This window comes from Callithrix jacchus, chromosome 11 (assembly GCF_049354715.1).
Source record: "Callithrix jacchus isolate 240 chromosome 11, calJac240_pri, whole genome shotgun sequence".
NCBI classification, from domain to species: Eukaryota; Metazoa; Chordata; class Mammalia; order Primates; family Cebidae; genus Callithrix; species Callithrix jacchus.
Window position 1 is genome coordinate 18,223,739 of NC_133512.1, and position 576,716 is coordinate 18,800,454.

The window sequence follows — 576,716 nt, forward strand, 5'->3', positions numbered from 1 at the left end:
CGTTGAACCAGGCTTGCATCCCAGGTCTTCTGCTAGCTTTTGAAGCCAACTTAAACATGATAGATGAGCTTTTTGATGTGCTGTTGGATTTGGTTTGCCAGTATTTTATTGAGGATTTTCACATTGATGTTCATCATAGATATTGGTCTGAAATTCTTTTTTAGTTTAGTCTCTGCCAGGTTTTGATATCAGGATGATGTTGGTTTCATAAAATGAGTTAGGGAAGATTTTCTCTTTTTCTATTGTTTGGAATAGTTTCAGAAGGAATGGTACCAGCTCCTCATTGTACCTCTTGTAGGATTTGACTGTGAACTCATCTGGTCCTGGACTTTTTTGGTTGGTAGGCTATGAATTGCTGCCTCAACTTCAGACCTTGTTCTTGGTCTATTCAGGGATTCAACTTCTTCCTGGTTTAGTTTTGGGAGGGTGTAAGTGTCCAGGAATTTATTCATATCTTCTAGGTTTTCTGGTTCGTTTGCATAGAGGCATTTATAGTATTCTCTAATGGTAGTTTGTATTTCTGTGGGATCAGTGGTGATATTCCCTTTATCATTTTTATTGCACCTATTTGATTCCTTTATCTTTTCTTCTTTATTAGTCTGGCTAGCAGTCTATCTATTTTGTTTGATCTTTTAAAAAAAAATCAGCTCTTGGATTCATTGATATTTTGAAGGGTTTTTCATGTCTCTATCTCCCTCAATTCTGCTCTGATCTTAGTTATTTCTTGTCTTCTGCTAGCTTTTGAATTTGTTTGTTCTTGCTCCTCTACTTCTTTTACTTTTGATGTCAAGGTGTCTATTCTAGATTTTTTCTCGTTTCTCTTGTGGACATTTAGTGCTATAAGTTGCCCTCTACTCACTGCTTTCAATGTGTCCCAGAGATTCTGTGATGTTGTGTCTTCATTCTCATTGGTTTTGAAGAACATCTTTATTTTTGCCTTCCTTTTATCATTTACCCAGTAGTCATTCAGTAGCAGGTTGTTCAGTTTCCATGCAGTTGTGTGGTTTTGAGTGAGTTTCTTAATCCTGAGTTCTAATTTGATTGCACTGTGATCTGAGAGACTGTTTGTTAAGATTTCCATTCTGTTGCATTTACTGAGGAGTGTTTTACTTCCAACTATGTGGTCAATTTTAGAATAAGTGTGATGTGATTATGTGGATTTGGGGTGGAGAGAGTTCTGTAGATGTCTATTAGGTTTGCTTGGTTCAGATCTGAGTTCAAGCCCTGGATATCCTTGTTAATTTTCTGTCTTGTTGATCTGTCTAATAATGACAGTGAAATGTTAAAGTCTCCCACTATTATTGTGTGGGAGTCTAAGTCTCTTTGTAGGTCTTTAAGAACTTGCTTTATGTATCTGGGTGCTCCTGTATTGGGTACATATATATTTAGGATAGTTAGCTCTTCTTGATGCATTGATCCCTTTACCATTATATAATGTCCTTCTCTGTCTCTTTTGATCTTTGTTGGTTTAAAGTCTGTTTTATCAGAGACTAGGATTGCAACCCCTGCTTTTCTTTCTCCTTCTTTCTTTTCTTTTCTTTCTTTCTTTCTTTCTTTCTTTCTTTTTCTTTCTCTCTCTCTCTCTCTCTCTCTCTCTCTCTCTCTCTCTCTCTCTCTCTCTCTCTCTCTCTTTCTTTTTGCTTTCCACTTGCTTGGTAAATATTCTTCCATCCATTTATTTTGAACCTATGTGTGTCTATGTATGGGAGATGGGTCTCCTGAATATAGCACACCAATGAGTCTTGACTCTTTATCCAATTTGCACATCTGTGTCTTTTAATTGGAGCATTTAGTCCATTTACATTTAAGGTTATTATTGTTATGTGTGAATTCGATCCTGCCATTATGATGCTAGCTGGTTGTTTTGCCTGTTAGTTGATGGAGTTTCTTCATAGCATCTATGGCCTTTACAATTTGGTATGTTTTTGTGTGGCTGGTACTGGTTTTTCCTTTACATGTTTAGTGCTTCCTTCAGGAGCTCTTGTAAGGCAGGCCTGGTGATGACAAAATCTCTCAGCAGTTGCTTGTCTGTAAGGGATTTTATTTCTCCTTCACTTATGAAGCTTAGTTTGATTGGATATGAAATTCTGGGTTGAAAATTCTTTTCTTTAATGATATTTAATATTGGCCCCCATTCTCTTCTGCCTTGTAGGGATTCTGCAGAGAGATCTGCTGTGAGTCTGATGGGCTTCCCTTTGTGGGTAACCCGACCTTTCTCTCTGGCTGCCTTGGCATTTTTGGCTTCATTTCAACCCTGGTGGATCTGACAATTATGTGTCTTGGGTTTGCTCTTCTCGAGGAGCATCTTTGTGGTGTTCTCTGTATTTCCTGAATTTGAATGTTGGCCTGCCTTCTAGATTGGGGAAGGTCTTCTGGATAATATGCTGAAGAGTGTTTTCCAACTTGGTTTCATTCTCCCTGTCGCTTTTGGTACAACCGATCAAATGTAGATTTGGTCTTTTCACCTAATCTCATATTTCTTGGAGGCTTTGTTCATTTCTTTTCACTATTTTTTCTCTAATCTTGTCTTCTCACTTTCTTTCTTTGAGTTGATCTTCAATTTGATATTCTTTCTTCTGCTAGATTGATTCAGCTATTGAAACTTGTGTATGCTTCACGAAGTTCTCATGCTGTTTTTTTCAGCTCCATCAGGTTGTTTATGTTCTTCTCTATACTGGTTATTCTAGTTAGCATTTTGTCTAACCTTTTCTCAACGTTCTTAGCTTCCTTGCATTTGGTTAGAACATACTCCTTTAGTTCAGAGAAATTCGTTATTACACACCTTCTGAAGCCTGCTTCTATCAATTTGTCAAACTCATTATCCATCCATTTTTGCTCCCTTGCTGGTGAGGAGTTGTGATCCCCTGGAGGAGAAGAGGCGTTCTGGTTTTTGGAATTTTCAGCCTTTTTGCACTGGTTTCCTCCCATCTTCATGGATTTACCTACCTTTGGTCTTTGAAGTTGGTGGCTTTTTGATGGGGTCTCTGAGTGGACACCCTTTCTGTTGATGCTGAATCTATTTCTTTCTGTTTGTTAGTTTTCCTTCTAACAGTCAGGCCCCTCTGCTGCAGGTCTGCTGGAGTTTGCTGGAGGTCCACTCCAGATGCCTGAGAATCACCTGTGGGGTCCACAGAACAGCAAAGATTACTGCCAGATCTTTCCTCTGGTAGTATCATTTCAGAAGGGAACCTGCCAGATGCCAGCCAGAGCTGTCCTGTAGGAGGTGTCTGTCAGCCCCTGCTGGGAGGTGTCTTCCAGTCAGAATACATAGGGTTCAGGGAGCCACTAGTAGGTAGTCTGTACTTTGTCAGAGCTCAAACACTGTGCTAGGAAATCCACTGCTCTCTTCAGAGCTGGCATGCAGGGATGTTTAAGCCTGCTGAGGCTATACCCACAACTGCCCCTTTTCCTGGGTACTCTGTCCCAGGAAGGTGGGGGCTTCATCTATAAGATCCTGACAGGCTGCTGCCTTTTTTTCCAGAGATGTCCTGCCTAGCAAGGAGAGAGTCTAGTGACATAGTCTGACTGCAGAGGCTTTGCTGAGCTTCTGTGGGCTCCACTCAGTTCCAACTTCCCAGTGACTTTATTTACACAGGTGAGGTTAAAAACGCCTGCTCAAGCCTCAGCAATGGCAGATGACCTTCCCCTCCAGTGAGCTCAAATGTCCCAGGTCAAACTCAGACTGCTGTGGTGGCTGTGAGAATTTCAAAGCAGTGGATTTTGGCTTGCTGGTCTTCATGGGGATGGGACCTGCTGAGCCAGATCACTTGGCTCCATGGCTTCAGCCCCCTTTTCAGGAGAGTGAGTGATACTGTCTCACTGGCATTCCAGGTGCCACTCAGTTGGAAATGTGGAGGTCACCGAGCTTCTGGGTCACTCTTGCTGGGAGCTGCTACCGGAGCTGTTCCTATTTGGCAATCAACTTGGAACATCTTGCCAGCAATCAACTCAAGTGATTCTTGAATATAGTATTTTGACTATATCTTCAGACTAAAGGCAAAAATTATAAAGAAAGATTGAACTTTAGGGTAGGAAGTTCAATATGGGATTAGCATTTCCAAAATTACTTTCTGTGCATTCTAGTGTATTCTAGGGTTAAGCAATAAGTAAATAGATGAGGACAATGGGAACCAGGTTTCTCACTGTTGGAAAAGGCAATTATAAATGTGGATATAGGAAAATGTGGAATGAATCCTATGTTATTTAAGTGTAATTAGATGTTGGAATTGAAAGAATCAGTAAGAACTCATGATACATATTATTAGTCTTTTATCTTTATGTGTGTATTTTTAGACACCACAGGCTAAAGCAATGACACCCCAGCAACAATGAGCACACCTAGTGCCAAGATCTTGGCTTCTAAATATACTATTTATTAAAAAGAAATAGAGTTCATTTGATAAATAAGCTCATTTCAAGACTGTAACTGGGAAAATACAATGCAAGTCCAGAACATTTTACTGTTCAAGAAAGTTAGAAATAGCTCAAAGATTTATGGAGACATTTCAAAAAGATACATATCCAGTTTTAAGGGACTTTATTGGCAAAGTCTGGAACAATTTGAACATCCAAATCAATGTTAGCAATGGATCATAACCTGTTGAAGAAGATGATTCTATAAATCCATACTAATAGAAATTAATGAATAAAAGGGAATAAATCAGAGAATGGAAAAATATTTTTACTATAAAATATCAACAAATAAATGATGATGACATTAGAAAATAACCCTCTGGCAAAAATTGTAGTAATAATTGATTCAGGCAAGAATCATCAGTGGCTAAATTAAATGCATCACCAATATTAGGACAAATGGATATTCTTTGAGTGGGGAATATATTTGACATAATATACTGAGAAGAATATGCTATCACTTCTTTATTACTCCTGCCAGAAATGGATGATTGAGTTAAATTATAAGAAAACATTAGATAAATCCACTCAAGGGACATACTACAAAATAACTGATTTAATTTCTTTAAAAATGTCAATGTGATGAAACATAAAGCATGAGAGACCAAGATTAAGGAAGATTAAAGAGGCACGGTGTATTAATCTGTTCTCATACTACTATAGGGAGCTGCCAGAGACTGGGCAATTTGTAAATGAAAAAGATTTAATTGACTCACAGCTCCGCAGGGCTAAGGAGGCCTCAGGAAACTTACAATCATGGTGGAATTGGAAGCAAGCATGTCCTTCTTCTTTTGGTGGCAGAAAGGTGAAGTATGAGAAATGAGCTGGGGAAAAACCCATTATAAAACCATCAGATCTCATGAAAACTTACTATCATGTGAATAGCATGAGGGTAACCACCCCCATGATTAAATTACCTCCCATCAGAACCCTCCCACAACACATGGGGATCATGGAAACTACAATTGAAGATGAGATTTGCATGGTGAAACAGCCAAACCATATCATTCTGCCCCTGGCTCCTCACAAAACTCATGTCCTCACATTTCATGTCCTCATTAGTTATGCAAATTTCTGCACCCTGCTTGAATTTCTCCTCAGATAATGGGGTTTTCTTCTGTATTGCATTGTCAGACTGCAAATTTTCCAGACTTTTAGGATCTGCTTCCCTTTTAAACATAAATTTCAATTCAAAACTATATCTTTGTGAATACATAAAACTGAATGCTTTCAACAGCATCCAAGGCACTTCTTGAATGCTTTCCTGCTTAGAAATTTATTCTACCAGATACCTTAAATCATCTCTCTCAAGTTCAAAGTTCCACAGATCTCTAGGGCAGGAGCAAAATGACACCAGTCTCTTTGATAAAATACAGCGAGTCACCTTTATTTCAGCTCCTAACAAGTTCTTCATTTCCATCTGAAATCACTTCAGCCTGGACTTCATTGTCTCCATCACTGTTAGCATTTTGGTCAAAGCCATTCAATAAGTATCTAGGAAGTTTCAAACTGTCCCACATCTTCCTATCTTCTGAGCCCTCCAAACTGTTCCAACCTCTGCCTGTTACCCAGTTCTGAAGTTACTTCCATATTTTCAGGTATCTTTACAGCAGCACCCTACTACCCTGTACTAATTTACTATTTTAGTCTGTTCTAACACTGCTATAAATAACCGTCTGAGACTAGGTAATTTGTAAAGGAAAGAGGTTTAATTGACTCAATGGTTCTGTGAGGCTGGGGAGGCCTCAGGAAACATAATCATGGCAGAAGAGGAAGCAAACATATCCTTCTTCTCATAACAGCAGGAATGGGAGTATGAGACCTGAGTGAAGGGGGAAGCCCCTTGTAAAACCATCAGGTATCATGAGAACTCACTATCATGAGAATATCATAAGGATAACCACCCCCATGATTAAATTACCTCCCACCAGATCCTCCCATGACAGGTAGGGATTATGGGAACTACGATTCAAGGTAAGATTTGGGTGGGGTCACAGCCAAACCATATCACATGATAACTAAACATAAAGCGTGATAATTATGGGTTGGATCCAAGACCAGAAACATCTTTTTCTATTGCTGTTAAGAACATTATTATGACAAGTGGTGAAATTTGAACAAGATCTGTAGATTAGATAATAGTACAGCACCTGTGTAAATTTCCTTATTTTTTACAGTTGTATTGTGGTTATATAAGAGACTATCTTGGTTTTCTGAAAACACACACAAGTATTTAGAACTTAATTAAATATATACTCAAATGGTTTAGAAAAGATGAAAAATGGTAGAGCAAATATGGTAAAATATCAACACTTAGAGAATGTAGAGACAGGGCATATGAGAATTCTTTGTACTATTGCAACTTAGCTGTAAATGTGAAATTATTTCAAATGAAAACATTTTTTTAAAAGTCCAAAATGATTGAAAGCATCAAGATAACACAGAGTGGTAGAAGAGATTTATAATGTGTATAATTGACAAAATTGTTTATATCTAAAATGTGTGAAGAAATTTTTCATATCAATAAGAAAAACAAAAATAATATAATAAAAAACGAGGAAGGGAATTTGAGGCACTTCAAAAAGGAGGATTCTCAAGTGATCAATACTTTTATGAAGAAGCACACAATCTTATTAGTAATGCAAGAAATATAAATTAAAAGCCCTATAAGAAGTCACTCTACATCCACTAACATGGCCCCCATTTAAAATCCTGGCAAACCCAAATCTTGGTGACAGTGAAGAGCAACAGAAACTTTTAGACGTTGTTGGTGGCAGTGACTATTGGTAAAGCTGCTATTATCTACTAAAACTAAACATTCATGCACTTTAAGACTCCCAAATCCTCCTTCTAATCAAATACCCTATAGACGTGCATTAACATATTTAGCAAAAAATTTATAATTGTCCAACAGAAGATTGGATATTCTATGCAATAGGCACTCCATATAGTACTATATAGCAATAAAAACAAACACATGGCAATATGATGGATGGATCTCACAAAAATGGGAAGTGGACAAAGCCAGACATAGAAGAATATGTAGTACATAATTGCATATACACACCCACTCACACACACTGTGTAATAGGCAAAATTAAACTATAGCAATAAGAGTTAGTATTTGCAAACTTTTGGAAGGAAGGAGGAGCCATAAGAGAGTTTCTTGAGTTCTGTTGATACTCTCTTTCTGACCTGAGCGGTGTTCTCTTTCTGACCTGAGCGGTGTTCACATAATTTGTGATAACTGAATTGAAAATTTTACCAGCTGTCCCCTCTTCTATTTGTGTAATATGTCATCAAAAATTAAGAAACTGATAAAGTAAAGAGACATAAAAACAACAAAAGTAGGGCCGGGTGCGGTGGCTCAAGCCTGTAATCCCAGCACTTTGGGAGGCCAAGGCGGGTGGATCATGAGGTCAAAAGATTGAGACCATACTGGTCAACATGGTGAAACCCCGTCTCTACTAAAAATACAAAAAAAATTAGCAGGGCATGGTAGTGCATGCCTGTAGTCCCAGCTACTCGGGAGGCTGAGGCAGAATTGCCTGAACCCAGGAGGTGGAGGTTGAGGTGAGCCAAGGTCGCGCCATTGCACTCCAGCCTGGATAACAAGAGCGAAACTCATTCTCAAAAAAAAATCAACAACAACAAAAATAGCAAAAACAATTTTTAAAGTAATTCTGCCAGACTTGGGTGAGTGGGTAGCTAAAAGGCAGTCAAATAACATTAATACCTAAATTCAAACTGCAGATATTCTGTAAATGAATCTCATCAACCAGGTTTATAGCTGAATTTCAAAGGCTTCAATTAGTTTAGGAGGTAATTTGGGAACCAGGCAAAAATATGATGTTAAAAATGACATTTGCCTGGGGTAGATGGAGTTGTCTGTGGATTACACAGAACCCTTACGGAGACAGAGATATAGCACCACAATCTCATCTATTTATATGGCTTGGTCATACCTGATTTTTCACTTGACAAAATTTGTTTTAATGATCACCATTATGTTTGGTGACGTGCTTCATTATAAATTTTTCCAGCAGAGTCTAACATTATTCTGAGTGCTAGTTTTATCTTCCTCTAGACGGGGAGAGGTTCCCACCCTCATTTTTTATGGTAACTTTTAATATTTTAAGCCACAAAGCAGTAATTTTTCAGTCAATGGCTAATTAAATTTAATGATCTGTTTCTGTGCTCACCAATGTTTCCTTATGTCAGTCTTTTCCTCTGGGTTTCCTTTTGCTGCTGAAGAGAAGAATTCTCTTAATTTGTTCTTTTGGTAAGCTGTAGGTGGTAAACTCTTTCAGTCTTTGAAATCAGACAATGTCTTTAGTTTGCTCTCTCATTTGAAGAATGATCATGTTCAGAGTTAGAAGTTGACAATTAATTTTCCTTGGCATTTTGAAGATAATTTTCCATTATTGCTGATTAGAAGTCTGCTACTAATCTGTTATTCCTTTGTGTTAATCGAACTTTTTTATGTGTTAGCTGAAAGATGTTTTCTTTATTGTTGATATTCTGCCATTTTATAGCTGTGTGTGGCTGAGGTTTTGCTTTTATTTATGCTTATTGAAATTCAGTGGAAGTTGTCTGAGTAATCAGGTATTTCTACAATTCTAGAAAATGCTCAGCAATTATCTTATGAAATATTTAGTTCCTGTTATTTTCTTTACTCGCTTTTAGTGAAATTCCTAAAAAACATATTGTAGCCACTAAATCTATCCTTTTTATCTCTTAACTGTTCCTTAGTATAAATAAAGTCTTTATTTACCTAGTCTAAGTTCTGGGTAAATTTTTCATTGCTAGCTTCCAGCTCTCTAATTCTCTTTTGGGATCCACTTTGGAATTTATTCTATGTTTTTGATTTATTGAACTTTTAATGTCTATATTCTTTGTTTCTAAGAATCTTGAATATTTAAATATCTACTGGTTTTTTAATCACTGCCTGTTTTTTCCCAGTTACTGAGGTATAATTTGCATCACTCATTTTAAGTGTATAGTTTGATAAAATTTTGGCAATTGTAAACAGTTTTATAACCATGGTGACAATCAAGATATTGAGCATTTCTAATACCTAAGAAAATTTCCTATGTCTCTTTGCAGTCAATTTTTTTCCAGACTCTTCGCTTCAGGAAATAACTAATCTGCTTTCTGTTACTAAAGTTTTGCCTTAAGTGCATTAAAACACACACACACACACACACACACACACACACACAAACACACACACACAAACACACACACACACCACACACACACAAACACACACACACAAACACACAAACACACACACACACACACACACACACACACAGGACTCGACCATCTGCTGTATTCAAGAATCCAATCTCATATATAACAACACTCATAGGCTTAAAGCAAGGAGATGAAGAAAGATCTATCACACAAATGGAAAACAAAAAAAGAGCAGAGGTTGCTATTATATCTGGTAGGACAAACTTTAAACCGGCATCGAAACAAAGGAGGGCATTACATAATGCAAAAGTGTTCATTCAATTCAACAAGAAAATGATTCTTTTTTTTTTAAATTTTTTATTGCATTTTAGGTTTTGGGGTACATGAGCAGAGCATGCAAGACAGTTGTGTAGGTACACACATGGCAGTGTGTTTTGCTTCCTTTCTCCCCTTCACCCACATTTGGCATTTCTCCCCAGGCTATCCCTCCCCACCTCCCCCTCCCACTGGCCCTCCCCTTTTCCCCCCAATAGACCCCAGTGTTTAGTACTCCCCTCCCTGTGTCCATGTGTTCTCATTTTTCATCACCCGCCTATGAGTGAGAATATGCGGTGTTTCATTTTCTGTTCTTGTGTCAGTTTGCTGAGGATGATGTTCTCCAGATTCATCCATGTCCCTACAAATGACACAAACTCATCATTTCTGATTGCTGCATAATATTCCATGGTGTATATGTGCCACATTTTTCCAATCCAGTCTATTATCAATGGGCATTTGGGTTGCTTCCAGGTCTTTGCTATTGTAAACAGTGCTGCAATGAACATTCGTGTACATGTGTCCTTATAGTAGAACGATTTATAGTCTTTTGGATATATACCCAGTAATGGGATTGCTGGGTCAAATGGAATTTCTATTTCTAAGGCCTTGAGGAATTGCCACACTGTCTTCCACAATGGTTGGACTAATTTACACTCCCACCAACAGTGTAAAAGTGTTCCTTTTTCTCCACATCCTCTCCAGCATCTGTGGTCTCCAGATTTTTTAATGATCGCCATTCTAACTGGCATGAGATGGTATCTCAATGTGGTTTTGATTTGCATCTCTCTGATGACCAGTGACGATGAGCATTTTTTCATATGATTGTTGGCCTCATATATGTCTTCTTTCGTAAAGTGTCTGTTCATATCCTTTGCCCACTTGTGAATGGGCTTGTTTGTTTTTTTCCTGTAAATCTGTTTGAGTTCTTTGTAAATTCTGGCTATCAGCCCTTTGTCAGATGGGTAAACGGCAAAAATTTTTTCCCATTCTGTTGGTTGCCGATTCACTCTAGTGACTGTTTCTTTTGCCGTGCAGAAGCTGTGGAGTTTGATTAGGTCCCATTTGTCTATTTTGGCTTTTGTTGCCAATGCTTTTGGTGTTTTGTTCATGAAGTCCTTGCCTACTCCTATGTCCTGGATAGTTTTGCCTAGATTTCCTTCTAGGGTTTTTATGGTGCCAGGTCTTATGTTTAAGTCTTTAATCCATCTGGAGTTAATTTTAGTGTAAGGTGTCAGGAAGGGGTCCAGTTTCTGCTTTCTGCACATGGCTAGCCAGTTTTCCCAACACCATTTGTTAAACAGGGAATCCTTTCCCCATTGCTTGTTTTTGTCAGGTTTATCAAAGACTGTATAGTTGTAGATATGTTGTGTTGCCTCCGGTGCCTCTGTTTTGTTCCATTGGTCTATATCTCTGTTTTGGTACCAGTACAATGCTGTTTTGATTACTGTAGCCTTGTAGTATAGTTTGAAATCCGGTAGTGTGATGCCCCCCACTGTGTTCTTTTTGCTTAGAATTGACTTGGCTATGCGGGCTCTCTTTTGGTTCCATATGAAGTTCATGGTGGTTTTTTCCAGTTCTGTGAAGAAAGTCAATGGTAGCTTGATGGGGATAGCGTTGATTCTGTAAATTACTTTGGGCAGTATAGCCATTTTCACGATATTAATTCTTCCTAACCACGAACATGGAATGTTTCTCCATCTGTTTGTGTCCTCTCTGATTTCGTTGAGCAGTGGTTTGTAGTTTTCCTTGAAGAGGTCCCTTACGTTCCTTGTGAGTTGTATTCCAAGGTATTTTATTCTTTTTGTAGCAATTGTGAATGGCAGTTCGCTCTTGATTTGGCTTTCTTTAAGTCTGCTATTGGTGTAGACAAATGCTTGTGATTTTTGCACATTGATTTTATATCCTGAGACTTTGCTGAAGTTGCTTATCAGTTTCAGGAGTTTTTGGGCTGAGGCAATGGGTCTTCTAGGTATACTATCATGTCGTCTGCAAATAGAGACAATTTGGCTTCCACTTTTCCTATTTGAATACACTTTATTTCTTTTTCTTGCCTGATTGCTCTGGCTAGAACTTCCAGTACTATATTGAATAGGAGTGGTGAAAGAGGGCATCCTTGTCTAGTGCCGGATTTCAAAGGGAATGCTTCCAGTTTTTGCCCATTCAGTATGATATTGGCTGTTGGTTTGTCATAGATAGCTTTTATTACTTTGAGATACGTTCCATCAATACCGAGTTTATTGAGGGTTTTTAGCATAAAGGGCTGCTGAATTTTGTCAAATGCCTTCTCTGCATCAATTGAGATAATCATGTGGTTTTTGTTTTTGGTTCTGTTTATGTGGTGAATTACGTTTATAGACTTGCGTATGTTGAACCAGCCTTGCATCCCCGGGATGAATCCTACTTGATCAAGATGAATAAGTTTTTTGATTTGCTGTTGCAATCGGCTTGCCAATATTTTATTGAAGATTTTTGCATCTATGTTCATCATGGATATTGGCCTAAAGTTTTCTTTTCTTGTTGGGTCTCTGCCGGGTTTTGGTATCAGGATGATGTTGGTCTCATAAAATGATTTGGGAAGGATTCCCTCTTTTTGGATTATTTGGAATAGTTTTAGAAGGAATGGTATCAGCTCCTCTTTGTGTGTCTGGTAGAATTCGGCTGTGAACCCGTCTGGACCTGGGCTTTTTTTGTGTGGTAGGCTCTTAATTGCTGCCTCGACTTCTGATCTTGTTATTAGTCTATTCATAGTTTCAGCTTCCTCCTGGTTTAGGCTTGGGAGGACACAGGAGTCCAGGAATTTGTCCATTTCTTCCAGGTTTACTAGTTTATGTGCATAGAGTTGTTTGTAATATTCTCTGATGATGGTTTGAATTTCTGTGGAATCTGTGGTGATTTCCCCTTTATCATTTTTTATTGCATCTGTTTGGTTGTTCTCTCTTTTCTTTTTAATCAATCTGGCTAGTGGTCTGTCTATTTTGTTGATCTTTTCAAAAAACCAGCTCTTGGATTTATTGATTTTTTGAAGGGTTTTTCGTGTCTCTATCTCCTTCAGTTCAGCTCTGATCTTAGTTATTTCTTGTCTTCTGCTGGGTTTTGAGTTTTTTTGATCTTGCTTCTCTAGCTCTTTCCATTTTGACAATAGGGTGTCAATTTTGGATCTCTCCATTCTCCTCATATGGGCACTTATTGCTATATACTTTCCTCTAGAGACTGCTTTAAATGTGTCCCAGAGATTCTGGCATGTTGTGTCTTCGTTCTCATTGGTTTCGAAGAACTTCTTTATTTCTGTCTTCATTTCATTGTTTACCCAGTCAACATTCAAGAGCCAGTTGTTCAGTTTCCATGAAGCTGTGCGGTTCTGGGTCGGTTTCTGAATTCTGAGTTCTAACTTGATTGCACTATGGTCTGAGAGGCTGTTTGCTATGATTTCAGTTGTTTGCATTTGCTGAGCAGTGCTTTACTTGCAATTATGTGGTCAATTTTTGAGTAGGTGTGATGTGGTGCTGAGAAGAATGTATATTCTGTGAATTTGGGGTGGAGAGTTCTGTAAATGTCTATCAGGTTTGCTTGCTCCAGCTCTGAGTTCAAGCCCTGGATATCCTTGTTGATTTTCTGTCTGGTTGATCTGTCTAATATTGACAGTGGAGTGTTAAAGTCTCCCACTATTATTGTGTGGGAGTCTAAGTCTCTTTGTAAGTCATTAAGAACTTGCCTTATGTATCTGGGTGCTCCTGCATTGGGTCCATATATGTTTAGGATCGTTAGCTCTTCTTGTTGTATCGATCCTTTTACCATTATGTAATGGCCTTCTTTGTCTCTTTTGATCTTTGTTGCTTTAAAGTCTATTTTATCAGAGATAAGAATTGCAACTCCTGCTTTTTTTTTGCTCTCCATTTGCTTGGTAAATCTTCCTCCATCCCTTTATTTTGAGCCTTTGTGTATCCTTGCATGTGAGATGGGTTTCCTGGATACCGCACGCTGATGGGTTTTGGATTTTTATCCAATTTGCCAGTCTGTGTCTTTTGATTGGTGCATTTAGTCCACTTACATTTAGGGTTAATATTGTTACGTGTGAATTTGATACTGCCATTTTCATGCTAAGTGGCTGTTTTGCCCATTAGTTGTTGTAGATTCTTCATTATGTTGATGCTCTTTAGCATTTAGTGTGATTTTGGAATGGCTGGTACTGGTTGTTCCTTTCTATGTGTAGTGCCTCTTTTAGGAGCTCTTGTAAAGCAGGCCTGGTGGTGACAAAATCTCTGAGTACTTGATTGTTCGCAAAGGATTTTATTTTTCCTTCACTTCTGAAGCTCAGTTTGGCTGGATATGAAATTCTGGGTTGAAAGTTCTTTTCTTTAAGAATGTTGAATATTGGCCCCCACTCTCTTCTGGCTTGTAGTGTTTCTGCCGAGAGATCTGCTGTGAGTCTGATGGGCTTCCTTTTGTGAGTGACCCGACCTTTCTCTCTGGCTGCCCTTAGTATTTTCTCCTTTATTTCAACCTTGTTGAATCTGACAATTATATGCCTTGGGGTTGCTCTTCTTGCGGAATATCTTTGTGGTGTTCTCTGTATTTCCTGCATTTGAGTGTTGGCCTGTCTTGGTAGGCGGGGTAAATTTTCCTGAATGATGTCCTGAAGAGTATTTTCCAGCTTGGATTCATTCTCTTCATCCCCTTCTGGTACACCTATAATGTAGGTTAGGTCTTTTCACATAGTCCCTCATTTCTTGGAGACTTTGTTCATTCCTTTTTGAGCTTTTTTCTCTAATCTTGGTTTCTCGTTTTATTTCATTGAGTTGGTCTTCGACTTCAGATATTCTTTCTTCTGCTTGGTCAATTCGGCTATTGAAACTTGTGCAAGCTTCACGAAGTTCTCGTATTGTGTTTTTCAGCTCCTTTAATTAATTCATATTCCTCTCTACGTTATCCATTCTTGTTATCATTTCCTCAAATCTTTTTTCATATCTTTTTTCAAGTTCCTTAGTTTCTTTGCATTGATTTAATACATGTTCTTTTAGCTCACAAAAGTTTCTCATTATCCACCTTCTGAAGTCTAATTCCGTCATTTCATCACTGTCATTCTCTGTCCAGCTTTGTTCCCTTGCTGGTGAGGAGTTTTGGTCCTTTCTAGGAGGTGAGGTGTTCTGGTTTCGGGAGTTTTCCTCCTTTTTGCGCTGGTTTCTTCCCATCTTTGTGTATTTATACACTTGTTGTCTGCGTAGTTGCTGACTTTTCGATTGGGTCTCTGAGTGGACACCCAGATTGTTGGTGATGAAGTATTTCTGTTACTTGGTTTTCCTTCTACCAGTCTAGCCCCTTCACTGTACGACCGCTGAGGTCCACTCCAGGCCCTGCTTGTCTGGGGTGCACCTATAGCAGCTGCGGAACAGTGAGGGATGCTACCAGTTTCTTTTTCTGCTATTGTTGTCCCAAGATGATGCCTGCCAAATGTCAGTCTTTTGGATATAGAGGGGTCAGGGAGCTGCTTGAGGAGACATTCTGTACTTTATAGGAGCTCAATTGCTGAGCTGTGAGCTCTGTTGTTCATTCAGGGCTGTTAGGCTGCTATGTTTGATTCTGCTGCAACAGAGCTCATTAAAAAAACCCTTTTTTTCTCAAATGCTCTGTCTTGGGGGATTCAGGCTTTATTTTTGGATGTCCGTTGAGGTATTCTGCCCAGCTAGGAGGCAGTCTAGTCACTGTTTGCCTGCCGAGGCTCTGCCCTGCTGTTGTGTGGTTCCCCTGTTGCTGCAGGCTCTGCTGTTCTGCTGCGGTCTCTGCCACGGGCTATGCCCTGCGGCAGAGTCTCTCTGTTGTAGCGGGTTGCCTCGGCAACGGCAGGCTGCATCAGCAGTGGGCATGTATCTCAGTAGGGGCGGGTTGCCTCGGTAATGGTGGACGCCCCTCCCCCACTGAGCATCTCAGGGACCGTCTGCATGGAGAGCGTTTGGAATCGTGGTTTTGTCCGTCCCACTGGGCTACCCCAAACGCTGTGTCCCTGCAATTCCCTGGGCTGGCCCACTGTCCAAGTCCCGTTCAGTCTCAAGTCCAGCCCTCTCAAGTCTCAGGTTGCTGGTTCAACAGGGCACCCAGACAAGTGCGCCCTGTGGGGAGCACTGGGTAGGGCCGGCCACTGCCACCCTGGCTGCCAGCTTCCCACAGAGGTACTGCCTGGCGTCCCACGTCTCCTTTATACTTGGGAATTTCCCCGTTCTGTGGGCAACAAAGATCAGTCTGGAAATGCAGCTCTGACTCACCTCTCCACGGATTCAACGAGAGCTTCAATCCTGGGTTATTCTCACAACACCATCTTGAGTCCTCCCTCCAAGAAAACGATTCTAAACATTTGTGCACCCAACATTAGCGCACCTAGATTCATAAAACAAGCACTTCTAGGAATGCAAAAAATGACTTCCTCACATAATAACAGTGGGAGACTGCAACACTCCACTGACCGAGTTAGAGCAACAGGACAGAAAATTAACAAAGATATTCTGGACTTAAGTTTGACACTTTATCAACTGGACCTAATAGAAACCTACAGACTATGCCACCCAATAACCACAGAATATACGTTCTTTTCATTTGCACATGGAGCATACTCTAAGATGAAATGCATGCTTGGCCATAAAGCAAGTCTCAAGACATTCAAAACAATCAAAACACCAACTATACTCACAGACCGCAGTGAAATAAAAATAGAAATCAATGCCAAGAAAGTCTCTCAAAACCACACAATTACATGGAAACTAAACAACTTGCTCCTAAACAACTTCTGGCTAAACAATGAAATTAAGACAAAAATAAAAAAATTCTTTGAAATAAATGAAAACAGAGACATAATATACCAAAATCTTGGGGACGTAGCAAAAGCAGCGTTAAAAGGAAAGTTTGTAGCTCTAAATGCCTATGCCAGAAAGTTTGAAAACTCTCAAATTAACAATCTAACATCACATCCTAGAGGAAGTCAGAGCAGGATTGAAAAAAATTAATGCCCAAAAATCCATAAAAAGGATCGACAAAATCAAAATTCCATTATTTGAAAGGATAAACAAGATTTATAGACTATTAGCTAGGTTAACAGAAAAAAGGAGAATATCCAAATAAGCACTATCAGAAATGACAAAGGTAACATTACAACCGATCCTACAGAAATACAAAAGATCCCCAGAGGTGATTATGAACATCTCTATGTATATAAACTGGAAAATCTAGAGGAAATGGATAGATTCCTGGAAACACACAACCTCCCAAGACTGAATCAGGAAGATATGAAACCCTAAACAGACTAATATTGAGTTCTGAAATTGAATCAGTAATAAAAAAAAAACCTACCAACCAAAAAAGCCCCAGACCAGATGGATTTACAGCTGAATTCTACCAGATGTGCAAAGAAGAGGTGGTACCAAGCCTACTGAAACTATTCCAAAAATCGAAGGGAAAGGACTCCTCTCTCACTCATTCTATGAAGCCAGCACCACCCAGATAACAACACCTGGCAAAGACACAGTGAAAAAAGAAAACTACAGGCCAGTATCTAATGAACATAGACACAAATGTCCTCTCTAAAATACTAGTGAACTGAATCCGGCAGCACATAAAAACATTGATTTATGTACAATAAAGTAGGCTTTATTTCTGGGATGCAGAATCAATAAATGTGATTCACCACATAAACAGAATTAAAAACAGAAACCACCTGATTATTTCAATAGACACAGAAAATACTTTTCATAAAATCCAACATCCTTCATGTTAAACACCCTCAACAAATTTGAGGTATGAAGGAACATACCTCAAAATAATAAGAGCCATCATCTGAATGTGCAAAAGATGGAAAAATTCTCCTTAAGAACTGGAACAAGATGAGGATGCCCACTCTCATCGCTCCTATTAATCTTTCTGTGAGTCCTCGCCAGAGAAATCAGGCAACAGAAAGAAATAACGAATATTCAAGTAGGAAAAAAAGTCAGATTGACTCTCTTTGCTGATATGATTCTATGCCTAGAAAACTCAAAAGACTCTGCCAGAAGTCTCCTGAAACTGATAAATAACCTCAGGATACAAAATCAATGTACAAAAATCAGTAACTTTTTTTTGAGACAATCTCATTTTGTTGCCCTGGCTGGAGAGTAGTGGCGTGATCACAGCTCACTGCTGCCTTGTCCTTCTGGGCTCAAGCGATTGTCCTACTTCACCCTCCTGACCAGCTGGGATTATAGGCACTCACCACCTTGCTTGGCTAATATTTTTTTAACATTAAGAATTCCTACTAATTGTCTAATTAAAAAAATTTGGGGGAGGATGGGATCTCATTATGTTGCCCAGGTTGGTCTCAAACTCCTGGTCTCAAGCAATCCTCTCACTTTGGCTTCCCACAGTATTGGGATTACAGACATGAGCCACTGCACTGACCCTTCAGAGCATTACGATACCCCAATAGCGTTCAAGCTGAGTGTTAAACAGGAATACAATCCCATTTATAATAACCACAAAAAAATAGCTAGGAATATGTCTTATCAAGGATGTGAAACATCTCTGCAAGAACTACAAAATGCTGCTGAAAGGAATCATAGAGGAAAAAATGAAAAAATATCCCATATGCATAGATTCAAAGAAGCAATATAGTTAAAATGGTCATATTGCCTAAAGCAATCTACAGATTTAATGCTATTTCTATCAAACTAGCCATGGTATTTTTCACAGAATTAGAATAAACTATTCTAAAATTCATATGGAACTAAAAAAAAAAAATAGAGCTCAGAGCTCAAATAGTCAAGGCAATCCTAAGCAAAAAGGACAAAATCAGAGACATTACAATACCCAACTTCAAACTATACTGCAGAGCTACAGTAGCCAAAACCAGCATGGTACGGTACAAAGACAGACGCATAGACCAAGGGAACAGAATAGAGAACCCAGAAATAAAGCTGCACACCTATATCCAAGTGATCATTGAAAAAGTTGACAAAAATAAGCAATGGTGTTGAAATAACTGGCTATCCATAGGCAGAAGCAAAGATTACATGGTGAAGATGCCCAAAGCAATTGCAACAAACACAAAAATTGACAAATGGGATCCAATTAAACTAAATCTCTTCTGCACAGCAAAAGAAAATATCATCAGGGTAAAAAGAAACCCTACAGAATCGGAATAAATTTTTGCAAACTATGCATCTGACAAAGGTCTAATATCCAGAGTCTACAAGGAACTTAAACAAATTTACAAGCAAAAACAAACCCCATTAAAAAGTGGGTAAATGACATGAACAGACACTTCTCAAAGGAAGACAAATGTGTGGCCAAGAAGCATATGAAACAAAGCTCAACATCATGGATCATTAGAGAAATCCAAATCCAAACCACAATGAGACAGCATCCGACACCAGAGAGAACGGCTATTAATAAAAATAAAAAAGATAACAGAAGCTGGTGAGGTTTTGGGGGAAAAGGAATGCTTTTACACTTTTGGTGGAAATGTATAGTAGTTCAACCATTGTGGAAGACAGTGTAGCAATTCTTCAAAGAGCTGAAAGCAGAAATACCATTTGACCCAGCAATCCCATTACTGGATATATGCCCAAAGGAGTATAAATCATTCTGTTATAAAGGCACATGCACATGTATGTTCATTGCAGCCCTATCCACAATAGCAAATATAGGGACTCAACCTAAATGACCATCAGTGATAGACTGGACAAACACAATGTGATATATATACACCACGGAATAATATGCAGCCATAAAAAGAAATGAGATCAAGTCCTTTGCAGGGACATGATGGAGCTGGAGGCAATTATCCTTAGCAAACTAACACAGAAACAGAAAACCAAATGCCACATGTTCTCACTTATAAGTGGGAGCTAAATGAGGAGAACACACTGATACATAGAAGAGAACAGCACACACTGGAGCCTTTTGGAGGGTTGAGGGTGGGAGGAAGGAGAGAATCAGGGAAAACAATTAATGGGTACTAGGCTTAATACCTGGGTGATGAAATAATCTGTACAAAAAAAAATCCCCATGACATAACGTTTACCTATGTAACAAACCTGCACATTCTACACGTGTACCCCGAATGTAAAAGAAATACTTGATTGTTAACTACAGGCAAAGTGTTGCACAGCAGTTCTCTAGAGCTTATTATTCTTGCTTGACTAAGACTCTGTGCCCATTGATTAATAACTCCCTGTTTTCCCCTTTTCAGCCTCTGGTAATTGCCATTCCACTCTGATTCTATGAATTTGACTGTTTTAGTTACCTTATCTAAATGGAAACACACAGTGTTTGTCTTTCTGTCTCTGGCTTATTTCATTGTGTCCTCCCATCCGTGTTGTCACATATGTCACATAATAAAAGAAGTCCCTTCTTTTAAAAGACTGAATCATATTCCATTGCATGTATATACCACATTCTCTTTATTCATCTGTCAATGGAAATTTAAGAGTGATAATATATCTTTGAGATTCTGACTTTTGAATATATTATTTTGAATAAATATTCAGAAGTGGGATTACTGGATCATATGGTGGTTCTATTTTTACATTTCAGAGAAACCTCCATACTGTTTCTCACAGTGGTTGCACAATTTTGCATTCCCACCAACAACGTACAGGGTTCTTCTAGTTTCTCCATATCTTTGTTGTCCTTTTCTTTTAATAATGGTCATACTAACGGATATGGGGTGACATCTCACTGTAGCTCTGATTTACATTTCCCTTATGATTAGTGATGTTGAATGTTTTTTATATGTCTGTTGGCCATTTGTACATCTTCTTTTGATAAATGTTTGCTCAAATTCTTAGCCGATTTTTACGTTTGTTTATTAGTTTTTTTCCATTGAATTGTAAGAGTCCCTTATGTATTTTGGAGATTAACCTCTTACGTATATGGTTTACAAATATTTTCTCCCATTTAGTACATTGCTTTCCCAGTTTGTTGACTTTTTTCCTTTCCAATTTAGAAAATTTTCAGGTTGTAGACAACATCTGATGTAATAGATAACTCTAAAGATTTCATTGAAAAAACCTGTTAGCAGCTCAACATCAATTTATCTATTGAACAAATGAAGTAAAGTTGCAGGATACAAAATCAGCATGCAGAAATCATTTAGATTTTTATACACGAACAAAAAACTATCTAAAAAGCAAGTTTACAAGGGCAATTTTATTTACAACTGCACCAAAAATACTTTAGGAATATACATAACTAAGAAATTGAATGACATGTATAGTGAAAAATACAAACGATAAAAGAAACTAAAGAAGGCACACAAAAAATGTAAAGACATCCTATGTTCATGGGTTGGAAGACTTAATATTATTAAAATGTTCATATTACCCAAAGCAATTGCCAGGATCAATTCAATCCTTATCAATATCCCAATGGTATATTTTACAGAAATAGAAAAAAGCAAATCTACAATTCATATAAAACCATGAAACACCAAGACTAGTCAAACCAGCCTTGAGAAGAAAGAACAAAGCTAGAGGAATCACACTGGCTTGATTTCAAACTATATCAAAAGGCTACAATAACCAATACTGGCATAATGACAGACATATAGACCAATAGAACAGAATAAAGAGACTAGAAATAAATTCATGCATTTATGGTCAACTAGTCTTTGACAAAAGTGCCAAGAATACACAATGGGGAAAGGATAGTCTCTTGACAGATGTCAGAAAAACTGGATATCTACATGTAAAAGAATGAAATTGGGCCCTTGTGTTGTACCATACACAGGAGTGAACTCAAAATAAATTAAAAATTAAAGACAAACACAAAACTTGACTCTGTAAAACTTCTAGAAGCATGCATGGGGAAGAACTTCATCACTTTGGTCTTGGTGGTAATCTTATGGTTATGACACCAGAAGCACAGGCAACAAAAACAAAGTAAACAAGTATTCTATTGTGTGTGTGTGTGTGTGTGTGTGTGTGTGTGAGAGAGAGAGAGAGAGAGAGAGAGATACTGTAATTTACTCATTCATTTATTGATGAACCCTTGGAATGTTCCAAATTTATGAGAATGCTGTGAGTATTCATGTACAAATATTTGATGTGAACATGTTTTTTATTTCTCTCTTGGGTAAGTATCTAGGAATGGAATTGCTGGAGGATGTGATAGGTGTATGTTTGGGTTTATAATACACTGCTAAACTGTTTTCCAAAGTTCTGTCATTTTACGTTTTAAACAGAATGTAAGAAATTTCCATTCGCTCCGCATTCTCATCAACACTTGATGTTGCCAATCTTTTCAATTTTAGCCACTCTAATTAATATGTAATGGTATCTCATTGTGACTTTTAAATTTTCTTGATAACCAATGATGTTGTACATGTTTTAATATATTTATTGGCTTTATACATTCTGGATATAAATCCTTTATCAGATACATGCTTTTCGAATATTTTCTCTCATAACATGGCTTGTTTTTTCATTTTCTTGCCTCCTTTTTTAAAGCAAAATTTGTAATTTTGGTGAAGTTTATTTTAGTAATATTTTGTTTTATGGTTTGATTTTTCCTGTCCTGTTTAAATCATTATTGACCAATGCAAGGTCACGATGATTTTTCTCCTCTGTATTCTTCTGGGAGTTTTATAACTTGGCTACTATATTTAGGTTTAATATCAGTATTTGGCTTTTTTTTTAATGTGGTGAAGATAAATGTTGAGGTTAATTTATTTTCATACAGATATCCAATTTCCAGTAACATTTTGTGTAAAGATTATCCTGATGTTCAAAACCCAATTGGCCATATAAATGAAGGTCTATTTCTAGGCACTATTTGGTTCCATTGGTCTATACATGTGTCAATACATGAATGCCATATTGCCTTGAATCCGTAAGTCTTAAAATTTGATAGAAGTCCTTCATCATTTTTTCTTTTTAAAGATCAATAAGCATATGAAAATATGCTTGACATCATATTTCATTAGAGTACTGTACATTAAAACAATAATGAGGCCAGGCGCAGTGGCTCACATCTGTAATCCCATATGCTTGACATCATATTTCATTAGGGTACTGTACATTAAAACAATAATGAGGCCAGGCGCAGTGGCTCATATCTGTAATCCCAGCACTTTGGGAGGCCAAGGCTGGAGGATCACCTGAAGTCGAAAGTTTGAGACCAGCCTGGCCAAAATGGTGAAATCCTGTCTCTGCTAAAAATATGAGAATTAGCTTGGCGGGGTGGCACACGTCTGTAATCCTAGCTACTTGGGAGGTTGAGTCAAGAGAATTGCTTGAACCCGGGAGGAGGAGTTTGCAGTGAGCCGAGATCACCCCACTGCATTCCAGCCTGGATGACAGAGCAAGACTCTATCTCAAAGCAAAAACAAAAACAAAACAATATTGAGATACCACTACACATCTACTGAATCCCAAACACTGACAATAGAAAATGCCATCAAGAATGAAGCAACAGGAACTCTTATTCATTGTGTGCTGGAACACACAAGGGTACAGCCATTTTGGTAGACAGTTTGGCAGTTTCTTACATAACCATTAGATCCAGCAATTGTGTTCCTTGGTATTTACTTGAATGAACTGAAAACTTAGATCACACAAAAATCTGCACGTGGGTATTTACAAAAATCTGCAAAAGGGTATTTACATTTATTCATAACTGCCAAAGCTTGGAAGTAAACAAGATTTTAATAGGTGAGTGGATAAACAAACTGTGCTCCATTCAGGAAATGGATTATTATTTAGCACTGGAAGAAATGAACCATCAAGCCAAGAAAAGCAGAGGAAACTTAAATGCATATGATTATGTGAAAGGAGCCAACCTGAAAAAGTCAAATACTGTATGATTCCATGAAATGATATCCTGAAAAAGGCAAACTATGGAGTTGGTAAAGGGATCAGGGGTTTCTAGGGGTTGGGGGTGTAGAGGGATGGATAGGTAGAGCACCCAGGACTTTAGGGCAGTGGAACGATTCTGTATGATACTATAATGGTAGATACATGTCATTATACTTTGTCAAAATCATAGACTTTACAACATTGGGAGTGAACCTCGATGTAAACTGTGGACTCAGAGTGATAATGATACATCAGTGTAGCTTCATCCATTGTTACAAACGTCCCATTCACAAATGGATGCTGATGACACTGGCACCTGTGTCTGGGTGGGGTAAGGAAGGTGTGGAAATTCTCTCATTTTCTGCTTAGTTTTGCTGTGAATCTAAAACTGCTCTAAAAAATAAAGCCTTAATTTAAAAGCAACATATTTTTAAAAGAGTTGTGGAGTATAATTAAGCAAGGTAGCATAACCCTGGGAAAAATGCTAGTAAATCTGAAAACTAACTTTGTGCACTATTTAGAGCAGAAGTCATCTACAATGTTTATATCAACGTGAAGGATAAAATGTTAAAAAAAAATCAGGGCTAAAGACGTGATCCTAGAGACTTCATGTTTATATTTTTCAGTTTCTTGCCCTGGGATTAGGCATTTTCACCCCATTTTTAATCCATATAACTGACTCATTTCCCAAGCCATTCTTCCCAGTCTTGCCTATAGAGATATGATATCCTTGTTCCAACGTCTTGTTGGAATCCAGGTATGTAGACTGTAAGGCTGGTTGCCTCACTGGGAACTCGGACACACCCATCCCTCTCCCTGCCTGAAAATTACATCACCAGAATATGCCCATCATCTAGCTGGCCTTGGAAATCCCCTCTGCACTCGGCACTCAACCCCGCCCTTGGAAATCCCCTCTGCACTTGGCACCTAACCCTGCCCTTGGAAATCCCCTCTGCACTAGGCACCTAGCCTGCCCTTGGAAAGCCCCACCGAAACCTGCCCAATAGCACATTGTCCCATCTGGAAATCCCGCCTACCTACCTATAGCATCTTGCCACGTCCACGTCCTATTTCTCCATAGCCAATCAAATGCTTTCACTCCCTATAAAACCGCAGGCCCAGAGAAGTCGGGTGTGACTTGTCTGGCCTCTTTCCCTGGGACCACAGAGCCTCACCCATGAGAATAAATTGGCGTCTAATTGTTCTTGTGCTGGCCTCAGTTTCCTTTTTAACTCCACCTCGCAAGACAATAACCCTTACATAGACTATTTACCAGTCTAGGAATTGTATCAAAAAGTCCCAAGGTAGCCAGGTGGTGGTTCACACCTGTAATCCCAGCTCTTTGGGAGGCCGAGGTGGGGTGGATCACGAGGTCAAGAGATCGAGACCATCCTGGCCAACATGGTGAATCCCCGTCTCTACTAAAAATACAAAAATTAGCTGGGCGTGGTGGTGAACGCTTGTAGTCCCAGCTACTTGGGAGCTGGAGGCAGGAGAATTGCTTGAACCCAGGAGGCGGAGGTTGCAGTGAGCCGAGATCGCTCCACTGCACACCAGCCTGGAGCCTGGCGACAAAACAAGACTGTCTCAAAAAAAAAAATGTCCCAAGGCTTCTCTGTGTTTTCTTAGTGCAGCTATGTGGGGTTGCTAATGGTCACCATTTATGGTGAGAACCAATGTTTTCTACATTTAGGTTAGCTCAGCAAATGTTTGAGTGCTGTTATATGTAAGTCATTGTGATCATTGCCAGGAAGACAAAATAATCCCTATCTTTAAGGGATTTTGAGTCTACTGAGTACATAAACAATCCGTAGGAAATTAGTTTTGGAATCTTGATCAGATGAACTTTACAATCACCAGCCCCTGTGTGGGAGTTCCTTCCCCTTCTTTTTGTTAGTGTTGAAAATATGTATTCCAGAGCTCCTCATCCGTCACACAACTTTGTACCCCCAGTTCCTCAGGCCATATCAATAGGCTCAAGGACCTTTTAGAGGTGCCCTGCCCAGATGACTTGCTCACTTTCCCTTTATCTCTGGACTTGATTTAAATTTTCCCTTACCCATTTTATTTCTACTCAGGTTAAAAATCTGAGTAACTGACTGAGAAGTTAGGCAGGGAAGAGAGGCAGAACAGCTTCCTTCTCTATAATTTATTCACACCTTCAAGCTCAGCCCATCAACTTACCCATCCTGTTCCTTTTTCTTGTTTTAAACATAAGTGAAAACACATCCCACCCAACTATCCTAAATATATTTCTGAGCATCACTTTCTTTTTGGCTCTAGAATTTCTGATTAAATTTTTTCTATGTCTTTGTCCTTTAGGGAAGAAAACATACCAAAACAGAGATGTGGATTCTGTTCTTGGCTCAGCCAGTTATTTTCTGTGTGGATTTGTAAAAATTACTCAGTGTTTTTGACCCTCAGCTTCCTTCTCTGTGATGCAGGTATCATAATAACTATGCTAGCTGTATGGTGGCATTAGCTTCATGATCAAAACCAGGATGCACAGATGTTAAAATGCCCATTGAAAACAACAAAGTATTTCCAAAAGGTTACATGTTATTTTAGTAAACTTCTTACTATTATTTGAGTTTTAAGACTTGAAAATTGATATTCAGGACAGCATGGCCCATGAATAAATGAGTCTGAATCTAATTAAAAGGTAATGTTCCGCTATTCAGATTCCTCTGCCCCGAAGATCGGAAAGGCAGGTTTCTCCACTGGCATTCTTGGCTCAACTTTAGGGGCTGTGTTTATGCTGTGCCTCGCTGGGGACAATCTCAAAGACACAAACAATATCATGGGAATTGAATTGAATCACTGGAAAATATGACGTCAGGAAAAACAGGCAAGCACAACTTTCCAGTTTTATTTGCTCTACTTTCGCCCCTTAGATGAAGTGTGTCACAAATTCGTAAATATAAAGTTCATTCGGGGCCATGTGCTTTACGTGGAAATAGTGCACCGAATAATGCTATGCGTAGCATTTAAAAGCATCTTCTCTCTCTCTCTCTCTTTCGAAGTGAAGGCCAAGGGAAGAGTTTGCTGTGTCATCTCTTCAACAGATGTGGTGTTCCCAGGTAAGACCAAGCCACACCCCCAAGCGGAACTGAAACCTAAAACATTAAGCTCAATGTTGCTGAGATTCTGTCTCATTCCCTTGGCAGGTTAAGTTATCAGGTGTTTCAGATAATTTCGTTGGTTGGTTGATCTTCATTTTACCTGAAATAGCGTCGTTATGAAAATAATTCCACAGATCTCCTCCTAGTTTAATCTAGCTGATAATTTCCATACATATCATTCTTTCACTACATTTCTGGAGGTGTGGCTTCTGTTTATTTTGTCTTGTGTGTACAATAGTCCACCCCCAACAGCAAAAATAAGTTAGTCAGAAACCTGATGGGGAGAGAATTTGCAACTGACATACTTAAACTCCAGAGAAAACAGTCAAGGGGTCCTCATAAATATTAATTATGTGCACTGAAAAGTCAGAATGCAAAAGGGGTGACAAATGATACTTCCCATCTTAAAGGGATAACAAGCAGTTCTGTAAAATTACTTTCTCACAATCCCTTACTTGGCAGAGATGCTAGAAACCCTGCCCCAGGAATTTCAGTGAGATGTTTGTTACCATTTTTGCTCTGATACAGGTAATATGCATAGTAAGAGGCATTTTCATCTATGTGTGGGGTCCCCCATCAAAATATTCAATATTTTTCTGGTGTTATGAATCAGATTTGCTTCCTGTTTCTTGGGTCCCATCTGAGGGCCCAGTACTTGGATATTTGATATGGGAACAGCCACGAGTGTTTTCTAACAACCTCAGCGTTAGTGATCAGGTGGGTAGCTCTCTGATTCCATCTCCTGGAGGTGATAGACCATGTGGGATCTAGTCCTGACAACAGCAATCTGTACTTCCTTAGCCAAGTGACTAAGTGTACTCTAGAAGGCTTAGTTTTCCGGTCAAATGGAAGCAATTGCAGCACGCAGTTCCCGTCCTTGTTTTGAGGGTTGCTGGAGATGGCGAGTGTGAAATGCACAGCAGGGCCCCACACAGAGCCAGGATGACCAAGCATCCTTATTCCTAACAAGCACCAGCATCTCCTCTTGGCTCTGTCAGACAACTTTGTGGCAAAACATGTGTTCTTGGCATCTTGTGTGCACATTTCAGTTTCGAATCCAAGAGCTATGTTTCCTTGCACTTGTTTGTACCAAGCTCTTCCAAGCTTTATTTGAAAAGCCTCATGCCGTCACACCATCACTCTTAACTCCCAGCCCCAGTTCCCTTTTCCTGATTGTTCTCTGGAGACATGAATCACTTCACACAAATTGGTCCCGAAATTCTGGCACTTACAAAAAAGTTGTACAGAAATATGCCCCTGTGCACGGACATTTCTTAGATAGGAAGTTTTATATTTGTGTTTCTTTTTTCTGTCCCAAACAAGGTTAGATTCTTTCAGCTATGTGTAATAGAAAACCTCAGTTCAACTTATTTAAAGAATGAGGAATTTATTATCTTATATCACAAGAGATCTGGAGATAAAAGACCCTCAGGGTTGGCTAATTCAGAGACTTAATGACATAATCAAAGATCCGTGGTTTTGAAACTTACTTTTCGGTACCCCTCAGCCTTGAACATTGCTATAATTCCACTCTTTCCCATGCAGCACTAGGCAGCACATACAAGCAGGCAAATGGTCTAATAGTCTCCCAAGACAATTGTGATTTCATCCTCTAGGATGTCTTTGTTTTCATACTGTCTTTCCTGGGATCCTGTTCACAAGTCTATGCATCTGTAGCAATATATTTGAATTACTAAGTTTTAATCTTGTTGGTTCCATAGTGATCTTTCTGAGGTCATAAGCCATGTCCTATTCATAGGTAAAATCACTAGTCCCTTGTAAAATACAAAATGCAGACCAAGTGCTCGAGGCTTTTTTTTTTTTTTTTGAGCTGGTGTCTTGCTCTGTCACCTAGGCTGGAGTGCAGTGGTGGGATCTCTGTTCAGTGCAACTTCTACCTTCCAGGTTCAAGTCATTCTCCTGCCTCAGCCTCCCAAGTAGCTGGGATTATCAGAACCCAATACCACACCCAGCTAATTTTTGTGTCTTTAGTAGAGATGAGGTTTCACCATGTTGGCCAGGCTGGTCTTGAACTCCTGACTTCAAGTGATCCACTCGCCTTGGCCTCCTAAAGTGCTGGGATGGCCGGTGTGAACCACTGTGCCCGACCATAAATTCTTCTTCATAGGAGAAAAGAAAGGCAGGCAGATGAGGGAACTTTTGGTGCACTCTGCTTGATGTTTTAGATGGAGCCAGTGGCCCTTTGAGGAGTTGACATGATTGAGATGCCACACAAACTGGAAACAGCTGTAAGAGAGAATCTCTATGGTGCTGTAGTGTCTCACTCCCTGCATGCTGCCTGGGCTTCCTGGGTGAGCTTTGTGGGTCTGGTCTCTCAGTCTAGATGTGGGTGTTGTGAGGCAGAAGGAAGGGGAGTGTAGTCCAGAATGCATTGCGGAGTGAACGCTGCCCCTCACTAGAGACATATGGGCAGGAAATTCTCCGTGGAAGGGGCTGGGGGCAGTTCAGGAGACATCAGGGATGGATTTTGTCTCTGAGGGTCTCGTTGCCATAATAGTCATTATAAAAAGTTATTCTGAAGGTACCTAAACTTATTTTGGATTTCTTTTTGGGAACATTTTTATTCTTTGTCCTGGGTGCGTGGGGAGGAATGGGGGGATGGGATAGAACTTCTCTGTGGAGGAAGTGATGAGGTGGAAGGACCAGGGACCCCCAAACCAGGCATATATGGAGAGCACTCCCTACTTGTGTGTAACTGGACGCGTTACATCACCTCTTTGAGCCTCAGTTTCCCTCTTTCACAGAGATGGCCACACTCACCTCCAGTATGTTCGACAGTAAGTCATGTCATCAGTGTAAGGTCTTCGGCACATACAGACCCCCCGTGAGCATTGGTTCCCCCCAACCCCATTTCCTAGCAGGGAAAGTGAAGCTACTCGAGACTTAAAAGCCTTAATTGTTGATCCCCTCCTCTGAACTCCAGAGCCTCAAGGATCCGGTTCAAGTTTGTGTAATTTACATGGAAGGAAGAGTGAGACATAGACACTGAAACCTTAGTGAGCAGCAGATCCATCGGTGCTGGCCTTGAGGCTTTCATCATTTGCTGCTGCAGGGTGATTGATCCCAGGAGAAAGGAAGTCACCAGATCACCAACTCCTCTGAATGATGAGGAATGATTTCCCAGAGTATTGGTCATCCACGCCGAGGGCATTAGAAAACACTCAAAGCTGTTCCCATATCAACTACACAGGAAGCACCTTTTTCTGCAGCCATCAGGGAGTTTCAGAGCCCATTCCTGGGTGGAAGATGTGTTTCTACAGCCCTGTTGCAGGACACATCAACAAAGTGCTCCCTTGGTCAGTGAGGAATCTAATAACGAGTTTGCATCAAAAGACCATCAGAAGAGCTGGAGCAGCAGAAGCTAACTAGGGAGGCCCTGTGTCCAGTCTACACAGTTGAGGGCCTGTGCTGGCAGGACGTGGCCAAGCCAGCCCCAGAAAGGCCAGCATGGCTCTGTGGGTTCCAGCTGTCCATGAAGGGACAAAGCGAGACTGGGGACAGCCCATCTGGAGCCAGGTGGGACTCGGATCTGCCCTGCGTGTCAGAGCAGTATCTAGAGGAGATAAATAGCTAATGACTGGGTCATGTCTTCATTAGTGAAGTGTGGGCTCAGTCATTTTCCAGCAGACAATTTTGTTTTATTCAGAGTTAAAAGAAGCCCTTGAGAGATGGCTGAGGAGCAGCACCTGTCCCAGAGATGCTGAAGGACATTTGGATAAACTCTCCTGTGACCTTATGAGACAAGTAAAGGCCTGAACAGTGCTGGACAGCACCCTCCCAGAACCCTTCCTGGGGGTGACATCCTCACACAAGCCGATGTTGTCCACATTCTGCACAAGCTGATGGCTACTCTAGCACCCAGCTTTGGGGACAGTTGCAAGGTACTCCCATTCACAAAGGAGGCACCCTATTGCTCATCTCTACACTGGTTCTGCCCAGGGTCCAGGTACCTTCCCGAAGCACCCAGACTCCCCGAGCCAGTGGAGGTGGCTTCTGAGCACTTATATTTGCCAGGCATTATGTTTTAGCACCTTACAAAATTATACCATTTAATTTTTTTTTGAGACAGAGTCTTGCTCTCTCACCAGGCACCAGGCTGAAGTACAGTGGCACAATCTCGGCTCGCTGCAATCTTCGCCTCCTGGGTTCAAGCAATTCTCCTGCCTCAGCCTCCCTAGTAGCTGGGACTATAGGCGTGCACCACCATGCCCAGATAATTTTTGTAATTTTTAGTAGAGATGGGGTTTCACCATTTTGGCCAGGATGGTCTCGATCTCTTGACCTCGTGATCCACCCTCTTCGGCCTCCCAAAGTGCTGGGATTACAGGACTGAGCCACTGTGCCCTGCCTGTACCATTTAATTTTATGAGACCATGAGGAGATATTTTTCATGGTCATCCCATTTTGTGACTGAGAAAACTGAGTCTTTGGGTGGTCCCATGGATGGTCAGACCAGCAAATTGCATCAGCCACTTCAGCAATTCTTAACCCTGGTTGCACATTCAGGTGGCTTGAGGTTTTTTAGACACCTGTGCCTGAGTTCCCCCAGACTCTTGGAACCTTGATCTTGGTGGGGCTGGGGGAAGCCAAGGCGATTGCTCTTCTGGTCTGGAGTGGAAAGCCTCCGCCTGCTGCAGTGTGTTTCCCCCTCCGGACTGGGCTTCTCTGGACATGTCTCCTGGGCTCTGGCCTCGATCAATGCCAAAGCCCCAGGGTAGAGTCAGCCTCTTTTGCTGCCTTTTTATTCAGAGAGCATGGTGATATCGAGGCTGCAGAAAGTCAGCTAGAGGGAAATGCAAACACTCAGTGGGAGAAAGACATGCCCTGCTTTTCTCAATCAGTTTTCATGACCGTTGCAAATGCATTTCTGTTTTCCTCAGAAATTTCCTTTCTTCCCATATTTTACACAATCACCGACTCTCTAATCCAAGTGTACCCTTCATCCTACGGTCAGGATTTATCTATTCAGGACTTGGCTTACTGTTTCATAAAACAAAACATGTCTACTTTTCCATTAAATATTAATATCAGCATAATCAAACTGAACCATTGGAGTTTTTAATCCCGTCACTTTTGATTATTAAATCCCATTCTGGTTCTTAGATGATGTCAATAAGATTTAATATGAAAGGTACACTACTGAGGTTCTAGTGTCACAAGAAAACTTACATTCTGCCATGATGTCACCTTGAGATTTCCCAATGTTTACTTGTGACATAGATAAGTGGATCTGCCTGCAGATTTTTAGACAAAATACCATCATTGGAATGTATGTAAATCCATCTTTGGAGCCTAGAGCTGATGACAAGGGAGCTGTGGGCTCTTGTTGGAAGCTGGTGCTCACATATGCACCTCGACCCCGGGGGGTCTTCCCTTATTAGTGAGGAGTACAGGAGTTAGGAAATCCTGCAGTTTTCACAATAGAGTATGTGATGAACAACAAAGAAGAGAAGAAGAATTCTTCTGTGGTAAGGGGTGGAAAGACCTGAACGTGGTCTCTGACAGACCATGTGACTTGATCCATGAGAAGCTTGTCCAGCAGTTTTAATGGTAATGAGAGTTTCAGCCTGTTCTTGGATGCAGTTCTTGCCTCACATAACAAGATGGCAGGTTTATTCAGGTTCCACTCATGTTCTAGAAAGACCTTTGCGTTTTCAGAGGTCAAAATAGAATGACCGGATTGTTACCAAAAGCTTTGGACAGAAGTAAACCTTAACACAGAGGTCTTGCTAACAAATGTCCTCAAACTCCAGCTGCCCAGACTACCTGCCAGCCTGACCCAGGAAGCTCACGGGGCAGCTGCAGTGCATGTGATGCATAGGGTGAGAACTTGGGATGATGAGTAATGTTAAAATAGTGTAACTGGTGAGATTCGGATGACAGGCACACTCGCTGCTTCCAGATCGTTTTTGTGAATAATACAAGGCTTCCAGCTCCTTCGAAACCAAACTGCCTCTCTTGTGGTTAACAAGGGCGGAATGAGGAAAAAGAGAATGTAGCAAAAAGAGAATGTAGCAACTGAATGACAAATTGATGCCAGATTTTAGGCTTGATAAAATTCACCTGTCAAGGGAAAAGGAGGAAGATGGGAAAAATGGAGAAAAAATTTTTTGAGGTAAATCACCATGGATTTGCTATTTGCTCTGTAAATAGATGCCAACTTTTAAACAGCCTTTCTTCCTTTCTTTCCACACTTCCCCCTTCCCTCCACTCCCCCCCAACTCCTTTCTCCCCAATGCTTCCTCTCCTCTGCTTCCCCTTCCTGACACATTCATTAAGTGCCAACTGTGTTGGGGGCCCCATGCAAGACCTTGAGGGTGAACTGTTAAAAAAATTAGGCAGACATGATGCTTGTCTCGGGTCAAGATTGAGCAAAACCAAGATTTAGGAGACCTGAATTTTATTTGTACCTGTGTCACTGTGCAAGTGAATGTTTCATTTTGGCTGAGATCCCTAACCAATTGGGACTTAGTTTAAAATCTGCTATGAAAAAATAAGAATAAAGTGTTCCCAATCTCTCATAGGGAGGCATTGCTGGGAGGCATGAAGTGGCTTTAAGCACTATGAGCTAGGATAATCATCTGCAGGTATAACCGGCTTTGCCAAGATTCGCTCACCTCCTGTGAGTCACGTAAGGTGGGTGGGGAGTGTGGGGGCGGGAAGGAGAGCCAGCCTCCACAGAGATCAATTGAACTCCAAGATTCGAGGAGGGGAGATATGCAATGTACCTGCTACAGTGTTTTTTTAAACATAGCTGTGGTGCTTGGTTGTGGTTTTACATGGAACTGCCTGATTGAAATGTGTGAAAGGTATAAGCAATCCTCCCTTTTAGTGTGAAGAAAGGAATTAGCTTCTGTGCTCATTATCCTTTTGGGCAGAGCTTTTAGTGACAAATCTAAAAGAAGGTACCATCCAGATGGCAGTAAGACTGCACAGATATCCCGTGTCTCAGGCTCTGAGTGTCAATCATGAGGCTTAGAGGCCCTGCGGTTGTTTCCTCTCAAACAGTGTTGGCCAAAACGAGGTGCTGCTTCAACGGGGCCTGAAGTGATAACTAGGAGAAAAGTCATTTTGATGGCTCCATACATGAGGAAAACAGTACCTTGCACATTAGCCCCAAGAAATCAGTGCTCTTGAGTAAGACAGATCTAGGTAAAAGTGAGTGTGCTCAAAGAGAAACAGCATGCGGCTTATAGCACGTGGAGATGTCACTGAGGATGCTTGCCTCGAGTCACCGAAAATCCATTTGAAACTGGCTTATTTTACATAATTTTGTAGCTTATGAAACTGAAAATCCAGGAACACCTGAGGCCACAGCCATGGGTTGATCTCAAGGCAGCGTGTTCATCAAAGAGGCAGCTTTGTCTTCGAGGTTTGCTCAGCCCTCCTGCTCCCAGGGCTCTGAGGGATGAGCTTCCACAGCCTCATCCAGAGCTTCCGCCTGTGTTTCCAACACTTCACTAACCTGTGTCTGGGATGATGGCATCATCACACTCGGGAGTGATTCCCCTGTGGCCACCTGGAGTTGAGGGTGGGACCAAAATGGCCAACATTGCCCAGCTGAGAATTTCAGGATGGTGAGAGGAATGGAGTTGGGATGCTGGGAGAAATCAGCATGTCCACCACAACGGATCTGGAAAAGCTGAGGTTTTGTCTTGAATGACTCCAGTTTGTGAAATATTTTATGGAAACACGTCTTACCCCTTCCAAGCCTGGACTCAGGCTCTTCTAACTTTCAGTGTTCTTGTAGAGATGGCTGGCAGTGTGCTACTTGCTGTTGTAATTTTGTTGCTGCGTGCTTGTTGTTGTGTTTTGTTTCTAAGAAATGGGGGTTTGCTTGAACAGGAGGGCCAAGTGTGTGCTCTTTGTTACACAGTGGATCTCGGCCAGCCTGGGCTGCCAGAGCATCTCTTGGGCTGGGCTCCCTGTTGACATTCTACACGTGACTACTTGGATCTGGCCTGGACTCCAAAGCACAGGGGGCCAGGCAACCCTCAGTGCTGGTGAGTGAGCTGAGGCCCCCAGTATGGCATAGAGCCATTCTGGTGAGGGACATTGGATTATTGTCTCCATCTCTACCTCCAGCCTTTAGCAAGTCTCCTTCAACATTACAGCCCAGGCTAGGTCGTACTCCAAGGATTAGGAAGGCTTTTTTCCCACCGCCACCTCTAAGCCCAGGGAAGAGCAGGGTCCACTTCTTGGATGCAGAGTAGGACGCTTTTGTGCAGTAGGACAGCTGTGTTGGAGGGTTCACTGCCTCATAATGGTCTTTGACAACAGAGCAGCAGAGACGTGGCTTCCACAGAGGAGCACAGAGCAGAGGACACAAGTGCCTGTTTTGTTAAAGGTTCACCCTGAAGCTGGTGGAGCTCTTCCTTGTCTAAATGTTCCCTTTCCACTGGCCACGCCCATCCCCATGAACCTACGTCAGTGAGTGTAGATCCCTCTTCATTTTACTCACTGCTGAATCCACAATGCCTAGAATCGTGTGTGCATAATATTCATTGAATAAATGAATAGCAAATACAGAAGGGAGAGAGGAAGGAATGATCCATTTCTGTATTAATTCAAAATGGAAATAAAATAAAGATAAAAGTGTGATGCCCCATCTCATAATTTGAATATAAAAATGAAAGGTATAACTGTTTGTCTGTAGTCACAGGCATGCCTACAGAAAGACATGAGGGTTAGACATGTGGGTTAGATCTATTTACGACATAAAAGTTAGAGCTATTGAAGCACAAATATTATGGAAATAGAATGGGGCGTAACATCGAATTTTTAAGATAAAACTTCAAACAAATTTTAACCTGTGTCAACGCATGTTGAGTTCGATTTCAAGTGATTTCATATCCTGGGGCTACCCATCCAATTTCTACTTTTTGTATGGTTTTTATTACTATCAAGATTATACATGCATGTGGTTTAATCCCGTCTAGAAAAAAAAAGGGGAGCTTGCTGCCAGCACTCCATTTAATCTTACATAAACACACCCATTGAGGCTGAAGCAAATCTGACTAATTTTCAATGTGAAAGTAAAATACAAAAATTGTTCTCGGAGTTATTTCTAAACAGAACTAACATCAGAATCATTTGAATTATCAGAATCATCTATTCCAGATTCATCAAATGAATGAATCTTTGGCCAACAACTGTTTGAGGATGATCTTAACATCATGCATAGGAATGCTATGTTTTCTAGAATTTGACATTTTCATCAATTAAGAATTACTATATTTTGTAAATGGAAAAACAGAAAAAAACCACTAAAAACAGAATGCTATAAATAGAGCAATGTAAAATAATTAAAAAAGCAAGATATTTTGTGGGAAAGTTATTTTGGGGTAAACGCTGCAGCCATAAGCACCACTGTTGAGTATTCTCTAGGCAAATGAAAAAAGGATTAAAGGTAAAATATTCATAAGTTCTACAAGGCTTACTACAAAAAAATTGTCATAATCATACTCTCTCTACTGCTACCACTGCAACCTCCATCTCTCAGGCTCAAGTGATTCTCCTGACTCAGCCTCTCAAGCAGCTGGGATTACAGGTGTGCACCACCACACCCAGCTAATTTTGTATTTTTAGTAGAGTTGGGGTTCACCTCTCAAACTCCTGACCTCAGGTGATCTGCCTGCCTTGGCTTCCCTAAGTGCTGGGATTGCAGGCATGAGCTACCACACCCGGCCTCCAGTTCTTTTGTTATTTGCAGCCACATCTGTAAATAGTAGGTATGTATTTGCTACTAATGACTTTTCAGTTTTAGGTGTTACCTATTTGTAAGGCCAGTTGCCTCGCCGGGAGGTTGGACACACCCACCTCTGCACCCGGCACCAGGCTCTGCACTTGGCACCTAGCTCTGCCGCATGGCTCCTCTGGAAGGCTCCAGCTGACGCAAGGCTCCTGGCCGGCTCTTCAACTGGAAAACCTGCCCAACAACCCACTAACCAATAGCGGCCTGCTCTGTCTCACGCTCCCCTGGAGTTAATCAGAGCACCCAGCTGTTGCTCGTTCCTTCTAGCCATAAAAACCCCATGCCCCAGGAACTTGGTGCGAATTCCCTGGCCCCTTTCCCCAGGAAAGGAACCTTGCCCGGGAGCTGAATAAATTGGATTTTCATTTTCTTATACTGGCCTCAGTTTCCTCATTTTAAACTCGGCAATAAACCTTAAATTTGGTGCCGAAACCCCGCCGGACCAGGAGCCTCTTGTCCCGAGGTAAGACTTTTGTTGCTGATAACTTCCCCCTGCCTGCTCTGTGGACTCCCTGTTCATAATTGCTGTGTCAGGGACTCCTTCTCGTCTCTTGCTGTAGGCTCCGGGCCGGCCTCGTTCTGAGGACCTGAGTGTAGTGGAGATGTCTCTACAGTCTTGTCTTCTCCCCGTAAGGGGTCTCTCGGGGCCAGGAATTTGAGGGAGACGTCCCCACCTTCCTGAACTCTCTCGTAGTCTCAGGTGTTGGGTGGGACGGCCCAGGATGCTGAGCCACCCTTTCGATCATCTTCGCAGCAGCAGCTAAGGTTTGGGTAATTAGGAGCCCATTTACTAGCCCAGGCTCTGCCCAGGACTAACACCAAACCTTTGGCTCTCAATCTCCAACTCGCCTTTTGGGAACCGGCTCCCGTCCTGGTACTTTTGTTTTCTCCTCCTGTTCCTGAGTGTGACAGAGTTTATGTGTAGTCCCACGGCTTAACAGCTACGGGCTTATGTGGGCCTCCACCCGTGGTTCCATGGGGACGTCCTAAGGCATAATGGTGATTCACCTCAGGACCACGAGTTCTGAGGTGACCAGGCCCAGGGGTTATACGGGTACACCTTAGCCAAGACACCCCTGAAACATCCCTCCGGGGATGGCCAAAATGGCCACCACCACTGAAACCAGATGCTGCAGTGCCTCTTAGTGGGCATGCAGAACACGTCCCAAAAGGCAGTTAATTATGATAAATTGCGGGAAATAACCTAGGTTCCCACTGAAAACCCAGCTGCCTTCCTTGACTGACTCACTAATGCTATGGTCCTCCATACTCAGGTAGACTCAGACTCTTTAGCAGGGACTACCCTTGTAGCAGCCCATTTTATTTCTCAGTCAGCACCAGATATTAGGAAGAAACTGAAAAAGGCAAAGGAGAGCCCCCAAACTCCCATAAGAGACCTGGTGAACATGGCATTTAAGGTCGAGAGGAAAAGGCTGAGGCCACTCGCATGGCCCATCTACAGCAACAGGTGAACCTCCAAACCCAAGCTCTTATAGCAGCTCTAAGGCCGGCAGCTTACCAAGCGTCTGGTGTAGAGGGCTCATTAAGACCCCTCCGAAAGGGTCCCTCAAGACCTGCCCAGACTGCTTTGAAGGTCACGCCCGGGCCCTGCTTCAAATGTGGCCAGGAGGGGCCCTGGGCCCGACTGGGCCCCTGTCCATGGCCAGCCCCTGGACTCTGTCCTATCTGCAAATGGACTGGACACTGGAAGGTAGACTGCCCATTCTGGACTACAGGCTCACCCCCCGCACCTCTATGTGAAGGGCAGGCTGGTCCAAAGGATGCAGTCCCTTGGTTTGAACTCTTTGGGCTCATGGACAATTGACGTGGCCTGGACTCGGGGACCCCCATCACCCTCACCGAGCCCTTATCTGCAAGTAGCAGGTAAGTCCATGTCCTTCTTAAGCAGACATAGGGGGCTACCTATTCTGTATTGCCTTCCTAGCATACCTTCCCAGGTTTCAGTAATTAATCAAACCCATCCTTTAGCTTGTGTCCTCGAGGGACACCCCTTTTCCCATTCCTTTTTAATCATACCCTCGTGCCCAGTCCCCCTTTTAGGACGAGACATTCTCTAAATGCTGGAGGCCATTCTCCAACTCACTGGTACCCCACACCCAAGCCCATTATCCGTCCATCTTCTACTGCCACTCTTAACCAACATCACGCCCTGTCTTAACTCCTCGCCCCAACCCCCTATCCCTCCTGATGTAGTTAATCCCTTGGTATGGGATACCTAACCTTAACTAAGGTTATTAATGCCTCCTTCCTGTTGCTTTGGTCCCACAGTCAGAAGTGTCCTATCCCTCCTTCCACCCTCCCCTGATCACCAGGCCAAATGAGCAGTTTTCCTCTCAATGGTCGTTGGTCTCTCTCTAGCATCCTCTCTAGTGGCAACCAGGCTGGGTAGTGGCACCCTGGGCCACAGTGTCACTTCAGCCACCCAAATAGAAGCTTGCTAACAGCGGAAAAGGGAGGTATCTGTCTGTTTCTTCAGGAGCAATGCTGCTATTACATGAATGAAACAGGCCTTGTGGAAGAAAATGTCAACACTCTTTATTGCCTCCAAGAGGACCTTTGCAAGAAGCAAAATGCATCAGTTTCACCTTTCAACGGGTGCACCCCTATTATCACTCCCCATCATTGTTGTTTGCTTTTTATTAATGTTAGCCCCTTTTTTCCTCAGGTTTTTACAGGCCCACATGGGGGGAATTTCCAGGGTGGCTGTAAACCAGATGCTGCTTCATCCCTATGTCTGACTCCCAACCGAGGCACCAGCCAACTGACCCTTCTCCCACAGTCTGCCCCTATTCAGCAGAAAGTAGCCAGAAAGAAGTGGTGTCCTATATCATCAAAAGGGTCAGAATGTAAGGCTGGTTGCCTCGCCAGGAGGTTGGACACACCCACCTCTGCACCTGGCACCAGGCTCTGCACTTGGCACCTAGCTCTGCCGCATGGCTCCCCTGGAAGGCTCCAGCTGATGCAAGGCTCCTGGCTGGCTCTCCCACTGGAAAACCCGCCCAACAACCCGCCAACCAATAGCGGCCTGCCCCATCTCAATCCCGCTCCCCTGGAGTTAATCAGAGCATCCAGCTGTTGCTTGTTCCTTCTAGCCATAAAAACCCCACACCCCAGGAAGTTGGCATGACTTCCCTGGCCCCTTTCCCTGGGACTATGGAACCTTGCCCGGGAGCTGAACAAATTGGATTTTCATTTTCTTATACTGGCCTCAGTTTCTCATTTTAAACTTGGCAATAAACCTTACAGTATTCACTTCCCAAAACAAAAGAAGAGGATTTCGTTTCACTCTGGCCTCTACCTACATGCATAATTCCTATGTCACTGTCCACCCAACAGTTATGCCATAATTTTGGTTGAATAAACATTTAGTGCTCCCATTATTATGATTTTATAAATATTATGGATGACTGAGCTATGTAGTATACCATAATTTTCTACGCCTTCAAAGTCTTGTTTTCCTAGAGTTAATTATTTCCCTGTCTTGTTTGCCTTTGGTTTGCTCCAATGTGGATTTACTGATGGCTAGTTTTTGTTTGTTTGTTTTTTTTTTTTTGAGACAGCATCTTGCTCTGTTCCCCAGGCTGTAGTGCAGTGGCAAAATCATGGCTCACTGCAGCTTCAAACTACTAAGCTCAAGTGATTCTCCTGCCTCAGCCTCCCAAGTAGCTGGGACTACAGGCAAGTGCCACCAAGCCTGGCTAATTTTTTTTTTTTTGTAGAGATGGGGTAGCTAAATGGCCCAGGTTGGTCTCAAACCCCTGGCCTCAGGTGATCCTCCTACCTCAGCTTCCCAAAGTGTTGGAATTACAGGCTTGAACCTGGCTGGCTAGATTTTTTACACAGATTCTGGTTTTGGATTTTTCTTTTTCATTATTCTAAGTATTTTCATTTCTTTTCTCCTGTCCTTCCTGCCTGCTTCTTTCCTGATTTAACCCAAAGGTCAGAATACTGTGACCCCCTATCTGTTTTTGAAAATAAAGTTTCACTGGGGTACCTCCATGCCTGTTTACTTGTGTGTTGTCTGTGGATGCTTTCAGTCCATAGTGGTGAAGCTGAGTCACTGAGACAGAGGCAGCACAGCCACAAAGCCTAACATATTTACCATCTGGTTGTTAATGGAAAAGTCTTGCCAGATACTGACTTACTCTATCATTTTGTCAAGCACATCCTCCCAGTTTTCTAGAAAGGTTACAGAGAAAACTACATAGATTTTTTTTTTAGATGTTTTAAGCATTTTGACTTTTTAAAAAAGCCTCAATTGTTTATATTTTCACCCATTTCTAGGTTGAAAAAAAATAAGTTTTTGATTAGGTTATGTATCTTTTTTGTCAACTTTGGTGGCAGATTGCAATGATGTATGTGTTGTAAATTGGATGGCCTTTATGTATAGATAATTAATGTATTTCATGAATTCTGCTTGTTTCATTGGTACAGTTTTCAGTCTGTGATTCATATCACATTGTTGTAATGAAGGTAGCTCTGGAAAAGTCTTGAAATCTGGTGGCGTCAATGCCCCAGCTTTATTTTTTTTATTCCTGGTTGTCATTGCTTTTTCTAGTCCTCTGCATTCCCACATGAATTTTGGAATCTTATCAATTTCCTTGAAAGAGTGTACCAACTGAGATTCATTGAACATATAGATTAATTTGAGGATAATCAAATCAAATGATTTGATTTTCAGCCCTCAAAAGTAGAGTTGATCCTCATTATGAATTCTGTATTTTTGAATTCACCTACCTGTAGGCTAAAATTTATTTTTGTAACCCCAAAATCAATACTTGTGGCACTTTTGTGGTAACTGTGAATACAAGTAGTGGAGAAAATTGTGTGTTGCCTGACAGGTATGTTCCCAGCTGAGGAAGAAGAAGGCCACACCTTGCCTTCTTGTTCCAGCTCTTATATTAGCAGCCTATCAATGTCCTTTTTCATGGTTTGCTCTTTTTTCATTTTTGTGTTTTTATTGATAATTGTTCTGCTCAAAATGGCCTCCAAGTGTAGTGCTGAGGCGATGCTTAGAATTTCTAAGTGTAAGGAGGTTGTAAGAATTCCTAAGCATAGGAAGGCTGTATTTATCCATCTGCCTTATGAGAAGACCTGTCAGATAAGCTCCGTTCAGGCACAAGTTACAGTGCTGCTGCCTCTGTGTTCAGTATTAACTGGATAAATGAAATGGATTAAATACTGTGTCTTTAAACAGAAGCGCATGGGAAACAAGGTTATATATTGACCAGTTGACAAATATGTTGTGACCAGAGGCTCACAGGAACCTAATGCTCTAATTTCTCCTAGGAGCAATGGTTGTTGTTTGCTAACTCAGTGTCTGTGGTGGCTTTATTAAATGAGTACCGTGAGTAATAAGAATTGATTGCATTTCCCTTTAAATTTGGGTCTTTAGTTCCCCTTAATAATCTTTGGTCTTTTTCTGTGTAAAGGTTTGTACACATTTTGTCAGATTTATTCCTAGGTGGCTGATTTTTTAATATTACTTAAAATTTTACTTTCTATATGTTTATTGCTAGAATATAGAAAAACCACTTATTTTGTATATTGGTGCTACATCCAGTGACTTTAATACATTTATGGATTAATTCTAATAGTTTGTGAATTGTTCTGGATTATCCCCATATATCATTACATCATTTGTGAATAATTGCAGTTTAACTTCTTTTCTTTCAATTCATGTATCTTTTTCTTTTCTTTGACTTTATCACACTGGCTAGAACCTCTTGTAAAATATCAAATATAAATGAGTATAGTGGCTGTGATTGTTAATTTTTTGTGTCAACTTGGCTAGTTCACAGTACCCTGTTTTTTGCTATGCAGCACTCTAGATGTTGCTGCAAAGGTTGTTTTGTTTTGTTTTTTTCTGAGACAGAGTCTTGCTCTATCATGCAGGCTGGAGTGCAGTGGCACAGTCTCAGCACACTGCAACCTACACCTCCCTGGTTCAAGCGATTCTCCTGCCTCAGCCTCTTGGTAAATTTTTATAGTTTTAGTAGAGACAGGGTTTCACCATGTTGGTCTGGTTTCACCAGGCTGGTCTCGAACTCCTGACTTCAAATGATCCGCCTACCTCTGCCTCCCAAAGTGCTAGGATTACAGGTGTGAGCCACCGTGCCCAGGCGGCATTTTTTAGATATGACTAGCATGTAAATTAGCGGACTTTGAGTAAAGCAGTTTGCCTGCCCTAATGTGAGTGGGCCTCACAGTTGAAGATCTTAATAGAGAAAAGTCTGAGATCCCCCAAGGCAGAGGGAGCCCTGCCATGGGACTGCCTTTGGATTTGAACTGTAACATCAATGCTTCCCTGATCTCCAGCCTGCTCTGCAGATTTCATTCAGACCTTCCAGCCTCCACAGTCACGTGGGCTCATTCTTTAAAATCTCTCTCTCCCTGTATATTTGTGTGTGTGTGTGTGTGTGTGTGTGCACATGCACATCTGTGTGTGTGTGTATAGAGATATGTGTATGTGTATATATGTGTGTGTGTGTATATATATGTACATATACATTTTATTGGTCTGTTTCCATAGAGAACAATAATACAGTGGATATTCTTGTCTCATTCCTTATGTAATGGAGAAAGCTATCAGTATTTCATGATTAAATATGTGGTTTACTGTATGTTTCTTTCCTTTTCTTTGGTAGGTGGGTATTTGTTATCAGATTTATGAAGCTGTTTTTATCCTAGTTTGCTTATTTTTTACAGCTAATTATTAATAGGTCTTGAATATTAGCCAGTGCTTTTGTATATTATCAACTGTGGTGTTTATATGATTTTTTTTCATACTCCCTGTTAAAATGGTAAATTATGATTGATTTTTAAATGTGAAACCAAGTTTTTATTCCTGGAAACTTACCGATGATATGTTAGTCTTTTAGATATATTAGTCTTTAAATGTACTGGCAGCTTTGATATGTGCTGCTCTGTTTACAAAGGGGATTGGCCATTTTGGTAATGCTCTTGTCTGGATTTGTTATCAAGATTACCCTGGACTCGGAAAAGGAGTTATGAATTATTCACTCCTCTTCTAGGCTATGGAAGAAATTGTAAATATATTTGTTCATATTTCTTCTTATTTAAAACCTGCAGATTCTTTGTTCTAATATACCTTTAAAATAGAGATATTAATAATTTGTGTTTTTTGTCAATCAGTCTTGTCAGGAGGCCATAAATTATATTAGTATTTTTTGGCAAATATTTTTACTTTCTTGATTTTCTGTTATATGGATTTCCCCCCATTCTCTTACCACCTGCTTTCATTGGTACTGGCCCCTCCTACTTTGAGTTTAATTTGCTTTTCTTTTTCAAGCATCTTGGGATAAATGTTAGATCATTGATTATCAATCTGACTTGTTTTTAGCAACTTCCTTGTTGGTTTCATAGCCTTTAAGATTATCAATATCCCTTTAAATCTATGTTAGCAGTCTCCCACCATTTGGATACATCATATTTTTGTTATTATTTAGTTCAGCATATTTTCTTTTCCTTTTTTTTTTTTTTTGAGACGGAGTTTCGCTGTTGTTACCCAGACTGGAGTGCAATGGCACAATCTCGGCTCACCACAACCTCCGCCTTCTGAGTTCAAGCAGTTCTCCTGCCTCAGCCTCCCGAGTAGCTGGGATTACAGGTGCGCACCACCATGCCCAGCTAATTTTTTGTATCTTTAGTAGAGACGGGCTTTCACCATGTTGACCAGGATAGTCTCGCTCTCTTGACCTCATGATCCACCTGCCTTGACCTCCCAAAGTGCTGGGATTATAGGTGTGAGCCACCGCGCCCAGCCAGTTCAGCATATTTTCTAATTTCTCTTTGATTCATGGCTTATAAAGAAGTATTGCTTAATTGCAAAATGTTTGGATATTTCCCTGGTTATCTTTCTAATTTTTACTTCTAGCTTAATTCTAATGCAGTTAGAGACTCTACACTGTATAACTTTAATCCTGTAAGACCTGGTGTATGGCTATTTTAGTTAATGTTCTATGTGCCCTTGAAAAGAATGTGTATTTTGTCATTGGGGGCTGAAGTGCTCCATATATGTCAAATAGATCAAGTTTGTCAAATAGATCAAGTGTTAAGAGCTTCTGTGCCCTTACTGATTTTTGTGTTTGTTCTATCAGTCACAGAGAAGATCTGTAAAACATCTTTAAGTATAATTGTGAATTTGCTGATTTGTTCTTTTAGTTGTGGTTATTTTTAAAAATATATTTGGAAGCCATTAAATGCGTGTAAATTTAGAATTGCTCTACACTTTTCAGTATTCTCTTTTATTTCTTAATGTGTGTTAGCTTAAAGCCTTCATTGTGTGAAATTGGTATAGGGTTTTTATAATACACCTTTTTTATCATTTTACTTTCAACTTTTCTGTGTCCTTATTTTTTAAGGTATGTCTTCTAGTACCATTTTCAGGTATTTAAAAATCCAATCTGACGGTCTTCTTATTTAGTGAGTAGCATTTGTTCCACTTACACTTTATGTGATTACTAGGATCTTCAGTTTCAATCTGCCATCCTCCTACTTTTTGTGTTATCTGTACTTTCTGCCTTTTATTTTTCTCTCTTTCTTTTGTATTAATTGCATACATTTATTTTTTCTCCTCTCTTATCTTGAATACTCAGATGAATTCTATTAGTCTTCTTTTAGTTGTTTTCATAGATTACAACATGCATATTTGATTCTACCTTAAGTTAGTGCTTTTAGCATTCCGGTAAAAAGACAAGAATCTTATAACACTACAAAATCCATATGCTTCTTTTACCTATTTTGATATTCATCTGATATTTTAATTTTACTTAGTATATGACCAGCCTTACTAAGTCTTTAGCGTTCATTTGCATTTACTAGCATAATTGCCATCTCTGGTGGTGGTGTTTTCTTCCTGTGTCGCTGTGCTTCCATGGAGATCATTTTCCATCTGCATGAACATCCCCTTTTAATATTTCCTGGAGTGTACATTGGTTTCACTAGGTTTAGAATTGTTGGTAGGATTTTTTAAATTTTCCCAACACTTTTAAAGATTTTATTTTCTGGTTTCCATGGTTTTCATTAAAAATTCAGCTATCAGGTTCCTTTTTGACATGTTTTGAAAGTAAGATGTTTATTTTTCTCTGGCTGAATAGAAGATTTGTTTTTCTTTCTTTCATCTTTTTTTTTTTTTTTTTGAAACAGAATTTCACTCTGTTATCCAGGATGGAGTGTAATGGACAGCAATCCAGGCTCACTGCTGTCTTGATCTCCTGGGCTCAAGCAATCCTCCCACCTCAGCCTTCCAAGTAGCTGGAACTACAGGTGTGCACCACCATGCCTGGCTAATTTTTGTATTTTTAGTAGACATGGGGTTTCACCATGTTGGCCAGAATGGTGTTGAGCTCCTGACCTCTAGTGACCCACCCACCTTGGCCTCTCTAAGTGCTGGGATTACACATGTGAGTCACCACTCCTGGCCCATTTTTAAATTTTCTGTCAAGACGCAGTTTCACTATGTTGCCCAGGCTGGTCTTGAACTCCTGATCTTAAGCAATCCTCCTGCCTTGGCCTTGGCTTCCCAAAGTACTGGGATTATAGGTGTGAGCCAGTATGCCTATCCTGTTTTTTTCTTTTCAAGAATTATTTTTCCTTTGCAAGATTTTCTCCTTAATTTAATTTTTGATTGAATATTGGACATTATGTACAAAGAATCGTTGGTGCTGTGGAAGTTATTGTGCTTTTCTAAGGACAATTTAATTTTCTTCTGGCTAGCAGATAATATATGAGCAGATCACTGAGAAATAGGCTGCTCTGTTTCCATATTGCCTGTGCATGTGGAGGTGTGCTTTGTATTTATCCTGCTTTGAGCTTTTAAAAATTCTTAATTCTGTGTCTTGATGTCCTTTGTCAATGTTGTAAAAATATTTACCAATTATGCTTTTAAAAAGTCTTCTAACCCAATCTTTCCCTCCTGTTCTTATGGGATTTCAATTATACACCCATCGGACCTATTCATCTTGTGCTACACATCTTGTGTGTAATTTCTACCCTGGGATTTTTCCTATGTGCCCCAATCTGAAAACTTCTACCAATCTAACTTACATTTCAGTAATGTTCTCTTTTGTGTCTAGTATGATATTTAAACCTATCTACTGAATTGTTTATTTCATTTTTTGTACTTTTTTGATTTTAGAATTTTCATTTGATTTTGGTAGTTTTTCTATTAAAATCAGTTTCATATATTTTTGTAATCATAATATTAGCTCTAACATTAATGTAATTAAAAATATTTACATCTCAGGTGTGTTTCTGATGATTTTTGATTGAATATTGGACATTATGTACAAAGAATCATTGGTGCTGTGGAAGTTATTGTGCTTTTCTAAGGACAATTTAATTTTCTTCTGGCTAGCAGATAATATATGAGCAGATCACTGAGAAATAAGCTGCTCTGTTTCCATATTGCCTTTACTCCTAAAGTGTAGCTCTTCTTGGATTTTGTTGAAATTCTAGAGTGTCTACCCATGTTCTTCCTTGTTAGCAGGCCCTAAAATCCGATTTTTTTCTCCCTAGCACTATGAGACCTCCAACTTCTCTGCATAGATTTAGAAGCCATTTTTCTGGTTTGATCTGTCTTACTTACTATACAGCTAAGGTGTTGGCAAATGCCTTTAGAGATTATTTCATGCAGAGTATCTAATCTCATTTTTTAGAAATTATCCTTTTTTCTAGTAACTTGCTCCCTAACGTCTGGGTTTCTTGTTAGCCTTGAACTCTGACTTTTTTCCTTACCTGTTCAGTGGGTCTGCAGCCAGCTCTAGGACACAATGTTAGGTTCAACCTCTTTGCCGGGAGCTGGGAGGGGAAAACTGTAGCAAATAAGGCTTTCCCCAATCTTTTTCTCTTCTTACAAAGATTCTGATTTTTTTAATGCTGGTTCCTTTTTGTTATTCTCCAGTGCTTTCCATAGTTGACGGTTTAAAACAATTTTTAAAAAAATTTTAGTAGTTTTTGGGGTACAGATGGTTTCTGGTCACATGGATAAATTTCTTTAGTGGTGATTTCTGAGATGTCGGTGCACCCATAAGCTGAGCAATGTACACTGTATCCAAAAGGTAGTCTTTTATCCCTTGCCTGCCCCAACCTTCACCTTCCAAGTCCCCAGTGTCCATTATGTCATTCTTATGCCTTTGCATCCTCATAGTGTAGCTCCCACTTACCAATAAGAACAGTGAGAACAAATAATATTTGATTTTCCATTCTTGAGTTACTTCACTTAGAATAATGACCTCCAGCTTCATCCAAGTTGCTGCAAAAGACATTGTTTCATCACTTTTTATGGCTGAGTAGTATTCCATCGCATATACATACCACAGTTTCTTTATCCACTCATTGGTTGATGGGCACTTAGGTTGGTTTCATATCTTTGCAATTGTGAATTGAGCTGCTATAAACATGCATGTGCATGTGTCTTTTTCATATAATGTCTTCTTTTTCTTTGGATAGAGACCCAGTAGTGGGATTGCTGGATTGAATGGTGGTTCTACTTGTAAATTCTTTAAGGAATCTCCATACCCACAGTTGACTTTGTATTTGATAGTTATTCTTGATGAGATAGTTTTAATCTAAGTATTATTCATTATAAATAGGAGGATAAGCTGGGCGCGGTGGCTCAAGCCTGTAATCCCAGCACTTTGGGAGGCCGAGGCGGGTGGATCACGAGGTCAAGAGATCGAGACCATCCCGGTCAACATGGTGAAACCCCGTCTCTACTAAAAATACAAAAAATTAGCTGGGCATGGTGGCGCGTGCCTGTATCCCAGCTACTCAGGAGGCTGAGGCAGGAGAATTGCCTGAACCCAGGAGGCGGAGGTTGCGGTGAGCCGAGATCGCGCCATTGCACTCCAGCCTGGGTAACAAGAGCGAAACTCCGTCTCAAAAAAAAAAAAAATAAATAAATAAATAAATAAATAGGAGGATAAGTGTAGAGAATTTTGAGAAATTTGATCTTTTAGTCCTTGGTGTTGTTGTTATGGAGTCAGTTTCATTTTTACTCTTTACCTTTTGTAAGAAATGTATTTAGTTCATAGTGTTTTCCATGTTTCTGTATCTTACTGGTATTATGTCTACTGGTTCTATCAATATTTGAGAGTAAAATGATAAAATCTTCAACATGACTGGATTTGACTGTTTCTCCCATCAGTTCTGTTATTATTTTGCTTCATGTATTTTTAAACTCTATTATTAGGTGCATGTATTTAAGATTTCAATGTCTTGATGAATTGACCCCTCATCATTATGTAACGTCCATGCTTGACTCATCATACTATGTCTAGTTTTAAAATCTGTCTTGTGAATGTGAATATAGTTACTCGAGCTTTCTTATGGTCAGTGTTTGCATGACATTTCCTTTGCCATTGTTTTTGCTTTAACCTACTGTATCTTTCTATTTAAATATGGTTTTTGTAGGTGACATAGTTACATCTTGATTTTTTCAGGCTTTTTAAAGATGTATAATTGATAAGTAAAATGTTATCTATTTATGGTGTACAATGTGATGTTTTTAAAGTATATATACATTGTGAGATGCTTAAGTCAAGATAATTATCATAACATCTGAATTTTCCATCCAATCTGATGATCTCTGACTTGTTGCAAACACAAATTCTTGGGCTATTCTCTAGACTTACTGAACTGGAAATGTCAAGTGATTTTAGTTTATACTAATGTTTGAGAATTATCAATTAAAATTTACATGTACTTATCAGTCTACCTTTAAATAATATTATGCCACTGCATATAGGACGTAAGAGTTACAGCAGTATAATCTGTTTCCTTCTTTCTGTTCTTTATATTGTTATACATTTTACTTCTACTAGCTATAAATTCCAAGAGAGGCTGGGCATGGTGGCTCACACCTGTAATCCTAGCACTTTGGGAGGCTGTGCCAGGTGGATCACGAGGTCAAGAGATTGAGACCATCCTGACCAACATGGTGAAACTCGGTCTCTACTAAAAAATACAAAAATTAGCAGAGCATGGTGGCATGCACCTGTAGTTCCAGCTACTCAGGAGGCTGAGGCAGGAGAATCCCTTGAACCCAGGAGGTAGCCGGTTGCAGTGAGCCGAGTTCATGTCACTGCAGTCCAGCCTGGTGACAGAGGAAGACTCTGTCTCAAAAAAAAAATCCCAAGAGATACTGCTATAAGTTTTGCTTTAAATGGTTAATTAACTTACTAAAAAATTTCTAAAGAAAAAAACTGCAATGAGAAAAAATTTCTAGCACCCTTTCCTTCTTTGTGTACTATATTTTCTTCTAGTATAATGTTTATTTGATCTGAGGATCTTCCTTTAAAAGCTGTTTAGTTCTGCTGGTAACCAAATTCAGGTTTTGTTTGCCTACAGAAGGTTTTGTTCAATTTCAATATTGAAATATATTTCCGGGAGAGAAAATGGCATCCACGGATTACAGTCCCTATAGCCAGGCTGCAGCACAGCAGGGCTACAGTGCTTACACCGCCCAGCCCACTCAAGGATATGCACAGACCACCCAGCAGGCATATGGGCAACAAAGCTATGGAACCTATGGACAGCCCACTGATGTTAGCTATACCCAGGCTCAGACCACTGCAACTTATGGGCAGACTGCCTATGCAACTTCTTATGGACAGCCTCCCACTGGTTATACTACTCCAACTGCCCCCCAGGCATACAGCCAGCCTGTCCAGGGGTATGGCACTGGTGCTTATGATACCACCACTGCTACAGTCACCACCACCCAGGCCTCCTACGCAGCTCAGTCTGCATATGGCACTCAGCCTGCTTATCCAGCCTATGGGCTGCAGCCAGCAGCCACTGCACCTACAAGACCACAGGATGGTAACAAGCCCACTGAGACTAGTCAACCTCAATCTAGCACAGGAGGTTACAGCCAGCCCAGCCTAGGATATGGACAGAGTAACTACAGCTATCCCCAGGTACCTGGGAGCTACCCTATGCAGCCAGTTACCGCACCTCCATCCAACCCTCCTACCAGCTATTCCTCTACACAGCCGACTAGCTATGATCAAAGCAGTTACTCTCAGCAGAACACCTATGGGCAACCAAGCAGCTATGGACAGAAGAGTAGCTATGGTCAACAAAGCAGCTATGGGCAGCAGCCTCCCACTAGTTACCCACCCCAAACTGGATCCTACAGCCAGGCTCCAAGTCAATATAGCCAACAGAGCAGCAGCTACGGGCAGCAGAGTTCATTCCGACAGGACCACCCCAGTAGCATGAGTGTTTATGGGCAGGAGTCTGGAGGATTTTCCGAACCAGGAGAGAACCGGAGCATGAGTGGCCCTGATAACCGGGGCAGGGGAAGAGGGGGATTTGATCGTGGAGGCATGAGCAGAGGTGGGCGGGGAGGAGGACGCAGTGGAATGGGCGCCGGAGAGCGAGGTGGCTTCAATAAGCCTGGTGGACCCATGGACGAAGGACCAGATCTTGATCTAGGCCCACCTGTAGATCCAGATGAAGATTCTGACAACAGTGCAATTTATGTACAAGGATTAAATGATAATGTGACTCTAGATGATCTGGCAGACTTCTTTAAGCAGTGTGGGGTTGTTAAGATGAACAAGAGAACTGGGCAACCCATGATCCACATCTACCTGGACAAGGAAACAGGAAAGCCCAAAGGTGATGCTACAGTATCCTATGAAGACCCACCTACTGCCAAGGCTGCCGTGGAGTGGTTTTACGGTAAAGACTTTCAAGGGAGCAAACTTAAAGTCTCTCTTGCTCGGAAGAAGCCTCCAATGAACAGTATGCGAGGCGGTATGCCACCCCGTGAGGGCAGAGGGATGCCACCACCACTCCGTGGAGGTCCAGGAGGCCCAGGAGGTCCTGGAGGACCCATGGGTCGCATGGGAGGCCTTGGAGGAGATAGAGGAGGCTTCCCTCCCAGGGGACCCCGGGGTTCCCAAGGGAACCCCTCCGGCGGAGGAAACGTCCAGCACCGAGCTGGAGACTGGCAGTGTCCCAATCCGGGTTGTGGAAACCAGAACTTTGCCTGGAGAACAGAGTGCAACCAGTGTAAGGCCCCAAAGCCTGAAGGCTTCCTCCCACCACCCTTCCCGCCCCCAGGTGGTGATCGTGGCAGAGGTGGCCCTGGTGGCATGCGGGGAGGAAGAGGTGGCCTCATGGATCGTGGTGGTCCTGGTGGAATGTTCAGAGGGGGCCGTGGAGGAGACAGAGGTGGCTTCTGTGGTGGCCGGGGCATGGACCGAGGTGGCTTTGGTGGAGGAAGACGAGGTGGCCCTGGGGGGCCCCCTGGACCTTTGATGGAACAGATGAGAGGAAGAAGAGGAGGACGTGGAGGACCTGGAAAAATGGATAAAGGCAAGCACCGTCAGGAGGCAGAGATTGGCCCTATTAGATGCAGAGACCCCGCAGAGCTGCATTGACTACCAGATTTATTTTTTAAACCAGAAAATGTTTTAAATTTCTAATTCCATATTTATAATGTTGGCCACAACATTATGATTATTCCTTGTCTGTACTTTAGTATTTTTCACCATTTGTGAAGAAACATTAAAACAAGTTAAATGGTAGTGTGTGGAGTTTTTTTTTCCTTCTTTTAAAAATGGTTGTTTAAGACTTAACAATGGGAATCCCTTGTTAGCATGCTCAGTAACGTTGTGGAGAACCAAGATGGCCTCTAACTGTAACAATGTTCATGGTTGTGATTTTTTTTTTTTTTAAATAAAATTCCAAATGTTTATAAACCAAAAAAAAAAAAGAAAAGAAATATATTTCCACTGAATATAGCTTTGGTAGATTAATAGGTTGGTTGATTTTTATTCTTCTTTAAACATTTTAATGGTGACATTTATTATCTTTTGACTTGCACTAATTTCTGAGAATAAATCTGTAACTTTTAATTTTTTTCTCTGTATGTGCTTTTTTCTGGGTACTTTTAAGGTTTTTATATCAATAATTTCATCAATTTAATTATAGTGTGCTTTAATTTTGTGTCTATGTGTTTTTTTTTTAAGTTTAGCTTTGGGTTGATAGAACGTCTTGGATCTATGGTGCACAGTTTTCATCAGATTTAGTAACATTTTGGTCATTGTCTCTTCCACTATTTTTTAATGCTCCTTTGTCTTCTCAGTTTCTGGAACTCCAACAGTACAGCTGTTAGACCATTTGCTGTTGTTCCACAGGCCACAGAAGCTTTTCTTCTCCTTCCTCCTCTCTTACTCCTCTGTCTTCCATTTTTTTCTTTTAACTCTCTGCTTTAGTTTCAACCCTTTCTGTTGCTATGCCTCCGGGCTCCTTAATGTTTATTTCCTTTTCACTTATGTAATATAAGCTACAAAATAGTGGTGGACTGTACTAAGAGGTATAGCCCACTTGTTTACTGTGGTCTTTTCTTTATTTTCCAAAACAGCTCAAATTGGTAGAGGTTATTTAGGAAACTTCCACCCCACCAAAAGTAACTTTTGGTAGATCTTTGTTTCTTTAGGGTTTAATTTGCTTTTAATCTTCAAAATTTTAGTGATTTTTTTTTTACTCCATATTTTGTATTTTTTTTCCTTTTAGATGCTCCATTTGCATCTTTCTTATATCTTCCATTTGTTTCCTAATTATGTTCATGTTTTCCTTTAAATCTTCGAGTATATTTTTAAAAACTATAATAGCTGTTTTAGGGTTTTTGTTTACTAATTTCATATATTTTGGTCATTTCTGATTCTGTTTCTACTGACTGGTTCTAGCACATGTACTTTCGCTACTTCATATGTCTAGTAATTTTTTAATTGAATTCTGGTATCACTTTTAAGTCAGGAACCTTTCAGAGTCACTCCTGAATGTTGTATTCCTCAAGATCTGGCTACTCTGGCTGACAGGAACTGAGCACTGTATGAGTTCTCAAAATTTTCTGGCTTGCAGCTCCCTAGTTGTTTCCTCAGTTGCTTTTCTTTGCCTGCCCTCCTGAAATTTCACTTTTGCATGCCTGAATTTTTATTGATCCAACAAATTAGGGGAATGATTGACCGCCTCAAGACTGGACTCTTTGTCTGTTTAGCTCCCCTCTTCCTGGTACTTTGCCCTGAAAATTCTAGCTACTTTGACTTCCCTGAAGTTTAATCTGTTTCTTCTACTCAGCAAGATTGTCAAACTGTTTTATTTTCTTCCCTGTGCAGCAGTCTGAAAATACCCACTGTGCAGAAAAAGAAGGTTATTATAAGAATTTACCTTTTTTCTCCTCCCAGATATCATAGGTGCTGCTTATTGATCAATATCCACAAAATTGTTTCATATACATTTTGTCCAGTTTTCTAGTTGTTTATCATAGGAGGCTAATCAGGTGCTCCTCATGTGATGGAGTGGAAATCATACTATGTTTGTGCTTGTACTATTTGTTAACATTCTGATTTTGTAAAAATCTGCCATTAATGTGTTCCCAAGTGACTTAAGAAAGAAAATCTGCTCTAGGGTGATATATTTCCAGGTTTAAATTTGCTAGCAGAGTTAGACTGCATCTTTAACTCAGAATTTAGGAAATTGTTCTAAGGTTCACTCTGATTGTGTAGGCTCAGGTCATGCACTTACCGCTAAAACCGTCACCGTGTTACAGGACTGCAATGTTTTGATTAACTCAGGGTTGGTCACATGCACACTCCTGGTGTAGATTTTCTAGAGTACAGGGATGGAAGTGAAGCAGGAGAGGAACTCAAAATTAAAATTAAAATGTATTAGTAGAAGGGGCAGACATGCTGGAGATGCAAATGACTGGTATCCACTGCCAGTGGTAAAGGGCAATCCAGGCAGCTCTTGACCAGCTGAATAAGAATTACCATGGAGTTTCCCCTACTTTCTGGAAGTCTCAGTTTTCTTATCTGCAAAATAATGGGAACACTGTACAGCTTTCTAGATTCTAAAACTCTTTCATGCTTCGTGGTTGGCATCTGGGTTCAGAACCCTCCTCTTCTTTGTTCCTGAGATTAAAACATGGCCCACAGGATCCTGCCTGTCACGTTTACAGAAAAGCTGTCTAAAATGTTTGTTCGAACAGCCACCCTCTCCCTGTTCATTGCTCTTTAGTCATTAAGGCTAACTCACAGAACCTTCAGAGGCACAAAAGCCTCCCATTCAGTGTCTCGCAAATGCTACTCTGCATCCAGAGCACCCCTCTTTTACTTCTCCACCTGTTTAACAAGGGTCACATTTCACCTTATGTGCCACTTGTTCAAGAAATCTTTTTCAAAAAGTCAGTCCTGGCCATAAGATTCCCTTAAGGAACTATAATTGCCTTCTAACTGTATTTATTCATTAATTTTGGCTGCTGCCACATATAATGTTGCACATTTGCTAGACTGGAAGCTCCATGAGGGAAGGAATGTGTGTGTTTTGTTCACTGGTGTAACCCAGGCCTTAGAGAGTACATTGCACATGCTGGATGTTTGGTGACTATTTCACTGCTGAATGATTGCTGAAGCAGCAAACTTGTGGTCTGGTGCTGTTACTAAGCGCACGGGCTGCTGGCTCAAATTCCAGCATCGCTATTTAATATCTGCGTGACTTGGGTAAATTGCTTAATCCCTCTGTGCTTTCTTCCCTCATCTATAAAAGGGGGATCATCAGAGTATCTAGCTGTTTGTGTGCTGTGGGTATCAAATAAATGCCTAAGGGTTGAGAACAGTGCCTGCATCTGCGTACTGTCAGCTGGTATAGGCCATTGCAGGTAGTTGCTCACCATAAACAGTGAGGCCAGAAGCAACCCCAGCAGCTTCCAGTGTCTCACAGCTCCAGCTTTCTGTTTCACATCAGTGAGGCCGCACATCAGCGTTTCCATGATGACTCGTGGCATGGGTAGGTCCCTGCGCTCAACAGTAATCTAAGTGGGTCTAAAACCTCACATCCCAGACATTCATCTGACACTTATGCTCACCTTTTCACTTACCACATGGCAAGGCTGAGCAACAAACTGGAATGAGCATGGCCTCCCCTTCAGGTTGCAGTGGTGGACGGGGCATGGACACAGGCCCTTCTTGTCCATCTACTTGTGGCTGAAGTGAGCAGGTGACACCCAGGGTTTTCAGGGATACCTGAGGCCTGGGCCCAGTGGCCACCCTACTTTAGCGCTGGCAAAAAAAGCCTCCTCTACCATTATTTAAAGATGACAAATACTTGGGTTTATAGGCTTTTCCAATGCGCTAGATAGTAGGGGTATAATTAGACGTTTCACAGCCACATGTAGCCACTTTAATTTTGATGCTGTCTTCATCCTCACACACGCTCAGTAACCTGAAAAATTTAGGTGTTCTCATCTTTTCTAATTATTAGGGAGCATTATTACGGTTTGACAGGAACATCTGATTTTATGCATCTCATCTCTAGCAATGCCAAAAGTTTCTAGTTCACATTCAATTGGAGGCTTCAAAGCCAGGTTTTGATACTATAGGCATTCCATCACATTTGCCTTAAGATTCACAGCACAGCTCAGGCCAGGGTTTGGTAGTGATTGTTAATATAAATCCACCCTGGAGATAGAGGCAAGTACAAATTACAGAAAGTCAGGGTGCAATTTGATTGTGAATGCGTTTTTATGCTATTATAAATAATGAAGTATGCTAAAGATGGTTCAGCGTATTCTGTTGGATATATTTAAAATCCCAAAGGTTGTGGTTTTTAAAAGCTGCATCTGCCTGTTGCCTGCTGGGATTTGGAGGTGACTGGAAGGTTTCAGCGCTAGGCTTTGTTCTAGTCTCCCTCTTTCCCAATTTGTATTTTATATCCTATTATGTATTTTAGAATAAAAGACAAATTAGTTGTTTTAAAAGATAACGTAAGTTTTAATTTGTATAAAACACTTCTCTGAGCTTCAATATTTATAAAAACAAGCCCTGTCTTTATCCCCTTTGATAGCAATGCCCACCATAATTTGAAACTCCATTTCCAGCCACGGCCCCACCTCGGCAGTGCCCCTGCCCGACCTAGGTTGGCCGGCCACTGTCCTAGGGATGTGAGGGTGTGGGGTCATCTCATTTCTTGGAGTGCTCATTCGTTCATGTCATAAGAATTAGGTGTTTTAAGGCATTGGTGCTATGTGCAATTGAAAATAGTTTCCCCAGCTGCTGGTCCGCTGAGTCCTGCAGACCAGCTGTTTTCCATGACCACAGAATTGAAATTCAACTCTAAGTGGGGACATGTCAGGCGGAGGCTAGCAGCTGTGGAGGAGCACTGAGCCATATCTGATGCTGGATGTGGTCAAGGCCAAGGGGGGTCCTTGTTTAGCAGTTTTGGAGTGAGGCTGGCTGGCCTGGGAGCCTGTAGGGAAAAGAGCTGCTAACCTGTGCTCTCTGATGGAAACCCTTAGAGAGCAAAGGCAGAATTAAGAATGGGTGGAGGCCAGGTGCGGTGGCTCACGCCTGTAATTCCAGCACTTTGGGAGGCCAAGGCGGGCGGATCACAAGGTCGAGAGATGGAGACCATCCTGGCCAACATGGTGAAACCCTGTCTGTACTAAAAATATAAAAAATTAGCTGGGCATGATGGCATGTGCCTATAGTCCCAACTATTCAGGAGGTGGAGGCAGGAGAATTGCCTGGGAGGTGGAGTTTGTAGTAGGCCGATATCACACCACTGCACTCCAGCCTGGTGAAAGAGCGAGACTCTGTCTCAGAAAAAAAAAAAAAAAAAACAAACAGAAAACAAGGAATGGCTGGAGTCCTAGGAAAGTCCAAGGAGGCTCTTGGCCCAAAAATGTCTCATAGATATTATTCATTTTATAGAACGTATTAACAAAAAAATGCATGTAAATCATGCTGTTATTCAGGAATCTGTCTCATAATACTTGGTAAACTGGCTCATTTTAAGGACACATTTTTTAAAATCCCCCTAAATTTGTCCCCCATCAATTTAGGTTTGCTGTAGCATTCGGTCCCAGGGCACCGTAAGGATGGCTGAGTGGGAGCTCCAAATCTCTCCATCCTTTGGTCCTGCCTCCTTTCTATTTCTGTACGTGATGTTTGCAGAGGGAGCAATCACGTTTCTAGGTTCTCTGAGATCCCTCTCTCTCTTCCTAGTGGAAGTGTAAATTTGGTCAGGAGCAGGTGAGTGCACAGAGAAGGTCCATGGCTAGATGGTAAGGGTAAGGAGCAGCAGTTGGCAAGGGAGGCCTCGCTGGGCACCCTGGACGCTGAAGGGTGCTTTCACGGGGGTATGAGAGTAGGAGGGGTTTGGAGCCCTGGCACTCCCGGCAGGCTTCAGCAGGGCTCTGTGTTGAGGAATTTTGTCTCTGGAAAACCTGCAGATTCCTGCCAATCCTCATCCCTCCTTATTTCAGGATCCCTTGGCCTCTCTCCTCTTGTTGTGTTATGGACAGCACGCCTCTAGATTAGTAACTAGTTCAGGGACGCCTGCTTCCTCTCCTGACAAAGAAAAGCCTTCAAGTCATTTGCAGCCTTTGAAATAGCAAAGGCACAAAATGTTTGACTGTTATTTTATCTTTGGAGTCAAGAATATGGCCAAGAGTTTTGCAGCTTTGAACTCCAGCACATGCAAGGGGAAGGTTTGAATTATGGGTACTGTAGCTCCCTGTCTTCAAGCAGGGGACGGAGAGAGGGTGGCACATGGCTGTGCCTTCTGGCCCTGTTGCACTGACAGTCTGGGCCCTTTTGCCTTGACTTTAGTTATGGGCCCTCCACATTCTTCTTTCTGGACTTACTGTGAAGTCTAGCAGTGTCAGGCCTCAGAAGGATGTACTGAGCATGATATCAGGGACTCTCCACCTCCCCACCCTGTTTCCTCTCTTCATCCTCAGATATGGAGGTATGGTTCTGGGCCCGGGTGCCTCCATCAGGAAAGCAGAGAGATGATGCTCAAACCTCCTCCACACAGAGGATAGCTGGTGCTATCGAGGAGAGGCTGAGCCCTGGGTGCTGTTCCACACAGCCAGCTTCTGCAAGGTGCAGCCTCCCCTTCTGCAGAGCAAGGACGTCATGGTGTTTAAATGGGCCATAGGTGGTCTAGATGCTTGGCCAGGTGACTGGTCAGTGCTGATGAGCTGTTGGTTTTCCTGCTCTTATTCATTAGGCAGCTACCATTGGTGCTTATTCTGGGTCAGGCACCAGGAAGACAACAATGAGCAAGACAGTCTCCTGTCCCGCACAGAGGAAGATAGATGATAAACAATTAGATCCGTGAGGCATTTCAGGAGCAATGGGCTCTACAAAGAACACCGCGCAGGGGGATGGGATGAGAGTGGCTGGGCTGGGGTGTGGGCCACCAAGGTGACATTGGGGAGGGCAGTGGGGAGAGCGCCTGAAAAGAGGTTCCATCTACCTTCACATCCTCCCATCATCTAATGCAGGAAAAATGGTTAAAGTCCTAGAATGCCAGCCAGGGTATGGTCACGTGACAGGGGATTGGCCAGTCAGGTTCACCTGATGAGGATTTGATCATGGAAGGAACAGCAGTTAGGAAATGAAGTTGGAAGTGAGAGGAACCCCAAATCTTATTCTCCAGCTTTCCCAGATGCAATGGAAGCTCCCCGAGAGCTTAGGCTCAGGCTAGTCAGAGTGTTATGTATCTGTATTTGGCAACACATGACATTGACTGATGAAAAATTACTAAGAAATTATTCTTAGGGGGAAAAAGGCATAATGTAGAAAAACGTGGGCACTAAAATTGCAGACAATTTCAGCAGTACTCCCAAGCCAAGTTGGGTGGGAAAGGGGAAAAGCGTGATAAGGTTCTTACCTTTCTTGGAGAGTGGAGGAAATAATCAACTATGATCAATTCTCAACGTGGAACAAAATGTACGGTTTGTGAAAATATTAGAAGTAAACATAAAACAAAGGGAGACACAAGTGTGGTTTGAAAACAATCACCAATCATTTTTGTATTTATAAGATAAATACCAAAATTAAATTATACAAACAGGTTAAAATGGGGATGGGCAAAGATGTAAAAGGTGTTTTAGAAAATGAAGCTGAAAGTTATATGGCCATAAAAGTAAAATCTAGGCAAAAAACCAATACATGAATCAAAGAGACATATTTTCTATTGATGAACGTGATATTCCTCCAAATATATAAAACTTTAATCAACCAATACAACGACATTGAAATCTATGTAACTCAAAAGCTGTAAGACAAAAATAAATAAAAATATAGAATTTAAAATTTTCTGAACTATCTAATCAGAAAAAATAAAAATTTTATATTTATGTCACATGTATTTTTAGAACATAATTACAACAGAAAAAAATATATATAGCCATGGGATATTTGTAGAAACTTACCATGTCACAAAGAAAAGCTCAATATGCACTCCAAAGAGCAGAAATCAAAATTGTAAAATAATGAAGACAAGTTAGCTAACGATTTAACTAAAGAAGCTGTGAAAATGAACAGCAAAACAAAGTCAAAAGTGCATATGTAATGGAACAGAACAGTAAAATTACAGTAAACTTGAGCAAGAAAGCCATAATTAGGTTCTTTGAGAAGATCAATAAAATAGAAAAATCCTTGACAATTCTAATAATAAAAGTGAAGGAAGGAGGGAAAGAGACAGAGAAACAGAAGGAGAGAGAAAGAGAGACACACACTGATAAAACCACAAACGGTGACTATCAGGTATAAGAAAGGAGCTTTAGGTCAGGGGGCAGCAAAAATTTTCTGTAAAGAACCAGAGTAAATATATCTGGCTTTGTGGGCCACATACAGTCAATGTTTCAACTACTTAACCATAATCATTAATAAATGCACTGGTGTAGCTATATTCCAATAAAACTTTATTTACAAAAGCAGATGATCTACTAGATTTGGTGTGAGGGCCATAGTTGGCTGATGCTTTTTATTGGGTTTGGGGCAGGGAGCATCTGGTCAAGATGGTTCTGTAAAATATATGCTTTGACACAAGCCATTGTGTTCCAAATTTCTCGTAATGATAGATGAAATGAAAAAGAGAAAACTAAAACATTCAAATTCAAAACAAGATAAATAATTTCATGAGCCAGAAAAACAGACAAAATCCCAGAGAGAACTGCAAAGCGTGGCAGTGCTGAGCAGGGCTGCGGTGGAGGTTTGACGGCTTGCTGGGTCTGAGAGTGGGCTCATGTGGCTGGGAATTCAGGGAATATCCCCGCAGGAAGCCAGACTTGGTCCACTGGAGACGAAGTCTGAAGTGAGCACTGTGATTAGGGAGAAAATTATAAGACCTCTGCTACATACTGGACTGTTGTCGCTTCTCAAAGAGGTTGATACATGCCAGGGCCTTCTTGAGAAATTGGACTATTTTTGGTTGTAATGATTGGGGAAGCCCTTCTAGTCTTTAAGTAGAGGAACAAGTAATGCTAGATCTTCCGCCACTCACAAATCTGCAAAATCGATCTGTTCTGAATGTCTCCACAGACTAAATACCTAGAATTTCTATATACCTAGAAATTTATGATATTTTAGAATATGATAATACAGAAAAGTTTTTACAAGATAAAATTCCCATCAACATTGTAGGAGATTGTTCGGGAAAGAGAAGCTTATGTGGGAACAGAAAATTCTTGTCAATCTTTTTTTGTTAAGGGGCTTAAAACTACACAGCTATTTTCTCTTAGTTTCCATTGGTCAAGAGTCCAGGTACCATGTGGCTGAGTCTTCTGCTCACCATCTAATTAGTCAGCAATCTAGGTGTTGGTTGGATTGCATTCCTTTCCAGAGGCTGTGGTCCTCTTCCCAGCTCGTGTGGTCACTGGTAAAATTCGAATTTGATTTCTTGCTGTTGTAGGACCGAGGTCCCTGTTTCCTTGCTCAACGTTATCCAGTGGCTGCTCTTGACTCCCAGAGGTGGGCTGTATCCTCGCTCACTCACAACAGGACAGCTTGGTAACTTCAAGACCCGCAAAAGAATCTCTCTACCTATTCATTTGTAAAAATAGGTGTGTTGTCTGTTTGCTTCTAGCTATGGAAGGAAAAGAGCATGTGTGCTCCCCCTCCTTCCTGGGCCATGCCATGCCATGCCATCACTTATGGAGTGACTGCCATGCTTTCTCCTAACAAAGCCCAGCTCATTCGTGAGAATATCATGGTGCTCCTCTCTTTTTCACTTTGACTGTTCGTAGTTTGTCTTGATGTGTTCTCACCACTATAATTAAAACCATTTCCTCCTTTCTCCATCCATACAAACAAATGTGCTCTGTTATTACTTATCCTGTCAATTATTTTTAATCTGTGTCCATCATATCTCCATTGTTTCCTTTTCTTGTGCTTCTTTTGCAGAAATGGACTCATTTTTAAACCTTTTCAAGCATTTTGCTCTGCACATACTTTCCCTTCTTTTCTGCAAGACTCTAATTATATGCATATTATAACTTTTGATATTGTCCCAGAAATCCCTAAGGCTGTATTCATTTTCTTTTTAAGCTTTTTCTCTCTCTGATTTTCAGACTGAATAATTTCTACTAATCTATTTTAAAGTTACATGACTTTTTTGGGTAATTTCTTATTCTGCTATAAAGTTTACACCATGTTTACTTTTATTTCAAATATTATATATTTTTATTTTAGAATTTCTATTTTTACAATTAGTTTCTATTTCTCAGCTGTGATTGCCTATCAGTTAATTAATTACAATCATATTTTCATTTAGATAATTGGGGAGAGTTATAGTGACTAACAACTTCACCCCTTATTACAGTATCTAGGTCATCCTGAACTGTTCTCTGCTGATTGTCTTTTCTCTCTTATTCTTCAGATGTTGAGTAATTTTGTACCACAGCCTGGACATTGTGAATGTTATGCTGAATTTTATTACATATAAGAACCTGAATTTTATTATATCCCTTCATAGGCTTGACTTTTGTTTAGAAGGTAAGTAACTTGGTTAGATTTAACCTGCAAACTATCTATTGGGAAGCAACTCTCATCTCAGGTCTGTTCTTTCAGACCTGGCTGGACTCCCTGAAGTCTGTCCTGAACATGTGCTTCAAGGGTCAGCCAGAGACTTGGCCAGACAGGCTCTCTTTCTGTGGCTCTCTCCTTTTTGAGATACGCTCTCACTTTCCAAAGGCCCTGGTTATCCTGAATTTTACCCTCTGGTTCTTCCTTAGAAAGCTGGCATGAAGGTTTTCTACTGGAGTTTTAGCCAGTCTGCAGCATGTAGACAGAGGCTGCCTCAGGCTAGAAGTTGTGGAAATAAGACATTCAGATCTGAGAGCAAGAAAGTGGACTGGAAAGCGCTACTTCTTGTCTTGTGCACAAAAACAACTAAAGCAATGAACAACCGATTACTTTTTGATGAAAATAACTGAAGGCGAGCACCGGAGTACATCAAAGGATGGGTGCAGAGCAAATACAGCACCCTGGTGAGCACAGAAACTCAGAATAGAGGATGGAAGGACACTCTGAGTCTTCAGAACCCATGCCCCATCTGGAATCATCTGGGACCCAGAAGGAACTTCTTTCTGCAGGGAAAAGGTAAGCAGGGGGATCCCAGCAAACCCTGTCAGCACCCTGAACGTTGTATTAGTTTGTTTTTGCATTGCTATAAAGAAATACCTGAGACTGGGTCATTTATAAGAAAAGAGGTTTAATTGGCTCATGGTTTTGCAAGCTACACAAGCATGGTGCCAGCATCTGCTCAACTTCTTGGGAGGCCTCAGGGAGCTTTTACTCATGGCTGAAGGTAAAGCTGGAGCCTGATGTCACATGGCAAAAGCAAGAGCAGGACAGAGGTGGGGGAAGGTGTCATGCTTTTTAACAACCAGATCTAGTGAGAACTCAACATGAAGACAGCACCAAGCCATCAGGGATGCATCCTCATGACCCAAACACCTCCTGCCAGGCCCCATCTCCAACATCAGGGCTTACATTTCCACATGAGATTTGGGCAGGGACAACATCCAAACTATAGCAGAATCTATAGCTCTCACCACTACAGGCTCTAAGCTCAGCTGAGGGAGCTACCTGGAGTCCACACAGCTGTGCTCCTCCCAGAGAAGGAGCCAACACTGCCCATCCCTGTGTCCCATGAGGCCACTGTGCCACACCATCTTGGCACTGGAACTGCTGCTGGAATGGGTTTTGCTTCCGCTGTGAGTGACCACAGCACCTTTTCATCCCTGAGGCCAAGGTGCCACTGAAGCACCTCTGCTGGTGGCCCACCATCCCCCAAATGAACTGAGAACAGCAATTACACCCTCCCCTGTGAGGTCAAGCAGTGGTAGAGCTGCTCCGTCTCACCCTCCCAGTCATGGATGCACCCTAACCCCTCAGACTGGAGCCAAAGATGCATACTCCCTTTGCACCTGGGGACTGGAGCTAAAGCTGAGCACTGCCTTCAAAGGAAACAGTGCCCTGGTGGAGTTGCTCCAAAAACCTCTCCAAGTTGCAGTGTGTCCTGCATGGGGCTCAAGCTCAAACCTCCCAGGGGTACCATTTGGTGCTCCACACATTCCCCTAGCAGACACTGCTGCACTTTTCTTTCCTGTCTGGAGCTGAAGTGATACTTGGTGTGCTGGGGAAACAGTGCTGTGGCTTCCTACACCCCGCTGTGCCTGAGCCGAAGTGTTACCCTGCCTCCAGGGAAAATAGCTTGGCCTCCCTGGAGCCTGTTAAAGCAGTGCTCTGCCTCCCAGGAAACAGTGCCTTGGCCACCCAAAGTGATCATGCACCACAGTACCAAAGCCGAATCAGTGCACCACATCCCAGGGAAATGGGCCTGGGCAGCCCAGAGCAGTCATACCTCCCAGGCTTCAGCTGAAACAGTGCATTGCCCCACAGGGAATTGGTCCCTTGGCAGAGCTGAGCAGCTACACATCCCAGGGAAATGGGCCTGGGCAGCCCAGAGCAGTCATACCTCCCAGGCTTCAGCTGAAACAGTGCATCGCCCCACAGGGAATTTGTCCCTTGTCAGAGCTGAGCAGCTACACATCCCAGGGAAATGGGCCTGGGCAGCCCAGAGCAGTCATACCTCCCAGGCTTCAGCTGAAAGTGCATCGCCCCACAGGGAATTGGTCCCTTGGCAGAGCTGAGCAGCTACACATCCCAGGGCTGAGCTGATGGAGTACCCTGTGTCCCAGAGAAACAGAGCAGTGGCTCAGCTGAGACCCCTACCCTATAGCCAAACAACTCAAGTACCGTACTTCCCTGGAGCTGGACTCACCCCCTAAAGTCTGAGCTGCTGAGACACCCCTCTTCCTGGGGAGTAGTCATAGCTGTGTTATTCCCTCCTCCACAGGTCCCAAACAACAACTGTGCTCTCATCTTGGGGTCCTTGCTACTGCCGCACCTGACCTAAAAGAGTGTGGGTCACTGCCAAGTCTCATCATCCCAGAGTCTACCATCACCACTGCAGGATGCCTCATTTCCTGAGACCCAAGTTGCCACTGACTTCTATGGGCTCAGGTTCCTAAACTGCAACCGTCCTCTGCTCTCTGGACCTAAAGTTCCAGAACACTTCTTCCTCCCCAGAGCCATGTCAGTGCTATGTCCTGCCCCCAGGTCAGAATCCAAGCTACAGCTGAGCTTCCTGGTCCTGAGCTGCTGGGGGGTGCCTCCACATCACAGATCCTATGATGTTCTAGGCAGCCCACATCCAACTTTGCCATACAGGGTAAACTTGCATTCCAAGACTCAGGTGCCACGATAGATTCACAAGACCTAGAACATAGGATGGTGATGCCACAGTCACTTCATTTACCTGCGCCTGGAACTCAGAGCCACTACAGCTGCTTGTAGGACAAGTTAGATTTGATACAAAGAGGGATCCCCTTGGCTAAGTCCCCACTGTTGGAGAAATAAGAATAGGAGGACCACTGCTGCCACAAACCTTTAGAGCCTAGGCTGCTGAGGCACCCACAGTTATTGTTGACCTTGAGCACAGTGAACAAAGCTGCACAAATACTATACCACTGTGCCTATTTGAAAACAGAGTCACCACAACCTTTCCAGCTGGCACACTAAGACCCACTTGCAGGTGAAAATGTTTCTGTATGAAAGCCACTCTAGAAATTTTAGAATTTCAATTATTCCACCAGGTGCACAGACATCAATGAAGGGACATAGAAACTTGAAAAGGCAAGGAAATATGACATCACCAAAGGAATATAATAACCCTCCAGTAACAGACCCCAATTAAAAGGAAATCAATGCATTTCCAGAAAAGAAATCTGAAATAATGATCTTAGGGAAACTCAACTATATGCAAAACAACAAAGATAGGTAACTTGATGAAATCAGAAAAGCAATTTGTGACATGAATGAGAAATTCAACAAACAAATAGAAATCACAGAAAAGCACCAAATAGAAATCCTGCAGCTGAAGAATTCAATTAATGAAATAAAAAAATACAATAGAATGCACTAATAGCATACTTGATCAAACAGAAGACATAATCTCTGAACTTAAAGATATGTAGTTTGAAAGTGCCCTGTCAGGAAAAAGAAAGGCAAAACTGTGAAGAAAGCCTACAAGACTTATACCATTAAGTGAACAAATATTCACATTATGGAAATTTCAAAAGGATAAAATAAGAAAAAAGACATGGAAAACCTATTTAATAAAGTAATAGCTAAAAACTTACCAAATCTTGGGAGAGATGTGGTCTAGATACAAAAAAAGGAAAAATCCCCAAGTCGATAAATCAACCCAAAAATGTCCTTCCTGAGGCTTATTATGGTCAAATTGTCAAGTCAAAGACAACAAGAAAAATAGAAAGAGAAGTGTCAAGTCACATACAAGGGAATAATTATTAGACTAACAGTGGAGTTCTTTGCAGAAACCTTAGAAACCAGGAGAAAATGAGATACTATATTCAAAGTGACCAAAGAAAAAACTTGAAAGCCAAGGATACTGCTCTACTCAGCAAAGCTATGCTTCAGAAATGAGGAAGAAATGAAGTTTTTCACAGACAAAAACTGAGAGACTTCATCACCTAATGATACATCTCAAGGAACTAGAAAAGGACTTACAAGAAATTCTGAAAGGAATCCTACAACTAGAAGCAAAAAGATGATAATCATTATCATGAAAACTAAACAGGACTTACAAGAAATTCTGAAGGGAATCCTATAACTAGAAGCAAAAAAGATGATAATCATTATCATGAAAATATGCAGAAGTATACAACTCATTGGTAGAGCAGATATACAGAGACAAAGAATCAAGCTATATATCATCACCATCAAGCCACTTTACTCCTATAAACCCCAAACCACAATGATAAATATTAATAGAAAAAGAAGGAAACAAAGGATATACAAAACAAGCAGAAAATAATGAACAAAATGACAGTATTAGGTCCTCACCTATCAATAATAACCTTGAATATAAATGGATAAATTCCTTACTTAGAAGGTATAGACTGGATGAATGGATTTTTAAAAGTTACCCAACTACATGCTGCCTAAAAGAAACATCACCTGAAAAGACACACAGACTAAAAATGAAGGGATGCAAAAGGATATCCATGCAAACAGAAGCCAGTAGCAAGCAGGAGTAGCTACACGTACATCAAATAAAACAGACTTTAAATTAAAAACTGTAAAAGAGACAGAGGTGGTCATTGCATTATGATCAAGTGATCCATTCAGCAAGAGGCAACGACAATTTTAAATATATATGCACCTAACAGCAGTGCACCCAGGTATATAAAACAAATATTAATAGATCTAAAGGCAGAGATAGACTCCAATACAATAAGAATTGAAGACTTAAACACCCCACTCTCAGCATCAGACAGGTGACAGAAAGCCAAAAAAGCAACATTGGACTTAAACTGTACTGTAGACAAAATGGACCTAACAGACAATTACAAACATTTCATTTAACAACTGCAGAATGTGGTCTATCTTCCATCAGAATAGACCACGTGGTAGGACACAAAAGATGTCTCAACACATTTAAGAGGATTGAAATCATATTGAGTATCTTTTCTGACTACAATGAACTAAAACTACAATGAGATACTTTGGAAAATGTACAAAGATATGGAATTTAAACAACATGTTCCTCAGCAAAAAATGGGTCAATGAAGAAACTAAGAAGAAAAAAAGTTTTAATTCTTATAAATAAAAATAGAAACACAATTTACCAAAACTTAGGAGATACAGCAGAAACAGTACTAAGAGGGAAAATTAGAATGATCAGCTCCCGCATCGACAAAAGTAGAACAATTTCAAATAAACAACCTAATGATACATTGCAAGAAACTAGAAAAGCAAGAACAAACAAAACCCCAAATTTGTAGAAGGAAAGAAATAATACAGATCAGAAAAGAAATAAATGAAATTGGCCGGGCGCGGTGGCTCAAGCCTCTAATCCCAGCACTTTGGGAGGCCGAGGCGGGTGGATCACGAGGTCAAGAGATCGAGACCATCCTGGTCAACATGGTGAAACCCCGTCTCTACTAAAAATACAAAAAATTAGCTGGGCATGGTGGTGCGCACCTGTAATCCCAGCTACTCCGGAGGCTGAGGCTGGAGAATTGCCTGAACCCAGGAGGCAGAGGTTGCGGTGAGCTGAGATCGCGCCATTGCACTCCAGCCTGGGTGACAAGAGTGAAACTCCATCTCAAAAAAAAAAAAAAAAAAGAAAGAAAGAAAAAAGAAATAAATGAAACTGAGACTAAATGCAAAACAAAAGATCAATGACAGAAAACTTTTTTTTTCCTTTTGTGAAAATATAAAACCAACAGATCATTATCTAGAATAACCAAGAAAATAGAGAAAATACCCAACTAAATAAAACTAGAGATGAAAAAGGAACAATTAAAACTGATACCACAGAAACATAAAGGATCATTAGAGACTGTTATGAACAACTATATGCTAACAAATTTAAAAACCTAGAGGAAATCGATAAATGTCTGGTTACATACAACCTACCAAGATTGAACCAAGAAGAAATAAAGAATTTAAACAGACCAATTATGAGTAATTAAATAGAATATATAATATAAAGTCTCACATTTTGAAAAGTCCAGGAGTTGGGGCATCATACTACCTGATTTCAAACTATATTGTAAACCTGTAGTAACCAAAACAGCATGGTATTGGTACAAAAGCAGACATACAAGCCAATGGAATAGAATAGAAAACTCAGAAATAAAGCTGCATATATATTTTTTTTAAAAAAATTATATTTATTTATAAATTGCATTAGTGATGAATTATATTTTAGGACAGTAAAGTGGCAATTTAAAATAGTTATTTAACAATGGGGTGGTTTATGTGATAGGTTTGAGAAAATTGACTTATGAAGCTTCATGTCTACTAATAATGAAGAACACAGACACAAAAGCACACACACCAAGAAACTTGTCTTCTAGCTCCTGAATCAGAGATTTCTCCATTTTCAATACCAGCAGAAGTCTTGAACCATTAGTATGATATGGGATCTTGGACTGGGACCATCAAGGGGCAAGATGAGGACAATGACAAATGTATTAAACAGGAAGTGGTGGGGAGGAGAGAGGGACAGAGAGAGAAAATCTTTCCAACTCAAAATGTATGTGAAAAAATTTGTAACTCTTGGACAAATTTCACAATAGAAAATCCTGATCATTCAACCTGGTAAAATTAGTTTTGGTGAAATAAAAAGGATAGTCTGACAAATACTTCAATATGAGTTTTTGGAATTGCTTCGAGTTATAACTGTAGATATATATAATAATGTAAACTATGACTGAAACCAAATAGAAATTATTAATATGATTTTGTATGCAAAAATTAGGCATCCTGTAATTGAAAAATATGGTTACTGGAATGCCTGTGCTGACAAAAGATGAATCCTGAAAACATTTTCTGACTTTTCTAAAGCTTCTCACAATTTGCCGAGTTCCACCTGGTAAGGGCAGACAGAAATAAAGAGAGCAAGGGGAACGCCCTCCTCAAAGATTCCCCTGCCTAACTTTCCTAGAAAAATCTACTAAAAGGAGAGTTGGTATGAAACCCTGTCCTTTATTATGAAATTATTCCCGGATGTAAATATTTAGAATTTCTACCATAGCAAAAAATTCTCCCCAGTTAGGAAATTGGTTCTAATGGCAAACAGTCCTTTTTTTTTTTTTTTGCAAACGAAAGGCTTTGTAACGTCCACAGTGTCCTTCACAATTAAAAACACAGGCTTTAGGCCTGGGTAGACCTGGGTTTGCTTCCAGCTTTGCCTTTTACTCCACATGAGGTTGTAGACAGTATTTATGTGCTCTGTATTTTCTTATCTATAAATGGGGACATTGACTACCAGTTAGCTTGTAGAGACACTGAGGACTAAAGAAATAATGCATGGGAAGTCTTTTTTTTTTTTTTTACAAACTTGCTTTCAGTCCTGGTAGAAACTCTCTTACTCGGGGTCAAGCTGGAAGGCCTTGGGCATTGCTACCTGCTTGAGCCTTTTGCATGACAGGAACTGACGCCAGCATTGTTCATTTACCTCTTTAACTTGGTACTTAATCCAGGTTTGTCAAGGGCCCCCAGGTAGATGCAGCCAAACCCGCCTGAGAAGATGCCAGCTGAATAAAGCCCTCACCATCCCCTTCACTGTTTCCAATTGTTTGTATTTTGATAATCCCACAAGCTCACTTCAGACTTACACTATTTAAAAAGTGCTCTGTTAAGCAATGAGAAGTCACGTGCACATTATAGAGCTGATTTCTGAAACCGAGAGTTGGCTCTGGGTGCCGGCATTGGCCGTGTAGATGTGGAAGCAGGCACCTGCCTGGGGAGGAGCAGGGCTGGTCCATGCACAGTTCTCTGGGGAGGGTTTGAGGACTTCTCTGTGACAGGTGCCATCCCATTTAATTACCACCAAGCTTGCTTGGCAGGCATCCTTTCTTGGCAGCATGTGAAGAAAATAATTTTGCAAACTGGAAGGCAGACTGGTGGTTGAATTCTTCTTTAAAAAAGAGACTATGGCGCCCAGAGGGAAATGACATTTTGAGCTTGTCGCAGATTACCATGTTGCACAGAGAAAGATATTTCTCCATGCTATTTTGTGCTCCACAAAGCATTGGGAAATTCAAGGCACACTTGAGAACAAAACTTTCTCCGTGGGGAGGGATTTGCGATTCCATCCTTGGGCCTGAAGGAAAACCCTGAGCTGACCATAGTTTACACTGATTCCGTTTTCCCAGGCTCCTGTGCTGGTGACACCGACAGGGGTTTGTCCTTCTCCACCTGCCTCTGCCAAGCGCTTCTTGGCCAGACTCTGTCTCTCCACAGCACCTGGGGCATTCTGGACTCCCAGAGCGTGGGAGAGCTTTGTCACTTGCCTTACACAGATAACATAAATAAATAGTTTTCCAAAGCAGACAGACACTTGGGCAATTCTTTCAGAACACTTAGTTCATGGTGTTCCAGTAATTTGTTGCATCAGTGGAGAAGAATGGTGCAGGGCACAAGGCAAAACTTAAAAAAAAAAGTACAAGAGCGTGTTGAGGCAGAGTAGCAAACGCCAGAACAGCCACAGCCACCCCATGGCCACAGATCATTGTCAGCCTGTGGAGGCCCCCGCTGTGGAGGGAGAGAAGGGCTCCCTGCATACATCTTTGACCGGCCATGCATGCTCCTAAGACACTTGGAGTGATTTGGAGACCAATAAACCAGTGAGACATCCCAGATCATTTAAGGGCTGGAGGAAAGAAATGAGTATTGAACTCAATGATCTTTTAAAAGTCAGGAATAAACTTACATAATTCCCCCTCAGTCCCCTAATTGATGGCAAAGGTGTGGGAAAGAGCTTGGCAGAAAGCGCTATGAAGACTTCCTGAGTCTTCTCAGTTTCCTTTGTATGCTGCAAAGCTAGACTGAATGAGCACCCAGAGGTGGGAGGGGACTCCTGTAGGTCAGGAAGCCAGTTTCAGTGGCTTGAGTGACTGGTCTAAGCCCCTATTATGAGTGAGACTGATGGGGATGCAGGACAGACCAAGGTCAGTAACCTCCATGGGCCTTTCGCACTCACCAGGCTGGGTCAGGCAGTGAAACTAGGGCTCAGTCACTTTGCCTTATTTCACTTTTCCTGGACCTGCAATGCAGACAGCCACTCCTGCATGATTAAGGAAATTCTCCCTTACACTTTTCTAGTAAGTTTTGTGTTGAGGCTAAAGGTGTCTATCTGGGCCATTCCCTTTGAATAGTATCTTAGTGATTTTTACCTTGATATTAGGTAGAAAACTGATTTCTTGCTTTCTTAATGGAAAGAGGTGCAATAGAAAACACGTTTCAGTCTTAAAACCTCTGCAGCGCCTTCTGCAAGTACTGATGGTTGGTTCATCCCCATCTGGCGAATAACACAGGTGGCTTCAGGGGAGCAGGGAGGCTGTGTGGGAGCGGTGCTTGAGCGATAAAGACCCAGGCCTCGGAGGCAGGCACATGGAGCCCACGCACTGGCTGGGGCAGCCTACGGTATGTTGCCTGACATTTCTGAGTCTCCCTTTCCTCATTTACGGAATGCAAACTGTAGTAATAGTACCTATTGCACAGGGTTATTGGGAGAGTTAACGGTGATAGAGCTGAGTCTAAATTTTGCCCCTAGCCCATGCCTGTGTGTGAGCTCTACTATATTCGTATTGGTGATCATACAAATATTGGTATTTGCATGGCTGGAGGCATATAATAGCAGCAAATCCCCAATTCTGAGAATAAGACCAGCCAGGAAGCTTCTCGGTGAGGGTCTGTCCACAGGAGGAGAAAGTCTGGCCCAGCAGCAGGGCAAGGATGCAACAGGAAGACCAAATGCTCCCACTGGGACCCATGCCCGACTCCAGGGGAAGCAGGAATTCCTATGAATCTGCTTCCACCTATGTCACGAGTGCCTGCATGACTTGCTAAGAAGGCCAGGCAGATGAACCAGCTTGTCCAGGCTCTGTCAGCACACCTGATGGGCAGATGTCTGCATTGAGTCCAGGGGGAACCCCGATCCCAGGTTCCCCTGCCCAGCCCTGTGAGGCCCATGCAGGAGGGTGGGGCTGAGGCTGGAACAGGGAGTGCCGCAGAGCTGTGCAGAAGAATGGTTTTCTGTAGGAAAAAGGGAGCAGCAGAAAGATCTAACTGGTGGTGTTTGTATATGATGTATATACCTCGATTGTAGTTCACATAATCCCAGCACTTTTATATGTTTTAGCCTCAACACAAGCCACCTCAGGAGGCTGAGGTGGGGTGGATCACTTGAGGTCAGGAGTTCGAGACCATCCTGACCAACATAGTGAAACACTGTCTCTAGTAAAAATACAAAAATTAGCCAGGCATGGTAGTGCACACCCGTAATCTAGCTACTTGAGAGGCTGAGGCAGGGAAATCACTTGAACCCAGGAGGCAGAGGTTGTAGTGAGCCAAGATCATGCCACTGCACTCCAGCCTGGGCAAGAGAATGAGACTCTGTCTCAAAAAAAAAAAAAAAAAGACTAAAAGGGACAATTGTGTGATGTACAACTCTAAGAGGCCAAGAGAAGTATTTACCCTGATCTCCACATGACTAAAGGAATTCAATGAGAAGTCATAGAACGCTGGCAGAGAAAATACACTCTTTATTCTGTGCTCAATGAAAATTTTAAAGTCCTTCAACATGTTGTTGAAAATTATTCTCTCCATCTGCGCAGTGTTTGAAGGACACCTAGCTATTCCATTCCCACACTCTCCTCATCACTTGGGCAGACTCTGGAGATGCCACAAAATTCTCACAAAAATTAAGATGTGTTCTAACAGTAACTACTTAAAAGAGTGAGGGAAAAAAATATTTCTTACTAAAGAATAGTGTGGGCCGGGCGCGGTGGCTCACGCCTGTAATCCCAGCTCTTTGGGAAGCTGAGGCAGGTAGATCACGAGGTCAGGAGATTGAGACCATCCAGGCCAACGTGGTGGAACCCCGTCTCTACTAAAAACACAAAAATTAGCCGGATATGGCAGTGGGTGCCTGTAGTCCCAGCTACTCGGGAGGCTGAGGCAGGAAAATTGCTTGAACCCAGGAGGCAGAGGTTGCAGTGAGCCGAGATCACGCCACTGCACTCCAGCCTGGTGACAGTGTGAGATTCCATCTTGAAGAAAAAAAAAATAGTGTGAGTATTGGGTACTAGGGGTCAGGAAAACATTTCACTGCTTTGATGGCAGCAAGACTGTTGGTGCACATGGTTTTCATTCTCATATTCATTTTCACCCAGACTTTTTATGGATCTTTATGTGAGTCTGTGATTCTATCTCTAGATAGATGTACATGAATAAACGAGTTTTGACCATTATAAGGGATTTAGTAGAAGGCTGTTGTGTTAGGCAGTGCTTGTATTGCTATAAAGAAATACCTGTCTGGGCATGGTGGCTCATGCCTGTAATCCTAACACTTTGGAAGGCCGAGGTGGGAGGATCACCTGAGATCAAGAGTTCGAGATCAACCTGGCCAACATGATGAAACTCCGTCTCTACTAAAAATAAAAGACTTAGTCGGATGTGATGTCAGGCACCTGTAATCCCAGCTACATGGGAGGCTGAGGCAAGAGAATCACTTGAATCTGGGAGGCAGAGGTTGCAGTGCACCAAGTTAGTACCATTGCACTCCAGCCTGGGCGAGAAGAGCAAAACTTCGTCTGAAAAAAAAAAAAAAAAAAAAAAACCCAAAAAACAAAAACCTGAGCTTAGGTAATTTATAACAGGTTTCATTAGCTGATGGTTCTGCAGGCTTACGGGGAGCATAGCAGGGGCATCTGCTTGGCTTCTGGGGAGGCCTCAGGGAGATTCTACTCACAACAGAAGGTGAAGGGGGAGCAGGCACCTCACGTGGCGGAGCAAGAGCAACAGAGAGAGTCAGTGGGGAGACGCCACACACTTAACCAGATCTCCAGAAGACTCACTACCATGAGGACAGCACCAAGCAATGGGGGGTCCACCACCCCCCGAGCCAAACACCTCAGATCTTTCTCCAGAGGGAGATCAGAAGCTGGAGAGAGGAAAAAAGTCAATAAACGATATAGTCAAGGATTCTAGAACCCATGAAAGAGTACATGCACCAAGTTACATGCAGACAACACGGGGCACAGGTGCACCTTGTGGGACTGTCTTTCTCAGTATTTTTAAACCTTGACCATGCACGTTTTAGCCTTTTCTCTTGTCAAGTGGGAGGGAATAGCACGAGTAAAGTTGTGCAATAGTCATTCTAGGAGTGATGGTAGCTTTAGGTGATGTGAGACGATTTTGCCCAACTCTGTACTTTACAAATTAGTTGACAAAGGGCTTCCAATTTGTTCAAGGATTCACAGGGTCACAACCACACTCCTTTCTGCTCTCTGAACCCCGGAGCATTTTTTTTCACCTCCAGCAGTCAAAAACTTGGTGCATGTTCTAACTGGGCATTTTCAATCATGCTTGGCATGTCTCTAAAACTTCACACTTCATTTCATGACTTTTGACCTCTTACAGCCGGCGTCTCAGACACTTTATCTCTGGCCTTGTGCAGTTGCACTGTGATTTGTCTAGGTGTGGACTTCCTTAATTTTCCTTCTAGGGATGCACTGGGCCTCTGAAATGGGTGGATTCAGGTCTACGCTGGGTAGAATGGTTTTCCCCCACCAAAATACATGTCTGCCTGGAACTTCAGAGTTCACGACCTTATTTGAAAGCAGGGTCTTTGCAGCTGTAATTGGTTAAGATGAGATCATCCTTCGGTGAGCCCTCAACCTTTTATGAAAAGTAAAGCTTGTCATTGACGACCATGGACTTTCAGCTAAGGTGATTTCTAAGCAAAGCGTTGAAGGCATGTCCTGGTTTCTCCTTGGTGCTTAGAGTTAAATGTGGGAGGAAAGACTCGGATCTGAGAAGGAAACAATAAGGAAAGGAATTGCCGGGAGGCATCAGAAGCTGGAAGAGGCCTGGATGGGTACTTCCCTAGAACCTTCAGAGCAGTGCAGCCCTGCCGGCCCCACGAGTGTGGACTTCAGCCCCCAGAAATGTGAGATAAGACATTTCTGTTGTTTTAAGCCACCAAGCTTGTGATAATTTGTTATGGCAGCCTGAGCAGACTACAACAATGCCTTTCAGTGGCTCAGGAAATGTCTCAGCCATTACCTCTTTAAATATTTGTTCGGCCTCATTTCCTCTCCCTTCCTGCTGGGACGCTGAGTAGATACATGTGAGTTCTTTTTACTCATCCCGATCTCTTTTCTCTTTTTCTCTCCCTCCCTCTCTCTTGTTTGCAAATGAAACATATAGAGATCACGTCTCTACATTCTCTTCCTCACCAGATCATAAATTCTGTCTTTGGCTGTGTCTAATCTGTTAGATCTCTCTGCTGAGTTTTAAATTGGGTTTTGCATTTTTCATTTTGAGAGGGATTATACTTCCTGAAGGCCTGGCCCTCTTCTGGTTCACCCCCAACCTCGGGCCACGCCCTGAGGTCCTGGCTCACTGTGGGAAATCTGTTGGACTCTTTACCTGGTATGCGTCTTGGACTTTGATGTCTGTACCTGTGTTCCATGAGACCTTCCAAAACAAATGTTCAAATCCCTGTGTGGGAAATGCCTTCAGACTGCTCTTCAGGTTTGGTGATTCTTCACTATTGACTAGCTCTTCCCTGCTTCTAAATTCACACATATTTCATCAGGGTTTTTTAATTGCTGTGAGTGGTAGGGTTAGTATAAATATCTGGGGCTGCCACAATTAAGGCAGGAAAAAGTGATACCTTCTGTAGAGCTTGCTGTTAAGAGCACAAGTTTTGGCAATAGATCTACATTGGAGTCTTCCTTAAACCTTCCTTTCCTCATCTGTAAAATGGGAATAATTCATTGTACTCACATAGCAGAATTTCTGCCATATAGTAGTTACTAATACTAAGCTTTCAGACTAAAAAATCTTAAAAAGACATAATATTCAGCAAGGCTTAGGGGAGATAATTTATTTTTCCTCTGAAACTCAAAAGAAGACCCCTAGGTCATAAGACACCCCTTTCTGCAAGGATGTCTTCCAGACACTGCTTCCTCTGTCAGCCGACACTAGCTTCTTGCTGACATAAACTTACGATATCAGAAACCATCCAGGCATATGCAATGTGGATTTACTCATTTGGAGCTTTAAAACATGTCTTTGAATAGAAAATAAAATGTCTTTTCACTGGAACTCAGTCCTGTTGGGAACAGGCATTGTTTCCTTTTGCCCCATTATACATACGGTATCCAGAGTACAAACTGTTGCTCTGCAAATTCTGTTTATGCTTCAAGTGCACTTTTAGTGGGAAAAGTCTCACTTCACAAGAACTCAGAACACTTTGAATCTTATTTGACTTCTGCAGCTCATGTGTGAATTTATCCTCCAAGCGACATTATCCTTTAAAGTCTCCATCCATCCATCCATCCATCCATCCATCCATCCATCCATCCATGTATTCATCCATCCATGCATCCATCCATCCATCCATCCATCCATCCATCCATCCATCCATCCATGTATCCAACAATGAGCCTCTAGATCCATCTATTCATCCATCCATCCATCCATCCATCCATCCATCCATCCATCCATGCATCCAACAGTGAACCTCTACATCCACCCACCCATCCATCCATCCATGCATCCAATAATGAGACTCTACATCTATCCATCCATTCATCCATCCATCCATCCATCCATCCATCCATCCATCCATCCATCCAACCATCCACGCATCTATCAATGAGCCTACAGCCGTTCATCCAGGAGACCATATTTAGCTAAGAAGATGTATTTTCAGGGGACAGTCAGCTGTGACATGAGCAAGAGTATGTAGGTGATGTCTTAGCCAGAGAACTCTCTTACTAAGGGGAGAAATACTCTGTTACTCTCCCAGAAATAGCAGTTGGCTGAGTTTTATGCCAGCCTGCATTATAAAATTATTTCTCACTGATAGGACCATATCACTCCAAATTTATCCAAAACCAAAATCAATTGTAATGGTTTATCATCTCATATTTTAAAATGACAAAATCCAGCCAGAAATACTAAAGATGATAGCAACATAAAGCAGTCAGTAAGCAGCCTGGAGCCAAAAAGTTCAAGGGAATAAAAAAATCAGTCATTCACATATTCTCACCACATGTTTATTCTCACCTTGAGTTCTCCAGAATGGGGAAGTAGGTGCCACAGGAAGAAATGAGCTAGTATTGGGATAGCCACCACTGCTGCCAGGCCAAAGGGAAACGCCTGACCCCAGCAGGACCCTGTGCCGTTCATCATCCAGTCTGCTCCTGCCCTGCTCTGTGCTTCCGGAGCCCACCTGTGGGCATGAGACCTCAGCTTCTCATGGTGCTCCTCATCCTGCAGGCTGCTGAATTAGGCCAGGTATTCAATGAAGGAAGCTCGAGAGATCTGCAGAGACATCAGCCACTAGAAAGGGAAGGAATTCTCAGTTGTAATTTGGAAGTCATGATTTTCCTGTCAAGGCTGAATTTTTTCTGCAGAAGTGGAAGACCTGACAGCAGAGATGGTTCCCCAGGCTCATGAACGCTAAGCCCGTCCTTGCATGCAGAAGCGGCTCCCAGTCTCCATGGACCTGGGACTCAGTGCTGTAAGTTAGGGCTCTGGCAGGTGGTCTGCATATCCAAGAATGGCCACACAGATGCAGGGTGGATGCTGCCCCTGTGCTCTGCAGCCAGGACTCATGGGGTCTGGAGTGGCTTTCAGAGGAAGGGCAACATAATTTTTATCAAAGAAGTGGTTCCTTTCACAGTCCTTCTCTGATCCTTATGTGCTCAAACACTCAGAGGAACAAGAATTCACAGCACTTGGCTTTTCTTTCTGTGCTTCAATTATCATCATTGTGGTAACAGTAACAGAACCATTTCCTGTTATTAGAGAGTCAAGGTCATGTACCTGAGGTCACGAGACTGGTCGGGCGCTGCGCCCAGATCTGGATCCCGGGAGTCCAGCTGCAGATCTACTGTCGGCTCCTGCCCTTGTAGGTTGGGTCCTTGAAAGTGTGTGTGGCATCTGCGTATTCAAGGCTAGAAGCCATTCACAACATCCTCCCAGGCCTCCCTGACCTTTTCCATCTCTGTTATATCAAGAGGGGGATTTCCTGTCCATTCACCATCAAGCTCTTACTGTCTATTGAAGGAGCTATCTTTGGTGCTGGAAATTAAATGTTGAACAAGAGGTGATAATCCTGCTTTTAAGGATCTCATGTCGTAGTGTGCAGGATACACTGGGCAAACACATAGCCACAAAGAAGCAAGAGGACCCATAGTGATAGACTGTCTGCCAGAGGGAACACAGGACCATCCCTGGAGAGCAGGGGAGGTGGGGGACTGAACAGGGCCATAGCAGGGCCACTGTCCTGAGACATCAGGGAAAGGCCTTCCAAGGAGACGGCATCCCAGTACAGGCCTTTCTGTAGAGGAGCCAGCCATAGGAGAGCGGGGACAGCTGTGTCCAGCAGAGGCAAAGCTCCAGTGAAGATGCCCAGGTGGGAGCGAGCTTGGCATGCTAGGGCGGAGCTTCCCAGACCCACCCAGTGTTAGCCTGCTCAGGCCACTCTGAAAAAGACACAGACAGGGTGGCTGAAACATCAGGAATGCACTTTCTCCTGGTCCTGGAGGCTGGAAGTCCAAGATCAAGGTTTAAGCAGGGGGGTTTCTCCTGAAGCCTCACTCCTTGGCTTCCAGATGGCCATTTTCTCCCTGTGTCCTCATGTGGCCTTCCCTCTACATGTGTCTGCATCCTCCACTTTTTTATAAGGACACTGGTGCCACCAGATTTGGACCCATCCTAATGACATCATTTAATTGTAATTACCTCTTTAAAGGTCTATCTGAAACACAGTCACACTGGGCTTAAGGCTTCAGCGTATGAATTTTGGGGAAATAATTGAGTCCATTTAACACTGTCAAATGTGCATTGCCAGGCACATCCCCAGAATTTCTGAGGCAGCAGATCTGGGATTAGATTTGAGAATTTGCATTTCTAGCAAAGTCCCAGGGGATGCTGATGATGCTCCTCCAGGGATCCAAGTTTGAGACATATTTTAAAGTTTCCAGGAAAGCCACAGAGGCAGCACCAGAGAGAGCCCTGGGAGGTGAGGCAGGATATGGCTGTGCAGACTCGGCAGGGGGTCTTGGGGCAAAGGTGAGGGTCCAGGTGTTTTTCAGAGAGTAAAAACCATGGGAGGGGAAGACCAGGGAGTACATTTCACAGAGCCACATGACAGTGCCCCATAGAGAAGCTCTTATAGGTGACAAAGGGTCCAGGTGGGAAACTGAGGCAAGGGGTCCTGGCTGCAAGGCTGGAGCCTGACCGGGTGGTGAAGAAGCCATGGGAGAGGTGGACAGAGTCAGGGTATGTTTGGAAGACAGAGGCCCAACAGCTTGCTGGTTCCCTGGCTGGAAGAATCAGGTGAAGAAAAAGTAGAAATTAAGGGTATGTGTGTATGGAGCATGGGCATCTTTGTAAAGGGTGATGCTATTAACAGCAATGGGAAAGACTGGCATAGCAATAAAGTGGAGACTTCTGGCTTGGGCACACAAGGTCTGAGATACTATAGGCGGTCAGAGGCTGGGTGTGGTGGCTCACGCCTGTAATCCCAGCACTTTGGGAGGCCAAGGCAGTAGATCCCTTGAGGCCAGGAGTTCAAGACCAGCCTGGCCAATGTGGTGAAACCTTGTCTCTACTAAAAATACAGATACAACCTCTGGGAAGCAGAGGTTGCAGTGAGCCGAGATCACACCACTGCACTCCAGCCTGCAAAAGAGGTCTGAGATGTTACAAGATGTCCTGGCAGATTCCAGCCTTGAGTCCAGGCTGGAGAGGGAGGCTGGGGGAGAGGATCTGAAGAGCTATGGGTCCAAGTAAGCCAGAGTAGCAAGGCAGGGAGTGAGGGCCGGGATGGAAGTAAGGCCCGGAGGGAGCCCTGGGCATCCAGCACCCAGAGGGTGAGGAGGGGAGAGGAGCTGCCAAAACGTGGGAAACCAGGGGAATGTGTCAACCAGCAAGGCCTTTCAAGAGAATGGGAGTGGCCAGATGCATGCACAGCCCTTAAGGGATAGATTAGGATGAGGACTCAACCCATGGGAGGGCTGGACGCCCAGCCACATAGGCCGCAGCACTTGTGGAGACCGATGCCAGCAGTGGGCAGAAGCATGAGATTTGGCATCAAGGAGATTTGCATGTAAGCAATAGCTTCTGTTCCTCTTAGCCACATGATTTGAGAAAATGATTTAGATGACCCGAGCCTCACCCTCAACATGAGGCACATCACGTTTCCTTCGATAAAAGGTGGCTGGTATAAGCTCTCCATAAATGACAGCTTTTATTAGCAGAAGTGGAGATAATCCAACCTCAACAGGAGATTAAACAACCACTTCTGTTCAGAGCTTTAAAATGAGTGAGATGTGTCCACTGCTGGGGTTCTCCTCTTGTTGCCTGCATTGCCTTACAGGAAGCGTGGTGCCTGGAGGGGTCTGCTGGCTCCCAGATGGGTGGGAAAGTGGTGCTGTGTGGCCCCACCTCTGTTCTGGGTTTTGCCCCACAGGTCACTGCAGCCCTGCCCCTGGGCTGTGCTTAGTCACATCCCCAGGCAGGACCTCCCCAGGAGGGCACAAGGCACTGGGAGGTACCACCCCTTGGGCCCAGGCCAGTGGAGTTTTAATTGCTACTCCTCTATTGTTGGCTCTGGTTCCACTTCTGGAAAGTTTCCAGCCTTTGGTTCTGGGCTTTGGTCTCTTCAGGGAGCCTCCAGCTGCCTCTTTGTCATCAGTGAAGCCACTGAGCCCTCCTCTTTGCCCACCCCTCCCCTTTCCCCACCTCCTCCATCTCTTTGCTGGATTACAAGGACTTAAGATCTTGTTTCTGAAGAGAGAGGCTCAGCTGACTTCTGAAGCATGGAAAGTGCCAGACAGGGAGAAGTTTCCAACTCTGGGGACACAGGACATCTAAGTCCCGAATTGTGAACACTTTCTTTAAACCCTAAAGGACAGATCTTTGAGGACTGACTATAGAGGCCGCTCTAGGGGATGGAAAGAATATGGGCTTGGGAGGCACAGGCACCTGGGTGCAGACACCTAACCAGTTCCATTAGGACCTGTGGCAGGGTGCCCACCTACACTGAGGCTCAGTTTTCCCATATGTGGAGTCGACTGATAGACATGTGCAGGCCATAGGAGAATGGCAGATAATGCATGAAAATCATGGAACCCAAGGGCTGGCTTTAGTGGGAGTGAAAACATGATCACTTTTTTGGTAAACTTTAATTTGGAGAACATGTCAAAAAGCTAACAAAAATTACAACCAGGAAACCGTACAAGGAACATCTGTCTCCTTTATGCAAATCCCCCTTATTGTTGACATAAAAAATGGTAATTGTTTTAAATGTTTAAGCTATTGTGTTGCAAAAACTTTACAGTGTGGATTCATACCTGTCTCTCAATGTTTCTGAGCCTGCCTTTGCTCATCTGTGAGGTGGGAAGGAAGCTGCAGCATTTACATCTCAGTGAGGGCTGGGCAGGAAGTCCCTACCTAGCTGCAATAACAGAGCTGTCCTAACCAGGCAGGAAAGAAGGGTCTGGAGGCATGGAATACAAGGCCAATTCACACTTCAGCTATAACAGGAAATATCCGCTCCATAGGGCATGCACTGAAAATGACTTTGTAACTTTCTTTCGTCCTCTCCATGTACGTGGGGTGTACACTGAGTCACCAGTGGAATCCTCTAGGAAGTATTAAAACTCAAAATAACTCTGTAAAGGGGCATTTCAGCCCCTATGCTCAGGCTCGCCTACACTGTGGAGTGTACTTTCATCTTCAATAAAACCCTTCATTCCTTCCTGGCTTTGTGTGTTTTGTCCAGTTCTGTCAAGACTCCAAGAACCTGGACACTTTCTACCAGTAACATATATTTTGGTGAGCCAGCCACGAGGAAGAGGTAAGCCCAAAGTTTGAGATTCATTTTTCTCCCTTTCCTTTCTGCTCCATACAGAGGCTCGCTCTCTCCCTCTCTCTTTTCCTTTCCAACTTGGGGCCTTTGGTGTGCAGGGGGTAAACATGGAAGCAGCTGCAGGTTTCTGGCTGAAATGAAGGAGTTTCCATGTGGAGATGCCTGACCGCCAGCTCCTGATTTGCTTAAGGAAGCTGGGACTTTTTCACTTTTTCTCCCTTTCTCTTTCTTTTTCAGTCTTTTCCTAGTAGCTCCTTGTAAATGGCAAGCAATTGGCTGGGTTCACTCCCTAGTACTGCCTGAAGGCCTAAGAATGAATGGGAATAATTGCCCTGCCCTGAAGTGGGAGAAATTATTTTAAAAAAATATATTTTCCAAATGTGGTCCCTGAGCCCTGCATGCAGCACAGCTCAGAGCAAACTCACATGTTTCACGGGACATAAACCTTCTTTACTTATGCTAAATTTTTTTTTTTTTTTGAGACAGAGTGTCACTCTGTCTCCAGGCTGGAGTGCTGTGGTGAGATCTTGGCTCACTGCAACCTCCTCCTCCTTCCGCCACCATGCCCAGCTAATTTTTGTAGTTTTAGTAGAGATGATCTTTCATTGTGTTGGCCAGGATGGTCTCTATCTCCTGATCATGTGATCTGCCTGCCTCCCAAAGTGCTGGGATTACAGGCGTGAGCCACCACACCCAGCATAAATTCTTTATTTATCGTACTCAACTGGCTAAGGAACAAAAAGGCCCACCTGGCTTCCAGTTCTCATTATAGTTCATGGCGATTCTTATCAAGTTCACAGTAGGCTTTGGAGTGAAAAACCTGTGTGTGGCACCCACCTATGGCCAGAGATGATTGGAACTCTAAGATTGGACCACACACACTCCAAAGAGGAAACTCTCCACAGAGTTCTGAGGTCTACTTTTAACAGTCCTTAGAATTTTCTCTCACAGTTGCAATGCTGTTTGGCCCCAACATTGTTTGGAATCTGGAGTTTACTGTCGAATGGAAAGTGGAATGGCATTGCATGTATCCAGGCTTCTATGCTGCGGTCCTAAGCAGGGGGCCTGGCTAACATGTGACACCCTCCTTTGGTATGGTTTGGCCCAGTGCCCTTTAGAGTCTGGGGAGGTTTGTCCTTTAAAAATCAAACTGCCTGAGAAAGGGATCCAAGGTGGCCAAATAGGAACAGCTGTGGAGTGCAGTTCCCAGTGAGAGCAATGCAGAGGATGAGTGATTACCACATTTCCAAATGAGGTACCAGGTGTATCTCAATGGGACTGTTTTTACAGTGGGTGTAGCCCAAGAAGGGTGAGTAAAGGCAGGGTAGGGCACTGCCTCACCCAGGAAGTGTAATCCCCAGAGGACCCCCCTCCCTACCCAGTGGAGGCTGTTGGGGGCTTTTCCATCCACTCTAGCACTCTGGTTCAGATTCTGCACTTCTCCTACAGTTTTTATGGCCCACAGACCAGGAGATTCCTGACCAAAAAGTTCCATGAGCTTCCAGCACAGCTGTTTCAGCAGGTGCAGTGGGTTTCCACACAAAAACTCACACAAATCTGGGTGGCCATTTCAACTGGTGCCTGGAATACCTGGGAGACAGAGCTGCCCATTCAACTGAAAAAGACGGGGCTAAAAGTAGGGAGCCAGGTGATCTGGCTCAGTGGGTCTCACCCCCACAAAGATCAGCAATCTGAAATGCTTTGGATTGAGAGTTTTGTAGCAAGCGCAGCTGAACCTGGGACAGTCCAGCTCTGTAGAAGGAAGGGCATCCACCATTACTGAGGCAGTCCACCACTACCAAGGTATTCTGCCATTACCAAGGGAGTCCGCTATTACCAAGGAAGTCCACCATTACTGAGGCAGACCGCTATTACTGAAGCAGTTCTAACTGTACCTCTGTAACAAAACTGCGAGGAAATTTACACAGCAGCCGGGCAGAGCCAGTGGCAGCTCAGCAACAACTCTGCTGGCAGACTGTGACTAGGCTACCTCCTTGCTGGGCAGGGCATCTCTAAAAAAAGGCAGCAGCATGTCAGGAACTTATCAGTGAAGCCCCACCTTCCAAGGCCAGAGCACCTGGGAAAAGAGGTGTTTATGAATTCTGCTGCAGCAGACTTAAACGTACCTGCCCAGCAGACCTGAATAGAACAACAGAACTCCCAGCACAGCACTTGAGTTCTGATAAGGGACAGACTGTCTCCTCAAGCAGCTCCCTGACCCCTGTATATCCAAAGATGCACCTCATAAAGGAGAGCTCTGGCTGACATCTGGCAGGCACCCTTCTGGGATGAAGATATCAGAAGAAACCGGCAGTAACCTTTACTGTTCTGCATCCCCCATGGGTCATTCCCAGGCAAGCAGGGTCTGGAGTGGACCTCCAGGAGTCCTGCCACAAAGGGGCCTGATTATTAGAAGAAAAACTAATAAACAGGAAGAAATAGCTTCAACATCAACAGAAAGGACATCCACTCAGAGACTGAATCTGAAAGTCCCCAACTACAAAGACCACAGTTAGATAAATCCATGAAGATGGGAAGAAACCAGTGCAAAAAGGATGAAAACACCAAAAACCAGAATGCCTCTCCTCGTCCAAGGGATCACAACTCCTCACCCACCAGGGAACAAAGCTAAATGGAGAATGAGTCTGATGAATTGACAGAAGCAGGCTTCAGAAGGTGGATAATAACAAATTTCTCTGAGCTAAAAAGAACAAGTTCTAACCCAATGCAAAGAAACTTGAAAAAATGTTACACTATATGCCTACTAGAATGACCAACTTAGAGAAGAACATAAACAACTTGATAGAGCTGAAAAACACAGCACCAGAACTTCACAAAGCATACACAAGGTTCAATAGCCAAATCGACCAAGCAGAAGAAAGGATATCAGAGACTGAAGATCAACTCAATGAAATAAAGCAAGAAGACAAGAGTAGAGAAAAAGGAATGAAAAGCAATGAACAAAGCCTCCAATAAATATGGGATCATGTGAAAAGACTGAATCTATGTTTGATAGGTGTACCTGAATGAGATGGGGAGAATGAATCTAAGCTGGAAAACAATCTTTAGGATATTATCCAGGAGAACTTCTCCAGCCTAGCAAGGCAGGCCAACATTCAAGTCCAGGAAATACAGAGAACACCACAAAGACATTCCTCAAGAAGAGCAACCCCAAGGCACATAATTGTTAGATTTATTAGGGTTGAAATGAAGGAAAAAATGCTAAGCATAGCCAGAGAGAAAGGTCAGGTTACCCACAAAGGGAAGCCCATCAGACTCACAGTGGATCTCTTGGCAGAAGCCCTATAAGCCAGAAGAGATGGTGGACCAATATTCAACAGCCTTAAAGAAAAGAACTTTCAACCTAGAATTTCATATCCAGCCAAACTAAGCTTCATAAGCGAAGGAGAAAAAAAAATCCTTTATGGACAAGCAATTACTGAGAGATTTTGTCACCATCAGGCCTGCCATACAAGAGCTCCTGAAAGAAGCACTAAACATGGAAAAGGAACAACCAGAACCAGCCACTGCAAAAATGTATCAAATGGTAAAGACCATTGACACAATGAAGTAGCTGCATCAACTAACAGGCAAAACAACCAGCTAGTATCATAATGGTAGGATCAAATTCACACATAACAATATTAACCCTGAATGTAAATGGGCTAAATGCCCCAATCAAGACCCAAACTGTCAAATTGGATAAAAAGTCAAGACTCATTGGTGTGCTGTATTCAGGAAAACCATCTCATGTGCAAGGACACACATAGAATAAAATAAAGGGATGGAGGAAGATTTACCAAGCAAATGGAGAGCAAAGAAAAGCAGGAGTTGCAATCCTAGTCTCTGATAAAATGGACTTTAGACCAACAAAGATCAAAAGAGAAAAGGGCATTACATAATGGTAAAAGGATCAATGCAATAAGAAGAGCTAACTATTCTAAATATACACACAACCTCATACCAGAGTACCCAGATACATAAATCATATTCATAATGACCTACAAAGAGACTTAGACTCCCACGCAATAATAGTGGGAGACTTTAACACTCCACTGTCAATATTAGACACCGATGAGACAGAAAATTAACAAGGATATCCAAGACGTGAACTCAAATCTGGACCAAGCAGACCTAATAGACATCTACAGAACTTTCCACCCCAAATCCACAGAATATACATTCCTCTCAGCACCACATCAAACCTACTCTAAAATTGACCACATGATTGGAAGTAAATCACACCTCAGCAAATGCAAAAGAATGAAAATCATAACAAATAGTCTCTCAGACCACAGTGCAATCAAATTAGAACTCAGGATTAAGAAACTCACTCAGAACTGCACAACTTCATGGAAACTGAACAACTGGCTCCTGAATGTCAACTGGATAAACAATGAAATGAAGGCAGAAATAAGGATGTTCTTCAAAACCAATGAGAACAACATCCCAGAATCTCTGGGACACATTTAAAGCAGTGTCTAGAGGGAAATTTATAGCAATAAATGCCCACATGAAAAGCGAGGAAATATCTAAAATTGACACCCTATCATCACAATTGAAAGAGCTAGAGGAGCAAGATCAAGGAAACTCAAAAGCTAGCAGAAGACAAGAAATAACTAAGACCTGAGCAGAACTGAAGGAGATAGAGACACAAATACCCTTCAAAAAATCAATAAATCCAGGAGATGCTTTTCTGAAAAGATCAACAAAATAGACAGACTGCTAGCCAGATTAATAAAAAAGAAAAGAGAGAACAATCAAATACATGCAATAAAAAACGATAAAGGGGATATCACCACCGATTCCACAGAAATACAAATTACCATCGGAGGTTACTACAAACAACTCTATGCACATAAGCTAGTAAACCTGGAAGAAATAGATAAATTCCTGAACACTTGCATCCTCCCAAGCCTAAACCCTGCCAGGTAGAAGATGAAATCCTGAATAGACCAATAACAAGGGCTGGAGTTGATGTAGCAATTATTAGCCTACCACCCAAAAAATGCCCAGGTCCAGATAAGTTCACAGTTGAAGTCTACCAGATGTACAAAGAGGAGCTGATACCATTTCTTCTGAAACTATTCCAAAATATACAAAAGGAGGGAATCCTTCCAAAATCATTTTATAAAACCAACATCATCCTGATACCAAAATCCAGCAGAGACTCAACAAAAAGAGCAAACTTCAGGCCAATATCCATGATGAACATAGATGCAAAAATCTTCAATAAAATACTGGCAAAACAATTGCAACAGCACATCAAAACGCTTATCCATCACAATCAAGTAGGCTTCATCCTGGGGATGCAAGGCTGGTTCAACATACGCAAGTCTATAAATATAAATGGTGTTGGGAAAACTGGCTAGCCATGTGCAGAAAGCAGAAACTGGACCCCTTCCTGACACCTTACACTAAAATTAACTCCAGATGGATTAAAGACTTAAACATAAAATCTAACACCATAAAAACCCTAGAAGAAAATCTAGGCAAAACCATTCAGGACATAGGAGTAGGCAAGGGCTTCATGAACAAAACACCACAAGCATTGGCAACAAAAGCCAAAATAGACAAATGGGACCTAATCAAACTCCACAGCTTCTGCACGGCAAAAGAAACAGTCATTAGAGTGAATCGGCAACCAACAGAATGGGAAAAAAATTTTTGCAGTTTACCCATCTGACAAAGGGCTGATATCCAGAATCTACAATGAACTAAAACAGATTTACAGGAACAAATGAACAAGCCCATTCAAAAGTGGGCAAAGGATATAAACAGACACTTTACAAAAGAAGACATATATGAGGCCAACAAACATATGAAAAAATGCTCATTATCACTAAGCATTAGAGAAATGCAAATCAAAACTACATTGAGATACCATTTCACGCCAGTGAGATCACTAAAAAATCTGGAGACAACAGATGCTGGAGAGGATGTGGAAAAACAAGAACACTATTACACTGTTGGTGGGAGTGTAAATTAGTTCAACCATTGTAAAAGACAGTGTGCGAATTCCTCAAGGACCTAGAAATAGAAATTTCATTTGACCCAGCAATCCCATTACTGGATATATATCCAAAGAATTAGAAATCATTCTATTATAAGGACACAGGCACACGAATGTACATTGCAGCACAGTTTACAATAGCAAAGACCTGGAACCAACCCAAATGCCCATCAATGATAGACTGGATAGGGAAAATGTGGCACATATACACCATCAAATGTATATTATATATTATGCAGCCATCAAACACTATGAGTTTGTGTCCTTTGTAGGGACATGGATGAACCTGGAAACCCTCATACTCAGCAAACTGACACTAGGACAGAAAATCAAACACTGCATGTTCTCACTCATAGGTCGGTGTTGAACAATGAGAACACATGGACACAGGGAAGGGAGCATCACACACTGGGGTCTGTAGTGGGGAAATAGGGGAGGGACAGTGGGGGGTGGGGAGTTTGGGAGAGATAGCATAGTGAGAAATGCCAGATATAGGTGATGGTGAGGAAGGCAGCAAATCACACTGCCATGTGTGTACCTATGCAAAAATCTTGCATATTCTTCTCCTGTACCCAAAACCTAAAATGCAATAAAAAAATACAATTAAAAAATAAATAAATAAATAAGAGGACCGACTCAAGATGGCGTGGTGAGAACAACCCAGGATTGAAGTTCTTGGTGAACGTATGGAGGGTGAGTCAGGGCCGCATTTCCAGACGGATCTTTGTTGCCCACGGAACGGGGAAATTCCCAGGTATAAAAGAGACATGGGACACCAGCAAAGCGGTTTTGGCTGGTGCAGCCAGCGGCCGGTGCAGCCGGCGGCTGGCGCTGCAGCGCAGCGGTGCTCCACAGCGCTCTGCACAAAGTGCACTGGTCCGGGTGCCCTGTTGAACCAGCAATCTGAGACTTAAGAGGGCAGATTGGCATATCCATCTGATTGAACGGGACTTGGAAAGTGAGCCAGGCCAGGCGATTCCAGGGAAACGGCGTTTGGGTCAGGGCAATGGGACAAACAAAACGGCGATTCCAAACACTCTGGGTGGAGAGTTTCACGTCCTGGCACAGCTGAACCCAGGATGGTGCAGCTCGGGGGGGGAGGGGCATTTGCCATTACCAAGGCAACGAACCCCTACTGAGATACACTCCCATTGCTGACGCAGCCTGCCATTGCCAAGGCAACCCGCCACAACAGAGAGACTCCGCCGCAGGGCGTAGCCTGTGGCAGCAGGGCGGAGACCACAGTAGCAGGGCAGAGCCTGCAACAACAGGGCGGACCTCACACCAGCAGGATGGAGCCTCAGCCGGCAAATAGTGACCAGACTGCCTCCTAGCTGGGCAGGACAGAGCAACGGACACTCATAAAGAAAACCCCAACCCCCCAAGACAGAGCATCTGAGAAAAAAAGGGTTTTTTTTTTAATGAGTTCTGCTGCAGCAGAATTAAATGTAGCAGGCTAACAGCCCTGAATGAACAACAGAGCTCACAGATCAGCAATTGAGCTCCTATAAAGTACAGACTGTCTCCTCAAGCAGCTCCCTGACCCCTCTATATCCAGAAGACTGACATTTGGCAAGCATCATTCTGGGACAAAGATAGCAGAAAAAGAAACTGGTAGCATCCCTCACTGTTCCGCAGCCGCTATAGGTGCACCCAGACAAGCAGGGCCTGGAGTAGACCTCAGCAGTCATACAGTGGAGGGGCTAGACTGGTAGAAGGAAAACCAAGTAACAGAAATATTTCATCATCAACAATCTGGGCGTCCACTCAGAGACCCAATCGAAAAGTCAGCAACTACTCAGACGACAGGTGGATAAATCCACAAAGATGGGAAGAAACCAGCGCAAAAAGGAGGAAAACACCTGAAACCAGAACACCATGACTCCTACAAAGGACCAAAACTCCTCACCAGCAAGGGAACAAAGCTGGACGGAGAATGACTGTGATGAAATGACGGAATTAGACTTCAGAAGATGGATAATGAGAAACTTTTGTGAGCTAAAAGAACATGTTTTAAATCAATGCAAAGAAACTAAGAACCTTAAAAAAAGATTTGAAAAAAGATTCGAGGAAATGATAACAAGAATGGATAACTTAGAGAGGAATATGAATGAATTGAAGGACCTGAAAAACACAATACGAGAACTTTGCGAAGCATGCACAAGTTTCAACAGCTGAATTGACCAAGCAGAAGAAAGAATATCAGAAGTCGAAGATCAACTCAATGAAATAAAACGAGAAACCAAGATTAGAGAAAAAAGCACAAAAAGGAATGAACAAAGTCTCCAAAAAATGTGGGACTATGTGAAGAGACCTAACCTACGTTTGATAGGTGTACCAGAAGGGGATGAAGAGAATGAATCCAAGCTAAAAAATACTCTTCAGGATATTATCCAGGAAAATTTCCCCCACCTAGCAAGGCAGGCCAACACTCAAATGCAGGAAATACAGAGAACACCACAAAGATATTCTGCAAGAAGAGTAACCCCAAGGCACATAATCGTCAGATTCACCAGGGTTGAAATAAAGGAGAGAATACTAAGGGCAGCCAGAGAGAAAGGTCGGGTCACCCACAAAGGAAAGCCCATCAGACTCACAGCCGATCTCTCGGCAGAAACTCTACAAGCCAGAAGAGAGTGGGGGCCAATATTCAACATCCTTAAAGAAAAGAACTTTCAACCCAGAATTACATATCCAGCCAAACTGAGCTTCATAAGTGAAGGAAAAATAAAATCCTTTGCAAACAAGCAAGTACTCAGAGATTTTGTCACCACCAGGCCTGCTTTACAAGAGCTCCTGAAAGAGGCACTACACATAGAAAGGAACAACCAGTACCAGCCATTTCAAAATCACACTAAATGCTAAAGAGCATCAACATAATGAAGAATCTGCATCAACTAACAAGCAAAACAGCCAGCTAGCATCAAAATGGCAGTATCAAATTCACACATAACAATATTAACCCTAAATATAAATGGACTAAATGCACCAATCAAAAGACACAGACTGGCAAATTGGATAAAAAACCAAAACCCATTGGTGTGCTGTATCCAGGAAACCCATCTCACATGCAAGGATACACAAAGGCTCAAAATAAAGGGATGGAGGAAGATTTACCAAGCAAATGGAGAGCCAAAAAAAGCTGGAGTTGCAATTCTCCTCTCTGATAAAATAGACTTTAAAGCAACAAAGATCAAAAGAGACAGAGAAGGCCATTACATAATGGTAAACGGATCGATAAAACAGGAAGAGCTAATGATCCTAAACACATATGGACCCAATACAGGAGCACCCAGATACATAAGGCAAGTTCTTAATGACTTACAAAGAGACTTAGACTCCCACACAATAATAGTGGGAGACTTTAACACTCCACTGTCAATACTAGACAGATCAACCAGACAGAAAATCAACAAGGATATCCAGGGCTTGAACTCAGACCTGGAACAAGCAAACCTGATAGACATTTACAGAACTCTCCACCCCAAATCCACAGAATATACATTCTTCTCAGCACCACATCACACCTACTTTAAAATTGACCACATAGTAGGAAGTAAAGCACTGCTCAGCAAATGCAAAACAACTGAAATCATAACAAACAGTCTCTCAGACCATAGTGCAATCAAGTTAGAACTCAGAATTCAGAAACCAACCCAGAACCGCACAGCTTCATGGAAACTGAACAACTGGCTCTTGAATGTTGACTGGATAAACAATGAAATGAAGGCAGAAATAAAGAAGTTCTTCGAAACCAATGAGAACAAAGACACAACATGCCAGAATCTCTGGGACACATTTAAAGCAGTCTCTAGAGGAAAATATATAGCAATAAGTGCCCACATGAGAAGAATAGAGAGATCCAAAATTGACACCCTATCGTCAAAATTGAAAGAGCTAGAGGAGCAAGATCAAAAAAACTCAAAACCCAGCAGAAGAAAAGAAATAACTAAGATCAGAGCTGAACTGAAGGAGATAGAGACATGAAAAACCCTTCAAAAAATCAATAATCCAAGAGCTGGTTTTTTGAAAAGATCAACAAAATAGACAAACCACTAGCCAGATTGATAAAAAACAAAAGAGAGAACAACCAAATAGATGCAATAAAAAACGATAAAGGGAAATCACCACAGATTCCACAGAAATTCAAACCATCATCAGAGAATATTACAAACAACTCTATGCACATAAACTAGTAAACCTGGAAGAAATGGATAAATTCCTGGACTCCTGTGTCCTCCCAAGCCTAAACCAGGAGGAAGCTAAAACTATGAATAGACCAATAACAAGGGCAGAAGTCGAGGCAGCAATTAAGAGCCTACCACACAAAAAAAGCCCAGGTCCAGATGGGTTCACAGCCGAATTCTACCAGACGCACAAAGAGGAGCTGGTACCATTCCTTCTGAAACTATTCCAGATAATCCAAAAAGAGGGAATCCTTCCCAAATCATTTTATGAGACCAATATCATCCTGATACCAAAACCTGGCAGAGACCCAACAAGAAAAGAAAACTTCAGGCCAATATCCAAGATGAACATAGATGCAAAAATCTTCAATAACATATTGGCAAGCCGATTGCAACAGCAAATCAAAAAACTTATCCATCATGATCAAGTAGGATTTATCCTGGGGATGCAAGGCTGGTTGAACATACGCAAGTCTATAAACATAATTCACCACATAAACAGAACCAAAAACAAAAACCACATGATTATCTCAATTGATGCAGAGAAGGCATTCGACAAAATTCAACAGCCCTTTATGCTAAAAACCCTCAATAAACTCGGTATCGATGGAACATATCTCAAAGTAATAAAAGCTATTTACGACAAACCAACAGCCAATATCATACTGAACGGGCAAAAACTAGAAGCATTCCCTTTGAAATCCGGCACTAGACAAGGATGCCCTCTTTCACCACTCCTATTCAATATAGTACTGGAAGTTCTAGCCAGAGCAATCAGGCAAGAAAAAGAAATAAAGGGTATTCAAATAGGAAAGGTGGAAGCCAAATTGTCTCTATTTGCAGACGACATGATAGTATACCTAGAAGACCCCATCGCCTCAGCCCAAAAACTCCTGAAACTGATAAGCAACTTCAGCAAAGTCTCAGGATATAAAATCAATGTGCAAAAATCATAAGCCTTCCTCTACACCAATAACAGACTTAAAGAAAGCCAAATCAAGAATAAACTGCCATTCACAATTGCTACAAAAAGAATAAAATACCCAGGAATACAACTCATAAGGAACGTAAGGGACCTCTTCAAGGAAAACTACAAACCACTGCTCAACGAAATCAGAGAGGACACAAACAGATGGAGAAACATTCCATGTTCGTGGTTAGGAAGAATTAATATCGTGAAAATGGCTATATTGCCCAAAGTAATTTACAGAATCAATGCTATCTCCATCAAGCTACCACTGACTTTCTTCACAGAACTGGAAAAAACCACCATGAACTTCATATGGAACCAAAAGAGAGCCCGCATAGCCAAGTCAATTCTAAGCAAAAAGAACACAGCGGGGGACATCACACTACTGGATTTCAAACTATACTATGAGGCTGCAGTAATCAAAACAGCATGGTACTGGTACCAAAACAGAGATATAGACCAGTGGAACAGAACAGAGGCATCGGAGGCAACACAACATATCTACAACCATACAATCTTTGATAAACCTGACAAAAACAAGCAATGGGGAAATGATTCCCTGTTTAATAAAGGGTGTTGGGAAAACTGGCTAGCCATGTGCAGAAAGCAGAAACTGGACCCCTTCCTGACACCTTACACTAAAATTAACTCCAGATGGATTAAAGACTTAAACATAAGACCTGGCACCATAAAAACCCTAGAAGAAAATCTAGGCAAAACCATCCAGGACATAGGAGCAGGCAAGGACTTCATTACCAAAACACCAAAAGCATTGGCAACAAAAGCCAAAATAGACAAATGGGACCTAATGAAACTCCACAGCTTCTGCATGGCAAAAGAAACAGTCACTAGAGTGAATCAGCAACCAACAGATTGGGAAAAATTTTTTGCGGTCTACCCATCTGACAAAGGGCTGATAGCCAGAATTTACAAAGAACTCAAACAGATTTACAGGAGAAAAACAAACAAGACCATTCAAAAATGGGCAAAGGATATGAACAGATACTTTACAAAAGAAGACACACAAGAGGCCAACAAACATATGAAAAAATGCTCATCATCACTGGTCATTAGAGAGATGCAAATCAAAACCACATTGAGATGCCATATCACGCCAGTTAGAATGGCGATCATTAAAAAATCTGGAGACAACAGATGCTGGAGAGGATGTGGAGAAAAAGGAACACTTTTACACTGTTGGTCGGAGTGTAAATTAGTTCAACCATTATGGAAGACAGTGTGGCGATTCCTCAAGGCCTTAGAAATAGAAATTCCATTTGACCCAGCAATCCCATTACTGGGTATATATCCAAAGGACTATAAATCGTTCTACTATAAGGACACATGCACACGAATGTTCATTGCAGCACTGTTTACAATAGCAAAGACCTGGAACCAACCCAAATGCCCACTGATGATAGACTGGATTGGGAAAATGTGGCACATATACACCATGGAATATTATGCAGCAATCAGAAATGATAAGTTCGTGTCGTTTGTAGGGACATAGATGAATCTGGAGAACATCATTCTCAGCAAACTAACACAAGAACAGAAAATGAAATACTGCATATTCTCACTCATATGTGGGTGATGAAAAATGAGAACACATGGACACAGGGAGGGGAGTACTAAACACTGGGGTCTATTGGGGGGAAAAGGGGAGGGCCAGCATGGGGGGGAGCTGGGGAAGGATAGCCTGGGGAGAAATGCCAAATGTGGGTGAAGGGGAGAAAGGTAGCAAAACACACTGCCATGTGTGTACCTATGCAACTATCTTGCATGTTCTGCACATGTACCCCAAAACCTAAAATGCAATAAAATAAATAAATAAATAAATAAATAAATAAATATAATGCACCACATAAACAAAAGACAAAAACCACAGGATTATCTCAATAGATACAGAGAAGGCCTTTGACAAAATTCAACAGCCCTTTATGCTAAAAACTCTCAGTAAACTAGGTATCAATGGAATGTATCTCAAAATAATAAAAGCTATTTATGACAAACCAATAGCCAATATCATACTGAATGGGCAAAAACTGGAAGCATTCCCTTTGAAATCTGGCACTAGACAAGGATACCCTCTATCACCCCCTATTCAATATAGCATTGGAAGTTCTAGCCAGAGCAATAAGGCAAGAAAAAGAAATAAAGTGTATTCAATTAGGAAAGGAGGAAGTCAAACTGTCTCTATTTGCGGACAACATAATTATATATTTGGAAGACCCCATCGTCTTAGCCCCAAATCTCCTTAAACTGATAAGCAACTTCAGCAAAGTCTCAGGATACAAAATCAGTGTGCAAAAATTACAAACATTCCTATACACCAATAACAGACTAACAGAGAGCTAAAGCAAAAGCGAACTCCCATTCACAATTGTTACAAAGAGAATAAAATACCTAGGAATACAATTAACAAAGTATGTGAAGGACCTATTCAAGGAGAACTACAAACCACTGCTCAAGGAAATAAGAGAGGACACAACATATGGAAAAACATTCCATTCTCATGATTAGGAAGAATCAATATTGTGAAAATAGCCATACTGCCTAAAGTAATTTATAGATTCAACACTATCTCCATCAAGCTACCAATGTCCTTCTTCACAGAACTGGAAAAAAACACCTTAAACTTTATATGGAATCAAAAGAAAGCCTGCATAGCCTAAGACAATTCTAAGCAAAAAGAACGAAGATGGAGGCATCATGCTATCTGACTTCAAACTATACTACAAGGCTACAGTAGTCAAAACAGCATGGTACTAGTACCAAAACAGAGATGGAAACCAAGGGAACAGAACAGAGGCCTCGGAGGCAACACCACACATCTACATCCATCTGATCTTTGACAAACCTGACAAAAACAAGCAATGTGGAAAGGATTTCCCATTTAATAAATGGTGTTGGGAAAACTAGCTAGCCATGTGTAGAAAGCAGAAACTGGGCGCCTTCCTGACACCTTACACTAAAATTAACTCCAGATAGATTAAAGACTTAAACATAAGACCTGGCACCATAAAAACCCTAGAAGAAAACCTAGGCAAAACCATTCAGGACATAGGCATAGGCAAGGACTTCATGACTATAATACCAAAAACATTGGCAACAGAAGCCAAAATAGACAAGTGGGATCTAATTAAACTCCAGAGCTCTGTACAGCAAAAGAAACAATCATTAGAGTGAACCAGCAACCAACAGAATGGGAAAATATTTTTGCAATCTACCCATCTGACCAAGGGCTAATATCCATAATCTACAAAGAACTAAAACAGATTTACAAGAAGAAACAAATCCATTCAAAAGTTGGTAAAGGATATGAACAGACACTTTACAAAAGAAGACATATATGAGGCCAACAAACATGAAAAAATGCTCATCATCACTGGTCATTAGAGAAATGCAAATCAAAACCACATTGAGATACCATCTCACACCAGTTAGAATGGTGAATGTAAGTTAGTTCAACCATTGTGGAAGACAGTGTGGTGATTCCTCAAGGACCTAGAAAAAGAAATTCCATTTGATCTAACAATCCCATTACTGGGTGTATACCCAAAGGATTACAAATCATTCTATCATAAAAATATATGCACGCATATGTTCATTGTGTCACTGTTTACAATAGCAAAGACCTGGAGTGAACCCAAATGCCCATCTATGATAGACTGGACAAGGAAAATGTGGCACATATACACTGTGGAATACTATGCAGCCATAAAAAATGTGAATTTGTGTACTTTGTAGGGACATGGATGAATCTAGAAACCATTATTCTCAGCAAACTGACACAACGACAGAAAATCAAACACTGCATGCTCTCACTCATAGGTGGGTGTTGAACGATAAAAACACATGGACACAGGCGGGGAGCATCATACACTGGGGTCTGTTGCAGGGGCTAGGGGAGGGACAGTGGGGAGTGAGAAGGCTGGGGAGAGACAACAAGGGGAAAAATGCCAGATATAGGTAACGGGGGAATGGAGGCAGCAAACCACCTTGCTGTATATGTACCTATGCAACAATCCTGCATGTTTACCCCAGAACCTAAAGTACAACTAAAAAAAAAAAAAAAGGAAAAGAGAATTAAGTAACATAAAAAGAAAAAAAAATATCAAACTACCGTGGATATTGCTTTACCCAAAAATTTTGGTTAAATCTAAGGAATTTTCAAGTTCACGTGACTTTAGTATAACTTTACTAAGCAAGCTAGCTTTAAAATTATTGGTGGAATAAAAGTAGAAGTGCCTTCAGAATTGTCAGCATACATTTTGTCTGAATTTGTGTTTGTCTTTGCTAGATATTTTGAAATGTCAGTGTTAATTCAAGCTGGGAGCTGCTTAGGTGAGCCTGCCTCCCATTCTATTCAAAGTTTCACAGAGATAAATGCCTATCTGGTCACTTCCTTTGGAAAGGCTGATCAGAAATTCAAAAGAATGCAACTGTTTGTTATCTGAAAAGCCCCGAAACCTCTCCTCAATTTGCATTGTCCCACCTTTCTAGACCAAACCAATGTTCCTTTCACATATGTTAATTGATGTCTCATGTATCTCTTGTTAAAAGTAAAAATTAAGTACAGTGAGCAGGATAAATGTTTTACGTGACATTTTTGTGTAAATTAAAATCTTAAAGTTATTTTTAACACTCATTTACTATCTAGGTCATTTCCAGTTAAGAAAGTGTTGTAATATGTAGAAATATGTTTATAAAATTGTGGAATTCTTCTTTTTTTTTTTTTAAAACGGAGTTTCACTCTGTCTCCCAGGCTGGAGTGCAATGGTACAGTCTCAGCTCACTGCAGCCCCCACCTCCTGGGTTCAAGCAATTCTCCTGCCTCAGCTTCCTGAGCTGCTGGAGTCTCCAAGTAGCTGGAACTACAGGTGCCCACCACCACACCTGGCTAATTTTTGTATTTTTAGTAGAGACGGGGGTTTTACCATGTTGGCCAGGCTGCTCTCATACTCCTGACCTTGTGATACAGTTGCTGCAGCCTCCCAAAGTGCTGGGATTACAGGTGTGAGCCACCACGCTGGGCCAGAATTGTTCTTATCCATGAATGCCTGTATCTAATAGTTCAGAATTTTTTGCTTTTTATTTTCACTGAAGTTTTGGGTTACTAAGGATAAAATTCTAGTTAAGACATAATTCTGTATACAAAATGTGCCAGAAAGCGTTATTGGTGGAAAAAAAGGTAATTTTCTTGAATTCAGAAGCTATCTAAAAGTCACTTTATTCTTTTCTTTCTTTTTTTTCTTTTTTTTTACTTGCCATCCAGTAACTTAAAGGTTACTTTAAATAACAGATTTGGAAAGGTTATTTATGAAACAATGTTAAGGAATCATTAAGGAAGGGAGAAAGATGATGTGGAACAAGTTTAAATAATAAAATATTCTTTAAAGCCTGATAAAGAATTGGAAACATTTGGCTAATTAACATTTTCTTAGCTAAAGCTCTTAGTCTTCATTAAAGTAAGAAGTATTGTATAAATGCATCAGCAGTTTGACAACTGTTTTTTAATATAGTTAAGCATGAAGCTGGATTTAGTGTAAAGCCAAAGTTTACATACACACTGGCATTGCTTCATGCTGTGTTGACTGTTTTGCATGGATAGTGCTGGAGTACTTACTGCTCATGTGTCTAAAGTGGATTTCTTGATTGCACAGGATGTATGATGGTATCCATAAACTTGGGGATATTGAACTGTGTAACAGGAATCAAGTATTCATTATATGGGTTTTCTGGGGTTCTAGGTAATGCTGTAGCCCCCAGGGTAAATTGAGTAGGAAGTTTTTGGGTTGATTTCCTGCCTATTTGTTTTTGCTTCTAGTTTTCATTCATTTGTTGTTTGTTCTCTTCTGGCTTTGTTTTTGTATGCCTATGTATAAAACTATGGTTTTTTGAGTTCTTAGTGGAAGAATTTCATTTAGATTTGTGTTCCTGTGCATTTCTAACAAGTCATGATTTGTTCCATTTTTCTGGAATTCCTAAGCTACTTTTGTCGGCCTGCAGGAATTAATAGAACACACCAGTTTTATTTCCTTAAACTAATTTTTTGGATTTTAGCCTTCCAGCTACTTCATGTTTGGTATACTCTCACAAATAGAATTTGATTCATATTTCTCTCTCTCTGCCTAGTTTCTCCAAAATTTGTAAACTATTTGTGAATATTCTTAATTCATGGCAATGTGTTTATTTGCATACAGTCAAGCAGGGTCACCAGGACCACTCCGAGAGAGAACCCAGAAAGCTGGCATGCCTGCAAAAGGGTAAGACTTTCTTACCAGTCAGTCTCTGGCCTCTTTCTCTCTGTGCAAACTGGTTAAATACAAAGAAAAAGTCACTGTTTATCCCCTCTGTAAAGTTTTAAATTAATTTGTTTAATAATAGTAAAAGCTTAAAAGAAATATTTTGTCAGAAAAGTAGAAAGTATAATGCCTTTTAGTTCACATTTCTTCAGCAATCTTTGCGAAATAAAGATGATTTTAAAGATTATTGGCAAAATACAATTGTCTTAAAAATGTAAACATGTGTCTAAATTATGTTCAAATATTAGGTTTGCTACATGCTTTAAGGTTATAAGATGCTTCATTGGCTTTGAAAATTGTTTAACTTGTCTGCTTTCCAGCTAGGTAAGGCCTGGGGACGTGTGGAGTTAGTCACACCCCTAGCTATACTGGAAACAGTCAAACCTTCTCAGAACATAACTTAACAGGTTTTACATTAAAGTTAAAATTGCTTCACTGTAACGTGCAATTCAGATGATTAGAAACAATTTTTTATGCATTTTAGGTTTTGGGGTACATGTGAAGAACGTGCAAGATTGTTGCATAGGTACACACATGGCAGTGTGATGTGGTTAGAAACAATTTTACATGCAAGGTGTGTAAAAACAGTAGAATGCAGGTTTTTTTTTAAGGTTATAAAAGGTTTTTGCTTCTTTAAAATTTGAGTCATCATTTTAGCAAAATAAATAATGTATGGTAATCTGAAATTCTGAGATCAAACTTCAGTTTCAAAATTGTCTTTCCTAATGCCTGACTTTCTGGATGGATTAGAGAGCCCCTGAAAATATCCAGAAAAGAGGTAAACAGGATTATTTGACGTGCTTAGGTATATGGGATTGCCAAAATGATGTTTAATCTTTTTTAGGTTATATTTTTGTGAATAATAATAACATATATTACAAAATTATAAGGGATTTCTAAAATTCTACTAAGTATATGCTATCAATGACAATTATAGTTATTAGGCTAAGTTATTATAAACCACAAAAATAACCAAATTTCCTTGTATAAAGCTACTAACCCAAGACAAAAAAATTAATTAAATATCAAGAAAATACTTTCATGTTGAACCAGCTAATGCTGAAATCATTTAAATAGTTTATGACTAATGCTCAATCCCATATTCCTGGGAAAACAAAGCTTCAGGTACATTTGATTACCTGGTCAGCCATTTAAACATTTTATAAAGGGGTTTCATTCAATTATTATTTTCAATCCATGTTTTCTGATTGTATAAAGGCTTCCTTAAGCAAGAAGACTGATGTTATAACAGCAGATTATTATGCTACAGTGTATTTTTACCAGGTAAAAAAGGAAGCTTTTTATGGTTTGGATCTTCTGAGAACATTGAAGAAAGGCTGTCCTTGACATCCACACTATAACAAAACTTCAGGACGTTGGGCTTTGGGTTCATGGTGTCACAACTGAGAAGGGTCCCTCAACATTTTTGGTACTGTGCACCCATTGGAACCTGAGGTAAAACTAACCAGGGAAATTTGTCCCAAGAAGAGGACGGCATCCTGGAAGTGAACAGCTTTTCCCAAGTTCATAGACTAAGGCTTCTGCTATCATGAAACTCTTATCGTTGAATATTTATATCTTGCTTATGTTTCTACAAACAATAGAAGTGGGAAAGGGGTCTGCTATGTGCACTTTCAGGGTATACTTTTATTTGTGAAGGAGTTTGCACCCAGCCTTATACATGGATAATTATATTTTGATGGATAAAAAATGAAGGCCCAATGTAGGTAAGAAACTTTAATGGTACATGGATTGCCTCTTAATTAGTCAAAAACAAAACATTGGTTCACTCCAATTAACCTACATCATGGGTTAAAGAGAACTGGTACTAACCTGGCAAGAAAAGAAAAAAAGAGAGCATTGCCAGAACAAACGTTGCCTTCTTCTAGAGAAATAATTTTTTTAACACAAAAATTTTTTTTGACAAAATTTTAACAAAATTCTGGGAGGCCATTGTTTTGGACTTCTTCTAGAAGGGCAACGTTTGTTAGGTCCTTTTCCCATGGTTTAAAGTAAAAGAAGCAATGATTAGAAGTGTATCCTTCATGATAGGCTCTATAGCAAATTCTTCTTTAAAGGCTATTGTACCCAACAGACCTTAAATTCTCTTGCAAAAGTTATGCTAAATAATAGAATTGGCTAAACAGAAAAGTACGCGTTCAGTTGCTGATGCTTGTGGCCCATGGGGAAACAGTTCAAATGCAGATTATAAAAATTCAGTGGTAGGGGATTGATGAAGAAATTGCTTAGTGAAGTGAGTAAACTCTTTAGCTCATTCTTTGATCTGTTTGATTTTAGGAGGTTTGGTTTCTGGGAACACTGGGTAAGGGGCATACTCCAAACTCCTGGTATTATCCTGATAATAGTCATAATGATAGTCTCCCTGGTGTGCTATATTCTCTCAAAGATGTTAAACGATTGTATGCAAGCATCTCTAGAATGTCATATGGTCTCTCTTCAACTGGAATTACAAGAGCTGAAAGAAATGTGCAACCACAAGGGCTTCGTAACCTATAAATGACACGCTGAGACCAGAAACCCAAAATGATGGCCACTGAGAGTGGCGCTAAGGCCCTACGTTTTGGTCACACCGTCACCTAAGTGAGAACCCGATCGAAAAGGGGGAATTTTTTAAAGAAAATTTTGGGAGGCCATTGTTTTGGGCTGAACTCATGCACTAGGCCCCAACAAACCAAACCAAACCAAAATGAAGTCATTTGTGCTGATACTTTAAGGAAACACGTGGACTCTGGAACAGACCAGGTTTTGTTTTTTTCCTCCACAAATCTCTGTAACAAACATTTCTGACAGCATAGGTAGGTATCCATTTGCTGAAGTTCCCATTAAATCTTTTAACCAAATTCATTTCCTCTCACCTAGAAACCATCACACTTCAGATGATCATGCAGCAAAGGCTTCAGCCAGTTTCAGGTGAAGACATCCCCCCTGGCCATCAGGAAGCTACCCTGCCTCCACTAGATACAGCAAGGCAAGTTCTGTGATTTCCAATCGGTAGGGACCATACCCCAAGCCAGCAAGAAGCAGTTACGGAAACAAGACAATCGGTCCCTCTGCCTCCCATAAAGATGTATGGGGATCACATCTGTCAAGGGGTGCGGTATGAGGCAGGAAAATAGGATCTGAAGCCTGGGAACATAAGGCCAATTCACACTTCAGCTATAACAGGAAATAACCTCTCCATAGGGTATATGCTGTAAATGACTATGTAACTGTCCTTCATCCTCTCCATTTACATAGGGCATACACCAAGTAAACAATGGAATCCTCTAGGGGTGTTTAAACTCACAAAAACTCTGTAACAGGGTCTTTGATCCCCTATACCCAGGCCGACTCCCACACTGTAGAGTGTCCTTTCCTTTTCAATAAATCCCTTCATTCCTTCCTTGCTTTGTGTGTTTTGTCCAATTCTTTGTTCAAGATGCCAAGAACCTGGACACCTTCTACTGGTAACGCTAACCTGGAGACACTGCCAGAGGGAAAGTTCCAGAGACCCTTGAAAACTCTGGTTGAGGGAGGAGCCTGGCCAAGTCTCAATGCTTCAATTACAGGACAGGCCACTGTTTCTACTCTGAAATATGTACTTAAATGTCCCAATTAAATTGAAAAACAGGACTCAGTCAGCTGTGGACTGTGCTGTGTCTTCTCAATCCTATTCCTCAGTGTGAAGGTATTCAGATGCAGGGCCTTCGGGAGGTGATTTGGGTTAGATGAGGTCATGAGGGTGGGGCTCTCGTGATGGGATTAGTGCCCTTATTAGAAGGGAGAGACACAGAGAGCTTGCTTTCTCTTCCCCACTTTCTCTCTTTCTCACTCCTTGGACATGTGAGGATGTAGCAAGAAGGTGGGCAACTGCAGGCCAAGGAAAATGCCTACACTGGACCTTAAGAAGCAGGCCTGGCTGGTGCCCTGATCTTGGGCTTGCTGGCTCCAGCTCTGTGTGAACACAGTTTTTGAACCCCCAGAAACTGGTTTCAAGCCAATCCCATAAGCTCTATGACTTTCTCAATAAGATATTAGTAAAATCATTACATAATTTGTCAAAATTAAGTTATAGGTTAAATTCTTTGTGTCTTAATGGCTCACCCTGTTCAGTTAGGCCTTCAAGATGCTACATCCCTTTTTATAGAAGAACTCCTCACTTTCCATGACCATACTCTTATAATGATTTTCCTAATTAGTTCCCTAGTCCTGTATATTATTTCCCTAATACAACAAAATCAGCTCATACTAGCACCATAGATGTCCAAGAAATTGAGACTGAGCTATCTTACCTGCCATTATCTTAATTTTAATTGCCCTTCCATCCCTACGTATTCTGTATATAACATATGAGGTTAACAACCATTCTCTTATTGTCAAAGCAGTTGATCACCAAAGACATTGAAGCTACGAATGTACAGACTATGAAGAATTAGGCTTCAATTCTTATATAGTCCCAACAGCAGACTTAAAGCCACGAGAACTTCGACTCCTCGAAGTTGATAACCGAACAATTCTCCCAATAAGAGATCCCCATCCATATATTAATCTCATCTGAAGATGTCCTGCACTCATGCACTATTCCCTCATTAGGCCTCAAAACAGATGCAATCAGTCCCCAGACACTTAAATCAAACTACCTTGACTGCTACACGACCAAGCCTTTACTACAGACAGTACTCAGAAAAGTGTGGGTCTAACCACAGTTATCCCTATTGTCCTAGAATTAACCCCCTTAAAATACTTCAAAACCTGATCCACATTCACACTATAATATCACTATAAAGCTACTCAGCATTAACATTTTAAGTTAAAGACTTAGGTATCTACACCTCTCTGCAGTGAATGCCTCAGCTAGATATTTTCACTGGTCCATTGCCATCCTGTCAATAATCATAACTTTATTCTCCCTTATTCAGTTAAAATTATCCAATTTTATTTATCATGCACCCTTACACCAAAAATAGTCAAAATGCAAAAACATAAAACTCCCAGAGATTAAAATGAATAAAAATCTATTCACCTTTTTTACTACCTTGACAATTCTAGGTCTACCCACAGTAGCAGCCATCATTTTATTTCCCACCATACTGTTTCCAACTTCCAATCATCTAATTTGTAACCAACTGATTTCCATTCAACAATGATTAATTCAACTTGTACTAAAACAAATAATAATTACCCATAACATTGAAGGACGAACCTGATCCCTTATACTGACATTCCTAATTCTCTTCACTGTTTCAACCAATCTCCTCATGCTTCTACTCTATTTACTTATACCAACTACCCAATCATCAATAAATCTAGGTATAGCGATTCCCTTATGAGCAGGCACAGTAATTACAGGCTTCCGCTTTAAAATGAAAATCTCCTTAGCTTACTTTTTACCACAAGGCACATCTATGCCACTTATCCCAATACTAGTAATCACTGAAACCATTAGCCTATTCATTCAACCAATGGCATTTGCTGTGCAATTAACAGCCAGTATTACAGCTGGTCACCTACTCACACATTTAATTGGGGGAGCCACAGTAATACTATCAACTATTAGTCTTCCCATAGCTCCAATCACTGTCATAATTTTAATCCTACTGACCCTTCTCAAATTCGTCGTAGCCCTTATTCAGGCTTATATCTTCATACTACGAGTAAGCCTTTACCTATAGGACAAACATAATGACCCACCAAACGCGTGCTTACCATATAGTCAAACCCAGCCCCTGACCACTCACAGGAGCTCTATCAGCTCTCCTAATACCTCTGACCTAACCATGTGATTTCCCTTTAACACTATCACTCTTTTAACCCTAGGCCCACTAACCAACACACTAACTGTATACCAATAATGATGGGACATTATCCAAGAAGGCACATTTCAAGGTCACTGAAAACAATTGCCCAAAAAGACCTCCGACATGGAATAATTCTATTTATTATCTCAGAAGGATTCTTCTTTGCTGGTTTCTTCAGGGCATTCTACCTCTCTACTCTACCCCCAACTCCAGAATTAGGAGGACACTGAACCCCAACAGGCATTTTTCCCCTTAACCCCTTAGAAGTACCCCTCCTGAATACATCTGTATGACTAGCATCAGTAGTTTCAATTACTTGGGCTCATCACAGCCTGATAGAAGGTAGTCAAAAGCAGATCATCCAAGCACTATCCATGACAATTACCTTAGGTATTTACTTCACCCTTCTACAAATCTCAGAATATTTCAAGGCCCCCTTTACTCTCTCTGATGGAATCTACAGCTCAGCATTCTTTATAGCCACAGGCTTTCATGGGCTTCACGTTATTATTGGCTCAACATTTCTCACTATCTGCCTCTTCCGCCAACTAAAATTCCAGTTTACATGCAACCACCGCTTGGCTTTGAAGCTGCTGCCTGATATTAACACTTCGTAGATGTAGAATGATTACTCTTATAAGTCTCTACCTACTGATGAGGATCCTACTTTTTTAGTATAAACAGTACCATTGACTTCCAATCAACTCATTTCGATAATCTCTGAAAGAGATTAATCTGACACTAGCCTTAGTAACCGACACCTTACTGACCCTATTACTAATGATAATTACATTTTGGCTCCCACAACTTAATATTTATACAGAAAAATCCAGGCCCTGTGAATACGGATTTGACCCAGTATCCTCCGTCCACCTCCCCTTTTCCATGAAATTCTTCCTGGTAGGTAGGCATCACATTCCTCCTCTTCGACTTAGAGGTTGCTCCGCTACTACTTCTGCCATGAGCCCTTCAAACAAACAAGTTGACACTAATAATCAGCGCAGCCCTTATACTAGTTACCATTTAAATCCCAGGCTTGACTTATGAATGAGCCCAAAAAGGATTAGATTGAGTTGAGTTGGTATATAGTTTAAGCCAAAATAAATGATTTTGACTCATTAGATTACAATAGACCGTATTTACCAAATACCCTCTATTTACATCAATATTATATTGGCATATACCATGTCACTACTGCGAGTATTAGTTTATCAGTCCTACTTAATATCATCCCTATTATGTCTAGAAGGCATAATACTATCAGTATTTATCATAAATACTCTTACAACTTTAAACATACATTTCACCCTAGCATCCATAATACCCATCATCCTCCTTGAATTTGCTGCCTGTGAAGCCACAGTGGGCCTTGTCTTACTAATTTCAATCTCCAACAGCATATGGCCTAGATTACGTACAAAATCTAAATTTACTCCAATGCTAAAAATTATTATCCCAACAATTATACTGTTACTAATGACATGATTCTCTAAAATTCCTATAATCTGAATCAACGTGACTACCCACAGCCTACTCATCAGCCTATTATTTTTTAACCAATTCAATGATAACTCATCCAACTTCTCATTAACCTTCTCTTCTGACCTGCTGATGTCACTCCTTATAATCTTAACAGCCTGACTACTACCTCTTATAATTCTACCAAGCTGGTATCACCTGTCCAATGAATCACTCCCACAAAATAAGCTCTATATTTCTATATTGATTTCCCTGCAGATTTTTTTTTAATTATAGCATTCACAGCCACAAAACTAATCATATTTTATACTCTGTTTGAAGCTATATTAATTCCTACCCTAATTATCAATACATGTCTGTTGGAGCCGCCCAGGCTGGTCTTCAGCCCAAACTCACACAAATCCTCCCTGCAGACCACCCTCCCTGTCACTCCCGATGCCCCACCACACTGGGTATTGGTCAGTTCTAGAACACATGGAACTCTCCCTCCCTCCGAGCCTTCTTCTACTGAGAATGCCTCCCCAGTCTTCTCAGCCTGTCTTGTTCTCCGCCTTATACCACCTCCTCAAAGGACTTTCTTCCCTGACCACCCGATGAACATTTCTCATCTCCCGTCATGCCTCATGCTTCATTCCAGGCACTTACTGAAATTTGCAGTCACTTGAATCACTTCCTATTTTGTCCTGTACACATGGGTTCCCCATGTTTTCCTCCCCAGGGAGGACAGGGCCCTGAGATACCTTAGGACTGGCTGGTGAGGGAGCTGGGACAAGGAGATGGCAGCGTGGGGAAGCATTTGGGAAAGTCAGTGGGGACGGCTGTCCATGGCCCCTGCATGTTGCCTCTTCAGTGGGGTGGTATTGCTGTGGTTGAACTTCTTACATGGTGGCTGACTTTCCTCAGAGAGAAGGTCCCTCCAAATTGGGTAGCAGCTTTAAAGTTCTTTTTGATGTAGCCTCAGAAGTCACATGGCACCTCTACCCTATCCTATTTGATGAAACAACCACAAACCCGCCGAGGTTCAAGGGGAGAGGATGTAGGTCCTATCTCTCCATGTTGGAGGATCAAAGCCTTAAGCAGACATGTTTTCAAACTGCCTTCTGGCTCTCTGTGCCCTCTGACTAAAAATCATTTCTATTCCAATTGTATGAAAAATATACCTACCCTCCCCAAGAGCTCTTCAAGTTCTCATTCCATTACAGGCCCAGCTTCAAGGTCCAAAAGTTCATCATCTAAATCAGGCTCAGGTGTGGTGGAGGCACTTTGGATGCAGTGCCTTGAGTGCTGTCCCTTCTGGTCTGCTGCCCCACGAAATCTAAAGACACAAGTCATCTGCACCCCATTTAACCAACATGTAATTGTGGGACAGGCATAGGATAACTTCTTGTAGTGGGTCAAATGGTGACCCTCGCCTCCACCAACACACTCTGCCAAAAAAGACACATCCAAGTCCCAACCCTGGAATCTGTGATTGCAATCTTATTTGGAAAAAATTCGTTGCAGATGCAAGTTAAGGATCTTGAGATGAGATCATTTTGGATTTAGGGATGTTCCTAAATTCAATTATAAATATTCTTATAAGAGGAAAAAGAGGAAGATTTGGTATCCAGAGACCCAGAGAAGAAGGCCATGCGATGACAGAGGTAGAAATTAACATCATCCATCTCTAAACCAAGGAATATTTGGTGCCACAAGAATCCAGAAAAGACAAGGAAGGATTCTCTTCTAGCACCTTCAGAGATAGTCCATCTCTACCAACACATTGATTTTGCACCTCCGGTCTCCCAACTGTGAGACAGTGAATTTCCGTGGTTTTAAACGCCGTGTGTGTGGTAATTTGTTACAGCAGGCTAGGAGACTAACAGATGACAATTAAGATTCCTATTCCACTGGGGGCTGTGGGGGAGGAAGGCACACTATCCCTGGCCCACAGCAATTCTGAAATCTAGCCAGACACAGATTGTCAGTTCATTAAACAGATCATGAAAGACTTTTTTTTAAATTATGGTAAAATAAACGGCATAAAATTTACCATTTTAACTATAAGTATACAGTGCACTGGAATTAAAGACATTCATCTTGTTATATAACTATTACCACCAGCCATCTCCAGAACGTTCTCTTTCTTCTCAAGTGGAAACTCCACATCCATTAAAAACAACTCCCAGCCGGGTGTGGTGGCTGACACCTGTAATCCCAGCACTCTGGGAGGGCAAGGCAAGTGGATCACTTAAGGTCGGAGTTAGAGAGAAGCCTGGCCAACATGGTGAAACCTTGTCTCTATTAAAAATACAAAAATTAGCCGGACGTGTTGCTGCATGCCTGTAGTCCCAGCTACTCAGTAGGCTGAGGCAGGAGAATCGCTTGAACCCAAGAGGTGGAGGTTGCAGTGAGCCAAGATGGTGCCACTGCACTCCAGCCTGAGAGACTTCCTCTCAAAAAACAAAATAAAACAAAACAAAAACTCCTTAGTCTCCCCTTCCTGAGCCTTTGGAAACCACCATTATGCGTTCTGTTTTTATGTTGTAAACTCTGAAAATCTGAGACAGGTCTCAGTTAATTTAGAAAGTTTATTTTACCAAGGTTGAGGATATGCACCCATGACAGCCTCAGGAGGTCCTGTGCCCAAGGTGGTGAGGGCACAGTTTGGCTTTATACATGTTAGGGAGACATGGGACATCAAATATCATAAGTAAGATGAACATCGGTTGAGTCCAGAAAGGTGGGACAACTCAAAGCGGGGAGGGGGCTTCCAGGTCATAGGTAGATAAAAGACAAACGGTTGCATTCTTTTGAGTTTCTAATTAGCCTGTCCAAAGGAGGTGATCAGCTATGCATTTATGTCAGTGAACAGAGGGGTCACTTTGAATAGAATGGGAAGCAGGTTTTCTTGCCCTAAGCAGTTCCCAGCCTGACTTTTCCATTTTGCTTAGTGATTTGGGGGTCCCAAGATTTGTTTTCCTTTCACAATGTATTTAACTGCTATAGAATATCTCCCATGTGGGAAATCATTTGGTATTTGTGACTGGCTTCTTTCATTTAACGCAATGTCTTCAAGGTTCATCCATGTTGTAGAATGTGGCAGAATTTCCCTCCTTTCTAAGGTTGAACAATACTACTTTACATGTTTATACCACATTTTGTTTATCCACTCATTCACAGATGGACACTTGAATTGCTTCCACTTTTTGGCTATTGTGGATAATGTTGCTATGAACATGGATGTACAAATATCTGTTCAAGTTTCTGTTCTCAGTTCCTTTGGAGATATACCCAGAAGTGAAATTGCTGGATCATATGGTAATTCTATTTTTAATTTTTTGAGGAACTATCATGCTGTTTTCCATAGTGTCTGTGCCATTTTACAATCCCTCTAGCAGTCCATAAGAATTTTGAGTTCTTCCCATGGAAGACTTCTTAAAAAGTACAAACAGGCTGGGTGCAGTGACTCACACCTGTAACCCCAGCACTTTGAGAAGTGGAGGCAGGTGGATTGCTTGAGTCCAGGAGTTCAAGACCAGCCTGGGCAACATGGAGAAACCTTGTCTCTACAAAAAGATAAAAAAAAAATTAGCTGGGCTCAGGAGGCTGAGGCAGGAGGACAGTTTGAGCTTGGGAGACGGAGATTACAGTGAGCCATGATCATGCCACTGCACTCGAGCAATAGAGTGAGACCCCATCTCAAAAAAAAAAGTACAAATAATTATCTCAATATTTTTCTAATAAGATGATTTTCTTCTCCTTTCTTATTCAACAGTAAGCCCATAAAATATATATTTCATTAATATTTCTTCTTCTTTGCCATCCTAATACATCCATTTCCCTACTATATCCAGTAAAAACAAAAAAAATCAAGTGATTCCTTTAGATCAAGTTAATAAAAGTTACAACAAAGTTGATGGCAAAGACAAGTCATGGTGTGATGTGTGTACACACCAGATATTCTGGCTCACTCATCTATAAGCGATTCTATCAGAAATACATGAGATGTCATGTGTGATACTCTCCACCACAGTGTGCCTAACCACAGAAAACTCTCTTATTGTTGCCCCTTCCCTATCAGAACCCTGAACCAAAGTTAAATGATTAGTAACATGTCATGTATCATCTTGTCATTTATTTTCAAAACTTTTATGGACTAAGCAATATCACTTTTTAAAAATTAAAGGTCTAAAATGATAGCAATACATAAACAGAGCAAAGAGAGGCTGCTGTGATTCTCCAAGGGTAAAGTGAATTGGAGTGGGAGATATCACCCCAAATTCCTTCTCTTACTTGAGGAATCTCTTCAGAATATAGTTTTAAAAGTAATATCCTCAAACCAGGGTTGACAAACTATGGCCTGTGAGCCAAACCCAGCCCATTGCCTGCACTTGTCAATAACGTTTTATGGGAACTCAGCTGTGCCCATATGTTTACATCTTGTCTGCAACTTTCTTAGTACAAGGGCAGCATTGAGTCATCACAACAGACTATATGGCCCACAAAACTAAAATATTCACTATTTGGTGCTTTATGGAAAAAATTTGCCAACTGTTTTCTAATTACTGAGCTCAACGGACAGAGAAACTTATGAGTAAGCACGATAATCAGGGCTCTAGCTGCAGCCTGCCCAGTGATGTGGTTCACTAAGTGACCAGCTGGGACACTTGCAGGCTTCTGTGGTGAGAGCATAGAGCGAGACAGAGGATAAAGCAGGGTATTAGCAGTCTGACCAGGAGCATTTGAAGTAGGAGGCTTGTGGTTTCCCGAAGGAAAAAAGAATGCTGTTAGCAGAAAGAGGAAAAGATATAGGACAAGAACAAAAGAACATGCAATATCTGTTTTTAAAACAATGAAAAACTAAATGAAAGAATAACAAAAATGGGATACAAATGTATTCTTTCTTTTTCTCAACTTTTATTTTAGATTCAGAGGGTGCATGCACAGGTTTGTTACAAGGGCATATTGCATGATGTTGACGTTTGTGGTGTGACAGAACCCATCACCTAGGTAGTGAGCATAGAACCCGATGGGGAGTTGTTCAATCCTTGCCCCCTTCTCTACCTCCCTGCTCTAATAGTCCCCAATGTCTGTTGTTTCCATCTTAATGTCTATGGGTACCCAACATTTAGCTCCCATTCATGAGAACTTGTGGTGTCTGTTTCTGCATTAATTTGCTTAGAACAGTGGCCTCCAGCTGCATCTATGTTGCTGCAAAGGACGTAACTTTGTTCTTTTGTATGGCTGCATGGTATTCCATGGTGTATATGCACAACATTTTCTCTATCTAATCCACTGTTGATGGACACCTAGGTTGACTCCGTGTCTTTGCTATTGTGAATAGTGCTGTGATGAACGTACAAGTACATGTGCCTTTAACATAGTCTGCATAGAAATGTATAGTAGCAATACAACTAAGTCTTTAAATTGGAAGCAAACGGAAGGGATTCGTGCCTTGACATTGGCAAACACACAGAGAACTTTTCAGTTTTCAATTGCCTGGGCTTTCAGACTCAATAGTTTTATCTATGAGAAATACTATGGTCCCATGGCATTCCTTAAGCTACCTGAAAGCATGTGGAAAATCAAAGGGCGTTCTTAGCACTCCAACAACATACAGAAGACAATGTTGCAATTTAAAGATAACATTAAAAATCTGAAACCTCTTTCTACTTTCCACTGAAATCAGTAACTTTGACCAGTATATGAAAAATATTATTTGACTAAAATTTCTGCACACTTTCAGTTAAAAAGAAAAATAACATGGTTCTGTCTACCTCCACAACTGCTGTTTCTGATCGCTGATCCTGGTGAGGCTTTTTGAAGCCTTTTGGTTCAAAACCCTGCTGAGATCAAAGAGCTTTCAGAAGGAATCCAGGTACAGCAGTGACACTTGCATATGTACTCAGCCTTCCTCTTTGCACATTATAATAATCCAGGCACTCTGTACTTTACTCCAGTGTCCCACAGAGTAATAAACAGGTTCTTTGGACAGAAAGAGAAATTCAAAAAGTAATTTATTGTGATATTACTCCTTGATTATGTTCATATTTTCTTCAGTACTATATAATTAGTAGTTGCAAAGGCTGAGCCAAACAGGGATTAGAAAGGGACTTAAATGCTACGCAGCTGACAGAATGAATTACTCACTTCTCCTAGTGTTCGTATGTTTAAATATTTATGGGATTTTACCTACAGGATTGTTTTGGTGGCCCATTGCCACAGTGAAATACAGCATTCTGTTTAATTACAGTGTAGCCAGGTTTTAAGGAAAATCCAGCCAAGTTGGGTTCTTTTGAAATAGATTGCTTTAAATGGGTTGGCTGGTGACTAAAATCTCTTCCATGGCTGAGGTCAGTACTGCTGAAATGTCCCATTCACATGGATCCCTTGTGAGCCAGGAGGTCTGATTTGCTGAATTGACCACATACAATTAGTACCACCTACTCATTGTCAGACGTAAGGTAAAAGTCAGGGGCGGTAAAGACTTAGGAGTGTGGCTGAGTCAGTGTCCAGAGTCAAACGTGATGTCGCCTCCTCGAATCTGAAGGCGCTCTCTTCATGGTGACCTTGCCATGACCAAGAAAGAGGTCCTAGCATCACACACACATTCTGCCAGGCTGCGTGTTGTCAACGGATGTCACTATTCTGTCGAAGACCTAAAACTGTAGCAGATGTGATTGCCATATTTAGCTATTGTTAATTGGTTCAGACAAATTTACGGGAGAAAACATTTCTCTCAGATAGATAGAATTGCAAAATGACATATGACATTTTCTAATTTTCCTTTCACTTAATATTTTTAAATACCTTTCAATTTAAATAAGCATTTCAACAACACCATTTTCAATGGCTACAAAGTTCTCTTTCATATGAGTAAACCATAGTTTATTATACCAATTTCCTATGATTGAACATTTCTTTGTATGTACATGTTCATGCTCTTATATCTTCACTTGTGCTAAATTTTGAAAATAGACACTAAATCAAAGATATGCCCTTTTTAAGGTTGAACTGTGTTTTTGAATCATGTGACAGAAGCATTGTGATAATTTATATTTTCACCAGTAGCTAAACGAGCTAGTACGCATCTTCTGACACCCTCATCAATATCATTTTTTGGTCCAAGTAACTTTGAAGGTAACATTCTTCCCTCACTGCTGTTTTAATTTGCACTTTCTATAAACGCTAGATAACCGAGTTTTTATGATTACAACCTGCAGTTACAGGCTGTATAAGACTTCCTCAACAGCTCACGAGGTCATGTTGGCTTTGATTGCTTTCCCTAATTGTCCTGCATCCTCTCAGTGTGCAACTTCCGTGTTCAGGCACCTACAGCTATGCCTGAGTTCCTGAATCAACTTTGAGACCTGGGCATGGCATTGACTCCATGGTGGGGATGCGTGCTGGGGCCCGGCTTTCAGGCTTGTGCTTGCTCCGGCTTTTCCCTACTTCCGACCGGTGCGTCTCCACACACGCCATCTCCCTGAGCTGCCTTACCTAGGAGAGCGTCCCCACAAGGGCACTATCATCCCTGTCTTCAAGTTGTGGAGTCCAAACATTCACTATAAGGTGTCTCCATCCTTTGCCTGTTGGACATTATTACTTGAAGGTCTAGCAAATAGCCTCCCTGTTCTGCAGGTTTTCTATGAACTTAAAGTTGCTGAATTATGAAAGGGACATTCCCTTGTTCCATCCCAGGCATTTGAACTCGGCCCGAACCTCTCTTCTAGTGATTCTTGGGACTTTTCAATGTTCAGCTTCCATAAGAGAGGATAGGATTTGGGGTGGGGCAGATGCAAACGTATGTTCTGTCTTTGCCATCACTTATCTTCCCCTGCCTCAGTTTCCTCATCTGTAAAAGACGGGTAAGTAAGAATGCTCGCCACTCTGCATTTCTGTGGGCATGAAATGCTGGCACTTCATGACTGCATCCCGTGGAGTATGTAATGTAAGCAAGAGTAGCAGGGGATCAGCGAGGTCACCTGCTGGTCTGCCATCTTCTTTGTCTCCTGTTTTCACAGCAAATTGTTCTCTGAACAGTCCTGGAATCTATTTCCTCCCCAGGAGTAGAGGATGGACTGAATTTCTGAATGTATTGTTCCTGCTCCCTTTCCTCTTCCCCAAAGCCATTACCTGAACCAGGATCTCCTGCTGGGGGAGGAGGAGGCAGCCTCTGGAGTTGCCAGAGCAACACCATGGAAGCCAGGGTGCATCTGCCCCACAGAGCATGCGGAGTGGTGGGAAGGGTGTGTCTCCCCAGGCCCAGCTCAGAGGACATGGCCTGTGGTGAGAACGGGACCTCCAGTCCTGTGCCACAATGCCTGTCCCTCTTCAAAGGCATCTGGCTCCGTCACAGCCTGCCGTCCATAAGCAGTAGGTTATGCGCATATAAGAAACACAGAAAACAGGGAGCCTGCCCTTGCTTCTGCTGCCCCCAGTGTGGAGATGCTGAATAACAAAGACCCTGTGCAGGGACTGTGCTGGTGGATGGCAGCTGTCAACTTGACTGAGTCACAAGATGCCCAGGTGTTTCGTGAAACATGATTTCCGGGCATCTCTGTGAGGGCAGTTCTGGACTGACATCTGAGTTGACCAATGGAGTAAAGCAGATTGCCCTCCCCCGCATGTGGGGCTCATCCTGTCCGTTTAGAGCCTGTATAGAACAAACAGTGCCTGTAGTCCCAGCTGCTTGGGAGGCTGAGGCAGGAGAACTGCTTGAACCTGGGAGGCAGAGGTTGCAGTGGGCCAAGACTGTGCCACTGCACTCCAGCCTGGGCAACAGAGTGAGACTCTGTCTCAAAAAATAAAAATTAAAAAAAAGAATAAATAGCCAAGTAGGACAGAACCTTCTTCTCTTGACTGTCCTCGCTGGGACATTAGTCTTCTCCTGCCTTCAGACTCAAACCTGACCTGGAATGGTACCACTGGCCCTTCTGGGTCTGTACTTCTTAGCCTCCATAATCACACAAACATATTCCTTATAACAAACTTCTTTCTATTGATACCCATATATGTATATAATACACACACACACACACAAACACACAGACACACACACATCCTATTGACTCTCTTCCCCTGGAGAACCCTGACTAATATTAATACTTTTTGCCTTAGTAATGGAAGATCTAGGTGACCTCATGAAAGCCATTTGTCCTAAGCCTCAGTTTCCTCTTCTGTACAATAGGAGTAATAATATTGATCTCACATGTAAAAGTACTAAAGGATTAAGGGGCCACTTAGCACTCTGTATTGGGTTCATGGTAAGAATTCAATTGACCGTGGCTTTGGGGAGAGGTGTGCAAGGCACATTAAAACGTGTGTTGCATTCTCAAAGACATTCGGATTCTTTCTCCAAGAAATCTTCTGCATTCCCTCTTAGAAACACTGACTGAGCTGCACCACTGAATCTCTAACACACAGATCTTTTCTGCCTTCAAATATTGTTTTTCTTCTTATTAGATCAGTGTTTTTCAAAGTTGTGTCCCCACATAAATGCACTACAATTACCTGTCAATTTACATGCAGAAGAAATATGCACATTCTTGAATCCCACCCAGACCCACTGAATCAGAATACCTTGGCAATGAGCCAAGGAATTTGCATTTTTAACAAGCTCCCTGGGTGATTCTAATGCAATTAAAGTTTGAGAGCCTCTGCCTTATGCCCTGCTGAGTCCCCTTACTCCACACAGACATAATTAAGCCTCTTAATTACACTTTTTGCCATGAATTAATAGAGTCTTAATTATCTGAGAACACTGATTGACAATAAGAGGCATGAGATAGTTTGGTTTTTATTCAAAATGAAGGCAAGATTTGAACATCACCGATGGAAGCCATCTCCTGTTGTAAATGGAGGTTTTCTCTGTGACAATACTGCGGCCATTCCCAGCAACCCTCTCTATTCTATGGTGGTATTAGTGTTAGTATAACGGGGTTCACGGTGATGATTCTGCATACCCTTAAGTGACTTCATAAGCAGATGCTTGTTAAATTCGCAGACTTTTTCTAATGAAAAGGGGAAACTTGCCTTTGAAATGGTATCTGTTTGGGTATCTGCAGAGGTAACCCAAGAATACTGTTGTCTTCTTGTCTTCCTACCCGTAGGCTAGTGTCTGACCACTAAATCTATAGGAACCATCTCCCTGAGAATAAAGCTAACGCTACCATTGTTCATTTGTAACTCACAATTGTGGGCAATTGTTATCATCTGCATTTCACTGGTGTAGAAATGGAGACACAGAGTGGGTGAGTTGACCTTTTGATGCGTCAACACTGATATCCAGATTTTTAATTCCTACGGCAGGACCAACTGGGCCTCTACTGTTATTTTTTTTTGAGACAGAATCTTGTTCTGTCATCAAATGCCAGGCTGGAGTGCAGTGATGTGATCTCAGCTCACTGCAACCTCCGCCTCCCGGGTTCAAGCAATTCTTCTGCCTCAGCCTCCCGAGTAGCTGGGACTACAGGCGCGTGCCACCACACCCAATTAATTTTTGTATTTTTAGTAGAGACAGGGTTTCACCATGTTGGCCAGGATGGTCTCGATCTCTTGACCTCGTGATCCGCCTGCCTTGACCTCCCAAAGTGCTGGGATTACAGGCGTGAGCCACCGTGCCCAGCCAGGCCTCTACTCTTACTCCTTCATCTCCATTATTGTCAAGTGTCTGTTCATTTTCACTCCAGTCTTTGAAGCCTGGCTGAGCAAGGGGCATGGAGGCAGAAAACTGGGCTTCTCGGGTCCTGCTCTGAAAAGACCTGATCCAGGAGCTGGTCTTCTCCAGAAGTGAAAAAACTAGTTGTTTATGCAGACTTGCCACCACCAGGCAGTCCCTACTCAACTATCCCACCATTACTGTCAGAGGCATTTGAACCAGAGTGACTCCATCTTGAATAGGGGTTGGGTAAAACAAGACTGAGACCTGCTTGGCTGAATTCCCAGGAGGTTAGGCATATTAAGTAACAGGATGAGATAGGAGCTTGGCACAAGATACCTACACGTCACAAAGACCTTGCTGATAAAACAGGTTGGGGTAAAAGCTGGCCCAAACCCACCAAAACCAAGATGGTGATGAAAGTGACTTCCGGTGATCCTCACTGTGCATTATACGCTGCTTATAATGCATTCACATGCTGAAAGACACTCCCACCCATATGCCATGACAGTTTAAATGCCATGGAAGCGTCACGAAGTTACCCTATACGGTCTAAAAAGGGGAGGAGCCCTCAGTTCCAGGAATTGCCTGCCCCTTTCTGGGAGAACTCATGAGTAATCCACCCCTGTTTAGCATATAATCAGGAAACAACTAGAAGTATACTCAGTGCAGCAGCCCCTGCCACTACTCTGCCTATGAAGCAACCATTCTTTTATTCCTTTACATTCCTAATAAACTCGCTTTCACTTATGGACTCAGCCTGAATTGCTTCTTGTACGAGGTCCTGGAACCCTCTCTTGGGGTCTGGATTGGGACCCCTTTCTGGTAATATTATCATCCCGTTGTGAGCGGGGGGCTTTGGCCCACAAGAAGGCAGCAGAGTTTCCTGGGGGGCAGAACCCTGTAAGCTATTGTGCTCCGTGACTCATTTTGCACATTTCAGCTCATCATCTTCCTTAAATAAGTAAATCAACACGCATGTCTCTTTAAGAATGGGAAAGGGACACATTTACTTAGATGAGAATTAGGAAGAGAGAGGAGAGCACTGGGCTTTCTGTGACATGATTGTAGCTGCCTGCAGGCTGGAGCCAGGGGAACAGAAAGGGATCAGAAAGGAGGCACAAGGAAAGATGAAAGCTTGAGCTCTAAGTGGAATCCTTCTTCTGACAGCTGCCTCCATTCTTGGTCTCCTCCTGATTCACCTTCCCCAGGCTGCACAACCTAGCGGCCATTATGATGGCAAGAGTCATTGAATTTGGGAACCTCTTACACTTGGATTGTTCAGGTTTCAGATTTTTCATTATTTCCCTTCAAATCCTTGGTTATCTCATTGTGGCTTTTTATTAAAAATATTACCTGAATTAGCTGGGCGTGGTGGTAGGCGCCTATAATCCCAGCTACTCAGGAGGCTGAGGCAGGAGAATCGCTTGAACCCGGGAGGTGGAGGTTGCAGTGAGCTGATCGCACCTTTTCACTCCAGCCTGGGTGACAGAGCAAGACTTCGTCCCAACAATGACAACAACAAAATTATCTAGGACTTGCATTTAATCTCAAGACAGAGAAACAGGAACTGGATTTACCTTCTTTTCTGAAGCTACCAAACACAAGGCAAAATACATGAAACACTGGGTTGGAAGACACTGGGCATTAAGCAATGAAGGATGGTGATCCGTGAAAGCAGGGAAACAAACCAAGGGAGCCCTACGGTTTCCCAATCTTCCTGCCTTGAGAGTTTCCAGGCCTCTGCTCATCTCTAAGGGATGTTCAGAGAGAGGCCAGGATACCCTGAGATGAGGAGACAAAGAAGAGAATAAGGGAAGGCCAAGAAGGAAAGCTGCAGAGAGAGAACCTTCCTGAGATCTGCAGAGGGTCCCCTTGAGCATGCAACTGAATCCTATGCATAAGGAAGGCTTCTGAGGCTGGTGAAAGGGCCACCCAAAAGGATTTGAGTAGCGATACCCAGCACTCAGCCAGGCCAAGGAATAACATCGACCAGCCAGACTAGGAAACCTCCACATCCATGAGGAACTAGGTAAAATGGACAGAAAGGTCTTGACTAAGTAGGAAACAAATTCTTAATGCTCGGCTGAGCACTCTCAGTTCCACCTAACCAGTTGTGTTTGGCTTGGTTTTTGTTGCCCAGGCTGGAGTGCAGTGGTGCGATCTCAGCTCGCTGCAACCTCTGCCTCCCAGGTTCAAGTGATTGTCCTGCCTCAGCCTACCAGGTAGCTGGAACTACAGGTGCCTGCCACCATGCCCTACTAATTTTTGCATTTTTAGTAGAAATGGGGTTTCACTATGTTAGCCAGGCTGGTCTCGAACTCCTAACCTCAGGTGATCTACCTGCCTCGGCCTTCCAAAGTGCTGGGATTTACAGGCCACCGTGCCTGGCCCCTAACCAGTTTTAATTAGCTCCTGTATCTTATAATGACGATATAAATCCATCAGTGAAAAGTAACCCAGAACTGACACAGATGCTTGGATTAGCAGGCAAAGATATTAAGACAGCATGATAACTTTATGTTTTTAAAAATTATATAGAAACACGGAAAGTATTAAAAAGTGCCCACATTAAAATTTTAGAGCTGAAAACTGAAATATGTGGGATGAAAAAATATATTAGATAAAATTAGTGGCAGATTAGACATTGCAGATGAACATTTTAATAAACTTGAAGAATAGAAACTATTTAAAATTAGATGTACAAAGAAATACAGAAAGAAACGGTAATAAATAATACATAAAACGAACATAGCCATCAGTGAACTGTGGTATAGTTTCAAGAAGCATAGTATATATACATACATATATCTTGTATGTGTATTAGATATAATATATACATACATATATGATGTCAGAGGAAAAAAAGACAATTGTATAGAAGGACAAATATATGGATAACAAGCAGATGTCTCATCAGAAACTACGAACAAGAAGACAATTTAGGGACGTATGGGAAGGAAAAAAAATCTAGTAACCTAGACTTTTATACTCAGCGAAAATGTCTTCAGAAACTAATGAACAAGAAAGTCTTTTTTCAACGATACCAAGGCTGAAAGAATGCATCCCCAGCAGACTTACGCTGTGAGAAATGTTAAAGGAAGTTCTTCGGTCAACAGGAGGTTGATACCAGAGAGAAATACGGATCTGCACGAATGAGTGAAGAGCTCTGGAAATGGCAACTAAATACATAAGATTTTTTTTCTTATTATTTAAATTTCTTGAAAAGATAACTGATAGTTCAAAGAAAAATAATAACAATGTAGGGTTTGTAACATATAAAAACTAAAATATATGACAAGAACAGGAGAAAGAATGGGAGAGGAAAAATAGAAGTATACTAATATAACATTACATTATAGGTGAAGGGGTTAGTGTCAGCCAAAAGTAGGTTGTGGTAAGTTAAACACATATATTATAAACCTTAAAGGAAGTACTAAGATAACAAAACAAAGCGTTATAGCTAAGAAGTTAAAAAGAGAGTAACAAATAAAATCATAAAAATATTAATTAATATTACCTATTTATCCAAAAGGAGGCAGCAAAGAAAGCAGAGATTGCAAATCACATAGAAAAGGAAGACCAACTCTATGTTGCTGTGGTACGACAGGAAATACATATAGTCATTCCTCAGTATTCCTGAGGGATTGGTTCCGGGACTCCTTACAGATACCAAATCGTCTCTAGATTACTTATAATACCTAAGAAAATGTCAACGCTATGTAAATAGTTGTCATACTGTATTGTTTAGGGAATAATGACAAGAAAATCAGTCTGTATATGTTCAGCACGGACACAACCATCCTTTCTTCTCCTCCTGAATATTTTTGATCCACGGTTGGTTGAACCCATGGATTTGAAACCCATAGATGCGGAGGGCTGACTCTATTTGGTCTTTGTCCTCAGTCCCTGGCAGAGAGCTCCAAAAACCCTTGGAATTTCCTGAGCCCGAAGGGGTTGATAGGCACTTTTGTTATTCATAATGAGCCCCTTTCCACTGTGCCTGGCATTATGCTAATGAGGACTGTTGGAGAGCCCCTAGGTAGATTCAGGATGGGGGCTGGTCACCAGAAAGACCAAACCTTGATTAGATGGCTGGAAATTCTAGCCCTACCTCCAATCTCCACGGAGGAGGGAGGAATCAGGTGTTAAGTTCAATCACCAATGGCCAGTGATTTGATCAATCACGCCTGTATAATGAAACCTCCATAGAAAACCTAAATGACAGGGTCTCAGGAGCTTCCAACAAATTTGTGTGCTGGGAGGGTGCTCACAACTTCACCAGGACAGAGGCTCCTGCGCTCTGACTTTGCTCTGTGAGCCTCCTCACCTGGCTGCTCATATGTATCATTTATAGTAAACTGTAATAGCAAGCACAGAATTTTCCCGAGTTTCGAATCTAGCAAATCGCAAAACCTGGTAAGGAGTTCAGAGGAGGGGACTGTGAGGACTCCCAAACTTTTAGCCAAGTCAGACAGAAGTGCTGATAACCTGGGGACCCAGTACTTGTGGTTGGCATCTGAAGTGACAGGAGTCTTGTGGGCTGTGCCCTTAAACACTTGTGGGGTGGCCAGTGTCAGAAGAGGACTGAATTGTACAACACCCAGTTTGTGTTAGGGAGACTTGGTGTTGGAAAAGTCCCACCTGTTTGGTGTCAGAAAGAACTTGAGAGTTGCCTGTAAGAAATCCATGTCAAATATAAATACACAGGTGGGTCAAAAGTAAAAAGATGGAAAAGTTATATAATGTTAATACTAAAAAAAAAAAACAAAATGAATCTGCAATAGCTGTATCGATACTAAATCCAATAATGCAGATTTCAGAGCAAAGAATGTGTATAGGGACAAAGAAAATCATTTCGTAAAAATAAAAGGATGCGTTTATTAAGAGGACATACCAATCTTAAACTTTATAGATCTAATAACAAAGCTTCAAAATACCTGGAGCAAAAACCAGCATAACTAATAACTCCAAGGAGATAGACAAGTCCACAACTATAAAAGAAATTTTAATATCCCTTTCTCAAAAATTGACAGAAAAAAATGGAGAAAAAGGGGCCGGGCACGGTGGCTAAAGCCTGTAATCCCAGCACTTTGGGAGGCCGACGCGGGTGGATCACGAGGTCAAGAGATCGAGACCATCCTGGTCAACATGGTGAAACCCCGTCTCTACTAAAAATACAAAAAATTAGCTGGGCATGGTGGCGCGTGCCTGTAATCCCAGCTACTCAGGAGGCTGAGGCAGGAGAATTACCTGAACCCGGGAGGCAGAGGTTGCGGTGAGCCGAGATCGTGCCATTGCACTCCAGCCTGGGTAACATGGAGAAAAGGAGAGAATAAAGAGTATAGAATATTTAACAGCACTATCAACTAACTTAACCTAAGTGACAAAGAACATTCCACGTAACAGTAGAATACACCTTCCCCTCAAGTGCCTGTGGAACATTTACCAAGATAGACAATATTCTGAGTTAGAAAACAAGCCTTAATATGTTTGAAAGGATTTAAATCATACAACTTATATTTTCCGACCATAACAGAATTAACTTAGAAATGATTAAAGGTAAATCTCCAAATATTTTTAAATGATGCAAAACACTTCTAAATAAAATGTGGGGCAAGACGAAATCAAACGTGAAACTAGAAAATATTTTGAACTGAATGAAAATGAAAACAACGTAAAATTTGTGAGATGCTTCAAAAGGGAAATTTATAACACTAAATTATATGAAAAAGAAGAAAGGATGTCCAGGGGCGGTGGCTCATGCCTGTAATCCCAGCACTTTGGGAGGCCGAGGTGGGCAGAGCACCTGAGGTCGGGAGTTTGAGACCAGCAGGGCCAACATAATGAAACCCCGTCTCTTCTAAAAAATACGAAGAAAAATAATTAGCCAGGGATGGTGGCAGGAGCCTATAATCCCAGCTACGCAGGAGGCTGAGGCAGGAGAATCGCTTGAACCTGGAAGGCAGAGTCTGTAGTGAGCTGAGATCCCATCATTGCACTCCAACCCAGGCAACAGTGCAAAACTCTGTCAAGGGAAGAAAATAAAAAGAAGAAGAAAGGTGTTAAATCATTGATCTCGGCTTCCCCCTTAGAGAAATAAGCCCAAAGTGGATCATAAATCTAAATGTCAAATCTACACGTGCAAAAGTTCTAGAGAAAAAAATAGGAGAAAATTTTTGCGACTTGGGTTAAGTAAAGATATCTTAGCTGTGACACCAGAAACATGACCCAAAAAATAGAAAATTGATAAACTGAACTTTATCAAAATTAAAAATGAATGCTTTTCGAAGAGAATGAAAACATAGGACGTAGACTGTGGCAGTCACCTGTATGGTAAAAAACTTATATCCAAAATATATAAATAATTCTCAAGCTCACCAATAAGAAAATTCAGTTAAAAGTGGGCAAAATATTTGAACATACACTTCTTCAAAGAAGATATGCAAGTGGTAAATGAGCATTTGAAAAAATGCTCCACATTATTAATTATAAAAATGCAAATTAAAACAAAAATGAGATAAAAAATCATTATAATGGCTAAGATTTTAAAAGACTAACTGTGATGATTAATTTTATGTCAACTTGTCTCGGCCATAGCGCCCAGTTATGTGGTAAAATATTCTGCATGCTTCTCTGAGGGTGTTTGTGGATAATTTTTTTTTTTTTTTTTTTTTAAGAAAGAAAGAAAGAGAAAAGGGGGAGAGAGAACAGGAGTCTTTCTCTACTGCCTAGGCTGAAATGCAATCTAGAAATAGGTATTAAAAACCTCTTTTATGCTGATGATTGTGCTTAACAGCGGAGACAGGAAGGAATAAGGAAAGAAAATAACAAACAGCCAACCAATATTTTGTTTAAATCTGTGGAATGATGAGATTAACATTACACTGGTGGACACTGAGTCAAGAAGACTGTCTTGCATAAAGTGGGTTGGCTTCATTCAACCAGCTGAGGGCCTGACCTCTTCCCAGCCAGCCAGAATCCCACAGAGGCTGTCTTTATACATGCAGTGAGCACAGGCTCCTCCTGGGTCTCCAGCCTGCTGGCCCACCCTGCAGATTTTGGACTTGGCAGCCTCCATAATCACATGAGCCAATTCTTCAAATAAATCTTTTTACATTTATATACATGTCTGTTGGTTCTGTTTCTCTAGAGAATCCTGATTAATAGCTAGTTATACCAAGGGTTTGCAAGGATCTGGAACACGTTAAACTCTTATACACAACTGATGAAAACGCAAGTGGTGTAAGAATTTTGGAAAACAGTTTGTAAGTTTCTTAAAAAAATAAACCTACATCTATCACGTGATCCAATCTTTCTACTCCTAGGTACTTGTCCAAAAATAAAGCAAGCTTACATTCATGCAGAGACTTGTACACAAGTGTTTATAGCCATGTTATTTGTAATCTCCCAAATAAATGTAATCTCTCAAAACAACCCAAATATCCATCAACAGGTGAATCCATAAACAAACTGTAGTACTATATCCACACAATGAATTATACAGCAAGAAAAGGATGTGCTATTGATACACTATTCATAATGGATAAATTTCAACTTAATTATGGTGAGTGAAAGAAGACAGACAAAAGATAATGTATGATTAATTTATCTACACTTGTAGATATTGCAAGTGTATAGAGAGTAATGATTTGAAATGTGGGTCTGACGGGGAGGGAAAAGGAGAGATTATGAAGAAACAGAAGGAAACACTGGGGCTGTGGATATGTTTGGTGTCTTGATTCTGGTGATGGTTTCGTGGTTATTTACATAGGTCAAAACTCATTCAATTCTATTTTAAGCCCAATTTATCACATGTTAATTACATCTAAATAAAGGTACTATAAATACAACAATACATCCTTCCATTTTTATTTATTTTATTTTATGTTTTTTGAAATGGAGTCTTGCTCTGTTGCCCAGGCTAGAGTGCAGTGGCATGATCTCAGCTCAGTGCAACCTCCATCTCCCTGGTTCAAGTGATCCTCCTGCCTCAGCCTCCTGAGTAGCTGGGATTATAGGCACGCACAACCATGCCTGGCTAATTTTTGTATTCTTAGTAGAGACAGGGTTTCGCCATGTTGGCCAGACTGGTCTCGATCTCCTGACCTCAGGTGATCCACCTACCTCAGCCTCCCAAAGTGCTGGGATTACAGGCATGAGCCACGGTGCCCAGCCATCTTTTTTTCTTTTTAATATAGTTCAGTGCTATAAATTTCCCTTTTGAAGCATCTCACAAATCTTACGTTGTTTTCATTTTCATTAAGTTCAAAATATTTTCTAGTTTCACTTTTGATTTCATCTTGCCCCACATTTTATTCAGAAATGTGTTGCATCAGAAGTGGGATTACAAGAGTGAGCCACCCTGCCCTGCCCATCCTTCGATTTTTTTTTTTTTTTAAAGATGGAATTTAGCTCTTGTTACCCAGGCTGGAGTGCAATGGCACGATCTCAGCTCACCGCAACCTCCGCCTCCTGGCTTCAAGCAATTCTCCTGCCTCAGCCTCCCGAGTAGCTGGGACTACAGGCGCGCGCCACCATGCCCAGCTAATTTTTGTATTTTTTAGTAGAGACGAGGTTTCACCATGTTGACCAGGATGGTCTCGATCTCTTGACCTTGTGATCCACCCACCTCAGCCTCCCAAAGTGCTGGGATTATAGGCGTGAGCCACTGCGCCCAGCCCATTTTTTTAAAAATAGCTGTTGCTGAAGGTTAAGTTAATACTGATTAAAAAAAAATCCAGCCAAATCTAGAGCAAAGTCAATAATTTGAGGAAAATGTTAGACTGAAACACAATCTGGACCAGAGTCAATTTTAGTGTGGGACTGTAGGAGATGGAGTTAAGAATTGAGTGAGAATGTAGACACTAGAGTTAAGGAGCCACAGAGGGTGAGACTCCCTAGCGCAGTATGCAGCCCCCACATCCGCTAGCCTCTTCCCACCCTGACATGGAAGTCTGACTTGCTTATGGAAACCTTCCTCCTCTGCCTGAGCCCCTTCCTCTTAGTGTATCATGGGTGGATCCTTTTATGCAAACCCTCCTCAGTCCTGCAGCCAGCAGGGACCATGCCTTCCATTGGGCTCCCCAAGCCTCTTTTCTCTGTTAATATTTAAAACAGAACCATACTCAAGCTCCCTTCAGTCATTTTCTCACCTCCCTCTTCATCTACAATACAGATTTTCCACACAAAGGAATATAATCCAGTACAGCCCAATACTTTGCCAAGAGAAGGTGTTCAATCAATGTGCATAGAATGAACGAAGAGCAAACCACCATGGCACCTGTATATCTGTGTAACCAACCTGCACGTTCTGCACTTGAATCCCAGAACTTAAAGTGAAAATTAACATACTAACAAAAATTTAAAAAAAGAATGAAGGAAGGAAAGCTTTTATTTGCTCTGAGATTTCTCACAATCACCCATTTCCACATATTCATCATGTCCAGGGCAGAGAAGCCATTTGAAGTACTAATATTCATATCACGGCAAGGCTTTCTTAGGTCACTCTCATGCAGCCCTTTGCTAGAATCTTGGAGGGGGAGCAGATGGGACAATCGTGTCCACAAAGAGCTTGCAGTCCAGCAAGGAAGGAGCCCGGTCCTTCAACAATGACCGGAGTCCTCTGTCCTGCCCCTCCTACTGCTCATATGGAGGCTGGCTTCCCAGCTCCTGCCTCCCTAGAGCCATCTGCTCATTTGCCCACTGCGCCCTCCCTTTTGTGGAGCACAAAACTGCCCTCAGGATGCTGAGTTTCACTTCTCCATTTACCACGTTTCCTCTCGCATTATTGACAGCCTCTTGGTCACCTTTTAAGAATCGTGTAGGGCCGAGCGCGGTGGCTCAAGCCTATAATCCCAGCACTTTGGGAGGCCGACGCGGGTGGATCACGAGGTCAAGAGATCGAGACCATCCTGGTCAACATGGTGAAACCCCGTCTCTACTAAAAATACAAAAAAATTAGCTGGGCATGGTGGCGCGTGCCTGTAATCCCAGCTACTCAGGAGGCTGAGGCGGGAGAATTGCCTGAACCCAGGAGGCGGAGGTTGCGGCGAGCCGAGATTGCGCCATTGCACTCCAGCCTGGGTAACAAGAGCGAAACTCCATCTCAAACAAACAAACAAAAAGAATTGTGTAGCCCATCTTCAACTGGGAATGGGAAATGACACAAACCAGGGAAACAAAGGATAATTTTGTTCTCAAAGCTCTGAGATTGCTTCCAGCAGCAACCCGCTCTTGCCAGGGAAGACAGAGTGAGGGTTCTTACAGAGAACAGAGCCCTGTGTGCCCAAGTTCCAGGGGGCTGGAACTGTGTCTCTCTTCTTTGTTCCAGCGAAGGATAGTGGATACTCAGAATGTGTTTGTTGAATAAATGGATACCATGAAGCATGGGCATCGCTGGGGAGAGCACCCACAGTTTGGTTCTGATGGTTCTTACAGTGTTCTCAATGTTTATAGATTTATGATAGGGGCCTCTTGTCCACTTGCTCCTCTCCAACCTGAATCTTACGTGATGTGTTATGTATTTGTATTCACTGTTCTGTTTACATTTAGTGAGGATGAATAAGAGTTGACCATTTTATATTTCTTGGGGCTCATTAGTCAGAAGTCTCTCTTATCCCTCTCTCTCTCTTTTCTTTTTTTTGAAATGGAGTTCTGCTCTTGTCGCCCAGGCTGAAGTGCAGTGGTGTGATCTTGACTTACTGCAACCTCCGCCTCCCGGGTTCAAGTGATTCTACCGCCTCAGTCTCCCGAGTAGCAGGGATTACAGTCACCCGCCACTCCACTAATTTTTGTGTTTTTAGTAGAGACGAAGTTCACCATGTTAGCCAGGCTGGTCTCAAACTCCTGACCTCAGGTGATCCACCCACCTCGCCTCCCAAAATCCTGGGATTATAGGCATGAGCCACTGCATCCAGCCTCTTATCTCTCCTGATAAGACTTTTTCACTATATGTTTTATCTATGAATTTAAGGGGTACAAGTCCAATTTTATTACATGGATGTATTGCATAATGGTGAGGTCTGGGCTTTTGGGGTGTTCATCAGCAAAAATAATGTACATTGAACCCATTAAGTAATTTCTCATCACCTGCTCCACTCCTGCCCACCTTCCCGTCTTTTGAGTCTCATTCCTCATACTATGTCCATGTGTACATGTTATTTAGCTCCCACTTTTCAGTGAGAACATGTGACATTTGTCTTTCTGTGACTGAGTGGTTTTACTTAAGATAATGGCCTCCAGTGTCAGCCATGTTGCTGTGAAGTCATTCTTTCATTCCTTCCTAGGGCTGAACAGTATTCCATGGTGTATATGTATATATATATATATATATATACACACCACATTTTCTTTATTTAGTAATCTGCTGATAGAGACTTAGGTTGATTCCATATCTTTGCTATTGTGAATAGCTCTGTGATAAACATATGAGTGCAGATATCTTTTAATTTTTTTATATTTAAAATTTTTTTCAACTTTTATTGTAGATTCAGGGGAGTACCTGTGCAGGTGTGTTACCTGGGCATATTGTGTGACGCTGAGATTTGGGATATGAACGGCTCCATCCCCCAAGTACCTAGCATAGTACCCAGGAGTTTTTCAAGCCTTGCTCTGTTCCCTCCCAGTAGTCACCAGTGTCTATTGTTGCATCTGTACATCTATGAGCACCAGTGTTTAGCTCCCACTTACAACTAGGTATCATTTCACGAGTCAGAATGGCAATTATTAAAAAGTCAAAAAACAACAGATGTTGGCAAAGATTATGGAGAAAGGGGAACATTCTACACTGTTGATAGGAATGTAAATTAGTTCGGCCCCCATGGAAAGTAGTTTGGAGGTTTCTCAAAGAACTTAAAACAGAGCTACCATTTGACCCAGGAATCCCATTACTAGATATATATCCAAAAGAAAGACAAGTCATTCTACCAAAAAGACACACACTTGCATGTTCACTGTAGCACTATTCACAATAGCAAATAGGGAATCAACCCAGGAGCCCATCAACGGTGAACTGGATAAAGAAATTGTGCTCTAAAATTCAGAGCAGTAAATACTTATAGTAAAAATGAAAATACATCATCCAGGAAAAAATCTAGAAAAAAAAGAGCTACAAAGTAAACTGATAGAAAAAAGAAAAAAAATCAATAAAAATAAGAGCAGATTAAAATGTAGGGAAAAAACCCACAGCAGAGTTAAGAAGAAAATATAATCTTGTTCTTGGGAAACAACAGCAACAAAGCTGACACGCCATTACCCAGATTAATACAACAAATAACATACAAGTGCACAAAATCAGAGACGATACAAAATAACTCTCGAGAGAGGAAACAAAGTGAGATTATATATTTAGCAGAATGTTCTGCAAGTCAATTTGACAACTTAAATAAAATTTGAGTTACTTTTTGTAAAATATAATCTATCAAAGCTGGCCCCAGTACAGATAGAAAGTTTAATCAGGACCAATTCCCACACAAGAAATAGAGAAAGTTGTAAAAATGTTTCTTTACAAATAAGCACTATGACCAGATAATTTAATAGGAAAATTCTATCAAATCATGAAAAATCAGAAAACTGCCATGCTACCAAAAATATTCCAGAGCTTCTTTTTTTTTTTTGAGATGGAGTCTTGCTCTGTCACCGAGGCCAGAGTGCAGTGGCGTGATCTCAGCTCACTGCAATCTCCATGTCCCGGATTCAAGTGATTTTCGGGCCTCAGTCATACAAATAGCTGAGACTACAGTTATGCGCCATCACATCTAGCTAATTTTTGTGTTTTTAGTAGAGATGGGGTTTCACATGTTGGCCAGGCTGGTCTCGAACTTCTGACTTCAGGTGATCCACCTGCATCAGCCTCCCAATGTGCTGAGATTGCAGGCATGAGCGACTGCGCCCAGTGGAAAATATTCTGGAGGTTTAAAAAGGAGTGACATGATATGAGTATGACATGGATACCAAAACTTGACAAATGTAATATGAAAAAGTAATCATAGGCCAATCTCACATATTAATATCAGTGCAAAAGTATTAAATGAAATAATGGTAAGTAGAATTTCAGCATCTCATTTAAATATGAATTCATTCTGACCACATGATGTTTATGTTTAGACTTTTAATATACTGAGTATTAATGACAATCTATTAATATCATTCAGTATATTAAAAGTCTAAGAAGAAAAACTCTATCACCATCTCAATAGATGTCAAATGTGTAATAAAATTCAACACTCACGCATAATTTTAAAAAAACTGAATGAAAGAATATGGATAGATTCTTTCTTTAAAAAAATTATGTAACTCCTATCAAAAACCAGCTTCTTATAATGAGGGAAACTTAGTGGCAGTTCCAGAAAAAAAAAAAAGAGACAAAGATACCTACAATCCATACTACTGTTTAGCAGCATATTGGTGGCATTAAAGCAAAGCAATTACACACTTAAGAATTGGAAAGAAAAAGATAAAACCATCTCTGTAAGCGACAGCATTGTTTACCTGCAAAACTAGAAGAATTGACAGAAAACACTACTACAAACAATACAACGATTTATAAATTGCCTTATAAGGTAATATCAGTAATCTTTACATAAACAAACAAAACTCGTAGCAGATATAGACTTGCAAATATGTATAATTACAACAGCAAAAATTTAATAAAATAACTAAGAATAAAGCTAGCAAAATAATGTGCAACACATTTATGAAGAAATCTATAAAACAAAAAGCGAACATGGACAAGTGGATATCCGTGTACATCCGTGTCTACTTGTATGGACAGGATGTCTCTTTTCTTAAAATTAATTTACAATGTATTACTATTTCAATAAAAATACCATTTTTTTTCCCTGAAGTTAAGCAACTGATTTGTAAGAGTAAATGATCTAGCAGAGCCAGAAAATCCTGAAAATGAAGGGCTTTTGTGGAGGGCTAGCCCTTTGATACAGTTAAGACATAAGAATAGGAGGTATCTATGAGTAAAACAGTGTGCTATTTATGCATAGGCAGACAATGAAATGGAAGAGGAAACTCAGAAGTAAATAAATACAATTGCATATGGACAAGTCGAGAGTTGGCAGTTGAGGAGGAGCGAACGGACAGGATGAAGTTATTCTTGGTTTTTATGGAACAATATGGAGCATTTTGGTGATGGATTGGCTATGGGCATGAGAATAAGGGAGGTGTCAGGAGTGTTTCTCTGTTTTCTGGCTAAAGTGGTGGGTGTGGTGGCAAAGGGTACTACCTAGTGCCCATTCCTAGTTACCTTTGAAATACTGGAAGTGTATGAGAAGCTCCTTTGTAGTTGCAAAAAAAAAAAAAATGTAATAGACGAAAACACAGTGTCAGCTATAATGTTAATTGTGTTGATTTCATATGGACAATCACTTGTGCTGATTTCACATGTGCTGACTTTGTGATGGGAAATCTTGTGGCTTCTCAGTTTATTACACTTTATCCATCCTTTATCCCACCTTATCTATGGTCATGGGTGCTTGATTTCTTTTTCAGTCTTGTATGGGATATCTTAGAGACCTTGTGTCTATTTTCAGCTTCTAGCACTTTCCAGGACTCAACTACAGGAGCACGATCTTGCAGGTAACCAGGAAACGCTCTTTCCTTCACCCTAGACAAACTGTTGTTCTTGCCTCTCTCCTCACTTGCTTGGGTTGCTGGCCATCACTTCACAGTCGCTCTCCTTTTTCCACTCTTGGTCCTATCTGGTCCATTAAGCATTCTGTAGTGAGAGCCATATTTCTAAATTAATCTTGTTACGTCCTCCTCAAAGATTTCAGTGACTCCCTATGCCTTAAGGATAAAAATCCACCCTGTGGCTTACAAGGTTCCAAAGCATTCAGTCATCTTCTCTGAAGGTCATTTTCTGAAACTCTGTACCTTGCCCATGGTGTCCTGGCTCTGCTGAACACAATTTCTCCGTCTAGAAGGACCAGCTAACCCCTTCTCACTTTCTGGCTGTCCACTTAGGTGTTGCCTTCTCCAGCAGCTTTCTTGACACCCTAGCTGGGATTTGGGACCTCTATTCCTGGCGTCTCTTGTTGAATTTAAGAAGAAGGAAGGGTACAGTCCTATTTAGGCCCTATTCATTTCTGTCTCTGCTCAAAACCCATCCTCTTCTCCCTTCATTCTCAAAATCTCCTAAGCGTTCCCAAGCTGATTTATCTGTCACATGGCCATAAAATTACTAATTGGAAATGCTGGTGCCCAATTCATCCTGCTGGCATCTTCCCCGCTTGTCCCATTTCGGTCCCTGTAAATTCCACATTACTAATGAACCACCACCCTTTGCAATAAATCTGCAATTCATCAATATGGTCTAATTTTTTAAACATTTCTTTTTTTCTTTGGTGTTGGGTCACTTCAGGCCATTATGAGAGAGGACTGAAGTGGCTTGTTGAAGCGTAATGATCGAAATATGAGACTGCCTTTTTATCTTCACACTCAGACAAGCTTGCTAATTGCAAGGTAAGGTTGGAGCAACTTTAAACTTCTTGGCCACATGCAATATTTAGGAAGGGAAATGAATGAATGATTAACGTTTGATAAATAAGAAAAGTGGAGGCACATTTCCACTGTTGCAATATTGTGAGAGGAAAAAGAAAATGGCAAACCTCCAGCTGCTTTAAAGAAAGGTTAAACTCTGTTTTATTCGGAAGAATTACAAACTCAAATTGAATTCAGATAATTAACAGGTATTGTTAATTCAAAGCCATATCTTGCACCTTAACATGCCTCTGTTCTGATGACTTCTTGAGGTTTGGTTTGCTTTGCCTCTCCCTCCTTAGGTGTGGGGTAGACCTTCCATTGGCCCTCTTCGAATGTCCTTCTACCTCTTCTTACCTTGCTCTTTGCCCCGAGACCGCCCAGTCTGGACTGCCTCAACAGCTTCCCTTGCTCTGTGAATTCTGCTTGATCTGGACAATGGGAAACACTGGACAGGATGGGAAGCAGGAGAAGAGCCAGGCTGGGATGTTCACTGTCACAGCCAGCCCACGGTGATGACTGTGTTTCTCCCTCAAAGTCCCAGGTCGTGTCCCGCAGCACCTTGCTATGGATAGAATGGTGGCCAGGCTGTGGAACTAACTGCGCCCCACCTTGCCCGTTCAGACTGAGGAGTGGTAAGGAACCTCCCAGATGCCAGTCCTCTACCTTGCCCGTTCAGACTGAGGAGTGGTAAGGAACCTCCCAGATGCCAGTCCTCTACCTTGCCCGTTCAGACTGAGGAGTGGTAAGGACCTCCCAGATGCCAGTCCTCTACCTTGCCCGTTCAGACTGAGGAGTGGTAAGGAACCTCCCAGATGCCAGTCCTCTACCTTGTCCGTTCAGACTGAGGAGTGGTAAGGAACCTCCCAGATGCCAGTCCTTGCTGGTTTTCTTGAATCCTTGGTAAATAATCCCAGCATTAAGTTTCCCTGAAATCACCTGTTTCAGGGGGCCACTTGTTTCCTGGGGCTCTGGCTGACATTCACATAAAAAACTTCAATTCCAGAACCCCAAGTGTTTAGAGGTCACTTCCTCCAGGTTCCTTACTTTGCAAAAGAAGAGACTGAAGCTCATGGAGGAAGGATGGCTTGTCACCTGCCATGTAGCCATGAATGGAACCCACAGCTTTTGTCTTTTCAGACTAGCATTCCTACTGTGGTACAAAGTAGCATGAATCAAATAATTGAGCTTCCTTATTAATAGCAAGTATTATCACTATTATATTCGTTAGCTTCTACTGAGGGCTTCCTAGTGGGTAGGCGCTAGGCTAAGTGTGTTCATTTATCATCTTCAGCAATCCCAACTGTATCATGCAGTTCCTGCCTGTTTGCCGACGTCGTGGATGGGGAAACTCGAGCTAAATGCATGTCCCCAGTCACACAACTTGGGGTAATGTGTGACAGCCCAGGATTTCCACCCACCTGGGTCTTTCTGATGAAAGAGTCATGTTTAGCCCACCCTGTAAGGTACCTTTGGTCAAGACCTATGATGCAGGCTGAATCTGAAACCAGACAATGTCTAAGAAGCCAGAATAAAGGGCAAATGATGTTTAAGCCAAGAGAGCTGCCGTGAGCATGGAGAGGTTGTGGGGCCATGTGGTCAGCTGGCAGGTGTCTATGCTTCTCTCACCATTCAGTGGCTTGCCCCAGTGAAAATGGGATGGACCACGCCGGGCAGTTTACCCTTCTCAGGCAGAAGCCCTTGGGAAAACTGGGGCTGATAAAGCAGCTGCTATCTGGAAGTCCCTGGGAGATGCTCAAGGGGTAGCGCAAGGTTGGGAGCCAAGCTGCAGCCCAGAGTCAGAACTGGGAAACTCTCCCAATCATGGGACCAGGGATCTGGGAAGCACTTGGACGTGATTCCACCGAAAGTCATCTCTTTCACCCAAGGAATCTTAAAGAATTATGCACAGCCACTGCCCATGGCTATTTTCCACATGATCAAATCAGTATTTGCTTAATAAAGAAAATCTGGTAGAAATGAGAATGTGGAGAAAAGAAAATACACTTTTTCAGCTCAGGAATGTCACCATGCTTGCTACAAGAGCCCGTGGTCTGGGACATTCGTGTCTGGCGGGGAAAAGGGGATATCCCAGATGCGGGGTGTGGCAGAGAAGCTACCAGGGAGTGCACTGCCAAGTCCCTTCTGGGCCCCACACCTGGGCCTGCTACCCTGTGGCTCTCCAAGGACTTGGAAGCAGCAGAGAACAGGACACTCAGGATCCTTGCCAGAGGTGTCACCTTGGGCAAGCCATGCCCCTTTTCTGAGCTTCAGTTTCCAATCTGTAAGAGGAGCGTGATCAGTTCTGCCTGCGCAGGTCTCGCCATCTCACAGCGCCCTGTCCTCCAGCTGCGTTTCTGCTGGAAAGCATGGCCCAGCTGGAGCACCCTGCAGAGCCAGAACACTGGGCTCCCCTCTCACCACTCACCAGGGCTCCCCCCAGCTCATCTTTACTCCCTGGAGTTTTTAATCAGAGAGGAGCTGGAGGTGGCAGCTGCCTGGGCTTTCGATGACTAAGACTCATAAGTCCCAGAGCCAGCAGAGCCAGAATTCCCCTGGCCAGGACCTCCCACCCACCATGGGAAGCTGTAGCCCTGGCAGGTCCCGCGGAGCCCAGGTTTCCTGGTGGTCATCTTCCCAAGTCAGATTTGGATGCTGCCTTCTTTGTGAGCCTTCTTGTGTGGATTCTCTTAGCACCAATCTGCAGTGGTAGGGGGTGTTTAGATTAGGTCATGCACCTGCTCCCAGGAAGCTGCATGTGTCCTCGCTGGTTCACTAGAACCGTATTTCTTAGAAGTGAGGCCCTTACTGCTCAGCTGCCCTCAACACACAAGCATGATGAGATCACCCACAGGACCCCAGCAGTCCTGGCTGAATGCTAATGTAGTCCCTCCTGGGGGACAGGGGTGCAGCTGTGGTCCTCAAGTGAGGAACTCAAGCTTCTTTGAGGTCCCTCGTTCTAGAATGTCAGTAGTAGAGACCCCGCTTGCCCCTCCCAGACATGCCTTTGAGACACATGTCCTACTTTGAGCCCAAAAGACAATGCTTGGGACAAGAACCCTTCCCGCACCTAGATCCTGTGAATGAAAAGGAGGTGGGCATTTCCTTTCCACTACTTTAAAAATGCTTCATGGGCTGGGCATGATTACATACCTGTAATCCCAGCGCTTTGGGAGGCTGAGGTGGGTGAATCACTTGAACTCAGGAGTTCCAGACAAGCCTGGGAAACACAGTGAGACCTTGTATTTACAAAAAACACAAAAATTAGCTGTTATTTACAAAAAACACAAAAATTAGTGTGTGTGTGTCACTATGGTCCTAGCTACTTGGGAGGTTGAGGTGGGACGATCTCTTAGCTCAGGAGGTACAGGTTGCAGTGAGCCAGGATTGTGCCACTACACTCCAGCCTGGGTGGCAAGACGCTGTCTCAAAAAAACAAAAACAAAAACAAAAATGCCTCATGCCTCTGTCTTCTGAGACAGGAACACTTCCTGGGGTACCATGAAAGAAGAGTCAGATTTGGGGCTACACCAGCGTGAGGGTGAACACAGCTGTGTGACCATGGACAAGTCACTACATGTGGCTCAGCTATCAAATGGGGAAAGCGGATATCAGGAGACCACGTATATGAGCTCTTGGCATGTCTCGGGAATGGCTTGTGAACTCTACTTGACAAAATCATCTGAACTTTTAGGAATCCCAGTTGTCTGGCCTGTTGAAATTAACTACTCATGTGGTTCTGATTTACATAATGGAAGATAAAAACGGCAGCTCCTAGGGAGGCTGAAGCAGGAGAAACGCTTGAGCCTGGGAGGCGGAGGTTGCAGCGAGCTGAGACTGTGCCACTGCACTCTAGCCTGGGTGACAGGGCGAGACTCTGTCTAAAAAAAAAGCCAAAGCAAACTCAGAAGAGGAGAAAGGAGGTGGCTCCTGCCAGTTGCCCTCTTGCCCTAGTATGGACAAGGATGCCACACGGGCAGGTAGACCCTCGGGGCGGGAAGGAGCCCTAAAATTCCACTGCACTCAGCACTTGGAAAACAAGCCTTCAGCAAGGGTGTTTGGCCTTGCTTTGCCCTGACATCCAGGATCTGGCCAGCTGCAGGGCGATCTGGGTCACAGCATGGGGACCACGGTTCTTCACGGTGGGCTCGTTTGCCGTAAGACATGTGCTCTTCGGGATGCACACTCCGATCAGATTTTCAGCCAGAGCCTTTCTGGTGCATCCGTGACTCTCCCGCCATGCCATGGATGTCCCAGAGGTCCAGCGGCCTCACTGCTCACGGGGCCTTCCTTCTGAGCTGCTTCCCTTGCTCCGAACGCCCCCCTCATGGCTCCCGGTCCCCTCCTTGCTTTCAGCCTTCTTGCCCAGGCCTGGAGTTTGGCCTGCTGTGCCCTTTGACTGGACACCCGCCAATGATTCCACTCTCCCACCCTGGCTACCCCCCTTCACTGCAATTTGGAGCCTGTCCAAGTCCTCTGAGATGCCTCATAGGAGGGCTCTGTTTCTCCCCACAATCGGGCATGTGCTCATTAGTCATGGGATGAGCAGGTCATTTTGGAGCTTTCTACCCGAGGCAGGGGCTGTGGGGGTTGATCCGTTTCTCTGCTTCAAGGCTTAGCAAGGCACAGGGAGGGCTGCTGATGGGCAGACCCACCTGGGCTTTGGTCAGGAGGGTGAGTGGCAGCCTGGGGATGCAGCTTCTCCCGAAGTCCCCCTTAGAGGCATGGGAGCAGCATGTGATGACACAATCTGTGCTGGGAAACTCCTTTCCAAGCTGACTTCTTAGGAATGAGGTGCTGCTCTAGAAATCCACAACAGAGCCTGAGCTGCCACTGCCCTGGCCACGGGGTCCAGCTGTGGATTAGGAAGTGGGCACAGTGCAGGAAGATGGAAAAATCAATCCTGGCCTTTCTTGACGATGCTGTCAGATGGGAGGAAGGAGCCTTGACTTCCTGAGGCCAACAGCGGCTCCAGGACAGGACGGGGGTCAGGATGCTGGACTTGGAATCCTTCTTGTACATCCTCTTTGAACTGTTCTCAGCCGCCTGGAACCCTGGCAGTTGGTCTGTGGCACTTCGGTCCTTCTGCCAGGTTCTGACAGTCCAAGGCCATCTTCTCCCTGCCCCTCCCCTGGTCTGGTGCTGTGCACCCACCCTCCCCTCCACTCATCATTCCAGGCCCCGGGGTCTAGAACCTTCTGCCCTCTGCTCCATCAGAATCTGCCTCAGGTCACATGGTAGCCTGTCCAGTTCCCTTCATAAAACACATACAGCGCTAGCACTGCATTCCTGGGCCTAAGGGCTCGATGTGAGTGAGACCTGGCCCCCGAGTGCCCAGTCACAGAAGCCCATGAATACTAGCGTGCAGCAGCCACAGCAACACGAGGCACCACCTTCCACAGGGCAGCGGCATGAGGATGCTGGGTTTCCCATGGGAGGTGGCTGGGCTTTGGAGGGTAAGTAGGAGTTCTACTGCAAAACATGGAAGAGCCCACCAGGTGTCTGGGGAAACACACATAGCTCGGTGTTTTGTTTTCCCAGTTGAGTGAAGGGACATCAAGCAGAGCCGTAGTCTTGCCACCAAGTCACTGTGTGCCTTGTGGTCTTTTGCTTTCCTGGGTAGGTCTCTCCATCAGGGCTGGCCCACCACAGGGTCTGTAGTGTGGGGTACCCAGATGGCCAGGAGAGGAAGCAGAGGGTCTGTGTGTGAGGGTGGGGTTTGGGCAGAAGCCACCGGTCCTGTCCTCAGGAGACTCAGTGAGCCCCTGCTAAGGACATGGGCAGGACAGCAACGCATGGACAGCAATGGGCTAAGAGGTTCACCTTTCCACCTTGCTGTGATCCTTAAGGTCTCTGCCTCTATATGAAGGGTCTGGAAATTGAGTCCAACCACTGTAACACATGGCCTTCTCCATTAGGAATGAGGGCGGGCTCCAGTCAGCTGGAGGAGTTACCGACTCCTGGTACTTACCTAACCGGGGCCCCGGATGGGCACTTGGCCTAAGCCAAGTTCATCATGAGCAGGTGCCAAGTTCATCACTTCTTGACTCTTGAGCTTTGAACACATTTGCATCTTCAGTGAAACACCTGGATTTTCAGGCAACAAGCTCTGTCATGGGCCCGTCTCGGCAGTGGAAATAACCTGGCATGGAATCACCCTGCGTCTCCCCCAGGAGCACACCCCAGCAAAGTTCTGGGTGTGTTCTTGGACTCTGGACATTTTAGGCATTGCTCCTCTTCCTGGCTGGCTGCTGCTGTTCTTTCACCCTCTCAGAACGACTGGACTCTTCCACGCTCGTCAGCTCAGAGCTTCTGCCCCGTCCTTCCTCTGGAAGACTTCCCTGCCTCTCCCTTCTGTCTCCCCTCTCTGGGACACCAGGCTCAGTCATGGAGATTGGCCAATGCCATGTGCCCCCTCTGCTAGTGGGCTTATTGGAAGGCAGAGACTAAATTAATTTGTAATTAATTTAGGCCACTGGACCTCTGGGACATCCACGGTATGGCGGGAGAGTCACAGATGCACCAGAAAGGTTCTGGCCTGGAAATCTGATCAGAGTGTGCATCCCGAAGAGCACGTGTCTTACAGCAAACGAGCCCACCGTGAAGAACCGTGGTCCCCACGCTGTGATGCAGGCAGGACATTCACCACCCAGATCGCCCTGCGGCTGGCCAGATCCTGGATGTCAGAGCAAATCAAGGCCAAACACGCTCACTGAAGGCTTGTTTTCCAAGTGCTGAGTGCAGTGGAATTTTAGGGCTCCTTCCCGCCCCGAGGGTCTACCTGCCCGTGTGGCATCCTTGTCCATACTAGGGCAATAGGGCAACTGGCAGGAGCCACCTCCTTTCTCCTCTTCTGAGTTTGCTTTGGATGTTTTACTAAATTAATTTGTAATTTCTCCCTAGCAGTCATCACAGGGCCTGGCTTAGAGAAGCTCTCTCAGTGTTGGTTGAAAGAAAAGACAAAAGGAAGGAGGGAAGGAAGGATGGGAGAAAGGATGGGAGGAGGGACAGAAGGGAGGAACGGAGGGTGGAAGGAAGGGAAAGAATGGAAGCAAAGGAGGGAGAGGAAGGAAGACAGGAAGAGAAAAAAAGGGAGGAAAGGAAGGAGACCGTTGGGACAATGGAAAGGCAAGGCTGCTTCGGTCCCTGAAGCTCTTTACCCCAAGGCTGCAGGTGGCCCTCCCATGGGACATCCCTAACAGGTCCACATCTCTTACTTGGATCCTGCTCTTCCTGACATGATGGTCAGGCCAGGGCCATGCCTGCCTCCCAGCACTGGACTACAGAGAAGGAGGTGGTGACACTGGCCCCAGCTCCCATTTGTAGGAACTGGTGCCACAGATGTCCCATGGAGAGCTCCATGGCACCTGTCAGGAGATGGGCAGCAGGGGTGGGAGGCTTTGCTATGCTTGATTTTAAGCCCTTTGGGAGACGCCTCCGGGAGCTGGGGAGGATTTGCCTGCCTGAGAACAACACACCAAAGACAACTGCAGCCCCAGCCTACGTGCCCGTCCAAGCCAGCGGTCCAGCCTGGTGCCCGTCAGAGCCAGCGGTCCAGCCTGCATGCCCGTCAGAGCCAGCGGTCCAGCCTGGTGCCCGTCAGAGCCAGCGGTCCAGCCTGGTGCCCGTCAGAGCCAGCGGTCCAGCCTGGTGCCCGTCAGAGCCAGCGGTCCAGCCTGCATGCCCGTCAGAGCCAGCGGTCCAGCCTGGTGCCCGTCAGAGCCAGCGGTCCAGCCTGCGTGCCTGTCAGAGCCAACAGTCCAGCTTGGTGCCCGTCTGAGCCAGAGGTTCAGCCTGCGTGCCTGTCAGAGCCAGGGGTCCAGCCTGGTGCCTGTCAGAGCCAGCGGTCCAGCCTGGTGCTCGTCAGAGCCAGCAGTTCAGCCTGCATGCCTGTCAGAGCCAGTGGTTCAGCCTGTGTGCCTCAGGCTGCTGGAAACCTCCCCTCAGCCCCCTCCCCTTCCTTCCCAATCAATCAAGTGGACACCACAGCCTGCCATGCTCAGACAGGGTTCAGCTTCCTGGTATTTCCTAGATAGCTGCTGTCCAAATCCAACATCACCGTCCCCTGCCTGGATTTTCCCAGCTCTCCTTCCTGCCTCCCAGCAGCCAGTCCAGTCCCCTCCCCAATGACAGTACGGTTCTTTGTGATAGGAAAAAATAACAGTCTTAAGAGTAAGAAAAGCGTCCATAGATCTCCACTCCAACAAAGCCCCTTGGTCTGGGGCAAAAGCCAGGATCAGTTAGAATCCAAGTCCACAGGAGCAGGCACACCTGTGCCCAAGTGCCACATCCCCATGCAGTGCATCAAACCAGGAGGAACCACATCTGCAGAGGTGTCTGGGCCCTGGAAAGCCCCCTTACACAGCACAGAGGTCAGAACGATGTGGGGCGTGAAGGAGAAGAAGGCAGCCTTCCTGGACACCCCTCTTCCCTCCCTCTCCTTGCTCTCCTCGTGCCTCCATCCCAGAGGAAGGTTCCTGATTGGTCAGATTTCAGGACTGCACTCGGTAGATGTCATTGCGTGCAGAAAGGCCCTCCTGGAAGGAGCGAGCTGGAGCCGTCATGGGATCTGCCCAGGGCTGACTCAGCATCACCCACGGGGTCAAGATGAGAAGGCTGAACAGAGCCGTGGACTTGTGGGCTGGAGGATGGCTCTGCTCGGCTTTGAGTTCGGTGGTCATATTGGTCTTTCTCTTTGCCCCTTTTCTTTCTCCCTTGTTTTGTTTCTGGAATGGATGTGATGACCTTTTTGTTCCTTTTAAATTCCAAACCAGTTGAGAACTCTGACCCTGACGTCTGAATGATAACGGTCAGCCTGCCCCATGGCTTAGTGAGGTTCCCTGTCGCTTCTCCACTCTCCACCTGAGCACAGTCAGCTGCCCTCAGCGAGCTTCCCAGGTCTGGGAAGGCTCCGGCGCTTGGTTAGCTCTGAGGTCAGTGTAAGGAAGAGGGAACAGGTCAAAGGCCACACTTAGGACCGTGACCAGAGGGGCCGTGGAGTGGAAGCAGCAGACACCTGATGGCTGCGGGAGACACCCGTGGAGATGGCGGAGCTGCTTCCTTTGTCCTCCTGTCTGGATGGTCACTGAGGCAGTCATCCCCGGTAGTGCGCACAGTGGGGCAGGGTGTGCAACAGCTGCTCAGGGCGTGGCACTGCCAGTTGGCCGGGCATGCCAGTGAGAGATTTGGTAGGTAACTAAAATCTGAGATCAGGAGCTTCGGTGAAAGGCTGCCCAGGGCTGCATGGGGACTATCAGCACAGAAAGGACTGTCTGAGGCTACACAGAGATGCCCAGAGAGGGAAATCACAGCACCCGCGTCCAAGAGATGGTGTGGGATTGTCAGGCAGATTGCACATGCACTGCCCTGTTAATCCCGGGCAGGAGGCATGATCCAGGTCCTGCCTCAGGACAGTCAGTTTCGGAAGCCACAGCCATCCACGAGGCTCTCCACAGCCTGGCAGGAGGCATGGAAGGACCCATGTGGGCTCCCTTCTGGGTGTGATGTGTGATACAGAGGCAGGGAGACAATGTGAAGTCCAGACCAGGCTGAAGAGCCCTGGGCTCTCGACCAGGGCAGACTCCCCCTGCTGCTTCCCCTCGCGTATTCACTCCTTCATGGAACATTTACTGAATACCTCACCTGAGCCAGACACTAAAAATACCATAGGACTTATGACCTGAACTGGGACAGTTTGGGAAGGAGAGAGAACGCCAGTAATAATATGCAGGGATAACCGATGTGACCAGGCCTTTTCCTGGGATCTTGACCTGGAAAGTTCATACAGAGATGCACGTGGCCCCGGCTCCCGGCTGTAATCAGAAAGACAGGTGTGAGCCCCAGAGGGAAGGTGATGTGGGGGGACAGGCAGAGGGAACAGAAGCAGACGCGGGTGCAGAGGGCGCAGGGAGGAGGGTTTGACTTTGACTGTGGTGGAGACACACAGAGGGTGGCATCTCGAGGACAGGGTTGGCCTTTCTGGTGTATGCGGGTGGGCAGTGATGGTGCTGGCATCTCTGGCAAGGAACTGCAAGGGGACCCACAGGAGCTCCCGGTGCACTCAGGAACTTGGTGGTGGCTTGATGTTGACACAGGACAGGAAGGTGGAGGTCGAGGCCAGGGACGTGGGAGGTGGCAGTGTGTGTGGGGGGCAGTGTGGATCTAGGCACTAGAGTCCTGTAGGTGACTGGTTTAGACTTAACTGTGGGCAATGCAGAGTCACAGAAGCACGTTTCAAGACTGAGAATGTCACCGAGGTACTCAATCCTCTAAGCCTTCAGTGTGCTCATCTGGAAGACATTGCCTTCACATCACCTGGGCTCACTGAGAAAATGAACCGAGAATAATCATGAAACACTCTGTAAGAAGACCAAAGTAAGGCCGGAGCTGTCATTCTTCCATGTTCCACCCTTCACAACCCAGGCTTCCGCATGGCTTGAGATGCAGAAGGCAACACAATTTCAAGAGTAGATTTAGCCTAAAGTGGGTCCCCCTCCCTTCACAAGGAAAATGAACTTGGAGGTGGGTGCCCTCTCGTCCCTCCCAAAGCCTACCTCTGGGCCCCTTCTGTCTGCTGCCCCCTTGGTCTGGCCGGGAGCAGGGCTGCTCTGAGAAGAGGGACATCATGCAATATGTGAGGACCACGGGCAGAAGCCAGCGACACTGTCTGCCTGACCTCCCATTCCTGACACTGGCCTTCCTGTGCCTCTAACACCCAGGCAGCACCCCGCCCCAGGGCCTTTGCACTCACTCCTCTCGCTACCAGTCATGCGTCCATCTGGAGTTTGCTCCGTCACTTACTTCATGTTTTTGCTCAACAGTCATCTCACTGGGCCCTTCTTCATCGTTCTGTCTGTCTCCTTCATTCCCCTTTCCTGATCGTTTTTCTTTCTTTTCTTTGAGCCAGAGAGTCTCACTCTGTCATCCAGGCTGGAGTACAGTGATACAATCTCGGCTCACTGCAACTTCTGCCTCCTGGGTTCCAGTGATTCTCTTGCCTCAGCCTCCCGAGTAGCTAGGACTACAGGCATCTGTCACGTCGCTGGCTAATTTTGGTATTTTTGGTAGAGACGGTGTTTCGCCCTGTTGGTCAGGCTGATCTTGAACTCCTGACCTCAAGTGATCCACCCGCCTCTGCCTCCCAAAGTGCCGGGATTACAGGCATGAGCGACTACGCCTGGCCTCCCGACGGTTTTTCTTCTTCACACTCATCGGCATCTAAATGTACTCAACATTTTTCTTACTTACATTATGGCTATAGTCTGTCTCCTCCACAGTAATGCAATGTGAATTTTGTCAGCTGTGTGTAACCCAGGGCACTGAGGAGTGCAGGAGGCAGCCAGAAACGTGTGATGGTTGAATAAATGAATCCGTCCTTCCCATTTCAGAAGAGGGGTATTGAAACCAATTGTAGTATGAAATTCACACAACAGTGAAGATTTGATTTTCCTTTATTTGTGGCACTAAAAGACAAAGAGTAGGTAGCTGTAATGAAGCTGTAATTGGCTGGTAGGTCTTGCCTCGCCAAGAGTTTAGCAACGTTCATCAGTGAACGCAGAACAGCTTCGATTCTACCTGAGGCCCAGAAATGAGATCGCTGTGAAACATGAAAGTGACCTCACCATCCTTGTTTTCTCACTCAGATACAGATTTTATTTTGTAAATGCATCTTGATTTCTATGACTTTGTGTTTTTTTTTCAATATAACAAAATGTTTTAGAGATATATATGAAAAACTACTGCTGTAGTTAAACCTCATTATAAATACTGGTGACTGAGCACCATGTGCTAGAAGACCACGATATAATACAAAGGGAGCCAGCGAGCTGTTGGGCAAATGCGTCAAGGCTCAACCAAAATTGTGACGCTCTCGGCGCAACTTTGATCTGAACTCTCTGACAGGCGGGCATCCAACATCCCTGCTCCTTGGCCTTCTGCAGGATTTCACAAGGCTCCCAGGGAAGTCACCAGGCTCTGTACACAGGCACGCTAGGGGAGGCCTATGCCACTTCATAGCCTGGGGAACGGCTGTCCATGTAGGGCACTGCCCGTCTACTCCAGCGGTGTTGTGACCTCAGCCACCCGCCACCCTTGGAGGACTCAGATGTGCCCTGGCCACAGGATCACGTAGGACTGTTTTCTGGGTGGCAATAGTAGATTTTTAAAAGCTTAGTTGGTCAGATCATGACTGTGACCCTCTGTGAAATGGTAACTCCAAATATTTGAGGAAGAAGAATCCAGTGGTTTTATTGCCTAAGAAATTCACCTTTGAAAAGCCTCCCAATGTTTTTCTTTTCTTTTTTACTACCAAAACACACAGCGTCACGGAGCATCTCACGTTCAGATTCTTCCAACTGACTTATACATATTTTTCTAGAATTCAAAAGATCTTAAATCAGTAAGTGGTTTCATCCATCTGCATGTGGTAAAAGTCTCCAAAGTCCAAAATCAGTCTAAGGCATGATTCTTTTCACTTTGCTCATAAATATAATTAAGTGAGTGCTGGGTTCCAGCATTTATATTCCCATCAACCTGCCAACAAGAATCGTTTATTGGCAACTTAAGATATTCAGAGGCAAAACACATTTCCTTGGCACACGAGCTGTGCAGCAACGCAGCGTCTTCTCCTTTCCTTTTGATTCCTTCCAAAATCAACTGCACGCATTTTGGCCTGTAGACAAGAAAGTCACACCAAAACTAGATGTTCCTGGCTATGTAGACTCCTTGAGTGATGCCTGTGGGCGTCTTACAGGTGGGTTTCTGCAATTCTCTGACCTCTGTTCATTCACACGAGCAAGGGCACCTGCAGGGAAGAGACATTCGCAGTTATTTGGTATGTGTCAAGAAGCCCAGGGTGCAGCTCTTCCAGTGGTAAAGAGCTCTGTGCACAGCCACGCTTGCCACAGTACTCTTGAAACCCACTGACACTTTACACTGACACCCATACTACTTATTGTCCCAAATAATACATCTTTCTGAAACAAATATATGCTTAGGAGCTTTCAGTGACAGCGGGAAGTCATCAGAGGGTACACAGACAGACCTGCAGGTCCCTGTCATTTTCGCAGACCTATCTGTTGCCAGTCCCTCCCTCTGGTCCCCGGGCCTGCTAGAGTGTTCTGCAGGTTTGTCTCCTGACACTGGAGTCGGGGCGTTTCATGGCAACAGTGATGGCAGACTCACCACCCCATCCCCAGTGCACAGAGCTTCCTGAGTGCTGCGTAGTATGTGGCGTGAATGAACAAATGCTAACTCACAAGTTCCTATTCCACGTGATGAGAGGCTCAAGCTTCCACTGTGAGTTCAGCCCTTCAACCTGCTGTGATAACCTATCTGCAGAAAATTGACTTGTGGAGTTTTGAAGGAAAAATCCAGTGCCTCTAAAGGCAACAATCAAACCATGTTTAAGAAGAGGGATGGATTAATGTGAAGCCATGTGAAAAGATTGGTCACTAGTATTTCATCAGGTTCAGCACATTCTAAATTTAGCTGCGCTATGACTTGGGCAACATGTACCATTTTACCAGTGTTCTCAAAGTGAATATCCAAGGACACATATTTGTCTTAACACCAACCAGCACCATCACCACTGCCACCACCACCACAATCACCACCACCATCACGACTACCACCACTGCCACCAGCACCACAATCACCACCACCATCACCACTACCACCACTGACACCAGCACCACAATCACCACCACCATCACCACTACCACCACCACAATTACCACCATCACCACCACCACCACCACCACTGCCACCATCACAATCACCACCATCACCACTGCCACCACTACAATTACCACCACCACCACCACTGCCACTACCACAATTACCACCACCATCACCACCGCCACCACTGCCACCACAACCACAATCACCACCACCATCACCACTGCCACCACTACAATTACCAACACCACCACCACTGCCACTACCACAATTACCACCACCATCACCACCACCACCACTGCCACCACCACAATCACCACCACCATCACCACTGCCACCACTGACACCAGCACCACAATCACCACCACCATCACCACTGCCACCAGCACAGTTACCACTACCACCACTGCCACCACCACAATTACCACCATCACCACCACCACCACCACTGCCACCACCACAATTACCACCACCATCACCACTGCCACCACTACAATTACCACCACCACCACCACCACCACCACTGCCACCACCACAATTACCACCATCACCACCACCACCATCACCACTGCCACCACCACAATTACCAGCACCATCACCATTGCCAGCACCACAATTACCACCACCATCACCACTGCCACCACTACAATTACCACCACCACCACCACTGCCACTACCACAATTACCACCATCATCACCATTGCCACCACCATCACCACTGCCACCACCATCACCACTGGCACCACCATCACCACTGCCACCACCACAATTACCATCACCATCATCACTGCCACCACCACAATTACCACCACCATCACCACTGCCACCATCACCACAATTACCACCACCACTATCACGTGGAAAGTATCTAGAATCTTTCCTATGTGCTTGCATGTGCCAGACACCATTTCAAGCATGACACAAGTCCACTCATTAAAACATCAGCTCAAACAAATAAAGGATTTATTACTGTCATTATTATGTGTGTGTCTCCAATATAAAGATGAAGAAACTAAAGTTATACAGGGTAACTCGCCTCACATCAAATGCTAGTCAGTCACGATCCTCCCAGGCCATTTGAGCAGAGGGCACCCACACAGCCCAGTAGGCAGTGTCCTCTGTCTGGACCAGGACCCCAGGGCCCACCTCCCAGTTCCCTTGGCCTCGGGGTCTCTGCATCCTGCTAGTCATCCCACCCTGGCAGCCTTTACAAGGAAGCTGGAGTGTGAGAAGGTCTGTGAGGACAGCCCTGATCACAGCCTCCTTCTGCAGCATCTTCTCTGAGCTGGGTCTGGACCCTACCCTGTGCATGCTCTCTCACGCATCCCTCGCATCAATCTTACAGATGAGGAAATGAAGCCCCAAAACCAGAAGCACTGGGAAGATGGGCACCACTCGGGCCTGTCTGACACGGGGCGCACCAAGCTCCTCCATGTCCCTCGCTTCTCTAGGTTCCCTTGGGCCCTCTTCCTGGACTCCCATGACAAGGGATTTAATGTCTACTTTAAGCCTGTCCAACCCACGGCCTGGGACCACTTTACATGTGTCCCAACACAAATTTGTCAACTTTCTTAAAACACCATGAGATTTTTTTGCAATTTTTCTTTTAGCTCACCAGCTATCGTTAGTATATTTTATAAGTGGCACAAGACAATTCTTCTTCCAGTGTGGCCTAGGGAAGCCAAAAGATTGGATACCCCTGATCTGCTTGTACAAATGCAGTACCCACTTAGCCAGGTCTGAATTCCTGAGGGCCCCACTTATTATGGTCTGAATGCTTGTATGCTCCCAAATTCACGTGCTGAAATTGACCTCCAAGACGGTGGTATTAAAAGGTGGGACTCTGCGATATGATGAGGTCATGGGGGTTGGACATCACGAAGGGATTGGTGTCCTTATCAAGGAGGCCCCAGGGAGCGTGTCTGCCTTTCTATCATGTGACGTGATGGGCAAGACTCACGGAACTCATGACGTGGAAGGGGAGGCAGGCAGGCAACAAAGGCCACACCGATTGTAGAGAAATTAGAGCTGCGGTTTGCATTACGCAGGAAAAATGATGAGACGCTGTCCTGGAAACCTAATCTAGACTGAGGGAGGCTTTCTAAAGATGTGAGGTTAATAAAGGGACAAAAGGATGAGTGAGGAATGGGCTGGTCGAGTGTGAGGAACAGCTTTAGAGGAGTGGAGAACAGCATTGCTGGCCCAGGGCGGTCACTGCGGGAGGGGTGCTTCTGGCACCAGGCTTCCCCTTGTTTTACTTGCAGAAGAGGCAGCTGACTTGGTAGAGTTGCAATGAGCAGAAGAATCACATGCAAAGTCTGCAAAGGCAGAACGGACCCATGCCTCAGAACAATTCCACCTTCACCAGAGCATACCACAGGTTTACATCATGAGCAACCAAACCCAGGGGTGGTGCAACTGTACCGTGGGCCACATTCATGTCCTGATAGGAATTACCATTGCCCGGTCACAGCAACTTGGAGTCCTCTAATGTGCACGTGAAGACCTGGGGTTTAGACGAAAGGAGAGTTGCTGCATTGTTTCTCCTTCCCGGCTTGGGGCCTCCTGTTACTGTCACATGTCTAATAATTTCTCACAAGGTCTGTGGTCAAGGCCAAGTGTCCTGACACGTGTGGTCCACATCAGTTAACTCCTGCCGTGGGAAAACAGGCACCTGTGAGGGCCCAGACAAGAGACTGGAACTTGGTTCAGTGGCACATTTCCCAATGCGGCAAGGAGCTGATAAGGTGTCTGGGCCCAGCAGCAGAAGGACCTATGGAAGGGCTGGGAGAAGTCATTTACAACATCTGTGCCCCATTTTTGCACCTGTCAAAGGGGAGCTACGGCCTTGACTTCCAGGAAAGTGTTGGGGTAGATGCTTGCTCTGATGCCCTCTGGGGAGGAAAGATCCGCTTAGCTGTGCTATGACTCCTGGAACCCAGGAGTACTGTCCCCCTACCCCCGTCATCAGGATTAGCCCACCTCAGTTTCTTTTGAAAAGTTCCTAAGGCTGACAACAGACTCCAGGCCCCGCCCCCTTCCTCTGGCTGAGAGCTCCTGAGGACACAGACCACCTCGTCTCACACAAGCAGCTCCGACAGTGCCCAAACCCTGGTAGGTTTTCCGGAAATGCTTGTGGAATGAAGCACTAAACGTGAATGTTTTACATATACACATGGATTAGGAGGGTACTTGTACATTCTGGGACTTCTGAAATAATGCACTTAAAACAGATCAACAGAGACAGACGCATACGGCCGTACCTTTCATATGAATGCAGGGCTGAGTGGAAGCAAGCACTGAGTATGGGGTGGAGTGGGGGCAGCTCTGAACGCTGCCTTTAGGAGGAGTGGGTGTTCCACTGAGAAGGGGGCACACACGCAGCAGAGCTGCAAATGCTCTTATTTGGAGCTGGAGGAAAAACTCAGCTGGGAGCTTCTCTGACAGCCACAAACACAGAGGCAGAGACATTATTGGATTCACACCGTGAAGGCAAATGTATTTCAATTGCCTTGAAAAATGGCAAAGTCACTGTTAAGGTAATTATTCCTCGCATATCAAATTTATCCTTTTGTATTTGATCATGATCACTGCCAATGTGAAACTTGTGTATTACAGGTTGGGTGACCAATCGCCCAGTTTGCCTGCGACTGTCCCAGAAAACCCTCCCAGCACAGCTGAGCACCCTCATTAAAAGGAGGCGGCTGCACTGCTAAGTGCAGGTTCAGTGCGGGAGGAGAGTCTGCAGATTCACGCACTGCAGCCCTGGGAAAGCCAGGGACACCCCTCTGTTCCACGATATGCTCCCAGCAATGCCGTTCTGGAGCCCTCACTAAACACCCAAAAGAAGACCCAAGAAACCCTGTGTCTACTCAGAACCTACAGAGAACCAACCCACACTGGGAGCCCCTGAATTTACTATATTTTCCTCAAGGTTAGCATAGCTTTTAAAATTTTTCTTTCTTTTAAAAATGTCATTTGTTACTTTTTAAGAGACAGGATTTTGCTCTGTCACCCAGGTTGATGCAAGCGCAGGGGCCTGATCATAGCTCACTACAGCCTGGAACTCATGAGCTCAAAGAATCCTCCTACCTTCGCCTCACAAGGAACTGGGACTACAGGCCCGTGCCACCAAGCTGCCTCATTTTTACTTTTTGTAGAGACTGGGGGTCTTGTTATGTTGCCCAGACTCATCTCGAACTCCTGGCCTCAAGCAATCCTCTTGCCTCAGCCTCCCAAAATGCTGGCATTACAGGGGTGAGCCGCGATGCCCAGCCAGCATAGCTTCAAAAGTCCAAAAGGTAAAATAAAAACTAAATAATAAAGAGGCAAAACCCATATAATTTGATGTTCGCATGCCATAATATACACCGAAGTGTATTTGCTACAAAGACAATATAACCTCCGGGATCCATGCCCAGCTGTAGTGCCACCTAACCAGGCTTGTTAGAAAAATTGCAATTCATTCCCTGAATTGCAAATGTTTCCCATGACCACAGGTCTACTCTCAACACAAATGAGCAGACAGGGTGAACTGCAAGGACATGTGGTCAGTTAACGCCTGCAAGAGAAAGAATCATGGGTCCAGGTGAGGCCACCTTGGCCCTCTGCACCTGTGTCTCCCTGATGAACGCTGAACAGAGGCCAGGAGGGCAGGTCGACCACCCAATTCCTGTCCTCCTAGGGCAGGTTTTCTTCAGCAGAGTTTCTGTGGTTCTGTGATAAAGCATCACGTGCAGAAAGGCTCTGGGGTCACTGGGCCTGGCACTACCATGGTACTACAATGAGACTCAGGGAGTGTGGTTTCCAACGTAGGACTCAGCCAGGAACTCAGGGCCCAGCTTTCAGCCCTGGAGCATCTTGTAAACAGCTCGGGGCATCAAAACCTCAGAAATGCCACATAAATATTCATTACCTAGAACTTTCCAGGGTGGATAAGGCAGCTTACACGACTCAGACTAATCCAAGAAACAATAAAAACCTGGACTTTTGAATGCCCTTTGAAGCAGCTGACAGATGGCTGAGACTGTGCAAGAAACACAATCCCTGCTCCCACCATGGCCAGCACTCCACAGCCGCAGTGACCTTTCCTCCAAGCACGCCTGGGCCTCGTGTGGCACCAACACCCATGGCCTCGTCCAGGCCCGGCCTCTCTCTCTCTGTGGCCTGTGCATATTTCCCCGCTTTCTTTCTCACAGCACAACTCTCTCTGTTCTTTCAGGCCATTCCCAAACTTATTTTTTTTTCCTTTCTGTAAGGCAGAGGAACATACTCTCATAAGCACTCTCAGAAGCAGAAAGCCCTAGTGTTAAATTTGTCTCCTCCATTTACTAGTTGTGGACCTCAGGCCAGCTTTCAGCCTCTCTGGGCCCTAGGCCCTTCATGACTCTGCACAGGATGGAGAGTGTAAAAGCAAAAGATCAAGCAATCAGTCACTGAGATGACTTTTATAAAGCAGTAAGTACAGTGTGCAGTCATGGCCTTCCCAGGATCCCAGTCGGTGTAATTCAAAATGCATGAAAGGCTCAAATGAGATAGACAATTGTCTCCAACCTTAATGTAAAGTCACTTGGAAAGCACTGGAAAATTGCGAATTTGTAGGCTGAAAAATATGATTCAAGATGCAGATGTCCTATGGCCTTCACATTGAGAAACAGTTTTAGAGGCTCAGAAATGTACCCTGGGATCAGTAGAATGACAGAGCTGATCCCAACCTCACCGCTTCATACTCCTCCAGAGAGGCTTCCAACAATCAACCCTTGAAATCAGTGGCTGCCATGTGTGTGTAGGGCAGAGAGGATGCCTCAGAGCTACACTCGAGAACCATCTTCAACAAAATTTGTGCTTATTTTTATGACCTGGCTTTAGCCATTCACCCCAATTTCTTCACTTTTCCCTCATTTTACATAAGTACATACATTCATCAACACATAAATTCTATAGAAATAACAAAAGCATAAAGAAAACCAAAGAGCCCTAAGTTGTTCGTAATTGCCATCCCCCCCGTCCTGAGGAGATGGTATGAATCTTGCCACATCCCTTGCCATCTTAAGGACATTTTTCTCCCCAGCATCCTGGGGTGGGCTGTGCATTCGGTGATGACTGATGCAATTCTTTGCTGTCTGATGTCTCAGGGCAACATCAAATAGCTATGAATGCCTCACTCTCAAACCGGGACGAACTCTGGGGAGCTGACCCAAGAGCTATCACAAATGGTCCCTGGGGAGCTCAGAGAGCCACCAAATCAGTGAGTGCTCAGGCTGTTCTCGCACAGGGTAACAAAGTTGCAACCTCTGGGTGTCTGTGGGGACCCATTCCTCGAGGGACTGCCTTTCACAGCAGGGCTGCCTGCAGGGTGTGGGGCACCTGGAGAGCTGTCTCGCTTCTCTGTGGTGCCAGCAGTCCTATGTGACAGTGGCTCACCCAGTATCTCCTGGGTTGCTTGCTTTCTGCAGAGCACACAACTTGTGAGTCAGGGATGAGTACTTCCTGTGCCCAAACTCATCCATGTCTGAGTCCAGGCTCTATGTGACCAAGCCAAGCAACTCATTCCTCTGAGTCTGGCCTGCTTTATATAGAAAGTGAGGATAGGGGCTGGGCGAGGTGGCTCATGCCTGTCATCCCAGCACTTTGGGAGACCGAGGCGGGAGGATCATAAGTCAGGAGATCAAGGCTATCCTGGCCACAGTGAAACCCCATGTCTACTAAAATATAAAAAATTAGCTGGGCGTGGTGGCTCATGCCTGTGGTCTCAGCTACTCAGGAGGCTGAGGCAGGGAAATCACTTGAACCCAGGAGACGGAGATTACAGTGAGCTGAGATCGCACCTCTCAACTCCAGCCCGGCAACAGTGTGACTCCGTTTCAAAAAAAAAGAGAGAAACTGAGGATAATCTTTAGCACCAACCCCTTGGATACAAATGAAAACATAACCTTAGGATCTGGAAATAATCTCTCAGAAATAAAATCTATTTCCAACCTCCCAGTTATTAACATAACTCCCCACACCCACCAGCAATGGGCAGGAACGGAGGGTCAATCCATTTACTGAATAATGTCAGAATTGAAACAGGTCTCAGAAGCCATCTGGCCCAAGCAGCCCTTTAATCTGGGAATTTCACTGCAGGGGACACAGATTCCACCACCTTCAGGGGCCAGGTGGGCAGTAAAGTGCAGACCAGCACAAGTCCAAACTGCGAGAAGCTGGGGAGATCCAGAAAGTGCATGCTCTGCCCAAGGGACTTCAGATTCCATAACTGTCCAACATTAGGCTGGAAAGCAAGCACGTAAGATTGAATGAATGAATAAATGAATGAATAAGGCTGGCGGCCTCCACGCAGGCTGAGCATGGTGAGTATGTGATGTGTGCTCTGTGGGACCCAAAATGGGTGATCTTCCATCCTATCCCTGGACAGGTGGAAACTGTGGTTAGGGTGGGATCGCACTTGGGTTAGAGTGGGGTTTAGATTCCACCTATCACCATCACCAAGGAGCTGAGGACTGGAGCCGGCACCTACCACGCGGGAGGCTGACTCATCTGCAGATGGGAGCCTGCATCTGCCAGGCTGGTCAGTACATGTGAGGGACACAGTGACTCTGGCTCTCCCCTACCCAACTTGCATCTGACCTGCCCCACGGCTCCAGCCCACAGGCAGGCATGTCCCTGGATCTGCACTGCCCCTCCACCCCTCTGGCCCCACAGAAATGCACATGCACAGTTGCCGTCACCTTTCTCAGTCTCGCAGCCCCTGTGCCAGAGCGAATGGCGTCCATCAAGGCTTGCCTTGCGTCTATGTTGTTGCCAAGCGTGCCTGTGCTGAACCTGGAGGCCGTCCTTGGTGTGCAGAGACCCTGGGAGGGTGGAGGCGGTGGTGGGGGCACGGCTGGCGGGGGCGGAAGGACAAAATCTTCCTGCAGAGGGCTTTCCAAGCCCTGTGAACACAGTGCGGCATCTCTGAAGCTCCGGAGCTCTTCAGAGGCAGAGGATGACACCTGGCAATGAGAAGATGAAATGACTACTATGGAGTGAATGTCTCCCAAAATTCAGGTGTGAAATCCCAGCGCCCAAGGTGGTGGCATGTGGAGATAAGAATTGGGGGTGGTGGCTAGGTTATGAGGTGGAGCCCTCATGAATGGGATTAGTGCTCTTACAAAAAAAGGCTCCAGGGAGCTCTCTCACCCCTGCTACCATGTGAGGATGCAGAGAGAAGGCGCTGTCTATGAGTCAGAATGTAGGCCCTCATGAGATACTGAATCTGCTGGTGCCTTGATCTTAGACTTTGGGCTTCCAGAACCATGAGCAATAAAAATCCGTTATTTATAAGCCACCCAGTCTGTTGGATTCTGGCACAGCAGCCCAAACAGACTAAGGCGGTGACACTGTCCCCAAAGGTTCTTTCTGAGAGGGCAGCACACGGCTGGTTATCTTAACCTTGGACCCGAGACAGTTCTTTTGCAATAAGCCCAGGAAGTCTGTCTTCTCCATGGCTGAGACATCTGCCCCCACGCTCTGTCGGCAGCCAAGCCACTGATCCCAAAGACCAGAAGTTGGCAGTCCTGCCTTACTGAGAACTCTCTGACCTCATGACTTTTCTTGGTATACAAGAATAGAAGTAGAGGCTGGACACGTACATCTGACCCATTATTGGGGACAAGATATGTACTCAGAACCTAGTAAGTAATGTACAAGTCACGTTGTTCCTCAATTTCTGTGCATGGAAACTAAGATGAGACCACTCTGCCCTAAACTCAGGTACATACTGGCTTCCGAGGTTGTGCAAAAACCAGCGCTATATTCATGCAACAACTTTTTTCCAGGTGCGCGGTGGCTTCAGTCCTGGCTGTCCAGTTACGGAAGCCTGGAAATCACACTAGGTGTCCAAATGAATTTGGAAAAGTGCTCAGTTCTAGGCACAGGAAGGAACTGTGCTTCAGCAAAGGCTGAGAGAGTCTCGGGAAGCTCTCACTGTTCCTTGGCAGAGGCTGCTCCAGAACCCTGGAGCAGCGTGTCCACTCCAGTGTCCCAGGCAGGCTGGGTTCGCCACTCTGAAGATGGATGGTTCACCATCCACTGGAAAGAACAGAAGCTTCTGCAGCCCCAGGTCCCTGGGGAGAAGGGGTGATTGGCCCTTCACCTCTTACCTTCCTCAGGCTGCAGGCGCCGCTGTGCCCACGGATGGCCGCCAGCAGTGCAGATCGCTCGCCCTCTGCCTCCGTGTAGGACAGTTTCACAGGCCTGCCGTCTGTAGTGTGTTCTGCTGTCTAGGATATTAACAATGTTACATATTTCACTGAGAACACGGAGAAATGCAAAGTGTAAGGCAGCTCATAAGAAAATCCACTCATGGGCCAGGTGCGGTGGCTCATGCCTATAATCCTAACTACTCAGGAGGCTTAGGCAGGAGAATCATTTGAACTGGGAGGTGGAGGTTGCAGTGAGTCAAGATTGGGCTACTGCACTCCAGCCTGGGCCACAGTGCAGGACTCCGTCTCAAAAAAAAAAAGAAAAAAGAAAACCTACTCATGTCAGCTGAAGCCTATAGGGTCAATTTGACAGCCGTGTCTATGAGGAGGCAGATATAAGAATCAAAGACTGTGCATCTGGGGTAGTTTCAAACAACTGCCTCTTAATGGCAGACCATTCCTTCTGTTCATCCCAGTGTTCCGGAGCAGATGTGTGTGTTTATATCTTGCAGACCCAGAAGAGAATCCAGGGCCCTCACTAGCTAGTGCCGGACCTTGGGCCCAGGCCCCTTGGCCTCACTGTGCCTCAGTTTCCTCATCTGCACAATGGAAAAAATATCCCCTCATTATCAGCGTTGGTGTAGCATTTAAATGAGATAATACTTGTGGCATGTTAAGTGCCTAGACAATGGGCAAGGCCTGTCCTAAAATTACTCCTGTGTTACTGAAGAATGACAGTTTGTTGCTGCTACAAATGCATATGGGAAAGAAGTGACCCATATGCATTTGAATTTTCTCCCCTGTTCCATTGTTTAAGGATGATCATATACATGGTCCTGCCCCTGCCTCTCTACTCTTCTGGCCCTGTGGATGGACATTACGGGCTGTCACCTTTGTCATAGGGCAGCCAGGGGCCAGAAGTCAGTGTGATTAGCCTCACACCCATGCATTTTGGCCCTTCAGTAGTTCAGTACAAATATCTGGTGGAGTACAATGGGAATTCTAGTTAAAATGGAACCTATGTGGTAATAATCCTCACTGTGATCCTTATCCCGCCTCACTCCTTTGCTCTATGCTGAGACTCTGAGACCTGCGCACTGAAGTGGGCGGGTGTGGAAGGCCTGCCTAGGACCTTCCTGTGCCCTGTTGGAGGTTGCCATCCTCACCTTGCGGAGACTGTCCTTCCCTCCAGCAGAGTGGATGGCTTCCATCAGGGCAGAGTGCAGGGATGTATCTTTGGGGACTGGTCTCTGGACAACAGGTTTGAATTTTTTCTTCGGCCCAAAAATGCTGGGTGGCCAAATGTTGTCTGTTTCACTTCCATCTGTAGAGATCACATTGGGCTTTTCCTCTCTTTCTAGGAGAATGTGGCTTTCTGTGCCAGACCCTCCTGGAGGGTGGGACGGCTCGCTGCAGCCTGGGGCGCACATGGAGCCATTGGCCAGCTCCCTGCTGCAGGCCTGGGCATCTGACATGTGCGGAGGGGGCAGGTCTGTACCATCAGGTGCGTGCCTGGGCTCAGATGCTGAGCTGGCCTCCTGGTTACTTGTGCTTTGCTTTCCACTGAAACCACAGCTCTGTCCCACAGAAACACGATCCCTCTGGGAAGACTGAACCAGTGAGAAACAGGAGCTTCTGTGGACAGCAGCACGACCGTCATGAGTAGACAGCTTCCTGTGTGGGTCACTGACCTCTCCACTAGGAGGGGCTCCCACTGCCGAGTCTTCCCTGTGGTTATTGGGAAGGGTGACACAGGGCCGCTGGGCACCGTCCTTCCATCCTTGTGTCTCTGAGTGTGGGCTGGAGGTCCTGTCATCTTTCACAGTGACAGGCAGTGCAGCCAGCACTGGCACGCTGCCTGCGTAACCCTTCTCAGCATGACCATGCGGCCTCACCACATCGGCGTGGACTTTCAGGGGTCCTATGCGCTTGGCAATGGCAGAGGCCACATACTGACTGGACGTTCTTCTCTGAGGCTTGAGAAATGTGACTTCTGTGGTGTGAGCTGCTGGCACCTTCACATGACCCATGCCCACAGTGGGCGGCTGGCTTCTCCTCTCCTCTAGGGGGTTCCGGCCCTCTTGGAGGGTAGACTGCTGCTGGGGTGATATTGGCTTGGGGTCTGCTTGGATTCTGCTCTCTGAATGCTGCATCTGGGTGGGCGCAGGGGTGGAGGGGGGTCCCCTGGCAGAGCTCTCCGAGGGCCGGCCCAGGTGTTTCTCCATAGAGTTGCACCTCCAGAACTCTTTCACTTTCCCAATGGGCTGAGATTCTGCTTCAGGCACAGACGAAGACAGGGAAATGATCCTGATGGCAGTGGCATGGGGACTCACCAGGTTCCCCAGCTCATCAATCTTAATGGCGCCGGTGGAGAGGGACACGTCTCTGTCGTAACATCGCATCTCTGACTTTGGAGGAATAATTTTATAGGTTGTGAGGCCGTGCTTAAGTCCGTAGCTTCTCCCCAGGTTTTGGCCTCGCTGGTGCCATGACGTTGGTGCCAAGGCAGCGTTTTTATCTTTGCCCTCCTTTTCATTCACTGGTTGGGAATTCTCTCTCTCTGTGGCCTGAGTCCTCTCCCCATCAGCACAGCCATGCACCTTGTCTTTCACTTTTGCATTTAGGGTGTCTGTGTGAAGATGTGAAGCAAAAGAAGTCACCCTGGGTGCCGTTTCCATTAGATCCCCATCTTTATGAATGTTGGATAAGGCCACACGGATTCCTTTTCCAATGTCACGGGAAGTGGGGCGCAGGGCAGGTACCTCTTCCCTCTCCTTTCCATGGGCCTGGCTGTGCTCAGCCTGAAGTGGCGTCAGGGAGGCTCTCCTGCAGGAAACACCCTCTAAATCAAAAGACCCAGCGTTGTTGTTTTTGTTGGAAAACAGCCCCAAATCCACAGGGTCATCTGAAACTTCCCCTATGAATGTTACTGGGATTGCATCCGTGTCGCCGTGAGGGATCGCGGCATCCTGTGGGCAGTGGTTAGATGCACCGTGGATGGAGCTGGTGAGGGAGCTGGTGTCTGTTTCATAGCTGTCTTCCATTTCTGCAATGAGGGACAAACACAAATCACAGATATTTCCCACGCCAATTACTTAGTGCAATTGCAGCCACAACTTTGATTTCCCTGAGGTTACTTTTGAAACATTGTTTTGAAAATGTTATTTGGGTTTGTAATCTACATAATATGCCCGGGGCCAGAATCTCAGCTTTTGTTACTCAACACAGCTGTCTGCAGACCCATGATGCTTCAAGGCAAGGTATTCAGTTACAACATGCTGCCAACACTCTTCACTTAACAAACTGATTTCTAGATCCAAGCCTTTGGAAAACCTGTCTCAACACAGGAACATGAAAGTGAGTTGTGGGTTTTGACCTCCATGTTTCTCATGTCCGCCGGAAGCACAACAGAATCTAGAGGATCACTGGCTCTAGCTTTAACTCCTGAAGGAAGCAGAAGACTAAGCCTCGAGTACCTCAGAATTATCATGGCTCTTCCAAGCACGGTACTGGTCATGGGGTGAGAACCTGCAGGACACACTATGGCTGATTCAGATTTTTAGCTCTGTCAACTCTACATTATCATGACAGGAAACTGAAAAGTGAGTCAGACAAAACTTCTAGTCAGTTCTGCAGTCTGTTCTCTTCTTTCTCTTTTTGTTTTAAGGTGTGATAAATACCTAATTTTTAGTTTATTTTCAATATGTGCATTGGAGAAAATAACACAGCTCCTTTGTTTGAAAGGTTCCCTAGTTGTTTACTGCAATTATTTGCCACCTGCTTTGGCCTTGCAGTATTATTTCCCCAAAATATATCAACATAATTTCAATGCCATGAGATGCTCCACTAAAAATGGCTTCATTGTGGTCAAAAGGCTGAGTATATCTCTTTAAGGGATACGCCATATATTAGCAAATTAAGAGAAGTCTTAATGAGGAAATTTGTTTTTTTTTTTGCCACCCTTTTTATTCTTAAACACGTGCGGCATACTTTTAATGGACAAAATGAGTAGTATTCAGAGCACACTGTAGGCAGCTGTCTGGATGTTTCCAGGTACTGCTTGGCAGCCCAGATAAAAAGCAGTCTACTGGAAACTGTGTGCTTCACATCCAGGCTTTCACCAAACTGACCTGGAATTCCTTCTGAAGTCCGTTTCCTCACACAGATATATCAAAGTATGCTCAGAGGAAGTTACTGTGGGCACCTACTTTCACGCAGCATAATATCCAAGCAGTAATCAGGTGGTTCTTACCTTCCAGGTCTTCATCAAGTTCTGCAAGGGTTTTATGGAACTGTCCAGTAATGAACAGATCTTCATCATTTGAGGCTGTGGCAGCTTTTTCAGTTCTAGGGAAGACCAAAGAGGAAGGAAGAACACTCAATTTCTCTTACTATTGATTTAATGTACTCCTTTCCAGGAATATCTGAGGATAGAACAGCTCATACTCAAATTCAGGCAGTCACATACTCACTGTACTACTGTTGTCCTCAGAATTACCGAAACACAGATTGTATGTTCATGGGTGTGTGTGTCCCCCATGTGTGTGCACGTGGGTGGGATACATGTAGGGTGTGGGCATGTGTGAAGTATGTGTCCTGTATGTGGTGTGCATGTGATATATGGTGTGTGCCCCCATGTGTGTGCACGTGTGTGGGATGCATGTAGGGTGTATGCATGTGTGAAGTATGTGTCTTGTATGTGGTGTGCATGTGATATATGGTGTGTGCCCCCCATGTGTGTGCATGTGTGTGTGGGATGCATGTAGGGTGTGTGCATGTGTGAAGTACGTGTCCTGTATGTGGTTTGTATGTGATATATGTTGTGTGTCCCCCATGTGTGTGCATGTGTGTGTGAAGTGCATGTAGGGTGTGGGCATGTGTGAAGTATGTGTCTTATATGTGATTTATATGTGATATATGGTGTGTCCCTCATGTGTCTGCATGTGTGTGTGGGGTGCATGTAGGGTGTGTGCATGTGTGGAGGATATGTCTTGTATATGGTGTGCATGTGATATATGGTGTTTGTGGCCCCAAAGTGTTACAGTAACCAAACCACACACAGCTTTCATTCGCTCTGCAGACTGAAGTCAAAGTTTTAATTCCACTGAACAACAGACAGGTTCATGTGCTCCAGGGTTTGCCTGCATCTCTGCATTGCACTACACAGTCCCCTGCATCTGGCAAGAAGGATTGAAGCCATCGGGAGGCTAAGCATGTGCATGTGGCTGGGGGCTGGTCCACCTCCCCTCCACACTGCACAGCCTGGCCCAAGTTCCTCAGCACTTGGGCATTTGAGTGCAGCATCTTTTGAGGTCCCAGTGATAGAGGCTACGTACCTCTGGGCACAGGATCCTCCTGCTGTGAGGAGGCCCGTGGGGAGGGCTTTGCGGGGCTTCATGGGGGAGTGTTTCCAGAAGTCCCACCAACTTTATAAGCTCAGCTTCCATCTGTGCCCACCCTAGCAGTGGCCCACCCTACCAGACTCAGAAATGGAGACATTTCACTCCTCTACTATCAAGACTTTTACAGATTCTATGTTTATTTGGGCTTAATTCCTACCTTGGGTGGGTGATAAGAGACCTGATAATGCCACTTGCAGAGCTGAACTCCCTGGGATCTTGAACTGGGACATAAAGACAATGAGGATGGCCAAAAAGTCCTCACAGCAACAGTAAATGGAATAACTGCTCCACCCTGGACCCTGCAAGCCCCTTCTCAAGGGCCTCCTCTCAGACTCAACAGGAGGAAGCTCCCAGCAGTGTGAGGCCTGCCTGCATGCCTTGCACCAATTATCTTATTATAACCCTCACAAGAAGTTTTTCAGGTAGGTCGTGTTGCTGTCACTGTTGTAGAGATGAAACCATGTCCAGAGAGACTACAGAGCTGCCCAGGTCACACTGGCATCCAGAACCATGCCTGCCTATCCCAAAGCCCAGGAAGGACCAGCTGCATCTGGGGCCACCACACAGAACGTGGCCGCTGTGGCATGGGGCAGCCAGGAAGATGTCAACAGGCCTGCTCAGAGAGCCGGATCTGGCATTATTTGCATCACAGGGACAATGGCATCTGTGAGACAACTGCTGCCAAAACAATTTAAAAACTGTCTTTGCAAGGGCTCTTGCCTCTATTTTCCTATTGTGCAGAAAACACAGAGACATGTCTAAGGCAATTGTCTATCTTCAGTGAAAGCTGAAGGTCTGTTTTCCGCTGATTGTTAAAAATTGAGGACCAATTTCCATCATTGCTAATCAGGCCCAGATAACGATGCATGAAATAAGCTTTGCACAATCCTCACGTAGCAAAGTTTTTATTCTGATAAATGAGTCTTTCTTACTTGGTGACTATGTCCATTTGGGAGCCAGGAAGTGGCTTCCAGATTAGTTTCAGCTAATGTCCTCTGACAAGCTACACAAAGGGGGCTGGTTGGAGATGCGTGTACATGTGGACCCATTAATAAGGACCACAAGAGGTGCATGACTGTCTTCCCTGTTGCTTTTGCCTGGACTTTAATTATGTGAACGCACTTTACTAAAGCTGTGCTTTTCTCTTGCATGAAATGTGAGGGTTTAAATACATTTAAATTTTTAATAAAATCTATGGCAGAGAAAAATGGAAACTGCTATATAAAAGAGCAGTCTGAAATGGAAACAGATTTAAAACTTGGAAAGATGGAAAACTTTTTAAATGCTTGCTCTTAGTTTAGGATGCTTAAAGCCCAGCCAAAAGAAATTATAGACATACTTTTACTTCAAAGTATTTGCCTTTATTTTAAAGTATGCTTAATCATGCCACTATGAGACATGGAACGGAATGATATCAATAAGAATTTTAAAAAACAAACAAGATAAAAACACCACTGACTCTACCATTTTGCAAAATAGCAGAACAAACAAACTAAAACCCCACCACCACCACCACCACCACCAAAACCCCCCAAAAATCCTGCCCCAGGCTGATGAAGATGCGATGAATCTGAGAGACCCACACTTGATGCCACAGGTTTTAACTGGGAAGCAAGGTGGCAACACGCATCAAGAAACACACAAACAGAAATCACTTTATCTCTGTAAGAACTCTGGCCCATTAATCTTTCTTTTAATAACCTGTCTTAAGGAAATAACCCAACAGAAGGAAAAATACAAATACAACAGTGTTCACTGGGTTCATGTAAGGATTCTAAAATGTCCAGACGTAGGTAGTTTCCTAAGTTATTACATGTAAATTTCAAAGTGCATCAAAATCAGTAAATATGATCATCAAGTGGACGTAGAAACACAGATCCACGCTTATGCTGGCATGTTATATGAAGAAATCAGCACACACATATATGGAAATATTGTGATGATATAAAAATAGCAAGTACCTTTGGAGAAGGGGGGTGACAGAACTCTAGACAAGAAACCAAGCAGAGTAACTTACTGAAAAGGATGACTTAGCATGACTATGTGACCCTTTTTCTTTAGAACTGTGCTTGTTTGAGTTCAAAGCAGCCTGAGTGACAGAGCACATTTTTAGCCAGCAAAATTTAAAAGGATATTTTTGTTCTTTAGTGAACAAGAATTCTTTCCTGCAAAGGAGTTTGTACGTTTCTTACACTGCAGGCCGAATGCACTTTATTTTGTTACTGAGTGCTTAGCGATCTTAGTGTGTGGCTGTCAGCCTGAAACTGTAACCGAGGCTGCGCAAAGTCTGAACAGTCTCAGCCCTTCAACATGATCCTCCTCCCAGGCTCCCGGCTCACTGTCCTATAGAACAGTAGGAGGCCAGCTCCAGGCGCTTGGGGCTGCTTCTGAGCTGGTTTCTACCCTACCCACCAGTTATAGCTGCCTTTCTAGAGTCTGTGGACCCTGTGATCAATCCTAATCCTTCATCCCTGTCTTCTTTCCTGTCCAGCTCCCTCCTGCCATTGGCTTCACTCGACACTGCAGGATTGCCCTGGATGCTGCCGTTTGGTTCCAGGCTCTGCTGGTACCTCTGCATCCCACCTCTGCTCCAGCTTTGCTCCCGACACTTCAGTGTGGGGCTGGCTGCTTGGGGACCTACTTTCCCTGAAAGAAAGAGTGGACACGAGCTAAGAGCTCCCAGCCTGTGTGCGCCATGGTAAACTCTGGCCCCCAGGCAGCCCAGGACCTTGTTTGGTGTTTCTCCTGAAGCTGCCAAACTCCTGGCATCTCTGAGAGAGGGAAGAGAAGCAGCTTGCTCTTCTCTTGATGCAATACAGGGGCAGATGTATTCTAAGCATGTGTGAATGGATTATCCAGCAAAAGCCAGAGCCAATGGCAATGTATCGATTTTACTTTCCAGTGTAAGAAAGGAGGAGGGAGAGAGAGAGTTATTTTCCTTCATTCCTAACTCCCATCTACTTCTCTCCAAAAGGTTACTAATGGATTATAAACCTTCCTCTCTCTTGGGTAAAACCACCAGATTTATGCCCTTAGTCACTGGGATTGGAGGAGAGCTCCCTGTGGGCTTAGTAGGAGAGCCTTAGGTATGTGTCCCTGAAGAGTTAGCAGTAAGCAAGAAACAGCAGCCTCTGTTAGCTTAAAGTAAACCTGCCCAGATGTTTTTCTCCCGGGCTTCCTTCCCCACCCAACACATACCCCAATCTTTAGACATGTTCCTTATTGACCATTTGTTCTGCTTAAGGCCAAGAAAATAAAATGCAAACAAACACAGGGCAGACGTTTTGCTATCAGGCTGCATGTGTTGAATAAGTATTGCAGAGTTATTTTCTCACACGGAGCTGGGGACTCTGCAGGGAACAAGAATGTTTAGGCTACTGCGGCATGCAATATGAGGGACACAGCTCAGCACCGGCAAGACTCAAACCAAGAAGTGGACCTGTGCCCTTGGGCCCAGCCTCGGGGTGCTCAGAGAGTGGCAGGGTGACCGACCCACCCAGTGGGTGTGTGCAGGGCTTGCTGACCCTCTGCATTCACACCCCAGCCTCCAGCAAAAAACGAGAACTAGGGACAGTCACATCCAGTTAGTGCCAGGAGTCAAAAGCGCTTTTTGATTTGTTGTTTTCACTTGCTACGAGGGAGACTGGGCTGAATCAGACCAATCTGAAATGGACAAGATGGATTCATAGCACATGAGGTCACTTTTTTTGTTTTTGATGAGGCTAGAAGAGTTTCCTTAAGCAATTTAGTACAATGGCAGAATTAATGAAAAAAAAAAAAACAAGTCTGAGAGGAGAAAGACATTGCTTTTAGGTAGCAATCCAATTTGTTAATGACAACCAAACCAACTCCTGTGATTTCAAAACCATTACTTGATAAACTAAGGCAAGAAGCCTAGGAGAATATATACATATGTGCTTAACCTCCCATTCCATTAGTAATTGTTCCCGTATTAGCAAAGCTTCAGAGTCCTGGAACAATGGTGCCCAATACAACATGAGCCATGTGTATAGTTTAAAATCTTCTTACAGTGACGTTAAGAAAGTATAAGGAAATAGGTAGAATTAATTTTAATGAAATGCTCTAGTGATTTCTGCCTGTAGTTAATACAAAGTGCTTTCTTTCAGCACCAGATTTGATGCATATTTTGCACTTGCAACACGTGTCAATTTGGACCAGACACTCGGCAAGCGCTCAGCAGCCACACACATACTGGACACTGCTGCTCTCCAAGGTCTCACATGTGTTTTAAACACTCCTTTGTAAATGCAGTCACAAAGTTTCAGGGTTCTAGAAGGGGTCTGGGATGTAGAAAATGCTTCTAAGTGAGCCTGTAGTCACAAAGTTCTTATGCAATCCTCTCTCTGTATCAGGAAAGGGGGATTGGTTCTAGGATCTCCCATAGACAACAAAATCTGCCGATGCTGAAGTCCTTTGTATAAAATGGCATAGTAGCCGGGTGCAGTGGCTCACGCTGGTAATCCAGCACTTTGGGAAGCCAAGGCGGGCAGATCACTTGAGGTCAGGAGTTTGAGACCAGCCTGGCCAACACGGTGAAACCCTGTCTCTACTAAAAATACAAAACTTAGCTGGGCATGATGTGGTGTGCACCTGTTAATTCCAGCTACTATAGAGGCTGAGGCAGGAGAATTGCTTGAAACTGGGAGGTAGAGGTTGCAGTGAGCTGAGATCACACCACTGTCCCTATAGCCTGGGTGACAGAGCAAGACTCTGTCTCAAAAAATAAAAGACATAGTATTTGTACATAATCTATGCACTCCTATATAATCATGAGCTGCATAATCATCTTTCAGTTAACAATGAAGTTTCAGGGTTCTAGGTGGTGCTAAATGTTTCTAAATGCTCCTGTCATCACAAAGTTTCTACAGTCACCAGGTTTCAGAGGTTGGCTGGTGTGATCTGGGTCCCTCTGCACCTTTCACTACAGGCCCTCAGTCCCATAAGGCTCCTCATAGCCGCAAGCCTGCAGGTTACGGCACAGCTCCTTACAAGCACTTCTGCGGCCATCATCCCAGCATGCACCAACAAGTAGGGGCTGAGAAGGAATGTACGGGCTGCCGGGCTGAAATGGGGCACGGGGTACTCCAGAGAGGCTCCCTTCAACTGGAGAAGCTCCGCTCTCTACCTTTGGTGGCTCTGCACACAATTTCAGTTTGGCCTTACTGTTAAAAAAACAGAAAAGCCTGAAAGCCATTTATTCATCTCTTTCATTTATTCCTCACAACATTCCTGTGTAACTGATATTCCCAAAAGGAACCCTAGAACTCTGATTTTCACAATAATTATACACAGTTAGATAAATTGTCTGATTATAGCAAGGTTGCTTCCAGGATTCAAAAGTTTATAATCAGTGTTAGTTCCACGGTTCCTTCCCTACAGGTAGGAGGAGGTAATAGTCTCCTCTGCTTCCCCATTCATCTCTCTCTCTCTGTCTCTCCCTCTCTCTCATATATATGTACACACACACACACACACACACACACACATACATATATATGTACACACACATACATATATACGCACACATATATACACACATACATATATACACATACATATACACACATATATACGCATACATGCACACATGCATGCACGCACATATGTGTCTCTTTTCAAACACATTGTAAAGAGGAAGATGATCAGAGCTAGATACAGCTTACAAAGATTACCTAACAAATCAAATTTCTCCCCTTCCTCAGTCAGTTGTACATAACAATATCAGCAACAATAACACCAGTTACCATTTGTTGAAGGCTAGCAATGTACCGGGCACAATTGTAAGGGGAAGGTTGTGTCTATCTCGATTTTACTGACCAGGAAATTGAACCGCAAGGCAAAGTCACTGGGCACACCACTGCCAGCCACAGGCAGTTCCTTCCCTAAGCAGTCTAAATGCAAACCCTTCAACCTTCACATGAAGTGGCTCCTTAAGTATTAGAAACATTGGCTGGGGTTATATGCAAGGGACAGATGCCTGTTGGAAGAGCTCTCTGAGTCCACACAGCTCAGGGCAGAGCTGTGTGAGGCACACAGGATCTTCCCTGAGGGCCATGCCCAGGTGTCCCCAGAATGAAATGCAACCACCACGTGCACATTTCTGTTATTCCCGCTCAGCTCTCGGGCTGAATTCTTCCTCAGGAGTTTCTTTACTGGCTGTACTATGGTGAGGGGAGGACTCTGGGAGTCTGATGTTCCCTTTACAAGGTCAAGTTTCAATTGAGATTGATTTTGCAGTGAAAACTTACAACTGGATACGATCAAACGACCTGATGAAAAACGCAGCCTTCTCAAGTTACAGCAGCACATGTAACACGTTCCAGCTATTACCAAGCGTTCATACTTGCTCTTCTTAGAAGCATGGTATTTATTCTCGAGACTCTTCAATTTAATGCCTTGGCTCCAAGGATGCTGAATGGAACCCACCGAAGCTGCTGTGTATGCAGCAGGAGCTGCAGCAGCGCAAGGCCCGTCAAGCCTCTGAACACAAAACCCAAGCAGTGAAGATGCCACTTGGCCAGGACGGTTTTTAGCTGCGGCCAGCTCAACGTGGCTCTCTCCTTGGACAGGTGGCAGAGCTCTTGAGGAAAGGGCATTTGCCTCCAGCTTGTTGATGTGTGAACCCAGCAAGCCTAGCCAAAGGAGTCTAGATGACTTTGACCTTTGCAGGGTGCAGAAAAAGGAGGAATAGCGAAGAAAACTAGAACATAGCGATGCGGACCTTACACATGTGGGTCTTCCCAGGTGATAAAGGGTCTTAAGGCTGTTTCCAAGCAGTGTTTAGTGAATACCCAAGTAACAGAGGGGTGGCAATAGAAGACATCACCTTGGCCAAGCTGCAAACCATGAGCAATCCTCATTTTCCTGGTGACTGGCACTACAGCAGAGACTTTCTGCAAGTCGAAGGTGTCTGGGGCTGTCGGGGACAGCTTCACAACCTATCCATCTCCATGCCCAGCTTAGAGGCCCGGCCTTGCCAGTCAGCCAGCCAGCCAGAGGGTGACTTCTGCTTTGCCTGAGCCCCTAAGGCCTGGCATTCAGAGGGGATAGAGAGGGCTCATGTCACAGCCAGGTCCTGCATCTTCATTGTTTGCCATGTAAGACGAACATGGGTTCTGGGATCACAAATGGGAAGCTCAGGATGAGGTGCGGAAACCAGGCATGGGGGTCATCCAGGATAGGGCCAGGAGGCTGGGCTCAGGGACCGGGCACAGGGCACCAGGAACAGTGGTCATGCCCTGTTTGAGCAGCCTCCACTTGAGCAAGGTGGTGTTGGGTATGTGTTTCAGGGGCACAATGAACGAGGAGTTCATGGTGCCAACTGGGGACGCACTGCCAGGCCTTTGCTCACACTGCCTGTCAGAAAGCCTCCTCCTTACTCCTGTTTCTCTCGACCATCAGAGTCTGAACACGGATGCCACTGTTTAGTGTTCTGATGGGGTTCTTCTGTGCAGGTGGCCAAGGTCAAGGCCATATTCCTGTGAAAAGTGGTGGGTTCTGCGCCCTCATAAGTTCAACCAGTTCACCTTGAGTCAGGCCCCAGGCATGGGTCCTCACTGCAGAAATCATGACCACCCCACTGGGTGCTCCATTGGGCCATACCTGAGTTCTGCTGCCTGGGTAGCCCCCCACAGCCCGTCTGACCCCAGCGCTGCCTTCACCACCCCCGTGCCGCCTAGGCATTTGACAGGGCTCACTGCAGATGTGAATGCAGAGCCTGTCCCTGAAACACAATTTTCATAAAAAAAGGCAGATTCTCTCTACCTTCCCAAATTTATGTGTGAGTTGATATTTTTCAAGCAATACAGCACAGGAAATACCTGAGTAGCTGCAACTATATTCCAAAGTTGGCAAATAGGCAAGCAAAGTAATCTTGTTTTCTCCCAAACAGAAGCAGAAAAACCAACGCACCCTTCAGTCCTCAGGAGGGTGTATGTCTCGGAACAGGCCACACCCAACTTGCATATGTTCAGTTTCACCCTGAGTGCTTGAATCTGTCAACAACATTTACAATCTGGGAGACTTCACATAAAAATCTAGATTTCTGGCTTCTCTTCAATAACTGGCCACATTGGGTTTATAATCCACAGGGTGACAGGTAGACAGAGGAAGCAGGCTGCTCTCCTTAGAGAAAGCACGTGTTTTCTACACTGCCTGTGGCCTCTCACCTGCCTGACCCCTAAGGCATCCATCTTTGCAACCCCTACATTGCACTGAAGGTGCTGCTTTTGAGTAATCCTGAAATTTATTGGAAATCATGTATTTGGGGAAAAAATGTGATAGACCATGCTGAAATGCCCGAATGTGTCTAATTTGTCAGTTGAGATAATTCCCATAAAAAGAAAAAAACCTCGAAACGGTACCCAAAAAACTATATTCATTCTATGAAACTCCCCTACCCTCCAAAAAATATGTTTTTTTTTTCATCATTCCATGCAAGAGCAGAGTCAATTCTAACTCTTGGGCAAATAACCCAGCATCCCAGGGCTGAGGGGCTCAGAGATCACCTTCATCCTCATCTGACTGATGGGCTGACCACAACCCAGTGAAAAATTGATTGTACAGGGCAATTCATGGGGTCCCCATTTCCTAAACTAAGAGCGCTGGCTCTGACAATGGGTCCTACTTGTTACATATGCAACATGCATGGTGTCATCTGTGCTTGACTTTTCACAGGCTCATGACAACTGATGGACAGGTGGCATAGCTGCACTGTGAATGACCAAAAGGTAAGGCTTGGCAAAATTAGGTGGACTCTTATAGGCCAAACAGCCAGTTAGCAGTGGTGAGATCCCACTATAGGTTATCAGGTTCCCAAACTCCCTCCTTCCCCACCACAGTACTCTCAAATTCAGTGGCACCCCAGAGACGAGGGCAGAAAACCATGCCATGTTCCCTGTTTGCATAGAGCATCAGGTTCCAAAGACTCGATGATTATCGTGGCTGTGTCCATAGTCAACATTAGCCCTCATTATTTGGATAGAAATCAGCAAGATTTTACATCAAGTGTCGGCACCAGGAAAGAAAACAATGAGTCCTATGGGCAGCACCCCTCGGGGTGCAGAGTTACCTATGTCTGATTAGTTTCAGATGTGAATGCGAACCTGTGCAATCCCCATGCAAATGGCAGAACAGACTTGGAGATTACTGTAGAAAGCGGTTTTTCTTTGTGTTAAATGACTAAAAGGAAAAAATGCCATAATCTTCCTCTATTCTCACAGATGTAAGCAACACAGGCGAACCTCAACAAAATGCATCCTGTGTGGGGTAGGTAGGAAGGGCCCAAATGCTGCCTTCGAATTTCCTTTCTGATGAAATATAAACTTGGTCTTGGAGTCATCTTTAGAATTGAAGAGCTATACTTCAAAGTTATTAGGGAGTGTATATAACACATGCGGAAGTGCTCATGACAAACTGTTAGGTATAAAAAAATACAAATTATTATTGATAAGACAATGACACTGACCAGATACAGATTTGTGTGTTCATACAAATAGGGTTGGAACAAAACCTGAAAAATATATTATGAAAGCATTTATTCATTTTAGTGACTGGCTTATAAACTATTTCATTAAATCATTTTATCTTATTATTGTTGTTGTTATTTTTGAGATGGAGTCTCTGTCACCCAGGAGGGAGTGCAGTGGTATGATCTCAGCTCACGGCAACCTCTGTTCCCAGCTTCAAGCGATTTTCCCACCTTAGCCTCCTGAGTAGTTGGGACTACAGGCAAGCACCACCATACCCAGCTAATTTTTGTGTTTTTAGTAGAGACAGGGTTTTGCCATGTTGGCCAGATTAGTCTTGAACTCCTGACCTCAGGTGATACGCCCATCAGAGCCTCCCAAAGTGCTGGGATTACAGGTTTAAGCCACTGCACCAGGCCCATTTTACCTTACTTCTATTAACATTTCCGTAATATTTATTTGATAAGTTCTTAAAGTTACCTGAAAGATGAAAAACATTGGCAGGCTGAAGAGACTCAACATACCTTTCTGTATAATACAGAAAGGAATCCTGACAGTGTGGTGTTGGTACAGAGATGGACAAATACACCCATGCTATAGAAAGAGCACTGGAATGGAACAACCTGACATGGACACTGTCTGCCATAGTGGGGACAGGAATCAGTGGGGAAAAATAGATCGTTCTTCACATCACAACCAAAAATAAACCCAGGTACAGGAGAGCCCAAATGTGAGAAAGCAACACTAAAAGTTTTACAAGAAATTCAGACTATCTTTAGTCTTTTAGGGTACAGGAAGGATCTCTTAACTAGGCAAAGATTATACGCATCTGAGAGAAAAAGGAAAAATAATATTAAAATGTAAAGACTATCATTGTATAAGAAAAGAAAACACAGTTAAATTCAAGCCACAGACTTAGAGACACTCCATGTGCAAGTAACTGACAAAGGAGAATTTAATAATCGAAAAAAGTAAAACAACAATTTTTAATTTAATTCAATTTTTTTTTTTTTTTGAAACAGTCTCTTGCTCTACTGTCCAGGCTGGAGTGCAGTGGTCGAATCTCAACTCACTGCAACCTCCACCTCCTGGGCTCAAGCGATCCTCCCATCTCAGCCTCCAGAGTAGCTGGGACTACAGGCATGTACTACCATGCTCAGCTAATTTTTAAATTTTTTGTAGAAACAAGATCTCACTATATTACCCATGCTGGTCCTGAACTCCTGGGCTCAAGCAATCCTCCTATTTCAGCCTCCCAAAATGTTGGGATTACCGGTGTGAGCCAGCACGTCAGGACAAACAAAACAACTTTTTAAAAAGGGGCAAAGGCTATGAAAAGGCAATGAATACAATATAAAACCCAAATTGCTAATGAATATATGACAAGATGCTTATCCTTCCAAATCAGAGAACTGTAAATGAAAGCTACATGAGATGCCATCTGATGCCTACATGCTGGCAAAGCTCAAAATGCCTACTGATCTTAACTACTGGCATCGGTGTGCGACAAGAAGACCTCACAGACACCGGGGGACCTGCCAACTGGACACGCATTTCAGGTATTCCACAAAGCTGAAGATGAGTCTCTTTCCTGTCAGTTTTCCCTTCTAGAAAAGTCTCTACATGTAAATAGAGATATATATTTCTTGCTCACTGTTTTCTAGCCCTGAAAAACTAGAACAATCTGTATTCATTATTAAGAAAATGGGTAAATAAATGAATGAACAACACAGATATCATCATGGATAAATCTTACAAACATGATGTTGAGTAGAAACATATACTATGGTGCCAAAGCAAACAGGCCATTCTTGCACAGTCTGTGTAAGTCACTGCAGACGCACAGATGCACGGAGCTCTTGCACAGTCTGTGTAAGTCACTGCAGACGCACAGACGCGCGGAGCTCTTACACAGTCTGTGTAAGTTGTTACTGCAGACGCACAGACGCACGGAGCTCTTGCACAGTCTGTGTAAGTTGTTACTGCAGATGCACAGACGCACGGAGCTCTTGCACAGTCTGTGTAAGTTGTTACTGCAGATGCACAGACGCATGGAGCTCTTGCATAGTCTGTGTAAGTCACTGCAGATGCACAGAAGCACGGAGCTCTTGCACAGTCTGTGTAAGTCACTGCAGACGCACAGACGCGCGGAGCTCTTACACAGTCTGTGTAAGTTGTTACTGCAGACGCACAGACGCACGGAGCTCTTGCACAGTCTGTGTAAGTTGTTACTGCAGATGCACAGACGCACGGAGCTCTTGCACAGTCTGTGTAAGTTGTTACTGCAGATGCACAGACGCATGGAGCTCTTGCATAGTCTGTGTAAGTCACTGCAGATGCACAGAAGCGCGGAGCTCTTGCACAGTCTGTGTAAGTCACTGCAGACGCACAGACGCGCGGAGCTCTTGCACAGTCTGTGTAAGTCACTGCAGACGCACAGACGCGCGGAGCTCTTGCACAGTCTGTGTAAGTTGTTACTGCAGATGCACAGACGCGCGGAGCTCTTGCACAGTCTGTGTAAGTCACTGCAGACGCACAGACGCGCGGAGCTCTTGCACAGTCTGTGTAAGTTGTTACTGCAGATGCACAGACGCACGGAGCTCTTGCACAGTCTGTGTAAGTTGTTACTGCAGATGCACAGATGCACGGAGCTCTTGCACAGTCTGTGTAAGTCACTGCAGACGCACAGACGCGCGGAGCTCTTGCACAGTCTGTGTAAGTCACTGCAGACGCACAGACGCGCGGAGCTCTTGCACAGTCTGTGTAAGTTGTTACTGCAGATGCACAGACGCACGGAGCTCTTGCACAGTCTGTGTAAGTTGTTACTGCAGATGCACAGACGCACGGAGCTCTTGCACAGTCTGTGTAAGTTGTTACTGCAGATGCACAGATGCACGGAGCTCTTGCACAGTCTGTGTAAGTCACTGCAGACGCACAGACGCGCGGAGCTCTTGCACAGTCTGTGTAAGTTGTTACTGCAGATGCACAGACGCGCGGAGCTCTTGCACAGTCTGTGTAAGTTGTTACTGCAGATGCACAGACGCACGGAGCTCTTGCACAGTCTGTGTAAGTCACTGCAGACGCACAGACGCGCGGAGCTCTTGCACAGTCTGTGTAAGTTGTTACTGCAGATGCACAGACGCACGGAGCTCTTGCACAGTCTGTGTAAGTTGTTACTGCAGATGCACAGATGCACGGAGCTCTTGCACAGTCTGTGTAAGTCACTGCAGACGCACAGACGCGCGGAGCTCTTGCACAGTCTGTGTAAGTCACTGCAGATGCACAGATGCACGGAGCTCTTGCACAGTCTGTGTAAGTTGTTACTGCAGATGCACAGACGCACGGAGCTCTTGCACAGTCTGTGTAAGTCACTGCAGATGCACAGACGCACGGAGCTCTTGCACAGTCTGTGTAAGTCACTGCAGACGCACAGACGCACGGAGCTCTTGCACAGTCTGTGTAAGTTGTTACTGCAGATGCACAGACGCACGGAGCTCTTGCACAGTCTGTGTAAGTTGTTACTGCAGATGCACAGACGCACGGAGCTCTTGCACAGTCTGTGTAAGTTGTTACTGCAGATGCACAGACGCACGGAGCTCTTGCACAGTCTGTGTAAGTTGTTACTGCAGATGCACAGACGCAGGGAGCTCTTGCACAGTCTGTGTAAGTTGTTACTGCAGATGCACAGACGCACGGAGCTCTTGCACAGTCTGTGTAAGTTGTTACTGCAGATGCACAGACGCACGGAGCTCTTGCACAGTCTGTGTAAGTCACTGCAGACGCACAGACGCACGGAGCTCTTGCACAGTCTGTGTAAGTTGTTACTGCAGATGCACAGACGCACGGAGCTCTTGCACAGTCTGTGTAAGTTGTTACTGCAGATGCACAGACGCACGGAGCTCTTGCACAGTCTGTGTAAGTTGTTACTGCAGATGCACAGACGCACGGAGCTCTTGCACAGTCTGTGTAAGTTGTTACTGCAGATGCACAGACGCACAGAGACAGGACTGAGAGCGGCAGCCATGAATAAGGATGGGGACCCCTGGTGCAGAGCAGGCTGCGATAGCACGTGTTGGATCCGTGACCAAAGACCCTCCTTAGAGACACAGATTTGGCTGTGACTTCCATACCCACCCGTCCTTCCCATGACTCACCTCAGATGTGCGTTCTCAGAGCCATTTTTCTCCCACAAGGGGCTCTTCTGGGGACCCAGGTCCGGGGTTCCAGCGAGGTCCTGGTCACTGCAGTCCTCCTGGTCTGTGGCCCACTTGTCTTTGGATTTCATGCTGTCCTGCTGCGAGTCTAGAGAGACGATGTCTGAGGGGGAGCTCATCACTCCTGAGTCCTCGGTCGTGTCCTCTGATGCGAAACAGCTGCCAACCGACACGGTCTCCTCTGCCTCTGATAGCACCTGCGGGGCTACATCCGGGCTGCAGTGGCCGCCAGACCCCAGGGGCAGGCTTACTGGACAAGACATGGCAAGGACAGGTCAGCCCAATCCACCCCAGCGTCCACACTGCCTAACAAGTGTGACATCAATCTGTTGGCCCCCTCTGACATTTGGGATTTGGGGTGCTCAAAATAAAGGAAGACCCCCATTTAAATACTGCTGAATACTCCTGACACATTTTAACTGAGAGGGAATCATTTGTGTAAGATTGAGAGCAAAATCTTCCCTCAAGAATCAGAATTTGATTAATTAGGCTTTTACATTGGTCTCTTCTCTATGGCTATGGACAAGCACATTTAAAACTTCAAACCAAAGTCATGGTGAATGCAATTGTTTCTAGTCTGATCTTTTGTTTAACGGAACTTGTGTAACATGAGATCTTTAGGAAAACATTAAGAACAATTAGAGTTTTGGGAAATATAAATAAGCAGACATAAATAATATCAGTTTGGAAACATCTGACGCATATTTCACATTTGAAATCTGGCCCAGAAGACTCTTGGCCCTACTCCCCAGCTTTTGGCTCTCCTTTCATTTTATACATGTGAGGCCAGTTTCTGTGGTTGAGGTGACCTGGCTCCTAAGCACTAAATGTGATTTGCTGTAGCAGTTGGGTGAGATGCACAGAGCTGCAACTTGCTCTCCACGCCAGGTTCTGTCAAGCATTAACACTAACGATGGGTAGCACCACGGCCATTGTGCACAACTACCTCGCTATTTGTACATAGCAATACCTTAAGTATAAGTAGGGGGAGGTCATTATTCTTCTCTTACTGAGCTTTGAGATTCTCTAAAATCACCAAAGGCTCTGTGCATACAGATGAAATTTGAAGGACAAAAGCACATAACTCTAGCCCAGATGTATACTAGAGTTGTAATTGTTTTTTAATAGAAATAGATTTTAAACTTCAGACACTTCAGGACATATGATCTCAGCACTATTCAGGACAGTCCAGGAAACAAGGACTGTTTGGTTGAGGTCCCAGTGTATTTTGTTTTAAAGTCATTTTTCTCCTAAATAGTCACTGGATGCCCAGAGTGATTTAAAACTCCTCTGGGAGTGCTCGCTCCACAAAATCACGCACTGAGAGTGAAGTGACGTCACAATTGCACTCAACATCACCGACGTTTTGACTGGACAGGGGACTCACAACTCATCGCCAGCACCACCAAAAGAAAATCCATCAGGTGTTGGTTTGAGATTCCAAACAATTAAACAAATGAAAGAACCAAGGTTTAAGAGAATATACATTTTCACAAAAAAGCTCCCAGGTTCCCAGGTAAAGAACAGAACGAAAAAGAGGAACAGTTTAAAGCAGCACAAACGCACAAGGGGATATGCTGAATGCAGTGATGCTGGTCTGCCGCAACCTCTGTCTTCCAGTTCTCTCCCCAGCTTTTGTGGCCAGACTCTTAATTCAAGGACAAATACTGAGAAGAAACATTGCAGTGGCTCCCTGTTCCCATCGCTCCTCTCTTACCTTCCCTTTTGCTGCCATCACTGAACAATAAAGCCAGCACTTTTTTTCTGTCTCTGTTGTACACAAAAAGTATGACAAGAGCAAAGCTCTCAGGTCACAGAGACCTGGGTTCACACCCTGGCAGAGGAAGGTAATGCTGCTGCCCACAAGGTCCCTGCTGCTGCCTGGGTTCACACCCCGGTACTGCTGCTGCTCACAAGGTCCCTGCTGCTAAGTGGGTGCCTGGATGCGAAGGGCCCTGTGACTAGGCCTGGGGCCACAGATTTCCAATCCAAGCATGTGGGCTCTCTGGCACTCACAGCTTCTGAAGGGACAGACACGTACACAAAGAATGACAACACTGTATGGTCACACCAACTCTCGGTGTGCTCCCATAAGCACAGTGTGACAGGATGGACTGAGCGAAGTGGTGGCACACAGTAGGGCCACACAAATGCTGGTTTAGCCTGGCCTACCCTCTTCCCACTCCAGGAATGATCATTCAAGTGTGAAGTGACCTTAACAAATGTGCCCTCTCCAGCCCTCTGCTTCCAGACCCTTGGAGGGGGCCCTCGGAGCACCTGACACACACCCTCTAGAGGCACAGAACACATTGTGGGGCCGAGGGACTCCAACTCTGCCTCCACCCCTTCTCTAAGCCAGTGATAAGATCAGGAATGCTTGTATATATATATATTCCTCAGAAATTTTGAGGCAAGAAAAAAAAAGATTGAAAGCCTGTCATCTAAATTAAGCCACCTGCAAAGCCTTAAATCAACATGGAATGAGAAGTCACATATTTGGTGCACACACATGTTAAACCATTTACAAAATGACTAATGTGAGTGCTATTACCAGAGCTCCCCTTTTGCCCAGGCCAGCCCTGCCACTCTTCCCATGGCCCATGTGGCCTGGCCACAGCCCTGCAACACCATTCATGCCATTGGTGCAGAAGCAGGTAGGGGGCTCTGCTCTCAGGAGGTTTATCTGCATCTAGGGAGAGGAGTCACACAGGAATTGAAAATGCACCTGTCTAAATGCTGGGAGAAGAGGGAACGAGTGCAAGGCCTTCTGCAAAAGGGGTGGGACCTGGCCAGGAAAGACGGAGCAGACCTCCCCAGAGTGATGCTGGCACCTGCTAGGAGTATAGGGTGGGGCAGGTGGCCAAGAGGGAGCACCTGTAAAGGCACTGAGGAGGGTGATGGAGGATGTGTGGGGAACCTTCAGGAGAAGCTTCCTGGTGAGCTGTCAGAGAGAGCACAGATCTGAAGAGAAGGGCAGATATTCCTATGAAGCCCCAACCTGGGTTGATGGGTTTCAGGAGATTTCTGATCACTCCTTTCTGAGGTCTACTCTGCCCTGGGCATCTTTTGTTTGCAATCAGACACGCCCATCTCACTCATCCTGCCCCCGCTCCACCCCAACGTCTCTTTTTTTTCTTCAGCTGGTTCCGATGATTAACCCCATGAACTGTAACATGTTTTGACAATTTCTGAATGAGATAAATGGTGCAGGAGACTCTTTTCCTTCATCAGTTCTAAACGGAAACTCAGAACATAAAAGGAAAACGTGAAGCTGCTTGGGCTGTACGGAGGTTGGGGGCCCAGGTCCTGTCCTCCAGATCCTGTGTCTGTCCCATTTCCCACCCACTCTCCAGCCCCTGAGGGGCTTCCAGCCTGAAAACCAGGGGCAGCAGGAGGAGGACTGAATTAAGAGCTGGAATTGAACTCTGTGAACAATCTCCTTTCCCCTTTCTGTAAAATAAGCAATTGGTTCTGACGGGCTCTAAAATCCCTTCTAGAGTAGAACTGTTATCAGTCTTTGAAACGCAGAATCAAAATACAGGATGTAAACACTCATTTTTACACTGACCAGTGACTAATTAGGAATCTTTAAAAGGAATACAAGATTGGCTTTGTCCTTTCTGCTATGTTCTGTCTTCCCTGACAGGGTAAGTCATTATTTTTGAATTAATTAATGCACTGGCAACTTTGCTATTCTTTTTTATTTTTTTCAGCAAGTCTTTTCATTTTTATTCCTCAAAAAAGTTTCATTTTTTATTTAGCTTTCTGACTCTGTGCTTGCGCCTTCAACACTTTCTCAACGATTTTCTGCCCCTTGATAAGGAAAGCACGCTTGATCGTGTCACGAACACATTTAGCACACACAGAGCCACCATAGGCCCTGCTGTCATGTTTGTTTGTTTTGGACAATCTCATAAGAACTTTAGGTCTTACAGCACGAGCCCCTCGAAGCCTGCCTGGGCACACGCCACATGCTGATTTTGGTGCTTTCCCAACCTTCTTGGTATAAAGGTAAACAATTCTATTACCAGGGGTCGGGAACAGCCTAGTTTTGTTAGAGGTGGTATTGTAGGAAAGCCTACGTCGGTATGTCAAACGCTGGACCATTCTGAGTGCCTGCACACAACGTCCCCGGAAGAGGAAGAACTTTGCTATTCTCTTAAGTCATGAACAACCTTTTTGAAGTGAAAAGTTATATTACTGTAGGATTTTTTGCAAATGTGAAAAAACACACTTACTTTGTCTTTAGCAGAAGCCTAATATAAATTCATGATTTAATTCTCTTCTAAATGAATAGCCACAGAGCCTAAGCAAGGAATATTAACCCTTCTATTGTCCTCTGCCTGCGTTATATAATCCCACAGTTCAGATACCATTACATATCTCTGAATGAGCTTTGGTAAATTCTCCAGCTCAAGTGTAAAGAAGAAAATGCTAACTTAGGGCTACTAGTTCCTCACGCTGAACACAAGTATTCTCAGCTTGGTACTAGTTTTTGTTTTACAGAGTCAGCAAAGAAAATTTCATCACTAAATATAAATATCTTCCAAATAATTTTGGAATGAATTAATTTTTATTGTTTTATTAAGTGCAAATTAAAGATCTCATGTCCTATGATATTGCTGTTTTATGGTTCATTAAGAAAGAAGATTTCTCAAGAGTCAGTTTGACCAAATTTATATGGCCCAGAGAAAATGTTCTGAAGAAAGAAAAGCTACCCCACTATCCCACAGGCCACTCACAACCAACAAGCAATGCTGCACATCTCAACCTGTGCTTTGTTCTCTACATTCTAGGCGCTTGGAAGAAAGGGAAAAATAAGGTAAAGTGCTTCTAATCTAGCGATACAAACTGACATAAAGCATTTCAACAATTTTTGGGGGGCAGGTGCGGTGGCTCATGCCTATGATCCCAGCACTTTGGGAGGCCTAGGCGGGTGGATCATTTGAGGTGAGGAGCTCGCGATCAGCCTGGCCAACATGGCGAAACCCCATCTCTACTAAAAATATAAAAATTAGCCAGGTGTGGTGGTGCACACCTGTAATCCCAGCTACTTGTGAGGCTGAGGCAGAGAATCCCTTGAACCTGGGAGGTGGAGGCTGCAGTGAGCTGAGATCGCACCACTGCACTCCAGCCTGGGCCACAGAGCACAACTCCATCTCAAAAATGAATGAATGAATGAATGAATAAATAAATAAATTCTTTTGTGCATATCCCTCCAAATAATTTTGAACATCACGCACCTCTTTCCATTTTTCATTGACATCTAGAACTTTCCATCACAAGTTCTGTTGGTTGCAACAGAGGTATGTTTTAATTGTGTTGTAAATATTAATACTTTACAAATAAATGTTTTGCCATTTAAAAAATATAAATAAATAAATATGAATATCGTAGTATTTTCATGCCCAGCCCCCTCTATGTAAAAATGGGGAATCGAGCTCTTCCTTTAACAGGCAGAGCTTTAGAGCATGTCTTTTCTTCCTCGAACTTCATTTCTGTGTCGCTGCCTAACAGAATCTCATCCTAATTAAATTTACTTTATACTTGAGATTTTCTAAAATTGATCAAGTGTCTTTGTATAATATATGTATATAAGTTAAAGTGTAATTTTTATTTCCCCTCACCATAAGGCAGTTGTGTTGAATTCCTTCAAACAGCTATATTTGTGCTAATTAATAGAAAACAGCCAACCCAAACATTTCTACATAAATGTTCTAGAAACTTTGGCATTTGGTAAGCAAAAAGGTGAAATATCATTTGGAAATGCATTTCATAAATGAGTGAGGCTTTTTCAATTAATTCCTTAAAAATGACTGGATTACTTATTGCTAGCATGAGGCTGGGTTTGACATAAATTCAAGTCGTATTTTTCATCTTATAGATATAAGCACTAGGCAAAGCTTGCCATATATAAAGGTAAATTAAGGGACTTTATTATGTTTACATCATTCCATTAGGTTTTTAAAACTTTTCCTCTAATATATGTCAAAAATCAATTAATCTGTCATAAAAATTATGCTTAATGATCTAAAATCTGACAACTCAATTAGATCCTTTGTCAATTTGGCTGGAAAGAAAAACTGGGAAATCACCTGATATTCAAAAACATTTGCCACCAACTCATTAGAGTTATTTATCTGCTGAATCTTATACCAATATTTCCATTTGTTCTTTTGTTTGGGATCGGGAATAAGGTTTGCCTATCTCAGGAAAGTGCACACCAGTGACATTCCTGATGCGTGAGGGTTATGTCTGTCTTTTATGAGGGAGCAGAAGGGCATCTATAAAACTGGCATTGGGGAAAAAGACTAGGAATTATGCTGGTCACAGGTGAGTTCTCAGACACCTGAATTCCAAGAAAGAATGCATATGGAGGTATAACAATTGGAAGTGGATTCCCTTGGAAAGTCCAACTGTTCTCCAAGAAGAACATGTACCCCAGTTTAAGCCTGCCGACATACAAAATACATTTCAGTCAATTTAAGAGTTGAGATGGTGGGACTCATGGACAATACCACAGGAATACAGAAATGGGGTTGCTCATTCCAATTAGAGGAGACAAGAAAGCGGCCACTGAACTGCATCTTAACACGAGCATGATTTTGGGAGGTAGAGAAGGACTGGTGGGTCAAAGATGGGAAAAAGCAGAGAAATGCCAGGCTACACAGGAAACATCAAACACTGTTGAGTGGTCAGAATCCCCAGTGTCTCTGTGGGCACACGCAGGTGTGCAAATGTTCAGGAGGCACAGTTTGGAGGGGCTGGGTTTAGGATTTGCCTTTGAGATACCCTTTGCCACCAGCATTGTGTACATTCTGCTCTGAGTAGGCACCCCAAACTTTGTTCCTCTCTTTTTCTCTAATTGATTCCATAGGCACAATTTCCTCCAAGTGAAGTTTGCCTGTTCATTCCTTGTGAAAATTGCAGCCTCTTTAGTTTGATGGGCACCTTTTAATAACATTTTATATTAATGCACTTGTCAAAAGTCCCATAGACCTGGGCTCCTCAATGACACTGCATGATGAAGGTAACAGTACCACCAGCTGACTCCAGAGCACTGCTATATACACATTTTTATATTTTCAAGAAGGCAAGATAATGAAGGTTTGAAAACTATGGATCTAAAATTAGACCAGGATTCTCTTAAGAGTCAAGTGATGCATTCCTGGTATCAGCCAGCTCCTGTTTCTTTGCCATCTGAATCATAATTCTAGTCCTAGAATCCTAACATGCCTATTAGAGTCCCTGGGCAGAGAAAATTCCGAGTTACTCCACTGTAGGACAGAGCTACGTTCCAATTGCTGTTCTTTTAAAAACATGTGAGAAACAGCTGCTGTTTTTCTCTTCCCACCGCTCTCACCCTGTTTGTGTTAAATGAATTCTTCCCTCTTTGCAGGTAACCAATTTATCATATCTGGGTATGATATCCCCCCAACTATTTCCCCTAGGACAATCCAAAGATGAGTATGTGTCCCATGCTGGACCAATCAAAGTTCTTCTTAGTACCTTTCCACTAGAGCTATTCAGGAAGATGGTCCAATTGGGCAGGAATAAATGGATTGGTGTAAATTTTGGATAAATGTCTGCCATTTTAACCAACACAGGGAAGAACTTATCTAGGGACTGGAGAGAAACACAGCTCTAAGGCAATGTTTCAGCTCCTGAATGCAACCAGGCCCATAATAAAGATTGGTCTCTTGGAACTGCCAGTTTTGTGAGCTAAAAATCCCCACATAACCCAATTATGCATAACTGGTCAAGACATTATTTCGGTTTCTGAGAACTGAGGAGTCCTGTCTAATAAATGTCTAAATTTTCTTGATTTTGCACATATATCTATGTAACGTTATGGTATTTCTACTATAGAAACCTTTATTTTCTATTAAATTTGACAGGTACATATATGTCTTTCCCTTTCCTAGATTTATTTTCCATTATTTGAATTACACACTTGAGTATCATCTAACTCAGAAAGCTTGAAGCTCTCTGTGTCTGAAGGCTGGCTCCTTTTAATTCTCAGCCTTGACTGTCAGTGTGGCTAAACCAAAGGAAGATTCAGATGAAAATCCTTCTTTAAGATTGTCTTCTCAGCTCCTCTGTTTTCTAAATTTTACCTGAATGTGTCTACATGTGCACATTTCTAAAGACATGTATTCAATTTCCAAGACGTTTTTGATGCTTATTTATTTTTCAGTATTAGCCTGCTTTGTTTTACGTATGTGATAATCTACTGATTTTTTTCTGAGGCAGCGACTTAAAGTGTTTATTTTAAATTTCTGTTCTATTTTCCTAATTTAACTCTACTCCCTTTGGGGTAAATTTCTCTGATCACTTTGTTGCCCTCTTTCATGATTAAAAACAAAATGAAATGATGCTTGGCTGTCTTTCCTGTGTTTGGATGAGGGTGTCAGCAACGGTATGGAGTGAATTTCTCTGTCGCATGTAAGTATTGCTGTTTCCTTACTATGGATCAGAAAGCCTGTCGACAGCAGCCATGGGTGTGGTGCACGAACCAGGACTGGACTATGTGAAGTTCCACAGGGACAGAGATGGACGCTTGCGTTCCGGTGCAAGGGTTCCGTTTGGATAGGGTGGTCAGTTCTTCTCTGCAGCCACAATGCTGGCTTTGGCCGATGGTGCTTAAATCAGTCCAGCCACCTTGAAACTGAAGTTTCATTTTATTTTAATGTGCTTTTTTCGCTTTTAAGCAAATAGTTAAACAGGATTGCTTCTCTATAGCACTGTCATGGGCTAGAGTAGTCTAAAATATTAAACTAGTGGCTAATTTACTATCAGATAGTATACCTCAACACTGATATTTGCAAACCACATAATGGTAGTTGGGCTTTGACATTCTGCAGTGCTCAAATGGTTATTTAATCCACATGTCCTCTGCAGCGTGGATATCACTATTCCTACTCACAAATTATAAAAGAAGCCTCAACTGACAAATTACGTCACCTATCCCCGAGGCTGTGTGCTGCAGAAACACTTTGCTCAGCTTAATAAAAGGGGCAAGTTGATTCAAACCTCACAAAAAACCCACATGGTGGGCAAGAGTCAAATGAAGATTCTTTAACCAACGTGCCACACGAATCTTACTGAGTATATCTGCATTTAGACTCTTCTAAGCCAAAAGATTCGCTTCCATGTTCTATGGAACAAATCTTGGATCCATTTTTCTGGGAATCTCAACATACTTGAAACCATTTCTTGAGGAAGAAACTTTCAGTCCTTTTTCACACATTTCTGGGGCCTCGCCTTTGAGGGAAGTGTGGGGCAGTGGATGGTGATGCCCGTTGGCAAGAACAAAGCTTGTGTCTTAGTTTTCATTGTCAAAATAGAAACTGTCTCCAGGTTGTCTGGTCCATTAAAATATCTGAATTTTATTTAATCGGTGCCTCAGAAACTGAGGTTCAGGGACCTGCCAAGTTGCCAAGGGACTCAATCTCAAATTGACTACGCTTTGGGTCTGGCATGAAGGAAAGGTGAGGGAGCTGCCATCTGAGATGGGCAATCTAAGAAAGCTGGCATCCCTCCCTTTGCTGCTTTCTTCCAACTTCGATCCTTTTAATATCAGAAGTCTAGAGAACAAAGTACGTGGCCTACTCTCACTTAGCTTTCCATAATGCACTGTTCATCCATCACTCTGGATGTAAATTTGATATAAAAATGACCAAATTATGAAATAAATGAGTGCTGTTTGATATGGCATCCTCTCTGATCGCTTTGGCCTTGTTTCCTGAGAAGGCGGGACTGCGCTGTGTCTTTATGGTCGCCTTTACCTGCATTTCCTCCTCTCTCCCTCTTCCCAGCACATACATTTCTGAGCTCTCCTGGTGTTTACTTCTAACCACTTAAGGAAAATGTGGGTTTCAAAACTAGCATTAATATATTTTTATTTCCAATCGTTTAAAATAACATTATTCCTGGGGGTTAGGGTTAGGGCAGTGGGGGGTTAGGGGAGGGCTAGCATTAGGAGAAATACCTAATGTAGATGACAGGGTGATGGGTGCCGCAAACCAGCACAGCACATGCATACCCAGGTAACAAACCTGCACGTTCTGCACATGGACCCCAGAACTGAAAGTATAATAATAAAAAAGTGAACAAATCAAACTAAATTAAATTTAAAAAATTATTCCTTTTTCTAGACTTTTCTAATTTGAATAAGGAAACACAAAAACCTGCCTCCAATCCCCTTTGAAATTCACTGTGATTTAAATAAGAAATAAAATAGACCTCTATGGATAAGAGAGGAAAGGAGTCAGGCCATCTTCTCACCTGACAGGCAGATGGCATCTCCTGGGCAAGCTGTGTGCCCTGCCCTGTGCTGCTCTCAGGGACCCTGGCTGAGCCCGTGCAAAAGGGCACTTGGAGTTCAGGGCATCTCACCCAGGCAGGAAGGCCTCCTCAAGCTGGCACACTGTGCAATATCAATTCTCGACAATATAATCAACACTTAGCGTGCAGTAACAGAAAAGAACATTCTTTGACAAAAGCTAAGAATCCAGATATCTGAGCCTCACCTCTTTGATACTGAAGAACAGACAACATTACAGGCCATTTTCTGTGACTCAGGGAAGATGGCCAGCTGTGCTGTAACGCCACCCTGTGAGGTCAGTCATCCCAGGCGCCTGTCCCTATGCCTTGCCTGACCCCAGAGGTGTCTACTGAGAGCCCCACAGGGCACAGGGTCCCTCGGCCGGGCCCAGCCACTCTTAGCATCTCATCTTCGTGTCTCTGCTCCTCCTTCCCTTGTACCTAAAAGTGGATGTTGGTGGTGACAGACAAAATTGTCACTGTTCCTCTGCAATGCAACATTTTATTAGGTGTTTTTAAGAAAAATTACAACATAGAAAGGGCTGGGCGCAGTGGCTTACACCTGTAATCCCAGCACTTTGGGAGGCCAAGGTGGGTAGATCACTTGAAGTCAGGAGTTCGAGACCAGCCTGGCCAACATGGTAAAATCCCGTCTCTACTAAAAATACAAACATTAGCTGGGCATGGTGGCCCATGTCTGTAATCCCAGCTACCTGGGAGACTGAGGCAGGAGAATCGCTTGAACCCAGGAGGCAGAGGTTGCAGTGAGCCAGGATTGTGCCACTGCACTCCAGCCTGGGCCACAGAGTGAGACTCTGTCTCACAAAACAAATAAAACACATAAAAAGGAAACTTTTCATTTTTTTCTTTTCACATAGATTACAAAATTCTTTCTGGGCCAGTTCTGTTCTTTTATTTCCTTATTCATGGCTTCTTAAGTTTTGCCATCTATAAAATCTACAGAGTTTGTGATATTTCCACTGGGTTAGCCCCATGGTTCCTGTCTTGCTGTCCAGGCCTCTGCACGCTCCTTGAGGACGCAAGACTCTTCATGGGCCTTCCTCGTACGGGCACTGGGCTTGTTGGGAGATGGCCATGTTTCAGGTTAACTGAAGCTATTGTAACTTTTTTTCTCTTCTGACTAACTGGCCTGGAAAGAGTGACTTTCTGATGTTTTTTCTCCAAGGCATCTCCCTGTACTGGGAGCTGCTGAGGGCCCTGTTCCCCTCTACCACTTGGCCAGGGGCCCTGTGCCTGCTCAGAACCCCAAGAGAGGCCCCAGATGACTAAGACAAGCCCTGGCCTCCTCAGAAGCCCCCGGCATCCCAGCTCTCCCTCAGGCTTCTGTTATATGATTTCCTTCTCATTTTCTGTGTAACACAAAGCTCAGCTATGCATTTACAATGATGTCCATCACAGAAAACCCAGCCTTTCAAGACACTTGGTAGCAGAGGGGATTTTGGGACATATCAATCACGATATGGCTGGAAATATAAGACAACGGAACTTGCTTTTAATGTAAAACATCCGTTTCCTTTCCGCAGGCTTCCTCGTTTCAGAGGAGAAGGTTGTCTGCTATCCAGGATCCAAACTTTTCTTCCCTGGAGGAGCCGGGAGAGTTGAGGGGACAGATGGGGAGCCGGGAGAGAGGGAGTGCCTTTTAGGAGATAAGGGAGCAACTTCAGAGAGAAGAGGACTTGCAGATATGACCCCAAGGTTGGCTACTGCACGCATTTCTAGCTGGAGTTCTCAGAACATGTCCTCTTTCCTCTTGAAAGTCCTCATCTTCCGGCAAGGGCAGCTCAGGCCCTCCCTCCTCCATGAAGTTGGTGTCTCCAGGGGCCCCAGCATGCATCCTCCCGAGACTCATGATGCCCACACTGCTGCCACTCTTTTCTGTTGCACTAATAATGTGTCCTTCCAGCTTGGTGCTCAGCCCCTCAAGGGCTGCGTGAAACTCATCTCTTAATGTCCTCATCCACAAGGCTGAATTCCTCTCTCTAAGGACTTGGTGAAGATTAAACAAGACAGCACTTCTGAAGGAGCTAGCAGGGCACAGGGTCAATGCTCAGTAATGGCAGCTAAAATTATCACAGGCGCTGGGCCTAGCTGCCTGGCTGGCCATAAACATCCTAAGTTCTCTGAGAACGATGATGGTCTTGCCCTTGGCCCATGTCAGAGTACCCTGAAGGGCTTGTTAAAACAGAAACTGTCCAGACCCCGTCCCCAGCCCCATACCATGAGTTTCTGATTCAATGGGACTGGGATGAGCCCAGGGGCGCATGTTCCCGGGTCCTGCTGCTGCCGGCTGGCCTGGGCCCCGTGTGGGAGGGTTTCTTTGTACCTCCCCCAGGGTTCCTGGCCAGCCAGCTTTCTTCCCTGGCTGGACTGCAGCGGAGAACCATCTATATTTAAGCTTTGTCTCCCCATGTAGCTTTCTGCCGTCATCTTACTGAAACCTCTTCCCTGCCATGGTTCAAAGACAGCTGCGTCTCCAGCAACAGGCGCTAGAGATAACGGACAACCCGTTTTAAAAATTCACATTCAGCGCCTGCTCTCAAAAGGCAGGAATATTTGCCTTTTTCTAAAATTAGCAGATTCCATTTCCCATTTCAGTGCTCTTCACATGTCTCCTGTTTTATGGGAACTTGTCCCAAAATGCCCTCAACAAAGTTACAAGTGACATTTTCCTCCAGACAGAAGTAGAGCTGAAATAATTACGTGTGGAAACTGTAATAGAATAGCTTCAGCAAGATAGAATGAGGAAATCACTTTCAAAAATACAACACATTCCAAATGTTTGTAAACTATGCCCAGAACAAAGAGCAAATAAACAATATGAGGGTTGGATGATGAAGTGGGGGGCATAAGGAAGAGCAGGGGGAGGAGAGCTGAGCAGGACAGGGGTGGCACAGCCTGAAAGCCAGCAAAGGGGACCCCGAGATGCTGCAGAAAATGGCGGAGCCAAGAGCCTCCAAGTCCCAGGTGTCAAAAGCACTGTCCAAAGGCTAGTGAGAGGTGCCTGTAATGCCACCAGGGGAAATGAGCCCACGTCAATGGCAGCATTGAAGCCTGAGGCTCCAGAGATCACCTGTCTGGTATTTCTATTTCAGTGCCTCCATCTGCAACCTCAGGCCATCAGTTTCCTGGCCAATTGGGTTACTTTTGCCTTATTAATTATTTGCATCAATTGCCTGAAGTTAGGGCCAGATTAAATAGCAAAGACTGTGAAGATGACTAATTTAAACTGTCATTATTTAAAAGGAATAAAACATGTCTTTTAACATTGAAAAGATATTCTAATAGGGGCTTGTTCCAAGATGAATTCTCTTCTGCGTAATTTTAGAAATCGCACAATGCTAACATACCATTACAAGTGAGTGAAGAAAAGCGAATGACTAATAACTACGGTTGCATACAATGCTCTCCCGACACACACAGCAAAAACCATCATGGCAGTCTCTCCTTGTTGGAGGTTTTGCAGTTTGTTACCTGTGGTCAAACCAAGCTCTGGAGATATGGGATGAACAATTCCAGAAATAAACACTTGGTCAGTTTTAAATCATGTGTCCTTCTGAGGAGCCTGGTGAAATGTGCCCTTCTGTCCTGTCCCGTCACAGATGGAATCCTCCCTTTGTCCAAAGCATCCACACCGTCTCTTCACCTGCCTGTGAGTCACTTAGCAGTGGTCTTGGTTCTCAGATGGACTCTCTCAGTGGCACAGAGCTGGTGTCCAGGGGCCCTTACTGTACTTAATAATGGTCCCGAAGTGCAAGAGGATGGATGTTGGCATATTGTTATAACTGTCCTATTTCATTACTAGTCATCGTTGCTCACTGTGCCTGATGTAGATATTAAACTTCATCACAGGTGTGTATGCATAGAAAAAAAACATGATGTATATATACATGTATGTATATTCAGTGCTGAGGTTTTAGGGATCTATGGAGGGTCTTGAAATATATCCCCCCACGAATAAGGAGGGACTACTAAACCTAAAAGGTACTCAGATACAGTAGAGTGGTAAGCACAAAAGCAATGAAAGTAACATGATTTTTCCTAGCGCTCCCCTCCCATAGTCCAGCCTGCCTTGGCAATGTGCATCTGTTGTAACAGTGATAAGATCAGCATCAGGGCCCATCATTTTGGGAAGCTTGTATAGAACTGTTTCTACCCTTATCCAAAGTCAACAGACTACTCAGCCAGCAAATTAAATGTTTCACACACAAACCACCTGTCTAACTCACAATTATGGTGGCCCAAAATAACTTGGCTTTATTGACCAGAAAACACTCACCTCAGCAAAACCCACCAACACCCAAAATAACCTATGTGAGATGCTGGGGCTCCAGCCTTAGTATTTCAGGGTCTTTCCCATGGACTGGAAGTTGAATGTTGTCACCTTGGGAGGCAGGGACCCCATTTCCCTCTCCATGTCCTGAAATGATAGACAGCCACACCCCACCTCTTCCACTCCTCTTATTACAGATACCCTCCTACAACCACGTTCTACCAGGATTTTTCTATTAGGATTATTTTGGTTTTTAAAATAAAGTTTATTTTCTTTATCTTTCATTTAGAAAGTAAGAAAAACACAAACATTTGGAAATCACTTATCTGGGGATTACTTGTCCCCAAGATAACCATGGTTTACATTACATTGCTTTTTTTGGTAGTCTTTCATTTTTAGAAGCTTTTTGGATAAATGTAATGCAATTTCTGAAATGTCTGAAGAAAATCAGATCCCTCCCCCCAATGTTTATGTACACAGTTTGTACTCAATAGATTCAAGACACACTTTTCTCCATCTTTTGCATCAATTTAAACAACTATGGGTATGATGACTCACATCTGTAATCCCAGCACTTTGGGAGGCCGAGGTGGGAGGATCACTTGAGCCCAGGAGTTTGAGACCAGCCTGGGTTACATAGTGAGAACCCGTCTGTCTCTACAAAAAGTTTTTAAAATTATCCAGGCATGGTAGAGCGTTCTTGCAGTCCTAGCTACTTGGGAGGCTGAGGCAGGAGGATTGCTTGAGCCCAGGAATTTGAGGCTGCAGTGAGCTACGATCACACTAATGCACTCCCACTTGGGTGACAGAGTGGGAACCAAATAAACAAGGAAACACCACCATCACAACCCCCAAAACAATTATGTAACACTGTGCAGATTCAACTGTGGCCTCCAGGAAATTAGTGCTTACAGGCTATGACTTCTCTTCTGTAAAACAGGGATAAGAATAATGGTATTAATTCACTCAGGAGCTTCATGGAGAGGCGTGATGATGGAGGTAAGCCTGACGGAGCCTGGACAGTCTGGCGTCTCTGAACGTGGGCTGTTAGAACGAGTTTGATTACTGTGGATCCTACCCAATTTCAGCCTACAGGCCGATACGGCAGGTCCTCCAACAATGTCTTTCATTCAACGTCATCTTGTTATCCCCGGCTGGGGCTGCTGTCTGTGCAGAGATTTCACCTTCTTGGCAGGTCTGCGTGGGTTTTCTCTGGGTGTGCGTGTTTCCTCCCATATCTCCAGCCTGTGCATGTTAGGGTCACTGGGGTGTCCGAATTGGCCCTGTGTGGGTGAGTGTAAGAGCACCTGCAATGAGATGGGGGCCAGTCCGGGGCTGGCTTCCGCCCGGCCTCCTGTGCTGCCCTGGAGGCTGCTGTCATCTGTGACCCTGAACTGGAAAAACTGGGTAAATCATCACATTACTTGCTTTTATTATCAATCTTTCTTAAATGTATGTATAGCTCGTATTTATTAATGTTTAATATTAGCAGTGTTTGGTCTTTATTTAGAAGTGTTTTGGTCTTTGTTTAGAAGTTTAGTGATGTTTCAGTGACCAGAAATATGTGGTAGACATTAAGCTGTTTTTATCAGTTGGTCTATGGTAAAATCAGTTTCATTATCTGTTGTTCTGCATAAAGCTGTGGTTTCCAAAAACCGAACCTATCACTGATGTTAAGTGAGGTCTTACTGTATAATTATTCATTAGTGGTCATGATCTTTTGAAAGACTGGGAATTAAAGAACAAATGCAATTATAAGGGGGCTGCAGAAACTGCAATCTTAAGGCTTTGGGGAACCTTCCCAGGAGTGGGAGAGGACAGGAAGGAGGAGACCTGAAACACATGGTTTCTAGGAGGAAGTCCCAGGAAGCTGTGGTGTTGTTTGTAGATCAAACGAGTCCAGTGGGTTGGGGGTGGGTGGGAGGGAGAGGGCTGGCCCTGTTAGCACAAGCAAGTCCAAGCCAGGCAGGGAGAAGTTGGTGAGGGCACCCTCTTCCAGCTGCCCCACCACTGTTTCCTCATCCTGCCGTTTGCACTAACTCCACCCGGAAATACAGCCAAGATGATTGCCTTCTATTTGCTATTCTCTAGTCCCAGTGGGATCTGGAGTTTTTGTATTTCTTAGCATTACCCAGTGCGGCCCGTTTTTTCTAGTTCAGTCCTCATCTCACCCCTCATAGGGAGCATGTGGTCCTCCATGGTTGTGTAGGGTTGAAATGGAGACATCTGCTCCTGATTTGTGTTGAATAAATCCTCCATAGCCCTTCCTTCGTGATGGGGCCTGCTGTAAGCTCTGCCGGGTGCCTCCGCGGGTCGGTCTGATCTGGTCTTCGGTGCACACACCTCACTCTGGCTGTTTGAGAGCAGTGGCTCCTCCAGGTGTTTTCCAGCACTCCACAGGGCCCAGAGCACATGAGCACCAGCCCAGATCTCCCAATGAAAGGTCTTAACAGGTTGCATTTTCTTCATGATTGTCAAAGCAATCTCCATAAGAAACTACTTCTTGGGAAAAAAGGTTCCCACTTGCTTCTCTGTAAGTAACTTATAGAATTTAAGTTCTGCCAAAGCTACTATCTGTAGCTTGACTTACAGAAGGCCTTATCCATTGTCATGGTATTCCACAGAGCATTGCCTCTGATCCAGGAGCTTGCTTCCCAGCCAAAGAAGTGCAGCAATGAGCCTGTGCATGGAACTCACTGCTCTTACCATGTTCCCCACTACCCTGAAGCACCTGGTTTGACAAAACAGTAGAGGGGCCTTTTGAAAACTCAGTTACAGGGTCAGAGAGGTAGCAATACCTTGAGGGCTGGGGCGATGTTCTCCAAAAAGCTGGGTACGCTCTGAATAACATCCCATGTATGCTGGTGTTCCCATACGGTCCAGGAATCAAGAGGTTCAGAGGGGAGTGGTACCATCATTACCCTTAGTGACCCACTAGCAACATTTTTTTTTTCATGACTTTTATGTTCTACTGGTCTAGGGGTTTTTAGGCCCGGAGGAAAGAAATGATTCCACCAGGAGGCACAACAGTAATTCCACTGAACTGGAAGTTAAGATGCCTCATGGTCTGGGCTCCTCAGGCTTTTGAGTCAACAGGCAAAGGCGCGATTTATGGTGTTGGCTGGGTGACTGACCCAGACTACCCTGGGGAAAACAGACCACTGCTCTAGTATGGAGGTAAGGAACAATATGGGATGCAGGAGATCCCTTGGGACTTCTCTTAGTAAGCCCTGTGATGAGGGTCAATGGAAACTACCCTGACGCATCCCAGGTAGTACCACTAATGGCCCAGACCCTTCAGGAGTGACGGTTTGCATCACATCACCAGGTAAAGACCACAACCAGCTGAGGTGCTGGCTGAAGGCAACGGGAATACAGAATGGGCAGAAGACATTATAAATATCAGCTGTGATGTGACCAGTTACAGAAATGAAAACAGTAATTGTCAATGAGTATTTCCTTCTTATTTTGTTAAGAATATGTTTGAGTGTGTGTGTGTGTGTGTGTGTGTCTACCCCCACATACATATATATATCTTTTACTTTCCTTTTATTCCCTTAACATGTAACATAAAACTTCTCTCTCAGTGTTTAATTATTGACAATTTTACCTCATAGTATTTTCAGTTACAGGATATCAGGAGAGAGTAAACATCAACTCAAGCACGTTACCTTCTCTTCCGGGAAGGGATGAGTGCATTTTCAGTTGTGTACAGGACAGCAGTGTCATGCCCATTGGAATTGTGACCTTGTTTTGTCTTTCTCTGGGAATTACGATTTAAAGGCATGCATGTAGGTGGCGAGTGGGCAAGGGGTGAGCTTGCGATGGCTAAACAAGGGCTGTTCAGGTACTTGGTGAGCCGTTATTTCTGGGCGTTTCTGTGAGGCTGTTTACCGGAGAGATAAGCATCTGAATGGACAGACAGTAAAGATGTGCCCTCACCACTGTGGGCAGGCATCCTATCTGCTGAGGCTCCGAACAGAACAAAAAGGCAGGGAAGGGTGAATGCGTTCTCTGTGTGAGCTGGGACACCCATCTTCTCCAGCGCTTGAGCATCAGAGCTCCTGGTTCTGGGACCTTGAGACTTGGACAGAATTTCATCACCAGCTTTCCGGGGTCTCCCGCTTACAGATGTCAAACAGTCAAACTTCTTGGTTTCTATGATTACACAACCCCATCCCTGTAAAAGATCTCTCTCTGCCATAGACACACACACACACACACTCATGAATACATCCTCTTGATCTGTATCTCTGGAGAAGCCTAAGTGACAGAAATTTTGGAATAAATATTCCATTAGGGCTAAACAGTAGGGAGGATTAAAATAGCCCTAATTTTAAGAAAATCTTCATTATCTTTCACATGCTTTGAATTTGTTCAGAAAACAAAACATACATTTAGCAATGGTCTAATTATTCATTATTTCCAGTCTACAAAATGAGCTTTCCCAGGAGGCAACCGTGACAGCAGATCCTGTGTGGATGTTTGCTGCAGTGAAACCCAGTTCGTGTCTCTCTCTCTTTCTATAATTCGAGTCTGTGAGAGGTGGCAGGAAATACATCCAAGGAAACTGGCTTGAAGGTGCAGCTGCTTCTCCAAAGCCTCCATAATCCCGAGCTCTGGGTCAGCCCCTGAGTCACAGCATGACTGCAGGGCAGAGGCTTAAGTCAGAGCCATGGTGTCCCGGCGCGCAGCTGGCCTGCTGAGACTTGGAGAGAGTCTTCCAATTAACACCGCTGGTTTCTCTGAAGTGGCCAACGAGCGGCCACTCCAAGTGTCTCAACTAAATTGGACCAGTTTATGACCAGCCACACTGGGTGAAGCATTCCCAGACGGCACCACGGCTTGTTTACTTGTGTTTCATCATCACATGGAAACGTGGGCACTTGCTGATCTGCAGGGGCTGGAGGGGAAAATGATCTTTCCCTTGTCAGCCAGGGGCATGGCTCAACGTGCCATCTGAAGCAGCTCTCAGCCTGCCATCCCAGGAATCGTGCCTGCCAGCATTAGGGACTGCGTCTGCAGTGGGTGGCAGGAGCGAGCCTGCTGGTCCTGGCTCGGCTGCCCTGGAGGAGGCCCCGAGACACCAGTGGAGAGCACTGGGGCACACACAGGAGAACGACAGTGAGGTCCTGAGTCCTGGACATGCGTTTGCTCGGGACTCCAACCCAGAAACCCCCGGAAACAGTGAAAGGCGCTCTGCACTGCAGGCAGGCACTTCATTTTTATAAGCTGTAGGGGGCACATTTTCAGCACTCTCTCAAAGGCAATATGCACAGTTATTAAATTTCCTAAGAAAAAGAAGCAGACATTGTTCTGCATCACTTGTGTGAGTGTATGAAGTTGAAAATCAAACATTTTCTTTGAGGGTTGTTTATTTAACAACATAATCTTTACATTTTTCTGACTTTTTAAAAATGAGGGTCAGAGTGACTTCATTTCTCCAGGTTGACTGAATCAGGGATCCTGCACCAATCCATCTACAGAGGTCTGCAGACAGCAGCAGGAGGCAGGCAGAGGGCCTGGTGTGGCCCCAGGAGGGCCCTGAGGAAACCTGGCGCCTACACGTGTCGCAAGCAGCAGCTAGGACGTATCCTGCACTTCCTTTCATGCAGGAAAACTGGTGTTGCCATATCTCTAACTTTTCATAAAAATAAGAAATCAAGATTTTAATGCACAATCTTCTGCACTTGAAATTGTGACCATTTTCATAATAATCAGAATTTTTTGAGTGCAGGTTGACATGCATTTGCTGGGGACTCCAACCCAGTAGCCGCTGAATCGGTTCTAAATGTTCTACATGCATTTGCATGTGTAATTCTCAAAAGCACTTTTTCTCTCAATATAAAGAAACTCAGGCACAGAAAAGTTAAGCAAGCTGCCTGAAATCATGCAGTAACAGACCCAAGCCCTGAGTCCACGCAGCCTGGCTCTAGCCCCATGCCGTGCACTTCCCCAGAGAGTCAGGACCCTCAGCACCCTTTCTGCCCTGTCCCCTTTGTGGAGCAACCTGGTCATCTGGAAGATGGACCCTGATTATTCAATCAAACATAGTAATCCTGTCCTCCTCCCTCATGACTGGTCAGTGCATTCTGGCCTAAGCCAATAGGTGTGTGACACTCCCTCGGCCACTGTGATTGGTTCAGGAACTCCCATGTGGCTGACTTGGGGTAAGCGAGCTGACCCAACCTCTGTAGGTGCAGTATAGGATCCCATACATGTCCTTGTGCATTAACTCAGCTTGAGTGGATTTTTTTTTTTTTTCAGGCAAAGATATGCTAATTCACCAGCAATCCCACTTCTGGGTATATATTCCCAAGAAATGAAAGCAGAGTCTCAAAGAGCTATTTGCATATCCATGTTCACTGCACCATCATTCACAATAACCACAAGGTGGAAACAACATAAATGCCCACTGCCAATGGATAGAGGAAGAAAATGTGGTCTATACATATACTTGAAAGATACTTAGCCTTAAAAGGGAAGGGCTTTCTGTTATATGCTACAACATGGATGAACTTCGAGGAAATTGTGCTAAGTGAAATAAGCCAGTCACAAAAAGAGAAGCATAGGGAGAGGGCAGAGGGGAGTTGCTCTTCAGTGAGTAGAGTGTCAGCTTTGCAGGATGATGAGGTCCTGGAGATCTGTTTCACAGCATAGTGAATATACTTAAATCTACTGAACTATGCATTTGAAAATGGAAGGAATGGGACATCTTATATTATTTTTTTAAAAATCACAATTTTAAAAAAGCAAACTGATTCAGCGCCTTATTCAAACTATTTTAAAAGTCTTGCCCAGGTTGAGCAAAATAAGCATAAGCCAAACACAGAGGCTGCCAGGCCTGAGCAGAGTCTCCTGGGCCCTGCTGCCTGGAAAGGATGCAGCATGGTCTGTGGTGATGGGTTCATATGCAGGCTCATTTTCTTCATTTTTCTCCCCATTAGCTGGGAGAAACCAGGGGCAATATGGCAAGCTTTCAGACAGACAGAATTCATCACATGAGAACTGTGTGAATAACACTGATTTCAGGAGAAGCATTTCGAAGTCGGCTCACAGAAAACACCTTCACGGCATTCTAACAAGCACACAGAGGATAGAGAAAAACAAGTGTTACCTGATTATGGACTGTCTCCCAAGCCCCAGTATTTCAGAAGTGGGAAAGACACAAGACACGTTCTGCGTATGTGTGTCTAAGTGTGCACATGCATTCACAAATGCTTGAAAGACCTAAGTGAAGGCTGAGCAGTGCCTGGGGAAATGGGGAGGGGGAAGCGAAACAGGAACACTTGATTTCAGATTGTGTAAAGAATTGCGGCCCTCACTCATCCACAGGGTTCTTGGCTTTGCCATGCCCGGGGCTGGGGTATTCAGAAGCAAGCACAGAAGTCTTATCAGAGCTGCAGCTGCTCCATAAACTGTGGAAGCACGGAGGGAATTCAAAGTTAGGGCAGAGGCCGAGTGCACTCAGGAATGGTGGTTTGCATATTGTGTTGGGCCAGGGTGCGCTGCAGCCAGCTTGTGCAAAATCAGCACAGCTGGCCAGAAAGGTAGCAGGACTCAGGCATCCAGCAGGGCGAAGCCCTGGAGTTAGATTCTGGGTCTCCCCTGTGCATCCGATTGGGTACAATGGAAGCTTTCTAGCCTCTGTCGTCATCGGCACACAGGATAATGCACATCAGCTGCTAGGGGCTGAACTGTGTTCCCTAAAAATTCACATGTTGAAGTCAGAACCTCCAGCGCTTCTGAAGATAACCTTATTAGGATAAGGTCTTTTAAACGATGTTGATTAGGATGGAGGCCTCATCCGATAGGACTGGTGTCCTCACAAGTAGGGAAAGTTAGGACACAGACACACAAGAGAAGATTGGGTGAAGACCCAGGGATAAGGTGGCTATCTGCAAGGCAAGGAGAGAGGCCTCAGGAAAACCAACTCTGCCAACACCTTGATCTCGGACTCCCAGCCTCCAGGAGAGTGAGAGAATTCACTTCCTCCCAGTCTGTGGTATGTCATGGCAGCCCTAGCAGACTAACACACCAGTGCACTGCGTGGCTGTGATGAAAATACTGAAGTAATTGAAGTCCAGTACAGTGTCTGTGGCTTGAGAGGCCCACACATGGTGACTGTCAGTCTCTGTGGGACCTCTGACCTCCCTTCCTCTGGACTTGAGCCCCTCCTTCCTGGTATTTTTGTGCAGCCCCATACTTGCTGTTGGTTCAGGTGGGCTTGTACATGAGATCATTGGACAAAGCTCAAACAGCACACCCACCTCCTCCACTTTCTCCTTCAACTGCGGACACAGGGAATGGCTTCCTCAGGAGATCCGAGCGGGGTTAGAGCCTTGCAGCCCTCCCCATAGAATAACAGAACACAGAGTAGGGAGGAGGGATAGTGGAAGTTAAGCAGGTGCTGGGGACCAGACTGGCAAGGTTCAAGTGCTGGCTTAAATATTAACTTGCTTTTGGTTGCAGACAAGTTCCTTATCGTCTCTGTGCTGCCGTTTTCTTATTTGTAAAGTGAGTATGATAACAATAGCAGTGGCCTCACAGGGCTATGGTAGAGATTAAAGGTTGCTCCAGGAAAAGTGCATGGGAAGGGGGTGCTGACTCAGCCATCATCACTTCCTGCTCCCGTGTCACTGGCAGCGAACCCACAAAGACGAAGACCTCTGCCCCTCCATGGCTGAGCTGCCCTGTAGTCCCAATGTGCAGCCTGCACCCAAGCAGAGGCAGCCTCCTTCGTGGCAAGGTGCCTCCTGGCTAACAAACAGCCAGATGGAGGCAAACCTAAGTGCAAGGGCAGAGATGAAAGATGAGGCTCGAGTTTACTAACAGGGTTGATTTCTGCCCTATCTAAATATGGAAGACTATCCGTTTAAACAATTAATTGACCATATTCTCTTTAATCTTTAAATCTCTTCCCAGTCATAAATTAGGCACCAAAGAAGAAGCCTGACAATAATTTCTGGGAGGACAAAGTGGACAAGTTCAGAATCCTTGCAAAACCTGTCAGGGACCAAAGCCCCAGGTTCAGAGATATATTGTATGGGGGGTGGGGTGAGGGTGGGGGGCATACTGGCAGCCACAAGGTAATATAGCCACATACTGTCCTTGGCCTCATTTCTTCACACACGTGCAGGCACCACACACACAGTGTCTACACATGCATGTATGTGTGAACACGTGTTATGTATGTATATTTGCACAGAAGTTATAATGTGTATAGATGTGCCTGTATGCATTAATATATACATGCATGAGTATGTATATACCATGTGCAGGCGTCTCTGTAGGCATGTGTATATATACACACATATTTTGTACACAGTGTGTGTGTACAGATAGATGTTTAAGATACACTATGTGTGTACATGTGTTGTGTGGGAATGTACACATGTCTATGCACATGAATGTATGAGTGTAGATATGCGTGCATCATGGTGCACATGCATGGATGCACAAACACATGCATCCCTTTTAGACCCACTAGTCACACTAACAGTGGACGGGGAGTCAGCCGTCTGACCACAGACCCTTATTAGGTTCTTGATCTTTGGCAAGTTACTGGACTACTCACTTTCCCCTCTTTGTAAATGACAGAACTCGGTCCTATAATTACTGTCACTAAATTGTTGTGTGACTGGCTGCAACATAATATTGGCATAATTGCAGCAAATGTGAATTTTTTGTATGTTTCTTTCCACTCCCTTCAACTCTGGCCATCAATGGGATAATGAGGGTTCCCCCTGGTGGCTGAAATGTGTGGGTAAAGTCATCCAAGAAGCTCCTGTCTCTTAAATAAGCAGCCTCTTCGGCTGCTTGCTAACCTGGCAGAGGGAGTGATGGTCAGGGGGCAGCTCGCCACTGCAGTGGAGCCCACGACAGAAGCTTCCCTGGTGCCTGCCCCTGCCCAGCCCCAGCCATGCAGCTGGGCTCCTCGCTAGAGCTGGAAATCTCGGTCAGCCGTTCTCAAGCCAGGCTGGAGCGACAGAGGAGGTGGGTTGACCACCTCTCAGCTACTTTGGTAAACATGGTTTAAAGAACACACTCATGGCAGGAGAAAATTAAGTGAATAAATTATCTTTTGTTTCCTCTTGAAAATTTGGATAGGGAACAAATAGTTCCATAGGTTGTATACTATGCACTCACATCCCCACATTTTCATTTCACAAAGGATGCATTCAGATGACTATAAAAATGCTGTGAGCAGCTTTCTTTCTCCTCAGATCAATACTCAGCTTTATCACTAGGGTCATCAATTTTAACACTTAATGTTCTCCATTTAGACAATTTCCCAGTTAGTTAGAAGGACCTTTACTTCTCAATTAATTTAGAATTTGTTATTAAAAACCATATTTTCCTAACTTTGCCCACTAGGTTTACATTACTGTCATAATGTAGTATGTATAGTTATGTGCATGTTTTGTGTATGTATATACGTATACACACATACACAGATTAAAAATAATTACAACGGCATGCAAGGAAACTTGAGGGTGATGGATGTGTTTATTACCTTGATTGTGGGTGATGGTTTCATGGTGTATATGTGTCAAAACTGATCATATTATACACTTTCTTTGTACATATACAGGTTTTTTTGTGTCAGTTATACTTCTATAAAGCTGTGAAATATAAAAAATAGCACAAAACCCACAAATCCCCATCAATGTTCTTCCTACACTTCACCTTGCAATGTTAAATGGAGACTTGTAATTTCACTACTAGAAGCTAAACGTTTCAATTCATAACCATTTACTATTATTTTGTATTTACTCAATTTAAGTAACTCAGTCTTCCACGTAAGATTTATGCTATGGAGCCTCAAGACTCCAAATGTAGGCCACTTGTGCAGTGAGTGACAGTTCCAGCTGATCAAAACGTCACCCTCGGCCTGACTGCACCCAGTCCTCGCTAATATGACAACAGCAATGTAAAGGGGCAGAACAGAGTCAGCAGATATAAAAGGAAATCTGCCTTCCAGGGCACTCCCTGCCCAGCTCTGCCAACACACCGCTGTGGGTACAGATTCGGGGTTTGCCCATATGAGAGACCAGGTGGGAGGGAGAAATGATTGAGAGAGAAGGGCCAAGTGAAGGCTGCAGGAATGAGGCAGAAACAGACCAGAGGTTCCACCACTACCTACACTTCTCTTGTTGGAATTGCGGCGCTGTAAGCTTGTGCTGCATCTGCCTCTCTGGTCCTCTCAGGCTCCTGATTATAGGACGTAATCACTTTCCCTATACATTTCTTGTTGCAAAAACATGAGCCTGAAAATACTGGATTCTTAGCCTGAGTGTCAGCTGTGGGACTGATGGGGTCCGTGGTGTATGGCAAGTGCTGGCCTGTGCTCAGGGAGCACCTGCTGCCAAGCTGTGCGCACGACTTACTTGAAGGATGTGAGCCCTTTGGGAAGGCTCTTTACACATTCCAGGAAGAACCAGAATTTCAAGCCAAATTTGACTTTTAATACTGGCAACTTCACCTGGCAGAGAGAGGATGCATGTGTGGGCTAGATGTGGCAATCGGCCATCCATTTCCATCCTGTGGTTGATGACTTGTGCGATTCAGAATGTCTTTATACTCCTCCTGACCACTTCTTATTCACACAAAACATACAAGGAAAGGATGCATCTGCTCTTTAACTCTTGTCCCTTAAGTGCCAAAGAAACATGATATATATTGGCTATTCTGTTTGCGTTAAGGTTTTATGTTTTGCTTATTTTTTCTCCTCACTTCCCGCCCTGAAGCCCTGTAGCAGATTTATCAACCAGGAAACAGTGTCCAGTCTAAATAATCTCAATAGATCTAATCTCTTGGGGGTTTTCTTCTTTTTTTCCTTTACTGAAAAATATACTCAGATAAAGCCTTCTTTTATGTAGCTTCATTCATAGTAATACAAATTTGTTATTTTCTTACTAAGAAGGAAAAAGAAGGGTTAGAATATGAAGCATTTAAGAATAAAATAAACACAGAAGTAACTGTAAATTCAAATCACAAAACTTTCAGTGAGGGGAGTAATTCGGCCAAAGGGTTACCAATTATGCGTTGCTATCAGTGACAAATAAAGCATAGAAACCAAAAATATACAGACAACTCCTGAGCTTCATTTTTTTTTAATACTTGAACCTCTGTCTTCACTGAAGTGTTTGAAGTTTGCTTGTTGTCATTTTACCATGGTGACTAATAAGGTGCAAAAGCTATTTTGGGTTTTTCTCCTGCTCCACATTCCTTGGGTATGAAGGATGAAACAGTTCACACACACACACACACACACACACACACCCCACACAAATTCAGAGAAGCCAGAGGAAGCAAGTGCTCTGTACATAGATTAATTCCTTGGTCTGGATAATCTGTAACTGGTTATGATGATTCAAGCTATTTTGAATACTTGTTTGAAAGACCCTCACTTTCTCTTGTAATTTTTGGAAGATATACTCTTACCCCTACGGTAGAAAAGTTTGTTTTGTTATAGGAAATGTTAGTCTGCACGTGAAAACGTTTTGAATCATATTACATGAGCTGTGGAAGTTGTGAACAAACTATCATATTATGGATCCAAATTAGCATGAAAACTGTGAAAATTAGCAGTTGATAAGCATCACAAACACAGATGCGATGTGTGATGGATTATAATGGGTGCTAAAATAAAATGTCAGTGAGTGAACAGTTTTAAGATTTTTCCAAATTGTTTCATCTATAGAACTAGGAGTATTTATTTACAAGAAAGTAATTTTAGAATCATAGGAAAAGGTCAAAAGTACTAGTGAAGTGAGATGGCAAACATTATCATGTAAACTAGCTTGCAGTTTAGAAATTACAGCATGCTCGATTGTCCACTGGCAACACGGTCTCTAGAGTGAAACTGAGAATTTAAGCCAACTATAGTTGAAAAATAATGCATAGTTTTTTCTTTTACCTTAGCATTTGCTATGGGATTGATATTCCCAAGGGATTCTTCATGCTATCAATTTGCCTGCATGTCTCTAGTTAGAAAACGTGAGCTATCATCTTTTGTGCATAGCATGTATGACATGATGGAAAAAAGAAACAGACACGGCTTATAAGGAGAAGAAATGACCCACAACAAGGAATGGGATCTGAGCTGAGTCAGAAATGAGAAACTTTCTCAAATGCAAGTGCTTTGGGAAAAAATGTTTCACCTAATAAATTTGTCTGATTCTTAGAAGGCTCTAATGCCAGCACAGTGCCAAGTCGCGTGTAAATCTGCAAAACTTGTTCATCAAATAGCTCTTGATTTTATCCAAATTTAGCCTTTATTAGGCTACCTGTCATGGAGATCCCTAGGATATTGTCAAAGATCGACCACTCATGTCTTTGGATAACTTTATGATCACATACATTGGAGGAGCCATGTTCAAATTCTGTTCACCATGTAAACTGACTTAGCCTTATTGCATTTGTTTCCCCCACCATATTCCTCTGTCCTCTATTTTTAATGGATTTGATTTACTTATTGCATCATATTTTCTGCCTCTTGAACCAATAATTCTATGAGCAGTATCATTTTTCCCTCTCTAAGGATTTGCTTAGAGATTTTCTGTGGCCATCTTTCTTCAGCATAATAGCGCTACTTCTTACACAAATGCTTATTACTCTAATTATATACAATCTTCTACAATCTTTAAGTCTGGGCCATAAATCCTGATGCTTTCCCCAGCATTCAGGTAACATTATCTTTTCTTGTTTAGACTTTTCCCACTTAATGATTTGAGATCAAAATGACTGCTACTTATCAGACAAAAGTCCTTTATTTCAATGCAAAAAAAAAAAAAGGCCCTTTCTAACTTGTTCTATACTTCATTGCGAGTAATTTCTGTAACTTTTGACATTGGTTACATATAGCTTTGGCTTATATTTCTTTATTATTAATACTAATGTAAGCTGTGGTAATTCCTTCATTAGTCATAGCTAACATTTTCATTGTGATCAGCCAGACAACAGTCCTATATGTCAGAAATACTTACTGATTCTTTTTTTTTCCACTTTGAGTGATAACATTTAAAAACATCTTTTAGAGAGAAACATGACAAGCTTCTCCAGTTCAAATGCATCTGCATAATAAAATTTCATCAAAGCAAGCAAGTGCTAGTTGTCTTTTTATCTAAACCCTGAATTTTAACATATGACTATTTTTACTGCCTGTCTTGGGACAATGCGGTTGAGGTGACTAGCTCTTCATAACTGCGTGAGTTTGCGCGACCGCAGAGGGACCTCACACTCAGACGCTGGCAGCACCTTGCACAGACCTGGCAGTCACACCCTCTGGCATCTTGATCACGTGTACACCCTCAAGACTAGTAATTATAAAATGGAACCATCTTTACTTCTTTTCATGTGCCTGGGGAGCCACAGGTAGTAAAATCCAAGACCAGAGGTCATGTGCTTGTTACTCACTCTTACAGCCCACAAAACTGGTATCATATCTAGCGCCAAGTAAGTATTGTGTCTAGAGAATAAATGGGAGGAAAATGAGTGAATAATGAACAGAGTAGAATAATGAAGAGAATAATAACAGAATAATGAATAGAACACCCTTCTTCCCCCTTTTTTCTTTTTAGTAGACCATGTAAAATGGTGAAGTACACAGTAATGGGAAAACTTCAAAAACACAAAAACGTTGGGTCCTACATATCACTGAATGGATAGTACATACAAGGTGTGAGTTCCTACTAACTACATTTATAGTTCATGTTTTTCGGCACTTAGTTTTACCAGGTAGACAGAATGTTTCAATTCTGTCCAAATTGACTATACTGGTCAATTTGTGGACGCAATCTAGTTTTAAGAAAAATGAGTAATAAATTCTGGAATAGCATATCCAATAAGAAAAATAAGAACAATGAATTAAAATAAAGCAGAGTTCTTCATAAGAACAGTTCCAAGTATCAGTGAATTTCAGGCAAGTGAATATTATCAACCTAGAATTTGCATATGAAAGTCTTTACCTCTTCAAAAAAATATAAACCTCAGTCAAACAAATCCGTTATTTATGCATTTATATGTAAATATCAACGGAAGTAAATCATGGGTGTACAATGAGCCCTTTTATCCTGAAAGGAGGAAGAACAACAGGAAAATCAGAGCCAGGGCAGAAGAGACACCAGGAAAGGTCCGAGGTCAGGAAGAAGCCAGTCCTTCAGAAGCGCTTGGCCTGAGTGGGGAATGACGCACAGCAATAAACTGCGGGGGGAAATAAATGGCAAAATGTGAACGCACACTCGTGGTGAAATAAATACCTGCCATTATCATTCATTCTCCAGCCCCTGGAGATTTAACACTGCAATAGCAACCGTTCCATGGGCCAAAGTGTATTGTTATTGTGTTCTGCCTTTCCATTTAGTGTTTTTGTATGCCAGTTGTGGAAAGGGCCTGTGGATTGAACAGATACGATTCTGTCTCCTGTAAGAACTGTATCATAAGCATCACTTTCCTCATGGTTAGTCTTTCATGTTGTCACACAAAAGTATTTGGGCCGGGCACGGTGGCTCACGCCTGTAATCCCAGCACTTTGGGAGGCCGAGGCGGGTGGATCACAAGGTCAAGAGATTGACACCATCCTGGTTAACATGGTGAAACCCCGTCACTACTAAAAATACAAAAAATTAGTTGGGCATGGTGGTGCGTGCCTGTAGTCCCAGCTACTCAGGAGGCTGAGGCAGGAGAATTGCCTGAACCCAGGAGGCGGAGGTTGCAGTGAGCCGAGATCATGCCATTGCACTCCAGCCTGGGTAACAACAGTGAAACTCCGTCTCATAAAAAAAAAGTATTTGGATTTGATATGAAACCTTAAGGTCCTTACAAGCAGAGACATGAAGCAGCTGGTATGCGAAAGTCATTTACTTCTAACATCTTGAAAAAAAAGTCAAAGTTACCTGTAGAACTCCAGAGGAAAATAGATGATATGGCTCTGTGATGCCCTCAATTTCAGATACCACTTTGATAATGGTGATACTGGGCAGGTCCAAGCATAAACTTAGAGAATACTGGTTGATTTGGTGAGTTGGTGATGACCACCAACTGCAAGTGCCTGTGGACCAAACCCCCCTTGAGTGCTGCTGTTTGCTCCAGTGGGAGACTGACCCGTGGTGCAAAGGGCTATTACATGAGAGTAGCTTTAAGTCTCTGAAGGTCTTGTGGGAGAGGGATTAAAATAAAGAAGGGCTGTGTCTGAGTGCCCCTCATCATACAAAAACTCCTAAGACAACCAGTTTAGAAGACTATTGTCATAAGGGAATGCCTGGTCCATAATCTCTATTTACTTCTTAACTGGTAAAATCAGGTAATGGTATTTAATAAAAATTTCAGACCATTCTTGAAAAATCAAGATGTTTATGCCTTATTTCTGGGAAGGACTTAAATTTATAGAAACACAAGATGAAGTTCTTAAACATGGTTTTTATGACTAACCTGACTTCATGCTACAAGTTAAACTCCAGGAGACAAATACAGCTGTGATTATTTGCGTCAGCTTAGGGCTTGAGCACTAACTCATGAAAATCAAAGAAATCTATCTTCAGGTTTCTTAACTAAGTAACTTTACATCTTTTCAGCATTTCTATTCATATTTGTTACTATTTGGCAGTGGTATGTTGTAAATGGTTAGTAACCAGCTATTTGGAGGAAAAAGGTGTAAACAGGTATAATCAGTTTTATTTATATAAAGGATAAGTAGCACAAAATTGTTAAGTAATAATAAAATGCATAATCCTATTTTTTGTAAATTCTGTATTACCAACTGATGCCTTCATTAAGTTTTGCCAGGTTCTTTAATCTGTAGCCAGTCAATTATTACTATTAACAAGCAAATATAACTTCAACATGAATGCAGATTGATGGCATCAGACAGAAAGATGACGATAAAACCAGAAAGATGTATGTTGGACTTTTACTCATTTGTCAGTCCCATGAATGACTTTGCTGAATCGATAATGCTTTTTGGAAAACGGAGGTACAATTCAATTTTTTCTGCTATTCACAATGTATTGGCTACAGATATTATATAGTTTTCTATGTAATCTACTTTATTACATTTCCCAATCACTGTGTTATATCTAGACAATTAACAAGAGCAATCAATACCTCATTTGTAATGTTTGCTAATTCCCATGCTATAAATAGTTTCTCTATGGTTGATTTCCTGGTATTGATTATCAGCCACTGAAGGCGGTGCTGGGAAGAGACGTGCAGTAGCACACTCTGATATATTTTCACTATTCTATAGCATTGGATCCTACAGATCGGGTATGTGTACATAATCTCAAGTACATCAAAACAGTAACAGTAAAATAATTAGGAAGTGATGAGTTTTTGGTATTTTCTTACCTCTGTTTTTAATATTATTTATTTAATTCTATGTTTGTATAATTTGCTTTTTAATAGTGGGTCTGTTCAGCCATTGGTTTGCAAAATTTCTGAAATTTTACCAATCTGCTTTTATGAGCTGGCATAGTACAGTTCTGTTCCACTAAGTTGTTACTAAGTTCTTTAATTCCCTCTCAAGTTAGGGACATTGTACCTTGTAAATAAAGGACTAAGAAGTAACTGGCAAAAAGAAATAGGCTCTTAAGGATTTTGTAAAAAGCTCTATATAGATCTACTGTGCTTCTCACTGATTCGTTTCTAAGCAGCATCCAATCTTTAGTCTATGTTGGGTTGATTTAATGGTTTTCAAGGTACAATAATAACAGGTTAAAAGTTCAGTTTCATTTTTTTCTAATGTACTTTTGAGTAAGGACAGACTCTGCTCCCACAGTCAACGATTTCCTTCCATTTTATGAAAAGGCCCATTTGCTCACGACCCACTTCCTGTTTTCCTGTATGCCATGGCCTGCCCCGTGGCAGCAGGAACAGCTGTGTGGTTGGCTCTCCTGCCAGGGAAGGAAAGTGGCAAATAAACACCAGCCAAGGGCAAGAATGCTTCCCAGGGCTTGCTCTCAGCTCCACACCTGTAGCGTTTCGTGGGTGCTTCTCACGACAGGCAGGACTCACAGAACTGTGTTTGTGTCATAGGCTTTAGAACTGCTTTATTTTGAAATAGGAAAAGTACTTAGTTTGGGCTCAAATTTGAAGATAAGGCATTAGGAAACTCTAAGGAGGATGGGTCCCAACCTAAAGGGCATCAGCCAAACTCCTGTCCTACCTTCTCCAGTTCCATGCCCTCTGCTCAAGCAGTACATGGCTGTTCACTGAGCCAGCAGCCTTTAGTGAGCATCTGGTCCCCAAGTGTAGAGACTGGATTATAGCCACCAAGCATTTCAAGCTGTGCTACAACTATTTCTAGATTTGCATTTCCTCTGAATCTCTCTGCTGGGTCACTTGCCTAAAAGGTAAATCATTATTATTAATTTTGCATTGATCAAACTCAAGATATTCTCTTCTAATTCCAAATATAGTTCATTCCTCTCATTTTATTTCCCTGTTTTAGAATTTCCTTAATGTTCTTTAAAATTGGATACTTAGTCAGAAATTTAAAATCGATTAGCTAGAAATACTATCCCTTGCGGGGTGAGGGGGGAGTTGCTTAGAACAGGAGACAATAACCTAACTTCCATTTACGCCTTTTGTCAATTACCCTGTAAATGTATGTATGCCCAAGGAAAGATTTATTTGCTCAAGCCTGGGGTAGAAAATGTGTAAGACAGTGTCAGTCATTGTATGTTTTCATTTTAAAAATGTAAAGTAAATTGAGGATCTGTAACTTGAGCTCGATATGCATTGATCTTTAAATCTCCAAGGTCTTCTAATTGAAATAGGTAATTCATTAACTTGTTAATAACGTAATTATAATCAACACTGCAAATGTTGTAAATAAACAATCAGTGCACTAAGGGTATAGGCTCCATTATGGTGATTCACAAGGAAGATTCAAATGAAATCAAATGTCAGCAGAAAGCGAGCTGATTAGAAAGTTATAAGGAAAATCCATATGCACACAATTGTATTGGTTTAGACATGCTCATAAAGCATCTTTGTACATGATTAGATATCTAAAGTTTAAAGCAAAATCTTATTAATAAGAAAAAAATGATTAAAGAGCACACACCAGGGAGCCATTCTTCCATTGTTCTTAAAACCATGCTGTGAAACATCAAACACACACCAAAACCCCACTGGTGATGCCTTTGTGACATGCAGCTTTGAGATGTCACATAGCTCCATAGCCCTTCTCCTACATGTGTGGTGTTTATCACCTCAGACTCTGCACGTTGTCCTGACCATGACAGCCAGGAAGACATGGACAGCCAGGATCAGGCAGCAGAAATCTCAGTTCCCCACATGGTGACAGCAGGGGGCATGAGTTTGTTCTCTGGCCGTATACACCTTCACACTTGCCCTACGTTACCTTTTTAAGGCTGTACTTTGTCCACTGTAAACTAATTCTGGAAGAGACAAGATTATGCTTTCTATACCAGGAAGTAATTTTAAGTGAGATCCAGCATTCTTCAGATTTGTACGCTGAACACATCTCTTACTAGAAAGATGATCAAGAAACCAGATGCTTTAGCCTCTGGACACTGAGTAGGCATATTCTACTGCACGAGCATTCCAATAGTTCCTCTTCTCTAGAAAAGCAGAAAATAGGAAGTGTAGGTAGAAGCTAGATTTGAAGTAGCCAGTCCTGCACTGAGATCATCCCTCAAGGAGGATGGTTCCTTTCAGATGCTTGGCCTTACTGTCTTTGAGCCAAGTCACCCACTTGGTCTTCAACACTGGCTCACCATCCTCTCTGTACCTACTTACGACATGTCCAACGTCCTCCAGACTGCAGTCAAACTGAAGGCTGCGACCCATGTGCAGTGCACACTGCTAGCTGTTCACAAAGCGTGCATCGCCCACACTTCCAAGTTAACAGAACCCCAGCATTACCAGTGACTTCCATGTACCTCAGAGAAAGCTGTCCCCATTCCCATCTGCCAGTTGGGGATGGCTCATCTACATTCCATTCTTGCCAGAGAATTGGATAGTGTATTACTCAACTGTAATCAATGAAACATGAGAGGAACTCTTTAGTGGGAGGTTTCTGGGAAAGGTTTCCTTTCTCCTAGAAAACTATTAAAAGAGATGGTCCCTCTTCCTCTTCTGAAAATTCTACTGTCTGGATTGATACATGGAACAGCCACAGACCCCTTGCTCCTAGCCTTAGGGGGAACAGTCCCAAAGATGATACAGAGAAGACTTGGGAAGAACCAGTGTCTTTGATGACAACTTGGGCTTCAGATTCAACTAACACTGAATGCTACTCCACTCTGGGATTCCTGTTCCAAGAGCTAAGACATTCCCTAACTGTTAAAGTAGGTTTAAGATGGGTTTTGCTTACTTGAAACTTGTTTTAGTTATCTACTGCTGCAGAACAAATTATCCCAAAACTTAGAGGCTTAAAACAACAAGCATTGACCATTCTATAGTTTCTGTGAGTCTAGAATCTGACTAGATGGCTTTGCTGGGTGCCTCTGACTCATGGCCTCTTACCAGGCTACAATCTAGGTGCTGATCAGGGCTGTGGTCTCATCTGTAGGCTCTACTGGGGAAGGATCTGCCTCCAACTTCACTTAAGTGCTGTCGGTAGGTTTCTAGGCTCATAATCAGTGGACAAAGGGCCTCAGTTCCTCACTAGCTGTTGGCTGAAGGCTCCCTCAGCTCCTTGCCATGTGGGTCTCTGTAGAGCAGCTCACAGAATGGCGGCTGGCTTTCCTCAGAGTGAGCAAGTGAGAGAGGGTGCCCAAGTTGGAGGCCACAGACCTTTTCTACCCTAATCCTGGATGTAAGAAGTGACATCCCACTACCTTTGCCATATTCTATTCCCTAGATAGGAGTCACTAAGTACAGTCCACATTCTTGGCCAGAGGCTACGCTAGGGGGTGAACACAGGAAGTGGGGATCACTGGGAGTCACTTCAGAGAGGCCAACATACAACTTAAAGCATTCCAACAGAAAGGCCAGACCTGAAAACCACTTAAGAAGAAAGACACCAAGGCTGGATGCTGAATTCCACAGAGATTTTCATATCTCTCTCAAGGATAACTGCAACAAATCTTATGCAGTATTGACTCTTTTGAGGACAGACCTAAAATGCTGGTACTAGATGCTCATTAGCCTGGAAAACATGTTTAATGAAGCTGAATGAAACAGCATATTCCACTGTCATCTGATGCTTACACTTCGCACAGTGAGATCAATTCTGGTATATTTCTTTATTAAATATGTGCTATGTGTCAGGCACCAATCTGAAGGACAGATACAAATGTGAATAAAACAGTTAAGCCCCCAAGTATTAATAGCTGGAACTAGTGGAGGGGGCACGTAACAGGTGGGCATAATACAGTATGGTGAGTACAGTAAAGGATAAATGCCTAGAGGGCAGTGGGAGGAATTCCCACTGGAGGGAGTAGAAGGCTTGCCAGGGACAGGTACCTGAGGTGGCCACAGGGTGTGCACAGAGAACTTGCCCCGCACAGCTATGGCTTGAGCAGGCAGGGAGCTCAGAGCAATCTGCACATGGGCTGGGTGAGCTGCAGAGCTGGCTGCCAAGAGGTGGCCTCTTAAAGCCACAAACACCAGAGCAGGTGGTGGCTCCACTTCTTCTGAACTCTTGATACAAACCATGTATTTGTTCAGAAGCGTTCAAAAGCCCTACACATAAGTGGCACTGAACATCTGAGCACACAGTCTTCTCCATTTGGCCTTTGTTCCAGGTAAATGTGGTTTTCATGACCAAGTTACAAGTACTAATAACAGTTTCAGCATCAAAATGGGAGTGAGGGCTTTGTGCTTGGGCTGAGTTCCAGGCAGGCTGGCTGGACGCTGGCTGTGGAAGGGAGGCTGACAGTCGCCTCCTGGAACCCCAGCAAAGCCATCAGGCCTGTGAGCAGGTCAAGATCTTACAGAGGTCAGGGAGGAGACAGGGGAATGGCTGGAACAGAGGGGCCCACAGTTGAAGAGAAAAAGTAAAGGATGAAGCTGTACAGAACCTATTTACGTCTTCTCCTCGCCCTCTTAGATCTGCGCACAAATCCATTATCCATTAGCTTTATGAATCTTTTTATCTTATGGAGGTTAGCTGTGCATACTGGTTTTCAAAAAAGTGTATTTATCCTTGGAGTATAGCATCTGCTGTAGAAATCACAATGGACTGTGAAAGCCACAGTGTTCCCCCTGGAGTCTCTGCAGTGGCAGGAGAGAAGTACAGGATGATGGATGAAGCAAAGACTGAGAGTCCAAGATCCCATAAAAAGAAACTCCTCTGTACCGCGTATGGTGGCAAGGCCTCCTGCCTCAGTTTCCCCATGGTGACTGTGCCTACCCTGTGAAGCCGTGAGAGACTTCTGTGTGGTTCCGTGGACTGAGTGGGCCTCGTATGTACTCAGGGTAAGCTCTCCTACAAACAGAGTTTGTTATGTGAGGAACACAGTTTTAAAACTGAACTCAAGAGGAGATAGGCAAGTGCTCGTAGCTGGCAGAAAATGTCTCCACTGAGCTTCTACACAGCCAAAAATAGCCAGAAGTTTGCTCGGGAGTGCAGGGGCGAATATGGGCCACAGTGACACACACTCACAGCCAGCACTCAGGCACCAACATCCTGTGCCTCGCTTGGGATGGGCGGAAACAGCACCCAGATTTCAACATTATGTAAAAGATACAACAAATGAAAAGAAAAGCTTCCTTTTCCTTAATTTTTTTAAGTCCTGAAGGCAAGTTGCATTCTGCCTGGCTGGGCGGGGAATCCTCCTTTATAAAGCCATAAACAATGGGCAGGCTGGTTCTGCTAATTAGCAACATAAAAGCTCGGAGGTGGATGCTTGAACACGTGGTGCGCTGGCAGCCGGGAGCGCGGGCTGAAGCCGCAGGAGAGGTTGGGGAGCCTCGGCTAAGCCCCAAGAAGGGCCAGGTGCCAGGCTGGTCTGACGGGTAGTGAGGAGATCATCTCCTGGGGCCTCCGGGTCCCTAACTTCTTCTTCCCTTGACTTGCTGTGAATGTGAGAGGGAAAGAGGAAGGAGAGGTGAATTATGACGCTGAGAGCAACGGAAATCTCAGGTGCATGTACCTGGGGGAATGAACTGGGGCAGAGTTAGCAGAGGGTACAAGGAGAAAATGGAGCCACAACTCAAGAAAGTAGTGAGTCTGGTCTTCCCTTGGCCACTTTGTTCTACTTTCAGCTCAGACCTGTCCGAAAGTCTAAGGGCAGCAGGTGGGGAGGTTCCACAGCTCCTTAGAGATGCAGGAGGAATCCTGATGCCTCGAGCCTGAGGCAGCCTGGGTAAGTGCCCCTCCCACATCCTGTCTGCCCATTGCCCCAGCAGACGCTGCACCTGAACAGTGAGTGCCCCCTACACACAGGCAGCCCAGGAGGAAGCGACGGTCTGCAAGCTTACCCCCAGCTCTCCCATCCTGTGTAGGCTGCCACACTGGTGCTGGGCCCGTTCTGTGACTGCCAATGGGGTATACTCGGCTTTGTTGCTTTCATCCAGCTATTTTTCCCTCACTTTTGCCCCCAGAAAGGAGATTCGGTAGGTGAGGGCAGCAGCCACAGGAAAGAGCACCGACTGACTCGTAGCGTTGGTGTGTGGGGCTTAAAACCCACTGTCTTCAGACACGAAATGGCTCTGGAGCCATCCACACTGTGGCTGCTGTCTTTCTGATTGATAAGCCTAACCCTTTCTTTTTCGAGTGCCCTAAAAAATTCATTTGCATTCGGAAGCATGTCTAATGTCAAGATGATCAAACATATTTTAAGGGTGGAAAAGAAGCACTTGCAAAGAAAGATAAAATGAATCAGGATTATCGGGCCTAGAGAAAGTCGATAAGTAATCCAACAATTACCTTCTTTACCCAGAAGCTGGCAGGCAGCAAGCTAGTCCTCATTTCCAAAGAAGACAGAAAAAGATAAAGTGGTCCAGTGGCAGCAAAGTGTGAGCTTCCTAACCAGAGACAGGGCTGTGCATACTCATGTGGGCACCGGCAGGGCGCCGGGCTGCAAGCAGTGACATTATACTGCTCCCTGTATGCAGCCGAGGATGGCATGTGCTTTATGAGGAAGTGTCGCCCGCCACACAGCTGAGACACAGGAGGTCCAAGCGCAGGCCCAACGTGCCCATGACGCCACGAAGTCCCGAGAGGAAATGGATAAAACTGCCTGTCCGCAGGTGGCGACGCTATCTCTAGCGCTTACTAAACTCCAAATGAAATCCCAGGAAACAACAAGGAGAACCCCCTCTCAAACAGGGTGTGCCAGGAGACAGAAGCAAAGCGGGACGTCAGTTCTGGCTATGAGTACACTTAAAGCGAGCTGCTTCCCATTCTCGTACCTCAGTTTCCTCTTCCGCAGAGAAGCAGTACTCACGCTAGGCCATCCAGATGGCATGACGGCCGTGCTGGACGGCTGGCCCTCTCTACAGACACTCTGAGGTTCATTCTAGTATGACAGCACTGGCTCCTACCTGATGTCTCCACGACCACAAGGTGCATGTTTTGCTGAAGTCTGACCTCACACAGGTATGATGACCTGGTTAAATTCTCCAGAGTGCGTTCTCTGTGCAATCAGACGCACTGCATTCAGCATTGAGAAAGAAGAGCTGAGAAGGAAAGGCACACACATCCAAAGACAAGAACGGAAAGTCTGGAAACCCGGCCCCGACTCCATAGTGCCCGGAGAGGTGAATGGTCAACGCACAGTCGGAATGAAGCGAGAGGAACATACGTTTGGGTCTTGGGTCTGAGGCCTCAGAACCAGCGCCTTCCCCTGGAAAGCTGAGAGGCTCCGCCACATCTGTGTCAGGAGGAGGGTAGGGCGGGGGCGGGGGAAGCACTAACTGGGGTGGACCCCGAGCAGTACCTCTGGGAGGCTTTTGTGGCACCTGCCGTCCACCACCTATATGGAATCAACAGGGAGTTACTTTAGCAGATTAAGCCAAAAGAACTCCTGCCTTCCAACACGGGAAACACTGCCGTCACTCAGCAGGCACCAAATCCAACCACACTGGGTACCAGATCCAGCTACACTCAGCACCAGATCCAACCACACCTTCCACCAGATCCAGCCACACTCAACACCAGATCCAGCCACACCTACCACCAGATCCAGCCACACTCAACACCAGATCCAGCCACATCTTCCACCAGATCCAGCCACACTCAACACCAGATCCAGCCACACCTACCACCAGATCCAGCCACACCTACCACCAGATCCAGCCACACCTTCCACCAGATCCAGCCACACCTACCACCAGATCCAGCCACACCTTCCACCAGATCCAGCCACACTCAACACCAGATCCAGCCACACCTACCACCAGATCCAGCCACACTCAACACCAGATCCAGCCACATTCAACACCAGATCCAGCCACACCTACCACCAGATCCAGACTTGTCCAGCATCTAATCCACTCTCACCTGGCACCATCCACATCCGACCACACTCACATTTTAATATCTGACATACGTAGTGTGTTCTATCATTGGGCCAGTTTGGAAAGATGTGCCTCATTCCAATTTCGTTTCAACAGACACAGCTACCTAAATGCCAGCCTTGAAAACTATTCTTTGCCACCCCTACAGAGCTTCGTAAATGTAAGGGAACTCCTTTTATTCATGTTAGTCTTTTCCAGGTTCATAGATCTGTTTTTAGCCTCTTCTGGTTGCTTTTCTATAGCCATGGCCTTACTCTGGCTAGATTAAGCATTCATTTAGCTTATCTCCCTCTGAGTCCATTTATACTTTCACCTCCTTTGGCTGTTCAGAGTAATAGTTCTCCAAGTTTGTTTTGAAGAATGTCTTCAGTCCTAGAGAGAGTGGGGGGGTTGTATCCCAAGTGCATGGGACACAAGGGCTCAGTCCTCTAGGGTAGAATCCAGGGGTCCTGCCCTGGGTTGAAGTGGGCTGTCTGGCCTAGGGATTGGCACGACCCAACCACATACAGCCATTTACAGTGGATGCCATTTAAAATTTAAACCAGGGGCTTTTGTCCTTTTACAAAAAAATGAAGACAGAGCTTAGAAGGGAGAATGGAGGGCTCTTTATGAAATAGGAGAAAAACAGGTCTATTTTAATGATCCACTGACAATGTTTTCTTTCAATCTGACAGTATGTTCCTTTGGGAGAGAGTTTGAACTGACATGCAATACGGGTTTATTGCTTCCTAGGGTAACTGACTCCCAGGCTGAAATGCTAACATATTAAAAGCGACGAACTCGCAGGAAAGATGCTGACAAACTGCCACGGAGCTCTTCCGAAAGGTCCAGAACTGCCAAGGCAGTCACTTATCTTGGGAGGACCTTCCCTCCTGCAGCTGCAAACATTAGGGCTGCCTGGGCGGGTTAAGGGGCGTGGTGAGTGGCCTGTGGGTGATGGTGGCTTCAGATGAGCACTGACGCACGCCGTTCTCGGGGCTCTCAGCTCAGGAGGGTGTGGCTCCTAGGCTGCCATTTTACAACCACTCTCTGCAAGAGCCATTTCAGTCCCTACATAAGTAAAATAACAAATGCTGAATGATTTAAAACTCAAATGACCCCCTGGTTCTTTGACCTGGAGAGCTCCATCATTCAGCTTCTCTCCACCTCGCCTGTAGCATGAGGAGTGGGCTATGATGATCTAATAGGTGTCTTTCTGCCCACAGACAGTATGATTCCATCTTCTTTCCTCTAAGCTCCCTTTTTCTCAAAGAAAATCAGAGTCTTTGCTGAATGTATACGAGGTATATAAGTGGAGGTCAATTTCAAAAGGATGGTCCAAAAATTACTCAGCTGACATCAGCTCGTCTGTACATCACTTGTGGCCTAAGATCTCTTTGAAATGTCAGATGTCCTTCAGAGCAGCTTCCGTGATGTCACCTGAGGAACTTCTCTTTTTGCCATCAGAGACATACATCGCACACTCACACTCACAGGCTATCCATTTTCACTCTCTCCAGGCTCCTGCTCCTGTTTCCCGCCTTCCACCCTCCCCCACCTCCTAATGCTCACATCATGTCCATCAAATGCTACTAGTGAGATAGGAAGTGAACCTGCAGTTATTTATTTCCAGCCCTTCTTTCTTTAGCATTAATATTTTCTGGGTTAATACCATTATGGATGAGGCATTAGGAGTTCACAGCAGAGCAAGCATCCCTGCATGCAGACGGCAGGCCGAGCCTCACTCACCCATCTTGCTCTTCCTGTTCTCTTCCTTATCCTCAGTGCGGCTGGGGATCAGGGGACTTGGTGGTGGTGGCTGTGGTGGAGGGGGAGCTGGTGCTCGCCGCTTCTTCTTCTGTAAATCCATCTGTGACCCCAGAGATACCTATGAAGTACAAAGAAGGAAAGAGGCAGTGTCAGGGTTACTGTGCTGGGGCAGCGGCGTGTGCATGGAAGGTGGTGCTCCAAGAGGGTTGTCAGATGGCCGGATCCCTTTCCAGGTCCGCCCTTGCAGGTAGTGGAGGCTGTGAGGTGAGAGTCCAGTGAGCGACTAAGGAGTGGCCTGGAGATAGCAGAGTGGCCTGGAGGTAGCTCACAGACACCCCTAAGACCTCTACAAGCAGACAGCTCATATTTTCTAGGGACCCCAGGCGAGTCTGGAGAGCTGGGAAACTTCCCTGTCACACAAGAGAATGAGACCCCTAGCCCTTCATCAAACATAAGGAGAACAACTCCTTCTGGAACAGGATGGGCTGGTGATCACACAGAGGAAGAGCTGATGGGGACAGCTCAGATCTCACCCGTGCCCAGACTTCGGTTTGCTTCCCTGACTCTGCACATTCACGTCCCAGAGCAGCCAAGACTATCTAATGGTCCAAAGGTGAACACATTCTGATCCATAATTGCAGTGAAGTTTCTTAGTATATGGGCTATTAGATCAGTGTATGGGATATCAGCTGCCCAACCACAGCAGAAATCCAGCTCCTGCTCACAGCAGACTTCAATAGTGAAAGACACGCAGCTTCTAAAGGCAGCTCATGAATACTGGGCAGGTCTAATTGCTGCATGTGAAATCTGTTTTGTCTATAAAATTGAATTCACTGATTCTATTTCTTTGTTTCTGCAGGACTACAGAATCCTCCCCTCCTGTCCTCCTCATTAGAGCCAATGTTTTTATTCATTCACTCTCACTGATTAAAATCCATTTAAAGAACTTTATATTATATGTAGAGAAATGCAGAGTATGTGCAAAGAATGAGCCAGGCACGGTGGCGGGCATCTGCAGTCCCAGTTACTCAGGAGGCTGAGGCAGGAGAATTGCTGGAACCCAGGAAGCGGAGGTTTCAGTGAGCTGAGATGGCGCCACTGCACTCCAGCCTGGGTGATGGTTGTGATACTGTGCCTAAGGGGAGGGGGGAAGAATGAATATGATGACTATGCACTGTCCTGACCTTGAGTAGCTCAGAGCCAAGTCTTGGATGTCCAGTCCAAGTCCTTCCTGGTCTTCCGAGAGCCCATCACAGGAACGGTGATACCACCCCGCCTCTGCCCCTTCAACTCTGACCTTGGTGCTCTCTAGTTTATTAACTCATGCTTGCACCATGTGTACCATGTATATGGGAGGGAGAGAGGGGGAGACAGACAACAAGAGGGGGAGCGAGAGAGAAAATGTGTGTAAACAGTCTCCTTTTAATTTTTATCAGTAATATGCATTTACTGCAAAAATAGTTTAAAAATATATGTAAAAGGAAGAACATAATCACTTTATCAATACTCAAACTACTAACGATGGGCATATGTTTTTCTGGTCTATTTTTTCTTCTAAAAAATAATTTTTCTTCCCTTCTGTTACACTATATTATAACCACCTTCTATACGTCTAAAATTCTTTAATATATTTTACATAAAACATGGACATAACAGAAAGTAAACAGCCCCACAAAGCTGAGCCAAACTAGCAATTTCTTGTCTACCACCCCCTCTCCAGCAGTAACCACTTCACACTTTTTTTTGGCATTTATTTCATTTTTCAAAATAAGAAGCTTATTTGTACTCTTTCTTGATTTGTCCATGTATTGGCGTCCTACTCCAGAGAATGCGGATTTTGTTCTTTGAGACATGCATGCGCAAACACACACACTCACACACACACGCACACACACACACACACACACACTCATACTTTTCACACACACTCATACTTTTCACACACACACACACACACACACACTCTCTCTTTCTCTCTCATACTTTTCCTCTCCATTTTCCAAAAAATTATAGCAAAAGATTTAAGTTAATATTTACTATTTAGTTACACATATTTAATAATAGTAGACATCAAAATTATGAAACATAGAAGTTTTCTTCAGCAGGAATCTTCTCCTACTGAGAAGTATAATGTATATCGTAATTACACATTCTAAATTACCTTTTTGTTTTCCCGGAATTTGATAGCTGATTTGTTTTCTAGCTTTTTTTTCTTAATTGCATTTCCTGGAAATTTCCTTTCCCTTTATTCACTCCTGATCCCTTGTTTCCTGGATATTCTACCTGTTTTCTGTGTGGTTTTTTTTTGTTTTGTTTTGAGACAGCGTTTTGCTACTCACCCAGGTTGAAAGGCAGTGGCCCAATCTTGGGTTCAAGTGATTCTCCTGCCTCAGCCTCCTGAGTAGCTGGGACTACAGGCACCGCCACCACGCCAGGCTATCTTTTGTATTTTTAGTGGAGATAGCGTTTTGCCATGTTGGCCAGGCTGGTCTTGAACTCCTGGCTCCAGTGATCAGCCTGCCTCAGCCTCCGGAAAGTGTTGGGATTACAGGTGTGAACCACTGTGCCCAGCCCCGCCTGTTTTGGTTTTTGTTTTTTTAAAATTCACTGCATTTTAGTGGTGCCCAGTTTCTAGCAACTTTCTGACACAAGATGCGTATGAGGAAGATTTTTGAGACCTTCAAAATGTAAGAATGTTTTCATTCTAATACTGAACAGTCAGTATAGATGCCTATGGGAACCTAAGATGAAAAGAATTGTTCCTCAAAATGCTAAGCCATTCCTCCACTGTCTCCCAGTTGGGAACTGTGCAGCTGAGACACCCGGAACCAGAGTGGGGCGCAGTCTTCTGCATGCCATCTGCTTTTCCTCTGCAGGCTCAGGGAGTTCTTACTCCTTCCTGCTCGGAAGTTCCACAGGGGCAAGTGCTGGGTGGGGCTCTTTTCATTCCTTGTCAGTGCTATTCACTGACCCCTGCAATCTGAATATACCTTAATTCTGCAGAATTTTTAGTGTTATTCTTTTCCACTTTTTCTTTCCTCTCTTTCTTGCTCTCTCTGGAATTTCAGTTAATTAAACATTGAGGATTTTAAATTGATTGTCTATTTTTTCTTGCATACTCCTGCCTAAATTTTTTCTGATTTCCCCCCCTTTCTTGAAAATTTTCTCCATTGTAAGACTCATGAATTTTAAAATATCTGTTATTATTATTTTTTTAATTTCCAAGAGCCCCTTCTTGTTATGGATTTTAAAAATAGCATCATGTTCCTGTTTCCTGGATACCACAGCTTCTCTTTCCTCTCGGAAGCTATGCTTTGTATCGTTTCAAGAACACGTTTAATTTCCATTTTCTTCAGCCATATGCATCACACTTTCCTCCACGGTCCTTTCTCCTCTCCATCATGGCCTCTGTTTATCACATTTTGACTCTTCCTCAAATTTGTGGCTGATTGTTTATAATATGTGTGTTTCTGTGTCTAGGGTCTGTTCATACACTAATGGGATTCCCAGTGGGAATCTGGGCAGAAATGTGATAGTTGATGGAGAGATCCCTGGATATTCATACCTGCAGGACTGTCTGCTAGCTCGGCCATCTTCCACACAGAAGCCCAGCTCCTGCCTGACGGAAGCCAGGCCTTCCCCGGTGCCCTGGTGAGGAGACCGTGAAGCTCTCCTGTGGCATGTGGGTTTTCGCTTATCCCTGTGTGGGTGCAGACTCGACTGTGTCTGATATCCTGGAGTCGGGGTCTCTTAGTTGCTTAGGGGGTGGCAGTGGAGACAGACATCTGGTTGTGGTGGGCAGGGAGGGGTACGAAGGTCTTACTGTTTCACCTGCAGGCATTCATCCCTTCCTTCCTCATCAGCTCATTCTATGGTTGTGTGCAGAGAAATAAGTGCCGCAGATTCCTGAGTGTCTTGGGGTCTGGTGTCTTTTGCTGGGCCTCTTTCACCCAGCAGTCAAGTTTCAGCTTCTTCCGCTTTCCTAGGTATTTACCACAGTCAAACTACACTGCAGGCCAGGCGCAGTGGCTCATGCGTGTCATCCCAGCACTTTGGAAGACCGAGGTGGGTGGTCACTTGAAGTCAGGAGTTTGAGACCAGCCTGGCCAACACAGCAAAACCCCATCTCTGCTAAATATACAAAAATTAGCTGGGTGTGATGGCAGGCATGTACAGTCCCAGCTACTCAGGAGGCTGAGGCAGGAGAATCATTTGAACCCAGGAGGTGGAGGTTGCAGTGATGCGAGATTGTGCCACTGTACTCCAGCCTGAGCACAGAGCAAGACCCATCTGAAAGAAATCAAAAATCACTGCAGTCCCCCAAAGTATCTACTGAGAACTGTCATCAACTGCCAGTGCTGCCTCTTTCCTCTTTGTGAAGACTTTTTTTTTTAGTGGAGTTTCAGAGGGAGAGACACAGATTTATTAGCTATGTAGCTTCCCATAATTTTTCAGCTTTACTGAGGAATAAACAAGTAAACATTGTGTGTTATACAATTAATAATTTGATATACATATCTATGGTGAAATAATCACAATCAAGCTAATTAACGTATCTATCACTTCGCATAATTACCAATTTCTTTTTAATTTTTTTTCCTTGTGGTAAAAACCCTTAAAATCAATCCTCTTAGCATAATTTCAAGTATTTTCTAATGGCTACCTAGTACTTCACAGAATTGATGAGCCATAATTAACTAAATTAGCCCCCTTTGCCTTTAGCTAAATATTAAAATTATTTGGTTCTGGCAACAACAAATTAAATTTCTTAAAATACTCTGTAATTTTATCTTTTTCCAACATTTCTTTCTCTCTCTTTATTTTTTCTGTTGAGTTTTCAATAAATCCATTTACTAAAACTGCTCAGGTACAGAACACACAAAATCAGTGAAGAGGTAAGATCCTAAAAATCCCAGTTTTAAGGCTCCTTGTCATGAAGAAGTGATGTCGACTAGAGAGCAGAAAGGAAGCCCCCCGCCTCAGTTTCTCTACAAAGGCATCAAGTTAACGACAATTTGTAACCCAGAAGCTTTTATGAGAACTCCGGAAACCAGTTAAGAAGGCACAAGACCCTAGGCAAGCTTAATGCCAAGAATGGCCACGCTAAAGTGGGTAAGAACAGCCATTTCACCTCAACTGTGACAGCCCCTCCCCTAAGCCAGTAAAGCTCAGTGTGAGCAGGATAAAAAGCCCAATTTGTGGCTTTTCCCTTGGGAAGAAAAGAGAAGAACTGAATGTACATCTATCTAACATTCCAGCTTTCCAGGGGGGCTGCTGCCTGAGGGACTGGTTTATGTCTTGCCCGGCTGGGAGCACTGATGGGAAGCTGGCACACTTTGAATGCCTGGGAGCCATGAGAAAAAAGGAGCTCAGAGGCTGGTTGCAACAGCAGAGATCTGCCAGTGCCACAGGCAGAGGCCAGCACAGCTCACTGCCACCAAGAGAAAGCACCCAGCTCACCGCCTATCCCTCGGGAGGAAATGAGAGGAGTGAAAAGTACATGCAATGTTCTGGATTTTGGGGGAGCCCTGTTCAAGGGACTGGTTTCTGTCTCAGTTGACCAGGAATACAGACAAAACTGAAATACTTTGGATGACTGAAGGCTTTTGAAAACAAGAGAGCTCAGAGGCTGGCTGCAGTGCCAGGAAATCTGCAGTACCATAGACAGGCGCAAGAAAGAGCAAGAGACTACAAGCTCCTAAAGAAGCAGTCAGTAAATCTTCTAGTTGGAGAATATGCCAACGAGCCCAGGGAAGATGCGTATCCAGAAAAGGTTTGACAGGCCCCAAGAATCTCTCGCTGAGCTGACTGACAATGGTATTATATACACTGCAAGAAACCAGTCCGCAAAGGCCGGATGGGGTGGCTCTTTTTTCTAATGCACAAATTACATTAAAAAATAACAAGGTACATGAGGAAACAGGGAAACATGGCCAAATTAAAGGAACTCAATAAACATCTAGAGAGAAATAACAAATAAATGGAAACTTATGACCAGAAAATAATTTTAAAAAATTAAAGAAGCTCAGTGCACTACAAGAGAATACTCAGGCAGCTACACAAAATAGGAAAAACTAAGCATGAACAGAATCATATCAATAAAGAGACAGAAACTATTAAAAAACAGAAGTTCTGAAGCTGAAAAATAAAATAACAGAATTAACAAATTCACTGGAGTTCAACAGCAGGCTGTATTAAGAAGAAGAAATAATCAGTGAACTAAACGACAGGTCACTTGAAATTATTGAGTAAAAAAAGTGAACAGAGCCTCAGGGACTTTATGGGAAAATGCCAAGGGGATCAAAATATGCATCATGGGAATCAGAGAAGGAGAAGAGAGAGAGAAAGGTGCAGAGAGCTGATCTGAAGAAATGATGCCCGACAATTCCCCAAATTGGAGCAAGGAAATGAACATACAAAATTTTAAAAGCTCAAAGCACTGCAACTTGAATAAACCCAAAGAGGACCGTACCACAATTCATTAAAATCAAGCTATCAATAGTCAAAGACAAAACAATAAACTTGGAAACAGCAAGAGAATAGATTGATCACTGGCAAGGGAATCTTAAAATATTGGCAGGTTTCTCAGTAAAAAAGTTGCAAGCCAGAAGAGGGTGGATGATATACTCAAAGTGCTAAAATGGAGGGAAAAACCCCACCTGCCAACCAAGAATACTTAAAAACTGCCAACCAAGAACAGTTTATCTCAGGAGTCCCCAGCGCCTGGGCCACGCACCAGTACCAGTCCGTGGCTTCTTAGGAACCACGCTGCGCAGCAAGAGGTGAGCGGCAAGTGAGCAAGCATTACTGCCTGAGCTCCGCCTCCTGCCAGATCAGTGGCCACAGCAGATTCTCAGAGGAGCACGAACTCTACTGTGAACTGCACAAGCGTGGGATCTAGGTTGTGCACTCCCTATGGTAATCTAATGTCTGACAATGAGGTGGAAGAGTTTTATCCCGAAACCATCCCTGCCCCACTGATCTGTGGAAAAATTGTCATCAGTAAAACTGGTCCCTGGTGGCAAAAAGTATCAGGACTACTGCTTTACCTAGCAAAACTGTATTTCAAAGTGAAGTCAACTCATCCAAGAAATCAATGCCCAGGCCAATGTCATAGAGCTTCCCCCTGTGTTTTCTTCTAGTAGATTTATAGTTTCAGGCCTTACATTTAACTTTTTTATCCATTTTGAGTAGATTTTTGTATATGATGTGAGGTAAGGCTCCCATTTCATTCTTCCATATGTGAACATCAAATTTCCCAACATTATTTATTGAAAAGACTGTTATTTCCCCAATGTGTGTTCTTGATACCTTCAACAAAAATCGATTGACCATAAACACATGGGTTTATTTCTGGGCTTTCTGTAGTGTTTCATTGGTTATATGTCTGTTTTTTAGCCAGTTCCATGCTATAGTCAAAGCTATTGCCTACAACAGCTTTACATTTCAAAATCAGGGAGTGTGATGCCTCCATCTTTGTTCTTTTTGCTCAAGATTGCTTTGGCTATTTAGAGTCCTTTCTGGTTCCACAGTAATTAAAGAATTGTTTTTTCTATTTCTCTGAAAAAAGACATTGGAATTTTGATACGTATTGCATTAAATTTGTAGATCACTTTGGGTAGTATGGACATTTTAACAATATTATTTTAATCCTTGAACATGAAACATCTTTCCATTTTCTTGTGCCCTTTCCTATTTTTTAGCAATGCTGTATAGTGTTCAGTGTACAGATCTTTTACCTTCTTATTTAAATTAACAAATGCAAAAATTCCTAAATAGAAATGCGTTAAACTAAATAGCTCCTGCACAGCAAAGAAAACAACGAACAGAGTGAAGAGACAATCCACGGATTGTTAGAAAACATTTGCAAACCATGTATCTGATAAAAGGCTAATATCCAAAATACGTAAGAAACTAAAACTCAATAGCAAAAGAATAACTGAATTAAAAAGTGGGCAAACAATGTGAACAGACATTTCCCCCCCAAAAAGATACAAATGATTAACATATATATGAAGAAATGCTCAACATCTCTAATCTTATGAGAATACAAAGTAAAATCATCTCACACTTGCTAGAATGGCTATAATAAAAAAAGATGAAAGAACCCTTCTGTACTGTTGGTGAAAATGTAAATTAGTAGAGCCATTTTGGAAAATAAGATGAAGTTTTCCCAAAAAGCTAAAAATAGAACTACCGAGTGATCCAACCATCCCCACTTCAGAGTACTATCCAAAAAAATTGAAATCAGTACATTAAAAGACATCTGCACTTCCTTGTTCATTTCAATATTATTACAAATCAATATAGCAAGGTTGTATGAGCCAACCATCCCCACAGCAGGGCACAGTGGCTTGTACCTGTAGACCCAGCACTTTGGGAGGTTGAGCAGGGAGGTCTCTTGAAGCTAGGAGTTTGAGACCAGCATGGGCAACATTGCAAGACCCTGGCACTACAAAAACTGTTTTAAAATTTAGCCAGGTATAGTGGCATGTGCCTATAATTTCAGTTACTCAGGAGGCTGAGTCAGGAGGATTGCCTGAGCCCAGGGATTGAAGGCTGCAGGAAGCCATGATGACATCACTGCATTTCAGCCTGGGTGATGGAGTGAGACCCTGTCACACACACACATACAAAAGTATAGTCCAGATATGGAATTACCTAAGTGGCAATCAAAGGATAAATGGATAAAGAAACTGTCATATATATACACACACACACATATGTATGTCTAGTCTTTTAGAAGCCCTGGCTCGACCTTATACCTGAGTACTGAAGTGTTCTTTGGTACACATGGAATGCCTGGCCTTGCCACCACCACCACTGTGATAACCCTGCCTATAATTTCCATCCTATTTGTTGATAACACTGAAAGCCATAACATCTTGGCTTTGGTTACTAGCCTTCTTCCTTCAGAGTGGACATCAATCTATTAACTAATGGTGATTTTTCAAATGTTACGAGTTTGCCCACACATTATTTTCTAGCCTCTATTTCTCAATCTCTCCCTAAAATATTGAGAGACTTGTTAAATGTCATGATTTCATTCATTCCTTCAATTAACTAGAAAGGGGCTGTTGAGTCCTTACTCTGTAATAGGAACTGTAGTGGATTCAAAGATGTCAAATGTTCCTGGCCTTAAGCTGTTCAAAGTCTACTGGAGGAGAGATAATTCTATGACAGTCACACAGTCTTCTGGGTTGGAAACACTGCCAATAACTATCACTTCCATCCTACTTGAAGACTTGCTTCGTTCTACAAATCCACACTGGTTAACCGAAGCCCTCTAAGCTCTCACTAATATCTGTATAATAACTACATATTCCAGAATTCTCTTGAGGGTCCACATTAAGCTGAAGGTAAGGGAGGCATAGAAGCAGCTCTTTTGGCCGGGTGCGGCAGCTGACACTTGTAATCCCAACACTTTGGGAGCACGAGGTGGATCACCTGAGGTCAGCAGTTCAAGACCAGCCTGGCCAACATGGTGAAACCCTGTCTCTACTAAAAATACAAAAAAATTAGCTGGGCGTGGTGACCTGCACCTGTAGTCCCAGCTACTCAGGAGTCTGAGGTACAAGAATCACTTGAACCTGGGCAGTGGGGGTTGCAGTGAGCCAAGATTGTACCACTGTACTCCAGCCTGGGCAACAGAGCAGGCTCTTTTTCAAATTGTTTACCCAATTCGAAAAGGCAATTTTACCTGTTGAAAGACTGTTCCGGCTCACTCCTTGTTACAAGATTCAGAGAAGCATTAAACTCCTTGAGACTTTGCCAAAATTGCCTAGCTTTGCCTCTGGAAGTTCTTCTCCCAAAGTTAATGACATGTATTCAACAAACAATTATTGAATACCATGTATTTCCCAGTCATGGTGCTACTCCTGGTAAACTAACATAACACGCTTGAAATATGTCTGGCAAAGTCAGAGACCCTCCAATAAAGACAAGGTCTAATGGGAGTTGTATTAGTTTAAGGTGCTTAAACAAAATTCTGGTAGATGTATTTAGGGACTTCAAGCAAATATTATTAACATTGTCAACAGTAAACATTGGTTAAACATTTACTCAGGGTGTTAATTATATCTCGTATGACCCAAATCACCCCAAAGGAGGCAATTTTGCTATTTCTATCTTATAAAGGAAGAAACTGAAGATTGTGAAAGATAACTAGTCCAAGGTCGTACAACTACCAAGTGAGCAGAGTGAGGATTTAGCTTTGGTTTGACTCTAAGGCCATCCTTTTAAACCACTGTCCTTACATTGCCTTCCCAGCCTCAGGCTGACAGGTCGGGAAGAAATAACTGCTGCAGTGTTGAATGAACATGTCTATTTTTACGATACCATAGTGACTAAAGCCCATGGATTCCTCACCTAGTAAAGCACCCACCTACTGGGCATATTAGAAACCAGTTTGTGCTTCAAAGTATTGCTTTAGAACATACTTTAAAGCCTATCTTTAGCACATTCTACGAGGAACACTTAATATCCAGTCCTGCCTGCTCTCCAGAGCGTGCAGGGAGCCCCATTTCCTTCCTGGAACCAGGAAGTGTAGTGCCTTCTTCTTACAGACTGAATGTGTGTGTTCCCCCAAAATTCGGATGTGGAAATCCTAATCTCCAAGGTGATATTAGAAGGTGGAGCCTTCAGGAAGTCGGAAGTGGGTGAAGCCTTCATGAATGGGATTAGTGCCCTCATAAGGGACCACAAAAAGCTCTCAAGCTCTCTTTCTGCCATCTGAGAACACAGCAAAAAGACAGTTGTCAGAAAACCAGAAAGAGATCACTCATCAGTCTGGCGCCAGTCTTCTGGCACCTTGATCTTGGACTTTCCGGCCCCCAGAACCATGAGAAATAACGTTGTTTAAGCCACCCAGTTTATGTTTTCTACAGCAGTGTGAGCTAAGACACTGCTTGGTTAGGACTGATTTGTAAGTGCCTCCCATCTGGCATACAGTAGGAAGGAAACTTTCCCCAACAGCAGAAACAGACTGACGGATTTCCGGGTCATTTTTGGAAGCATTTGCTCCACTTTGGTCTCGTTGATCTCGTAATCTCATTGTGACAATTATGTACATCAGCCTTGAGGTCAGAAAGTGTTTAAGGGGAAGCTCTAACTTAAAGAGGACAGATACAAACTCTCACTACCAGACAGAGCCCCGCAATCCCGCTCCCCACCTTGGCCCTGCACCTCACTCTGGGAGTGGCACTTCATAGGACCTTAGTAAAAGGAAATTAAATGGTGGTGTGTTTCTCTTCCACGTCCCTTTATACTTTTCATCTGTACACATACATTAGGTGCACATTTTTCTTAGGTGAAGTGAAGACACTCCTCAAGGTCTCACTTGTTTAGCTAAAGACGACCAGCATCAACAGAGCCTTGGTCTGTACAGTTGTGAAGAAAATGAGCAGGATTCAGCACCTTGCATCCATTTACACATTCACTCATTTGTTCATTTGTTCATTCACACGCGGGTGTTCTCAGTACCAAGGTCCACGGGCACATCCACATGAGTGAAGGAAAACCAGCTGGATCTCATTCTAATGTAGTCAAATCATTGAACCAAAGAGTGAAAAGGTGGTTGCCAGCGGGCTGAGGGGAGAGGGAAATGGAAGTTGCTCAAAGTTCCGCTGATGCGGGAAGAATAACCCCTAGACATGTGCTGCACGGGCTGTGCTCACACTGACAACGCTCTTGTGCATTTCACACTCAGTTCAGAGGGAAGCGCTCATGTTCAGTGTTCCTACCACAAAAAAAAATCCTTAAAAACTGTGAGGCATGTTGTAAATGGGCTTTCAGAAAGGCTGTTTAAGTCCTCAGCAGCTCCTCTCCCCCATTCAACAAGAGAGTGTCAATGACCATGCTTGTTTTTTCATCAAAGTGAAAGTGTTCTAAACACTTTAAAAATCTACACTTTTCACACATTAGGATTAGCAACTTTTAATGGTTATTATTTGTTTGTTATGTGTGAGAGAACTGGTTGTTCACATCAATTGTTTTGCTACTGTAGTGTCCATGTGTTCTTAGCAATCTCCTCTAAATTGTGTATCTATTGTAAATATTTTCCCTAGTTTGTCATGGCCTTAAATTTTCTAAATTTTACTTTTTCAGAAGGTAAAATTTAATCTAATTCAATCTGTCAGGGTTCTCTCCACCCTTTTTTGGTTTCTCACCATGTGGCATACTAAGAAACGGACTTGAATCAGTTTTAAAAATTTGTACTGTTTTAAGGTGGCTTTATGGTTTAATTTTTTACAATTTTACTTTAAATAAACCTGGATTTAATTTTTGCTAGGTGCTTTACATTTCCTCCAAATAATTAGCTTACAATGAATATGACATTTATTTTATAAACCTGCAGGTATCTGTGTAACAATAAAACACATTGCAATAATATTGCAACTTTTGACGTTTCCTTCACTAACTAAGGTATAAAGTGGCATCTCATCCATGGAGAATCTGGCTTGCTGGAAATCTTACCTCTTCAGAACACAGACTCAAACCATGCAGAGCTGGAATATCTAACTCAAGTCAGAGGGACGGCCTTCCCAACACACCTGCCTGGGCCCAGCCTTCGCCTCAGTCTCAAACCAGGCCCTGCTGGCCACATTGAAGCTGCTGCGTAACCCTGTCACCTAAGTTATCCAATTCCCTTTCCAGTAATCAATAAACCCCAAATTTCCTGAAAGAGTCAGGGTCAAGTCTGAGAATTCAGAAAAGTTTGTGATTCATTCTAGAAAGATTTCCTTCTCAAGTGCATCATAAGTAATTGTTTTAAAAAGAGAGTTATGCTTAAAAAGATAAATCCTTGGTCATCTAATGTCATTATTTCTTTATCATATTCCCATTTTTGAGAGATACCAGGAAGTTAACCTTTTAGTATAATGAGGCTACTCTGAATTAAATTTTTAAACCTGTATTTTAACTTATTAATCCTTTACATGATGATGATTACATGTAATTTCCTCTAGATACACTTGTAGTTTTAAGATGATGATCAACAAGATTATGAGCCAGAACAGCCTGGAAAAGTATAGCAGGAGATGAGAGCAGAGCGTGGGGGCCCCACTACACCCTGGAGCAAGACTGCGGGGCTTAGAGGTTGGCGTCCGCCATTAGCTGTGTGACACTGGGTAAGTTGCTTAACCTCTCTATGCCTCAACTTCTCCATCTGTAAAACAGGGACAAAAACACTACCTGCCTCTTTTGTTTACTGTTACGATTAAATGAATAATAACACGAAAAGTACAAAAACCAGTGCCCTCACTTGTGGGCAGGTCATTCTGAAGTTTCCTTCTCACCAACATCCTAATCACTCCCCTGACCAACAGTCAGCAGCCTAAGGGGAACCCGGAGACCCTGACATCACCCCAGAATCCGGTCTGAACTACCTAGATCTTGCTCTCACTCCTGTAGGACACACCAAGGTCCTGAGAGAGTTCAGTCAATTTCTGCCTTCCTGGTTAGGTTTCTTGAGGTAAAAGACGTTGACGCTTAAGAAAACATTTTAAAGGTCCATTTTGAAGGCATTAAATCTAAGTACAGTCAGCCAGCCTGAGAGTGTAACAAACTGCACCGCTCATGCATCCCTGTGATCCCAGCTACTTGGGAGGCTGAGGCAGGAGAATCACTTGAACCCAGGAGGCGGAGGATGCAGTGAGCCAAGACTGTGCCATTGCACTCCAGCCTGGTTGACAGAGGAAAATTCCATCTCAAAAAAAAAAAAAACCAAAAAAACAAAAGTCACGATAAGCGAACACAGTGTAGAGGGGTCAGCCCATAAAAGGGAAGAATATGTTGTCATTGGGAAATGGGAACTTAAGCAGGGACGGGGACTGAGTATAACCTTATAAAGGAGATGATGAAAGTTAGGCGATGTCCAGGAAGATTGTAACCCCACAGTGCTCGACCAATGAGGAACCAGGGGAGAGACTTGCCTGCTGTAGGTAAATTACCTGCTGTAACTGCCCAGGGTGTGCCTGCCTACCAGACACCTGATCTTGCACGACTGCCATTAAAAGTGTCACTTCTGCTGTTTTTCATGAATCTGAGTCCATTCCTGGGGTTTGGACAGATGAATGTTTCTCACAGAGCACCACCCTGCAGAAAGACAGGGACGCACAGGCTCTGCAGCAGCCTGCCCTGCTAGCTACCACTGGCTGCCGGAACTTGCTCCACTACCAATCTTCTCTGTGCGTTCCCTCATTTTAAATGGGATAGTGATAGCACGCCTACTGCACGGTTGGTGTAAGAATTAAACGAGTAGGCTGGGCGCAGTGGCTCACATATGTAACCCCAGCACTTTGGGAGGCTGAGGCAATGGAATCACTTGAGCCCAGGAGTTTGAGACCAGCCTGGGCAACACAGCGAAACCCCATCTCTACTAAAAATGGAAACAAATTAACCAGGCATGGTGACATGCACCTGTGGTCCCAACCACACAGGAGGCTGAGGTGGGAGGGCTGATTGAGCCCAGGAGTTAGAGGCTGCAGTGAGCTATGATCATTCCACTGCACTGCATTCCAGCCTGGGCAACAGAACGAGACCCCATCTCAAGAAAAAAATGCCATATATGTGTTTGCTAAATAACTAGGAAACGGGCTGAATGGCATAAAGAGACACAACATTTTAGATCTAAAATTCCAACTCCTTTGTTTTGCAGGTAAGAAAACAGAAGCGCAGAAGTTAAATGATGTTTTTAATACCCTCGATGGCCAAGGGAGAGAATCATGATGATCCAGCTACTGCTTGGAGGTACCTGCCAGGTTCTGAGGGTAAGATCCACACTGAGTGCTCCACGGGCATCATCATTATCTCATTTGCTCATTGCCATTTATTTATGTAGGCGGGGACTTCCCTTCTGGAAGTGCCCTTCATGACGCACCCCCAGTTCCAGGTGCCCAGGTGACCCATCCTCTGTGCTCCTGGGCTCCCTCCTAGGCCGAGAGAGGCCCTGGGGAAACAAGGCTCAAGTACTAATACAAAATAACAATTTTAATTCCTGGGAATTTCAGGAGGGGCTGAAGGAGACGGTGACAATCTGATCTTATAGAAATAATTGGGAGCACCGGCACCTTGCAAGGTTTGCTAAATCACACCTCAAAGAATACATCCACCTCAGTCATCTGTGAAATATGAAATGTGGGGACTCTGAAACCTCAGATGTTCCTGTATAGTCTTAATTTCGAAAGTGAATCTTCGTGAAGAGAACAAACTATGCTTTGATTTGGTCACTGTGATAAAGCAGTGCTGACCCCTGCGTAAGGGGCATGTTTGCTGGAAGCTGTATTCCAGCTGGTGTTCATCCTGGCAGAGGGAGGAGGAAAATTCTAACTTAAGTGACATATTGCCATTTCAACCCCAAATCCAAAACAAGAAAAATAAGTCCTCCCAGGAACTGCACAAACCACACATCACAGGCCTGTACCTAAGGTGTGGGAAGTTTTTACTAGTTATCCGCTGTTACAATTAATATAGAATCGCTGTATTTCCTGCCATCAATTCTGCTTTATTCTTGAGGCTTCTAACTCAGGTTGAAAAGACTCCCGTCTCGTGCTGATACCTTAGGTCAACCAAATGATTCCCTGGGGTTGTTGATGTTCCACTTGCTAAAATTAATGCCCTCTTCACAGGTGGGCACAGGCATGCTGGCATGGAGAACAGTTTCTATCATCATCATCCTTGTTAATTACAGAAAGAGAAACACTGGGCATGCTTCATGGAAAGTTACGAGGAGAAACAAAAGCTGCTGTTGAAGTCCTTTTCTTCCTACCTGACTGAGAACAAAACGCCTGAAACAGAATACTAATGTGCTCCCAGTTTATTTTTCTTATAAATTGACAGCTTGCAGTCGTATTAACTTATGAGATACAAAGTGATGTTATGATCTATAAATACAATGTAGAATAATTAAATAAACCAGCTTACATCAGCTCGCCTCAAATACCTAACACTTTTTTGTGATCCTAGTATTTTTAAACAGGGGTTTTAACATGGAGATCTCTTCATATTTTCCAATCTGTGTTCCCACTTCAGTAAATATTACACGGTTACATGTTTTCATATTCTCACCTCAGTAAATACTAGTATTTGTTAAGGATTAATTTTGCTGCTAAAATTGTTTTAGCTGGAAATATGTGCAGAGGTTTGTAATCTTTTTACATTTTTAAAATAATGTGACAAGATACTGCTTATTTTTAAATTGTACACTGATGCATCTATACAAGTTGCCAATCACCAGCACTGACACACCATGGGCAAACCCATCACCTCTCCATCATCCAGCTGCACTCAGGACCCAGAGGAACCAGAGTCCAAAGAGGCCCTCAGAGGCACAGGCCAGGATCCACCCCACAGCCTCCTGGGGACTACAATACAAGATGCCAAAGCATCAGGGAATCTCCTTAATAAACAGAAAGGATAATATGCAGATCCAACCAAGAGATTTAATAGCATCTCCCACTTGCAGCAAAATACCCCTCTGTCCACGAGAATGCAGGTTCTGCTAGCAGCCCCCGCTTCCCACTGATTCTTCCTCCTCCCGCCGTGTCATCCACCCTGTGACCCACCCTCTCCCTCAGTGGAAATCGGGAGCATATCTTCAGAGGAAAAGTGAGAATATTCCACAGCCCACATGCCTCCATCCTGCCTGGTGCCTCTAAGTCAGGTTCCGGTCTCACCCAGAACCCATGCTTCCAGCCTCCGGCACTCCTAACTTTCTTCCTCTTCCCTGCCACTGTGGCCAAGCACATAAAGGATCCTCGGGCCAACGTCCTGATTCCCCAGCCTCTCCTGACAGCAGCCACTCTCCATGCCTGGGTCCAGCTGTAGAAGTTGCTGGCAAACAGTTTTGCAAAGTGATTGTTTAGAAATCCTTATTCTCATTCCTGCTCTTTGCTTTCCCCATCTGCAAATCCCAAACATGCATTCCCATCCTGTGGCCTCCTGGGTTATTCCACCTTTGTCCCCTTCCCTGTTAGTAGATGATCTGACCACCATAACTCAAAAAAAGTGGAGGTCCCAGGCAGGAGTGAGCTCTCAGACACTGGGCGCCACTCTCCAAAGGAAAGCTGCTTCCCCCAAACTCAACGCTCCCTGCAGTGCTGGAACCAGCCTTGAGAAGGTCACCCTGAGCTCCTGTATAGATCTCTAGTACCTCCTTATCAAAGACACCTGCATACCTCTCCCATCATGGAGCCATCACACAAAGACACACACACACACACCCTGGCCCCATCAAGCTGATGGAAAGTACAGATTCCATTTTAACTTCCTTTTCCCTAGTCTCAGTCACCCCATCACCCTACCTTCCTTGCCACCGGCCTCCTGCCTAGCATGGCTGCCTGTGTGAATGGCCCAATGTTCTGATGGTCACGGCCAAAGGTCCTGTGAGTTCCCACACAGGGGGCCTCCTCCCTCCTTGTGCTGTGAGTGTCCACACACTTTAAGGCTGCTCCCCGTCCTGAGCGCGGTGCTCCCACACAGGGGGCCTCCTCCCTCCTTGTGCTGTGAGTGTCCACACACTCCAAGGCTGCTCCCCGTCCTGAGCGTGGTGCTCCCACACAGGGGGCCTCCTCCCTCCTTGTGCTGTGAGTGTCCACACACTCCAAGGCTGCTCCCCGTCCTGAGCGCGGTGCTCCACAGGGCTGCCTCTCTCCTCGGCATCACTGGTTTTCATCCACTTCTATTTCCCCAACTACTACCTACTGGTGGTCATTTTCAAACCATCTGTGTGACTACGCCACCCGGTGAGCTCCAGACAATGGCCAGTGCCTTCTCCACGTGCAGTTCCTGCAGACACTTCAGCTCCAACAGGTTCTGTATTGGAGGCACATCTGCAGACCCTTCTGGATATTCTTTAAAGGTGGGGATGCTTCGCCACTTCCATCTGCACCACCTTCACTGCACTGCTCCCGAAGCACCTCAGTTTTTGCTGTGACCGTCCTAAAAATCGCCTCTCCCTCCTTGCCCCCCACCCCGGCTACTGCTGCTTTTATTCAGGCCCTTTGCATTTCCTGCCTGAGTTATCTTAAATGCTGCTTCCTTCTGTCTCGCTGTCTCTCTTCTCAGTTTCCACTGTGCTACCGGCTCGATCACTCATTTGTTTGTTAAAAATTTTACTAAAAGCTGACTACATGCCAGGCGCTGTTCTCCACAAAGAAAGGGGAGTCTCAAAAAAGACAGCATGCTCCTTCCCTACACTCACAGAGCGTATGTCTCAGTGAGGGAAGACAGAAATACACCACTGCATCATGTTAGCAGTGCCACAGAAACAAAAGGCAGCAGCCCGTTCCCATGGCTGAGGATGAAGCCTGAGGCAGTGAGAGAAACAGGCCACCTGTGCAAAGGTACCAAGATGAACGACACAAACAAGAGCCAGGGGTGGAAAACGCTTGGCTTCTTTTTATTGAAAAAAATTGATACATAATAATTGTACATATTTATGGGGCACATGTGGTATTTTGATACAAGCTTACAATGTGTAATAACCAAATCAGGGTAATTGGGATATCTTTAACCTCAAACATTTATCATTTCTTTGTATTGGGAACATTTAAAATCTTTTCTATTTCAAACTATACAATGGTTATTGTTAATGGTGGTCACTCTACTACGCTACCAAACACCAGAACTTATTCCTTCAACCTAACTGAACCTTCCTATCCATTAAGCATTCCCTCTTTATCCTGCTCCCTCCACCCTGCCCAGCCTCTGGCGACCACCAGTCTACTCTCTACCTCCACGGGATCCACTTTTTTAGCTCCCATATAAGAGGGAGCTGAATTATTTCTCCTGCATTATTTCTCCTTCTGCACCTGGTTTATTTCTCTTAATACAGCCTTTAAGTTCCATTCATATCACTGCAAATGACAGGATTTCATTGTTCCCTTTACGGCCGAATAGTACTCCATTGTGTGTATATACATTTTCTCTCTCCATTCACCACTAATGAACACTTAGGTTGATTCTGTATCACACAAAAACACACACACACACACCCTGCCCCATCAAGTTGACTTATTTTTCCATAAGTTATTGGGGTACAGGTGGTATTTGGTTATGTAAGTTTTTTAGTGGTGATCTGTGAGATTCTGATGTTCCCATGCAATACTGTACCATATTTATTGTCTTCCCCTCCAGTCCCCAAAGTCCACTGTATCACTCTTATGCCTTTGCGTCCTCATAGCTTAGCTCCCACGTATCAGTGAGAACATACAATGTTTGGTTTTCCATTCCTGAGTTACTTCGACTCATAGTCTCCAGTCTCATCCAGGTCACTGCAAATGCGGTTAATTCATTCCTTTTTACAGCTGCGTAGTATTCCATCATATGCATATACCACAGTCTCTTTATCCACTCCTTGACTGATGGTCATTTGCGTTGGTTTTAGCATTTTGCAGTTGTGAATTGTGCTGCTATAAACATGTGTGTGCAAGTATCTTTTTCAAATAATGACTTCTTTTCCTCTGGGTGGATCCCCAGTAGTGGGATTGCTAGATCAAATGGTGATTCTACTTTTAGCTCTTCAAGGTGATTCCATGTCTTGACCATTGTGAATAACGCTGCAGTAAACATGGAGATGCAGACATCTCTTTGACATACTGATTTCATTTTCTTTGGATAAATACCTAGCAGGGGGATTGCTGCATCATATGGTAGTTCTACTTTCAGTTTTTTGAGGGGCCTCTATACTATTTTCCATAACAGCTATACTAATTCACATTCCCACCAAGCGCATATGAAAGTCCCCTTTCTCCACATCCTCACCAGCATTTGTTTTTGTCTCTTTGATCATAAGCCCTTCTAACTTGGCCTTTTACATACCACAGGAGGAGCAGATGGTGAGGCTAGTATGGCATTACTGGCATTGGAAAGGAGCTTGGTTTGTATTCACTGTCACTAGCTGCATAATTATAAGCAGGGTCCTACTCAAATGGTGTGTGCAGTGTGGCACCCTGCTCCTCCCAGTGGCCCCGATTCTCCCCACTGGCCCCACCACCTCGGCCTCAGTACGGAGGGTTCTCTCTCACTGAGCTGTCCTGTCCTCATGACACATCCATCCTTCAAGACTCATTTCAACACTGCATCTCCCAGAAAAGAAACGGCTGCCTCTCCCTGTGCCTGGGCCTCTGCATGCCCCTTGGCTTCATGGTAACATCTATATATCTTCTTAGACAGGGCCTCCTCAATACTAGGAGAAGCTGTGCCCATCTGTGCTGCCAAGCATCATGCAGTGCCAGCCAGGGCACATGATGGGCCCCAGCAAGCGTTCACAAGTAGGAGATGAAGTGAGTGCATTTCTGAATGATGAGACTGAGCAGAAAGGGCCTCTGTTTTTAGTGCGATTTATTTATTTTACTCTTTTAACACTTATTTCACAGGGACATCTGGTAGAATGTGTTCCTAGGAAGAAGTGAAGATTAGGTAGTATCTTCACATCAATATCATCAAGGAAATTCAGTTCATTTGCATGGCACAGAAACCACTATGAACAGCTCCAGGTGATTTCCAGGTAGATGTCTATTTCCATTTTTACCAAAGACTCCCACATAACAGTCAACTGTATAAGGCTTGGAAACAATTTAATGGTTGCAAAAGCATAAGGGAGAAGGAGAAACTAGAATGCCATGAACTGGGATTACAAGGTAGATTCTGTACACAGAGTAATTACCTTTGCTATGCATCAACATTGCTATTCCAATTCACTGATGGAGATTGGACTGCTTTTCTCAGTGTTCTGTGGATTACTTTTATTTTTAGCCCCTAAAGAAAGGTTGGAAGCAAAGGACCATAGAGAACTTCTAAGATATGGGCCATTTAAAAATACATAGTTTATGACTAATATGTAATGTAACTTAAAAACTATTTATTAACACAATGTTGTCTCCAGAAGCAAGCAGTGCTTCACGATCAATGAGCACTGTTTCCTTTCTAAACTTCCATTCATTCTGGGGTCTTCCTGCAGATGCAGAGTTATAATATTCACTTCTGCACACTGATCTTTCTACAGATCGCTTCCCTGAGCACCAGCGTTTGACTAATGTCTGAAATCTCCCCTTCATTTAGGCCTTGCAAGGAGACTGCTCTCCTTTGCACCTTTGGGCTGAATCAGAAGTAAAACTAACCTGGCCCTGCTTTGCAGCCCACAGATGAGGAGCCCTTGGCGTCTTTGCCTAAGAATGCTGGTGCCTAGGGCTTAGGTCAATGCCACGGGCAGGAAGCCACAGTAAGGTTTCTCATTAGCTTCAGCTGCCTTATCTAGATCTGTTTTGAACATAATAATTGTGCTGTTGATGCCAACAGCTTCACGTCTTAGACAAGCACCCCCAAGCGCCATCTTCTTCCCATATATGGCAACCATAAACAAAATATAAAAACTCCTATGACTGAAAATAAATTTATTAACGGTGATGTGCTCCCATGAGATGTGGAAGCTGCAGACACCTTAACCTCCTTCTGGAAATGGTAAAAATCCTTTGGCACAGGTCTAGGGTATGAAATGCATTCCCTCTGCACAGCAACATCTCTTGGGTGTGTGGGACACACATCCAGGGATAGACTTCCACCCAGATGGCAGCTCATTTGGAGTGTCTATGCTTTATCACAAGTTTCTAGCAGGCTTCTAGCAATATTCTTAAGAGAATGGCAAAAGCAGATGTGTCAAGTGCAAAGTACTACTCAGAATGTATGAAGGAAATAAAATACAAACCACATAAATAAGGAAGACTTAATAGGCGTATTATTCTATCAACTATTAGAACTGTGTAATGAAAAGTAAAAGCTTTTATGAACTGCCATTGCTATTGTTTATAAAGTTTCCATTAAGAAATCAGACTCTTCATTTTGTCTAATCTCTCTCCAATAATCTTCCATCCTCTCTTACAAAACATTCTTTGTTAAGAAATTTTGTAGTCACTGGATGGTTTTACTGTCACCCAATTCGATGGCTTAAAATTACTAAAGTGGTTCCTTAACATTTGTTCCTTGGCAAATACAGAAAGCTAAGTAGAAAAACACATGCAAAAATTGTGCTGCTTTCAGCACAGTTATTTTTACCAAAAGAATAGATTTTGAAAAAAATTATACGTTTGAATGAGTCCCTTTTAAAGAAATCAAGCCTTTTCAATATTATTTGGAATAAATTTCTCTTCCATGTCAGAAATGTGGTATTTGCTTTTCTCAGCACTTAATGGTTTAGTTTATGAGAAATATGAAACAAATTTGAATTTGATGGAATTAACTGCGGTTCTCTTCACATAACCTAAGGTTGTCTGTTTTATATTTATTGTCTAAAAATACCAAGGTCTCTCATTGGGCTGAAGGACTTCCACTTTACCTCTATCTACAGACACAAATCACTCTTTGCCCTCTATAGTTACAGGCCAAAAGGCGGCCTTGGGGAAATGTGTGTGTTTTCTAGGTTATTCTGTGTGATCCTCCTGGTACTGACTCTTAGATATTTTAAACCGTGGCCAATACTCTGAACTGTTGTGAAAGATCCAAAACTTAGACTTTGGGTCTCCATAAGCAATCTCCACTTTCATATGAGCAGGGAGCCTGCTGGGGAGGTCTAACGCAGGTCTACACTTGCCACAAGGCTGGATGCAGGGGCAGCCCCTCCAACACAGTCAGGAGGGAGTGACTCCTAACACAACAGCTGCACCTGCAGGGACAACTTTCGTCTCTGCTCCACTCATCAAAGGTGAATGTGTGTGAGCAGGACCCTGTGTCCCTATGGTGCTGTCCCTTACTCACTGGTTTACACAGTCAAAGTGACGACTGGTTCTTATGTATTCCAGAAAAAAAAAAAAATCCAGAGATGATAAGTGAGTCAAATTGGGTATTTAATGTAAGAAACATTTATCAAAACAAAAATCTCACACTTAGAAGAAAACTTGAAATAAGGAAGGAAATCTCAGTTAGCCAGAACCTTACCCTAATACTGTTTCTATAAGACAGTCAATCTGGAGAGAGACCAGAGAGAAGACTAACCTGAAGTTTTCTTACAGAAATGATGTACCCGCCATTCTCTGTCCTTGATCAGAAGTTCATCCTGACCTCAGGCCTTTGCAATAGGGGTCCCTTGCTTGGAATTTTCTTCCCCCAGATTGTCACAAGGCCAGTTCCTCCTGAGCATTTATTCCTTAGCACAAAGCAGAGTTCCTCAAGTCAGAATTGAAACTAGCTGCCCTGTTACATCACTCTTAATCATGTGCCAGTGTATTCCTTACCATAACTTACCTATACCTGAAATGTTGTAGGAATTTGTTTATTTTCTACAACTCAACACTAGCTCCAATTTTAGCTATCTCCTATAGCACATAGCAGGCAGTCAAATCATTCAGCTGAACGGATGAATGTATACACTAATGATAAATATTCACTGCAATTACCACACCACCACAATAAATGTATGATTCAGATTTTTGTTTCAGCTTGTGTCAACTTTGGTAAGTTGTATTTTTCAACATTTCATCTACGTTTTCAAAATCGCTGGTAAAAAGTTCACATTTCCTCATTATCTTCATGTCTATAGAATCATATTAATAAGCCATATTTTAAAATTGATATTAGCAATTTATGTTGTTTTTCTCCCCTGAATCAGTCTAGATATAAATGGATCATTTGGTTGATCGTTTCAAAGACAGAGCTTTGATTTTATTCATTTTCTCTACTATCTTTCTGCTTTCGATTTCACTGACTTCTGCTTTTATCTTTATTATCTCTCTTTTTTTGATTTACTTTATTCTACTTTGTTAGCATTGTAAGATGGAATCTTAAGTCTTCAATTCTTAACCATTATTTTTTTCTAATATGAACTTTAAAGTTATAAATTTGCCTCTAAGTAACTGCTGTAGCTGCATCCCACAAATTTTAATATATTGTATATATTTTTCAATCAGTTCAAAATAGTTTCTAATTTCTTTTGTGATTTCTTTTTTGACTTAGCTTACTTAAAAGGTTGTCATTTACTAAGTATTTGAGGGTTGTCCTAGAGATGTTGTTATTGTTGATTTCTGATCTAACACTCTACATGACACAAATCCTTTTAAGTATATTGAGATGTGTTGGCACACATACCACATTGAACTAGAAAACAATGTGTACTTTGTAGTGGTTGGATATAGTGTCCTATAAATATCACTTGTACTGGTAGTTAGTAATGTTGGTCAGATCCTCTATCTCTTTACTGATTTTTTTGGTCTAGTTGTTCTCTCTGAAAGATTGTTCTCAGTCATGCTGTTCTCCAGTATGATGGTGGATGTGTCTATTTCTCCTTCTGTCAAATCTTCATGTATTTTGAAGTTCTGTTATTAGGTACGTACACATATATATGATTATGAAATCTTCCCAATGTATTGATTCTTTTATCATTATAAAATATCCATCTTAAATTCTAGTAATACTTAAAACTATTTTATCTGCTACCCATACAGCCACTGCAGTTTTCTTATGCTTACTAATTAAATGGTATCTTTTTCTACCCATTCACTTTTAATCAATATCTGTCTTTTTATTTAAAATAGGTTCTTAGAGACAACATTCTTTTCCATTCTAACAGTCTCTACCTTTTAACTGGAGTGTTTAGTCAGTTAACATTAATGTATTTATCGATATGACTGAATTTAGATATGCCAGTTTATTTTCTGTTGTTGCTTCTGTTTATTGTTTCCCTGTTCTCATTTTGCTTTTGGGTTTTAAAAATTTAACCACTGGATTAGCTGTACCTCTTTGCATTATTTGGTTTAATGGCTGCTCTAACAATTACAATATGTGTGCTTAACTTTTATAGTCAAATAAGATTAAGTATTATTACCCGTCACAGCAAATGTGGATACCTTGCAATCACGTAGGTCCATTTATCCAGCCCCTCCATGCTTTGTGCTTTAGTTGTCCTGTGTATTACATTTACAGAGGATATAAACCCCAAAGACAAAAATATACTGGAAAGAAATATATCACACATATGGAAAGAAACTAAGAGAAAAAGCTAGTTTTTTTATATTTATCTAGCTATGTACCATTTCTGACACTGTTTATATCTTTCTAAGAGTCCAAGTTTCTGTCTGGTATCATTTATCTTCAGCCTGAAGAATTTCTGTTAGTGTTTCTTTTGTGGAGGTCTAATGGCAAGTCTTTGTATTTTATTTGAAAATGTCTTTATTTGGCCTTATCCATGAAGGATATTTTTGCTGGGTAGGTAATTCTGAATTAACAGTTGCTTTGGCTCTTTTAGCACTTTAAAGATGTTTCACTGTCACCCAGCTTCCACTGTTTCTGATGATAGTCATTCACTTTCAGAATGTTGCTACCCTGCACAAAATATGGCATGTTTCTCTTTTTGTGTATAGGATTTTCTCCTTAAGCCCATTTTAAGGTAATTTCATTATAATGTACTTATGCATAGTTTTCTTTTTATTTATTTTGATTTGGATTCACCAAAGTTTTTTATTTGTAAACTTATGTCTCACAAAATTTGAAAAACTTTTGGCCCTTGTTTTGAATATTTTTTTCTCTTTTTATTCTGGGGTCAATAGTGTATCAGAATAAAAAGAAAAAACATAGCTAGAAAAAAATGCATATTTGGGGATCTATTCTTTTTTTTCCTAAATTTTTCTCTTCTTCTTGAAATTGGATATTTTAAATCGATTTATTTTCAATTTCGTTGCCTTTTTCTTTTGCTACCTTCGCTCTGTTGTTAAGCTCATCAGTGGAATTTTTAATATTGGCTATTGTGTTCTTCCATTTTAGAATATCTGCTTGGTTCTTTTTAATAGTTCTTACTAACTATATGTGATTTTTCCATTCATTATGAGCATATTTCCAATTATGTGGTTACCATAGTTACAAGCAGTGGTAAAATTCTTATCTGTTAATTCCAACAGCTGAGTCATCTACAAATGGTTTCTATTGACTGTCTTTTTCCTTGAGAATAGGTCGTGTTTTCCTGGTTTTTCATATGTTAAATAATTGTGGCCTGCATCCTGGACATTGGGAGTGTTATGCTTAGGAGGTTCTAGATCCCCGACATATTCCTCAGGAGACTGTAAATTACTTTGTCTTCACAGGCAATAAGCTGACTGGATTCACTTTAAGTCCTGCTCCTTGAGCAGCAATTAAATCTCAATTCAGCTCTTTAGTTCTTAGCCAGGCTGCTTGGTATCTGTCCTTTTCATGCATAGTTCAAGGCTCAGCCAGAGATTTAGCCAGAACTTATCCACAGAATTTATGGCTTCCTCTCTTTGGCTTTCTCTTTTCTAGTATTCTTTACTTACTTTCCAGAGGCTGATGGCTGTAATGAATTCTGGCCACATGGTTGTGAATTAGGCCAGAACAAATGGGGACCACAGGTTACTTTCTTGAGTTTATATATAATCACTGGAGTGCTATATTAATTTTCTGTTGCTGCATATCACATTACCATTAACCATATAACATTACCATCACATTTGTGTTTGTAGTTTAAACACAAACACATTTGTTATCTCACAGCTTCCATGGGTTGGGAGTCCAAGCATGGCTTACCTGGGTCCTCTGCTCAGGGTTTCACAAGGCTACAGTCAAGGTATCAGCAGGCCGTGTTTCTCTCTGGAGGTTTGACTGGGAAGGCTCAGTGGGGTTATCAAGAGAGTTGCTTCTCTGGCAGGTGCATGTCTGAGAGACCTGGCCGTTTACTGACTGTTGACCAGAGACAGTCTTCACATCCTAGGGCCCACGTGCATTTCACAATCTTTTATAATCACAAGGAATGACATCCCATAATCTTTGCTGTCTCTTATAAGTTAGAAGCAAGTTCCAATTCACTAAAGAAGAAGGGCTCATACAAGGATGTGAATCACTGGGGGGAGGGGGGTTGTCACATTAGGGTATATTAGTCACAAAGATTAGAAGTATGCTTTACCCTCCTATAATCTGGGGCCCTTGGAGGTTCAATAACTTCCCCAACGTTGTACAGGTTAGTGTTGGTGGAATCCAGAACAGATTCAAATCTAGGCAAAGCCAATGTCCTCCTATCCCTCTTATATCCAACAAGCAGACTATGCTCTACGCTGCTGGAGCAGGCTGGACCCAGCCACAGAGGCATCCACAGACGGAGCACAGTATCTGCAAGTCAATGCTATCCAGCTTTCCTGGAGCCATGTGGGATGTCAGACCCATGCCTGCAGCTCAGAATACCCAAATATAAAATTAGTTTCCTCAGTCCCAGAGTCACTTGAAAACATCTTATTTTCTAATATATAATTAAAGTCACCAGAGATTACATCACATAGGAAAGTTTTACAAATGACACAGTTTAATTCAGACACATAAAAAGGTTAAAACATACCTACCAAAGTTTCAGGGACATTATCTGACAAACACAGAGATTCTGTCAGTTTGGTTACAAACTTAGTTTCCCTGGTGATATTATTACCTCTTTTAAGGTATTTAGGTATCTTTTAAAGTATGTAGGCTATATAATCTAGGCTCTGAACATCATATATGGCCTAGTGATATATATGGTGACACAGTTTCTAACAGTTTATATAAAGAGGTGGCTCAATACTAAGGGAAACATTGGTTTTGTAAGTAACAGCTGTAAAACCATCATCCTCTAAGAACCAAGAGAACCAAGTTATTTTTGACAAACAAACTCACAGCTGGCTCGTGCGGGAAGTCCATTTACCTTGGGCCCATGTTTGAAAGTAAAAGGGGGAGGGAGCTAAGCTGTGTTCATGATCTTCCAGGTCCTTTTCCTCTAAAATTAGAAACTGCACCACGAGCTTCTCTAATATAGAAACTGGGTAGTAAGTTAAGTTTTTAAGGGGAAAAGCAATATTTTTGTATCCCAAATACAGGTTAAATGTCTGCTGAATTCAAGTCTTTGTAGTAAGCCTCTGTGGTCCTCCACCTCACTGGGTCAGGTATTATTAAAAGTTTACCAAATCATTCCTATGACAAAACCATTTACTTAAAAATATTCACCTATACAGGACTTTAAATATTTGAAAACCCTTACTATTTTTGTAAGTACTATTACAAGTTCTATTAATACATTAGCTCTTCAAAACCTTAATTAAGTAGATAGGCAAGGACATTATTTGATGCCTGAGGAAACAGAACGCAGAAAAGTTGATGGGCAAGCCCTTTTGCATGACTTGCCCCAAGTTGTACAGAAGTTGTAAATGGGTGAGAAAGACCACACAGCCTCTAAACCAGTAGATCTCGTTAAATACAAGATGCCTGTTCTTAATTGTTGGCTCCCTCAGCAAAGACATGCTATATGCTTTCAGATTGTTGGCTGGAGTCCTGGTTGGCAATCTTAATACACTGAAGTAAGTGAATATAATAAATATGGTACTGCAGAGAAAAGAGAAGACAACGGACTCCTTTATAACTCTAGCTTGCAAGGATCAAACAAGGGGTAACAACAGTGCTGTCAAGTGGTGTGACATACAAAGGAGAAAGAAAATACATGGAGAGGGAGGTAAACGGCCTAAAATGTAAGTGATTTCACTGTCAAATAAATTTACCCACTAAAAATGTTTCAGGCATCAGTGAATCCTCTTAGGTTCACCAAAAATATTTTACCTATATAATACAAATAAGGCATTTGGAGAAAGTGTATTTACCATATTTGAGTAAAAAGATCTTACTTAAGAGTATGCCTTTTAAAGGAAATGATTAAATAATTTTTTAGATTTTATTATTAAGTGTGATAAATATGCATACTACAAAATTTACCAGGTTCACCTTTTTTATTTTTTTGAGATGGAGTTTCGCTCTTGTTACCCAGGCTGGAGTGCAAGGATGTGATCTCGGCTCATTGCAACCTCCGCCTCCTGGGTTCAAGCAATTCTCCTGCCTCAGCCTCCCGAGTAGCTGGGACTACAGGCGCACGCCACCATGCCCAGCCAAGTTTTTAGTAGAGATTTTAGTAGAGACGGGGTTTCACCATGTTGACCAGGATGGTCTTGATCTCTTGACCTTGTGATCCACCCTCCTCGGCCTCCCAAAGTGCTGGGATTATAGGCGTGAGCCACGGCGCCCGGCCCACCATTTTTAATTGTATAGTTCAGCAGTGTGAAGTACATCCACATTGTTGTGCCACCAATCTCCCAAAATTCTTTTCATCTTGTAAAACTGAAACTCTGTACTCATTCCACGATAACTCCCCATTTCCTGCCCCCTCAGGCGCTGGCAACCATCATCCTACTTTTTATCCCCATGAATCTACTGTAGGTGCCTCAGGTAAGTGGAATCACATGGCATTTGCATATTTGTCTCTTTGTGACTGGCTCGTTTCACTTAGCATGATGCCTTTAAGGTACATCCATGATGATGTATGTATCAAAATTTCCTTCCTTTTAAATGTTTATCTTTGTATTGTTACTGAATATTTCATTGTAAACAAAAAACCACCACAGTTTGTTTATCCATTCATCCATCAACGAACACCTGTGCTGCTTCCATGTTTCAGCGATTATGAATCGTGCTGCTATGAACATGGGTGTACAGGTATCCCTCTGAGGCCCTGCTTTCAATTATTTTGGATATATACCCAGAAGTGAAATTGCCAGATCCTATGGGAATTTTATTTTGGCTTTTATGAGGACCTGTCATACTGTTTTCCATAGCAGCTGCACCATTTTACACTCCCACCAACAATGCATGAGGGTTGCAATTTCTCTACCTCCCTGCCAATGCTTCTTTTTTTTTCTCTCATAGTAGCCATCCTAATGGGTATGAGGTGGTTCTCACTGTGGTTTTGATTTGCATTTCTCTTATGATTAGTGATACTGAGCATCTTTTCACGTACTTGCTGCGTCATGTATTTTCTTTGGAGAAATGTCTATTTAAGCTCTTTGCTTGTTTTTTAATTTAGATGTTTACTTTTTGTTCTTAGGTTGAAGGAGTTCTCCATACATTCTGGGTATGATTCCCTTATCACATACGTAATCTGCAAATATCTTCTCCCATTCTGTGGGGTGCTTTTTTAATCTGTTGACTGGGTCCTGGTGTACAAAAGTAAAAGCTTTGCCAATACTAAAACTGTTAGAGTTTGGTTGAGGAGTAAATCAAACATCTCTGAACACGAACGTTAGTTAACCACACTGAACCAGAGCAGTCAAGCCTGAGTCCAGAATGAAAATCCAAGACGAGATGGTGCCTGGGAGCCTCCGCACTGAGTTTCAGGTTCCAAATCCTGAACGCTGCCTCAAAGACGGGAGGTAGGATCTTTTACATCGCAAGGTTAAAATCCTGATTTATATTCAAAAACTCACTTTCCTGATTGTGGACAGAATCATGAAAGTACAAAGTAGCAAAATGCAAAGGTGAGAAAAATAATGAACTCGCCCCTTTAGCAGTTTCCCTTCATAGTGAAAAACATACCAGCTGTTGATGTGACTGACAGGCAAAAGCGATGTGACAAAGCATGACGAAGTACACGGATAAGGAGAGCATACCTACGTGGTGAATATTTGAACAGCATAACTCTCTAACACAAAGCCAGCTTCCCATTTCCTCCATGTTGCTAAAATATCAACGTGCAGGGGAGTGGCAAGCTCACCTTTCATTTTGATTTTATCACAGACAGCCCCCACACAATGTCACACTCTGGGGAGGGCTAAAAATATTTAAGAATCTAATCTCCTTCAAACACCACTTGCTTATTTTGCCACAAGTGTCAGAGAGGAAACGATCCACAAATAAAAGGTAGACGTTAAGTAACTAAAATAGCTCCTGTTTCCTTTCTCTGCACATGGGCGTTAGCTGCCCGGCTGTTTCCACCAAGGAGGATCCTTGTAGCCTGGCTGTTTTCACGGGCTCTGCAGTGGGAGCCGCCACAGGTTCCCAGGGATGTTTGTGTTAGACAGGAACTCAGCTTCCTTCATGCCTCTGAACACAGCGCTGTCCTCATCTTCACCATCCCCAGGATGGGAGGAGGGAGCCCGGACGCCAGAGATGATCTCTGCAGCACTTCTGTTTCCCCAGCATTTTTAGAAAGGTTGTTTTGTACCATCATACATGTTGTTTTTGTACTTCCACATTGTAAAATATAAATAAAACTCGGCTGTTTATTACAAAATGCATTAGTGCAAATTCATTTATTTAGCTCTTTGCTAGTTTTGTTTATTTACTAAAACTAGCTCTTTGCTAGTTTTATTTACTAAAATGGCAGATATGCTTTATATCTGGAACATTTAAAATTTAAATGACAGGCGGTGGCTCACGCCTGTAATCCCAGCCCTCTGGGAAGCCCCGGTGGGTGGATCACTTGAGATCAGTAGTTCAAGACCAGTCTGGCAAAATCCTGTCTCTAACACAAACACAAAAATTAGCAGTGCACGGTGGCACATGCCTGTAATCCCAGTGACTCAGGAGGCTGAGGCAGGAGAATCACTTGAACCTAGGAGGTGGAGGCTGTAGTAAGCTGAGATCAGCCTGGGGGACAGAGAGCAAGACTGTGTCTCAAAAAAAAAAAAAAAATTAAATGACAAGATTATTTTTGTAAAATGTAGACTGAAAGACAGTTTAGTTAGGCCTGAAAGAATCCTACTTGTTTTATTCTTTGTCCCTGTCAAGACTTTTAAAGTCTCATAACGTACTATATGAGCAGATAGACAGATTTTTGTAAGTTGGGTAAAGCCAAAAAATAAAGAAAGCATCTCAAAAAATAGGCAGATACCTGTATCTGAGCACAACTGACAGATATATTTACAATGTAACTGGCTATGCCTACAGTAATGGCTTGGCAGTTTCTGCCTTTGAACATGAGCTTGACATGGGTTCCAGACTTCTGCAGTTTATCTATATTTGGAGCTGGCTACGCTGATGAAGTTAACCCCCTGTACTGAGTAGTTCCATCAACAGAACAGAGTTCTATAGAACGAGAGTCAGGAATCCCTTGTCGCTACGTTGCCAGTTTTGCTTACTTTTTTTTTGACACAAGGCCATGTGTGGAGGTGAACCAGTTCTATTATGTTTCGCCAGATGTTTCAGCTGCAGTGGCACTTTCTGCACAAGCAGAACGGGCTGCCGCAAAAGAGAGCGTTATGATACACCCAGTGCATCTCTGGGCTCCCAACTGGAATGAGATGGCCTTTCCAACACCGATGGCTTCTCTGGGATGGGGACCAGGCTGGAACCACACAAAATTGTATTGGAAATGGGAGCTTCCCATGGGGTCAGCTGCTGCCACTGTCCTGGACCCCTACATCATAATCTACCCAAGAGACAAGCATTCTCTGTATTCTGGGGACATAAACTGCTCCAAGTAAGTGCTGGGAACTTTTAAACGGCCAAGTCTTACACACCCTTCAGTTCCTCATGGAAACTGCTCTGCCTGCAGACAGGAACCACATTTTCCTTTGTTATGATCTGTATTCGTTTCCCATCAATTTTTTTATTTTCTTTCTTTCTTTCTTTCTTTCTTTCTTTCTTTCTTTCTTTCTTTCTTTCTTTCTTCCCTCCCTCCCTCCCTCCCTCTCTCTCTCTCTCTCTTTCTTTCTTTCATTTTTTGAGATAGAGTCACTCTATCACCTAGGCTAGAGTGCAGTGGGATCATATCAGCTTATTGCAACCTCTGCCTCCTCGGTTCAGGCAATTCTTGTGCCTCAGCCTCCCAAGTAGCTGGGATTACAGGTGCACACCACCATACCCAGCTAATTTCTCTGTATTTTTAGGAGAGATGAGATTTTGCCATGTTGGCCAGGCTGCAGAACGTGCAGGTTTGTTGCATAGGTATACATGTGGTCAACCTGTCACCTACATTAGAACAATGGGAACACATGGACACAGGGAGGGGAATATCACACACCAGGACCTGTTGTGGGGTTGGGGGGCTAGGGGAGGGAGAGCATTAGGAAAAACACCTAATGTAGGTGACAGGCTGATGGGTGAAGCCAACCACCATGGCACGTGCATACCTATGCAACAAACCTGCACGTTCTGCACATGTACCTCAGAACTTGAAGTATAAAAATAAAATAAAATAAACCCCCCAAAACGAGGTCATTAAGATAGGCTCTCATCCAACATGGCTATACTTATAAGAAGAGGACAGGACACCTGGGGTGCACAGGTATCACAAAGGCCCTGAAAGGCCACAGCAGGAAGATAGCCATCTGCAAGCCAAGGAGGGCCCTCAGCAGGAACCAACCTTGTTGACACCTTGGTCTTGAACTTCCAGCCTCCAGGAATATGAGAAATAAATTCCTGGTGTTTAACCCACCCAGTCGATGGCATTTTGGTTTGGGCCGCCCTAGAAAACTTATACACCCTTTCACTTAGATGTTAAGGCAGTAATGATGCTTGTAAAAATTCAGACTGTGATTCTACAAGGTGCGGCTCCAGACTGTTTTAGACTGGCTCTTCCATTTTACAAACTGGCATGGTGCTGGGCAGTCACTCAGCCTCTCTGTGCTCCATCATCTATAAAAAGGAGACAACAGTCCCTATCTCGTGGGGATCTGAGAAGGATTAAATAATATAACTGCCATGTGGCATTTTCCCCACATATTCATAGCTCTCTTGTCGCAATTCAGCCTGACAGAAAACTTTTTTTTAGACAGTCAACTGAAACAAATGTTGTCAGAACATCTGCATACTGTTCAAGTCCTGTCTTCTGGGGAAATGGGACGTGCCCCACTGTCTTGGGACAGGAACTTAAACATCTGGATGCAGCGATCATGTCCCAGTGAATCTTTCCATTTTTCAGCTAAAATTTTCTAATTTCTGCTCTCTTTTAAGTAAGGGATGGTAACTTCTAGACTTTTCAATTCCAAGAATGTTCTCCTCTGGATAACTTTAGGTTTTTCTTTTAAAATATGGTGTTAAGGCTGAGCGCAGTAGCTCACGCCTATAATCCAGCACTTTGGGGCACACATATCACTTGAGGTCAGTAGTTCAAGATCAGCTTTGCCAACACAGTGAAACCCCATCTCTACTAGAAATATAAAAATTAGGGGGGCATAGTGGTGTGCGCCTGCAATCCCAGCTATTAGGGAGGCTGAGACAGGAGAATCGCTTAAACCTGGGAGGTAGAGGTTGCAGTGAGCGAGGACAGTGCCACTGCTTTCCAGTCTGGGTGACAGAATGAGACACTGTCTCAGGAAAAAAAAAAAGATGTTGAGACACCCACTCACTGAAGGAACAGATGTTGCCAGCACCAAATAGAGTGGTACCACCCCACCCTCATCCTGACCATCATGCTTCTGTTAGGACAGGCAGGGCCCCTGTACCCCTGCCACAGCCTTCACTGGCTCTTAGCCCCACCAGAGTACCTGGGCCACTTTCTTGGGTGTGCCATTTATTACAAAATGCACCCTCATTCTTACATTTGAAACTGAAGGGCCTCTGGGGTCAGCCTTGGACTGAGTTACACGGAGGATCCCGGGTGGGATATGGGCGTGGGACTCTCCTTGTTCAGAGTTCATGGCATGGAGAACATGGAAGTGACTGATTTGAACATGATCAGAGACCCTGAAAGTCTGAGTCACTCGCCCCTCCCAAATGTCATCTCCCAGAGGATCTGCCTGGCTTAGGGACCCACTCTGAACCCTAACGCTGCCCCTATTTGCCCTCCTTTCACTGCCCTGCAGCTGGAGTAGAACATCAGCCAAGTTGCTGGTTAATTCAAGGTGCTGCCCCTTGCAGTGTCACCAGAGACCTCCCTCCAGAAAGACGACAGCCTGTTTGTCTCAGGTGAGTCTCCTTAGCTGTCTGGCATTGAGACCGTGTTCACCCGCTCATAAATGTCTACTGAGGGTCCACCGTACTCCAAGCACATGCTTATGGCTGGGGACCCCACGGGGTGACAAGTCACGGTCCCAGGTTGGAAAGTCAGCCAAGTGGATGACAAATACAAGCTGAGTGCTCGAGACCATGGGATGTGGAGGGCCCTGGATCTGTCTCAACCTTGTTGCTGGTGGCCCCACCCCCCATCAGTCTATCACTGCCCTCGCCTATGAGTACTGCGAGAGGAATGACAACATGGGCAGCCACCACAAAGACCCCAAACCAGAAAGTCACAAACGTCATGAGCTACACCCAGAGTCTCGGTTTATTGAAAGAGCTCAACATGCCAGCAGGAGGAACGGGGTCACTGAGGCGACATATGCCCAAGCCCCAGCTTGTTAGGCTGCTGCCCACGACAATAGCGGAGCATGTCTTACGCTTTGGAAAGAATTCTGGAACCCAGAAGAACAGGGAACAAACCAAGAGAATTTTGCATTCTGCTACAGGGACAGACGAAACTGAGGAGGGTGCAGGTCCCTTGGCCAGGAAGTCACTGGCTGCATTTTGCTTTGGACAAAAAAGTACAAGGTGAAGGAGAGGATGTTGTTGTGGGGCCAGAGTGCATGGTGGCCTTGTGTTCAACTCAGACTTTTGAATTTCTGAAAGACTAGAGCATTCACAATAGGCCCCAAAAGACACAGGAATAAACACACACAAGAAGCTGAAAGGTCTGGGGGGTGTGGCTATAAAGGAAACCTCCCTTCCGGCCTGAAGGCAGGGTGTGCCAAGGCTGGGGGTGTTTTACTTAAGGGCAGCCCCAGAGAGCAAAGGGGTGATCTGAACTCCCTCAGCTCTTTTGGGGGACAGAACAATGTGCTGTTGAGTTACCAACCACTGGCAAAACACAAAATGGTAACAGCACTCATTGTTCTTGCCCTTCACTGGAGGATGGACACTAAAACATGAAAAGGAAGCACAGCACTCCCATGGTACTCCAGAACGCGAAGCTGTGTTATTCAAGTTCACAGTGGAGGGAGTGGGAAAGCTTCTGCCACATCTGAAAGAAAGTCTTGGCAGCTGGTTTGTGGATGTTAAAACTCTAAGATGGCCCCTGGATACACAGACACCCCACCTCGACGGCGACCCCCTCTTCCTCTCTAGGGTTTTTATTCATCTTGTACAAAGTTGCAGGGGGAAAGTGTCCCTGCTCTAAACCCAGATTTACTTCTTCGCTTTGCTTTTGCAGGCATCTCTGACATGCAGCTCAGCCTGGTCTGAGACTCAGTTTCCACAACTCAGATGACCAAGGGGCATCTTAATAAGCAAGGTCGCCAGGATGGCTGTGAGGATTGGGATCTAACAAGTCATGGGGAGGCATTTTATCCACAGCAAAGTAAGTGGGACGTGTGTGTGTGTGTGTGTGTGTGTGTGTGTATTTAAGGAGTCATGGTTAAGAGACATTGGAAGACCAAACTGAGTGAAGGGAATTTAAAAAGACAGCCAGATAGCTAAGAGAAAAAAAATCTCTGATGCAAAAAAGCACCAAACACAGAGGAGGGAGGAGAGGGAAATGAGAGGGAGTGGTAGGGAGCAGGTGCTGGAGTATCCTCCCATCTTATCTTCACATCGTGTGTGGCTGTTGCACCCATCCTACAGACAGCCGAAGCTCGCCCGCTCACTGTGTGATAAGTGGCAGTGTCCAGCCTCTAGCCCACATGGCTGCTCCTGAGGCTTCCCCTCTGCTGTCAGGACCCTGTGTCCCTCAAGCCCCTCATGGAGGCTCCAGAAGACAGTGCTGTGCCGGATGCCCCCGTGTGCTCTGGCCTTCCTAAGGGAAGTTGAACAAGCGGTTCACTTGGCATTGTAGTGGGTGGGTGGGTGCCTCCCCAGGCTGTCGCAGCAGCAGCAGAAGCTCTGGCTTGCAAGGTGGCATGCAAACTGCAAATGGCCCTGCCTGTGCCCTTTCCTCCTATCTGTGCCCAGACTGTCCCCACCCCACCTCGCAGCAAGGGTGGTAAGATCGTTCTCTAGCTCTGGCACCTGTTCTTTTCATGGCCCATTTACAACTCTTTCACTTAGTGAAGAGTAAATATTCTAAGTCCTGGCCAAAGTTGCTACCATTTATTCCTTAAACACTAAGCCAGCTCCTTGAGCAAAGCGATTCCTTCTCTATTTGTGCACATATTGAAATCAGGTTTTTTCCACTGAGAAAACCGTTGTTAGTCCCTTCAAGCTGACAAAACAAAATACCATAGACTGGGGAGGCTTATAAGCAACAGACATTTATTTCTCACAGTTCTGAAGGCTGAAGTCCAAGGTCATGGTGCGGGCAGATTTGGTGTCTGGAGGGCTGACTTCCTGGTTCAGAAGGCACCTTCTTGCCATGGAAGGGGTGGGGTGGGGGGTGCTCTCTGGGTTCTCTTTTAGAAGGACACTAATCCCATCATGAGGTTCCATCCTCCTGACCTCATCACTCCCCAGACATTATCAAGTTTGAAGTTAGGATTTTGATATCTGAGTTTCGCAGGACACCAACATTTAGAGCACAGCAGAGGTGATTCATACACATGGGTTAGGTAAATAAACCATGTGCACGTAAAGTAAGTTCCTATAAATACTGACTGGTCTAATGAGCACTGTGTTAGATGCTGCAGAATTCCTGGCTTCCTGAGCCTAGTCTGGGCAGGTGCTGGAAGAGCTTGAAACCAGGGAAGGGGGCAAAGAGTGACAGAAGGTGGAGGTGGCCAGCGAGACTTTGTGGATACAGTGACTGCCAAGCAAGGTCTGGTGCAGGGTGGAGGTGAATGGGATGCTGGGGAGAGGCAGGTGAAAGGCTCTGCCAGGTGTGGGGAGAAGCAGGAGACGTGCAGCTGGCACATTCAACTGCGACATGAGGCTGCAGAGACTTTAATGCATGGCATGATCCTGCTTCTGTTTAGATACCTGTCGCTCTGGCAATGGTGTAGAGAAGATTCTGCAGGGGACAGGGGCACGAGCAGAAGCAGGGTCTAGTTAGGAAGCCAGTGCAGGAAACATCTCAGTGGGGCATGGGAGTGCTTGAGCGCAGGAGTGCAGGTGGGAGCAGAGGGGAGTGGCTGGATTCTGGATACACTCAAAAGGAAAACAGGCAGGATTCTCTAACAGGTCGATGCGGTTGGTATGTGCGAGCAGAGAGACCATCAAGGTGGGTCTGATGATTCTGTCCTCATCACCTCACACTCTGGGTTGGCCCAGGTGGTCTTCTCCCTCCTGAGCTCATGGTAAACTGAAGGACTCTCTCCTCTGCTGAGCATCAGCTAACCTCAGAGTCCTTCCTTCTGAACAAAGCACTCCAGGAAGCCTGCTGCGAAGTGGCCATGAGATGCACCCAGCAAAGATCAGAGCCCTCTAATTAGTATGAAAAGTAATTTTTGGGTCGGGTGCAGTGGCTCACGCCTGTGATCCCAGCACTTCGGGAGGCCGAGGCGGGCAGATCACAAGGTCAAGAGATCGAGACCATTCTGGCCAACATGGTGAAACCCCGTCTCTACTAAAAATACAAAAATTAGCTGGGTGTGGTGGTGTGTGCCTCCAGCTACTTAGGAGGCTGAGGCAGGAAAATTGCTTGCACCCGGGAGGCGGAGGTTGCAGTGAGCCAAGATCCCATCACTGCACTCCAGCTGGTGCCTGGTGACAGAGTGAGACTCTGTCTCCAAAAAAAAAAAAAAGACAAGTACTTTTTGAATGTCTCTGGGCATCATCTACTTTATCAGTAACCAATTCACCACCACTACAAGGCATGTGATAAGAAACAGAAGGATGACTTCACTCCAGGAGGACAGCAGGAAGAAGTCTGCAAAGATGAGGATCGCAATGACCTCAACACCTTCGCTGAGAGAGATGGTAAATACGCATGCTTATTTTAACAAGCGAGAAACAGCAGGCCTAAATGGAGAGAGGACTTGGGTCTGGCATCTGCTGGCCAACAGGTCTGCAGTCCAGCTCTCTGGGACTCCCCAGTACAGGGGCTGCCAGGGCCTGCCCCCCCTGGGTGTCCTCTCTGTGGAACAGGATCAAGCACACACCAGAATGACTGATGCTGATCAAATAGACACTTCGGTTCTTGATGAAGCGTGTCTTCGGGAATCTGGACAGCATAGTTTTATGACTTCCTGTAACATTCTAGTCACCAGATCCAGGAAATGGAACTTCAAGTAATAATGCTTTCCATTAACTTTCTAACAAACACAGATCATCCTCAGTCTTCACACAGTATGAAATACTATCTTTTTATGCATACACTGTGCTGAGATATTAGAGTAATAAATATCAATTCACACTTTCAAGTGCAAGGCCTTGTGCGTAGCCGATATTCAACAAATATTCATTGAATTCATAAGCACATTTTTTACAGAAAAGTCTATTCTAGGTTATACTAATAACTGATCATAATGCTGCCTCCATCGTCACTTATTTTAACGGCCAACATCACTAGCAATTTCAGTCCCAATGTACTAAACTTGAGATCATGGAGAAACGGACTTGTCAGCTTGGAACCTTATAGCATTGAACGTAATAAATGCAATAATTCAAATAATATAGAAAAAAGAAAGCTTGAATAACTCTAAAATTTTTTTGAATTCCTTGTCAATTATAATAAAAGTGGATTTATAGTTGGTATCTGCACAAAAGCAGATGTATAATAACTGAATATTGGCTGAATAACTATGAAATATATATTTGTGGATAATGAAAACCTAAATTAGTTAACACAGATTAGTAAACTTCCATGTTACTTATTTTTAATCACTTAAATGAAATGCCAAAAAAGTTTAAAAAACCTGCCAAGTATTGTACAAAGAAAGATGCCAGCAAGAATAATTTAGAGTATTGTGTCACTCTTTAATAGGTAAAGTGAGTCCCCTACAGAAGGGTGTCTTGACAGTAGTTGATTCTTCTTTTTTTTTTTTTTTTTTGAGATGGAGTTTTGCTCTGTTGCCCAAGGCTGGAGTACAGGGGCACAATTTTGGCTCACTGCAACCTCCGCCTTCCAGTTTCAAGTGATTCTCCTGCCTCAGCCTCCTGAGTAGCTGGGATTATAATGCCCACCCCTACACCCAGCTCATTTTTGTATTTTTAGTAGAGACAGGGTTTCACCATGTTGGCCAGGCTGGTCTCCAACTCCTGACCTTGCGATCTGCCTGCCTTGACCTCCCAAAGTGCTGGAATTAAAGGTGTGAGCCACCTTGCCCAGGGATTATTCTTCTTCATAAACAGAAGCTATCTGGACTTAAAGGGATGAGCAATTCTCGTCTCTAGAATCCTCAGAAGGTACGGAATAGTGAGTAGGGTGTTTGTGGTTTGTGGCTGAGAAGGGAAAACACCACCAAGAGAAGAGAGGATGCTGGTATTGTTTAATAGAATGAGCCTGCTGCAGGGGCTTAGCAATTTTTTAATTGTACATTTGGTATTTGCAGCAATAGATAATTCAATTTTTAAATGTCATCAGCCACTGGGTTAATGTAGAACCTGGCTGGGGCAATGGACCCTTCACCCCCACTGCCCAGCCCTCCCTGCTTCAGGAATGCTGGCTACTTCTGTCCCCCACTGCACTGTGGCCAGCTCTCATCTCTCACCTTTATGCAGAGCACACAAATAAGCACACAAGGTACAGAGAAGGGTGATCTCATGCAAGCTCCCATTTCTAGTGCTGGCCAAGCTGGAATCTGAACCCAGGCAAGTGCCATCAGATCCAGGTCTGACCATCACAGCATGCACTGGCCAGTGCTGTTCTTATTGATGCCATTTTACAGAGGAAACTGAGGACCAGAGATGAGCAGAGGAATGCCCACACAGGCATCTGTGTCGACAGCTTCTACTCACAATCTTAATCCTGGCCCAAGTGGGGAAACCATGAGCAAATAAGAGGAAAACAAAGTCTCCTTTGGGATGCGTTGCTAAAGACTCGGTGTGCCAGTCAGTCTGCGTTGCTCTAGAGAAATACCTGAGACTGGGTAATTTATAAATAAAAAAGGTTTAATTGGCTCATGATTCCACAGACCGTACAGGAAGCATGGCACCAGCATCTGCTCAGTTTCCGGTGAGGCCTCACCGGAGGAAGGCAAAGGCAGATCAGGCATGTCATGTCACGTGGTGAGAGAGGGAGCAAGGTCGGTGGGGCTGCCACACACTTTTAAACAACTAGATCTCAGGTAAACTACCAGAAAGATAACACTCATCATCATGGGGATGGCACCAAGTCATTCAAGAGGGATCTGTGCTTATGACCCAAACACCTCCCACCAGGCCCCACCTCCAACTGAGATCACATTTCAACATGAGATTTGGAGGGGACAAACATCCAAACCATATCACTCCATATAGGAAGGGGGCTCGGACCCAAATACAAAAGCAGCGAGTAAGAATTCTAGCAACTGCCTAGGGCCTGGCACAGAGGGAGTGTTCACCCTTTACAGGGCATGATGGTGAGAGGACAGCGTAGGCACCAGGAGATGAAGCAGGAAGAAAATCCTGTGCAGAACAGACAATTCCTCTGTCCTCCCAGATGAGGGTTCCCTGGGTCCCAGTGAGAAGGAGTGAGGGCTACTGATGTGTTTTAACTTTACTACATAAAATGATTATTCCACAGCATAGATGGATTCATTTTCAGGTAACTTTCCTGCTGAAGGATCTCATAGCAGATCTGTTACCTTTGAGTAGTCAAAATTCGGAGTCAGTAGCTGAGGAAGGAGATGTTCTATGGAGGATGGTTCTCAAAGTGAGGTGTGCCGGAGCAGCAGCACTTGAGAGGCATATGCTCAAGCCCCATCCAGACCTACTGAATCAACACTCAGGTGGGGCCCAGGAAAGTGTGTTTTAACAAGCCCTTTGGGTGATCCAATGCCCGCTCAAGTCTGAGAAATCCTGAGAGCATAAGGTGCCTTAACGGGTACAATTAATCGTTCTGGTCTGAGGGTTCCACATCATAAAAGCTGCATTCACAGCACTATGGGAAGAGCCATGGGGTCTGAGGAGAGCATTCAGCCACCTCCAGGCTCTAACACCTCTGGGAAAACCTCTTCAAAAAATACCTTTAGAAATAATAAACACACATGATCAAATCATGAATGCATAATCAGGTGAGAAATATTAACATAATGATTACAATTTTTAGAAAATTTTCAGATGAACTGAGGATGGGTAAAATTATCCCACCATTAGAACTTAAAGAAGCAAATACTGAATTTTTAAAACTAGCTGATAAAAAATAAATCTTTTAAAATAGAAAAATGTAGTCATTCTCATTTTCTTACAAAGTAGTCATGTCCCTGAAAATGAGCCTTTGCTCCTCGTTCAGGACACTGGCGTTAGTAACAGTTGCATGTAAATAAGGTTTCCCAAACAAACATCTTATCTTTATATGGAAGGAAGTTCACGATGAAGGAACTGACGTTCTTCCCCAACAACTACGGCAATACATTTTTGGGTTCTTTTCCCAGGAATCAGTAAATAACAAAATACCTTTCGTTTTAAAAAAGCATGTTCATAGCAAATGCCTAAATCGAATCCATATGCCACTCATATGCTTAAAAAGGAAGATGGTTTCCATGAGCCAATTTCTCCACTCATTCTGCGCCAAATAAAACAGATTTCAGCAAAAAGCGTTTACCGCCTCAGAGGAAACTCTGTTCATTCTTCAGGGTATAAAGTACTACTTATTTTTCATTCAGAATTCCCAATTCTCTACTTACTGTACATTTTCCCACTCGAGCAGGCTTTATCCACGGTGGGTAAGCACACTAAAGGCAGAAACATACAACGTCGTCTCTGGGTAGAAGAGAATTTTAAAATGCTGGTACAGTTCAGCATCTACATTCTATCACATTAAGAAAATGCAATTCCGATGAAAAGAAAGAAGCTGACATAATATTGATCCTGGACTTCATATATTTTATTAATGCTAAAGAAACACTTATCCTAAGCCAAAGCGAAAAGACATTCCCAGGGGCATCAGCAGGGAAAAGGCCAGTGCTATCAATATGATCCACATGTTATACTAAAGTTCAGAATCTACACCCAAGCAAATTAACGAGACACACTGCAGACAATCAGAAGTTTTCCATTTGCATCATCTTCTGGATGCTTACAACAAAAAGGTACCATTTTTGCCTAAATTTCTCTTTATGAAAATGCAGCTACCATATCAGGAAGAACTCAAAATAAGTCAGTCACATTAGAAAAAAATATGTATATATTTTTGAGACAGAGTTTTGCACTTGTCGCCCAGGCTGGAGTGGTGTGATCTCAGCTCACTGCAACCTCTGCCTCCTGGGTTCAAGTGATTCTCCTGCCTCAGCCTCCCGAGTAGCTGGGACTACAGGCATGCACCACCTTGCCCGGCTAATTTTATATTTTTACAAAAGAAATGGGGTATTTTTAGTAGAGATAGGATTTCACCATGTTGGCCATGGCTGGTCTCGAACTCCTGACCTCAGGTGATCCTCCTGCCTTAGTCTCCCAAAATGCTGGGATTATAGGTGTGAGCCACTGGGCCCAGCCTAGAAAATACTTAAGAGACACAAAAAGCAAAATATTTTATTTGAAAATGTGTTGCACTACAGGCTTTTTAGATAGATTTTTAGGGATAGGAAGAACAAAGGATGGGAGCAGGATGGTCTCTGAGACCCAGAGATAAAGAACAGCCATGAAGGAGCAGAGATGGATGACCAGAGAACCGATTTGCAAAACCAGACGGACAGATGAACATGCCTGGACGGATAGACAGGCAGGCTGATAAGGATATTACAAGGCATATCAGGACCCTGCCAGTGGTATCTGCTGCTATAACTTTTAATCAAGATCCACGGGCCACGCCTCACATTCAGGAGGCACAGACTTAGTTTCTAGGATATTTTGAGAGCAAATGAGCAAAATGGAGCTTTGAATCTGAAGACTAGCAAGGGTGTGACACTCTCAAACTATGCAGCTGGGCTAGGCCACACGACACAAGCGGCGAGAGTTAGGAAGTAAAGCCCTGCCGCAGAATGAGCGGACTCTGAATGTGCTTTCTGTGAACGCTGCCATTTGTGGCATGCAGTCGCCACAGGAAGCTGTGCTGCAGTCAGTCAGAAACATCTCAGCCCAGGGAGGAAGACCACATCCTTATCTTTACACCCACAGGGTGGATCTGACCTCTTAGGGTGGCAGGGAACAGGACTGAGCTGCCGGGCACATCCTGACTGCCTTGGGGAACTTGGCTTCTCAGAGTTTAAAACATGAGCCCCTTCTGGCATTTTGCCTTCAAGATAAAGCTTAAATATTTGCCCTCAACACGCTAGTTGCTACAGCCACAAATAGGAAGGACTACTGTGTTTCCAGGGAGCTTTGGAAGAATCACTGTGTCATTTAAAAGACGCTTTGGTTGTGAGAACAGCCCATTGCCCTACCTTTTCTGACGCCTTGTCTTGCACAGGTGGCCCTGAACCTGGAGGCGGAGGGGCTCGGCGCTTCTTCATCTCCGACTTCATGGACACCCCTGAGATGCTGCCCAGAGAGAGGGATGGACCCAACGTAATGGAACGTGAGTACATGGATGGGGAGTTGGGTGTCGTTAAACAGCCCTGTTGGGGAACAGACAAACAGAAAACCAAATCAGCGTGAGATGACTTCTCCCCATATGAATGTTCACACATGAAGATAAAGTGCCAATCCGTCCACCTGAGCTTGAATGGCATCTGTTTCTGCGGTCAGCTTGAATGGCCTGAGTGAGCCCTGCCTGTAGCTTTCCAGGGAAAGCTGGAGAAGACGCTGCAGGACAGACTCATGCTGTGAGGCTCACTTTCTTAATCATGAAGGCAATGGCAGACTCCACTAAGAAGAACACTTAGCAGCTAGAATCATTTGATCTTCTTGACCAACCTGCAGGTGTGAATCAGCTGCCTCAAAACTTTAACCTGTTGTTAGAATGACCTCACAGACCCTGAAAAGAGGAAGGAATGGATGGAGAAGTACATCTTCATGGGGAAGATACCAACGGTCTTTGTTATCTTGGGGAGTACTCCACCTATTGTCAGGAGGGGGCTTCGTTTCTTCTGATTTTCAGAAGTTATGAAAAACTGACACTAGTATAAGCAATACACTGTGAAGACTGTCTAGGAGCATCAGTGCAGTACTTCGTGACAGATACCTAATACACTGAAAGAAATGCAAACCAACACTCTAAGTAATTGCTCCCAAGGGGCAATTTCTGTACCTGGGGGAGGAGGTTAAAGGACACACAAACTTCTTGAATCTTTTTTCTAAGGTCTGCTTAACAGAACCATCTAAGTGCTAGTGCAGAAAGAGCATTTGGGGAACCAGCACTCTAACGTCAAACTGAAAACAAGATGGTACTATGCTGTGTCCTGGTGCCCTGACAGCTCTGCCACAGCACCTGTTACCAGGGACACAGTCAACACTGAGAGACAATGCAGTAGAGGGGTTAAGTCCACAGACCTTAGAGACACTGCCTGGGTTTGATTCCTTCTTTTGACCTTTGACAAGATTCTTTTTGGTGTCAAGAGTGAGATACAAACCATGGGCAAAGTTTCAAGGTTTCCCTACCCCAGTTTATCTCCTGTAAAACTGGGGTAAATAATAGTTCCTGTATTATAAAGCTATCATGTGAATCAAATGAGTGATTGCATGTAAGAGAGCTTTAAAGAGTTCTTGGCACATTGGCTGGGTGTGTGGTAACACACACCTGTTGTCTCAGCTACTTGGTAGGCTAAGGTGGGAGGATCTCTTAAGCCCAAGTTTGAGGCCATAGTGAGCCATGATGGTGTCATTGGAAGATGGAGTGAGATCCCACTTCTTTAAAAAAGGGAGTACTTGGCACAAAGTAAGTACACAATTTGTGTTAGCTATTAAGATTATTATACTTGCTTGCTTATATCTTTCTCCCCCATTAAGATGTGAACTCCATGAAGATAGCAATTATCACTCATTTTTACTGAAAACTGTATGTACTCCCAGCTCCAAACAGTTCCTGGTAGGTGGAGGGTCCTTCAGTCAACCTTCCTGAGAGTAATCAAATCGATGAGCCTCTGGGCCACTCTGCTTTCATGTTTTACATAATAAGCTTGTGGGTAAGATTGCATTTGAACAACTAGTTCTCCATATTTAAAATGAAGACATAAAGGAAATCCAACATATTAAACAACAGCTCAGTATTTGTGCTCAGACACAAACGCTGTTGCTATGCCAGTTATACTATCGTTTGTTTTCCTGAAAAAAATTTGAGTCACAGATTTTTCTTGTGCTTAAATATTAAAGCCAAAGGACAAAACACTCCATGAAGGTTGCTTTTCATGCCATTCGTGCTTCCCTGCAGACACTGAACATCAAAGATGCCCAATGCTCTGGGCATCAAGTACAGAGTTTCCATAGGAAACAGGTGAGGGTGGTGTAACAGGAAAGAAATCACGCCCAGAAAACTCATCAATGCTTACTTAGGTTCCCATAGAAAAATGTAAATTGCTCCCTTGAGTCCTTGAGCTCTGCAGCCATCATAGTCATTACTAAGCAAATAAGCCATGCAAAATAAACTCTGCCTTACATCCCCCTCCATGGCAACAGTGAGGATTCAGGCAGACGCAACTCAGATTTACTTAACCCTGCAGGATCTAGAAGACTAAATGAAGCACAGGAAGCAAACCAGAGAAGGGGTTTTGCTATTTGCAGTTCTGGAGCTGGAAAGGTATTTTGCTAGATGGCTGGTTTGCTCAAATACCCTCAGATTCAGGGGGAATGCAAACCCCATCTTTCTTCATCAGTAGTCAGTTAGCATATGGCCAGAGCATGGACCTTCTACACTGCTCTGTTTCCTCATCCATAATGTCTGCTGACAGTGATTGCAGATGCACGTGCTCAGGCATATGTGCATACACACATGCGCACCCACACACCTGCACTCACACATGTGAACACACATTATGGAGGTTGCTTAAAGCTGAGGCAGTCGACGAAGAACCACACGACTCTACCAGTGCCACTTGCTGTCTCTAAAGCATACAAGCCCCATCTGGCATCCCAGAAACATGAGGTCCATGGCAGTGCATTTCACAACCACATATCTAATTGCTTGTCTTCACTCCACCCTGTCTAGACATGGAACTCCCAGCTGCTCTTGCCCTCAGTCCTCACCACAACTATTCCTGCCTGACTGATTACTGAACACTGCTGTGAATCCACCTCTGTCCTGTAAATGCCCTGAGCACATCAGTAAGGTCTGTGCAGAATATTCCCTTAAAAGAACTTCGTAGCCCCCTCCAATTTAGTATCTATTCCAGGTTTAAATTCATAATGTTTTTTGGCTCTCATAAGCATCATGGACATGTTGGATTACCTGCGTTTTAGGTAGGTAATAGACCCCATATAGTAGGTACGCTCCTGTCTATAAAATGGGGGACATTTCATTTCCTTTAAAGTTGTTACAAGTGGCCGGGCGCGGTGGCTCACACCTATAATCCCTGCACTTTGGGAGGCCGAGGCAGGTGGATCATGAGGTCAAGAGATCGAGACCATCCTGGTCAACAAGATGAAACGCTGTCTCTACTAAAAATACAAAAAATTAGCTGGGCATGGTGGTGCGTGCCTGTAATCCCAGCTACTCAGGAGGCTGAGGCAGGAGAATTGCCTGAACCCAGGAGGCCGAGGTTGCAGTGAGCCGAGATCACGCCATTGTGCTCCAGTCTGGGTAACAACAGTGAAACTCCGTCTCAAAAAAAAAAAAAAGTTGTTACAAGCATTAAATAAGGTAATTTAGATAAAACACATTAGAAGTGTCCAATATATGTAGTTTCCTTCTTCTCTGATATGTATTTTGGGTGACAGTGGCCTCATGAGGGCCACAGTGAGATGACCTGAATGGTAGAAAGCCAGAAGGCAAAAGCACACTCATCCTGAGTCCTCCTATAAGTTCTGATATTGATTATCATCAGACGATGGGTTCCTCATGGTGCCATCTGTGACTCCGTAACTTAACTGAATTTAAATACAACAGGTGATTTTTCTCCCCTAATTTGTTCTACACAATCTACAAGCATCTCTTCCCACCTCCCCCGACACTCCCAAGGAGGCCAATCGCAGGGTCCCATGGTCCTGAGCCACCAGACCCTCTCCTCAGCTCTGCTACTCAACAGTGTTTTTCAACCTTCCCCATGGGAAACCAAAAATGTTTTGGTGTCAAGAGAATACTTGTGGTTTCATTTCGACCTTCCTTCTTTCCCTACTTTTGGAATTTGTGCACAGAATTTAGAAAACAATCCACAGAATAATGTGGGAGGAAAACATTGTGAAGTATTGAGTCCTTTCAATTCCTGGCTCATATCAATATGAAGTCAACGGAGAAACCAAGAGCTTAGTGCATGTAGTGTGGAGTCAAATCGGCTCCTGTTATCCCAGTTTCCTTGGTTGTCTTCTGCTACAAAGTGGCAAAGTTCACGAGGGACAGGCTACTGCTTGCCTGCGAGAGAGGTCTGGTTTCCTGTCCAAGCTTGTCAATATATACATGTTTTTAAAATCAAGTTCTTTTCTTGTAGGGAAGTGAGTCATCGCTCTCACTAAAGGTTGGCACCAAAATCCACAAATTTTGGCTGTCATGATCTTATCAAATGTTCTCAGGAGTTGCAAGTGCAACCAGATAAATCATTAAGAAAAAGCAATGAATCACAGAAAAAAGGGAACTAAGCAGACAGAACCTTCTGTCTCAGGCGTCATGGGACTTTGGTTGGTGGGATTTAAACTTCCTCCCCAGCAGCTGCTGTCAGCTGGAGGGACAGTCTAATTTGATGCTGCCCACCAGAGACAATGCAAAACTCTCCGTGTCCATGTCACCATACCATTGACAGCCAATCAAATTATTACATTCATTATAAAACAACAGTGCTTTGACCCTAGCATACACACATCCAAGGAGAGAGGACAGGAAGCAGAGGAAATGAACCATTTCTAGATCTGAGTGTCAGCTCAAAATAAAACCAGTATCATCTGCGACAAGTGCTTCTGACATGGGTCCTAATTTTAAATTTATACACACACACACATATATAGATATACACATATTTATGTATGCATGCGTGTGTGTGTATATATACGTATACGTATATGTATGTATACATATATATTTGATTGCCTCTGTTTGAAATGTACTCATCTCAGCAAGGCTTATTTTCCTTTTATTTGACTTTTATTGTGACCACAAAATACTATATCACTGGCAGGGACAAGGAGCTATGCAGAGCGAGCTCCGGGTGGCAGGGGCATGGCCCTGACAGCACAAGTGCCCCACAGAACCTGATAGGGCCCTGAGGGTACAGGGTGTCCCTAGAATACTTTTAGGACTCACAGGTACTACAGGGAACACGCTGTCGCCCTCACTCATTGACTTGCAATTGATCAGAGGTCAGTACCAAACAGGAAGTTGAGAATGTTCAAGGTAAACATTCCTATTTCGAGTCAGCACAAACTGCCATGGTTCATTTCCCTTTGCCAGAATTCTCAAAGTGATCCTCGCTGAGCTGCCTCACAAGCACACCAACATCACACAGTCTAAGAAGGATCAATCTGTCCATACAACACGAAGAGGCTTGGTGGATTTCAGCCCCATACTGTACTGCACAATACACTTCCAGGGACAAACAGGAGATGCTGTACCTGAAATCTTTGTTTAAATTGATTTTAAAAAGAGAGTGAAAGGGATGAATAGTTGTTTTGTTTCCATTTCTCAAAGGTATCCATCCTAAAAATACAATTGTGTCTTGACTCATTTAACCAAGTATGCCAAAAGTCTGAGTAGATCTTTTGACATGGCTATTGAGGAATTCAGATTTCTGTTTAAAGGTTAAGGGATATGCTTTGGTTACAGTAAGTATACTCTGAGCTGACAATCAACCATCCTCTCAGCCGAGGCTCTTCTAAATGGGATTAGATCCTCTTAGGATGGCATGATGTTTGCTATTTTGATGGTGAGAAAAACTGAGGCCCAGGGAGACTGACGGAGCTCCTCAGGATGGCTCAGTTCCCTAGTGATGGAATACACTAGAAAGATGAAACTAGAAATACATTTCTGGTGCTGCAGGCAGCCTCCTCTCCTTAGGCAATGCTGCCCCCTTTTGAAAGGCTTTATAACTTTTATTTCTTTCAATGCTTTGTTAGAGAATCAAGTGGGAGGGAAGAATGAGCTCAGAACCTGTTTCCACACTGGCTTTTCTTCAGATACAGGTGTCAACAAGACCCAAGGGAGAACGATACGACATAAAGCAGATGAGACGGACAAACACCATTATCCTTGCCTCACTCCCGGGGGTCTGGTGGGCAGAGCAGCTCAGATATGGCAAAGTTCCTGGTGATGTGAGAACGGGGAGAATGCTGCTTCTCAGCTGTGGTGGCTGGCAGTCCTGGGTAAGGGTAAGGCTGATTTTCTTTCCATGAGAGTGTTCTCTATTTCCTTATCCTCAGGGCACAGCCTTCCTGACAGATACTCCTTAAGGTGAATTCCTGAGCCAAATCCCGAGCTGTCTTCTGGCATCCCATCCCGGAAATCCTGCCGTGATTCCGAGGAAGTGGCAAACCAAGAAGCATGACGTATGCCAGCTTCATGTGAACTGATCAGCATGAACAGGCAGGAAAATGAAGCTCATGAATCTCATTTCTCTAGATAGAGGTGGGAGGGAAATGACCACTTTTTGGCTAAGTTCCCCCATGGAACACCTAGAGGATAGCATTTTAAGTCTTTAGAAGAAGAAAAGTGGCAGAAGCTATTTGGTCTGGATGCATATTTCAGCCAACAAAATACTATGTCACATAAGCTCTCTGATGGTTTCTCGACTGGCTAGACATTTTTGTAAAATGAGCCAACAAGGAGTATTCAACTGGTATTTGATTTTTTTTTTTTTTTTGAGGCAGAGTCTCACTCTGTTTCCCAGGCTGGAGTGCAATGGCATAGTCTCTGCTCACTACAACCACCGTGTCCCTGGTTCAAGTGATTCTCCTGCCTCAGCATCTTGTGTAGCTGGGATTATAGGAGTGCGCCACCAAGCCTGGCTAATTTTTGTATTTTTACTAGAGACAGGGTTTCACCATGTTGCCCAGGTTGGTCTCGAACTCCTGACCTCAGATGATCCACCAGGCTCGGCCTCCCCAAGTGCTGGGATTACAGGTATGAGCCACCACACCCAGTCTGGTATCTGATTTTCTCTTAACAAAACCTGAAGATGAGACTGAAGGTAAGCTATTAGACAGTGTTTCATTTTAAGAAGCAGGACCACCTGCGAGCTATTGGAATGCTTAGAGTGTTTAACAATGACAATTTCGGAAAGGCAAAACTTTCTGAAAAGCTTGTAAATTAAAAGGAAATGAGCCCCTGGGTGCTTCAAAGATGGATGATGTGATGTGTGTCCTCAGGCAGGCAGGATCCTGTGAGACTGGCCACAGCAGACCACAGAAGCTCATCTCCAGCTGAGCCAGGGCGAGGAAGCAGACACAGTGATGGTGCAAACCTCACCAGGGCAGATGGAGGAAGAAGAGGAAGAGGAAGAGCATCAAAGGGGAAAAATACGGTAAGAGAAGGTTACGAAGCAAGGGGTGGGGGCTTGGTAGCAGCAGAGAAGGCGATTGGGGAAAGGGTGTGCATCAGGCATGCCTCAACCTGCGTGCGTGTGCGTGTGCGTGTGTGTGTGTGTGACTGTTTGTGGTCAGATGCAAGATTTCAGCTAAGGCAAATTCCAGTTTCAGGGGAAAATGAGGTTCCAATTTATATAAATAATACAATCCTAATGAAAAAGGGAATGTTTTTCCCTTTCAAATACATACCCATAATTTATGTGGTGACGCTGACTTATAAGTTCACTTTTCCATACCTCGTCAAGAGTGATACTTTATGTGTAGCCCTCCTTCAGATAAATGGATTTCTCCAAGTATTTCATTCTAAGTGGATCATGAGCATTTTATGAATACTGTGGACTAGACCAGGAAAGGAAATGGGAAACTCGGCTGTAAATGTACATGGGCAGGTTTGAGTCCTGATCGAAATGGCACCGCTACAGGACACAGAAACAAAACAGAAAAGGGAACAATCGTGTGCAGTAAATGTGACTGTTTCTAAAATGTGTATCCAATCAGGAAGGCTTCTCTGTAACTACAGGTTACTGAGTCACGAGGTGGAGGAAATAAGCTGATTAGATTTCCTCCCTGGCAAAATTTCTTTCCAAGAAAAGTAGGATTTATTATTTAAGAAGCAGGAAAAGTAGCTGTGTGGTTGAAGAGCCTCTCTTCTGGAAGGGAGACTAACTCTCTCACGCACTGTTTATAACGCTGCCCTCCCTAATCTGCTCAGGCACTTCCCAGTTCATCACTACTATACGCAGCATGCTGTAGAAGCGGGTTAAGACGGTAGCCACATACTTTATTATGCAAGACCGAACTGTTGTTTCAAGTGACCTAAAGGAAGTCTGGTGGGAAAGAATGCAGTGACATGAGCATTGCTGGGACTGTCCCGGGCTAGCAGAAGTGTGGTCTCTCCACCTGGGTGGCATCTGGGCTGACAACTGCCTGGTGCAAAGAGAGCAACTAAGCCGGTTAGGGAGGAAATCTAAGCTCCAGGCTTGGAAAATGGTGATAGATTCGTGTGCAGGCATGTATTTTACACATATTAACCCACTTGACCCCAGTACTAGCTCTGTGAGGGAGGTAATTACATGGTCCCCATTTCACAGCGAAGGAAACTCAGGCACAGTGAGTTAGTGTTTGCCCAAGGTCACACATTAGGAAGTGGTAGAGCCAGACAGGCTGGCTCTGGGGCAGAGATTCTCAAACTCAGCTGCACAGGAGCGTTCAGATGTGCGCACCCAGGCTGCACCCCAATCTGCGCATATCCGAAACCCTGAAGCAGGACCCGGCATTGCTTGTTTTCCTTTTTAAATTATGACGGTAAAATGTGTGTAATAATGTAAAATTAACCATGTTAGCCATCCTAAAGCACACAATTGCTGGTGTTAAGTACATTTACACTATCATCCAGACACTGTCTAGTTTCAGAATGTCTTCACCATCCCAAAAGGAGAGCTTGCACCCATTAAGCAGACACTCAAGACACTCCCCATCCTCCTTCCTCACCCCAGCCCCTGACGAGCCCCAATTTGCTTTTTGACTCAATGGACTTACCTGTTCCATATATTTTATGTAAACAAAATCGATATAAATAGATGATCTTTTGTGTTTGGTTTCTTTCACTTCGCGTATTGTTTTCAAGGTTTGCTCACACCACAGCGTGTATCAGTATTTCATTCCTTGTTCAGGCTGAATGCTTCTCCTTTGGATGTATGTAGCACGCTCTTATCCACTCATCTAATCATGGGTATTGGTGTGGTTTCTAGTTTTGGCTATTGTGAACAGAGTTGCTATAAGCATTTGTGTATGTGTTTTACTTGTTTTTAATTTTTTTTTTTTTTTTGAGAAAGAGTCTTACTTTTGTTGCCAAGGCTGGAGTGCAGTGGTCCTATCTTGGCTCACTGCACCCTCTGCCTCAGTCTCCCAAGTAGCTGGGATCACAGGTGCCTGCCACCACGCCCAGCTAATTTTTGTATTTTTAGTAGAGACAGGATTTCACCATGTTGGCCAGGATGGTCTTGAACTCCTGACCTCAGGTGATCCACCCGCCTCGGCCTCACAAAATGCTAGGATTACAGTGTGAGCCACCGTGCCAAGCCTGTTTTTAATTCTTTTGGGTATATTCCTAGGAGTAGAATTGTGGATCATATGTTATTCCTATGTTTAACTTGCTGAGGAACAGCCAAAATGCTTTCCACAGTGGCTATACCATTTTACATTCTCACCAGCAATGAACAAGGGTTCCAGTTTCTCTGCATCCTGGCCAACACTTGTTTTCAGTTTGTTTGAAGAGCTGTCATTCGTGTGGGTGAAGCAGTGTCTTACTATGGTTTTGAGCGGCACTTCCCCCACCGCGAATGAGGTGGAGCATCTTTCTGGGTGCTTGCTCCCATTAGGCATCTGTGTTTCGGAGTCGAGGCTGGGCCCCACCGCTCTGATCTCTGCTCCTGACCATCACAGCACATTGCCCAGGTTGGAGGTGGCTCATTTTTTTCTCTCTTAAGGAACAGAGCCTTAAGCAACAGCCATCAATATTTCTACTGGCCCCAAGACCTGTAACTTCATATGCATGGATTTCACGTGCAAGGTGCCAACCTCTGTGAGCAGCATCTGTGCAAGAACTGCAATTCCATCCTTCTGTCCTCTCCAAAAAGTATATCAGAGAGGGAATAATCATGTTTTTCCAGGTGAAACTGAATGGCTTTTGTTTGTTCAAGTAAATCACTCACAAATTTGGGTACATTATTATTAATTAGCAAATAACGAATCAGCCCCTCCTGGGGACTCCCCGCCACCTCCTTTTAGAATTGCTGCAAAGCACAACAGCCAGTCAAGTGGCTGTTCCCATGACTGCAGGGAGGGGCTGCGGGGCATATGCATCTCAACGTCACCCATGACGTTCACCTTCAAAGCACTCAGCAGTTTCCCTGATGTTCTCCTGGTAATCTTGTCATTTAGCCCCGGCCCTTCCTGTTTTCCAGCAAGACTCAGACTCTGTAGCTCTTCTGCCATGCCCCCTCTGTTCTCCCATTGAGATATTATCTCTTGTTGGAAATAAAAAGAGGGGATAGAGGAAGGCGACTGCTGTGGAGCTGCTGGTGCCAGAATGCAGGGAGGGCAAGAGCTCAGATTTCTGGGAACCAGGGAGAATTAGAAAGAAGGCCTGGTGAAAGCTGTGCATTTTCTCATCCAAAGGCAGGTGGTGCAGAGAGGGAGACACAAGGGATACGGGGTATTCCTTCGCTTCTTTCCAACTCAAGGTGAGCAAGTCAGAGCAGTCACGAGGAAAATCCAAGAGCTACAAAAGTTACCTAATAGGAGGGCCGCAATCCATTAGGAGGTTGGAGAGCAGATACAGCTGCTGATTCTCTGGTGGCACCAGGAGGGGTGTGATGCTCTCAGCTCCAGACTTGGTGATGGGGATCCAGTGGGGGGCTGCTCATTAACCAGCAGGAAGCATTCCCCAGGCCAGGGCCCCTGCACAGGGACAGCAGAAAGTGCTGCAGAGGGGAAGGGCTTGCCTCTGAGAGTCCAGTCAGGACTCAGCAGCCCTGAGGCAGCTTTGACCTCCAGGCTGTGTCAGCCCCCAGCTTGCAGGTGGCTGGATGTGGCCTCCCGCTTCCTAGAGAACAGTTAGGAGCCAGCGCTCTGAGAACCTGCCCATGGCCATCCACTAAGCCCTTCCTTATCCTGACTCACAAAAAGGTCCTTCAGCCTTACATGGGTCACGTTTGTGCACAGGGCAGGTGGGAGGCAGCTGGAGTGATGGGGGGTGGGCTACAGAAGGGAAGGGGCCCATTTCCCCTCATCTTCCCGCTTTGTCTTTCTCTCAGAGCTGGCGCTCCACCTCGGCTCCTGTTAGATTCTCCTTTGGTTGGTTTCTAAGGCACAACTCTACTGGCTTTTAAGCAAAACTATAGGTGCTATTCAAAGTCTCCCTCTCCCCAAGTGCAGGTATCCTTCAGCGGCCCACTGGGCCCTGTTGCCCTCCATCTTCCCTCTGACACAGCGACCTCTAAAGCCTTGGCCCATAGATGCTCTCCATGCCACTAAGGTCTTGTCCTGGTCCCTCCCCTGCCTGTCCGCCATAAACGCCCTTGACTTGCTCCCAAATTTCTTGACTTTCTGTGACTCACTCTTGAATTTCCTTAGCTCCCTTTCCTGGGAAACCTGCCAACTGGAAATGCATATCCCTCCCTGCCATGGCTCCCGGCTTTCTGGCCTCCTCTGAGATCCACCCCCGAGTACCCCTTCGGAGCCAGGTGAAGGTGTAGGAAGGGAGGTGGGGTGCTGGCAGCCAGCTGTAGCAGAGCAAGCCAGGGCTGCCGTTCAGACACCCCCGTGGAGAACCACTGCTCCAGGTGTGCCCAAGCCCCTTATCATCTACTCTGCGTGTGTGTGAACAGACATACACATATGTAACTTCATCCCACCACAAAAAAAATCTCACATCTTTTAAACACTCAAGCCCACAATTCCAATTTTAATACAGGAACCACACATCCTATTTCTGGGTGGTGTGGTTTTCCAAGTTCCTGAGACCTTCTCTGTGTCAAGGTTTGCTATAAACTCCAAGCCTGAAAGGCATTTATCTTCCCCAGGTGGCCCCTCAGCTCCACTGTTCTGTGCTTGGCTTGACTTTGTCTCTGTTTCTGGGAGGCAATGTGAAGTGCGAGTGTCTGTCACTCCTCATGAACAGAGTCACCTCCTGATGAGTGCTGGCGGGCTGAAGGCACCCATTTTCTCAGTCCCACAGGGGTGTGTCACTTCTCCCAAAAGGGCAGGAGGTGGCATCTGTGGGGCCTTCCCCACCTGCGGTCAAAGTCAGGTGTGTCCAGGCTGCCACCTTCCTCCCAGGCACACTTTCTCCAGGTGCCCTGTGTTCCTGAACCTGTCTTCACACTGCAAGCAAAACACCATCCCCACTTTGTCTACAATTTTATCTCCCACTTTCTGAGCAGCTTTAAAACTGGCTGGTACACTTGCAAAAATAAGCAAATAAACTGATTTTCTCATTGCTTCTAGAGTGTTTGGTGGACTTACTCTTGCATGGATTTGACCCAATTCTAAATTTATTATTTCATTATTTGTCCCAGAATGTCTTTTTGTTTTGTGTTGTTTTTTGTTTTTGAGATGGCGTCTCACTCTGTCACCCAGGCTGGTTGGTACCATGGTTCACTTCTGTCCCATCCCCCTAAGCCTTATGAACCCCCCAGCCTGCTGATACCCACATTTATGTTTACAGGGATGACTGCATTTTTACAGAAACCATCTCTGTCCAGCCTGTTTTGTTAACACATTTGCCAGACCTAACGCAAGAGAAAAAAATGGCAATAAGCTATTAACTAATATTTTCAAGGTTTCCCAGCTATTCTCCTTCAGTTCAATCCACTGCCGGAAGCTTTCTCCATTGCTTCCTACCTATGTTTTCTGTTGTGAAGAGTTGGCAAAGGCAGAAAATAATTCCAACATTAAAAGTGGTTTCATATACAAACTCACTGACAGTACAAAAGGCTTGAAAACAGCATCTTTTCTCACCCTTGTTGTATGATTTGCCCAGTGGATTCAGGGTGCTGTCGGGATAGAGGCTGGCGATGGTCTTGGGGGCATTTCTCTTTCTCATGCCTGAATGGGAATGCTCTGGCAGTTCAGCCCAGACATTCTCTAACTCAGATCTGCCATCCAGGGTCCCCAGCTCAAGAATCCTCTGGACAGGCAAGCAATGAGCTGAACCAAACCATAATCCTTTATTATGAAGATATTCATTTTTACATATGGCTAAGAGCTGCTTGTCCCTAGCCCACTATGGCATATCATCAGATTAAATTCATGCATAGTTAGAATTTACTCTGGATTCTAATTTTGTCTTCTGTGGGTCCCAGCTGCCATGGGAGATTGTAAAGATCTTATCAAATGTGTGCTCTCTGGTGACAAGCTTACAGCGTAAGGAAAAGATACTTTTTTATTAGCGTATCACTGGCATCATACAAAAGTTGGTCTTAGGCTTTGAAATGCTATGACTCTTAGTTTCTCAATAATATAATACTGTTAATTTTGCTTTATTGCTACCAGTTAATTATTCTTGCTGATAATTAAAGATGTTTAGCTAATAATTAAGATGGTAGCAAATAATTTTAAATTACCAGAATAAAGTAAAAACAAGAAGTCATCCCTACTCTATGCTAAAAAGCAACCATAAATGTAATAATCCCCAATGCACTTGTATGTTAATGTTTCACTACCGAGAAGCTGCCTGCAAGTATGTGTTATTTAAATTGTATTGCTGATTTCATCATGACTGCTGTTTGCTGTTAACAGCATACTCTGTGGCCTGTAATCTCATAGATAGGGTTCTCTTATGAAGTAGATGGGCAATATGATTGCTGACAGCCAGTGAACTCACACGACTTCTTTACATGCTTCTCTTCCCTGTCATCGAGGAAACAGGGACAAGAGACCATGGAAGCTGTTGTGGTAAGGAGGCCGCAGGGTCTCTGGCCCTGCTTGGTGGGTAATGTCAGGACAGCCAGCTTGGCAGCACCTCTACCTTTGCGTTCAGTGATTTCAACACCAGCGCTGCCACACGGTGGCCAGCTGAACGCTTTTATTTCCCAGACTTCTTTGCAGTGATATGGAGCCACGTCCTTAAGTTCTCAGCAATGAAATGGGAGTGGATGGGAGGTGCATGTGACTTCCAGACTGGCCTGTAGAGACTTCACGGATGTGTCCTTCAGTGGCATCCCCCTCCAACTGATGGAGAAGCAGATGGCCGTAGTCGTCATGGAGGCCCGTGTTGCTGAAAAGTGAGTGCTCCATCCTTGGCGGCTGCAACCTCCCAAGTGCCCTGAGAATCACCAAGAGCCTCTGAATCCAAGCTTCTGAATTCTGGGGACTTCCTTGGAAGAGCAGCTTAGCCCATCTTTACTAATATGCTGGCCACAGTCAAGGGAGTCAGAGTTCCATGCATATTCTCCCCACATAGAAGGAAGCCAGAGGAGGAACCATGAGGGTGGTTTTAAGCTACAGGCCTAAGGCTGGCTGCTGGACCCCATAAGAATAGGCACAGACCAATGTGCTATAAGTGCAAACTGGGGCAGAGAACATGGGCAGGGCATGGAGGGCCACGGCACAAAGGGGCTTTGAGAGGCTTAGAGGAAGGGTGCACACAGCTGACATCACTCACAGTTCCAGGGGAGTGGGTGGGATTCCAATGGAGGCAACAAATCCTGATTTGGGGCCTGACTGTACTTCAATAAAACAATAGATACCATTATGTCCCAGCAAAGGGATTAAAATGAGGCTTCTCCTTCATCAGCCTCTGTACTAATAACTCCCAGTGGGATGTGGGCAGCTCCCCTCCTCTCTGAGAGTCCCTGGCTGGGCCATGGGTGTCATTAGGGTTTAATCACTCTCAGTGGGATGTGGGCAGCTCCCCTCCTCTCTGAGAGTCCATGGCTGGGCCATGGGTGTCATTAGGATCTGCGTCACTGGCACACATCCCAATCCTGACCTATAGATGTGGAGTCAGCAGGTAGAGGAGAGGAATGGGCATAGGCAATTTTTGCATAACACTGGAGAGAATTCAGTATTTCCCTCTTCCATTTACACTGGGGAAAATATCAATCAAAATCTCTGCATCAAAAGTGAGAGTCCTAGGCAACCAGGCCATCTGCTTTGGCATTCACCAATTCTTTTTCTGTGTGTAGCCTTCACTTGTACTACTGACGGCTGTCTCTAACATGGGATATAAAGTATTAAACTGAGCCAGAGATCAATTCATATCAGCTACACTCTGACCAAGGCAGGCATGCATTCAGTGAACACATCTCAGTTCCTACTCTTGTTTCTAGGCACTGCACCAGTTGAACAATCAGAAATCATAGCGACAATAATAATAAATGGCTCTTCATAGAGCTTAAAGTCACTTCACCTGTTTGCTACCAATTAACTCCAATGTTTAAACAAAATTCAGCTGCAATGGATGTTGAGGTCAGAAGAGAACCTCTGGAAGAAGAGGCAGAGATGGTTTTGGACACAGCCAAACTAATGATTAATAGATGCCTGCAAAGACAGGGTCAGAAGCCACTCTTTGCCAGGGTCATAAAATACGCAATATTTAGGACAATAAAGAGGATTACCTGGTAACAGAAAGACTGCACGATTCCTATGTACCCTTGGTTTCATTTCTCCAGATTTCTGTGTTTCTCCCCTGACCATAAATGAAGGAAGACTCAGAAGCTCTACACCTACGGTAGTGTGTGTTAAACAGAGTGGTATCCAAGTCAGTACACTTAAACTTGATGGAACCTAAACACAGGAATGTTATCTGCTCAGGACTACTTAAGGCCTACGGCGTGAATTATTTAGAAATGACCTGAGCATGTACTTCAGGTCCCATCCTGATGATTCCGATGGAAGGGAGCCTGCATCGTCAGTAATGAAAATGCCAACCTTCACTTCTGCCAATCTGCATGCAACCAAGAAAAACACAGAGAGATAAGGAAATTCAAATGCAACTGGGAATCGGTTTCTCTGTGAGCCACTGTATTTTCAAAGAAATAAGCTTCACAACACCTGCATTTATAATTTGCTTGTGGTTTTTTCTATAAAGCTAGAAAATCATCCAGACAATATAGGACATTCATTATGATAAAAGAAAACAAGTATCAGAGACAATCCACTTAGAAAATATCACCAAATGTCTATTTTTGTAGTTCAATCAAAATACTCTGCACACACACACATACAATTTTCAACCCAAAAAGGCAAAATAATTCCTTTCTTACCCTTTATTTTTCTTGTTTCTTTTTTCTCCCTTTTTCATCTCCCCATGATGTCAAGACAGTAGTTATTCTTGTCCCAGTTTATCACATTATCTCAGTTTGAAGCTCAGGGCCGATACCTCTGAAATGTCCCTTCCTGAAGGCTCATCTGTGTCTCCTCCAAAGGAGACATCAGGTTCCCCAGGAATCACCCAGCAGGAAGCATCACCCAGAATTAGTCAGCTTTATTGGAGGCTGTCGTTAGAAGGAGTTACGCTCACCATATAATGATAGATCCAGAATATCTTATCTGGGACTGAAAACATTCTTAGCCAAGCAAATGAAAGAATTCTCTGATCCCTCTCACCCCAGATGGAGGGTCAAATATTGAGACATAGTTAGTCATTTATTCAGTCTATTTTTAGACACATTTCCAATGGGCAGTCAATAAAAACCACCCTACACACACACACACACACACACAGAGAGAGAGAGAGAGAGAAGTAGTTAAGCGTGCACTTTCAATCACTAAATGGAACTGCTGAAGAATGGGGACTTTCATTTCTTAGCGCTTCTCCTCCCTCTCCCCCTTAAACTACTCTGTATTTAAATTAGTAGCACAGGCGCCCCTATGCTGGAGTCCCCTCTCAGAGCGGGAGCTATGCAGCACTGGCAGCTTAGCTGAGGCTTTGCCTTCTCTGCACAGACCTTCCCTCTCCCTTCTCACAAGGAGAGCCGAACCCTCTGACTCTGCCGCCTAGGTGACACAGCAAGACTCTGTCTCAAAAAAACAAGGCCTCAGGTAATGCCAGCACATTTGGAGTTTTTAGTAGCACTGGCAACAGGTTCCTTGGTGTCTTCTGAGGGCAGGGGCTTGGCCTGGCTCCTCTGTGTGTCCCCAGTGTCCCCTGGTCTGCCATATCTCCTATGGGACAGACTCAGTCAAAGTGTGCCCGGAGCAAGGGATTAGGGGAGGTGAGTGTCGATGTGATGAGGGACTTTAGAGGAGGCAGGCACTCTAATCTCTTCTCCCTTTTCTGTTCTCCTTCTTTCTTTCCTCATTTTTTACCCTCAACATTCATTGTTCTTATTTTCTAAGTCAAAATTTAGACTTCGGAAAATAATCACTTCAGGAAGTCTACTGGAGAAGATGCTATGATTAATAATATATCAGATACTTGAAAATTACTAAAACAGTAGACTTTCAATGTTATCACGACAAAAGTGTAAGTATGTGAGGTCGTAGGTATGGTGATTAGCTTTAGTTAGCTGTTGCACAATGCCTTGATATAAAATTTTTCTTTGTCAACTGAAATAAAAGAACAGCAAATCATCACACACATTGTTAAAACATGTAAAATACGCTCTGCATTGTTTATGGACAGACACCCTTTCACTGTATTTCTTAAAATACAAAACTTTCAAAAGGGTTGCTGCTCTGGAGAAGGAAGGAGAGAGCCGGTTATGTTGTTAGAGAGGTGGTGGCATCTGCGTCTGCTGCGATTCTTAGTCATTAACAAGAAGATGCGCAGCAACAGTTGCCTGTTTAAATTTGTTAAACACAAAAAACAAAAAACCAACTCACACTGCTTTCTAGAGAAGTGCTGTCATTTTACATTGCCACCAACAATACATGAGTGATCCAGGTTTTCTGCTTATTGGCAGGTGAGACTGTCACTGTTTTTTCTTTAATTATTATCATTTTGATAAGTATGTAGTGATATCTTATGTTTTTTTATAATCCTAATGGCTAATGACATTGACATTTTTCAACTGCGAATTTGCCATTTGTATATTCTCTATGGCAAAAGGCCTGTTTGTGTTTTTGGCCCATTTTTAAACTGGATTCTTTAATTTTTATTATTGAGGTTTGAGAGTTCTTTATATTTTTTGGACATAATACAAAAAGTTATTTTAAGAGATTTTCAAAGATTTATTACATTTTTTGTTTTTTTAAATATGCGTAATAGTGAAAATGGTGGTTTTATGGGTTATATCAATTCCATAAAGAGATTGTTTTGTCAATTTGATTCAAATTGCCATAACGATAAGATGTGATTAAAAAGAGTATGATCGCTATTAAATGATAATTACTCTTCTGTTTATTTGTCCATTTTTTTCTTCTGCTAGCTTATTTTTTGTTTACTAAAACTTTATGCAAATGTGTAATTTTAGTAAATTGTAGAACAATGAACTATGGGTAAGAGTAAAAACCAGGCTTCTAAATTTTGACTTCGGATGTTATAGGTCACAGGTTTCTCAGCTATTAATAGATAACTGTAGAGTTTATAAGTTAAATATATTAGAAGTGCTTTGGCTCCTAAAAAAAAAAAAAAAAAAAGATACGCAGCAAATGTAGCTAAACACACATGAGCATTTGTTAATGGTGGATGATTGGTATGGGACTGTTTATTATCTCTGCAATCTACTATGAACTGGTACTATGCAAAAATCCAAAAGAGAAGGAACTCTCAAGGTACAGTTTATGTTGAAAGAATGGATCCCAGCCTACAGGATAGGAGGGCGGCGGGTATAGCCCAGCAGCCCCCCTCACTCACACGCGTCCACGGCCTGTGACCATCGCTCAGCAGAAGAAAAGGGAAGGACTGTAGGTCCGCGTGGGACACATTTACGATGCAGAAATCAATAAAATGTGACAACCCGGGAAGAGAAAGCAAAGGTGGCGCTAACAGAGGAGAGAATAAGGAAGCAGCAGGGGTTTAGGAGGATCCCAGGCTCCAGGGTGGAGGACGCATATCTGGGGGCCCAGGCTGCGCGGACCTGCAGACTCTGGGGCAGGTGCCACTGGGGACAGAGCGGGGCGGGAGGCTGGGAAACTGCCTGCCCCTGCCCTTTTCCAGGGAGAAGCTGGAACAGAAAGCCGGCAAAAGTCCGGAGGAGACACTCACTCCGAATGCAACGTGCCGTTTTTATCTGATGACACCGCGATGAGCGTGCTGCAGGAATGGGCACTGGCCTGCGTGCCCCCTGCCGTCTCAAGCCTGGGGCGGCGTTGGGGCGGGGGACAGGGAAGGCACAGCATGGGGCGGGGGACAGGGAAGGCACAGCATGGGGCGGGGAACAAGGAAGGCGCGGGGCGGGGTCAGGAAAAGCGCGGGGCGGGGACATCGAAGGCGAAGCGCGGGGACTGCGTTGGCGCGGGCGGGCGAGCTGAGAAACGGCTGCCCCAAGGGCAGACCCCGGGGCTGCCAGTTTGAGGGACGCCCAGTCTATAGTCTACTTCCTTTTTTAAGAACCAGGATCAAGAGACGCGAAGAGCCGGTCAGGTGCGTAGAGGAGGGTAGCGGGGCGGCGCTGCGGGCTCTCTGCAGCCCCGAGCCAAGCCCACCTGCTGGCTCTGCTCACCTGGCGGCCGCCCAGGAAACTGCAGGGAACTGCAGGGCGAAAAGCAGGGAGATGCGGAGGGGGCTTTGGAGGCCACATGTGCTGGGAAGTGGAGGCGCCTGGAGGCCTGGGCCAGGTGACAAGGGCAGGCTGTGCGAAGTGGTGGGATTCTGGATGCATCTTGAAGGTGGAAGATGATATGAGGATTGTAGGTGGAGGGGGGAGAGAAAAGGGGGCAAAGAGGACCCCAAGATTCTAGCCTGAAGAATTGTGATGGCGGAGATGTCATCTCCCAGACAGGAAAGGATGCCGAAGGGCAGAGAGCTCTGCTTCTCACCTTCTCTGGTATCTGAAGCAGCGTAAATCCACGTGCAGGCAAGTGAGATTCTACAGTTTGATATTGTCTGACAAAAAGCAGGGGAAGCCCAGAAAGGAAACACCAACAGTGGAAATAAGAGTCATGTGTTAGGGAACGTAAGGAAAATCGGTATTTGAAAGGGACATTTTCTACCTCAGTACAAACATCACATTTTCAGCCAAGTGGTAAAAAATTCACATTTCTTCTTTTCCCTCTGAGAACTGGTCCTGGCATTAGGCCCTGTTTATAAGCTCTTCAAGATCTGTTTGTATACTATTCCACAAATCGAATGCTCTGGGAAAAAAATTCATCAAAGCTTTAAAAACAAAACCCTCCTCTGATAGTTCCTGAGTTTGCATTAGAGATCATATGATAAGAATACTTTTTAAACTACTTTTTTGTTGTTTTGAGACTTTCACCCTTGTCGCCCAGGTTGGAGTGCAATGGTGCAATCTCGGCCCACTGCAACCTCTGTCTCCTGGGTTCAAGCAATTCTCCTGCCTCAGCCTCCTGAGCAGCTGGGACTACAGGTATGGCCACCACACTCACCTAGTTTTGTATTTTTAGTAGAGACAGGGTTTTGCCATGTTGGTCAGGCTGGTCTCGAACTTCTGACCTCAGGTGATCCACCCACCTCCATCTCCCAAAGTGCTGGGATTACAGGCATGAGCCAACATGCCTGACCTATTTTTAATGATCAAACAGGTATGTAAAGAACCTTAGAATGAATTTTCTAGATATTAAGAGCTATTTACTTTCCAGTAGTCGATAGAAGTTTTGTATACACAAGGCTCTGAATCAGAAATGAAGAGCCGAGGGGCCATAACGCACTGTTATTTGTTGTTGGTGACAGTCATTGAGGGAAACAATGCAGTGCTTCCATGTAGTTGTCACATCCTTTGATTCACTAATACCTTTGCAGGTCTCTTTCATAAAGAAAACCTCCCACATGAAAAAAGGCTTTTTGGATAAAGGTGAGTTTCACATTATTTATACCGGAGAAAAGAAGCGATGAGCAACAGGGCCGAGCCAACCTTCATTAAGTGTAGCTGTGAGCTCCTTCCTGTGCTTGGCACTCATTCCATCTCATTTCATCCTCGTAAGAAAGCTAGGTGCTGGTGATTATGCGCCCACTGTACACATGGAAAGATGAGGCTTTCAGAGGTCTCAGAGCTGTGTGTGATTAAGTCAGAATCCAAATTCAAGCAAACGAAAACAAAACCCATGTCTTCCCTTTACATGGAAGACCATACAGCCTTTAAAAGAACTACGCGGGAACCAGGACAAATTCTAAAGGATATGCAAACCTCTGTGCAATATCACGGGCTTTATGTAAAGTGCAGATGTATATACTGAGAGAAGCTCAGGAGAACATGCAACAAGAAACCCTGTTAGATTTACAGGCACTCAACGTGATTCTCCTTTTACAATCTGCCATAGGCAATTTATTTTATTTTGAATACAAAGCATTTTCTAAAGGTACAAGCTAAATTTTAAAAATATCTCTATACAACTGATGTATAACAAAACTTAATTCTGCATCACAAGCATATGGCTCAGCTCCCAAGAAATATTTTCCTGTTCTCAGCTGGTGAAGACTGCAAAAACAACAGATCTGAGCTTTCCCAGGCAGAGAAAAGCTCGCACGGGGACTTGCTGTGCATGTGACAACACTGGCACCCTGTGGCAACACCATGCCATACATGCGAAGACAACGTCTGCAAATTCTCTGTAACCCCCTGGAGACCTGGATCAGCCAGTGGAAATGCAGGCTGTCCTAAGCATGGGACTCAGGGCAGCTGAAATTATGGAGTTTACTTTACACTGCCGCTTTTAATATCTTTTTCTGAATATATTATTTTACTAGTGGCTTCCCTGTAAATGCCTGCCCCTGATTCTGCAGAGGCTTCCATCAAAACCAATGCCACTCAGCATGAATTCTGGAAATTTCGTTAGGGCTTTTGCTATGGAAATCACTTCAAATGTAGTCTTGGCTCCATCCATCTGTGAGACACTACAGTGACACACTATTTCTGTCGCTGCCTCAACAGGGCAAATGGACAAAATGTCTCCAGACAGGTTTATTTTGTTGTTTGCTTGTTTTATGAGGCAGTGATTTTTTAAAACTCTTTAACCAAAAGAAATTTAACTTTATGGTATCAAGCAATGCAGAGATATCTGATGAAGCATGTGGTAATACCTTTAGATAGATCAAATTTATAGAATTTGGATTAAAAAAAAAAAACCAAGAAACCAGCAGGGCCCATAAAAGGCCAGTTACTTTCAAAAGTTCATTCTTCAGAGAAAGGCCTGCTGTGACTTGTCTATTAACCTGGTGAATAACAGAACCAGGATTAGAACCTGGGTCACTTTAACCTACATCATAACATTTGCACTTCATCAGGCTGAAATAATAATTTCCTTTGCATTTTTGTGTGCTGAATTACAGATTGACTCAGGTACCTTGTCTCATCCGTAAGCACACTTTATCACTGCTGTTTGTGTGACTTAGGAAACAGACCGGAGAGCTAACCCACACCTCATCACTAATCGGCATCCACAATCAGCTATGTGACCTCCTTTTGTCTTGGGGTCCAGATGTGTGGAATGACGTTAACTGCAGTGTAATCTGCTTCATGCTGAATCAATACTGACCATGTCCCCACTAAGCCAGATCCCCACAGGTGTCCAGTTAAACCCAGTGGGTTTCACAGCCTGAGGCACACTTTCCTTCACAGATGCAGAAGGGAGTGTTCTCTGGAAACTGTAGAATTCCAGGAAAACTATTTAAAGTTAGTTGAAAGATAAGAATATTTACTATGATTCAAGCACCCTTTGATTAAGACAATGAAAATGTATCTTGGAATAGAGTATGTTTCAGCTTCTAAGAAATGTACTAACTTTTCCAGGGAAGATAGTTGACCATCTACATTAGGGTATTTGAAAAAAAAAAAAAAACACGCAAATCTATTTTCATAGACTCTTCAAGTTATAGACATAATAAACCACTTACATTTTCTCAAGAAAAAATAGTACATAATAATATCTGCAAATATTTTCTGGAAGACTCCGGTCAGGTTTACTCACCATTTCAGAACATTTTCTACTGTGTCAGATGAGCTACATAATTTCTAATCCCTAACAGGAAACTACAAGGTGGTCACTGTGTAACAGATGAGGAAAGTGAAGACAGGTTCTGCATGCTGGGCTGGAATTGAAAGCTGGGCTTTAATGCCCCAATGATTAAAGCCCGCACTCAGCCTCCATCAGGCTAATGCTCCTGACTCTGTGCTCATCAGAGATTCGCTATTAGTTGGAGCTGAAGCAGTTACATTGTTTCCGCAAAGACATAGAAACAGCCAGCAGAGGGAGCACCAATAAAACCCATATTCACTGCAATTTTTCTTGTAAAGTATTAAGTGCTGTGCTAAGCTAAGCGCTAGGCTAAGGAAGGAAGGAATTCACAAGGAAGGATCAGTGTTACATTTTACCACCGGATATGCACAAAAGGAGTGCCTCTCACAGCCCAGACAGTGTAACTAAGAAAAGGAAGAGTTGCGAAATCTCTTAAAATAGAGGACATTGAAAGCAGCAGAAGGATGATGTGATTCATGCCTTCCTTTGATCCTTTCTTCTGGTGAGATTAAGCAAGCAATGGCATCAAACGTGCAGGCTAGGATCGATGGCTTGGAAGAAATATTTAGAAACAAAGGCGGAGCGCTCTTAAGAAATGTTATGTCGCCAACATCCTTAATTGAAGAGAGTATCATATCCAACAAAAATAAGTAGATAGACCTCTAGCATTTGGACATTTTCTGTGTCCATATAAGGAAGATAAAATGATCTCACTTAACTAAGCACAGTGCCTAGGACAGACAGGACGAAAGCTGCAGGCATGGTTATCACTGGGAGCCATTATTATTTTAAGTGCTGTACTGTCCTAGGGCTTGGAACCCAGTATGTTCTTATTTATAAGTTAATTAATCTATCATATCAAAGCCTTACTTATTACTTTGATTCACAGGAAAAGTCACCCTTAATTTCTAAAAATGGAAAAAATATACTCCAGATAACACCTCATATCAATAATATAACAAATTTCTTCCTTCTTTCACAGATTCATAGTATTCAATCATGTGGATATACCCCATCTTCATGTACCATAGCTTCATCTACCAATCCCCTCCCAACAGGCATGAACGTTGCTTCCACCTCCTGTTGTTACAAATAATGCCACAATAAACAGCCTTAGACATGAATCACTTTCTATTTTTAACAGTGAGTCTTGGGGTAGATTTTTAAAGTAGGATTTCTGTGTCAAAACCTAAATGTGTGTATAATTTGTCTAGATAGTGCCCAATTCACCACCATAAAGGTGGCACTTTGCATTTTGCTCAGCAATGCATTTAAGGGCCCCACAATTAAGTGAAAAGGGTGTAGTAACAACCTTTTGGGCTTTTGCCAATCTCATAGGTGACGAACAGTAGTTCACTGTAGTTCATTTACATTGCTCCTCAGGAGTATGTGTTTTATTTCTTTATTTATTTTCATTTTCTCTTTTTTTGTCATTCAAGAGAGTTTTTTGTTTTTCCTAAAATCAGATTCATTCATATTTTCTCTGAGGTCAAATTTATCAATGTATTGAAAGGGATAATGACAGAGAACATCTTAAACCTAGAGAAAATTACCAATACTCAAAGAAGGTTATAGGACACCAAGCGGATGTAACCCAAACACTACCTCAAGGCATTTCATAATGAAACTCCCAAAAGTCAAGGATAAAGAAAGGGCCCTAAAAGCAGGAAAGAAAAGGAACAAATAACATACAATGAAGTTCCAGTATGTCTGGCAGCAGACTTTTCAATGGAAACCTCACAGGCCAGGAGAGAGTGGTATACATAATTAAAGTGCTGAATGAAAGAATGCTTTTACCCTTGAATAGCATATTCAGCAAAAACACCCTTCAGGCATAAAGGAGAAATAAAGACTTCCCCAAACAAAAGCTGGGGAAGTTCTCAAACCTGACCTATAAGAAATGCTAACGGGAGTACTTTAATCAGAAAAAAAACCAGACATTTATGAGCAATAAGTAATTACTTGAAGGTACAAAATTCACTGGTAATAGTAAGAAGACAGAAAAACACAGAATATAACGCTGTAACTATGGTGTGTAAACTACTCTTATCCTAAGTATAAAGACTAAACAATGAACCAATAAAAAACAAATACAGCAACTTTTAAAGACACAGACAGCACAGTAAGATATAAATAGAAACAACAAAAAGTTAAAAAGTGGGGAGATGAAGTTAAGGCATAGATTTTATTCCTTTTCTTTTTGCTTATTTATTTACTTATGCAGTGTTGTGTTAAGTTTTAAGATAGTATTTGCAAGCCTCATGGTAACTTCCAACCAAATAACACACAATGATAACAAAAAATAAAAAGCAAGAAACTGAATCATAGCACCAGAGAAAAACACCTTCACTAAAGGAAGATGGGAAGGAGAGGGGAGAGGAATAGAGGGGAGGGTAGGGGAGGGCAGGGGAGGGGAGGGGAGGGGAGGGGAGAGAAGAAGGAGGGGCCAAGAACAAATAACAAAATAACAGCACTGAGTCCTTACTTATCAATAATATTGAATGTAAATATACTAAACTCTCAAAAGATACAGACTGGATAAATGAATGAAAAAACAAGAGCCACTGATCTGTTGCCTACAAGAAACACACTTAACCCATGACAATACACCTTAACTAAAAATAAAGGGATGAAAAAAGATATTCCATGCCAATGGAAACCAACAAAAGAGCAGAAGTAGCTATACTTAGACAAAAATAGCTTTTAAGACAAAAGTTACAAGAAGAGACAAAAAAGGTCATTATATAATGATAAAAGGGTTAATTCAGCAAGATCAAAAAACAATTTTAAATATATGTGCACCAAACACTGGAGGCATCCAGATATATTATTAAAGCTAAAGAGAGAGATAGGCCCCCGTACAATAATATCTGGAGACTTTAAAACCCCAATTTCAGCACTGGACAGATCTTCCAAACGACAAGCAACAAAGAAACATCAGACTTAATCTACAGTAGAGACCGAATAGATCCAACAGCTATGTACAGAGTATTTCATCCAGGGCTGCAGAATACACATTCTTTTCCTTGGCTCATGGAGGACAGACCATATGTTAGGTCACAAAACAAGTCTTAAAACATTTTTAAAGACTGAAATAATATCAAGCATCTTCTCTGACCCCAATGGAATAAAACTATAAATCAATATTAAAAGGAATTTTGGAGAAATAATGAGAATTAAACAACATGCTCCTGAATTACCAGTGGGCCAAGGAAGAAATTAAGAAGGAAATCAAAAACTTCTTGAAATGAATAACAATGGAAACACAACATACCAAAACCTATGGGATATAAGAAAAGGAGTACCAAGAGGGAAGTGTGTGCCCATATGTGCCTACATTAAAAAAAGAGGAAAAACTTCAAACAAACAATTTAACTATGCATCTCAAATAACTAAAAGCAAAAGCAAACCAAACCCAAAACTAGTAGGAAAAACAAATGATAAATATCCGAGCAGAAATAAATGAAATTGAAATGAAGGCAATAATGCAAAAGATCAATGAAACAAAAAGTTGATTTTTTTACAAAGTTAAACAAAATTAGCAAATCTTCAGCCAGATGAAGAAAAAAAGAAAGAAGATATGAATAAAATCAGAAATGAAAAAGGAGGCATTACAACTGATACTGCAGAAATTCAAAGGATGATTAGTGGCTACTATGAGCAATATGCCAATAAATTGATAAACCCAGAAGAAATGAACAAATTCCTAGACACATACAGTGCACCAAGATTGAACCAGGATGAAATCTAACACTGGTTCAATCACATTAATAACAAGTAACAATATAAAGCCTTAATAAAAAGTCTCCCAGTAAAGAAAACCTGAGACCTGATGGCTTCACTGATAAATTCTATCGAACATTTAAACAGGAATTAATACCAATCCTTCCCAAACTATTTCAAAAAACTGGGAGGAGGGAATACTTCAAAATTCATTCTATGAGGCCAATATTACCCTGATAACCAAAACTAGACAATGACACATCAACAAAAGGAAAGTACGGGCCAATATCTCTGATGAATATAAATGCAAAAATCCTCAACAAAATACTAGTAAACTGAATTCGACAATATATTAGAAAGATCATTCATTGTGGCCAACAGACATTTTTCCCTGGGATGCAAGGATAGTTCAACATATGGAAATCAATCAGTGCGATACATTATTATATCAATAGAATGAAGGATATAAACCATATGATCATTTCAATTGATGTTGAACAGGATTTGACAACATTCAACATCCCTTCATGATAAAAACCCTCAAAAAACTGGGGATAGAAGAAACATACCTTAACATAACAAAAGTCAGATACAATAGACCCACAGCTAGTTTCATACTGAATGGAGAAAAACAGAAAGCCTTTCCCCTAAGATCTGGATTATGACAAGGATGCCCACTTTCGCTACCGTAATTCAACATTGTACTGGAAGTCCTGGCTAGGCAATCAGACGAGAAAGATATAAAGGGCATGCAAATTGGAAAGGAAGAAATCACATTACCTTTGTTTGCAGATGACAGAATTTATATTTAGAAAAACCTAAAGTTTCACACCCCAAAATTTTAGAAATAATAAATTCAGTAATGTTGCAGAACACAAAATCAATGTATAAAAATCAGTAGCATTTCCATTTGCCAACAGTCAACAATTTGAAAAAAAATTTTAAAAGTAATCACATTTACAGTAGCCACAAATAAAATTAAATACTTAGGAACTAACTAGAGAAGTGAAAGATCTCTATAATTTAAACTATAAAACATGATGAAAGAAATTAAAAGGATACTAAAAAAATGGAAAAATATTCCATGTTTATGTATCGTTAAAATGTCCATACTACCCTAAGCAATCTACAAATTCCATGCAATCTCTATCAAAATACCAATGACATTCTTCACAGAAATAGAAAAAAAATCCTAAAATTTATATGGAACTATAAAAGAGACAGAATAGTCAAAGCTATCCTAAGCAAAAATAACAAAACTGGAGGAATCACATTACCTGATTCAAATTATACTACAGAGTTATTATAACAAACACAGCATGGTACTGACAAAAAACAAACAAACCAGACACACAGACCAACAGAACAGAGCAGAGAACCCACAAACAAATCCACATACTTATAGTGAAGTCATTTTCAACAACGGTGCCAAGAACATACACTGGGGAAAACATGGTCTCTTCAATAAATGATGCTGGGAAAACTGGATATCCATATGCTGAAGAATAAAATTAGACCCCTACCTCTCACCATATACAAAAATCAAATCAAAATGGATTCAAGACTTAAATCTAAGACCTGAAACTATGAAACTCAAAAAAATTGGGGAGAATCTCCAGGATATTGGTCTGGGCCAAAACTTCTTGAGCAGTACCCCACAAGCACAGACAACCAACACAAATATGAACAAGTGGTATCACATCAAGTTAAAAAGCTTCTACAAAGCAAAGGAAACAACCCACAGAACAGAAAAAACATGTGCAAACTACTCATTTGACAGGGAGTAATAACCAGAATGTATCAGGAGCTCAAACAAACTCTGTAAGAAAAAGTCTAATAATCCTATCAAACAAATAATGGGCAAAAGATTTAAATCGACATTACTCAAAAGAAGACACACAAATGGCAAACAGGCATATGAAAAGATGATCAACATCACTGATCATCAGGAAAATGCGGATTAAAACTACAATGAGATATCCTTTCACCTCAGTTAAAATGGCTTATATCCAAAAGACAGGCCAAGAATGAATGCTGGAGAGGATGCGGAGACAAGGGAACCCTCATACACTGTTGGTGAGAATGTAAATTCTCATAACTATTATGGAGAACAGTTTGGTGGTTCCTCAAAAAACTGAAATGGAACTACCGTATGATCCAGCATTCCCACTGCCGGGTATATACCCAAAAGAAAGAAATCAGTATACTGAAGAAAAATATTCAAAGAAATCAGTATATTGAAGAAATAGCTGCACTCCCATGTTTGTTGCAGCACTGTTTACAATAACTAAGACCTAAGTGTCCATCAACAGATGAATGGATAAAGAAAATGTGGTACATATTATAAACCAAAAATGAAATTCTAGGGCCCTAACCATCTGAACAGATCCCTCTTCTCAGCCAAGGGGATTCCAGAGTTAACTTGAAAATCTAGGTCAGGCCATGATGGAAGAGAGGGTTAGACAGGCCTCATTACATTCTCCAGCATGAACATCAACACAGACCTTAAGTCTGATAGGAAACATTTACAATGTATTCTCTCTGAAGCCTGCTGGCTTCATCTGCATAAAACTTTGGCCTCCACACAACCCCTTATTTTAACCCAGACATTATTGATAATAATGCTTTCAACAGACTGCCTATTAGAATATCTTTAAATCTACCTATGACCTGGAAGTCCCCCAACACCCTGGTTCAAGTCGTTCCACCCTTCCAGATAGAACCACTGTGAATCTTACATGTATTGATTGATGTATTATGCCCCCCCAAAATGTATAAAAGCAAGCTGTACCCCAGCTCCCTCAGACACATGTCGTCAGGACCTCCTGAGGCTGTGTCACGAATACATCCTTAACCTTAGCAAAATAAACTTTCTAAATTGACTGAGACTTGTTTCAGTTACTTTTTGGTTTACAATATACACAACGGAGTGCTAGTTAGCTTTGAAAAAGGATGAGATCTTTTCATCTGCTACAACATGAGTGGAACTGGAGATCATTCTGTTAAGTGAAATAAGGCAGGCACAGAAAGACAAATGCTGCATGTTCTCACTTGTTTGTGAGATCTGAAAGTCAAAATGACTGAACTCATGAACAGAGAGTAGACGATGGGACAGGCAGTGGGGAACCCATCGGGGAGGTGGGAATGGTTAATGGGTACAGAAAAATACATAAAGAATGAATAAGACCTACTATTTGATAGCACAACAGGGTGTCTGTAGTCAATAATTACTTACTTGTACATTTTTAAATAACTAAAAGAGTGTAGCTGAATTGTTTGTAACATAAGATATAAATGCTTAAGGGGATGGATGTTCCATTCTCCATGATGTGATTATTTCACATTGCACGGAGGTAACAAAATAGATCATGTACCCCATAAATATATATACCTACTGTATACCTACAATTAAAAATGGATTTAAAAAATTTATCAATGTTTTCCAATATCACATCTAAATTTTTAGTCATAGTTAGAAAAGCATTGTCTAATCTGATTTTATAGATGAATTCACTTATATCTTCTGCTAATATTTATATGGTTTCCATTTGTCCACTTAGAGTTCTGATTCATTTGATGTTTTTTCCTACCGTATACTATGAAAACACATAGTTTTCTTTTTCCTTATGGCTATTCGATGATCACAGCTCTACTCATCAGTTTATTTCCCCATGGGTTTGACGTGCTGACCCTTTTATATACCATGTTTTGATATGCAACCGGCTCTACATGTTCTATTCTGCTTCACTGAGCTACTGTAATTGCACTTATAATTATTGTAATTATAAAGGTGTTAAAATCTATTTTTAAAGCTGGTAAGGCTTAACTATCCCTCATATTTTTCTGGGTTTTCCTTATTCATGCTTGTTTATTTTTCTAAGAACACTTTATAATTAACCTAGTTCTAAAACAAAACCTGACTGATACTGTGGTGTGTGTGTATATGCATATATACGTACACACGTACATACATAAATATATGTATATATATCACATATATACATACATATACATAAATATGTGTATATATATCACATATATACATACATATATATATATACATAAAATAAAATATTATTTAGCCTTAAAAAAGAAGTCATTTTGTGTCAACATAGATGAAACTGGAGGACATTATGTTAAGTGAAATTACTCAGACATAGAAAGAAAAATATTCCACGCTCCCATACGTGGAATCTAAAAAGTTCATCTCACAGAAGTAGAGAGAAGCTGGGGAAAGGAGACGAGAAGAAGGATGGGGAGAGGTTGGTCAACAGGTACAATGTTACAGTTAGGAGGAACACTCTCTGGTGTTCTATCGTATAGTGGGGTGACCACAGTCAATAATAATGATTACACATTTCAAAACAGCTAGAAGAAAGGGTTCTGAATGTTCTTACCAAGAGGAAATAATTAATGTTTGAGGTGATGGATTTGTACTTTTCCTGATGACGACTACACAATGTAAACATGCATCAAAACCATCGCACAGTACCCCATAAATATGTACAATCATGATGAATCAATCAAAAATAAAACCAAATTTTAAAACAGATTTAAAGAGCCATTGCCACACCTCTTTCCTCCAAAAGAGTATGTAGAGCAAAAAAGCAGTAAGTATAATTGTCACTGGGTGAGTTTTAATACAGCATCTGTTTTCTCATACAATATCCAGTGCGAATGAATAACAAATCACCTTGCAAGTCAGATGGCCTCTAGATTTTAGCTACTGACAAATTTGAAAGGTAATCTAATTAGGGTATAGCTAAAGAACCATTCGAGATAATTTTTGAGGCTAGGTCTCTGTGATTTTTGGCGTGTCATCCTGAGGACTTAAGAACTTAAAGGCACTATCTATGTCAAGTATTACTTACTTCAATAGCAATGAAGAGGCCCAGAATTAATGTTGAACCCTTCTGGCTTTATCAGTAAATCATGTGCAAACACAATGGATATATGGAATTTTTAAAATTGTTTTTCATCTTATTAATAAATGTCTTTTCAAGGAAAATTTACTTTCCGTATTTAACAATTCTATGTCAACAGCTGTAATATATTTATACTGTTTTATTTTGTGAGAACTCAGCCCAGAAAAATATTTTTCTACTTCCAGTTTTATGATCACATCAAATAAAAAATATAGACAGATATTTTAATTTTATAACATATTTTACTTCAAGTAATTATTAAAGATTTTCAAGCATAAAATATGAATTGAATAGAAAAAAATTTTACACAGGGACTGACCTGGAAATGTGAAATCAAGAAAAAGCGAAAATGTAAACTTTCTTACTGATACAGACGAGCTTGTCCATGCCATTTTTAATAGGTGATGGTAAACATCCAACTTTTATTAGATACATGTAAAATGTCAGTATTTATAAGATGTTATTATGTTCTCTCGAGTATTTAAAAGTATGAAGAAACTTTATACATGCTAACTGTGCAATGTGAGGGCACAGGTGGTTTTCAGAAATCCTTTCAAGGGCTCTGTGAACAGAGGGTAGGCACAGAGTTTAGCAGCTGAAAGCTATGGGGCTGGAAAGCAGGACTGAGCAGCTCCAGAACCACCAGGCTACCCCTTATGATGCACGGCGGCAGTTTCAGGAAGCACGAATTCAGTGACCCTAATGAAGGCTTCTCCTCATCATGCTGACTGCCAAACAGAAAAGTAGAAGCTAAAATATTCCACATGTTCCAAAAGTAGCATGGGCAACTAAACGAAAAACAGGCAGCTTCCAACTCTATCTAGGCTATGGAAAACAAACCACCGAAACGAAACTAGCCCATCATGTCACCTCTGGAAGGCTGCGCAAAGCAAGAAGTTCCAGGCAGTTAGCAGAAGCACCTGCCGGGGCCTTAGTACTCACGTTCAAAACCCTTCCCAGGGCAGCCCTGGAGGCGTCCTCATCGCTGTCTGCACCCGACAGCACAAGCTGCTCAGCCTGGAACACAAGCATCAGGCCACGTCATCTCCAGGTTAAAGTTCAGACAGAAAACACAATCCTTAGTGATCTTTAAGGCAAAAACACCAGTGTGGCCACAAGGCAACAAAACCTTCACTTAATGGCTGTGATCTTTGCCACTCTGCCAGCTTCTGAACAGACCTGAACCAAGTGCACCCTGATTTGGAAATCACAATTTTGAAATCCACACTCATGGGAATGTGGATTTCTTTTCTTTGTATTTTTTGTTTGTTTGTTTTTTTTAAGCATCTCTTTAGCTTAAAAAATATGCGGTTTGTTCTTGTTTTTGCTTTTTGTTGCTGTTGTTGAGACACTGTCTTGCTGTGTCACCCAGGCTGAAGTGTAGTGGCATGATCTCAGCTCACTGCAAACTCTGCCTCCCAGGTTTGAGCAATTCTCCTGCCTCAGCCTCCCAAGTAGCTGGGAACACAAGTGTGCATCACCACATCGAGCTAATTTTTATATTTTTAGTAGAGACAGGGTTTCACCATGTTGGCCAGGCTGGTCTCAAACTCCTGACCTCGGGTGATCTGCCCACCTCATCCTCCCAAAATGCTAAGATTATAGGCATGAGCCACCTCGCCTGGTGAAAATATGTAATTTTAAAACAGTAGTGGGCCTGAAGTGATAGAGTTAGGTCAGCAAGCAAATTAATTAGGTTTTGAGGACTTCAAAGTTTTAATCACTGCCCAGCTAATTAATTGGGTATATACAGAAAAATTTCACCAAATACCTCACTTCCTATTTTTCAGAAAAGAAACATGGTAATGTTTCTCTCCATTGCACCAAAATCATCTGATATAACTGGAAAATTCAATTCCCGTACCCCAACCTGGCCTCCCAAATGAGAATCTTCAGGGATATGACCCAAGAATCCAATGTTTAAACTAGGTCTCAAGGTGATGCTTAGGTATTTTTGAGAACTGTTGTGTTAGGAGAATAAATAATGTCGAGATGATACAAAACTATAACACTTTAAAAACTTGAAAACACAAAAGCTTTAAAACAACAAAGATATTTGCTATCATCTTAGCCGATAACATTTCCCTTTAAGTATATTTCCGATTGACATTTTATACACACATTCACACACAAACACATATACACATATATCTACCATTTTTTTCCTTTAAGGTGATATAGGAAAGAGTCAGCTTAGGTTTTAAATGCCTCTATCATTCTCCGTTCTTAGCATCTGTTCACTGAGACCTCTGCAGACTGACTGACATCACAGGATTTTATGAATCATTTTTTAAAAGTATTTGTTTCAAATCCTTTTTCTTGATAAAGAAATTGATACCACACTATACAATGTAAACCAGTGATTAACAGCAAGGACTTTGGAAAGACAGGCTTGGGTTTGAATTCTGGTGTTTATGAATTCTTGCACTTACTGCACTATGCTCAGCTTGCAGTTGCTCAGCCTTTTCCCGGGAAAATGGAGATGATAATGCCTCTCTCACTAGGTTTCTAGATAAACTGAATGAGGCTGCATTTAGCACAGTATCTCAAACAATAAAAATCAAGAGAAACGAGAAGCTAAAAAGTTAACTCAAAACAACAATAACAAATTATCTAATAAAGATAAGACTTTAGAAGGGATGTCTAGAGCAAAATACAGTAAAATAAATGGGAAAGAAAGTTATAAATGAAAGATAACGTACAGAGAAATGAAAAATACTTCTAGCAAGTTCAGGACAGCGAGAAAGAAAACAGACTTTGTATCTGAGAATACAAGCCCCTTGAATGATCAGAACCAGAGAGGCAGTGAAATGCACAGCAGTCACATCTAACTCCGCCCTTGACCCAAATGGCGACCTCTTCAGGCCACCTGCTACGTGGGCTTCAGTCTGACACCACGGAGCCATAAAATGCCACATGCTGAACACCGTAACTCTCACCCTATAGCTCAATAAGAGCCAATCACTAACTAATGTCATCTCTGTAAACCAGTGACAGTGGAACAACTTTGTATCAGCCCACTCCTTGTCCCCCTTTGCCTTTAAAAACCTTCTTAGAACCAAAGCTGAATGGAGCCCTCTCCAAGGCAACCTGGAAGTGTGTCCTAGGCAGTCAGGCTCAACTTTTGCTCAATAAACTCTCCATATTAATCTTGCCTCAGTTTCTTTTTTTAGGCTGACATATCTGGTATAAGTCGGCAGGATTCAGAGTGATCCTCACACTAGCACCCAGAGTTTTCTCTCAGACTCAGCTCTTCATACCAGCAACAGAATGGGTCCTCAGCTCCAGCAGACCCCAGGGTGCAAAGGGCGAGACCTTCTCAATCTGGACTGCCTAAGATTTTGAGGTGAGGCCTAAGCTTTGCGTGGGCTGCTCTTTCCAATGCTCCCTTTCTGGAATGGAGGCTCTATCTTTGCCTTGCAGGCAAGTGATTCAGGTCTCAGTGATTAAAAAGGAAAACTACCTTTTCCACCTTGGGGCAGGTACGTCAAGGTACTGGCAGTTTAGCACTGGTGATTTCACTTTACATGGCATGCTTTTAAAACTGCAGCTGCTTTCTACTATTTGTAATTTGAACTTGAAAAAAATTGTGACCAATTCCTATTAGTTTTATACCAAAAGGTATATGAAGGTGAGTTCTCTCGCCCCAAATTAGATTTGAGAATTTTTTTTAGAGCTGTCCTTTAACGCCCCCAGAAAAACTCTTTAAACATCTAAACTGTCTGCAGACCTTTCTCAGTCCCTTGGAAATGTAAATCTCTCCAGGTCTTAGAAATGTTAACATGCATGGTATTAGCAAGGCAGCATTCCAGCTGAGAGCAGGCTTGATACACAGTTCATGTTTGTTGGACATACTACAACATTTATTTCCTCGGTGGATACCTTTTGCTCAGGAAAGAAACATTTATAAGAAATTAATTTGAATTACTTGTCTCGGATACTCAATAATGCTATCTACTAAAAGAAATCAAAATATTCCTCTCTAAGTACTAGGGATTGGGAGCTGAAGAAGGGGAACATCCAGGGAGACGCTGCCCCTTCCCCTGCTTGCCTGATGGCAGAATGGCAACTGAGAAAGACAAAGGTTTTTCTGCCTGCCATTCCCACCTAAAGATAGGCTCCTTTATAAGACTTGCTTATGGGCGCAGAGACAGCAGTGCCAGGGAATCTAGGTGCAGTCTTCATTTATGCCGTAAGTTTACCTTCCCACCTTTTCCTGCCTTTTGGCACCACCCCCACAGGCAGCTTTTGTTTTCCTGTCATTTTCACTGTCTCTTTAAAGCCTCAGTCTGGACATTGTATCTAGACGGTCAGCTGAGAAACTGAGACCCTAGGGAATATGGCTGGCCAGGGCAGATTGAGGCTTTAGCCCATTTGTAGCTAGCAAAACCTTCCTTCTTTAGAGCTGTCTTTCTGGTGGCTCTGTGTTGTACCTCTTTGGAGATACTTGACAAGTCTCTGGTTAAATCATAACCTTCATTAATGCCTGTTGGTTTTGGTCAGTCACTTGGAAAGGCACCTGTGGTTTAAGAGAAAAATAAAAATAAAAAAGTACAAAAGCAGGGATATTGGCTGATTTGTCCTGGCTGAAATCTCATAAGAGATTGAAAAGATTTAAGAGCTCTATAGTCAAAAGGTAACTTAGTAACTGATATTTGGAATATATATAGTATACACACACACATATACATATACACTATTTTTGAGTCCTCTGTTCTCTCCATAAGTTTCTCAGGTGACTGAATTTCTTTTCTTAAAGCCCTGCTAGCCACATATACTCCCTAGGTCTGCTTCTCTTCGAGGATGTGATTTTTGCCAAAGATAATGCAAAATTCATCGATCTTTACAAGAGCTTAAATTCTCTCTCTGCTTTGAAATGTAAATTTGTTACCTTGTTCTCTAAAATTTTGTGAGGGCTTTAGACACATGAAACAGATAAACTTTAACTTTTTCCATTTATGAAGGCACAGTTTGAATCCAACTGTCCTTTTGATTAGTGAATTCTGTCCGACTCATGGCTAAAATCTTAAAATCAAAGCTATGAAATCTTTATTTTTGTCTATGTTTTTATGTACATGGCTGTGTTTGTATATTGTCTACATGGTACCAAGTGACTGATAGTAAATCAGTTCTCATAAATTAAGTAAATAAGCCCAAATGCTTTTCAAGTTCATGTGACTTAAGTAATCTTTGATTAATAAGGCTAGTTCTAAGATTGCTGGTAAAATAAAATAGAAATATTTTCAGAATTTAGACATTTTTGCCTGGGTGTACTAGTGAAATAGGTTTAGGCTATTTCTGCTAGGTGTTTAAGGTCATCAGATTGTTGCTTCTGTGATACTGTTGATACTTGCATGATTCTGGGGTATAGACAAGTGGACACAGGAAGGCCTGGGGACATGCGATGCCTGAAGGACCCTGGCCAACAGCTGCGGGGAGGAGCTACACCACATGCCTTCCCTGGCTCACTTGTGCCCCCTGAAAATGCTGGGAGAGGTCGGTTCTCCAGGCATTGCCTTCATAACTGTCCTTTTTTCTGGGTTCTGTATCAGGGTACATAATTAAAATTGCTTACTTCCTAAGACTTTTCACAAATATTTGGGATACTAAGAGTTAACACAAATTAATATATGTAATTAAATCTGCTAGATAAAAGAGAAACAATTCTGTGTGCAAAGAGCACAAGAAAAGTAAGATGCATTTTTGCTTTTTAAAAAGGTTATGGGCCAGGTGTGTTGGCTCATGCCTATAATCCCAACACTTTGGCAGGCAGAGGTGGGCGGATCACTTGAGGTCAGGAGTTTGAGACCAGCCTGGCCAACATAGTAAAACCTCATCTCTACTAAAAATAGAAAAATTAGCCAGGCATGGAGGTAGGCACCTGTGATCTCAGCTATTTGGAAGGCTGAGGCAGGAGAATCACTTGAACCCAGGAGGCAGAGGTTGCAGTGAGCCAACACTGTGCCACTGCACTCCTGCCTGAGTTACTGAGCAGGACTCTGTCTCAAAATAAAATAATAAAAATAAAAATTTAAAAAGGTTATAAAAAAGACATAAAAATATGTGTTTTTCTTGGCTGGGCACAGTGGCTCATACCTGTAATCCCAGCATTTTGAGAGGTCAAGGTGGGTGGAGCACATAAGGATCAGGAGTTTGAGACTACCCTGACCAACATGGTGAAAGCCCATCTCTACCAAAAATACAAAAATTAGCCAGGCATGGTGGCTTGCACCTGTAATCTCAGCTACTCAGGAGGCTGAGACAGGAGAATCACTTGAACCAGGAGGTGGAGGCTGCAGTGAGCCAAGATTGCACCATTGTATCCAGCCTGGGCAACGACAGCAAAACTCCATCTCAAAAAAAAAAAAAAGAAAAAAAAAAAGAAAGAAAAAAGAAAAAAAGAGAAAAAACACGGCTTTTGTTAAAGGAACAACAATTTTGCAATTTAAAGGTTGTTTTAAATTAATGGAATACAAAAATGATAGATAAAACTTAATGGGCATAGGTTAAAAAAATTTTAAAATTATAAAACATTATAAAAGGTTTATAGAAACTTATCTGTGCAAAGCTGAATGAGTTGGATGGATCTGTTTATAAGGTTTTATTAAAATTAATAAAGGACACAATATTAATAACATATAAATACAGTGGTAAAATTTGGTTCTCTCTTTTGAACAAGGTTTTCATATTGTATTGATAATGGATAATAAAAGGTTTTTATTTACCTTTTGAGTAAGCTGCAATACAAAAAGGAGAGAGAGGAAGACATACGGTGTCATTATTAGATCTTTTCTTGATTTGGAAAACTGAGTCTCCTCTTTTCTTTCCTTCTTTCTTTCTTATTTATTTATTTATTTTTGAGATGGAGTCTTGCTCCGTTTCCCAGGCTGGAGTGCAATGGCACCATCTTGGCTTATTGCAACCTCCACCTCCCGAGTTCAAGCAATTCTACTGCCTCAGTTTCCCGAGTAGTGGGATTACAGGCACCTGCTACCACCCTGGCTAATTTTTGTAGTTTTAGTAGAGAAGGCATTTCACCATACTGGCCAGGCTGGTCTCGAACTCACCACCTCAGGCCTTCCTCGGCCCACCTCGGCCTTCCAAAGTGCTGGGATTATAGGTGTGAGCCACCATGCCTGGCCAAGTCTCCTCTTAATCAAAGAGCAAATGTTTTTGCTTTTTGAAATCTTTGAAAAACGACTTTGACTAAATGAATATTATTTTACTGTGATCCCATTTTGAAATCAAGTGTTTCAAGCCTTCGACATCTGACAAACTTCTTGAAATGGAATTTCAAATTCTAACTGAGTCTTTTTTCACACTGAACTAACTTCTGGAGATTAGGCCTTCTGGAAACACAAATAGGGACCCTCGAAGTCCAAGAGAGGCGTATTAGGCATATTTGGTATGTGAAAATGATAGTGGAAGATGTTTAACTTTTTTTTTTCTTTGAGGGGACAGAGTCTTGCTCTTTCACCCAGGCTAGAGTGCAGTGGCACAATCTTGGTTCACTGCAACCTTCACTTTCCAGGTTCAAGCAATTTTTGTATTTTAGTAGAGAAGGAGTTTCACCATGTTGGCCAGACTGGTCTCAAACTCCTGACCTCAGGTGATCCGCCTTCCTCAGCCTCCCAAAGTGCTGGGATTACAGGCGTGAGCCACCGTGCCCTGCTAAGATATGGTGTTTAACTCTCTTCAAGCTATTTTTGTATAAATATGCTATTAATATGCATTCTATAGTTGTATAAGATACTTAAAAATTTGATGTGTCTTGACATAAACAGTGAATTGCTTTATTCTGATGCTCTCTTTTCTTAAAAGTTCTTTGTAAAGCTAAAGCATTGTGTCTTCAAGGAACCTTATGGAGAAGATAATGAAAGCACTCTGAATACAAGTTTCTGATAATTTGGAGATCATATCATTGAACAAGGCAAAAAAAAAAATCCAGAAATCTGATGAGTTCATAAAGATTGCTAACGCAACCTCGAGCAGAATAAAAGTTAAGTACATGACACTGAAGTGACAGAGCACTGAAATAATTCTTGTGACTTGTTTTTGTTTGAAACACAGTAGATTCTTTTCATGTTTTATTTTCTAGCATCAAGAAAACTTTTTCTTTTGAGCTATTTATAGCTTATAGCAATTGGGTAAAGTATACTATTGTGGGCAAAGGGAGGCATTTATCTTTCATTCTACTTGATTTTTCCAAAATTTAGAAACTATTTTCATTGTGTGGCAATATAGTTACTTGCATAAGGTCAATACAGGTCTGTGTTCTTTCGTAACAGAGGGTGCTGAAACCACTAGTTATTTTACCAAACCTTTGACCGGAATGACAGGTTTTCAGACATGACCGGATGGCTTTGAGGGACTGAAGTTGACTTTATAGCCAATGGACTTGGAAAATGACTGGCCTGGTTCCTTGTCCACATGGTTTCCTTACAAGGTTGCTGACCTTGTGGTAAGTAAAAGCATGTCACTTTCTGACAGGCCCAATAATCTCAAGATATTTTAAGATCTCGAGAAGAAAGAAATTCACCCAATTCATACAGGTATTACTGGCACAGTTAGATGGTAAATCCTTAACTTGGCTTCCTAGCCACAGGAGCCTTTTAAAAGTCTAATCTGAGATTCCTTATGAAAAAGTTCCAGCAAAGCCAACTACAATGAGCCAGGAAGGCCACTCTTCTTGCTGCTTTTTATGCAAATAAACATGACAAGTATAGTAAGTGTAAAACTTATTTTACAAATAAACTGGTTTTTCTACGATTTATCTTTGGTAAAACTGGAGGAACTGGAGAGAGAAAACCATGTTTCAAGGGGCCACCTATCAGTTCCAGCACTGACTATTGCTTTTGTGATACTATTTGCCTACAATTTGGACTGAAACCTGAATTATTTCCTGGCTACACCAATTCTCTAAAGAAGCAGCAGGATGTCACGTTCTGCCTGATGTTTTCAGTTGTTCCCTAATGGGATGCAGGTTTGTTTGATCTGGCATGTAAATTATCTTTCTGACTCTAATCCAACCCTGTGTGTGTTATGCTTCTACTATTCAGATTATTGATGCTATATAGCTCTCGTGGTTTTATTTCTTCTGAGAAAACGAAAACAGTATTCCAAAGACTAGAGATAATTCAACAAGCAACAGCAGCTAATAAATTACTGACGTGACTGAGGTTTCATTCTCGCCACTCTGTAATGCCACCCTAATTTGGCTTTGGGTTCTCTTAAAATTCCACACTAAAACCTCTTTCCTTTCCTCCCTAACATGGGACAGAGCTACCTGAGAATGACCCTTCCCAGTGACAAGGGAAACCTTGACACTCAGCCTCTAATCGTCAATGCTCTCAAGAAGAAATATTTTTTATTGAAAGGGGAAATGAAAAATAAATAAACGTTTCATCTACAGAATGTGAGCCCCTTTTAATTGCCAGGCCCAGGGAGGTGCTGCAATGCAGCGTGGTCATGACCCACACCCCGCTTGAGCTAAATAATTACTCCATAAAGCCAACTGCTACTTGAGCTCCAATGCTGACTGACTTTTATGCCAAGCGACTACAAAATGGAATATACTGGACACCAGAACTCATCTGCCATAGTTCAGGGGTGTATAGTCAATCAGTAATCAGCATTCTTTCTGTAAACTAGTGACAATCCTCATCAAAGAACTTTGTGTCAGCCACACCTTCTTGCTTTTTGCTGTAGAAAACCTTGTAACTAAGACTGAATGAATGGAGCACTTCCCAAGGCAAACAAAGTGGGTCCCAAGCTATAGTTCTCAACCTTGGCCCAGATAAACTCTCTATATTAATTTTGAGTCTGTTTCTTTCTTTAGGTTGACAATGGTGAAAAACAGAATCCGGCGACAGGACTGGATCGCTGTCTGCGCCTTCACTGTTGTGTTGCCACGTGTGGTGTCTCCCCACCCCCTGAACTATCAGAAGCCGAGTCATGGTCCCCACGTCTCCAGCTCTTCAGGTGATCTTATTTTGGTAAAAGCAAGTCTTTCTAGATCTTTAACTTGGTTTTTCTGCCCATTCCATCTTTTACAAGGAAGAAGACACAAAGAGAACAACTAATTGAGGTCTAAGGTGAGGAATGAGGAATGGTGGATTTTACTGTGAATTGGTGTTGTGGGGATCAAAGAGGACAAGGGTGAACACGGTCTCAGCCAATTTATCTCAAAAATGTCAGGACCAACAACAAAACAACATTCATAGAGCGAGCGAAATTCAAATGCAAAATTCTGATTCTGTTTTTTTTTTTTTTTTTTTTTTTTTTTAGATGAAGTCTTGCTCTGCTGCCCAGGCTGGAGTACAGTGGCGTGATCTCAGCTCACTGCAACCTCTGCCTCCTAGGTTCAAGCGATTCTCCTGTCTCAGCCTCCTGAGCAGTTGGGATTACAGGCACCCGCCACCAAGCCAGCTAAGTTTTGTATTTTTAGTAGAGGCAGGTTTCACTGCATTGGCCAGGCTGGTCTCAAATTCCTGACCTCAGGTGATCTGCCCACCTCAGCCTCCCAAAGTGCCGGGATTATAGGAGTGAGCCACCATGCCAGGCCACAAAATTTTAATTCTGTAACTTCAAGTAATTCTGACAGGAAACGAGAGGAAGTCAGGAGAGGAGGAGGGAGAGGAGCAGGGAAAAGATGGGGAGAGGAAGAGACAGTTGGGGAGACAGGGGGGATAGAAAATGTCAGGGCTGAAAAGGTCCTACCTAGACATGTATGGGGTACAGATTTTCGAAGGACATGCAGAAACATGGGAAAGCACATACAATCAGTCATGTGTAAGAGAATCACAAAACCATTACTGAAGCTTCAGCAGATGAGAAGAAAAAATAATCTGAGGTTTGTGAAAAACTCTTACTCTTAAGGACAGAAGTCTCCACCAGTTCAGCTGAGCTCCACTGGACCTTCTGTTCTCATGTGGTTCTCACCCTCCTCTCCCCTTCCCAACCACCACAGAGCGAGAGGGACGTGCTGGGTCTGCACGCAGACACGTCTGTGTCTAAGCCTGGAACGCTAAGAAATTTACTTTATTTCTCTGAGCTCTGATATCCGCATTAGCAAACCTGGGTGAACCACAATTCTAACAGCAGAGGCTGCACCACACGTCACTGAAGGGCAGGAAATCAGATGTCCAGCCTTGGGCTAGATGCACCTATCTGCACCATAGCACTGAGAAAGTCTACACACGAACGTGAATAATAGATGCAGGAATCTGCATCATGGCGCTTAGAAGGTCTGCACACAAATGTGAGTCTTAGATGCACTCATCTATACCATGGCACTGGGAAGGTATACACACAAATGAGTCCCCAGTCCTCACGTCTCTTCTAGAAATACACAGATGGAGCAACCGAGCTGGTGGAACTAAAGCCTAACATTCATTTGAACAGTTTTGTCTTTTTCAGTCTTATGTATTAGTAAGGATAAAATACCAGATATTAGTAAAACATGCTTGTTAAATATAAATAGGGATAATGAACATTTTCTTCTCTCGGTAGTCAGAAGGCAATACCAAGATTATAATTAATTATAAAAATCTTCATTTTTATTTTGGGTACTGTGACTTAATGACTCTATACTATTGTATCCAAAATACGACTTTGAGATATATATAATAAACACCAACAAGAGCAATAATATTAACTCACTACGTAGTATATTCCCAGATCGTATCAGGAGGACCAAAGAATATCTAAAAATTACTAGCGAGCAGACCAGTTCAACCACAGATGCTCTTCTCTGCCACGAGGCATAAGCCACAGTTCACTGACAGCAATATTGACTATTCACATTTAACTAGAACATGCATTCACTCATTCACTAATCTAAACAAGGTTTACTGAGTTTCAGCCACAGGCAGAGTTCTGCAGATGTACCAGAACACCCACAGGCAGAAGGGCCTATGGCCATGGTCATCAGGAACCCACAAGCTTCCTGCGCCCCTAGTGAATAAAACACCATCACGCAAGATAACTCCTTTCAGGATCAAGCATGGAAGTACAGCTGTCATTCCAGTGCATACTCATAAGCTCCCTTTAACCTGAAGGAATTAGTATTCCTAAATAGAATTATTCAGAAAAGTTCCAGGACAAGTTGATGCATATATCTTAAGACACTATTTCTTTTACATGATACAAAATCATAGGTGTATTTAATCCATTACCTTACTATTGCTTCTTTTATTAACTTTGAAAAATCCCAGAAATTTTTTCTTCTCTTTATCTGTCTCATCATTGCCAAGTGATGATTTTCTAAAGGTTTCTGGAAAAAAAAAAAGCACTAAGTTATTTTTCAGCATTTGAAACAAGAGATTAAATACTTCACTTTAAAAATCTTACTAAATGAATCCTTTACTCTAAAACTTTTGTTCTTTTAAGAGAGGGAAAAGCATCTATTTCTTTCCAAGCTGTCTGAGCCACCTCAAGGCCCCAAGCCCATTTGGGAAATCACTACAGGTTCTTACACAGTCTTAGGGATGATGGAGGCATTTTCTCTGGGTGTGGTTGTCCCCTTTTTGGAGAATGACAAAATAAAGTCCTAGGGCAGAGCTGTCCAATAGAAAGCTAAACCAGACCACATATGTAATTTTATGTTCTCTAGTAGCTACATAAAAAGAACCAAGTAAAATAAATTGTAATAATTTCACTTAATCCAACATATCTAAAATATTATCATTCCATAATAATATAAAGTATTTTATATTATAAAGCAGTCAATATAAAAAGTATTGATGAGACATTTTACATTGGTTTTGGTGCTGACTCTTCACAATCCAGCATGCCTTTAGGCTTACGGCACATCTCAGTGTGGACTGGGCACCTGCTAGAGCCACACGAGGCCTGTGGCTGCCAAATCAGCACAGCTCTAGGACTGTGACCTCAGTGCAATACACCTGCTTTAAGAATCATGCGTGAGGTACACACTTTAACTAAATCAAACATATCAGCAGCCTTCCTGCTCATTTCCAGAAAATGGAGGAACAGCGAGGAGCTCCCCAGGTGGTACTTGACACAACTGCATCAGATCTCCCAGGAGCCACATTTCCAGATTTTCCTTCCTCTACGGCATCCAGAATGTTTCCTTTCAAGTTACATTCTCTAGGGGGCAATTATTTTCTTCTTTCTTTTTTCTTAATGAATTTTTCTTCATTAGGATTCTAGAGCCAGGTTGGACCCTTCCAAATTCCAGACAAGCACACTGCCTTCCAGCTGACAAGGCAGCCATGGGCCATGGTTCCCAAAGCAAAGTGGAAGCTGTAGCATCAGCATTGCTGGGAACTTGCGAGAGATTCCAATCCCTGGGCCCACTCCAGAACCCCAGAATAAGAAATCCTGGGTGCAGGGCCCAGTGCTACACAGTCAAACTAGCCCCTAAGGAGGCTTAAGCTGAGGGTCTGGAGAATATCACTCAGGGAGTGGTGCTGACAGGTTAAGAGTGCCCATGTATGCGGCACACTTGGGGAAACCACTTAGCTTCTCCAAGCCTCAGCAGCTTCATCTGCAGGTTGGGGGTGAGTGCGCTAACTGCACAGGACAGCGCTCACACAGCTCAGCACACTGCTCACTAGTGTCATGCATTTATTTGCTCAGGAAAGGCCTCTGTCATTACTTCATTCCATTCTTCTCTGTCAGGGCATATGGATATGACAAGAGGAGAGAAAGTGTAGGTGTTCCTGGATGACAGAAAAATGATTTTTCCCCAATCACTGCCAACTGATTGACAGCAAGAACTCTAGTCCATTAGTGGCAGAATCACGGGCTGGGATTTTACAAATTCTGCCATGAGACCATCAATGCAAACAAGTTCTCGATCTGCTACTATATGATTTCACATTTGAGTTAGAGAACACACACAGCAGTCAGTGCATTAATAACACAGGCGTGAACACCAATGATGTCCGCACAGCAGAGCGAAAACCCAGCACACACACTCCTGAAATCACTCCGTAGGAGCAAAGGTGCATGTCCTAGCCGTTAGGGCAGGGCCAGGACTCGGTTACATGCAGGAGGCTCCAGCTGAGGCCCCAAGCAGGCTCCACATCGCATAGTACCCAAATACACAGTACCCACAGTACTCCACATCGCACAGTACCAGAGGGCCCGCTGCAACACGATGTAGAGGCACTGATGCACACTGCAAAGTTAGTCACAGCAAACCCTCTATTAGGTACAGAGCTATAAAGAGGAAAATAGAGCACATGGTTAAGACGGCATCTAAACTATTGTATGCCTTAATATGTTTGTTTATAACTGAGGATGTTTTCAGAATTGAGTGATATGTGGCATAGACCAACGGATGCTCGTGAACTGACGACGGGGTTACGTTTTCAGTTCATGATGGCTTTATCCAGACGTGACCCCACCATTAAGTCCAGGAGCATGCTGAATACACACCACTTTCACACCATAGTAAAGTTGAAAATCGTAAGTTGAGAAATTGGCTATTAAAACAGATGGCATCATAGTGTCCTACTGATACACAAGAAGTAGAGCATGTTCCTGGGACACAAGCTATATTACACTGACCAGAGAAAGGACAGACTGCATCAGATTTCTCTCCTTGAATGAGGACAGTGGCTGATCACCACCCCTAAGGACTGAGGTCAGCTCCCTGATGAAGGGTCCAGGACAGTCCCGGCACCAGAACTGCCACTAAACAGTGGGAGAGATACTTTCTCATGTAGCTACACCTGCAGTTGTGTGGAAGCACCAGGAGCCTGAGACTCACAGTGCTGAGCTGGGCCTAACACCGATGGTCTATTTTTAGAGGTGAGGCTTTGGTCTCAGTCACTGACTGATGGGGCCTCCTATGAGGCCTCTGAGCCTCGGGAGACACTGAAAAAGAACTGGTTTGGGAGCAAAGTAAGAGAATTCACTGTTCCCATCAGCCGAAATGTCCAGAGGCTGCCCGGCTCTATAGCAGAGCAGCAATGAACAACTGATGCATGGCCAGCCCTTGGGAACATGGTCAAGTGAGCTCTGGAACCCACGGTTCCAATAAGTATAAGCTGAGTGTGGCTTTCATTTTGATTGAATTTACTCTAAGTTAAAAGTAATTAAATTTTTATTGATAAAAGTCAGGGCATACAGACATCACAAGAGGAGAGAACGTGTAGGTGTTCCTGGAGGGCAGAAAAATGATTGCTCCCATATCACTGCCAACTGATAGATAGTAAGAGCTCTAGGCCATTGGTGGCAGAATCACGGACTGGGATTTTACAATACAAATTCTGCATCAGACCATCAACACAAACAAAAAATGTGGACTAATCATTTGCATATTTGTCCAAGGGCAAATGTTCAAGGCAGTAAAGAGGGGAACTTGGGGGTTTGGGAGCAGCTAGTTCCCACCTAGGGCAGAAGTGTTTCAAAATCTGAATGGCCAAGCTGACAGCAGCACACTTAATCTGAAAGTTTTACTGTCCTGCAGCGTGACAATGATCTGGAAAATAAAGACGAACTGCAGAGGGGCAGAGAAGGATGAAGGACCCCTAAAGACCAACGAGTCCAAACCACTCACTTGTCCAGAGGAGGAGACTCAGTGGCCAGAACATGGCCATCGAGCACATAAATGGAAGTGGGGGCGGGGACCAGGTCCACATCTGCAAACGTCCAGTGGGCATTCTACCTACGTATATGCACGTGTGTATGTGAATAAGTACACACACATATGTATCTGTATATCTGTCTATGTATACATATAAACATCTGTTTCTGTATACCTCTTTCTGTACAGAAATCTCTCTATGAGAAACTTTTAAATAGATGTCAGAATAAATGCAAAATGTGGATGAATCCTTTCCATGTTTGTCTATAATAGAAAAGGTTAAACTACAAAATCCACACTGTTCCAAATTCTGTAGCATGCAGGATGGCCTTCAGGGGCAGGTAAGCACAGGCAGGTGGAGGTGGAAAGGAAAGGGCGCCTCTCCTGTATGCACCACTTCTGCTCCGCCGTGAAATTCTGGGCAACAGAATCTGTTTTCTATAACAGCCTCCCTCATTCCTCATCAATTAGAGCCACACAGCAAATTCTCACACAAGAAGCATTCTTCTCTGAACCAACCAGAAAATCAAGAAACCAAACCAAAACTTCATGTCAGCCTGGCATGCACCCTCAGAAGGGCCCCAAGTTAAACTTCCATTCCTTGGACTCTGGCACAAAAACGTCACCTCCGTGCAGCTCTGACCCTAGAGCCATGCCAAGTGCAGGGTCAAAGGAGAAGCAGGAAACCCTGGGTTTACTATACCTTGACAGCTCAGGGAAGGCTCGGACTGAGTTTTGGTCAGAAGAGCTGGAAAAGGCAGGCAATGAGAAAGTGAGGTCAGGCTTCAAGATGTGTGGGAGCCCCTAATCCAGGCCTTGGCCCTCACAAGCCTCAGAGGAGGACAGTCCTGCTGCAGCACTGAGAAGGCCTCCTGCCAGGCCAGCTTGCCTCTCTGGGCTGGCCCTCTCGGAGCCACAGCTGCACAGCCTGCTAAGTGCCACTGTGGACGCAGGTGGCAGCAGAGACCTTGGCTTCATCAACATGCCAGGGGAGGGTGGGCCTCTGCCTAGCAATGCCTCGCCTCCTGCCAGCTGCACTTCTGTTCTCCAGCAGTGGTAGGGCTCAGGAGTGGATGCCTTTCCCTTTCAAGTGCAAACCAAGAGGAGTGAAAGCAAGGGCTCCTCCAGCAGCACTCAGCAGGCCTGCCCAGGACAGCTGCAGGGGAGAAAGAGAGCCTTGGGGATGGCCTCTGGACAAGTGTCTTTTCATCTCAGATAACTGACAGTGAGCAGGAGGCAGGCACTTGGCAGGGATGGTAATCAAATGTCACAGCTGGCATGGCATAGGCATGTCAGGTGAAAGGGGTGCTGGCCCCGGGGCTGGAGCAGGACCTCCATGGTGGGGAGGCTCATGGCGTGTTGGAAGTGGGGTGGGGAGGGCCAAAATGTCCAAGGCAGTAGAGAGGGGAACTTGAGGGTTTGGGAGCAGCTAGTTCCCACCAAGGGCAGAAGTGTTTCAAAATCTGAATGGCCAAGCTGACGGCACCAGCATGTTCTGCTCTGGCCTGTGTGTGGATCAGAAGAGATGCTTTGGTTCCTGACCACATGAACGCTTCAGCTCCTGCAGTCCCGATGACCATAGGCTTGCCTGGGTCCTCTCCTTCACAGACAGGCAGGTTTTATATGACTTCTCTCAGGTACAGGTTCAACATCTACCTTTCAAGATACATCCAAGTGGTGGCACGTAACAGAAACACTTGTTTCTGTAAGCTTTCGTGTTTCAGATACCTGAATATGGAGCTGTTTTCCTTTTATTTTTCTTTTTATCTTACCAAATGGAAGCTGCTTCCAAAGAGTCATGTAAACCAAATTTAAATAGGGCTGATATACCCAGTGCCACCAGGCCTGTGCAGGGATGCTGAGAGTATTTCTGTCTGTGTTTTAAAAAGACACTGGATAAAACACAAGATGCATTATTCTCAAATGTCAGAGTACTTTTTTTGAAGGAATAAATAGTCCCTGTATCTTATACACAATTGAGCCAAAACCCTCTCTTGAATATCAAATCAGATCTAGGTGCCAGCTATGCAGGAAGACAAGGGCTGACTTGCTGGGGAGGGCTGACTTGGTGGGGAGGAGACAGGCTGGACAGAGATTCCACCTATGACCATGGATTTCACAATAATATGGTATCAAGAAAAAATATGGCTGAGTGCAGTGGCTCACACCTGTAATCCCAGCACTTTGGGAGGCTGAGGTGAGCAGATCACCTGAGGTCAGGAGTTGGAGACCAGCCTGGCCAATGTGGTGAAACCCCGTCTCTACTAAAAATACAAACATTAGCCAGGCATGGTGGCAGATACCTGTAATCTCAGTTACTCAGAAGTCTGAGGAAGGAGAATTGCTTGAACCCAGGAGGTGGAGGTTGCAATGAGCCAAGACTATGCCACTGCACTCCAGCCTGGGCTACAAGTATGAAACTCCATCCCAAAAAAGAAAAAATACATTTTTGTTGGAAAAAATTAGAAAAAAAAAGCCATAGAAAAACAGAAAAAACTTGAATATGTATATATTTTTAAAACTCAACCTATCCAATATTTGTGGAATAAAGAAACAGAGAACAGATACCAAATTACGCTCATTAGAAGGGAAAGTTTTACAAAGTCCATTTTGATCATTCTAAGGCCAAGGAATGTAACATTTCCTTTGGTCTGACAGTAGCTAAAATATGCAGTTAGCCTTCTATATCAACCGGAAACATTTGCTTACACATCTCAGTCTCTGCACCAGCAAGGCCTCTGGGCTGCCACTCTCGCCAGTGGCTCTAACTGTGGCCTCATACTAGGAGCCACATTCACATGCTGAGCAAGATGACATTGGCAAGACAGTGAGGAGGCCTAAGGTGGCCCTAAAGTTGTCTTAAGGATCTCACACCAGTCATTGTTCAGTTTTAGAGAACAGCTGAGTGCCCATTGGTTTTAGAGATAAGCGATGTTTGAAACCTGGTAATAGCAGCTAATGGCAACTGAAAAAGAAAAAGAAAATCAAGATAATTTGTTTTTTTGAAGAGACAGGGTCTCACTCTGTTGCCGAGGCTAAGTGTAACGGTGTGACCCTAGCCCAGTGCAGCTTCAACCTGCTGGGCTCAAGCGATCCTCCAGCCTCGGCCTCTCAAGTAGATGGGACTATAGGAATGGGCATATACCACCACGTCTGGATCATTTTTAAATTTCTGTAGACATGGGGTCTATTTTCTCCAGGCTGGTTTTGAACTCCTGGGCTCAAGCCATCCTCCTGCCTTGGACAAGTGTGAGCCACCAACTTGCAAGAAAATACTGTAAGGTTTATTGCCGAGTTAAATGAGGAAACGGAAATCAGAGTAAAAAAGTAAAAGCCAATTTATTCAGCTCCCGGGCGAGGTTCTACGGTCCGGGAAAGGGGCCAGAGAAGTTGCATTTCTCTTCCTAGGGTGTGGGGTTGTATAGGGAGTGGAGGTAGTTGATTGGCTGCAGGGGAAACAAAGTGGAGGTAGTCTCAATGGTTATGAAGGGACTGGGCACAGACGAGGCGAGCCACCATTGGCATCCAGGAGGGGCTGCTGGTAAATGGGCTGGCTGAGGATGTATGGGGCAAACTGTCATAGGGCAGGTCGTGGCGGGATTTTTTTAAATTTCGGTGGGGCCGAGTGCCTAGTTTGCTGATGAGTGCAGGACTGAGACTGGAATGTGGAAATGGGTGTGGGGAGGCCACATGGAGAGGCCAGATGCTGAGTAATGCGCTCAGAATGATGTCATAGTTTTCAGCTACGGAGAGGAATGGGTGTGTCCATTTGGCCCCCGGCGAGGCAACCGGCCTTACAAGTATTATAGATGGTTTGGAGTAGTTACTTCAGAGCATAAGGTCTAATCTCACCTCACCTTTTCCTCTTTACTTATATCATGGAAGTTTGCAGGGAGACAAAGAACAAAGGACATGTTCAGGGCTGGGAGAAAGGAGGCACAGTTCAATCCAGAGGAAGGAGAACATACTAGATTTCTTTTTTGCCTACTTCAACACTGGTCTGGACAAAACCTGACTTGCCTAGAACTTCACATACCCATCTCTCCCCGGCACTACAGAGAGTGCTGAGGAGAGCAACGGGGGATGGGTATATGCCTTGCATCTGTGTGATCACCGGCCGGGTGTATAAGACGCAGCGGGCCTCACCTCTTCTGTTGTCCCACGCGTAGAGCTCCTTTATCCCGAGCTCGTTCAGGGACTTGGACAGCTCCAGCTCCTCCCCGGCAATGTTGTCCCTGAGGAGAACCACGTGCTCTGGGCTGACCTCGCACTTTGCACAAATGACTGGGAGAATATTCTGGAGAGGAACCTCAGGGCTCACACGCACAAGAGCTTTTTGTGTCCGCAGGTAATTGACAACCAAACGCACAGATTTCTGGAAGAACACATGGGCAAAAAGAATTGGTTAAGACATCCTCCCACAAGGCTTCAACTTCTGTGTTAACCTGACAATTGGGTGTGGCAGGATTGTATGTAGCCTGCATCTTTCTTCCACAAATTAAGTGAGTCATGGGGGAAAATGGCACAATGAATAGTGAAAAACAAATGTCTGAAATAATAAATTTGTCTTAGAATCTCTCTTATTAGTGAACAAGCTGCTAACAACACAGGGGAATGAACACCAGGGAGGACTCTACATTTAAAATCCAATATGTATACTTTACGTATTCCAAGGGTTCTGGCCAGATGTGAACACAGGGCACTTATGTGCATTTTCTAAAGGAAATAGTTTGGAAGTAGTATGAATAATTTAAAGAAAAATCCTCCAAAAATGACATTAAAGTTTGAAGGAGTCAAAATATCCACATAAATATATGAATATTTGTATATGTATACAGATGTATATCTATCTAAATATATATACTCTATGCACTATATATACATATATAAAACATATACAGTGTGTACAAAGACTTACATGTATTTATGTATACACACTACACATACATATTTAAGCTAGAAATATATTTGATTAAAAAAATACCAGGCATATAATAATCAGGAAGAAAAGCACTCAATTGACTAATGCCAATTCTAAGTGTCTGCAAATAAAGTGGTAATCAATTTTCCTTCACTTTTACTAACCAGTCACTTTTCTTCCACTTTTACTGGTCACTCTAATTCTGCTGAGACACTGCAGAGCTGGACACAGTAAATGTAGATTGAACAACAGAGCAGCAAAAGAAGGCCTCGCGCTCCCTTCCAGCATAAGTACCAGGGTCCACTGGCTGGGAAAATGATGCGTTTTGGGAGAAAAGATGGAACCTACTGCTCCTTTACCAGTCCTCTCCCGCCCTAACAAGTGGAATCATTCATGCGCCTGGGCTCACCTGTCCTCAGAAGCAGGAAGTCAAGGGAAGACACATAATGTCTAGAGATGCTCTGCCTCAAACACTGTTTACTTGAGGAGTAAGGGGAAATCTCTGGTCAGAGGGTTCTAGAGCAACAATGAGAATGCACTAACCAATCAATCCTAGAAATTAACAGGAGATGAACTTTTGGCTGCGTTACCATTTATAAAAGCAGAAAAATTTAGAAGATCTGCCAAGAACCTGAAAGAATAAAGTAACATTGCTTTTAGTTTGAGATAAAAGATTAATATCAAAGCCTTATTTAAAAGTACAATAAGGCCAGGCACCATGGCTCACGCCTGTAATCCCAGCACTTTGGGAAGCTAAGGCAGGTGGATCACCTGAGGTCAGGAGTTCAAGACCAGGCTGGCCAAGATGGTGAAACCCTGTTTCTACTAAATACAAAAATTAGCTGGGCGTGGTGGCAGGCACCTGCAATCCCAGCTACTCAGGAGGCTGAGGCAGGAGAATCGCTTGAACCTGTGAGGCAGAGGTTGCAGTGAGCCGAGATCACACAACTGCATTCCAGCCTGGGCAACAAGAGCGAAATTCTGTCTCAAAACAACAATGACAACAATAAAATTAATTTTAATTAATAAACAAAACCCTGGAATACAGCCATGCATATGAGATATTCTCCAAATGTAATGAATAAATATTTCTGACATCAATTTTTCAAAATAAAAAAAAATTTCCCTTTTTAATATTTAATTCCTCTATAGATCCCAACTGCTTCCTGAGTCAGGAAGAATTCTAGAACTACACTGTCCAATCAGGAAGCCATTAGCTAGTGGCAATTTAAATTTAAATTAATTAAAATTAAATTAGAAATTCAGTTTCTCAATCTTACCAGCCATATTTCTAGTGTTCAAATGCTGTGTCAATTAAAAAGAAAATATACATGAATATTTTAGATATTTAAGTTATAATAGACATACCAAATTAAAAAAAAAAGCTACATGTGGCCAGTGGCTATCACATTAGTAGAGAATTAGAGACCATGTCCTTCTTTGAATAAAGCTCTAATGGCCAGCTCCACTGTAGATGAATTCCTCCTCTATAATATATAAAGGAGCAATGTTACAACAATGAACATAATTCAATTCTGTAAATTTTGTCTTCTAAAAAAAACTCAGTTTAGTGCCTAGCTTTGTCTCGCAGGAAAGCAGCAGCCTCAGCCACAGCTCTCCGCATTGTACTTAGAAAAGAAGAGCCACACTAGACCCTACTCAGGACCCGCCATGCATTCAGACACAGGTATCTCCGTGTAGGTACCTACTGACCTCAGGCACCTTGGGGGGACCAGGCTTAAGCTTCTCTTCAGGAACTTTTTCTTTCAGAAACACAGTATGCACATTCAGGGTCCCAATCAAAGTATTTGGCTTAAAACTCAAAGGCTGTTGGGTTTCTGAAGACCGAATTTCAAGAGCGTGGTGGGATGGATTCAGGTGGTTCTGAAGGCAAAGTTCAACCAGTAGGTCCATCATTGCATGGCTGAAAAAAGGAAAACAAATCATGATTATCAGGAATGGCTGCACTCCCCCTGTTGCCTGGCTAAATAAGGGTAGAACAAACGAACAAGTGGATGAATGAGCAAATTAGATGCGCTTATGAAAAAAGACAACAGCGGCTCATTAATTCCTTCCGCATGGTTGTAGAGCAATATGTTAACATTTTCAGTACTAATAAACAACACTGTTGAAAGAGAAAAATCATTATTAATAGCTTGGAAAATAGTTATATTTTTAGTAAAATCCAAGGGTATGTTGAGTTGAATCATCTAAGGTCTGTTAGCAAAAATACTTTTCATGCATACAAGACACTAAATGTTCGGTTATTATTCATAAATATAATGCATTTTAAAATTTAACTTTAATTTTAAGTTCAGGGGTACATGTGCAGGTTTGTTACACAGCAAAACTTGTGTCATGGCGGTTTGTTGTACTATTTTATCACCCAGTGTTAATCCTAGTACTCAGTAGTTACTTTTCCTGATCTTTCCCTCCTCCTCCTATACTCTGTCCTCTGAGAGGCCCCAGTGTGGGTTGTTGGTTGTTCCCCTCTATGTGTCCATGTATTCTCATCATTTAGCTCTCACCTGTAAGTGAGAACACACAGTATTTGTTTCTCTGTTGCTGCATTAGTTTGCTAAGGATAACGACCTCCAGCTCCATCCATGTTTCTGCAAAGGGCATGATCTTGTTCCTTTTTTTAATGACTATATAATAGTCCATGGTGTATCTGTACTGCATTTTCTGTAACCAATATACTATTGATGGGCCTTTAAGTTGATTACATGTCTTTGCTCTTGTGAATAGTGCTGCAAGGAACATATATGTGCATGTGTCTTTATGACAAAGTAAAAAATTCATCTGGGTATATGCCCAGTAATGGGATTGCTGGGTTGAATGGCAGTTCTGTTTTTAGGTCTTGGAGGAATTGCCACACTGTCTTCCACAATAGTTGAACTGATTTACAAACCCACCACCAGTGTTGAAGTGTTCCTTTTTCTCTGCTGCTTTACCAGCATCTGTTGTTTTTTGACTTTTTCATAATACCCCTTCTGACTGGTGTGAGATGGTATCTCAGTGTGGTTCTGATTTGCATTTCTCTAATACTCAGTGATGTGGAGCTTTTTTTCATGTTTGTTGGCCTCATGTATGTTTTCTTTTGAAAGTGTCTGTTCATGTCCTTTGCCCACTTTTTAATGGGTTTTTTTTTCTTATAAATTTGTTTAAGTTCCTTTTAGATGCTGGATATTAGACTTTCATTAGATGCACAGTTTGAAAATACTTTCTCCTATTTTGTAGGTCACCTGTTTGTTGATAGTTTCTCTTGCTGTGCAGAAGCTCTGTAGTTTAATTAGATCCCACTTGTCAATTTTTGCTTTTGTTGCAATTGCTTTTAGAGTCTTTGTCTTAAAATTGACTGTTTCTATGTCCAGAATGGTATCGTGTAGGTTGTCTTCCAGGATTTTTATAGTTTGAATTTTAAATTTACGTCTTTAATCCATCTTGAGTTATAAGGAAGGGGTCCAGTTTCAATCGTCTGCATATGGCTAGCCAGTTCTCCCAGCACCATTTATTGAATAGGGAGTTCTTTCCTCATTGCTTTTTTTGTCAGCTTCATCAAAGATCAGATAGTTGGAGGTGTGTGATCTTACTTTGGGGTTCTCTATACTGTTCCATTGGCCTATGCTTCCATTTTTTGCCCATTCAGTATGATCTTGGCTGTAGGTCTGTCATATTTGGCTCTTATTATTTTGAGGTATGTTCCTTCATACCTAGTTTATTCAGAGTTTCTAAGATGAAGGGATGCTGAATTTTATCAAAAACATTTTCTGCATCTATTGAAATAAGCATGTGGTGTTTGTCTTTTGTTCTATGTGATGAAATACATTTATTGATTTGTGTATGTTGAACCAATCTTGCATCACAAGGATAAAGCCTACTTGATTGTGGTGGATAAGATTTTTGATGTGTTGTTGGTTTCAGTTTGCCAGCATTTTGTTGAGGATTTCTGCATTGATCTTCATCAAGGATTGTGGTCTAAAGTTTTTTTTTGTGTCATGTCCTTATCAGTTTTTGGTATCAGGATGATGCTGGCCTCATAGAATGAGTTAGGGAGGAGTCCTTCCTCCTTATTTTTTTTGGAATAGTTTTAGTAGGCTATTTGTTACTGATTCAATTTCAGAGCTTGTTACTGGTCTGTTCAGAGATTCAATTTCTTCCTGGTTCAGTCTTGTGAGAGTACATGTCTCCAGGAATTTATCCATTTCTTCTAGATTTTCTACTTGATGTGCATGGAAATATTCATAATGTTCTGATGATCATTTGTATTTCTATGGGGTCAGTGGTGACACCCCACTTGCCGTTTCTGATGGTGCTGATTGTGTTTATACATATTTTCTTTTTTCTTCTTCTTCTTCTTTTTTTTTTTTTTTTTGAGACAGAGTTTCATTCTTGTTGCCCAGGCTGGAGAGCAAGGGCATGATCTCAGCTCACCGCAACTCTGTGTCCTGGGTTCAAACGATTCTCCTGCCTCAGCCTCCTGAGTAGCTGGGATTACAGGCATGTGACACCACACCTGGCTAATTTTGTATTTTAAGTAGAGACAGGGTTTCTCCATGTTGGTCAGGCTAGTCTTGAACTCCCGACCTCAGGTGATCCACCTGCCCAGCCTCCCAAAGGGCTGGGATTACAGGCAAGAGCCACCACACCCGGTTTTTCTTTTTTCTTCTTTATCAGCCTAGCTAGCAGTCTACTTTATTAATTTAAACAAAAAAAAAAACAAATAAAAAACAAGTTCCAGGATTCACTGATCTTTTGAATAGTTTTTTGTGTCTCAATCTCCTCCAATTCAGCTCTAATTTTGGTTATTTCTTGTATTCTGCTAGCTTTGGGGTTGGTTTTTTGCTTGATTATCTAGCTGTTTTAGTTGTAGTGTTAGGTTGCTAAATTGAGATCTCCTAACTTTTTTTCTTTTTTTTTGTTGAGATGAAGTCTTGCTGTGTCACCAGGCTAGAGTGCAGTAGTGTGATCTCAGTTCACTGAAACCTCTACCTCCTGGGTTCAAGCAATTCTCCTGCCTGAGCCTCCCAAGTAGCTGGGACTGTAGGTACACGTGACCATGCTCAGTCAATTTTTGTATTTTTAGTAGAGACAGGGTTTCACCATGTTGGCCAGGATGATCTCAATCTCTTGACCTCATGATCTGCCTACCTTCGCCTCCCAAAGTGCTGTGATTACAGGCATGAGCCATTGCGTGTGGCCAAGATCTGTTTAACTTTTTGAAGAAGGCATTTGCTGCTATAAATCTCTCTCTTAAAACTGCCTTACCTGTATCCCAGAGATTTCAGTATGTTGTATCTTTGTTCTCATTCATTTAAAAGAACTTACTGATTTCCCCCTTTTGTTCATTATTTACCCAAAAGTAATCCAGGAGCAGATTATTCAATTTCCATGTAATTGTATGGTTTTGAGTGAATTTATTAATCTTGATTTCTAATTTGATTGCTTTGTGGTCTGAGAAACTGGTTGCTATTATTTAAGTTCTTCTGCATTTGCTGAGGAGTGTTCTATTTCCAATTATGTGATTGATTTAGACTATGGCAGTGAAAAAATGTATATTCTGTTGTTTTAGGGTAAAAAGTTCTGCAGATGTCTCTCAGGTCCATTTGATCCGGTGCTGAGTTCAAGTCCTGAACTTCTTTGTTACTTTTTTGTCTTTATAATCTGTCTAATATTGTCAGTGAGGTGTTAAAGTCCCACTATTATTGTGTGGGAGCCTTAAGTTTCTTTGAAGGTCATTAAGAAATTGCTTTATGAATCTGAGTGCTTCTGTGTTACCTGCATATATCTTTACGAAATTATTTCTTCTTGTTGAATTTAACCCTTTACCACCATGTAATGGCCCTTCTTTGCCTTTTTTGATCTTTGTTGATTTAAAATCTGTTTTGCCTGAAATTAGTATTGTGATGCCTGCTTTCTTCTGTTTTCCATTTGCTTGGTAGATTTTTCTTGGTCTCTTTTGTTTTGAGCTTATGTGTGACACTGCACATAAGACAGGTTTCTTGGAGACAGCATACCAATGGGTCTTGGTTCTTTATCCAGCTTTCTACTCTGTGCCTTTTAATTGGATTATTTAGCTCATTTACATTCAAGGTAAGTATTGATAGATGTGGATTTGCTCCCGTCATCATGCTGTTAGCTGGTTATTTTGCAGATTTGTTTATGTGGTTGCTTTATAGTGTCGGCAGTCTGTGTACTTTAGTATGTTTTTGTAGTACCTGGTAACACTGTTTCCATTCCACATTTAGTGCTTCCTTTAGGAGTTCTTGTAACGCAGTTCTGGAGGTAATAAATTCTTTCAGCATTTGCTTATTTGAAAAAAACCTCTATTTCTCCTTTGCTTATGAAGCTTAGTTTGTCCAGGTATGAAATTCTGGATTGGAATTTCTTTTCTTTAAGAATATTGAATATTGGCCCCCAATCTCTTTTGGCTTGTAGGATTTCTGCTGAGAGATTCATTTTTCGTCTGATGAGCTTCCATTTACAGATGACCTGACTTTTCTCTCTAGCTGCCTTTAACATTTTTTCTTTCATTTTGACCTTAGAGAATCTGATGATTATATGTCTTAGGAGCAATCTTCTTGTGAAGTGTCTTACTGGGATTCTCTGCATTAACACCTTCTACATTTTCCTAGCAGAATATTTTTATTTATTTAAAGCTAAACTCTCTTTTCCTATGAATTTCCCAAGAAGTTGAGCACAAGTTTTCTCCTCTGATCTATTTCTTAATAAGTAACTTGCATAATTACTGCAGAACATAATTATGGCTTCCAGATGTTGCCAAATGAATTGAAGCTTGGGAACTCACAGGGCACTGGTAAACACACAGGTGCGAGGGACAACAACAAGCCAGTAGAACAGGAGGTCTCTGGCTCATGTACTCCAACAGAAAAAATGATTTGGCAGCAGGCCACCAGGCACAGAAGTTCCTTTATAAGAGCTTTGGGATCCAGATGGAAGGTTGTGAAACCCTGGTAGAGCCCTAGACTGATGAGGGATATACTGAGAAACCCTGGTGGCCGGCTCATAGCCTGTACCAGTCAGGGAATGAAAGCATCCCTGTCCTCCTATGAACTCAGCTGCAACCCCACAGAGCTGTAGTGCTTCCAAAAGTCCCATCTTCCATTCCCCAAGAGGACCCATACACTACCCTTCCCCCTAGTAACATGCTCGCTGACCTCAGACCCAACTGCAGATATTGAAGTAGTCATGAGACCTCACTCCAGCTCCTTTCCACTGTGGCCTGGTGGGAGACATGTCTATTCATATCCTTGGTGACAGGTTCCCCAAGCTCAGTCCTAACTGAAGACCCTGAAACAGCCATTTTACCTCGCTTCAAACTCAGCTTGACTGAGATCCCAAAGGCAGTAACATCAGTGAGCTAGGAGTAGATCCTTACTTGCCAAAACCAGTCTGTAAAGACTGAATATGTCTGCTCTTTCAAATGCACAGACACACACAAGTTACGTGGATCATGAAGCATAAGGTAAACATAACACTACCAAAGTAAATTAACAAAACCCCAGTAACCAACACCAGAAAAGAGGATATCCATAAATTACCTGAAAAGGAATCCAAAGAATCATCTTAAAGAAGCCAAATCAGCTTCAGAAGAATACAGATTTTAAAAATAAATGAAATTAGGAAATCAATAAATGAACAAAATGAGAAATTTAATAATTAAATAGAAGAATTAAGAAGAAATTAAACAGAAATCTTGGAGCTGAAGAACATAATGATTAACTGAAAAACCCAATAGACCGCTTCAACAGAAAACTTGATCATGTAGGAGAAAGTATCAGTGACTCTGAAGACAGGCCATTTGAAATGAACCAGTTAGAAGTAAAAAAAAAATGAAAAACTGAAGAAAGCCTATGGAATTTACAACACCGTTGAAGTGGTAGGAAGCCTATTTAAAGAAATAATGGCAAAAATCTTCCCAACTCTATGGAGGGAAGTTGACATAAAGTCCTAAGATCTTCAAATATATTAAATCAAAAAAGCACTACTCTGAAACACATAATAGTTTGTCTCAAATATTAGAGTTTTTCAGAAGTAAAAGACAAAAAGACAATTTTGAAGGCAGCAAGAGAAAGGTGCCTTATCACACACAAGGGAACCACCATAAGATTTATCAGCAGAAACCTTGCAGGCCAGGAGACAATGGGATGATATAGTGAAGTACTAGAAGAAAAAATGCCAACCAAGAATATTTTGCTCAGAAACACCGTAGTTTAAGGATGAAGGGGAGATAAGTCTTTCTCTGAGAAACTAGGAAGTTTGTCACCACTAGACCTGCTAAAGTTAGTTTTTCAAGTTGAAATGAAAGGATGATAAACAGCATCATAAAAGCATATGAAAATACAAATCTCATTGCTAAAGGTAAACACAGAATATTGTAATACTAAAATGGTACACACAAATCATTTTAAACACTAGTATATAAATTAGAACATAAGTTGTCAGAATTTAGCCACATAAATTTGCTAGTGGAAATACAATACAGAAAAATAAAATCTGACATCAGTTATATAAAATGTGTGTGGGAGGGGGAAATAAAGTGTAGAGTACCCATATATGATTGAAGTGAAGTGGATATCAGCTTCAAACATACTGCTATAACTATAAACATTCAATGCAAACTCCATGGTACTACACACAAATACACACATGATAGATGCAAAAAAAGATTGAGAGAAGAATCAAAATATATTGTTACAATAATCAAATCACAAAGGAATACACCAAGAGGAGTAAGAGAACTATAACAAAGACAGAAAACAAATGACAAAATGGCAAGAGTAAGTCCTTACCTATTAATAATTATCTGACATTCAAATGTACTAAACTCCCCAATCAAAAGAAATATTGTAGATGACCAAATAAAATAATAATAATGAACTATATGCTGCCTACAAGAGACTTGCTATAGATTTAAGGACACTTATAGGTTTAAAATAAAGAATGGAGAATATTTCATGAAAAGTGTTAAAGAAAAGGGAGCAGGGATAGATATACTGATATTAAATAAAACAGGGTTTAAGTCAAAACTGTCACAAGTGACAAAGGTCATTATATAATGATATAAGGGACAATTCAACAGAAAGACCCAATAGTTATAAATATTAATATTTATATCACCAACATGAAAGCATCTAAATACCTACTTTACCCAAATAGGTAAAGTAGACATTGATAAATCTGAAGGGAGAAATAGCAACACAATAATAGGAAGTGACTTCAATACTTTACTCTCTATAAGGGATAGATCATTCTTGTAGAAAATCAATCAATAAGGAAACAGAATAACTGAACAACACTATAGACCAAATTGACCTAACATATAATTTCCATCTAAAATCAGAAGAATACAGATTCTTCTCAAGAGCATATGGAACATTCTTCAGTGTATATAATAGGTTAGGTGTCAAAAGAGGTCTGAAAATTTTAATAAGATCAAAATCTTCCAAGTGCCTTTTATATCCATAATGGAATGACATTAGCAATCAATAAGGTTTTTTTAAGAATGAAAAAAATATAAAAACATGGAATTCACCTTCTGTTATATCAGTTTACCCACAGTCTGAAGAGATTAAATGGAAAACTTCATAAATGAACAGCTCACAAATTTAATCAGTGTGATGAAATCTTTCACCGTCCTGCCTGGGACATCAACCATCCCTTTGTTCATTGTATTCATACTGTATACTCTACCCGCCCACTAGTCACTTCATAGCCAGCTCCGTTATCAGATCGCCTGTCATGGTATTGCTGTGCTTGTGTTTCAGTCACCCTTACTTTACTTACTAATGGCCTCAAACCTCAAGCGTAGTGATGCTGGCTGCTTGGATTCCAAAGAAAATCCATAAAGTGCATCCATTACGTGAAAAGGTAAAAGTTCTTGACTTAATAAGGGAAGAAGAAAAAAAGTATGCTGAGGTTGCTAAGATCTAAGGTAAAAATAAATCTTCTATCCCTAAGATTATGAAGAAGGAAAAAGAAATTTGTGCTAGTTTTGCTGTTGTGCCTCATCCTGCAAAGTTATAGCTACAGTGTGTGATAACTGTATTCTAGTTATAATAATATAATTATATTATTATATTATAATATAATATATTATATATATTTTTATATTATTATATAATTATAATATATTATAGTTATTATTTAATATTATTATATAATATAATATAATAACTGTAATAATATTATATAATAATAGTTATAATAGTATTCTAACTATTTGTTACAATTGTTTTATTTTATTTTTAAATTGATTCACTGTCAATATCTTACTATGTCCCATTTAGAAATTTTAATATAGACGTTTATGTATAGGAAAAAACATAGTATATATAAACTTTAGCACTATCTGTGGTTTCAAGCATCCACTAGAGGTTTCAGAACAAATCCCCCACAGATAGGGAGAACTACAGTACATGGAAACTATACAACACAATCTTGAGCAGGCATTGAGTCAAAAGAGAAATCAAAAGGGAATTTAGAAAATATCTTGAGACAAATGAAAATGAAAACACAACATATCAAAACTTATGGAATGGAACAAAACTAATACTAATAGGCAAGTTTACAGCAATAAGATCCTACATTTAAAAAGAAGGAAGGGCGGGCATGATGGCTCATTCCTGTGATCCCAGCACTTTGGGAGGCTGAGACAGGTGGATCACTTGAGGTTAGGAGTTTGACACCAGCCTGGCCAACATAGTAAAACCCTGTTTTTAAATACAAAAAATTAGCCAGCCATGGTAGCATGGGCCTGTATTCCCAGCTACTTGGGAGGCTGCAGGAGAATCGCTTGAACCTAGAGGGCAGAGCTTGCAGTCATCTGAGATTGCACCACTGCACTCCAGCCTGGGTGACAGGGCAAGACTCCATCTGGAATAATAATAATAAAAAGAAGGAAGATCTCAAATAAACCGAACTTTACACTTCAGGGAACTAGAATAAAAACAAACTGAGCCCAAAGTTAGCATAAGGAAGTTAATAATAAAGATTACAGCAAGATAATTGAAACAGAAAACAGAAAATAAAAACCTCCTGACTGTATTTTTAAAAAGAGAGAAAACTTAAAATAAAAACTGAAAGAGGAGATATTATAACAAATATCTTAGAAATGTGAATACAAAGGATCACTAGGCAGTATTACAATAATACACTAACAAATCACATAATCACTAAATTAAAAAAAAAAAGGATAAATTCCTTGACATATATAACCCACCAAAATTGAACCAAGGAGAAACAAAAATTCTGAAGAGACCAATAACAAATAAAGGGGTTAAATTACCAATTAAATCTCAACACACACAGGAAAGTCCATGACCAAATGGATTCAATGAACAATTATATCAAATAGTCAAAAAATAATACCAGTGCTTTTAAAACTCTTCCAAAAAAATAGAAAAAGAGGGCATATTTCCAAACAAATTTTATGAGTCTAGAATCATTCTGACACCAAAGTCTGGCAAACACCCCCAAATAAAAGAATACTATAGGCAAATATCCTTGATGAACATGGATGCAGAAATCCTCAATAAAATACTAGCATACAAAATTCAACAGCACATTTAAAGGATTATACTCCACAACTAAGTAGGATTTCTCCCTGATATGCCAAGTGTTGGGCTGTCCCAAGCATATATGGAAGCTGCTGTTCAACATTTGCAAATTAATCAACGTGATACAACACAACAACAGAAGGAAACATAGGAACTACACAATTGTTTCAATGGTTACAGAAAAAGCATCTGACAAAACTCAATATCCACGCATGCTAAAACTCTCAACAAAAAAAAAACAGAGAAGGAATTTACTTCAAAATTACAAAAACCATATATGAAAAGCTCACAGCTAACATTATAATCAATGGAGAAAAACGGAAAACTTTTAAGATCCACACAAAGCAAGGACATCCACTCTCACATCTTCTATTCAATATAGTACTTGCAGTCCTAGCCAGAGGCATTGGACAAAAAAAATAAAAGGCACATAAATAAAAAAATAAGTGAAATTATCCTTGTTTGCAAGTGACACGATCATTTGCATAGAAAAGTATGAAAACTCAACAAGAAAAAACTGTTAAAATTATTAAACAATTTTACTAAAGTTGCTTGACATAAGATCAATACAAAAAATAATCAGTGGCTTTTTTTTTTTTTTTTTTTTTTGAGATTGAGTCTCTGTTGCCAGGCCAGAGTGCAGTGGCCTAATATTGGCTCACTACAACTTCTGCCTCCTGGATTCAAGCAATTCTCCTGCCTCACCCTCCCAAGTAGCTGGGACTACAGGTGTGTGCCACCATACCCTGCTAAATTTTGTATTTTTAGTAGAGACAGGGTTTCACCATGTTGGCTAGGGTGGTTCTGATCTCTTGATTTCATGATCCACCCACCTCAGCCTCCCAAAGTGCTGGGATTACAGGCGTGAGCCACTGCACCTGGCAAAAAAAATCAGTGGTATTTCTATACATAAACAATGATCTACTTAAAAATGAAAATAAGAAAGTAGGAAAATAGCAACAATAAATAATAAAATACTTAGGAATAAACTTAACCAAAGAGCTGAAAGATTGGAACACTGAATATTACAATACATTGATAAAAGAAATCCAAGGAGACACAGATGAACGTAAAGCTCTTCTCTGTTCATGAATTAGAAGAATTTTATTGTTAAAATTTCCATACCTCACAAAGAAATCTACAGATTCAATGCAATCCCTATCAAAATCCCATTCTTTACAGAAACAGAAAAGAAACAAAATCTGGCATTCTTTACAGAAACAGAAAAGAAACAATATAAAAATTCATATAGAACAACAAAAAATCTTGAATACTCAATGATATCTTAAGAAAGAACAACAAACCTGGCTGTATCAAACATCCTGATTTTAAAATATCTTATAAAGCTATATAGTACTCAAAATGGTATGATACTTGCAGAAAGTCAAACATGTAGACTAATGGAACAAAATAGCCCAAAAATAAATCCATGCATTAAGAGTCAGCAGATCTTCGCTAAGAATACCAAGAACACACAGAGGGGAAAGGACCATTTCTTCCATAAATAGTGCCAGGAAAGCTGAATATCCAAATGCAGAAAAATGAAATTTGACCCTTATCTCACATCATATACAAAAAAACCCTCAAAATAGATTATAAACACTTAAATATAAGACTTGAAGCCATAAAACTGTGAGAAGAAAACACACATAAAAGCTTCATGACATTGGTCTGAGCAGTTTGTTTGTTTTTGTTTTTTGGGGTTTTCTTTTTTTTGTAGATATGACACTAAAAGCATGGAGAGTAAAAGCAAAAATAGACAAATGGGACTGCATCAAGCTAAAATGCTTCTGTCCACCAAAAGAACAGTCAACAGAGAGAAAGGCAATCTATGGAATGGGTGAAATTATTTGCAACCACGTATCTGATTAAGGAGTTAATATCCAAAACAGATAAAGAACTCAAACAACTCAATAGCAAATACCCTCCTTAAAATGGGCCAAAGACCTGAATAGATATTTCAAATAAAACATACAAATGGTCAACCGGTATATTGAAAAGGTGTTCAACATCACCATCAGGAAAGTACAATTCGACACTGCAGTATCACCTCACACCTGTTAGAACAGGAATTTTTATCAAACAGACAAAAAAATGACAAGTGTTGGTGAGAATGTGGAGAAAAGGAAAACCCTGAACACTGCTGGTAGGAATGTAAATTGGTACAGCCATTATAGAAAACAGTCTGGTGGTTATTCAAAAAATGAAAAATAGAATTACCATATGATCCAGCAATCCTAGTTCGGAGTATGTATTTCTAAAGAAAATTACAGGTGGCTCACACCTGTAATCCTAGAATTTGGGAGGCCAAGGCAGGCAGATCACCTGAGATCAAGAGTTTGAGACCTGCCTGGCCAACATGGCAAAATCCCATCTCAACTAAAAATACAAAAATTAGCTGGATGTGATGGCGCATGCCTGTAACGCCAGCTACTCTGAAGGCTGAGGCAGGAAAATTGCTTGAACCCAGGAGGCAGAGATTACAGTGAGCCGAGATCCCACCACTGCATTCCAGCCTGGGCAACAGAGTGAGACTCTGTCTCAAAAAAAAAAAAAAAAAAAAAAGAAAAGAAGAAAAAGAAATCAGAATTTTTAGATATTAGAGACATCTGCACTCCCGTATCTACTGCAGCACTGTTCACAATAGCCAAGAAGTGGAAGTAACCTAAATGACTGTCAATGGATGAATGGACAAAGAAAATGTGGCACATATATACAATGAGGTATTGCATAGTCTTAAAAGACAAGGAAATCCTGCCACATGTGATAACATCGATGAACCTCAAGGACAGTATACTAAGTGAAATAAGCCAGACAGAAAGACAAGCACCACCTGATTCACTTACATGTGGAATCTAAAACAGCTGACTCTTAGAAGCAGAGAGCAGAATGGTGGTTGCAGGGGCTGGGCGATAGGCAGGTGGTCAGTCATACAGTTTCTGTTACGACATACAAGAAAGCTCTGGAGATCTGGTATCTAATGCCCACCATGAGGACTGCAGCTGACAGTACTGTACTGTATACCTGAAATGTGCTAAGAGAGTCGACCTTCAGTGCTCTTACCACACACACACAAGCGCGCGCGTGCGCATGCACACACGTCTGTAAGGTGATGGATGTGTCAACAATTTTGTGGTAATTTTACATATATATGTATATCAACATAAAGTTTTACACCTTCCATATATACCATTTCTATTTGTCAATTACACCTCCAATAAAGCTGAAACAAAACAAGAAAAAAAAAGAGAAAATCACTTTTCCCAATAGGTACTTGGTACAGTGGATATTTATTTTTTGGTTAAGGAAATGGAAGGAAACTGGCAAAAAAAAAGTACATAATTTAATTTAACAAGTGATTACAGATCACTTAGTGGGTGCAGTGTGTTACTAGGTCAAATGGAAAACTCTAAAATAAATAAAATTTTGTCTCTGAATTCAAACAAAACACTTGCAAAGCTCTAGGTACCTGCCCAGCCAGAGACACTCATTCATTCCTCCATGACCCTGAGCATGAGCTGCGGGGCCCTAACACTGAACCATAAACCCACAGGCAAACCCCATCCTGCAAGAATCCCTAAGATGCCCTCTTTCCCATGCCACTGCTACAAGAAAAGAGCATCAATAATGTTTTCATTGATGCAAACACTGCTCAGAGCTATTTCCATGACAATATTTACCCTTCTCCGCTCTCCAGGAAGTGATTAAGAAACAGCAGGTGCCAATGAGGAAGATACTGGACACCCCTGGGAAGTGGGCGCTGGTGACAATGGGGAGCATCTGGTTGGGCCCGGGCAGCCCCATCCCTCCAGAACCCCACAGCCAGGTGTGCAGGCTAATAACTACCATGAGCTCTGATTCTTTCAGATCCTGGGTAAAAATCTCCATCTTAATGAAGAGTTCCATCAAACAAAAAGGGAGAACATCACCACACACCTATAGACACCACAGTCCACTAAGAACCCTCAGCATAGGAAACAGACCTCTTAAAAATGTGACCACAGGCTCCTGTCCACATCCTGTGTATCTGTCATGAGCATGCGGCCACACTGTGCGCCACACAGCCCATGGTGTCCTCCAGTCCTCTTGTGGTCTGAGGACGGGGAGCCGGTCCCTGGGTTTCCATGAGGCAGGGGAGCTGGGGTCCACTCTCACTTCATCTGACCCGACTCACTTTCCCTCTACTCCTCACCAAGAGGCTCTCTACCCAGTAAACAGATACAAATCGGTTGTCAAAGAACACACACAAAAATTACACAAATGCCACTAATCCTCTGTTAGTAGCATCTCTGTGATCCTCTGTTCTTTTAGTCCAATAACTGGTGACAGGTTTGGAGCATCTAATTAGAGAGGTGAAATGGAGCGGCAGGCCCAGGGGCTCCACGGCTTTTCCCCAACACAAAGAATAATCCTACCTGGCCACGGCAGAAGCCAGTATGCGGTGTGCTCACAGAGGAGTGTATTAATTGCAGCCAAGTAAACTGAGTGCCCAAATCTCCACCTCGTACGTCAAATGGATTTCCACAATCTGCTGGCCAATCCTCCACAATGTGGGTCTTTGCACCCATGCCCCACCCTGAGAAGGCAGCTCTGCCTGGCGAGTCCTCCTCATGTGAAAGCTGCCATAATATCTTCAGCAGTCGAGGGTGGGAGTGGAGCATCAACAACCCACCTGCCCAGATTTAAATTGTGAGGAGGCAAAAATCTGCCCCCAAACACTGTAAGGACATGAAAATAAAAGCCAGTCCCCACAGACATGGGTTATCAGATGTGCATAAGTTACTTGCAAGGAACAGTTAGCCTCTCAACCTGGAGGAGACCTCAGACACCATCCCTTCCCAGGGCTGGAACCTGCACCCAGGACAGTGGGCTTCCACACGAAAGCAGGAGGTTTGAGGGCTGCCAGGAGCTCCGGGTTTGGCTGCTGCTTTGCTCTCTGGAGCTGCCTCTATTTGTGTCAGGTAAACACAGCTTTCTAAGGAAGACATGACTTGCTGGCATTAAAAAACCTGGACATACGCAAGCTCGACCCTGTGAGGACACGGGTCCCAGAGCAGGAACTCATGATGTTCCCTGCAGGGTTTGATGCTCTGCGTGACCCTTCCCAGGCTCATGGAACATGCAGCTTGACTGACTACTTTTCCACTATGCACTTTTCTGGAGCAGATCTTCGTACAGCAAGGTGTGAGGGGATGTCATTTCTGCTACTTTGCACCACGCCCTTTAAGTTGCTACTGGCTGACATTTTCAAATGCTAAACTCCAAACAGCCAGCAAGTCCTTTCTAGCCTCCTTTGATGCTGCTGGAGAACTCACCCAGAGAGAGGCCACCCTTGGGACAACGGCAGTGCCCGACAATGGACAGAGAGGCCGAGCCGCTACCTACTCCCTGTGGGTTTTCCTTACATGCTCATCAGATCCCAACCTGCCTCTCACCTCCCGAGCACAAGGGATTAATGATTCTCTAATTGGGTGTTACAGGTGCATTGTGCCGCTGGGCCATGGGGAGTGGAAGAGACTACCTGGTCACTCACACATTCTCACCACTTCGTGGGCCTGGCCCCCTCTCCTCACCACCTCCGATGGAGCAGCCCCACCCTGATCTGCAGCTTTGCCCACTGATTAGGGATTGGGCATGATCTCCCATAGCAGCACTTCATGCAGTGATGGCACTCGGAGCAGCCTACTGGGATGGAAGCCTCTGACCTGGGTGGGGCTGACTGCATCCTCTGTGCCTCAGTTTTCTTACTGGTGAGGGCAGAATGAGAGTGTCCACCTCACAGGGTGGATAGAGTTTTATGTAAAGTAACATTTGTAAGGCACTAAGCACAATGCCAGGCATAGGCACAAGGTCAGGGCTTGCTAAATGAATGAGTTAATTTGTTCCCACCTCTTCTATTTTGGATTCTACGTAGTAAGGCATTCGCCTAGCTCAGGGCAGAGGATCACCTGTCTGTATGTGGCCAAATAACACCCTGCTGTCAGCAAATACCAAGATATTAGACTCTTTCAAAGCAGCATCTTTGAAGCAACACAGAATGGAGTTTTTTCGATTGTACAAACAATAAAACTAAGACAATGAGACCTTCTCAGAACATCAAACAAAAAGTCAGGTGCCTGAGGAAGGTGACGAGGGCTGGCTCTCCCTGGCCTCAGGGATGACCCCGGACTGCCATTCGCATTGACTACACAGACCTCAAGAGAATCGCTGTCACTCTCTCCTCTCTCTGCCTTTCTTTCTCTCTCATCATCTCTCTATTTTCAGGTTAAATCCCAGGGTCAATGGAAGGATAAAAGGCAGTAATAAAATAGACTGATTACTGGAAAATCAAGAGAGCAGGGGTGGAGGGTTTGAGAGAGCAGAACTTTCAGGTTTCTCTCCCATTTCTCTTCCACATCGTTTTTACCTCTAACTTCTTTACCTCTGTTCCCCCAAATGCCTTTTAAGTAAGTGCTCCTAAGGTAAAGGTAAAAGGTTTTTGTTTGTTTGTTTTTTGCATTTGTTGTGGTCGCTGCTTTTAAACTTAACAAGTGAGTAGAATGATTATACTTCTTTTAAAATAATATTTTCCAAATGGGTAAATTTCAAAACATTTTTTGGTTGAGTCAGTGACTTCAATGAGAAAAAAAAACTGGTTTTCTTTTGTAGGCGCTTTTTTTTTGAAATCTTAGCAGAGTCCTAATGAGAAATGGACAGCCAGTGCCAATACCCGCCCTAGTGCAGAGGGGCCACTGCCCCTCAGAAAGCAGGAGACAGCAAAAGACTGCCTGGGGAACACATAGTTAGGACGTGGATGTCAGAGAGGCCAGGTCCTACTTCCATCAGACCCTGGCTGATTAATGAATTGCCTTTCTCTAACTGAGGGGACTTCTATCTACATTACAAGCCAGCTGTCTTACCAGATCCTCAGACTCCATTCAGTGTGGAAATGGACTGAAAACTACTCTGTGATGAGGCTGTCAAGGGCTGTTCTTGAGCTGCTGACACGAATCATTCCTACGGTTCTGCTGTCCATGGCCACCCCACCAGTGAGACCTTGGGCTCATTCTTAGGACCCCGTGCTCATCAAGTATCTCTGACATCTAGCAGAGCCAGTGGCATGCACCATAGCAGGGTATTGCAAACTTTAACACACAATCTGAGGCTTCAGGGTTTGCTGAAACACAAGTTGTGGGGCTCCTCCTCGAGTGTTTCTGCTCAGAAGGTCTTGGCGGGGGGCTGGGAATTACACTTCTAACAAGTTCTCAAGGGAAGCCATTGCCGCTGGTCTGGAACCCCACTTTGAGAACTGCTAGTCTCTAAGTGTCCAAGATATGCACACTTAGTACATATGTGTTAATAGGTCACTCGGTGCCAAGTTTACTAATCACTTAAGGTAGCTGTAGCTACTTCCCCACACAATGTTAAAACAAATTAAATTTGCATGAACTGTCAAATCTTAAACTGGTCCAGAGTGACCTGGTTTCTTGTGGGGGACAAAGGCCACTGTGTGGACCTAAGCTCTGGACAAGGCAGACTCTGGTGCAAGAGTCAAGCCCTGGGAGAGAGTCCAGTCTGACAGCTTAATACAGGTCCTCTAAGCAGTGGTCCCCAACTGCCGTGCCACAGGCCAGGATGGGACAGTGGCCTGTTAGAAGCCAGGTCACACAGCAGGAGGTGAACAGTGCATGAGCAAGTGTTTCCCCCCAGCTCCACCTTCTGTCTGATTCACAGGAGTGTCGACCCTACTGTGAACTGTGCATGTGCTCCTTATGAAAACCTAGTGATACATGTAAAGCGCTTGAATCATCCCGAAGCCATCCCAGTCTGGTCTGTGGAAAAACTGTCTTCCACAAAACCAGTCCCTGGTGCCAAAAAGCTTGGTGCCTGCTGCATTACAGGCAGTTCATGCCGACACGGCCCTACACAAAGGGACACGTCAATGAACACCAAAAGGGTCAATGAGGAGACAGGTGACCTGAAGCAGCCCATAACCAGGTAAGTCTGTTGGCCAGAGAGGCAGGACCCTAGGTGTGAGGCTGAGATCTCTGCAAGGATGCAGTCTCAGAGAGGCCTGGGTCCCAGACCTGTCCACTGCCATGGGCAGGGGCCTGCCTCGCAGATGGAAGTCAGAAGCCACATCGCCAGAAATGGAACCCATGACTAACACCAGAGCTGCAGTGAGGAGGATGGCGTCAGACCTCAGAGCATAGGCCAAGCCCTCACACACCCAAATGCCTCCTGGGGCCGAGCAGCTGCTACCAGTCTGTGAGAGCTCTCATGATGTGTATTTAGGGAGAGACAGGGGCTGTTGCTAACTGGAGAGGGAATGCCTTCTGTCAAGGCATCCACATTTCAAACCTGTTAAAAGACAATGCGGTCGTGTGCAGTGGCTCATTCCTGTAATCCCAGCATCTTGGGAGGCTGAGACAGATGGATCACTTGAGGTCAGGAGTTCGAGATCAGCTTGGCCAACATGGTGCAACTATCTCTACTAAAAAGACAAAAATTAGCTAGACGTGGTGATGCCTGCCTGTAGTCCCAGCTACTTGGGAGGCTGAGGCAGGAGAATCACTTGAACCTGGGAGGCAGAGGTCACAGTGAGCCAAGATCATGCCACCGCACTCCAGCCTGGGTGACAGAGCAACGGTCTGTCAAGGAAAAAAAAAGACAATGCTGGTTGTGTCCTTTGACATGGAGAGAGACCATGTGCAGAGTCTGGGAACCTGGGAAAACTGCCGGTTTCCCTGCCCACTCTGTCAGAGTGACGGAGCCTCACTCTGTCACCCAGGCCAGAGTGCAGTGGTGCAATCTTGGCTCACTGCAACCCCCGCCTCCCGGGTTCAAGTGATTCTGATGCCTCAGGCTCCCAAGTACTGGGAGTACAGGCAGGCACCACCATGCCTGGGTAAACTTTTTTTTTGCTTTTAGTGGAGACAGTGATTCACCATGTTGGCCAGGCTGGTCTCGAACTCCTGACCTCAAGTGATCCACTTGCCTCAGCCTCCCAAAGTGCTGGAATTATAGGCATGAGCCACTGTACCTGGCCAAAAGATCTTTTCTTGGGCCTCAATTAAAGTGATGGGATGGTGGCCTCAGTCCAGAGCTGTGTGGGGTGCTGGTAATACCAGCCTTGAGGCAGGTCAGAATGTTTCCCCTCTGAACAGTCCAGACCACCAATTCTCGTGTCTTCATCTGTAAACACAGACTTCAACTTTTATTTATGGTTCTAAATTCAAGGGAAGATAAAAAAAAATTAAAAAACACTGATTTCCAAATGGGATTATCAGCATCTAATTACTAACATGCTTCCTTTGTGGGACTCTTTCACGTCAGGAAATAACCCAGTTAAGGGGCTGACTATAAATTACTAACTCCTTGCTTACCCTATGAAAAGATGGCATGTTCTTTATGAAACCCACGTTTTAAGAGAGAAACCACAATGACAAAAAAATGAGTGGATCTATTTTAAGCAAGGGTCAGGAATTTAACTGTAGCCCATTCATGTTACCTAAGAGCACAACACAAAACCAATTTCCAAAGCAGGAGCTGCTGTATCCACGATAGGTGACCCACTGGAGGCAGCTCAGGGCTGCTGCTCTGACTCACTGATCCTTCAGGAAACCATGAGAGGGGATTATAACTCACTTAGGGAGATAACATTATTTTCATATTCCCTCTTGAGGCTGCATCTATTCTTAATTGCTACATTACAAAACTACATGGCGGCAACCGCTACTTTATAAGGGAAATAAACAGTTTGAAGGCATTTTTTAAATAATATTTTTACTTTTAGAATGGGCATTCTATTCTTTCCTCATGCATTTGTAAAACTGGATCCATGGACTGCATAATTATGACACAATCCACAATGCCATTTTCTAAACAACATACGTACCTAGAAATTGGAATACAAGATAAGAATGGTGAATAAACCTTAATATACTCACTGATAAAATGTCATGCCTATTCTAAAGTGGTTTGTAAAACTATAATAATGTGACTCATTTCTTAAGTTACAAAGTTGCATAGGAAAAGTGCGCTTTGGCCTACCAATGCTCTATAAAACAAAGAAACAACCCCTGTCACTCCACTGTGTGTGAACCCTGGGGGAAAAGCCACAAGAGACAGTGGCTTCTGGTGTGCTGCTATGACCACAGCCACAGGACCTGCACTGAGGAGCAACCTCCTGTTCTAGCCCTGTGGCACCACACTGAAGAGCAGGTTGGCCTCAGCTGGTTCAGCTGGAATACTGTATCCCATGACTCAACAGTTCCCGTCCTAGGTGTACTCCAAGGCCTCGACCAATGCTCCCCAAATTTTTATTCCCTTACCTCATAAAATACTTTTGAAAAATGTATGCACCCCTTTGCCTTAAACTGTCACCTAGAATTTTCATTATAAACTGGTTTAATAAAGTAACAAAATAGTTGCAAAGGATTAGGCAATTTCAACTATAATCTAAATAATGGTATTTTAAAATAAAATGCTTGAATAATTCTTTAAAATAAGAATAAAAACACCCAGAGTGATTTAATTTTCACCATTATCCATTAAAATTACTCAAGCAAACTGCTTTATAAGAATAAAACATTTTATATCATTTCTTTTTTTCTTGAGATTGAGTTTCACTCTTGTCACCCAGGCTGGAGTGCAATGGCACAATCTTGGCACACTGCAACCTCTGTCTCCTGGGTTCAAGCAATTCTCCTGCCTCAGCCTCCCAAGTAGCTGGGATTACAGGCATATGCCATTGTGCCCCGATATTTTTTTTGTTGTTGCATTTTTAGTAGATAAGGGGTTTCACCATTTTGGCCAGGCTGGTGTCATACTTCTTACTTCAAGTGATCCACCTGCCTCAGCCTCCCAAGGTGCTGGGACTATAGGCGTAAGCCACCATGCCCAGCCCATTTTATATCACTTCTTACTCTCTTTCTTTTCTTATAAATGCTGCTTCCATACACTGCCACATCAGAATTGTACAAATACATATTTATGCTTCAAAATGTCTGTAATTAATCATTCTATCATACTTCTCTACAGTAAAAACATGTATAAAGATTTACCGCTAACTTTTTTCTGTGACTTTGTTAGAATTTTTTATTATACGTTGGGTTATCACTAGAAACGTCAGTAAGAACAGCACAAAACTATTCAAACAATAAAATTATGATATATTTTGATCAGTGACAAACATGAGATGTGCAAATCTACTGGTCATAAACTTGAAATGCTATGATGAAGGAGGCTTTGCCAATGTTTCAGCTGCATTTTTTGTGAGTGAAGTGGTGTGGGACACTCAGCCACGGGCAGATCAGTCCTGAGGCCAGTGCACGTGGGAACTGAGGGTCTCAAATTCAAGCCCTTACATTGGAAATCCGTGATTGTGTTTATTCCTTCATCTAAACCTGAAATATTTTCACTTTAGAAAGCTGATTGCCAGTTGTACACACATCTCCACAGGTGCTGCGAGTAGGTGTGGGAGTGGTTAATTCGGGAGGCTGCCTTCCTAGCTGGGTCCCTTCAGAGCCGAGGATGCCTGCGGCACACTGCGGCTGCTGTCCCACCCAGGGGTGTAGGTCATCACTGCGCCTGCCCTTCTTTTTGAGCCTGCTTCTCATCGGAGGGAGCCCTGGAGCCCCAGCTCTCCTAAGCATCTGGCGAGTCATCATGGCTGGGCCAGTTAGTGTAAGCCCACCCTAGGTAGTGGGGCTATGCTCCAGTTCAGGCTGCTCTAAGTGGACACTAGGCCCAGTTTATATCCATGAGGCCCCTGGGATCAGACCTGATGAAGGAGAAAATGCAACACATCAACATCTGCCTTTCCAATCTCCCCACTATGCTCCCAAAGGAAGTACAGTGACTCCTCCCACAGCACTGGGCTCTCACCTCCCGTTGAGCACGCTCCTCTTCTCCAGCCCGCTGGGCAGGACCACGGTGACATCCACGGTGCTGTCCCTCAGTGCCTCCTTCATGCGGACCAGGTTCTGCTGTGACCCGAGGGCCCCGTCGTGGGAGGGCTTCTGGTCACTGTGCACCTGCAGAGTGGCAGCCTTTCCGGGAGGTGGGGGAGCACGGGCCTTCATCTTCCTCCTTAAAACCACAACACAGAGGCTTGGAGTGAGCGGCAGTGTTCCACCTGCCTCAGAATAATTCATTCTTATACATTCTCAGGTCTCTCTTCAGGAGCACCTTCCAAGTGGCACGGCCTTTGTAAAACCAGTGTCCCCCAAACAAGTACAAACTAATAAACTAAACAGCATTGAGGAAGGGTTATTAAAAGGAAGCATTCCTGGGAAGAAACACCTTAAAAACGTGCTCACTGTCGGGGAGGTTCACAAGCCTGTTTTTCATGGGCCCTGGACAAGGTGAGGGTGGATGCAGCGGGGTTTGGCCTGACCCTTTCGAAATTGTCACAGGGATGACACATCACACAAACTAATGATCACAATGAATCAGGTGGGCTCGCTGACACATGCAACACTCTATTAAATCCTGCCCCAGCTCCGAATCTATGGCCAGTTCTGAGGATCTGGAGTCCTGTGTTGTGCTAAATTAGCCAGCGAGTCGATCACACCACCCACCACCTGTCCACACAGCCACTGCGGAGGGACACGGCGGTTTGGCAGGGAAAGGATGCGAGTGATGGTAAAGGGGTAACAAACACACGACCCTGCACTTATTTCAGTCTGTGCTTCCAATGCTCTATTCACCTGTGGAGGATTTCTCAACACCTGATGAGTCACCCATGCTGGGGATCATTTTCTTTTACCATTTATTTTAGGTTCAGAGGTCCACGTGCAGGTTTGCTGTACAGGTAAATCGCATGTCACCAGGGTTTAGTGTACAGATTATTCCACCACCCAGGTAGTGAGCACAGTACCCAATAGGCAGTTTTTCAATCCCTATCCTTCTCCCTTATTCCACCCTCAAGTAGGTCCTGGTTCTGATGAACATTTATAGAAATTCTTGTTTCCTCAAGATTAGCCAGGGAAGGCAACTGACCTTGTTTTATACGGGTACATTATTTTACATATAGAATACATGTATATGATATATGTGTATGTACATACTTCTGTATAAGAACCTTACTTCATATAGGCCCTGGAATTTTACTGTCATGGTAGCAGGTCAAATACTCAATACTTAACATTCATTAGGACCTCTGCTAATAAAGACCTTAGTAAGTTTGCCTTGTTGAGAGATCTGTGGCTCACCCAAAGGCATCCAATTATCTGGTATCTGCTCAGAGATGGAACTCAGGCCCGACTGACTCTAAAGGGCTTGCTCCCACCGCCTCCCTCCCTATCTGGCCACACTCTAGTTAGAGGGTCTGCAGAGAGGCAGCACAAGCCTCAGCCCACTTTCACCTCTGCTCAGTGGTCTTCCGAAGGCATTAGCCTGAGGGATCAGAGACACAGGAATTCCTTTTCTAGAGATTTACTCTAAACAATCCCACAAGACAGCATCGTGGGAGGCTGAAAGTTGGTCATCACAACATAAATTCTAATGGCAAACAACCCAACCATACATTAACACATCAAACAAATAATCTAACCATACACCAATAAAAGATGCCAATAAATTATGTTATACCAGCACTAGGCAAATATACCTTAAAAGTATATTGTTTTATGTGAAAAATGCTCAATACAGACTTTTTAGAGTAACAGTCTTCAGAATATTATTTGTTTAGAAAAATTCTATTTTTAAAGAGAGGTCTAAATTAATTATAACAATGGATCATAAAGCAGTTTAGAAAGATAAAGAACTGGCAAAAATGACCTTGGGTGATAAGCACTATGACATATATTTTGCTGTTTTTACTTCTATGCATTTCCGAATTTTTCTATAGTATCACTTGTATATGTATTATTTATAAAATGAAACAGATCAAAGGGCTGATATGCAGAATTTACAAAGAACTAAAACAGATTTATAAGAACAAAACAAACAAGCCCATTCAAAAATGGGCAAAGGATATGAACAGACACTTTACAAAAGAAGACATACATGAGGCCAACAAACATATGAAAAAATGCTCATCATCACTGGTCATTAGAGAAATGCAAATCAAAACTACATTGAGATACCATCTCACGCCAGTTAGAATGGCGATCACTAAAAAAATTGGAGACAACAGATGCTGGAGAGGATGTGGAGAAATAGGAACACTTTTACACTGCTGGTGGGAATGTAAATTAGTTCAACTATTGTGGAAGACAGTGTGGCGATTCCTCAAGGACCTAGAAATAGAAATTCCATTTGACCCAGCAATCCCATTACTGGGTATATATCCAAAGGATTATAAATCGTTCTACTATAAGGACACATGCACACGAATATTCATTGTAGCACTGTTTACAATAGCAAAGACCTGGAACCAACCCAAATGCCCATCGATGATAGACTGGACAGGGAAAATGTGGCACATATATACCATGGAATATTATGCAGCTATCAAAAACGATGACTTCGTATCCTTTGTAGGGACATGGATGAACCTGGAGACCATCATTCTCAGCAAACTGACACAAGAACAGAAAATGAAATACCTCACGTTCTCACTCATAGGCAGGTGTTGAACAATGAGAACACATGGACACAGGGAGGGGAGCACTACATCTGGGGTCTATTGGGGGGAATAGGGAAGGGACAGTGGTGGGGGGGGTTGGGGAGAGATAGCATGGGGAGAAATGCCAGATATAGGTGAAGGGGAGGAAGGCAGCAAATCACACTGCCTTGTGTGTACCTATGCAACAATCTTGCATGTTCTTCACATGTACCCCAAAACCAAAATGCAATAAAAAAAATGAAAGAGGTCATTTAACATGACAGCAAAAGTCATTAGATGATGGTATAAACTTACTGACGTTCACGTCACTGGTTAATATAAAGCTATTCATGTTCACACTATTAAAATAACATTCAGGGACCAGGTGCGGTGGCTCATGCCTGTAATCCCAGCACTTTGCAAGGCCAAGGCGGCCAGATTGCCTGACTCAGGAGTTCAAGACCAGACTGGCCAACATGATGAAATCCTGTCTCTACTAAAAATACAAGAAATTAGCCGGGCGTGGTGGCAGACGCCTGTATTCCCACCTACTCAGGAGCCGGAGGCAGGAGAGTAGCTTGAACCTGGAAGGCAGAGGGTGCAGTGAGCTGAGATAGCACCACTGCACCCAGTCTGGGCAACAAGAGTGAAACTCCATCTCAAAATAATAATAATAATAACATGCAGATCTCATCCTTTGCTATAAGTAGGTATAAATTATTTTCTATTAAAAAGCGTACACTTAGAATATTTATAATTTTTATGTTATATCCTTATCCATTATATACTTCTTTCAATTAACAGAAATAAAAATAAAATAGTAGACATGTATGGCACTACTGTAAGAACTAAATACTTATTCTTCACTATGCCACTCTAAGGAGGTATTATTGACATTCCTGTTTATAGCTAAAAGTGTGAGCACATCTTCCCAATGTCACAGAGAGGTAAAACTGACAAACTCATTTTTGGTTTCAAAGACTGAAATATTAACCACTACATTATTCAGTCATTATTAGAAAGAACAGATTCCATACCATTTCAGAGATGGAAAAAATCAAGACGGAGAAACAGGTTATATATAGATTCTTCCATTAACTACCCTTTGGTCCAGAACTAGCAGCGCAGGCTCTGAGCCATTAGCATTACCACCCAAAGCTGCTTTCAGGAAAAAAAAAGTGTTTTTCATTTTTAGGAAATGCGTATCTTTTCCAGTTTAGCTTGCTTGAACTCCTTCAGAACTCACTTCAAACAGGAAGCAGCATTCATTCATTCAGCAGGCACCACACTGGGAGTGAGAGGCAAGAGAGGTCTCCACTGCCCTGCATTTATCCCCAGCAAATAATCTGTCTTCAGCTACCCAGAGCCACTCCTGTAACAGAATTTCATCTACCCTCCCTCCCCCAGGTCCAGTGCCACCACCCTGGTCCAAGCCCTCATCTCTGCGGCACACACAAAGATGGAGTCACCTGAATCACATACGTTACACCACCCTTCCTCCACAGTGACGAGAGCAGCCGGTGCAGACTGCTGTCTTCTCAGGCCTGACTTTGCTGTGGGCATGAACTGTTTAAATGGCTGGCAGGGCCCACTGGCTGTGGCCTAAGCTGCAACCAGCAGGCTGCAAGGGCCCCAGGGAGGCTTGTTTGCCCAGTAGAGTGCTGTGTGCACTAGTGTGTGCATGCATGTGTGTGTGCCTGTGTGTGCACGTGTACACATTAAAGTTAGCTAACATTTAAAAAATTAGAGTATGTCACACTAACAAAATGAATTTTTGGCTGCTTTTGGGAAAATAAGATGTGATGAAGACTGGACACTTTCACAGTAAAAAAGAGCTGTGTGTTTCCATCTGGACCTCTTGTCACTTGGCTCAGTGACATCACACATCTGTGCCCTGTAGGGCTATAAACTCATACCCAAACTGCTAGAGAGTCTGAGCCCTAGACGTGAACCATTCTTCAATGTCCTCTGCTCTTCTGGCAACTGGTCTACAGCTCCAGTTTCCAGGAAACCAACCCATCCCCCAGCAGCCTTTGCCCTGCTGTATTCTCTGCCTCATTTGCTCTGCTCACAAAGACATAGCTCAAAACAATGTCATCAGAGAACCCATTTCTGGGTGCTCCAGGACTGGGCACACACATAGCTGAGATCACTGATATCTACACTGGCTGCACTGTGGCTGGAAGCACTTGGGGAGCTTAAAACATGCCCAGCTCCTTTCAAGGACCACTTAAATCTGAATTCTCAATTCAATTATTATTTAACAGCTCCAGAAAGCAGCAAGGCCACTTGTGTTCTCAACATGTAACATAATGTGGTTTATATTTGTGGGTAGAGTTATCTACCACATAATGCTTCAGTCAACGAGGACCGCATATACGAAGGTCGTCCCATAAGACTGTAATATCTTTTCTGTGGTTAGCTATGTTGAGATATACAAATGCTTACTACTGTGTTACAGTGGCCCACGGTGTTCAGCACAGTAACACGCTACACAGCTGTGCAGCCCAGGAGCAATAGGCTATAGCAGACAGCTAGGCACACCTAGTAGGCTATACCATGCAGATTTGTGTTAGGTACACTCTGTGATGTTTATACAATGATGAAATTCCTTAAGGATGCATTCCTCAGAGTGCTCCCATCATTAAACTATGCACGACTGCACTTAAAAATGCTTATTGATGATGATGATATCGACGCAGCTGAGAATTATACATCGTTCCTGCTTACAAGAAACTGTGGACTTATGAAAGCCTGAGATAGGAATGAAAGAGAGATTGCAGAATAAGAAATGCTTCAAACAAGCCAAGTTTTCTGAGGGAGAAAAAATCTGCGTAGACTGCAGTAGTGGGGTGTCCACCTTACCCTCCTTGGAGGAGGTCTTCAACCGTCTTAAAGATGAGCAGAAATTTGAGGTATGAGAAAAAGAGACAAAGCTGGGGCAGGAGGAGAAGTACCCAAAAGGAAAAAGGAAAAAAAATTGCTACTGAGCATCACAGGAGAAGATGTTAAGACAGCATGCCCAGGTAGGGACACCTGCCAGACAGCACACCAGGGTGTTTGAGTTTTTATTTTATTTTGTTACTATTTTTTTCTTTTTTTGAGATGGAGTCTCACCTATTGCCTAGGTTGGAGTGCAATGGTGCAATCTAGGCTCACCGTAACCTCCACCTCCCAGGTTCAAGAGAGTCTCCTGCCTTAGCCTCCCAAGTAGCTGGGATTACAGGCATGTGCCACCACGCCTGGCTAATTTTGCATTTTTTGTAGAGACAGAATTTCCCCATATTGGTTAGGCTGGTCTGGAACTCCTGACCTCAAGTGATCCACCCGCCTGGGCCTCTCAAAGTGCTGGGATTACAGGTGTGAGCCACTGCACCCGGCCTCTTTTTTTAACCTATATATAAGAGCTTTGTACCTATAGTGGAGGCGTACCTCCTCTGACTTTCGGGAATGTCCTATTGTCTATGATGTAACTGTATTTTCACTACTTCACTTTTTTTAATAAACTTGCTTTTACTTTGCACTGTGGACTAACCCTAAATTCATCCTCCAGCTAACACAGTCGCAGCATGAAACAGAAAACGCCCAGCTTACTCTGTCTGTGAGTGATTCAGCCTGGAAAAGAACAGCTGCTATTTACCCGAGGACTCCTGTGTGTCTGTACCCGGTTGTGAAAGCCATTAGCTTACCAAGCAGGGGACGCCCTTCTCAAACATCTGTGCAGACGTCATGTGGTTGAGTCTGAGACTCAGAGACACGTGGCAATTTCAAAAGAACAGGGCTTCTGCGCAAGTCTAAGGAGGCCATCAGAGCTGGGACCTCGCCTGGCTCCTGCTGGGCGCACCCATGGCAGGTGCTCCTGGCTGGCAGAGTGCACAGGCTGGGTAATCCAGCTTTCCTTCCTCTCACCCCCCTCCAGCAGGAGGCAGGGCAAGTCCTCGGGACTCAGCAGGGAACGAATCACAGCGCACACAACTCAAGCTCCCTTTGATCCCTCCAGGCTGAAAAAGCTGCATGGACCCTGTCACGAACTGTTTTTTAAATGAAAAAATATGTATATGAAAACATTTCTGGCATTTCAAAGGTCATCAACCATAGCTCCAAATGATTTTAGCTTAAAATCATCACACATTTACTAAGTTTCAGGATGACACTTGTTAATTCCCACGTCGGCTGGAAGCTCCCAGCTGGATTTTTATTCTGAGGGCTCTTCAACATGCAGCAGAAGGCTCAAAATCCCCTCACTGAAGGTCAGAGCATCTTAGGTGGCATGGCGCAGTGAATGCGAATCGCAGGGGCGGGGCCCAGGTAGCTGAATTAAAACCTAAGTCTATAGGTGACAACCAGGCTGGTCAGGCCTGAGGTAGACAGGGCCCGCACACTGAAAAGGGAGAATTCATGCATCTCCGTACTTTCCCAGACCCTGAGTTCAAAAGCACTATGCTTTATGTTTCTTCCATCTTTCCAATTGGAAATGTCATCTCTGGACATGAAGGTATAACAATTTCTGACTGTCCAAGAACAGCGGACGGGAAATCCACAGTGATGCTGAAGCCGGCTCACCTGAACGGCATGCCTACGCCATGGGTGCCTGTTTACCACGTTGGCTGCTCTGGCTGGCTGCTGGAAAACTGCATGAGCTTAAAGGGAATTTCAGAGAGAAACCAGGCACACCCGACTCTCCTGGCTAAGTGAGTCTGTTTCTGCTGCAGGCAGCAGGGAGGTGCCATTCTCTCTCCATGAGATTCTTCAGCAATATTTGCTTCATCCTGTTTACAAGCTGTACATAAGCTGCATCTGGTTTGCGTCTGGCTATCTATTGGCAGCCTCAGCTGAAGATTTAATATCAAGAGAACAGGAACTATGACTTTCTTGTTCATCACTGGTCAGTGAAGTGCTGGGCCCAGAGAAGGAACTCGGTCACCACTGAATGAGTGTGTGAGTGCGTGAGAGTGTTAGTGCGTGATTGAGTGAATGCATGAGTGTGTGAGTGCGTGACAGAGTGAGTAAGCTAGCTGGGATTCAACTGCCAAGTCAGTCCCCACCTTTCTTAGCAATAATAAAAGGTCAGAAAGATGTCCAAAAATACAAATGCCCAGAAGACAGCTGAGTGCTACTGCAGCCGGCAGAACTGGATGCCAAAGAGAGGAATGAGGAATCCTCACATCCTGCACCAATTCCCACAACCCTGAGTCCAACACTAACCTGATTTAAACCCTCATTTTATAAACATGCTACGATCCAGCCACCATGCCACACTGTGTATGTTCAATACCTCCAGCAACTTCATATGACAAGTGTATTCTCCCCATTTTACAGACAGGGTGGCTGAGGATCCGACCAGTTAAGTCACCTCACAATCACACAGCTGGAAAAGACTGGAATTCCAGCCCAGGTCTTTCCAAGCCTAGGACACCACCTACCAATTTTGCACCACTGCCTCCATCCTTAAATACTTCTTAAAAACAAAAGACCCCAGGATTGGCGGGGTGCCATGACTCACGCTGTAATCCCAGCATTTTGGGAGGCCGACGTGGGTGGATCATGCAGTCAAGAGATCGAGACCATCCTAGCCCACATGGTGAAACCCCATCTCTACTAAAAATACAAAAATTAGCTGGGCATGGTGGCGCATGCCTGTAATCCCAGCTGCTTGGAATTGCTTGAACCCAGGAGGTGGAGGTTGCAATGAGCTGAGATTGTACCACAGCACTCCAGCCTGGGCAACAGAATGAGATTCTGTCTCAAAAAAAAAAAAAAAAAAAGACTCCAGGGTTCCTGGCAGACTGATGTTAGGAAGTTTGTACCCCTTGACACATACTAGAATGCTGGTGCCCTGCGGTACCTGCTGATGAGAGGGGTCAGGTTAGAGAATACTCGTTGGTGAAGGTTTCCAGCACACAATCATAAAGATGCCCCCTTTACTCTGATGTGGGGTCTGGACAAGCCTTATATGCAAATTGAGTTGGGCCTCTAAGAACTTCCTTCGGTGTTCAAGATTCCATGAGGCTCAGATGGACCCATGGGGACTGTGTTCAACTGCCTCAGGGTACAGAGGAAAAGCCGCAGTTACGTGGAGATGGAAGGACGTGCCTAAGCATGACATGAGGTAGGTGGCAGAGCTAGGATGGGCCCCAGGTCAGTCTCGAGCATCCCTGAATGCTTTTAGGGTCAGGTACTTCTTTGACTATCTGATGAAGTCCATGGACCTTCCTCTAGACATGATGCACACCAGCCTGCATGGACCAGCCAGGAGCACCTGCAATGGGTGTGCCCAGCAGGAGCCGGGCAAGGTCCCAGCTCTGATGGCCTCCTTAGACTTCTGCAGAAGCTCTGCTCTTTATAAACTGCCACATGCTCCTAAGTCTCAGATTCCTAAACCTCCCCCTTGCACACAATTTCTGTAAACCACCCTGATGACCACGGTGTCCAGGTTAAGAATCCAGGTAATACCTTCTCTTGGTGCTTGGCACCTCCCAAGCTCAGGGCAATGTTCCTGCGAAGACAAGGATTCCTTCTAATAGAGGAGATCCATCAGAGAAGTCCCATCCATGCTTTCCCTACTGTGTGGCCCCTTGCAAAAAAAAAAAAAATGTAAAGCCAGAAAAACAGTCAACAGAAGATCCAGATAAGTAAGGGCTGAAATATGTGTCTATGAAACAATCATACTGCAGCCTGCAGGAGAATTGCAGCATAAAAACAATAAAGATCACACTGGTGCAATATGCCAGGGAGAAACGACTTTACCCATCAAAACGCCGCATTTCAGGGCACACAGAGGCACTGTCTGTCGGAAGTCGGCCCCAGGACACCGTTCACAGCTGCACACTATCCGCCGGGTCCTGGTTACATGCTCTAGAGCTGGAAAGACATCAGGTCAAATCCAGCCATAACGTGGCCAGGCTGTGTACCTCCCCCAGATAAGCTCCTGTCATCTGTACGCCTCAGTTTCCTCAAGAGCTGAACAGAGAGAGATTTCAGCTTTTATCAGATGAGTCTATGTGGGATTAAATGAGAAGATTCCTGTAAAGTTTCTGGTGTGGCCCTGGGACATAGGCAGCATTCAATGGCTGTGGTAATTACAATTATTTTTACTATTATCACTTCGCTTACTCTTTTGGATTTTTTTTTTTTTTTTTTTTAAAGAAGCAAGCCTCTAGTCTCTGCAAGGGTAGAGTAGAAGCTAGCTTCTCAAAATGCCTAATAAACCTAATGTATGAAGCAAATGCATTCAAAACTGACTAAGAAATCTTACACAATAGAATTTCACAGTTTTGACTTGGGGGTGGGGAAAGCTTTCAGTAATTCAACATAAAAAGATTAGCTTTCTAGATAGGATTCTCTAAGACATAATAACAAAACATATCCATAACACTCACCAAACTAAACTCCAGGGCCTGCAGATACGGGAACGCTGGTATCTCACTACACATCAAGTAAATATTCAAAGAGGAACATTTGAGAGCCGAGTCCCACAGCTATTACTCAACTCCCAGCCAGTGAAGAAAGAGCCTGTCGGGGAGGATCACTTAACTATCAGCAAATACTCCATGCTCATGCTGAGCAGAGCAACCGCTGCTCCAAGTATCAGATAAAAACAAGAGTTACGGCATTGTTCAATATTATAGAAAAAGGATATCTCCTTCCCCCCGCCAAAAGAAGAGGGGAGTGCCAGTCTACTGAGGTTTAAACATTCTTAGCAAATAAAATGGAGTAGATCAGAGAAAACTTACTGAGTGCCAAACCACCAGGCGATGCTTGCGTGCATCCCAAGCTGTCCCCTGCCCTCGCCTGGAGTGGGCTTGCTTTGCCCCCTGAAAGGAGCGCAAGGGGCTTTCTACCGCACAGCGAAGACCATTGCGGGAGCTAACAGACAGAAACTGCTCCTAGGGCTTCCTTGGAGGAGGAGTGCAGAGGGAAGCAGTGCCCTGAGAACTAGCAGAGGCATCTGATCCAATCCAGCTAGTGACTTATTCATAAACGTGCCACCCGATGCGGCTTTTCCTGAGCAAGCCTGCGGTGCCGGCGCCTGCACTCCCGGCAGCGGAAATCTCAAATCATTTTGCAGAAAGACTGAGTGAATTGTCTTGGTTCGCTTGTTCAGAAACCCCCCAAGCCTAGAAAATAAGAATGAGCTTGTGGGAGTCATGAGGAAGGGCAGAGCTCGCCTTTCATCAGGGTGCCTGGCACCTTGCTTTTCCTTTCGAAAGGTGCATTCGTCCACCACCTTCCAGGAATTTTTCAAGGCAGGTGGCCCAGGTGATCCCTTCGGGAGAAAGCCTCCTTATTCCAGGAGACACAAGTCAGCTCTGTACCTTAGCTGACCAACCTCACCATTTGCTGAATTTGTATAAAGCGATTCTTCTTGACACCTCCCAGGCATGATTTAGTACATTCTTTTCCTAAAGGAGTTTTGATTTTTTTCTTCTCTTCTCCCCCAAAACTACACAACCAGAAGCTCATTGCTTTCTTGCAGCCAGTCTCTACGTGATAGCACGGGTTATGGAGCCTGAATATTTGGTTTCTATCAAATAGCACTGTCCCAGGACCAGAGGGACATGCCCAAACTGCTCCCCGTGTGCTGATGGACCACCCTGAGCCTGATGGGCTCTCAGCTCCTGTCCATGCAAAGGCCCGAAGGTCTCAAGGACACAGCAGGTTTGGGATGGAGGGACCTGGCCATGCCTCCAGATCACACCTCCATCTTTGGTCCCTGCTGTCTTACCTGTGCAGGCTGCAGTATCACCTGAATTTAACCATGTCTCTGACTGGCAGCCCTCAGAGTTCTGGTTGACCTTCCTTCCCCACCAGGGAGGAGGCATGGCCAGGCCAGCACATCCTTGAGAAGCAAGGAGGGTACCCCTAGCTACCACCATCAGACACACATCTCCCCCAGGCTTCCCTCCTATGTGGACACCACACCTGTAGCACGCTGCCCCAGCTGGAGACTGCACTAGTCTGCTGGTTTCTAGGCCCAACGACACCCAACGAAGAGCCTTCTGGGGCGACGCTGCCTCTCTTGCCTCTCTGTTTCAGTCATGGCTTCATTAACTGCCAAGGTTTCTACCTCATTGTCATCTCCATCTCCTCTTCCTCCCGAGGCCAAAGGACTGCCAGGTTGATTCCAGCTCTGTAAGGCTCAAACCCAGCCCCTCCTCTCCCCGTCTCCTGCTCCGATGCTGCTCCTTTCCCCACACGTGGGGTTCTATCTGACATGCTGCTGGCCCCTTCCCACTGCCCCTGCTCCACTTTGCTCAGGGCATTGCCTTCTCTCCCCCAGACTCTTACAGTTTCAATTATCCTGAAACTCTTAAGGAATCTCCTGCATCACCTGGTTCCCCTTCTCAAGTACTGTTCCACATACTGAAGGTGAATCTTCCTCAAGGACGGCTCCATCTGGCCATTCTTCCTAACGCAAACACTTCAGTGGTCCCACTGCCCACTGGGTCAAGCCCAAACTCTTCTGTCTGATCTCTCACACTGCGGTTACTTGAACCCTGGTGTTTCTGCATGCGGGTCACGCAGGGCAGGTCCCCTGCCATCCTGTCTCCCTCAACCCTCACCAGCCTTCAGTGAGTGAATGAACGGAGTGAAGTCACGGTAGAGGAAGTCACACCAGACTTGCCTCTAGAAGTGTCCCATAATGGGGGTGGAGGTCAAAGGGGTAATCTGGGAGAGAGAATCTTAGAGGGGTTAACATGCCTGAGTTCAAATCTCAGCACCACCACTAACTAGCGAGTGACCTAAAACAATGTATTTAAGTTCCTTGATTTCCTCATCTGTATAATGGGATAACTATATCTTCTCCATAGGATTAGGCAAAAATTAAGTTACTTCATTCTTGTAAAACCCGTGCCACAGTGCCTGGGATCTAAGCCTTCAGTTGGTGTAACTATTGTAACCCAGCGTGGAATCGAACCATTCTGTTTTTACTCATTTGCTCTAGTGCAGAGGAAACCCCAGTGTGCTTCCCTTCCCCTTCTAACATGCTAAGGAGAAGATGAGAGATCAGCAAAAAGAAGTGTCACCGTGGCCAGCAGGCTGTCCAATAAAGACATTAGAGTGGCCTCCTCCCCACACCTGGTGCCTTTCCATCCTCTGCCAAACCAAGCAGGGGGTCTTGGGGAGCCATTTGCAGGGCAGGGGCAAGGGCCACAGATGTGGAGCTGCAGAAATGCAGGCCTGATGCTGCCTGGGAGTACTGTGGTGAGAGTCTCTGGATTGGAAACGTACAGGAGCTCATAACAAATGTCTGTGTCCTAAGGAGCACTAGAGGGGGGCCGGCCAGGGTTGTCCGCAACAGCATGTGACGGAGAGGTCAGAAGGTGGTGCATGGAAGCAGGTGGCTGCTGCAGGGCTCAGGGGACCCAAGAGGACTTAAAAGGAGCCTGAACCAGAGGGCTGTGTACAGGGTGGGCTGAGCCAGGAGAGGTTGTGGGCTCGCAGGGCAGAAGCGAAGGGTGGGACCCCCACACACCCACAAATAAACCCCACAAGAGGATGTGGCAGCAGACCTGCAGACCTGCAGCACCAGAAGGCCGGCTGACCACCAGCAAAGAGCAGCTCCTGCCCCTCATCCCCACCCAGTCATGGAAGCAGCACCCCAGGCAAGTGGAGCTGAGCCAAGCCTGACAGCTGCCGCCCAGGCCTGGGATCCTTCCATTGGTGGAAGGTAGAAAGTGGGGAGCTCCAGCTGGATGTGGGATTGATGCTGTCATTCAGATGAGGCTGAACTTCTTAACCTCTGAGAAATGGGACCCTTCTGGTAGACGATGCAGAGCTGAGCACTACGGGCTGCCCAGACACCTTCCAGGATAGAGAATGGGGAGAGAACAACTATAATCTGTTGAGTCTAATCCATTCCATAAACCGCTACACATTGTCACCTTTGGGACATTTGTGCACATGTCAATGTCAATGTCATCATTTTCTTAGTCAAAAATGGAAGTTCCCCCCTTACCCCCCGACAAAAGAGAAAGGAAGAAGAACATAACCATAAAAAAGCACAGAACTACCACATAAGCTCAGTCACTTCCTTTCGCCTTTTCTGGAGGACCATGAGGGGAGGGCAGAGCTGAGAGTTCCCAGGACCCATCTGGCTGTGGGCTCCGGAAGGGGTGGAATGGAGCCACGCTGATGACCTAGAAAGCAGGGCCATGGAGAAGCCCCCACCACTGTACTCCAACACCGAGCATCGGGCAGCTGGAGGGGTTTCTTATTTTCTTAAGAAAGAACAAACTGATATTTTTATGACTTTCTCCTGAACACTTATTCAATTTCTTCCTGGGCTGTTTGGCCACGAACATCCACATCTCATGGAAAGTACCAGAGGCGTTATGTGTGAGTTTACTGACAGAGGCATTAAATCGTAGAAAATTAAATTGCAAAAAAGTGACCAGGAATAAATTTGACCACACATAACCATGGAAATGACAAACAGTCCACATGAGGTGTAAGAGAAAATAAATACAAACAGCCATTAAGCTCTTGAATATGTCAGAATGAATTTTTACATATGTTAATTTTAAAAATTATTTAATGGCTTCATCATGTATTTGGGGCATAACAGGCATCTAATTATGTATAGTGACAGAAAACACCTTGGTTTTCCATGAGCATGTGCAGAGACAGGCTGGCCAAATCAGCACTGCCTTCAGCTCACAAGACCCATGGCAAAACCAACTGTTTTCTTCTGGATTCACTCACAGAACCAGCAAGGGGCAAGAAAAGTCAACAGAACAGAAATGTCAAACCTAGAAGGTGTGAAGATATTAAGGATGGTGATTTGCTGTCACCAAGCCACACAAAATGTGTTTTCCTTCAGTGGGAAAATAAGGAGCAGAGCTGTATTGAGTTCTTTCCAGCAAAGTGTGGAAAAGAGAACCAAACTGAGTGGAAATCCTAAGACAAAAATTGCAGAGCGAGACGTGAGACAGGGGGCCGTGCACTCTGAAAGGCATCTCTGCTGCCTACTGATAAGCCTCGTTCATTTCTATGTACTTTTGTCAATAACTGAAAAGCAGTGAAATCTGACTAGCCCGCTCTCCACACAGCCCGTAACTGATTGGAATTCAACAGAGCTGTGAGAATTTCTCAGGAAAACGAACCCAACTCCCTTCACTTGGGGCCACGGACTCACATGACACCAGCGTTCAGAGAAATGAGTGTGTACACGATGGGCACACGCCGACGTCTAATGGAGGGAGCCTGATGCCTGATTTCCAGGCCTTCTTTTTGACTACTTCATTGCAATCCCGCTAACAAACTTGTGCGTATTTGCTATTAAAACAACCAGACTGTGTTATTTATTACCTCAAATGTAATCACCTTACAATCTTATTTCTGCCTCTGTTAATAAGTAGAAGTTCACTGATTAAAATAAATGGCAACAGCATTTTCTTCGGATGATACCATTCTATACTGAAAGATACTTTCTAGTAAAAACAAGCAGAAAACAGGGAGACACGAAAACATGCAGAAATAGAGGCCCAGAGCCAGCCTGTTTTGACACCGGTGTTTTCAGAGCTAAGAGCTAAGTGATGGGTGCCTTTAATTCTCTGTTGAAAATATGACACTTGATCACCTCATCATGAACTGTTTCTCAAAATAGAGACTGGGCCTCCCAGAGGATCCCTGGGCTGGTGAAACCTGAGCTGAGTGGCTCCCACAGGCACTGCTGAAGCAGCCGTGTGGCCTCTGGGCACTCCTCGTCCACTGTCAGACCTGCAGCCACCCACCCTTGGGCATAGCCCTGCCTGGCAAGGCCAGACCTGGCATCGGGCTTGCTCACTTCCCAAACACCACCAGCATCAAGAGTTCCGAAAACACTGAGTGCAGTGACTCACACCTATAATCCCAACACTCTGGGAGGCCTAGGTGGGCAAATCACTTGAGCATGGGAGTTCGAGACCAGCCTGGGCAACACAGCGAAACCCTGTCTCTATGAACAATACAAAAACTAGCTGGGCGTGGTGGTGTGTGTGTGGCCCCAGCTACTTGGGTGGCTGAGGTGGAAGAACTGCTTAAGCCCAGGAGGTAGAGGCTGAAGTGAGCAGAGATGGCACCACTGCACTTTAGTATGGGTGTCAGATCAAGGCCCTGTCTCAGAAAAAAAGAAGAGGAGGGGAGAGGAGGGGAGAGGAGGGGAGGGGGAAATGGGAAAGGGGGAGGGGGAAGGGGGAGCGGGGAGGGAGGAGGAGGTAAAGGATTAAAGAAAAGAAAATCTGGAACACAGAACCTTGACTGCAAGGCCACTGGTAAAGAGCAGGCTGGACTAGACCAGCACATGCTGTGGCACATGCCATCGAGTTTACTGATTGATCTGGGGCCTCCTGGACCTCAGTTACCTTTGGAAAGAGAGACAGAGAGAAACAGCATGAAAGGAGGCGAGGGAGGGAGAGAGAAGGGAGGGAGAAAAGGATGGAAGAAGAAAGAGAAGACTTTATCTTTGAGGCTATTTCATTCTAAAAGCTCTGTCCCCTTTCCAAACTGTCTCTGGGGGTCCCAAGGTTCAGTTTGCAGACCTCACAACGCTCCTGCCTGTTCCTATGATGCCTCCAGCCTCGGCCTGGCATTTCCTCCTCCACTAATCTGCACTTCCAGTCTCCGCCACGCTCTGAAGTCAAGCAGCCCAACCTGTTGACAGCCCATGAAGAAACACACCATCTTCCCATGCGACCCAACACCACAATTCTCCAAGTTAACTCCTCTCAGCTTTCTATCGTGCTCCCCAGATTTGGAGAACGGGTGATTCCTTGCTGTCTCCAGGCTTTCCTGACTGGATTGAGGGAATCGGGTGCTCGGTCAGCTGTGTTGTGACACGTGACAGGGCAGGGATCTGAAGGGACTGTGTGACGTGGGTAAGCAAGTCCAGCTGCCCTGCACCTCTTCCTATGGCCAAGAACCTCTTGGGCCCTTCCTTTAGCACCCAGTCCTCTTGAACAACCAGATACAAAACTGTGGTGGGAGTTTTTATTGCAGAACTTTTATATCCACAACTTTTACTGCAAGTACGTGATTTCCAGAGAGCAATCCTATCACCTCAGCCTAAAACCAAGCACCAGAGACAGAGCCACAGACATCCCTGACCTTGAGAAGACTTCCCTTCGCCCACCACCCACAGCTTCTCACTGGCTGGACAAAACCCCACACCCAGGGGCAGGTGCTGGTTTGGAGAGACCTGAGGTTAACAATCCGAGAGGCCTTTTTAAGATAAAGAACACAAAAGCACAACAAACATTCAGTCAGGCTGTGAACCTGGCCCAACATGGGAGGCCCTGTCCAGCCTCAGCAAAAACACAGGCCACTTTCCCAGCCAGCTACCCACCCCCTCCTGCTCTATTCCTGGGCTGAGATGGCCCCTACCAGTCACACAGTCCACCTTCTGCTCCCTGCCACGGCAGAGCACTTCAGCTTGGCTAACAAACGGGAAAAACTTCACAGAAACCCTGACATCTCCTTGAATAAAAACGGCATTACGTTTTCAAATAAATCTTTCCCCTTTTATATAAGCAGGGTCCTGGGCTCACACAGTGTGTCCTCCATGCTGACCAACACTCAAATGTAGCAACATGCAGGCCTTTAACAGCAACCTAGCCAGGAATGGTCACCCACTTAACAGATGGTAAACTGAGGCCCAGGCCCTCACAAGAAGTGCTGGGATGATCTAAGAAATGGAAAAACCCAGTTCCTGTTTGCAAGTGACTTAAAACATAATGGGGGATTCAGAGGTGGAGGATATAGCTCAACAGGCACTGGGCAGAAATGACACATCTTTCAAGGCATGCAGAGGAAGAGACAATTTTTCCAGGGGAGATGCAGGAAGGCCTCATAGAGAAGAGGGCAGAGCAGGGCAGGGCTCTGGGCCGCTGGGAGGAGGATGGGGCACAGCAGGAGGGTGCATCCATTAACTCCTGGTGAAGGAGGTTTCAAGAAAACTTAGGGATCCATCCCCTTCTGAATTAAACAGCTCATGACTGGCAGCTTACACTATTGCTCGGTGTTCTCCAAGTCCCCAGCTTGAGCTGAAATTCAGGGTAATGCCTTGGGAAAGAGCCAAGGTGCTGAGTGGGAGGGGCTTGGGTTGAAATCCTGGGTCTGCTACTTCCCAGCTGTCCCTCTGCAGCTCAGATTCCTCACCTGTAAAGGGGAATAGGCATCCCTACTTCCCAGGTGCAATGCGTAGTATACAAATAATGTGGTCAAGACATCTGGTACACGTGCATTCAAAAAACAAGGCATGTCTGCAATGAATGCAGCAGGGTCAGTGTCCCAAACCCACCTCCGCCCTGTCTCCATCGTCCACTGCCCTCTCTTTCTAGCAGGGACTCAGGGAGGCAAAGTCGCGCCTTTTCACAGCTGAGCTCGCCTGGGCTGTGTGGGGAACCACCTCATTTGGTCTGCATGGAATGGCCTGAGGAAAACCCAGGAAATACTTTTTCCTTGCACTTTCTCTCTGACTGCTTCTTTCAAATCAAAACAGAAACGATGAAGCGAAATGTCCAGCTCCGGGCCTGGCCCAAGGACGTCCTCTATGTGCATGGGTTCAATGGTCCCCTTCCCAGACTCCAGATCTGCCACCCTGCCCCTCGTTTGTTTTGACTTAGCACTCACAAAGGAAAGCAGTTCTTTAACAACTCAGGAGCTAAAAGTTAATTTTTTAAATCTTAATTCTAGCCTATTAGAAAAAAACAAAGATTTTAAGCAAATAAAGAGGTTTACTTCTCTGCATCCTCATGATAATTTATCCGTAGACAACACTTTAGCTTCCTATGTTGAAAAGAGTATTACATTGTAACTTAAATTCCAAAACACAAATGGGAATAACATTGAAAAATAAGTTCAGCTAAGACATAACAGCTGAATTTACTTTTCGGGTTTGCTGATCTCAACATACATAAACTGTGATCCCCTTAACCATTTTTTTTTAACTTGCAAAACAGGAGAGGCCATAGTAACATATGCCACATGTCCACACATTTTTGCCACTAGCTTTTGGAATCTTAATGTGGTATTATTAAAAATATAGAACGCTTGTGATATTCTCCCCATGCTAGGGTGCCTTAGACCATGTCATGGTCCATTAAAAAAAAAGTCAAGGGGGGTACTCCAAGGGTTGCCTGTTTCAGAAACATTAACATGTTGGTAATGAAAACAAAAGGTGTATTAGAATAGAGCAATATTTACATGGTGTTCTATACAATGGACAGATCCCCACGAGACTCGTGCTCCTCATTCTTCAGCTGCTCACAAGTTCCATCCAGTAGAGAAGTGCTAGGGGTCCTTCAGGGACGAGTCCTCATACGGGATAACAGAGGTGAGGCAGGAAAATAGTGTCTGGATGGAGACAGGGACCAGGCCTCCAAGAGGGTGTGATGGGATTTCTGTTTCTGAAGCTTTGGGGTTCTTCTCTCTGAATGCTGTGAGCTACCTGCTTACACCTGGAAGTCCAGCACAGGAAGTGACTGCTGATGTCACAGGTGGCTTTGTGACATTCTCATATACTGCCAGGGCTACACCCTCCATGGCATGCCCCTCACTGACCAAAAGGGAACAAAGAAGGAAAAGGAAGTTCCACCTGAGCCTTATCTGACCAAGGTGGCCCACGCCAGCCACCATGCTGACAGCCGACAGTGACCAGAGAGGACACTGGGACCAAGCGGCTTTGCGGGTCGCCCCCGGCTGCCTGTGGGCCCTCCCCTGTACTGGTTTCAATTTGCCATGGTAGATTTGTTCAACTACCCATTACGTATCCTGAAGTAAGGAAGCCACGTGACTTTCACAACTGCGTCACTTAGGGAACAACAGGAGTGCTGTTCTCTGGAGCAAGAATGGCTGAGCCACTCCACGGTCCTTTCCCTACAGTTCCCTCCACATACCGGGTCCCATGAAGACGAGACCCCTGTCCTTCCCTGGGCTTTCTGTGTGAAGCCCTCAGTAAATGACAGTAGCAGGGGCAGAGTTCTCATTTCCCCTGTGAAAAGCCCTCTTCAGTTTGAATGCAGCATCCCAGGGCAGAGCAGCTGTAACCTATACTGAAGTTACTCTTCGCCCCCCAGCCCTGACAAAGGTGTCAGAGGCCTTTGAACCAGAGGAACTCCATCTTGAATAGCAGCTGAGTAAAATAAGGCTATGTCTCTTCCTATATTAAAGCAAAGGGGGAAATGTTGGTTTTGAATACACACTAGCCACACTGTTTCTTTGTGTTTGTACTCAAGGCTTCAGTGCAGGGTGTATCCAGAAGCCTCCCAGCTCCCACCGCAATGCTTCCGGCCCCTGACCCCATGCTCTTGTTTCCCCTTGTGCCCCTGACTGCCCTCTCCTCTGCAGAGAAGTCTCACCTCTTATTCCCCCTGGCAACCGTGCCTCATCCCTAAAGATACTGGTCAGGAAATCCTCCCCGGGAGTCCCCGGGAGGTCAAGAAGCCTCCCCTCCACCCAGCCACAGGTGCCCTAAAACCAGCTAAGGCTCTTGAGAGCCAACTGTTAAATGTTCTGGAATGCTGGTAGCATACTCATTATTAAAGACTAAATTATAAAAACTATGGTTAAATAAAATATATTAAAAATAAGGGTAATAAATATGCAGCCCTTATGACTTCCTACTGATTTCACTGTTACCTGTACTTTTGGAGTTACTAAAATCCATTCTGTCTGGGGGTAGAAATACTGTCAGAGGCATTTGAGCCAGAACGACTCCATCTTGAATAGGGGCTGGGTAAAATGAGGCTGAGACCTACTGGGCTGTATTCCCAGGAGGTTAGGCATTCTCAGTCACAGGATGAGATAAGAGGTCGCCACAGGATACCTGTGGCGACCTCCTATCTCATCCAGTGACTGAGAATTAACAACCCTGCTGATAAAACAGGCTGCAGTAAAGAAGCCAGCTAAATCCCACCAAAACCAAGATGGCCACGAGAAGGACCTCTGTTCGTCCTCACTGCTACACTCCCACCAGTGCCATGACAGTTTGCAAATGCCATGGCAATGTCCAGAAGTTTCCCTGGATGGTCTAAAAAGGGGATGAACCCTCATTTCTAGGAATTGCCCACCCCTTTCCAGGAAAACTCATAAAGAGTCTTTACCTTGTTTAGCATATAATCAGGACATAATCATAAAAACTGCCAACCAGCAGCTTGGCTGTTGCTCTGCCTATGGAGTAGCCATCATTCTTTTGTTTCTTTCCTTCTCTAATAAACTTGCTTTCACTTTACTGTTTGGATTTGCCTCCAATTCTTTCTCGCATGAGACCCACAAACCTTCCTTTGGGGTCTGGATCACACTCCTTTCTGTTAAGGATACAACTCGATGGGAGCTGCCAGGCTGGTCTTGAACTCCTGACCTCTGGTGATCCACCCACCTCGGCCTCCCAAAGTGCTGGGATTGCAGGCATGAGCCACCATGCCCAGCCTTTATTATTTTAAGTTATGTATTATACATCCTTTATATAAGAGAAATTTATAAGACCACCATTTCCACCTAGCCCAGCATGGCCTATCCCAGGGGCCCTGATAGTGACTGGTGAGCAGGGGGCCTTGCCACCCGCCCACTTCCAGGCAGTGAGTGCCTTAAAGTCAGGGCTGCATCTGATCCAGCCTTTCCTGCCTCCAGAATAGGACCTTGTAGATCATCATGTTATGATCTTCAGGTTCATATGATCCACAAACAGAAAATGTTAACTTGGGATTTCCACACACTTAGATGCCCTCCATCTGCTCTGTTCTGAGAGCTAGGTCCTGGGAAAGCTGGAGACAGAGCTGAGCCCAACCTGGGTAGAAGAGGCCCACCCACCCAGGTGCTTCCTCTCTGGACGGCCCTGTCGGATGCCAACATTCTCACCTCTGCACTGCTGCTTCATGCAACAAGGCAACCGACACAGAGGAAGGCCTGAGGCAACCACTACCGAGGGAAGTCCAGGCCCCAAAGAAGGCAGGCTGGTTCTCCCTGCCCAAGGTCACCAGGCACCCAGGAGGGGATGACCAGGTATGAAGGGACATAGGGCTGGGACCAGATCAATTTTCTGCGCTTGTTAAACTCACCTCGGTGGCACTGCTTGGATGAGTGAGCCATCCCCATTGGTCCCACTAAGGACAGATGGGCAAAACATGGGATGAACTGATGTAAGGGAACCGGGTCAAGCCAACGTGCTGAGAGGGGGCTACTCTGGACGCTATTCCATGAAGCTGAAATGATGTTGTGGTCTTGCTGCACTGATGTGAGCCAGCTGCGTGCAGGGAGCAGGGGTGCTGGATCTGACGCTGGGCTGTGACTCCCTGTCCCCTTATGTGTGAGTCACCTCACCCCTCTGTGCCTCAGGTTCCAGTGGTGACAAAGGGGTGATGGTGATGTCACTGCTCTCATGGGATACTGCAAAGCTCTCAATACCAGCTGCTATTATGGGATCTATTGGAAATTAAAAATTATATACTCACCACACAATTAAAAATTAGCTAGGGTATAATCTTGTATATATCTATGAACACATGGTGCAGGATCATGGTGAACAGTTAAACTCCGGTGCGTCCATACCACGGGCTACCCCTCAGCAGGAAAAAGGAGGCAACACGGCAGGCGGGGTGGGGCCCAAGGACATTACTCTTGGTGAAAAAAGCAAAGTCTCGGAAGGTCACGTACTATATAATCCTACCAATATAAAATCCTCTAAATGACAAAAATTACAGCAATGGAGAACAGACTGGTGATTGCTGGAGCTGGGGAAGGCAGGAGGAGGTGGCTGTGCCTGAAGGGGTAGAGGGAGGTCTTGGGGTGAAGGAACGGCACCGTGTCTGGCCTGCACGGACCTCCAGGTGTGAGGACGTGCAGGCGGCAGGCACCCACGCCAGTGTCCTCCTAATTGGTTTTGGTATTGTCCTATACTACAGGTGACACAACTGTGGAGAAACCAGGGAGGGTACCAGAACCTCTGTGCTACCTTTCCAACTTCCTGTGAATGTTCAAAATTCAAAATTAAAAAACACATAAGCTAAGGAAAGAGAAAGCGTCGTGTGAACATGCTTTCCCCATGTCGGTCCCTGCAAGGTGACCACGCCCTCCTCTGCAGCATGGTTTTTTTTGCATGCACGTGTGTGCTCAGCTCTCACCATGAAGGCTCAGGGAAAAAACCCCATGTGCAAACTGCCAGTGAGACCTGAGGCTGCAGACCATGTTCCAGTGCAAAATAGATACACAAAAATAAGCCGTACTCCAAGGACAATGTCTAAGTCCGCTACAGACACCTGGACCAACATGCCCCAGCGCCCCATGACTGCGAAGGTATTTGCTGTCCTCCTACCTACACACCTGCTCTCAGTCACCAGGATATAAACGGAAACACTGACTTTCCAAACACTCCACGGTTTCTTGACGTGTTCACATCACATGGCCTTCTTTGCCAGGCTGCTGTCATAGCCACTCACATATCCAAAACCTTCAATTAGGGAACTCTATATTCTGGCCACGGATAGAGTGGTGTGGATGCTGCTATTTGACAATACAAAGGTACTTCCTCCCTTTCACACCTGACTGATAAGGTCTCATGGGGCCCAGCCTCTCCTATGGCCACTCCCTCTTACCTGCGATGTGCTCCAGTTCCAATCCCTAAGTCCCTCAGCTTTCTCCCAGGCTGCAAGGCATTGCCAGCAGAAACGGGCCCTCCACACAAAGTCACGTGTGGCGACCCCTACAAAGCCCCCAGGTAGGTGCTCCTGCCCATTGCTCTCAGCCTCATTACATCATTGCTGCAGCCATTCCAAATTCCAGAAGACTTCGCCAGACATGTTCCTGTCCGGAGCTCCACCTTCACCATGCCTCTGTCTGCAGAGACCCCTGGGAGTTCCTGCAGGGAACATGGTTCCAGAAAAGGGCTAAGCTCACATCTCTTCTAAGGCTTCACGAATTTTTTCTCTGTTCTATCATTAGTCTCTCCCTGACTTCACTCGTTGGCTGAGACTGTTCTTTCCTTCCTCTTTCCACACCTCCTTCCATTCAAAAGAGGAAAAAGTAGCCCTACACCCAATGCCCCAATTTCCTCATGCTTCCAAAACGTGTGCCTTTATAGTCAGGCTTCCTCCCCGCTCTAACCAACCTGATCAGTTGCCTCTTCCCACGATGACCTTCCCTGTCTCTCACACCCCGTCCTCCTGCGAGTCCACAGCTCCCTGAAACCCCTGCTTTCACATCTCTAGGGTCTTGAGATGTGGAATGCCTTCCAAGTCCAGCAAAACACCAGCCCCTTCTAAAACCAGCCCATACTCTTTAACTCTCACTTTCTCCTCATCCCTACCCACTCCTGCCGAAATTAGAACTATTTTCTGCAAACTCTAAATTAAGATTCCAATTCTGTGGTACTAAACACTTTCTCCACAGCTCTATGGCATTTGTACTGATTCCCTTCCTCCCTTGGAGTGGACAGTTCTGTCCTCTTACCAAACTCAACTACCAGAGTAGCTCACAGCAGCTTGCTGAAATGTGAGCCCAACAGGTATCTGTCAAATGAATGAATTACATTCATAGAAGAAATGATACACACAAAAACATAAAATGAGAAATACAATTTCATGCATTCTGCAAACATATATCAGGACCTACGATTGACAGGGTATTTTCTAGGGAGACTATGACATAAATGACACTACAGTGTATGGTCTCAGATCTCAGGAAGCCAAGAGTCTATGAGAGGGAATAAGACAGACACAGCTGTTTAGCTAAAAGCAAGCCTGGGACAAAGTGATGTGAAATAAGCAAAAGGCATCTTGCAAACCATGCGGCACTATTCAAAAACTGGGGCATTTTTAAAGTTTTCTTATTGACATTATTAAATTATGCAAAACAACGTTGGGTAAAGAACAAATCCTGCCTGCAGAGTGACTTGAAGTTTTGTGAGGAAATGATTTTAGCAACAATAATACATTATCCAAAGACTTAGTTTTCCTTATGGCAAAGATCTCTGCAAATGCAAAGAAGATATCTATGAATTACACCATGTGGTATGCATGTGTCATTTATTTTTAAGCAGAAAGGCCTAAAAATATCTAGTAGCATTTAGAAAATATTTCACACTTCATCACTCCATGAATTTAAAACTAAAAAAATATTCATTCTAGCCTTAATGCAGAAAAGTAAGTATGTAAATTTCCTACTTGAAATGAAGAGGCCAAAGACTGTATGAAGAAGCCGGCATTTTCCTATATCGTTTAAACCAGGGAGACAAATTGGCCTGCAGCAAGTCTGTCCAGGCATGAGCTCCGACTCCAAACGAAGGGGCTGCCTTCTCTGTCCCTGACAGCTCAGAAGCCCACTGGAAACGCTGCTTGTTTTCAGCAGGACACATGTACCAAGCAATTCTCCTCCCCTGAGCCTCCTGCCCATCCTCTCATCCCACCTCCAATCATGACTCATTCCCCAAAGCTCCAGGAGAAAACTCTCCCCTGGCACACAGCCCAGCCCCAGCCTTGTCCCAGTCCAGCGTCCCTGCTGGCCCGGCTGTCAGCCCCCGTGGGGTGGAGAGAGACCGCTGCCTGCACACTGTACAGTGTGGCCACAGGACATGCTATTAGATCTGGGCCATATTACTTCTACCTCATCCAAATAAAATGCACAAAATGCTGATTAATGAAGCATCACGATGTTTATGAAGAAAGAGTTATTGTGGCTGCAATTCTATGACGTCCTTCACTTGTAGATTCTATCAGTTACACAGACTGTCATACTTGCAGACTTCTTCCAAAGTTTGGCAAGAACAAATGGGCTTTTTTCGTGCAGATAATCATTTACATTTTTAATTATTTTTAAACTACATGAGAAATAAATAACTACATTGAACGATTCAAAGAAAAATTAGAGCGTGTTCCCAAAATAGCCCAGGGTGGACCCCTCTTCCTGCCAAGTCCTAAGCATTAGAGCCCAGCACACCCCAATAACTCATCACAGCCAACACAGATGCAGCCTCCCTGCAAATACCAACCAGTGCAGGCCTGCGGGACTCGGTGCCTCATAGGACCAGGGCACACCTGTGGTCATTGCCTGAATCTTGTAGTGACCACACCCTTCCATTCCTGAGGCAGAAGCCTCAGCTCCTTTCTGCCTCCCATCTGCCATGTTAAGTCGCAGGCCTTGTACCTTAAAGGCCAGAGGGATGACTCTCCCAAACAACTCCCAGCTGGGATTGGCCCTAACAAACACCGTGAGCTTGGAGCCTCTGTTCTTTCGGGGCCACTCTGCTATCTTGATAGTGCTGTCTCTTCATGTTACCCACAGCCAGTGGGATGACGTTCTCTGTTCCCTCTCAACCATCAGAATCAGCCTTTTGGACAGGATCTCCTGAGGTTCCTGCTAGCAACGTGTAAAAGATTCCCTGGGAGGGTTGAAAATTGGAAAGGAGATAGGAATTAATTTTTTAAATCTTATACTTCGAGACAACTGGTTAAATAAATGGGGGAGATGGTGGCTGTATTTTTCTTTTGAGGAACATATACAAAGGTGGACACTGGCCAGGTCGGGGCAAGGTGACTATGAAGGCATCCAGAAACATCTCATGACTGAAGCTTGTTCTCATCTCCCATAACACAAAGGCATTCATGGGGGTGGGGGAGTCTTCCTCCTCCACCTATTCAAAGTAATCTTTAGAGGGTCTGGCTGGGTGAGGTGGCTCAAGCCTGTAATCCCAGCACTTTGGGGGGCCAAGGCGGGTGGATCACGAGGTCAAGAGATCGAGACCATCCTGGTCAACATGGTGAAACCCCGTCTCTACTAAAAATACAAAAAATTAGCTTGGCATGGTGGTGCGTGCCTGTAATCCCAGCTAGTCAGGAGGCTGAGGCAGGAGAATTGCCTGAACCCAGGAGGCGGAGGTTGCAGTGAGCCGAGATTGCGCCATTGCACTCCAGCCTGGGTAACAAGAGCGAAACTCCGTCTCAAAAAAAAAAAAAAAAAAAAAAAAAGAAGGTCTACGTCACTCTCGCAAACTGGCCAGGCTGCTTCTTGCCACATTCAACCCTATTGAAATTATCCTAAGGCAGACTGGTCAGCTGACTTACTGCTGAAGAAGACCCAGAAGGAAGACCTAGAAGGGTTACTCTACTTAAGTTAAAACACGTACACACGCACACACACACACAAGGCCAGGTGAGGTGGCTCATGCCTATAATCCCAGGACTGTAATGCCAGCACTTTGGGAGGCCGAGGAGGGTGGATCACTTGAGGTCAGGAGTTCAAGACCAGGCTGGCCAACATGGTGAAACATCCATCTCTACTAAAAATACAAAAATTTAGCTGGGTGTGGTGGCGCATGCCTGTAATCCCAGCTACTCAGGAGGTTGAGGTGGGAGAATCATCTGAGCCCGGGAGGTAGAGGCTGCAGTGAGCCGAGATCATGCCACTGCACTCAAGCCTGGGTGACAGAGTAAAACAGGCTTTGTACACAGAATTGTAATACACAGTCTACCACTTTGAGCCACATAAACAGATCTGAGTTGAATATAAAGAATTCTCCATTGCTTGAACCCAGAGGCAGAGGTTGCGGTGAGTTGAGAGCGTGCCATTGCACTCCAGCCTGGGCAGCAGAGCAAGACTCCATCTCAAAAAGAAAAAAAAAAGAAAAAAAGAATTATCCTACTTATGAAATGACTCATGTCATAAAACTTATGTATAAAATGATACTGCTCTGTCCTGTTGGTTTAGAATATGAAATAAGAGATACAATTTTTGGGGGAAGGCTACACTTAACTGGAAGGGAAGAGACGAACAGCAAGATGTCCCAACCATGGGCTTTGCAGTTGCTCAAAGAGATACCAGCAAGACACTTCAGAAGATCCCAGGAAACACAGCCACCCCCTCAAAAAAACGGTCAGATGATCCATCGGTTCTTCTTATTCATCCTCACATTGAGTTGCATGGTACAAGATGTAAGGTAGGGGGTCTGAAAACATGTATTTTGAGTGCATGTAAATTACACAAGTGGTAAATTGCCCCCCATTTTACAAAGGGCACAAATGATTCTTTGGAGATTATTTTCTAATGGCACAAAATGTCTTCAGTTTATATCAGTTTTAACACTTCCTAATTTACCCAGTCTTTGTAAATATCTAAATACAAACAAGTAGCTTAAATTTAAAAGAACTAGGAAATATATACTAACAACAAAATTTGAAAAAATAAAAATGAAAGATGCCTCAGACAGAATAACAGGCATAAGCACAACAATGTTGCCTAGTGATTGGATTAAATTTTTTAAAATTATACTTTAAATTCTGGGGTACATGTACACATTGTGCAGGATTGTTACACAGGTATACACGCGCCATGGTGGTTTGCTGCGTCCATCCCCCTGTCATCTATATTAGGTATTTCTCCTGTTATCCCTCTCCAATCCCCCCACTACCTCCAATCCCCCCAATACCCACTGCTATCCCTCCCCTATTTACCTCCCACAGACCCCAGTGTGTGATGCTCCCCTCCCTGTGTCCATGTGTTCTCACTGTTCAACACCCACTTATGAGTGAGAACATGTGGTGTTTGGTTTTCTGTTCCTGTGTCAGTTTGCTGAGAATTATGGTTTCCAGATTCATCGATGTCCCTACAAAGGACACGAACTCATCGTTTTTTATGGCTGCATAGTATTGTGTTTATGTGTATATGTGCCACATTTTATCTAGTCTATCATTGATGGGTATTTGGGTTGGTTCCAAGTCTTTGCTACTGTACATAGTGCCACAATGAACATATATGTGCATGTGTCTTTATAAAATTTTTAAGGAGAAAATTATTCAGTCATCCCCAAAGCTACAGAAGTACCTCAGATATAAATTTATTCGGGATAATTTTACAACCTTTGTCATCTGGACAATAATTTACTTTTTCTAAGCCTATTGTATAATACACCAATGACCTAAGATTTGGAAGATATACTGAAATAAACTGGGTTAAGACCCATTCTACACATAGCTTTTTCTAAAATAGACACAGTATAATTTATTTATCCAAGTCTGCATTTATGCCTAATCAATATGTTTAAATGATGGAACTCCTGAACCCATTTGTGAATATCTTGTCTCTCAGGACTGCTGTGCATTGTATCCAGATGAAGACTGTTGAAGGCAAGGCTATTTGTGACCCCTTGTGAGTAAGGGAGCCCCCATCCAGGGAGCCATCCACTGGGAGACATGAGGATGTGCAACCCCAAAACCGCATCTTTGAAAGGGAAAGCAATGAGGTGAATGCAACAAGCAAACACAGAAAATCTACTGCTAACCCTAAGCACAGAGCATTCCTGAAAATCTCTCATTGTCCCTTCCACAGGACTTGTGCCTGGAAAGGTGAGCATGAAACCATTCTCATAGGATGCTTGTTTGCAACAAGGGCAGAGCATGGAATCCAGGAATGAGCGTGTCTTATATCCTTCAAAGATAGATTCAACAAGGAAAGATTCCAATGTTACTCCGTTTCACCACATTTTTATGAATGTAATAAATTTTGTAACTTCTCTTTTCCAAGCAGAGAACACCCACATTTCCTTGTAACCACCTTTGTTCCTACTTGACATCTTTTTCCACTTTTGTTCCTCAATAAACGCTTTATTTTTCCACTTTCACCACCCACAAGTCTTTTGTTCATCCGAATAACTGGATTCCCAGACAATGCTACCAGGAGCCACCAGACCTAAACTGGGAACAGAGGTTCACATTCAAACCCTCTACACAGTTGGCTGTGAAAACAGCACCAGGAACAGGCTTAAAGAAGAACATGTTTCAAACGCCTGTAATCCCAGCACTTTGGGAGGTCAAGGCAGGTGGACTGTTTGAGGCCAGGAGTTTGCAAACAGCCTGGCCAATGTGGTGAAACCCTATCTCTACTAAAAATACAAAAATTAGCCAGGCATGGTGGCACATATTTGTAATCCCAGCTCCTCGAGAGGTTGAGGCCGGAGAATTACTTGAACCCAGGAGGTGGAGGTTGCAGTGAGCCAAGATCTCACCACTGTAATCCAGCAACAGAGTGAGACTCCATCTCAAAAAAAAAAAAAAAAAAAATACAGAGTAAACACTCCCTTGACAAACCGCCACCAGCTGGCCAGCCTGGTAATCACGGCTCTCCCCTCTCTCTGATATGCTTGTGTCCACCACACACCAAACAGCCTTGCAGCCAGAAAGTGACTGGGGCACACTCAGAGAACTCTTCCTACAAGGTGGCTTTTACAATTCCCAAAGCAGAGAAGTTTTGCTTACCAATTTATTACTGTCAGTTGTCTATGCTATTATAATTATAAAAAGTAATTAAATATTATGTAAACTGATGAAATTTAAGTTTGAAAATAAAAATAGTTGATGATTCCAAGAAAATTTTGTAAAATGCTACGGACAAGTTTTATAAAGGCTATCTTCTCTCTTTCTTTCATGAAAAATAAAAGAATATATCTCTTTATTTCAAACATATCGTTCATTGCAAAAAAAAAGGCTATCTTTATTTTTAAAAAATATTATTTAATTGAGTATGGGCAGGAAAACTGAAAATGACAGAGTAGGAAGAATTAGAAAAATATAGAGACATTTACTTCTCAAATTTTTGTGCAAGTATCTTTTATTGCCCAGGTCCTTTTAAAAAAAAATTGAAATTTTTAGTTCATATGTTACTAAAATGGTTTACAAAGTTGTCCTTGAGCCTTAAACGCTGGACTCACATGGCGAAGCCAACGTGGCTGAATGTATGCTGTAGGAAGGTGGCAGTTCTTCTTGTACAAAGCTATGGATGCACAGCTTGCTGAGAGGAGATGGGCAGGATTTCAGCCCCACTTGCTCCCTTGGCTGGGAGTGCTCATGCTGGAAACCCCAGCAGACTGAAACAGCAGCTCTGCCCACATGCAAAAGAGTCAGCCCTACATCAAAGAACTGGCCAATAAACATGCCTCTATGTTTTCATTAAAATAAAATAACTAAGGTATTATGTGTTATATTTTATGGTGTCCTGCTTGAAATTACCATTGAAAATAACTGACCTATTTGTGATGATTTTTACAGTGCTATTAAATCTACTTAATGATAATCATATTCTAATAATAGATTATGATATACATTCTAAATTTTAAATAATCAATAACATCTTGAGCAGCAACTGTTAAAGGTCACCTGAGCGGCAGAGAACCAGGGTCGAAACTGCAAGTTAGAACAGATAAAATATACTAAGAAAAGGATATTAAGAGAATGTATATGGCATGCCAGGTATTTCACTTCCTATAAACTACATAGCTATTAACTCTAGGAACTCAAAGAACAAAATATATCCAACACAATATGAGCTCATAACATTCCAGGGGTGAAGGCTGAATGTTAACAACTTTGTGTTACAGGAAACTGCCGGTAAGAGAGGATTCTGTGCCCTTGTTTGTTTCAGGATGTTGCCAGCTACACAAAGTTGTGACAACTTAAACCACCTTGTGTGATCATTCTCAAATGACCTCTCCCAAATGACTCACACAAAGCTGCTCCCAGCTTACACTAGTTGAGATTCGCTTCAAATGTATTTCTAACATGAGTTATCAAGATTTAGCTCCATATCAAGATCCTTGAAGGCAGGGATCATAGTTAAATTGGATTTCCATCCTTCATAGAGCACTGTCTGTCGTGGACATCATCATTACTGTATATTGTCCTCACTGCATACCCAGATCACAGCACCAGATACAGTGGTCACTCAATCAGCATCTGTCAGATTCATCACACAGTTATAAGAAGCAACTGAAATTTTCAAGCCTAAAAAAATGTTAAAAGATTGGTACAATGAACTACCCTCAAACTACTCCAAAATCCATTTTCCCTCTCTGTGCATACTTGCATGTGTATACACACACACATGTGCACATGTGTGCACACACACACCTTTTTTGCTTCCTGAATTATTTGAAAGTTGCTGAGAAAGCAGTACTGCCCTCTAAAGTCCTTCAGCACGTGTCTCCTGAGAGTTAAGGGCAGTATCTATGGAAGCTCAATACGTTCATCACACCTAAGAAATTAGGATCCCACATATAATCTAAACACAAACTTCCTTGATGTCCTTAAGTGATCTTTCACAGCTTTCATTTTTTTTTTTTTACAGTCCAGGATAAAGCAAGGTTCATGCACTGCATTTCACTGTTAGATCTCTTTAGAACACTCTTCCCTGTGTTTTTGTTGTTTCGTTTTCCATGATATTGGCTTTTTAAAAACAGCCTTATTGAGATATAATTCACACACTATATAATTTGCCCATTTACAATTGGATGATTCAATGGTTTTTTGTTTTTTGAGACAGAGTTTCACTCTTGTTGCCCAGGCTGGAGTGCAATGGCGCTATCTCAGCAACCTCCACCTCTTGAGTTTAAGCGATTTTCCTGCCTCAACCTCCTGAGTAGCTGGGATTACAGGTACCCACCACCACGCCCAGCTAATTTTTTGTATTTTTAGTAGAGATAGGGTTTCACTATATTGGCCAGGCTGGTCTCAAACTCCTGACCTCAGGCCATCCACCCGCCTCAGCCTCCCAAAGTGCTGGGATTACAGGCATGAGCCACCATGCCCGGCCAATAGTTTTTCATATACTCACTGAGTTGTGTGGGACTATCACCACAATTTTAGACTCTTTTTATCATCCCCAAAAGAAAATCCCAAACTCATTAGCATTAGCAGTCACCCCGCTTTTTCCTTCCAATCTCCCCAGCCCTAGACAACCACTGATCCACTATGAGTACTTTGCATCTCTATGGACTTCCATGTTCTGGACATTTCACATAAGTGAAATTGTACAACACGTATGCTCTGTGAAGGGCTTCTGTTACTTAGCCTAATATCTTGGAGGTTCATCCATGTGTCAGTACTTCATTGCTTTTATTGTTACATAATAATTGTATGAATATGTCACACTGTATTTATCCAATCAGCAGCTGAGAGACATTTTAGCTATTTCTATTTTTTGATTATGATAAGCAATGCTGCCATTAACATTTGTGTACAAGTTTTTGTGTGGACGTGTGTTTCCACTGAGGAGTGAAATTCCTGTGTCATATGATAGATTCATGTTTAACATTTTGAGAAGCTGCCAGACTGTTCTTCAAAGTGACTGCGCCACTTCTCCATTTCCATAAGCAATGGAGGAGGGCTTGAATTTCTCCACATCCTTGCCAATGCTTGTTACCATCTTTGACTACAGCCATCCTACTGGGTTTGAAGTGGTGTCTCACAGTGTTTTTGACATGGATTTCTCTGATAACTAAAGATATTAAACATCTTTTCATGAGCTTACTAATTATTTGAATATCTTTTCTGGAGAAATGGCTGCAGAAATCCTTGGGCCATGTTCCAACTGGGTTATCTGTCTATTTCAAGTTGAGAAGTAGGAGTTCTCAACTTTAGAACACATTCTGGATTCAAGTCCTTAACAGAGTACATAATTTGCAAAAATTTTGGATACAAGTCCTTAAGAGATACGTGATTTACAAATATTTTATCCCAATCTTTAGGTGTCTTCACTTTCTTTATGGTATTCTCTGAAGCACAAAAGTGTCTTTAATTTTTATGAGGTCCAATTTGTCCATGTTTTGTTTTCTTTTGTCCCATGTGCTTTTGGCGTCATTTCTAAAAAGGCCTTGCCTAACTCAACATCACAAAGATTTATCATTTTGTTTTTTTCTAAGACTTTTATTGTTTTAGCTCTTATATTTTGATCTACAATCCATTTGAAGTTAATTTTTGTGTATAGTATAAATAAAAAGTCCAATCTTGTTGTTCTGCATGTGACCATCCCTTTGCCCTCGCACCATTTGTTCAAAAGGCGATTCTTTCCCCCATTGAAAGAACTTGGCACTCGTGAGGAAAATCATCAACTGACCGTAAGTTAAGGGCTTATTTCTAAACTCTCCATTCTGCTCCATTGTCCTAAGGCTATCCTTGTGCCTGTAAGATTATGAAAGTGTGCTTTCTTAATTACTGCAGCTTTGTAGGAAGTTTTGAAATCAGGAAGTATGAGTCCTCCCAGATTGTTTTAGCTATTCTGGGGCTCTTGCATTTCCACGTGACTTTCAGGATCATGACACTGAGTTCTGTAGCGTTTTGAAGAAGATTCTCAATTTGTTCAACTATTTCTTCATAATTCAGATTAAAAGCCTTTTTAGGCAAGAACACTATAGAGGAGTATAGATGATTTCTCCTAGCATTATACAAGGATGTAATATTGGCACATATTATCAGGCTGTCCCCAGCTGGAGGGATTGAATTTAATCAGTAGGTTAAGAGGCTGACCTCCAGATTATTCCATTGATGTTTCTTTATAAACATCCAATTCTCCAACAATCTTTCACCCAGTGATTTTAGCACTCAAACATGACTCTTGCCTAAATCAATGTTACAAAATGATGATTTTTTAAAAAATGCATATTTTGGCTGGGCACAGTGGCTCACACCTCTAATCCCAGCACTTTGAGTGGCTGAGGCAGGCAGATCACCTGAGATTAGGAGTTCGAGACCAGCCTGCCCAACATGGCAAAATCCCATCTCTACTAAAAATAAGAAAACTAGCCAGGTGTGGTGGCGGATGCCTGTGATCTCAGCTACTTGAGAGGATGACGCAGGGATTATCACTTAGACCTGGGAGGCAGAGGTTGCAGTCAGCCGAGATAGTGCCACTGCACTCCAGCCTGGACAACAGACTCCATCTCAAAATAATAATACTAAAAAGAATAAATAAAATGCATTATTTTTTCTGAATTTATTAAGCTGACGTTGTAACTAACACTTCAGACTCCAGAATCTTTTAATTTAATACATTACAATCTATTAATACAATTATTCTTGCCAGCAGGAGGCCCTGCAAGCTACCCCTGGGTTTCTTTTTTGATGTACTCCACAGGCCTTTGAATGTCTTCTTGGTTTCTGGCACAAGATGTCCCAGGCACAGCCTTGTCAAGATCTGGAACCAGCCATTTCTCCAAGGATCCATGTGGAAAATTACAGTGATGAAACTGTTGGAAAGGTGTCATTGCTATCTATCTTATATTTATATCTATAGAGAGTGAAAAAAGAGAGAATTTACACTGCTTGCAGCCCTTCTTCCACAATTAGAACTGCCATTCCTAATAACATCAATATATTTCATTTTTTATGCCACCTACTATACCTACAAAGTAATTTAAGAATGATGACACCAATGCCATTACCAACTATAATTGTACCAGGTCAATCTCAACAGTTCTTTGCCATTTCATTTGTTCTTAAAATACATTCTACTAAAGACATATGGTCAGAAAACTGTTCACAATTATCCGAATTAAGTCTTTATTCTGGGCAGTTGTATTATCAACTTTAGACATTTAGACTCTTTTGTTCTGTTTGTTTTCAATTTTAAAATTTCCTTTTTTCAATTTTGATGCTATTTTGTTTTCTGAATAGATAAAACACCGTGCAGTTCAAAATCAAAATTATATAACATGCCGTATTCAAAGAAAGTTAATTCCTATTTTTATGCTGAGTATCTCATTCCCATGCATCCTCATTCTTCCATTTTTTGAGTTGATTTTCTTTGTCAAAAGAAAGCAAATAGGTATTTATTCTCATTTTCTCTCCTTTCTTGCTAAAAGATATACTAGGAACAATTTCCATGTGCCCTCTTCATTAAGAATGATTACTGAAAATCACTCCGTGTCAGCTCATAATGATGAGCTTTTCATCAGCCTTTCATTTTCATAACTGATGTAAAGTAACGATCATAAACGAGGCGAGACTGTGACCAACTGTTTTGGAAGAAAATGGAAGGATGAGAGGCGTATGACCCGCGATGATTACACTGCAGTCCTTCGAGTACTGAAGTATTATCTGTGCTAAATTGAGCAGTAACCACAGACTTGTATTTAAGAAAAAATAAGCCAGGCACGGTGGCTCACGCCTGTAATCCCAGCACTTTGGGAGGCTGAGGTGGATGGATCACGGTGTCAAGGGATTGAGACCATCCTGGTCAACATGGTGAAACCCCGTCTCTACTAAAAATACAAAAAATTAGCTGGGCATGGTGGCGCATGCCTGTAATCCCAGCTACTCAGGAGGCTGAGGCAGGAGAATTGCCTGAACCCAGGAGGCGGAGGTTGCAGTGAGCCGAGATTGCGCCATTACACTCCAGCCTGGGTAACAAGAGTGAAACTCCATCCCAAAAATAAATAAATAAATAATAGAAAAAACAGACTATTCACTTGAAACAAATAGACAAACAAGAACTACCTTCAACATCGAATCTAGAAATCAACTAAACCAAACCAAAACATATTGGCCAACGTTCAGACAACATCCTGGTAACACACAGATATACCCCTGTATCTATCTTCCCTCCTTCTCTTTCCATCCCCCATTTCTTCTTCCTTGATGTACAGGTGGTTAAGCAACCCTCTCCATCATTCTTCTGAATCAGATTCTAGAACTGTTGACTATGCAGAATTCTCTACCAAGTGGCCTGCTGAGTTCTTGTGAGTCCAGCAGCCAAGATGCAGTGATCTCTGTGACCGCTGGCTTTTCCATAAGCTCCACAGCCACCATCTGACCTCATGAAGGGGACTGCATAAGGTGAAAAACACCAACCCTTGGGCAGCTGAACTCAATTTGTTTTACATTTTCTCATGATCTTCCTCCAACCTTAGCACAGTGCTGAATAAATGTGGTTGACGTATTGGTTTCTCAGTTGCTGAGTACTATTTAAAAGCTCTAACAGTAGTTAAAAAGCTATATCCTATACCATACCTCAATCTCTATGTATCCCTCCCCACTTTATTAGAAAAGTACGTTATGGACAGTTCAAGCTGCTATCCAAACATATATTTCTGAAAGCTACTAAGTCACACTAAACACTAAATCATAGGATCCATGTGAAGCCTGAATCAATCCGAATATTTTACACTACTTCTGACACTGCTACGTAGAATATGCAGCCTTCCCTTGCTTATAAATAAACGTTTAAAACACATGATGTGATTAAGAGAAGAATAATCCTAGCTACCTCCTTCAGCTGTTATGAGGATAAAATGAGGCGCTGCTGGCCAAGACACTAATGGCTGTACAGTCACATCCAACCCATTGCGTTACTCTTAAGATTCATTCTCTGGGAAACTCATCAACAGCCACAATGCAGCCTTTCCTGTATCTCCCCTTTATAAAATTATTAGGGACCAAACTAGAAAAACAGTGTGGAACAGCATCCTCAGGGCTGCCTTCATTTGCAGCCAGACCAGCTGCCTTTCATTTCCGAATCATGTCCATCCCATGAGGGCGGGTCTGCGTATCTGAGAGGCTGGAGGAACGAGGTCAGAAGTTTGGCCAGGCCTGGGCTCACCCATGAAAGAGAACAAAGAAGGGAACTGAGCATACTCTAGCAATGACCAGTGGCTTGACTAGGAAAGTTCCCTGCCAAGATCACTTCCTCCTGGCAAAAACAAGGGCTCCACAGGGTTTAGGGTGAAGAGAGGAGACTCATGATGAATCAGGGGCTGTGGTGAGCCACGGGCTCGGTGGTGTCACCTGGTGAGGTTCCGATGACCTCACATCAAGGTGGTGTGCCAATGCAGGAGTAATTGGCACCCCCACCTGATGCAGCCACCCAGCTGACTGGCAAGACTCCAGCCTAGCCCCTGCTCTGTGCCCTAGATTGTGCAGAGTTTGAGAAGACCACTTGGAGACCCGGGCCAGCCTTAGCTATCTCTCTACCTAAAGCTTGGTGTCTATTTTTACTCCTTGTTCTAACACACCCATGGTTAAAGGATGTCTGAAATTTGTCCTGGAACGCGGTGTGGCTCAGCCGAGACCCCAGATTCCATGTCACTCCGTTGTAGCAGCTGCACTATCAGGCCCAAGCACAAAGGCGGGAGTGTTTCCAGCCGACCCACCCAAGACAGCAGTCCTTTAAACTGACTCCTCGTCACATTGCCCTGGGTACTTTAGCGGGCAAAGAACAAATCAGCATTCTCAATCTATATATATTATAGCACACTAAATAAAGGACTGGAGCAGAGTCACAAAAGGTCAGGCTGTGAAATTCCCTGCAGGAGCCCTGCTGCCACCATTCCACTCTCAGGCTCTTTGCAAAGCTGAATCCCAGGGCCACAAGCAAGTCTTTGTGTGTCAGGAGGGCCCACTGCTGGGGCCTTTCAGTGCACACAATAACTCACAGGCTGTGTCCAATTTCAGAATACAACGAAGAGGCAATGACCACACCCACATGGGCAAGACTTTCACTCAGGAGTTCAGATCTCATGGACAAGCATCGTGGAAGATGCCCATGGCAGCACCACTGCCGGGATCTACGTCCAGGGCACTCCTGCAAGTGCCACGTGGTTTCATGGATCCCCTGCGGAAGCAGGGCCAGTGTTACTACCACCATTTACCAGTGAGGAAATGAAAGCCGGGAGAAGCTGTGAGACTTGATGAAGGTCACCAACTGGCTAAATGATGACAGGTGCTCTAATGAGAAGTTTTATTACCTCACTATATGGTTTTACTCAAAAACATTTCCTGTCTGACAGCTGCTTCCTGGACTTACAGCTTAAAGTGAATAATAAACTTCCTAGACATGGAAGAATGTCTTCCTAGACATGGAATTTTACATCTTCACATTGCAAAGAATTATAAGGAATCGTACATCCTTACAGGAGAGTTAAGGATTCCTTTACTAGTTTTCCTAACTCATTAATTGCACTGTATAAAATATGTACAAGGCTTTAACAGGGAATGAGGAAGCCCAGATGAGCAGAAACTGACCCAGTCCAGTGGAAGTGGAGTGTACGTTGTTGCATAGCCTGCATGCCACAGTAGCAAAACGGGGCTCTGAGCTGCCTCGTGGTCATGGCAAAGGTAAGATGCAAAGCCAGATTCAAAGCTCCCACGTCTCGAGATAAAAGAAGACAGATCCCCAGAGAACCAGTGCCTCATGCTGAAGAAATGGTATTCATCAGTAAATTACATGCCTAACAACATGCAAAAAACAAAAGAGTAGACAGTTTTCCAACAGTTGCTTCTCCCCTGAATAAAACCTATATCACACCAAGGCTCCACTCAGTAGAATTCATTAAATGCAGAGACCAAACAATGCAGTTGACTATGCCACTCTTCTGGTTTGGCTTGATTGGGATAAAACATAGCAGATTTAAAGAAAGTAGAGGAACAGAACACAGTGGATGCATACACTGAACTGTATCGAGAACCACCAAGATTTTATAAATCATGGAATTAATTTGGCATATCCAGAATACTGTTAAGCAATACGAAAAGGCTGATTCTGCATAAGAAAGATGGCGTATACACTTTAACGTTTAGGCTGAATATGCTTTCATTTGAAACCAAGTTACTTATTCTGGAATTATGTATATTTACTGCTAAACCAATACATAAATAAAATATAATTTTATTAGATGTATACATAAAATATTTCTGTTAAAATTAGGTTTTCGCAATCACCTGACATCAGGTGATCTGCCTGCCTCAGCCTCTCAAAGTCCCAAGATTACAGGCATAAGCCACGGTGCCTGGCTAAAATTATGTTTTCTAAAAATACTGCTAATATTTGACATTAATCACACAAAACATGATAGAAAGTATTTGTACACTAGAGCCATTTCAATATTTAGTAAAATGATCTGATCTTCAAAAAAAAAAAGAGAGATTAACAAAAGCACTATAAGTAAATTTTGATAAAATCTTCCCTATCTATTCCTGTAAGACCTGCAATTAGGTATTGATAATCAATGAGGAAATGTTTTGATTAATGAAATTAAACTTTAAAGCTAAGCTTTAGGACACTGTGTATTTTTGTTGTAACAAGGAAAATGTATTATTTATTTACCTGTAATATAGTGTACCTGTTGGCAATTCTTTAAATTACTTTTCTGGAAATAAGATAGCTCTTTTCAAAATATACTTTTTTATAACTAGAATCAACAATTAATGAAGACAGTTATAAATGGCTACTCTAAATAAATTAAAAGAACATGTTATTTAAAAGTGTATAACTCTTCAATAAATGGTTAAAACCATATATATGTATGTATATATATATGTACGTATATATATATATATATATATATATATATATATATTTTTTTTTTTTTTTTTTTGCAAAGACAAGTGAATATTTATTTTTGTACCTTTCTTTTTTAAGTCTTTTCCGAAACAAGGCCCAGGAATCTCCAGATTCAGTTATGTTCCTGGGTTTGGCTGATTACTGCAGGATCTTAGGGAGCCCTGTACAAGTGCTAGAGTTACTCATTTACCAACATTAAACCCCAGGAGAGAAGCCGCAACAAAGCAGGACCCCTTCCTCCACGGAATGTGCTGCTTTCAGACGAGGCGGCAGCCAATGTAGAAAATGCTGGAATGTTTCCGTGGAGCTGGACTGTGATGAGAGGTGCCTGGCATGAACATAACCTACTGTCTTTCCTTTGACCCTTCCTTTCCGGTTTTTGAAGATAAAGCAGGAAATAATCTTCTCTGAAGATACTTGATAAAAATTCCCTTAAAAGCAAAAACACATGCTTCTACAGCACTGATTAAAAAATTTACTGCATTTGGCACCTAAGAGTAATAACAGCAATAAAAAGTCATTTCAAAAAAAGTTAAGATTTCTTTGGCAAACACATGACTCACATCTTCAAGTCCTTTTTGAAAATCAATTATTAATATTATTCCCTCCCCATTTCCATCTAAATGAGCGCAGCAACACAGTTTCTAGTGACTCAACACCTTTAAGCCTGTAACTCATGCATAGCACCATGGCCTAAGCAGGCATTCATCACTCCCAGCAGGTCTCCATCTATTAGTACCAGTCTCCTCTTTCCTCCCAATCTCAAGGTTACCCTTAAGAGTGACCCAATCTCAGCCGAGAGCAGTGACTCACGCCTGTAATCCCTGCACTTTGGGAAGCCCAGGCGGATGGCTCACTTGAGATCAGGAGTTCAAGACCAGCCTGACCAACACAGTGAAACCCTGTCTCTACTAAAAATACAAAATTAGCTGGGCGTAGTGCCGTGTGCCTGTAATCCCACCTACTTGGGAGGCTAAGGCAGGAGAATCACTTGAACCTGGGAAGCAGAGGTTGCGGTGAGCCAAGATCACGCCACTGCACTCCAGCCTGGACAACGGAATGAGACTAAAAAGAGTAACCCAATCTCAAGGTTACTACTATGAATACTAGTAACTGCAAAAAGAACTTTTAAGTGGCAAGGCCGAGCCCGTCAAATCAGCCCAAGGGCAGTTTTCAGCCCTGCCTCAGCTGGGTCTAGTTCAGATGGCTGATGAGCTGATTGATGCATTCACCCCGATAGCCTGGTGAGCCCATCTCCTTGAGGAAGCCCACTCTATTTTTGGTGGCATGATGGGCCACTCAGAGGTGGAAAGGGTGCAAGAACCATGAGGTCCCCTGGAAATGCCTCCCTGGGAAGGCAATTTCATGAACGAGGTCTTCCAAGCAAAACACCAAACTTCCCCAGGTGCTCCTCCATCATGTGTTGTCTGTCAGAGGGAGGGTCTTATTCTTGACCTTGGCTTGTCCATGTTTCAAAATGAGTTCCGGACAGACTTCAGATGTGGAAATCCCCGGGTCACATAAGGTTCCACTATACGCAGCATTTTTAGGTTGGGGGTCGACTTTTACAAAGACACCACTAAAAATCTTCTTTAGGCAAAGTCTTGTCATGGTTCTCTGCACCAGTAAACTCACACCATTAATCCTTTCCGTGTGAACAATAAAGGCCAAGGAATGTCCACCAGGCAACTCCAAGGCATGAGGTTTCACTTCTAAGTCGTCTGAGATGCCCCTTGTCATGTGTCTGCCGCCAGGGATCATGTAGGAATGATTCCAGTTGCTTAACCTAAGCCCTTTTCCTTTCCTCTGCTACTTCTTTGCCAAAAGTGCCTGCTTTGCCTGGGTGGCTTTGAGGGCTTGATAAGCCTTGCTCTTTTTCAGGAGATTTTCTGGAACGAGAGGGATTTTTCTCTGCTCTCGCTCCATCATCTTTCTAGTGTTGCAGCTGCTGATCACGTGCAACCCCACCACATGAGGAAGACGGCACTCGCTCTATCAAGATCACATGCCATTTTTAAAGATCTAAAAGGTATGAACTGGCTCTTGTCTACCTCATTTATACAACAGGATAATATGTAAAGTTTGCAATAAAATTAAAAGGGAGAAACATCACATAAACGACAGGCACACCAAGTCGCCATGCCTGTATTCATTCTTTCATTCACTGAAAAGACATTTACTATTTATCTTCCATGGATCAGCATCTGGGATAGATTCTGAACATCCACAAATGAGGATGACAGGATCCCTCCCTGAAGCAAGTCCACTGCTGGTAGGAAACACAGATAAACACAAGACACCAAGGCCTGTGCCATGAGAAAGGCTCATATAAAATGCTCGTGGAGCTCCAGATAAGAGCAGATGCTCTTTCTAGGAAAGAGGGTGGTGGCCTGAGGGGACAATCCCAAGGCACTGGCTGAGCTGAGTGTTGCAGATTGGGATACGGACATGTCTAGCAGCAGGAAGGGTCTCTACAGGAGAAGATGGGAACGGTTGTGGGATTGCAGGTAAGCTGCAGCTGAGGGCTGACGGGTGCAGCGACTAGGCAGCAGAGCCTGGATCTCATCCCAGAGGTGGCAGAAACCCACAGAGGACTCCAGGCAGGGCAATAACAAGACTCCACTTGCATTTAGCCATGACTTCTCTTGAGGGATCAGGAGGATGGGCTCAGATCACATCCTGCCTTTCCCCAAAACCTTCTGAGGGCATCTCATGAACTTTATAAACCTTCACACTCCATCCACACTGCCCGTGTCTCTCGCTTCACCTCCAGCCACTTTCCCCAGAGCCTCGCTACTCCAGCCACACTGGCTGCCTTCCTGCTGCTCACGCACGCCAGGCTCAGCCCCACCGCAGGAGATGTGCACATGCTGCTGTACACAGCAGATGGCTCACTCCTCTCTTCACTGAGGTCTGTGTACAGCAAAAGCTCCTCAAAGAAGCTCTCCTGACAGCCCATCCAGAACCGCAGCACCTGGCCGAGCATGGTGGCTGGCACACATCTGTAATCCCAGCTACTCAGGAGGCTGAGGAGGAGAATTGCTTGAACCCGGGAGGCAGAGATTGCAGTGAATCAAGATCACACCACTGCACTCCAGCCTGGGCAACAGAGCAAGACTCCATCTCAAAAAAAAAAAAAAAAAAATGCAGCCCTTGCAACCCTGTTGGAACTCAGTATGACTTCCTGAAATCACACTCTATATTTATTTACTCTCTACCTCCCCGACTAGAACATAACCTATCAGAGTTGCACGAGACCTTACCTATCACATTCATGGCTGTTTTCCCAGGGCTTAAAATGCTGGTGAATAGCAGGCCCACAGTAAACATCTGTGCAATGAATCTATGAAGGTGAGACTAGAGTCGAAAGCTACTGCAAAACACGAAACACCAATGGTGGTTTCTTCTGAGCTAAGAACACAGCAGTGTGATGAGATGGCTGGTGGAGAGTTGATACACCAGGGAATGGAGGAGTCCGAGGTGCCGTCCTCCTTGCCTGACAGGGAGGATTGCCGGCCCGTGCACCGAGCCCAATCATAGGGGCCTGGAGGTGGCGAAAGAAGGAAGCCTGAGGAACGCTGAGTTCCAGGCTCTGTGAGGCACCCTCTGGGCAGGGAAGTCCAAAGCTGCTAGCGACAGGGTTTGGAAGGGAGCTGGAGAGGGGTGGGCCCATGCTGATGGCATAGGGAGAACGCAGCCGGCCAGCGGCAGTTCTCCTGCCAGGCTCCAGGCGCAGAGCCAAAGTGGAGTCTCAGCCCTGGAAGGCCGCATCCTCGAGAAGAATGCAAGGCGGAAGAAGAAGTGCAGAAGAGGAGCATACCTGGGAACCCCGATGTCTCAGGCAGGGGCAGAGGAGGGGCAGAAGGAGCCCCAGGTGGTGAAAGGAAAGTGAGGAGGGAGCCCTTGGCTGAAAAGGTCAGAAAAGGAAGTTTCTGGAAGAAATAATGTCAGAGTCAGAAGGTGAAGAGAGGAAGTCAACAGGACCAGACTGTCAGTTCCACAGTGAGGTGGCGGTGGGAAAGGACCCCTGCGACTCAGGACTGGGTCTGAGACCCTCAGGGAAAATGGCCCGGTCCAGATAGCCAGCAAGAGTGCACAGGAAGGCTGCACCAGGAAATCATGACAGGCACACCAAGTCGCCATGCCTGTGAACCAACAGGGCGCTGACAGCGACATTCGCCACACAGTCACCATCACGTGGACATCTGGGGCAAAGGAGCAAAGTGATCCACGTGACAGATGTGTGTGAAGACATGCCAGTACTAAAGCACAAACCAGGGGCTGGGGTGTCAGTCCCAGGGCAGCCTCAGTGGCTGTGGAGTGAGTGCCAGAAACAAGGATGAAGACGGCAATAATGAAGAAGCTTCCATCCCTCACTGCCAACCCCCAGCAGGAGGCAGGGCAGGGCCCAGAGTCAGCCAGACCCACCTTCCCAGGCGCCTGGGAACCTACAGCAGCCCTGGGCTGCATCTGGAAAAAGGAGTCAGTGACCAGCAGGTGAGCTGAGCAAGGTGAGGCACAGATAAGCCTCATCTCCATGCCAGGGCGGGTGGAACTGACCTCAGTGGAGCCCCTGACATGGTGTCAGGAGAACGGAGGTGTCGCCAGCCACTTTCTCATCAATAGCAAAGTGGTGTGTGGAGTTGGGAGTTCCCCGGCTCACCAGAAGCCCCCCCAAGCCCAGAGGGTGGCCCTGCCTGTGAACAGCACCTGTCATCTACGCTGCACTGGGAAAGGGCACAGGAGACACCCACCCTCCCACCCCAGGCTTCTGTGGGCTGGGAGGGCTGAGAAGGGCCCACAAGGTCACATGCTCATGCACTCCGACATGTGACCAGGAGGGAACAAACGGATTGTTTTAAGCAGGAAGATAAATGGTCAGAGGGATATGTTTCCCAAACCGCTTTTGGCAGCAATATGGGAAAGTACGAGGCCAGAGGAAGGAAATCAGAAGAGCATTGCAGGAGCCCTGAAAAGTGCTGGCAAGGGCCTGAGCCACGAACCAAGACAATAAACAAGAAAAAAAGAGGTCCCCACCTGGGTGGGGAATTATGGAGCCCACACCTGAATGCTTTAAGTTGAAGCTTTAGTACCTGTGAGAATGAAGAGCTCCCAGGAGGGGCTGTCCCGCTCACTGGTTTCAGCACCAGCTGAAAGTTCAAGGGCTGCCCAGCAAGGCCTGGGAGAGAGAACCAGCCAGACTGGTTTTATTGGATTGTGCTGCCGATAATGACACAATTTTTATGTCACTGAACACTTTCTTGGCAACTGCCAAATATTTTGACATGATTCTTATACCAAAACAGTTGACATACGGATAAGGAGTGTGATCTCCATTTCAAATGAGGACAGGAGACAACTCAAGTTGATGGAACGCTAACCGTGAGTCTGGCACCATGGTAGGTTCTCAGTGTCTCAACTAGTTTACATGACAGCTCACAAGGGAGGTGTCGTTACCCCACTTTTATAGAAGACGAAACTGAAACCTAGATTATGTAGCTGTCAAAAGACAAGAAAACTAGTGACGAAGAGAGCCAGGGCACCAGCCCAGGTCTGTCTGAGCTTAGTCCCCGTGAGATGCTTCTGCATCCAAACTGCAGCCCCCAAGCCTCAGAACTGCTGGATCAAAACTGCACGGAAGGAAGGACGGGTGCAAAAGCCCACGCGCTGGGGATCTGCCCTTACAGTGCCAGGGCACAGGTGGCTCAAACGTTCTTCCTTTAGGGGCCTGGCTGAATAAGCCAGGATGCAGCCACACTGAGCACAGAGAGTGGGGACACCTCTATGTAATACTTAGACGTTTCACATGATTGCAAAACAAAATATAATCAGAAAACAACCCCTGCCCAGGTGTAGGGGCTCACACCTATAATCCTAGTACTTTGAGAGGCCGAGGTGGGTGGATCACCGGAGGTCAGGAGTTCGAGACCAGCCTGGCCAACATGGCAAAACCCCATCTCTACTAAAAATACAAAAATTAGCCAGGCATGGTGGCCCACACCTGTAATCCCAGCTACTCATGAAGCTGAGGCAGAGGCAGGAGAACTTCTTAAACCCAGAAGGTGGAGGTTGCAGTGAGCTGAGATTGCGCCATTGCACACCAGCCTAGGCGACAGGGCAAGACTCCATCTAAAAAAAAAAAAAAAACAGCAACCCCTAACACTTGAAGGAAAATGAACTAAATGCTTTTAAATATACTTTGGTAACATCAAAACACACTAGCTGAGGTAGGGCGAGTGGAGTACAGGATAAACAAAATACAGCATGTTGAAGCGTACACCAAAGGTTCAGTACCTTGCTCTCTCATACGTAAATGCATATGAAATTAGATTTCATATCTATAGGAAATATCCCATAAATGTATGCCATTTTAAACTGTGGGACTGGAAGAGGCCTTAGATGTCAAACGCAACTTCCTTCTTGTCCCAGAATGCCCAGAGGCCTCTGGCGCTCAGTAGGTCACTCATGCTCACGTTTTCCATGTGAAGGCCTCCTGAAGAGGTATGTGACAGCGGCCTGATGCCCAAAAACCAGCATTATCACTTCTGATGCCCCACTCAAGAAAGTCCACACAGCAGAACCTCGGGCATTTCTTACCCCTTTCTGTGTGTGCTCCCAGTCCTTTCACAACTGCGTGCTCATCTGTTTCAGCCTCACCGCAGCTTTGCAAGGCTAGTGCCGCATCTGCATCCACACCTGCTTTCAGAGATCTGGGAAAGCGAGTTGGGGTTGGGAGTTAAATAGGTCTGGTGAGGGGAGAACCAGAAGAACTGGGAAACCCAGAGCCGGGGCTGTTCCCCAGCCACTGACCCCAGCATACCCAGCCACACCCACCAGGCAAACCGCCACCAGGCTTATGGCAGGAGGCTCTCCAGGCTGGATGGAGGCAGGCTTCACCTCTGCTCTAGCAAAGTCACAGGCAGAGGTGCGGCAGGTTGTTTGCAGCCCTGGGAACAGAACTTATTTCAGTTCAAAGATCCAAAACACATGTGCACGGAGGACAGTGAAAGGGAGGGCATGCCCCTCAGCCAGGGCCACCTGCAGAACCCTGACCAAGAGAGAACCCTGGATGACAAGACACCTGAGGTGCCTAGAGGAGAAGGGTGGGTGGGAGGGCCAGCTTCTCCCCACACCCATCCCTGCCAGGGTGGCCTACAACTGTTCCTCTGCAACCCTCCCTCCCTGCCCTGGCTCTCAGGCTTCTATCTATGACAGGCTCAAAGTCCATGGGGACCAACTGTCAGGTGGACTGGCCTATGTTTTGCCACATAAGAAGATGTACATCACTCACATTTTAAAGAAACAGCCATGTGCAATTTCCATTACACCTCTGAATTTATAACAAAAGTTACAGCCAGATGTGATCCAGTGGATCAATGTTTCCCTAACATTGTTTTCAACTCACAATTCCTTTCATGGTAATATAAAGCCTTAAAAGTCCCCAGGATTAACATAGTATTTAATAATATTCATTACACAGAAAGACAAATTTTGATGTTTTAAGTAGTGAAACACACCATTAAAACATTTTAGTTTTGTAAGAAACAATCTTTTATGTGTGCAAATTCATTACAAAACAATAAATTATTTCATCTTCTGTAAATATACAGTAAAATATACTTTGAAATCTGTTTTATAGGCAAAAGTTCCTGTTATTAACTGAATTTCTGACTTTTTAGTTTTGCTTTAAAGATTAACTGATTGCCAGGTACAGTGGCACACACCTGTAATCCCAGCACTTTGGGAGGCCGAGGCAGGTGGGTCACTTGAGGTCAGGAGTTCAAGACCAGCCTGACCAACATGGAGAAACCCTGTCTCAACTAAAAATACAAAATTACCTCTGCATAGTGGCACATACCTGTAATCCCAGCTACTCGGGAGGCTAAGACAAGAGAATCCCTTGAACCTGGGAGGCGGAGGTTGCAGTGACCCAAGATGGCACCACTGCACTCCAGATTGGGGGACGTAGAGAGACTCTGCCTCAAAACAAACAAACAAAAAAGATCACTGTTTTTTACTTAAAATGAAAAAGTGAGAAATGGCTTTTCCGGCTGCTGCTTGCAAGTACTTCTACACAAATAACACAGCTGTGTAAGGGCTGTCCCTATTTCCCACAAATGAAAGGAAAGAAAGGACCTTAGGACACAAGCACCCCCACATGGTTTTTTCCAACATGATTTTTGAGTGCTGTGGACACCTAGATCAAGAAATCTAACATTTTTATTGAGATAACCCAATTCAGTTGTCTTGGGATAAGTCCCAGGGCCAATTTGAAAAATAAGTCCCATTTTCATATTTCCTATTAACTTATATTTCAACATCAATGCCCCCTGCTTCTTAATAACATACGATCGCAAATAAAAAGCATATGACATTATATCATGGTCAGGATTTCCAGAGGGCTTTGCGATAAACCCAAAAGGTGTCAAAGATACCCTCCCAGTTTTTAGAAATCTCCACTCACCACCACTTTCCCACTGTATGAATACAGAGGCCACGTGAAGCCCAGTATTGGAAGAAAAATCTTGAACAAAAATAAATATCTCATTTATTTAAATTTGATTTTTCAGTAAATAAAAATTGGAAAGCCTTGTTGTTTCTACATTTTTAACAATGCCAAACCTGGTGCCCCTGCTGTAAAACACTTCATGCAAGATTTTCCTCTATGCAGGCATGCACGCCGGCCTGAGGAACGTCACGGCCTCTGAGGCACACAGATGAGCCAGAACAAAACCAGTGCAGGCCCTTACTCACAGCCACCTGTGCGGGGCAGTAGGGGCTCAAGAGAACCTCCACAGCACGGCCCCATCCGCAAAGACTTGAGGCCTCTACTTCCCTTTTTGTACATTCATTTATTTGTACAATATGTATATATTACTAGTATATTAAGAATATACAGTTGGGCGCAGTGGCTCACGCCTATAATCCCAGCTCTTTGGGAGGCCGAGGCAGGTGGATCACGAGGTCAAGAGATTGAGACCATACTGGTCAACAAGGTGAAACCCCATCTCTACTAAAAATATAAAAATTAGCTGGGCATGGTGGTCCCAGCTACTTGAGAGGCTACAGTCCCAGCTACTCGAGAGGCTGAGTCAGGAGAATTGCTTGAACCCAGAAGGCGGAGGTTGTGGTGAGCCGAGATCGTGCCATTGCACTCCAGTCTGGGTAACAACAGTGAAACTCCGTCTCAAAAAAAAAAAAAAAGAAAGAATATATTATATATGTTACTAGTATATTGAGAACACTACAGAAATTACACAAAAAAAAGAACTTTGCTTTTGTTTCTTTTTGAGACAGTCTCGCTCTGTCACCCAGGCTAGAGTGCAGTAGCGGGATCTCAGCTCACTGCAGCCTCTGCCTCCTGGGTTCAAGGGATTCTCGTGCCTCAGCCTCCAATTAGCTGAGATTATAGGCACCCGCCACCATGCCCGGCTAAGCTTTATATTTTTAGTAGAGACCGGGTTTCACCACCTTGCCCAGGCTGGTCTCAAACTCATGACTACAAGTGATCTGCCCACCTCATCCTCCCAAAGTGCTGGGATTACAAGTGTGAGCCACCACCCCCGGGCAAAAAATAAATAAATAAACTTTGGAAAGAATACAATAAATATTTTCTTCCCAAATTTCTTCATTTCCTCCTTATCCCAAATGGATCAAGAAGCACACATGGGGGTCTACACCTCCACTTTGGAGACTACGGCTCTAATACCTTAGCAAGTGGAAGATCCCTGTGCTGGTGTCTGGTGCTGGTGGTAAAGATGAGGACCGGACAGCCTCCCTCCCTCCTGCCCCACAGGCACTGTGTCCGCTGCGGGTGTCCTCAGTTCCATGTGCCGTCTGGGGCACTGTTCTTGCCCACACTCAGTAATGAAACTTTTCCTCGTCAGTCTAGATAGGCAAATACGTAACCAGGAATTTTACCATGAATGAGTGTTATAACAGAGCCAGGACTGAAATAAATCAATAATCCCAGTAATACATCTACAAGGAAAATGCAATCATTGCACCCTGCACCGTGGTAACCATCCACTATGGGAAAAATGGCCTCTGCCAAAGCTCTGCCCTCTGGATCCTCAAGTTTCTTCACCAACATCCCCACTATCCAACCACTGGACACTTCCACCCACTGGACACTTAATTCCTCCTCAAAAAGTCTTTCCTGCCACCCTTCCTTGAACAATGATGAATGCAGAACAGAAGAGTTACTGAGCATTTACTGTGTCTGAGGCAGCATTAGATATGTTTAAGGGATGTGATCTCACAACCCTGCGAAGCAGGTGGATCACAGAATAATTCTCTTTTGAAGATGAGGAATTAACAACACGGATGTCTTAATCAGGCTCCCCAAAACACCCAGCTGGAGTTGTGCTGGTCCTTTAGCAGGTAGTGCCGTCCAGGGAAGCGACGGTGAGAGAGCAACACCAGTCAGAAGGCACCAGCACCCAGCCACCTGCTGCAGCAGGCTCTGTACAGCTGCTGTGTCACCAAGTACTCCTGGCAGTGGGGGAAGGGGGGGTGCTTCTGTGTCCAAATCAAAGGCCCCTAAGCCTCATAACTGCTGAATCACAACTGCAGGGAAGGAAGGACGGGTACAAAAGCCCACGTGCTGGGGATCTGTCCTCACAGTGCCAGGGCTGAAGTGGCACAAACGTTCTTCCTTTAGGGGCCTGGCTGAATAAGCCAGGATGCAGCCACACATGGGACAGAAGACTGCACAGCAGTGGAGTCCTAAGTCACATCATGCACCAGTGACCCAGGAAAGGAGGAGATGGGAATATAACAGGCACATGGATTTTATAAGACAAATCATTTAGACGGAATAACATACTCTGCCCTCTCTCCCCAACATAGAGCAGCAATAAAATCTGGCCAGAATGCAAGGAACAGCTATTTGATGATTCTGAAAAGTTGAGACTGAAGATCAGAATTCAAAGTACCATGAAACCAATGCTCCGTTTAACATTTTTTTTCTAATCCTGGATTCAGTGCAGGCTGAAACCTGGGGAAGTGGGCATGCCGTGCTGCTGGTAAATGGCACAGGGCCTAGAGGCAGCTGCCACACGGCGTTCCTCACCTCCAGAGTTGGGCATTAGGTAGGTCTAGGTCGTGCATCCGCAGGACATCAGGGGCAGAGGCATGCTCAGGAGCGTGGGCTCCATGTCACAGCCCTGTTCCTCCTCTGATCACTGCTCTTCTTGCCCATGGCTGCTTCAGGGCAAACACACAAGACTCAGCTTAAACCAAAGGACAGCACATGCCACAGCCATAATCATCCTTTATTTTATGAAGGCCAGAATGAGAAGAGGGAAACTGCTCTTCTACAAGTTCTTTATAGACTTGATCAGTTTGCTCAGTCTCAATCAGAAAACTGATATTCACAGTTACACCGAACGCTGCCCATCCAAGGATTCCTGGTCAAGAGACAAGAGCTGCTCTGTCTCCCTAACTGAGGATGTGGCAGGAGAAAGCACCAGAGAAAATCCCAAGCCTGCTGGCGGCTGTCCCCACACAGGGAGGAACACCCCGCCTGTGTGCTCTTCTCCTTCCCTCTGGCTGAACTTCATCAGGTCAGCAAGTTAAGAAAATAGAGGCTCTGAAAAGTTCCCAACGGAGGCTCTGAAAAGTTCCCGATGGACACGTTTCCATCCGTAGTCTATTTATATGCCCTGAAATGGACTTGGGTTCTGAAGCACCTGTGTTGTCGCATAGGCACTATTGCCAGGCATAACCTGTGACGGGAGTTGAATCTGGACACCTGTCTGAGCACACAGGCCTTGGCTAGAGCAAAATGAAATGCACCCTTTTAAGAGGGGATTAGAAGACATTTACTCCAGAAAGATTTCTTTATATGGCCCAAACATAGCAAAGCTCAGAGCCAACACTGGCTCTGAGGTGCTGAATAGTGGTAGTTCCATTCAAGAAAGACTTCAAAACAAGATCGCCTCCAAAGATGCAAATTCTTGGTTAGCATCCTGAATTTCCTCAATACGCTCATTCATTCACGTATTTATGATGTGCCTATTAAGTGCCAGGCACTGTTCTCAGCAGCCTTGTGGGGAAGACAGGGTAAGGGAATGTGGGGTGAATTTTGGCAGAAGACAAAAACATCTGGCTTCTTACACTTAAGTCATTTTTAAAAGAGACAATGATTTTCACTGGATAAACAGATAATACAAACACAAATACTCCTGAGAGAGATAACATAAATTTAATCATCATCATCGGATGCTACCTTGACACTGGAGTTTAAAGGCAGAATATTTCTAGAGAAAACAGAGGTGCTAAAAGGGGAAAGAATAAGTATGGAAACTAAAGTCAGACAAAAAGAGCTCTGAGGCCAGACGTGGTGACTCATGCCTATAATCCAAGCACTTTGGAGGCCAAGGCGGGCGGATCACCTGAGGTCGGGAGTTCAACACCAGCCTGACCAACATGGTGAAACCCCGTCTTAAAACAAACAAACAAACAAAAACGTTGAAAGACTCATAGGTCTTTTTTGTCAAAATTAACTTGATGGTAATTTACTCAATAACTCCTATGTGTCTAAAATACATTTTATTATTCAACTAAAAAAAAAACAGAAACAAAAAACAAACAAACAAACAAAAATGAAATCAGATTTTAGAAACCTGCAAGCATGAATATTTGTTCCCAGCACATAGTACTGAACTATTCACTTGTTTTTGTTCAATTGAGAGAGTACAGGGCTTATAAGCTAAAGAGTGTGGACAGGCCAGTCTTTGTCCTCTGCATCATCCTGAGTCCTCTTAATCCTTTAGGGTCCACATAGGCCCTGCTACTCCCAGGAACACTTAGGATGGGCCACCAGGCCTGGTGCATCTCCACATTGGGGAGTCTGTGCATTGTCCCGCCAGCCTCACTGCCCGTCACCTGCCCATGACTGATTTCTCCATATAATGGCAGGGTTGAATCATCACCAGAGACACAGAGCCTGCAAAGCTGAAACTATCTGCTGACTCCTAACCCGCAGGATAAAGCAGGAAAGCTTGCAGGGCACACCCTGATCTCCTGAACCTGGGCCTAGACTGACTCCTGCTCAGTGTAGCACTTCACTCCACGCTTTCCTCATTGCTTTCTGTAAAACCCACTGGCTGGTCCTTGGAGCTGGTGGGCTACTCCTTAGTAAGCTCAATCATTTGTGTTCCCACCAGTTTGGGGATAGTCTTACTGGGAGGCGACTGCACTATCCTCAGACTGCTTATGCCAGTCATGGTTAACTGTTTAATCCCACTAGGTAATTTTCCAGAAGGTAATCGGTGCACAGAGAAAGCAGAGCATGATTCTCACAAAACTTTATATTAAATGTTTAAGAAAAACTAAGGTGAGTTGCTTAAAAAAAGAGTAAATGGATAAAAGTTTACTTAGGTGATGGAGAGACAACTGAAAAAGACTGAGGAGGGAAAAAATGTCATCGGTTCCAGGATTCTGCACTTAGATTTTAATCAGAATTATTTGTACGCTCTTAGTTGGCTTTAAAGGAATGGATACCAGCTAGATGCAGTGGCTCACGCTTGTAATCTCAGCACTGTGGGAGACCAAGGCAGGAGTTCAGGAGACTTGAGGTCACGAGTTCTAGACCAGCCTGGCCAAGATGGTGAAATCACATCTCAATGAAAAATACAAAAATTATCCAGGTGTGGTGGTGTGCGCCTATAGTCCCAGCTACTCGGGAGGCTGAGGTGGGAGAATCGCTTGAACCTGGGAGGCAGAGGCTTCAGTGAGCCAAGATGGTGACACTGGATGACAGTCTGGGTGATGGCAAGACTCTGTCTCAAAATACATACATATAGACATACATATATACATACATACATACATATATACATACATACATACATACATACACACACACACACAAACTGAAACAGGGAATTCTAGACATGGCCCTCTATCAAAATATTGCTGAATACATATAAATGCATATTTTTTAAGCATTTAACATTTTAAACTCACTCATTTAACTAAGTGAGTGATCATCAGTGCCAATCAGGGCACATAAATGGTTTCTGCTATTGCGAGCTTCAGTTCCCTCTGCTGCCTGCTGTTTCATGTAAGTACGCCCCACTCAAGGTCTGATATTTTTCAGCAGGCTAGATTTTATCTCTATTTTGCAGATGATAAAATGAGCTTGGGTTTTAGTAACCTGGCAAGGTCTCACAACTCATAGTGCATGTTTCATCCCAGGCAGTCTGATTCCAAGACAGCATCCTCATCAACTACTCTATTATTTTCACTCCAGGGAAGCCAGAACTGCAAAATAGTTAAAATTAGAAGAATCACCAATATTTATCTTCCTATTTAACACTCCACCATGGGTGACACAAGCAAAAAAAAATCAAGTCAATTTGGAGCTTTAAAAAAGAAAATTGAGATTATTGAGAACAGGCACGCTCAGGAAAGACTCATCCACGGCTCTTCCAAGTTCCATCTAGATCTGAAAATATCAGTGAAACTGTGCTCAGACCTCTAAAACGCTCAAAGAGGCAAAGGAATGCACAAGTTGGACACACAGAACCTGAGGCGTTTGCCCAGATGATGTTTTTCTGGCATTTTCACACCAAAGCCTGCGCTTTGGGAGTTTCCACATGTCTGAATTAAAGCCCAGACAAGCCAGTGGGCTAAGACACTAGGGTCACAATTCTGCTCTTGCCTGCAGGTAAAATTAGTATTATAGTCATTTCTCCCCCTCTTTATGTTTGAGTTTTCAGTGAAACAATACCAAAGTCAACAACAAAAACAACATTCTCTTCTTTAGGTATGAAAGTCAAATAGCAGGACACTGAAACATCACCTCAAGGTCGGGTGTGGTGGCCCACACCTGCAATCCTAGCACTTTGGGAGGCTGAGGCAGGCAGATCACTTGAGGTCAGCAGTTCAAGACCAGCCTGGCCAACATGGCACAACCCCATCTCCACTAAAAATACAAAAATTAGACAGGCATGGGTGCACACCTGTAATCCCAGCTACTCAGTAGGCTGAGGCAGGAGAATTGCTTGAACCCGAGAGACAGAGGTTGCAGTGAGCCCAGATCGTGCCACTCCACTCTAGCCTGGGTGACAAATTGAGACTCTGTCTCAAAAAAAAGGAAAAAAGAAAAGAAAAGTTGCCTCAAAGTACTAAGCTGCACACTTTGCGAATTTTGTTTTTGAGACGGAGTCTCACTTCTTCGTCCAGGCCAGAGTTCAGTAGCACGATCTCAGCTCACTGCAAACTCTGCTCCCTGGATTCAAGCAATTCTCCTGCCTCAGCCTCCCTAGTAGCTGGGATAACAGGCATGCACTCCCACACTTGGATAATTTTTGTATTTTTAGTAGAGACAGGGTTTTATTATGTTGACCTGGCTGGTCTAAAACTCTTGACCTCAAGTGATCTGCCTGCCTCCACTTCCCAAAGTGCTGGGATTACAAGCATGAGCCACTGGGCCCAGCTGTGAATTTGTAATGTATATTCTGGCTTGTTACAAAGGTATGTGGTGCAAACAGCAGCTACCACTACCTAAAATCCCTCATTTACCAAAAGAAAACAAAAACAAACAAACCCATATCTGCAGTGACATTCCTAAGGAAATCCCATCGGCATCAGGGGATGAAGGCTTGACTGACTTACCTTGTAACACTCGCTTCTGCTGTTAGACTGAAAACTCCGCCCTCAATAATCAGCTCTTGCCTGTCTAAGTGACTGGGCAGCTACAACTGCAGCATATTTATAGCAGTTGGATCTATCTGGCATTTAAAACTCAAGATTCTAAAAATGAATGACAAGTTCTACCAGAGAGACAAACTAATTTTACCTATTTGAAAATAGCTAACTTGCCTAAATTGTTCAATAATTAAATGCAATTCCCAAAATACTTAAACACTTCAGTGGTCTGGGAATGCCAACACCTCATAAAACCTATTTTAAATGTTTATATTTTAAAGTGCCATCGAACCGCCGCAGTCCATGGATCCCGTGCTCTTTTCTCTGGTGACACCAACTCCTGGAGAAGCAAGGCCCCCCTCACCCATCAAATGTGATCTTCCTCAGTCATCTGTTCTGGGCTCTCCTCCCTTCCCTGTAATGCTCTCCTTAGATTACAGGAGATCAAAGCCTCAAAAACCAGCACACTCACAGCTGCCCCCAGTCCGTGCCTTGAGCAGGGCCCTTGCCCCACTTCGCCAGCACCAGACCTGCAGCTGCCAGCCATGCATCACATGGGCCACCTCCCGATTCACTCCCGGCACTGTCCACACACAGCACTTCAAACACACCCAGCCTTGCTGCAACCAATGTCTTCCCTCCCAAACACACTGCACACAACCCTCCCTGCTCTCAGGAGAAGAACAGCCCTCTGCCCGTTGTCCCCCAGTGCTGACTGTACCACTCCCACAATCTTGAACGTGTTCTCTCCGGCATGGTCCTGCGGCAGCTCTAGGTGAGCTCCTCTTTATCTGCCTGCCCATTGACACAACGGGCTCCTGACTGCATTCCACTTCCTCGTCTGCTTTTTTTTTTTTTTTTTTGAGACAGTCTTACTCTGTTGCCAGGCGCTAGGCTGGAGTGCAGTGACACAATCTCAGCTCACTGCAACCTCCACCTTCCAGGTTCAAGCAATTCTCCTGCCTCAGCCTCTCAAGTAGCTGGGACTACAGGCACGTGCCACCATGCCTAGCTAATTTTTCTATTTTTAGTAGAGACAGTGTTTCACCAGGTTGGGCAGAATGGTTTCAATCTCTTGACCTCATGATCTGCCTGCCTCAGCCTCCCAAAGTGCTGGGATTACAGGCATGAGCCACCGTGCCCAGCCGTCTTTGCTTTCAAACAAACCAGCCAAGCTGACCATCTATTACCCATGAGAGAAGGAAAGAACTGTACCACACAGAGTGGATATCTGGCACTGGGCAGAGAAGACCAGTTTTTCAAAGATGCAGTGACTTTACTATGGACGCTGAGCCTCAACACCTCCGCTGAAATACTCTACCCATCATCAAGCACACTTTTGTGCGAGGCTCAAAATGTCCTTTCCTATTTGTGCAGTGGAGGATTTTCATTCAGCAACTGACTTTCATATAAAAACTCCAAGCTCAGAGATGTCATGCCTTGTAGACTAGACATATTCTAGAAAACACCAGTGTAAGTCTTAATTTTTGTAAACCAATCATGTTTTAAAATCTAAGATAGAAGATCAGCATTTGGGAATCTGAGATACTTTCAGTAAAAAGAATTCTCTGAGAGAAATCATTTGACTTGATTTTTAGGTCTGCATTTTTATGTACATAGCTTTGCCTGAAGTGGAAAACCCAATATTGACAAATTAAAATACAAATCATCTGGCTGTGCATTTCAACTCTTCGCTGCCTGAACCCCCTCATCCTCCAGGGAGACAGAGCACTGAGAAGCAACAAAGGCAGAGCTGAAGAAAACAGGAGAGGCTCAGGACAGGTGAGGGATACACACGAAGCAGCCCCATGTTTGTTCTGCTCTAGGCATATGAGAGAGAGAGGTCACCCCTGCAGGCTGGAGGGGAGAGGCCCAAGGGCTGGCTGCAGAGGGGCCAGCTGCACAGTGTCCAGGCTGACCTCCTGCAAAGGACCTGAGGGAGAGGGAAGAATGAGGCTGAATTTGAATCCAAATTTTGAGGCACAAGTTCTGTCCATCCTCCCGGTTTTTCCCCTCTGCCAGTAACGCCGTGTGAAATTGAAGAAAGTTCTGTCTCAAGGTTCAACACTCTCTTTTTACAATTAGGATTTGTTTTTGATTGTTGGGGAACCAGTGCCTCCCCAGGGCCTGGCTCTTCTGAGGTCCCGGCTCTACAGCCACGTGTGGTCACCGCTGCCCACGCAGAGTAGACCGGGGGGAATTCTCCCCCAAGTCTCCCTCAAGGCGCCCCCAGCAACAGTGTACTCCAGCTCTGCCTGCCACCACCACCACCATCACTGGCAACAGCTGCCACTACCACCACCAGCCACCACAAGCCACGAGTGCTCTTGTGAGCCCCACATGCAGCCCACTCAGCAGGCCGGTCCCAACAAAGGTGAAAACACAGAGCACCCAGAAGGCTGGAGATTCCACCTTCTCCTCATGGTGGAAAGTCAAGGTCCCTGTCTCCATGCTGACTGATGCGAACGTTTTCACAGCCTGACCAGGGGCTTTGGCCCCTCTCTCTCCTGCTTGTTTTCTTTTCCTCTGACCTGCTCTGCTAGGTTTTGTGAGGTTGTCTGTTTTAATAAAGAAGCCCTTATCTTCCTTATATTTACTCTTTAATGGAAATGAGCCTTGTCCTTTTTCCTACAAACGCCCTTTAGCTTTTCCAAACAAAAGCAACTGCGGTAAACACTGGGGGAAGAATCCTTTGAAGAAACAGGTATCAAACTCATAAATGAGGCTGTGCACTTAGGCTCTGGGACCCTGGATCCTAAGGAATCCATTTTAATTGGCATTCACAGATCTGGACTGGATGACAACACTCATGCAGAGCACACTTTGAAGTTGTGCTCAGACATTCCTTAATCCAGGAGTAACTGTTCCAGAGACGCTGGGGACTGCCACGGCAATAAAGAGCTATGAACGTGGGTCCTGCTGTGGCTTACTGGGAGCCCTGCCCCGGGGTTCCTTCTGGGAAAGGTGAATGTGACCCAAGCTTCTAGGAAAGGAGTCACCCTGTGGAAGCTCCTCGGGACAGGGACGGGCCACACGTAGGGACTGCACACAGGTGGCCTTGCCTGCCGCAGGCCCTCTCCACTGTGGGCTTTCTTGCTTTTCCGGCCTTTCCTTCCCACTTGCTAATGCCAGTCCTTGTCATTTATCGTTCAAACCTTGCACAAGCTTTAAGGAACACCTCCAACCCACCAGGATGTGCACAAGGAATTGGGAATGAAAGAAGACACAGACACAAGCCACTTCCTGCAGTAAACACTGCCAGGGCTGAGACAGGTGGGCTGGGAGCTGCGGCTGTGTGGGGCGGAGGGAAGATGTGAGCAGGCCTTGCAGAGTGAGCAGGCAGGTAAGAAGGAAGACACCTCCAGGAGACAGGAGGAAAACCCAAGGGCATTCTGGAAAGCTGGATGCTGGTGTTGGCTGGCCCTTAAGGGTGCCTCACGCCAGAAAGGGAAGGGTTCAGAGGTGGCTTTTACCATACAAGGCAGGGGAGTCAACTGAGGCTCATAAGATTTGACCTGGTAGGGTTGTGTTATGTAGGAGAGGGCACCACAGAAAAGGAGATGCATCTGGAAGCAGCAACCACACAGACGGTACAATGATATAGCAACGATACAGCCCTCCCGCCCTCACACCAGCTCCACTGAGGCTCCATCAACCTCTGCCAAAGCAGCACCTGGAGGGCAGGACCACAGGCCGGGCATCCTTCCCAGAGCCAGGCCAGAGATGCTCAATGACAAGCACAGGATAAGGCCTTCCCTGCTTCTATCAGGCCACACATGCACAGGGACCCAAGCCAATGTCCAACTAAGTCAAAATGGGCTAGGTCTGTTCTCACAGAAGCTTGATGGCGAGCTCATGAATATGTGTGCCTTGCTCTGAGAGAGGAATGTATGTGTGTGTGCATGTGTGTGTGTGTGCACACATGTGAATACACCCACGTGCACGTGAGGGAAGGAGAACAAATGCACCTGTCAACATCTGTGGCAACTAGTGAAGACGATGTGGGAATTCTATTATTCCAAAATAAAAAGTTAAAAAATCTATCTTTAAAAATTGAAGACAGGACTATTGAGCACACACCGATGATGAGATGGTTTCTGTCTGATTTCAGCTGCAACAGGAGCCGGCGCCCTCATCCTGCCCACCTGACTTTGGGCTAATTCACAGCGTGTACATAAATACTAACAAATAGCAAGCTGGATGGGGGCCTAGAAGCCGGGATGGACATACTACTAGAGAGATTCAAGGGCGGAACCGTCTGCCCACTGCAGTTTCTCCACCGCCAGATAGGGAGGTGGTAACAACGCCACTCCTACATGTCATGGCAGGGATCCAGCACGGCACAGCACTGTGAAAGCAGGGAGCACAGGGCCCGGTAAGAACTCTCCAGAGACACAGCAGATGGGCAGACAGGTAATGTCACTTGCAGCCCAGACTCTAAACACTTTCTGAACACCCAGCAGTATTCTCAAGCTGCACCTGAGGAACCAGGAAGTGAGAGGGTACATATTTGTCAACTTCACAGGGCAGATCCATTTCATTATTTACTGATCTCTTCTATGTGCCTGCGTGAAGTGCAGCAGAGAGACACATCAAATCAGCAGCTGGCGCCTGGGGACGTCTCAAATACAATCATATCTCTGAACTAAAAACATAGTGGCCAGCCTTGAGTGCCAGCTCTGCAAATACTAGAACGCAATACCAGTATCAAATGATAAATAAATTTAGAAGCTCCACATTCACAGAGACTCCCACACACACGCACACCAAACAGGGTGAATCTGATCCGGAGATTAGCTGAATTGAGAAGCCGTCCTGAGGAAGAGCATGCTCAGTGAGAGCCCAGAGCCAGGTGGACAGGGCACCCCCATCTACGGTCATGCAGTCCCTCCTCCCAGCTGCCCAGGGAGACAAGCGTGCTATATTTAGACAGGTTCTTTTTAAAAAAAAAAAAACACAGAGTCTCACTCTGTCACCCAGGCTGGAGTGCAATAGCGGGGTCTCGGCTCACTACAACCTCCGCCTCCCAGGTTGTAAGTGATTCTCCTGCCTCAGCCTAGAGAGCAGCTGGGATTATAGGCATATACCACCGTGCCCAGCTAATTTTGTATTTTTAGTAGAGACAGAGTTTCACCACGTTGGCCAGGCTGGTCTTAAACTCTTGGCCTCAGGTGATCCACCCTCCTCAGCCTCCCAAAATGCTGGGATTACAGGCATGAGCCACTGCACCCACTAAGGGGCAGTGACTCCTTAGACAGGAAACCCAAGCCTCCAAATCCACGCGGTGATAGACCAGCGCCTTCATGTGCGCCTCTACCAAAAGCAAAAACAAGAGCAAACTTGATAACAATATGAAAATGACAGCAATCATCTAGAGAACAAGAAAATTAAAATCCCCCAATGTGCGACATCTGCTTTTCTAGATGATTTCAATTTGGAGATAACTGTCAATTACAGGAAGAGCAAAACTACTAAACACGCTCAACACGCTGCACACTGTGACTAATCGCAGCACCCACGCAGCAGGCGGCAGGCGGCCAGGGAAATGCTCTTCTCCCAAGACACTTGTGGTCCTGTAAGGAGTGATACAGCTGTTGTCATACTCAAATTACCAACAGGCCCCGCCCTGTGTACTAGTCCCGCACTCCGTGTGAATAATCCTATGGCTTAGCTTTCTAAAAACCCAGTGATACACAGGGAGGCTGCCTGGGAAAGGCGTGGCACACATTTTAAATTCATCATGAAGTGTCAGTGTCTTTCAAAGTATCTACTAAATCTCTGGCCATAAGGGATATAATCCCAAAATGTATGAAAGAAGCTAATTAAAAGCCACGCCCTAACTACTACAGAGTAAAGGGAATGGGTGGCATTTACTGCATGTACTTCCAACATGCGCTATACTTGCTTTGATAATTTTGTCTCCTCTTTGTTATTAAATAAATCACCTGAAATTTTCAACTATATTCACCAGGTTCTACAATTATTTTAACATGAGATCACTTAGCAGTTTTAAGTTCACAGCAAAGTTGAGAGAGAGATGCAGAGACTGCCCATATGCCCTCTGAACTTACACATCCAGAACCTCCTCCACGACCCACACCCTGCCAGACTGGCACATCTGTTGCCACTGATGAAGCTCCGTGGACACATCATTACACCCAGAGACCACATCCTACATTAAGGTTCACCTGTGGTGTCACACATTCTGTGTGTTAGGACAAACATACAACGACATATATCCATCATCATAGTATCATACACAGTATTTTCATTTCCCTAAAAACTTCTCTTTTCCTGCCCTTTCCCCCTCCCAACCCCTGGCAACAGCAAACACTGATGTTTTCTTGCCTTTTCCAGAATGTCACAGAGTTGGAATCATACAGCATGTAGCCTTTTCAAACTGGCTTCTTCCACTTGGTAATATGTATTTAAGGTTTCTCCATGTCTTGCCATGGTTTGATACCTCATGTCTTTTTAGCACTGAATAATATTCCATTGCCTGAATATAACAGGCACATGGATTTTTATAAGACAAATCATTTAGATGGAATAACATACTCTGCCCTCACTCCCCAACATAGAGCAGCAATAAAATCTGGCCAGATTGCAAGGAACAGCTATTTGACAATTCTGAGAAGCTGAGACTGAAGATCAGAATCCAAAATACCATTAAACCAATGTTCACTTTAACATTTTATTTTCTAATCCTGGATTCAATGCAGCCTGAAACCTGGGCAGTGGGCAATGGCTTAGAGAGAGACAGCTACAGGAGAAACTCTCCAGTGCTAGGTCAAAGAGAAGAAAACATTTAATGAGGAGAGAGGACTCTCTTATTACACTAATCTCTCTGCCCCTATGAGCCCCTGTCCACAAGTAGTCCTGGGGTGGCAGAGTGGGTGACAGCAACAGTGGCAGCACAGGGACTCACAAAGCTTAAAACAAAAAGAGGAAAACTCTTCCTAGGATCAGAGGAGCTGTGATGCCAAGAGGGTGGAGGAAACCCCACAGCCTTTTTCCTCCTTTCTCTGTTCTGCTGCTGCTTTGACCCCTAAGTAGGTGCAGTCACAGGAAATATGCAGCAAAGCAGGGTAAATGAAGCCTAGTTTTCTGGCTAGAGCATGGAAAAGAAAGGTCTAGGGAAGAAGAAAGCACTGAGAGACTTTGGAGAGAGAGGAACAACAGGAAGTCATTTCTGAACTCCTGGGTGTGTCCCCAAACTGCACATGTACGGATCTGACCCTTGGTGGCTTTAGGAACTGAACAGACCACCACTTCAGGTCCCACACTCACCACTGGTAGCACAAACATGAGAAGTCCGAATAGCACTGTAAAGGCTTTTCAAACCTAACTACCATAGAGATGACAAGCACAAAGGGCTCAGCAGAAATGTAAACGAAAACCCACTGGGGCCACTGCCAGATTTATATATATGTCAGTGTTCTCCATAAGCATTAAATAAGAGCCAAGAGTGTCACAATGAAATATTCAAAATGTCTAGGAAATAATACAAGCTTAGTTATCACATAAAGAACCAGGAAAATCTCAACTCCTTTGGGAGATGTCATAAGAGGATGACCCACATACTACTGTCTGACAAAGAGTATAAAGCAACTGTTTTAAAAATGCTCCAAGTAAGGACAAGCACTCTCGAAATGAATGAAAACATAGTAAGTCTTGGCAAAGAAATAGAGGATATAAAGAAGAAACCAAATAAAATTTTAGATTTGAAAGTACAATAATTAAAATGAAAAACTCAAGGGACGGGCTAAACAGCAGACTCACTGGCTCTGCACATGTCAACAGAAACCCTCTCCTGTGAATGCCATAAAGAGAAAGGGCTGGAAAAATGAACAGGCACAGGACCTATGGGCAATACTAACAATCTATTTTTCATGTCAATGGGGTCCTAGAAAGCAAGGAAAAATAATGTGCTACACAAAAAACATTTCCCGAACTTGAACTAACAGAAAACTTCAAATTTGACAAAACTTGCCAAAAGAAAACAGACTCAAGTAGTTCAGCAAAGCCTATATAGGATGAGTACGAAAAAAAAGAGTCAGACTCTGGGACAATATTTTCAAAGTGCTTAAAACTAAAAACAAGGAAAAACCCTTGAGAATCACCAGAGCAAAGCCACATTTCTTAAATGGAAATAATATGAATGACTATAAAAACTACAATAGCTAGAATGAAGTAGAAAAGATTTTCAAAGCACTGAGAGAAAAACAAACAAACTGTAAACCCATGTTACTATGTCCAGTACATACATCCTTCACGTATAATGGTGAAACGAAGATATCCTCAAATGAAGGCAAAGAGAGTGCACTGCCAGCAGGACTGTTCTAGAATAATTGTGAAAGTAAGTTCTTCGGACAGAATAGAAATAGTATAAAAAAAAACTTGGAACATGAGTAAGAACAGAAATGCTAAACATCTAGTACAATACATAATACTTCTTTTTTGAGTTCTTTAAAATGTAGATGTAACACATAAGCATGGAGGATACCTAAGTAATAATAAATTATATTCCACATGAATGGTAAAATACTGGAGACTGTGAGAAATTTGATTATTTTAACCCCTAGAAAGCTCATAAAAATAAACAAAGGGATATATTAAAAATCCCCATAGATAAAATATTAAAAAATCTCAAATAACTCAAAGACTGGAAAGAAGAAACAAGAATGCAAGTCATGCAACAAAGAAGAAAATAGTTAAATGGTTGATCTAAGTCCAACAGTATCAGTGGGAATGATAGACCATTATCCTTAATTTATGCAACTGATTTGATGTAATGTAATAGTTTAATATAATTAACATAAATGTTCTAGACAATCCAACTAAAAGACAGATTATTTAACTACATGCTGTCTTCAAAAATTCACCTTAAATATGATTATGTAGGTAGTTATATGTAAACTGATGGAAAAAATTTACCATACAAATATTACTCAAAAGAAAGCTGGAATGGTTATATTAATATCAATGTAGAGACATCAGACAAATCAAAAAAATTTATCAGGGATAAGGAGGGACATTACAAAAAAGAGTCAATTCAACAAGAAGATATTACAATAAACTTCAATACACCCGACAATGAAGCTTTGAAATAGACAAACCCACAATTAATTTTTGAGACACTACTCTCTTAGAAATCAGTACAACTCATACCCAGAAAATCAACAAGGATACAGAGAAACTCACAAATACCATCAACCAATTTGACTTAATTGACATTACTAGAATTCTACACAACTATACCAGAAAACACATTGTTTTCTCCAGCAAATAGAATGCTAATCAAGACAGACAATCTCCTGGGACATAAAACAAACCTTACCAAATACGAAAACAAAAATAAAATTAAAAGCATACAAAAGTAAGGTCTCTAACCATATTGAAATTAGACCAGAGATGAATAACAAAAATAACCATAAAATCTATAAGCATTTAGAAATGTAATAATACACTACTACATAATGCATAGAGAAAGAGAACTCTGCGGGACTTGAGCACACAGTTTTTAAAAATCACCATTGGTGGGGTGATAAAAAAGTGCTTAGAAGGAAATGTAGAACATTAACTGCTTATATTAGAGGGGAAAAGTTCTCAAACCAATCACTTAAACCTCCATTTAAATCAGAATTTGAAAAAGTAGAGCAAAACAAACCCAAATCATATACAAGGAAATTGGTGAAAGAGAAAAAAAGGCAATAAAAAAATGAACACACAAGTTTTTTTAAATAATAAACTGAGAAATCTATAAGAAGAATGACAAAGAAGAGAGAAGACACTAATTACTAACGTGAGGAATGAAAAAGAAGGTATGATCACTACAGAGACCAAAAACAATACAATAATAATAAGGGAATGCTATGAACATATCTACCCACATAAATTCAGCAACTTTACATGAAACAGATCAATTTCCCAAAAATCACTACTACCAACACACACTTACTAAAGATTAAATAGATAATTTAAATGTACCTATTTTAAAATTTGAATCTGTAGTTTTCTTAAACCAAATGTTCTTACATTATGGGCCAGGCATGGTGACTCATGCCTATAATCCCAGCACTTTGGGAGGCTGAGGCAGGCAGATCATAAGGTCAGGAGATGGAGACTAGCCTGGCCAACATGGTGAAACCCCATTCTACTAAAAATACGAAAATTAGCCAGGCGTGATGGCGTGCACCTGTAATCCCAGCTACTCAGGAGGATGAGGTAAGAGAATTGCTTGAACCCAGGAGGCAGAGGTTGCAGTGAGCCAAGATCATGCCACTGCACTCTAGCCTGAGCAACAGAGCAAGACACTGCCTCAAAAAAAAAAAAAAAAAAAATGAACATTATGGAAAAAAAAATTTTTAGACCCACGTAGTTTCACTGGCCAATTTTACTAAGCAGTTAAGATGAAAAACAAAAAATGAAAAAACACCAATACTATTAGACACATCACAAGAAAACTATATACAAATATCCCTCATGAATACAGGTGCAAAATTCCTCAAAGAAATAGAATCTAGCAATATATAAAAAGAGTAACACACCACAATCAAGGGGGTTTAATCTCAGGAATGCAAGGCTGGTTCAATATTTGAAAATCAATTAATGTAATTCACCATATTGACAGTTCAAAGAAGAAAAACCACGAGTGTATCAAAGCAAAGAGAAGCATTCGACATAATTCAATATCAACAAGTCTCAGCAAATTCGGAATAAAAGGAAACTTCCTAAGCCTATTAAATATAGCTATATTTTAATATAGCTATTAAAAAGTCTATATCCAATATCAAGTTTCACAAAGAAAGACTGAATGTTTTTACCTAAGATTAGGAACAAGATAAGAATGTGCATTCTTACTACTTCTATTCAACTTCTTACTGGAAATCTAAACTGTGTAAGAAGAAGAGACAAAGAAATAAAAGGCATCAAATTTGGACAGAGAGAAATAAACCACACCTTTTTTTTTAGACATACATAGCAAATCCCAAAGAATCTGCAAACAAAACAAAGCAAAAATCCTCAAAGAATTAATAGAGTTTAAACAAGTTCACAGAATACAAAGTCAACACAAAAAATCAATTATATTTTTATACTAACAATCCATAATTAGGAATTAAAATTTTTAAATACCGTTTACAAACATCTACCACAAAAGTAAAGTATTTAGGTATAAATCTAGTTGACATTGATGAGATTTATATGCTGAGAACTACAAAACACTGGTTAATGAAATCAAAGAAGACCCAGAAAAATTGAAAGACATACATTCACTGGTTGGATAACTCAAACTGATTTACAGATTTAACAAAATTTCAAATTCCCAGCATGACTTTTTTTGTAGACAAGACAAGCTGATCTGAAAATTTATACGGAAAGGCAAAGAAATGAGAAGAGCCAAACTAATTTTGAAAAATAAGAATGTTGGAGGAAGCACACTACATAGCCTTAAGACTTATTATAAAGCTACAGTATTCAAGATAGTGTGATATTGGTGAAGCAGCAGTTATAAATCAATTAAACAAGATAGACAATCAAGAAGTAGATCCACATAAATATGGTCAAGTGATTTTTGCTGAAGATGTAAAGGCAATTAAATAGATAAAAGACAGTCTTTTCAACAAACGGTGTTAGAACAATTTGATATCCCAAACCAAAGAAAAGGAAGAGAAGTAGCAGAAGAACTGTGACCTAAGTCACATGCCTTATACAACAATGAACTCAAAATGGACCACTGATCTAAATGGAAAAGTAAAGGTATAAAACCTTTAGAAGAAACATAGAAGAAAATATTCATGGCCTGGGTTAGGCAAGAGTTCCTAGATATGGCACCCAAATCATGTCTATAGTATAAAGTCAAAAAAAAAAAAAAAAGCTGTACTTCCTCATAATTAAAATTCTCTACTCTTCTAAAGACATTGCTAAAAAATAAAAACACAAGATACTGACTGAAAAAAAATCTGCAAAACACAGATGACTTAGGAGCTATAGCCACAGTATATAAAGAAACTTCGAGTAACTAAAAATAAAAAAAAATTTAAAAAGCAAAACAATCTAATTTTAAAAAGGGCTAAGGACAGGAATGGACATTTCTTAAAAGAAAACATCCAGGCCAGGCATGGTGGCTTATGCCTGTAATCCCAGCACTTTGGAAGGCTGAGGTGGGTGAATCACCTAAGGTCAGGAGTTCAAGACCAGCCCAACCAACATGGAGAAACCCTGCCTCTACTAAAAATACAAAATTAGCAGGGTGTGGTGGCGCATGTCTGTAGTCTCAGCTATTTAGGAGTCTGAGGCAGGAGAATTGCTTGAACCTGGGAAGCAGAGGTTGTGGTGAGCTGAGATCACACCACTGCACTCCAGCCTGGGCAATGAGAGCAAAACTCTGCCTCAAAAAAAAAAAAAAAAAACAAAGAGAATACATCCAAACAGCCAAGAAACTGAAAAAAATGTTCATCATCACTAATCATCAGAGAAATGCAAATCAAAACCACAATGAGATACCATTTCACAGTAGTCAGGATGGTGATTATCAAAAAAGTCAAAAAATAACAGATGCGGGTGAGGCTGTGGAGAATGGGGAATACATACACTGTTGATGGGAATGCAGATTAGTTCAGTCGGGTGGAAAGAGTAGTTTAGAGGTTTCTCAAAGAACTTAAGCAGAACTACCATTTAACATGGCAGTCCCATAACTGGATATACATATCCAAAGGAAAGAAATCATTCTACCAAAAGACACATGCCACTCATATGTTCATTACAGCATTATTCACAGTAGCAAAGACATGGAATCAATCTAGGTGCCCATCAATGGTGAACTGACTTAAAAAATTATACATATATACCATCAAGTATTACGCAGCCATGAAAAAGAATTAAATAATGTCCTTTGCAGCAACATGGATGCAGCTGGATGTCACTGGTTTTCTGGAACAGAAAACCAAATACTGCATGTTGTTACTTAGAAGTGGGAGCTAAACACTGAGTACACATAGGCATCAAGATGGGAACAACAGATATTGGGGACATTAGTGAGGAGGAAAAGAGGGGAGCATGGGCTGAAAAACTACCTCTTGGGTACCATGCTCACTACCCGGGTGATGGGATCATCCATTCCCCAAATCTCAGCATCCCACAATATACCCATGTAACAAACCTGCATATGAACTCTCTGAATCCAAAATAAAAGCTGAAAAATCAAAAAAAACAATCCCACAAAATAAGAAAACATCCCTTTAAAAATTAGGCAAAAGACAAGACAGGTAAGAGACTTCACCCCCAAAAAAAATATGGATGGTAAATACACACATAAAGCTTTGCCATCATTAGCCATCAGGTAAATGCAAGTAAAAACCATGATATGGTACTAATATATATTTACAAGAATAGCTAAAATAAACCAATCTTGAAAATATCAAGTGCTGGTGAGGATACAAAGCAACTGGAACTCTCGTGCATTGCTGGTGGGAATGAAAAACAGTACGAGTACCGGAAAACCATCTGGCAGTTTCCTACAATGTTTAACACCTTGTGCATGTAGTTATGACCCAACACTCCCACTCCTGGGTATTTACCCTAAAGAAGTGAAACTTTAGGTTCATGCAAACACCTGTATATGACTGTTTAAAACCACTCTATTCATACGCACAAAACACTGGAGGAAACCCAGTGTCCTTCCATGGATGGATGGGTAAATAAACAGTAGTGGACCCAAATGATGGAATATGACTCTGCATAAAAGTTGGACTACAGAGCGAGACTCTGTCTCAAAATAAAAACAAAAAGAACAAACTGCTGACAGTTGATTGAAAGGAGTTAAATCTCAAGGGCAGATGCTGTTCCAAAGAGGTTAGGTTCAAAATGATACATACCCTACAATTCCATGTATAGGGTATTCTCAAAAAAGAATTACAGTGGCTGGGCGCGGTGGCTCACGCATATAATCCCAGCACTTTGGGAGGCCAAGGCGGGTGGATCACGAGATCAAGACCATCCTGGTCAACAAGGTGAAACCCCGTCTCTACTAAAAATACAAAAATTAGCTGGGCATGGTGGCGCGCGCCTGTAGTTGTGGCTACTTAGGAGGCTAAGGCAGGAGAATTGCTTGAACCCAGAAGGCAGAGGTTGCAGTGAGCTGAGATCGTGCCATGGCACTCCAGTCTGGGTAACAAGAGCGAAACTCCGTCTCAAAAAAAAAAAAAGAATTACATTGATGGAGAACAAATCAGTGGTTGCCAAGAAGGCTATGAAGAGAACATAAGAAAGTGTTGGGGTGATGAAAGTGGTCTGTGTGCTAATTGCAGTATCTATGCACTTGTTAAAATTCAGGTAACTATGAACAAGGTCCATTGGACTCTATGTTAGTTTAAAAAGTAAGATTTAAAAGATACAAATGCAGCTGTCGCAATGACTCATACCTGTAATCACAGCACTTTGGGAGGCCGAGGCAGTGGACCACCTAAGGTCAGGAGTTTGAGACTAGCCTGGCCAACCTTGTAAAACCCCATCTCTACTGAAAATACTGTAATAGCTGGGCATGGTGGCAGGTGCCTGTAATCCCAGCTACTAGGGAGGCTGAGGCAAGAGAATCGCTTAAACCCAGGAGGCAGAGGTTGCAGTGAAACCCCGTCTCTACTAAAAATACAAAAAATTAGCTGAGCATGGTGGCGCATGCCTGTAATCCCAGCTACTTGGGAGGCCGAGGCAGGAGAATTGCCTGAACCCAGGAGGCGGAGGTTGCGGTGAGCCGAGATCGCGCCATTGCACTCCAGCCTGGGTAACAAGAGCGAAACTCCATCTCAAAAAAAAAAAAAAAAATTAGAAAATACAAATGGGAAATAAGAACTGAATTCAAATACCAGTTTTCAGGATGGATGTCCATGGAAAACTCTTCTACCTACTTAACTGTATGCAACTAATTGATTTACTCAACCTATCCTTGTTAAAATGTGAACAAGAGAAATAAAAGGAGAATCAGGGTCAACACTGTAAAGAACAATATAAAATAGTCCTCAGGCGATCAGGGCCAACACGTCTAGTTTTCACTTGTGCGCAATGACGGCACGGAGACACACAGAACCGAGCCCTGCATAGCCTCAGGTTAGCAGCGTCTTCTCCTGGTACGCCCACCACATGCGGCACTCAGGGTCCGGTGAGCAATGGACAGCCACTGATTCTTTCTTAAGAGTTTTCTTTTTAACTTGTTATTCTGTCCCAAAGAGTCTTTGCTGAAATGGTGTTAAAACAATTGGGAATGGACCTATCATTTGATTATTTTGCAAGCCGTTCTACCTACTAGTGTCCTTCCCTCTCCTCTCCGTGTTCTCATTGTCTGCTCTGCTAAGCCACCTCCCAAGTGACTCTAGGCTCCCAGAGCCACAGACCTCACTGCCCTCCTGCTGACACTTCAGCCCTCCCTGGATCCCGTGTCACTGCACTAGGGTGTGGACCTCTGCAAAGTGGCCCCAGCTTGTTTTCTCAACAGAAGCTGATGATCTTCCGTGGCTCCTCAGCTGCCTACACTGGGGCTCAGCTGGGCAGCAGGGCTCAGAGGGCCTTCAATGAGCTCACCCTGCCCTTCGGCTCTCCTGCTTACCTCCCCTCCTGGAGCACCTCCTCTCCCCATTCCAGAAATAAGTGTCAGTCTCAAACACTTCCATACCTTGCACACAGTAGGTACCCTAACAATGTCTGCAAATTATCCGTGAACACTCCCAGCAAGCCACAGAATGGAAGTGAACAGCAGTGACCAGAACAAACAACTACAAGTAATTACCTTTCAGTGCCAAGAACAATGACGCCTCCTTTGAGGAAATGCAACTTGTCCTACTTTCAATAATGAGAACTATGGAAATTACTGTTTTCCTGTTGCCCAGCTTGTCAGAAACATAAAGACCGAACTGATGTTCAATAGCAGGACACAGATTTGCTTTCATGGCTGATATCTCTCCCCTCTCTGCCTCTCTTTGGCCTGGTTTCCTGTTTCTATTTTTATTCATCCTCCTGCATGCCAGCCCTATACGAGGGCCTTGGGAAAACAAGTGAGATACAGAGAAAAATGGCAATTCAGGAAAACAGAGATTCCCCCTAAGACCCTGCAAAGCAAAATGTTCCACACTGAGCAGCATTAACCTTGGGGTGGTCATATTTTCAACCTGAATGAAAGGTGGTGATTGTTCTAGATGGACACATAGACTTGAGCAAACACAGTCAAATACATGCACCAATCACAGAGACTGAACAGAATGGGCAAGTCACAATGCCAGTGGCATGAATTATGTGCCACTGGTTACCAGAGGACAATGTGTGCCATCAGCACATCTAGTTTACCTTATTTTGAAACCTGACTGCTAATCATTGGGGAACATGGGTTGTGAAGGATCAGGTAAACTAGAATGCCTGGCCAGGTGATCACCAGGATCCTTTCCAGCAGTGATAATGTGAAACCTGCATTGTCACAACTCAGGTCGCCAGCTTGGGAAAAGCTTATCTACGATGTAAAATGATTTGCGCTCAGCCTTCCTTCAAATCTTGTCTTAATCAGAAGTTAGTTTACCCCTAAATAAACACAGATATCAGGACGAAGGGTGCGTGAAAGATGTGTGCTATCTTTCCAAACTCAAATTTAGGCTCGCCCCACCCTGCTGATGCCTTCTTGGGGTCCCTCGTGCCCCGACCTTCTCTCTAGCTCCCCGAACAACCTCAGCCTCCACCCTTCTTTCTGAGCTTCAGGAAAATTAAACTACTCAAATAATAACCCTGAAAACTAACATGCAAAATCCCACTTCCCTCAGACACCCAGGCCAGCTCCCTTTCTGTCGTCATGCACACTCCCCTCTTGAGGTGAACACCTTGACCCCAGGTGGGCACTCCGGTGCCACTCCCCCAAGCAGGGGCCTCCCCAGGTGTGCACCCTTCCCTCTGGGCTGGGTCTGCTACAGCAATGCCATTCTGTACTGCATGGAATCTGCCTCTGCCCCTCACCCTCCTTCCTGAGAGCAAAGGCCATGTCTTCTTTACAGAGTCACCAGAAAGATCACTGAGGCCAACCTCTGTATCTTCCAAAGTCCTAGCCAGGAGTTCCAGGGCAAGGATCATACCACGAGTGTAAAAAGCTGCCTTGAACACAATCTGGGAAATTTAGGTATGGACAGGAAATTAGCCGTCAGTAAGGAATCACTGTCAGGCAGGAAAATGAGATGACGGTCATGAAAAAGGAAGCTTTATCAGTGCACAATGAGCACAGAAGTATTTACAAATGAAAATGTAGAACGCGGGGGCTTTTACTTTAAAACACTCAAGCCAAAAATAAAAATAAGTGGGGCTGGGTGCGGTGGCTCACACCTGTAATCCCAGCATTTTGGGAGGCTGAGGTGGGTGGATCACCTGAGGTCAGGAGTTCGGGACCAGCCTGACCAAAATGGCGAAACCCCATCTCTACTGAAAATACAAAATTGGCTGAGTATGGTGGAGGGCTCCTGTAATCCCAGCTACTTGGGAGGCTGAAGAAGGAGAATCTCTTGAACCAAGGAGGCAGAGGCTGTAATGAGCCACGATCGTGCCACTGCACTCCACCCTGGGTAACAGAACAAGACCTCATCTCAAAAAAATAAAAAAGAAGTGGAAGAATTGGAGAAGTGTTAAAAATTGCCAAAGCTCATTAATGGACCCGCAGAATTTCTTTACTGTGTTCTCTGCTGTTATGTACATTTGAAGTGTTCCATGCCCATTTTGTCATTTTAAGGGACCAACTGAATGGAATTAAATGAATCTTCAAATTGATGACTGCTGAGTAATGAATTTGAGGAAATCCCATAAAAAGTGATCCATTTCAAAAGTATTATGTTTTAAAGAATCTGATTATTTAGAATGAGCACTATTTAAATATGACTGATAAAGACATTTAAAAACATTCCTCAGAAGCTGCGAAAACATAATTCAACCAACCTAATCTAATCATATTCTTTAAATGGCCCCTTTAAGCCAGGTATTAGAAAGTGACACATTCTATTTGATGAAGCAAACGGCATTCTTACGCATTTCTAGGTAGCTGTTCTCCTCCAGCCTCTTCATAACAACACATCGGTGAGACGTGCTGCCAGCTCTGAGGGAGACTAGGCTCAGCACTGCCCTGTGTGGAGGGTCCCTCCCGTCTGGGACCTCATTTTGTTCTCTTCCCTCCACACTCTAGAGCCTGGAAAGCAAAGATCCTTCCAAGGCCCGTGGTTTGCTCAAGGCCAACTCTTTGCAACCCCTGCAGGTGCTGAGTAGCCCTGAGTAAAGAGCAGCTGGGCCTTCCAGAGACGCTCATGTACCCCATGTCTGGGCACATAGGTTCGAGACACCCCACAGCCAAGGCTGTTGCTGCTCTGGGGCCAGGATTCCAGTTTCCCTTGAGGAAGACAATGGCAGAATTGAAGCAATAAGTTACTAAACACATGTGATGCCCCAAATCAAAGTTTAGATTTAAAATTCGATAAACTTCACACACACTAGAATGGTGAAAATTAAAGACTGACCAAACAACTCCAATTCTTACCCACTGCTACAAGAAGAAACAATTGCTTTAGAAAACAGCCTGGCATTTTTGTAGTTGTTTGCTTTGTTTTGTTTTTGCCAAATTACTTCTCAGCTAAGAAACCCTGGCAGTTTTGTAAAACATTAAACATTCATCTACAGTGTGACTCAGCTATTTCACTCCTTGGTATCTGCCCCAAAGAAAGACAATATATGTCCACACAAAAACTAGAAATGAATGTTCATAGTAGCTTTATTTGTACTGGCTAAAACCCCAAAACCACCTAAACGTCAATCAACAGGACAACAAATGTCATAAATTAATGATGGTACACTGTTCATCAATAAAGAGGGATGAATGATAGAGACACCACAAAATCATCACACCAAGTGAAAAAACTAGACAAAAAGACACCACCTACATCAATAAAACAGATCAGGGTGGTCCAGGGGCACAGGGGAGGGAGGAACAGATTGCAAAGAAGCACAAGAAACCTTCGAGCAGCAAAAGAAAAACTTTTTTTTTTTTTTTGAGATGGAGTCTTGCTCCCATCTCGCAGGCTGCAGTGCAGTGGCGTGATCTTGGCTCACTGCAAACTCAACCTTCCAGGTTTAAGCAATTCTCCTTCCTCAGCCTCCTGAGTAGCTGGGATTAGGCATGCACCACCATGCCTGGCTAATTTTCGTACTTTTAGTAGAGACAGGTTTTGCTATGTTGGCCAGGCTGGTCTCGAACTGCTGACCTCAGACTGATCCACCCACCTCAGCCTCCCAAAGTGCTAGGATTACAGGTGTGAGCCACTGTGCCCAGCCACAGAAAAACTTCTGTATCTTAATTGTGGTAACGGTTTCAAGGGTGTCACACATATTAAAATTCATCAAACTGTATGCCTACAGCTTATTGTACATAAATATACCTAATAAAGTAGCTCCAAAATACAGTACACTCTCCCAATCACAAAGAGGAAAACGAAGAAGTTCATCCATAAGTGAGAACCAGCAGACACTGGCTACAAGGCAGATTGTCCCATGCTCAGTAAGGGGTGCTGGATCATGCACAGAGCTCCCAGGTCATCCTATGCTTGGTAAGGGGCGCTGGGTCACGTACAGTGCTCCCAGGTCGTCCCATGCATGGTAAAGGGTGCTGCATCATGTACTGTGCTCCCAGGTCATCCCATGCTTGGCAAGGGGTCCTGGATCATGCACAGTGCTCCCAGGTCGTCCTATGCTTGGTAAGGGGTCCTGGATCTCCCACAATGCTCCCAGGCTGTCCTATGCTTGGTAAGGAGTGCTGGATCACACACAGTGCTCCCAGGCCATCCTATGCTTGGTAAGGGGTCCTGGATCACACACAGGGTTCCCAGGTTGTCCTACGCTTGGTAAGGGTGCTGGATCATGCATAGTGCTCCCAGGTCATCCCATGCTCAGTAAGGGGTGCTGGATCATGCACAGTGCTCCCAGTATATAAGCGACAGACATTCAGTCTGTAGCTATTTGCCTAAGTTTTTCAACAGTCAAAAACTGCTTTAGGCCAGGCGAGGTGGCTCATCCTATAATCCCAGCACTTTGGGAGGCCGAGGCAGGCGGATCACTTGAGGTCAGGAGTTCGAGACGAGCCTGGCCAACATGATGAAACCCCATCTCTACCAAAAATACATAAATTAGCTGGGCATGGTGGCACATGCCCATAGTTTCAGCTCCTCAGGAAGCTGAGGCAGGAGAATAGCTTGAACCTGGGAGATAGAGGCTGCAGTGAGCTGAGATGTGCCACTGCACTCCAGCCTGGGTAACAGAGTGAGACTCATCTCAGAAAAAAGCATCTCTGTGTGGTGGCTCACATATGTAACCCCAGCACTTTGGGAGGCCAAGGTGGGTGGATCACCTGAGTTTAGGAGTTTGAGACCAGTCTGGCCAACATGGTGAAACCTCATCTCCACTAAAAACAAAAAAGTAAAAGCATAAATTAGCCAGTCATGGTAGTGCTCAGCTGTGATCCCAGCTACTCAGGAGGCTGAAGTGGGAGAATTACTTGAACCTAGAAGTCGGAGGTTGCGGTGAGCTGAGATTGCACCATTGCACTCAGCCTGGGCAACAAGAGTGAAACTCCATCTCAAAAAAAAAAAAAACAACTACTACTTTAGTCTTAATTCTAAGTAGAGGTTTAATAATTTTCTGTACTTGATATTGCTAGCTTCTAACTAAACCATGACATCCTTGGGGTCCAGCAACATAGGCATGTTTTTGTATCCCCCTGGAGACCTAGCATTGTCTTTATACATGGTCTATGCTCCATTTATATAGAATTTAAAGTTTTACTGGTATCATCTGGTCAAAGTTATCAAAGTTGTTTATTTTAAAAAATGTTGCCCAATTAGGGGAACACCACACACCGGTGCCTGTGAGGGGTAGGGGACAAGGGGAGGGAGAGCATTAGGACATATGTCTAATGCATGTGGGGCTTAAAATCTAGATGACGGGCCAGGCACAGTAGCTCTCGCCTGTAATCCCAGCACTTTGGGAGGCCAAAGCAGGCAGATCACCCGAGGTCAGGAGTTCAAGACCAGCCTGGCCATCATGGTGAAACCCCATCTCTACAAAAATACAAAAATTAGCTGGGCATGATGGCAGGTGCCTGTAATCCCAGCTGCTCTGGAGGCTGAGGCAGGAGAATTGCTTGAACTCGGGAGGTGAAGTTTGCAGTCAGCCGAGATTGCACCACTGCACTCCAGCCTGGGTGACAGGGCAAGACTCCACCTCAAAAAAAAAAAAAACCTACATGACAGGTTGATGGGTGCAGCAAACCACCATGGAACTTGTATACCTATGTAAAAAAACTGCACACTCTGCACATGTATCCCAGATACTTAGAGTTAAAAAATAATAATTAACATATATTTTTTTTATTTTTCCTAAAAAAATTGCCCAACTAACTGGAACCAATGAAATACTCTTGCAAATGCCTAGAGAAGCACAGAGTCGCTGATGCAGGCTTGTCCTTTCAAGACTGTCACTGACAGAAACTACTCTGCAAGGGCTGGGACATTCCCAGCAAAGCAAACAGGACATCCTGGAGACAAGGAGATGTACAACACCCACGCAGGACCATCAGTTCACATTCCGCGTTAACTGTCCCATGCCTCTGGCCTTCTGTGGGTCCCTATAAATGACGTGTCCAATAACTGCCATCAAAGCCCAAGAAAACTTAGGGCCAACCTAATCTCCTCAGCTTTCTTGTTAACCTTTCTGAAAAGTTCCAAGTCCTGGCAGCCTCAGAGAAGTCTGCCCTTCTCCATACCTCTTTACCCTCCTAAGTGATCAATGAAAATGTAAAAATCCTCACTGAGTAATCTCTAAGCGCCTATTTACGTAAGACAATCTTGGAGATATTTACAGCTCGTCTGGCCTGGCTGTGGCTTAGGTCTGGAAGGAGTGTTATATTTAAGAACTGCTTCAGCAAAATGATTTTCTGAGAAGTCTTTCATAAAAATAAACCTGACTTATCTTAGCCCCACCCTACAAGTAGAACTAACTGCTCCACTCCTTGTTTTCTGGGTGTTCATGAAGCACTTTGCACGTATCTCTATGATAACACCTGTTGTAAGGGACTTTAGAGATCAGTCCTCTCTCCCTTATTGTGGGATCTGTCAAAACAGGGAAGCCCATGACATCAACACACAGGAGAATTTAATTAATGCTTAATTTTTAGATATCATGAGCCAATTAAAGCAATACATTTTAAAATTATCCTACAACAGAAAAATGGATCATCTCATATTTAAACCTTCATAGTATGTGGAACAATAGGACAAACAAAACAGGGACAATTGTACATACAGGATTTCAACTTAAAGTTTGTCCTAACGTGGGAGACATTTGATTAAGCAAAGGCATTCCATTTTTTTTTAATTAAGTTTGGGTTTACTTTCTTACTTTTTCTTTTTTATTCTTTTGTTTTTGGTTTTGCTTTTTAACCAATGAATTATTTTACACAAGTTAAATATTTCACGTCTTTTTTTGATCAATAACTGAAGATAATTTTTTTTCTGAGCAAATAATACTGCAGGAAGTCAATGAGATAAATGACTCTGAAAGTATTTTACAAAACAGTTTTTGTTTCATGCTAGATGTTTGCTTGGGAGGATTTTTGAGCATTTAGATGTTACTGATTACTCACAGGGAGGTGCTAAGTATAGCCTGAGAGCTTGCTTGCAATCAGGGCTGGACCACCTTTTTCCAAAGCAACTGGGTTAAACCATGTGAAGTGCCTTACAGACATGTATTTCTTGAAGAGGAAATTCTGGTACTGGAAAACGACCGTGCTGCATGTACTCAGGTCTTTTCAACTGAACAGAACTCCCAGGCTGGCCACTTTAGGAGCCGGAACAACAACTCAACTAATACACATCAGTAATAGACAGCTGGGTGTAATATTGAATGATGAATGAAAGGATCATCTTTAGCTAAGGCTGGATGTGCGCCTTCAAACACTCTTTTGAGTCCCCTCCCTGCTGGCCCAGGTAGCATGTCCCTGGGAAGAGCTGAGGCATGTTTCTACTGAAAAGCTCCTCAGTGATTTGGATGCACATCCCTGGTTAACACCCACCAGGGCAGAATCCCGCCCTCATATTTCTGCAGGGAGACTCAGTATCAAGCAAGGATGAGCGAACATAACATTTATAGCCCAGATAGGGCAATGTGGTAGGTGAGACAGGCATTCTTAGGAATGATACCAGCTGTTAACTGGGACGGTCCCAACTGTGGCATGTGGTCACTTTTCAGTACCTGAGGTTTTTTGTTGTTGTTTTCAAAATACGGTGACCTAAGTTTTTCATCATTCCAAAAATCTCTTTTTATTTTTATTTTTATTTTTTTGAGATGGAGTCTCATTCTGTTGCTCAGGCTGGAGTGCAGTGGCGCAATCTCAGCTCACTGCAACCTCCGCCTCCTGGGTTCAAGCAACTCTCCTACCTCAGCCTCCCAAGTAGCTGGGATTACAGGCACCTGTCACCATGCCCAGCTAATTTTTTGCATTTTTAGTAAAGACAGAGTTTTGTCATGTTGGCCAGGCTAGTCTCAAACTCCTGACCTCAGATGATCTGCCCACCTCGGCCTCCCAAAGTGCTGGGATTACAGGCTTAAAGCCACCATGCCTGGCCTTAAAAATCATTATATAAACAACAATACAGACTTCTATAAAGAAAACTGCCACGTGCAGCCCTTGGTACATAAAAAAACCAACCATTAGAAAACTTTGTACCAGTGGGATTTGATTATAAAAATATCCTCTTCAGAGGCCACTCAATGCATGTTTTTTATGCATCTTCACTAGGAGTTTAACCAAGTTGCTTTGGGAAAAGGCAATCAAAACTATATTGCCCTCTCGTAGTTGCAAAGTATGACCACAAATGTTTCATACTAATCTCTTCCAAATATGGGATCTAAATTCCCTCCACCCCAGCAACAAAGCAGGTGTGAGCAAGGCAGGACACTCCACTGCTCTTACTTGGCACGTGGCCCATTCACCATCCGAAAAGTAGGGAAAGAAATGCTCGCCCAGCAGGCTCATGAGTGTGTCTTGTGTCAAATGAATACACAGATGTTGGGACTCTGAAAGCTGCAAAATGGTGCAAATGTGTCCATTTTCGCTGTCGACCCTGTCACTCCACATGCTGCATGTAATCCCATCCTACTTCAGGAGAATAACAAGCGCATTGCCAACGCGATACTGTACCATCCAAAACTGTAAACAAAGCTGCAGCGACTTTGTTTGAGCACAGATGATATCGAGGTTCTGGGGTCACATCCACTCATCCCAGCACGTAAGCCCCTTCTCTCTCTTTTTTGTTTCGTTTTGTTTTAAAGATGGGGTTTCACCATGATGGCCAGGCTGGTCTTGAACTCCTGACCTCAGGTGATCCACCCACCTTGGCCTCCCAAAGTGCTAGGATTACAGGCGTGAGCCACCGTGCCCGGCCACGTAAGCCCCTTCCCAAACCTCAGCTCTCCTCTTCCTCCTCTACCCCAAGATACTCTCCACCCAGACTCTCCCCAGCACAACCTTCATGGAGTCAGAGAAGCACCATCTGAACAGCTTTCCCTCAACCACAAATGGCATAGGCCAGGAAAGCCAAGAGGAGGTGTTGCTGGGGGGTACTTCGTATCTTTCTGCCCTGAAGCCAGACAGGCTGCACAGCACACCTCCCAAAGATGAGTCACAGCACCTTCCAAGTCCATGAGCATGCACGCGCGCACACACACACACACACACACACACGCACACACACTCACACACACATACACATGCACACACACACACACACACACACACACACCCTCCTCTGGGGCTGGACATGCTTAAGACACCAAGGAATGCCAGCAACAGTCACATGTAGCTGCGTCCACTGCCTGACTGCCCAGGAGGAGTTGGCTAAACAGCAGTGTTTAGGAGATGGCAGTGAGCTGAGATTGCGCCACTGCACTCCAGCCTGGGCAACAGAATGAGACTCCATCTCAAAAAACTAAAAATAAAAAGAGATTTTCGGAATGATGAAAACTTAGGTCACCATATTTTGAAAACAACAACAACCTTTCTAAACAGCAGTGTTGGCTGTTTAGAAAGTACTATATTCCAAAGAACTTATGCAAATCCTTTGCTTCAATATTGCTGGAACAGAAAAGAAGGTAAATCTATGGAGGCTAGAGACATCAGATTTTACCTATCTTCTCCTATCTGTCTCTCTTCTTCCCTAAAGTCACAGGTTTCAAAGGGGCTGAAGGGTTCATAATCCCTAGCATATCAGTCCAGGTTCCAGGGGGACTGACTCAGCACGCTGGCACTCCTCAAACCCAGTTGGTGTTTCCTAAGGAGAATGGGTGCTGCAGCCCTGGACCCAGGAAGAGGCTGGCAGTCCTGCTCTGAGAACAATGAAACATGAAGAGCTGAAATGGTGCCAAGGGAGAGAGGCTGCTGCAAGGCTTCATGGCTACAGGGTGGGTTGCCACCCTGAGCAAGTTGCTCAACCTCTCTGAGACTCCGTGTCCTCCTCTTCAAGAATGGCACCTATGTATACAGGTCTACTAGGGGGATGAGAAACATAATGCAGGAAAAGATCTCTGTGCCACAGGTAACCCATGACTCCACAAGACAGGTCATCGGTACCCTACCTGAGGCACCATCAGTGACCATGTGCTTAAATATTGCAACGACGTGAAGCTGCTGGGAAAGTTTGTGGAGGCTCACTCTCAGTGGTGCACTTGTATCACTGCAAACCAGTCCACAGACCATGCCTGGACTAGAGCTGGCCTCCACGGCCCTGCAAACACACACGCATCTCTGACCCCCATGACCCACTGCCTTTGTGCCTTCTTATTTCACTATTACATGTGCTCATGCTGGTCTTAGATTTCAGAATTGAAATGGAGGTTGTTTTGTATTTTTGTTTTTGTTTTGAGACAGAGTCTTACTCTGTCGCCCAGGCGGGAGTGCAGTGGCCCAGTGTCAGCTCACTGCAACCTCTGTCTCCTGGGTTCAAGCAATTTTCCTTCCTCAGCCTCCTGAGTAGCTGGGATTTACAAGCACCCACCACCACACCCAGCTAATTTTTATATTTTTAGTAGAGACAGGGTTTCACCATGTTGGCCAGGCTGGTCTCGAACTCCTGACCTCAGGTGACCTGTCCGCCCCAGCCTCCCAAAGTGCTGGGATTACAGGTGTAAGCCACCATGCCCGACTGAAACTGAGGTTATTGAAGTGTGGAAGGCTCTCACACCTGGCCCAGCATGTCATGTGTTATGTTATAAGGAGCCATGTGCTCCTACCGGCCTGGATCTGCATCCCGTCATGACCACCCAAGTGATGCGGGCCCGCGGTCTGAGGTTTGCTGTCCTCATGGGCAAAATGGGAGCATGTTTTCTCCAGGAAGCTCTGGAGAAGAAGTGATAACTGCCAGTCCTCCTTTGAAGACCGAGGACTAAGCTCGCCACCACATTCACTTTCTCTGGGGACACCCGCAACCTCCCAAGAAGGTGACTTGTTCCTGCCACTCACAGTTCCTGGAAAACCCTTCCCACCCCTCTCCCCACTTCTAGCTTAGACTCAGAACTGTCATCTGGGCCCCTAGGATCCTTTCCAGGGATATCTGAGCTGCACATGACTGGGTTAGGAGTGCACGCTGGGCTATGTGACCACAGACTCCAGATGTGGGGACACAATCTCACTCTGCCGTCGGCTGCCCCTGGTCACCATGTTAATATCTCATGTCCCATGTGACTCACTGTTAAAATGGGAAGAGCACTCTCACCCCGAAGGCTGAGATAGATGAGGAGTGAGTGCAGTGGGATACAGATACACGCACCGCCCACGGCGCAGGCTGCTGCTCTGACGCTGGCCATCCCCTGCTCCCTCCTGTCCTGCCCTGGGCCACTCTCCCCCCCTCGGCAGCTCCCTGGCAGAGCTGTCTCCTCTCTGAGACTAGAGCCCCCAGAAGACGGTTCACACCTCACCCCCAGCATAATAAATTTGGAGGGGGTCCCATAAATAAAGCAATGATGCCATCATTTCCCAGCAGTTACGTTTAATAAAAAAATTCTACTGCTAAAGTAAATTGATAGGACCATTAATTTTTTTTCTAAAGATTTACAATTCTGGGTTGGATGTGGTTGCTCAGGTCTGTAATCCCAACACTTTGGGGGGCCAAGACAGGGAGGACTGCTTGAGGCCAGGAGTTCAAGACTGGCCTGGTCAACATAGCAAGACCCTATTTCTTAGAAAAAAATAATAATAATTCACAATTCTGGTAATAATTGTGCTTTCATAATACTGGAATTTAACTGAGATCATTTTTACTTGTTGATAATGAATTGCCATTTTAAAAGACGCTATACAGGGCACCAAGCACTGTTATCACAGAGTGTTACAGACTCCTCACCCCTCAGCCCCAACCAAACGGCCGTGGTGACTCAGTTTTTGGCATGTGCTATATCGCCAGCTCAGTCTTCCCAGCGTAATGCTGAAACTATGACAACAATACCCCACTCACAGGGCTGCCAGCTCAGAAACAAGCTACTGTTTTATCACTGCAGTAGAAACCTGGACCTCACAAATTAGAATGTTTTAAAATACAATACATTGATGTTTTCCCAAGCCTCATGACAAAGTAACACAATAAATCATAATTTCACATTCGTGCCTTTACATTTGCATGCAGAGACAGTCACAAATGCTTTACGCCCTTTTATAAAATCTAGGGACACAAAACCTGATCGGATGTGGAAGGAAAGCCCACCGTCTGAAACCAGCAATTCCGGGCCAGGCATGGTGGCTCACACCTGTAATCCCAGCACTTAAAGAGGCCAAGGTGGCCAGATTGCCTGACTCAGGAGTTCAAGGCCAGCAAAACCCATCTCTACAAACAAAGAAACAAAAATACAAAACCAGCAATCCCGTCTCTGTGCACACTTGACTGAACCATGCATGCGGGGGAGGCCCCACTAAAGGTGAGAGGTGATGGGGTGGCATCCCCAGTTCTCCAGGACAGAGGGAGCCACAGAAACAGAGGCATCATTTATCATTACTTTCCTCTAGCAAAAATGGACTCATTCCACAAGGAAGTGTGTGAAAGCAACTGGTGTCCATGTCTGGGAGAGGGATTTTACCGAGCTCTTAAGATGTTACATGTGACAAACACAGAAATGCATCCAAACTCAGCTTATCTGCTGATCCAACTTCAAACAGGGAAGGTATAAATGTCTTCTGATCAGTTCTGTATGGGCCCTTTCCTTACACGTCTCCCAGTAGGTCTACAGACTGGCTGAGGATTTTATCTAATATCCAAACATCTTTTTTTTTTGAGACAGAGTCTCACGCTGTTGCCCAGGCTAGAATGCAATGGCGTGGTCTCAGCTTACTGCAACCTCCGTCTCCCAGGTTCAAGCAATTCTCCTGCCTTAGCCTCCTGAGTAACTGGGATTACAGGTACCTACCACCACACCTGGCTAATTTTTGTATTCTTAGTAGAGACAGGTTTCACCATGTTGGTCAGGCTGGTCTTGAACTCCTGAACTCAGGTGATCTGCCCACCTCAGCTTCCCAAAGTGCTGAGATTACAGGTGTGAGCCACTGCACCCAGCCCAAACACATTTTTATAGGCGGTCATTCAATGTGATTATTTTTCTCTGAGTGGTCTGCAGAGCTGCTGAAAGAACATATGGAACGGGCTGCTGACTGCATGCACGCCAACACGAATCTCAGACATTGATTTTGATGTTCTTTTTAATGGGTAAAGAGTATCATGGAATAACACTGGCAGCTCCCTGAAGTTCAGAGGGAAGTGCCCAGACACGAGTGCTCCCCCAAAACCACTCGCTGGTCCAGTAGTCAGGAGGCCATAATCCAGTCCCAGGTTGTCACCAACACCAAGGTCAGCTTGGAAAGTGATGGTGTGAGAGAGGCAGCCACAAGTGTGTGACAGAGAAATCATGGTCTTGCCCTCCTAGCATCCAAGAACTGCTAGGTGAGTAACACAAACAGCACAGCACAATGACCTCTGTTTAGAAGTGGTGAGGCAGAGGTCACAGGTGGCTCCAGCCTTCTAACAAAGCTCTTCCAGTGGGACATGAGTCACCATTCATTCTCCCCAGTTTCCAACCCACCCTGTCCAGCCCGTGACTTCCTCAACATGTGACGCACCAGGTCCTGGAACAAACTTATGTTTACTACATCCACTGAAAGACAACTTACGAATACAGGCTATGATTTTTATTATATTTCTAGTGCCATTTTTCTGTTCTAAAGCAACAGATCGCTTCAGATCATTAGACTCGTTAGTTTCCTATCAAGGGGGCAGTGGCCGCCTATCTACCATAAGAAAACAGAAAACGTTAGCAGCCATATTTCCTACTGGAAAGGCAATGCAAGTCTTAGTAAAAACAGGTGTCAGGATACAGCCTCACATCTATTACATGTTCTTGGTGCAGAATGATGGAATACTGGCAGAAAAACAATAATGAGAAAATAAGAATATTTTATAATGAGAAAATAATTGAAAGACAATAGGAACTGTCATCTGACAGGCAGTGCACTGATACAGTGACTCCTGGTCTCTAATTTTCTCGTAAAACCCTGCAGTCCAGGCACCTCCACCTTAGTCATGAGGAACAAGAAGGCCAAACAGTCCCTCTGAATGACACAGCTTTCAGGGGAAGGGTAGATGTGCGGGCCTTGTCCTTCCACTCATGTTCTGTAGGTTGACACCCTCACCAAGAAGTTACCAGAGAGCTGCAAACCAGCCATGCTCCCCAGAGCACAGCCCCCACCCCTCCAAATGCCAGTACCACTAGGTAGTGCAAGGGCCAGTCCCTATATCACGATGACACAACAAAGAGGGACAAAAGCTGAGACTTGTGGAAAATCTGCTTCAATTATATGTCACTTTCACTATTTAAAATAAATCAGAACTCCTTTTCATGCCAATAAATATTGAGCATTATAAAAACACTGCCCTAGGTAAAAAAATGTTATACAAATGCAATGCATTCCCCTCCCAGGCACATGGGTAAATCATGAAAGCCAGCCCAGTTTAAACACAAGCCATGCATTACTTCCCATCAGGCTCTGCAGCCAGTCTTACCCCTGACTATAAGAATACTGTATAATTCTGAATTCAGAAAATGAAAAGTAAACATCAAGAAAACATTTCAAACACATAATTTTCCACTGAGGTTGCTGTCTAGATACCTCATGTAAAAAGCAATATTTTCCGCAGATCCACAGTTAGAATAAAAAGACAAAAGGTGCTTGGGAGCAGTGGCTCATGCCTGTAATCCCAGTACTTTGGGAGACCAAGGCAGGTGGATCACAAGGTCAGGAGTTCAAGACCAGCCTGGTCAAAATGGTGAAACCCCATCTCGAACTAAAAATATAAAAATTAGCTGGGCATGGTGGCACGTGCCTGTAATCCCAGTTACTCGGGAGGCTGAGGCAAGAGAATTGTTTGAACCCAGGAGACAGAGGTTGCAGTGAGCCGAGATCACACTACTGCACTCCAGCCTGGGTGATGGAGCAAGGCTCTGTCTTGAGAGGGAAAAATTGTACTTGATGAATAAAGATGGCCGTTGCTTTTCACCTGAGTGTCTTGAGGTGTGAACTGTAATACAGATGGGTAGGGTGCCAGAAGCATAGCAACATTAGGCACCATGAACCTAGAGGTGGCTTGGAAGTGCCACGCACCAGAGCTATCTTCTCCCTATGCTCAGCTCATCCCTGCTGGACGATGTTAGCCTCTAGAAGCCCGGACACTGGCCAGCACGCCGCGGCCAACAGGGCCCCCTCACCTGCAGAGGAGAGGCCCTCAAGGGATCACCCAGCTCATTAGTGAGGCTCTTGCATCTTGAAGCAAGGGCTGTCTAAAGTTATTCAAAGAAAACACAACTAGCAAATGTGTGCATCTGGGTTCTGTGTAGCTTCCATTTTGAAGGAAGCTCATTTATTGAACAGAGCAGACCTCTGGGTTTTCGTTAAATTAATCAGCCCAAGACACTGAGCTGGCTAACATCCAGTACGAAAGGGAAGGCTTTTCATTGTTTATTAATTCATCAGCCAGTACCAAGGCAGAACATCCTGCTTTGCGGAGGGGGAATCTTGATTCGACTCCTTACACTAATTCAAAACTGCTCTGTGCCAACAGCAGCCGAGTTTGTTCCTCTTCTATCACACACCATGTAGTATGAAAAAGTAAAATCCCACCTTGGAGTCTCAGGAGTCACACATCCGAGAAACACGTGAGTTCTGTCACAATCAAACAGGTAATCATGAAGCTCCTATACCAGGAATAAGTTGTAAGGATGTCTGCAGGCAGACTGGCTTTTCATTGCAAAATGCTGCTGAGACACTCGGGAGCTTCAGAAATAGAGCAGAGTAACATCTTCTTTCACCATGCCGAGAGCCAGAGCAACAGCTTTCACAAAACAGCTTTGGAAATGAGTTCCGGGCTTCAGCGCAGCCCAGCAGGGTGGCCAAGGATGAGGACATGGACACTAACAAGAGACTTCAGAGTCAAGTGGCAATCTCACCTGCAAAACTGAGAGGACAGGCCGGGCACAGTGGCTCACGCCTGTAATCCGAGAGCTTTGGGAGACCAAGGCGGGTGGATCACGTGAGGTCAGGAGTTCAACACCAGCCTGACCAATATGGTGAAATCTTGTCTCTACTAAAAATACAAAAAATAAATAAATAAATTAGCCAAGAGTGGTGGCATAGGCCTGTAATCCCAGCTACTCGGGAGGCTGAGGCAGGAGAATTGCTTAACTCCGGGAGGTGGAGGTTGCAGTGAGCCTGGGCGACAAAGCAAGACTCCATCTCAAAAAAAAAACAAAAACTAAAACTAAACAAAACAAAATGGAGGGGACAAGAGGACAGTGCTGTCCTACCAATGTCAGAGGGCCCTGATGAGAGAGCCAGACCTTCCATGCACAATGAGCAGGCTTTGGTCATCCCTGTCAGTGGCTTAAATGCAGAGAAATAAGACAAATCTTTGTGAAGAACATTTTTGTGTCCCCCTTCAGAAATCTATCATTCCAAAAATGTGAAACATGATGGTAAGTAAAAAGAAATGGACTAATAATAAGGAAATATTCCACACTGAAGTATTTTTCAGTTGACTCTAGTTTCCAAACTAAGTTTCCTGACTTTGCTGTTTATTGTGAAATTCACACATTTAACTGCATTCAGAACATAGTCTGATTATGCCTTAGGCCATGGAAACCAATCAACTATTTCTGAGAAGTGGTAAAGCATAGCCGTTTAGGGGGTTGTCACAGCACGGGAAACATTCAGACTCCATCATCCCAACTTACATTTTTAAAATCCAATTGGGTGGCTTGGCTCTTGTGAGACATCTGCAATTCGCTCTTCCAGATAACCATTATCACTGTAGTAAGTGGTTTAGGCAGGAGTAGAAGGGAGAAGGTTTTCAGCTCCACCCAAAACCAATTCTACCTGGTAGCTACAGACAACAGGCAAGACGGACGGCAGGTGGGCGGATGGAAAATGTTTAGACTCTGGCTGCTGTCGATCAGGCTCCCTCCAGCCTTACGGTTGTCGCACTGAACATTAGTGGATTTTGCGCTTAATTAAGAGGGTTCTAGCCGACCAAACTGTATTTACAGAATAAAAAATTAGCCAGATGAACAAAAGTATACACTTTGGCTGCATTAACACTCCTACCCAAGGCTATTTTTAAACACAACTCCCAAGCGATTAAGTCTGAAAACCGCCGGAACTGATTTGGTGATCAGCTGCTTTGCCGAGTGCTGGGAGTTGGCTTTAACTGCTCGCCCACTCTCACACAGACAGACAGACAGACAGACACACACTCCACTCCAACACACAGTCACACACACTCACACATACACTCACAGACACTCACACATACACTCACACACACAGCTGGCTTTCCCATTACAGCCCTTAGCCTAAGTTTGCTACTTATTTAATTGCTCAAACCATCCACATGTAATTGCAAAGTGAATCCATTTGGTATTTCTCCTCTTCCAGTTTTATGAGTCCTTAAGCCACACAGAGCGTGTAACAAGGTCTCTCTCCAACCTGCCTACCTCCTCCAAACCAGCAGGAAGCTCTGACTTTCCCAGGTGCAACTACTCTAAGAGCTGGGGCTGGAGGATCCTGCTCCCTCACTCCTCCAGGATGGCGCCCACTATGAATAAGTGGAAGCGGCTGGCCGTAGCGTGGACAAGGAGCACAGAGACATCTTAAAAAGCAAAGGACCTCAGCAGCCTTATGCGTTGCAGATGCAAAGTCCTGGTTACCGCTGGCCTTTGGGATTACAGTCTTAATGTCACTTCCTCCCCTTGGATGTCTGGCAAGCATGTGCTCTGTTGGTCAGAGCTCTCCGGGACGTCAGTGTGCATCACAGCAAACTAAGGATATGTTTTACAGAAAGGGCAGAAACTGTCAGGGGCACCCCTTCCCAGAACCCTGGTGGGAGGAAGAGGAACCACGTGCTCACTGGAACCACCTACCCATCTGTACACTTAACACCTCCATTCCCCTGGCCCTCACAGGATTCGTAAGGGTCGTGCTGGTGGCTAAGATCTCCGTTCCCCCTGCCTCCAAGCTGCTCTTTTAATGACCATGGGATTATGGTTGGGCCAAGAGGACATGAGCAAAGGGACTTGTGTGACTGGCAGGTGGAGCATGAAAGGATAGGGTGCACCTCCCCCTCCTCAGGCCAGGCTGGAGCAGATGGAGACTACACACCAGCCACAACTAAACACCAAATGAAAATCAGCACGTCTCCGGGAATGCAGCACCCCAACACCAGCCCGGGACTCCTGAGGTGAACTTTGAGATAGGAGAGAGACTTATCTCCTCTTTAAGCCACAACCACTTTACGTTCCTCAAAATAAGACCTCTTAACACCTACCAGATCTGCACCAAACCGTGGTACGTGGCTGGCAAGCTGAGTCCAAGCACATCAGTTCCAAATATTTTAGTGCCAGTTGATCTCTCTGTTCTCATACAGGCTGGCAAAAACAAGATTTAAGCAGCAATTTAAGAAACAGTTTTTTTTGAAAGAGGGCTCTAGAATATTCTGAGAACACTGAATCATATGATTTTAGAGCTCACGTGAGTCTTAAGACCATGTTATCTAACTCCCTCCACCAGCAAGAAGGAAGCAGAGGTTGTGCTGTGTATCACATGCCACAAACCAATGACACAGAAGCTTACAAAGTAATAGTCCTGACTCTAGGGAGCTGAGAATTCATTGGGTCAGAGAGGCAAGTAAAGGGACAATCGAATCCCACAGGAGGTTTCCGGACAGGGGAGGGCGTGAAGTGTGACAGTTTGAACAATGAGCTGGGGGTATTCTGAGAAAGGGGCAAGAAAGCTCTCCAGGCCAAGTCAAGAGAGAAAGCCTGAGACCCGGGGTGAGGAAGTGGCAAATCCAGCGGCTAGAGCCTCCCTGTCCACTGGCACTGGCTGCACCCAGCTATTTAAGTTTAAATGGATTAAAATTTTACAAGGTGAAAGACTCAGCTCCTAGTTGCAGTAGTCACCAGTCAAGAGTTCAGAAGCACCTGTGTCGAGTAGCACTGGCCGAGGACACTGGCGCCTGGCAGAAGCGTCATCAGACAGCCCTGAGCTGAGCAAGTGTGGAGGGGCCCCATCAGGATGGGCCTGCAGGCTGCGCGGAGAGGGGGCAATTTCACATTGGACGACTGGCACCAGGGACCAACGCTTCTTATTACTGACACAACTTTCTTTCCACTGATCCTCCCTGTCTTCCATAGAAGAAAGTCAGTAGGATTAACAAATAAGCAGAGGGCACTGTGAATGAGGGAAAGATGCCCTGCCTGACCCTCACCAGCCTCTGTCTGGAGTGAGGTGGCAGCATCCCTAAGGTAATGGCTCCCCACGGGGATTCAGGTTCTTGGGCAGTGAATGCCAGCGGGCCACCTGGGAGACAAGAGATGGGATCAACCAGGCAGGACTCCTGACTTAGCTGGCTTATCTTTGGAGGGCTGTATTTTTTTTAAGAGATAAGGACTTTATTGGTTTCTCTAAATCAACCAGTGCCTTTTCTTACAGGAATCACTGGGTGTGGGGCAGGTGGGAACTGCATCTACAAAAGTATTTGTGGTCTGGGAATCTGTCTAATCAAAGGGATCCATGAAAAATATACTTTGGCAGTTGCTTAAGAAGCTTTTTCTCTTTTTGAATAGAAACATTTTTAGCTGGGGGATTACTCTAATGGGACCTGGGCTGTAGAAGACAAGGCCCTGGTAGGGACAGCTTGCCACCTGATGAGGAGAGCAAAGGGAAGCATGCTAACACCCGGAGAGACCACAGAGTCTCTCCCAGCTGGGGAAAGCCATCGTTCTCTGGAGGGGCTGGCTCAGAAGCACAGGAATGGCCCTGAGACAGGCGGCAGGAAATAGACGCACTGTTGGGGACCCATTGCCTATTGTCATACCAGAGAAGACAGCAAACTCTAGTCTAGAATAAATAGCACTAGGTCTTCAAAGTACTGACCACCTTAGTTTTGCAAGAAGTAACGAAAATCATATAAAGAACACATGAGGAAAAACCGTTTAATTCTATTCCAGGAAGAGACAGAGGAAAAATAAGGAATTGTGGAACCATAAAAGAAAAATGACATAGACTAACCCATCAATTCAGGAGTAAAGAGCCAGCAAGTGGCCCTGAAAAATACAGAAACACTCAAGTGACAAGGTGGAAGTGAGACAGCAAAGTATAAAATGGGGGAGGTGGAAACTAAAATTTACAACTCAAATAAATAAAATCATAAAAGCATAAAAAGTCATATTATCAATACATCTCTCTGTAGGAATGTAAGCCAATATCAAATACAGTATTTTAAAAAGAGAAAAAGAACAAAGATGAAGATACATAACAGCTTTCAGCGAGTCATAAAATATCAACTTTTTGTTCAGCTATAGTATAAGGTAACTGAAAAAAACCACTAACTAAAATTAACCAACACATAAAACCTTCATAATTAAATGTGGATAGGCACAGAACAAAGGGAGGTAAGAAAACACCACATAATAAATAGAGGAACTCAGCCAGTGACGGAGGCTCATGCCCGTAATCCCAGCACTTTGGGAGGCTGAGGCCGGTGGATCACGAGGTCAGGAGTTCCAGACCGGCCTGGCCAACTTGGTAAAACCCCATCTCTACTAAAAAAAAAAAATAGAAAAATTAGCCGGGTGTAGTAGCACACACCTGTAATCCCCGATACTTGGGAGGCTGAGGGAGTAGAGTCACTTGAACCCAGGAGGCGGAAGTTGCAGTGAGCTGAGATTGCACCATTGCACTCCAGCATGGATGATACAGTGAGAATATGTGTTCCCTGACCAAAACATAAAAATGAAATTAAATAAATACAGGAATTCTGTTTAGTGTATTTACTAAGTCCAAATCTAAATCAGAACCAAGTGTTACCATATTTCAGATTTACATGTCCTTGATCTAAATATTAACACTACTTTGCTCTCAAATATTTATGCTCGCTTTTTTAAATTATAGATAAATTACAGAATTAAATTTAATTATAAACTTATAACAAAGCAAAAAAGGCCTACAAACCTAAACTACTTATTATAGTGTATAGATACATCCTATAATCACCGTTTTCTTAATAATCACGGGAGCACTTGAGTGAACACAGATTATGACTTCATTCCCTGGATCCCAAATTAAGGGGTTCACAGAATTGAGGTCTGCATATATGTGGGGGCTGTTACTCTGCCCGGGTCAAGGCTCCACCCAATAATAATCCACTCTGCCTTTGCACCGGAAGTCACAAGAAATCACAGGAGGGACTGTAGGCAAGGTTCCTGGAAGCAGGAGAGATGCGACACTTAACAAATACCTTCATTAACAAATCAAATCATAGAACCACCGAGAAATAATAAAAATGCTGAGACTATGTGATATCATGACACAGAAATGTCCAACCCTTCTAATTCATTAGCAAATATTATAATTATAAAACATTAAAATTCCTAGGCCTACTCTCTACATTACATCAACCAATCCTTAACTTTTACTTTATTAAATAAATTGCCAAAATAAACAGTACCTCAGAAGTAACATCTTTTAAAAAATGTTGCTCAAATCTAGTGGGAAAAGTTTTATGTAACAGATCGTTATACATGCTCTCATTTGAAAGAATGTAAACACGTTCTCTAACACTTTAGCCAAAAGCCAAAGGCCTAGAGACCTAAGCTTTCTATTATGGTGTGGAGTTAATATTTCCTTAATATTTATATGCTTATGGGGGGTTAATACAAAATGTCATTGTGGCTGGCCCGTGTCACTATCAAGAGTCACAGACCTTCTACAGTTAATACTATGTGTGGTACCGACAGGTCTACAGTAGCTCAAGTTACCCACTTCTATTTTTTAAAATTTCTTTTGGTTCTAATAACTTGATTAAATAAATACAAATTTATGCAGAGAAATGAATAACAGCTATGTTTACATGAAGTCCACATTTTGACGAAACTGATTAGCAAAACTTCCACGGATTTTTACATGAGCAAACTGCTTGAATACAGCCATTGATCAAATGCACCAGCTGTTTTGACATTTCATGCCATTGGAGATTATTGTATTCTACAGAAACATGTCTTTCCTCCATAGGAAAAAAAAATTTAAGCCTCGTCCTGCCAAACAGCAAGCCTTCTTCTGTCCTTTATTAATACAGGGTCCAATGGGAAATGTAGCCCTGTTCTAAACAGTGGACTACTGGGATGGCTCCCACAGATGTTCAGACAAACGCAAGTAAACAGATAAAGTACGGAGTTAAATATACTTTAAAACTTCACCAAAAGGCAATCTGCCTTTATTTGTGTTCTGAATATTCTGTCAATTCTTATACTTCAACTTAGCTCTAAGTCACAACAAGTCTAACTTGCTAGTTTTTGCACACAGCGTCTTTCCTAAAAGCACAGTTTCCCCGGGAGTCAAGTAGTCATACGTCACTGTTTTAACAAAATTCCTAGTAAAAAGCATGCAATTTCAATCCAAGTAAAAATGTGTACTTGTGTTTTTCACAAAGATAACTAATAACTACCTGTTAATAATTTAGCCAGACATAGAGTCAGTGAGTTTACATTCACCAACCTATCTCCCCTCCAGTAAACCTCTAGAAGAGCGTTTGTAGGCCATACTTTACAGGGTGAAATCTTAATTCACTGCACCCAGTCTAGCTTCTTTGTACACAACACAAGGAGGAGTGGTCGTTTCAGCAACAGCCGCAGCTCCGCCGTATCAGTTTGTTATCACGTGGGAAGAGGGTGGCTTACCGAAAGTTTGATTTTTTAATCAACAGTTGCAGAATCAGATAGAAAACAAATTTCCCTCAAGCACATTGCAAAGGAGTAAACTCAGTGAAGAGCCAGTAGATTCTGACTGCCACCAGTAATGTGCTAAAGTCAGATACTTGACGGCAATATCTAACCTTTATAATTAGCAAGCATACACCATAATTATATAAAATGCTCAAAGACCTAATACTATTTATTTCTTCAGATTTGAACACAAAATTGCTTCTTATTAAATATGTAATTTTTGTCTGAAGAAATATAAGGATATTAGTATTTTCTTGATGTTTCTTCACTGAAAGTATTAAAAAATGACAAAGTAATTGAGAACAACAGAAGTTAAAAATAGTATGTCTAGATTTCTTGGACAAAGATGTCTGGACAAGAAAACTGGACTATGGATGAGTAAGGGAAAAGAACTGAATGCATCAGGAGTAATAATTTCAGGTTCTCCATAGCAAAAATCCTTCGCTTTCCTTTGCCATTCAAATGCGAAGGCCAATCGGAGCTCCGGGAGGCAGTGAGAAGGCCAGCCCTGGACTACCTCTCGCTACACAGTACCAGGCTGAAAAGAGTGCCACGACTTAGGGTCCGTCCTTTCACTTCTATCATCAGACTCCGTTCAAGGATTTTACAGATACTCTTTGAATACAGTTTTGCCGGCCTTTTAAATGTTCTCTCTGTCTTCATATTTATTTATAAGGTAATAGTGACAAAATAATTCAGTCTCCTTAAATAGGTTCATTTAATAGGCTATGAAAGCCACAGATTTAAAGATACCTCTGTTTCACATTTCCCTATGTTATTTTGGGATGTCTATTACCATGAAAAAGGATTTCCCACATTTATTTTCTTTCTGGGGAATTTGTTTATTCAAAGAGAATTACATAACCACCGCTAAGTGCACTGCAAAAAAAAAAAAAAAAGAAAGAAAGAAAAAGAAAAGAAAACTTCTTTTTAACTTTCCTCAGCTTCAGGATTATTCGATTTGCTAACCGGGCTCACTTTTTCCTGGCATTAAAGAAAAACTCTAAAATTTAAAAAAGAGCCCGACTGAAAGTCTTTTATACACTTGGGCAACACGTCTGCCTATGGGCACATGGGCAGGGTGAGTCAGTAGGACACAACTGTAAAAGAAAAAAAGATTTGTTGTCCCCAAAGCTGCCTCCCTCAAGTCCAGTTGCCATAGCAGAAAGTGGGCCCACTCGGTAAGCAGGTGCAGGGCTCCCCCAACCCTCATTCCATTTGCAAGACTCATACACATGTGCTCCAGGCGAGCGAGCGAGGTCGAAGGTCCCCGGCGCGCGGCGCTGAAATCTACTAAGTCCTCCCGGACTGTGAGCGACCCCGGGGCCCAGCCTGCGCGGCCCGCCGGGATGCCGGGCACCTGGCGCGGGATCCGGATAAAGAGCGGGGCTGCTCGCGCTGTATGAGGGAAATTACTCTTTCTGCGAGTCAAATCCTGAAGGTGACGTGTAATCCCTGCACGCAAGGTGTGGGGACGGTAAACAGAAACTGGGAGAGGTCTGGGCAGAAGCCGAATCGCGAAGACAGGGATGGGCGCCCTGACTCGCGGGTCCGCTTCGGGGATCTGCGCCTCAGGCCTGGCCCCACCAGCGCGCCCCTTCCACTGGAATAAAGACAGGGAGGGAGAGCCGTTACCATGAAACCCTCCGGGCAATCCGAGTAGCTCCCGAGAGCGTGGGGCCCGGGTGGCCGCGAAGCCCTACCCTCCACTCCGCCAGAGAGCCGACCCAGGGGGTGCCGCCACCGGAGGAGGGAAGACTTGGTCAGAACTCCGGCCGGGGACAAGCCCGCACGGAAGCTGCCGAAGTCAAAGGCCGGGAGTCCCCTCGCTCCCCCACCGCCCCTAGGGCAAACATTCGGGGGGCCTGAGGGGAGCTCCGAGCTGAATGGGGGTGGTGCTGGCGGGGACCCCTATAAGGACTTTGGCACACAAGCCACCCAGCGCGAAAAGTGCGCTCCGGCCCTAGCCGGACACGGTTACCTGGGCAACGACCCGGGCGCCCAAAGTACACAGCACGCACCACCACCCAACACCAGCACCCAAAACCAGCACCGCAGCACCTGCTCCACCACTATCACCAGCACCCGCTGGGGCAGCAGAGAGGGCGCCCAGCCCAGGAGCGCGAGGTGCGGGCGCGGGCGTCCGAGCCCCGCGAAGCCCCCGCCCCACCCCACCCCTCCTGGCCTCGGGGCGGCTTACCCGGTCGGGGGCTTGGCGGCCAAGGCGCGCGACGCGTCCATGGTGCCGGGGGCTGGGGCACTGGCGGTGATCGGGCCCCGCGAGTTAGGCGCTGGCTGCGGCCGCCACCGCTGCCGCCCTCATTCACTTTTTCCGCGCTGACCCATCGTCCTCCCACGCGGGCCGGCGGAGGACAGCGGCGGAGCCGGGCGGACGGAAGGGGCAGGAACCGTCTCTGGCGGGCGGGGGCGCCGGGCGCGCTGGGAGGGGCTGGCGGCGGCGCGGGGCGGGGGCGCCGGGAGCAAGGTGCGCCGCGCCCCCGCCCCGGCTGGCTCCGCCGCGCCCACCGGAGCGCCGCCCACGCCCCGCCCCGCCCCGCCTGCCCCGACCCGAGCCCGGGCCAGTCCCGGGGCACGCGTCCGAGGAAATAGTCTCCTGACACCTGGCCCCTGCACGGACACCGCGGCTCTGCAGAGGGCTTATCCCCGGGCTCCTCCACTTTGCGGGGAGCGCGCCCCTGTCTGGGCGGAGCGGGGGAACCCGGGGCCGTCCCCTCCCGGGCGGAGCTGGGGGAGGGGAACCACCTGGAGCCTAGAGGCCGTGCTAGGGCGAGGTGGGCGGACCAGCGCCGGAGCGCAGAGGTTGGAGGGTGAGAAGCGTGTGTCCGGCGCTGCTCTCTGACCTTTATCCGAGCAACAGATGTCTAGTGCGTGGGGTCGCAAAGTGGGAGTCCCTACCGCGAGCGTCAGCAACACCTGGGAACTTGTTAGAAATGCAGATTTAGGGGCCCCACCGGGTCCCATGGAATCAGAAACAATGTGGGCTGGAGCGCGGCCTCGCTTTGCTAACAACTCAGTCGCTCTGGGTTAATGCACCTGATCAGCTGGGCGCTTCTGTGGCACAACTCTACCACTCCAATGCAGGCTGGCGGGCATATATGCAGGTCCTGCCGGCCACCCCGGGGCCCAGAGCAAGCCAGCCAGAGGTCCCTGATGTGCGGAACTTCACCTCCACTCTCCCAGATCCTGGTTGGTATGATGGACTGACCTATAAAAGTGGCAGTTTCATATGGTTTCAATAACTCGAGTAAAAGACCAGCAAGAGGCCAGGCCTGCACGGTGATCAGCGTTGGAGGTGTTGCTTCCCTTGAGATCTTGTCACTGGATGAGGTATCCGGAGGCCTGCGGAGCCTTCCTCCCTCTGATCCCCTGCTTTCTCATTAACTGAAGGAGGAGGGAGACCAGTCTAGATGCAAAATGTGAGTCCTTGCCGTGGCTGGCAGATCTTGGGGGTTCCCTAGCTCCCACCTAGAACGGTTTCCGAAGTCTTGCGATGGCCTTGGGGCTCACTGCCCCGCAGCCCAACCTCCCATTTTCTCCACCTGAGTGGAGCCCTGTTCCGGCTCAGGGCCTCTGGCTGGGATGCTCCTCCATAGTGCTCTCCTCCTGCTCCTTCTTATCCCGTGGTCTCCCCAGGAAGACTTTCCTGGCCTCTGTGTCTAAAACTCCGAGTGGGACACAGTGGCTTACACCTGTAAACCCAGCACTCAGGGAGGCCACCGCCGGAGGAGTCTTGAGCCCAGGAGTTGGAGACCAGCCTGTACAACTCAGGAGAACACTCTACCAAACAGAAAATTAGCAGGGCATGGTAGCACACACTTGTAGTTCCAGATGGGGGCAGGCAGGGAGGATAGCCTGAGTCTACGGTGAAGTTGAGGTGGTTGAGGTTACAGGGAGCCGTGATCACAACATTTCACTCCAGCCTGGGCAATGGCATGAGATTCTGTCTCAAAATACAAAATAAAAGCAGCTGTTACTCAAGTTCCTGACTGCCGCCTTGTCCTGATTTATTTTCTGAGCATTTGTCACTGTGTGTGTGTATATGTATGTGTGTGTGTGTGTGTGTGTGTGTTATATTTTTTTATTTTATTTATTTATTTTTTGAGATAAAGTCTAGCTCTGTTGCCAAGGCTGGAGTGCAATGGTGCGATCTGGCTCACTGCAACCTCTGCCTCCCAGGTTCAAGCAGTTCTCCTGCCTCAGCCTCCTCAATAGCTGGGACTACAGGCACCCACCACCACTTCTGGCTAATTTTTGTATTTTTAGTAGAGACAGGGTTTCACCATATTGGCCAGGCTGGTCTCGAACTCCTGACCTTGTGATCCGCCTGCCTCCACTTCTCAGTGCTGGGATTACAGGCATAAGCCACAGCACCCAGTCACTTATCTATATTTAAATAAGTTTTTATTTATAAATAAATGTTTACGTGTAATGTGGGTTATATTTATAAACATGTTGTTTATTTGAATGTATAAAATTTGTATTTATGTAAACATAAATACACATGGTGTATACATTATATATAAATGGAATAGAAAGATATAAATACATATTCTATTCCACATATATTTTGCTCATGTGTTTGCCATTGGTCTCCTCCCTAGAATGTGATCTTAGCAAGCACTGGACCTTTGTCTGATTTATCACCCCAGCATCCAGGACAGTGCCTGGCAGGGTGGAGGCAGTGCTCAGTAAATAAGTGGTGCACTGAATGAATGAATCTCCTCTAACACCTTGGGTGTGGGTATTAGAGAGTCTCTCTCAAGATCTGGGGAACCCCTTTTTACTCTGGACACCACTATTGGGAAGGGCTGCTCAGGAGGGGCCAGAGCTGAGAACTCGACTAGGCACTGTGGGCCAGATTCCATTGAAGTTCCCAAGGGGAAGTCCGCCTCCCAGGTGATGCATGCTCCAAGAACCTGGAAGAGGCAGCAGGAGAAAGTATGGTGAGGACCTGGGGCAAAAGAAGCCTGAAGTAACCCAGTCTCAGATGCTGAGCACAGAAGGCAACAGGAAGCCTGAAGCAGGTGGAAGGTGAAGAGTTTCTAAGAGAGCTCCACAACATCCAGGAAAACAACGAGAAGGAGGTGATGTGCCCCATCCAGGCAGAGATGCAACTTGCTCTTCTAGGAAGAAGGTCCAGGTGACTAGGCCTGGACAACCTCAGATCCTTGCAAGGCCCCCAAACATCTACTCAGAAACCCAACAGGAACTTGTTTTCAGAATGTGGAGGGTTAAGCTTGGAAAGAGCTGCCACAAAGAGACGGAAGGTAAGGGTCAGACTTGCTGCCAGAGGGAAGAGCTGCACGCTGTGGCCCAGCGCCTGGAGTCTAAATGGGCCAGGCCTGCCAATCACTAATAACAACTCTGGGGAGGGGCAAAGAGCCTGGGGGGCAGGCGGGGCCTGGGACCCAGATTCTGTGCATGTTGCCACCCACACTTTCCTCACTGGTAAGGGCGCCAAGAGAGGCACCTATGGAGAGTTGTTTTCCAAAATTGTACAGTTCAACAGATATTTATGAACATCTACTGTACTCCAGCCATTGTCTGCCGTGTGGATGTGGCTACCTCATAGGGAAGGCTAGGCAAGAAAATCAGAAGTAACAGGCAAGGCTGAGCTCTTCCAGACAGACAGTGAGAAAGAAGAATAGCTGATGGGCTGAAAGCAAAGGGCTGAGCGGGGTCTTGCAGAAGTCTTGTAGAGGATCTGTCACCAAGAGTGCCTACCCCTTGTTGTCACTGAGTAGAAGGCGCTCCTTCCTGTTGTTTGGTATAATGGGCTGACCTATGAAAGTGGCAGTTTCATATGGTTTCAGTAACTCAAATAAAAGACCAACAGGCCAGATCAAATGATCTTCAGCAGAGCAAATGGCACAATCATACGCAAGGGAAATTCAAAGGGAAAAGTGTTCTTAATGGACTCTCCTGCACGTGCATTGATTCATTGATTGATTAATTGAGATGGAGTCTCACTCTGCCGCCCAGGCTGGAGTGTAGTGGCTCGATACAGCTCACTGCAACCTCTGCCTCCCAAATTCAACACTTCCCTGCTGCAGCCTCCTGAGTAGCTGGGATTACAGGCACCCACCACCATGCCTGGCTAAGTTTTGTATTTTTAATAGAGACAGGGTTTCAGCATCTTGGCCAGGTTGGTCTGGAACTCCTGATCTTGAACTCCTTGAACTCCAGGCTGGTCTTGAGCCTCATGATCTACCTACCTCGGCCTCCTAAAGTACTGGGATTACAAGCGTGAGCCACCATGCTTAGCCTCTTTCCTGCATATGCTTTTCAATGTCCTTATTGAAACTTTTTCTTCTTTTTTTTCTTTTTTTTTTGAAAGGGAGTTGCTCTGTTTCCCAGGCTGGAGTGCAGTGGCACAATCTCAGCTCACTGCAATCTCCACCTCTCATGGTCAAGCGATTTTCCTGCCTCAGCCTTTCAAGTAGGCAGGATTACACTGCGCCCGGCCAGTTTTTCAGATATTGACCATCACTAAACAATCTATATTTTATGATTTGGCAAACATCCAGGGATGTGCTGATAAATGCTTAAAAATGGCATTTTTTATTTTTTTTAAAAAGAGCCCCTATTTTTAGCATTTGCCAGTTTTTGCAGTGTGAACGCTCCTTGACAGATTTCAAGCTAAGGTGTTGAGAGGTCACTGAACAGGGATTTGTGGAAGAAGCAGCAACACCGCAGCTCTCCACGATTTGCCTTCCAACGTGCACAAAAGCAGAACCTTTGCCCTTCATCCACAGAGCACGGTTGAGCACTGCTCTTTGTCCCAGGCACCATGCTTGTGTACGGGCTGTAACAGGTGGCCCTGGCTACACTTCTGGACTATGGTGGCATCAGCTCTTGCTCCAACCAGCAGGAGCTGTCCTGAGGCCAGAGTATGAGGCTACCTGAAGGACATTCTCTCCTTGCTCTAACCCCATCTGCCGCCTTTGCTCCTACCGCTCCTCCCAGGCACACCTGGGGGCTCAACAGCTCCATCAGCATACACTCAGCTCTCCATGAGGTGGGTGCCTGCAGTCACACCAGCTGCTCTTCTGGAGGGAAAAAGAAAGGAAGAAACCACATCAAAGACACAGGCGAAGGCAGCCCATTTTAAAGCAGGGCTTCATAAACGTGGATACTTCTTGAGATGTTATTAAAAGGTAGGGGCCAGGCATGGTGGCTCACGCCTGTAATCCCAGCACTTTGGGAAGCCAAGACTGGCAGATCACAAGATCAGGAGATCGAGACCATCCTGGCCAACCTGGTGAAACCCTGTCTCTACTGAAAATACAAAAATAAATCAGGCGAGGTGGCACACGCCTGTGGTCCTAGCTGCTCAGGAAGCTGAGGCAGGAGAAGAGCTTGAACCTGGGAGATGGAGATTGCAGTGAGCCGAGATCACGCCACTGCACTCAAGCCCAGGTGACAGAATGAGTCTTGGTCCCTAATAAATAAATTATAGGTTCTGACGTAGCAAGTCTGGCCAGGACCAGACAGTCTACATTTCTGACAAACTTTCAGAGAGGCAGACACTGCTGGCCCAGGGAGCACACTTTGAGTAGCAAGCATTTAGGGTCAGACATACGGAGCGTCTTCCGGCCTGAACCTCCACTCACTGGTGATATTGCCGAGAGCAAATTACTTCTCTCTAGGTTTTAGTTTCCTCCTCTCTAAAATGAGAATATTCAGGGGTGGATACAGATTTCAAAGGGCTGGAGTCTTACAAAACTGTAAGGATCTTTTAAACAAATAAAGCATACCATAGGATTAATGCAAATTTAGATACCAAAAGGATCTTTAGTTTGAATGTGTTATGGACCTAATTATTTCCTCTCAAAATGCCTAGGTTCACTATAACTGTAAAGAGTAGAAACTGTAACTGTAACCAATGTAAGGGTAATTAGAGGTAGAAATTTTAGAAAAGTGAGTAACGTTAAGTGAGGCCATAAGGTGGGGCCCTGATCCTATAGGGCTGTTGTCCTTGTAGGGAGAGGAAGACAGCAGAGCTCTCTCTCTTTCTTCACCAACCCTGGTCGCTCCTTCCAGGGTGGACTTCCAGCCTCTAGGACTGTGAGAAAATCAATTTTTGTTGTTAAAGCCACCCAGTCTGTGATATTTTGTTACGGCAGCCCATGCAATCTAACACAGATTTAGAGAGTAAAGCATTATGGTTGCAACTTTTCAAAGCTGACATACCTCAACAAGTGAGCAAGTGATGGCACAACAGTTTTGCCTCCTAGAAGTAAAAATGGTGCCTACTCACCAGGCCCAGAGGGAGGATTACATGGAATAAAGTGTGCACATTTCTTGTGGTGGTGCCTGGTGCCTGGTGCTGGTAAGCAATCAATCCACATAACTCTTACTATTCAGACTTGTTCATTTGCTTTTGATGAGTAGTTCCCTGCACAACTATGCAGCGAGAGTCCTGGCCCCTTGAAAAGAACATAAAGCAGAAACAAGAGCCAAACACCCATCATTGCACTCTGGCAGGTGTACTTGTCACCTGAGCTGGGCCGAGGTGGTGTGGGGCAGTGGGTGGGGGGCCTGTTTTTGGGAGTGGGAGAGTCTGGCATCCAAAGCCCTCTTCTCCAACCCCCCAGAGAAGACAGAAGTCGTGGTTCACACCTGTAATCCCAGCACTTTGGGAGGCCAAGACAGGTGGATCACGAGGTCAGGAGATCGAGACCATCCTGGTCAACATAGTAAAACCCTATCTCTATTTTTAAAAAATATAAAAATTAGGCCAGGCGCGGTGGCTCAAGCCTGTAATCCCAGCACTTTGGGAGGCCAAGGTGGGTGGATCACGAGGTCAAGAGATCAAGACCATCCTGGTCAACATGGTGAAACCCCGTCTCTACTAGAAATACAAAAAATTAGCTGGGCATGGTGGCGCGTGCCTGTAATCCCAGCTACTCAGGAGGCTGAGGCAGGAGAAATGCCTGAACCCAGGAGGTGAAGGTTGCGGTGAGCCGAGATCGCGCCATTGGCCTAGGTAACGAGAGTGAAACTCCGTCTCAAAAAAAAAAAAAATTACAAAAATTAGCTGAGCGTGGTGGCGCATGCCTGTAGTCCCAGCTACTCCGAAGGCTGAGGCAGGAGAATCGCTTGAAGCCAGGAGGTGGAGGTTGCAGTGAGCTGAGATCACGCCACTGCACTCCAGCCTGGCAACAGAGCAAGACTGTCTCAGCAAGAACAACAGAAAAACAAACAAACAAAATCCGGGGAAAATGCGAATTCTCTAGAGCAAGACACTGCTTGGCACTTTGTGGAGCTGCGACTGTGGAGAAGTGAAAGAGCTTGGGTCTGCAGTGAGGACCTATTGAATTTAAGCCCAAGGAGACCCTTGAGAAAAGGCTTGGGGCCCCACAAGTCCTGCCTTCAAGTCTCCCCATTGTATTTTGAAGTTTGCATTAAGGCGAGGATTGAATAACTTTCTTTTCAGGATGGTACATTATTTAAACAGGACATAATTGTTTTTCTTTTTTTGAGGTGGAGTTTCACTCTTGTCCCTCAGGCTGGAGTGCAATAGTGAGATCCAATTTTTGTATATTTATTAGAGATGTGGTTTCACTATGTAAGCCAGGCTGGTTTCATACTCCTAAACAGGACATATTTTACATGGAGTCATTAACAATAGTAACTCAAAGAAATATTTATGTAGAGTTCTTTCTTTTTATCAAGATTTCATTCACATACCATCAAATTCACCTCTCTCAATTCAGTGGTTTTTAGTACATAGAGTTGTGCAACCATCACCATTATCTAATTTCAAACATTTCATCACCCCCAAAATAAATCCTGTATTCATTAGCATTCACTCCCCATCCTTCCACTCCCTGAAACCACGATTTACTTTATATCTCTATGGATTCACCTACTATGGACTTTTTTTTTTCTTTTGAGACAGAGTCTTGCTTTGTCACCAGGCTGGGGTGCAGTGGCTCGATCTCAGCTCACTGCAACCTCTGCCTCCCAGGTTCAAGTGATTCTCCTGCCTCAGCCTCCTGAGTAGCTTACAGGCATGTGGCACCACGCCCAGCTAATTTTTTGTATTTTAGTAGAGATGGGGTTTTACCATGTTAGCCAGTATGGTCTCGATCTCCTGACCTCATGATCTGCCCGCCTTGAACTCCCAAAGTGCTGGGATTACAGGCAGGCCTGAGACACTGTGCCCGGCGGACTTTTCGTATAAATGGAACCACACGATATGTGCCTTTTATGACAGACTGCTTTTTTTTTTTAATTGAGAGGGAGTCTGGCTCTGTCACCCAGACTGGAGTGCACTGGCACAATCTCAGCTCACTGCAAACTCCGCCACCCAGGTTCAAGTGATTCTCCTGACTCAGCCTTCTGAGTAGTTGTGACTGCAGGTGCCCCACCACGCCCAGCTAATTTTTGTATTTTTAGTAGAGATGGGGTTTCACCATGTTGACCAGGCTAGCCTCAAACTCCTGACCTCAGGTGATGCAACCACCTCAGCCTCCCAAAGTGCTGTGATTACAGACATGACCACCACACTGGGCCTATTAATAGTTATTTTTTAAGGACCATATCCTAGGTGCGATGCACTAAACTCATTGATAACTCTAATCATTTATATTTTAAATGATCCAAAAGGTAGGTACTATTGTTGTCCCCATTTTATAAATGAAATAAAATCAAGAATCAGAAAACTTAAGCCACCCAATGTTACACAGGGCTAGGATTCATACCAGGCAACCTTATCCCAGACTCTGTATTCTTGGCCATTGTACAAACGCATCACTTTCATCTATGCCTGTCACCCAGCCCTCCCGTGACGGATTCAATGCAGACGCAGCCCCAGCACCTAGCGTTTGTCAGCACATGTGTGCTACTCTCTCTGCAAAGTGGCAAACGGAGGAGAATGTGTAGGTTTGGCTATCCTGCCACTTTGTCATGAAGCTCTTATTTAAGCCACCAGCTGTCATAATTTTCCTCCTAGTGCGTGCACACTGAGAGCTGTGCTTCCCATCCTGCTTTGTCGAGGGAGGCATTTCTCCACCTCTTTGCGGAGATGTTCCGTCCATAATCTTACGTAACATTCCGCCCACGCCCTCAACCCACTTAAGGATTATGCAATTGCGTGTAGGATTCCTTGCAGTGTTTTCTGGAAATATGAGCCTCTTCAGAAAATGTATCCGCGTAGTTTTGACACAGGAGGATTTTCTGACCTGAGCTGATGATTGTTCTGTCTTTATATATAATTTTGCCTTGGAGAACTTGCCTGGTTCGAAGTCAACTAAGGTTAAGGGCATATTCATCTACAAATAAGAATATATCCTTGATACTTATTCGGTTTTATTCAATTCCGAAGTCATTCCAAAAACTCAAAGATGTTTTTAGCAGTATTTTATATCATCTTTCATACTGCACTACTTATTACAAATTCTCGATTATTTCACATGGCTCAAGAGTGGAGGGGTTGGCTGCGGAATGTAACTACAATTCTAAATATTTGATTTATGTTTTTTGGTTTGGTGGCTTTTGGTGCTGATCCATGGCCTCTGTCCCAGAATTATGACTTGATCTTTTCAGTGAGTCTACAGGCTACACTTATCAAGGAGAAGAAAGAAAAGGAATAGGTTCTATGTTCCTGGCCTCCCAAATAGTTAGCATTTAGGAGCGCTCCCAGCTGACAGAACCTCTACTGTGTTACTCTCAGCATCAGACTTGTCCAGGCATATTGGATGGACAGAGAACGCAGGCTGCCAGGATTCACACCTCATGAGGAGCCTGGCGCCTCCTGGAAGGAGCTCATTCTGGGCATTGAGGGTGGAGTTGCGTAGGAGGAGCTCAAGGATCAGCGGGGCTCTCATTAGTGTGGGTGGGGGATTTGTGGCTTCACACAGCATCAAGCAGGTCGTGACCCGCTCCGGGCCTTCAGAGACTCTTGTGGTTCTGGCAGGTCCAAGAAGGGGTGGTGCTGAGCCATGTCACCCTGTGCTTTTCCTAGCTGCAGCTTCAGGGAGGAATTCATTTGCAATGGGTTTTGAAGTTGTAAAGAAACGCCTTTTCCGTAGGGGCAACTGTTAGCACCAGCAGCCCGACATAATATTGTAGTATCACTGGCAGCAACAAGGGACAGAGAGCTGAAGAAACGGGACCTAGGGATGCCACTAGCTGTGAAGGAAGCACTAATCTGTGCAGTCCAGGAAGAACTTCCTTGGGGGAGGCCCAGAGCCATCAGTGGCTTGGAGCTCCTTAAGGTAATCGGATAGAGGCAGGAGCATTCTCCCTCACCACTACAGTTGGACATTATTTTTACTTACAGGCTACTGTAGCCTAGGAAACCTCAGTTATATAACAAACATATTCTCCAGAAATATTTCCGAGACCTTCAAGAATCTGCAGATTCACAATGATGGAAATTTGGGTACAGGCTTCTCAATTTCTCTAGAATAAATATTTCAGGGGAGAGGCTTCTGCAACCTTGCATGACAGCATTCACAACAAAAGTTCACTGTCCCTTGAATTGACAAATCATCACCCACAAGCAACAAAGGCTAACATAACTTTTTCTGCTCCAAAGAGCATCTGTATCTTGCTTACTGAGTCAAAAACACCATAGCTGTGTGCAGATGGGGCTGCTGGAGGTGACGGGGTGTCCTCTTCGGTCAAACACTTCCCCTGCTGAGCATGTCATCTTTGTTCAGTGGAATTACACCTTCTTTCTTGCTGCGGCCTTTTGGGCTATTTTTTAAATTAAAAACCAGAACGAAATATCAGATCTGTGAATGCCATAGGGCTACTGTGTTAGTATGATGATTCCTTCCTCCCTTCCCTTCCCTCCCCTCCCCTTCCCTCCCCTCCCCTCCCCTCCCCTCCCCTCCCCTCCCCTCCCTTCCCTTCCCTTCTTCCCTCCTTCCTTCTTTCTTTCTTTCTTTCTTTCTTTCTTTCTTTCTTTCTTTCTTTCTTTCTTTCTTTCAACGGAGTCGCACTCTGTTGGGCCCAGTCTGGAGTGCAGTGGTGCAATCTCAGCTCACTGCAACCTCCACCTCCCAAGTTCAAGCCATTGTCCCACCTCAGCCTCCCAAGTAGCTGGGATCACAGACGCCCACCATCACGCCTGGCTAATTTTTTGTATTTTTAATAGAGACAGGATTTCACTGTGTTTGTCAGGCTAGTCTCAAACTCCTGACCTGAGGTGATCCGCCTGCCTTGGCCTCCCAAAGTGCTGGGATTACAGGCTTGAATCACTGCGCCTGGCTTTTTTTGTTTTACTCATTGAAACAACAGTAAAGAAGGGAAGGAGCATGTTAGGGACGATGCAGCAAAGTAAGGAGGAAGGCTGAAACTACAGAGGAGTATCTCCTTCCCACACTCCAGATTAAACATTCACCCTGGGGAACAGACCTGTCATATGCAGGTGCCTCTGGAATGTTTACTCCTCTGTAGGTGTTACTTTTGGTTTTCCAATTAATCACCTGAGCATCACATGCCTTTTGGCAGAAGTCACCTATCTTTATTTTGAGGCCCTCACCGCTGTTCAGTGATCCAAGAATCCCACGGGCTAAATGGGGTAGGAGGTGAGACCTCACTCAGCACCAATCTCAGAGGGAGCTGTGCCCATCAGTGCTGTGACAGATTGTTGCCGACTGTGGGACTGTGGGTGCTCCAGAGCTCATGTGTGCCGGGCCCCTAGCGGCAGGCTTCTCTGGGGGATGCCTGGTGAGGGTGCTTGCCTTTACACGTCCCAGGTGATAACTCTTTCTAGAAATCTTCAGGGCCTCTTCTCAGGGTACATACCAGACCCCAGGGCGTGAGGGGACAGGGTAGATTCTCGGATTCTAAAGCAGAGAGGTCCAAGTCCGCCTCTCATTCCACTCCCAGCTCTGCTCCCACCAGGGCAAGTCAATGGATTGAAGCTGTGCAAAGCGCAGTCAGTCTTGCTGTGGTCACCTCCCTGGGGCCAAGGCTACCTGCTTGTCTGACATTTGCATAACTAATGAAAGTACTTAAGTGATTCTGGGAAGAATGAGATGAGTCCAATTTTTAGTGGCTCTGTGCCTCTGCCTGAACCCAGGTGCAGCTGGCCCCCTCTCTAAACAAGAGAAAATAGCAAATCTGCTTGCAGGCAGAGGCTCATCCACACCAGAGGGGCAGTGACCTGCCTGCATTGTTAAGTTTAAGGGTGGCAGTAGGACTTACCCTGGTATGAGGGGAGCAGCGTGGTGCCAGGGCATCAGGGCAGATGATCAGTGCCTGCGCAGCTACAGCGTTAAGTGAAGAGAGAGAAGCCAGGCTCCCACCTCCAGAAATGAAAAGAAGAGGAGGTGATGGTGAGAACTTACTAACTCACTCTATCCGTACTCAACTGTGTGTGTGTGGTGGGGGGGTATTTGTTTTATTTATTTATTTAGAGGCAGAGTCTTGCTTTGTCGCCCAGGCTAGAGTGCAGTGGCCGGGCAATCTTGGCTCACTGTAACCTCTGCCTCCCGGGTTCAAGCAATTCTCCTGCCTTAGCCTTTCAAGTAGTTGGGACGACAGGCACACGCCGCCATACCTGGCTAATTTTTGTATTTTTAGTAGAGATGGGGTTTCACCATGTTGGCAAGACTGGTCTCTAACACCTGACCCCAAGGGATCAGCCCACCTCGGCCTCCCGAATTGCTGGAATTACAGGCATGAGCCACCGTGTCTGGCCTGTACTCAACTGCTCTTATTTCACTTCTTGACACAAACATATTCTACCAACAGGAGAGGAAGTAAGGACTGAATGGAAAAGGAATAAGGTTGCCTTATTTTTCCCTTTCCTTCTATGTCATTATTTTCACTGTTAGGTGGCTACGTAATACATAACTATCTTGGCAAATGTAAATCAGCAGATATTTCAAAACGAGATGAAACTCACGGCCTCTACACTTGTCAGTGGGTGTTTGGGTCTCGTGGGTCATCCTAATTACTTTACTGAGGGGCTGTGTGTGTATGGGTGGGTATGTGGTGTGTGTGTGTGTGTGTCTGTGTGTGTGTTGCTCCCATCACAGCAAGTAGTTGGAGTAGGAGGAGTGGTTTGAGTGGCTATTGGTCCAGGTCACTGATAAAAAGAGCAAAGTGACACAAAGGTTCAGCACAGTCCTGTTAGTACAGGAGGCGAATAAATGTTTATTTCTACGTGTAAAGGATCAGTCTGTCTACTTTAGCCACACTGGTGAATGTGTGTATGTATGTGTTGTACAGGAGCCCGAGGAGCTCGAGGGAGGACAGTGAGACATGGACTACCCTTCTCCGAAGTAGAATCTCTGTATAGCGTTTGAAGAGATTACAGGGAAAGCTTGCTAGGCCATGATCTGAGTTCTAGAACCAGGAGGAATGGCAACTCACTTCCCAGGTGTTGATGTGGTCTCTCTAAGTGTTACTGTATACCTAGCTAGGAATGAAACAAAGTATATGCAACACCGCAATCACCACCCCCATTCTGGCCTATGCTTGGCTCAGAACAACAACTAATACACACGGAAATGAGTCTGTTCAAATATTCATCATCCCAAACTGCCTGTGTATACTGGCTTATTTCACTGTGGTTAGTTACTACATATAGAAAAGAGAACAAATAATCTAAGAATTCCAAATTCCCAACCAGTGAGGGATCCATTCTGGACGCCTTTTACTTGGCAGCCCTCATTGGTGAGAATAAACAGAAGGATGATGTTTTGAGACCCAAGGGAAAAAAACCAAGGCCATTTGAAGCCACCTGGTTTAACCTGCCTGACCTGCCTAATACCTAAGAGGCAACTGGAGGATGAGCCTATAGCCACAGAACAAAGCAGCTTCTTCCATCCCCTAAGCCAGGCCAAAAAGTGACCCAGCAGTTTCACCATGTTTAGACCAATACTTGAAGCTCTCATTATTTCTCATCTGGAGGACGGTGGCAACCTCCAGTGGCCTCCCTGCCTCTTGTACCACCGTTCAATCTGTCTCAGGATGGGCCTGTTACTGGAAAAGGGTCCTGACCCAGACCCCAAGGGAGGTTTCTTGGTGCAAGAAAAAATTCAGGGCGAGCCTGTAAAGTGAAAGTAAGTTTATCAAGAAAGTAAAGGAAGAAAACAGTGGCTACTCCATGGGCAGAGCAGCCCCGAGGGCTGCTGGTTGCCCATTTTTAGGATTATTTCTTGATGATATGCTAAACAAGGGGTGGATTATTCATGATTCATGCAAGCCCTTTTTAGACCATATAGGATAACTGCCTAACGTTGCCATGGCATTTGTAAACTGTCATGGCGCTGGTGGGAGTGTAGCAGTGAGGCCATTCAGAGGTCACTCTCATCCCTATCTTGGTTTTAGTTTTCATGCATTTTAGCCAGCTGCTTTTTTTTTTTTTTTTTTTTTTGAGACTGAGTCTGGCTCTGTTGCCAGGCTGGAGAGCAGTGGCACAATCGCGGCTCACAGCAACCTCCGCCTCCTGGGTTCAAGCAATTCTCTTGCCTCAGCCTCCCCAGTAGCTGGGATTACAGGCATGTGCCACCATACCCAGCTAATTTTTGTACTTTTAGTAGAGATGGGGTTTCACCATGTTGGCCAGGATGGTCTCGATCTCTTGACCTCATGATTCACTCACTTTGGCCTCCCAAAGTGCTGCGATTACAGGCATCAGCAGCCACACCTGGCCTTTTTTTTTTGAGTTGGAGTCTTGCTATGTCACCAGGCTGGAGTGCAGTGGCTTGATCTTGGCTCACTGCAACTTTGCCTCCTGAGTTTAATTGATTCCCCTGCCTCAGCCTCCTGAGTAGCTGGGACCACAGGCATGTATCACTATGCCCAGCTAATTTTTTTGTATTTTAGTAGACATGAGGTTTCACCATGTTGGCCAGGCTGGTCTCAATCTCCTGACCTCATGATCCACCCACCTGGGCCTCCCAAAGTGCTGGGATTACAGGATAGCCCAGACAAAGGTTTCAGCTAGCCTGGTCATTAAGTGCTAGGATTTATGTGGGTCTTAGGAGACAGAATTTTAGCAGGCAAACCATTCAAATTTTTAACTGTGGAAATTATTTAAATATTTTAATGCTCTGTGTGAACAAAACCAAATTTATCTGCAGGGCAAATAAGCACAGAGGCTGCCAGTTTTTAACCTCTAGAAGACGAACATTTCCTGATGAAGAGTTTGTTTTTCTTCTAAACACGGGTCAAAGAGCACCCGATCCAAACAATAGCAGAATGTGTGTTCTTTTCAAGTGGACATAAAATATTATCAAGATAAAAAATATTACAGGCCATAAGAGAAGTCTCGAAAAGCATAAACAGATTAAAGTCATACAAAGTATATTCTCTGGCCACAATGGATTAATTTAGAAATCAATACAAAATCAATATCTGGAAAATTCCAAATATTTGGAAACAAAATACCACACATGTAAATAACCCAAGTGTCATGGGAAAGGAATTCCAATCTAGACTCCAAGAGAGCGTTCTTGGATTTCATGCAAGAAAGAATTTCGGGTGAGTCCACAGTGCAAAGTAAAAGCAAGATTATTGAGAAAGCAAAGTAGTGAAAGTACAGCTACTGCATAGACAGAGTGGGACGTTCCTGAGAGTAAGAGGAGGAACGCATCCACTAAAGGTACAACGCTCGTATAAACAGAATAGAAAAAGAGGCCGGCGCAGTGGCTCCCTCCTGCAATCCCAGCACTTTGGGAGAATGATACTGGCAGATCACTTGTGGTGGGGAGTTTGAGACCTGCCCGGCCAACATGGTGAAACCTTGTCTCTACTAAAAATATAAAAACTAGCTGGGCATGGTGGCATGTGCCTGTGATCTCAGCTGCTTGGGAGGCTGAGGCAGGAGAATCACTTGAATCCGGGAGGTCAAGGTTGTAGTGAGCAGAGATCATGCCACTGCACTGTGTCCTGAGTGAAAGAGGGAGACTCCTCCTCAACAAAATAAAACAAACAAACTATATATATATATATATATACACACATATATATATACTGGACAGGTATGCTCTGCTACAAGGGTTTGTGATGAAGGATTAATTTTCTCAATTACTATATTTTGCAAGAATTGATATTACTTTTAAAGCAAAATTAGGAACACCTTTGTTCTAAAGATGTCAGGATATTAGGACACTCCCAAATCTGGTCTGTTTGGTAAACATTATCAATCTGTTCCTTTAACTGTAAGCAGCTAGAGGCTAGGAAAACCTAACATTCTGAGAATGCAGCCCAGCAATTTCCAGCCTCATTTTTCCAGCTCTCACTCAAAATGGAGGCGCTCTGGTTCAAATGCCTCTGACACAAGGATCAAATAGGAAGTCAAAAGGGAAATGAGAAACTATTTTGGACTGAATGAGAATGAAAACAAACTGTATACATTCTGTGAGATGCCATTAAGGCAAGATTTGAGGGAAACACATGGAACTAAAGACCTGTATTGGTAAAGAAGTAACGTCTTAAACCAGTGACCTCAGTTTCACCATAAAGAAACTAGAAAAAAAGAAAGGCACATTAAGCTCAACCTAAGCATAAGATAATAAAGATCAGAGCAGAAATCAATAGAATAGAAAATAGAGAAAACTTCAGAAAAAAAACTCAATGACATCAAACATTGTTTCTTTGAGAATATCAACAAAATTGGCAAACCTCTAGGCCGACTACTCAGCTGGAAAGAAAAGGGAGAGATACAGATTACTAATATTATAAATAAAAGTGATCAATCACTACAAATTCCACAGACATTAAGAGATAGAACTAAACATTATCAATAACTTCAGGCCAATAAAACTGACCATTTAGATAAAATAGGTGAATTTCATGAAAACGCAAATTGCCAAGGCACACTTAGGAAGAAAAAACACCCTACATCTATTGAAGACATTCAGTTTGAATCTGAAACCTTTCAACAGGCTGGGCACGTTGGCTCACGCCTGTCATTCCAGCACTTTGGGTGGCTGAGGCAGATGGATCACGAGGTCAGGAGTTTGAGAGCAGCCTGACCAACATGGTGAAACCCCACCTCTAGTAAAAGTACAAAAATTAGCTGAGTGTGATGCACGTGCCTGTAATCCCAACTACTCAGGAGGCTGAAGTAGGAGAATCGCTTGAACCCAGGAGGCAGGGGTTGCAGTGAGCCGAGATCACTCTCCTGCACTCCAGCCTGGGCGACAGAGTGAGACTCTGTCTTAACAGAACAAAACAAAACAAAAACCTTCCAACAAAAACAATTGTCGGACCAGATGATTTCACTGATAAATGCCACAAAACCTTTAAAGAAAAGATGCTATTGATTCTACAGAATCCCCTCTGAAAAGTTGAAGGGAAGGAAACAGTTTATAACTAATTCAATGAGGTTGGCATTATCCTTATACCAAAAGCAGAGAAAGATGTTACAAGAGGAATTTAAAGAAAACAACAAAACGTTCCAATCAATGAGCTTTGTGAACATTAACGTAAAATGTCTCTTAGTTCAGGTTCCCCAGTGACACAGAATCAATACGATGTGTATAGGTACATAGAAAGAGATTTGTAAGGAGGGATTGGTTCACACTATCATGGAGGCTGAGAAGTCCCACAGTTCTGCTGGTCTGTAAGCTGGAGGCCCAGGAAAGCTTGTGTTGTAGTTCTAGTTCAAGTCTAAAGGCCTGAGAACCGGAAACATCAATGTCCAAGGACAGGAGAAGGCAGATTTCCCAGCTTAAACAGAGAGAAGAATTCACTCTTCCTCCTTGTTTTGTTTTTGTTCTATCCAGTCCCTCGGTGGATTGCACCGAGCCTCCTCATGAGTAACGGACTGTTGATTGTCCTGGGAGTGGTGCCATATTGGGGGCTTGGTGTTCATCTCTGCTGCTGGGAGACTGGACGCTCAGCAGCATCTTTGGTCAGGTCACCTTGGTGAGTGGGAGTCCATGTTGTGAAGCCTATGCATACCTCCCATGGCCTCTTTGTTCATGACAGAGGATCCTGGGAAAGCAACTGACCGGTATCCACAGAGTGGGTCATCCTTTCCACTTGATTATTAAATTCATCTTTGGCTGAGGTTACCCTTTGGTGAACATTCGCATTGGATACAAATGTCTTCTTTTTTTTTTCTCATTCAGAGAAACCTACCACATACTTATTTCCCAGTGTTATTTGTCATCAATTTTTTGATCATTTTTCTTCCAGGTCCCTAACTATCCCGCAAAACTATCGGCCACAGCCCATGAATTGGCCTATAATCGCATATCCGCCCATTTCTCCTGCTAGGCAAAGTGAACAGCAAGGTGCATTGCCTGAAGCTCTTCCCCCAGGGAAGGTTTCACCTCACCACCGTCCTTGAGGGATGGCCACAATGAAATTAAACTAGAAATAATAACAAAATTAATATCTGGACAATCCCAAATATTTGGGATGTGCAAGGGAGAACTGCCCTGCTCAGGCGCCCACTCCCAGGTGGTGCCTATATGTTGGGCAGCATCCTCCGTAAACCAGGTTTGAGTCTTCTTTTCTTCTGTTAGCTGATTGCAGGCAACTCCTGGTGAGGCCATAGGTGCAAGCTGGGAGATGCAATGCAGTGTAGCAGGAGTGAGGACCATGGGCATTTGGGCCACTTTGTCATGTAACTGACATGTGTCTTCAGGGCCCAGTCACATATTGACCACTTCCATTTGATATTGGGGTGCTGTGGTGCATGACCAGTGGTATATCTGGGTGGTTCAGATAACATCCAGTTCACAATGGGCAGCGTACGTTGCAGAGTAATGCAGTGGTCTACGGTCAAGTGTTCAGTTTCCAAGGACAACCTGCAGCAGGACTAGAACTGTCTCTCAAAAGGAGGGAAGTTACTGTAGACAGGACCTTGCTCCCAAGTCATAAGGGTCTGCACCGCAGTTTACCCATGGGTGCCTGCCAAAGGCTAACCAGCATCCCTAGCTGCCACTGACACCTCAGGCACCATCTGATCTGATGTGTCGTGTGGCCCACACAGCACAGCAGCCTGCACAACAGCAAGGCCTTGTTACAGAGCCTTCTCTTGTTCTGCCCCCACCCCACCGCTCCCCTGCCCCGCAAAACTTGCAGCTTTTCCGGACACTGTAAATAGATCAGAGTAACACATCCAAATAAGGAACGTCTTGCCTCCAAAATCCAAGAAGTCCCTTTAGACGTTGTGCCTAAAGAAGGCTTACTATTACCTTCATCTCCCAGGCTCATGCGATTTTCCCACCTCAGCCTCTGGAGTAGCTAGGGCTACAGTTTCATACCACCTAGCCTGGCTAGGTTTTCAAAAAAAATTTATTGTAGAGATGGGTTCTCATTATGTTGCCCAAGCTGTGTGTTATTGCTTTTGATTTATTATATTCCTAGGTAGAAGCAGTTTTTTTTTTTTGGTCTCACCAAGGGTGGAGTTTCACTCTTGTGGCTCAGGCTGGAGTGCCCTGGCACTATCTCAGCTCACCGCAATCTCTGCCTCCGGGTTCAAGCAATTCTCCTGCCTCAGTCTCCAGAGTAGCTGGGATTACAGGCATGTACCACCATGGCCAGCTAATTTTATATTTTTAGTAGAGACAGTGTTTCTCCATGTTGATCAGGCTGGTCTTGAACTCCTGACCTCAGGTGATCTGCCCGCTTTGGCCTCCCAAAGTGCTAGGATTACAGGCGTGAGCCACTGTACCCAGACCAGAAGCAGTTTTAATGGTTTTATTTGGCCTCTGCCACCTAAAGAAAGTCTTGGTTGTAGGAGGAGCCAAATACAACATATCCTTTACTTTAGAAGAAATATCTTGGCATGCTCCACACCACTGGACCCGTAGAAGGCCCCTGCATTCTCTCTCTCTCTCCTTTTAACCATAAACCTTTCTTGCAAAATAAATGTTTATCAGATTTGTTTCCCACCCTCTAACACATAATCAAGGTCATGAACTGGGTCATGAATTGGAGAAGGGAAAGGCTATCAAGATCCCTGCAAACAAAGTTATGACATAGTGCTGGGAGCTGATCTAGAACAGGGAGGTGTGTTACTGCCTTGCCAGCTGTAAGCAAACTGCTTCTGGTGGGCTTTAATAACAGGTGGTGAGAAAAACCGGATCAGTAGCTCCGTACCAGTACCACGGGATGTGTTAAATTGCTCAAGCAGTGAAGCCACATCTCATAGAGCAGCTGCAATTGGAGTCACCACCTGGTTACGCTTATGATTAATCCACGGTCATTCCCCAAGGCCCATCTGTCTTCTGTACAAGCCAAATAGGAGAGGTCAAGGGGGAGGAGGTGGGAATTGCCACCTCTGTATCTTTCAACCTCTTGATGGTGGCACTAATTACTGCAATCTTTGTGTTATTGCTTTGAGAGAGAGAGAGAGAGAGAGAGAGAGAGAGAGAGAAAGTCGCTCTATCACCCAGGCTGGAGAGCAGTGGCACAATCATAGCTCACTGCAAACTCCGTCCTCAGCCTCTTGAGTAGCTGGGTCTATAGTTGTGTACTACCCTGCCTGGCTGTCTTATTTTTATTTTTATTGTAGATGTGGGGTCTCACTATGTTTCCCAGGCTGGCTGGTATTGCTTTTGATTTGTTATTTTCCTAGGTAGAGGCAATTTTAATGCCTTCACTTGGCCTCTCCCATCGTAATAGCTGTCACTCTTGAGGTGACATATGCAGGGGTTCTGTCACCTGCTAGGTACATCTCTTCCAATTCTCCATCTGGAACTGGGAAAGTAACCACAGGTTAGGTCCAGGGACCCAACTGGATTCACTGTGAGATGGACCTGAGCTAAAACTCTACTAATCACCGGACCTCCATAAGCCTCTATGCTGACAGGCAGGCCACTGGGGCATGCTCTGGGTGTCTCAGCAATAATGTTAGTTCAGAGCCAGTATCCAGTAGTCCCCAAATTCTCTGATTATTTCCTTTTCTCCATTGTGTGGTTATGCTGGTCTCTTTGGGTACTGAGAGAAAGATTAACAGTATAAATTTTCAGTGGTGGACTAGTATTCTTCCTCACGTGCACGTGGCTTCCCTTACATTCTAGGAGTTCTGGGTCTGTAAACTGGATCAAGACTAGGAATTGACTGAAGGGCTCCAGATTTATCCTGTGAATGAAATTAAATGAAAATGAAAGGTTGATTTAATACTTAAAATGCAACCAATGCATTTCACCATATTAATAAACTGTTAAAAACTGTATGATCATCTCAATGCAGAAAAATGTAATACAATTCAAGCATCCATTGCTGATCAAACACTCAACAAATCAGAAATAGACTACTTACTCAAGTTCATAAAGGACATTGAGGAAAAACCTACAGTTAACAACCTACTTAATGGTGAAAGAATGAATACTTTCTCCCTAGAATTATGAACTAGACAAGAATATTTGCCATAACAACTTCTACTTAACAGTATGGTAGAGATTATAGCCACTCCAGTAAGATAGTAAAAAGACATAAAAGGTATCCATATTGAGGCCAGGCACAGTGGCTCACACCTGTAATCCCAGCACTTTGAGAGTCCCACACATGGTGGAACCCTGTCTCTACTAAAAATACAAAAAATTAGCCGGGTGTGGTGGTGTGTGTCTGTAATCCCAGCTACTTGAGAGGCTGAGGCAGGAGAATCGCCTGAACCTGGGAGGCGGATGTTGCAGTGAGCCAGGCTCGTGCCATTGTGCTCCAGATTGGGCAAAAAGAGCAAAACTTTGTCTCAAAAAAAAAAAAAAAAAAAAAAAAGGTATTCACATTGAAAAGTAAAATATAAGACTGCCTTTATTCATACAAAGGATACACACACAATTGTTTATGTAAAAGAATCTGATAAACTCTACAAGAAAAGCTACTAGTTTCAGCAAAATTGCAGAAAACAAGATTAATGTCAAAATTTAATTTTATTTCTATACTATAGCAACATATGAGAAAACTGAAATTCATAAGACAATACTTCTTAAAATAGCATAAGAGATCATATATTAAGAGGTAGTAAAAAGATGTGCATGACTTGAGGACTGAAGGCTACAAAACATGTCTCGAGAGGATGTGAAGCAAGAGCCAAGTAAATGGGGACACACATGATGTTCAAGTCAGAAGACTAATATTACTATGATGTCAATTTCAACCCAATTTATGTATAATTCCTTAGGAATTTCAATAGTCTTTTTTTTCTTTCTTTCTTTTTTTTTTTTGGAGATGGAGCCTCCCTCTGTCACCCAGGCTGGAGTGCAGTGGCGTGATCTCAGCTCACTACAACCTCTGCCTCCCCGGTTCAAATGATTCTTCTGCCTCTGCCTCCCAAGTAGCTGGGGCTACAGGTGAGAGAGCTGAGATCACACCATTGCTTCAGTCTGGGCGACAAGAGTGAGACTGCCTCTCAAAAAAAACAAAAACAAAAACAAAAACAAAAAACAAAAAAAAAGAAGAAATAGAAAAAGAAGAATAATGTTGGAGCTGACATTGTCTGATCTCTAGACTTACCCTAAAGCTGTAATTATCAAGAAATTGCTGTTAGCACAGTGCATGAAGCATACAGCATTAGCATAAAGCTAGACAAATAGATCAGTGTCACATAATGAAGAATCCAGAAGTGATCTTACAGTTATATAAAAAACTTATTTTCAACAAATGAACAAGTCAGTAGAGAAAGGATAGACTTTCAGCAAATTCTGCTGAAACAAGTGAATATTCCAAATAAAAAAAAAAGCCTTTGATTCTAATTTGTGCAATATATAAAACTTAATTCAAAAGAGATTATAAACCTAAAATTAGAAAGCTTCTAGAAGAAAATATAGAAGAAAAGTTTTATCACCTTGGGTTAGACAAATACTTCTTAGATATGACACCAAAAATTCAATTCATTAAGTTACACACTGGATTTTATGAACATTTAACAAAATCTGCTCATTGAAAGACCCTGAGGATGAAAAGATAAGCCACAGATTGGGAGAAAATATTGACAATTCACGTATCTAATAAAGGACTTGTATTCAGAATATATATAATATACATAAATACAGATTATATATATAAAATCATACATGTAATCTCAAAACTGTTTAACAAGCAGCAATGTAACCCAATAAAAACACAGGTTAAAAGCTTTGAAGAGATATTTAGCAAAAGAAGATACAGTGATTGATGATAAGCAATGAAACAATGTTGAAAATCTCGTTCGTTGTTAGGGTAAATTAAAGACTACAAAACGCTACCACACACCTATTAGAATAGTGAAAAACAGGGAGGCTGACCATACTGAGTGTTGGAGAGGATATGGAGGGACTGCAACTCTCATTCACAACTTGTTAGGATGTAAAATGATGCTACTTGGGGGACAGTTTGGAAGTTACTTCAATATATTCAATATTTACCTACCATGTGATCCAACCATTCCACTGTTAGGTCTCTACCCATGAGAAAATAATTTTATGTCTACACACAGACTTAACGACCAATGTTCAAAGCAGCCTTATTTGTAATAGCCCCCAATGAGGGCTATTATTTGGGGCTATTACAAATAAGGCTGGTAAATGGCACAGCAGGTGTATGGTACAGCAGGCAAATGGCAAAACTAATTATGGTATGTATATAAGATGGACATATATAATATGTCCATGATTATAATATGTATAATTAAATACATATATAATATGTAATGTATTTACTGTAATTCTTATCAGTAAACAAGAATTAGGCCAGGCACAGTGGCTCACACCTGTGATCTCAGCACTTTGGGAGGCTGAGGTGGAAGGATCACTTGAGCCCAGGAGTTCAAGACCAGCTTGGGCAATACAGTAAGACCCTGTCTCCACACACACAAAAATAAAAAGATTAGCCAGGCGTGCTAGTTCACCCCTGTAGGTCCAGCTACTTGGGGGCTGAGGTGGGAGGATTGCTCGAGCCCAGGAGTTAGAGGCTGCAGTGAGCCGTGATTTTGCCACTGCAAGTCAGCATGGGTAACAGAGAAAGATCCTGTCTCAGTAAAAATAAATAATAATTAACTATTTGTATATGCAGCAACATAGAAGATCCTCCAGATATTCTACTGAGTGAAGGTAGCCAGATATGGAGAGTACCTGCTAGATAATACCATGTTATAAAACTCTAGAAAATGCAGATTAATCTCCAGTGGCGGAAAGCAGATGCGTGGCTCTAGAAATTGAGGAGGGATTGTGGCAAAGGGTGGGGAGGGAGCACCTCAAAGGGTAATGGATTGGGCATGATCCTGAGTGCATGACGGTTTCATGGGTGTGAATGTATGTCAAAACTTAGCAGTGTAGGTCAGGCAAAGTGGCTCACACCTATAATCCCAGCACTTTGGGAGGCCGAGGCAGGTGGATCACCTGAGGTCAGGAGGTCAAGACTGGCCTGATCAATATGGTGAAACCCCATCTCTGCTAAAAATACAAAAATTAGCCTGGTGTGGTGGCATGCGTCTGTAGTCCCAGCTTCTCAGGAGGCTGAGACAGGATAACTGCTTGAACTAGGGAGGAAGAGGTTGCCATGAGCCCAGATCGAGCCACTGCACTCCAGTCTGGGCGACAGAGCAACACTCCTTCTCAAAAAAAAGTTTTTTTAAAGCCAAAAACTTACCAATGTGCAGGCTTGAAATATGTGCAGTTAATTATATGTGAATTATACTTAAATAAAACTGTTTAAAAAACATTCTATGGGCCGGGTGCAGTGGCTCACGCCTATAATCCCAGCACTTTGGGAGGCCAAGGTGGGTGGATCACGAGGTCAAGAGATCGAGACCATCCTGGCCAACATGGGGAAACCCCGTCTCTACTAAAAATACAAAAATTAGCTGGGCATGGTGGCGCGTGCCTGTAGTCCCAGCTACTCGGGATGCTGAGGCAGGAGAATTGCTTGATCCCAGGAGGCGGAGGTTGCGGTGAGCCGAGATCGCGCCATTGCACTCCAGCCTGGGTAACAAGAACGAAACTCTGTCTCAAAAAGAAAAACAAAGCAAAAAACAAACAAAAAATGCTCTATGAACTAAACCATATGTATTTACAGCCCAAATATATCCCAAACCACCAGTTTTCAATGTCTGGAAGAGCAAGGTGCTAGAGACAGAGATGTCCAGTTTAGAAGTTCTTGTTCCTCTAACTATAAGCCAAATCACATAATCGCATAACCCCTAAATGAAAACAACATGCAGAGGCCAGGTGTGGTGGCTCACACCTGTAATCCTAGCACTTTGGGGGGCCAAAGCAGGCAGATCACATGAGGTCAGGAGTCTGACACCAGCCTGACCAATACGGGGAAACCCCGTCTCTACCTAAAACAAAAAATTAGCTGGGTGTGGTGGCACATGCCTGTAATCCCAGCCACTCGGGAGACTGAGGCAAGAGAATCGCTTGAACCTGGGAGGCGGAGGTTGCAGTGAGCCGAGATCGTGCCACTGCATTCCAGCCTGGGCACCAAGAGCGAAACTCTGTCTAAAAAAAAAAAAATCTACTGTTTGTTTATTAAGGTTCTTATCAAAGTCAAGACAGCCCTCCGTGGTCTGCATCCCTTCCAGTGAGCTCCGAGAGTTCCATTCCTTATCTCCTAGTTGGTACCAAGCTCACACTTCCTTTTGGTTTTTCAGGTATACTGTGCTTTGTATTTATCATGCTATTCTTTTCATACAATTTACTAAGAACGATCAGATCTGGGATTAGGTCCAGGTGAGGTTCTTAGTGGCCCTGAGCCCCAGCGTCTTGAGGGTGAGATGAGGACAAGGACACTCGAGGTACACACAGAAATGCAAGGTACGAGGGAAAGGGTTTCAGGCAGTGAGTGCACATTCTTCAGTGATTAGTGGGACAAGTGGACTGCCTGGTGGTTTTCAACTCTTGTTATGTCTGAAATTTTCATATGAGGCCCAGCACAGTGGCTCACAGCTGGAATCGCAGGCAGATCACCTGAGGTCAGGAGTTGGAAACCACCCTGGCCAACTTAGTGAAACCCCCTTTCTACTAAAAATACACAAATTAGCTAGGTGTGGTGGCAGACAGCTGTAGTCCCAGCTGCTCCGGAGGCTGAGGCAAGAGAATTCCTTGAACCCAGGAGGCGGACATGGCAGTGAGCTGAGATCGAGCCACTGCACTCCAGCCTGGGTGACAGAGCAAGACCACCTTAAAAAAAATCATATGAATTTAAAGCAACATAAAAGCCAAGTTCATGCATCTTAGATGATATGGAGGAAAACAACCCAGTGGTTTGGAGTTAGCGAAGCCTCAGGGTGAGGCTCACTCTAACTCCTGACCCTTGTTTCTTCCCTGGCTTGTCAGGCTCCACCTTGCAGGGGGTCTGTCTGGAGAGTACAGTCTGCCACAATGTCCCACATCGCAGAATGCCTGTCAATGCGGGTAGGCACCATCCACTCCACTGGGGGCTGAATGAATAAAAACGCAAAGTGAAGGCAAATCATCTCTCTCTATGCTTGAGCGGGGACACACATCTTCTCCTGCCCTTGGACATCAGAGCTCCTGGTTTTGGGGGCTTTGGACTCAAACTTCGACTTATGCCATTGCCCCTTCTACCTTTTCTAAGGCTTTGGACTTGGACTGAAGCACACGCCAGCTTTCCTGGGTCTCTGGCTTACAGACAGCACTTCTCAGCCTCCATAACCGCAGGAGCCTATATCTATAATAAATCTATCTGTCTCCTACGCACACACACACCCCTTCTATCAGCTCCTACACACACACACACACACACACACACACACACACACACACACAATCTATCAGCCCCTACACACACACACACATCTATCAGCTCCTACACACACACACACACACACACAAACACACACACACATCTTCTATCAGCTCTGTTTCTCTGGAGAACTCTAAAACAGCTAAGGACCTTGGCCATCACTGCATGAAGATATATAAGCAATCAGAAAAGCATTTCCTCATCTCTCCCAGTCGCTCTCTCTCGGTCACCCAGCCTCTGCACCTATGACCTGCCTTTCCCATTGCTGACGAGGATAAGAGGTTAGTGGGTTCCTGCTCCTAAGGCCCATCTCTCCTGCCCCCCAGGGCTTTGCTCCTCCAATTCTGCCCTGATATTCCCCCTCTGTCAACCTATTTTATCTTTGCACTGGATCACTTTTGTCAGCAAACTAACACGTTGGAATGGATTCTATCTTAATTACCCACTGGGAACCCTCGGCCCTTCTGTGTCTGCCAGAGCCAGCCTCCATGAAAAAGCTGCCCAGGCCTGCTGCTTCCAGCCACGACCATTTGTGTCCTGTACGTGGGCAAAGCAAATGGTGATCGGTGCTTGGTCCTCTCCTTCCCTGAAGCCTTCTCTAAATGGCACGTGCTTAAAATGGCACATATGTAACTCAGGCATCAAGGATAATGAGAAGTAATACATTATACTTTTCAGAACGCAAATTTTTTAAAGAACTAAATACAACTTTAAGATTTTTTTTATATTTAAAAAATAGCATTTTAATTTTGAAATGTTTTCAAATAATTTTAGGCTTACAGAAATATTGAAAACAAAACCCAAAAACAAAAAGCAGAGTGTTCTTGTGTAGTCCTCACCAAGTGTCCTCTCATGTTAATATCTTACCTGGCAATGACACTATTATCAAACCAGGAAATTGACATTGACATTGGTACAACACTAATAATTAAACAACAGATTTTTTTTTTTTTGAGACAGAGACTCTCTCTGTCACCCAGGCTGGAGCGCAGTGGCACAATTTTGGCTCACTGCATCCTCCACCTGCTGGGTTCAAGCAATTTTCCTGCCTCAGCCTCCCTAGTAGCTGGGACTACAGGTGTGCACCACCATGCCTGGCTAATTTTTTGTATTTTTAGTAGAGATGAGGTTTCAGCATGCTGGCCAGGCTGGTTTCAAACTCCCGACCTCATGATTTGCCTGCCTCGGCCTCCCAAAGTGCTGGGATTACAGGTGTGAGCCACTACACCCAGGCTGGAGTGCACTGGGGGCGATCTTAACTCACTGCAACCTCCGCCTCTCAGGTTCAAGGGATTCTCCTGCCAGACTCCCACGTAACTGGAATTACAGGTGCCTGCCTCCATGCTTGGCTAATTTTTTGTATTTTTAGTAGAGATGAGGTTTCACCATGTTGGCCAGGCTGGTCTCAAACTCTTGACCTCAGGTGATCCACCTGCCTTGGACTTCCAAAGTGCTGGGATTATAGGCATGAGCCACCGAGCCTGGCAAATGACAAAATGTACTTAAAAGCCACCAGTTTTCTTGCTGGTGTTCTTTCTGTCCCAGGATCCAGACCAGGGTCCCTCCTGGACTTAGCTGTCCTGTCATCAGCATCTCCTCCAGTCGGTGACAGCTTCCATGGGTTTTTGGTTGCTGATTTTCTGTTTTTTTTTTTTGTTTGTTTGTTTGTTTTGAGATAGTCTTGCTCTGTCACCCAGGCTGGAGTGCAGTGGCACAATCTCAGCTTACTGCAGCTTCCGCCTCCTGGGTTCAAGTGATTCTTGTGCCTCAGCCTTCTGAGTACCTGGGATCACAGGCATGAGCCACCACACTAGGCTAATTTTTTTGTGTTTTTGTAGAGATGGGGTCTCACCACGTTGCTTCAAGGCCAGGCTGCTCTTGAAGTCCTGACCTCAGGCGATCTACCTGCCTTGGCCCCCAAAGTGCTGGTATTACAGGGGTGAGCCCCCGTGCCCTGCCTTTTGCTGTTTTTGTTTTGTTTTGTTTTTTGTTTTTGTTTTCTTTGAGACGGAGTCTTCCTCTGTTGCCAAACTAGAGTGCAGTGGCGTGACCTTGGCTCACCTCAACTTCTGCCTCCCAGGTTCAAGCAATTCCCCTGCCTCAGTCTCCTGAGTAGCTGGGACTACAGGTGCTAGCCACCATGCCCGGCTAGTTTTTTATATTTTAGTAGAGACAGGGTTTCACCCTGTTGGCCAGGATGGTCTCAATCTCCTGACCTTGTGACCCACCCGCCTCGGCCTCCCAAAGTGCTGGGACTACAGTCGTGAGTCACCAGGCCCGGCCTGTTGTTGTTTTTTATAGAATGTTCTCAACTCATGTTTGTCTGATATTTTCATCCAATTAGATAAAAGTATTTTTGGCAAAAATATCATAGACTTGTGGGATTTTTAAAGCTATTTACACTGTAACAGACAATATTCTAAGTTTTTAAAAAACACATTGAGTTACTTACAATTCTCAATTATTTTCAAAGTAATGATTTCCTCCTCTATTTTACATGAAGAAACTGGGAAGTTCTTCTTTACACATGAAGAACTGGGAAGTTCAATAATTGTCCATGTTAAAGTGCACATGATTAGTCCTAGGCTTGAGACTTCAGCCCCAGCACATCACCTCAGCAGCCCACATATTGCTTTTCAAGCAGTGGCTGTGTGTGTCGGGCTGGGACAGACTGCTAGGACCTCAAAGATAAAGTTCTGGGTGAAGGAAGGAAGGCCTCTGACAAAGCTCTTTAAAGAGAGGTCAGACAGTCTTCAGAGCTTCTGAGTTCCCTGCAGTGGACGTCCTCAAGAACACCAGGCAGATGTTCTCCCACTGTGTGAGCCAATGTTAAAACAACTCTAGGCTGGGCGTGGTGTCTCATGCCTGTAATCCCAGAATTTTGTGAGGCTGAGGTGGGTGGATCACCTAAAGTCAGGAGTTCGAGACCAGCCTGACCAACATGGTGAAATCCCATCACTACTAAAAATACAAAAATTAGCTGGACGTGGCGGCAGGTGCCTGTAATCCCAGCTACTTGGGAGCCTGAGGAAGGAGAGTTGCTTGAACCCAGAAAGCAGTTTGCAGTAAGCCGAGATCTCCCCCATTGCATTCCAGCCTGGGCAACGAGCATGAAACTTCGGCTCAGAAAATAAAATAAAAAAACAACAACTACTCTAGATGATATCATTTAGGCTACACTTGTTCTCCTCATCTAACCTTCAGTTCCGTTTCTGTCTGGATTTATTTTAAGGTAGGAGTTATCACCTAAGAAAAAGCCACTGAATAAAAAAGTTTGAATTATAAGCAGCTAGATCAGAAGGAATATAAAATAAGCAAAACAGAGAGAAAAACGAAAAAAGAGTCTGTTAGTGAGAGCTGTGAATTCCATGCCATCCTTGGAAGTTAATCACAATGAGAACGTTATGAGTACCTTGTGAAGAAGCCTTGAAGCCTGTTAACAAGTGGAAGGCGAAGGCTGTGCTGTTCAGCACTGTTCCCTGGCACAACAATTCCTTACCTATTGTTGCTTACTGAACACACACTAATGAATCCTCATGGTACTTTTTTAACCTATGAAATGAGTTAACATTTCATTAAATATTGGTCCATAATCATCATTTTGCTTGTAATTTCCATTATGAAACACCTTTGAACAAGCTATTGTTTCCAGATAGACCCAGTAAGTTTCCAGGGGGAAGATGAATTGCGAGTATCACAGTGAACTGGCCAGAGGTCTGCGTCGAGAGTAGCTATCAACAGATCTGAGATACCTAGCATAAGAGAACAGGTGTTCGTCAGTGGTTGGACCTGGGCCCAGTATTGTTTAACGGCTTTATCAATGACCTGGGTGAGATGGAATGGAAAGCATGCTTCATACATCTGCAGTGGATGTAGAGCCAGATAGGAACAAATAGGCTGCAGGAGAGATGTAATTCAATCGACCTCGGCAAATGTGGCTCCCACAATTTCGAAACATACATTGACTAGCTTTATGGGTAGAGAACAGTTTAAGGGAAAGACAGAATGATAATGAAAGAAAAAGCTTTCTGTTCTTCAGCAGTTTGCCAGCTGACTGGGAACAATGAGCAAGAACACAGGCGGAAACGGCAGCCCAAGAAAGCAAGTGACGTCTGTGGGCGCAGAGCTGACACTGATGGCTCCCGGTGGCTCTATAGTGCTCAGAGATTCTCGAAGTGACTAGGCTGAATGGCGGGAGGTAGGGCAAGGCGTGGCCAGCTCCACGGTGGAAATGAGCATCTTAAGGTTAGTCTGAGAGGAGTGAATGGCACAGAGGCATACTCAGCAAAAAATGGCATAAATTTGTCAATAACATGAAAAGCAAGCAAAAATCAATCAATTATTTAAGGTCATGTAAGTCAATGTCAATAAAGATAAAAAGTAAAATTATAAATACAGAAAATATTGAATTAAGTGTAAGTCAAGGAGAAAAAGCTGTGCTCTCGATAGGAGTTGTGTAGGAGAACCCAAAATTTGGCATTAGGAGATGGGAGAGAGGTGAAAAATCTTGTCATTTCTATGAGACAATCTATTTATTTTTATTTTTATTTTCAGATGGAGATTCACTCTTATTTTCCAGGCAACTGGAGGCTGGAGTGCAATGGCATGATCTCAGCTCACCACAACCTCCGCCTCCCGGGTTCAAGTGATTCTCCTGCCTCAGCCTCCCCAGTAACTGGGGTTACAGGCATGTGCCACCATGCTCGGCTAATTTTATATTTTTAGTAGAGACAGGATTTCTCCATATTGGTCAGGCTGGTCTCAAACTCCTGACCTCCGGTGATCCGCCTGCCTTGGCCTCCCGAACAGTGGGGATTATGGGCGTGAGCCACCGTGCTGGGCTGAGGCAATCTTTATGTGATATGCATTTTATTTCCTTTGAAAGCTAAACAGACAGAAGTGTATATAAATATATTCATACTTACATCAATAAAGTGTGTGTGTTGGGTGAGATCACCTTCTGTACATTTAAAATAAAGATACAATTCACATATCACAAAAGTCAACCTTTTAAAGTCTTTCTTAGCTTAAGTACAAGGTGGCAGAAAACAGGTAAAATAATTAACAAACTGGATTGATTTTGCTTGGAGAGTAGAGAAGCATTGATCCAGAGCAATGGAGAGTGTATTTTCAGAGTAGAACAAAGTTTTCCTGACTGTAAAGGTTGTTACAGGAGGTAACGAAGGTTCCCCTTGATAAAGACTTTTGGAATTAGGATAAATCCTGATCCTTCTGTTTTTTGTTTGTTTGTTTGTTTGAAATAGAGTCTTGCTCTGTTGCCAGGCGCCAGGCTGGAGTGCAGTTGCGCAATCTCGGCTCACTGCAACCTCCGCCTCCTGGGCTCGAGCAGTTATCCTGCCTCAGCCTTCCTCGTAGCTGGGATTACAGGCACATGCTGCAATGCCCAGCTAATTTTTGTATTTTTAATAGAGACAGGGTTTCACCATGTTGGCAAGGATGGTCTTGATCTCTTGACCTCGTGATCCACCCACCTCAGCCTCCCAAAGTGCTGGGATTACAGGCGTGAGCCCCCCGTGCCTGGCCAAATCCTGATCTTTCTGGCAAGGTGTAAATGTGGTCTCACATGACAGTAAGACTATGCCTTTAGATCTTAGGGCTTTGTGTATGTGTTTTTTGCTTCTGGTTTCTCTGTTCTCCAATTGTGTTATGTTAACAGCTGTAAACTCAGAGAGGGAAACAACCCACACGTAGGAAAACAAATAAGCGAATTAGTCATTTGGGCCAATGTAAAATTTTTCTTAGATTTTGACAAAATAGCCAAATCAGCAGCTGAGTGTATCTTCTATTTTTTTTAATCATTGAACGGCAATGCTCCACAATGGATTTTTTAATGAGCTGTCATCATTCAAGCAGATGGCATGAAATGGTGCAATATTAAATATCAACTCACTTGCCAGCAGGGTGAGGAGTGAGGTGTTGTGAATCTCAAGTGAACTAGATGGAAAAGAGAAACTTCCTGGTGATCTCCCACACCTCTGTCATGGGCTTGTGATTCTGGTGACCCTCCTGCTAGGCTGGACCATGGAGATGCCGCTTCCTCACCTTGCAAAGAAAGCCCTGCTACTCAGTCATACAACTGCCAGCTGAGCATCTCCTTTTCTCTCACTTTCCATGGAGGGAGAAAAATAGAATGTGGACAGCAGCTGTGAGGAGTATTTCACAGATGGTGTCAACCGACCCACAAAAGCCCTTTGTTCTCAGGTACTCTGCCATCTGACGGGTGTTAAAGGTCTGGTGGACTCATTGGGCTGTGTGCTGGTTGCCATCCTTCATGAGTGTACAAGGAGATTGGTCCATCTCAAGGAGGAAGACTGCTCATTTGAGAGGGGTGAGGCTCCAGCCAGGGGGAAGAACAGCTCTTCAGGGCGACATCCACCGAAGGTGATCAGAGTGCATAGTTTTGCTTTGTTTCACATGTAAAGGTGATTCCCAAGTTCCATCTTTTCATGTAGATCATACGAAAAAGTGTCAACATGCAGTAGGCTGACACATGAGCCTGGCAGAATTTGCATTTCTCTTATTATATTTGCAGTCGTCAACACTTAAGCCTCCTTCTTTGTATATTGCTCTGTGCACCCACTGAGTTGAAAGAATGCAAGCATCCACCAAGCAAGAAATATGCCAAATTCCCTGTCCAGACTTTCCCACAGTAATCAACCAAACTTAATAAAAATAAAAGCAAAGGAAGGAGGGAACCATTAGGAAAGGGGCCAGGAGGCATTGCTACAGGATTTTGGCTGCACTCGCTTCTTTAGAGGCTAATATAGACCTTTCATCTGCAGCTAACGAGCTGGTTTTCAAAATTTGTTAATACTAGTCCATGATGCCTATTTGGAAATTCCAAAGAATATTAGATTATTCCTTTTCAACTTACCATCTGCATTTCGTTACAGTCTTAATGTCTAATACAACATCAGAACCACCTCTAACAACTGCATATTGGAAATAGTTGTGTTATGTCATAGTTTTCACAGTAAATTCCCATTAGAGAATTTGCATGTATGATTAGGATTCAGGCTGAAATAATATGTTAGCATCAAAATATGACCACTGCCAAAGTATCTTAGTCATTGTTTTTTTTTTCTGAGACAGAGTCTTGCGCTATCTTGCCCAGGCTGGAGTGCAGAGACACGATCTCGGCTCACTGCAGCCTACACCTCCTGGGTTCAAGCAATTTTCCTGTCTCAGCCTCTTGAGTAGCTAGGACTACAGGTGTGCACCACCACACCCAGCTAATTTTTGTATTTTTAGTAGAGATGGGGTTTTACCATGTTGGCCAGGCTGGTCTTGAACTCATGACCTCAGGTGATCCATCCCCACTCCCCAGCCTTCCTAAATTCTGGGATTACAGGTGTGAGTGACTGCACCTGGCCCAAAGTGTCTTGGCCATGTAATAAGGCTTTCTCTATCTGGAATTCTTTCAATGAATTCTTGAAATGATATTACATGCATTATGCCTCTTTTATAGCTTGGAAGGCATGATCCCATTTGTGTATACCCACATATGTGGAGAGATTTAAAATAGTTCAACAATATGTGGAGAGACTTAAAATAGTTCAACAAAATGTTCAAAATGCTATTTCTGGTAGTGGGAATTGTGGTGATTATAAAATTAAAATTTTTGTGTTGTTTGATACATATAGATGTAATGCATATGTATCTCTTTTACAAAATTAAAAAGTTATTTAAATTACTTGAAAATATCGGCTAGATTCATGCTTCACTTCTCAGTGCTGAAACTAAGCTGTCCCTGTAATAACACGGACATTTTCAGGTGATCAAATTGAGGAAACAGGCATGGCTCATTCATTCATCCATCCTTCAGTTGCTTGAAAGTTTATTCATTCAGTCATCCATGCAGGGTGCCTGATAAATGTTGGAAAATGTGATTATGGTTCAGCCAATAATACAGACTCTCCAAATTAATGATTTTCTTTAAAAATATTAATCTTAAAATGATTTTTTTTTTTTTGAGGTGGACTCTTGCTCTGTTGCCCAGGCTGGAGTGCAGATCGCTCACTGCAAACTCAGCCTCTTGGGTTCAAGCAATTCTCCTGCCTCAGCCTCCCGAGCAGCTGAGATTACAGGCGTGCACCACCATGCCCAGCTAATTTTTATATTTTTAGTAGAGACAGGTTTCACCATGTTGGTAAGGTTGGTCTCGAACTCCTGACCTCAAATGATCCGCTTGCCTCAGCCTCCCAAAGTGCTGGGATTACAGGCATAAGCCACTGCGCTCAGGCTTAAAATGTTTTTACAATTGGGTGCTACTTCCAGGGTGAAGCTATTACTGAGACCTAGCACCCCAGTGCAGACAGGGGGCTATGGGCAAAAGGCCCTCATTGGAGCCGCAATTCCCATCTATAAAATTGGAGAAAAAAAATGTTGGCCTCATGGGCCCACCCTGAGGATTACATGAATTGGTTATATTGAAGGTTGGGTTGGTCTACGAAATAGTTAGCAATTAAGACTGGGTGCAGTGGATGACGCCTGTAATCCCAGCACTTTGGGAGGCTGACAGGTGGATCACTTGAGGCCATGAGTTCGAGACCAGCCTGGCAAACATGGTGAAACCTAATCTCAGCAAAAATTAGCTGGATTTGGTGGTGGGCACCTGTAATCTCAGCTATTCGGGAGGCTGAGGCATGAGAATTGCTTGAACCCAGGAGGTGGAGGTTGCAGTGAGCTGAGATCATGCCACTGTACTCCAGCCTGGGTGACAGAACAAGACTGTAAAAAAAAAAATCAGCAATTAAAAGTGCAAAACATTTTTAAAATCTTTGTTTTATGCTGAATATATCTGAGACAGTTTGGCTTATTTCTTGCAGTTTGTCCATTAGATGCGAAGACTCTGAATGTCTAGGATACTTTGAAGAATAAAATTATAATAAAAACTTGATTCTAATATTTTTATTTATACTCCTTTAGATGAATTATCTTTCACGTGAATAAGTATTCTCCTATAATATTAATACTTGAAAAATTAGGCAAATTTTTTACTTTGAATGCAAAAGATAAAAAGAAAACCATGCAGATGATGGTCGCTGGCCTCCACCTCCTTTCCACGGCTCTGTCTGCAGCTCCTCACAGAGGAAGGTTTTTATGATCTCAGACCTCACTCCTTCCCAGACCAATCCTGGTTTGGGCAACTGTTATGTAATAAGAAGTTATATGCTAGGATTGTTACCATTGGGGTACTTTAATTCTTTTCAAATGTAGAGGGTTAAGCAAATCTGGTATTCGCATCACTCGTGGTCATATCACTATAAAAGACACTCCATTATGCATTTACAAATTTTATTTTTCACCTGTATTTGTAAATGGGCACATGTTATAAATTCTCTCTTTTTTCCTTTCGGTGGAAGAAAACTTGAGAAGATAACAGGGCATGGGATCTCTGACTTCCCTGCTCCAAGATATAGTAATTAAACTCCATTCCTCTTCCTCAGATGCAATTCAGGCACATTTCCAAAGAAAAGAGAAATAGATTTGATCGAATGGAGTAGTTATTAATGAACCAATCAGTTTACATTCATGACATGTGAAGAAGAGAAAACATTTCCTATGGTGCTTCTTGATTCAGCTATAACTGCTGGGGCAACACTTCCTGACTGGCTTTTCTTTGACCCCAAGTATGTGCATTGAAACACCCAGTGGTCTCCACGTTGGAGATTCATAAATTCAGCCTTACGGCATCATGAGCACATAAGCACTCCCAGCATCTCTGGATCTGATGTTCCCATGACACACGATAGAGTCTGTCCAGTAGCAGGGCTGCTCGTATTTCAAGTCTGAGCTATGATAGCACCTTCCAAATAAGGAAAAGGATAGGCAGGCTGCACGTTGTGAAGGCAGGTGTGGAGTTTCAGCCCGTGAGGAAGAACGTATGGGATCCCTGGTGTCAAGTTTGCCTTGGCATCCTTCCCTTCCGGAAACTCCAGATACATAGGGCTGGGGAACCACTGCATGTTCCATTAGCAAATGTTTCCCTAGAATGGAGAGCCCTGCTTCTGAGTGACGTGTGGAATGTATACCAATGTTTCATATTGTTTGCATCTTTTTTTTTGAAATGGGGTGTTGCCCAGGCTGGAGTGCAATGGCACGATCTTGGCTCACTGCAGCCTCTGCTTCAGGGTTCAAGCGAATCTCCTGCCTCAGCCTCCTGAATAGCTGGGATTACAGGCATGTGCCACCCCACCCAGCTAATTTTATACTTTTTTAGTAGAGATGGGGTTTCTCTGTGTTGGTCAGGCTGGGCTCGTATTCCAGACCTCAGGAGATCCGCCCACCTCAGCCTCCCAAAGTCCTAGGATTACAGGCATGAGTCACTGTGCTGGGCCTATGTCTTTTTGTGTTTAAATCTTGCTTGCTGTACATACTGATCATACTGAATTAAAAGAGCATTACATGAACAAATTGAGCTGCAATGGCCTGTAAAATTGTAAAAAGGCAAATAGAACTGAAGGGTATGGACTTTGTTTACTAGCAGCACTGGAGTTGAGGTCAGACTGGTTTGACACACAGCTTGTAATTTTCAGGAACGGAAACTAAGGCACTCACTTAAAACTTCTGCTGTGATTTTTTCTTAATCATAAAGTAGGGATAAACAATAATGAATACCTTATATAACTGTTATGAAGCAGGAAAGTTTTGTAGACTATTAGTTGCCAGACTGATCTAAGAATCCATTGCATGGGGCCGGATGTGGTGGCTCACGCCTGTAATCCCAGCACTTTGGGAGGCCGAGGTGGGTGGATTACAAGGTTAGGAGTTCAAGACCAGCCTGACCAACATGGTGAAACCCCGTCTCTACTAAAAATACAAAAATTAGCCAGGTATGGTGGCATATGCCTGTAATCCCAGCTACTGGGGAGGCTGAGGCAGGAGAATCGCTTGAACCCAGGAGGTGGAGGTTGCAGTGAGCTGAGATTGTGTTGCTGCATGCACTCCAGCCTAGGAGACAGAGTGAGACTTCATCTCAAAAAAAAAAAAAAGAAAAGGGCCGGGCGCGGTGGCTCACGCCTGTAATCCCAGCACTTTGGGAGGCCGAGGCAGGTGGATCACGAGGTCAAGAGATCGAGACCATCCTGGTCAACATGGTGAAACCCCGTCTCTACTAAAAATACAAAAAATTAGCTGGGCACGGTGGCGTGTGCCTGTAATCCCAGCTACTCGGGAGGCTGAGGCAGGAGAATTGCCTGAACCCAGGAGGCGGAGGTTGCGGTGAGCCGAGATCGCGCCATTGCACTCTAGCCTGGGTAACAAGAGCGAAACTCCATCTCAAAAAAAAAAGAAAAAAAATCTATTGTATGACAAGAAATGTATTAGTGACTTAACTGACTCCTAAAACAGTTTGAACAGAAAACTCACAGGGAATTGTTCCAAGAAGAGGAACAGCCCACAACCCTAGTGGTCTCTGTGCAAACCCCAGCTGTACTGTGTGAACAGTTCTGGGCTCTTTCTAGAGCCTGAGTCATTGATCTCAGGTTAGAAGTAGCCTCAAGAAGCCATCTTGTCTATATCCCTCCCTATATGCTAAAATTTTATAGATTCCATAGCTTTGGTCCAAAAAGGTGAATTGACTTGCTTGAAGTCCCAAAGCTAGTGTCAGATTAAACCAGAAATTGTGGACAGTATAAGATTCTGCTATTGTGAGGTTCTCCGAAGAACTTGCAAGTGATATCCTGACAGTTTGGCAAGTAAAATCAGCACATAATGTATGAACCTGTGTGTCTACAGAGATTGCCCTGAAGGATAGGCACGTCTGAATGGACAGAAATCTGGGGCCTGTTAACTTCTGTGCAAAGAGGGTTAATAGAAGCAACTAGAGTGCTTTTCGTAGAGTCTACAAAGCGATGCCATGGGGTCAAACTTAGTCAATCTCTCCAGCTCTGCGCAGAGGAGACAGTGTTCAGTTAGCAAGCTTAGCCTCCCCAAGCGAAACAGTGGCCTTAGGCCATGTCAACTCCATGGGCTCTGCCTTCAGACTGATCAGCTGCCTCTGATCCCATTTTTTTTTTCTGGTTATAATTTGTTTTCCATATAACTCTTCCAACAGAAGAAAAGACACATCTTCTTGGATATGATTTCTGTCTCTCTGGATATTGATATAGCTTGACATGATTTAAGAAGTTGATATCTCGTTTTTACACTGGCCTCTTGTGAATTCCATTAATGGGAATTAGTTTCTTTAAACAAATCACTGCTGGGCTCACACACACACATAACAACTTCCACTTGAAGGCTGGTGTAAAGATCCTGAACTGAGAGGACTCTAAAATGATAAAGGGTTCACAAACAACTGTGGGTCAACCCACAGAGAAGGGGTCACACACACCTCCTCTGTGGCATCATTCTGTAACGTCATCAGCGCTACCTCACCTGATTCCAGTGCAGTCCTCTTTGCACTACCAGGGAGTACCAGAGGTGGCACTCATGCCCCCCCCAGCCTCTTCCACGTCTCTTGCAGGCAGCACTAACTCATCATGCAATACTTCCTATGGAACTTGGATGTGGCCCACTTGCGGAACCACTGCCAGTGGGATGCTCACGCTCCTCAACGTAAGGGTTCCATGAGATGAGACCTATTTGCCAACCCTATATCCTGGCTGCAGATGACAGTGTCCCTGATGTTCCTGAGCTGACAGCAGAGATGTGGATGCTGGATTTTTATAGTTTGAATGGTGGAGCCAGAGAAAATAGACAAGTAAAGATAACATGTAGAAGTGGCTTTTGCTGGGTGCCGTGGCTCACGCCTGTAATCCCAGCACTTTGGGAGGCCGAGGTGGGCAGATCACCTTAGGTCAGGAGTTCAAGACAAGCCTGACCAACTTGGAGAAACCCCGTCTCTACTAAAAATACAAAATTAGCTGGGTCTGGTGGCGGGTGCCTGTAATTGCAGCTACTCGGGAGGCTGAGACAGGAGAATCACTTGAACCCGGGAGGCGGAGGTTGAGGTGAGCAGAGATAGTGCCATTGTACTCCAGTCTGGGCAACAAGAGCAAAACTCTGTCTCAAAAAAAAAAAAAAAAGAAGAAGTGGCTTTTGCCTGTGATGTGACAGTGTGCTAGTTCAGATCATGAAGCAACGTTTCACAGCCTATTGGAGGGTGCTGTGTCATCGGGTAAGATGTTTTTCAGCATGTGAGAAAACTTGCTTTGGGTTTGATTCCACCTATACCATGTGTTCAATAATCATTTCCTGTAACAAACAGAAACTGGCAACCTGTGAGGATTTGCTATCCAGGTTTCCACACTTCCTGCTAGGCAAGTTTCACGAAGGTGGAGAAGTGTGACAAAGGCAGCCTTATCCATTACTTAGAATAGTTTCAATTTTCTGTTGTTCGTTTTGGCATCTTGATTTCTGGCAAAAATCCAGGATTTCCTAATTGAATTAAAATTTAGTATATAAAATTTTGTAAATGTATCAGGTTCATAAAAATTGGAACAAGTTGTATTTAAGGCACACCTATGAACCTCAACTTTACCGCAAAGGATATAGTCATTAAACAAGAAAGAAATATACGGAGAGGGAGCATGAGAGCTACAGAAGTGCTGTTTTGCTGTTGTTTCTACTGTTGTTTAAACTCAAGCCTTTTTTTTTAAGGCAGAGTTTTACTCTGTCACCCAGGCTGGAGTGCAGTGGTACAATTTCAGCTCACTGCAACCTCTGCCTCCCAGGTTCAAGTGATTCTCCTGCCTCAGCCTCCCAAGAACCTGGGATTACAGACACGCTCCACTATGCCCAGCTTCTTTTTGTAGTTTTAGTAGAGTTGGGGTTTCACCATGTTGGCCAGGCTATTCTCAAACTCCTGACCTCAGGTGATCTGCCACCTCGGCCTTCCAAAGTGCTGGGATTACAAGCATGAACCACTGGGCCTGGCCTAAACTCAAGTCTTAATATCAAAGTTCTGCTCCTCTGAGATCAAGTATTGCTCCTCCTTTAGGGTGGCTTTTGTGTAATAATCCTATTTATTGATTACCAACATATTTATTGAGTGCCTACTATGTTCCAGGAGTTCTTCTAGGTATCAGGAACAGAATAACAGAACCTCATGGAGATAAATCATGGAATTTCCCCACTATGTCAGAAGCTCTCACTAGCAGAAGCTGTTTCTAGTCTAGCACAGCTGTAAAATAAAACAAAGATTGATTAGATGAAAACCAACTTTTTTTATCTAATAAAATCTTTGTTTTACTCTATAAGTTCCATTTATCATGTCACTAAGCTCTTTTTCCTTTTAATTTTTATTATGTCATACATACTGTCAAGTGTACACTTCTTGTAAATACACAGCTGCTGGAGTTTTTAGAAATGTGCATGCCTGTGTTACCATGCCATATCGGGCAAGATACTGAACACAGAGCATTTATAGCACTTTGAAAGGTCTCTTGGTGCCCTATCCCCGTACACAGAAGAGGAAACACTGTTCTTTTGTGTATGGCTTTTCTTTCTTTCCTTTCTTTTATTTTTTTGAGACAGAGTTTCACTCTTCTTGCCCAAGCTGGAGTGCAATGGTGTGATCTTAGCCCACTGCAACATCTGCCTCCCGGGTTCAAGTGATTCTTCTTCCTCAGCCTCCCAAGTAGCTGGGATTACAGGTGTACACCACCAAATCTGGCTAATTTTTTGTATTTTTAGTAGAAACAGGGTTTCACCATGTTAGCCAGGCTGTTCTTGAACTCCTGACCTTAGATGATCTGCCTATCTCAGCCTCCCAAAGTGCTGGGCTTTGGTGTAATAATCCTATTACAGGCATGAGCCACTGCACCCAGCCTATTTTTGCCGTGAGTTCCTCCACGTACTTGCACTGCAGATAGTGGCTATTTGTTCTCTGCATTGCTGTGCAGTATTCCACTGTGGGAATGCTTTACAATTTAGTATTCTCGATTCATATTTGGGTTGATTCTAGTTTTGGCCATTATGAATAAAGCTGCTATGCCCATTCTATTATGTGTGTTTGGTGGGTATGAACATTTGTTGGTGGTGGTGTTATGTCTGGGGATACAATGGCTGAATCATAGAGCAGGTATGTTCTTAGCGTTTGAAGCTGTTGACCGTTTTCCAAAGAGAATGTGCCAATTTACATTCCTACCAGCAGAGTATAAGAGATCAATTTGATCCACATTCTTGTCAACACTTGGTATTGTCAGTCCTTTACATTTAGCCATTCTGATGTGTTTATGAGAATTGCATTTCCCTATAACTCATGTTCATCATAATCCATATTCTGGTTTCCACATCTGGAGTGTGTGAATTTAGTTAATGTGAATCATTGTCTGTAATCAAATCAGTACCAGGCTCACAGAAAGAGCTGAATTTCTACTTGAAAAGCTGAGGATAAGACCCTGAGCTGCGATGATATGAAGCAAAGTAACCTTGAGAAGTCACATACAAATGGCCATGCACCTCCACTCCAGACACAATCCTTTATCCTAATCAGAGCGGTGCGATGCTTGGTCAACTTAGTTCCTTCCTTTTGTTATTCAACTGCTTCAACTTTGGTCTAGATGAAACAGGAAAAGTTCCCTCACCCCTCTCGCAGAACTTGCAATGGGGGGTGTGCCCCGTTGCTCAAACCTCTAGGGGGAACATGCAGACAGGCAGGTTGTGGGGAGCATCAACCCCATGGCAGCATGTAGGGTTGAGTGTTTACAGCTCCTGAGGTCCCAGTGGGAGGGTGTTACAGGGCGCTCTTTCAATTGACCCATCTGTAGGTGATTTGTGTCAATCAGCTCAATCAGACCCTCTGCCTTATTGCAAGGACAGAAGGCTTTCTGTATCCTGGGCTCTTGCTTTACTGTACCAGAAAAATCAGATCACACCTGGGCTTGGAGGATGAGTGCAAGATTTTTAATTGAATGGTGGTAGTTCTCAGCAAGGTGGATGGGGAGGCCAGAAGGGGGATGGAGTGGGAAGGTGGTGGTTTTCCCCTAGAGTGAGGCTGCTAGCGGCTGGGCTCTGCTCTGACCACTGCAGCCAAACTCCGTCTTGTTCCAGTGGTCAATAGCCTGCCAGCATCTGTGGTGCCTGTCGGTGTGCTTTTCCACCAGTGAGTTTCTCCTGATGTCCAGCTGCTTGTGTCTCTGCCCACAAGGTCTCAGGGCTTTTATAGGCACAGGATGGGGGCATGGTGGGCCAGGATGGTCATGGGAAATGCAACATTTAGGCAAGAAAACAGAAACACCTGTTCACACGTAGGTCTGTGGGCACAGGTCCAGGGCCAGGGACCTGCCCTTTTCTCCCCAGCATTTGCCCTTTACCCTCAATTTTCAAGGTGTCTAAAGGTATTGGTGGTTTTGCGACCCCTGGAAGGTATTGGTGATTTTGCAACTTCCGTGGGATGTGCTGATTTCAATAGAGACAGGCGAGCGGGGCTGAGTGGGCTGCTACTCACAGCTGGAGGTCAGTATCTCAGGGATGAGTGCAAGGCTGGGCATTCTCTGTCACCAGGATGTTCCTGCCACCCGGGGCTTGCATAAATCAGCCTCATCCATCCCCGCCCCCATGCATACCAAATCACACTGTGATGGTGCGGCTTCTCCCCATTGCTTTGTATTTTTTTTAAGTAGAGAGTGCTAACTCAGGTGGAGCCTGCCCCTTACTGTGCCGCTCTGGGTTACTCATTCCCTGGGCTTGGTGGCCTCTGAGGTGAAAACTCTCTTTGGGAATGTGCTGCCCTTTGTACGCTCCGCTTGCTTTCTTTAGCAAATTATAACTAGGTGAAGTACGCATCAAAGGGAGCCAGGGTCCTTTAGGAACAACATGACCTTATGCCGCCTTTTCCCAAGGACAAAAGGGCCACGCTTGGCCCAGTTCCCTTGGAGTTGACTGATATGCACGTTACCTCATGCAGAAGCGAGAGTGCACATTTCACCTGCCATTTGGGCAAATACAGTAAGTAAAGAGTGGGTCCAACTTGAGTAAAGAATGACCTGCTCACTCCTTTTGAGTGCGTCAGCTTCCAGCCGCCCTGTGTGCGGTACCGGACATAAACCTTCCCATCGTGGGGACGCCAGCACCATCAAGGTCAGCCTCTAAAGAGCTAATGCCATTCTGGGCTGGAACCCTCAACTCTTCAGCCTGTTTTTTTTTTTTTCATCATTTTGTCAGACTTGCTTTAATTCTCTTTTTAAAATTATTTATGTATTTATTTTTTCTGAGATGGAGTCTTGCTCTGTTACCCAGGCTGGAGTGCGGTGACACAATCTTGGCTCACTGCAACCTCTGCCTCCTGGGTTCAAACAATTTTCCTGCCTCAGCCTCCCAACTAGCTGGGATTACAGGCGAGTGCCACCGCAAGCAGCTAATTTTTGTATTTCTTTTTTTTTTTTATTGAGACGGAGTTTCGCTTTTGTTACCCAGTCTGGAGTTCAATGCTGTGATCTCGGCTCACCGCAACCTCCGCCTCCTGGGTTCAGGCAATTCTCCTGCCTCAGCCTCCTGAGTAGCTGGGATTACAGGCACGCGTCACCATGCCCAGCTAATTTTTTGTATTTTTGGTAGAGACGGGCTTTCACTACATTGACCAGGACGGTCCCGATCTCTTGACCTCGTGATCCACCCGCCTCGGCCTCCCAAAGTGCTGGGATTACAGGCGTGAGCTACCGCACCCGGCTTTGTATTTTTTTTAAGTAGAGATGGCGGTTTTCTCATGTTGGCCAGGCTGGTCTCGAACTCCTGACCTCATGTTCTGCCCGCCTCAGCCTCCCAAAGTGCTGGGATTACAGGTGTGAGCCACTGCACCTAGCAATTCCTTGTTTTTAAGACTGTTACATAGCAGAAAATTAATGTATATTGCCCTCTAGCGATTAAGGATTACGCTGAACTACCAAAGCATTTACTGATATTCAATTGTATTAAAAATCCCATTGTTTTATTCTGCATGTAAAAGTAATGCACACTTGTATTAGGAGTGTAAAATGTATGTGGACCTGTCTTGCAATATTCAGATGCCCTATCCAGGTGCCTACTCTGCAGCAGCACGTGGGTCCCCGTTAGGCACCTCTGGCTTTAGCTTGTCCTGAGCCTACTCTGCCAGTACTGCCTCCATCTTTCCCTTTTACCAGTGCCTCAGACCCAAGCCTTGATGTCACCTTTGAGTCTTCCCTGCCTCTCACAGCCTCAGTCGGTGCCAGCGTTCCTCCTTTCAAAGAAAACACGTGAGAATTTGGGCTTTTGTCAAAGTACTGATTCTATCCTACATGGTCATCAAACATGGTCATCTCTCCCCTAAATCCTGGCTACCGTTTCCTTACTGGCCTCACTGATTCCAGCCTTATGCAACATAAGTCTATTCCCTGCATAGGTGCAGAATGATTCATTTAAAATACAAGTCCAAGGCCGGGAGCGGTGGCTTACACCTGTAACTCCAGCACTTTGGGAGGCTGAGGTGGGCAGATCACCTGAGGTCAGGAGTTCAAGACCAGCCTGACCAACATGGTGAAACCCCATCTGTACTAAAACTACAAAATTAGCTTGGCGTGGTGGCACATGCCTATAATCCCAGCTACTCGGGAGGCTGAAGCAGGAGAATGGCTTGAACCGGGTGACAGAGGTTACAGTGAGCTGAGAGGTGCCACTGCACTCCAGCCTGGGCAACAAGGGCAAAATGCCATCCCAAAAATAAAAAAAACCAAGCAAAATAAAATATAAGTCCAACAGTATTTTCTCTCTCCTCCAAGCCTTTCAAGGACTCTTCCCATTCAGAATAAAGCCAACATCTTTGAAATGCATGTTAAGAGAGAGAGAGAGAGAGAGAGCTGAATTCTTGCTGAATGAATGTGCTTCTTCTCTGAACAAGTGTAGCTTTTGAGCAGAGCGGACATGAAGACAGTGAAGGAATGCTTGTGAAACTGTTGGAAGGGCTGGACATGCAGTCTCCCGGCCCTGGGAACACCCTCTGACCTGTCCTGTAGAGCTAGGGGCTGGCATTTGCCACAGAACTGCAGACTCTGGCCAGCCTGGAAGATTGTTAGTCCAAAGACCTCTGCTGACATTGCGGAGGTCAAAAACTCACCAATCGCTTTGACCTCCAAAGGCACAACGGCTTATCAACTTTCTGTTAATAAGGTACCCAGTCGACAGTATTTTGTTATAGCTTCACAAACAGACAAAGACAGGCAAACTGGGGAATGTTAGGGCTGGGTGCTGAGGAAGAGTTCCTTATATCCTCCACAGCCTCTGTGATAAGGTCAGGGTCTGAGGAAAAGGCTCCGACAAACTCTTGGCTTTATATATATATTTTTTTGAGATGGAGTTTCACTCTTGTTACCCAGGCTGGAGTGCAATGGTGCGATCTCGGCTCACCGCAACCTCCGCCTCCTGGGTTCAGGCAATTCTCCTGCCTCAGCCTCCTGAGTAGCTGGGACTACAGGCACGTGCCACCACGCCCAGCTAATTTTTTGTATATTCAGTAGAGACGGGGCTTCACCATGTCACCCACCTCGGCCTCCCAAAGTGCTGGGATTACAGGCGTGAGCCACCGCGCCCAGCAAGGCTCCAACAAACTCTTGGCTAGACGTGCTCTTCACCTAATGCAGAGATGTGCTTATGATCAAGAAAGTCTGACTTTACAGGGATGGTTACCACTGCAAGTTTGCGTTCATGGTTTGAGACTGGCCTGGTTCAGTCCCCTAATTCCAGCACTGCCTCCTTAGCATGCACGCATTTACAAAATTTAACTTTCAAAGTGCCTCCACCCTTGCTTGTAGGTCCTTTCGGACATGTCTGTCTTAATATCAGTCTGTCCTGGCACTGTGCCACACTGTGCCAGGGCCATCTCTAGCACTTGATTAACCAGAAACTGCACAGTCTCCTGAACCAACTGCTCCGATGTCATTCTAATGTGACATCTCATGTGCCCTTTTCTGAGAAAATGTCAGAAAATCCCAGATATTCTATGGCTTGGATTTAGTCTTCTCCTTTCTATTTTTTTCTTTTCTTTTTTTGAGACGGAGTCTCCCTCTGTCACCAGGCTGGAGTGCGGTGGCGTGATCTCGGCTCACTGAAACCTCTGACTCCGTGGTTCAAATGATTCTTCTGCCTCAGCCTCCTGAGTAGCTGGGATTACAGGCATGAAACCACATCTGACTAATTTTTGTATTTTTAGTAGAGACGGGTTTCACCATGTTGGCCAGGATGGTCTCCATCTCCTAACCTCATGATCCACCTGCCTTGGTCTCCCAAAGTGCTGGGATTACAGGCGTGAGCCACTGCACCTGGCCTAGTCTTCTTTCTATAGTAACTGTCTTGATATCAACCTTCTTAAAAAGGCGGAAAGAGTATCTGGGTCGCAGGAGACCCTGCAGTGTTTCCTCAGCTGATCAGTGACTATGCTGTCTGTGCTCTTGCAGTGAGGAAATGACCCCTGTAGCTCATTGGCGGATGCTGCTGTCTGAATAGGGGCCCCCACATTTGTGCCTGTTGGTGGGGACTCCACCACAGTAGAAGTCAATTTTAAACTACCTCATTGAGAATGGAATTGCTCATCACCAGAGGCTGACGTATGTCGAGAGGCTGCTCCGACCCCAGCCCAGGGAAGCTGCAGCCAACCCTGAAACTCAGTTCACAACAGGACAGGTAGAAGCTGTTTCTGAAACATTCATTTGTGTCAGCAGCCTCATTATTAGGGTGAAGTCTTTTGCCGGAAGTCTTCCCCCACCCAGCGTCCAGGGTTAGGGGAGACCTAACACTTGGAAAACCTGTGTTCATTCAGTCCCCTGCAGCTGAGCACAGTGGTTGCTGTGGACACCAAATGTACTCTGCTGTGGCAGCATATCTGAAGGTGACCTGGGGATGAGGGAGCCCAGATGGAGCCTGCTATGAGAGAGGGCACCTGTGAGCCTACTCAGGGACTCACAGCCAAAGAACTGGACCTGGCTCGCCTCATCACAGCACGAAATTTTCTGTACAGGGGTTTCCACTGGCTCCACTTTGGGATAATGACCCTGAGTTATTCTTCCATTTCTGACGTTTATATTCTGGATAAGGATGAGGTGAGACACCATGAGATCACTGTACCTGCTCTGGGGTTGTCTGTGCTTCTAGGCTTCATCCCTACTACACGTTTTTGTCACGGACCCTGTATCAAGTGGATATCTTTCAACAATTGTTTACCCTACTGTCTCCCCAACATGATGTGCATTATTATTGCATCCTTGTACAACAATGTTGCCTTTCATGTGCACGAACCACACAGCCCTAGAACACTGGCAGCCTCCCTGGGAAATGGCAGCACTAGATGTGATTCAACACCAACTTTATGTCTATTTCAGGGCTGGGCTAGGGTTGGCCAGGTGGAGTGATAGGATTTTTTCCAGGCTTAAAGTCTGAGTTATGATTCTCCACTTTGGACTCTGTAGGTTACTTTCATCTTGATGGATTTCTAAAAATATTAACAATCCACTCCAGTGGTTGTTTTTCTGCTTTTCTAGAAGAAATGAGGCTTAATAGGTCAAATGAGAGGGTACGATATGAACATGATGTGTAGAGTGTCTGTGTTTTAGGCAGGTCTTAACTCCCATCTGGGAACGTGGACTGCCTGGTGAGGCCACCATAGTGAATATATGTATCCTGGTATCGGCGCTCACGGAAGCACAAACTCTCCTGAGAAAGTCACAGAGACTGTTGAATGATACAGTTCCCAGCAAAACAAACTTTTCCTACCCCATCTGTGTGGCCCTTAGTGAGTCTCCTTGTCTTCAGGATTGGTGATTAAGGCTTTTTGAAATCCCATTTGCTTTTCCACTCCACACCAAGTGTAGGCAAAATACCAGACAGAGCGTGTCGGCCAGGTGCCTGAAAAGCGTCTATGTCTCTCTATTGCTCTTCATGGTAATGTGATTGGAGCACCTTACCCAGCAGCCAAGTTCTTATTTAACTAGTTGTAAGACTAGTTGTAACACCTTACTCCATAGCAATCATAGCCTCAACATCTTTGTTTCTTTTCGAAATCTCCTGATCCTGATTGGTGTCCTGCCCCGGTTAATGAGTCCACAGGACCCCTGTAGGACACTCACTGGGGAATAAGGACATGTTCAAAAATGAGTTATTCTGAGGTTTAAGTGACAGACATAAATATTAACTGTTCCTGATATATGGTAACTGCTCATGTCATCACCACCTCCACTACCACAATCACCACCAACACTACCATCATCACCATCACCACTATCACTATCACCACAACCACTACCAACAACATCATCACCACCACCATTATCACCATCATCACCATTATCAGCATCAACAATACCATCACCACCACCACCAACACCACAATAACTGCCACCATCATCATCATCACCTCTATCAATACTATCACCATCACCACCATTACCACCACCACCACTACCATCACCATCAACAATACCATCACCACCATTACCATCACCATCAACAATACCATCACCATCATCACCATCACCACCACCACCAACACCACAATAACTGCCACCATCAACATCATCACCTCTATCAATACTATCACCATCACCATTACCACCACCACCACTACCATCACCATCAACAATACCATCACCACCATTACCATCACCATCAACAATACCATCACCATCACCACCACCACCAACACCACAATAACTGCCACCATCATCATCATCACCTCTATCAATACTATCACCATCACCACCATTACCACCACCACCACTACCATCACCACCATTACCACCACCACCACTACCATCACCACCATTACCATCACCATCAACAATACCATCACCATCATCACCATTGCCACCACCACCATCACCACAATAACTGCCACCATCATCATCACCTCTATCAATACTATTGCCATCACCATTACCACCACCACCACTACCATCACCATCAACAATACCATCACCACCACCATCACCACCATTACCATCACCATCAACAATACCATCACCATCATCACCATCGCCACCACCACCATCACCATCGCCATCACCACCATCACCACCACCAGCACCACAATTATCAACACGATTACCACCACCATCATGATCACCATCACCCCCATTAACAACACCACCACCACTATGATCACCACCATCACTACCCTTACCATCACCATCAACAATACCACCACCATCATCACCATCACCATTACCCCCATTAACACCACCACCACCACCACCATTGCTACCACCATCACCCCCACCACTTCCACAACCATTACCACCATCATCGCCATTATCATCACCACCATCATCATCACAACCATCACCATCACCATTACCACCACCACCACTACCACCATCATCATCACCAGTATCACTACCATCACCATCACTATCACCACCATTACCATCACCATCAACAATACCATCACCATCATCACCATCACCACAACCACTACCACCACCATCACCATCATCAGCACCACAATTATCACTACAATTACCATCACCATCATCACCATCACCATTACCCCCCATTAACACCACCATCACCCCCCACCACTTCCACAACCATTACCACCATCATCACTGCTATCATCACCACCATCATCACCACAACCATCACCATTACCACCATCACTGTCATCACTACCACCATCATCACCATCACCATCGCCACTACCACCACTATCATTACCACTATGCACATCACCACCACGACTGTCTTTATATCACCACTACCAACATCACCGCCACTACCACATTATCATTCCAGTTAGCATTAAGCCATAGGACAATGCTTTTCTTTGGGATGTGGCATGTGGTTCCTTGTACCTACCTAGCACTTGCAGGTAGCAGAAGCTGAGGGACAATTCCACCAGGTCCTTCAAAGCTGTGGGCCATTAATGCCATTAATGCTAACCTTTTATTTCCAGTTGTTTCCCTTATAAAAATCCAACTGCCTTTTCCCCTTCTGTGCTCTATTTGACATACAGAGCCTCTACATTCCAATCAGGCTTCAGTGGCCTGTGGGTGGTGGTGGGAAATTAGAGTGTGACAAGCAGGAGGTACTATATCAGCTTTCAGGACAGTTTATTGAGAAGGCAGAGCCTCCAGTGCCTGGGGGAGTGGTGGGAAGATAGAAAAAAATCCACATCCCTCTTGTGGACTGCCATGGAGTGAGCTAAAGCAAGCCTCCCTACTCCTACCATGAAAGGACAGGGGAGATGAGACTGGGCAAACTACTCAGGTACCCCTATCAGACTTCCCACAGAGCCTCTGCTCAGGGCTCTCCAAGAACTCCCTTCACCCAGCATCACAGAACTCTTTCCTTACCTTCTGCCTGTCCACACTGGCTGAGCTGTACACGAAGATCCAGCTCTGTGGGCTCACCGTTTTGCCTCCTTCTCCTTTCTCCATGTCTCTTCCTGGCTGCCTCTGCTTCTTGTTTGCTCCTTATCCGCAGGTGTGTGCTGCTGTGCTTGCCTCTGCCCCAGTCCCTGCTCCCCAGACCCCAGTATGGCCACAGCTACTGATGCCCTTCTAACTGGGAGGAAGTACTAGTGACGAAAGCCTGTGAGAATCAACAGGTAGTTTTCTGGGCTGGTGTTTCCTTCTGCTTGCAGGGTGAAATGGTGATCCAGGGTTGTGAGCTGGCTTCTGGAAGTACTTTTGTGTTTTATTTGCCTCAAACCCTTTTTGAATCTGGAATACATATATAAATACATTGATGTGATTCTATTCTTAATTTTTAATATTTAAGAATTAAGGGTTGGGTATGATGGCTCATGCCTGTAGTCCCAGCACTTTGGGAGGCCGAGTTGGCAGATGACCTGAGGTCAGGAGATCGAGACCAGCCTGGCCAACATGGTGAAACCCCGTCTCTACTAAAAATACAAAGTTAGCTGGGTGTAACGGTGGGGTGCCTGTGGTCCCAGCTACTTGGGAGGCTGAGGCAGGATAATCACTTGAATGCAGGAGGCAGAAGTTGGAGTGAGCCAAGATTGTGCCACTGCACTCCAGCCTAGGCAACAAGAGCGAAACTGTCTCAAAAAAAAAAAAAAAAGTACATTTTGCTAAAGTATTTCCAGATAAAATGATCTAATATTGGGAAATGACTTTTAGCATAATCTGGAGCAAGGATGGGAGTGGGTGGGAAAAATTCCTGTCGCTGTGAGTTGTTGAATTTGGGTAATGGGCATATGGAAGTTCATTTTAAAATTTTATCTGTTTTTCTGTTTAAAGACATCTACACTAAAAGTAAAACAGGCAAAAAAGAAAGGCTGATGAAGATAACAGCACATGGCTGGGACGGGTGTACAATTCAGTGACTAAAGACAAATCACAATAACGCAAGTGTTCACATTAAAATCTAAATGACTTACGGGATATGGATGTCATTTACCAATAGCAGGACTTACATAACTTTGCATTGTCAACAGCAGGATATAGAAAATTATATAAGATTATTAAATAGCCTTATAAATGTGGAAGCAAGATTTGAGTCCCTGTCCCGTTCTTTTCAAAGACTCCTGGTGTCTTCTCTTCCAAACTTCCGGGATCTTCCGGGAGCTTCCGGCAGACTCCTGTCTGCACTCCTGCTCTGACACTTGTCCCTTCCCCCACATACCCAGACTTCTTGTCTCTAAGCCTAGAGTGTGAATTTACTGATTGGTGCATTAAAATGGGCTAACATCCCAATAGAAGGCACCGAGAATGGACATTTACTAAATGAAACACCTGCTTGTGTTATAGGACCAAGATCTCATTAGCATTAGATTTTATAGAAGCAGCATTTTCTTTTTCTTTTCTTTTCTCTTTTTGAGATGGGGTTTCTCTCTTGTTGCCCAGGCTGGAGTGCAGTGTTGGCAATCTGAGCTCACTGCAACCACCACCTCCCAGGTTCAAGTGATTCTTCTGCCTCAGCCTCCCAAGTGGCTGGGATTACAGGCACCTGGCCCTAAACCTGGCTAATTTTTTTGTATTTAGTAGGGATGGGATTTCACCATGTTAGTCAGACTGGTATCAAACCCCTGACCTCAGGTGATCACCTGCCTCAGCCTCCCAAAGTGCTGGGATTACAGGTGTGTACGACCATACCTGCCTGAGAAGCAGCATTTTCTAAGAGGTAATTAAACTGATTTCAGATCATGGACACTTGGAGCAAGGAGAATTCTTCTGGGGTTGAGAAGAGGCCTCAGTCTAGGGATGACCAGTCTATGTGATATCACGCACCTCGAATGCATCCAAGCAGCCTCTTGAGCACGATGATGAGGATGGTGAGGACTTCCCCTGGCGGGGTGAAGAGAAACCACTGGGAGCAACCACTCATGTCTGCTGTGGGCACAGCATGTGTCACTCCTGCCTGATTTTGACAGCTGATTAAAACTTTTCTGCAGAGGCACTAGAGCAGCATTTTTAGGTGTTGTCAGAATAGGAGAGGTGTAGTTGGTATGTGAGAGTGTGAGAATTGGAGTTAGAGGCCGTGAGTTGAAATCTCCGCCCCGCCCTTTATCAATTGTGTGTGGTGGGCTATCTATCCCTCCAGGAGCACAGCTGTGCAGTGAGTGGAGCAGGAAGCCAGGCATGAGGCCAGAGAGCTTTGTTAAACCTGAGAGGTTGTGATAATGGGAAGTCTGGGGAGATGATGAGTGGGCGGGAAGGCAACTTAGTGGCCAGGAGAGTTGTTGGAGTTGGAGGTTGGAAGGACAGATAAAATTAGGCTCCACGAATTGCAGTGAGCCTGAAGCTGGCAGCAGAGGGCAGGGGTCCTACTCCACAGGCAGAGGCTCTGCACGGCTCTCATGGAAAAAGAGTCCTGCCTGCATTGACTTAAGCAGCCCATGTCCCTGGGGGTCCTACAATGCAGCCAGGTCCATGGTCAGAGCACCACTGAATGGTTCCTGCTCTGCAAAGTGTAGATGACACCACACCAATGTCAGAGTTATTCTGTGAGGGCAGAAAATAATCGTGCGTAGACAGTGCTGGGTAAGTTGCAAGGCCTGGACAAGGTTGATTGCTGTGCTCTGTGTGGACCAGTGCATTGGGTTGCAGGGGGGTAGCCCCCTCCGGCTGGAAAGCAGCAGAGCAGCTGTTCTGCCAACTGCAGACACCAGGACAGGCGCCTTCCACCGAAATGAGCAGTGTTCCATGCAGCTCCCCAGATCGCTGCAGAGAACTAGAGCAAGTGAAATGGTTGCTTCCAACACTGGGGGAAAAAAATCACAGAAGCCACTTCCATCTAGTGGTAACGGAGGTAAAATGCAGGCCTGAAGTGCAGCACCCTCCTAAGTACCTTTCCAGGCAAGCCAGAAAATCTTACATGCCAACTTCTCAAGGTTAAATTGTCTTCCAGATCAACAGCCTTAGCCTGCTGAAGAAATTCACCTGCCATCTGCAGCACACAAAAAAAACTTTAGGAGAATGGAGATTCTGGGAGTCCCTGACTCGAAATAGAATTGAGCATTCTCTGTACACGAAACAAAGCTAAGGATCGAATGTTTCATTAGGATAATGAAGCCACATGATTAATTGATTGATAAATAAGCAACAGACAAATGAATAAACCACCAGCAGTTTTATAAAATAATGTGATAAAAATTGAAACTGTGTGTCCAGTTAGGGGACCCCGACCCCCAAATCTCATGTCCTTCTCACATTGTAAAATGCAAGCATCTCTTCCCAATAATCTCCCCAAATCCTAACTTGTTCAGGCATCAACTCTAAAGCCCAAAGTCTAAAGTCTCATCTGAGATTTGCAGGTAATTTCCATACAGCTGTTGAGCCTGTAAAATAAAAAACAAGTTTTTTTCCCCCCAAAATTCTATGATGATACAGGCATTATGTAAACATTCCCATTCCAAAAGAGATAAATCAGTCAAAAGAAAGGGGCAACAGGCCACATGCAATATGAAACCCAGCAAGGCAGTTTGTTCCACAATAAATCTCATATAAAACCTTTTAAAGCCAAGCATAGACATGGATTTATCCTCAAATACCTGTTAGGCACTCCTCTCCTCTTAAGGTCCAAATATAAACTTGTGGCTCCTGGACCTGTTAGAAAGTGACATTCCTTACTGACCACAGGTCAGGAACTCTGTACAGGGACTGCATAGGCAAGTGTATGAGGCCAGTTTCCCCACTGGACTTTTATTGGCTCTCCGAGTCAAGACTCATTCCTTAAAGGGAAACATACCCTTCCAGTCAAAGCCTTGGTAAAATAACCACTTTCTCCAATCGTGTCCTGTTGCAAAAGAAAAATGGATTCTTATTGCACTGATACAAACAAACATATTGCCATAAGTTAAGAATATTCACAGATAGGTTCTAAATTCTGGAGGAACCGGGCAGAGAGAAACAAGCATGCTCCAAATTTTGCTCATAGGAGTGTACCTTGCTTAATTATTAAAGGCCACAAATAGTTCAAAATAAGTTTCCTTGACTCTGAAAAACAAAACAAGGATCAGCAATATTCAAGCAGAAGTCAAAAAGGTTTGCCTCAGTTTCCTGCATTCAGTTTATTTAGTTAGCTCTTATTTTACTTGATATTTGTGAACACTTTAGCCCTTCATGAGTCCTGTACATTTTCCTTTATTCCAATGTCACACTTTCTAAAATTATCAGAAACTCGATTGCCTCCAATACAATCAGAAATTGTATTTAAGAGCACCTGTCAGAGTTCTATAACTTATTATAAACCATCTTTTGAAAAGGATTAAAACAAGACAACAATTGTCTGAGAATAGCAAAATGTCCAGGGTAGTTACAGTAAGAAACACAATTGATGAAGAGGTTTGGTTGTCTCACTGGTTTATAATAACTGAACAACCTTAATTATGATTGATAGCATTGTTAGAAGCAAATGGTTGTTCCTTGGTGCCAAAAGGAAGAACTAGTGCTCAAAGAATTTTCTCAGCAAGGCAATTTTACTTTGGCAGAAAGGGTGCTTCTCGGAAGCCTGATTGTCAAGAGCACAATGAACAAAGAAAAGCTGAGGTTTTTATCCCTGATGCATTGGGTCCTTAGTGCTGTGTCCTATCTCCATTGGCTGGAGCTGAACCACACAATCTAGACTGATCCTGATTGTCCAAAAACTTACAACTTTTCTAAATAGGTAAATGGAGAATACAGCAAGGAAAAGGGTTGTTTATGGGAAACTAGGAGAATAATAACATTTCCAAATAAGAAAGAGGCATAGATTGTAAGCCAGGAAATGCCCCAGCATGTTTGGTCATGTGTGAGCAGGCTATAGGCCAGAACAAATAATTTGGGTAAAGTACAAGGACATAGAATGTACTTACTCCCTTAGTACATTTAACAGTGACATAGGGCTTAACAAGGAGTTATTAGCAAAAGGCAAGGAAGCTTGAAGGAAGTTAGTTTTTAAAAGAAACTATTATTTCTAACAATTATTACTTATTCTTTAACAAAAAGAGAAACTTTGAAGAGAAACTTTTTACTTTTCACAATTCCCCCTCTTGATTTTACAGTTCTTCCTCTTCAAACTTCCTTAACATGTTTTGGCTTAGTTGTTTTGCTTGATTCCCTAAAAGAAAAAAACCTCTCTGAATAAGGTGGAGGAGACTTTAGGGAGGTTTTAGTTAGTGCTGTCTCTGTGAGTCTTTGAACGAGCCCATGGATGCATGATATGACACATCACCTGACAAGAGTGAGTACACCTACTACGGCTGAGAGAGAAGTAAGAATTGAGGATCTGACTCCTTTCCATTCACTGAATCATTTTTCTAGCCACACTGTGAAGGGGTCATTTACTCCGGAGTTCTTGGACGACTGGACAGAGCAGTTAGATCTTGTAATGCCTTTGTTATACTTCCATCAGAGGTGGTATTGTTTGGGATGAGGCTACAAGACTGAGTTTTAATCCTGATGCAAATTCTTCCTCTTTCTGCTGATATCACATCTAAGGCTATCCTGGTTCCCAAGCCATCTGGTTGCTAGTCCCTAATTGCCCAGCTATTTCTTTAACAGCACCTCTGGTGCCGTTAACAAACCACTATGGGTTGTAATGAATGTAATTTATCCAATCTACGTTTTTCTTAACTGTCACCCACCAAAATATTGACTCAAATCCTGTAGCTAACTGTTTTCGAGTGTTACATTTATCTGGTACTCCTCATGGGACTCCAATTGCAACTAAATAAACGTGAGAGTTGAAAGACCCATAAGGGACTTCTCTTGTTTTATGATATTGTATTTTTCCTCTCTCTGGTTGATGAAATGCCAGGGTAAAAGGGATAGCCAAATGGACTAGAACACAAATGCCACTCCAGTTACTTGGCAGAGTGTCCAGTAAAGGGGTACTACAATACTACCATACACTTGCTTGAGGATGAGCAAGGGCTGACCGACTGGTAAGCTCCTGAAAAGTCTCAAGCTCACTGCATCCGTTCAGGTCTCCAAGGAATGATAAGTCTCCTCCTCATCATGAGAGGCACGAAGTGAACTTAGTGACAGGAGACGGAGGCTGGATGGCACTTGGGGACTGAACTTCAGGATATAGCAGAGAGAAAGCGTGACATGACTTGTTACCCCAGGCTGTAGAATCCTGGAAAAGAGCTACCATACATCCCATGCCTTGTTGGATGAAGGACTATCCTAGTGGATACGGAGCAACTTGGGCCTCTAGCCTGCTGTGTGCATGGGCGTAACAATTGCTTTTGTTAAAAGTGTAGACAACACATTTGATTCATTTCAACCAGGCATTCACATCTTGATATCCCGTCTCAGTTGCCAGTGTTTGTTTTGGGTCTTTAACTTCGACAATAGCTACTTTGGTCTCGTCATTAGATGGAGGAAGAACAACTGTTTTGTTCCGGAGAGGATTTGGAAGAAGGCTTAGGGAAAGGTGTAGGTGGTAGGGGATCAATGAAACATATTTTAAAGGATCCAATAGGGTCTGTTCCTAAAACCTCAGTCCCCATACCATAAAACCAGCTTAAAGAAGGGGACCGGCTTAGAGAAGAAGAAGAACTTTGAGGGTTTGGGATAATAGCCTGTATTGGATTGCACTGGTTTAGCTGACTGGAAAAGTTGTTCCTTTAGTAAAATGAATGTATGATTTTGGAAATTATAGCTACTGGTAGGAGCGGTCCATCCTTGTTCTTCAGAGGTCCACAGAACATTGGACCAACTATGGCATAAAAGTTCTGGACTGGGGGCGCGGGCAAGACTTCCAGTCAATACTGGGGTCTTCATCGAAATCTTCCCAGAATGAATGATCCCAATTCACCAATGTCCAGTCTGAGGAGAGCCAAGAAGGACAGGGGTACTTTTCTGAAGTAGAGAGCTGTCTTTGGTCAAGTCTCCACAGGTTATAACAAGGCAAGCATCAAATGCAAACAGTTTGAGGCAAAATTGACTTGGTTACATTAATAACTAGGTGGTCAGCAACAGAGTGAGGAAAGAAGGAGTAATACAATAGATGAACGAGAGTTAAATTTTTCTTAGCTTTAGTTTGGTAGGGTTTTGCCCTGGGACTATGGCCCATGACTCTGGAGGGGGCAGTGCTTGCTTGACTCAGGTGTGATGGGTCCGTCCTCTCTCTCTCTCTGCTGTCCAGATGGTGGTTTTAGTAGTTAGCAGCACTAAGCAAGGTCCTTCCCAGGCTGGCTCGAGCTTCTCCTTTTTCCAGCTTTTGTTAAGGATGTGACCCTCAGGTTGATGTTGATGCACCAGGAATTCCAGGGGTGGTGCCTGTGCTAAGAGACCTTTAGATTTTAGAGAAGAGGAAGTAGAAGACAGACTAAGTATATAATTTTTAAGAAATTGATCTTTTGTTTCAAAGCTAAGAATGTCAGCAGTGGAGTGTAAATAGGGCAATCCAGAGAGGACCTTATAAGGAGAAAGACCAATATCTTTCCGTGGGACAGTCTGGATTCTCAGTGGGGCAATAGGAAGGCACTTGGTCTATAGTAACTGAGTCTCCAGAACCAATTTGGTTAAGTGGTTCTTTAAAGTCTGATTCATTCTTTCTCTTCTCCCTGATGAAGGTGGGTGCCAGGGAGTGTGGTGTTCTGATCTAATGTTTAATGTTCGTGATAGCTTTTTAATGATGTGTTGGGGAAATGAGTCCACTGTCTGAGTCAGTATTTTCTATTAGTCCAAACCTGGGTATTATATTTTAATTAGGACCTTGACTACATTATTAGCTGTTGCATTTGAAAAGGAGATGGCTTCAACCCAGTGAGTGAGGTGATCTATCAGTAGTAAGTATTTTATACGACCTTTTGGAGGCATTTTGGCGTAATTAGCTTGGATACTGTGAAACAGCCTTAATCTTGGATTTCTTCCCCTAAGAAGTGGTTTTCTGAGGGTCCGTTTATTACTCTTTTTACATACTAGGCAATTATCTGTAACCTGTCTTGCCAAAGTATAAATTTCTATCCATTCATAAACTCTGAGGGTTGCATCACACATGGCTTGTGGTCCCCAGTGGGTCCCTTGATGCAGCTGGAATATTTCTCTCATAAGGGGACACTTGCATTTTACCAATAATCTTTAAGGCTGTGTTTATTTCTCAAAGATTAAAGTCAGGTGAACTGAAAAGTACCACAGCTTTTAACTTCCCTTAAAAAAATAAAAAATATATACTTGATCCAAGGGCCTGTCTTTCTTGAGGCCAAATTAATTAGAGTTCTTTTTACAGACATCACACGCAGTAAACACACAGATAGGTAGAAGAAACCCCAGCTGCTGTGCGGAGCCCTGTAAGAGACAGGACTAGGACAACATGCAAATATCAAATCAGAGAGGGTTCATTCCCTAAGGCAGAATTGCTAAACGAAGCCTTGCCTTTGGAGTTATAAGCCATGTCCTCAGGGTATAAAACAAGCTGGAGGCTGGATTTCACAGCGGAAAGCTTGCAGAGAATATAAACAGTGATAGTCAGTTATTATCCCCATGTACTGGCTGAGTAAAAATGTCTTCTAAAAAGAAGACAAAAATGAAAGGGTGACTGCTGTTGGAGTGGAGAAGAGGAAAGAAAAAAGGCTTAAAAATACCTGAGGAAGAATCTTTTATTTTTATACAACTGGTTCCTCCACCAGGAGAAAAGCTTACTTACTGTCTGATGGAGTAAAATCCCTTGGCTGGGGAAGGAAAAGGCTCTGGTGGTGCATGTCGGAAAAGCCAGCCAGCTGGTTGTGTGGGAACCTTGGGCCATGCATCCCAGCCCCAGTAGGGAGGGGAGAGTGACAGGAAACTGCTGCTTCACAGTCGGTCTTGAAAAAGGAAGGAAATCCCAGCACTTTGGGAGGCTGAGATGGGCAGATCACGAGGTCAAGAGATCGAGACCATCCTGGCCAACGTGGTGAAACCCTGTCTTATTAAAAATACAAAAAAATTAGCTGGGCGTGGTGGCACATGCCTGTAGTCCCAGCTACTCAGGAGGCTGAGGCAGGAGAATTGCCTGAACCCAGGAGGCAGAGGTTGCAGTGAGCCGAGGTCACGCCACTGCAGTCCAGCCTGGCGCCTGGTGACAGAGTGGACTCTGTCTCAAAAAAAAAGAAAAAGGAAGGAAAAGGCCATGAAAAAGTCGGTCCCGAAAAAGAAAACAAAAGGCTATGAAAAGACCTGGGAGCCACGGCGAGGGGCATGGTTTCCCCCACCCTCAGAGGTGTGAGGACGAACGAGCTTGGAAGCAACAGTGAGGGATTTCGAGTTCCCATTTCACTCATTGCTCTTGAGTCCCACATTGGGCACCAAAAATGTTGCAGGACTTTTCCTTAGTGCAGCTAAAGACAGGGCTCTTCTCACAGCCATGAAAGTTCAGGCTCGCAGACAATTTGGTGAGTAAGACAGGGTTTTACTGGGTGAAAATAAAGAAAAGGGAGAAACAGAAACTCTCACCAGGTCATAGTCCCTGCTAGAGCACTTCCCACCCGGCCATTGGAAGACCAGGTACCAGACAGGAAGAGCAGGGGCCAGGCTCCTCCTTGCTGTAAATGTGGCATCAGATATAGTAAGTTCCTCTTCAAAGGTTTGGCTTGTTAATTTCCTTGTGTTTTGTTCTTAAGATCAACTTCCTTGTACTTTCCTGCTCCTAGTTACCTGCTCTGTAAACTACCCCTCCTGCTCCTCCTGCTGCAACAGCTCTTTCCTCAGAAACTGCCCTTCCCGCCACTGTAACCCACACACCTCCTTTGTTTAAAATGGCCAGTTGGGATTAGTTTAGATTGTATCATTCAACCCCAGCCAAAGGGGATGAGACACAGAAGCAAGAACCAGCTGCATTAGGGATAAAAACCTCTTCCCTCCTTTGTTCAATATGCTCTTGAGACCACACAGCACCCTCCTGCAGAAGTAAATTTGCCTTCCTGAGAAATCATTGTTTGAGTGCTCATTTCCTTTGCAGCTCAGAGCTTCTATTTCCAGCAGTAGTAAACTTCCTGAGTCTCCATTTCAGTGGGCAGACTGGTTGCAGTTTCTCCGGGACCCCCCTCCCACCTGGCTATCTCACCTGGGCCTCAGAGTTGTCCAAAGAATGGTTGATTTCAGGGGAAGGGGCAAAAGCTTGGGCTTCCAAGAGGTGTTGTCCACACAGAGGTTCACAAGTCCTCTCACCATGTGCAGTGGAGCCAGGGACACTTCATTAGGGATGAAGTGAAGGGAGATGGTCCAACCAAGGGTCAAAGCAGCTCAGGAGCTAGCCTGAGACCTTGCAGGTCATTGTGAAAGTGCATTTACAAAAGTAAGAGGATAGAACATGCATTTTATTTCATTTATTTATTTTTGAGACAGAGTCTTGCTCTGTCGCCAGGCTGGAGTGCAGTGGAGCAATCTTAGCTCACTACAACCTCTGCCTCCTGGGATCAAGCAATTCTTCCACCTAGCCTCCCGGGTAGCTGGGATTACAGGCACGTGCCACCACGCCCAGCTAATTTTTGTATTTTTAGTAGAGAAGGGGTTTCACCATGTTGGCCAGGATAGTCTCGATCTCTTGACCTCATGATCCACTTGCCTCAGCCTCCCAAAGTGCTGGGATTACAGGTGTGAGCCACCATGCCCACCCTGCATTTTATTTTTACTCTTTTAGATTTAGGTGGTACAAGTGTGGTTAAGTTAAATGGATATAGTGTGTGGTGGTAAAGTCAGGGCTTTTGGCTGTAGCCATTGAGTAATTTTTCATCCCTTTCCCATCATCCTGAGTTTCCATGGCTATTCCACACTCTATGTCCACGAGTAGAGCTGGTTCAGCTCCCACTTGCCAGTGAGAACATGTTACACATGACTTAGTTCCCACTTATAAGTACAAACACATGGAATTTGACTTTCTGTTTTTGTGATTTCACTTTAGATAATGGCCTCTAATTCCAGCATTTTATTTAACAATTGTTTAGCCTAATTTATGTGTCAATATTTTAGACATACGTGATGAGGACCTCCCTTTGTGCTCTTGCTTTGTGCCCTGCAATTGTTAGGTTTTCTGGTGTAAGGAGTTGAATAATGTCAGCCACTGGGTTGGAGCTATCTACTAAGATACAGAGAGAAAAAGGAGAAGAGGGAGGTTGGTTCCAAGCCTTTCCAACTGTAATTGGATACCCTGCCACTGAAGGCATCACTGCACTATAAGATTTTTGGTGGGCTATATTGCAAGGACTGCTAGAAATTAATTTCCTGCTGCAGAATTCTGGACCACAGCATCTGGCAGGTGCTGATGTATGAATGTGGTCCTCTGCAATGCCTTGGCTTCTTGTCTTCAGACTGACTCTTATTCATTAAGACCCAGTCAGCCTCACCTTTCTCTCATCAATCTTTCCCTAATTATGCAGGCAGAGTTAACTACTTTTCTACCTAAATTCCAAACTTTTTCAAACTGTACAATAGTACATTTCATTCCACATGGCTTTATATTCCAACTTAGACTGGGACATTTTAAAAGCAAGCATGCTTTAAGACCTTGTATCTGTGACATCTAACATAGATCCTGGCATATAGAATTCAACCTACATTTACTCACAGAATAAATCATTAAGATTATTTTTACTAGTATGCTAACTGAGTAGATAACATACACAGAAAGGCTTCCCACACCAATACTGATATGACAAGAAAGAAATTCTGCATACACCTCTAGCAAGCAAATAGATTGAATTAGTAATTTTAAAACTTTTCACACAAGAAAGAGGCTCATGTGGCTTCATTGGTGAATTCTACCAAATATCTAAAGGACAATTTATACCAATGCTTTGCAAACTCTTCAAAAACCCAGAAGACATGAACACTTCCCAGTCCATCATGTGGGGCAATAGTACTCTGCTGTCAAAGTCAGACAAAATATAACAAGAAAAGTATAGGGAAACCTCCCTTATGAATGTGCACAACCTTCATATTATTGTATACAAAAACCCTCAAACTACTAGTAAACCAAATCCAGCAATATATTAAAAAAGAGATAGGCCACATGTGATGGTTAATACTGAGTGTCAACTTGATTGGATGGAAGGATGCAAAATATGGATCCTGGGTATGTCTGTGAGGCTGTTGTCAAGGAGATTAACATTTGAGTCAGTGAGCTGGGGAAGGCAGACCCATGCTCAATCTGATGGGCACAATCTAATCATCTGCCAGCCAATATAAAGCAGGCAGAAAATCGTGAAAAGGTGAGACTGACCTAGCCTCGCAGACTACATCTTTCTCCTGTGCTGGATACTTTCTGCCATCAAACATCAGACTCCAAGTTCTTTAGTTTTGAGACTTGAATTGTCTCTCCTTGCTCTTCAAGCTTGTAGACAGCCTAATATGGGAGCTTGTGATGAAGTAAATTAATACGTGCAATCATATATACATCTATAAAGGGGGTTTATTAAGTATCGTATATATTTGTATCTTATGTGTTCTGTCCCTCTAGGGAATTCTGATTAGTACATTATGACAAGTGAGATGTTAAACTAAGTTTAGCTTAGAGCTGCTTCCTTGTAAGTTTGGCTTAAAGGTTTCTTGGTAAGTAGTGAACTGTAACCTAACTGGAGGTGTGAACAGACTGTAGCTTACTCTTGTAGTAATCAACAAGTTTCAGCCAATTAAAGGTAGCCAACTGTTCAAACCATGTTCAAATAATGCAAATGCCAAGCTGTAACCAATGTGGCTCTTTCTGTACCTCAATTCTGTTTTCTAAATATCACTTTCCCTTTTCTATCTACAAATCTCTCTGACCATGTGGCAGTGCTGGATGCTTTCTGGTTGTGGGGCTGCCAATTCCAGAATCATTCTTTGCTCAATTAAACTCTATTAACTTTAATTGTCTAAAGTTTTCTCCTAACGGAGATTTTTGCCAGGATTTGACGTTTAGCATGTGAAAGCCAATCAATGTTATATGCCACATGAGTATGGTAAATGACAAAAAAAATCCATAGTCACCTCAATATACAGTGAGAAAGCATCTGAGAAAATTCAACACCTTTTCCTAATAAAAATACTCAAGAAACTAGGAATAGAACAGAATTTCTTCAACCTGATAAAGAGCTTCTGTGAAAAATGGTGAAAGACTGAATGCATTTCCTCTAAGATCAGAAAGAAGACAAGGATATTGACTCTTACCACTTCTATTCAACATTGTCCTGTGGTTATAGCCAGAACAATCAGTCAAGAAAAAGAAATGAAAATCATTGAGAGTGGAAAGAAAAAGTAAAGCTGAAACCAGCCAATTGTCCCATAAAACTGGTGTTTATGGTTCATCTTGAGTAAACATAGAAATTGACTGCCCCCTAGTATTGAAACTTGACAGAGTAACAGTTATCTTATCTGAGTTCCTTTCTCAGGAAACTAGCCATGAGGACACCCAATTAGTATCAAGGATCTGAAACTTACCAGATCACAACACCTAGACAATGAGATACCAAACCCTTCACCCTTCATAATTGCCTAACTTACCACCTGCTTAACATCTCTTCCTTACCCCTCTGTAATTCCTGTTTTCCTGAATAAAGTTACATTTTTCCCTTGCTATATAAACCCCTGATTTTAGCTGGTCAGGAAGATGACTTTGAGACTGGACTCTCATCTCGCCAGCCCCAGCACCCAATTAAAGCATTCTTACCTGGCAATACTCATGTTCTCAGTGATTGATTTTCTGTGCAGTGAGCATCAGGACCTTGACTGAAACCCTGGTGTTTCGATAACAAAACAGTATTTTCAGATGGTATCTCCAAACTTTTATTTGTATATACAAAATTCCGTGAAATTGAAACGAAACAGTTAGGTCCAGGAAAATGGCAGGATACTAAGTCAATATAAAAATATCAATTGTATTTCTGTATCCTAGCAATAAACAGTCTGAAAATGAAATTAAGAAAATAGGACGGGCATGGTGGCTCATGCCTGTAATCCCAGCACTTTGGGAGGCTGAGGCAGGAGAATCACTTGAACCCAGGAGGTGAAGGCTGTGGTGAGCCGAGAGTGTGCTATTGCACTCTAGCCTGGGCAACAAGAGTAAAATGCACAGAGACTGGGAGAGAAGGGGAGGGGAAGAGCAGCCATAGTGGAGAGAGCAGAGGGTGATGCTGACAAGAGGCTGTGATTCCAGGAGAGGGCCTGGACGGGGTCAAATGCAGAAGCAAAAGAGTTGGCTGATGAGGAGGAGTTGGGCTGACAAGGAGAATCACTTCTAAGACTAAAGAAAAGGGATGGTAGCTACACACGTCAAGAGATTTTAAGCAGGAAAGAAAGAAATTTGTGCATTTATGACAGATGACTCCCACAAATGAGATCAATTCATAAGCGTGTTAGTGGTAGACTGTTTTGTACACGAGAAATACCACATTAAAGGGAGGAAGTGGGGAAGAGCACATTTAAGGATGGTAAGCTAGTGGGAGATAGCACGAGGATGGGAGTTGATGTGGAAAGTCCTCCGTTCCCGTCTCAGCACTTCTGCTGTGTGGTTTTAGGAAAGCTGTGTCCCTCTAAGCCTGAGTTTTCCTGTCTGTGAAGGGGGAGTATGGCCAGTGTCACGCACTGTGTGTGTCTGGAGCCAGGGAGGTCGTGGGACTAATGGCAGGTGGAGTGGCCCCAGGTAGTGCTTCTTGTCAGCCTTAGGAATCAAAGTGATTTTAGCATTATGGAATATGTTAAGTAAACTTAACCGTTGTTGCAAATGATGAACATTTTTATATATCAGTGAAAAGGGATTCGCAGACTGAGATATTCAGTGTATCACCAAGACTCACCTGCATAACTTCTGATGAGTAAGGCAATTCTAATGGCCTCTATTCCAATGGGCTTCCTCTCTAAAGAGAAGCTGAGCCAGAGGACTCTAACCAGCGACACTTCACCATATGAGGCATTTTGCAAGCAGAATAAAAAATACATCTATATATAGTGGTTTTCAAAAGACAGGGAAAAATAAATAACAAGTGAAATGACTTAAGATCAAAATTGATTAGAAGAGTCCCAGATTATTATTATCTGTTTATTTCTTTAAGATATTGAAGAATTATTTAAAAAACTAATTGAAGAGCTCATTTAATTATTTCCTCAACTTTCTGTCATTCATATATTCCCTTCATGTTTCTGCTATATCTGAGTATTGCTTATGATAATTTTTGTTAATATTCTTCAAATAGATTCACACTTTTTACTTAAATGGTCTATTGGATAAGAAAGATTTTAGCACTTCTGTGAATGTGATTCCATCATTGCTGGTCGTAAATAAACAATCCGTGAACCTATGTGCTTTGGTGACTGTGGTGTTGATCATTCTCCCCAGGTATGTTTGTTGACTTGGAGTCAGGAGCCTGAGGTGGCTCTCTGTGCCCGGAGAGGGACGGCTGGAGAGGTGGGGGTGCCCATTCCCACTGAGCCAGGTCTTTCTCTTCGGTGTCATCAAAGATCAAGCAGAAGAACAAGGGGCCTGGTGAATCCCATCACGAGAAAGCCACCAGCCTGCTTGTGCTCACCAGGAGAGCTGATTAAACTTGCTGTCCCAGGGGGCACATCATGGGCGAAGCTTGGAGCATCTCCATCTGGGGGATGCCAACGGGCTTTTGGTAAGGATTAGCTTGTATGCATGGCTTTAGATGGGCCTTGCAATGTGGGAAATGCTTAGGTAGGTGGGGCGAGGTGGGGAATGTGTTAACTGCGGTAATGTTCCCTTTGAGGAATCTTTCCCGTGGTTTTCCTTGCTGTGGGTGGTATCTGTGGTACAGGAACCAATCTCACCTAATGACTGTATATTTTACCGCCTAATGACTGTATGTGTCACAGGGCCCATGACTGGCTTCTCAGACTTGCTACGTGTTTATTTCATGCATGTGGAAGCACCTCCTAAAATCATCTTTTAATCCTCAGTCATGGCGTATTCCACGTGGGGCACACATCCCTGTTTTCAAGGCACTGACCTGTTCTAACATTTTGTCGCTCTGATCTGAGTGCACACAGTTCTGTGCACATACATTTTCCTCCTTAGTATTCTCCAAGTGCAGCTGTTTGCCTTTGCCTTGAGCATTTCAGTGAAAGGGAACGCAGTGCTGGAAAAAGCCCTCCCCAGGCTGCGAAGGTCTCCCAGCACCAGAAGGCCGTTTCAAGTGCTGCTTCTAGCTCTTTGCCGCCTGCAGGTTTTGTTCCTGTTTTAGTTCTCTCCTCTGCAGTTATGCAGGGGGTTACTGACACGACCTTGTCTCGGCTCCTGGGACATTACGCACTTATTCATTTACTTTTATTTATTTTTGTTTTTGAGATGGAGTCTAGCTCTGTCGCCCGGGCTGGAGTACACTGGTGCAATCTCGGGTCACTGCGATCCATCTCGGGTCACTGCCACCTCTGCCTTCTGGGTTCAAGTGATTCTCCCGCCTCAGTCTCCCGAATGGCTGGGATTACAGGCACCCACAACCATGCCCAGCTAATGTTTGCATTTTTAGTAGAGACAGGGTTTCATTGTGTTGACCAGGATGGCCAGTATCCTGACCTCATGATCCGCCTGCCTCGGCCCCCCAAAGTGCTGGGATTACAAGTGTGAGCCACCGTGCCCAGCCACACACTTTATTAAAAGATATGAGTGAGTAGTGAGTTGGCCCTTAGAACTGCTCCCACCCCGCAGCTTCGCCCCCACCGTTCCCCGACTAAGAACGATTCCTCAATGTTTCCATGTAGATCCTGTTGCTGCTGCCGCCCCAGTCTACAAGCAGGTGTTCGCTTCTTGGCATGCTGTGTGCACTCGGATCAGAGACAGCATGGACAGGCCGTGAGTGAACCACCACCTCATGGCTACTCGGTGAAGTTGCAGGGAAGGTCTTTTCTTTCAGCGCTGCTAAACATCGCCAGTGTTTGGGAGCTGATTCTGTAATTGGCGCCTGTAATGAGCTCTCAGATGTGTGTCATTCGAAGTGTGTTCTGATCCCCCAGCTGAAGCTGACCAAACACACCTGCAACCTCTCATGTGTCAATTAGCCTCCTTGGTGCATGTCTCCAGGATCCAACTAATTTACCTGTTTAGAAATCATATCCCTAAAGACAAGCACTCTTGGTTGTTTGCATCTTTGTAAAAAAAAGTGTGTGCTTTTGTGAATATGGAATAAAAATTAACACGGATGCTTGTTGACTCACCTTGGGGTTACATCTGGATAAATTCATCTTCATTGAAAGTATTGCAGATTGAAAGTATATTTTTGGACTTACAGTATTTTTAACTTATGATGGGTTTATCTGAACCCCACTCTAAGTTGAGAGGTGCACAGTATGTTTATGTTTTTGTACCGTCCTGAAGTAAAAAAAGTTTTAAGTCTAACCGGCCTAAACTGGGGGGGGGCTACCATTTTTTTTTCCAGAGAGGAGTCCTGCTCTTGCCCAGGCTGGAGTGCCGTGGAGCGATTTTGGCTCTCCGCCTTTCCGGTTCAAGTAATTCTCCTGCCTCAGCTTCCCGAGTAGCTGGACTACAGGAGCGCACCACCACTCCCAGCTAATTTTTGTATTTTTTTTTTTTAGTAGAGAGGGGGTTTCACCATATTGGCCAGGCTGGTCTCAAACTCCTGATCTCGCGATCCTCCCGCCTCAGCCTTCCAAAGTATTGAGATTACAGGCGTGAGCCACCGCGCCCGGCCAGGACTATCTTTTATATAATCATAAAGCTGATGGAGCCTAGCAAAGGGCTCCCAGGACATGATGGGTTAATACTGCCATCTGCTGGTAGAACGTTTCATTGCTGCTGCAAAAATAATTCTTGAGTTGGTAACACTCTGCGTAGCTTGGATTGTGCACGCGAATACATTTATCAGTTTACAGATACAGTTTCTTCCTGGAAACCAAGATGCAACTAACAATGAAGACTGCACCTATTAGGGGATTGACTTGTTTGTTAATATATGAGAATTTCGTTGACGTGAGGTCTCCAGTCATGTAGTTTCTGGCTCCCTTTGGATGAACTTTAGGTAGGTACAAAACAAATGTACAACAAAATGAATCAGAACAGCATTTGCATCTTAGGTGAGGGTCAGGAATTTATCTGGAGGGACCCTGAGAGCATTTTCTGGGGGTGGCAGTTATGTCTTTATCATAACCAGGAAGGGGAAGTAGGGTGTGAGCCTTTATTGAAATCCATTTATTTAATGGCTTACTTAAGATTTGTGCACTTCATTGTATGTAAACATTATGCTCCAAATTAAAAAAAGAACCATAAACAAACCCTGAAGTCAACTTAGTGACATGTGGAAATGAATTGCTGTTTGCATCTTTGAAATACATCAAAAATAATCCAATGGATTGATGAAGGGGTAGAGGAACGATAAATGGGGGGTAATTGATAAAATATAGAGAAATATTAATTGTACAATTGAGATGGGGTATATGTGAACATTCACTGGGAAATGCTTTATTCTTTTCAACATGTTTGAAAAGTTTCATAATAAAATGCAAGGAAACAAATAATTTCTTATCAAATGCTGGGCACTTTGAACTAGCTTATATCATTAGTTTTACTATCATTCTCTGAGATAAATAGCATTATTATTTTAAAATATATTAGGAAATGAGTTTCAGAATTTTTTTTTTTTTTTTGAGACAGAGTTTCTCTCTTGTCACCCAGGCTGGAATGCAGCGATGTGATCTCAGCTCTCGCCCAGGCTGGAGTGCAGTGGTACGATCTCAGCTCACTGTAACCTCTGCCTCCTGGGTTTAAGTGATTCTCCTGCCTCAGCCTTTTAGTACCTGGGTTTAAGTGATTCTCCTGCCTCAGCCTTCCAGTACCTGGGATTACAGGTGCCCACCACCATGCTTGGCTAAATTTTTCTATTTTTAGTAGAGATGGGGGTTTCGCCATGTGGGGCAGGCTCGTCTCGAACTCCCGAACTCAGGTGATCCACCTGCCTTGGCCTCCCAAAGTGCTGGGATTACAGGTGTGAGGCACCGTGTCTGGCCGAGTTTCAGAATGTTTAGGGATGTTGATTGCGCTTACACACTTAACAGGCAGTAGAACTCACATTCACATCCACGTTATCTAGGCCCAAGTTTAATGGTTTCTCTATTGCAATGCCTTGCTTGTTACAAATTCAAAAACGAAGCATCTTTTGAGAATTAAGGAGAGTAGTGGTGGGGCAAATTTGTCCTACTAATGGAAAAATCAGCCTTAAGTTGCTGATGCCGAGTCAGGAGTGTAGTTCACCTTCAGAAAGAACAGTTTATCATCAAAGAAGGCACTAGCGTTTGAGAACTTTCAGAACGTCCCTGGATTTGCCCGTATCCACAGCCTCTACCTCATTTTAGTATAAGGAACAAGTCATCCCTGGCACTTGATTTTATCTCCAACTTGTTTCAATATATGGAGCAGCCCTAATTCTCAATGTTAAGAATTTAATATTGGTTTAAAATCCTATAGAGACCAGAAGCATATTCTTACTGCTTCCCAAACACTGCTATGCAGTCTGTCGACCAGTATCACTATATGTTTTGATGTCATAAAATGATGACATCAAAAATAACAGCCTGGGAGGTAAGTGACCCACGTTTCTGTCCGAGCTACAAAGTTGTTGGCTGAAATTGCGCATGCATCGGGCACAGTGACTTTCCCTGGGTTGCATCTGCGAAAAGAAAGGGTGCTTTGGTAATCTGATTTGTCCTCTTTTTCACAAGCATCGTTCAAGGGGCCCGTGCTCCCAGGATCCAGCTGGGGTAGTTGTCACTGCCATGCGTCCTGTCACTGTCATAGCACTGATACCTCTCTCCCATCTGATGCCAACCAGAAAGATCTTGTGTTAGGTGATGGCATATTTTTTTTTGAGACAGAGTCTTGAGGTTAGAACATCTCAGACCTGCCTCCACCCTTTTCTGCCCATCCTGCATTTATACATTCCTCTCCATGGAATAGTTTCCAACACCTGGGGCCAAAGATGCTTTTTCCTACAATTTCCTTCACTACCATGAAATATAGGAGACATTTCTGTAGCCTGCAAGTGCCTCTAGCCACTGGGTGTCACTGCTGACCCATAGAAATCCTGGTAAAGCAGCTTCAACGTGGAAAACCTCATGGTTGTGTTTTCAAGTGTTTTGCTCGGAAATACTTAATCACTGTATTTTTTTCCAAACCACAAAGATGGGAAGTCTGAGTGTGTGAAGAAACTCTGGTGGAACTTGTGTGCATCAGTGGCTGATGGCTGTCCCCGGGCTGCGGATCTCCATAAGGGTGCTGTTAATCAGACATGACTTGAAAAAAGATTAGTATGCTTTTTCTTTGAGTGTGTAAACACATTGGGAATGCAAGTGATTTTCACCCTTAGTAAACATTGTGCTGGACCTACTTAGCTCTGAAAGCTAAAGAATAATGAGCTTAAGCAATGAAAAGTAAAAGAAAGTGATTCCAAATAGTAGGTACTAATAATCCTTAAATAATGAATTACTTAAATTATTCATTATCTGTTTTCTGTAACCTGCTGTGAACAGCATAATCCCACTCCAGACATTGATTGTGTGTATATTTCATGATGCTTGGGGTGAGTTGACCCAAAGGAAATGAAAGAGAGAATTTGAGAGAGAGGATGGCACTGATGTTTAGGAAATGGCAACATTCTGAAAGAATCCACTTAATTAAAGATTAAAATGTGCACGGATCCAAATTGAATATTCAGATTCTTAGACACATATTTTATGTCTTTGGTTACACTGTGTTCATTTTACAGCGTATTTTCCTGAAATAATATATGAGAAAATACTCATGTATATTAAAAATAAAAGAATGTCTTATTTATACAGCATAAATTCTGCAAATCTTCTAATAGAAAGCCAGCGCATCTGCGGTCTAGACTTGAATGTGGACAATATTAGCCAAAGTGTAGAAAGAATGCTCCACCTGAAGAACAAAACCTTTAAAAGAAGATGCAGAGGATTACGCAGAGCCCAGAGGAAAGAAACCCCTCTTGCTTTATTATTCTTATTGTATTATTTTCAGATAAGGAAAAAAAGACTGAATCAGTACATCTGTAATGAATACATGCGCAGAGGCAGAAGGCATCCAGGACGTTCACAGCCTCCTCTCACGAGGCCCAAAGAAGACATTCTCCCAGGTCTCAGGGCCAGAATCAGCCACAGTTTTCATTTTGTAGATCCTGAAATCCTATAACTGATTGTTTCCCTCTTTGAGGCAAAAGAAAACAAGCAGATATTTGCTGGAAGATGAGAACCAAACATTTGTGGACCACTCACAGAAACACCCACAGTTAAGCATTGAATTCTATTTTTTTTGTTTTTGTTTGAGACAGAGTCTTGTTCTTCTGCCAGCTGGAGTGCAGTGGTGGGATCTCAGCTCACTGCAACCTCTGCCTCCCAGGTTCAAGTGATTCTCCTGCCTCAACCTCCTGAATAGCTGGGATTACAGGCGGGTGCCATCACGCCCAGCTAAGTTTGGCATTTTTAGTAGAGATGGGGTTTTGCCATGTTGGCCAGGCTGGTCTCGAACTCCTGACCTCAAGTGATCCACCCTCCTCGGCCTCCCAAAGTGCTGAGATTACAGGCGTGAACCAACGTGCTCGGCCTAAGCATTCAATTCTATTGTCTTGCTCTCCTTCCTTTAATCCTATTTTTATTCCTATTTTTATTTTATCTTATTAAATATGTTCTTGGAAACTGTGCCACCAAATGATTGTATGTGTTAATTAATACACCTCACCTCAATTCTTTTCTGAACCAAGGTGAAAGGTGAGATATATAAATAAGAACATAAAAGTTAAAGAGTAAAAGCGCAAATTCAGTCCGTAGTCAGTGGGTACAATGCGGTTCAAAGGTGATGAAAGTTTCAGAAAGCTTCCATCTTACTTGCAAGAGCAAAGTGGCAGCTTTTGCCGGCTGCTTATGCGCTACTCAGGCGAGGAAGCATTTTGGAGACAATGAAGCAGAGGGTGTGGAGGTCTGTTTGTGTGATGGGGACACTGTCCCCTCTGACTGGGTGATACCGTGCCTTGCCCCGAAGCAGGGAAAGACAAATGGCATCTTCCAACTTGCTGGCACAGAGCGGACTGCGAACTCACTGTGTGAGGATCAGCGGAGCGACCACGTGAGGACGTGCAGCTTGGGCAGTGTGGCCGGTGACTTCATTTCCCTTCCCATCAGCCACCTTGAGAGTGCTTTTGTAGAACTTAGTTCTGTCCTGGGAAGCCTGGGGTTAGTTGTGATGATACTGTCACTTTGCACACCGTTACACGCAGACCCTCAGCATGCCCTGGGAAGTAACTGGAATGGAGCAGCCAGCTGCACTGGGGTGGAGTCCCTTAGGGCGTTTAGGAGCCAGGCTGGCAGCCATCAGGCACTTTGCCCTTTAACTCTGTCAGATGCTGCTGGAAAGGAGGCAAGGGAGCAACGCTGAACGTGGATGCAGAAAAGAGCCCGGGGATCAGGCTGAGCTCAGAATGCCGGAATCATAACACAAGAAGAAACAGCATGTGGACAACTCAGTTCCAAACCATCTCCAGATGATAACCCTTGTTAAATCAGGAAGAGGGGCCGGGCGTGATGGCTCACGCCTGTAATCCCAGCACTGTGGGAGGCTCCATCAAGAGACGGAGGCCATCCTGGACATCATACTAAAATCCTGTCTCTACTGAAAATAGAAAATTAGCTGGGTGTGGTGGCGCGTGCCTGTAGTCCCAACTACTCTGGAGGCTGAGGCAGGAGAATTGCTGGAACCCAGGAGGCGGAGGATGCAGTGAGCTGAGGTTGCACTGCTGCACTCTAGCCTGGGCAATGATGCAAGACTTCATCTCAAAAAAAAAAAAAAAAAACAATCAGGAAGAGGGCCGGGTATGGTGGCTCACACCTGTAATCTTAGCACTGTGGGAGGGCAAGGCAGGTGGATCACCTGAGGTCAGATATTTGACCTGGCCAACATGGAGAAACTCTATCTCTACCAAAACAATACAAAAATATTAGCTAGGTGTGGTGGTATGTGCCTGTAGTCCCAGCTACTCAGGAGGATGAGGCAAGAGAATCGCTTTAACCCAGGAGGTGGGGATTGCAGTGAGCCAAGATGGTGACATTGCAGTCCAGCCTGGTTGACAGAATGAGACCTTGTCTCAAAAGAGAAAAAAAAAAAATTCAGGAAGAGACATCAGGTAAAATCAGAGTGGTATTGTAAGCCCATTGCAAGACACATTGAATAAAAAATGACTCCGGCTTCCCCAAAGGGTGCAGGAGTAGACATTAAGTGACTGCACCAGGAACTTGGGACAGTACTGAGATGTGGCCAACATTTCCATTTAGATTGCGTGTGATTATTTACAATGTTAACTACAATGGATTGATTTCAACATTGATTTTACGCATTCCATTCTCAAATCATCTCTCTCTTTTTCTTTCTTTTCTGAGGTCACCAGTTAAAGATCGGAATCTGGAAGCTTCTGTGGTAAACATAAAGTGAAACAAATTTGGCCCAGCTGACTGATTAATAACAGTAAGTCCAAAGAGGAGATGTCACACAGTGGGAGTTTGAACTGAACCATCGAATTCGCGAAAAGCAGAAAGCACTCAGTGTTCACTGAGTAAATGAGTCAATGAATGAAGTGGGTAGAACTCATGGTCAGGAATGTTGCATGGCAGCATCCTAAAAAATGATCTGTAGGTTGGGATGTGGGTCACCATGCCAGAGAGCAGACATGCAATCTACCCTGTGCCAGGAAGGAAAGCGGGGTGTAAGAGAATATAGCCAAGGTTTCAGCGGCTGCCAATTTCGTTAGGGACAAGCCACACCCTCAAAAGAGCCATGATCCATTGAAAGACGGTGGGGGTGAGCTCGTTTTGGAAGTGTGGGAGGCAGGAGGTCAGAGGAGGGCAAGAAGACCCTCTACTTCCTAGAGCTGCAGCATGTGACCCGGGACTGAGTGTGTCTGACAAACAGTGTGCATATACTCACAAGAGCATGCCTCAGCGGATGCATGTTTAGTGCAGAGGAAGCAGGAGGCGGGGAGAGAATGAGGTGGCCCACCTTACCAGAGCACCGGCCAATGCTGGGCGTCGCAGGAGGCCAGGACTTGTGTGGGAAGATGGGAGCCTCATGCAACAGCCAGGGGTGGGCTAAGAGTTAGTCTTGATGACTTGAAGGCACTGACCTAACTTGTGGATAATCTGTGGGTTTAAATGGGGTGTGATCCGATCCCATTTAGCACACATGCTTCCTCCCTCGTGCCAGGTCTTGCTGCAGCACTGAGAATACTGGGAGGAAGGAGACATGTTCCCGCCCTGGAGGGCACAGGTGGTGACTGGCAGACTGGGTCTCACTCTGCCACGTACTGTGGGCGGGCCCTGCCCAGGCACTCGGACCTCTTTCAGCTTCTGGTTTCTCGTGTGTGAGATGAGTCTCCAGAGGATAGTGCCTGCTGGGCTGTGGAGCACGAGGACAGTGTGAGCTACCTCCCGGAACGCTCTCCTGGGTGCTAGCTCTTGGTGGGTCTCCCTACATGTTGGTGGGAAACATTGAACAGGATGTGAGCCATTTGGGAAAAGGGCCACAAACTCAGTATGAAAATCTCTATGAAGCCCTGAAGGGGGGTTGACTTCTTTGAGTGTAGTGAGGATGGGGAGGTCCAGAAGGCTTCAGACAAACAGAAAACAATGGGACAGACCCTGGAGAGAGACCAGAGCATGGGCAGGTGAGAAGAGAAAGATGCCTGAGCTCGCCAACCTCAAGCTTGAGCCTCAAATGCTCACACCCGGGAGGACCTGCTCAAGGGTTTCTGGGCCTCCAGCCCCTGCTTCTGACTCAGGAGGGCTGGGTGGTGCCCAAAATTCTGTATTTCCGACAGAATTTCCAGTGTAATAGAGTGTAAGGGGAAACTCCCGGATGGCATGAGGCTGGGGCTAATCTCAAGCTTTCATTTTTTCACTCCTCAGGGTTTTCCCATCACCCCATGTACACGAACCTCTCACCTGGAGAAACCCTCACTCCTCTTAACGCAGTGCATCTGCGTAGAGCAGCTCCAGCCAGACACTGCCCGTGGGAGGCTGCTGCTGTTCTCTGTGGCCCAGGGGCTGAGAGCCTCCTATTTAGGACAAGAGTGCTTCACAACCCTGTGGGCCGGCAGGCGGGATGACCAGCAGGGGGCTGGCTAATTGCTGAGCGGCTCAGTGCAGGGTCCCCGCTGGCTGGAACAATGGACTCAGGCTAAGCTGTGAGAGGAAACGGGAGATCTGTCCTCTGCTCTCTGCGTGGTGGAACGCTGCAGGGGTGTGGAGAGAATCCCTAACCTGTGCAAAGGGGGCTGACTGCATTGGTTATACATCAAATTGAGATCAAAGATCAGACTAGCAGAGCTAATTCCATCACATCTTATCTCTGGGCTGCAGGGTCGTGCTGCTAGAATGGCTGGAAATTGCAAAGCTAAGGAGCGTGGACAATACAGGTGGCGAGGATTGTCTAACCAGGAAAGCGGCTCCAGAGAGGGCAGAGGGGCCACCGTTTGTGGTCCCGGTGGTCCTGGCCGTGGCTATTCCTTTGCACATATTATCTAATTAAATTTCCACAGCCGTCCTTGCAAATATGTTAACACCCCCACTTTACTAACGGGGAAGCAGCCTAAGACAGCTTATCTAACTTTCCCACTACCACAGCCGGTGGATTTGAGTCTTCTTGGAAAACCTGGAGGAGTCAGATTACTCCCGAGGATAACTTGGCTTTGCAAGTGGTAACAACTTCCTGAGCCCAGCTCTCGGCTACCTCCCAGCTGAGTCCCTTGAAATTTACTAGGGCTTAAGGCCAGACTTTATTTTCTGTGTGGAAAATGCACAGCCCAGTGCGAGGCACATTTTTGGTATTCAATGAATGTTCAGTTCTATAACAGTGCATATGTGCACATACACGAGAAATTGAACAAACGCATTCAGGGGTTCTGTGACTCCTGAGGGTCTCTCATGCAGCCTGCTTGCTACAGGATGAGCACTCCTGGTCTCAATGGCTCTGCCTGTAGTGACAGGGATACTTCCAGGAGTTTTTCTTTTCTTTTTTTTTTTTCAGATAGTTGAACTGGATTGTTTTTTTAACCAATGGCGAGTCAAGTCTCTACTGTGGATAATGAAAGTAGAGACAGCCAAAGAGCTACCTCCCAGGCCCCAGCCCACGAATGCTGTCCACTTACATATGTCTCCATAGACAACTTACGAGAGATGCAAGGGAAATAAAAATAATTCAGGCCACTCTGAACACAGAGAGTACAAGGCAGGGGCATTCTGGAGGAAATCAAGTTTAATTACTCAAAATTCCTTGAAATAGCCCTCTCAAAACCACATGGAAGTGTCATTAGCAGGCTCCTGAGGGGTTTGTATGGAAAAATAGGTTTACTGTGACTCTTCTGAGAGGTGTCAACATTGGCTGGCTTGGAACTTGAGCTCAAAAGGGAGACAGCTTCAGACATCACCAGAGTCTCACCCAAATAAAAAGCTCTCTCCCCAACCCCCCCGGGGCTTCCCCTCCACCCCTCTCTCCTGCCTCCTTTTTCTCTGGGTGGTGTGATTTTGCTGGTCAGTGCAGAGAGAGAAGATCTCAAGTGAGAGGGGAAGAGGCAAAGGTAGGGGTGTCACCGTTACCAGAGCTTGCACAGGGACCTTCTGAGGTGAGACAGAAGAAAACTCCAAGGGAGCCTGGGCTTAAAATGGCCTTGGGTGGGGTCTTGACATTGCTGTTAGGATGATGTAAATTAAAGTTGGCAGTGGACAGAGGCCAAAAGTTTCAGTCTGTGCTCACCAGGGAGAGCTGTCTTCCTCCTGACAGCCTCCTCCCATGCAGACCACAGTCACAAGGCAATTCCTGCAGACAGGCCTGGTCACCTACCTGCAGGGACCCATGCAAAGAGGCAAAGGCAGGGCCTCCTATTCACAGGGAAGAGAGCAAGTGCTATGTAGCATGAACAGACACATTTGGTTTCTGCCCCTGGTTTGCTTCGAAAACCCTGGGAGTTCCCTAAATGCTGGGTATGAGAAGAATTCTGCCATTACTCCTACAAAGCTCCTTTTAGCCCTACCTGAGTTTGTGGTAACGAGGCGGCTCCTGCATGTGGGGGGCTGGCGACCAGACCCAATGCTGGGCTTAGAGGCTTAGAACTGTCAGCCCCGTCCCCAACTTCTCAGGAGAAGCAGCAGCTGAGATAGAGCTCGGTCCCCAATGGCCAGTGCTTTCATCAGTTGTGCCTACATTATGGAGAAGCCACAAATCCCCCAAGCAATGGGATTCAGAGAGTTTCCGTGTTGGTGAACACACCCAGGTGCTGGGAGGGTGTCGTGTGCAGAGAGGGCATGAAAGCTCCATGCTCCTCCCACTCCCCCTGACCCTTGGCCTGCTCATCTCTTCCATCTGGCTATCCCTGAGTCTCATCCTTTATAATAAACCAGTGGTAGGAAGTCAACTGTTTTCCCGAGTCCCGTGAGCTAGAATAGCTGACAAGTTATTAAATCGGAGGAGGCAGTCATGGGATGGGCACCGAAGTGGGGGGAGTCTTGTGGGGCTAAGCCCTGAACTTGTGCAGTCTGCACTAACTCCAGGTAGTGCCAGAATTAAATTAGGATGTGGGACACCCCACTGGTGTCTGCAGATATTGGAGAATTGCACTGTGTGGAAAACCCACACATTTGGTGTCAGAAGAACTGTGAGTGTAGAGAAAACAGAATTTATTTTTCTTTTAAAACGATTAAAACATAAAATTTTGCCTCTCTTTTACTTTTCTGTTCATAGGCACATCTTGTTTTCCCAGTGTGTTTCACTTAGACAAAGCATAAGTTCTAAAGTAAAATTATTAGGAATTTTCAGATAATGCGGGCAGACCTTTAAACACAGTGTGGGTCCGGGTGCAGTGGCTCATACCTGTAATCCCAGCACTTTGGGAGGCTGAGGTGGGCAGATCATGAGGTCAAAAGATCGAGACCATTCTGGCCAATGTGGTGAAACACCATCTCTGCTACAAATACAAAAATTAGCTGGGTGTGGCACGTGCCTGTAGTCCCATCTACTCAGGAGGCTAAGGCAGGAGAATCGCCTGAACCGGGGAGTTGGAGGTTGCAGTGAGCTGAGATTGCATCACTTCACTCCAGCCTGGTGACAGAACAAGACTCCGTCTCAACCAAATGAAACAAATAAACAAAAAGCAGAGGGTGGGTCCCAGTCTGCATGATGGAAAACTCAAGAACCCGCAGAGATGCTTGGAGTTATGCCCAGCCGGCCGTTGAACTGAACCTAAGAAGGATGGTCTACTCTGAATCTTCGTTGGAAAGATGAGCCCTGACTCTTGCCATCTGCCGACAACCTGAGGCAGGACATGGTTGCCGATTGGGGTTGCCATGGCACCATCTTCTGCCTTTGACACTCTTGTTTCCTGCAGGAGTTCCATGCCTTGTGCATTTCTGTAGTTGAAATGACATGGGTTTGGGGCAGAGTTGAAATGTGTAGTAAACCACTGAGCCGGAGATAGTTTGGCCCTGCCTACAGGAGGCCTAATTAAAGCCACAGAGAAAGGAAGTCAATTTATTATGAAAGGAGCGCCTTGTTAGAATGCTTCTTACCTCTTCAAGAGTAAGGTGCCGAGCCAGCCGAGGGAGCCATGATGCTGGCTGGAATCCAGGCAGCACTGCAGCAGGTGACATGAGCAGCTTGGCCTCGCCAGTAAGGACAATTACTGGGACTCCTCAGTTTCATCTGTGTTCAAATGCTGTCCCAGAACCAAGCAGGTCACATGAAGGCAAGGCAACAGCTCGCTCTCCCCACATATGATTCTTAGAACAAAACCTCCACCACCGCCACCAGTCAAAGACTGTCAGAGTTGGGAATTGATCAGAGTTTGCAAACTTGGGCTGATGAGATTGGACTTGTACTGGTACTTGGTTTGAACCACATAGAGGGCTGAAAAAGAATGGATGTAATTGACAGTACTAAAACATTTGGAGATTACATTTCATAATCCTAACTTGCTATGTCTCTTGAAAAATCAGGGGCTCTGACCACACCTGATCTGAAGGCAAGTTTCATTCGGGGGCGAAGAGGCTGGAACATGGAGATGAAGCTCATTTGACTTCTCTGGCTGTTGCAGCCTGGGCCAGGTACTCGCCGTGCTGCTGCCTTCTGGCACAGAGCTCTCCATGTCTGCCTGTCATTACTGTGACTATTTATGCAGTGCAGGGTCCCATCTCCTGGCTTCCTGCCAAATAAGATGTCAATGAGAATAATTGCTTTTTAAATTGGGAACCTAATTCTTTCCAATGTATCATAACCAATTTTTTCTCCATGGCATTGGAATAGCACTTCAAGGAAGTCCTTAAATGGGTATGAGAACTATGATTGATAAGAAAATAAAATGACCTTATAAATACAAATAGTTACCTAGGTAAAAAGACAACAGAAATGCGTATTGTGGAGGGCGAGTGAAAGGCTGGATACACACTAAAGAACCATTTTATTTTGCTTTTGTTTTTCATTCAAAATTCCACTATAGCAGACATTTATGTCTAGTTGAAGCTCTGCTGAGGAATTATATGACCTTGAACAATACCAATACTTTTGCATTATGCCTTCACCACCTACAAAGCAGACTTTAAAATATCCACTCCTGCCTTATTATACTGATAAATTAGACCAGGTAAGTAAGCATTTTAATCTCCTGGGAAGAGAGGAAGGGTACACATTGGCCATCTTGGTATTATGAATTGAAGCATGCACTGAAATGTTATTTATTCTGTAAATCTGCGGTTATTATTCCCTTGGCAATTGAAGAGCCTCTTAACCAAGCCCATCTTTTGTTTTATGAGGCTAGGACAGAATGAAATGACTTCTATTCATTTGGTACAAATGTAAATTTTTCAGTGTTTGTAATGCCTTGTCATCTTAGTGCCCTAATCGCTTTCAATGGCTCTAGTCATCATGTAACAGAATGCCTGACTTTTTGTCTTCTTTTGCAAAAGGTTTGAAAAAGAAAGAGGAATGCAGCATAAGTAGATGACTCTTACGACAGAAAGAGGATTAGGTTGTCTTTGGAGATGTCAAATATTTGCCGTTCTTGTTTTCTTTCTATTTTCTCTGCTGGCACCTATTTGAAATGTGTCCAGAGAGAGTTTATATTCACTGCCACATAGTCAAACATTTTGGTCTTAAGATCTTTCCCTGATGCTTTTTTTCGTGTTTAGGGTAAAAATGCCCATGAGATCATGAAAAAGCACGTGCTCAGTGGGCCTGGCTCTGCTGAGCAGGCAGCCCTCCTCCATTGGCCCCTGATTTCCTGTTGCCTCACTCCTCCTTTCTTGTCCACTTCACCATGCCCACCCCTTCTCACTCAATAGCCTCACTCGTTATTTCTCTGGGAGAATGAAATGGATTGGAACAGGCCCGTTTTATTTCTGTGCCGTCGGGTCTGTCCACCCTGAGACTGCCCTCTTGTCTGCTCCCTGTGATTACTGGGAACATACAGGTGCCTCCTTGTCTACAGCAACCACTGCCCTGAAGTGCTGGGTCCCAATCCTCCACCTATTGGAGAATCTGACTGTGCTAATGTCCCCTCTCTTGCTCCTGAACATTCTTTTCCCTCTTTATAGAGGCACACAAACAAGCTATAAAGTCTCTCTCTCTCTCTCTTTTTTTTTTTCGCTTCCCTTCAGTTTCTGCAATTCCCAGAAGAAACTTTTCTGCATTTCCTGTCTGAGCCCAGAAGAAACTTTTCTGCATTTCCTATCTGAGACCAGAAGAAACTTTTCTGCACTTCCTGTCTGAGCTCAGAAGAAACTTTTCTGCACTTCCTGTCTGAGCTCAGAAGAAACTTTTCTGCATTTCCTGTCTGAGCCCAGAAAAAACTTTTCTGCATTTCCTATATAAGTTCTGTTCTCTCTTGAACCCTTTCCACTCCTGCTCTGTCCCCATCACACTATCGTCCAGGGTGCCAGCTAAGCCCAGGACCCTCCTCCAGCCTTTCCTTCACCGTCCTCCTCAGCCTCTGCATTCATTTTCTTTGCCTGGCTCCCAGTGAGCTTTCTTCTGACTTCTCTGAGCACTCCGTTTGGTTCCTTGACTGGTTCCTTATGTTCTAGATCCCTTTTAAATACTGCGACAGTCGAGTGCCTCAGGGCCTGTTTCTCAGTTCTCTCCTTAATCTTCAGTCACTCTTAGGTGCTCCTAGGCAATCCCCATCCCATCTCCCACTGGGGCCTCCAAATTTGTTCTCTTGCCCCGACTCCCACCCTAACTCCATATTTCTACCTAGATGTCTAATAGGCCCGGTGGGATTTAGGATGTGCTGTGCTAAGATATGTGCCTTGACATATTGAGCACTTTAAGGTGAAGGAATCTGAAAACAATGGCAGAAGCAGGAATGTCACTCTGCCCTTTCCCCATGTTTCTCCCCTGAAGAGGTCATAACACCTAGGACGGATGCTCTGACCTTCCCCTGAAGCAGGCCACCAGAGCCTCACATGAGACATGGCTTCCCTATCACTGGAGGAAAGGACTGTCTTATCTTCGAGGACACAGGGACACCAAGGGGACTCTGAGCACACAGGCCTTGCTAAGTCTCCCCCACCGGCTGGTTCATTGCCATTAGCTCATACTAATGGCATGAGTTTTTATCCAGTCATACTTCTCCAAAACTATCCGCTTCATCCTCAAACCTAGCTTTAAAAATGCATAAAAAACACAGATTCTCCTTTTGAGTCTTCATTTTGGAAAGCTCTGTGCCATGTAAAACTTGCATCAAATCCATATGCATGCTTTTCTCTTGTTTCTCTGTCTTTTGTTAGAAGAGCCTCTGCCCTGAGCCTCTGGTAGGTGAGGAAAGAAACCTCCTTCTCTACAGGCTCCCACATGTAGCATGCCCATATCTGAACTCCCCACCCTGGTGCACTCCTTTGGAGTCCAGGCACAGCAGCCTCAGGCATCTGTCTGTCCTTTTTCATAGGAGGTCCTGCCTTTTGTACCTGCATCATTTTCCTGGGTCTTGACAAGTTCTCATTTTCTCTATCAGCTTCCTCATTCAAGCCACTCTCTTCTTTCGCCTGGACTGTGGACAGGGCTCCTCTCTCAGGTTGCCCATTCACACCAAAGTGGCCTTTGAACAATACCACATTCGCTTGTGTTTCTTTTTCTTTGCTTTCTTTTCCTTTCCTTCCTTCCTTCCTTGTTTCCTTCCTTCCCTCTCTTTCTCTCTTGCTTCCTTTCTTGTTTCCTTCCTTCCCTCTCTTTCTCTCTTGCTTTCTTCTTTCTTTCCAGGGTTTTGTTGTTGTTTTCCAGCTGGAGTGCAATGGCGCAGTCTCCGCTCACTCCAACCTCCACCTCCCTAGTTGAAATGATCCTCCTGCCTCAGCCTCCCGAGTAGCTGGGATTATAGGTGACTGCCACCATGCCCAACCTAATTTTTGTATTTTTAGTAGAAACGAGGTTTCACCTTGGGGATTGGCCAGGCTGGCCTCGAAACCCTGACCTCACATGATCTGCTCACCTTGGCCTCCCAAAGTGCTGGGATTACACTTGTGTTTCTAAAGCATGGCTTCCTCACCCTCTGAGGAGGCCCCAGGCTCCAGCTGTGTTTCTGACCTCCTCTCTGCACTCTCTGGTTCCAGGGCACGGCTTCACCACGGCAGCTTACTTGCTGTTCCTGCTACCTCAGCATCTTTGCAGCTAGTGTTTTGTCTGCCTGGAACTCTCTTCCCCTAATCTGCCTCTGTTCATGCAGACCCTGTCCCAGCATCCCATCCTCCCACCTTGCCTGACTTCATCTGATAGAGTCCATCCTGGATACCTGCTCGGTCCTCACCCTGTTTGGGCTTCCTGTCTGGTGTGTGTATCTACCTGACCTTGCCTTATGTATTAATTCACAGGGGCAGGAGCTTTGTCCTGTCCTCAGCTGGGCTCTGTCACGCAGCTCTGAGACATAGGAGGCACTCAGCAGTTATTAAATGAATGATTATTTCTGGGTGCTGTGTGCTTCATTCACTGAAAAGATGAATGGATTTTTTGTTTTTGTTTTTTTTGAGCAGGCTTTGGGTTTTTTTTTCTTAGTGAAATCAGGAAATAGATAATTTTGGAGGAAGCAGAAAGAGTGTTTGGCTGGAGAGTGAGATAATGAACAGCACGGGGCTGTAAGGCTCCTTGAGCTAGTGGTGGGTGCTTCTGCAGCCAAGCTGAGAGTATCTTGGGGTGAGCAACAATGGACATGCCATGCCATTGATAAGGGACATCCTTGAGGGTTTGAACCATATTCCCACTCTAGAACAGGATTCCCAGAAAGAGCAAGGCAGTACCTCTCTGCAGAAGCACCTAGGGTAGCTGAAAGGGGAATTAGTGTAGAGGTATTTGCCAGGAACTAAGGCAAGAGTCCTTTGTTAGAAGTATGACAGATGACCAGTTGTCACAACTGGGAAACAAGTCCAGGGCCCGGCCAAAAGTCCTGATAACTTCATGTTGAGCCCCACATGCGAAGCCAGTGATTCTTCACCCCACTTGTCTGTTTTAGGATGAGTCCTAAAGAATGAACCAAGATGGATCCCACTATCCTGGGTGACTGAGAGCCTGTCAAAGGTCTCCAGTTGTGTGAGTGGAAGGGTGGAGGCTTTTTTGAGTGGACCAGGCGTGGCCTGGTAGTGTGCTGTTTTGTGAAAATTCTTCATGTATGAAAATTTCATGAGAATGAAAATACCGTGGTATGGAGGAGAGAGAATTTTGGATTCACAAACCCTGAGTTAAGTCTTGGTGCCAAGTGACACTGATTTTGGTCATGTGACTTCTTTGAGCCTCAGTTTTCTCATTTGTAAAATGGACATAACCACACCTTAATTTCTTCCAATTCAGGGCAGCGTTTCTGATGCTGTATGAAACAGTGGCCTGCTGGCTAATATGTTTGATAGAAAACAGGTATGGTAGTCGAAGAAGCCTGGGAAAGTCTGGGTAAGATGAAGTTAAAGAGGCTTACTCTCCTTCCCTTTGTCTCCTCAGAAACGGTTGTTGGCAAACATGCTTTTTGAATTTCCACAAAGAAGTTTCATATGCAGCATTTGTCAAACTTTTGGACGGCAATCTCCCGCCTCCCTTTTCTTCCTGCCACATTTATTAACCTCTCCCAAAAGAGCATTTCGAGGATCACCATTTAGGGAATGCAGTCGTAGAGTAATAAAGGAATAGACTCACTAAGAGTGCATTGTGTGCCTGCAAACTGCACGTTGTTTGTAACACAAATGCTGCGGAAGGTGCACTGGGATGCTTGCTTCTAAAAGAGATTTGAAGCAAGCTGGCAGGAAGCACTAGGTGGAATAAAAAGATAAGGTCTTAACAAAAAGATGTATGCAGAAAGGTGTTATTATCTGGGCTCGAGACCCGGCATGCTGCCTCGAGAGCTGACTTCTAAAAGATGACTGTTCCTCCCAGAGCCACGAAGCAATGTGAACAGGCAAGGGGAGAAGATGTGAGCCTTGTGGTCGCTGTTATGGATGAAGCCCGGATTCCCTGACCTACATTGTAGGGCTCAAATCTGAAGCTAAAGGTATTTTCCTTGTTTGAAAAACTGGGAAAAAGAATCTGAGATCCAAACTAAATTGCTAAAACTTAATAGATATTAAAATAGATGGTCGTATGGAGGTACTTTATCCTAGATAACAATGGCGTCGATCTGATCCAGGAGAAGCTTAGTGGTGACACTGCCCTCTTCTCTCCTGTGGAGGAGGATGTGGGAGGCCACATCCTGTGGTGGAGCAGATACCTCTCAACTGTGTTTCAGCTCCAGAATTGACTAGCTTTGAGACCCTGGATGAATTAAGTAATGATTTGGGTCTTAGTTTCTTTATCTGTAAAATGGGGATGATTTCCTTAAGGTAGACCTGTTCTTACTTCAGCTTATAAGTCTGAAACTCAGAAGGGAATCTAGACTCAAATACAGGGTCAGCACTATCAACATTTTGGGGCCAAATAATTTTTTGTTACAGAAGACTGTTACATGCATTGTGGAATATTTAGAATGTAGGTTTCTAGATGCCAGCACCCACTCCCCAGTTGTGATGACCAAAAATGTCTCCAGAAGTTATCAATGTCCTTTGTTGGAAAGAAAATAGCCCCTGGTTGAGAACCATTGCTCTATAAAAAGACTGAAGTCATGGCATTTATCGGAACTCATATTTCAAAAACAAAAGTCTCCAGGGGAAAGAATGATTCAGGGCTAAAGCTTTTGAGACTGTAAGGACAGAGTTTCTACTATGATCTTCTGGTTTTATCCTGCACTTGGCTTGATATTTTGTACCTAGAGACTAATGAATAAAGCTAACAGTAGCAACATGATTTATATAAAAGAGAGTGACATGGGACAGGGCAAAATCAAACCCACTGACAGACGTAAGTGCGTGGCCAAGCAAGAGATAGGATGAGATAGGCACAATTGTCCTTGCTTCCGTACCTCTTGTAGATTTCTTTAATAAGTGCATTTTCAATTGTTGTAGGTGTATCAATAGAAATAGAATGTCCCTGAAGTAATGGCATTTGAGTTCATCTAGCTTTTGAGCAAGAGAAAGGCTTCTCTTTTCCTAACATCACCAGCATTGTCGTTAGCAGAGGCTTTTCACCCACTCTTATCAGGGTGAAAGAAGAACAAGGCTACTCAAAGAAAGCAGTCGTATTGCTGGTGTGGAAGCTTTCTGTTCTTACAGATAGTATTGTCTATAGTTTCTACAGTGTTACCTCTCATTATCTGATGCTGTAACTGACAGCTATCCTATAACAGTAAGTGTGTTCTCCAATCAATCAATCATTTGTAGCTAATTCAAGTGATGAATGTTTGTGTGCTATAAAACATTCTGTGGCTCCAGTATGTCTGCTTTTCTGCATCTTTCTTGTGGAAATTCCAGCCACCATTATCTTCCACCTAGATTACCAGCATGGGTTTCCACTGTGCTCCCTGTCTTGGTCTTCAGACTGTCTGTCCCTACAGTTCCACAAGAGTGATCTTCCTGAGGTGCAATCCTTTGCTGTTTCCTTGCTAACAAACCTTCCATGAATATCCATTGCCCTCTCTATGAAACCCATATTTTTGAAGAATGCCATGGAAAACCTTCATGGTTTATATTTGAGCTCATCTTTTATAATTTCCTGCCTCAAAGTGGATGCCCCACCTAGTCTCTACTACTTATAATATCCTGAATATGCCTTTCCTTCCTTCCTTCTTTCTGTCTTTCTTTCTTTTCTTTCTTTCTTTCTCTCTCTTTCTTTCTTTTTCTCCTTCATTTTTTCTTTCCTTCTCTGTCTTTCTCTCTCTCTCTTTCTTTCCCTCTCCTTCCTTCCTTCCTTCATTCTTTCTTTCTTTTTAAAATTTTACCTGTCATCTTTAAGAAAGGGGCATGGATGAATCTGGAAACCATCATTCTCAGCAAACTGACGCAAGAACAGAAAATCAAACACCACATGTTCTCACTCATAGGTGGGTGTTGAACAATGAGAACACATGGACACAGGGAGGAGAGCATCACATACTGGGGTCTGTTGGCAGGGGCTAGAGGAGGAACAATGGACGGTGGGAAGGTTGGGGAGGAATACATGGAGAGAAATGGCAGATAAAGGTGATGGGGGGATGGAGGCAGCAAACCACCTTGCCATGTATGTACCTATGCAACAATCCTGCATAATCTTCACATGTACCCCAGAATCTAAAGTGCAATAAAAGGTGGGGGGGGGAAGTGTTAAATCATATTAAAAAAAAAGAAAGCTCTTCTTTCTGTCTTAAATGTCTTCTATGCTCTTTCCCTCATTCCTTTCTAGATTAATTCTCACTCCTCCTTCAGCTATCAGCTAACTTGTCAACCTTTTCAGAAAGCTTTTTCTCATTTTCCAGCAATATAATACAGGCCCAAGAAATATTTCCTAAACCAAAAACTTAACCAAGTAGAAAGAGAACTGGAAGAGCACATGTCACAGCGCCACCCGTGTTCCTAAACATAAGTGAATGGAGTGGAGAGGTTTAAGGCAGGAATAACCAGCAGTGTTAAATATGGCAGAAAATCTGTGCCAAAGAACAGATCCAGAAAAGTCTGTACTGTGCTTCTTAATTAGAGGCATCAGTGAAAGTCATTTCAGTAGAATGGTCTGGAGGGAACTCCGATTAATGAGGACTGCTATAGGACTGGGAATTAAGGAATTATCATTATGAAGGGCAGACAGATTGTCTTAATCTGTTTGGGCTTCCATAAATACTTACCTGAGACTGGGCAATTTATAAATAAAAAAAATTTATTGCTCACAGTTCTAAGGTTGGGAAATCCAAGGTCAAGGTGCAGGCAGATTTGATGTCTGGTAAGGCTGCTCTCTGCTTCCATGATGGTGCCTTCTATACATCCACACATGGCGGAAGGGGCAAGGCAGCTCTCATTCAACTCTTTCATAAGGGGGCCACTAAACACTTACTAAGGACCTCAGCTCATAATACTATTGCAATGGGGGTTGGATTTCAACTTTTGAATTTTGGGATGGGGATTTCACCAGATTTCAAACCATAGGGCTGATTTTCATGAATTTTGGATCAAAGGAAAGGTGACATTGTAGGTACCCCAAAATGCTAATCCAAAGAAGTGTTGTAAAAAAGACAAAGGAGGAGAGTCGAGCATGCACCGAGGGGATGGAGATGGAGAGAAGTGTGTTATGTCATGGCAACTCAGCAAGGATGTCCTCCGTGGTGGTATCCTGAAATTGGCTTGATATTTTGTACCTAATATCAAAGTTTGAAGACTAATGAGTAAAGTTAACAGTAGCAAAATGGTTTATATACACGACAGAGACATGAGAGAGGGCAAAACCAACCCCACTTACAGATGTGAATAAGTGTGAGGACAAGCAAGAGGCAAGATGAGGCGGGCACAGTCATTCCTGCTTCTGCACCTGCCAGAAGCCGTGGTCACCAGGATAACCTCTTTCTGGCACAGCCCATGTTTCCGCTGTTCTCAGCACTATCTTGGCTGGTTAGAGTTCTTTATGGTGGGTGACCCCTTTGCTTTCTGAAGGGTTTGGTGCCTTTGATAGTCGTGGAAGTACAATACTGCTATAGTTTTCTCTGTTAACACTGGGTGCCCATCTTCGTAGTTCTAGGAAAATGTGCAGGACCTCTCAGACCCAGATGCGCTTTGCCTTCTCCATATATATATCCTCATATCCCCCTTAACGATCAAGCCTAATCACTCCAGTCAAGAATGTAGGGTCTCCTTTGTACCTTTCTCTTCCTAGTGTCACAAGGAACCTAAAGTACCTACAGTGGTCTCAGCCTTCAATTCAGTAGAAGCATTTTTGCATCACCTGGTTAAAACATTCTCACCCCGAGTGCCAAAATGTCTAAACCAGTAGAGCTCAGAGATGCAGAGATGGGGAGACCGGGAAGAGTATGCACAGTGGACTCGCATCATCACCTCCTGATAGCTAGACCCACATTTCTTGGTTATGAGAGGAACAGCAATTGCTACCCCTTTCATGATGGAAAAAGGTCAACATAAGAAACACAGAAAGCCCTGGTCTATTGGATGAACCACAGGGATATAAGTCCCTGATGGCTACATCAGTTCAGAGCCAGTTTCTAACAATCCCTCATTAGTCTAGTTATTTCCCTCCTCACAGCACTTAGAAACTTTGGAAAATGGGATGGGATTCCTTTGGCAAAGGCTTGGGAGAATATTTGTAATACCTATCGGCCAGGAAGAACTCCACATGCTTCCTCAGCCTTGCCAGGCCTCCCTTCCAAGGGGCTCTGGGCCTCTCTAACAGAGTTGGAGATCTGTTGACAAATATTTTTTGACCCCTTACATTCATTATAATGCTAACTAGGAAGTGCGGCTATTTTGACTCACGCTGTGTAGTAATCCCAAGCCAAGGATTCCAAGAAGAATATTTACGCTATGCGCTTATTCTCCTTACGGCAGCTGGATGAAAATGACAAGGCCCTGGAGAATGGTGGAGGCAAAAGATGGAAGAAGGCTGAATTATGGCATGAGGGACAGCTGCTCACCAACCAGGGCACTCTCATTTGATGTTATTTGAGTGAAGAAGTCCAAATGTTAGAGAGAAAGAGATGCTAGAGTGAGTTGATCACATTTGAACATTCGTCCCTCCCTTATTTTGTTAAAGCACTATAATCTGGGAGTTTATGTTATTACTGCAGCCTCATCTACCATAATTAAGACAGTCTATAAACTGAGTGAGATGCAGGATGATGGAAGGCCAGACACACTTCAGTCTCTGTTTAACAAGCTTGCCATGTACATCAAGGGAGATTTTAGGTTTAGTCTTAGGTTGCTCACTTATTTCAGCTCTAGGAACTCGATTCAATTAAACCTCACTCCCACCCCTAATGCTCTCTGGGGTCAGTCCCTTTTGAGTCACATCCTAGTAGCTCTGCTGCCTATTCCAGTAACAATGATTTCTTGTCCCTAGTTTCTAAGCTTGTCACCCAGAGAACGTGTAATCACCACTGATACCAGACAGTCCGCTAATGGGATGTCTACCACTTTTATCCCTGACCGCTGGGGAACCATCATCCCTGTTCCTCAGAAACACTGGTGCTGAGAAGCCTCTCTGATGCTTTTCTTCATGTCACCGAGTTGGAGAAAAATAAATGCTCAGATATGATGAAAAATACTCTAACATTTCTGTCTCCCAAATGCTTGGATTCCATCTTTTATGTTACATTAAAGAATCCCTAGTATCTCATCTTGTTTAGGATGACTGTCCTTCAGTTCAAATTTTAGTTGACCAACCTAACAAGCAGTTAGCATCCTGTCCGCCCCAGCTGCTGCAGCTCAGACTTGGAGTTTGAAATATCAAACAAATGCATTCCTATAAATGCATTTATCTTAATCTAAAATTGCATGACTTCTTCCCGGGTCTAACACCTTCCGATTCCAGCTTCACATCTAGGTCATGGGTTTTTACAGACACTCAATGACATAATCGTATTGTCGTAGTGTATAAGTCATTTCTGGGGTTTGCCTTTGGTCTCTGGAGCAGGTGAGATTGGAGTAGAGGCCTAGAGGCTTCCCTTTCAAGCTAATTTCAGAGGAGGAGGGCTGCTCCTACTGGAATGGTAGCATAGTGGGTTTGGGTTAAGGAGGTCTCAGTTAAGTTAAGGGATGTTTCCCTGTATGGCTCATGTATATACTTACCGGAGGGCCTCTTGGCAGCCAGGACCTTGGTTCCATTCTATAAAGCCTGTAACAATGAAACAATGTAATATGAACCTCTGTTATTAGGATGCCAGTGTTGGTAAAATGGGGCAGGCATCCCTGAGCATGCATGAGCCCAGCTCCCTGTGCACCAGGCTATCCTGAAGAGAAGCATGACCACGTGGAGTGGGGGATCCCACGGTGGGATCGAAGCAACCCTAGAGCCTCCTTCTGGGGAGCACTTCAAAGCTGAAGTGGCTCTGCATCTGCAGATGGGCATCAGATGTGGGGAGCCTGCCCCTCAGTGAAAAAGGGAAAAGGAAGAAGACCCGCACGTGTTTCTCCCAATAGGGTGCTTTGGGTATTCATATGCTGGAGCGCCTGACACAGGCTCAGCTCTGAGAAGGCTCCTTGTGAGGGTCCCTAGTGCCTCTCTTGTCATTTCAAGGCAGTCCCTGTGAGACAGGTTTTAATATCATCTCTGTAGCAAGGATTTTCCTTGGCCTAATTTCTCTGCTTCTTCAATCTTCAGCTTTGTGTGAACTCCACCTCTTCATACACACCTCCCTCAGAAACTTCCATCTGAATGAGTCTGAACTGAACTGGTTTGGGCTGCTATGACAAAATACCTTAGACTGGGTGATTTACAAACCATTGAAATTTATTTCTCACAGTTCTGGAGGCTGAGGAGTCCGAGATCAAAATGACAGCAGATTTGGTGTCTGCTGAGGACCTGTGCCTCACAGACAGCACCTTCTGGCCGTATTCTCCCTTGGTGAATGAGCTCCCTCGGGCCTCCTGGGTAAGGACACTAGTCCCATCATGAGGTCTTCATCATCTAATTGGCTCCCAGAGGCCCCACCTAAGATCACCACACTGGGGATCAAGTTTCAACATATCAATCTGGGGGATACAAGTATAAAACCCTAACACCCATCATGTTTTTCCACGTCCTTGCCGTGGTACTACCACCACCTTCATGCTACCACAGAACGTGTCTGACGGTGCCCCAAGTTCTGTCTGTGGCCTCTTTTTGCCTGTTTTGTTCGGCCCCAGATGTCTGCCTGCTTAATGTACTGCTAAGGCCACTGGTTTTGTTCTGTGCTTTAAGTACTCCAAAAGGAATTTCTAAAATGGCCATGTAACCTGTCCATCTTCCCACTTTGGGCAACCTCTAACATCAGAGATGGTGAGGAAGGCGTCATTTCTCCTCTCCTGACTTTCAGCCCCGGAGCTGAAGGCCTCAGCTCCAACTCCAGCGTGTCTGCCAGAGGGAATGTCAGTGACAGGCCCGTTTCTCTCAGAGGCTGCCTCATCAGTTCTTTTGGTTTAATTTTTATTTCAGAAAATTTCAATCACATCCAGCTGCAATCAGTACCATCCATTTGCTGATTTTCTTTCAGATGTCTCCTATTATTTTTGCTAGAACATCCCAGATGTATATCATTTCACCCACCAATACTTTAGTAGGACTCTGTAATAGACAAGCTTTATTCTCAATGCTGCGATCACTTCTAATGATATTGATAACAATTTCTTAATATCATTTCATGCCCACTCTGTATTCAGTTTTCTTTCACCGTCACATTAACCTTTTTGTTTCATGCTTGGTTTGTTTGAATCAGGATCCAAACTAGGTCCACCCTTCACAGTTCTTGTGCTTGTTGGAACCCTTTATTTCTTGTAAATCTGTAGTGGGACCTGGAGGCTTGCTTAGAGGCTGATGGTTTTTTCTTATGGCAAGAAAACTTCCTTCGGCTGTATCCCTAGCCCATCAGCATAGGGATGTGGGATACGCTGTGTCCCAGACACATGGCCTGCTTGTCCATTTTGCTGATGATGACACAGGTCAGTGGGTTCAGGTGGTGTCAGTGTGATTATCCAAACTAAAGGTCCCCATCTCCCTTTCACATAATAGTTTAACTGGTGATGGATGGCTACCGCCTACACCCATCTTGTCATCATGAGTGATTTCAAAATGGTGAGGCTTCAAATTCTAAATTTCAGCCTGCATTTATGATGTGGATTCTCTACAAAATGATTTCTTTCAATGATTGTTTGTTATAAAAAACAATTTATCCAAGACAGGTAAGAGTTGCTTTATTCCCTTTGCACAACAATGAGTGAGTGCCCCGGCCATCCCCAATCAGAAAGAAGCATTTTTGTTTGTTTTTATATTTGTATTTTGGTGGGCTTCTGTTTCTTTTGAGTATGACTTTTATGTAATTGATGTATTTCAATACGCTGTAATTATTATTCATCTGGAAGACTCAAGCCGTTTCTTTTGAGCCCCTTCAAGATGACAGCTCAGCCCTTTGGATATGATCCCAGTAGGATTTGACAACTTCTTTGCTTTCTAGCACAACAAAATCTCTCAGACTCTTTTTCTACATTTCCTGCCCCACCCATTTCTCCCTGGCCTCCGGTCTCTGTGGGTGGGAAGTATATTTACGGACAATTTGGGGATCAGCGGCTGCTCATGAATGCTGGATTGTCATTGCTTTCAGGCCTTTCCAAAAGCTAAAAACTATGTAGGGGAGAAGCAAAACACGTGTTGTTCCTGTTGTTTCCAGTGCAAACCTGGCATTGCAAGGATGTTGCTTGGCTTCGTTGATTTTTACTTGAACCTGCTTTCATTAGAATTTTAAAACAATGATAATTGATATAATTACTTATTTACTTAGTCCTGCTACATATGTGCATTTATTAGCATACATATAAACATACCGCCATTACTACAGCTATGAAGCTGGTGACCGCAGTTTAAGGTTGTCTGTGGAGTTCTTCTTGCTGTTATGCTACATTCCGCTGAGGCTGCAGAGTCAAAATAATGAGTTTCAATCCCTTGAGATAATTCTGCTCAGTATGGTAGTACCACTAACATGAATTATGGTTAGCTTCTATTTGTTTTGGATTTTTTTCTTTTTTTTATTCTTTCTTTTTCTTGAGACAGAGTCTCACTCCAGGCTGGAGTGCAATGGCCTGATCTTGGCTCACTGCAACCTCCACCTCCCAGATTCAAGAGATTCTCCTGCCTCAGCTTCCTGAGTAGCTGAGATTACAGGTGTCTGCCACCACACCCAACAAATTTTTGTATTTTTAGTAAAGAGGTAGTTTCACCATGCTGGCCAGGCTGGTTTCAAACTCCTGACCTCAAGCGACCCACCCACTTTGGCCTCCCAAAGTGCTGGGATTACAAGCATGAGTCAAGGTGCTCAGCCTGTTTTCCAATTGTTAGGGATTTTAGAAAATATATTTAGTTTATTTTGGTTAGTGTTTGTAAAATATTTACACATTCTAAAGTCAAAATGGAAACAAGTCACACTCAGAAGCCTGGCTTCCTTCTCAGCCCCTCTTAGTTCTTTCACTTCCCTGAAAGACAATGTCCATTTGATTTGTTTTTAGTTTATCTTTATACGGTTTTTAAGTTTATAAAGTGTACACATGTGTACTACAGCATATGTGATATATAATACATAGTATATGCAAACACATTCATGTGGATATTTGCATCGTTAACACAGAAGGCAGCATACGTGATATACTGTATATGTGTAGCATATGTGTAGTACATCACATATACTACAGTATAGGTGTAGTATAATACATAGTATATACAAACACATTCATGTGAATATTTGCATAGTTAACACAGAAGGCAGTATACGTGATATACTGTATATGTGTAACATATGTGTAGTACATCACATATACTACAGCATATGTGATATATAATACATAGTATATACAAACACATTCATGTGGCTATTTGCATCGTTAACACAGAAGGCAGCATACGTGATATACTGTATATGTGTAGCATATGTGTAGTACATCACATATACTACAGTATATGTGATATATAATACATAGTATATACAAACACATTCATGTGGATATTTGCATCGTTAACACAGAAGGCAGCATACGTGATATACTGTATATGTGTAGCATATGTGTATTATATCACATATAGTACAGTATTGGTGTAGTATAATACATAGTATATACAAACACATTCATGTGGATATTTACATCGTTAACACAGAAGGCAGCCCGCCATACACACCATTCTTTACTCTTTTTTTTCCTTTACAGCACAGACTGGAAAACTGCACTCCAGATGCACATGGCGAGGGTGGTCTTCCTGCTTATAGCTGCGTGGGCTGCATGGGGGTGGACACGGCCCCTTATAATCCCCCTGGCGATGGACGTGAGGGTTGGCTCCAGCTGTTTGTCTCACTATGCTCAGCTTTGTGCACACAGGCCAGGTCTTACTTGGCTTATTTGAGATAACTCCAGAGAAGGAGGATGGGGTTGGTTAAAGGGTAAATGCCTATGTGAGTGTGCTAGACAGGAGGCCTGTGTACTGCAGGGTGCCTGCAGGACTCTGCTTTTTTCTATTCTGTGATTCAGTGAACTCTTTCCCAGGGATTTCTCAGGCTGCATGTCCAACTCCCCATTGTTTTTAGGCAAATGCATTGTGTATTTCATATATGTATACATACATATAAGTATAAACTTATATGTATGTAACTACACACGGAGATACATATGCATGCATATACGTCTCTCTCCTCTGTGCGTGTATATGCGATGTAAGTGCATATAAAATCTACCTGTAAATAGCCTCGTGGTTATACCCAGACACAGCCGAATCCTAATGAGACAACTTAGGCTTAATTTGAAAACCAATGACACTTGTTTCTTAAACGGCAAAGCTCAAGAACATGACAATGAAATCTTGTAAAAATGTTTCTTCCTTTTCTTCTGTTTAGAGAGTTCCTGGATTTGTAAGTCCGGAACGCAACATCCAGGCCACAAGAGAGAACAGCCAGCAGTAACCTGGCAACGAGGCTGGCAGAGGAGCCCTCTCCTCCTACTCCTGCCCTTCTTCCCCCCCCGCCCCCTCCCCCCGACACAGACCCCGATGGGGGACAGAGGTGCTGGGCCGCCCGCGGTTCTGAGCGGGAGCTGTGCACACCTCGGTGAGCGCCCTTCTGGTCCAGCCTTCCGTCCAGCTCCCAGGGCAGTCACGGGCTCCCCTTGGCGCCTTGTTGGAGGAGAACCACCCAGGGCGCCCTTCCTGTGGTGGGGAGGGGGTTGCGCTGTTTCCCACAACGTCAGGGTGTCACCCCGAGCTAACAGTCTTAGGTCTTCCCTGGGCGGTGGGGTCTGTGTCTCGAGGAGGCAGAGCCTGGGGTTGTGTGAGCCAGGAGGATCACCTTTACTACCAAAGGTGACATGCGGAGGAGCTGCCATCTCTACCCCACCCAGCACAGAGCGCCCCAGAACCCTTTCCTTCCTAGCTAAAAACTCACGACTTGAGAATTCTGTAGAACACCAGCAACAAAACTCTTCCTGCAGCAGCGCTGGACAAGTGAATTGTCCTGCATGCAGTAGCATCATATCCATCCCTGTTGAATTCGCTTTGCTGGGCACCTGGCAGGTCTGATGTCCCATGTGTGGTGAGGGAGAGGCAGCTCCTGGGAGGCTCACTGCCTCCTCCTGGAGACAGATGTGGGCATCTGCACCTGCACAGGGGAGAGGTCCAGAAAAACGGTGTGGAGGAGACCCAGGCAGGACGACCAGCGGAGCCGGCACCTTTACACAGGAGGAAAAGACTGGTCTCCAGGGAGGTTGACTCCCTGTGCTAACAGCCAGGAATGTAGGCGCCGCGGGAGGCAGGACTCAGGATGAGGGCCTGGAAGGGCGGGAGGGAAAGGACAGCTCAGACACCTCTGAGCCCTAATGGACCTGATAGGTCAATCTGAGAGCCAGTGGCACTGTGTTCTTATGCACAAACTTAAGGGCAGGACAGTCCAATCTTGTGTGGAAACACTGCTAGGCTAGGAAAGGAGGACTGTGTGCTGGGAGGAAGATCTAAGCCTTTCTTGGTAGTTATCTTTTCAAGATTTATAGACCAAAAAGTGAGTTAAAGTGTAGCGATGCTGCCAGGCGCAGTGGCTCACACCTGTAATCCCAGCACTTTGGGAGCCAAGGCTGGCGGATCACAAGGTCAAGAGATCGAGACCATCCTGACCAACATAATGAAACCCTGTCTCTACTAAAAATACAAAAATTAGCTGGTTGTGGTGGCACGCGCCTGTAGTCCCAGCTACTTGGGAGGCTGAGGCAGGAAAATTGCTTGAACCCAGGAGGAGGTTGCAGTGGGCAGAGATCATGCCACTGCACTCCAGCCTGGTGCCTGGTGATGGAGCAAGATTCTGTCTCAAAAAATAAATAAATAAATAAATAAATAAATAAAAATAAAATAAAGTGTAGAGATGCGATGTATTCTTTGTGTTTTTCCTCTCATTCTGAGAATATAAAATCATGAATTAAAATGTTAGTAAATTTGGGGTAGCTTTTGATTCTGAACATAAGCCCTGTGGTTCATTTCAGTTTCTTACCACTCCCAGAGCAGCAAGGCTGGGTCTCACTGGCAGGTTTATTTCTGAAGCTGTATTCTCCCTTAGCATTTGTGACATTGTCCCCTCCTCACCTGTTCCAAACTTGGTTGCGGGCCGAGGGGGGGCTACAGACCACAGGAGTGACATGAGGGCATTCTTCGTCACAGCTGAGGGTCTCCTTCTTCTCGAATGGGATGTGCCAAGGTTTGTCCAAAGTGGGGACATGAGGGTGGCTCACTAGGCACCCAGTTAAAGTAGCAGTGATGGAGCCTCCCTGAACAGAAGGGAGGAAAGATGAGGTTGAGACAGACACACAGGTCTCAAGAAGAGGGTGTGGGATGGGTGATTGAATGTAGGCCGCCCCTTCTACCCAGCACTGATACGCGCACCAGCCTCCACCAGGAGCACGTCCAGGAAGGTGTGTGAGCACTGGGTGTCTTAGTGACATCTCCCAGGGAGAGAACAAGGCGAGACTGCATGAGGGTCTGATTAGGAGCCAGAGTGAGCCGGTGAGAGGTTCTTCCCTCTCTGGGGCTAGCAATGGAGCCTCGGGTGTCAGGTGAGCACCGCCAAGGGATGACTGGAGAATGGAGCCAGCAGCCTCAGGCTTCCCCAGCAGGGGGCCTGAAGAAGTCCCCTCGGAGTGGCAGGGATGAGAGAAGGGACATGGCTGAGAAAGCCAGGGTGCAGGACCCAGGGAGCTGGAGGAAGTAGAAAGGAGGTGGAGTGCCTCACTGAGCTAGTGAAGCGTGCTTTTCCCCATCGAATACAGAAGTATTTGATATTAGAAAAAATAACATCTCGTTGGCACACTTCATATGCACGCTTGTAAGGAGTGCCCTCCCTAGCTCAGGGACCCCATGGAGCCCCGTGGCTCTGCACTTGGCACCTGGTATCAGCATCCCTGGAGCTTCTGTGATGGTGCATTCGCCTCTGGAGGGAGGAAAGAGTTCCTGGGGCCAAATGGGAATTGGGAGCTTGAGGGTGAAGAATCTGGTCAGGGCTGTTGGGGGCTGTTCCTGGCCAGTCTGGAGGTCCCTCTTCCATGCCAGGGTCCTGGGGTACAGAGCCAACCGCCAGCATTCCAGAAAGGTTTGCTTTCAGCGTCCTCTTCATCATTCTTATCAGATTAAGATGCAGAGTCACAGACGCCTTTCAAAGGAGTGAGGCCCACCTCCTCACCTTGCACCGTCCCCTCGGGAAGATGTGAGCTTCTCTCGGGGGCTGTGTCTCCTGTGTTTTGCCAGGGGTGGGAGTAAGAGCACCAATGAGCACCTGGTTAGGCTTGTGTGGGTGTCCTGGGGCCACCATGTCAAACACCACACCGGAAAGCTCAAACAGCAGAAACTCATTGCCAGACAGCTCTGGGGCTGGAGTTCCAAGATGAAGGTGTGAGCAGGACTGATTCCTCTGAAGCCTCGCTCCTGGGCCTGCAGATTCCGTCTTCTCCCTGTGTCCTCACATGGTCTTCCCTTGTGTGTGTGTATGTGTGTCTGTGTCTTCATCTCTTCTTATATGAACACCATTCAGATTAGGACTCGGGATAAAGACTTCAATTTAACGTAATCACCTCTTTAAATACAGAGGACTGTCTACAAATACAGTCCCAATCTGAAAAACTGGGGTTAGGACTTCAACATACAGATTTTGGGAGACACAACTTAGCCTGCAGCACTGCGGTACTCAGTAGAGCGGCAGGAGCCCACAAGACGACGTCCCCCGCGTCTTGGGAGGGCACTGAAAACAGTCTTGTGTGAGAAGCTGTGTGGTCTTCTCCTTGCTGCAGAACAGAAGGAAGGCGATGGAAGCAGGCATCAGGTGTTGGTTGGGCATCCCCTTGCACACGGTCACACCCCAGCAGGTGTTACAGACCCCTGTGGGCTTCGTGCAGGTACTTGGGCGGATGAGAGATGAGTACGGTGTACTTATGCCCGTTGGGGAGCAACTGCAGTTCCGTAGTGAAATAAGAGAATCCTGTTCATGACAATGACCAAAGCAGGGTGTCACAGGAGCTAAGAAATCCGGCAGTGGACTCAAAAGAGGGAGAGATCACTTCCCTTTGGAGTGTTAGAACATCTTCATGGTGACAAGGGGGCACTCCTTGACCAGAACTGTTCTGGGTTCTTCCGAGTCCTTTTAGATGAGGTCTGACCTGGTGTTTCCCTCTCTTTCCTTGTGGAATCCAGCTTGAGCAAGAATCCTGCTGAGTCATTAATCAGTTGACCCCCACCCTTGGGATCTGACCACTCTCCATCTCGTCACCCTGGCTTGCCGTCAGCACAAGTTTCATTGAGTGGGTCTAACGACAGTCCCCTTGTCCCCTTGTGCCTGCCATTTCCTCTTAGTCTTTTTCCGTCACCACCCACTGCCTACCCCTAGGCTACAAATCCTCTCATCCTTGCTGTGGTCAGAGACAAGCCCAGCCTCTCTCCCCACAGCAAGCCCACGTTGCAGCGGTCCCTACACTGATCACCTTGCACCCCCTGAATAAAGTCTGCCTTACCATTTTTAGCAAGTGTTTGGATAAATTATTTGTCAATAAGTGAGGAAATAGCATTAGCAACAGGTGTTAAATGATGCATAGTACAATTAAGATAGAAGAGTAGATGAGTATCTCTTTTAGGTGGAAGGGAATAATGATTATTGAGCCTCTACTATATGCAATGCACTTTGCTTGTATTGCTTTGGTGACTCTTCATGTGAATCCAATGAGGAAGGCCTTATTATCACCATTGGACACCTGATTATCAGAGAGAAGGAGTTGCCCGAAGTCCTTGAGCTAGCATGGTGCTACCCTGCATCTGCACAAGGGCTCAGAGTTCTCCCCACAGCAACCGCCTCTGAGGAACAGCATGGGCCACCTTCTAGAGGGGACATGATGGGCTACCCTGGGGATGCGCCAGTGGTATTGAGGGACACAGTGCCTCTGGGAGGCCTCTGATGTGGTCTGGGATGAGAGTGGGGAGCACAGGTCTTCCTGTAACCGTGGGTCTCCTAGGGAAGTACCCCAGAACCTCCAGGAAGGCCCCTAAATTCATTTCTATGTTCAATCCCCAGAGATCCGGATTCAGGACGTCTGGGATGGGGAAGAGAATTTGCATGGTTAACAAGTCCAGGTCCAGAGATTGCACTTTGCAAAGCACCACACTAGAGAAGAGGAGGAAGAGACACACTAGAGAAGAGGAGGAAGAGACTCACAAGGACACCAGCGACTCAGTGTCCACAGTTGCCAAGAAAGCATATGGAGAAAATCAGAGAACTGTGTGAACATTTAACTTTGCAGGCTGTTAAAACCCAGGGACGTTTGCATGAAGAGGACTGTAACTGGGTATCTTTTCATTTTTTTTTTTTTTATCGTGTATGCTCTCAGGTATGCTTTAAAACTCTGGCAACATGTGTGTCTCTCACCAGGCCAGAGGCGCCATGTTGGGTTGAACCCTGGGTCTGAGGGTGGGTGAGGATTTCCACAGCCGGGTTGCTGGCGGCTTGATCCCAGGACTGCAGTCCTCTCTCAGGATTGGATTCTGGGTCTGGGGCAGTTCTGGGAGCTGCTCTGCCCCACAGGGGCCCAGAGTGTGAGTGCCATGTGCTTTTGGAGACTGCAGAGGAACCAGGGCTCTGATTTTACCATGTGCTTATTTTAAGTCCTGACCACCAAGAAGCCCTTTTTAAAGTGCTTCCCTAGGAGGCCAGATCGACGTTCACACTGCGGTCATTCAGGTCCATTAGCACTCAGACCCTTGCTCCCCCAGGAGATGGAATCAGATCATGGAGTTCAGAGCAGCTGGCACACGGCTGAGTGCAAAGTGTCCTAGTTAACGAGGCTCTGCTTTAAAGGTCAGCTCATCAAACATCTCAGTCCAATGCTTCCTCTGCAAAATTTGCCCTCCTCTCTGCAAACTCTCATTCCTTTCTGGGTTGACGAGTTGTGAGCCATTGGCCCTGGGATGTCTCCTACAGGGAGCGAAGGGGTCGCCTCTCGGTTGGAGCCTTTATCATCACCTGCTGCTTTATTTAAGGCTCTCCCGGAAGAACTCTTAGCTTATCGGGAGCATACTTTAAAAAGAGAACTGGTTTCTTAAAAGATCATGAGTGTACCATACCTACTTTAACAAAAGACTCAAGACCAGTCATAAGAAAGAAGTCAGGACCTTGGGAAGAAAGGCGGTAAGGCCGGACTTGGAAAGGAGAAGCTGGGGAGAGGTTCTTGCATCTGCAGCAGTTGGGAGGCCATGGGTCCCTGCAGGCCAGGGAGGCTGCAGGCCGAGGTGGGCACAACTCTTGTAAGTTATCAAAGGGGTCATAAAGGATTGTTGGAGGACCCACCGTTTCCTCAGTGCAATCTAGGTCGCTTTTTCCTTCTTAAGACTTTAGAGAAGCGGCAGTGAACCTGAGTCATCAGTATGTTGACGGAACTTTAAAAAAATGAGACAACTTTTTGACAATATATGATACAGCTATTTGCCTTGAAAACGGAGCTGAGGACCCTATGCCGCCCATGGCATAGCACTTCCAAGATAATCACGTGCATCAGAGAAAGTGAGACTGAGTTTGTGTCGTGTGTGTTAGCATGTGCATTTGTGTGTGTGTCAGTGTGTGTATGAATGTGTGTGACAGTATTGTGTGCAAGTGTTTGTATTTTGTGAGTAAATGTGTGTAAAGTATGAGTGTGTTACAGTCTGAATGTGTATAGTGTGTGATTGCATGAGAATGAGCGTGTGTTTGTGTGTCAGTGTGTGTAATGTATGGATGTGTGTGAGAGTGCATGAGTGGTGTATATGGTATGTGTGTGGGTGTGTGAATGCTGTGGGTGTGTGAGTGTGCATGTGAATGGTGTGTACAATATGTGTGGATGTGTGAATGTGAGTAAGCATGTGAATGTTGTGTGTGGGTCTGTAAGCATGTGAATGGTGTGAATGGTGTGGGTGGGTCTGTGGGTGTGTGCGAGAGTGTGGGTGTGTGAGCGAGTGTGGGTATGTGCAAGAGTGAGGGTGTGTGTGGATGTGTGTGGGTGTATTAATGGTGTGGGTGTGTGTGAATGGTGTGAAGGGATGTGTGTGTGGGTACATGTAGGTGCTTGTGGGTGCATGTGTGTGGATGTCAGTGGGTGTGTGAGTGTATGTGGGTATGTGTGAATGTGTGTGTGTGTGTGAATGTGTATGTGTGGGTGTGTGGGTGTATGTGGGTGAGTGGGTTTACGTGTGTGGGTGTGAGTGGGTGTGTGGGTGTATGTGGGTATGTGTGAATGTGTGTGGTGTATGTGGGTGTGGGTGCATATGGGTGTGTGGATGTGTAAGTGTGTGAGGGTGTGCGGGTGTGGGTGTGTGAGAGTGTGGGAGTGTGAATGTGTATGTGTGGGTGAGTGGGTGTATGTGGGTGTGTGGGTGTGTGAGTGTGAGGGTGTGTGGGTGTGGGTATGTGTATGGGCGTGTGAATGTGTATGTCTGGGTGTGTGGGTGTGTGGTGAGTGTAGGTATGTGTGGGTGTGAGTGGGTGTGTGAGTGTAGGTGGGTATGTGTGAATGTGTGTGGTGTATGTGGGTGTGTGGATGTGTAAGTGTGTGAGGGTGTGGGTATGTGTGAGAGTGTGGTGTGTGAATGTGTATGTGTGGGTGTGTGCGTGTATGTGGGTGTGCAGGTGTGTGGTGAGTGTGTGTAGGTGTGTGTGTGTGGGTGTGTTAGTGTGAGCGTTTTTGTGTGTGTGCGTGCATGTGTGAGCCTCCAGGCTCTCTGAGGCAGTGGAGATGGTGCACATGGAGTGCTGCTCTCCCATCCTCAACGGCTCGGCCCCCACCGCGTGGGCCTTCAGCAGGAAAGAGTTTAGCCTCTGCCTCTCCTCTCAGCATCAGCTGTTCCTCGCAGGCTTTTTTTTCCTTCAGTATTTGAGGTTTGTGGGCTAAAACAGAACCCAAAGGGGAAACAAAGACAGGTACATGCATGTTTGCTGGTCACAGGCCCTGCAGATGCCATGTGCCATGCTGGGCAGCTGAGGTGGCAGCCGCAGCTGCTGCTGAGAGACATGAACAGTTGGCTGTCAGGTGTGATGTGGGAGGCGAGGGTCCTATGGGTGACATGTGGCCATGCTGACTCTTCCACTGTTGCTGGTATTTGCAAATGGGGATGGACTGCCGTGGTGCCAGGGCATGGGGTGGGCGATGCAAGTTCTTAGTGTCCAAATACTTCCCCCAGGAGTAGGGTGGCCAGGTGAAACACCAGTGTGCGATGTCCTCCATGCCACTGTAGGCTTGCATCTGGCTTCATGACTACTTGAGTCACACTTACACTAAATATGATTTGTTCTTTACTGAAATTCAAGCTGACCAGAGCCTCCTGGGTGTTTATTTGCTGAGGCTGGGCATTCCACCTTGCAGCCATCCTTGCTCTGATTCTCTGGGGAACCCTGGGGCTGTTTTCTATGACTATCGAAGCTTAGATTTCAGGCAGTTCTTTGTCTCCACAGGTAGGATAGGTGCTGGCTATTCCAGGCAGCCACTTAACGACCTCATATGTCGCAGTTAGGCAGTGGCTCAGCGGGTTGGATCGCGTAAGTCAGGCAAGAGTGCCCTTTTCATTAAGTTAGTATTAATATTTGCAATATACATTTTTTTTTGTTTTTTAATGGGGCCAAGTATAAACACAGTGATCACTGTTGGATCCACTTAGTTCATTCTGAAAGAACCTGAACAAAAGACAGATTTTCAGTAAAACCCTCTCTGCTCAGAGTAGGAGGTGGATCCCCAGTGGCTGTGCCACATGTAGGAAGTGACCAGGAGAGGAGCCAGGGCTGGGTGGGTGTATCCTGGAGATACATTTCAGTCCTGTTCTCGTCCCCTTGGGATCACACTGAAAACATTTTCACCTGCGAGCACCCCGATCCTCCCTTGTGTTGCCAAACCCTCAGTTCCTGACCTCTCTGCCTCTTTCCCCATTTCCTGCAACCTGTCCAGAATCTGTGTGACACAGGCTTCACATCTGCACATCATGTGCATCCTGGTGAGATATTCGCAATTGCGATTCCACTGGTCCATCTCAGCCGGACTGAGGTCACGCTGACTACCCACGTGATGCTGCCGGTATATTTCTAGTATATTTCTTGACATTTTCTGCTAGTATTATAAGCAAAGCATTTTGTCCAGGCATTATTTTAGACCTCGTTGATCTTCTAAATGGCGGTATTTTACTCATATGAATCAGATATTTGGTATCACCCTTACATTTGTTTGTACTCATTCTATCAGTTACAAAAAATGTATTGCGTTTCCCACTGTTATTGTAGATGCATCTAGTTTTCTTTGTATTTTGGCAATTCTTGAAGCTATAAGGCATATGCAAATTTAAGACAGTTCTAATTGCTTTCTAATCCCCAAGTGAACACTGTGGAACAGCAAAACAGTGGTCCCCTTTGTGCATCAGGCTGGTCTTCTCACTCATGGCTGCTGTCCAAGAGGCATTCTCGTCTTACTTGTTTCTTGGTGTGAGAAGTATCTGAGAGCCTCAGAAGTTGCAGGATCCAGGATTTATTTATTTATTTTTTAACAAAAACACACATTCGCCCTTGATCTGAGCTTTTAAAATCATCCAAACCCTGATATAAAGAAAGTGAGAATTGCTGATTGTCTTCTCTCTCAGTTATCGGAAAAATTGGGTATTTTCATATGTAAGGTTCTGAAATAACGTTTCTGTTTTGCTGGATAAAAGTCTGTAAAAATTTCATGCTGTGGGCTGGGCATGGTGGCTCACACCGGTAATCCCAGCACTTCGGGAGGGCGAGACAGGCAGATCACGACGTCAAGAGACTGAGACCATCCTGGCCAACATGGTGAAACTACGTCTCTACTAAACATACAAAAGTTAGCTGGGCGTGGCAGTGCACATCTGTAATCCCAGCTACTTGGGAGGTTAATTCAGGAGAATTGCTTGAACCCGGGAGGCAGAGGTTGCAGTGAGCCGAGATTGTGCCACTGCACTCCAGCCTGGTGACAGAGCAAGGCTCTGTCTCAAAAAAAAAAAAAAAAATTCGTGCTGTGTAGTGCACAAAATGGCAAAGAAAGGCTGCAGCTCATACAGAGATGGCAGTCTATTATTGATAGCATTTGTTCCAACTGTGAGTTAATGCAGTCAAGAATAGGCAAATGCAGTGATCCTGGCACTCATTTACTGTATGTGATGATGTGAAATTGTCTCCTAAACAGATGACCAGCTGTTACAGATTATTCTGTGAATTACAGTAATTTTGGTAATTAAGAAAACTTTGATTTTTTTTTTCTTGGTGAAACCTCTAAACTGCTGATACCCTCTGACCTCCTTAGAAAGCTCCATTCTTCCATCTGTAGATAACCCAGAGGGTGATTAATTAAGCCCAATTAATACATCATTTCTAAGATGGCTGCTCAGATAGCTCATTATTAAGACTGTTGAAAGGACAGTATTTTCTATTCCCTCACCACAAATGAAAGTTGGGTGTGGAGGAGGATGTGTTGGTCCTGGGGTGTCAGTGCTGTGGAACGTGTGGGTTTGCTGTCGGATCCACTTGATTCTAAACCTGACATCTCTCTGGGGAGGTTTCCTACATGCAGCCACTTCCATCTGTGGAGCGAGGCTGTTGAATTTAACTTCAGTTTCAAAGAGCTCTGTCACCACCTTGGATTTTTAATTTCATCTCACTATTTACCTGGCCATCTCTTTTTTCACATGTCAGGATTCACCTTGCCACAGGCATGCATTTCCTTGTTCTCTGTTTCTAGTGACCTTGGAGAAGACATTGAACTTTCAGGGACTAGTTTGTCCTTGTGAGCACTAGCCACATAAGGTCCAGCTACACCACTTGCCGAGGCATGCGAGTGCTTTGTGAACTTTACGACTTGCAATGCATCGTGGCTGTCACGTGATCTGACTTGTGTTCCAGGGCAATGTTAGAGGCAACTGTCCTTCAATTGTAGCTCTGTGACTTCTCCCTGGTGATAGGCAGGAAATATATACAGCTATAGCTGTGCAAAAAAGATGTAAATTTGAATTATTTGTATGCCAGAGAAGGCTGCGGCTTGGTTTCTAAATACAGATTTCTCAAGATGAATTGAAGCTAATGGATGTGAACCTTATAGCTACATCTTGATTTAAATTCAGTCATCAAATGCCTAATTTCTAAAAGTTTATTTGCACATTTCCAATAGAATGCTATTTGGAAAGCCAAGAGGCAGAACTGAATCTATTTCCTTTGAGATAAAACCTCCTTCCTACTCTGGGATTTCAGGTGGACCTATTTATTATCACAATGGTTGACCATTTCCCACATGCTGAGGGCACAGCAATTTCAATAATTTGACACTAGAGTCTCTGATTTACAGTTTCATTTTTTTCTGACTTGTGGAAATTATACCCTTGTGTTCACACTGACATTTGGTAGCAACTCTGCAAAGTCTATGCAGTACGGAGCACCCTGGAAGCCGCCCTGGCTGTGCACACTCATCCATTGGACTTCGATTTGTGTCACATGCTGGCCAGAGACAAAATGAGTCATCTCCGTGGGGAAATGACCACAGAGTGTTCTGCAAAGAAACCTTTTACGTATATTGAAATTCATTGCATTGTTTTGGAGAGTGCCAGATAGAGGGTTATAAAGACATTTAAAAAAATCATTTCAAAAAACAGTATCCATGAATTGGTTTCTCCAGATTGTTCAGCTAAGATGTTTGGCTCAGAATGGATACAACAAATACGATGCTTACTATTTTTGAGATACTTTACATGTATTACAGCCAATTTTTATGAGATCTCTGCAAAATAGATATTATGATTCCCATTTTGAAGATGAGTAGACTGCGGCTGGCAGTCTACTGCAGTCAGTAAAAGTCCCAGAGTTAAAAATAATTCTTTAAACAGAAAGGATTGAAATTCGGCCTGTCTGACTGCAAAGTCACCACATCAGCCTCAGAACCTCTCACCAACCACCTTAGTAGGATGATCTCCCTTCTGGCTCTGGTAATGAACTAATCATGGGCTGGAGGAGAAGTCATTGACCTCATAATGTCCAGAAGTAGCAAAGGGTGAACAAATCAAGGCTAGTCTGTAGGAGCAAAAATCGTATAAAAGTTTAATCACCTTTCCTCCACCTTACCCCAGTATCGTAGCTCTCAGTTGCACGGCAGCAGCTCCATTACTCTAACTGCACTCAGCTGTTCACTTTCATCACAAATGGAAGGTCTGAAACTACAAACGTGATCCCCCCTTCACTGGGAATATATATGTCCCTGGGCACCTGGGCTGCGTATCTCTTCTCCTTGTGGATCCTCCACATTTTGTGATGCATAGAAACTGCTTATTAGCATTGCAAGTATCTGACGTACCTGGGCATCCTATAAGGCTTCCTATCAATGCTATTGATTAGACCAGACTCCTAATTAATAGAAGACGTCAGACTCATTCTAGATTTCTCAAGAGACACATCTATACATGTGTCTTTGTGAATATGCAGCACCTTTTCCAGATGATGGCAATCTTAAATGACCTCTTGTGAACTTATTAGAGCCCAGTCACAAGTGGAAAGTGAGAACAGCATGCCGCATTTTCAGAAGCAAAATTAAAGGAGCCAGCAGACACAAAGGCAAGATTATACGTCGACTTTCTCCCTGAGGTGTGCTGCCTAGACCAGCTGCCTTAATTGTGTTGAAGTACCTCGGTTCTCTAAAATTTCTCGATACTTCCCACCACCCTGCCGAGTGTGGAGGCTGAGTAGGTCTCACGCTGATTGGAGGATGCACTGAACCCATTCCCAGAGTTAAACCTCAGCAATTACTAATGGGTCCCAGTTCTAAATGCAAAGGACAGTTGTCCTTTGCCAAGATACAAATCTGCTTTTGAAACATCTTTATCCGAGGTCAGGTTGACATAAATATTAATTTGGTCAGTGTTCTGTAGGGAACTACAAACAGACCACTAGTTCACTGAGAATAAAAACAAATTACTTAAGAAAAAGTTGGTTTTGATTCTCAATTTTTCCACTTATCATGTTAAGGGCCTTTTTAAAAGGTCAATTATTCCCTTCCTCTGAGTTGGGACTTGGTGTTTTAATATAGAGTAGTTCCCCTCTATCCTCAGGACACATTCCAAGACTCCCCTAGTGCAGGGGTTCTCAGCCCCCAGGCCACGGACCGGTACTGGTCCGTGGCCTGTTAGGAAGCAGACCACACAGCAGGAGGTGAGTGGCCGGCCAGTGAGCATGACCGCCTGAGTTCCACCTCCTGTCAGATCAGTGGTGACATTAGATTGGCATAGAGGCGCCAACCCATGAGCTGCACATGCGAGGGATCTAGGTTGCATGATCCTTATGAGATTCTAATGCCTGATGATCTGTCACCATCTCCCATCAACCCCAGATGGGACCATCTCGTTGCAGGAAAACAAGTTCAGGGTTCCCGCTGATTCTACATTATGGTGAGTATGTAATAGTAATGGAAATATAGTACACAACGAATGTGTAATGCATTTTAATTATCCCGGAACCATTCCCCCTGCTGGTCTGTGGAAAAATTGTCTACCGCCAAACTGATTGCTGGTGCCAAAAATGTTGGGGACCGCTGCCCTAGTGGATGCCTGAAACAGCAGATAGTACCTAACCCTATATATTTTTTCCCTATACATACATACAGATGATAAATTCTAATTTGAAAAATTAGGTATAGTCAGAGATTAACAACATAAACAAATAACAAAATAGAACAATGATAACAAATCCAGTACTAAGAGTTATGTGAATGTGGTTTCTCTCTCTCTCAAAATATCTTATTGTGCTACACACACGCACCCCTTGTCCGCCTGTGAAGATGTGAAATGATACAATGCCTATGTGATGATGCAGGCATTGTGATGTGGCATTAGGCTCCCATTGACCTTCCGTGCCCCTGAATCTGCATAGCTACCCCCACTTGCGGTAAATGGTGTGGTGTCACTTGTTTCAGGAGATCCCTGACTGAAGTCTTCCTATATGCTCAGGGCTTTCTGGTGAAATGCATTACCATCAGTAGGAACGTGTTTCTGCTCATATCTTCTACCTGCAAATGTAACACATTTTGCACTTTAACAAAGCCCTTATTACATTCTGTGGCTATAAGTTTTGTAGTTTGAGGTGTGACAGCAAAACTACCATGATATTTTTTGTGCTTTCTTCACAATTTTGTGGATGGAAGAGTCATTTTAATAGTAGATCTTAGCAACCTCAGCATAACAATTCTTTTCTACCCTTATTAAGTTGAGGACTTTCACCTTTTCCCTTTTTTTTTTTTCCGAAATGGAGTTTTGCTCCTGTTGCCCAGGCTGGAGTGCAGTGGTGCGATCTCAGCTCACTGCGATGTCCACCTCCCAGGTTCAAGTGATTTTTAATCTGGCTCTGTCCCCTCCTCTGTCCCCTGCTTCAGCCTGTGCTCCACCAAGGTGCCAGAAATATCTGGATAAAACGAATATCAAATCCTCATGGGGGAATCTTCACTATCTCACATCTCCTTAAGGAGTCAGTTCTAGAGTGGCATGAAAGTCTTTCAAGGATACATCCCCTCCCTGCCTTTCCCATCACATCTTGCTCTGCTCCTGGCCACGGAGCTTGTGCTCTCCCGTGTCCTCACAAGACCCCATTTCTTGAGATCACTTGCATATGCTTCTGGTGAAATGCCCTTCCCTTCCATCTTTACCTGCAGAATCCATCATCCTTTATGACCCAGTGTGATTGTCATCTTTGTGAGACTTTTTCTAACCACTTTACTCCATTAAGTGGAGCTTTTTCTATACTGTGATGTATCCTTCACTAGATCACACACCCTCTAAGACACATCTTAATGCTTAGCTTGTTCCTTGGCATTTAGTGGACACTTAATCAATTTATTTTAAATTAATGGAGGTTGAATTAAAGAGGTTAGATGAAGTATGGCCAGGACATGACTGCTCCAGATCTGAAGAATTGCTGAAGGGCAGCTCAGCTCGGAGCAGGAGGATTCCCATGCTTTCTATGCTTCTATTTCTTTGATTCAGCAGGAGTTGCTGCAGGTAGCTGAAACTTCACCAGGTTCTTATGACACCGTGTTTTGTGACCATTCCTCAGTTATCCAGTCCAGACCCCTCAGTCAGAGGTAGCCCCCTTTCTGCAGGTGGCCACATGGCCAGGCTGTATCCCCACTGCAGAGTCCTTCATGAAGTGGCTGAGAACTGGAATCCCTGCATGAACATATCTGAAATCTTAGGACTGGGAACCAAGACCATCCTGTGTGACATCATCCCATAACTATTTATAACAGGAAATTCTTTTCTAAGAACATCAGTCTATAAAGCAACCAGTCATTCAGTGTTTGCCTTAGGAACTTCCTGTAAACCAATTTCTCCGGGGAAAGAATTTGCTCATCTGGACAATAACTATTCTCTCAAGTCTAGTTGGCAAAGAGTTTACTTATCAGGCAGTAGTTTACTTATTAAGAAGCAGTTAAAATGCTCGCCGTACTATGTTCCCCAGTCCTAAGTCATGAACAGCACCCATTTACAATCTGTCCTCCACCTTGAAAGAGCCCTGGAGGCCAGTCTCCCAGACCCTGTCAAAATCCCTTTTCTGACTGTTTTCTTCCAAGACACCTGTAAGACTCACACAAGCTGGTATTCTTTCCCACTGCTATAGGTCTAATAAACTTCCCTTCACTTCATGAACAACTCATGCTGATGGTCTTTCTGGGGAGTGAGCCATGGATGTGGCTTTGACAAAGCCAGAATTTTAGAGAAGGAAAGATTTTGTTCAGGATGCTAGCGTCTGAAGCTCTTGTTCCTGCCGGGATTCCCTGTTGATCTTGGGGAAGTCACTTTCTCTGTTTGAACCTTAGTCTCATTCTATGAATAACGAGGGAAGCTGGAATAAACTACCTTTCCCCTCCAGCTGTCTGTGTGTTCTTCTGTCTATATTGACTCTCTCTTGTTCCCTGGCTTTTTCTGAATGGTACAAGCAATAGCCAGGGCAGTAGGAAAGAAAAGTTATCTCATAGCTGTTACTAGTTTCATCTGCACTGGCTATTGTAAAATGTTTCTCAGGTTCCTTGACATTTTGGAGGAATGAGACAGTTCATTTAGGAGATACAGAAGTAAATGAATAAAGCTTGCTGCTATGGTTTGAATGAGTCTCCCAAAGTTCGTATGTTTGAAACTCAATCCCCAATGCAACAGTGTTGAGAGGTGGGACTTTTAAGAGGTGATTGAGTCATGACGGCTTTGCCATCATGAATGGATTAACGCCATTATTGTAGGAGTGGGCTCCTTATAAAAGAATGGGTTCAGCCCTTTCTCTCTCACCATATGATGCTTTTTGTCATGTTTGCGATGCAGCAGGAAAGCCCTTGCTAGATGAGGTCCCTTGATCTTGGATTTCCCAACCTCAGAACCATAAACCAAATAAATATCTATAATTATTAATTAATCAATCTATGCTATTCTGTTATAGCAGCACAAAACAAACTGATAACCTACTTCCAACATCTTTCAAAACATTATTCATTTATAATAACAACTTTCCCAAATTATTTTATAAAAAAATATTCCTAATACAATTCTCTGCCTTCCAAATCAGAGGAATATTGACTCTCTTTTTAAAGTACCGTGGCAGAGAATGTTGGACACACTAAAGGAGATAAAGGAATATTTTTAGCATGATCTGTAATGGTAAAATATCGGAAACATACTAAATTGTCACATAGAAGGATCTGTGAAGTACATCTTACACATATATAAAAGTTAGAATTCATAATAGTCTACCATGAAGCTCTGTGGCAGGAGAAGAGTGAGAACAGAAAAAAATGTTTATTACATGGCATGTTTACACGACATGATCCCGTTTTTATAAAAATATACAGTAAATTACTGGAAAATGAGATAATATTTACTGTAGCTCTCCCTGGAGGTGATTCTAAAATTATCTTTTTTGTGTTTCTTTGTATTTTGCAGGTTTTCATCAATGGCAACGTATTATTTTTATAGTAAGAAATAAGGAAAAGCATTAAAATGGAAAGCCATTGGTTTAAAATATGACCAAGTCAGCTAAGAGATGATTGTGTAGGGCAGGGTTCACTACTTGGGTGCAATGGAAACTAACGGGAACTGGAAATTAAGTCATTACCAAGATTCTAGCCCTGGGCTGCAGGAGGAAGAGCTGGTCTCAGAGCCAACCTGCTGCAAAACTCAGGAGGGAAGGGTCTAAAGGCAGGAATAGGTACAAAAAGTTTAAATATTTTAGTGGAGGAAATACCTACATTGGCCAGGTGCAATGGCTCATGCCTGTAATCCCAGCATTTTGGGAAGCCAAGGCAGGTGGATCACTTGAGGTCAGGAGTTCAGCACCAGTCTGATTTCAACATGGTGAAACCCTGTCTCCACTAAAAGTATAAAAATTAGCTGGGCGTGGTGGCACACACCTGTAATCCCAGCTATTTGGGAAGCTGAGGCAGGAGAATCACTTGAACCTGGGAGGTGGAGGTTGCAGTGAACCGAGATAGTGCCACTGCACTCCAGCCTGGGTGACAGAGTAAGACTCTATTTCAAAGCAAAACAAAATGAAACAAAACAACCTCCGCCTCCAAAAAAAAATAAAAAAAAAATAAAAAAAAAACGCAACAAAAACTTAAAATTGGTTAACTGAGTGATGATGACTTTATGTGACAAGGATGTCGCTATAGCATCCTATGGGGAGGGATACTTCCGAGCAGCTCTGACAATGCTGTGATCCGGAAACAAACGTTGACAGCCACTTTTGTAATTGGACGTTTTCTGCACTCTTGTGCCATGTCTTCTCCATCTCTTCTTCCTGCATCTCTTTGCCTCATTTTTCAGTTATGCTCATGGATTATCTTGGTGTCTCTGAGTCTAAGGATCCTTGGTAATTTTATTTATTCATGCAATGACTTACCTGCTTGTCAAACTTTCTAAACTTACTCTAAACTTGGAAAAAGTTCCCAGGTCCCACCACTCCTGCCAAAATTTTGCTCAACGCAGTGGTTACAAGGGGACCATTCACATTTATCACTGTTAGCCTCTTTTATCAACACCATTGACTATTGTTCAGCACATTTGCAGATAAAAGTATCTGATCTCCTGGAAATGCTGTATTTCCTCTGATACCACCGAGTTATATTCTACAGCTCTGCTTGTGACATGATATGAACTTTCTAGAGAAGATAAACAAGAAAACTTGAGTTTTCAGTGAAAACTATAGAAGCTTTTAGAAATATATTCATGATCACTAAAATGACACTATAGCTTAATTTTCACTGAGAGCTTGCTAAGTTTTAAGTACTTTGCAGAATATCCCATGCAACCCTCACAAGTAATCATTGAGGTAGGAGCTATTGTGTTTCCTGTTTCACACATGAAGAACTGGAGGCATTAACTAGTAATTAACTTACATAAATTCACCTTGCTAGTAAATAATGAAAACAAGATTTGGACCCAGGTTGTGTGCCATCAAAATCATGCTCTTTAAAATAATAAAAATAATAATTTTAAACATTTTTATTGTTATTTTAAATTGGTGTAGGTACAAAGTAGTTGTATGTATTTATTGGGTACATGAGATGTTTTGACACTGGCAGGCAATTTGAAATAAGCACTTCATGGAGAATGGGGTTTACTTCCCTTAAGCATTTATTCTTTGGGTTACAAACAATCCAATTACACTCTTCAAGTTATTTATAAATGTGCAATTAAATTATTATTGTCTATAGTCAACCTGTTGTGCTATCAAATAGTAGGTCTTATTCATTCTTTAACTATTTTTTCTGTACCCATTAACCATCCTCACCTTGCCCACCAGAGCCCCCACAACTTCCCTGCTCAGCCTCTGGTCACCATCCTTCTACTCTCTACATTCATAAGTTTGTTTTTATTTTTAGATCTCACAAATAAGTGAAAACATGTGATGTTTGTCTTTTTGTGCTCAGCTGATTTAACTTAACATAACGTTCTCTCCAGTTCCATCCACGTTGTTGCAAATGACAGGATCTCATTCATTTTTATGGCTGAACAATGCTGCGTTGTGTATGTGTGCCACATTTTCTTTATCCATTCATCTGCTGATGAACACGTAGGTTGCTTCCAAATCTTGGCTATTGTAAACAGTGCACCAACAAACATAGGCATGCAGATGTCTCTTTGATTTACTGCTTTCCTTTCTTTGGGCTATATATTCAGCAATGGGATTGGTGGATCATGTGGTAGCTGTATCTGTAGTTTTTTGAGGAACCTCCAACCTGTTCTCCATAGTGAGTTTACTAATTTACATTTCCACCAATGCTGTATGAGAATTTCCTTTTCTCCTCATCCTCAGCATTTGTTATTTCCTGTCTTTTGGATGTAAGCCGTTTTAACTAGGGTGAGATGATATCTCACTGTAGTTTTGATTCGCATTTCTTTGATGATCAATGATATTGAGCACCTTTTCATATTCTTGTTTGCCATTTGTATGTCTTTTTTTTAAGGAATATCTATTCAAATCTTTTGCCCATTTTTGGATCAGATTATTAGATTTTTTTCATTTAGAGTTGTTTGAGCTCCTTACATATTCTGGTTATTAATCCTTTGTCAGATGGGTAGTTTGCAAATATTTCTCCATTCTGTGGGTTTTCTCTTCACTTTGTTGATTGTTTCTTTTGCTGTACAGAAGATTTTTAACTTGACGTGATATCATCTGTCCATTTTTGCTTTGGTTGCTTGTACTTGCGGGGTATTGCTCAAGAGTTTTTTGCCCAGACAAATGTCCTGGAGATTTCCCCAATGTTTTCTTGTACTAGTTTTATAGTTTGAGGCCTTAAATTTAAGTCTTTAATCTATTTTGTTTCAATTTTTGTATATTATGAGAGATAGGGGTCTCTATTCCTCTGCCTATGGCTATCCAGTTTTCCAAGCACCATTTATTGAAGAGACAGTCTTTTCCCCAGTGTATGTTCTTGGTACCTTTGTTGAAAATAAGTCACTGTAGGTATGTGGACTTGTTTCCGGGTTCTCTATTCTGTTCCACTGGTCTCTATTCTGGTCCATTGTGTCTGTCTTATACCAGTGCCATGTGGTTTTGGTTACAATAGCTCTGTAGTATAATTTGAATCAGGTAATGTGATTCCTCCAATTTTGTTCCTTTTGCTTGGGATAGCTTTGACTATTCTGGGCCTTTTCTGATTCCATATAAACTTTAATACTGTTTTCGCTATTTCTATGAAAAATATCACTGGTATTTTAAAAGAGATTGCATTGAATCTGTAGATTGGTTTGGGTAATACAGACATTTTAACAATATTGATTCTTCCAATCCATGACCATGGAATATTTTTCCATTTTTGGGTGTCCTCTTCAGTTTCTTTCATAAGTATTTTACATTTTCATTATAGAGATTTTTCACTTCTTTGGTTAATTCCTAGGTATTTAATCTTATGTGTGGCTATTGTAAATGGAATTACTTTTTTGTTTCTTTTTCAGATTGTTCACTGTTGGCATATAAATGCTACTGATTGTTGTTTATTGATTTTATGTCTTGCAACTTTACTGAATTTATCAGTTCTAATAGTTTTCTTGTGGAATCTTTAGATTGTTCCATCTAGAAGATTATATCATCTGCAAACAAGAATAATTTGCCTCTCCTTTCCAATTTGAATGCCCTTTTTATCTTTCTCATTTATGATTGCTCTAGCCAGGACTTCCTGTACTGTCTTGAATAATAATGGTGACACTGGGCATTCTGTCATGTTCCAGATCTTAGAGGAAAGGCTTTTGGTTTTAGCCCATTCAATATGATACTAGCTGTGGATCTGTTGTATATGGCTTTTATTGAGGTATGTTCCTTCTAGTTTTTTTTTTGAGGGTTTTTCTGGTGAAGGGATATCAAAGTGTATCAAATGCTTTTTCCACTTCACTGGATATAATTATACAGTTTCCATCCTTCATTCTGTTGATACAATGTATCACATTGATTGATTTGCATATGTTGAACCATCCTTGCATCCAAGGGATAAATCCCACTTGATTATGATGAATTATCTTTTTAATGTGCTGTTGAATTCAGTTTGCTAGTATTTTGTTGAGGATTTCTGCATCCACATTCATCTAAGATATTGGCCTAGAGTTTTCTTTTTCTGATATGTCTTTTTCTGGTTTGGGTAGCAAGACTCATAGAATGAGTTTGGAAGCATTCGCTCTTCCTGTATTTTTTGGAATAGTTTGGGTAGGATTGGTATTAGTTCTTGTTTAAATGTTTGGTAATTTAACAGTGAAGACATAGGGTTCCAGGCTTTTCTTTTTTTTTTTTTTTTAATATTTAGGATATGATTTATTATTTGTTCTTAGCCTGAATTTGTTAGTATTGTTAGATTATTGGTAACAAAAATGGTGATAACAGGCATGAGTTCTCTTCTTAGTGATTTTAATGAAATGCTTCCGGAATACCTATTTATATATTTATCACTTTAAGGTGGTATGCTTTTTTCTTTTTTCTTTTTTTTTTTTAATTTTTTATTGGATTTTAGGTTTTGGGGTACATGAGCAGAGCATGCAAGACAGTTGCGTAGGAACACACATGGCAGTGTGCTTTTCTTTCCTTCTCCCCTTCACCCACATTTGGCATTTCTCCCCAGGCTATCCCTCCCCACCTCCCCCTCCCACTGGCCCTCCCCTTTTCCCCCCAATAGACCCCAGTGTTTAGTACTCCCCTTTCTGTGTCCATGTGTTCTCATTTTTCTTTAGAGGGAGACATTTTATTACAGCTTTAATCTCCTTAATAATTATTGGTCTGTTCATGTTTTGGATTTCTTCTTTGTTAGGTCTTGGTAGGTTGTGTATGTCTCAGAATTTGTCAATTTCTTCTAGGTTTTTCCAGTTTATTGGCATGTAGTTGCTCATGGTAGCCACTAATCATCCTTTGAATTTCTGCAGTATCAGTTGTGAAGTCTCTTTTTTAATTTCTCATTTTATTGTTTGTATTTTTTCTTTTTTTCTTAGTCTGGCTAATTTTGTTTCACTTTTCAAAGAAGCAGCATTTCGTTTTCTCCCTGTTTCGTGTTACCATTTTTATTTATTTACTTCTGCTTTAATCTTTATTATTTCATTTTTTCCACTAATTTTGGGTTTGGTTCTCTCTTGCTTTTCTAATTCTTTAAGATGCATCATTAGATTGTTTATTTGAGTGTTTTCTTTCTTTTTTGATGTAGGCACTTATGGCTACAAGCTTCTCTCTTAGTACTGCTTTTGCCTTATTCCATAGTTTTTGGTTTGCTATGTTTCCATTATTATATGTTTCAAGAAAATTTTGAATTTCCTTCTTTTTTCATTGACCCACTTGTCATCCAGGAGCATATATACATATTTTTGAAACAGAGTCTTACTCTGTCACCCAGCCTGGAGTGCAGTGGTGCCATCTCAGCTCACTGCAACCTCTGCCTCCTGGGTTCAAGTGATTCTCATAACTCGGTCTCCTGAATAGCTGGGATTACAGACATGTGCCATCACACCAGAATAATTTTAGTATTTTAGTAGAAATAAGGTTTTACCATGTTGGCCAGGCTGGTCTTAAACTCCTGACAACAGGTGATCTGCCCATCTCAGCCTCCCAAAGTGCTGGGATTACAGGGATCAGCCACTGTGCCTGGCCCAGAAGCATATTGTTTAATTTCCACATGTTTGTATTGTTTCTAAAATTCCTCTTGTTATTAATTACTAGTTTCATTCCATTGTGGTCAGAGAAGATGCTTGATATTATTTCAGTTTTTTTATGTTTTAAGACTTGATTTTGAGCCTAACATATGGCCTATCCTTGAGAATGATCCATGTGCTTAAGAGGAAAATGTATAGTTAGCAGCTGTTGGATGAAATGTTCTGTAACTATCTACTAGATCTATTTGTTCTATAGTGCAGATTAAGTCTGATGCTTCTTTGTTGATTTTCTGTTAGGAAGATCTGCCTAATGTTGAAAGTGGGGTGTTGAAGTCTCCAACTATTATTGTATTGGGGCCTAACTCTCTCTTTAGCTTTATTAATATTTGTTTTATGTATCTGGTGCTCTAGTTTTGGGTGCATACATGTTTAAAATTGTTATATCCTCTTGTTCAGTCAACTCCTTTATCATTATATGGTGACCTTCTTTTTCTCTTTTAGTTCTTGTCTTGAAATATATATTGTTGAATGTAAGTATAGTCACTCTTGCTCTCTTTTGGTTTCCTTAGGCATGACATATTTTTTTCTATCCTTTTATTTTCAGTCTATGTGTGTCTTTATAGGTTAAGTATATTTCTTGTAGGCAACAGGTAAATGCGTCTTGTTTTTTCATCCATTCAGCCAGTGTATGTCTTTTGAATGGAGAGTTTAATGCGTATATATTCAATGTTGTTATTGAAACATAAGAACTTACTCTTGCCATTTTATTGTTTGTTTGATGCTGTCTTGTGGTGTTTTCCTTCTTTATTAGTTTCTTGCTGTTTTCCTTTAGTGAAGGTGATTTTCTCTGGTGCTATGATTTAGTTTCTTGCTTTTTAGTTTTTGTGTATACATTATATGTTTTTTGGTTTGAGGTTACCATGTGGTTTTCAAATACTTTTAGAACTCATTATTTTAACCCTGTTTGCAGTGTTAAAAACAAGGAGAAAGAAAACAAATAAAAACTCTACACCTTTACTTTGTACTCCTGATTTGTAACTTTTTGTTTTTTTTCTATTTCTAGCTCATTGCACTAAGTCTTGAAAATTGCAGTTATTATTTTTGACTTATCATTTAGTCTTTCTGCTTAGGATAAGAGTTACATACCACGGTTACAGCATTGTCATATTCCGTGTTTTTCTGTGTACTTACTATTATCCATGGTTTTTGTATGTTCAGATGATTTCTTATTGCTCATCAACATCCTTTTCTTTCTGATTGAAGTACTCCCTTTAGCATTTATTGTAGGACCGTCCTGGTGTTAATGAAATTACTGTTTTTGCTGGTCTGGAAAAGTCTTTATTTCTCCTTCATGTTTGAATGATATTTTTATGCCAGATGTACTATAATATTCTAGGGTAAGAGCTCTTTCCTTCAGCACTTTAAATATGTCATGCCTCACTCTCCTGACTTGTAAGGTTTCCACTGAAAAGTCTGCTGCCAGAAATATCGGAGCTCCATTGGATGTTGTTTGTTTTCTGTCTCTTGCTGCTTTTGGAGCCTTTCTTTATTTTCGACTTTTGAGATTTCAATTATTAAACATCTCAAGCTATTCTTCTTTGGCTTAAATCTGTTTGGTGTTTTATACTTCTTGTGCTTAAATGTTGATGTCTTTCTCTAGGTTTGGGAATTTCTCTGTTATCTTTTTCAATAAACTTTCCACCCTATCTCTTTCTGCGTCTCCTCTTTGAGGCCAATCACTCTTAGATTTGCCGTTTTGTGACTATTTTATAGATTCTGCAGGCATGCTTCATTGTTTTCAATTCTTTTTTTCTTTGGTCTCTTTACTGTGTATATTCAAATGGCCTATCTTCAAGGTCATTCATTTTTTTTCTTCTGTTTAATCAGTTCTGCTACTAAAGGAATCTGATGCATTCTTTAGTTTACCAATTGCCTTCTTCAGCTCCAGAATTTCTACGTTAATCTTTTTAATTATTTCAATCTCTTTGTTAAACATATCTCAGAGAATTCTGAATTCCTTCTCTGTATTATCCTGAATTTCTTTTGCATTTCCTTAACACAGCTATTTTGAATTCTCTGAAAGGTAAAATGTCTCTCTTTCTTCAGGATTGGTCCCTGGTGTCTTATATAATTTTTGTATTGAGGTCACATTTTCCTGGATGTCGTTGATGCCAGTAGATGTTCTTCGGTGTCTGGGCATTGAAGAGTTAGGTATTTGCTATAGTCTTCACAGTCTTTTTGTACCTATTCTTTTTTGGAGGTTTTCCAGATATTTGAAAGAAGTTAAGTGTTGTGACCTAAGCTCTATCTGCTTTAGGAGGCAACCCACACCCAGTAACACAGTTGTTCTTGCAGACTTGTAGAGGCCTTAATGATCTTGGACAAGATCTTGGAAAATTCTCTGGGTTACCAGGAAGAGACTCTTGTTCTCGTCCCTTACTTTCTCCCAAACAAATAGAGTTTCTTTCTCTCTTCTCTGAGCCACCTAAACCTGGGGATTTAGTGACACAAACACACCCGGGGCCACCACTGCTATGACTGTGCTGGGACAGACCTGAAGCCAGCACTGGGTTTTGTCTAAAGCTTGCTGTAACCACTCCCTGGTTACTGCCTATACTTACTCAAGGCCCTACAATCAGCTGGTGGCAAAGTCATCCAGACCTGTGTCCTCTCTTTCAGGACAGTGAGGTTCTCCAGGCTCTGGGTCCTGAGGTGCCATCTAGGAGTCAGGGACTAGAGTCAAAAACCTTAGAAGCCTACTTGGTATTCTATTGTACTGAAGCTAAGCTGGCATTGAAACCATAGATGCAGTTCTTCCCACTCTTCCCTCCCCTTTCCAAAGGCAGAGGAGCCTCATCCCATAGCCACCACCACCCTAGGTTGTGAGAAGTACTGCCAAACTACCACTGATGTTCCCTTATGACCCAAAGGCTCTTAAGTCAGCTTGTGGTGAATGCAGCCTGGCTTGGGACCAACCCTTCAGGGAAGTGGGCTCCCCTCTGGTCTAGGGCAGGTCCAGAAATGCCATCCAAGAGCCAAGTCATGGAATCAATGACCCTAAAAGCCAACTTGGTGCTCTGCCCACTCATGGCCATGCTGGTACCTAAGCTGTAGGACAAAGTCCCCTCTATTTGTCCCTCTGCTTTTCTCAAGCAGAAAAAGTTTTGCCCCATAGCCACCACTGCTGGTGATGTGCTGAGTCTCACCTGAAGCCAGCAAGTCTCAAAGGCTCACCCGAGTTTCTTGATGTAGTACCTGACTATTGCTGCTGGTTATGTAATTTCCTGTTCAGGCTCTTCATAGGTATTATCTACTGCATCCTCAACATAATCTTATGCAGTTGGTTACTATTATTACCCCTCATTTTAGAACTAAGGAAACTGAGGTACAGGAAAGTAATAACTTGACTAAGTGCATATATCTGGGAAGTGTTTTCAGAACCAAGAGTGAATCCATGAGTTTATCGATTTCCTCCTAAAGTATCACCACAGTGATTGTAAATTACTTTTTATTATTTATTTATTTATTTATTTTGAGATGGAGTTTCACTCTTGTTACCCAGGCTGAAGTGCAATGGTGCGATCTCGGCTCACCGCAACCTCTGCCTCCTGGGTTCAGGCAATTCTCCTGCCTCAGCCTCCCGAGTAGCTGGGACGACAGGCGTGCGCCACCATGCCCAGCTAATTTTTGTATTTTTAGTAGAGACGTGGTTTCACCATGTTGACCAGGATAGTCTCAATCTCTTGACCTTGTAGATCCACCCACCTTGGCCCCCCAAAGTGTTGGGATTATAGGCGTGAGCCACCACGCCCGGCCAAATTACTTTTTAAATGCTATATACTCAGATGGTCCAAGAGTATGGGTGAAAAGGAAATAGCAGTAGCATTTTTTTAACACAGTAAAGGGTGGGAGGAAACAAACCTATCAGTTTGCAGGCATTGGAAAGTGAGTCAGTGATGGGGGATGCCCAGTGGCAAGCTAGCTCATTTTCACGGCCCAGAGTTCAGGACTATGGAGGAAACAAGGACTTGAAAGAGTAGGGCTAGAGGTGGGGCTGAAATAATTTTCTGAATCATGTATATTAGGTGTTTAAACTCCTGGAACCCTACTCATACCTTAAGGATCCCAGCAACTGCCTCTCTCTAACTTTAGTAGAACACTGGACTTTTGCTGTAAAGGCTAAATCAGAGGAATTCTGGACTAGAGTCCCCAGGCATAGCTGATGGGGGAAGCACTGCTCTGGGACAACAGAGAGTCAAGTGGAAATCTACAGGGAACAATGTGATGGTCCCAGACTATGAAAGACATTAGAACCCAGGTTTACAAGGAAGAAGACTGGAGAAGATTGGAGAAGTCCTCTTCTGAAAAATTGGTCAACTAAAGAGAAAATCTTCCTATGGTGGCATAGGAAGGTGATTCCTAAAGTGGTCATGCCAGGCCTTTCTTTGGTGAGTAAAGAAGACTATCTCCACAGAGAGGGCCTTTGAATGAACTTTTGACCCTTTCCCATAAATATAAGCAGACAGCCACAGATGTCAAGATGTTTTTAGAAAACCTCTAACTTGAAAGAAAGACAGATTTAAAAAACAGACAAATAGCAAACACAACAAAACAAATGAATCTAATTTGGAGTATGCAAAAAACATGCAGAAAATGGAAAACTTAAACAAATATTTAAAATCCTCAGACAGATAAGAGAATACATGTCCTCTATGACACATGGACAGGAGGTTATTAACAAAAATAGAGAAGCAAAACAAAACTTCCAGAAATTCAAATTTATCACAACAAAAATTTAAATATAAAAATTAGAAGATAGAGTTGATGATAGACTTTTGTCTCCAAAAGTAGAACTAAAAGACAAAAATATAAGACAGGAAAGAAAAAATAAAAATAATAAGAGTGTCGGTCCTGGAGATCCAACATCCAAATAATAAGGTTCCAAAAAGGAAGGGCAGAGAAAATAGAAAGCTACTCATTTTAAAGATGACTCAATACATTTCCCAAGCTGAAATTCATGAGAGTCTAGGTTGAATACTCTGCTTCAATGTCCAGCAAGGTGGATAAAAATAGATCTTTACTAAGTAGCAAATGGTAGATTTCAGAATAATGGGGACAAAGTGATCGTAGAAAACAACACTGACGGAGTGAGACTCAAAAAACAAAAAAACAAAAAAAAACACCAGGCACATACACATCAACATCCTCACTAATGGACACACATGTTACTTTCACAGAATCAAGGTGGAAATGGGACCATACTCCTTCAGAATGGCCTGGGAAACTAGTGGAAATGTGGACTAGAAACAACGAGAAATGGCAGCAACGTTCTAAGGGAAAATGACTTAAAAATTAGAATTTCATACCCCGTCTGATGTTCAACCAAGTGTGGGAGTAGACTAAAGATATTTCCAGGTGTATAAATCTCAAACATTTTAGCTTTCCCCTCTCTCAAGAAGCTCCTGGACAATGTGTTCCACCAGATTATTGAGGGGTGTAAGCAGTAGTGAGGAAGGCACAGGCTCCAGAGAAATAGATGGAGGGTGTGTTCATCTGCCCGTGCTGCTGTAACAAGGTACCGTAGGATGGCTGATGCAATAATTTACATTTTCACCGTTCTCCAGGCTGGATATTTTAGACTGAAGTCAAGGAGGGTCAGCTCTGGGTGAGGGCTCTCCCCCTGACTTGTGGTCACTTGTGTCCTCTTCTATGGACACTGCACCTATAGGGTTAAACTTCACCCTTATGACCTCATCAAACTTTAACTGTTTCATACTTCAAATACAGCCACATTGAGGGATCAGTGTTCAACACATAGGATGTAAACATTCACTTCATAGCAGTCACCCTACGGAAAGGAACTCTTCCGCACAGTGGTGACGGAAACGCAAGGATGGTAGCTTTGTCACAACCAGGAGGATTTGATGTGTTTGGGTGAATTGAGAGGGGACTTATCCTCATGTGTGAGATTTTGAGGATGCCTCAAAGGTACACAAAAATTAAGAAACTTCTTTCTCCCCTGAGAGATAAGGTGAGAAAGAGGCAAGGCGAAGCTTGGCAGAGGGGATTACTTACTCTAGGGAAAATGCTACTTTGATCCCAGAAAATAAATGTAATAATACTTCATGGCTCAGCTGTGACTAATGATGTACTCATAGGGAAGTGAACAACAAATACCAAGCTACCCACAACTTCTGATATAACTGTACTGGGGGCCTAGGGGAAGGTACTCTATGTTAGGGTTTCTGGGATAGAATGTTAGACATTTAAGTCCTCATCTGTTTAGTAGAATCCAATAACAAGATCTGAGACAGAAACCTCAAAAAATAGCAGTATATGCATTGAAAGAAACCCCAGAAACCTGGTTGCAATGATACCAGAAAATACAAATATTAGCATAATCAGTTAAAGGAATTTTAAACTGTTTACCTTTGGTCTTCAGTGATAATGGACAGGAACCTATTTGACATACACACATGCACACACATATCCATGTATATACATACATACGTATGTATGTACTCAGACACATATACACATATATGTACAACTTTGCAAAAAATAAGTGAATGAACAAACGGAACAGGTGACCTGAGGTTATCTGGCTACTTAAGGATAAGGCAGGACTCCCTGTAAACTTGGCTTTTCTCCAGTCCCTATTGTCTTTGCTTTTAACCACTTTTCTACATTGCCTTCCAAGTTGCCACCTTTCCCTTGATAATGGTGGTGGTGGTGGCTAGCATTGAGGTTCAGACTAACCCACCCTTTAACTTCTAATAACCTCTCCCAAAACAGTACCCATTATTTCACATTGACTAGGATAGAAATCCTCACAGATACAGGATTATGCATTTTACACTAGTGAAACCTGTGGTTGAGGTTTGTAGTTGACTCTCTGTAGAGTCCAGATTTCCACATACAACATGAGCAATTGTAAGGCTGGTTGCCTCGCCGGGAGCTTGGATACGCCCATCTCTCTCCCCACCTGAAAATTACATCAACAGAATATGCCCATCATCTAGCTCCGCCTTGGAAATCCCCTCATCTCTCGGCACTCAACCCCGCCCTTGGAAATCCCCTCTGCACTTGGCACCTAGCCTGCCCTTGGAAAGCCCTGCCAAAACCTGCCAAATAGCACATTGCTCTGTCTGGAAATCCCGCCTACCTACCTATAGCAGCTTGCCATGTGCCTGTCCTATTTCTCCAGAGCCAATCAAACGCCTTCACTCCCTATAAAACCCCACGCCCAGAGGAGCTGGGTGTGACTTCTCTGGCCTCTTTCCCTTGGACTGCAGAACCTCTCCCAGGAGCCAAATAAATTGGCATTTAAGCTTTTTGTGCTGGCCTCAGTTTCCTCATTTTTAACTCGGCAATAAACCTCACAAGACAATAACCCTTATAGTAATATCCAGCAGACATCACATTTCCCACCAGGCTCATAGCGTGCTGCATAGTAAGTGTATCCTTACTTTTTGTTTGTTTAGTTTGGGCCTCAGAGGCTGGGCAGGCACTCATTCATGGTCAGCATTGCACTAGCGGATTATAAATGTACAGCTCTGACCCATTTTTCTGAAACAAATCTAGGGTTAATGTGTGACTGTGCTTTGCCTTCTTTGTTCATTTAATTCCCTCTGGCTCAGGATGAGTCATCTCAAAAGAGGAGTTTGATAAAGTACCTGTAATTAAAAATTACCTTGCGGGCTCCTGCCCTTTCTCTGGGTTTGGTTAATAGAAGGTTTCTATCAAACTCACATGAAGGTTCGGTCATCAGTATTTCAAACCTGCTCGTATATCTGTGTACTTGGTGGAATTGTGAATTCCTTAGAGACCTTCACTATTTTCAATTTGTCATTCTCATTATTATTTCATGAGCAAGGTGAAAAGGAGAGGATGCACAACAAAGGAGGTTAAAAGGAGGTGGTGAGGAAAGACAGTGTACCAGGCAGAGGAGAGAGGAGAAGGGAGAGGGGAGGTGGACGATGGGTGCATAAGAAATATTAGGGAGGACGTGGAGGAGAAGAGAATTCTTAGGAAGAGCCAAGGGAAGGATCAGAAGTGTGCAAGGAAAAGCAATAAAACCAGAAGAGGAGAGAAATTATGCAAACCTAGGGAGGCTGAGATAAATGAAGAGCATTGTATCTTTTAGGTTCATGAGATACCACTCTTTCCATTGTAGGATCTATAATTACTGAGGTCTGTGGCCAAAATAGAGAGTTGGTTTCGTGTAGTTCTTATGATTTGAGTACTATATTTAACTCTGTGTTGCAATCCTTTCTTTGCCTCCTGATTTCCATGATAGAATGGTTAAATCATCATTCTTGCTCCCACTCGCTTATTCACTTGTTATTTGCTTAGCAACTTCTTATGTGGCAGGTTCTTTACTCAGCTCCAGATGGTGACCTTGACTGGGCTAAGTCACCAAAAGGTCAGAAACATGGAGAGGTAATTACTGGAACAAAATTGTCTTCAGTTTGAAAATTTAGGCACACCACAGGTATACATAATGCTTAAAACACACTTAGAGAGAATGGACAAGACTATTTTTATTGGGCTAAGAATAAAGTCACTCTGGCAAGGGAATCCCCGGGAAGTCCGGTGGATAAACTCAGCGATACTGTGAAAGCAATTTTGTTCTTGCTGCTTTCATTTATGTAGTCAGAGTGTAAACATTCTAGAGTTTCGATCTCTATTTCTATCATTGTTTTACTTTAAAAATTCTATTATGAAGAAATTCAAATATATAGAAAAGTTAGAAGAATTGTACAGTACACATTCATATGTCCAGCACCTGTTTTTCTCAATTAACATTTCACTCCTCTGCCTTTATCGTTCATCGCCCTCTATCCATTTATCAGACTCTCTCTCTTTTTTTCCCTCTCCACATAGAATTCTGGCTGGCATGTACTTTTTCTCCTTCGTTTACTAAGAACTCATTTAATTTCATTAGTGATTACAGTACATTTCTCTCCTTCTGTGGTGTAGATTTTCCTTTTAATCAATATTCCCAATCAGTCCTTTTTTACTTGTTGGTCTATCTTCCTAAACTCTACCCTTTTTTAAAAAACAAATAAAAGTAGACATTTGTGTTTCATTTTGTCCTTCCTTTTTTTTGTTTCGAGTGTTTGTTAGCTTTTCCTTGACCACATAATACTGGCAGAAGAAGTAAGAGACCCTCACTGTTATATCCTTTAGAAAAAGAATATTTGATTTACTTACAAGATCAGATTTGCTTTGGGTTTTATTCCAAATACAGTCTAAGCCCTCATGATATCCCCCTTTGGTTGCTAATATCAGTCTTTAAAACAGTTGTTCCACTGTCTTTTGACTTTCATGATTTCTCTGAGTAGAAGTCAGCAGTTGTATTAGTCTGTTCTCATATTGCTATGAAGAAATAACTGAGACTGGGCAATTTGTAAAGAAAAGAGGCTTAATTGGGTCATGGTTCACAGGCTGTACAGGAAGCATAACGCTGGAATCTGCTCAGCTTCTGGGGAGGCCTCAGGAAACTTTCAATTATGTCAGAAGGTAAAGCAGGAACAGGCATCTTCATATGGCTGGAACAGAAGGGAGAGAGAGCAGGGAGGTGCTACACAATTTTAAACAATCAGATATCATGATAACTCACTCAGCCACTATCAAGAGAATAGCATGGAGGAGATGGTGCTAACCCATTCATGAGAACTCCACCACCATGATCCAGTCACCTCCCATCAGGCCCTGCCTTTAACTCTGGGGACTACCATTCAACATGAGATTTGGTGGGAACACAGCTCCCAACCATATCAGCAGTCATTCAGATAGCTGTTAAATATAAGTTTTTCCCTCTCTGCTGTTCTGTTTGCTGAGGTTTCCACCCACATTTTTTTCTATTAGATATAATTGCCTGAAACAATATCCTGTGGTTCTTTTAACAGTCCTGAGCCTACTCAGGCTAAAAACTATAAAAATGAAATAAATGACTCTTTTCCTTTCCATTAAAAAAAATATTTATAGGGTATATGGTATATGACATATTTTAATACAGGCATATGATGCATAATTATAAAATGTGTAATAATTTCATTGATATAAAAAGTCCCATATACCCTATAAATATATGTAATATATTTAATTGTAAATAATAATACATAATAAATATATATAATAATCAGGGAATATGGGGTATCCATCACCTCAAGCATTCATCCTTCGTGTTACAATCCATTTATTTTTTTTAGCTATTTTTAAATGTACATAAATTGTATTGACCATAGTCACTCTGTTGTGCTATCAAATAATAGTTCTTGCCGGGCATGGTGGCTCATGTCTGTAATCCCAGCACTTTGGGAGGCTGAGGCAGGCAGATCACGAGGTCAAGAGACTGAGACCATCCTGGCCAACATGGTGAAACCCTGTCTCTACTAAAAAAATACAAAAATCATCTAGGTGTTCTGGCGTGTGCCTGTAGTCCCAGCTACTCAGGAGGGTGAGGCAGGAGAATTGCTTTAACCTAGGAGGTGGAGGTTGCAGTGAGCCGATATTGCACCACCGCACTCCAGCCTGGCGCCTGGCGACAGAACAAGACTCTGTCTCAAATAGTAATAATAATACTTCTTATTCATTCTTTCTATTTTTTGCACTCATTAACTGTTCCCATGTCCCTCCCAACCCTCCACTACCTATCCCAGCCTCGGCTAACCATCCCTCTATTCTCTATCTCCATGAGTTTATTTGTAAGTTTTGGCTCCCTCCAAGAAGTGAGAACATGTGAAGTTTGTCTTTCTGTGTCTGGCTTATTTCATTTAACATAATGACCTCCAATTCCATCCATATTGCTGCAAATAAAAGAATCTCATTTCGTTTTGTGGCTGAATAGCGCTCCATTGCATATACGTACCACATTTTCTTTATCCATTCATCTGTTGATGAACACAGGTTGTTTCCAAATCTTGGTTATTGTGAATAGTGCCATAATAAACATGGGAGTGCAGATAACTCTTTGATAAACTGATTTCCTTACTTTTGAATATATATCTAAGAAATAAGATTGCTGGATCATATGGTAGCTTTATTTGTAGTTTTTTGAGGAACCTCTAAACTGTTCTCCAAAGTGATTGTATTACTTTACATTCCCACCAACAGCGTATGAGGGTTCCCTTTTCTTCACATCCTCACCAGCATTTTTTATTGCCGCTCTTTTGAATAAAAGCTAATTTAACTGGAGTGAGATGATGTCTCATTGTAGCTTGTATTTCTCTGATGATCAATAATATTGAGCACCTTTTCATATGCCATTTGGCTCTTGAATGTCTTCTTTTAAGAAACATCTATTCAATTCTTTTGCCCATTTTCAGATCAGATTATTATATATATTTTTTATTTAAAATTGTTTGGGATTCTTATATATTTTGGTTATTAATCCTTTGTCAGAGGGGTAGTTTGCAAATATCTTCTCTCATTCTGTAGGTTGTCTCTTCACTTTATTGATTATTTTCTTTGCTGTGCAGAAGAGTTTTAACTTGATGTGACCCCATTTGTCCATTTTTTGCTTTGGTTGCCTGTGCTTGTGAGGTATTACTCAAGAAATCCTTGCCCAGTCCAATATCCTGAAGAGGTTCCCCAATGATTTCTTGTAGTAGTTTCATAGATTGAGGCCTTAGATTTAAGTCTTTAATCTGTTTTGATTTGATTTATGTATATGGTGAAAGATAGGAGTCTACATCCTTCTTCATATGAATATACAGTTTCCCCAGCACCATGTTTTGGCACCTTTGTTGAAAATGAGTTCACAGTAGGTGTATGGATTTGTTTCTGGGTTCTCTGTTCTGTTGGTCTATGTGTCTGTTTTAATGCCAGTACCATGCTGTTTTGGTTACTACAGGTCTGTAACATACTTTAAAATTCAGTAATGTGATTCCCCCAGTTTTGTTCCTTTTGCTCAGGATAGCTTTGGCTATTCTAGGTATTTGTGGTTCTATGTGATTGCTTTTTCAATTTCTGTGAAGAATGTCATTGCTATTTTGATAGGGATTGCATTGAATCTGTAGATTGCTTGGAGTAGTCTGGACATTTTAAGAATGTTGATTTTTCCAATCCTTGTTCATGGAATACCTTTACATTTTTTGTGTCATCTTCAATTTATTTCACCAATGTTTGGTAGTTTTCATTATAGAGATCTTTCAATTCTTTGATTAAGTTAATAACTAGGTTCTTAATTTTATTTGTATTTTATATAGGTTTAATTTTTGATTTCATTTTTAGGTTGTTTGCTGTTGGTATATAGAAATGCTATCTATTTTTGTGTATTGATTTTGTATGCTGTAAATATACTGAATTTGTTTATCAGTTATAGTAGTTTTTTGGTGGAGTCTTCAGGCTTTTCCAAATATAAGATTATATAATCTACAAAAAAGAATAATTTGACTTCTTCTTTCCAATTTGGTTCCTCCTTATATGTTTCTCCTGTATGATTGCTCTAGCTAGGACTTCTGGTACTATGTTGGGTAACAGTGGTGAAAATGGGCATTCTTGTCATGTTCCCAAAATTAGAGAAAATGCTTTCAGTTTTTCTTTCTTAATAATGATACTAGCTGTGGGTCTGTTATATATGGCTTTTATTATGTTCCTGTAGGTTCCTTCCATACCCAGGCATTTGAGGGTGTTCATAATGACAGGATGTTGAAGTTTGTTAAATACATTTTCAGCATCAATTGAAATTATTATATGATTTTGGTTTTCCCTCTGTTGATAAAATATATTCACATTGATAGATTCGTGTATGTTGAACCATCCTCCTTGCATCCCTAGGATAAATCCCTTTTGTTCATGGTGAATGATCTTTTAAATGTGTTGTTGAATTTTGTTTGTTAGTATTTGGTCGAAAATTTTTGCATAAATATTCACCAGAGATACTGGCCTATAGTTTTCTTTTTTTGATGTGTCTTTGATTTTGGTATCAAAATAATACTGGTTTCATAGAATGAATTTGGAAGTATTTCTTTTGTCTCTATTTTTCTGAGTAGTTTGAATAGGATTGGAATTAATTGTTCTTTAAATGCTTGATAAAATACAACAGTAAAGACATTGGATCCTGGACTTTTCTTTGCTGCGAGACTTTTTATTATGGCTTCAGTTGCATTACTTGTTATTGTTCAGTTCAGATTCTGGACTTCCTGAAGGTCCAATCTTGGTAGATTGCATTTGTCTAGGAATTCATCAGTTTCTTCTAGGTTTTTCAATGTACTGGCATATAGTTGCTCACAGTAGTCTCTAACGGTAAGTAGCAGTATCGGTTGTCTCATTTTTCACCCCTGATTTTATTTATTTGGGTTCTCTTTCTCTTGCTTAGCTTGGCTTAAGATTTGTCAATTTTATTTATCTTTTAAAAATTAAACTTTTCATTTCATTGATCTTTTATATTGTTTTTTTTAATTTCATTTATTTCTGCTCTGATCTTTATTGTTATTTTTCTCCTAATTTTGAATTTGGTTTTCTCTTGCTTTTAAAATTCTTTTAGATGCATCATTATGTTGTTTATTTGAAGTTTTTCTTATTTTTTGATGTAGGCACTTATAACTACAGACTGCCCTCTTAGTACTGCTTTTGCTGAATCCCATAGATTTTGGTATGTTATATTTCCATTATTGTTTGTTTCAAGAAATTTTTGAATTTCTTTTTGAATCTCTACTCGTCATTCAAGAACATATTATTTAATTTCCATATGTTTGTGTAGTTTCCAAAATTCCTCGTTACTGATTAGTTTCATTAAATTGTAGTCATAGAAGTTACTTGATATTTCTTCAATTTCTTTTTTTGGTGTTTTAAGACTTGCTTTTCAGCCTAACATATGGCCTGTCTTGAAGAATGATCCATGTGCTGAGGAGAAGAATGTACAGTTTGCAGCTGTTGGATGAAATGTTCTGTAACTATGTGTTAGATCCATTTGGTCTATAATAAAGCTTAAATCTAATGTTTCTTTGTTGATTTTCTGTCTGGAAAATCTGTCTAATGCAGAAAGTAGGATATCAAAGTTGCCAGCTATTACTGTATTTGAGCCTATCTCTCTTTTAAGGTCTGATAATATTTGCTTTATATATCTGAGTACTCCAATGTTGGGTACATATATATTTACAATTATATTGCTGAATTGACCCCTTTGTCATTATATAATGACTTTCTTTGTCTCTTTTCATAGTTTTTATCTTAAAATCGATTTTTTTCTGATATAAGTATAGTTACTCTTATTCTTTTTTGGTTTCTATTTGAATGGAATATCTTTTCTCCTTCCTTTATTTTCCGTCTATATGTGTCTTTATAGGTAAATTGTGTTTTTTTTTATATGTAACACATTATTAGGTCTTGCTTTTTAAATTTATTTTGCCAGTCTATGTCTTTTGAATGGAGAGTTTAGTTCACTTACATTCAGTGTTATAATTAATAAGTAAGGACTTAACTCCTGCCATATTAAATTTTTTTTTCTGGTTGTTTTAAGGTCTTTTCTTTCTTCTTTGCTTTCTTTCTATCTTATGGAAGGATTCTTTTCTCTGATGGTATAGTTTAATTTCTTACTTTTTGTGTACCTATTATAGGTTTTTTATTTGAGATTAACATGTGCCTTGCAAATACTAAAATATAACCCATCATTTTAAGCTGACAACAACTTAATGCTGTTTGCATAAACAAACTAAAAAACAAGCCAAAAAAACTAATGAAAACTCTACATCTCAACTCTATCCCACCCACTGCTTTCTAACTTTTTGTTTTTTCTATTTATGTCTGATTCTAATGTCTATGTCTTTAAAAATTGTTGAAGTTACTACTTTTGAGTGGTTCATCTTTTAGTCTTCCTACATAAGATAATAGTAGTTTACACACCACACTTACAGTGTTAACATATTCTGTGTTGTTCTGTGTAGTGAGTTTTATACTTTCAGATGATTTCTTACAGCTCATTAAGTTCCTTTTCTTTCTGATTGAAGTACTCCCTTTAACATTTCTTGTGGGTCAGGATCAATGTTGACGAAATTCTTCAGCTTTTGTTTGTCTAAAAAAGTCTTCTTTTCTCCTTCATGTTTGAAAGATATTTTCACCAGATATACTCTTCTAGGATAAAAGCTTTTCCCTTTAGCACTTTAAATATGTCATGCCACTTTCCTCTGATCTGTAAGGTTTCCACCGAAAAGCCTGCTTCTAAACATATTATAGCTCCATTGCATGTTATTTGTTTCTTCTCTGTTGCTGCTTCTAGAATCTTTTCTTTATCTTTGACCTTTGGGTGACTGATTATTAAATGCCTTGAAATAGTCTTCTTTGGCTTAAATCTGCTCAGTGTTCTGTAAGCTTCTTGTACTTGGATATTGATATCTTTCTTTAGGTTTGGAAAGTTCTTTGTTATTATCCCTTTGAATAAACTTTCTACCACTATCTCTCTCTCTACCTCCTCTTCCAGGCTAAAACCTTTCAGATTTGACCTTTTGAGCCTATTTTCTAGACCATGTAGGTGTGCTTTCTTTTTTTTTTTTTTCCTTGATCTCCTCTTGACTATTTTCTAACAGCTTCTCTTCAAGCTCACTCATTCTTTCTTCTGCTTAATCAATTTTGCTTTTAAAAAACTCTGCTTTCAAAAGATTCTTCAGTATGTCAGTTGCATTCTTCAACTCCAGAACTTCTGCTCGATTCTTTTTAATTATTCCAACTTTGTTAAATTTATCTGATAGAATTCAGAACTCCTTCTGTGTTTTATCTTGAACTTGTTTGAGTTTCCTCAGCAGAGCTACTTTGAATTCTCTGTCTAAAAAGTCACGTATCTATCTCTCTTTCTCCAGTATTGCTCCCTGGTAACTTATTTAGTTCTTTTGGTAAGATCACGTTTTCCTGAATGGTACTGATGCTGGTTGATACTTGTCAGTATCTGGGCATTGAAGAATTAGGTATTTATTGTAGTCATCAGTGTCTGGGCTTATTTGCACCTAGCCTTCTTTGGGAGGCTCTCCAGGTATTTGAAAGGACTTGGGTGCTGTGGCATAAAACATACTTACATTCAGGGGCACCCAAGACCCTGTCATGCTGTGAATCTTGCAGAGTCACGCTGGTGGTCTTGGATAAGATCCAGAAGAATTTTCTGGATTACCAGTCTCTGCCTGTTTTCTTCCTTTACTTTCTCCCAGACAAATGAGTCTCTCTTTTTGTGCTAAGCCACCTGGAGTTTGGAGTGGGATAACACAAGAATCCCTGTGGCCACCATGACGGGAATTGCACTGGGTCAGGTTCAAGCCAGTACAGCACTGGGTTTTGCTCAAGGTTTGTTAAATCACTACCTGGCTACCATCTACGCTTGCTCCAGACCTTGGGGCTCTACAAGATCTTGAGCAGGTTGTAAAGCCAGCCATGTTTGCTTCCTCCCATTTAGGATGGTGAGTTCCCCCAGGCCCCAGGTGGGTTAGGAGATGCCACCTGGGAGCCAGGTACTAGAGTCAAAAACCTTAGAAATCTACCTTAGAAACCTTATAATCTAGATTGGTAGAGGCTGAATTGGCACGCAAACCATGAGACATGGTCCTTCCAACTCTTCCCTCCCCTTTACACAGGCAGAGGAGCCTCTTCCCATGGCTGCCACCACCACAGGCCTAGGAATAGTACTGCCAATCTACCGCTGCTATTCACTTAAGGCTCAGAGTCTCTTCGGTCAGCTTATGGCGAATGCTGCCAGGCCTGGATTTTATTGTTCAGGAAAGTCGGCTCCCCTCCGGCACAGCATAGGTCCAGAAATGCTGCCCAAGAGCCGAGGCCTGGAACTGGAATTGAGGACCCTAAGACCCTGCTGGGTACTCTTCTCCGCTGTGACTCAGCTGGTACCTAAGCTGCCAGACAAAGTCCCCTTTATTCTCTCTCTCTTTTTTTCAAGTAGAAGGGGTCTGTCCTCATAGCCATCACAGTTGTGAATATCCTGGGTCACAGCTGAAGCCAGCATGTCTCAGAGTCTTACCCAAGGCCCACAGCTTATACTACCTGGACACTGCTGTGGATTACTCAAGACACAAGGGCTTCTTAGTCAGCTGGTGATACATTCACCAATGCTAAGTCCTTCCCTTCAAGGCAGCAGTTTCCCTTCCAGCCCAGACTGTGTCAAATGTCGCACATATATACCATGGAATACTATACAGCCATAAAAAAGAATGAGTTCATGTCCTTTGCAGGGACATGGATGAAGCTGGAAACCGTCATTCTCAGCAAACTGACACAAGAACAGAAAACCAAACACTGCATGTTCTCACTCGTAAGTGGGTGTTGAACAATGAGAACGCATGGACATAGGGAGGAGAACATCACACACCAGGGCCTCTCGGGGGGTTGGGGGTAGGAGAGGAATAGCAGGGGGTCAGGGGATAGGGGAGAGAGAACATTAGGAGACATATCTAATGTAGATGATGGGTTGATGGATGCAGCAAAGCACCATGGCCTGTGCATACCTGTGTAACAAGCCTGCATGTTCTGCACATGTACCCCAGAACTTCAAGTATTATAATAATAATAATAATAATAATAATAATAATAAAAGAAATGACATCTAGAGCTAGAGCCTAGGATAGGGGCTCCATGAATCTGCCTGGTACCCTATTCTACTGTGGCTGAACTAGTATCCACTTTGCAAAACAAAGATTTCTTTTCTTTCTCCTTTCCTCCCCTCAATCAGAAGGAATGAGCCTCTTTTGTAGCAGTGAGATGTGTTGCTTGGGGGTGGGGGAAGTCACTCCCTTAGCCACCCTGGCTTGTGTTTCACTAGGTCATGTGCTCCCCATGTCCACTGGTTGCGAGTTCAGCACAGCACCAGCACTTGCTGTCCTTTTGACTTAGACTGCCTTTCATGTTTCTGTAGGACCCCAAAGTACATTAGCCCACAGTGGCAAGGCTTGCTGAAACTCAAGTTCCAACCACTGGGATGGGTGATTCTCCTCTAGCTAAGGCTGGTCTAAATGCTTCCTCCACGGGTGTTGGCCGTATTTTGCCTGATGTTTGCAACACTGCGTTCCAATGCAGTGTCACACAATTGCTGCACTCTCCCTACCCCAATTTCACAGATTCTCTCTATGCAGCATGTAATCACTGCTGGGGGATGAGAGAGGCCTGGTGCCAGCAGTGCAAGGCTGTGCTTCCCACCCTTGTCAGTGCCTCTTTCATTGATATGTTAAACCAGGTTCTGTGATCGCTCACCTGGTTTTAGTTCTTATGAAGGTGTTTTTTTGTGTGTAGATAGTTGTCAAATTTGGTGTTTTTGTGGTGAGGATGATTGGTGGAGGCTTCTATCAAGTCCTCTTACTCTGCCTCCTCCTCTTTGTATGGCATACATGTTGAGAAAACTCTACGTCAGTCCTTGGCCCATTTTTTAATCGGATTATTGCTTTTGCTATTGCATTGTTTGAGTGCCTTATTATTATTCTGGATATTGACCCTTTGTCAGATGCACAGTTTGCAAATATTTCCTCCTATGCTCTAGGTTGTCTTTTCACTTTGTTACTTCCTTTAATGTAAAAAATGCTTTTTAGTTTGATGTAATCCATTTGTCTATTTTTGCTTTTGTTGCTTGTACTTTTGAGTTCCTGTCCAAATGGTTCATGCACAGATCAATGTTATGAAGCATTTTCCCTGTTTTCTTTCTTTCTTTCTTTCTTTCTTTCTTTCTTTCTTTCTTTCTTTCTTTCTTTCTTTCTTTCTTTCTTTCTTTCTTTCCTCTTTCCTTCCTTCCTTCCTTCCTTCCTTCCTTCCTTCCTTCCTTCCTTCCTTCCTTCCTTCCTTCTTTCTTTCTTTCTTTCTTTCTTTCTTTCTTTCTTTCTTTCTTTCTTTCTTTCTTTCTTTCTTTCTTTCTCTCTGTTTCTTTCTTTCTTCTTTCTTTTTTGAGATGCAGTCTTGCTCTATCACCCAGGCAGGAGTGTAGTGGCACAATCTTGGCTCACTGCAATCTCCACCTTCCGGAGATTCTCCTGCCTCAGCCTCCCAAGTAGCTGGGATTACAGGTGTGTGCCACCATGCCTGGCTAATTTTTGTATTTTTAGTAGAGATGGGGTTTCACCATGTTGTTCAGACTGGTCTTGAACTCCTAACCTCAGGTGATCCATCCACCTTGACTTTACAAAGTGTGTGATTAGAGGTGTGATTGCAGGTGTGAGCCAGTGCGCCCAGACTTCCCTATGCTTTCTTTTAGTAATTTTATAATTTCGAGGCTTACATTTATATTTTAATCAATTTTGAATTCATTTTTTGTAGATAGTGAAAGGTGTCTAGTTTTGTTTTGTTTTGTTTTGTTTTGTTTTTGCATAAGGATATATAGGTTTTCCAGCACCATTACTGAAGAGACTATTTCTTTTTCCTCAACATGTGTTCTTTTTTTTTTTATTGCATTTTAGGTTTTGGGGTACATGTGCAGGACATGCAAGATAGTTGCATAGGTACACACATGGCAGTGTGTTTAGCTGCTTTCCTCCCCTTTACCTACATTTGGCATTTCTCCCTAGGCTATCCCTCCCCAGCTCCCCCCGCCGCTGTCCCTCCCCTATTCCCCCCAATAGACCCCAGTGTGTAGTGCTCCCCTCCCTGTGTCCATTGTTCTCATTTTTCCTCACCCGCCTATGAGTGAGAATATGTGGTATTTCATTTTCTGTTCTTGTGTCAGTTTGCTGAGAATGATGTTCTCCAGATTCATCCACGTCCCTACAAAGGACACGTGTGTTCTTGATGCCTGTGTAAAAAACAAATGGTTGTAAGTGCATGGGTGTATTTCTGGATTTTCATTCTGCACCACTGGCCTCCAGGTCTACTTTTATGCTAATACACATGTTGTTTCATTTACTACCTCTTTGTAGTAAATTTTGAAGTCAGGCGATGTGATGTTTCCAGCTTTGTTCTTTTTGCTGAAGATTGCTTTGGCTTTCAGGAACATTTGTGGTTCCAAATACATTTTCGGATTGTTTTCTTCTATTTCTTTGAAGAATGTCATTGATATTTTAACATGGATTGCATTCAGTCTGTAGATTGGTTTGTGTAATGTGAACATTTAAACAATATTAATTCTTTCAGTCCACAAATGTAAATATCATTCCATTTACTTGTGTCTTCTTCAATTTATTTTATCAATGCTTCATAGCTTTTATTGTAAAGCTCTTTTGCCTTCTCAGCTAAATGTATTTCTCAGTATTTTATCATCTGTAGCTATTGTAACTGGGATTGCTTTCTTGATGTCTTTTTCAAAGAGCTTGCTATTGGCATACAGAAACGCTTCTGATTTTTGCATGTTTATTTTGTACCCTGCAACTTTACTACTTTTTTTTATTAGTACTGTTTGTGTGTGCATGTGTGTGTGTGTGCACGAGTGTGTGCATGTGCGCGCGCATGAGTGCGTGCGTGCGTGTGTCGCATGCATGTGTGTGTGTGCCTGTGTGCGTGTGTGTGTGTGGTCCTTAGGATTTTCTATGTATATGATCATGTCATCTGCAAAGAGAGACAATTTGACTTTCTCTTTTTCAATCTGGAGGTCTTTTATTTCTTTCTCTTGTCTGATCTATCTGGCTAGAACTTCCAGTACGATGTTGAGTGGAAATAGTGAGCATCCTTGTCTTGTTCCAGATCTTAGAACAAAAGCTTTCTGTTTTTCTCTGATCTGTATAATGTTCACTATGGGTTTGTCATATATGACTTTTTTCTTTCCTCTTCTCTTTCTAATATTCCCATAATGCAAACATTTGTTCACTTTATGGTACCCCATTAGCCCCATAGACTTTCTTTATTCTTTATTCTTTTTTCTTATTTCTTGTCAGATTGGGTTATTTCAAAAGATCTGTCTTCAAGTTCAAAAATTCATTTTGCTTGATCTATTCTGTTGTTGAAACACTCAGTTATATTTTTTAATTTCACTCATTGAATTCTTCAGCTCCAAGATTTGTGTTTGGTTCATTATTATGTGATATTTATCTCTTCATTGAATTTCTCATTAAAAGTCACGAGGTGCTTTTCTGATTTTGTTGAGCTTTTTATATGTATTATGTTTCACTGTTTTCTTAAGATCATTTTTTACAGGCATTTCACAGATTTCTTTTTTTGAGAGGGGTCTGTTACTGGAGAATTGTTGTTTTTCTTTGAAGTTGTCATCTTTTTTGTGTTCTAATCTGATATCTTTGCCTCTTGGTGGGACAGTTGACTCTTCCAATTTTGTGGAGTAGCTTTTGTAAGAAGATACTGTTTTCTGCAGATGGGTCCTAGAATGTTGTTTGGGTGGGATACTTTGGCTTGGATTCTAGGTAGGTGCACTATTGTAGTCTTCACATAATTTCTTCAGCTATAATCAGTGTCAATGGTGTCTGTGAGTTCCTCAGTGGTTTAGGCCTCAAATATTTGTGGCACCAGTGGCATGGCTGTGCTGGCTGTGGTGCTGCTGGGTGAGCTGGTCCTCAGGCGCTGGAGGGCAAGCGCAAAGCACAGTGGTTATGCCAGTTGCAGGGTTGACAGTGTGGGGAGTGAGGTCACTGAGGGGGCCTTAGTCCCTAAGGAGGTACAAAAAATATGGTGGTCCTGCTGGTCACAGGGTCAGCCTCCATGCTGTGAATAATTTCCTGTTTTTTGGGTTGCAGAGATCCACTTGGGCTTGGGTGCTAGTGACATGGCTGGTCTGCTGGGTCTAGGCTTTGAGTAGCCAGGTTCTTAGTGTTGCAGCTAGTTGTGTGAGCATGGTGGAATAACAGCAGAGTCCATCCTGCCTCCAGATGACCCCTGGAGCTGAATGCAGTCTTGTGGTGCCTTTCGTCTCACGATGGTGCTGTGTTGAAGCAGTTTGGTTCATGAAGTGCAATTCTGAAGCAGATTGGTTCACGTGGGCTCCTTCTTTAGAGCAATGCAGCCACATGGACTCCAGGCAGAGCTGTAAACTAGCCTCAGGGCCTGTGAGAATTGCGAACTCTCCTGTAGCAAGGTCTGCAGGAGTCTAGTGCTAATGGGGACTTCTGGGACTACCTTGCTCACCTTTCCCCCACAATGAGAAGTCCCTACTGGCTCTGAGCTTATCCTGGCTGGGAATGATTTTGCAGTGGCAGAAAATATCACTTCTCTCTTTATGGGGCCACCCTGAGTTTCTATGCTTCACAGGGTTTCTGTCATCCTTTGCCGTATTCCAGTGTCTTCTTTAGGCACTGTAGCTAAAATGTGGTTTATTTTTGTTGTTGTTGTTAGGGTTCTTTTTTTGTTGTAGGGGTAAACATTATGTACCCTTAGCCAGCCACCTTGCTGATATCTCTCCTTGCAGTTTTCTTTTTTTTTGAGACGGAGTTTCGCTGTTGTTACCCAGGCTGGAGTGCAATGGCACGATCTCGGCTCACCGCAACCTCCGCCTCCTGGGTTCAAGCAATTCTCCTGCCTCAGCCTCCCGAGTAGCTGGGACTACAGGCGCGCACCACCATGCCAGCTAATTTTTGTATTTTTAGTAGAGACGGGGTTTCACCTTGTTGACCAGGATGGTCTTGATCTCTAGGCCTCGTGGTCCACCCGCCTCGGCCTCCCAAAGTGCTGGGATTATAGGCATGAGCCACCGCGCCCGGCCTTGCAGTTTTCTTTTCATAAAAACATTTTAATATAGTAATTACTGGAGATGCCAGACTATTTGCAATATGTTGTTTGAACAGAGACTTTGATTTCTTTCTTTCTTTTCTTAATTTTTAAAGAAAGTTTTCTTGTTGCACTGGCTAAAATCTTCAGTACAGTGTTAAATGAAAATGGTGAGAATTTGTTTTGGTTTCTTGCTTTGTTTCTGCATTAGTTTTCATGTTTGCTCTGGTTCCTGTAAGCTGTCGTTTATCAGGCTATGAACATCCTTTTTATTCCAGCTTGTTAAGTGTATTTTAAATCATAAATATTCAATTTTACTATTTTGAAATAGTAACTTTTTTATTGCTCTATGAAAATTATTATTTTAATTATTAAAATAATTATTCTAAATTATTAAAATTGATTTCTGGCTGGGTTCATTTGCTCATGCCTGCTATCACAGAACTTTGGGAGGCTGAGGTGGGCAGATCACTTAAGATCAGAAGTTTGGGGCAGGTGCGTTGGCTCATGCCTATAATCCCAGCACTTTGGGAGGCCAAGGCGGGTGGAGCACGAGGTCAAGAGATCGAGACCATCCCGGTCAACGAGGTAAAACCCCGTCTCTACTAAAAATACAAAAATTAGCTGGCATGGTGGTGCGCGCCTGTAGTCCCAGCTACTTGGGAGGCTGAGGCAGGAGAATTGCTTGAGCCCAGGAGGTGGAGGTTGTGGTGAGCCGAGATCGAGCCATTGCACTCCAGCCTGGGTAACAAGAGCAAAACTCCATCTCAAAAAAAAAAAAAAGAGATCAGAAGTTTGAGACCACCCTGGCCCACATGGTGAAACCCTTTCTGTACTAAAAATACAAAAATTAGCTGGGTGTGGTGGTGTGCACTTGTAATCCCAGCTACTTGGGAGGCTGAGGCAGGAGAATCGCTTGACCCCAGGATGTGGTGGTTGCAGTGAGCCGAGATCATACCTCTGCACTCCAGCCTGGGTAACAGAGTAAGACTGTCTTAAAACAAACAAACAAATAAACAAAAATTGATTTTTGAGGTTGCAACATCTTTGTGTTTTTTAGAGAAGTCCTACTTGGTCATTATGCATTCTTAGTACCCTGTGAAAAATAATTTCTAGGCATTTTTATATAATATTGCCCCTTTTCCTTAATGAGAGTGATTTCTAATTATGTTGTCTTGTATTATCCTTTTTAAATTCTGATATCAAGCTCATAATAGCCAAATAATGAGTTGGGTGTTTTTTAGCCTTTAGAAAATCTCTTATCTTAGTTTGAATAAGAAAGAAATCAACTCTTTCTTGATTCCTTTTATGTGTTTGTATGAGTGTTTAAGTGTGTACACACAGTTTTGTAGAAATTAATTCCTGTCGTATCTCTGGTTCTTTGTACATTATCTATTTTCCAAGTATTGTGTAAATAATTCCTCTAGTCTGCTGTTGTCTGAGTCCTCACTGCAGCTCTGATGGGAAGGTTATTATCCATGTTTTCAGATGGAGAAGTTAGGCAAAGGCAGATTATTGACTTCATCAAGGTCTCTTAGCTGGTAGAACTGAGGTAAGGATTCAAATTCACATTTGCTCTTTGCAGGTCGGTTTTCTCTTGGTCCTCTGAGAGAGCAGCAGAGGTTTCTTACTGGTACATACTTTGTCAATGACCTCTCCTATCTTTTTATTTATTTATTTTTTGTCTTTCATGGTTCTTCTTCATGTTGTCATAAGTATCAACTGCATTTGAATGTTAATAATTCTGTATAGGTTGTTGCTCAATGCCTACTTCATCTTATCACAAACACGTTATTGGATGTGTCTGAAGCTGAATAAAGGGATCTGGGTTCATTCAGGCTCTTAGAGAATCTGAAATGTATTCATTCACTTTGCATAGCACTGAGGATCTCACCTCTGGCTGAAGGAATCATTGTAAACAAGGGAAATATGCAAGGGGATGCTGCTATCTTATGCATTCAAATGAAGACATTCAATGGCGGCTCTCCTAGGAATCTTTAGACCTTGATGAGATTCTATTTGCATTAATGGAGCTATGAAATTCAAATGTTTAGGCCAGTACCAGGGGTGTTGAAAGTGTAATGAGATGGATTAAGGAAAGAAACATTTAGTCTGATCAGGTAAATCTCTTAATGAGCTCTCCTAGACAGTGAAATTAGGAGAGAAAAATTAGTCTGGGCTGGACAAATAGGAGTCTATAGAGATGGGGAACAAGGACCTTGTACTTAATTCAAGGTTATATGATCCATCAAAACTTCCTGTGTTAACATTCTCTGCTCCTGAAATGGTTACAATATACTATTGTTTAAAACTTCTCTCCGCATACAAGTAAAATTGCTTAGTCTGTAAAAATACCAAGCATTTTTTCAGTGCCTACTCTGTGCTAGGCACTTTGTCATGTAATTTAATTATCATAATCATGACTTCTTTTTTTTTTTTTTTTTGAGACGGGGTTTCGCTCTTGTTACCCAGGCTGGAGTGCAATGGCGCAATCTCGGCTCACCGCAACCTCCGCCTCCTGGGTTCAGGCAGTTCTCCTGCCTCAGCCTCCTGAGTAGCTGGGATCACAGGCACACGCCACCATGCCCAGCTAATTTTTTGTATTTTTAGTAGAGACGGGGTTTCACCATGTTGACCAGGATGGTCTCGATCTCTTGACCTCGTGATCCACCCGCCTCGGCCTCCCAAAGTGCTGGGATTACAGGCTTGAGCCACCGCGCCCGGCCCTAATCATGACTTCTTACTTGAGAACTAAAGTTAATTGTGATTAGGACTTTGTTTCAATTGCTTATTTAATTGTCTATATTCCCAACAAGAATTTAAATTCCAGAAGGCAGAAACTGGGCTTTTCTTACTCCTCACTGTATCACTGATACTTGGCAGAATTTTGGGCATATATGAGGCACTAAGGCACGGTACAGTGTGTTCAAGGAAGAAATAGCCTGGCTGTCTCCAGCCCCGAGTCTCATTTCAGGGCCCATCCTCTGGCCTTCTGTAGCCTTTCCCATTGCTTGTCCTGTACTGCATTCATTTATGAGCTTCATAAGGCCTTCATTCTGTTCCCTCATGTATACCAATGCCTAGAACAAGATTTGGCTTAACATTTATCAAATTTGTGTTTGAATAGTATGCTTAGCTCTGTGATCTGATTTATTTAATGATAGATGGCCAACTCTTGTTTTATTTCTAGTCCTTAACATATGCCTTTTACACACAATTTAACTGTCTCTCTTACAGAGGATGAAGGCAGGGCTCAGGGGTGTTAGAGAGAGGTTTCAGCATCCAGTAGGTACCAGAACCAGAAGGGACTTAATTCTCACTTCTTCCTAAGTTCTAGTCCAGGTTTTGGAAACCCAACTAGGATAAGTTACGTTTACAATAAGTCAGTTATATTTTCTTAGTATGTGTTTTCTGATTCGTACTAGAGCTTTACTTGTTACTTCCAATTTTGTGCTTTTGGAAGGGTCTACATTGTTTATTCTGAGATTTATGTTACCACATCCTCT

General features: G+C 43.6%; 2 protein-coding genes, 3 long non-coding RNA genes, 1 other non-coding gene and 1 pseudogene across 49 annotated transcripts; 3 read left to right on the forward strand and 4 right to left on the reverse strand.

The window, feature by feature from the left end:
* Positions 1 to 50,068: 50,068 nt before the first annotated feature.
* Positions 50,069 to 52,220, forward strand: LOC118143622 (RNA-binding protein EWS-like). The gene is made up of 2 exons (XM_054237091.2): positions 50,069 to 51,704; positions 51,756 to 52,220. Exons 1-2 carry the CDS (start codon positions 50,078 to 50,080, stop codon positions 52,073 to 52,075), a joined length of 1,947 nt encoding a protein of 648 aa, XP_054093066.2. The 5' UTR covers positions 50,069 to 50,077; the 3' UTR covers positions 52,076 to 52,220.
* A 755-nt stretch (positions 52,221 to 52,975) lies between these two features.
* LOC118143988 (small nucleolar RNA SNORA4) lies at positions 52,976 to 53,120 on the reverse strand. Its single transcript, XR_004728461.1, has one exon. It is a non-coding gene; the product is annotated as a small nucleolar RNA SNORA4 (small nucleolar RNA).
* An 80,394-nt stretch (positions 53,121 to 133,514) lies between these two features.
* LOC144578331 (uncharacterized) lies at positions 133,515 to 137,313 on the reverse strand. The gene is made up of 2 exons (XR_013523878.1): positions 136,530 to 137,313; positions 133,515 to 136,077 (listed from the first exon to the last, which is right to left on the reverse strand). It is a non-coding gene; the product is annotated as an uncharacterized LOC144578331 (long non-coding RNA).
* Positions 137,314 to 144,808: 7,495 nt separating this feature from the next.
* Positions 144,809 to 432,886, reverse strand: COBL (cordon-bleu WH2 repeat protein). Of its 35 annotated transcripts, none has more exons than XM_035253420.3 (18): positions 432,671 to 432,886; positions 428,339 to 428,465; positions 426,015 to 426,114; positions 336,660 to 336,863; positions 314,926 to 315,136; positions 312,438 to 312,666; positions 308,995 to 309,039; positions 304,909 to 305,006; positions 293,675 to 293,749; positions 261,284 to 261,457; positions 217,122 to 217,260; positions 214,814 to 214,849; positions 175,280 to 175,589; positions 160,488 to 160,582; positions 157,402 to 159,281; positions 156,194 to 156,313; positions 154,781 to 155,044; positions 144,809 to 146,178 (listed from the first exon to the last, which is right to left on the reverse strand). In XM_035253420.3, exons 2-18 carry the CDS (start codon positions 428,436 to 428,438, stop codon positions 146,161 to 146,163), a joined length of 4,098 nt encoding a protein of 1,365 aa, XP_035109311.1. In that variant the 5' UTR covers positions 428,439 to 428,465; positions 432,671 to 432,886; the 3' UTR covers positions 144,809 to 146,160. The 35 variants fall into 35 exon arrangements, 33 of the variants coding, with proteins under 33 accessions (XP_035109311.1, XP_035109305.2, XP_078198574.1 ...); XM_035253414.3 differs by having other exon boundaries at positions 214,679 to 214,849; XM_078342448.1 differs by lacking the exons at positions 426,015 to 426,114; positions 428,339 to 428,465 and adding an exon at positions 382,990 to 383,102 and having other exon boundaries at positions 214,679 to 214,849.
* LOC108592823 (large ribosomal subunit protein eL34 pseudogene) lies at positions 175,596 to 179,479 on the reverse strand (annotated as a pseudogene). Its single transcript, XR_013523870.1, has one exon. The product of XR_013523870.1 is annotated as a large ribosomal subunit protein eL34 pseudogene (transcript).
* LOC108592824 (uncharacterized) lies at positions 267,028 to 308,535 on the forward strand. Of its 9 annotated transcripts, XR_004727863.3 has the most exons (7): positions 280,383 to 280,533; positions 281,382 to 281,479; positions 281,872 to 281,923; positions 300,587 to 301,193; positions 302,571 to 302,713; positions 303,020 to 303,159; positions 308,175 to 308,535. It is a non-coding gene; the product is annotated as an uncharacterized LOC108592824 (long non-coding RNA). The 9 variants fall into 9 exon arrangements; XR_013523872.1 differs by having other exon boundaries at positions 281,872 to 301,193; XR_008473302.2 differs by lacking the exon at positions 281,872 to 281,923.
* LOC144578332 (uncharacterized) lies at positions 372,794 to 375,163 on the forward strand. The gene is made up of 2 exons (XR_013523879.1): positions 372,794 to 372,890; positions 374,505 to 375,163. It is a non-coding gene; the product is annotated as an uncharacterized LOC144578332 (long non-coding RNA).
* Positions 432,887 to 576,716: the final 143,830 nt, after the last annotated feature.

What these genes read in the sequence shown, in the direction of transcription:
- LOC118143622 (XM_054237091.2), top strand. Translation starts at nt 50,078, where the DNA reads ATGGCATCCACGGATTACAGTCCCTATAGCCAGGCTGCAGCACAGCAG. An exon ending in GAGAACAGAGTGCAACCAGT is followed by an intron (nt 51,705 to 51,755) that starts GTAAGGCCCCAA and finishes TCCCGCCCCCAG; the next exon opens with GTGGTGATCGTGGCAGAGGT.
- COBL (XM_035253414.3), bottom strand. Translation starts at nt 428,438, where the DNA reads ATGCTGGAGTGCAATGGTGCAATCTCAGCTCACTGCAACTTCCGCCTC. An exon ending in CACGGTTTGGTGCAGATCTG is followed by an intron (nt 336,864 to 426,014) that starts GTAGGTGTTAAG and finishes TGTGGTTTTAAG; the next exon opens with GAGGAAGATGAAGGCCCGTG. An exon ending in ATAAAAGAAGCAATAGTAAG is followed by an intron (nt 293,750 to 304,908) that starts GTAATGGATTAA and finishes CTTGTGTTCCAG; the next exon opens with GCTGAGCAGCTTGTGCTGTC.